Source organism: Xiphophorus couchianus, chromosome 5 (genome assembly GCF_001444195.1).
Source record: "Xiphophorus couchianus chromosome 5, X_couchianus-1.0, whole genome shotgun sequence".
NCBI lineage: Eukaryota > Metazoa > Chordata > Actinopteri > Cyprinodontiformes > Poeciliidae > Xiphophorus > Xiphophorus couchianus.
Genome location: NC_040232.1, coordinates 37109165 through 37685880, shown reverse-complemented (window position 1 = coordinate 37685880; position 576716 = coordinate 37109165). Strand labels below are relative to the sequence as shown.

Genomic DNA, 576716 nt, shown 5'->3' with positions numbered 1-576716 from the left:
TTACATGAACAGCTACAGTGTACATCAGCCTGGAAACAACAAGAAAACTCATTCTCAGCTAATTCAGCTAAATCCACATCTGGGGCAGCTGTTTCTCACATTCAGCTGTGAGGATTATTGAACTCTCAAATGCAGTTATGTCATATTGTAGTTCATTTTCTGTTTTCCTCAATGAGATTTATGAAGACACCAATATTGGTGCTAATTAGAATATCCACTTTTCATTGAGGCCTGACCTACATATTTCCTCTTTCACACCTTCCAATCTTTTTCTTCTTATGGACTATAAAACATAGGAGCTGGAAACTTTATTTGTATTCAGATACGAAATGTAGCAAAAACCTGACCATAAAGGTAGAGTAGTGCTGTGGGTTTTTTAATAGAGGAGGTAGATTTGAATAAAGTTGTAAACAAAAGCGAATTAAAGGACTTGAATCAAAGACGAGTGTTTATGTTTAATTACAAATTTTGTCTTTTCTAATCATTCCATAATTTGCACTACAATTTGTAACATTCATTATGTATTCTCCATCCACAAAATCACATTTTAAAGCACAGCCAAGTTACCTTCTGTTGTTACAGATAAGACTTAAAAGAAATTGAACTTTGTAATTTAACGCTTTGAAATTGGGCCTCTGTCTCTTTTAAAACTCCTGCTCTTTCTGAAACTCCGCCTTCAGGAAGTTGTCACAACATGGCTCCTCTATTAACCCTTTAACAACGTTTTTACCAGCGTTGCTATGAGAAGTAGCTCCTATAATGAGCTCAGCAGATGCACAGTTCCACCAGGTGTTTGCTAATTGTTGCTGGCTAGTCTGAAGGAGCTGAGTGGGGGAGGGCTGCTCTGTGAAGCAGAAGCTAGGAGACTTAAAAAATGCAGCTCCAATGAAGAGCTCATGCTATCTTCAGCTCATGCTATGCTACGCAGACATGCAGCATTGATGAGGATTCACTCAACCCAGCATGACAAATCCTTGGAGAGGTTTGCCATTCCAAGATTGGCCTTATTTTCTAATTGTTTCAGGTAATAATTAGACGACCAGCAGGGGGCACTCAATGACTGTGGACAGATAATTAAACGTTCATCCTTGGATGGTAAAATAAAAATTGTGTAAAATAAAAAAATATGAGAAAGTGATTCCAGAGTAAACAATAACTCCTAGCGCTGTAGTACCAGGTCGATTTTCCACATTTCTTCCCGATGCATAAGGCAAAAAACAAAACCGAGAAAAATTAGCACTCATAATTCCTAGAAGAGACAGAAATTGTTCAAACTGCAACACTAAGATACATCTTCATGTTTTCAGGCAACATGCACAAGAACGTGTAAAGGAGAACCGAAGAGACGCGTGGCGCCACATTAAGCCTGGGCAGTTTGTGGACAGAAGGAACTTGTGCTTACAAATCCTCACACTGGATCCTGAACAGGTGCAGATAAACTGCTGACATGTGGAAAAGGGACATTTTTATACAGAAAATATAAATCAGTTGAGCAATGTCACTTATCTAGAGGCACATTAAACTAAATGGTTCAGGAAAACCAGAATTGTTGTCTCAGCAACATAGAGCCGTAAGCCAATTCTAATACACACACACAAAAAAACCTGAAAACCCACAAAGTGTCATCGCGTCCTTCTGTGATTACTGCTGCTGTCTTTAGGGGGCAACAAAAGAGAGGAAAGGTATTTGTTTTCTTGGATCCCTCCTGAAGAAACAGCTTTCACACTTAAGTTTGTTTAGCCTGCACTCGAGTGTGTGTGAGCATTTTATGAGAACAGTGATTTGGAAGGAAGCAAGAATGACTCTTGAATAAAAGAAGAAGCACGTGCGCGTGCAAGCGTGTGTGTTGGCGTGCACGCGTGTGTGTCATCTCCAGCTGAGCGGCAGGATGCAGACAACCAGGAAGAGATAAGCGAGGGTGAATGGAGAGAGCTTTGCCTGCGTGCGTACCCAGCGCGCGGGCGAGCTGGGGTTGGAGTGCTCGCGTGGGGAAATGGCTTCACAAAGGACGTGGAAGTGCGCGTTCCCCTGTCTGCCGGCGCGGGACTCGGAGGAGATAAGCAGACAGCCAAATACACCCCCCCCCAACCCCCCTTGTGTTTTCCCAGCAAAAACAGGAGGCGGAATACCAACCGCTCCGACGACGATGCCACAGGGTCAGCCCTGGAATGAGTTGAGCTTAAAGGTCTTCCAAGCTGCGCCCAGAAAAAAAAGCTACAAAACACTGAAACCCACTTCTCCGTGTGTGCTAGAAGGAAGGTTTCACTTTATTTTGCATCTGCAAGATTATAAAATCATTAAAATACTAAGATGTGTTTGTCTTCAGAGGTACAGAGGGCTACACAATAACTTAAAGGGACGGTATAAAGTAAAATCAACTCCCTTTGAGCTTCACCTCATGTTATAATGTCATTCCCTCAACAAAAACACACCCGGGGTGTTGCCTTGATTCATTCATGCATGTTTGAGAAATCCTTTAATCCCCATGCAAACTGTGCAAAAACACTTGGTGGGATCTAGCACTGCCTTCGAGGCGCAATTCCTCCCTGGAGCTGCAGCTTCCGAGCTTCCGCCTCACAGAGCGGCCCTCCTCCACGACTTCCTCACTCAGCCCCTCCAGACTAGCCAGCAGCAATTAGCAAACACCTGGTGGAACTGAGCATCAGCTGAGCTCATTATAGGAGCTACTTCTTAGAGCAACGCTGGCAAAAACATTGTTAAAGGGTCAAAAGAGGAGCCATGTTGTTATGACTTCCTGCCTGGGGATCACTGGAATGAGCTGACGTGACAGTTTTGGGTTCCTCCTTCCACATTCTGATGTGCCTCTGAGCAAGGTAATTAAGTAGTAGTCTGCTGAAGGGAAATCGGGATGATTGTCATGATTGTCATCGCCAATCAAGCTGAAAATCAGCCAGTAACAATCAACAGGGGATTTTTTTTCACTGCAGTCCAATCAAAAGTTTGTTGTGTTATAATAAGAACATAACTGTTTGTCTTTATCTCTGAATCATGTGCTAAGTAAGTCTGAAGAATTTCATATCCAGGAATATGAAATCACTAGACTTACTACAACGCAATCATACAGGCACATTCAAATCCATCCGATTCGATGCCTACAATATTCCAGAGATGTCTGTTGATGACACAAGACAAAGTGTGTCATAGAAAATTATTTTGCTTTAGCTACAGCCAAGAAATTATTGTGAATAGAACTAAATGAAACAGTTTGATGTTAATATCAAAGGCAAACATTTGTAGACTTCTGCTGCATTCACACCTGCCGTTATTCACCGACTGTCCAAAGCTGTATTGGCACTTTGCTAATTTACTGCAATGATTGCTTTTGGGTTTTGTTTTGTTTTATTTTCAATTTATTTTTTGCAACTTGGGCTGCACAGTGGCGCAGTTGGTAGCACTGTTGCCTTGCAGCAAGAAGGTCCTGGGTTGAATTCCCAGCCCAGGGTCTTTCTGCATGGAGTTTGCATGTTCTCCCTGTGCATGGTGGGTTCTCTCTGGGTTCTCCGGCTTCCTCCCACAGTCCAAAAACATGACTGTCAGGTTAATTGGTTTCTCTAAATTCTCCCTAGGTGTGTGTGTATGGTTGTGTGTCCTGTCTGTCTCTGTGTTGCCCTGCGACAGACTGGCGACCTGTCCAGGGTGACCCCGCCTCTCGCCTGGAACGTTACCTGGAGATACACAGCAGCACCTCCCGACTCCACTAGGGACAAGGGTGTAAGAAAATGGATGGATTTTTGCAACTTAGGTAGGGTAAAGAAATGCATGTTTAGCCATAAATTACTGGTCTTAAAGTCATGGAGAAAAAGTTTGCAAAAAAAAAGGTCAAAACATTTTGTCAATCCTAGAAATCTGAATCCTAGAGGGCAGAAAAGAAAGCCAAATTTTATTTTTCTCAAACAGCATCAAAATAAATTGCTGTATCTCAGCCTTAATGAACACTCACACAAGATGTTCTAAAAACACACACGCACACACACACACACACACAAAAACAGCTACGGATTTTTTAACTCCAGGAAACAGGATAGTTGTTTGACTATTTTCAGTTTTCTGCAGTGAATCTAGACGCAGTGAGTATAATAAATTCTTTATTTCATGTACATTTTCTGCAAATAAACACATTGGTCACTTGCGTTTCACTCGGTTATTTTAACCTACAGAACTCGCTCTGGCAGTCAAACCCATGAGGACCTGCTGGGCTTCCATCCAAACACACTCACACAACACAAAGTGGATGTTTTTAGTGCAGCGTAAAGCCAGGGAGTGGCGAGAAGAAATCACTTCTACACAAATATGTGTAATTTACACATCAAAACACACACAGGGAGGGCTGTGAGCTCTGTATACTTGGTATGAGGCGAATGCATGGGGATCAGCTCACAGATGGTCAGCACTCTGGGTGGAGTTCATATTTGTGTCATCACAGAAAACATGACCAAACCACTAAATCACACAAAAACATAAATCTGGACTTCAGACGACAATCGCTGGCCATAAAACCTGAGTTTCTGTGAGAGGAGACGTTCAGGTTCCTCTGCTGAGAATCAGAAACAATGATGACTTTAAAATCCTCCCCAACAAACAGTCTTAATCATTACAAATTGAGCTTTTATCCTATAATAGATGACAAACATTCACCTTTTCACAAGAACCCTTTCAAAATTTTGATTTAGTCATCATCACCAAAATTATTGTTATTAAAGGAGCCCTACAATATGTTTTCTAGGCTCATAGTGCCATTTTATACCACAATCAAGTAACTACATGATCTTCAACTGTTTAAAAAAATGCTATATATCAAAAATGACTTTAAAGAATTTTTACTTTGAAGTATAACGCCTTAGGTCTCTGTCTCTTTAAAAACTCCTACTCTTTCTAAAACTTTTCCTCCACGAAGTCATCACATGGTTCCTTTATTAACCCTTTAACAAAGTTTTACCAGCGTTTCACTGAGAAGTAGCTCCTATAATGAGTCCAGCAGATGCAGTTCCGCCAGATGTTTGCTAATTGCTGCTGGCTAGTCTGAAGGAGCTGAGTGGGGAGTCAGGAGGGAGGACTGCTATGTGAGGTGGAAACTAGGAAACTTGGAAACTGCAACTTTGTCCTAGAAGGCAGCGTTAGGCTTACACAGGTGTTTCACACATCTCAATGGTTGCCATGGGAGATTAGAGGATTTCTCAAACATGCATGAAAGAATCAAAACAACACTTCAGGTGAGTTTTTGATGAGGGAATAACATAACAACATGATGTAAAGCTCAAAAAAGTCAATTTTACATAATAGTGTCCCTTTAACAAGTAAATCATCCTTTTCTAATTATTTCTTGTTGCTTTCATATGATGAGAGTTACTTTATTAGCATACAATTTGACGGAGAAAATCACTTTTTGTTTTACGTGTTGTAAAATGCTCTAGCATAAGCATCTCCACTTAGATGCTCCGATCCGATTTTAATATCCATATCAGTGAAGATATTGAACATAATTTTAGATCAGGTGACAATGTGCCTGATCCATAAGGCTATAACTAGTCTAATTCTATGCGTTGTGCTCTGAGTGACATCATGCTTTATTATTTATTTGACATTACATTTAGAATCCCTGATTGCACTTTCTGAATAATTTGAAAGACGGTTTGTTGCAGTTTATTTTTACATGTTTGACCAACGTAGCCAACCTATTGTTATTGTCAGTGTCAGTTTATTTAATACTTATTTTACATTGGCTGTTCTACTCCTAATTGAACTGACTTAACAAATTACAGTTGTGTTGTTTCTAGGGTTTGACCAAGCTTGTGGAGCTACTGGTGTATTTAGGTGTGGTGTACTGGTGCAGAGCTTTCAAAAAATTGTTAAGAAAACAAACGTTTTAAGTCAATTCAGCACAGTTATTTTGTGTTTTTTTTCTGTATCGGCAATACTAACCTTCAGAAATCAGTATCGGTATTGGAAGTGAAAAAGTGGATCGGAGGAAACTTTAAAACTCGCTTTGTAACAACGCAGCTCTGCTTAAAAAAAGGGAGCAAAGTTCCACTGAAAATGAACTGAACCTGGTCACGGCTTACTTACTTTATGTTCACATAAACCTCTTCCACGGCGGCTTTCCATCAAACATGCTTTACTCGAAGCTGCTCCAAGTCTGCCGCTAAATTATTTTTTTGCATAATTTGTTCAAGAGTTAAAGTGAGGAAGACAGCAGCGCCCGATGCTACACTGCATTCCAGCTGTTTCTCATCTGCGCAAATGCCGAAACCGCTCTGGAACCGCTTTTCCCGACCATGTCTCAGAACGCAGCATGACTTTGGCTCCTGATCTGATCTGAGGGCGGCGCGCGCGGGTCACAAGCAGCGCGCCACGAGGAGGATCCGCGCGCGGCGGGATCTGCGGGCTGCAGGACTCATCCCGCCACCAAAAACTGCCTGAAAAGGATCATCTGGGCACGAGCGCATGCACAGACGCACGCGGGCTGTCATTGCTCATGCACACATACACGTGCCTGATCGGAGCCAGATGTGTGAGAGGATCACTGTGCCCACACGCAGAGGATAATTATTCATGTCATCACTGAAACGTTTAAAAAAACAAAAAACAAACAAAAAAAAACAACCTGAATCAAAGTTGGAAAATTGACTCACCAGCTTTGCACGGGTCCTTGTAGTCGATGCTTTCCACTTTCTCCTCTTCATAATAATCAAATCCGGGCTCCTCGTAGTCGAAACAGTTAGAAATAGAAAGTTTCCCCCAGAAGGTCAAGCCCGCAAGCATCAGCGTGATCCAGCGCATCTTAGCGGCCAGTGCCAAGGGCACTCGGTCCATCTGCGGACTGAAGGAAGCAAAAAATAATTGTTTTTTTTTTTGTTGTTGTTGTTGTTTTTAAAGGCCTCTCTGTTCGTCTCCTCTGCTGCTTGGAGATGGACGGCGAGACTTTAAAGGGTCATGGTGATGGTCGCGTGGCTCTCTGGTGGCGAGGAGTTACTGCGCCCCGCGCGTCTTCATGGCTAACCGGAGAATCCGTGAGTCGCTCAGCGCCGAGGAGCTCCGCGGTCCTCCACCGTGGCTTCGCAGGTGAGACTGGAGCGGGAGAAAGGAGAGAGAACGGCGGTGAGGTTTTGAGGACGAGGCGGCTTCTGAGCGTAAAGACGCCCCGCGGTGTCTCTCTGCTGCGCGGACACAGAACTGGACGCATCCGCGTCGCATAATTCCCAGCCTGCCCCGCACTGATGTCGCTCCCTCCCTGGGGTTCAGCCTCTGCTGTCTCTCTCAGGCTGTGTCAGCGCACCGCCCTCACACACACACACACACACACACAAACCCACACACACACACACACACACACACACACACACACACACACACACACACACACACACACACACATACCGCCACCACTGCATACCTGCACGCTTTCAAAACTTTCTTTTCACTTCTTTTGTTCTCATTCAGAGTTTCTGCGGCTGAATTCACCCAACAAAGAAAAAAAAAAAGAGGAGAAAAGAGAAGAAGGCGCTCTTTCCTCTCTGATCTCAGCGCATCTGAAGCAGGAGAATAAGCGCGCTCTGGTTATGACAGGGTATTGGACCCAGACCCGCAAATTAAAGACTGCTAGCGTGAATTAAAAACCGGTAGCGGTAAAAGTAACAGGACCTCAGCAAATTTGCCTGCGGGTTTTCTGGTTATTTAGAGGAAACTGCCAAGTAGGTGACAGCAAAACCATAAACGCTCAGACAGATGAATATAGGAAATGTAGCTACGGCGTGAAGTCAGTCTTTTATTCTCTCCTCTTCTCCTCATTGTCATGGAAGAAGCACAAAAAAACCCCAAACATTCCGTGCGTAAAGAGGGAGGACAGCACAAAATGGCAGTAAAGTGATCAACATCCCCACATTTTGAATTTTGTCATCTTAATGAAAAACCAGACGACCCCTTCCAAGAATAAAGGCCTAAGTCATTTTTGCCAAAAGTGCTGTTTATTTGTTTTTTCTTTGTTTTGCAAAAATCTTCGCTTTTTTGACAAAAGATGATTTAGGCACAAAAACCACTTTTGACAAAAAAAAAAGACTGCAGCCATTATCTTAGGAAGGTGACAAAATGTTTATTTCATATGAATCTTGATTTCTGATCAAATGATCAATTTTTCCTCTGTTATTAAACGAATTGGACCTGTTTGTATTCACTTCGACTCAAATCTTTAGGAACTTTGTGAAAATCTGATTTAAGAAACGTTGGAGGCCTTTGATGGACGATGGTGTTGTAATTCTTTCGTTTTCTGCTGGATCCAAAACTGTTCTGTCAGCCAAAGAAAATGCAGCATATTTGTTTCACTTCCATGAGTTAAAAGTCCTTGAAAATAGAAACAAATGGAAATCTGTCTGAAAGGAAACATGAAAAACCTGACTGCTGCATCTCTTCTACCTAATTATTCACTTTATTTACAGCAAATGATACCAAAAGACAGGTGAGTGACATTTAAAATGCATATAGTAGAAGTATTTTTGCCATTTATTGTTTAATTTCTATCATTTCAGGACTGCAGCAGAAATGTGACATTATGCGGAGCTTCGTTTCTCGTTGCTGCTGTGAGCAGCATTCAGGTTATGGCTGAAGTCTTCATAAAGAGTAATAAAGTAAAACCACACGACCGTATTGACATAAAAAACTGACATTAGAACAAAAAGTATCTTCATTCCAACTATCACCAACATGAACATGTGGAGTTAGCAAGATGGTCATAACGTTACAAACTGTAACCACAAATATGAACTCAGACTAGATGAGACTGAAATGGATGTTTTCATCAATCAGTCCCACGTTTGGTGTTAAAGGAAGTGGATAAATTCTGATGCTGACCCCGTTAAACCCGGTGGAGGTTGTGTGGTGCTGTGGGCCGCCTTCACTTGAAGAGGGGGCCTGCAACCAACGGCGACTGGAGCTGCAAGTGGAAGATCTCCAAACTAGATCTTAATAACTTTGTCCAAAAAATGAAAAAAATAATAATAACCAAATAATTTATTTAAGTACAGATACAGCACTATAGTTTAACAGTTTCTAACTCTGTTCCTCCTCGTCTTCATGTTGGCTCTTTAAAGCCTGCAGAACTCTGCTAGATGAAACCACAGACTCTCTGGGACAGCAGCAGATTCTGAGTCAAACTGTTGTGACCTCTGACAGAAAACTGACCATGTTTTCTCACTGAGACTTTTAGGAGAATCATAATTCAAAACATAAAGATAAATGAGAAGAGAAATGGTTGATTGGACATTAAATGAGCATTTCTTCTTCTCTGCACTACAAACTATTATTTCTTACCTTGGAGTCTAAGCTGCTGTTCTACCAGATGAATTTGAAGGCTTTGTCTATAATAAATCTGTCCGCTTCACGCGCTACAACACTCCAACCAGTTCGGGTTTAACTTTGCGTCCTCCGTTGTTTGCATGAACGTGTGAACAGTAACGCTGTAGGAAAGCTCATTTCATTACAATTTTCTGCTAAAAAGGAAAAATGGCCCAATCTTTCCACTGCAGCGCGCGCGCGTGCGCGCGCACACACACACACACACACACACACACACAGGAGCAGTACTATAGCAGCAGTTGTTGACAGACAATCGCCGCAGCCTGTGAACACCTTGCCGAGGTAAATCCTCCGCAAACGAGCTCACCCTGCGCGGCTCTGCAGCTTACCTGCTGCTGCCTTCACCTGTCCGGGGGCGCGTCGCCTTCCCACGGGGCTTCCACTGGACCCTTCATGCTGGGAGCTTTAACTGAGGAGGGAGGGGAGGGGGGCCGGTCGGGTGGGGCGGGGGTAAGGGGGCTCACTCGGTACCCACGGTTCCGACCGTGTCCGCTTCCCCCATGTATCACCGGGGAGATTACCGGAGCGCCGTCTCTGTCCCTCCTGACTTAATCCTGCCCTCTGGGAGAGGTGACGTCACGCCATCAATCCATCCGCAAGCTGTCCACGTCCCAGCAGGCATGGACGCAAATCCCCTGGAGGCAGCACGCGCACCCCTACACACACGCCACACACACACACACACACACACACACACACACACACACACACACACACACACACACACACACACACACACGCCACACACACACACACACGCCACACACACACACACACATAAATGCGGAGTTAATTTGCTGCGGGTCAACACACTTTTGATCTTTGTCCCCAAAATAAACCTCGAGGAGTCTCTGAAGGCGGAACCAAAGTGAGCAGAACTAGAACCAGAACCAGAACCAGAACCAGGCAGCAGGATGGAGCAGCTTCCTGATGCTAACCGGGTTTCATCTCTTAGATGGAGGAGAGCGGAGGGGAGAGTTTATTCAACTACTGACAAACTTTTTTAGCTGTGGCATTCTTTTTTTTTTTTTTTTTTTTTTTTTTTTGCAACTGTTCAGAAAGGCAAAACTAATCCTGGTGTCAGCCGTCACCAGCAGGGGGTGCTAAAGTACCAGTGCTGAGGTCAGCAAAAAAAAAAAGTTCAACTCTGCAGCGCCTTACAAAAGTATTCACTCCCCTTGGATTTTTATTTTTTTAATTTTTTTATTTATTTCACATTTTGCCCCGTTTCTATTTTCTTTATTGATTGGGATTCTTTATCATTTACAAACACTGAGTAATACATGCTGGTGTTATGGAAGAAACGTGATGCGTGATGTTGTAAATCTGGAAAAAAAATAAAAATAAAAATAAATGAATCTCAAAATTTTGATTTTAATCTCAAAATTTTGTCTTTTTTTTCATCAGGATTCTGACTTTAATCTTTTGAGATCAAAAGTCAGAATTCCAAGAGGAAATGTAATGAATTCTGTGAAAAAAGCCAGATTTTTATTTTTTTTATTTTCCACTAACTGTCTTCTGCATTGAGCAGTAAAAATATGAACCAGATTTATTCACCACGTTTATCCACACAAACAAGGAATTTGACTTTGGTTCCACTTTCTTCTCAATGAAGACATTTTTAAATACGAATAAAAAGAAAAGTAACATTTTTAGAAAATAATTCAAGCCGCATCTTTTCGGGTTTTGCCTCAATCGGTTCTGCACATTTCATTCATTTCCTATTTCAAACTCAAGCTCATTCAGACTGAACAGAGTCACTTTGGACCGACAGTCTAACACATTTCATTTCAGTTCTGGTTGTGCGTTTATGCCTTGAGCCTCCTTCCAAATCAAGTTCTCCAGGTTTCCAGTGAGGATTGTACCCACAGCATGATGCTGCCCTCGCCGTCTTTCATGGTCGGGGTGTTTGTCTTCAGAGGGAGGCGACGTTTATACAGAAACCAAACAGTTTGTAGAGTCCAATTTTTTGTTTACAATGTTTTGACCTTTTGCATAAATGAAATATAGAAAACATACATTCCAACAAACGTTGAACACCTCCCATCCACAATCAGCATTCGGGGTGTAAAATGAAATTCAGCTAAAATAAAAAGCAAAAGGAAAAATAAAAATAAACAAAAAGAGTGGTGTAATGAAGAGTTAATGGGACTATTTTTACTTCAGCGCTTTATTAAAAGTAGCACCACAACTAGTACTTTATTTGGCACTGCACTGTTTTGAGTATCTATTGAATATTTATTGAGTATTTTAATAATTAGCATGTAGCGTTTTGATGCAGGTTCTGCACAGCTGCTCCTCAGTAAGAAGTGAGGTGGAGGCCTGTGAGGGAAGGATAACTTACTCAGAGTAAAGAACTTCAGTAAGAGCTTTTTTTTTTTGTTTGTTTGTTTGGGTTTTTTGGTGGAATCTGGTAAGTGTGGATGCAAAAATGATGTGGAGGTGCTCAGAGTGACTCACCTGTTGGTTTCTCTCCAGGGCGTCTGGACAAATACTTCCCCCGGGGGTCCAGATGCCATTTATAGGTTCTGGGGGAGGCCATGGAGAAGTGGGGGGAAGGTTTTTTTTGTGGTGTTTCATAAAGACGCTTCTGCTGTAAGGATAAAACATAAAATATGTATAAAAAGTAAATGTGTTCAGTAAATGTATTTGTGAATTGGTGAAGTTCCCTGTGAATTGAAGGGAACTTCACCAATTTGATGTTTAATTCAGCTGAGACTATTTAAAGCTATGGTTGTATGTTTCGTTGGTTCTAATGATGAATAAACCAACGTTGCTGCCTCAACATTCATCTGCACCTCAAAGGACCGCCTTGTTACAAGAAAACACATTCATAAATATCATACAGTTTCAATCATTCAACTCCAAAGCCTAGACAAAGTATTGCTCTTTTATAAGAAATACTAGTTACATGAATTAATATTAATCTTATTAGGTGCTGCTCATTTACTTTGTTCCATTCCACTCATTCGTATCAGCTTGGGTACTTTCCAAAAAAATGGCATAAATGTCTTGCATGTTAAATGTTCTGCTTTTTCCTCTGACCATAAATGTTCATTTCTCCAAAGCAAAGCAGGAAGTCATTTCCTCAGTGGTCCTGTTTACAGATTCTCCAGGCTGAGCCGTGGAAATCCCGACTCTGCATAACTTCTGAGGTCCTTCCAGAACAGCAGTTGTTTCCTCCAACAGGGACTGCTTGTGTGTGTATTTTTTTAGGTGTGCATATATGATCACTTTTTTGTCTTCCAGGCTAATTGCCTATTAAGCCTGTGGAAGGCCTCCAGTGGCCTTCTCCATCCACTTCCCCTTAGTTCTGTGTGGGCAACATCTACACAATCTATTCAGCAAAATGCTTCCTTTCTTAAAAAGGATCCAGCAGCGGGAGTGAAGTGCTGTGTGCAGGTATTTCGGTCCCCATTTGGAGCCGTTATTGATTGGTAAGTCTCTGGAAGTCGGTGAAAGTACCTCGCCAGCATTCTGACCCTGCACACCGACCCCGAAGCTGCGTTCGCTTCCACACAGACACACAGCGGTAAAAGAGAAACGCTCCAACTGAACAACAGTCCCTCGAGGCTCTGCCAAGTGCTGCGCTCTGCAGCCGCTGTTATTACGATTAGCTTTTTTTTCTTCTTCTTCTTCTTCTGAAAACAATAAATCTATAGAGAGCTGCCTTGGATTCCACAAGGGTTACACTGCATGTCTACCTAAAAACGATATGATTTATACCAAACAAAAGCACTTAAGTAAGAAAAACGGGGAATTTAAAGTTTATTTATATCATATCTTACTGCTGGCTGGAGTCCAAAAGGGGCAGTACTATGTCTTTCCAAGCACAGCGGGATCTTATAGTTAGCAATACAATTCCATCAGTTGTTAAAAAATGCTACCTTTGTAAATATGACTTGTTAGAAATTTTACTTTGTAATTTAACACCTTGAAATTGGGCTTTTGTCTCTTTAAAAAGACAAAGAGACTCTGTTTTTTTTTCTGAAACTCCACATTCAGGAAGTCATCTCTCCTCTATTAGCACTTTAACAACATTTGTCCAGCAGTTGAAGGAGCTCCTACAATGAGCTCAGCAGATACTCAGTTCCACCAGGTGTTTGCTAATTGCTGCTGACTAGTCTGAAGGAGCCAAGAGGAAGAGTCACTGGGTAGTTCTCTATGAGGAGGAAGCTAAGAAGCTTGAAAGCTGCTGCTATGAGGAGGAGCTTCGTCCTCGAAGGTGGAGCTAGGTCCAGCAAGGTGTTTTGCCTGAATGGTTGCCATGGAGATTAATGGCTTTCTCGTGAAAGAACCAAGCAACACTCCAGGTAATACTTTGATGAGGGAATAACAATATAACATGATGTAAAGCTGAAAAAAGCAGATTTTTCATATCACTATCCCTTTAACTTCAAGTTAAAGGGATAGTTGAAGTTGCTGTAATGAATTCCACATTTTTAGAATAAGGTCTTAAATGTGTTCATCTAATTTCCGGTTGCACACTTTCAGAAAAGCAGCCTTCTTTTTTCCTCTGCTTGTGGTTACCTTTGCTGTAATTCAATTTATTTTGTGTTCATTTGAAAACGATTGCTTTATTATACAGCTGAAATGAGATGTTTTTACGCACAGCATTAGACACATTGGCTTTTCTTTTTTTGTGTCCAATTTGAAAGTCAGACGACATCTCTCCTGTCAAGGTTGGTTAGGAGAACCAGGATGATTAATGTGTCTAAATGTCTCAGAAAAGGGAGGATTTCCTTTAAGTCAAATCTGTTCAAATTCAGAAGTTTACACACACTGTCCTCTCCTCTTCTCTCTGTACACAAATAGACCAGTCGTAGCTCGTTCTGCCTGTGTCTGCTCAGCACCTCTTACTGATAAGGCATTTCAAAATGTGCTCATACATTTTGGTTAAATGAATATCTTAAATATGAAATTATAAATGAGTGGCTATTGGGTTAGTGTATGACATTCATTAAGACTTAAAGCTGCAGTGTGTAACTTTTATTTTTAAAAAAAGCTTTTTACATAAAATTATCATTATGTTGTGACAGTATAATATGACACAAACTCCTCGGATGTGCTGTCAAATTTGATATTGACGCTAGCTTTGTTTTCATTACAAACTTTATCCACCTTCTGCTAAAGTCTAAACAACACAATTTCACTGTTAAATAAGAAACGCAATTAAAATCACAGATTAATATATTTGTTCATGATAAGTCTATTAAAAATCACGCAGCAACATCATCCTCCAACTACTTCCTGTCATCTTCTTCTTCATGTGACAACATCCCGTTGTGACTCGTGAGTTTTGCGATAAGCACCAATTTTGATACGGCCAAAAAAAACAACAACAACAAAAAAACATCTCATCCCAGCACCAAACCTTTTTATCCAAAAACAAGTTTTTTCAAAATTGTTGTTTTGTCCATTAAGCAAAGTTTATTTCAAAATGTCAAATTGTACAGTCAGTGGAAATGCAGCTGGTGTCACGACATAGAGACATTTTTAGCAAATATGTAAAATTACATGTTTTTGTAAAAGTTACACACTGCAGCTTTAAGTACCAGGTAAAAGTGACAATGCAAATCTTTTGCTGAGTTTGCTGCAGAACACTTAGATAGAACTGGTTCATCATGTTTTATCTGTTATGAGGCTGAAAGGAGAAGAACAGCAAAGGTAAGAAAACAACTTGTTTTCTCCCAGGCCTGCTGACTGTGATAGTGTCCTAAGTGTTTCATGAACTTCCCCTATAGGAAGCAAATATTTGGCCTGAGACATTCATCACCTTTTTTTTTGTTGTTGTTGAAATGCCACAGGAAGACAGTCTGCTGACTCAACAACATAGTAAAATGGTGAATAATACTTGGATATTGTTCAGTAGGCTCCAAAAATGTCTTTGAAGTTTAATATCCTCATCCCTTCTGCTGCTGAAATCTCGTTTCGCCTTTAGTGGCGTCTTGGGGAGTCTTGGAAGTTTTCGAGCTCTGAAAACCAACTCACTTCCACAGGAGGATGTGGCGGGGAAACTTCGGATTCCAAGTTTTCAGGTTCAGACTGTGATGAGGTGGTCGTTAACCCGCTCCGCATACGAGACACATGAGTCGTGGGTAAACAGAAAGAGCGGAGGGAAGACAAGGAACGGAGAGGAAATCCTCTGTTTGAATGCCAAGCTGTGAGTGCCATTCTTTCCCTTCTGTTATTATTTCCTCCTTTGTGCAACACTATTCTGCACTTTCATCTCTCCACCTCTGATTTTTGTGTGTTTCACGGCATGCCTGTGTGAGCCACTGAGTGCGCACGTGCCAGTTTGACCTAAGTGAAACGATTCTTGTTGTGTCTCTGAAAAATGGAAGAATGATTCTGTAATCGAGGCACTAAAAGGGAGAATAAGGGAAAGACGTGATTCTGTTGGAAAATGAAAATGACAAAAGGCAAGCAATTTCCGAGAAAAGCAAAAATGGATGCCCTAGTCCATGGGGCATCCTCTTTAAATTCAAGCATTACATACCTAGTGTGTAAATGAAATTCTAGAGGTTTTCTGATATACTTAGTTTTTCAACAAATTTTAGATTAGTAAAAATCCTTTGAATCAAGAATCACAAACAAAACATGCAGGAGAGGCGATGCTGAGAACAAACCCCCCACACAAGCTTAAAGCTGCAGGATGTAGCATTTATATTTGATAAAATTATCATTATGCTGAGACAGAATGATGTAAAACAGATCATCTGTGAAAAAAATCCAGCTCCCAGTGCTCCCAGTACCAACTGCAGAAATACACCACTCAGTCATAAACAACCAATCAGAGCCAGGAGGAGGGTCTTAGCGCTGTCAATCACTCTCGTGCGCAACCCTTCCCATTTGCTCTGTGCCAAGCTACTAAGCTGTCACTACAACATAGCATGACACAAATGCTAAAGCTAGTTCGCATGGCTGCCAATGTTGGTGGATAAATAGTTTTCCTGTAAAGGTAAGTTGTTTCTCTGCCATTAGCACATTGAGCAGCATTGATTGACAGCGCTATGCCCCTCCTCCTGGCTCTGATTGGTTGTTTTTGGAGCGGTTCATTTCTTCAGATGGTAACAGTAGCACTGGCAGGTGGTGGAGTATAGTTTTTTTTCCACTGATTATCTGTCTCATATTACACTGTCACGACATGGTGACAGTTTTAGCAATTATGGGGGAAACATTTTTTTGACATTTAATCTAAACCTTCATCAGATAATCATTAACAGTGTTTCTGACAAGATGGTCTGTGCACTCTGTGACTTTATGATCTTCTGTAACCAAAGAACTTCTATTACCTTAAGAAAAAAAAAAGATTATTTCAGGAGTCAAATTATGTTTGGGCATGATTGAAGTAACCTCAGGTTTTCTGATGACCTGAAAAAATAAATAAGAAATGTTTTTTTGTTTCTTTTGTTTTTTTTTTACTTTTGCAATAGCAGGGTAACTGGATAGAAGAAGTCTAGAGAGAAGTGAGGCTACAACATTTGCATGAAGTGGAAGCCATAAAATGCGTGCAAACAGAGCAAACAGAGCAATGACCGTTGGCACGACTGAATCGTCCTGTTCACACCGTCCTGCTGTGTGGAAGCTGAAGTGTGCACCGAGCTTTCCTTCGCCGACACAGCAGTTCTCCAGGAACTGCATTGTGTGTGTGTGGGTGTGCATGAGTCTGTGTGTCTGTTTTTAATTTAATAACAACACAAATCTGTTTACATTCATATTATATGGCTTTGAACAGATAAGGTTTCAGAGCGGGGTCCTGACCTTAGAAGGTCAGCATGAGGTCATTGGGGTTAAACTTAGTCCCCATAACTTCATATTAGAGAAAATGTAAAATCCTCTGAAATGACAGGAACTCAGCAGAGTCTCCATTGGCCTCTGCTCCCTGCAGATAGGCTTCCTTTCAGAGAAGCAGCAGAAATATGCTGTATGGATCTTACACACTGTGTGTGTGGGGGTGCGTGTGTGTGTATGGGGGGCTGCAAGCGTGTGTGTATGTGTGTCCTTGTATTTAATACATTGGTCCATTTTGTCAATAAACACCATGTTGTGAGAACCAAAATGCCCCACAACATGAAGTGCTGTTTATGGTTTACGATTAGGGTTAGGAACAGAGTGCACTGTAAAAACACCCCGTCATACCAGGTACTTTTGGTCTAGTTTCTATATTAGTACTCTTACAAGTAACTTTCAGCAAGAAATAGGAGCTTGTTATAAATTTGTAATATTGCTGAAAAAGTATTGGTTCCATTGACAGATTATTTCACTTATAATATTGGAAAAGTGTTTTGTAATAAGTGAAATAATCTGCCAATGAAGTACCCTTCATCAATATAGAGAAATTATTGTTTTTATATTACTGCACCTACACCTTCTCAATGATCAATAAACTTTCATTTCTAACAAAATATTCATTTTGATACGACTGAAAAACCATGTCATCCTCATGCAAAAACTTAAAAATTGTGATTTAAAAAAAAAATCCAGTGTTTGCATTAAGCAAGTTTATTTTCTTTATTTCCAATTCCACAATTATGCTCTCAGTGAAAACGTAACGTGTTTTAGCCTGTTTTCGCCCAGTTGCTTTATTTTCTCATTTTGTCTATTTCATCTCTATTTACTCTGACCTTAACAGAGACAAGTGGAGTCTGCAGACTGTTAGTTGTGACTAAGAGTCTGTGGGTTAGTTGTGACCTCCTGGATGAGCCGTTGCTGTTCTCCTGCATTTTGTTCAGGCGCTCACTCTCAGGAAGATTCCCAGCTCCATGTTTTCACTGCGGCCTTCTGACTGGCGGACAGAGACATGATCTGTCCTGTCCAGCTCAGTAGCTCCCTGTGTCCCTGTGCAGGACAGAATTCATTTTAAAATGTTACTGATAGCTTATAAAAGGACGTTCTCCTTGTACCTGGAGCCGACCAGCTGCTTGCATTTGTCTTAAACACCAGGCGAAAGTTTAAAAGAGAGTCAGTCTTTTCCTTTGTGGCTGCAAAACTTTCTTTAAACTCAGATCTCCACTTCCTGTTTCAATGTCTCCTTCCTTTGCCTTCGATTAGTTGTGTTAATTTGCTTTTCTGTTGCCTCTGCTCTAACTGTCTGCTGGACGTCTGAGTTTTTATTTACTTTTGTTTGATTCATTTCTCATTAACATGTACGGCACTTTGGCAAGCTTGCGTGTTTTAAAATGTGCTTCATAAATAAACTCGATCTTGTATTCTTGTAGAGCAGGAAGTTATGATTTGTGAAGAAATATTACTTGGAAGAAAAACACCAATTGTAAGAACATCTTAACTTTTTCATACCATGTTGGTGTGGACAGACTGAACGAGGAAAGTAAATAAAAAATGCTAACATGCACTTGTTTCTGTCAATTCCTTGATTCATTTACTGTCTATAACAAAAAAATTACTTCATTTACTTGACTTATAATTGCAGCAGCACCCTCATTTGTCACTTGAATCTGCTGCAGATTTATTATCAGACTGTAAAACATCAGCTGTCATGTCTAGTATCAGATCTGACTGGTGTGGCCTGTCGGATCAGATTAATGTCCTCTTCCTCCTCTCAGCCCTACTGCGTCCTGCGTCAGTCAATGGTATTGATGACAAGATGCTAATAGCAGATGCTAATAGGGCCGCTATGACTAATAGGCAAAGGTTCTCATTGATCTGCAGAGTTAGCATCCAAGGCTTAAACTGCAGACTCAGCCACAGAGTTGGAGTAAAAGTGCCGCCGTTGCTTGGTGAGGAAGTGGAGAGGAGAAAAATGAAGCAGCGTCTTCTGCTGGAGAACAAAGATGAAAATGTTTGCTTCAAATTTATGCTGATTTTTTTGTCTTCACATTACAAGATATGTGTAGCTATTTTTTAAAGCAGGGATGCTACACATGCATTTAAAAGCAAAGGTAAGTGTATTTCAAATTTGATAGATATAAAGCATTATAACTAAATCTATAAGTTATAATGCTTTATAACTTATAGATTTGGTCTCATTTAGTCTCATTTGCTGTTCATGTAAAGTTGAACACATCCCTTAATTTGACACATTTTACATAAAATTCTTAAACACCTCTTTAGTGACCTCATAGATTATCAATCAAGCAAATTAAGTTAACTTGTTGATGTGATCAAAAGTTCTAATGATTGATTTAGTCTTTCCAAAATTATATTTGTTTTATGTAAAATCAACTTTTTTGAGCTTTATATCATGCTATGATGTCATTCCCTCATCAAAACGTTGCTGAGTGAGGGAGTGTTGCTCAACTCCTCCACTCAGCTCCTTCAGACTAGCGTCAGCAATTGGTTGAGCTGATTACAGAAGCTACTTTTCAGTGCAACACTGGTAAAATTGTTGTGAAAGGGTTAATAGAGGAGCCATGTTGCAATAACTTCCTGAAGGAAGTTTCAGAAAGAGCAGGAGTTTCTTAAAGAGACAGAGGCTAAATTTCAAGGTGTTAAATTGAAGTCACATTTCTTTCAAGTTCTATTTGATGTACAGCATTTTTCTAACCAGTGAAGGTAACTTTATTATGCCATAAAATGGAATAACATGGCATAATGTTACATGAAAAACACATTATACTGCCCCTTTAAAGAGGCTGATAGAGATATAAGCAATCATGTTGTTGGTTACTTTGCTAAAAAGTCATTTCTTCTCACTGAACTTTTCCCCATGTTTAAATGTGCTCATGTTGAAAGTTTGAAAATGTCAGTGTGATTTAATGCTATGAAAGTAACATGTGAATTTCTTACAACATTTGTACACATTTATACTTGAAGCCCCAACACATTTGTCCGAAGCTGGATGTTCCGATGTCGATCCTCCTCACCAGCTGATAATCACAAGGAATGCAGCTCCTCCCTCTTGTTCCTCATCTCTATTTGCTGTTTGTCTTGTTGCCTCGCTTACACTCAGGTGATTTCACTTATTCAAACTCATTAGACTGTAACTGAGTTTGATGCTTTTTTGGTGAAAAACAACAAGGATCCGGACAACGAACTATTTAGAGTGAAAATATGTGACTTTGTACTTGGGAACAGATGGATTAAGAGGGTGAAAATGGGTCAGCCTATATGAAAAGTACCAGGAGGAGGTCAAAGAAGAAGAAGAGAAGAAGTTCCCCAGAATTCTCACTGAACCAGGAAGATGGAGCTCATCACCCAGTTCTATAGTCCTACACTGAGAGAATAGACTTTAAAATACTGCTGTTAGTTTATAAATCACTGAACGGTTTAGGACCACAACATATTTAATATCTGCTGTTGTTGTATCAACCTTCCAGAACCTCTCAGGTCTTCTGCTCCTGGTTCTATTCTGCATTCCCAGAACCAGAACCAAACATGGAGAAGCAGCATTCAGCTTCTATGCACCACAAATCTGGACCAAACTTCCAGAAAACGGCCAAACAGCTGAAACACAGAGCTCCTTTAAATAAATAAATAAAGCCACCTGTTCAGAGTTGCCTTTCATTCATCCTAACTGTAACATTGATCAATTTTAGTGTTTATTCAAATATTTTCTGATGATTTTTTTAGAGGACATTTGAGAAAATATGTTTATTGCTTGTTTATGTTTTTATGGTGAACTGCCTCTTGCTGAAATCTGCTACACGAATAAACTTGAATCACCAAGTAGAATCACTTTTAATTTGAAGTGACCTGCAGAAGCAGAACAACTGTAAGAGTTGAACTGAGCTCCGCGCATGTTTTTGACTGACTTACTAGCTTGTAAAATCTTGTAAAATATGATTTTTTTTTAAAAAGTAAAATGGAAAAAGATAAAGGGAATTTTGTACAGCATATAACATATTATTGATCGTCTTTCTGAGAAAATAAGTGACGTTCTATAAATTCTGCTGGCCTTCGTCGAATGCATTTTTTTTCTTATTCAGTAAAGTAAATAATTTTTTTTGATGGCGTCTTCCACAGATAACGATAGTAAAGTTCTCTGTGATATCAGAGCCAGGAAATGAAAACATATTAATTGGACAAAAATCATAAATGATGCAGATAAAACAACTACACAATGATGTATGAAACGACTGTGGAGAACTACAGTATCTGGTCATGTTTGTTTAACAAAATTTAGCTCTTGCTCTTGGAATGAGAACAAACACAGATGGACATTTTTCTGCCATCTAGTGGCTCGAAATACAGGTAAGTGAGACAACAGTTTAATATTCTTTGCACATGCAATAGCAACAAATATGTCTTTAAATTAGATATTTTTTGTTAACTAACTTTGTTAACTTTTTTTTGACCTGTTGATGAGTTAGGCTACTGTAAAACATTTGTTGAAGAAAGTGTTCTTAAGCTAGTTGTGATTACATAAATTATTCTTTACATTTCTATCAAAGACAATATCAGAACAAATAAAAACATATTAAAGGCTGAATGGCTCTGGCAGTTTCTGCTACATGATGTTATTCCTACTATATGCTTAAACGTAAATTTTTATTTTTTTTTTAAACAAATCAAAATGAGGAAAGTTGTATACCATTTAATGAAAGGGGAAACTCCAGTACCATGACCTTAGATACCAAAGAGCACAGTCATATCAAAAAGTTTGATGATCATTAAGCATCACGTTTTGAGGCCTTCAATATTTTATTTGACAGATTTATGATTTTATTTAGCATATTCCTGTCTTCCAAAAATTTCAAAATAGAACAACTTCACAACTCTTTATTTGTCCTTGTCAAATACATCCAAAAAAGTGCATGAGTCCAATGTTGAAACTTTATTACTTCAATGTATCGTGATGGACATCAACTTCTGAACCAAATCCTGACTCAGCGCTTTAGTTTTATGACTGCATTTCAAATATTTTAAACTGATAACTTGCTGCATAGTTATCAGTTTAGTGACGTTGAGCTCCATCATGCTGGAAAATCCACAGATCATCACCAGAATAATCTTGAAGCTGCTTTTCATTTCTCTCTCTCTTTCTCTCTGTCTTCGATGTGGTTGGTACCAAATAGGACACATGGTGTTGCTAATCTTTATTTCAGAGAACAAAAGTTTTCAAACATCTAAAACAGTCAGAAGGAAAATTGATCAGAGAAAAAAAAACTTTAGAATAGTCCTGCACCCGTTTCTCTGATTAAAGCTGGTGGCGCCATGTTTCTTCATGATGCTCTGTTCACTAATGTTCTCTAACTCTGAGTCCTTCACAGAAAAACTGGGAAAAAGTTGGACTCTATGTACTAATTTGGTTACCTTCTAAGTATCCTAATTTATTTTTTAGCTTATTGAAAATCATGTATTACTCTCTTTCCACTTAGTGATTAATATCTATTTCATATTGGTCTGTTGCATAAATTTTTTTAAAAAACATACAATTTTGCTGCTTTAACATGAAAAATGTGAAAAACGTGGTGTCTTGCACACTTTTAAAAATCTTAAAAGACAGTCAACTGGACCCCACAAACTATTTATTACCCCGTGCTTGGTCCAGAGAGGTTGTGTAGAACTCCAAATTTTGTTTAGTCTCATGAACTGACAGTCTGACGGTACACCTCCCTACACTCCCGCTGTCGGACCGTAACATCTGCTGCGCTCCTCCTGAGTGTCATGCTAAGACCGCAGGAGGGTTTCAAGGTACAGTAAAGCTCTTTGCAATCAAATAAAATCCAGCTGACACACTTTTATTGTTTTTATCTAAACAACACAAAAAAACTCCATGCATAAACGTTCTGCCATGACTGTGTGCTCTCTCTGGTTGAAGCGGCTGCTAATATTGGAATGAGTTGAACAAAAGAAAGACACAAAAAAGCAGCTTCACAACATAAAGAGGGGAAATTTATTAATCGCATTATTCTTCACGCTTCACATCTATTTCTGTGTTTATACATTCAATCAATCTTTACTCTTCTCAAACTTGGTATATATATATATCTATATCTATCTATATGTAGATAGATCTATATCTATCTATATGTAGATAGATATAGATATATATATAGCAGTACCATGTTTCATACTATTTTCTGTGCAGTGCACATGCGAAGGAATGGCTTTCAAATAAATATATTTAAGCATTTTTGGCCTAATTTTCTTTCATCTTAGTAACAAAAATGACACACATCTCTAGTTATATGCAGTTTATAAATACAGTGTATATTATGAACATCCATTTTTAGCTTAAGTGTGTGCTTAAGATTAAAATAAGAAAATCTACAAAATAAATAACATACAGGATTATCAGCCTGTCTTGACAGACTGTTTACATTGAAGTTACAGTGGTCTTAATGTCCCTGATTATCTCAGAACCATAGTGTTGTTGATTTATTTTTAATAAGACAAAACAGAAACAGGGTGAATTATCAGCAAGTGTGCTCACAGTTGTTAGAAGATGTAGGAAATGTGTTTTTCTCTTTTGTATTAAAGGTCGGAGAAACAGAGACATTTAAAACAGGACAACAAAAAGATGATATAAATAGCTTTTCTACATACATAATTACTCATTACTTCAGTCATCAGTTAGTTATATAGGCCATGTTCACCATTCGTGTGAAATAAACAACACCACAGAAATAAAGAGCAGCCTCACTGCCACCAAACTACCCGCCAGCTCCTTCTTAGTATCAGCTTTTTATTCCATATTTCAGAGACCTACAGGTATTATGAAGATAAAATCAAACGATATTAGCAGATATTAATGTAAAAGGAACAAAAGACAGACAATATATACTCTTTAGAGTGGGGCGGGCACACAGGATGGATATATTTTACACGGATGTGCAGATGGTCTGAAACGGCTCAGAAGTTCAGCGTCTCTGACATCATTTTCCACCAGTCCATCAGCTCCTCCCGCTCCTCCTCCTTCCGCTCCATCAGGGACTCCAGCTCAAAGTCCACCTGAAATCAGTGCGGTCAGAACATGTTACTATTGTTCTGAAAAGGTGCACAGAATGACACTGCTGCAATTACAATTGATGCAATCTGCATCCAGCAGGTTTCAAACACTTTGATTAGGTCAGTATGAACCCACCAAGATCTAATAAGTAAAATGGGCGAAACCCTCCCTCTGCATCACAGAAAACATTTATTTGTTTTTACAAGTAGATTCAAGGTTTCACAGGTGAAAACTTTGTGATTAGTGAAAACCATCTACAACATTACACCATGTTTCAAATTATTATGGAAGTGATATTTTCTCAGATTTTCCTAAGTGGTCAATGCAAATGATGGTCAGTATAATTTTCAAGTCATGAACTATTACAGTATAAATCAAATTTTACTGAACAAAGCTCCCCAGGAGAACAGTATTTTTTTCAAAAATAAACTCAAAATGCAAAATGTTCCAAATTATTATGCACAGCAGATTTTCTAAACATTTTATGGATTATAAAGAACTGCAAACTGTCATTCTTTGAATGTGCAGCATTAAGTGTTCACATGTACTAAAATCAAAAACTATTTCAATCAAAAACATCTTAACAGACCAAGTTACATGTTAACATAGAACCTTCTTTGATATCACAGCACAATTCTTCATCCATTGAACTTGTGAGTTTGTGGAAAGTTTCTGTTGAATCTTTGAAGGATGTCAGAAAACCTTCCCAGAGCTGCTGGTTTGATATGAACTGCATTCCATCCACAGATCCAATAGTAGGTTCATGCACCTCAAGCCTCTGGAGGATCCTCCACCTTGAGGTTCCAGAGGCTCCAGCAGCTTCAAATAACTGTTTGCTGCTTTGTAAGGACATTTTAACAGCTGCTCTCTTAATCTGATGAATGTGTCTAACAGAAACCTTCCTCATTTTGTCTTTATCTGTACAAACCCATCTTTGTTCTGAATCAGCCACAAATCTCTTCACAGTACGATAATAACGCTTCAGTTTTCGTTAAATATCTAATGTTTTCATATCTTGTCATACGGCACTACACTATCTGATCATTTTCGTCAGCAGACAGATTCTTTCTCTTTTCCATATTGCTTGAAACCTGTGGCCTGTTTAATAATGTGGAACATCCTTCTTAAGTAGATTTCCTTTAATTGAGTTCACCAGACAAACTAATCAACCAGCTCTCTGAAATTAATTATAGTGATTCAAAGAGCCCTGACAAACAATAACATCTATACATTTAATAGCACAACAACAAAAAGTTGAATCTTTATGACACTTAAATCCAATCTGCATAATAATTTGGAACACGGTGTAAAATGAAGTTAAATGGTGACACCAACATTTTTGACAACAACTATACTGTTTTCATCTTTTCTTTCTAGGAACTAAGGCCAAAGGACAGGAGATGAAGAGAACCAGAGTGCGTTCAGTTTGGGAGAAGAGCTATAAAGAACTTGTTTTGGTTTGCTGTCACTGCCTACAGGTCTCACCCTAGTGGCAGGGCTGTAGGGAACAGCCACCTTCTTGATGACTGTCAGGAACCCTGGAGCAGAGGCGGCCACCTTGTAGTTTCCTGGAGCCAGGAGGCGCCAGTAGTCTCCATCTTTGGCTATAAGACACACATGTATGGTTTAATGTTTGATACTGAGCTATGAAAAGCATCACATCAATGTTTTACCTCAATGACGGCGTTATGAATTATGAATATTAAAAATTTAATTTTCAAAGAAGAATGGGGAGCAATTAAGTCTGTAGATGTGTAAAGCTGGTAGAGTCCAAACATCCAGCAGCTGTAACTGCAGCGAACAGAAGTCCTTACAAAGTGTGGAGGCTGAAAATAACGACGACATGAGACCCGAGAGCAAACCACTTCAAGTTTCAAGTTTCTATTTAGTGAGACAAAATGTGAACAAATGAAACCGCTGTCAGAACCTCAGCAGCTCACTGTATGTTAGAACATGTCACCTCTGACTCATTCAGAAAAAAAGATGAAGTACACATTTTGGCCACAAGATGGGGTCATTGAGTTGTCGAAATGTTGTTTTTTTATCATGCTGCACGTCAGATTTGTCATAGGGTTTTATTCATTTTCTGTGAGGGTCATTACCTGTGGTGATGTCATGGTCGATTCCCTCCACAGAGATGGTGGCGTTGGAGATGGGGCTTCCCTGCAGGTCCCGGACGAAGCCCTTCACACCGCGATGAGTCTGAGCCCAACGCACAAAGAAGATTCAAAAACTCAGCAGAGAAGCTTTCTGGTGGCAAATCTCACCACATTATTGAAAAAGAGAAAGTGTAAAATATTTTCATTAATGTTATTAAATAAGAGTTCCTTTAAAGATGTAATATTGTGCAACAAATGCACAAGTTAATATTATTTCGGCTCTGGTGACTTTTTATGATCTACTGTCCTGTAAACAGCTGCCAGATCGATTTTTGTATCAAAAACTGGAGCCTTGTTACTTGAAATGAAGGAATATTTTTTGATTAAGCTGCGTCTGAAACATGGCGACGACATTCAGGATTCCTAAACACAGAGCGATGCCAACCTGCTCAATATAGTTGACGAGGGAGTCACGGTTCTGCTCCCAGTAGTTCTTCAGCATCTCTTCGTTGGGAAACTTGTCACAGCTGAGCTCCAGGGTGATCTCAAAGCAGTTGCTGCTCAGATAGTTGAAATCCTGCATCCCTGTAACAGGATAGTACTTTTACAGAAGCAGAAAACTGCACTGGAAGACCAGAAAACTGATGATACAAGTGAAGATATCTGACAATCTCCGATAGACACAAGTTTCACATGGCTCTCAAAGGTGCAGCAATTTTATTTTTAATTTTTTTAAGGTGATTTCCTAAAATGAGACCATTGTCATTCATTTCAAAGCTTTCTTGGATTAAATAATGTGATATTTATTGTGTGCAATTTAGTTGAAAAACAATCTGTTAGGAGGATAACTGAAAAAGCTAAAAACCTGCAATAAGAGGGTTGCCCAAGTCTTTAGCTTGAAGGTTAAACACTTGGGCACCACTTCAAGTTTCTATTTAGTGAGACAAAGTGTCTCACTAAATAGAGAGACATTTTATTGACAAGGTTGATCAATACCTTGATCAACCTTGAGATTGATCAAGGTATTGATCAATCTCAATACCTTGAGATTGATCAATACCTTGATCAAGCTTCATGTAATGAAGGTACATCTCAATAAATTAGAAAATGTGTTGAGGCTCATTGGTCGGATTAAAAATAAGAACCTTTAGCCAAGTATTAAACACACTTTTCTTTAACCCCACATTTCTGTATTTAACATTTTTAATGGTTTGATGTAGTGCTATATCAAAAGTCATGTTTTAAATAACATGACTTTCTCATAACTAACAAAAATAAAGGCTTAAAAAATCTTCTGTGTCTGAATTAATATGTTTCACTTAGTGGTGGAGTCACACAATTTTATCAACTTTTCAATAATATTTGTGTTTTACTTTTAGATGGACATCTATTCTGTTGAGCCACCCTTTGAATCGGTTTTAAAAGGCATTTCAAAAACTAACTACAAAATAGATAAAATAATAAATGTATTTTCCATTCTTTAGTTTCTTTTGAAGCATTCCACTTTATCTGAATTCTATTATTCTTAACATATGTTGTAAAGCAAAAATGTATGTTCAGCATTAGCGACCACAACCCAGTCTGCGTTGTTAAATTTCCCCACATGGAAAAAGCTAGGTTGCAATGTGCAATTTAAGCCACTAGATGTCACTGCATCCAGATGTCACTGGCTCTTTAACAGGTGATTTCCAAACCGAATAAAACAAAACAAAAGAAAGAGCTGCCCAGAACAACACTGCCTGGCAGGAAGTCTCACCTCCCGGCACACTGTACCAGGCCCCTCCGTTGGTGATGCCGTCCTTGAAGCTGGAGTCGTCGTCGTTCTTACGGCAGGGAGGTCGGTGTGGGTCGGACATGACGGGGTTGAACATGGAATAAGCTCTGGCCAGAGACTTGAACATCACATCGTCCGGGCTGGCGCTGTACTCGTGGGCGGATTCTATAAAGGATCGGGGTGAGGCGAAAGAAAAACAGCCAGGAAATGTTTAACAGCCGTTATAAAGTGTTAGCAGAGCACCTGCTTTTGTTCCACATTACAAGGTAACAGTCTGGTTGCTCTGTAATAACACAGAGGCAGGAGTCAAATCAAAGACTTTCCTTCTGGTTTCAACTAACTTTATGAGGAAAGACTAAACAAATAAAATCTTTGGTGTTTTTATTATAAGTGACATATTTTTGAGCAAATTAATGACAAACACAAAAACACCTTTGTGAAATTAATTGAACAAAACCAAATGTGTATACGATTCATATTCACCACTGCGGGTCTCGTCATAGGGATAGTTGGCCACAATGTCTCCTCCATGCAGGTTGGCTGACAGGACGAAGGGGATGTCCATGATCCAGTGGATCACTGCTTTGGTCTCAGCAGTCAGCTGGAAAGACAGAAAAGATGCTATCTTTAAAGAGAGGGGCAGAAATGTGCACTTTTCAGCCACATAGTGCCATTTTATAGGACAATCAAGTAACTATGTTACCTGCACTTGTTACCACCCTGGAATTTTGCACATTTTAATGTTTGCCAAGGGAGATTAAAGGATTTCTTAAACATGCATGAAAGAATCAAGGCACTTTAACATTATAACATGATGTAAAGCTAAAAAAAAAAAGCACTGCTCCTTTAAAATCTGTATACAAAAATAAATAATGTTGCTAAGTAAAGAATGTTACTTTTAAAATCTAAAATAGCTACACTACCAACCCAATTTATAGGCAAAGTATCTTTTAAAGTAATATCTGTACTGTCAGCTATTTTCAGACGTTCCCCCTCCAGTCATTTTAAAGCACACTGTTTAAAAACTGGACAGGACAAAGAGAGAATCCAGAGAAAGTCCAGGGACCACTTCACAAAATGACAAGAAACTTTGGTTCCCTTAAAGGAGAAAAAAAATATGATTTGAGGAGGAGTGGGGGGTTGAAGCTTTCGCTTAGTACTGTAGAGGTCTCTGACATAACAGGAAGGAACTGGCTTGGGGATGAGTTGCAAAAGCTGAGTAAATAAGTCACTGAATCACTTTGACTAATTGCTTGCCTTCGTGTTTTCATCCACGGCTTTCTTCATATTCTGCAGCAGATGGTTGTTGGCCCCGCCCTCCCGCTCATTGATGTAGACGATGCGGTCCAGATCAGGGAAGTTGCGGTTCAGATCCACGCCCTGAGCGTTGCTCCGGCCCACAAACCAGTCCTTGATCTCTCCAGGCTTCGCAAGGGGAATAGGAAGAAGGGGTTAGAAAATGTACAAAGACACAAATTAATGCAACTGAATACAATAGTCAACATATGTACAAATCATGTACCAATAGCATATCACACTACCCTGGCTTCACTTTAAAATAAAGTGCTATCGATATTTAAACTACAGTCTGATGAGATTATATTAGATGCTAAACAAAGGACATATGTGGAAAAGGACCCAATGCCCATAACTATGATGGAGGAATTATGATGCCGTACCAGGAATGCTTCAAGTTAAAGCCTTTTGGCCTCAGCCAGGAAACTGAAAAAGGGTCTTTACTGGGCCTTTCTGTAAGATTATGATCCAGAACATGAGGTCAGATGAAAACAGAAGACCCTGGACAGAAACTTAACCTGAATCCAACAGAAAACATGAGGGCTGAGCTGAAGCGAAGAGAGAAGAAAAGAGGAAAATCCAGAGTAGGAGCAAGTGATCAATTTTTATGATCTAAAGACCCCAAACCTAAAGAAGCCCTAAAAAAACATAACTTTCCCACATTTATAAATATCTTCTATGTTAAAAATCCCTTGGTTTTGTGGTGAAAATAAAGAATTCCAATTTTAGTTTATCTTTTAGGTTTTAGGACTATTATTAGTTAAATATTGTTAAGTATATTTTTATTAGTTATTGTAGTAGCTTTAGCTTTTCCATACTTTGATTAATTTTAGGCGTTAATTTGATTAATTGCAGACAGCTGACATAAACTGCTTGTGTAGGAAAAAAAACAACTTCATATCAGTTGGAAAGGCTAACAAAAAGAAGGATATCAATATGTTTTAGTTAGTTTATAGACGCACAACACAGTTACAGTTAGTTAGTTTTCCCCATTAATTGTCATTTTTACTTTTTTCAGTTAATGAAAATGTTTTCTCCATCTTAGTTTTTGTGAGTTTTAACTTTGGTTCTGACTTTTCTCTCTGAAACAATGTAATCAAATAAAGGTCAGATTTTACTCTTTTTTTCCCATTATGCCACCTCTTTAAAAGGCTTTTGCTGCAAGTGTAATAAATCTGTCAAACTTTTCAGGCCAGTGTCCTGACCTGTGAGGCTGCTTTCTCGAAACCGTCTGGGTTCATGGAGGGCATCAGGTGGATCCGGGTGTTGTGGATGAGCTCGATGATGGTGTCGTTGCCTTGCTGGTACTGATTGCAGAGGTACTGGGCTAGGTAGATGACCAGCTCTCTGCCCACGGCCTCGTTGCCGTGCATGTTGGCGATGTATTTAAACTCAGGCTCGCCTGCAGACAAAACAGGAACAGCTCTAAGATCACTTCAGCCGAGGAGGAACTACACTTGATATTCATATTTTTTCCTTAAACTGATGACGGCAAAATTAAGAGACAACGTCCACCATCTTTGACACAAGAAGTCATCATTCAGATATGTTTACCCCTAGAGTGTCCAAACTTTTTATTACATGGGCCAAAATCGAGGATACTCATGAGTCAATGTTTTTCCCCAACTAAAACTGGCATGAGCACTAAGATTGTGGATGGCCCAAAATGCAAACAGGAGATAGGAACATGGATAATGTTAAATTTTCTTTAATAATACAACTGAAAACTTACAACAACCAGAAAAAATGCAGTAAGTCAGGCTAAACTAACAATGGGGAAATGAGAACCAGGAAGAAACTAAGACGTAATGGGAAGAATCAACAAGAATCTTCCCATCACGTCTCAGTATATTTATAAGTGGTAAATATACTGGGGAGCTTGATCACTGAACAAGGAAGAGATGGCTGATTAGAAACAGATTACAGGTGTGAGGGGAGAGAGCAGAAGACAGGCTGAGGAGAGAGCGTTTGAGGGAGTGAAAACAAGGAAACTAAGAAAATGACTCTAAGCAAGTAACCAGGCAAGCAATTAACCTAATACACTACAATCACTAGGAAGAAGAGAACTAAGGTAAAACAGAAACAAGGCTGGTCTAATCAAAGAAAGAAACTAAGGAAAGAAACTAGAATAAAGAAATCAAACCCCAAATCATCTCAAAGCAACCCAGGACATGACAAAAACACTAAAACCATCCATCCATCCATTGTAAATAATTTTGTTCCTGCTTAACCCTCTCATGCATGAATTATGATCCTTTGTGTCAGAATTTTTTTTCCATTTTTTAAAATTCTTTTCTTAAGGCATAAAAAAGGTCGGAATTTTTTTTTGCAAAAATAATTTTTTTTAAATTATTATTTTTATGTGATCAATTGTAATTTTGTCCAAATACAAAGTTGTTATTTGAAAAATACATCAGTAGTATTGTTCCTTAGGGGTTATCTGATGTCACAATATTTTTTTTACTTGTAAGAGTCGTCTACAGTAGAAGGAGGGACCGGGTCGGTTCTCATGCTTTTTTGTCTGTCGGCCATATTGTATTTAACAAAAATAATTTCTTGCATTTGCAGCTGATGGCCAGTAGTTGATGGTATATTTTATGATGCATTAGTGTCCACTTCAGTGGTCTGTGTGCATTTATAACATAAAAATCCACAGGAAGCACAAGAAAATGGCTTTTAGTTTGCTGTCCACTGTAGTGACCACTATGTATGAAAGGGTTAAAAACAACTAAGCATGAAATATTTTAATTAAACAAAGAAAACATAGTCAAACTTTTCTGTAGGAATCATTATGGATGCAAAACTTCAGCTACCATTTTGCTAATTTATTTTTGGCTGAAGACAACTGAAAAAGATTCAGTCGTTTCTCAGCAATTAAACGTGACTTAGGTCGCTCTTTATTTGAAAAAGTGTAGTTTTGTCCTAATTGGATAAAAAATTACTCCACCTGCACTGGTGAGACAAATGTGTATGAAGGGGTCGCACAAATTCAGCCCAGGGAGCGTAAACAGACATTTGGACATGTCTGCCCCAGAGTAAACTGTCGCTCTGTGGTACATCAAGAGCCCAGCAGTAATGGCTGCCCTGACTCATCTGCTGGAAGGCTAACCAGAGCTGAACACTGCAACCATGTTCAGACAGTAATGACTTGGAGACAGCAGACTAAAGTGAGGCAGCCACTGATTGATCAGTCTGAAGGCTGGTGCAGGGCCGCCGGCTGCTGACAGCTCCATTAACACATTCACACACTGTTTCACCTCACACAACACCGTAAGGCAATATGTGGACAAGAAGCAGACAGGTCACCAGTCCATCACGCAGCAACACACAGGACTAACAAACATCAACTTAGTATAATCAGTAAGCTTTATGATTTTGAACTGCTATATGAAGCTGGAGTGCCCAGAGAGAAAGTATGTATGTGTAAGGAGAACTAGTACTCTGCAGAAAGGTTCCTGGGATTCAAACTGCAGACCCTCCTGCAGCAAGGCAACAGTGCTGACCACTGCAGGCACGGTAAACATGGTGTGTTTGACTATTAATGGTTTTGTGCAGCTGTTGGAAAACAAAAGAGCTTCTCTGCGTGTTGGGGAACAAAAACACTTCTGTTCAGTAAAGAATCAGAGTTCTTCATTGGCACATGGGGAGAACATGAGGTGGGAGCTGGTTTGTTTAAAGCTGTTCAGATCCACTCACAACGTTGTTATTGTTTGTAAAAACTCTGATTTTACTTTGTCTCAATGATGCTGTCCAGACAATCATATCAAAACCGTTATTCAGATGTAGGGGTGGGCATGTATCATATCATTTATTGTGATACATTTCTTATCATGACAGGAATTTTTATTTATTATTGTCACAATAAATTCCATATATCAATATCTTTGAAAATATGATTAAATTCAGTTACTGTTTACAGTTTAGTGATACAAATCACACTTCTCTACATTTCTCAGGAGCACTATTTTTGTTGGTGGTGATTGCTGTACTAAAGCTATATAACAAAATACAAATAAATTGTTTGTATCATCCTTTTTATTATCACAAAATATTCCGATAAAACTTTAACTCCATCTTACCCACCCCTGTTCTGCTGTGAAAGCGCGTTTATTTTGTCCTTTTTATTTGCTCTAATGTTTCTTGAAGTGTGTGACACACCCACCCATTCACCCCCACACACATCTGGTTGTCATAAGGTTATTTTTAAACGCTCAAATCTGGTTCCTCTGCCACTAATGGTTTCAGGACTGGTGAATAGGTTTTACAGACTTTGAAGCACACACACACTATAAGTTGGATTTATGCTTTGTACCTGGAGATTGGCCCCTTCTGCATGAACAACCATGTTTCATATGCTGTAAATGATTACACTGGTGTGTGTTGTATTTTACTATAAAGGATGTTTGACTCACTTTTTTGGCAGAATGGTTTTAATCCAGACACATTGGAGGGCTCTGAGCAGGAGTAGCTTTTTAAAGATTGTGCCACAGCATCTCAGGTGGATTCAAGACTGAACTTTATTTAGGTTCCTAAAAAAACCCATCTTTTTTCATCCATTCAGAGATGGACTTTACGACTGCGTATTAGGGCCATTGTAGACAGAAAAAATGAGTACATTCCTGCCCAAAAACTTACAAATTTTGACATCATGGTCAAAATTTAACATTTCTGGGTTTTGAAAGTCAAAAAGTTTCTCATCAATTATACAAAAGTCAAAACCAAAATTTGATCAAATCAACAAAGACGCGGGTTGTTCCTCTAACTCCAGGTGATTTCTGACTCCTGACCATAAATGTGACACATCTCCTAATTCCCCCCGGCCCATCCTACTTTGTTTGTTCCACTCGTCTGACAGGTGATCAATAAGGTTTCTAAGGTGACCTGGCCGTAATGACTGCGGCCACAGAGTCGGTAATGGAGCGTCACATCAGAGCGCCCTCATCATCGTGGCAACCCTGACAGCAGCAGGTGCTTACGGAGACAAACGAAGCAGCAGACTGAGCAAACACACTCTGCTGGTCCTTCCAGTAGACACAGCATCACTATCATAGGAGAGATATTTGTTAGCTCTGTAATATAAGCGCTGACAGCTTGTATTACTGACATCCCTGCACACAAACGAGAAAACCACGGTGATGTATGGATTCTTTTGGATCGTATCGTAGTATAGTTGTGTCATGACTGAAGGTTTCAACCTGCTTTTTTGAAGAGGCAGTATTATATATTTCCCAGGCACATAGTGCCATTTTAAAGCACAATCAAGTAACTTCAGTGGTTATAAAAATGTTGTGTATATCAAATATGACTTAAAACAATTTACGCCCTAATTCATTGCCTTGAAATTGGGCCTCTGTCTCTTTAAGAAATTCCTGCTCTTTCTGAAGCTCCGCCTACAGGACTTCATCACAGCATGACTCCTCTATTAGCCCTTTAAAAACGTTTTTGATTGAACTAAATTTGATAAATTTGGCCACAATGGCCATCATTAATTTTGCAGGGAAAAGGGAGACGCTTACAAAACTGAAAACGTGATCCAAGCTGTGAGGAACAATTGTAGCAGCATCATGTTGAGGGTGTGTTTTATTTCTGGTGAACTGATTTCTGAAAATATTCTGAACCAAATGTCTTTTTTTTTTAAATCAACAATCAACATCAACAGCAACTTCTAGTCCTTTCTTCTGTTATTTGAACTAAACAAACACTGCAATCCAAAAAAAAAAAGACTACAAAAAGCCTTAAGAAACTACAAAAAACCACCTTTCATTATCAGGTTTCTTTATTTCCTGTTATTTCAATTGTTATTGTTATATTTTATCTGTTATTTTTCTCTCTTCTGTTTGGTTGTTGAGGAGGGCATTCATATGAGGAAGTAGAACCAGATGTATAATAAATGACCTCAAGCTGACAGCTTGGCCTTTCCTTCAGCTTCCCTTAACACTCCTGTGTTTGTTTGCCCACCTGACTTTTACGTTCAGGTCATATTTTCAGATTCTTCAATAATCTTTCCTTTCTTTTTTTCTTTTATCTGTCTTTCTCATCACCTCCTCCTCCATCCAACAGGAAGAGGATCCAAGTCCACAAGGGAACAAAATGTCCAAAAATACACACAGTAACTGCTCTTTGTTCTGTGATGTTTTGCTTTCTACAGAAAACTCATTTCATTTCAAAAGGCACTTTTATATTTAGTACACCGCATTTCAACTCTTGCGACATATTCAGCTGTGACTCTGGCTGCTCTCTGTGTGGATGTGTATTGTGTTCTTAAAAACCTATCTAGAATGCGGCTCGTTTTTAGAGTGGACATTTCTGTTATCATATAAGAAGAGTCTGTTTCAATAACGAGAGAAAGATTAATCTTTGTCTTTATTTCTAATCGAAAGCAAAAGCGTTCGAAGACCCGCCTCACTGAACACAGTCAGTAGAAGAGCCTTGTACGACACACATCACATTTGAAAGACAGTTTGTTGCAGTTTATTTTTACATGTTTAACCAACGTAGTCAGCCTGTTATTTTTGTCAGATTTAGTTTCATTATTACTTATTTTACAGTGTTCTACTCCTAATTGAACTGACTGAACAAATTAAAGCAGTGTTGTTTTTACATATTTGACTGAAGCTATTGTTGTATTTCAGTGTGCTGTACTGGTGTAGAGTTACCAAATAAATATGTAATTCAGCACAATTCTGTGTGCAATTAAAAAAAAGAAAGGTTTAAAGTAAATTCAGAACTGTTTTTTTGTATCTATCGGCTTTTGCTAAACCTCAGATATCGGGATAGGCATCGGAATTGAAATAACCAGATCGGTTCATAATTGTTATGGTACAAACTGCAAAATATGCAGCTTGGCTAAAAAATCAAGCACATTTTAACAGAATTTCACAAATTAGTGAAAATAAAAACACACTTAGAAAAGGCTTGAGAATACATAAAAATGGTTAGCAGAAACGGTGGTTATTTGGATGCAAATATGAAAATAAATTAGGATATTTAATGCTTTTGAGAGCACAATGTCACACTTCTTCTGTAAAAACAACAAAACAAACTGCTGTATTAGTTGTGACCTGTGTTATATGCTGGGCTGTGGGCAGATGGCTGCTGCACACCGACAGACGCATCAGTTCAACCACCATAGTCTTTCAGAAGCATTCAGCCAGCCAATCACCAAGCAGTCGGCTCAGCGCACTAAGCCGATCTGTCGCCTTGGCAACAGCTATTTCAGCTCCACCTTCATGTGAACACGGTGCACAGATATCTGAGGGATATCTCAAAGGAAGATTAGGATTTTGTTCTGCAAATCAAACCAACATTTCTGTGCCTGTCTTCCTGCGCTCCACTGCCAGATGCTCTGCTCAGCAAAATCAGGGAGCTGTAAAAAAAAAAAAAAAAAAAAAAAAAGAGCAGCAGCAGCTTGGAAACTCATCTGTTGGTAATGAGGGCTCCGGCCTGCTACTGTGACTCATGCCAGTGTACGCCCACAACACTATTACAGGCTTATTTAGTATACGATCATTACTGTGTGTGTGAGACTGTGTGAGGTGAGCTGCACTGAGTCCTGCGATCAGACCAAACACTGCCGGAGGGGAAAATACACCTTAATGCAGTAAATGCTGCATGAAACATTTTTTGTTAAAATCCAACAAAATTCTCTCTATTACCTTTTTGGGGGGGGGGGATTATGTAACGTTATTTCCTACGGGATGTTGGAGAGGATTTTCAAGAAGGAAATTACTTCCTGATGTTTGTCAAAGTCAAATCTATTGTTGGAGTCCCAGATAGGAATCAGTGAATCACTCCCAAACATCATTAAAGGATAAAAGAACTGCAGACTAATACATTACCTCTCTAATAGGGACCAGACGTGTTTCTCACGCTGCTTTCTTGTCTGAAGTGAACGATTTGCACTGAAGGTTGAATTAAAACAGCAAATGAAACAATTCTTTTTTCTTTGGTAGACCTTATAGTATTCTGAAAATATTTTCATTTTATTTTGTTCTAACATGTCAAAAAGCAGAAAGTACGGAACTGACCGTAGATCTGGTTAAAGTAGTGGGCTATAGGCAGGCACAGCCAATTCCTGAACAACAATATACCATATAGAAATACTCCAAGTTGATGTTTACATTTTTTTTGTGAATAAGACTATGACCATATTTAAGATAGAACATATTTAAATCACTTTAGAATTGTTTGGATTCTTTGACAGCCTTGTGTCCCAGCTGTACCTGAATGCAGCACAAGAGAATCCTAGATCATCAACTTTTCACCTGGCCTGGTTGGACGCTACAGGCAGTTGGATTTGAACATCATTTTCTCCAGAACCAGTGGTGTTTACATTCAGCCTGACTTGGTTCTGGCTCAGGACTTGGGTTTGGTTCTGGTTCTGGCTCAGGACTTGGGTTTGGTTCTGGTTCTGGCTCAGGACTTGGGTTTGGTTCTGGTTCAGGACCTGTCACAGGCAGCATTGTTACCAAGCTGGAACAAGATTTAGAGTGTTTATCCAACTAGTTTAGCAGCAGAGCTCGTTTATACGAGTTGCATTATAAATGAACATACACTGTTTATGACTCAGTCCAATGTGTGGAAATTTCTGAAAAATTATTTTGTGATTAATGTATTATGTTTTTTTTTCTGTACTATTTATTTATTTGATCTTTTCTGATGTTGTGGGCTGTATGATGGGACTTTTCTAGCAGAATGTCTCCCAAGAGAAGCAAATAAAGATTCCACCTGCCCAAAAATTAAAAATGACCACAAAACAAAAAAGGTCACAGATTTTAATACTATGTTGGACGGCCATGGGCTATGGTTGGCTATGGTTTGCTGTTAAGGTCCAGAGTCTGTGGCAGCTGATTCATGTGTGAAAAAATTTCTGATTCACTCGTTCACAGTGTGACTCTGATTAACCCTGGTGTTGTTATTAATAGAAAACCCTGATTATTCTGTATATTCAGGTAGTTTTTAAAAAGACAAAGGTCCAATTTTAAGGTATTAAATTACAAAGTAAAATCTCCTTAAAGTAATCTTTGATATAAACAGCATTTTTATAACAACTGCAGGTAACATAGTTACTTGATTGTGCAATAAAATGATGCTATGTGCCCGGGAAAGATATAATATTGGCCCTTTAATAAATCTTATTCAAAAGACTAGCAATAGGTCTTTTAAATTGATGGCCCCTTTCTGGCAGAATTGGCTTTATTCAGACACTTTGGAGAGTTTTCTAGAATTAATGGACTGTTTAAGGCAGGGGTGTCAAACTCCAGTCCTCAAGGGCCGCTGTCCTGCAACTTTTAGATGTGCCTCTGCTGCACCACACCTGAATAGAATAATTAGGTCATTAGCAAGGCTCTGGAGAACTGATCTACACAAGGAGGAGGTGATTAAACCATTTCATTCCAGGGTTTTGTACCTGTGGCACATCTAAAAACTGCAGGACAGCGGCCCTTGAGGACTGGAGTTTGACACCTGTGGTTTAAGGCCTTAATCCAAACTGACAAGGACACTGAAAAAAACCTTTGGGTTTTTAGCCATTAGAAAGGTGGGTTTGCAGTAGTGCGTTATATCACTGGCCTGCTGAGTAACCATAGTGTGCTAGAGCATAAGGTCACAAAGTGAAGACAGAACTTTATAGTTATAGGGCAGACTTCATGGTTCCATCGATTATAATAAATCTTCCTGGGTCTGAAGAAGCAACGCAGGCCCAGAATGCCACCCTTCCTCCAGGCTTGACTGCAGGTGTGAAATCAGGTTAGGTTTTCTTCACTCCTTCACATTTTTCTTCCAAACGTTTACACTATGTTGCAGACTTTTAAGTCTGGTCTTTGGGAACCTCGTTCGCAACTTATTTTTTAAATGTTGTCAGGAATTTTATCAGAGTACAGAAGCTATATCCTGGGGGCCGGGGGGCTGACCGCAGTAAAATGAGTCTGAGAACGGCCCATCTCAAATACAACATAAACCGTAACAGGTCGGGAACTTTTGTTTTACATTTTGTTTTCATTGAATGTTTTCTCCAACAGCCATGAGAGGAAATAAATGCAACCAACATAGATTGACTTTCCTAGCATTAGACCATATAAAATCTGTTTTCTTTGTTTTAATGAAATCCATCAAAAACACAGAACAATTATTTTTGTCCATAAACAACTAACTGTTTTACTTTGATGCACATTTTTAAGCTTTGTAGAGCTTAAAAATCTGATTTTATCTGTTTGTAAAAATCAGACAAAGGTGATGAATTATGCTTTGATGTATCTTGTAATTCCTGCATTTAGAGTTGCATCTCATTTATGTACTGCAGTCCTTAGATAAGCCACCATAGTAGAAAAAAATCAAAACCAGGAAAAGTCTGATTGGTGGATCTGTCTTTAATCAGACTTGGGACATTTGACATAAAACTGGAAGCAGATGATTAGTATAGAGGTGGGACAACATATACTTCAATTCATCCCTTGAATATACAGTATATAAAAACTTTAAATATGTATATGTGTACATTTATTTTCCCTCTTTCTACATTAATACTGTACAAATTGTTAGATATGTAAATGCAACTAAATAAACAAAAGATTTATTATTTTAATCTAAGACCAGCTAGCCACTTTTATTTTTCTTGTAACAAAAAAAACACTGTGGCTTCTCTCCCCCTTTAGGCTGCCAATAAGGGTTGTAAGAAACACTTCTCACTCATTTTAATAATTTGTGAAGGAGTGGATTTTAAATTGCTTTAGCACAAAGTGTGGTTCATCATCTCTCAGAGTCTTCTGAGGTGTGGTGGAGAGGTGTTTTCCCAGAATCACGACTCAAAGATGCTGATCAACCAGCAAAATGGCGGCTTTTCGTTGCTGGTGCTACAATCTATCATCTGAATATCTGGGAGGTGATGCGCCAGGGTCTGGAGACGCAGATTAAACTCACCTGCGCACCTCCTTTATGCATTTTTCTATCCTCCATACAATAAGAATGAACAATCTGCTATGCGCCAAACTGCCTCGTGTGTCAATGTGACCAGAAGAAGTGGTGACGTCTTCCCTACAGCGGGATAAACCCGACAGAATAATTGGGATGTATAAAATCGGCGCATTTTCACGCAGGCTGTGTGCGTAAAAACTGACCTGGCTCGTGCGTCCCGGGGTTGTCGGACATCTCAAGCACGAGCAGCTCTCGGCCTTCAAAGCTCTCTCCAATGGTGTAGATGCGGGTAATGGTTGGGCACTGCAGCCACACCGACACTAGCGCTTTCCGCAGCTCGTCGTAACGATGGTACTCGAAGGAGATCCCGGGGTCTGTACCGGTACTGGCCGCGGCGGCCAGCGCGAGCGCCGCGGCGGCGAACAGAAAAGAAGAAAAGAGCGGTTTCATTTCGTCTCGTTTCCTCGTTTAACCGTAAGTCAGCCTCGTCTGCCTACGGCTTGCTCCAGAGTCTTATCGATGCGCAGCCGCTTCGCTCTGGGCTATAAATATCTCTCTCTCTCTGCCTCCCTCTGCTTCCCTCTGCGCGTGATGCGCTGCTGTACCTGAGAGGAGCGCGAGAGGCGTTAAGCCAACGCAGAAGTCCCGCACTTCCTGCCACAACTTCCAAAATAAAGGCGTTCATAGGACGGCGTACAATAAAAAGAGTAGATTTCCGCCGTGAAGTCTCAGAAAAACTTTGACATTTCTGAGTTCTAAAAGTCGCAGGTTTGCTAGAAAAAAATCAGAAATTTTTAGATGAATCTAAAATATTTTCTACAAAGAAACGTGGATATTTATGAGTCTGAAAAGTTGCAAATTTGCAAGAAAACTCATTAATTTCCACCGTTGTTTTTTTCAGCAAATCTTTTGATGTACATTTTCATACCTACAAAATAAATTTAAGTTATTGGCTTATATTTGAAGAGACGAAGACATTTACATAACCTTTTCAGTTTCATAGCTAATAAAAATGCACAAGATATATGCTTGTGCATTCGGGAGACGCTGTTATCAAAAGTGACTCACAAATGCAATGCAGTAAATATTTATTTATTTTATTTATTTATTTCGAACAGACAAAAGTAAAGTCAAGAAAGAAGAAAAAGAAAATAAAAGTTAAAACAAGTTATCATGAACATGCAATTTTATATTTTCTGTTCGAAATATCAAATTTAACAAAAAGCTACTTAGACCAGTGTTCTTCAATCATAAACAATTATTGTAAAGTTATTAAAATACAATTTTCTTCCAAGAATTAGTTTTTTTTTTATTTCTAGACTTGAGAATTGTAAATTGATACATGTAAGGTGAAATTAAATTGCAACACCTGCATGCTCTTTGAATTATTTACGTATGTTTTGAAAGTATTACCCTACTTCCTGTTTAGCGTCAGCTGCTTTTGCATTGGTTGACTACACTGTGTTGGCCTGTGTGCTGGCTGAAGCTGCAGGGGATATTTCAAGGTGCAGAATAACAAACAAATGCATTCTCTTCAAAAAAGAAAAAAAAAATCACTATTCAGACCATTAACACGATCAAAAAACACAACTTCAACCAAAATATCCACTTTCCATATTTACAAGCTTTTATTTTAACACAAGTACAGAAGAAACAATACACAGTCAGCGCTTCTTTTACCGTTCAAATTAAAAAAGGCATTTGATTCTTATATGAAAAAATAGAGTAGGAAAACACAGAAGAGCCACACGAGCCAATTCCCTTTTTCTACCTAAAATGTACAAGGACATTTGCATCGAACCCCGATTAGATGGTTTCTGCTGAAGCCTGGGGATTAGCTGGAAGAACTCAACAGCATAAGGAGGAAGTGCTAAAGTGCTGAAACATTCAGAGGTAAACAAGAGCATTTCACAACCACAGTGACACGGTGCACCGCCTTCACATTTCATCTGATGAAAAGCAAAGAGCAAAATGAGGATGTTGATGTTTTCTTTATTCAGGCTGCAGCTGGTGACAGAGATAGCATGATTATTAAGGCACAGGAGGCAAACTGAAGCCAACTCTCAGTCTGATTCGGATTCACAACACAACAGAGCGGCGTTTTGTTTTTTCTCCACACCCTTTCAGTGAGCAGAGAGGACCAACAGTCGGTGCACAGAGTCTGCTTTACTGCTCCTTCTTCCCTCCCTGTTTCTCCAGGTACTTGTTGTACTGGTTGTCGGTGTTCAGGAGCTTGTCCCACCAGGTGAAGGTGGAGGCGTAGTTCCCCACAAAGTTCATGTGGTGGAAGTCATGGAAACGGGCGCCGGCATAGAAAGGGATGAGGTGGAGCGGGTTCAGAGGGATGTCGTAGCCGCTGTGATGAGACATGACAGAGGGGATGAAGGTCAGTCACGTTTAGAGAGAGAGAGAGCAGAGGAGAGCTGATCTATTAGAACAGGAAGAGGAAATCTAGTCGTGACACGGCAGACAGCTGTGGTTTGCTTCTTGTTGGTTTCTTAAAAACATATTCAGTCACAATCTTCATTTCAACAGAGAAGACTTCTGAACTTTTCTTTTATTTCCAACTATTATTAAAGTATTACTGCCGTATTATGCAAATTACTACACCAATATATTAAAAATAATAGGCTACAACATTTTCCTAACTTGGTAAGAAAATCACTTTTGTCTGATCTGTGATTCAATTCAATCCTGCTGAATAAAAGACGATTTATGTGTTACAACTTTACTTACTTTAATGACTAGATCATTCTCTGTTTGTTTCAGGGTAAACAACATAAAACATTATTTCAATACATGCATGCCTTAAAGCGTCCTTAAAGAGTAGTTTCATGTGTGACATTCAACTAAAAAAATGTAAATTTTTCAATTTTTATATTCTTTTTTTCATTTATTGTGGTATTCACAGTATAATGTGAATACCACTTTGTTATTTTTAATTCTAAAAGGTGTTGAAGATAAATAAATGTCACTTATTTACTAGATTAAATAGAAATTATAATAATTTCTCACAAAAGAGTGGAAAACATACAAAGACAATAAAACATTTCATTAATTTGATTCTAAATGGCGAAAATACATTTACAATATAAATTCAATTCGATCCAAAAATACTCTTTTGATCCCAAGGCAGAAATTAAATGTTGTTCTAATTCATATTAATTCAAATTTGCCAAAGATTACTTTAGACGATGATGACTGTTGGCAGGTTAGATCTCCTGTAGCAGTCTGTATTACAGCAAATCTGAAGAACCCACTGACTAAAACATTTTTTGTAACAGAAAGTTTTATGAATGGTCAGGGTTAAAACAGAGATTTCTAAAACATAGCTGCTTTTTGTTCATTTAACTAAAACATTTTTAATTGAATTTATCCTTCAAACGAGACTTTTCTTCTCTTCTGCACCGGCCAAAAACAAATAAATAAAATCCACAGGGAACATTAGTACAATGCTTTCAAACAAAAACAAGCTCCCATGTTTCCTGAAATGTGTTAATGCTGTCCTCTGTGGCCCTCTAATGGTCAACCCCATGAACCACAGCCAGATGTCGAAGGTCTGATTGTGTCCCACCTGTGAACATCGATGGTCTCCAGCAGACGGAAAGCCACCCAGGCCCAGAGGAAGAACACGTGGTTACAGAAGATCATGATGCCGATGAAGAAGCCGGCGCCCAGGATGATGGTCTCCAGCGGGTGGGCGTACTCCGCCTGCATGCCGAACGGAGCCTGGGACACGGTGGAGGACACGTCACGTCACATTTAATAAGTAACTCTTCAGTAAAGATTGCGTGTTTGTTTATCGGCCCGGCAGCTTGGCTCACCGTGAACTCGTGGTGGACTTTGTGGATGTATTTGTAGATGCGCCTGTGGTGTAGTATGCGGTGGAGGAAGTAGTGCCAGGTGTCCTCGACGACAGCGCAGCCGAAGCACCGAGCCAGAAGAGACGTCCTGAGAGGCAGCAGAGGAGGGGAGTGGTTAGACAAAAACCCAACGATTCACCTGACAGACCAGTGACAAACGACAGCACGTCCAATAAACCTTATCAACACACTTCAGTCAAATCAAATTCAATTTTGAAAAATCCTAAACTGTTTTTACCCTAGAGTGGATATCGGTGACAATGTGCCTGGTCCATAAGAGCAGATCTAGTCAGTCTAATTCTATGCTTTGTGCTATATGCAAAATATGATTTATTTTACACTATATTTAGAATCCTAATTGCACTTTCTGAACCTTTTGAAAGACGTTTCGTTGGAGTTTATTTTTAAGTTTGACCAACGTGGTCAAGTTATAGTTTTTGTCAGTTTTACTTCTTTATTACTTATTTTCCATTGGCTGTTCTACTCCTAATTGCACTGATTGAACAGATGAAGCTGTGCTGTTTTAACATGTTTGACCAAGCTTGTGAAGTATTTAAGTGTGCTGTACTGGTGCAGAGTTGTCAACTACATTTTTAATTCTGTACATTTATGTCTATATTTAAAAAATAAGAAGCATTTTAAGTCATTGCAGCACTTTTTTTCTGTATCAAATCAGTATCAGCCATTACTAAACATCCAACATCTGTATCGGTACCGGAAGGGAAAATAGTCGATTGATGCATCCTACAAAACATACTATTAAAAATTGACTTCATAATAAATTATCCCTTTCAACCTTAAAAGTATAGTGAAACCAATTTGTTGCACTCAGTTGTTGCACAAATTATCATAGTGTATAAGGAATTTTTCTCCCATAATCCAAGAGCACACATTTTCTGTCTGGAAGCAGGATTTCATGTCTTTTGTTCTCAAAACATTTAATACTTTGCTTACATTTTCATTTTGAAAGCAGGACTTCATGTACTTCTTCTCAAAATTTGCAATGCTTGTACTCAAAACTTCTCCTCGCGCTCAGACACAGCCTCTGCTCGGACTATCTGCTCGCTTACCAAACATTTTCTGCTTGCTTCTGGTGCAAAAATGCACCGTCGTCTGGCAACCTCTCAGCCAATAGAATTAACGTTTTGTACTGGGTGCATTTGTTTCCTTCTAGAGGGTGTGCCTGTGTGGCTACTATCGATCGTAGCAACCTGCTCCAACACACGGTATGAAGGGAGTTGGTAGGGTGAACAACCTCTTGCCTAAGGTCAGTAGCTGTTAGCGATGAGTAGCACACTGCTGGCAGATGCTCAGTGTTCTACGGAGCAGAAAGCTGACACCGATGTTTCTCCCTACATCCAGATTTTGTAAACATGCAACAAAGGAATCAAGGAAACACTCCAGGTGTTTTTGATGAAGAAATAATATTACAACATGATGTAAAGCTCAAAATAGATGATTTTACGTAATACTGCCATTTTAATATTTAACAAATTAACAAAGATGAGGCAACTAATTAATATTAAACGGTGTATGTGGGACACTGACCAGCGGGGCATGGAGTCCCAGTCGTACGGGATGCTGAAGAACTCTGTGAAGTAATATGTTCCACAGATTAAAGGAAACTGGATGACGAAGTGGTTGAACAGCAGCATCTTAAAACATGTCCACTGCTTCTCCCACGTCTCCGGCTTGTCCTGCAACGAACACACACTTCTGTCACAATGCACAAAGCGACAAATCAAAACCTAAAGCCACGCCAAGCAGCGTAGAACAAACACCGACCTGTTGGATTTTGTATTTCTGCATGAAGGGCAAGAATTGGAAGAGGAAGCCGGGCAGACAGAACAGGAAGTAGATGAATTCGTGGACGATGAGCGACCCCCATGTGGCGATCTGGAACTTGGTGTAGTTGTCCAGCATGTAACCCCAGGCGTGCTTCAGGGAGGGCTGCAGGGGGTTTTCTGGCAGCACAGCGTCTACGTACTCCACTGCCAGGAAGGCAGAGCTCAGGATGTTTGATGTCCCGTTCGCCGCCATGATGTGAGGATGCAGTCTGGAGGAAGACACCAACACGCTTAGACGTAGTAATTACATCGTAGTTATACGTCAGAAGCAGAAATCAGTGTAACTGCACTGTTTCAGAGATATCATTTATCCGCATGTATCACTTTACCTCAAGTCTATTCGTTATATGTACAGCACTGGGCCTTCATTTATAGACTTTCATGGTTTTTCTTTTGACTTTGGCTACTTTTTCAATTATTTTCTGTCTCATCCCAATTTCAGAGAGCTGCTTTTGTTTCTTAAGTTGTTCAACTCCGACCTACTGAAAGAATCATTCAGCCATTAAAAAACAGCTGCTAAACTGAGCCAGCTCTGTGCCTGTATCGCTGAAGCTGGAACTCTCCCAAGAACTTTATTCCCAGAAGTCATAAAGGTCAAATTTATTTCTGTTGATTAAGCAGGAATTACTATAATTATCAAAATAACACAGACTGTTACCAATTTAAAGACAGATAAGAAGCCATTTTGTGGTCGTAATCAGACGTTTGATCGGTTTTGAGTGGTTGAAAACAAAACAACAGCAGACACGGCATAAAGCAGGCTTCCTGTAACAACACTCTTTATTGCAGGTGCCATTACTGAGAGAAGGAGACTCAGTTAGTTATGTTTACTATCAGTGAGCTGCTGATAGTCAAAGATGCAAAGAGGAATAAGAAGGTATTTGTCAGGACTCTGTTTCTCTTATGAAATGTCCAAAATGACATTTTAAAACACACACAGACAAACTGCTCAAAATTTCAGGCACTGACTAACAAAATGTGAAATTACAATAACACTCTGAATTAAACTGCTGGTTTAAGGTGTTTTCACTCTTCAGGCCTCAAGAAAGTCAGTGAGAGAGAAATATTTACAGAAGATAACAGACATAAAATATTTTCTTGAAATATTTTTCTTTATTCTCATAAATTAGATTGTACTGTTTTGCTACAGTGTCATTTTATAATGAAAAACAATTTATCATTTACATTTATTTATGCAATTACTATTTATGGTTGAAGTCTTTTATTAATGTGTCTAAGTTTTGTATTTCCTAAATATGTGTTGTTTCCTGTTTAATCATCTTCTAGTTATACAAAATTAGTTTGGATTGATTTGTCTAATAACTTATGTTACGTAGTTATTTTGACCATTTCTGGTATGTTTCCAAAGTCACTCTTTGTGCCTTTGACCTTTGTTTTTAGGGGAACACTCCTTGAATTTTGACCATTTTAAAGATTCCAGCGTTTTGGAAGCAGAATGTTCAAAACTAAGGCGACACACGTTTTTGGTCGTGACACAAAATAGAATTGGTTTCTTATTTTACCAATTTAAGTTCAGTAAATAAAGTGTCGAGTTTTACAAAAATAAACAAGATTCATTTGCTGCGTCTACCAAACTTCAAACCACATATCTGCAAATACGTACATTAGACAATCTGAATAGGTACATTTAGATTGTTATTTTTTTTTTTACAGCGTTTAAAGTCCTTCAAAAATATGAATTAAACAAAGACCAACTAAAGGATAGATCAAAACTCAAGCAACAATCCCATATTCAGTCTTATGAGAGATAATAAGTTACGCCACATCGTTAGCCCAATATGCATATTAGCTAAAACCTCACGTAAACACCGAAACAAGATAATAAACCTTTTAAGTTAACAAAAACATGTTGTAAAAACTTTTAAATCAACTGTTTCCCCTGCAGAACGGAACAACTTGAGAGCCTCACCTTTCCGCAGCGCGTCCGTCTACCTGAGGAAGAGGAGGACTACCTGGTCAAGTACAGTAATATTGGAAAATTCTATTGGCCGACACGAGAGGAGAGTGACGTCATGACCCGAGCGGCTTCACTGATTGGTTCGCGGAATGGAGCGATGATAGTGAGACTGGAGGGCTCTGCAGTGAAAGCCAATAGGAGGCCGGATCTGTTTTCATAAGTCCAGCGGGCTGGATGAGGGTAGAGATGGGGTGGTGGGGGTGTCTGCCATCAGAACTTTAGTCACATTTAGTTTTTCTTTTTTTATATATAATGTTTGGCTTTAGTTTGCTGTTAAATATTGCTACGTGCTCCAACCTCAGCTGTCTCTGTAGAAATAACAGACCTAAAGGCTCAGCTGAATAAAACGTGGGACAAATACAATGCAAGTCTAGAGAAGAATTGTTTACCACCATACGTTTTTAAGTACAACTGTACATACTTATGAAAGTAAAACACTTAAACAACAATTAAAGCTTGAGTTAAATAGATGTCGTGTATTAGAGTAATTTTAACGTATCCCTAAATTACATGCCAATATTAAATTCTTAATTTTTTTTTCTTTTGCACAGGAAATGTAATTAAAACCGGATCACCCGGAGAAACAACGCACATTCACAACAAGCAAACTCACAAGAATCACACATGACACGTGTAATTTAAATGTTTTACTGATTTGGCAAAGTTTTAAAAACAGATTATTAGCATTTCACAGCTTTAAATACAAGAAGCATATTTATTAATGATAATATAAAACATGTAATAAAACATTTTCAGAGTTATAAGCCTACATGACATTCATCAATACACTGACGAGAAACAGCGATACCACTTTCACTTTTTCAGAGCGACTCTGACAATAGCAGAAAATGAAAGAGACAGAAAAGAGAAACTCAGGAGGAGGTTTGGTCACTTTCCAGAAAGAGAGAAGAGATCAGAAACACGGAGCCGTAAAAAGAGACAGAAAAGAGGAGACATTAAAATTGGCACATTCATATTACGTCAGGGTGTGCAGTAGTTATAAACGTCATTACACCAAAGGAAAGAAGGAAACTGGCGAACAGGTTAGAGACAGAGTCCATGCATTGAGTTCAGTCTGCTGCTGCTTTCATTAGTGTTTCCAACCACGGCAAATATGGCCGCTAGTTAACAAGACTCCACTCTCTCTCTTCCTGACAAAATTAAAGTCTCCTATCTCAACAGAAAAAAATATACATAATCATGTTCTCAAGTGCTTTTTAACATTCTGTTATTCTGCCTCAACACTAGTTAATGCACCGTCCTAAAGTCATGATTTGTTTATCTCAGAATAGCGGCTGTCCTGGTTCCGGTACCGAAGCTACAAAACAAACATGGAGGACTCTGACATTCAGGCACTCGTCGGGGCCTCGCTGCAACACTGGGATAGCTAAGAAGTCAGACAAAGTGTGTTCATGCAGCGTCGAAAAAAAGGCCTCACCACGCCGACTCTCTGATGCAAACAAAAACATGCTTACATGTGCGAGCAATGGAGCACCTTAATACGCAAGCACACCAGCTTCCTCCCCGGAGGAATAAAAGCAGAAATGCTCCTCCGCTCCTTCGCTCTGCCACAGATCTGACGGGTGGTCTCTCTCTCTCTCTCTCTCTCTCATCTGGTTTGTGTTAAAATTAACTAGTGTTAAAGTAACTTTGCAGTCATAGCAGCTTCATATCAGTAGCGTTTCGATGGCACTGCAGTGATCCAGGTGGTGCTTCCAACCCGACTGTATCCTCCGCTGCCGCGGTCCCGCCGGGAGCCAAAATAAACGCAGGTTCGACGCCCCTCGTCCGCTGCGGCGCCTCCCAATGTAAGTGCAAGAACCTTCATCATTCCCACCATCAACATCTTCGTTGGTGGCTGTGCTAATGCTGCCCATCTCCGCATTGGCGTCGAAGGCAGATCCAAGATCGGTATTCAGCAGAACGCGTTCCGCTTTTTAATCAGAGGCAGGAGTCAGGAGCAGTCATAAGGGCTTGTCGATCACTGTCACACCTGCAACAGGGAGGAAGCAGAGCTGCATTACTGCTGCCACGTCTCACACTTTGGTCATATCAAACGAAATGCACAAAGCCTTGTAGATGTTCAGAAAGCTGTACATAACATGGGAACCTTTCAAAACAAGAGCCAACACTGCTAAATATTTAGGATTTATCAGATAAGCAACAACATTTAAGGGGTTCCCAGGCACCTACTGCAATTTTATAGCACAATCAAGTACTTATATTACTTTCATTTGTTCTAATAACGTACATATCAAATATGACTACAAAGAAATTTTACTTAATTTAACGCCTTGCCTCTCTGCCTCTTTAAGAAGCCCCTGCTCTTTCTGAAACTCCGCCTTTGGGAAGTCACCACAACACCACTCCTCTACTAAACATTTAACAACGATTTACCAGCGTTGCACTGAGAAGTAGCTCCTATAAAGAGCTGAGCAGATGTGCAGTTCTACTAGGTGTTTGCTAATTGCCACTGGCTAGTCTGAAGGAGAGGAGGAGTCTCAGAAGGTTGGAAACTGTGCCTCAGAGGAGGCGTTCGGTCCACCCAGGTGTTTTGCAGCTGACTGGTTGTTATGGGAGATTAAACGACTTCTCAAACATGCATGAGAGAATCAAAGCAGCACTTTATGAGGGAATAACATAACATGATGTAAAGTTCCGACAAGAGGCAGTATTCTACACAATACTGCCCCTTTAAGGAATATTAATTTCCCTGACCTTGTCACCACTCTTTTGAGCAGAGGATGGAAGACGTAGTGTTGGGCATTTGCTGTGTCGTTTATCATTTATTGTGATAAATTTATCACAAAACGATTTTGATTTATTCTTGTCGCGATAAATTCCAATTGATGAAGTTTAAAACCCCCTAAAACTGTCCAGATTGTTGAAATTGTTAGTTTTGCTTTTTTTTCTACACTGTTTCTTCATTAAAGGCATATCAATAACTATCAATAAATATGAGTAATATGCAGTTACTGTCTTTATGTAACAGGTTTACTAAAGGTGTTATGATTGTTGTGCCATGCAGTCACAGGCATACCTAAAAAAAAAAAAGTATAAAAATAATTAGTTCTCATTGTCATTTTTATCATTAAAATAATAATAGTTCTACAAAATTTTGTGATAAAACTTTAAGTCCATAGTGGACATGCCGAACGCTCTTGTAGAAGAAAGTAAAATTCGTTTCAGTCCAAAGCACAGCAAACATGTGCAAGGTGACATATTCTAAAATACCTGCAGCTTTAGTTGCAGCAAAATGTGGTTTTCAAAGTATGAACCCAGTAATTCACATTTCAAATAATTTTATTTGGGGAAAAAAGGGTTTTAAAAAAGCTTGGGAAAAGTCACATTGTGTGTGGGGCTCGACGTGCTCACTGACCTGCATAACTGCGGCCTGTGCTCATGCAGGTTGGCAATAGCGTCCACTTGTCAGTGGTTGGGTTGTAGAACTCCACCGAGGCCAAGTTGCAGCTGCCGTCGTCGCCTCCCACCACGTACAGCAGGTTGTTTACGGCACACACTCCTGAAAGCACAGACACATGGAGACGAACATCCGCCAGTGGAAAAACCAGCATCTGATGCGTCCAGGTGGGACTCCTCCTGACTCACCTGCGTTCCGCCGACACATGTTCATGTCGGCTACCTGCCGCCAGCTGTTGGTGGCTGGATCGTAAACTTCACAGCTCTTCCTCACCAACGGACCGTCATGCCCCCCCACAGCGTACAGCAAACCTTTTAACACACCCACACCTGGGAAAACCACCAGACAGGATCAGATGCCGATTATCTGGCCAATTGTGTTGCAGTAACACAACTGTTGAGTATCTCATTTTACCAATAAGCAGGATTAGAGCCGTCATCATTAGCAGTGTGCCTTTTTTTGAAGCGTTTTTCTAGTAGTTTCTTATATTTTAGACATGTCAGAGATAGATGAACCACCAAACTATCAGTCTTCTTCCCTCAGTAAGAACTTCTACACCAAAGAGAGTTTGGTGTAGAAAAAACCAAAAACGTTAATTTTGTAGCACATAATACTAACCCTTTAATAAAACCTAAACTCACATTTGATGACACAAGCACACACCTGCTCCACTGCGTCTCGTGCCCATCTCTGCTATGTAGCTCCACGCGTTGCTTTTAGGATTGTAAGCTTCCACTGTACTCAAGCACTGCCTGGTGGCTCCGTCATAACCTCCCACAGCATACAAGATCCCTGGAAGCATTGGAAATCATTTCAAATTGAACAACTAATGGTATTTAAAGTGGTATATCTGTAAAACTAAAATACTGCGGTCTTAGTGCGGCGCTAAGGAGGAGCGTGGCAGGTGTCACCCCGGACAGCGGTAAAAAGCTCGCGGGGTTCAGTCAACTCTTAAGACCTCGGTAGGCTAAACATTTATTTGTTGTTTATTGCGCTTTTTGTACCGCCTATTTGTCAACCTTCAAATTAAAAACAGAGCTGCAATCACCATTGACAATACCGACTCCTACGCTGCTGCGCCGGGTGCTCATGGGCAACACGTGGAACCACTCGTCAGTCTTGGCGTTGTAGGCCTCAACTGTGGAAAGACCTGTAGTCACAGAGAATGAACCAGTAAGAGGAAAAACCGTCCGTCAACCATCGCTTCTCATCAGGTTTCAACCAGAGAAGGAGGAAGCGGTACCTCTGCTGCCGTCGAAGCCCCCTACGGCATACAGGAGTCCGTTGAGCACAGCGGCGCCGAGCGTCGACCTGCGGTCCTGCATGCTGCTCACGCTCGTCCAGCGGTCCATCACCGGTTCGTAGCAGTCCACCGTTCGCACTCGCAAAGAGCCGTTGAAACCACCAACGGCATACACAGACCCCCCCGTGTACACCACACCTGGAGACCCAACACCAAGTAGTTGTTTACTGGTGTTCGCTTGGAGGTTTCTATAAATCTTAGAGGAAGCCTTAGGCTGGTCTATACGTACTCTGGTGACACAGCTTTCCACCATCTTCAGAGTACATAGCACTTCACTCAGAGCAATGCAAACATATTCTCTCCCCTAGAAGGGATTTCACATTTGGCCCAGTTCAATCACCAAATCAAGGTCCACAGCTCTTGAGGGAGAAACTATTACAAGCACTCCATAGTCTTTCTTCCACTTTGCTATAATTAAGCACTACTTTGAGTTGCTCTCCGAAATAAAATCTGAGCTAAACATTTTCAGTTTTATGGCGGTAATGTGGAAAACATGGAAAAAGTTCATGGGGCGAGAATACTATCACAAGGCAGTTTTAGTAGTTCAGGTTTTCCTACCTGCTCTGCATCTTCTAGTAGGAAGTTCAGCCACTTGGTACCATCTCTGCTCCTCAAAGTCGAAACACTCAACACTTCGGATGGCCTTCGGCGCCTGACCTCCAACCACCACCATCACCTACATGCAAGAGAAGCCACACTGCACTTAAAAGAGTGTTTGAACAACACTTGGAACATCCCAGCTGCTCTGAGAGGTGACTGTACCTTAGGGCAGGAGACCGGCGTTCTCATCCGGGTTCGAGCGGTCTTCATCAGAGCTCGCTGGTCAGCTGGCAACAGGTGGTACTTCATGGCCTCGATCAGGTAGTCTTTGCAGGCACTGCTGTTCTTTATCAAGAACTCTTCCTCGACACGCTGATGGCCAAACAGGAAGCAATCAGAAAACGGAACTAGCCAGCTACCAGGTTCTGGTAGCCATAAGGACAAGGAAAGCCGAAGCAAACGTTCTTGGTATCGGACATTTACATCGACACAAACTCTTGATTTAAATTGAGCAAACATTTTCTTACCAGAGACAAAAACTGTAGAACAAACATACAAAATAAAATGTCTAAAATGTGCAAATACTCGTCCACTACAGCTTAATCAGCTCAAATAGAACTGATCATTGTCTACAATCATTGAAGTTTTTGTTGAGGTCATCCATTTAAATTAACAGGAGACTTGCTGTTACTTAGCTGCTGTATAATCTCAGTAGCTTGGCTTAGGGGTGGCGTACCTCAGGGGTGACTTCTTGGCCCTTTTCTATAATTTACAACACCATTTAATTTTCTTTTGGGATCAATCATTTTTGTTTGAATTCAAACATCTCTGTGAAGGCGACACTGAACTGACCTGGCCTGTTAAACTCTACAGGATTTTCAAGACTTTTGGAATCCTGGATAGTAATTACTTCTTTCATTTAAATTCTTAAGTCAAAGGTTTTTCTGTTTGCCCTGTTTTAGCGGCTAATAAGTAATAACATTTATTCCAGGACTTAAGGAGGGATGTTTAGGTTATTATTTCAGTAACTTCACAGTTCATGTCAAATCACCAATTTTACAGTAAATATCATCTTATTATATAAATCATTTCACAGTTATAAGTCACAAAGCGCTTCGCAACACAGAGAAATAAATCTGACACACCTAAAACAAGCCATAGAAGATAAAAACAGTATTAAAGTCAAAATGAAAACAGGAAATTATAAAATCTCACCATCAAAACTCAGTTTACATTTACCTAATTTAAGTCAACTGCACCAGTAACTTGTATGTATGGATATGTATATATATATGTCTGTATGTATAAATAGTAATACTTCTAGATCTTCAGTGATTTTTTTCTGTGACATGTCATTGCCAAATTCACTGTTGTGTCTTTGTGCAATGATAATAACATAAATCTAAGTCTGAATTAATGTGTTATAAACTAGTTTCAGCATAATTTCCAGCAGTCAAAGACTGAAGAGATGCGTTATGGTTGGCTGTCGCGCTACATGAGTCTGTGCTACTAATTTACCCTCTGACCAGACAAACTGTCACTGTTCAGACTCAAAAACTGGAGCTTGACAGCTTTGCTTCTGAAAAGAAGAACTGGAAATTTTACAATTCTTGCCTAGATGTACCAGCAGTCACTGTACAGAGACAAAAGCAGGTGTAAAGAGTTCTGCCTGGAAACAGGCCAACTTGTTCCTAATGAATAGGTAAAATGATTATTAGAAGAGTCTATATAAGATGAGACTAAAGCATGAATAATCATCTCGCACTCAGTCAGAAACAAACGTACGGAACAGTTGAGTCGTGACCATCTGTGTTCATCTCTGACAGAACTCAGCTGCTGAATCAGCTGGGACGTCGACTGAGAGCTTCTTGCTCTGCTCGTTTGAGTCAAGGTGTTTTATTCACCACAGTCGGATGCTTCCAGTCATGTCAGATACAGTTTCTATTAGACTGCATGTTCTCTCAGGTTTTAAATAAATAATTTTATCCATTTCAACTGAATTATTTTGCATAATTAATCAAATGTTCAGCACTGACTTGTTAAATGTAAACTTTGCATAATGTAGACTACAGCATGCGTTTCTATGCCTACAGCTATAGCAAACAATGTTAATTTTACTGATCTGGTATAAAAAGGGATTGTCTGGAGATTAGTTTAGTCCTAATATACTATTTAATGAAAGTCATTTAAAAGCAAAAACGATGTTTGTCCTTTTTGGGGGATTTTGCAACAAACAAATCTGTAATTAACTCAGGCTGATATAAGCTCAGCAGATGTGCAGTTCCACCAGGTGTTTGCTAAATGCTGCTGGCTAGTCTGGAGGGATTTCACAAGACGTTCCCAAGCTTCCTGTGAGGTGGAAGCTTGGGAACTGCAGCTCACAGGTTCAGTTTTTGAGAAGGAGCTCCATTCAAAGGTGGTGATAGATTCCCCAGCTGAATGGTTGCCATGGAGATTAAAGGATTTCTCAAACATGTCTGAAAGAATCAAAGCAATGCCCAAGATATGTTTTTTGAGGGAATAACATATAACATGATGTAATGCTCAAAAACCTAAACATGATACTGCCCCTTTGATGAAGTAAAAGTTTCAAATCTCATGGCTCACACACGCTAACAATAAGAAGAAGTGGTCTTCTCTGGTGAAATAATGTAGATATTTTATCTGATGAACAAAAAGCAGACAGGTTGAACGTACCTGCACCAGGTATTCTCTGGAGAGCAGCGGCAGACGGACATGCTCCATCAGGTGGGCCAGGTGTTCCTGTCGGACATCTTTGTCATGGTTGACCCAAGCGATCACTGCTTCAAACACCTTTGCAGAAACACAGACATGCATAAGGCCGAGGTGTGTGTGTCTGCTGTATCACACCTGAGCGCGGGCCGGTGGGGGCGTGCACCTTCTCCTCTGACGGGATGGTGAGCTTGTCACTGGCGATCAGGCTGGACACCTGCTCCATGCCCAGGTTTAGAAACTCCTCACTCCCCACCACCTCCGTGAAATTATGCTCTGTCAGCACAGACATAATGCGTCGGTACTACTTCTCAGGCACCAACAGAAGTTTTCCACAGCGTCTCCATTAATTACACCTGTCCTCATTCTGTCTCGTCCGCCCCCCCGTCCTAGATAGTCCCGAACAAATGCAAACTGCACTTAATGAAGCAGTGGGAAGTGTTGCCAGAGTCTGAGGACCCAAACCTGCGTAGCTGTTAGCCAGAGACAGAAGCTGGGAGCAGGCATGTAGGTCGGCGAAGGCTCTGATCCCCAGGCAGTTGGACGGGTGGAGCTGGGAGCCCAGGAACTCACAGCAGGCCTTCTTCACCTCGCTGAGCTGCAGCAGTCCCGCTGCAGGCAGCAGAGCCTGGTGGGCGCAAACACAAAGAGTGGCCAAGAGAAAGACAGAAGCTGTCATGGTTACGGTTTAGCATAGACCTGAGCAGGGGGCCAAGCAAACCGGTGGAGGGAGGTGATCTGGATGAGACCCTAACTCTGAAAACTAATGTTCCACAACACCAACACTGTGAAACATGGGAGTGGCAGCATCATTCTCAGCAAAGACATGAAAGCAAGTGGGAGTTAAAGGGGACATATCATGAAAAATCACATTTCTTAACCCTTAAATACATTTTTGGTGCTCTGTGAGTGTGTAGGAGAGCATTTACATGTATTCTCTGTGATTCACAGATATCTTCATATTCTTTTTGGGTCATTCTTTCAGTCTGTTTATTTTTCTCTAAAGTCCATGACATTTTCTCATCTATTCCGTCACAATATTTGCAGTGGAACTGCTAAACAAGGTCATGAATTTACAGCTAATCAGTTCCATGCATCCGCCATTTTTCCTCTCGCTGATAGAAGCTGCAGAGGACCAGACACTGGGGCAACGTTCACTTCCCATCAGGATAACCACCCTGAACATGAACCAGAGCAACAACAGAGGGTTTACATCAAATAACTATTCATGTGATTGAAAGTCAAGATACAAATCCAGCTGAGAATAGAAATGCATCCCAGAACTCCCTGATTTTTATTGGTCAAAATTAAAACCATACATCAGATTCCTTTCTCTTCACAGTAATGCACTTCTCTGTTTTGGTAAATCATAAAAAAAAGCCCCAATAAAATACGCTGGTTGTGATGTGAAGAAGTTTAAGAGGTATGAATACGTTTACATGTCGCTGTCAGTATCTTACCACGGAGTGCTTGGTTACCTGGACGTTGTCCTCGGTGACCTGAATCTCTGCTGTGTAGATGTAGTCCACCAGCAGGCCCAGAGTCCAGCCGCCCATCTCCTTTATCCTCACTCGTTTCGCTCTGCTCTCCGTCATCTCTCCTGTCCGCGGCGTTTAAAAATGTCACGATTCAGTTAGTGACAAACACAGCAGGAAGACAGAAACTGAAATTATGGCTGGAGAATAAATCAATGTCAATATATATTACAATAAACACATGAGCAATATTAGTAGATAATATGTCTGTTAAAATATTTAATATATACAAATTCAATGAACTGTGATCAAGAACCGCACGGCATACTGGGGAATGTAGGCAGAGGAAAGGCTTTAGCTGCTCAACCTGTCACAAGAGTGCTAAGCAAGGTGGCTAGCATCAACCAACTCACTCACTCTTTGGTTACCTAGCAACAACCTGTTGAGTGACTTGCTCAACAGTCAACTCAAATGTGACATATTGGTGATATTTGGCACCATCCGAGTGGCAACACTGTTAAAAAAATCAAAGTGCTTTGTGCTTCCAGTAGTCTGCACTAAATAAATTTCAACAGTTGGACCAGCAGCTTGGTCTTTGTTGTTCTGACTTACTGGCTAAACATTATTTTTCTTAAACCTGAAACAGCAGCAGTTTCCGGTTCCTCCACTGAGCCTCATAACTGCTTAACAATACAAATCAATGGCATGAAATTTAAAACTGTGGATAAAACAGGAAAGGTCACCAGTTTGTCTGTATTTCAGACATTTAAAACAAAAAAAACTAACCAATACTATTGTAATTACCGTTAGGCTTATAAGCTTTTATTTTGGTAACTTTCTTGTTAACAGAAGAAAGTTCATCGAAATGAACAAAAAAGGTTGACAGAAAAAAGGATCAAAAGCAACTCCATTTTAGCTTCAGTCAAGGGAATAAGGATGTAACTGGGATTGAAATTAAAAATGTGAGAATCTTGAAATTTTTATGAAAAAATGTGCTACTGCTAGGATAAATTAAAGGAACTGTGCTGTAGCAAGATAGGTAGCAGGACGACGGATGGCGCAGACGATTCTAATATTATTTGCTCTCGTTGGCTAGTTCTTACATTGGTTGATGAATGATACAGGTGGTTTTGATAAATCATTATTTAACCATTGACTGGATGCTACAAATGATCTATATGGACTGATACGAATCGCTGCTATCGTGTCACGTTTTATTTTTTTAGCCGTATCGTCCAGCCCTAACTGAAGCGCGGCGGGGACAGAGGACGGTCCGTACCTGTAAACATGGCGTGGAAATAAGGGCTCCCGGCAGCCAGAACCACCCTGTGAGCAGCAATCTCTACATCCTCTGCAACTATAGTCACATCACACAACAGGCTCTGGCTGCACAGAGGAGATGAAGCGGGAAACAGGTTGCAGGTTACACCGACAGCGGAGGAGGACAAACAACCCGGAAGAGAGGACAAATCACCTGCGCAGCTCGTTCATGACCTTAAAGGCCTTCCTCATGTGCCGAGGGTTCAGGGTGACGGGGCCCTGCCTCTCCACTCCATCCTCCTTATCCAGAGAGTGTGGACACAGCCTAGTACACCTGACAGGGAACACACACCCACACACACATTAATACAGAACATAAACACACACAGGCATTAAAGCAGGCGTGGAAATTAGTCCCGTCATGATAATGATAAATTGTCCCAGAAGTTATTGCAATAAACGATAATATTGTTGTTTTTAGGCCACTTTCAAGTAATAGAAATGTAACTGCACACGAATACAAGAAGACCTTCTCAAAGATCAATAAACTTTCAAATCCAGAGAACATTTAATACCGGAACTGGAAGACATTCTAAATATCCTAAATAAATAAGTAAAACAACAGAAAATAACAAATGAAATTAATTATGAAGTCTCTGTAAACAAAATTATGCTTAAAAAAAAGAGGCTAACCGAGACCAAAGTACCAGACTGAAGACTTCTGCCATCCAGTTTTTGGTAGAACAAGAGAAAAATAATAAATCATGCAAATGGAAGTTATTAAGCTTGTTTTAATTGATCATGCAATTACTTGTTTAATTGCGACAGACCTAACAAAAAAAAACCTGTGCAAGTTTTACACCTTCAGAACTATTGAGCTCCACAGTCAAAAGTTAAAATTTACTTTAATTCTCTATACGGCAAAGGTTTAAATAAATCAGACTTCACCATTAAGTCATCTAATACAATGTTTTAGTTCTTCACACTCGGTGTGTGTTGTGGGGCCATAAAAGTCGGATTACCACAGCCTTTATTAGACGAAACCCTCAACATCACTAAGATATATACATTTGGGTATCATATTATAGTTTTTAAACATCAGTTAAAAAGAGGGGTGCGCCAACTGCAGCTTTCTGACCAATCACTGATTACCAATCTTTAAAAAGCTCGACCTGCTTTGACGGGTTGTTTTGTTGTCTGAAATGGCAAAAGAGGACTGGTTGATTTTTAGACCTTTGCCGAGGAGACGGTGGATAAGATCGGCTTCACATGGAAGTATCGGCTGACCTCCCAAACTGAAGGATAGTAGTGGTGCTTTATGGGCTGGTCGATTTATTGACCTTTTAACCTCTTGTTAAAAGGTCAATACGTTGAGGGAGATTCTCAGTTAAGCAGGAAAAGACGATCAGAAGTGCTTTAATGAACGGCAGCTGGACGTCTTCCTCTCATTTCCTGTAAATCTTTGTTGGTCAACAAGAGAACAAGTCCAGATGTTTTCCATTCAAGCATTTAGGAAACATCAGTCAGGTTGGATTTTAAACTCCCTCAAAAATAAAAACTAAATACATGACTAAAACTTCTAAATGAATATGTCTATGGCTGTTGATGGTGAGTGTATTTACGACTCGTCACCAGAACTCAAACATTTCTGGCTATTCCTATTGGCACAACATAATGTTGTCATGGCTACAGTATGGAGCTGTTGATTTCATTTCTGATATTTCTCTTCTCACAGCTATAGATTCAACGCCACCAACTTCCTCAGACATGTAAAAAATAAAAAAACTCAAAATAAAGCAACATGTTCAGGCCGGCAACTTCTAAAAACGGTCGCTGAAAAAGACTTAAGGAACAACATTGGTGCCCAGATTTTTACTACCGCGCTTTAAAGAATCATCCAGCGTCTCGCACCGATTTCACTACCTGGATTCCTTCTGCATGGAGGATGGCATAAGGAACATCACCGTCCTTGTAATGTAGCTTTTTAACTCAGGTTTAAATATTTCTTCAGGTTTTAACTGGACCATTTCCCAGTTTTGTGTTTTTCAACCCACAGAATTAACTGTTACAGCATAAAATCTCAAATTTGGTGTGTAAACCTTATTCATGCTCCAAAGTACAGCTGGCTTACGGCTTAAAAATAGAATCTATTTTTTCCAGATCTGATTTTTATTTTTATTTTGCTTTAAAAAAAAAAACCTAAAAGTCACAACACTCCTGTCAAACAAGATGGCGGACAAGCTGACATCACTGAACTATAAAAACCCAAAAAGTGTAATGGAGAAGAAAAATACAGATTTTCCAATTAATTTAATCTTCAAATGACACTTTTTTTCACTAAAACTTAAGCTTTTGTTCGTAAGACATTTGCTAATAATATATTGAGTAATAACAGGAATCTGTAAATTACTGTTGATTCAAAAGTTACAAAGTTGCTGTATTAAATGACAGAGAAAAAAAACAACTCCCAAACTTTTGGGGAGATTATTGTCCACTTTTTCTTCTTTTTTTATTTTACGTTTTGGGGGGCGCAGAGCGAATTAATCGTAAATTTGCTTCATTCCTGAATTGCGGACCCAAAGGGCCAAACGAAATCATGCAGAGGGCCGTACATGGCCCCCCGGACTCACTTTGGAAACTGATACAGCAGAGTAAAGACGCGGCGCTAAAACTGCTGGACAGGTAACAGTTGGAGTTGATGCATCTTAGAAATCTCGCCACCTCCGGCCTCTCCTTCATAATAAAAGTACCGACACAACATCATTTATGCCGCTCGTAGCAAAATCACGTCGCCCCTGTTTTCTGTCACAAACACACCCACGCCGTTGTGGGAGTCCACGCTCGTCCTCTTTGGACAAAAACAGAACAAACAAAATCCCCGGATCGGGATCCTGCAGCCTGCCCCTCCTGCTGCTGCATCCGCCGGATCATTCAGACCCTCCACCGCCAGGCTGCGGGAGAAACTCTCCCCCGCTCAGTCAGCTGCCTCACCGGTTGCCCAGGGTCTCTGCTACTGCGGCACCATCCGTCAAGCAGCCATTGGGAAATGTCAACACACATACACACACGCGCGTGCACACTTACAGCGGATGACTGTCCATGATTCCGGTGTTTTTCAGAGGCTGAAAACTTGGCCCTGCAGAATGCACCATTCCATATCCACAGATGGCTCTTTTATGGGTCTGAATCCAGGCATGAATCGGGGCTCAGAGGGCGGGCAGGCGGGCTGACAGAAGCCCCATTAAAGCAGCCTGTCTCACATCAACACCCAGCCCACTGCGGTGACTCTCTCCGCAGACACGTTTCGGTTCAGCTCGGCGGCTCGTGGCCAGCAGCGGCAGCAGCTGTTCTTCTGCTTCGGTCAGGAAGGTAGCGCCCCTCTCCCCACCACACACACACACACACACACACACACCGAACCAGACGGGCTTGATTTGAGGTGTCCGTGCCTTCCTGGGTGTCTCTGGGAGCCGGAGGGGGGACGGAGAAAGATACCTGTTATTTTCCAATAGCTGATTAAAACGCACAAACAAGGACAGGGCGGCAAAGACGGTCTTTTAAGCAGCTAAGGCGTCCAAGAAGAAAGCGCTGTCTCCCTCTAGCGGTGGAAGACTGATCGGAGGAGGCTGCGTGGACTCTGACGGGTATGGCGGTCTGTCTTCACATAGAATCACACTGCACTCCCAGCGCTGCAGTTTTAGACAACATTTGAGCATTTTGGCCGGGATTGAACCATATTATTTTTATTCTCCGTTGTTCCTGAGTCAACAACTGAAATAGTTACAGATAGCTACATTTATATTAAGACTTTCACATCTGAAGACAAATATTTTTGTAGATTATTGTTTGCTAAATATTAGAAACTCAGACTGGATGGAGAGTATCTATCAACATCAGTTTCCAAGTATTTCCACGTAGCCGCACTTGGACTTAAATCTGGACTTTGACTAGGCCATTCTAACATATTGTCACCTTCCCAATGGTCCAAGTCATTTTTGGCAAAAAATTATCTGGGGGAAAACAAATCACTTTTGCCAAATATATATATATATATATATATATATATATATATATATATTTTTTTTTCAGGAAGGTGGATGATATGTATTTTCTCAACCTACATAAAAAGGACCACAGACAACGTTAATAAATTTTATTAACATACATTTTGACAAGCTTCTCCAGCTTTCTGATGAAGAAAAGCATCCAGACAGCATGTTCGCCTTCCATCTCACACAGTGTGAGCATCTCTTTGTTTATTGTTTGTTTGTTTTTTTTTAATTGTGACACCCCCAATTTTTTACTGGCCCGGCCTGTGAAAATGTTCTGATCAATGTTTTTATAAATAACATGGATATTGACATTCTAATGTCTGTTATGGGAAGGTTTTATTACGGACACTTGGAAGTCCTGTTCAGTAATGGTATCATATGATGCATTGTCTTGCCATACAGACATTTTTTTTTTTCGTATTTTCGAAGTAAAATGACAGAAATAAATAATAGACGTTCAAAGTAGTGAGTAGTAGTGTAAACGTATGAAGTCACAGTGACTTAACTATCTTTTTTTAAGCTCAGACCTTTTTCTTATTGGTTAAGCTATTTAATGGAAGAGGAAGTGTTTGATTTACGCTAATATTTGAAGTCAGATGCTTTTGTTGCTCATTACAGTCTTCATAAACGTCAATAACTACCTATTTAATTCAATCTCTAAAAGTACAACTTTAATTAGCTACAATTACATGCAAATATCAAGCTACATTTACCAGTTCAAATTTGAGATATTTGAAATAAAATTTAAATGAAAAAAATGATAAGTCTTTAATATTAATGCTTAAAATATATGTTTATCCATTTGAGCTGAAATTTGAATCAAAATGTAATTCATTTTCTGTAATAAAAATTATTTAGCATCCTTTTTCAAACCCTGAGTATCTAATCCATTTATAATATGCATACATTATATATATATATTTTGCCATCTCCTAAAATTGATCTACTAATCAGGAATCATAGGGTTGTGACGTAATGCCTTCAATAACATAAACTGCTACATACTTAATAAGCCGTTTCTGTGCACTTTAGGTTGTACCAGTAAAGTTAAATGGTGGACAAAAAGAAAAAAATAAAACAAACAGACAACTCCTGACTGTAAAATATGAAATTCCATATCAATCTTGGGTGTAGTGAAGAGCACAGCCCCTGGTTTTGGGGGAGAGCTCTTTCCCCAGAACCCATCTGTGAGGAACAAGCAGGAGCTGTGAAGCCGAGCAGAACAAGTCTGTTCTGGTGTGAACACACTGAATAGATTACTGCCTTCCTTTCTTTGAAATTACGTAATGCAAAAACGTGGAGTCAAAATGGTTTCAAATGAATGGCAAATGACTTGCATTAAGCTACAGATCTAAATATAGTTAATAGGATGTTTTCTTTGCCGATATATCAAGAGTTATTTTTTGCATTACACAATAAGGCTGTTTTGACCCTGGGAGGTATCCAGTGGCGGTTCTAGCATTTTTAGCAGATTAGCACTTTGTTCATGTCAGTAGATGACAGAAATTGGCCTTTTGTTGTTTTACATCCACCACTAAGAATTTATTTATTTATTTTATTGATTGTTTCAAGTGTAATTTTTAAAATGGGACATTATTAACATTTACAGGCAAAATACATGAGATCTTAGCCAAGTGGCTAATTTTCTTCCCTAGTCACAATGGACAGGTTGATGTGATGTTCAGTAAGAAGAAAAAGCAAAATCTTGCTACTGCACAAAAACACTTCATAAATGAGAAGAGAGAGAAATTAAACTGCTGTTTGTAGGCAACAATTTTCATTTTAAGTTATGTGCCGGTCAGATGTCTATGTGATCTCAAGACATCCATCCATCCATCTTCTTCCGCTTATCCAGGGTCGGTTCACGGGGGTAGCAGCTTCAGGAGGGAGGCCCAGACTTCCCTCTCCCCGGCCACTTCTTCTAGCTCCTCCGGGGGAATCCCGAGGCGTTCCCAGGCCAGCCGAGAGACATAGTCCCTCCAGCGTGTCCTGGGTCTTCTCCGGGGCCTCCTCCCTGTGGTACATGCCCCGAACACCTCACCAGGGAGGCGTCCAGGAGGCATCCTAACCAGATGCCCGAGCCACCTCAACTGGCTCCTCTCGATGTGAAGGAGCAGCGGCTCTACTCTGAGTCCCTCCTGGATAACCCCCTGTGCCACCACAGCACGCCCCATAATGCTGCCTCTTTAATATCACATTCATGCGCATGTTGAGTGTTTGTACTGAAAATATTACCAAATTACAGACCAATGAAAATCCTTAGTCATGATCTGACGTCATGTGGTGAGAAAATAGTATCAGACTCGTTTATTTTATTTTTACATTAAAAAATATTTACATCAAACACTAGAAAAAAACCCCATAAAAGTAAAAATGTACATCAGTCCAACGACAGTCGTCTATACAGTCTACAAACCTAAACGCATGTATCCGTCCTGATGGAGCTTCTCCTTCAACATGGCGGCTTCTACAGATGAGAAGGCGCTTTGGTGTCTTAGCTGGGTTTTAGAGGAGCTGGGGGCAGACTAGCCGAGGCCTGTTCCAGGAAGGCCAGTGGTCCCGGAGGGGGAAGGTCTGTGGGTTTACGATGCTGACCGCTAACGTCCTCCAGAACCTGCTGCCAGTGGTGCAGCTTGGCCAGATGCTTCTGGACCAGCAGTTCTTTCCTCTGCAGCTCATTACGCAGGTCCGACACGTCCTGGAGAGAGAGAAGAACTGGACTTGAGAGGAGGGAAGCCACAGTATACTGAAGGCAAGGAATTAGCAACCCATAAATGTCAGTTTGGTCCAAATGTTTACCTCTTTCAACACCTGCTCTGGTTTCTGCACAGAGAGCTGAAGCCTCTTCTGTAGGAAGAAGCACTCAGTCTGCCGAGCCACATCCAGGAACTTCTGGATGCACTGGTCCACGCCTTCAACATAAGCATGAACGCTTTGAAACACACACTACCACGAGCAAACGATTCCAATATAACAATGCAGCAGACTGACCGGTTCGAATCTCCTCCTGATCCGTACCGTTCACATAGTCCTGACTTACTAACGATGAAAAACAAGCCTGGAAGATAAACAGAGCAGCTTTCAGGGAGAAACTATCAGAGACTTAAAGTGGAATTTAAAAAAATATATTATATATATATATAATATCAATATTCAGAATTAACTCTGCTTTTCTAGTCATGTGTGTGAAACTGTCGTCACCTACATTTATGTGTGTTTTTTTTTGTTTGTTTCTGAAACTGTACGACCGTGTACTAATGCCATTGTAGAAGAAAGAAATGAGTAAATTGCAGCTAAAAAAAAACGGAAAAATTTTAAAGCATTTTTTTCTAGAAATATTTTTTGGGAAATTTCTGAGTTTCAAGTCAAACATTTTCCACTTTGAATCAAAAATTTGCAAACTTTTTTTTTTTTGAGTTTGATAAAGAAAAAAGTTTTTATTTTTATGGAATATTACTCTTTCAACCTACAATGGTCCCATTATGTTGTCGTAAAACTGTGATTATGGTTCGGTGAAACGGCGAGTTGAAGCTCCAGTTTGTAACTGGTCAACTCACAGAAAATGCTACATTATAACTACAGTTAGCTCATAAATGAGTATGTGTGTTAGCCACAACAGCTAATGCTAACAACAGAGCTAATGTCGCCCTCTAACCTCCTACCTCGAAGGAAGCCTCCAGTTCGTCCACCAGGGTGTTGTTCCCCTGAACCCGGGGAGTGGTACCTGAAAAGCTCGGCTGAGCCGGTCCAGGAGGCCCCCCAACGGGATGAGCACCGGGCGGCTGCTGGCCTTGAAACATACCGTTCATGGACGAAGCCATCTTCCACTGTCTGCCAGCCGGGTAACGCGCATGCGCACTGCATTGATACAGCGATAAAGGGTACCCGGCAAAGAGAACTAAATAACTAATGAACGAATATAATAATTTATGAATATAAATGAGGAGAAAAGATGCACAACAAGCAATACTCTACAGTAAATAATAAGTGGAAGAAAAATAACGAGATCCAATCTCAAAATAGAAATAATCTGACAGAATAAAAATCGGCATTGATTAATAATTTCTTTATAATTGTTTAGATTAAATTTTGCTGTTGCTGCTGAAGTTTTGATATAAACAGTAATTCTCCAAGCTTCATCAAGGTGTTTTTATCCATAAGGATAAATCGACTGATTTACACATCAAAAATAATTTCAAAGACTCAATGTAGCTTATGAAATGTAGAAAAACAATCTGACTAAAACCAAAAAAATCAAGATAAGTTCACAATGCGATATCCGATTAGGAACAAATACAAACGAATAGGCTGGTTGATGGAGGAATTTACAACATTTGAACAATGGACAATGTCTGGCATTTTAACCGCGGTGGTTTTGACATGCAGGATACGGTGCTGGCGAAACTATTGACACCACCGAAAAGATTTGTAAAAACTGTAAATGTTTCTATAAATGTATATATATTTCAGCGCCAAAGAAAAAAAGATAAAGAAACGGCCGACTGGGTCTCATACTGATACCCACAGATTAAAAAAAGTAATGAAGAGATAATTTCAACTCCATAGATACACATCAACACAAAAAACCAAAGAGTACAATATGTTTTAGTGAAAACAGTTATTTTGTAAAAAAAAAAAAAAAAAAACATATATATATATATATTTTTTTTTGTCACTGAATAAATTTTCTCAATTTAACTGATGGATTAAGTTTTTAAATAAGTGGTAGATAAGGCAATATTTAACAGTATTAAATGTTTAATTTTCACATTCCTTCAGCCTGGGCGGAACATACTCTGTAAAAAACAACCGTTCAAAAAACAATGATTTTTATAAGCAATTACAGCTCATTTTAAAAACATGTCAATTGCAAAAAATGTGCTGGAAACAATGATTGCTGTAACAAAATATGTTTGTTATTTTACGATGCCGTGAAACTGATCTGTCCCTCACAGATTTCTTCTTGATTTTTTTAACCCCCATTTCAGATCAAGTTAATGTTAATATGAGAAAGATAACCCCACAAAAAACATACAAAAAAAATGCAATTTTTGAATTTAGACTTGCATTATATAGAAGAAAATCTTCCCAAACTGACCTGGCCCTATGTTGACAAGTATTTGCCCTCTACTTGAGGTTAATCACGCTCTGTTTGAGCAGCCACACAGAGGGTGATTGACAGCACTATGACCCGACTCCCGGCTCTGATTGGTCATTTCTAGTTATCACTGGGAGAAGGCAGAGGAGCTGGATTTTTTCTCAGATTATCCATCTCATAAGACATAGTGACAGTTTCAATAAATATGTTTATATATATATATATAAGTTACATATTTTAGCTTTAAGTGTGAAAAAATAAAAACAGGAGAAATCTGAAAGAGGCCAAATATCATTTCACAGCACAGTGTAATACTAATACTCAATATAAATCTGTATTAGCTCATCTATGTTACCTATGTAACATCTGTTATATTCATATGTATGTTGTTAGTTGTGTGATCTCTGACTCAGGAGAGTCCCGCTCTTCGTCAGATCTGCTCCTGATCCTCCTCTCAGCCGCTGTGGGCCAGCCTGGCAGCAAACTCCACCAGCGTGCGGGTCGGCCTCCCAGACATGCCCTTCCTGAGGTAGGGAACTTCGTCTTTGTTGCTCATCACTCCAGCGATGTCCAGGTGAGCCCAGTGAGGAGCCGTGACAAACTCCCTGAGGAAGGCAGCGGCTGTGCATGCGCCGCCAGAACTGCACAGGATAAACAGAGAGCTGGGTCAGGAGGCGGTCAGGCCACTTTCACCCTGTTAATGACTTTGTTTTTATTAACCAGTTAATAAAATTACTTTGTTTTTCTGAAATAAAGTAATTGCTCACAGAATTTTCTTGCACTGAATCAATCAAAAAGAAAAAATTAATTATGTTTTTTTTTATTATTGTTGAATATTACTACAATTATTATTATAGTTATAAAACAAAAATAAGAAAAGAAAAAGAAGCCGTCAAGCCTTCCTTCATAGTTATCATGCTCAAATGTCAGACTGATCCAGAATTAAATTCACGGACTTTTCTCAACTTTACAGTCAGTTTTATAAACACCATAAATCTATATTTCTTCATAGCAAAAATCATAAAGCGGACAAAAAATATGAGTAAGGAAGGAGGGAAAGGACAGGAGGAAGAATAGAAAAAAGGAAGGGAGACAGGAAGGAAGGAAAGACCGAAATAAGAAATGATGGAAGAAAGAAAAAAGGAAGGAAGAAAGAACAGAATGAAAGAGTAAAGCAGTAAGAGGACAGAAAGAAAGAGAACAAAGAAAGACTGCAAGCAAAAAGAAATCACAAAAGGAAACAAGGAAGAATGAGTGAGAAGGAGTAAAAAAAAATTAAAAGAGTCAAGCAAAAAAGTAAGAAATGAAGAAAAGGGATTCAATGTAAAGCCAGTCAGGTAAAACTGGATCAGAGTGTAGCAGCGGTCCGCTACGTACCGACTGTATTTGCCGATGTTGTTGAGGTCAGCCAGCTGGCTGTCAGTGACCTGCTTGGTGTAATGTTGGAACAGAGGCATCCTCCAAACTCTGTCACCTGTCACAACACTTGCCTACACACTCGCACACACACACACACACACGCACACACACACACACACACACACACACACACACACACACACACACACACACACACACACACACACACACACACACACACACACACACAGAGCATAAGCCAACAGAGAAGTTGGTACAGTAGTGAGTGTTGCTGTGCTTCCTGTCTACCTGCTGCAGCTGCTCCCACAGCCAGTCTGAGTTGGTAAACACTCCTGTTGCCGCCGAGCCCAGAGCTACATCCATGGCGCCTGCAACAAGAGGTCCTACACCGTCAACCACCATTTCTCTACAGTGCTTCCATTCAGTTAATAACATAATAACAACACATATAACAACACAGAGTAGCAGCGGTAAATCTTGCTACCTGATCTCACCTGTTAGCGTAGCAACGTTAACGATAGCTCTGGGGTTAAAGGTGTGTCCATAACAGAGAGCATCAGCCAGGATCAGTCTGCCCTCTGCGTCTGTGTTATCCACCTTCATGAAACAATAAACCTCATTAGTAAACACAGTCAGTGAGCTGTTTGGACCAATCACACGTCTTCATTTACCTGGATTGTCTTCCCGTTCTTGGCCGTGACAACATCGCCTGGTTTAGTGGCCTTCCCGCTGGGCATGTTCTCACACAGCGGCGCCAGACCTGCTCCGAGCACAAACATGGAGGATGTTGGTCTGGGCACAATAAAAATGGAGGCATTGGCAGAAAGGAATAAGAAGAAGCCCACCAACAATATTCACCGGGAGCTTCAGAGCCGCTGCGGCAACAATGGAGGCGCAAACCGTGGCGGCTCCGCCCATGTCGGCTCGCATTGCGTCCATGGATTGAGAAGGCTTTAGAGAGATGCCACCGCTGAACACACACACACACACACACATAGGAATCAGTGGCGGGCAAAGCTCACACACAGCCTACTAACAATGAGACAACATGATTATAATCAATATGAGTCGTGAGTGTGTTTGTGATGAACCTGTCAAACGTGATGCCTTTCCCCACCAGCAGCAGTGGCTGCTGGCTGTCTGCTGAGCCGCTGTAGTGCAGCTCCAGGAAGACAGGGGGCTCCTCTGAGCCCCGCGCCACGCTGAGAAACGCTCCCATCTGCTGCTCCTCCATCCAGGCCTTTGATCTTCAGATAAAATACACAAACACCAATAAGTAATAATAATAAATCTGGTTATGTGCTAAGTGAGACCTAGTCTTCTCTCTCTGTTATTGTCAATAATCATAATCTCACAAGATAAACACTGGAAATATTTAACTACCAACATCAGCATATTCTCAGTCATAGCAGCAAACAGTTGGTAACAAATAAACACAATAAATAAAAAGTTACAAAGTAAAAAAAAAGTTCATAAATAAGTAAAGCAACCAAGTCAATACATATAAGTAAGTAAGCAAATCATACTAATATCTCAATCATTAAAGTTAAGATAGTTGAGTAAATCAATAACTTAAAATGCAGATATATAAGCAAGGAAAGAAAAAACAGTTTGGCAAATCTAATTTGTCAGTGGAAAAACCAGAAAGAATACAAGTAATTTCATAAATAAGACAATAAATGAAGAATTACAGTATTTACAGCAAGAAAATACAGTACATAAATAAGCAAATAAAGTATAAAAACAAGTTAATAAGAAAGCAAATATATATAATATATATATAAATATATATATATACAGTATATATATATAGTATATATATTTTTTTATTTTACTTTTTTTTTTTTTTTTACAAAAATAGAGTTTATGCAATATTATATCATTATCAATATATAAATTGGAAATGGTCTCAAAAAACCCAACAAACCGTTTTTTGATGGTGACTCGTTCAGCGTGCGGAGCCAGTCTCTCTTCCATGGTGTTGGCGAAAGCAGTCGGAGTGATCCGATTGGCCGGAGCTTCCATGAGAAAACGTGCCAGGTTTTGACCTTCTGCATAAATGATGCCTTTCTTCCAGCCGTCCACGTCAGCGCTGGTGAGACACAGAGAGGGACGGTCAGTGGTGCCAGAGAACCTGCAGACTGAGAAATACTCAAAATACAGAAGAGTAAAAAACTCAAATGTTCAGCTGAATGTAAAAAAGAGAGAGAGAGAAAATAATGAAATACAGAATCTCTATAATATTGTGGAAGTCAAGTTGTAATATTGGGTGGTTAAAAAAAGATTGAAAATATTCTTTGTTGTTTGTTTTTATCTTTATTGAACCAAAATGTGCAAAACAGACAGGTACTGCATTAATAAACAGCACGTCAAAAGCAATATGTAAAAAGAGTTCACTTTGAAACAAACACAGGACAAATTTAAGCAAGATAAATAGAGATACATGTTTTAAGGAAAGAAAATACAATAATACAAAATAGATTAATCAAGGGGGAAAAAAAGAATAAACCTTTTTAAAAAATTACTTAATAAACAAAAAAAAAAAACAAAAACAAAAAATTATTTTTAAATTAAAAAATGTAGTCAGAGGTTTTTAGAAAATACTTTTTGTACTCAGAAAGAAACATGTTGCTCTTTTTCTTGTTAATCAAAAGATTTTAAAAGCTCAGGTTACCTTCCATGGAGCTGTGAGGTCACTCTGGTCTTCTTCTTAGACTTCAGTTCATCGTAGGAAAACAATCCCAGAACGGCGCCTTCTGCTGCCGACTTGGCGTCGCCGCAGTCGTCCACCTCAACGTGACCCACCTCCAGTTCCTGGAGAGTCCGACAGCCAGCTGAACAAAAAGAATATGTACACATACAAACATCAGCAAAACCATTTCTGAAACCGTATGTGAGATCAGACGCCGGAGCGGATCGTACCAGACACGGCCTGCCTGATGTTCTCCTTCCTGCTGTCCCACTTCTCAGCCCCACACACTCCTTCACTGTCTTTGCCCAACCCGACTACTGCGACACAGGGGAAGTCCTGATGGAGATCAGAGCACGTTTTACTCTGTCGCCATTAGAAGACGGGGAGTGAAGTGATAAAGCAGCGTCTTGTTACCTGGTGAATCCCATAGAACAGTCTGCTTTTGCCTTTCTTAAGACCAGGTCCAGAACTGGGGACAAAAACAAAACGTTTAAAAACACTCAACTGCTGTCCATAAATAGTTTATTCATTTTGCAGTCATCCCATTTCCTGAATAAGTAAAATAAACATAAGAGAAAAGAAATATAGTAAAAATAACAAGCAGACCCATTGACTAGAGATGCACCGATCTGATATTAATATCTGTATTGGGCCCGATATTGAAAACATTTTTTCACTGTTTTTCTGTATTGGATCAGTATCGACCGATACTAAGCCTCGGATATCTGTATTGTATGTGAAGTAAAAATAGTAATCGGTGCATTATTACTAGACATGACAAAATAAGTAATAACTCATTTAACAGGAGCTTCATAATTTCCATTTGCATGAATTATTGTTTGCCTCTCTCTCTCTGGATGTCTTCAGTCTGGTGCTTTGGTCTCAACCAGCACCTTTTATGGAGAACAATTTTGCTTACAGAGTATTCATAATTTAGTTTTATTTGTTGTTTTTTGCATTTGGATATTTAAAAGGTCTTCCACTTCCAGTGTTAAACTATCATTAGAATTGAAAGTTTATTGATCTTTGAGAATGTGTTCTTGCATCATTATGCTATAACAATTATGTTACTTAAAAATTTTCTCAAAGCAACAATATTATTGTTTATCGCTGTAACTTTAGGGACAATTAATCATCCAGCAAAATTTGTTATGGTGACAGACCCAATCCACCAGCATCCATGAAAAGTCAAAAACTGACAATAATTCCGAGGTAAAATGTGACCATAAACTTTCTGGTGTGTTTAGTTATTGCAGTAAAAGATGAGCCAGTTACTAGTGACAGGAGTTTTCTCCACTGCTGTTCAGCTGGCTGAAAGATGTTTAACGCACGTTCTCCAGTATTTACGAGAAAGACACATTTGACTGTATGAAGACAGCAGTCTTCCTCATGATGTTCAAATCAAACCAAGGTCATAATACAACACTAAAGCTCTAGAAATATCCCACTGTGTTTTCAATAAATCCAGACACGTTTTTTACTTTTTCAAACTGAATCGCCAGTTAACTTTTAACGATACTCTATTTTACTGGGATGCACATGTAAACTGTCGATCACATCAGCTGACAGACAGAAGAAGCAACTCACATTTTCAGCAGCTCTGAGAGCTTTCCAGACACAGACTGGTCAAACCTGGCTGCTGCCTCCGTCAGGTGACCACTTTCCTCCTCTCCGTCCTTCTCAAAGACTCCCAGGACCAGACCCTGTAGACACACACACACACACACACACACAGGTCCACACTCTGCTGCTGAGACTCTCAGGAACATTGAACACCTGGTAAACTGCTCACCTTTCTCTCCTGCAGGTGAGTGTGTGAGGCAGAGAACGGCCTGCAGAGATGTTTCCTCGCGGCCGCCTGCGCAGCTTTCCTCACAACAAGCATGGTCACCTCCTCAACATGTAATAATCTGAGTTAATATCCTAGTTTTACCTCACTGGAAGGTCAGGCGCTTCTCATGCGGGAAAGGAAGGCAGATGACCCCGTCAGAGTCGCGTTAAAGTGGCGTCACCGACGGGATAGGACGACGGGGGTTTGTCGCCACCTAGCGGCAAAGTGTCACTTTGCCTGCGGAGTACAACGTGGCTTTAAATGCAGCTCTAATCGTTCTAGTTACACTTTACAGTTAATTGCTACTCAATGTAAGTTGTCATGTAAATTTACAATAAAATGCATTAAAGTTTATGATTCTAATTTGACCAAATATGGAAAATGTTATAGGCATGTCTGTCACGACACCAAATTTTGATGATAAACTTCCCCAGTAATTATTGCAATAAATAATATATTGTTGATTTAAGATCATTTTCAAGTAATATGTTAATAATAGCATGATAATGCAGTTTGCCCTGTGAAAGACCAATAAATTTAGATTTATTGGAACTGGAACACTGGAACTGGAAGATATGTTAAATATCCTAAACAAAACACAACAAAAACAATAAATAAAACAGAAATAAAAGACACACACCCAACTGAAACCATAATTGAAATGGATCCATAAACATCATTTTCTTTACAAAATTGTTAATCATCACAATTAAAGTTATTGAAGTCATTTTAATTTATTATGCAACAGGCTTATTTATCTATGGATACTGTAACATGAGCTTACAGCGAATCATATATGTAATTACGTGCAATCTTATATTTAAAAAAATGGTTTTTGCTTGATTGTTTCAAGTTTATTGTTTCTGTTGGGTGGTTTCCTAAACAAAAAGAAAACTTCCCGCTCAAACTTAGGCCACCTTAAACAGTCTTTCAGAAATGCAGGACTTTACCATAAAATTATCAAAGTTCTTGACTTGCATAAACATTCATAAATATCTACTGGTTAGAAACCAAAGATAATTTTTTTCCCCCATTTATGCTTCTTGAACAAACTCAAAATTAATTCAATGGATCCAACAGGCAATCATGCAGAGTAACATAATGCCTTAAAAGAGGCTTTGAATAGGAACCAGACACACACAAAAAAGGATCAGATAACTGGGAATGATATTTTAAATGTCTGTAATTTACATTCTTTATGTACAATGAAAAAATAAATAGCATATTTACAGACATTTATTTACTACACAAACCGAATTTACAATACTGAACGTAAAATGTTCAGAGTGATTCTGTTGGACCACTCTTCATCGTCCACAGTACCAAAGTAAACCCAACAATAAATCCCTCTGTCTAAACTGGACAAGTTTGCTTTTTCATCAATTATCTATTCAGAACCAATAAGAACAAATAAACATTAAGGTCCTTTAAAACCAGTTTTCAGTGAGAATGAGTGTGAAATAAGTAAAACAGTGTCATCACAAATGTCAGTAAGTGTTTTTTTCTTTTCCTTTCTACGCTGAAAGCAGAAGACACAACCAATAACTCTTTTTCTGTGTGTGTGCAACACGTGTGTGTGTTCTTCAGTAGAGCAGGTCAAGGGCAGAGATTGTGGGCTCTTCCGGCTTCTTGATCTCCGGTTTGGGCAACTTGATGCGACTCATAGCGACCACTCCACAAACGACAAAGTGAGTCCCAACGCTGCCAACTCCCAGCCAGAAGGACCAGTCCAGGCTGTTATCCAGAACCTCCAGGACGAAGAGGTTCTCTCCATGGTTTGCCACCCGCTCAGTCAGACGGTGGTGCTTCACGGCTGCCAGGAAACAAAGAACCCCCAGGGCGCCAAAAAGAGCTGCAAACAGAAGAAAGTACTTCATTTCCCTTCAGATTAAAATATCTATATTTATCATATCTGTATACAGTATTAGGAGCATTGCCGATATAAAAAAAGAAGAGAAAAAAACTCCTAGATTAGTTACAGAATTTTATTAGAAAGAAATCTTAGAAATTTCTAAGGTTTCAAAAGTCAAAACTGTTTGATGTTTGTTGACTTTTGAAACTCACAGCCTTGGTTCTAGAACTTTGCTCTAGAACATTTCTGAGATTATCCTCAAAATGTCATGTTTTTTCTGGCAAATGTTCAACTTTCAAGCCCAGAAATCTCCACGTTTTTTTTTTTCCTAAAAAATCTAAAAATGTTGACTGATGTTATTTGGCTGAAATTATGGCCCGTCCACCACCACAGGGGGTATCAGCCTGAGCAGAGGCCAATGTTCTGACCAAGTGTCTCACCTTGTCTCTGAAGTGGATCAGACCACAGGACATGTCTGCAGAAATGAAGATCTTTGTCCTGGTGGACATTTGCAAACTGGAATATGTCTTTTTTATGTTTCATTTGGGTGAATGGCTTCTTCCTCACTGAGTGGCCTTTAGGCTCATGTCATTACAGGACATGTTTCACTGTAAATAATCACTCTGTTATACCAGCTTCTGCTAAATGAGCTAAAGATTAGGGAGATGGCAACAAGGCCTTGCAACCTCCTGGACTTGGGCCTCATTATCAAAGATAAATCATCAAATATCAGTGAAACGTGCAAAAAGCTACACTTTTTTAGTCAGCAACACTCATAAGTGTTTGATTATTGTAAAGCTATTAAAATTTGTTTTTATGAATTATTAATTACTAGTATTATTTTTAATGAATACACTTTTTACATCACTTTGGATTGTGGACACAAACCACTTGATTGAATGAAAAATAATTTTAAACCTAAATATTCAAGGGATAAAAAAAATGTTTGGGCTTAATTGTTAGTAATTTAGTTGAGACAAATTGCAAAGATAAATAAATAAATAAATAACACAAAAAAGCCTAAGAAAGGCAAAACATGTTGAAGCAAAGCAGAAAAATGAAGTGTTTTTTTTTGTTTGTTTGTTTTTTTTTTTTTACCAGCAATGAAGTTCCATAGGTAAAGTCCTTTGTGCCCTTTTATGCTCTGGTAGGGGACCTTGCGTGCGTTGTAAATGCAGAAGGACAGACTGACCAGGGCGAAGCCAACCGCCACCAGCAGGAAGAGAATCACCATCATGTGAAGACCCCCATTCAGCGTCTGCACCAGCTTTGGAAAAACTGCAGAGGCACACAGACCAGAGGGACGAGCTTAGGGAGGAAAACCTAAGAGCCTTTCTTAATTTTACTTGGATATTTATTTTCAGTCCAGAACCATTTGACAGCATGTTCTTTATTTGCTTGATAAACAACTTAACTTTGACCTGTGAAGCATTTAAGTGGAAAAAAAAGCTCCTAAAATTAAGCTTTAGTTCTAGATAATAATAATAATAAAAAAAGATCTAAATCTGATCTTAAGTTGTTGAAGATTGTCTAAGGCTTGTTTTTTGTTTTCCTCACTTTCTATATTTTTAATCAGAGATGAATAGTCAAAAAAGTACTCTAGTAAAAGTAGCACTACTTTGACATATTTTTATTTGAGTAAAAGTAAAAAAAAAAAAAAAGCTTTTACTCAGCTATATTAAAGTTTAATAAGTTTTACATTCAAATAATTTTTTTAATCTGATTTTGTTATTTTGTAATTCTGTTATTTACATGAATTATTCCCATTTTGGTCCTTAAAATACCCACATTTTCATATAACTTCATATTTTGATGATGTCATTTTTAAATATTAAATGATGATTTGATCAGTCACATGACTAGCCTTTTTTACCAAACTCTTGAGTAATTTCTTGAGTGGCTACTTTTTACTTTAACTTCAGTAAAGTTGAAGCAGTGCTACTGTTACTTGAACGTGTATAATTATTGGGTACTCTCCACCTCTCTCCCTTACAGTCACTTTGGATCTTACTGTATATTTTGGAGCGCCTGTTCCCGAGTCCGCACCTCTTGGTCTTTCCTCCCTGGAACAAACCGTAGTAAATGTCCCCGATAAACTGGTCCATCTCCGGACTGGACGCGTTCACGATGTCCACCCCGGTTTTACACAGAATCCGCCCGATAACCCACCGCTCTGTGGACAGGGCCACCACCAGGAGGGCCACCGAGCCGACACACAGCGCCGAGGCCACCGAGAATGTTATTCGTTTCCACAGAGAAGGCATCTTACGAGCCCATGGTGCCCCGGGGAAGGTAAGAGGACGCCGGGCAGCGGCCGCGGGGCGGACTCGGTGATCACCATGGATTTACGGAGTCGTTCATCGTCTCCTCTCAGCTCGGGAAGAGAGAAGCGATGAAGCTTCATGAAAAGCCGCTGGGCCCGGCGTGATGTTCCATCTATTCATGTGTAAGTCACACGGGAGGAGAAATTGAATCTATGGGCGTCAGGGAGATCTCTTACCGGGAGAAACTCTATCCGCGCATACACAAACAAACACACACACACGCACACACACAGACAGACGCCCACACACACATGTATTCACAGGAGAAATTAACCTTTTCCAACTCCAACTTTGAATCAATCATTTCTTATGGCTTATAGTCTATAACTGCTCAATCAGCTGTAAAATTAAACGCATTCTTAAAGTCAAATGACAGATGTGGTTGACATACAACAACGACCCTAAAGGTCAACAGAAAGCATCAACTCAACATGTTGTCCCATCCTTCATTTCTTCCATCCATCCATCCATCCATCCATTTTCTGTTCACCCTTGTCCCTAATGGGGTCGGGAGGGGTGCCGGTGCCTATCTCCAGCTACGTTCCGGGCGAGAGGCGGAGTACACCCTGGACAGGTCGCCAGTCTTGGACGGTGTCCATTTTCTGTACACCCTTCTGTAAGGGTGTACAGAAAATGGATGGATGGATATACACACACTCATATGTGTGTGTGTGTGTGTGTGCTGATTATTTGTCAAACTGCAATATGACTTAAAATTATATAAATTAGTTTATTATTATAGTTTAATTTCATACCATTAGTAAATTATCTCTTTCTCAGCAATATGTAAGAAAACATATCTTAGAGAGGAATATTAAGATTTTTTGTTATCACAGAACATATATTGAGAGGTAAGCAATAAACTACACATTCTAATGGTTATTGTCATGGGGAAAAAAAAGTAAGATTTTTCTTTTCTGTCTATATTTATTAGGACAAAGACCCAATAAACAGCTAGATTTCACCAAAGCAGTAAGAAGATAGAAGACCAAAATTGAGCTAAATAAAAGTAAACTTTCTGCTGAATACTCTGCAAAAACGTCTAAATCACTTCTTGGTCACTGATCACTGGTCAATCTCAGTGTTGTAAACACTGACTCTTTTCATTTGAGGAGCTAGAAAGTCCTTTATGGGCAGAAAAATCCCCCCATATTTATTAGCGTGTATTTTGGTCAAACAAACTGTGAGCAGTCATCGGGTTTTGAAGAGTCAGGCAGAAGCCAACAAACACTTTGGCGACACCTTCTGGTGAAATTGTGAAGTTACGGTGCGTGGTGACGTCACGGCGCGTTGCGCAGTCTCCCTGGCAGCAGCTGAGGCCGTTTTGTCGAAGATGGCGGATTCGCTGTCGACAGGTCCGGTAGAGGAGAAGGAAAAAGAGAAGGAGGACAGGGAGAGAGCCACTAAGGCCGTTAACGCGGACCAGAATAAAAAGAAAGACGGACTTACTGACACGCGGGGGTTTCATGATAAAAATGGCGGCGCTAGAGGCCAAAAAGGCAACCTGTCAGGTGAGAGTCAGCCTTGTTTCTACAATTTCACTATACAAACAGCCTACTGGAGCTGTTTCTATTTGTCAACAAGCATTTACACGCATATTTGCTCCTTGCAGCACAGCAAAGACCTTTAGCTCGCAGTTTAAATGAATTTCAGTGACGTGGGGCTGTGCAGCAGTGCCTAGTCAGATGCAGCAGTTGTGTTTACAACACTGAGATTGACCAAAACAACACAAAGACATATCCGGTGGCGATGCACCCAACTATTATGTATTTTATCACAGCGGTTACTGGTAACAAATTGATGTAGACGTGCAGGACAGGCTGCTTGCGTCTTCGTTTAGCTGGACGTAGATACATTGCGCAGGCGCATTAGCAAGCTTTTGCACATAAGCGTGTTTATGTGCAAAGTTAGTTTTTTATTAATTACAGCAAATCGTATCAAGGAGTAATGATCAGTGTTCTTGCCTATGAATTTCGTCTGTCCAAAATCGGAGTGAACGTGCCTGGTCCCTTCGTTTGTGCTGCATTCCTTACATTACACCTTGTAATTCTGTGACAGGCGTTACCTTGTCTGTGTGGCTTTTTTCTCAGGTTTCTTTACAAGGTCCAAAAACTACAGCGTGCATTCTCTACTGAATTGAGTTCGTGAATGCACACAATGAATTGAAATATTTATATTTATTTGATAGCTGAATTAAAAAAGATGCATTTTCATATTATGTAGAATTATTGCACAGATAATTACATACTTTAAGTGACTAGATCTGTTCATTTTGATTTTTACAATATTTAATGTTTTGGGAAATCAGAGTATTACACAAAACTAATTATTTATATATATATATATATATATATATATATATATATATATATATATATATATATTTATATGTGTGTGTGTGTGTGTGACTCAGAAACCAATCTTTCTATTCAATCGGTCTAGAGATTATGTTTAAGTTATGTAACTGAAAATGGGAAAATACGTGTAAACAAATGTAACATTAATTTTAAACAATGCTGTAAGGTTCCGCTCTGTATCAAATTCCATCAGTTTATATTTAAACAAAAATAGGTTGGGGGGAAAATAATTCTGTAACGTAAATGAGCAATATTTAAGTTAGTTTAACTGCTTGGCTTTTTCTTAACTAAATATAAAACAATAATTATTCAAAATATAATGTTTTACTTCAAAATCTAATGATTTACTGAAAACTAAGCAGGCTAAAATCAGTTTTTGAGCATTTTGAAATGTTTCCGAATTCCTAGGCCTATGAATTGCAATTCTTAAAGTCTTTTTTTTTCTTTCTGCACCTCCACTCCAGATCATAAAACATATTTGGTTTTATGACCTGGAGCTGCCACCCTGTTGTCACAAAAAAGAGAAAAAGCTCCACTAGCAGCAGGAGGAATCACAGCCATGACAAAACTTTGAAGCAGAGTTTGGAGGAGACTGAAAGTCTGAGCTTCAAGAGCTGCCAAACACAAATATGTCCAGGATATGGGAGTTGTCTCATTCATTTTGTTAATTTACTCCTTAACTAGATCAGATGAATGTAAATTTAGCATTTAATTTAGAAATTGATGTTCATATATTATCAGAAGAAGGTCAAATCTCATCTAGACAGCTCATGGTGGCTTCTGAAGAAGACTAGATGAAGGAATTTATTTAATTTCTAATGTCCATTTTTCTTCCTTTAATTATTTATGTGTCTGTGCGATTACTTCCAGATCTGTCTCTGGTCAGATTCATAACCACTGAGCTAACCAGAGGCTACTTTCTGGAACACAATGAGGCCAAATACACGGAGCGCAGAGAGAGGGTCTACACCTGCCTCCGCATCCCCAAGGAGCTGGAGAAGGTAAACACACGAGCGCCAGACAAATCCATCATCAATCACTCCCACCAGAGTTAAACACACACGTTTACATGTCCGTCTGTCGGCTCTCCCTGCAGCTGATGACTTTCGGCTTCTTCCTCTGTCTGGATACTTTTCTGTACGTGTTCACCCTGCTGCCGCTCCGAGTGATTCTGGCCCTTTTACGACTCCTGACTGTGCCATGCTGCGGCCTCGGGTAATCTGCACTAATAGCTATGGGGAGTGAGACAGGTTGAAGCCAAACTCAATGGGTAACTAAGCAGGTACTAAAGTGAAACCAGATATAGATGTTTAAAGAGGCGTTAAATCACATTTTTCCTTAGCTTCTCATCATGTTCTAATGTTGTCCTCTGAACTGTTGCCTTGATTCTTTCATGCTTGTTGGAGAAGTCCTTTAATCTCCATGGCTACCATTCAGCTGTGCAAAACACCTGGGGGGACTGAGCTCCGCCTTCAAGGACCCAGTTGCAGGAAGCTTCCAAGCTTCTCCCTGACAGAGCAGCCCTCTCCTGCAATGCCCCCCTCTCAGCTCCTATAGACTAGCCAGCAGCAATTAGCAAACATCTGGTGGAACTGTGCTTCTGTTGAGCTCATACAAACTACGTGTTTGTGAAACGCTGGTAAAAATGTTGTTAAAGGGTTAATAGAGGAGCCATGTTGTGATGACTTCCTGGATGCAGAGTTTCAGAAAGAGCAGGAGTATTTAAAGAGACAGAGGCCCAATTTCAAGGCATTAAATTACAAAGTCAAATTTCTTTTAAGTCATATTTAATATATATTTCGCTTTTTTTTGCCAACTGAAGGCAACATAGTGACCCTACGTGATTGTGCTTTAAAATGGCACTTTGTGCCTAGAAAACACATAATACTGCCCCTTTAAGCAAAAATAAATAAGACAGAAGATTAAGCGATGCTGTAAGTTTGAAATATGTTATTATTATACATCTGCAGTTATATAATTTGCAGATGATTTTAAATACAGATTTATTGAAACTTTTCCACATATTGTCTTGTCACAACTCAATGACTGGACGTCAGCATTCCTGGTCTAGCACATAAAATGCCATTCAAATAGGTTTAAGTTTGCAGGGATAACATGAGCATGTGTGGAAAAACTCCAGCACTCCAGAAACTTTTGCAAGGCAGAATCATTTATAGTTACTAAGGGATTCCTTTACATTATAAGTCTTTAGGAAAGTATTTAATTGTCTGTGAAAGTGACTTTTTTTCTATATTTTATCTGTTTGATGAAATCTAGTATCTATACGATTCGTTCAATTTGATAGTTGTAAGTAAAAACCCATTGAAATTGTGGGAATGTTTTGCTGTGGCGATGATGGTTTTAACCCCCAGAGGGCAGCAGATTTCTACACGACTCATTCAGTTTGATTGGATAATAGTAAGCAGCATTTTGTGGCTCTTGTGTTTTGGATTTTAGCTTGGATGTTTCCCATCGTGTGACATTTTGTTCCTCGTAATGTTTTTTGGGCTCCAGCGGCTCCCGTTTGCTGCAGCCTGCCCAGGTGTGCGACGTCCTGAAGGGCTTCATCATGGTGCTGTGCTACTCCATGATGAGCTACGTGGATTACTCCATGATGTACCATCTGATCCGGGGACAGTCCGTCATCAAACTCTACATCATCTACAACATGTTGGAGGTAGAGTCACATGGTTGTCTCTGGGTTCTGGCTTTGTCAGCTGATTTCACATCCACCCACTGATTTGCCGTCGGTGCTTTCCTCCAGGTTGCCGATCGCCTCTTCTCGTCGTTTGGCCAAGACATCCTGGATGCTCTGTACTGGACCGCCACCGAGCCCAAGGAGAAGAAGAGAGCACACATAGGAGTGATTCCTCACTTCCTCATGGCTGTGCTCTACGTCTGTATCCTCACTGGGACCGACCTCTGAGAGTCCAAAACACTGAGATGAAAACAGACTTAATGATAGTAATATTTGCCAGACTGCACTCCATCTGGATTATTAAAAATAACAATCTTTATGTTTTTGTTTATGGACTAGTTGTCCGAAAGACAGTTTGAGTGGAACAGCTTAGAAACACACACCAACAGCTTAGAAACACACACCAGCCTTTCATTTCTGAATGCAGTGGAACATAGCTGGAGGTTTTCAGTTTGTATTATTGAAGCCAAATGATCATGTTCTCATCCTTTATTCTGATCTGAATGGAGCGTTTTCATCTGTTTTACACCATTTAAGAGTTTATACTGTCTGGAAAACTAGAACACTCCATGTGTCATAATTACATCTGAGTATGATTGGAAAAGGATAACAAATATGGAAACATTTATTTCCCATATTCCTTCCTTCCTTCCTTCCTTCCTTCCTTCCTTTGTTCTCTCTTTCTTTTTAACCCTTTCCTTCCTTCCTTTCTTTCTTTCCTTTCTTCCTTCCCTCCTTTCCTCCTTCTTTATTAGTATCCATCCATCCATCTATCCACCCATTCATTCATTCATTCATTCATTCATTCATTCATTCATTCAAAGTAAACATTTGTATTTAGAATAAGCGTTACTGATGGGACTCATCTTGTATTTGACCTCAAACCTGTTTTCCTCAGCTTTTACTGATCTAGTCCTTCATGCCATTCTCATCATGGTTCAGGCCACTACACTGAATGTAGCCTTCAACTCCCATAACAAGTCTCTGCTCACCATAATGATGTCAAACAATGTGAGTGTAATTGTTTTCAATATTTACTCTTAAAAACTCAGCAGAACCACTGAAGCTCTGATTTTGTTTCCCCAGTTTGTGGAAATCAAAGGAAGCGTGTTTAAGAAGTTTGAAAAGAACAACCTGTTCCAGATGTCCAACAGCGGTAAGTCGGAAGCCGTCGGAGCCTCCGCACTAAAATCACACGTTTGGGATATTTTTATCCTCCCCTCTTTAACCTGATTTAATCCAAGGTAAATTTCTGAGATCGCGCTGAGCGGCAGTGGGCAGAAAGTAGGTTAATCCAGGATTGATTTGTTTTGTTTCCCACAGACATAAAGGAGAGGTTCACCAACTACATCCTTCTGCTCATTGTCTGTCTGAGAAACATGGAGCAGTTTTCATGGAATCCTGGTAACTAATACCAGCTCAGAATGCACGCAGCATGACACGACTCCCAGCGCAGATCCGTTTTCCTTCTGCTTTAGCCCTTAACACAAACTTCCATTCTCATCAGCCTACGTATCTGAATAATTATATTGATTTCAGCTTCCTGTGTTTGTTTTAGACCACTTCTGGGTCCTGTTCCCAGACGTAGTCATGGTGATCACATCAGAAGTGGCAGTGGACGTTGTCAAGCACGCCTTCATCACCAAATTTAATGACATCAGTGCTGACGTGAGTCCCCTAATGTCTCTTTAACAGGTTATTTACATTCACTGATAAAAATGTTTAAATCAGATTTAAATCAGAGATGGGTTTGAAAATGATTTGATCCTCAGGGAGCTGGTATGTTTAGAAACGGCACTAGAGAGCGGAGTGACAGCGTTACAGGCACTTTCTGGAGCGCCTGTCAGTTGTCAGAGGATTGGCTGTCATATAATTGTGTAATTTGACATTCCAGAAATAAATTTGCTCAATAGAAACATGACAATTTTGAAAATACAAATTTTTTCAATTAAAAAGTCTTGGCACTAGGATGAGGTGTTTTTTTTTTTGGCCATATCAGAATTGGTTTATTTTGCAAAAGTTAAATGGAAACACGTTTTTAGCATCACACATGTCACATAGCCAACAACCGGATGCTGCCAATCCGTGAAGAAAAATATATTTTTTTAATGACTTATCATGAGAACAAACTTATTCACATGTGATTTTAATTCCGTTTCTGTAGTTACGTTGTGTTTTTTCGACATTGGCGGAAAATGTACAAAGTTTACTCACGTTTGAAATGGAAACGCAGCTGGTGTTGCAGTTATGCAACGAAAACCAAATCATTTTGTTTTCAGCCGCATGTCGTCCACCTATTAACACAACCCCTCTGATGAACTTTCACCCCACTCTGCATGTCAAACTGTTGTGTGATTGGTCAGAATTTTGTTCACGCCTGTTCACTCAGAAAAGTTAGATAACAATGTTGTGCAATGTGCATCTCACTGTCTATCTGCTGCTTCTGTTTGACCAAAACACTCAGCTTCTCACCAACGCCTTCCGTTCTTTTGTTTCTGATAACATGAAAAATAAAATGGGATGTCCAAAATGAGGGATGTCCCAATAGGGCTTTTTTTTTTTTGCCACAGAGTCCTTTGATTTAGCATATGTGTGGTTCCATATCAACCCAAGCATAGCTCCAGCACGTTTGATCAGCTGTATGCGCTGTACAATGGCTGCTAGAAAACAAAAGTGTTGTTGATTTACCATCCAGAAACCACTTGCTGCATTCTTGTTGCTGGTTATAAAATGTTGTGAGGTGTATTTTATCACTCAGGTGTTTCTTTAATCCAAACTCCAAAAACTCAACCTGACCTGGATCATATTTGTCTCTGTGTTTCTCTTCCACCTTCCGTAAATGTTCTGTTTCCTCTCTCTCACTCATGCATATTTCAGTCTGAAACAGGATCTGCCTGCAGCTGAGCCACCTTCTCTCCGTTCATTTCAACGTTGGTGGCTTTAACACCTCCTTCCTTCCTTCCTCCTGTTAAAGGAGGAATTTACTTGATTATTTCACACTGTTAAAGCCAACCACACTTTTTTTTTTGCAAGAAACATCTCTTTGCCATCGCTTTTTAGACACACATACCTTCTGTCGGCTGTTTTAACGGAGCGTTTGGTTATTTATGGGTTCCTTGCCTGAGAGCTATCAATTCTCTCTGTTTGTGTTCCCAGGTGTACGGAGAATACAGAGCCAGCCTCGCCTTCGACCTCGTCAGCAGCCGACAGAAAAATGTGAGTGAAACAACTTGGATTAGCAGCTGTCTTTACACCGATGTTCAAGTATTTCTCATATCGTAGGAATCATTTCAAATCGTACTGTATTTGTGGAGAGGTGGCATAATAACGGACCTGTCAGTATTAGTTGTGGAGCAAAAGGTGAATTGGGGGCGGTGCAAAAAATTCTTGCTTTTCTGTAGAGTTGAAATATTTCACAGCCAGTTATATTGATGGTATGATTCCCAGTGATTCCAGTTTTTTGCAATAATTTTTATTGCCACTTTAATGGACTCTAATTACATACAGAAAATGTGTACTTTTAGCTGGTAAGAGTTATTGAAGAAATAAGCGCATTTGATCAAGTTTAGATGTATAAAATAACTTAAATTCCAGTCAGAGGTCACTCTAGGCTTTTTCATCTTCAGTCATTTTGACCGACAGGGTCAACAAAATCCCCTCATATTCTGTATTTGCTTCCCAGTTTTTAAAATGATTGTAATGACATATTAAAATGCATAAAATTTTATTCGGCTTAATTAATATTCAACAGCCTCGCAAAGGGACGATACTCTAAATGTGCACAGCCTATGTATACGCAGCCAAAAAAGACAAAGACGACTTTTCTTTCCACTTTTATAAACCACCAGAAATACCAACAGGGGAAAAATGATGTTTTACAGCAAAACACCTACAGCTGGAACTGCTTAGGAAGTTTGTTCTACAAAGTGCTGTTTGAGGGGCGACTGAATACAAACACACCACACCTTTCAGATTTTTACTGGTGAAAACTTAGAAAGACATTTATCGATTTCTTTCTCTTTCATAATGAAGCACTGCATGGTTTTGGTTCATCAAATATTTTCCCATAAAATGCACAGACATTTGTGGTTATATTTTAACAAATGAGGGCAAAACCTGTACTATAAAACTATTGTAATCCTGATAGGAACAACTTTAAAAAGCTGCATTAATGTTTGAACCTGTAGTTTATGAATATTAAACACAATTGCATGTTTCAGATTGAATTTTTATATTTTTTCTCACATTTCTGTCCAACAGAACAAAGTTAGATTTGTCTTTGGAGTCAGAAGTTAAATGAGGCTTTTTTTGTTCTGAAAATGTTTGCAGGCTTACACCGACTACAGCGACTCCGTATCCAGAAGAATGGGCTTCATTCCACTTCCTTTAGCTCTGCTGGTCCGTCATTAGATGCTTACACATAAACACAGAGCACCATATTACATTTCTAAAGTGTTGCATGGTTCCAGCTGTTTTTTTCTGTTTCTGTTTTCAGCTGATCAGAGTGGTGACGAGCTCAGTGAAGATCCAGGGCTCGCTCTCCTTCATGTGTGTGCTGCTGTTCTACTTGGGGTAAATATGAAATGCAACGTTGTCGCTTGTTATGCTTTCGCACGTTTGCGTTGTACTCTCATATTTTTTTTTGGTCGTTGCGAGCAGGATGATCACGCTGAAGGTGCTCAACAGCATCGTTCTCCTTGGAACATCCTGCATGTTTGTCAAAGAGGCCAAGATGGAGGAAAAGCTGTTTGACCCGCCCCCGTCTGTCGCCTCCAGCCGTGCTAACTCCAGAGCCAACCGCAGCAAAAGCACTCACTCCGCAGCGCCGCAAGGTCAGACTGCTGCTCTCTGGGTTATACAGCAGCACATGCAATTAATAGGGCAGTGTTATGTGAAATGAACTTTTTTTGAGCTTTGCGCCATGTTATGTTATTCCCTCATCATAAACATACCGTACTTGGAGTGTTGCCTTGATTCTTTCATGCCTGTTTGAGAAATCCTTTAGTCTCCCATGGCAACCATTCAGCTGCGCTAAACAAAGAGACAGAAGCCCAATTTCAAGGTGTTAAATTACAAACTGAAGTTTCGTTTAATATGCATGTATTTGATATGCATGTATATATAATACATATTTGATATGCATGTATATATAATTTATATCAAAAGTATACATAGTTACTTGATTGTTTTATAAAATTATACTGTTGCTGGAAAACATATAATACTGCCCCTTTAAAATTTCTGATTATTTTTATTAACTTAAAAAAGTAGAGTGTCAAATAATAAAATGATTCATTCTAATTTATTTTGATGGGCCTGTTAGACTCACCAGTATTTGTACCAAAAGCTGTTTATTTTCTTACTTTCTCCACTTAGATGTACTGATGTTGAAGAGGTTTTGTGTCGTGCGAGAGCACGCTGCTGCTGCAAAACCTGAATTCTTTCAAGGTTTTTTTTTTTACACGTCTTTGTCTACGTTGAGATATTTGATACCCGACAGCTACCAAAGGAATTTCACATTGTGAACATTTCTCTGCCGCTAAACTCTTAAACACTTTCTCATCCGCAGAGCCCACGTCAGACAGCGCAGGAGTATCACTGACACCGGGCGTTTCTCCACCCACAGAGAAACCAGAGGGCACCTCCTCCGCCATCCCAAAGAGCGACTCGGACACGTTCCTGACGACGCCAGACGAGGACGACGAGGACAAAATTCTAAACAATGACATGAGACTGGAAGGAGACGGACTCAAACACAGAACGCCCAAGAAAGACTTGCTGGAGATAGACCGATTCACCATCTGCGGAAACCGGATAGACTGACCGTCGAAGGGAACCCCACTCCCTGTCCAGGGATCTGACGAGGGTCACGGAGCGCGCTCAGACCCGACTTGCACTTATGCACCTGACTCTCTCAGTATTTATTTATTTATTACTGGCAAAAACCAGCCAAGGCATCAAGCTGTTACATCAGACGTTTCCAGATGGGTGCTGCAAGAACACCAGGAAACAACCAAACAGAGAATAAAACCACTGAAAGGAAACCCAGTCTGGATTGTTGGAGCATTGCAGCTGGACTGTGAGGTTGTGTGTGTTTCAAAAGCACAATTATTCCCTGAACAAAAAGTGTTTTTTTTTTTTTTTTAATAGAACAAAAGTTGTCAGATGTCGACTTTTTATTTAAAAGAAAATCTGACAAGTTTAACTCTTTAAAGTATGTTTTTTTTATTGAAAATGTTGGATGTTTTTTCTAAATTTGAAGCCTTCAGCTGCGCATGAAGGCATTCTGCAGACACTGGCGCCAACACGTTCAGAAGGAGAGACGCAAACAAGCATCCGAAATCATCGGCTTCATTTTTCTGGGGAGTTTTAGTGTGAAATCGTCTGTGTGGGTCTTCTCTTTCTTTTTATATCACTGGGATGACTGTGTGAAGGCGTGTGAAGATGCAGGTGATTTTTTAATTTTTTATTTTAAGGGGAGATTTCAGTTTCCAAAGTCGTGTAACTATGGTAGCAACATCGTCCTTGAGCATGTTGGAGACGTTGATCTTATCCTTAAATTCGCAACTGAAATTCCTGCTAAAAGAAATTAATAGCTTTGGTTTGGGAGCGTTTCAGCTGTTCAAACCAGCGTGGAGTTCACTGTCTGCTGTCGCTCGCCGGCTCTGATTTGTGAAGACTTGTCCTGTAAATCAGCTGTTTGTGAACCAGTTGACCCAAATTGCTGTGAAATCTGCTGTTAATCAGTTGATTACGTGAAGTCGCCGCAGGTTTCCTCTCATTTACCGCCATCAGTTCCTATGTTCAGCAAACAGACAAACACGCAGCTGAAATCTGACCATTTTAATACCAGTGACATTAAAACAGGTCTTCCTTATTAGTTTTCTTTAACTTACACTGCATTGATAAACCATGTAAAGCCTTTAACCTTTTTAAATTTTTCAGACTTGGATTTTCGGGGGGATTTTTTGCGGTAGACAAACATAATTGTGAAGTAACAGGGAAAAAATAAGGTTTTTAAAGGGACAGTGTTGTTTAAAATCAAATTTTTTGCCTTCCTGAAGGCTGAGTTTCAGGAAGAGCAGGCGTTTCTTAAAGAGACAGAGGCCCAATTTCAAGGCATTAAATTACAAAGACAAATTTATTTCAAGTCATATTTGAATACAAACAGATTTTTTATAACAACTGAACAACTGAACCGAGTTACTCAGTTGTGCCACTTTTTGCCTGTAAAATACATAGTACTGTCCCTTTAACATTTTTTGCTCTAAACAAAATGGAAAAGTGTGACTTGCGTTTGTCTTCAGCCCCACTGAGTTAAAACCTTTCTGGAACCTTCTTCTACAGTTCTGGCTGCACCTCTTTTCTCCATCAGATTTTCTCATCTGCACACCGGAAGTTTTGGCCGCTAATGTTTGCAAATTAGTTTAAATGTATTCAGACTGGATGGAGAAACTCCAAACAATCCAATTTGTAGTCCTGCCACAGATTCACAATTGACATTAGTGTTTTTTGCACCATATTTTTATCTGTACCTCACTGTGATGCTGCCTTCAAACTTCAAAAATACATATAAGTTCTGCAATAATTTCAAAATTAGTTGCTCTTTTCCTTCCGCTTTACAATTATGCTGTTGGTCTGATACATTAAATCCCAAATAAAACACACGTAAGTATGTGGCTGCAGTGTGACTAAAGGTGGTTTTGAAGTATTAATTAATTTTGGATGACAGTGCATTTATATATTTCAAAGAATTATTTTTTTTAACAGCTAACTAACTGAGAAGTGAGGGTGATGAGAGGTAGAAATAATCTGAGTTAATCCAAGTCAACACAGACCAGCCGAAATCTGAGGAGAAACATTCCAAACATTAAAACAAGTGTGACAGGTCATCTGTGATTAGTGGACAAAAGGGTGACAGACAAGTTATTAATTTCAATACATTTGATAGGATATTAAATTTTTTTGCCATAATTTATTTTTGACCCCTAAAACATCTTTTTTTCTGCCAAAATAACTTTTGGCAAAAAAGAGTAAAAAATAAGACACATTATTTCAGAAAGATGACGATCTAGGATATTCACTGAACTCTGATCCAGAACTGCACAGCATTCTGGGAGATGTAGGGAGAGGAAAAGCGTTAGCTGCTCAACCTGACACAGTGAGCTAAGCTCCACCAGCTAAGCAAGGCTGGTGGTGTCAACTAACTCACTCGCTCTTTGGTTACCTAGCAACAACCTGCTGATTAACTTGCACAGCAGCAGTTTCAGATTTCTCCATCGTACTTAAAAATAAAAAAACCAACAGCGTGGAGGAAATACTAGATACGTCAGGAAAAGGTCACACCAGCAGCTTGGCAGTTTCTCAGACATATTAAACAAAAAAAAAAATGTCCATCAATAATTATCGATATCGACAATTGTTGATATTGGCTGATATAAAACATGTATGTTGTGAAAGGGTTTTTAGGCATGTTGTGCAGCCCTAGCTTACAGGCCTTGTTTCTCCGTGTGTGAATCTGACATGCTGAGGTTTAAGTCTTATATCTTTTATGATGGAAGGAAAATAAACTGAGTTTGTTTTGCAGCCGTTTCCGCTGTGATGTGAGTGAAAGCAGTGAAAGGACTCACTGCAGTGAAAGGACTCACTGCGCTCTCTGTTAACAGTGGAAACACAGCGGCCCACTGTCTGCCTGCACAGACTCTGAAGGCTCTCTGTCATCACATACTTACACTCACATTGGCTTTTTCTTTTCTTCCCTTCTTCTTCTTCCTTTCAGTTTCACGAGACGTCAAAGACTTGGATTATCACTAGCGAGTTGACCGTCATATTTCACAGTGACGTCTAACCGGTGAAGCTACAGGTCCAGTTTTTTTGTGGGAAGAAATAAGCGTCAAGTTTCCCCATAATTATCAGTCTGTAAATAAGCCCAGGCAGGTAAAATGTCTGGGTTTCCCCTTGCTGTTTCTCACAAGCTTGTGTTTCTTACGCAGACAGCAGCTCTGTAAGGAAAGGTAAAAGTTCTCGTTGCAGTATTTTTATTTTTTTTTCCAAAGTTATCCAAACCCTGTTTTGCAGAGACGTGGTGGTTCAGATACATGTATCATATTGTGCAGATGTTTTGAGCCTCCCCTTGTTTTTATATTTGGCCTCAAGCAGACTAACTGTTTTTTGTAACAATCTGCTCTGATGGTGAGGAGCACAATACTGTGAGTGCTCTGCCATACTTAATAAAAAACAGAATTTGTGCAAGTCTTTACTTGACTTCAGATTGCTCTGAATTTGTGGTGGTGTTTTATTTGTGCATGTATTGACACTGCATGGTAGACATGAACTATCCCTACAGCCTCCATGCACTGAGATTTGTCTGAATATTTTAATGTTTCTTTATGTACAGCAGTTGGGTGACAAAATCCTTTCCTGCTTGCAGACATACGAATCTTTCCAGAACCACAGAGAAATTGGAACAGCTGACTGTACTCTTTCCAGAACATTAGATTGTACATCTTGTTATAATCTTAAAAAGTAAGCTTTAAACAGCTTGTGGAGCAAAAGAGGCACAACGTACCAAATAATCACACTCAAAGCAATTTCCTGCAACATTAACATGTAGGCTTTAGAAATATTTGTTGAAAAATAGTCTTAACGTGTGGAACAGCGCTTCAGTCATTTTTTTCTCCAATAAGAAAAATATAAGAAAATTAGTCATTGCTAGCTAACTTGTTTCTCCTTATTTGCTTTGAATAACTTTTTTTCCTGAGGAAATCATTTGAAAATGAATGTCTTTCTATTTGCTCAAGTTATCTTTAATGCTAAATGTTTAGCTCTACATGACCAAGCGGACGCTCCGGGTCACGCGCCGTAGATGCGCTCATCGAATTTTCCAGCGCGCACGAGCGCAGTTGAGCCCTCTCTCTCCGTGCACGTGAGATTAGGCAGCTCTGAGCTCGCGGTCCGGTGAACGCGAGGACACCGGCAGGCAGAGTGAGAACCCCACACACCGCGGCAGGATGTCCGTGATGAGTCCGTGGAGGAGAACCACCAGAGCCTAGCGGCTGCTTCCTCACCGACCGACCGCTGGATGTTAAAGGTGTTTCCGGTCCTGCGGGAGGAACAGGTGTCAGCTGCTCTCTCCATCCCGGCTGGGACAGCAGGTTGTCCACTGGGTCTCTGGTCTTCTGGTGCTTTTTTTTTTTGCTTCTTCTTCGCCTCTGAGCCATGTTGTGGACACGGTGGCTCGTCCTGCTGCTCTGGTGCGGGGCCACCAGCGCAGAGCAGCAGGCGGAAGAGAGGGAAGGCCAGCGGGAGGAGGTCAGGGCCGACCCCCGCAGGCAGCGCTCCCCTCCGCCGGTGGAGCCGTTGGACTTTGGGTTTGTTCCCTCAGCGGTTTATGATACCCACGCTTACTACGAGCCGGGGACCATAGGAATCCTTTTCCACATGGTCCACGCGTTTCTATACGTGGTTCAACCAAACTCTTTCCCCAAAGGTGAGATTAAAAATATTATCACACCATCTGCTCCTCCATTCTCACAGTCAAGGCTGACTTCTTCTTATTAATAGACTTTATTCGGGTATAATGAATAAACATACAGCAGCTTTATTATTAGATGTAATAGACTTTTTAAAAAAATATATTATTTTTTCTGGTTTAATTTTTCACCACAAAGTTATCAGTGCAAAAAAGAGAGAAAAAAGAAAGAAAGAAAGAGAAAAAAGTATTTATACACGAAAAATAACAACAGAACTAAAATCTCTGACATAATCAAGTGGGGGATTTAAATTGAAGGGCCATCGCCAAGCTGAGTGTTATGCTGTTAAGGTGGTAATGAAGTAAAACTTGACCGGTAAGTTATAAATCCGACTAGTTTCCAGTGGAGGCATTTGTATTAAAGCACGGGGGAAAAGTACAAAGAGTGTGGAGGGCAAAAAATGCCACAGTTTAATAACACACCTTTTTTTGAAAAATATTTAGATATGCCATAATTTATTTTTTTATAGATTTTTATGAATGTATCACTCATTATTTTTATCTATCAAAATGTATAGATGTGGAAAGTATTGTAGAACTAAAAGTTCTACTAAAACTAACTAAATAAAGACATGTCTGTCATGTACATGTAATTTCAATGAATGAATGAATAAGTAATTGATACACAAATTCCTGTGGTGTACTGAGGCATCAAAAAATAATTATTAAATAATAATAAGACACTGTGGCTCTTTGTTCATATCCTTAACAAGTGACTAATTAGCCTGAATTGCAAACCCATAATCATGAAACAATATGGGGTTTGAAATTCAATTGTAAAATAGCTACATATCTCATTTTCTAAATGACTTATTTTAGTAATTTATTTATATTTCTTATCAGTTGTAGTTATGGGACATCTAGGTAGTAGTATGGTTATTTATTTACTCTTTTAATTGTGACACTTTGGAACCTCTGTACATGTAAAGTTTATGGTAGGGTACATATGGAACTGAATTGTTAAAAGATTATTTACGTTAGTTACTTCATGGTTTCCATACTCATGTCCAAATTAGAGGGGTTTTTTAGTGGCTATTTGCTGCAGTAAATTGATAATATCTGAACATTAGGATTTGTGATAATAGGAGCTGGTGTAGCTGTTATGTAAGTCATTCAATCATTTTATTCTGGAACCATATAATGGTATGATGGGTCCTTGGAAGACCCTAAGCTGCGTAATGTATGCTGTGAGCAGATTGTCCTGGTTAAAAATTATTTTTTAAAAAGTTGTTAAAACATATGGCCAACCTCACTCTCAAAGACCATTGTGATATGTAAAAGAGCAGAGTCCAAAAACGAGGAGAGTCCAAAAACAAACTGCTGTAACAGGATGTATTTGCACAGTAAACAGATCTTCCACTGCCAGGTCAGTTTAAAAGTCATCGCTCACATGTGGTAAAATACAACGTGAAATTACAAAAATAAATTTGCTTAATGGAAGCACGTCTCAAACAAATTTTTGCGGTAGGATGAGGTGGTTTTTCAGTCATATAAAAATAGACGTATTTTGCAAAGGAAACATTTTTTTCACATCGTACCAGTCACGTGATCAACAGGCAGATGTTACTACCGGCGGAAACGACAAACAAGAAGGCAGCAGTAGGAGGATGATAGTTTGTTTGTTGTTTTTTTCAGACAATCTGCAGCTGGCTCCTCCAGCTCTCACAGCATCACACAGTTCATAAAAAGTTGTGTCATTCCAACATTTTGAAGCCATAACTCTTCTGTAAAATCAGAGAATATAATTTCCCTAAAACGTAGCCGCTCCCAGAAATGAGGGGTTTGTCACTCAAACGTCTTCTCTGATGGCTGATAGATGATGAGTGCTGATGCCAAGGCTGAATTATGTATAGGCCTGTTGCAATAAACAATTATTCAGTTCATCACATGATAAATTAAAACTAGCTCAATCATTTCCATTTGATGATTTATTGTTTTTCTCTTTTCCAAAAACTGGATGACAAAAGTTTTCAATCCGGTGCTTTGGTCTCAACAAGCCTCGTTGCTGAAGGACAATTTTGTTTACAAAGACTTAATAATTCATTTTATTTGTTGTTTTGCTTGTTTTGTTTATTTATTTTGGGATATGTAAGATGTCTTCCAGTTACAGTTTTAAATGTTCATTAGAATTCAGAGTCTATAGATCTTTGCGAAGGTGTTCTTGCATTATTACTATGCCATTACTAGAAAATGGTTTCAGTATTATTATTTATCGTAATAACCTCTGGGACAATTTATTGTCCCACAGAATTAGTTTTTGTGACAGACCTAAATCATGTAGCTGCCATGATTATTAATGGCTTTTAACATGAACAAACTTATTCACGTGTGATTTTTATTGAATTTCTTATTTAATGAAAAACTCCCCAGCTGGGAAATTATATTTTTTCAACCTCAGTAGAATTTACATTTGCCTTGGTAACACAGCTGCTATCACAGTCCATAAGTGAACTTTCCCTGGTTTGACTGGTGATCAGGTTTCAGACCTGTCGGCCTTTCTCTCTGCGTCGGCCCGCTTCAGAGTTCTAACAATTGAACCCAGTTTGTTTTGTGCGTAAAACTACGAGAGGTCACGTTGGAGGATGGCACAGAGCAATTGGATTGAAGGTTTTAAGTTGCTGCCATTTTGGTTGCCAGTGTTATAGACGCTGGCTCGGTAAGCAATTAGCAAAATCAGTGCTTAGAGGAGGCTTTCTCTGTCACCTGCATCACAACGTAATACCTTAATCCACTGGGCCATATGCTGCCACTGCTGTGGACTCTCCACTGTGACTCACCGTCCCCCGAACGCACAGGTACACGGACCACCTGGCGGGGCACGTCAACGCCCGCATTACATATCAGGAGCATGTAAAGTCATGGCGAACGCACACAGGCGGACTCTGAGGTGTTGGGAGCTGCTTAAGGAGCGCGGCAGATCAGTCTCACCTGTTTGCTACCTGAACCGCCAGGCTCTCTGAGCCATTAACAAGTAAACAAGCTCACCTGTAACACAAACAGGAACATATTATTAGGAGCTAGAAGCTATTGGTGTGTGTCAGCAAATCAGGGAAACAAAGGATGAGGACTAGGGGTGGACGATACGGACTTCAAGTCTTAGCAGGATATTTTGTGGTAGTATTGTGATAACAATAAAAGTGACGACAATAACTATTTATTACTTATTTTTAGGTGTCTGTGGTTGTGACTGGGTGACAGCAATCATAGCTCAACACACACTTGAAAAACATTCCTATTTGCAACATGCATCTTTAGGACAGCATAAAAAGTGTCATTTTTTAGCACTAAACTGCACACAGTAAGTGCATTTAATCATATTTTCATATTTATTGACACTGGAGAAAATTACAGATTCAAAACTTCCAGTGTCTAGCGAGTTGATTCCAATTTTTAGGGTCACGATTTGAATCAGAAACAATTTTTAATTCAGAAACCAATTATTCTACATATTTAAATGCTATTGAAATTATGTGACTGACAAGAGGAAAATATTGTGTGAACAAATAGAACACTTGTTTTAAACAGTTCTATAAGGCTCCATATGGTGTCAAATTCCTTCAGTTTATATTTACACAAGAAGTTTGTGTATAAAATGCTGGAACTTAAATTACAAGTCTGAACATTTCCAGGTGCCGGGTCAATAAACGAGAACAAAACCAGTGAAAAGCCAGAGAAAAACTTCCTTCTGAAATATTGCTCAAGATTATGTTAACAATATCAATACATATGAAGTTGAAATGTGAACATGAAACACTAATTAGGTTTAAAAGACGGTGTAAGAAAGATGTCAAGTTCACTTGTTCTATTAGACCAAAACAGGAGAAGCATGTTTTAGTCAAGAGAAAAAACTTCAGAAATTCTAAATTATTTTTAGCTCAAGACTTTTAATCTTTGGAAACAGAACTGTGACGTCATGCAGCTGCAGCTTCTCGTGCTGCTGATTCCAACTCTCACCCAGATAATCAAGTTGCAAAAAAACCCAAAAAAACAAATCCTCTCAGTTTAACCTGTTTGATTCAGAGTTAGGGCTTAAACCTTGAGTTCATATCCTGACATATAAAGTAATGCTTAATGTGTCTCAGTCAACTAGAAAGTGAGCCTTCAATATTCACATGAGGCCCCACAAAGACGGCAAAATCTGTGTTAAAGGTGGACTTTGGTCCTGCTTGGGTATAGAAACTCAGCAGTCAGTCATCCAGCTCGCCTTGGGGTTAAAAGGTCACAGCTCTTTTCTGCATGAAACAGCCAATATTTTCCAGTAAAAACACAGTGTAAATATGCTGTTCAGCATCAGGGTGATTCACTGCACATCTGTCATGTAAAAAAGCATGAACTAGTTCATTTGAATGCATTCATGTAGAAAGCCGCCACCTGGTTGGTTACCTCTGCATGTTGGCTTCCTGCTAATCCAGTTGCAGATCTTAGAGGTTATCAGATTAGGATCAATTAGCATACATCTGTATGCTAATTGCTACAAAATGGTGGGGATAACATGATCTCCAAATCAGAAGCAGATTAGAAATAGGTCTTTTTTATGAGGGTCCAAATGTGCCAAAAATATATGTTCATACTAGGGGTGAGGGATATTACTAGAAGATAATATCACGATATATTAAAAAAAAAAAACTTGAATAATTATGTCACAAAAGATATTCCTCATTTTCTTTTTTTTTAAAAATTTTATTTATTTATTTTTTGGGGATTTGGCCAAACAAATATGTAACTTCAAAACAGTATATATATAGATATGATGTACAGATATGAACAAAATCACTCTTTTAGACAAATCATTTTTATCATTTGATATTGCATTATTGATTTTTTCACCATGGTCAACATATCAACGAGTTTTACCGTAAACCAGACAATATGACAGACCTCTAGTGCATACGTGTTTCACGTTGTCCTCCTCATGTTGTCCTACTAATGTTCAAACTTTGCTTCTTTTTTTTTCTTTTTTTTGGAGGCAAAAAATGTGACTCTTGAAAATTTGTAATTGAAAGAATGATTTCAGAATTGCAGTATGTTTCCTTGCATAAGTCAGCATCACTACAGGTTAGGATTTTAAATATGAAAAGTGAGAAATTCAAAATGTACACTAATTTGGTTTTAATGCCTTGAAGTAGCTCAGGGATGCTGTAGGCCAGTGGTGCCCAAAGTCGGTCCTCAAGGTCCGGGATCCTGCATGTTTTAGTTCTCTCCCTGGTGGTGAGCACAAGTAAAGTGATGAGCACTATCTTGTCTTGCAATACTCTACTGTGAAAACCAGTGGTTCCCATGGAAATATAGGACGAAAAATGAGAAACTGGCCATTGAAAAGTTGTTCAAGTTGATCAAATAAGCTCACCAACCCTGACTGTTTTTATTCTAAAATACTGTAGAAATTATCCAAAAAAAACCCATGCTTCTTCTGCCTGTCCGTCCATCCATCCATCCATCCAGACCTCTGTCAGTATGAATAGATTTACTATCTATGAATTTATCTGCCATAAATTTACAGTGAACTTTAGTATTTAGCCAAGAACCAATAAATGTGGAAAATTGTGTAGGCTAATCAGGTTTTGATATGAAATATGGAACAGAGATGGTCTCTACTACTCACACAGGAAGTGAGTTTTGGGTGCATTTGTTTCGCCATCCCACAGGAATAGCTTAAAACAAAGTCAAACTGATGTTAAGAGCAATGAAAGGCAAGTCAGTCCAAAACCAAGAAAAAGAAGCATGCTAGGAGTTCTTGAAAAATATTCTCCTTGTTCTCGTTTCACACCTAAATAGCAAATAAATCTTTGCTAAGGTTTATTTTACCACAAGGAGGCATTTCAGCCTCTTTCTCTTAGAGGCGAATCGGTTTCTTATCTCTTAGATGCACACAGGCTGGATTAGGGGATTAGCATCCACTGGGCTAATGCTAACAGTGGGCTGATACACCACTGTTACAGATGGCACAATGACACACACACCCGCACACACACACACACACACACACACATGGCTGAGCACACAGAAAGTGGGTCATATGCTGGTGTTTGTCCGTTTCACTTAATTACTGTGATTAGTTGTGGACATATTGTTTATCAGGAAGAACTTAAAAAGCTGACAAAGTCTACTGTTCAAACTTGTTGAACAAAGTGGAAGACTTCTGATATAATGAGCTTGTTTGCCTCTTTGCTGCTGATACATTCAGTTTTTGGTCTTTTGGAATTTCATCTGCATTTAAAGTCAATGAATTAGTTATTTCTGAATAAGCAACCAGGAATACATTACTCATTACGCTGGTATTGCTTCAGCTCACAGTGGGTGTTGGAAATGTACTTTCCTCCCACAACCTTAAAATGTTCTAGCTCATAATGTCGTCTGATGGTTAAACAAATCATGAAATGCCAGTGTCAGTTAACTCAAGAACAACCTAGCTGAGCTTTTATTCAATCTCATCACGACTCAACACCCCGTTAAGATTGTATCTCTGGCAGAAATTGGGCAGCATGTCTGGAATTTAGAGCCACATTTTCATCTCCACATCCAAATCGAGCCAGGCACATTAAGTAGTTGACGTAGTAAGCATTTAGTGACAGTAGCAAGGAGCTATTTCCTGATCATTGTCAAGCTTAGTTGTGCAGTTAAACAAACAGAAAACATAACATTACAGGGGTAAAATAAGAGGAAACAATGGAGACTTGTAATTAATTATAGATTTTCCAGTTATTTTCCATAATTATATATTTTCCAGTTACTAATAATCAAACACAACTGATAACATGTGGGGTTTCAGCCATGATTTAAGGGAGCTCAGTGCTTCAGCTGTTTTGCAGTTTTCTGGAAGTTTGTTCCAGATTTGTGGTGCATAGAAGCTGAATGCTGCTTCTGATTGGTTTGGTTCTGCTTCTGATGCAGAACAGAACCAGAACCAGAAGACTCGAGAGGTCTGGAAAGGTTGATACAGCAGCAACTCTTTAACGTATTGTGGTGCTAAACCGTTCAGTGATTCATAAACTAACAGCAGTGTTTTAAAGTCTGTTCTCTGAGCTACATGGAGCCAGTGGAAGGACATTAGAACCATTATCATGAAAACCATCCAGAAATACCTGCCTCAGGATGAGCAGCCATCTGCCTGGGGATGCAGAGTGTAGGAGAAAAAGAAAAACAGCAGGACTAGTTCATCTGTACTTTTTATAGAAAAGAGAAAACAAAAATATTCAGGGTTAATGGCCGCAGTCGCTCCATCAAAGAACAAGAGCACCAGAGCTCTGGGCCAGCAATACCTTTTATTAGAAAGAAGAGCAAATAAAATGGACAAAATTAAAGATAGCAACAGCTCTAACATTAAGCCAATAAAAGAAACATCGAGCCAAGGGCACTTTCTGATTATAAAAAAGGTGTTAGTTAATGGCAGATCAAGTTAATGGCAGTAAAAGATAATGGCTCTGTCCACAGAAGGGACAAACACACAGGACTGCAAGTAGTTTGTTTGAAAAATGGGAACAAATAATATACATGGGAGATTTGGTCTCCAAATGTAAACATTTAGAACCGAGGCAGCTAAATACAGAACCACTGGGCCAGGGATGCTTTCTGTAATGATTGAAAACCAGGAGTATGCTTTATGCTCGATCCAGCATGAAAGAAAAAGCCCGAGATAAGTACTGAGCCAGTGGTATTTTCTGTCAGGAAAAATATGGATGAATGCAGACATTTTTGTGCTAATAGTGGAGAAACAACTTACCGTTCCAGGAAAACTGTTTGCTTTCATCAGTGGCCATGCTAACTAGCATTAGCATTCATGGCTATGTAGTGGTGAACCAGCTGCAGTATGGCAGAGAACAAGTGGGAAGGGATGAGCATGAGAGTGATTGGCAGCACTAAGACCCTCCTCCTGGCTCTGATTGGTTGCTACTGGGAGCCCTGGGAAGAGGCAGAGGAGCCTCATGACATAACTTATCAGTATGCCATGACATAATGTTAAATTTAACAAATATGTCAATAAAAATGTTTTTTAAATAAAAGTTACACGAAGCACCTTTAACTTACTACTGGTCTTTAACTTCGTTCTGCTGGAGCTACAATACAGGAAAAACCAGTTGGATAATTTACCCATAGACTTTGAACGATGTTTAGCTGTTAATTCATTGAAGCGTGTTTTCAGAACCAGTTTTTGTTGCTACGTGAAGCAGAGTGATGTTACTGCAGTTTACATATGGACGCTGAGGTTGCATCAGGCTTCGTCCACACCTCCCAGTAATCTCTCCAAGCGGGTCAGAGTGGAGGATTGTGTTGTGCCTATTTTTACACTTTGCCGTAAGAAGGTTTTAGGTTCTGATTTACATATCAAAGCTGTCTGCGCTTTTAATTACAAGATAACGCTGGATATTTGTCAAATGATGAAATACGGCAGCCATAAAGAAGGGTAGCGGCCAGATTTTGTGTGAAAACCTGCAGAAAACGGTTGCTCTGCGGTCGGCACACGGGTTCCTGCTCCGTTCCAGGTCTGATTCTGGTGGTTGTTTGTTCCTTTCTTCTCCCCTCCGTTACAGTAGTTACCTCTTATAAGGGGTCACTGAAATAAGCTGTCTAAGCTTTACTGCCCTCAGTGGCTTACGCTAGCTAAGCAGCTGAGCAACAACAGGTGGCACCGGCACAACTCAGATATGTTCACATGCTCATATCTGCAGAGTAAGCCGCAGCGTTTTCCCCCGGCGGCGTCTGCCATGTTCTCCGCAGTGGCACAGATTTCAAACACATCCCAACACAGCAACCAAAGAAAAGCTAAAAAAAAATCTGTTTTCACTTTGAAGAGTGTATGGAGCTGAGTGGATTAACCAGATGGTCCGAGAAATATCCAAAATCACTGTTGCTTTTCCTTAAACTCACAAGAAAGGCTTATTAGGATGAGATTAAATGTATCGAGGAGAGTTTACAGCCTCTATGAAGTTGACCTGCGGCACTAAAACATTATTTAGACCCTGATTAGCCTGGCCACAGCCAATACTGGTTAGAGGTTCTTTGATGGAGGTTGTACACTGTAAAACACCAGAAGTGGAGTTTATTTTTAAAAAATTATGCAAACTCGTCGACCAAAGAAATATCAGGTATTAAAAACTTTAAAATGTTAGCATGTGTACGCTATGCAGCTTACGTTTACACAACTTGACTTACTTGATCATTTTGAATAAGTTGTAATGACATAATAGTACAAAAAACTTAACTACTGTAAAACATAATTAGTTCCCTTAACTAAGAATATATGCAAACTTGTTGCTTCATAATTTTTAGGTTAATTTACCTGAGTAATATCTGCAATTTTAGTTAGCGTTACTTAACAAAGCTGAGTATATTGTAATTACTTAAATGACACACAAATCTTTATGAAGTTTTGGAGTCTGCCTTTCCACCTTAAACATCTTTTAATTTTTGTGACAAATAAAAAGTGGTTTAATTAGTCGCTGTTGGTGATGAAACAATGCATTGTGGGATACCCTGTTGGCCAATCCAATACTGAACCTTTTTTTGCATGGACTCCACGTAAATAGATTAAGTAATCAAGCATTTTTCATCCAAAGGTTCACTCCACTTGTTTTGTACAAACAAAAATTAAGTTATATTCACTTGAAATCTTTTATTATTATTGATTCCTAAACTTCATCTGTTGTTTTCTGAGCATAAACAAGGTGCAAGAGTTTGGCTGGTGTGTTTACAGCCTTGAAATGCTGGGAATTCTCAACTTTGATGAGTTTGGAGAAAAGGAAAAAAAAAAACTCAATCACAGATCAGCACCAGTTAAGACATGATTGTCAGATCTGGATCTGCTGCCGTTTGATTGATGCAGCTCTGGTACTTTTCAAAGGTGCAACATTTCCCCAGATTTTAGCAGTAACAGTTTTACAAGTCAATAAAATTATTAGGCAGAATTTTTAAAACCAGATCTGCGATGAACATCTGGAGAGAACAAAATACCGAAAGGCTAAAATCAGATGTCTATAAATAGAATCATTGTAGGTTTTTCTTCTTCTTTTTTTTCCCACATTTTCACTTTTTTGGGACTTAATGGTTGAAGTTTCAAAGATTTGACTGATTTTGAGCTCATCCATCATAATGGATGAATCTGTTTGTAAGCTAAGAAAAGTGTAAATGTTTGAGTCAGGTAAGAACAGGCTGTTGCTAAGCATCCTGGGGATTAATCTGGGTCACTTTTCAGTCCTCTGATGGTGAGTCTAGTGTGACAGCTGTGTCAGCGTTCACATGATAAACTGACCTCCATCTGCTTGTTTACACCTTCTGTGTTATTTTTTATGGTGTAAAATAATTTAGTCGCCGAAATAATTTACTGTGTTTCTGTTCAGGACTGTACTTTTACAAATATATTTAAGAGATCTGATAATTCAATTAAACTTGACATTGTCTAATGGTGAATCAGGAAAGGGTAAACATAAAACATTTAATTGATTTCTTGAGACTTGAATGTTTTATGTAAATAAATAATATCATAGACGACCTTAGTGAACAAAAGTCAGTTTTCAGAGGGTGATTTAAACAACTAAGGGAAGAAAAAAAATACCCAAACTGGCATATGAAAAAATAACTCCTTAAACCATAAGTTATCTATGACCAATCACATTTCTTGGCTTAGTCTGGAACAAACTTTCAGAAACCTGCAAAACAGCTGAAACAGTGAGCTCCCTTAAATCATGGCTAAAAACCCACCTGTTCAGAGCTGCCTTTGATTAGCAACTGGAACATTGATCAACGTATTTGATGTGTATTGATCATTTTGTTGATAGCCATCAATTTTAAAAAAAGCAATAAACATTGTGTTCTGTCAGATGCTAAGTGCTAAAGCACTTTGAATTGCATTATCACTGAAATGTGATACACAAATAAACGTAACTTTACTTAGTTTCACTTTTCATACCCAGATCTGATTACTGCCTGACATGTAGATTTCACTTTAATAGAACCTGACTGACAATATGAAGCAGGCAGCAAGTCCTCAAAATGCAACACATAAAGTCCTGATTGAAAGAAGCTGAAGGACAGATGAGTCTAGACAGAGTTACAGCTTCATTTCTGAGGCTTTGGTCCTCCAACAGACCCCATTGAGAGTCATAATCGACAAATAGATAAAACATGGAACAATGATGAAACTTTCCCAGCTTACTAAAATTACTGTAGAAGCACATGGAGGTGGAAACTTGTACCTGAACTTGTACCTGAGTAACCTTTTGAAAAAGGAATTAAAGGGACAGTATTATGTAAAATCAACTTTTGATGCTATTATGTTATTTCCTCATGAAAAACATACCTGTGGTGTGTCTTTGATTCTTTTATGCATGTTTGAGAAACCCTGCAATCTCCCATGGTAACCATTCAGCTGTTCAAAACACCTGGGTGGACCTAGCCCCGCCTTCGAGGTTGAAGCTCCTCCTCTGAGCTGCAGTTTCCAAGTTTCAGAGCAGTCCCCCCCCTTCAAACACCCTACTCAGCTCCTTCAAACTAGCCAGCAGCAGTTAGCAAACACCTGGTGGTAGAACTGCATGTCTGCTGAGCTCATTACAGGAGCTACTACTCAGTGAAACGCTGGTAAAAACCTGTTTAAAAGGTTAATAGAGGAGTGATCTGATGACTTCCTGAAGGCCGAGTTTCAGAAAGAGCAGGAGTTTTTAAAGAGACAAAGATCCAGTTTCAAGGCGTTAAATTACAATGTCAATTTTATTAAATTTTTTTTCTGCTCAATGTAACAGTTACTTGATTTTGCTATGAAATGGGACCATGTGTCTGGAAACAATAATACCCCCTCTAAAAAAAACAAAAACGGAAATCAACATAAAAAGTGAATCTTTTCAGATCATCAATAAACATCCGGCACTTTTTTCAACCTTCTGACAGATGTACTGTGAGCAGATGTCCTAATAGGAGTGTATGTGTGAAGGAATCAGTTTACCTGCTGAGTAACAGAGCAGGTGAGTCAACGTTCAGCAGGTAAGGCTTAGTGTCGGCTGACCTATATACAGTAAACACTCGGACAGCTGGAGCCAGCTGGAGTCCTGCTGGCTCGCTTCAAGCGGCTCTCAGTAAACACACAGCTGTTTGATGCAAGAGGAAACACCGTCACCATACTGTCCTCGGATATTAAAAAAAGTGATTCCATGTAATCTGTCCTGTCTGTTTGTGAGCAGATAAATGGATTTTTTCCCCCCCCACTTCCGCTTCATTTCTTGTCCCGAACCTTTAGCTGTACTCTCTCTGAATCAGTGTTTATTCTTTTCATAACATTATCTGCACATTCAAAGCACTTACATCAAGAAATTGTTTTTTTTGTTGTTTTTTTTTCTTTCAGATCTTATTGTTAGCATCATTCAGCAAAATATGGGCGGAATTAAAGTAGAAGAATGGAGAAAGGTATGTTGAGTTTTAAGAGTTTAAAACTGTAATTAGAACTTCATTTTTCTCCAGTCATTAAAGCTTTGTGGATGAGGTTTTTACAGTGACATGTAAGGGGCACTGAAAGAAAAAAAAGGAAGGGCAAATTTCCACCAAAAAACACAGACATTTTGTGATTCATTTAAGACAATTTTTAGTCAAAGAGAAGAACTTCTTAATCTTCAAAAGTTGAAAATTTGCACACACAAAAAAAATCTGAAATTTTGAGATTAATACCAAAAATGTTCTAGGAAAAACTTGGAAACTTCTGCAAATCAGAGCTTTAACAAACAAAATCTAATAAGCCGTTTGCAGATTTGCAGAAAGCCTGGCTAGATTTTCCTCACTTTGCAAGGAAACAGCAATAAAAACAACAGGGATAACATGGTACTACAAAAGTTTCTACAAAAACTATCTTTAAGATCATCATCTGAATTTGCTTCAGTAACAATATTTGCTGTGATTCTCATCCTGCTTTATGTTTCTGTTGTTCCTCCTGAACCTCTGTCCATGCTGTGGCTCTCCCAGCCAGAAAACGTTGTCCTGTTGCTACAGGTAAACCCTTTTACTCCTCAGATTTCACCCTAAGCCTCAGTCTGATCGTGCACTGAACCATCTTGTCCCTCTGCAGTGGATCCACTATGAGTCTGGATTCCTGATCTGTGGCGTCTTTGGAATCGTGTTCGTGGTCCTCACGCCCATCATCGCCACCTGCTTCTGCATGTGTCGATGCTGCGACAACTGCGGCGGTGAGATGCATCAGAGGCAGAGGAAGAACGCGGACTGTCACCGAGGATTCTTCACCGCCTCACTCATCGCCACCACCATCTTCATCATGTGAGTGCTCCTCCTCTCTTCGGCTGTCGCCAGGCGGTTAGTTCGCCTCTTCATGAGGTTTAGTTAAGAGGAAGAGCTTTTAAGCGTGGAACAGTCTTGTCACATTAAGACCACCAACTTCAGTTTCTTTTGTTGGGATTTACTGTGACGGACCAACACAAAGCAGTGCATACAGTGGTGGAGAAATGATTCATGGTTTTTAAAGTTTTTTAAACAACACATAAAAGTGTAGATGTACATTTGTGTTCAGTTTCTTTAGCAAAGAAATCATAGAACAACCTTCCTCTGCTGTTACAATGGCTAGACTTTCAGTTAAGTCTGTTTGCATCGTACATTTAAGCAACAAGGCAGTTCAAAGTGCTTTACACCATAAAAACGTAGCACAGTAACAAATTATGAAACAAGCAATAAACATTGCATTTTATCAAATGCCATCATCAAAATCATCAAACAGGTACACATCAAGCTGGAACATTAGGCCTTTAGTCCTGCAAATGTTCTTCAGGTGATAGAAGGCTGACTTTGTGACTGTCTTTATGTGACTCTGAAGGTTCAGGTCAGAGTCCATCACTACACCCAGATTTCAGACCAGATTGTCAGTTTTTAGCTGTAATAACAGAAGCTGTGTGCTGACTCTCGATTGTTCCTCTTTGCATCCAAAGATAATAACTTCAGTTTAGTTTTAGCCATGTGTCTCTTCCAGTTCTGATGAAACATTTGCAAATTTTTCATTGAAGAAAAGCTCAAACTCAGTCAAATCATACAGGTTGTGTCTGTGAACTCTAGTGTTTCTTAACTGAGCCTTTGCTGGGGAATTCTAGCACATGGATATGTTTTTATGTAAACCATTTTATTGTAGCTTCTAACTGGTTCAACCTGTTCAAAGTCAGTATCCTGCTGAAAATAAAATCTGCATTCAAGTTTTTCGCAGCCTCTAATACATTTTCCGCCAGAAACATCTGACCATTTTTCATGCCCCTTTTTATTGCTTTTACAAATAGTCGTAAGGAACAAAATTTTGCTTTTTTGATGAAAAAGAATAACAACAAAAATCTTCCTAAACTGTCAAAGTGAAACTGATTTCTACAAAACTGACAATATTTAAAATAAATTAAGTGATAGCGTAAATATTCACCTGCTTTAAAGTTAGTGTCTCCAATGATTTTAGCATAAGTATTAGTATTCCTGGCAGCATTACACTGTGAAGACTAAAGAACACTCCAACCAATAGAAAATATTAGGGGAGAGGTTGTTTAAAAGCATAAGTCAGGGGATGGATACAAAGCATCTCTTAGGTACTGAACATCACTGGAATTCAGTTAAATTCATCATCAACACATGGAAGGAATATGACTCATATGTAAATCTGCCTACATTAAACAATCCTCGCAACCTGAGTTCCATGAACCATAGAACTGCGCAAGTTGACATTTTGAAAACAAATTTGCTTAATGGAAACACGTCAATTTCGAAAAACCTCACAGTTTTGCGCTACGATGATGTGGATTTTCAGCCGTATTGAAATAGATTTTTTTTGCAGAACTGCAATGACAATTTTTTTTTTCACATCATAAAAGTCACATGATCAACAGCCCAATGTTACCACTGCTGAAAACAATGAAGAAGACGACAGGAAGTAGTAGTAGAATGATGGTTTGTTTTTGTTTTTTTCGGACAAACTGCAGCCGGCTCCACCAGAGCTCTCACAGCATCACAGTTCTTAAAAAGTCCAACGTGTTGAATCCATAACTCTCCTGTAAAGTCATAATTTCCCCAAAACGCTGCATATTTAGCTGCTTCCTTGCAGTCGGGTTAGTTGCCCCAACGCCTGAACAAGACGCCAACGTCTCCTCTGATTGGCTGATAGATGATGAGCGCTAGCACCATGGCTAAATTATGAATATGTATCACGTAACTGTTTGCATCCATCGCTGCCATGATTTTTAAAGACTTTCCGCATGAACTTGTTTATTCACATGTGATTTTACCTTCATTTCTTATTTAATAGCAAAATTGTGTGTGTGTGTGTGGGGGGGGGGGGTTCCCACCATTAGCAGAATATAGACAAAGATTTGTGATGGAAACACAGCTAGTGATGCAGAGCAGAGCTCCAACATGTAACTGTAAATGTGACATTTGTTCACCTGACCTGTACACAGGAACAGGGTCTGCAGGATCGCTATGTGTTACTGATATGACTGACTGACTGACTGCAGAGGTCCTTGTGTCTCCATCTGAATGGGGCCTTTCATATCACAAACCTGCTCATGTTCATACAGAAAGCCTGAGAGGGCATTTGTTCTCTCATGAACTTTTTTCTCAGTTATTTTTTGGCCTTCCTCCATCTCACCACTCAATACTATTCATTCAGTATTATAGAAATAAAGTAAAGTTCGACTAAACATTTTCTAGCTCTGGAACCATGTGGGAGAAACAATAAGGATTATGGAAAAATGTTTACTTTTCTAGAGTTGGTTTAAAATTGCACATGTAGATTATTTTGTTAGCTTTTGAAGGACAGACAGACAAAACATCCAGAGATGGATGCAATATTCTAATATTTTGGTTGTTTATGCCGTATAAAAAGTGACAGAGAAACTGAAAAATCTGACTTTGGAAAAGGTTTCATAAAAATCACCTTGAAATCCTGCTTTGTGCATTTGCAAGTCTTGGATGAAGTTAACGTTCTGAAGTTAATGTGCTTTTCGATAAAGAACAATCAAGAAAATCATTTAAATTGCAAGTGGTTTAGTTTTGATCTAAAATAAAAAAAAGACAAAATTGAAGCAGAGAAGGACCTAAGCAACATCAACTTTGTGTTTTGTTTTCATGTATATCATGAAAATATCAGGAGTCGATTTCAGCCCGAAGAATTAAGACTAATAAATTCAGACCAGTCTAACAGATTCCACCCAGGAAATTCAAAATTGCAAATAAGTGAAAAAACACCAAACAAAAAACTGCACAGCTGCAACAACAATGTTGGAGATTAACAGCACAAAAATGAACACTGGAAATTAAAGAGTTTTTTTGTTTGCAAGAAATGAACGTTCTGTAATTTCAAAGATAATTGGTTTGCTTGATGCTGCAGGATTTCAGTTGGAGTTGGCATTTTGCAGCGATGCTGCCTCCTGCTGGTTCATTGTGGCTGCTGCATGTCTGACTCTGTCTCTATCTGTGTGTTTCAGTCTGGGAGTTCTTGTCGCCTATGCAGCCAACCATAACATCAGCACTCAGATCAAAAGCACCCGAAGACTCATAAACACCAACATGAGGGACCTGAAGACATTCGCTAACAATACCCCAGCGGTACCCTCTCTCTCTCTCTCTCTCTCTCTTTCTCTCTCTCGCTCACACACACACACACACCCCGACAGAGAGTTTCATGTAAGACAATAATATTTCATGTTAGTGTGTTTCCTCCCACAGCAAATCGACTACCTGACAGCCCAGTACACCACTGCCAAGAACAAAGTCCTGTCAGACCTCGACAGTAAGATTATTAACATTATTGTTTTTTTGTAATATCTCTGGCTTTAATATTTATGTTGTCATAAACCTGATGTGTGGGGGTGTACGTGTGTGTGTGTGCGTGTGGGTGTGCGGGCGTGTGTGTGTGTGTGGGCGTGTGTTTGTGTGTGTGATGCCAGACATCGGACCTCTGCTGGGAGCCAGAATCCACAGCCATCTGGAAAAAGAGGTGGTTCCTGCGCTGGACGTCGCCCTCCGAATGGCAGCAGGTGACCCACTTTCATCGGACGATATTGATTATTAACACGATTAATCACCTTCAATCAAATCCTCACATTGTTGTTTGTGCTTCCCTGTTTCTATGGTTCCCCTTTTTCATTTCTTTTAACCTGAAGCAAAAGTTGAGAGTGCTATTAAAGGTAAAGGAGGCAGATCTGGGTCCAGTGGTGCCGTGTTTGTGTTGTGTTTGTGGGAGTGTTAGAAACAGCCCTCAGTGCAGTCTTCATGTTTGTTTTGCAGGTGCATCTAAAAAAAAAGAAAAAAATCGTTAAAACTTTGTTTCCAGTAATGCAATTTATAAAACAAAGCCACATTGTCATCTCCGAAAATAAGTTGTTTTTTGGGTTTTTTTTGCCTAAATCATCTTTTGGCAAAAAATGACTTGGGCCATTATTTTAGGAAGGTGAATATGTGTCATATTGATTAATTACAAAATATTCTAAAAATAAAACTTTACTAAATGAGATGAGTAAAAAGGATTGTACTTGGTAGAGGCTCCTTTTGCCTAGATTATGAAGGTTGTGTTTCAACAGCCTTTCATCAAAGTTTTTTCTTCCACTAAATTTTCCTGTGACGCTTCTTTAATAGAGCAAGTTGTCAGTGACTAGCTGCATGTTTTTTTTTTTGTTTTTTTTTTACTAAAGTCATTGTAAATTTATTAAAAACTAGATTTTGGGTTTGTTAGATATAAACTATAAACATCAGAATTACTAGAAATAATTCATAATAATTAATTGTTTGTAATTAATTTTACATATCATCACCTTCATAAATTAATGACCTAAGCCAAAAAAAGCTTTTGGCAAAAAAAAAAAAAAAAAGAAGAAAGAATTTATTTTTGGAAGGTGATGATATGAATTTCATAATTTGAACTGTATTAATAAGATAAATAATATTCTGATTTCTGTAGATTAACCTGTATATATTTTATATCTTGGTTGTGGATTTTGTGGTCAGTGTGCTGAGTGTAGTTTAATAACTAAATGTAGTTTCTGACTTGGTTCTGCCTCTCTGTTGTTTTCTTGTAGCCATGCGGGAAACCAAAGAAGCTCTGGAGAACGTCAGCTCCGCGCTGGAGATCCTTCAGGAGGGAATGGGAAAGCTCCAGGCCAGCCTGGCTGGGGAGCGCTCCTCTCTGTCCAACACCCTGTCGGACCCGGCCTGCACCAACGGCGCCGTGTCCCCCACCTGCAACACGATCCGCTCCACCCTGCCTCAGCTCGGAACCAACGCCGACTTCTCCAAGGTCAGGAGAAATACTTTTATACTAGAGGAGTTTCACACTGGTCTGATGTAGGAATCACATCCATGGATCAAGTCTGATTTTTGCATATTTTCAATATGCCACAAGTTTACAGTGGACTTTTGTATTTATACAGTAAAAATTCACTTAAACCTGGAAAAGTGTATTTTTTTCATGAGAAATATGTGCTGAGCTGGTCCATTAAAGGGGCAGTACTGTGTAAAATTGACTTTATTGAGCTTTGCCTCATGTTATAATGTTGTTCCCTCATGAAAAACATACCTGGAGTGTTGCATTGAATCTCCATGGCAACCATTCAGCTGTGCAAAACACCTGGGTGGACATAGTCCTGTCTTCAACTTCCAGCTCTTCCTTGCAGCTGCAGTTTCAGAGCTTCTGCCTCACAGAGCAGCCCTCCTACGTCACTCCCCCACTCAGCTCCTCAGACTAGCCAGCTGCAATTAGCAAACACCTGGTGGAACTGTTCATCTGCCGAGCTCATTATAGGAGCTACTTCTCAGTGAAACTCTGGTAAAAACTTTGTTAAAGGGTTAATAGAGGAGCCATGCTGTGATGACTTCCTGAAGATGGAGTTTCAGAAAGAGCAGGAGTTTTTAAAGAGACAGAGGCCCAATTTCAAGACGCTAAATGATGAATAAAAATGTTCTTTATTTCTCCTGTTAACTCGCATGTCTTTTTTCTCTGTTCTCCCTTTCAGCTTCCAAATGTTAACGAAGCCTTGACCAACATAAACACTGTACTGAAAATAGATCTCAGCAACATTGTCCAAAAGGTAACTGTTTGTTTCTGAGCCATCAGTGGCCTGCAGTTCAGTATATGACCTGATGCTATTTTTCCATTTTTGTTTCTTGTTCTTTTTTTTAAACGCCTGCAGGGTTACATCTCCTTTAATGACACCCCAGCGATGGTGAAAGAACAGACCAGGAACATCGTCACAGGTAAACACACATCCTGTGTGTTTGAGAGTGGAGGATTGTGGTTCAATGAGATCCAAATGAACTTTAACTAAATGTTTCTGTCTTCGTTCATATGCATGCCTTTAAATGACGAACCACAGCTCTGCCTCGTAAGTCATGTTCTAACGGATGCTTCTCTTTCTGATGCTGTTAAGATTAATTATGCATATTCAGAAAACTTTTCAAAGTTGGCTAGACTTTACATTCTCAGTGTGACAATAAAGAGAATCAATTCAGGGTGAAATGAAGAGCTACTAAGATAAGCCAACAAATGTCAACATTGATTATATGTAAATACGTATTGATTTTATGGTATGTATTACATAATACACATGCCTCCATTTTCAAAAAACTGGAACCTAAATTTATAGATCATACACTAAACACAACAATTATCAGATCATCTGGACATCATTCTTCTACCCTAACGCAGATACAGCTGGTCTAACTTATGCTGAATTTTATGCTAAAGTAATCACACACCTTTACCTTCACAGTTTGTCACGCTATAATCACAACTTTCATCTGGTTTTATTGTGATTTTATGTGATTGACCAAAACACAGTTATTTACATAACTGTGAGGTGGAAGAAAAATGGGTTGCCACTTTGTTTTACAGTGTGGCATGCATTTGCATTCAGCTCTCTTAAATAAACGCTTCTTGCCTTGCATTTAGATCAGATTCCCTGACCCTGGTGGCAAAAAGCATCTCCAAATGCATGATGCTGCCACTATTATGTATTAAGGACGATGTGAAGTGTAAGCTTATCTTCCTGAGGAACAGTAAATGTGTTTCATTTGAAGTGGTTCTCTGTGTCGATGTGTGTTGCTGCAGGAGTGAAAAGCATGCTGGATAAGATTGGAAATGAGATCACCAGTTTCTCCAAGATGTTCCCAGTGGAATCCTCTCTCGCCAATTTCACCATTTTTCTCAACGACAGACACAAGTTCATCGAGTCTTTTTACCCCCAGGTGGACCAGATGGATTTCTACCGGTTGGTGAAACTTGATCTCATGACATGTTGAAATGGATTGTCTTTTTTTATTCTGATCAGCTGAGACTAGCTTCGATTTGCTCAGTGACAGCAATAACCCATCAACCATTTCTTTATAATAAACATCTGAGTTTTTCCTGGGGGTTTTTGTGAAAAACTTTCAATTGAGACTTAGATGATATTCTGGGTTCTTGGTTTAGGAAGTAAAGCGTGTTAAACGTGTTTCTGTGCTGCAGGTGGATCGCCTGTGTGGCCGTTCTCTGCACCGTCGTCTTGATTCTGGCCTTCAACATGCTGGGCCTGCTCTGCGGCACCTGCGGCTACGACAAGCAGGCCAGTCCGACCACACGTGGCTGCCTGTCCAACACCGGCGGAAACCTGCTGATGGCGTATGTTGTCATAGCAACACACCAACAGATTTATATCAATATGAGCTTTGAAGCGACCGTGACAATTTACCTTTAAGAGAGCGGTATTATGTAAAATCAATTTTTTGAGCTTTACATCGTGTTCAGAAACATAGCAGGAGTGTTGCCGTGACTATTTCATGCATGTTTGAGAAATGCTTTAATCTCCATGGCAACCATTCAGCTGTGCAAAACGCCTGGGTGGACCTAGACACCTTTGAGAGGAAGCTGCTCCTCAGAGCTGGAGTTTCCAAGCTTCCAAGCTCCTTCAGACTAGCCAGCAGCAATTAGCAAACACCTGTTGGAACTGTACATCTGCTGAGCTCATTATAGGAGCTACGTCTCAGTGAAATGCTGGTAAAAACATTGTTAAAGGAATAATAGAGGAGAGATGTTGAGATGACTTCCTGAAGGCAGCGTTTCAGAAAGAACAGGAGTTTCTTAAAGAGACAGAGACCCAATTTCAAGGTTTTAAATCAGAAAGTCAAATTTCTTTTAATTCATATTTGACATACATAGCACTTAATAACATCTGGTGTTAATTGATCATGCTACAAAAAATGGCATCAGGTGCCTGAAAAACATATAATACTGCCCCTTTAAATCTGCTCCAAACTCAGTTTTTAGGCCACCGTCTTCAGCTGTAACAGTCAAAACGACCCAGGCTTACCCATCGATGGTCAAAAAATGCTGGTATTTTTTGTTGTTGTCAATAAATGACAAAAACTGTAAAAAAAAAAACAAAAAAAACCCCAAAACATAATTTGTAGATTTTTTAAAAGGTTGACAGTTGTTTAATGGATAAACATATTTTTCAAAAATGTAATATTACCTCCAAAATGTTCACAATTACAGTTGCTTTTTCTGACCTTCTTTTCTTTTTTTTTTTACCAACCAAATTACAGACAAATTTGATAATTAATAAAAGTGTGTTTTAGAGGTTATTTTTGATCTTCTTTCATTCAGAGGTGTGGGATTCTCCTTTATCTTTGCCTGGGTGCTGATGGGTCTCGTTACCACTCTGTTTGTTGTTGGAGGCAACGTGGAGAAGCTGATTTGTGAACCTCTGGCCAACCGACAGCTGTTCAAGGTACCGAAGACAGAAATCTCCCTTCAGGAACCCTGAGTTTCTTCCATATCTGTTTTCTTATATCTGATTAGAATAGTGGACTAAATTGGTGTTTTGTTGGTTCACATTTGTGTTTGTGCAGATTATCGATACACCATTCCTGGTTCATCCTGAAAAACGTAATTTTCTTCCTGGGATGCTCTTCCAGAATCCAAACATTGACTTGACTCTGGGCAGCATGTACAGGTGCTGAAAACACTCTTTTCTATCATTTGAATGCAATCTTGAAGAAACAAGGACATATCTGAGCTCCAAAGCTCAAACTTTCGCAAGAAAACACTCAGAAATTGTTGAGATTCATCTCAGAAATTTTCTAGAAGCGATTTGGAAAAATTGGAGGTTTTTCCAAGTAAATTTACAACTTTTCAGACTCAGAACATTTTTAGAAGTCAAAAGTTTTTTTTACTTTTTAAACTTTAGAACATTTCTGGGGGGTTTTCTCTCAATTTTTTACTTCTGAAACTCAGAAATATCCCTGTGTTTTCTAGAAATGTCTGAGGTTAATGTTAAAATTACTGAGTTTTTTTTTTTTAGCAAAGTGTACTGGTCCTTTTCTCTTTTTTCTATCTAAAATGGCCCTAAAATTATACATTCCTTCTCAATAACTACTCTGATTTTCTTTCAAGTCCTGGATTTTTTTTAATGTAAAACATAAATGTGTAGGTTTGATGTATGAGTGCTATTTAGCAGATAAAACAAGTGATGCTGTAATCTGATGTTGCACATTGTTTTAATATCTCACGAATATCAAGAAATCTTCAAATTCTCCTATGAAAGTCTGAAAAATGGAAACTGAGATCCCGTGTGTAATGACAAGTTTGTCCACCAGGGAGTGCTATGAGAACAATGGCCTGTATCACGCTCTGCAGCTGGAGAACATCTTCAACATCAACTCGTTCCTAAACAGGACTGTGGTGAGTGTCGGCGTTTCACAGTTTGTGGATCTGTGACGGGGCAGAGTGGCTGTGGTCGCAATGATCTGTGTCTGCTTCACAACAGTACAACAGAGATCTGGCCAAAGTGTTGGAAGGAGTCCAGGTGGACCTGAGGGACATCATGCTGCTGGACCAGGCCGGCAGAGACAACCTCATGAACTTCGCGAACTCAGGAGTTGGAGAAATCGACTATCCGGCTTACCTGGCTGAGGTGAGCTATGTGTTAAAAACTATATTAGAAATACTGTCTAGTTAACTTAGTCTTTCTTTCCTTCTGTCTCACTGTCAGGTGAAAATCAGCATTTTTATAACTGTCAACATATTTATGGCTAAATTTAATTGCATCTTTGCTACTAATTGATAAAGTTAGAAGGGTAAAACAGAAGCTTAGCGCTGTTAATACTAAATGTATTTGACCACCCCCTATTGAAAACAACAGCTGTGGTAGTTTGCAAATGATGTTAAACAATACCCTTAGAGAGGCAACTGTTGCTGACCATGAATCCAGGAAGGGTTGTAAGGCCAAAATGTCCCTCAAAATTTGAGTTTGAGTCCTGCAAAAATAAATGAGACTAGCTGGCAATCTGTAAGTGAATATCCTGGGAATGACCAAACTTAAACAATGAGAGCTCAAACTCTGCATGCCTCAGTTAGTATCTTAAAGCTGCAGTATGTAGCTTTTGTGGAAAAAAATAAAAAAATATGTAAATATTTATTTGCTGAGACTGTCAAAATGTTATGACAGCGCGGAGCTGGCTCTGATTGGCTGTTTTTGGTCAGGAGCAGTGAATTTCTTCAGGCAATACCATCACAGGGAGGAGGTGGAGGAGGTTGATATTTTCTCAGATTATGTGTCTCATATTACATGATGACATAGTGACAGTTTTACCAAATATGTAAAAAAAAAAAAAAGCATACTTTTTATGAAAGCCACATAGTGTAGCTTTATTTAGATTGAGCTAAATAAAAATTATTTTATAAAGTATCATCAATTATCTTTTTTATTTAAATAGGAAAGATAATTGATGCCAAACTCTAACCACTTGGGCAGTAACAGTTAGCCAAATAAAGACTCATTTGTTCCTCTTGATGATCACAAAGATTTGGATTTTTGTTGAAGTCATTAATGAAAGGATGAAACTGTTTTCAGGTGAATAAGGGAGTCACTATTGTGGATCTGCTGTCTTTCTGCTCTGATCTGGAGGATCAAGCCGACCAGCTGGTGAGTCTTAACTTCACAGCTGGTAACCCTTACATCAGCAACAACATGCCTTTCATTATACAACAGACTAATCTCTGTAGATCCGTAGAAACATGAAGGGAGAAACAATTACTCAATTCATTTTTGAATGACCCTAAATGATTTGTTCGATGGTGTTTTTAAAGCCCCGTGGAGCTTTGGAGAACGCTCTGAAGGGACACGCCAGCAGCATCAGAAGCATCCACAAGGAGCAGGTGGTGCCCATGGAGCAAGCCATGGTAAGGTTGTTGCTAGGTAACCAAAGAGGGATTGAGTTAGTTGATGCCACCAGCCTTGCATAGCTCGCAGTGAGAGGTTGAGCAGCTAAAGCCTTTTCTCTGCCTCCATCCTCCACAATGCTGTGCTTTTCTGGCTCGGAGTTCAGTGAATATTCTAAATATTGAATATTCTGTCAGATGTATTTATATTGATCACAATATATATTGTTACTGATTTATTATCCACAAGTACGTCCAACACATTGCAGTCACTTTACATTGCAAACCCCTTTAAGTTTCTTCTAACTTCTCCTTCCCTCCCTCTCTGTTCCCGTGGTAACAGAAATATGTCCGAGCGCGGGTAAGCTGCTGCATGGTGCTTTCTGTCTGTGCTTGCTGTAACATCGTGGCTCATGTGTTTCTGTGACCGTAGCAACATGTTTATAATCGTGTTGTTGCCCCTCTATTTGTATGCAGTGTCCATGCCTGATTAAGTTATATATTGCACCAGGGATGCACTGATCCACTTTTATCGCATCCGATACCGATACCGATATCGGAGGTTCAGTATCGGCCGATACCAATTCAGTACAGAAAAATGGTGCTGAATTGCCATAAAATGTTTCCTATTTTAAAAAGCACACATAAATATACATAATTACTAATTTATTTGATAACTCTGCATCGGAACAGCACACTTAAATACACCAACAGCTTCACAAGCCTGGTCAAACATGTAAAAACAACTTTAATTTGTTCAGTCAGTTTAAAAAAAATGTAGAACAGCCAACATAAAATAAATGATGAAGAAATTGAAACTGACAAAAACAACAGATTGACTACCTTAGTCAAACATGGAAAAAGTCAACTGCAACAAACATTCTTTCAAAATATTCAGAAAGTGCAATTAGGAATTCTAAATGTAATGTAAAATACACAATAATAATTTTTCAGTATCAAGACCTATACCAAACTGTTTGTTTTTGTGTCTTGTTGTGCAGAGCACCCTGAGCCAGGGCATCAAGCTGCTGCAGAAGATGTCCAACGACCTGCCTGTGAGTAAAACTGTCCAAATAAAACCATTTTCAGCTGGAAATCAGCTGATTTTGTCCATATGAACCGATTCTTCTCTGTGTCTCAGATGAAAGTCACAAACATCCTGAGTGCCATTGATGCAGCAGAATATCTCATCGCTCAAAATGCCTCGCATGTGGTGAAACAGGTACAAACCCAAGCAAAACTTTGGAAACAGAAACCTGCCTAGCCAAGCTTATCGAGGCGTACGCCCTGACTTTTCATTTGTGCCATTTCTTCTATTTAATTTTTATATACTTTACGCTCCATTTTTTCCTGTTTTTTGTTTTTATGTATAATTTACGAGCTGTGAATATTCTTATCTTTTATAACTTGTTTAGCAACCTACTCTTTCTTTACTCAGCGACATGCAGCAAACTTTACACGCTTTATCCATACACACACACAGTTTATGTGGGCCTGTCACAATAACTTATTTTGCTGGACGATAAATTGTACCAGTAATTATTACAGTATAATGTTAATATTGTTATTTTGGGACAATTGAAGATAAGTTTGTCCTCTCAAAGACCAATAAACTTTGAAAAGAAGGCCAAACACTGGAACTGGAAAATATTTCAAATATTCAAAATAAGACATGACAACCAAAAACAATATATAAAACAGACATAAAAACTTCTTACTGCAATGGAAACAAAATAAATGATTTAGTGTCTGTAAACAAAATTGCTCTTCAAAAGATATTCATCAGAAATGAAATGATTGAGCTCATTTTAATTTATCATTTTTACAATTGATTTATTGCTTATTGCTCATCAGTTCCCCTCAAACTCGTTTCTTTTCTTTTCTGCATTAAACATATTCTAGATTTTACATCATATGTGGCAAAACAAATTGAACAGAAACAGAGCTGCAGCAGCTTCTTTTCTTGGTTTTCTCTAGTATGCGTGAGGAGCAGTGACTCAACTTCTAACTTTTAACTGACAAAAAGGGTGAAAAGTAGCAAAAACTCTTAAAACTCTTTAAAAATCACATTGGTTTTGCTCAATCAAGTCAACTTTCTGAACTATGGAGCAACATGAGAATCAAAATGCATGACTTGTTCTCACATCTGGATCGGTTTCCTGAGAATCTGGATCAGTGAGTGATGAGCAGGAGGAGAGATTCCATCAGGACAGAAAAGAGACGGAAAATTTTACACAATGAAGATGAAATGTTCAATTTACATGTATTTACCCTTATCAGTGTTTATTATTCAATTTACAGAAATCCAAGTTTGTAACATTTAATTAATACACTCAGTTAGAAAACTTTTTTTTTCTCCTAAAACCTTTTTTGGATCAGAAATATTAACAGATATGAAATGATAATGTCACAAAAATGTCATAAATGTATTCAGGAGATCAGATTTCTCTGAATGACATTAGAATAAAAACCTGACCTGATTGAGAAAAATAGATGTCATTTTTGGACTCAGCGGTGCAAAATAGTTCTAATTCAGTTGAAAAAACATAGAAAACTTCCAAAAAAAATTTTTGTAACCTTATTAAAACCTAATTTTAATGGTAGATTGCTAATAAATAATAGCTGTCTAAAGCTGAAACCTCCATCTGATCACGATGCGCTCTCCTCTCTGCAGGAGACGAAGGCCTTCGTTCACAGCCTGGTGGGATACTTCAAGCAGTACACTGACTGGGTTAAAAACTCTGTGAGTGTTTTTCTACTCTTTTCTCTGGTTTATTTTCACTTTTCAGTTGATTGAGTCAAGACAGGAAAGCAGCACAAAGGCCCACTGTTAACACTAAGCTGGCCTTACTATACAGACAGTGTGCCAGTCTTAATGGACTTCCTGGAGTTGGTTCACTTGAACAAGATGTTCTGGTGTTGGCAAATAACAGCCAGTCCATTGACTTCCATCTGTTGATCTAAGTTGGTTTCAGCAGCAACAGAGCTCCGTACTCCCTCATTCCCCTTCCCAACACTCTGGGACTAAACTGTGCTCGTATTGTGTGTCCTTGTCCCCTGCAGCTATCTGCAGAGGTAGCCCAGTGTAAACCCATCAGCAACATGGTGGACAGCATGGAGATAGTGGGTTGCAGCTTCATCATTGACTCGGTGGTAAGAGCTCACTGTGGGTGTTTCTGTGTGTTCGCAGGAAGTCAGGCTGCCAGCTGTAGAGATATCAATGGCTCGTTTAGAGCAGAGTGTGTTTTGGGATCAGGCTGTGTCAGGACAGGAAGCTCACACTGGGCCTAGACTGTCCTCTGTTTTCACTCTGGCCTGTATTAGCTTTATGTTTGCAGCACTTATTAACTTTAACATTATGCATCATCAAAAGTTTTATTCATGAATAAAATACTAAAAGGATCCAATTTTTCCAGTTTATGAATGATGCATTTGTTTGTTGTTTATACACAGGCACATCTTTAAGAGTTTATCAATCTACCTCTGTCACTTATTCTTGTCTGCGTGCATTTTAGTTTCTCACATATAGATAACCTGAGGCGGTTTAGTTAGTAAGTCTGGAAAAATTTGTCATTTGGTCTCAGTGATCATTTTTGATGACACAAAAATAATTGAAGAAAAACATTGAATGAATTCACGTTTTATTGCACATTTTTAAAAAAAATTCCTTTTAACAAAATCACCAGGGTTACGATCAATGGCACTGCCAAGCAATTTCTGTATCACAAATCTAACAGACGTTTTTTAAATTCAATTTTAACAGTTTGTTTTAAACATGCGCTAAACATGTTGCTTTGTAGCTATTTTGTAAGCTAGCTTTGTAGCTAGTGTCCTACTAGCTTCAACAAGCTAGTAGGACACTAGCTTCAGTAAACCAGTAAGACACTAGCTTAGTGTGCCTCATTGTAGTGCCGTTTACAGTGAGGCACAAAATGATCTAAGCAAGTTCAGTTTAACGTCTTCAGAACATTTACAGGTATTTTCTGTATTTAAAGCTCTGTCAGTCATTCCATCCAGTCTCTCCATTTATTTAACTGGTGGATTTGTTTCCCAGAACACGTTTTGGATGGGTTTAGGAGCCTGCTGCATCCTGCTGATTCCCAGCATCGTCTTTTCCGTCAAACTGGCCAAATACTACAGACGGATGGACACAGAGGACGTCTTCGAAGAGTGAGTCCAAGAAAAGATTTTCGGTTTTTGCGCCTTCACCCGTAGAGGAAAAATATTTTCATTCCTGCTTTCAGAGATTCTGGGTGTTTTCTGGCTGAGCTCAAATCCAAACTAACCCGCCATATTTTCTGTCTCCCTCCGTTGTTCTTTTTCTTTTTCTTCTTCTTCTTGGACTGCCGATTCTCCTCTTGTTCAATCCTGGTGTTTCCTCCAGATACTCTTATCCGTGGCTTGTCACTCTTTAATGTCGCTCAGCTTTTCAATGCCTTTTGCCTTTCATCCTCACCGTTTGGATATTTTGGACCTTTCATACTTTTCCGACCGTTTTCCCTCAGGATCAGCTCACTTTCTTTAGCTTCAGGAAGGTGTTCCCTCTCTCCTCACCTCCCCTTCATCACGTGTTGATGGAGGGGAGGTGTTGATGAAACAGGTAATGGTGGCGAACAGGTGTGTGATGTCAGTGGAAAGGTATGAGCAGTGCTGTGCATCAAACTTCGCTTGTCTGCTTGCGGTGGAGGGAATTCCATCTGCAAATCAGAAAGAGTTCAATAAAATAAGTTTTTTTTATTTATTTATAAAGACTTCCCCGTGTGTGTGTGTGTGTTTAGCGCTCCCTATAATGACACACTGACTTGGTTCCCTCGGGCCTCGGCTCCACCAAGTGAATGGTGACCTGCAGGATGTGACTTCCCTGTTAGAGGTATTTATGACCGGCGAAAACCCTTCGTCTGACCATCACTAACTCCACTGACCGCCCATCAAACCGTCCTCCTCGGTTCAGCTTCGTCCTGCTGCCCAGATCCATCTTTCATCATCATCTTCACCATATTTCTTCTTCTTGCCCTCTTGATCTTTTTTTTTTCTTAAAATTTTACGTAAAAGTGGAAGGGAAACAAAGTCTCCGTCTGATTCTGTCGTAGAAATTAGTCATGAGTCTCAACTTTTACTGAGCAAAGTTGTAAATTAGCTGTTTTGTAATGATAATACTCAATGTTTCTTTCACTTCTCACATGGACCACTTTGATAAGTTTCCCACATTTATTTTTTCTTTTTTGGCCACCATGAGTCAAAGCAAATGCTTTATGTGCTTCTCTTTGTTGTTTTACAAAACTCTGCAGAAACTTTTAATTGGAATAAATCACAGAATGAGTCTGAAACCGATCAGTCTCCGAACTCTAAATCAGTCTAAGGATTAATTCTTCATCACAGACAAAACAAAGGAGCAAATTTATCTTTATTCCCCAATGATTATATATTTTCGTCATACAGAAAAGAGCAAAAGTCAAGAAGCGTTTATATTGAACTGAATAAAGAATTGCAGAAGTGAGGAAATGTTTGTTTATTCTGATTAGAGAACATATTAAAGAGCTTATCACTCTTTCAAAGCTCTAAAGAAATTGAATTTAATGCATGGTTTTGGGTACTAACTAGAGAAGGGAGTTCACTTTTCCAACATTTGGAAAAGTGAAAATAGTCAAAGCTGAGGATTTCTTATGTGCTTCACCTGGTTTGACTTTGTTTCTGTCCTTCCTCCACAGTGGACAGGAGAACTGGAACTGATCAGTCCAGTAAAGGTGAGCGCTCACTTCTTAAACTCTCCTCTCCTAAACACTGATGTAGAACCTCACAATAGGGCCACTGCAGATAGAAGAAAGGAGTTTATTAACATGTACTCCACCAAGAACCTCTAAATTTTGGGTATAATCTCAATAATGTTCTGGGGGGAAAAAACAAGGAAATACCTGAATTTCCACAGTGAAAAATGACTTACTTTTAAAAATCAGAAAATTTCCAAAATTTTACATTTTAATTTTTTCTAAAAAATAAATAAATAAAATTCATAATTTCAGGTTTTTCAAGCAAATTTTCCACTTTCCAAACTCAGAAATTTCCCATTTCTTCTAAAAAGCTATCTGAATTTGAATTTCAAATTTTGAGTCTTTTCTAGCAAAGTTAGATTTTTTTCAAACTCAGAAATAAAAAAAATAAAAAAATCTGAAAGATTTCTGAGCTTTAATCTCAAAATTTTGAATTTTCTAGCAAATTTTCAAACTCAGTTTTTTTTTCTAGGGAATTTCTGAGCCAAATGTTTTGGCAAAGATGTACTCCTCATTTTGTTGTCCACCTACAACGCCCCCAATATTCCTTCAAAGTGACAGCCGTCCTTTCCATCCTTTTCCCAGGTTCTCTGGGATTTTTGCAGCTTTTAGATCACCTGAAGCTTCAGTGGAACAAAAGAAGGGAATAAAAACCAACAATCAGGAAGAGTGTGGTGGGGCGTCCCACCCCCAGCGCTCCTCCAGCTCTAACAGACCTCTGAAGGCCGTCGTCTGCAAACTCATGAAATCCTCTCTCGGTCGCTCCAGCAACCTTTTAGCTTCTCATGCTGTGGAAATCTCAGCTCCTGCATCAGAACAGAGAATTAAGCTGCACCTACATCAGTTTTACCACAAAGTCATCATTTTATACACTTTCAAAACTTTAGAAAGTTTTATATATTCTTTTGTTAATCTTTGTTTTATATACTGTTAGTCATGTTTTGTTGTAGATTTATGGGTTTTTTCTCTCTCTGTGGATATTTGTATCATAGCTTAAATTATTTGGGATGATTGATTGCGTACATGTTTAGGGGGAAGTCTAAAACAGCACAGTCAGGGCGATATGTTTTGCTACATAATTAAACACATTAGTGGATAACTAACAAAATAAAAGTATATCTTTTGAAGATATACTCCTTCAAATAATAGAAAATGAATTTAATAATGGCTTAATGGGAACTATTTCTGATCACCAGAGCTTCACTTTGTCTTCTAATCATCATGAATGTCTGCAGAAAACTCTGGTCCATCCATCCATCCATCCATCCATCCATCCATCCATCCATCCATCCGGACAAAAAGCCTAAAATGTCAAACACCTGCTTTGCTAGTAAAAGGTATATTTTAGTTTGTAGGATAACATTTTAATTGAGATTATATCTCTCATTTGAGATTAAACCAAGTATATCTTTGGATGGATCAAATATTCATTGAAGTTTGTATAACATTTATGGACATATTTTCTTTTCACAAACAACCAGGAAACAAAGGGGATTCCCAAAATGTTGAACTATGCCTTTAAATACTGTACAAGTTAATTGGCAGCTCCAGTTTATCTCACAATAAGTGAGAAAAGCTGCAGTTGTTAACATATGCTGCTTTTTAGCATGATGTTGCGTAAGTACTTTTGGACGGCTAACGCGCAAAGGCAGCGTAGCCCATGGTAGTCCATTACAGCAAGCCCTGTTGCTATGACAACAGAGCTCCAAGGACCAAAGAGAAATTCTGGGAGTTTCTTCAGAAGGAGCAAATCTGTGAATAAAAACTTGAGTCCAACTTGAGTCTTTTGTGTTTCTTCATTTTGACTTTTTAATGTGTAGACCAGAAATTGTTACAACTGTTCTCAAGGTCAGATAAGTTTAGAGTTTTTTAACTCTTAAGAAACTATAAAATTCACACCACAAAGAGTGTTGTGTAAAATTGACTTTTTTCAAAAAATCTTTACATCATATTCTAATGTTATTCCCTCATCAAAAACATACCTGGAGTTTTGCTTTGATTCTTTGATCCATGTTTGAGAAATTCTTTTATCTCCATGGCAACCACTGATCTGTGCAAAACACCTGGGTGAACCTAGCATCTCCTCAGAGCTGCAGTTTCTGTGCTTCTGCCTCCCACAGCAGCCCTCTCGCATGACTCCTCCATTCAGCTCCTTCAGACTAGCCAGCAGCAATTAGCAAACACCTGGTGGAACTGCAGATCCTCTGAGCTCATTATAGGAGCTACTTCTCAGTGAAACGCTGGTAAAAATGTTATTAAAGGGTTAATAGAGGAGACATGTTGTGATGACTTCCTTAAGGCGGAGTTTGAGAAAGAGCAGGGGTTTTTAAAGAGACAGAGACCCAATTTCAAGGCGTTAAAGTATGAAGTAAAATTTCTTTTAAGTCATATTTGACATATGTAGCATTTTTATTACAACTGAAGGTAGCATGATTGTAATATAAAATGGCACTTTGTGGATGGAAAACACATAATACTCTCCCTTTAAAAGATAAGGTGGTCACATTGTGGTTGCTACTGGGGTCTGTGTAGACGTAGGACAACAAAGCTGCAGTCAACTTAATAGTTTTACTTAGAATGATAGTAAAAAAGTTCATTTCAGATGAAAAAGTGATTTCTAAGTGAACTGAACCAATAAAAGTAAGTTGTCATCACCAACCCAAATGAATCTTTTCAGAGTGTGACCACATGTAAAGGGGCCAGCATAGGTGGTCAGGATCTGCATCTTCAAAGACTAATTACCAACCCGTCCCTGGAAGCCAAATTAAACAAGTCGCCTCCCAGAGCCAGAAACGTTGTGGTCAGACTCGTGTCTGGTGAAGCAAAAATCCCCAGATGGGAATTCTGCCGGAGACCCACGTTGGACTTTTCTATGACTCTCTGAGAGAATCACCGCTGCGCAAATCGAAAGAGAGTTTAAAGTTGAGCAAATATGAGATCAAACTAAAGCTGGTGGTCTCCACAGCCCAGAGGCATATTTACCTTATTAGCAGCTTTACACTGACGCTTTGTCAAAATGAAGTCAACTTTTAATTGTAAGGACATGATTAAACATGATCAAAACTAGCCATACATGTCATCAGCCACACATAAGCTGTTGACTGACTCCATAATGCAGTTTTAATTTATGATTTCATTTACAAACAGAATAAAATGTTATTCAAACCAAATGAGGAAAATCGTCTCCACAGTCCTTGTTTCTCGTGAATTAGCCGGAAGGACGAGTTCTGTTTTACCAACCACAAGCAGATCTCATTACAGCTAGGCTTAGAAAAATCTATGGATTACTTTAATGGAATGTGTCTGACCAAATGAATCAGGCTAAAGCAACATGTCGTGCCCTGAGCTAAAGAAGCTCAACAACATTTAAGAAACACCATTTTAAAGGTTTTAGTCTTCCAATAAAATACAGTTACAGCCATTATTCACAAGTACTAAAACAGAACAGAGTTGTACCTCCAGAGAGGCAGCCGTCCCACAAAAATGATGCTAAGAGTGCACCGTTTCGATTGATCATATAACTGCGGTATTTGACATTTTGAAAATAAATTCCCTTAATAGAAACACGGCAGTTTCAGGAAAACTCTTCTTTGTCATTAAAAAGCTTTCCCACTAGGATGAGCTTTTTTCTTTTTTTTTAATTGTAACACAAATGGTTTACCTCGCAAAACTGCAAAGGAAATACTTTTTTGCATCACGTGATCAACAACCAGATGTTTCCACTGGCGCAAACGATGAAGAAGAAGACAGGAAGTAGTTGAAGGATCATGTTTTTTACTGATCTATCACGTCAATGTGATTTTAATTGACTTTCTTATTTAATGGAAACACAGTAATTACGAAATTGTATTTTTGTTTTTCGACATCAGCAGAATATTGTCAAAGTGCTGAAGACATTTGTCACAGGAACGCATTTATTGATGCGTTTCCAGGAAGTAACAAAAGAGCCCAACAACATATAAAGCACCGCAAAGCCCCACTTGCCTCTGTTACACAGAAAGAATGAGACTATAGGCAAGAACTGGTGAGAGTATTAAGTATTTGCCGACAAACATCTGGAGAAATTTCATGGTTCTTTGGGGTCTTTAATGCGTTTTTTTTCTTTAGCTTTTAAACCAATCATTTCAGAACTAAAACATCAAACATGGCGGTGGTAGTGTGGTGATGTGGGGTTGTTTCATTGCTTCAGCACCTGGATGACTTGAAATAACTGATAAAACAAGAACTCCTGCCCTCTATGAAGGAGACGTAAAAGTTGCGTTGTCGCCAAGGTTTCACAACCAGCCCTTGCTTTTTCAGGCAAAAATAAAAATAAAATCATTGGAATGCTCTCTTTTGTAGATGCTCAAGTTAATCTGGTCTCATATTAAAATTATTTGATGATCTTAAAGATCCTGAGGATCTTTCCAAAGGAAAAAAAAAGAACGGAAGAAATCTGTAAGGAGGCAAATATTCTTTCAGGATTTTAGTTCCATTTTCCTGCTGCTCTCCTTCTCATCAATGGTCAATGGTCCTCCTGTTCCCCAACATCTGGCCTCATGTGTGAGCCTCTCTTATGCCTCTTGCTTTTCATCAGCTTCTCCTGTTTCTCCTGTGGTTTCTGCGCCCTCTTCCCCTTCCAGCCGTCTCGTCGATCATTTTTAAAATAGCTTAGCAAGTGGAGGAGGAGTTTACGTCTGAATCGTGAATAAAACCATCTGTCAAGCTTGAAAAGTTTGCATTTGCGTGCCTTAGGAGCGAACGTTGCCGTGCCTCGCAGCAGCCAAGAGCCATGAGGACTGGGATGAAAGTCGCGATGTTGCCGCTGCTTTTGGCGGCAGCTGTTTGCGGATCCAACCCCCATAGCAACGACAGCAAGCAGCCGCAGCAGCAGTCCAGCATCTGGGACCACACCATCAGATTCACCACCAAGACAAAGGACTCATGCACCATGGGGGTGTCCGCAGCGGGAAACTTCACCCGTCTGCGTGTCTCCTGCAGATCCCCGAGCCAGGCTACGGGGCGCTCCTACTACTGCGACTTCCAGGGCCAACCGAACCAATGTGGAGCCTACAACAAGAACCCTCGGCACTACTTCGTCCAGATGACGTGGGAGCTGAGGAAGCTGAAGAACGCCTGCCAGGGGGCCAAAATCTACCGCCCTCATATGTGCAGGAAGTACTCTGATGAGGCTCAGATGACCTTTATGACCTCCTGGCCCAAGACTTCAGCTCCAAAGTCTGCAAAGCCCGGTCAGGAGCAACGCAAACCAGCGGCGCCAGCAGTGCAGAACAAACCCACCGGCACCCATCAGCCCACAAAGCCGCAGCCTCAGCCAGCTAAACCTCTGCCAGGCAGAGGCTCCCAGGGCAAGAGAAGCACCCCCAAGCCGGCAAAGACCGCTCCCCGTCCCACCGAGGAGCCGGCGTCTAGGGCATCCCGCCTCGCCACGCAGTACTGCTGGAAGAGCTTCCATGGCCTCTGCAGCTATGTCATCGGCTGGTTCCAAAACTGAGATGCAACTCAGTTGTTTTTTTATCATAACAGGTGGGTGAAGGAAAAGTTGAGGCGAAGGGGAAGGCAGAAGTAAAGTTTAACCAGTGGTGGATAAACTGCTCAGCTCTAGTGTTTGAGTAAAAATATGGTTAGTCATGGTCAAATCTTACTAAACTAGTTGTTCAATCAAAAGTTGACTCACGTTATTTTCTGAGCGCTTATCCAGAGCCATGTACAACCGCTCTGTTCCAAAAAACGTACATTATTTGTAAAAACTTAGCATAAAAATTCAGCTTTTTTCTTTAAGATAAAAAACACTCAAACTCTAAAAAAGAATTTGAAAAGGAGAATTCTTGTCTAACCACAATTGAGATTGTATTTTTTTGTATTTATTGACAAAATTTGTGTGGTTAAGTCATTTTAACCACACAAACATTTCACCATGGATATCTCCATGGTGGCGCTCTGGAAATATCCATAAGTTTCATGATTCTTTGGGGTTTTTTATGCATTTTTTTCTTTTGTAGCTTTTAAACCAATCATTTCAGAACTAAAACATCAAACATGGTGGTGGTAGTGTGGCACCATATTTCCATGGTGGAGCTGTTTTCTCCAAAGCGGGAGCTCAGCTCGTGAAATTTAAAGAGAATGACGTAATTCTAAATCCCAGGTGTGAGCGGCGACGCTGATTGGTTCTTCTTGGAAGGAGCATAGCGTGTGGCCAATCGCATTTCAGTAAATAAGAACAACAATACCAGACTACAAAGCTACTCTGAGCCAAGAGGAACGAGTAAACGACAAGCTTTCTCAAAATGTAGTGGAGTTGAAAGTCATAAGTTTGCCAAAAACTTATACTCAAGTAAATTAAAGATATTCTAAATGTACTTAACTACAGTACTCAAGTGTACTTTGATATTGTCCACCACTGAGCTTAACACCAGACTGCTCTTTTTGTTTAACTTTTACTAGAACAAAATCTAATTTTAAGTACCTTCTTTGCCCTTTTTTCAGATTGGAATTACTAACCTGACAACACAGACTCCTGTCTTTGAACTCTCTTCACAAAATCATCTGAAAATGAGTCATCAATAGATGATAATAATATGGAAAGAAACACAATGAGCCAAAGAAAGAAGCTCGCCTTGGTGTATTTCTGTTGTATTTTTGTTGCTAACGTTATCCCAGATGTCATGTAAATTTTGAGCAAAGAATAAATAGAAGAGTGGCGACCTCTCATCTCCCGTGTGGCTCTGTTGCTCCTGCTGCATGCGCTCATACTCTCAAAGACTTCTTTCTATCCATCGCCGCCCACTGTAACAACATGGCCGCTGCCGGACGGCCGCTGGGCTTGAGGAAGTTGTTAGTAGGGCAGACACAATCAGTCAGTGAAGGTGTCTGAGCAGAGCCAGGCACTCCTCTGTGAGAGCTGATCAATTGAGTCCATAAGAGCCACCTTGCATGAACAGAGGAGACCTGTGTGGAGGCTCCAGAGGTCACACACACACACACGCGCACACCTACATCACCCCCCACCCCCCACACACACACACGTTTGTGGGGAATTCCCATTGACTTCCATTCATTTCTACAGCCTAAACCTTACTCTTACCCTAACCCTAACCAAAACTAAATTCACACCTTAGTCCTAAATCTGACCCCTGACCCAAAAACAGGCTTCCGTCCCCAAAAGGAGCAGTGTGTCCCTACAACTTAGTTTGTGTCAGGAAAATGGTCCCCACAAGGTATTACAAACAAACGCATACTCACACACACAAACATGCACACGCACCCGTCTACACACAAGTTTGTATTCCTACCCATGTTAGAACTTTTTTCTTAACTTTCATTGATTTTTCCCTAGCCATTACTAGTCTATTTCTAACCATAATCAAAACTTAATCCACATTATGCCTCTAAATCAACATGCCACCAACACGATATGGACGGCTTTGTTTTTGCCTTTCTGTCTATCTTGTGAATGGATGGGGTCTTATAGCAGCTGTTTAGTAGAAATACTTGAATACACTTGCAATGTGAAAAGTATCAACAGGTGATAGTATATAGCTTCTCACAAAGGTGGCAAATTGTTTTTACTGTGACTAATGCAGGTAGAAAGACACCCTTTGTCAACACATATCCTTGTTTTATCTTATCTACAAGTTTACCATAGCAACACACGATAAGGGTCAGAGTCCGCTTTTATTTATGAGGCAGTGAAATTCAGCGAGTCATTCTCACTGCAAGGAGAAATGGCGCAAGCAGGAGTTCAGTTGTATCGGGAAAAGTTCTCCTGTTCCATCTGTTTGGATCTACTGAAGGATCCGGTGACTACATCCTGTGGACACAGCTACTGCATGAGCTGTATTAAAGACCACTGGGATGTAGAGGACCAGAAGGGAATCCACAGCTGTCCTCAGTGCAGGAAGACTTTCAATCGCAGACCTGACCTCCAGAAAAACACCCTGTTAGCAGAGTTAGTGGAGGACCTGAAGAAGACTGGACTCCGACATGCTCCGGCCGACCACTGTTATGCTGGACCTGGAGATGTGGCCTGCGATGTCTGCACTGGGAGGAAGATGAAAGCTGTCAAGTCCTGTTTATCCTGTTTGGCCTCCTACTGCCTGAGAGACCTCCAACCTCACTATGATGCTCCGCCTTTGAAGAAGCATAAACTGATCCCCCCGACGAAGAGGCTCCAGGAGAACCTCTGCAGTCGTCATGACGAGGTGATGAAGATCTTCTGTCGTACTGATCAGCAGTCCATCTGTTACCTCTGCACTATGGATGAACATAAAGGCCATGAAACAGTGCCAGCTGCAGTAGAAAGGACTGGAAAGCAGAAGAAGCTCCAGGTGAGGCGACAACAAATCCAGCAGAGAATCCAGAACAGTGAGGAAGACATGAAGCTGCTTCAACAGGAAGTGGAAGTCATCAATGTCTCTGCTGATAAAACAGTGGAGGACAGTGAGAAGATCTTCACTGAGCTGATCCGTCTCCTCCAGAAAAGAAGCTCTGAGGTGAAGCAGCGGATCAGATCCCAGCAGGAAACTGAAGTGAATGGAGTCAAAGATGTTCAGGAGAAGCTGGAGCAGGAGATCACTGAGCTGAAGAGGAAAGACGCTGAGCTGGAGCAGCTCTCACACACACAGGATCACAACCAGTTTCTCCTCAACTACCCCTCACTGCCAGCACTCAGCGATTCTACACACTCATCCAGCATCGACATCCGTCCTCTGAGACACTTTGAGGACGTGACAGCAGCTGTGTCAGAGCTCAGAGATAAGCTACAGGACAACCTGAGGGACATGTGGACGAATGTCCCACTGACAGTCCCCCTGCTGGATGTTCTCCTGTCAGAACCAGAACCTAAGACCAGGAATGACTTCTTGAAATATTCAAAAAGAATCACTCTGGACCCAAACACAGCAAACAACTTTCTGTTGTTATCTGAGGGAAACAAGAAAGTGACTCTAGTGGAGGAAGACCAGTTTTATTTTGATCATCCAGACAGATTCACCAACTGCACTCAGATCCTCAGCAGAGAGAGTCTGACTGGGCGCTGTTACTGGGAGGTGGAGTGGAGCGGGACGGAAGTCGATTTAGCAGTTTCATACAAGAGCATCAGCAGGTCGGAAGGTGACTGCGATTTTCGAAACACTGACAAATCTTGGACATTATATTGTCACAAGCAAATCTACATGTTTTTTCACAACAGAGTAGAAACTCGAGTGTCAGTTCCGGTTTCGTCCAGAGTAGGAGTGTACGTGGATCACAGAGCCGGTGTTCTGTCTTTCTACCGCGTCTCTGGAACCATGACTCTCCTCCACAGAGTCCAGACCTGCTTCACTGAGCCGCTGCATGCTGGAGTTGGGTTTTATAGTTATGGAGACTCTGCTAACTTTATTGAAGTGTAACAGACAGAAGTGATCAGAGCTCCAGCTGGTTACAATGTGTTTTTTATTATTATTATTATTATTATTATTACTATTATTATTATTATTATTATTATATTATTATTATATTATTATCATTAACAATAATAATATAATAATAATAATAATAATACTTTGTTGATCCCCTAATCTCTAGTCTCCATCATTGTTGCTAAGCGCTCACTTCTTTGGTCATTTCCTCTCTGCTCAGAGATCAGTTGTCTTTAAGGAGCTACTTTGTCTTCTTCTGTTTTGTTGATGTTGGGTTTAGTTTGAGTCAAAGTTAAGTCGGACATTGAGGTTTGTTTCAGTGTGAACAAGAATGAAATTTCAGTTGATGTTTTGTTTTGTTTTATTTTATTCTTTTTGATTACTTTAAGTACATCTTAAAGTTTGCATGTTGTTTCTTATTGTTTGTTTCCCTATAGCCGATTTAACAGTGATTTTAGCCTTTTTGGTATTATATTCATGTGATGCTGATTTTTGCTTTATTGACTTTAGCCGTTTCTGCTACATTGTGGAGGCTGTATCTTCAGCAAAGCATGTATTTGTCTTTTCTTGATCATTGATAATGCTGTACAAATAAAATATTTAATGGTTGTGAAATGTCTAACTAAGAGTTAAGTGAAATTCACAATAACATTTCCCTGTGGGAACAGAGCAGTTCACAGCAGGAGTTCTTACTCAGTAATCAGGCCTGAGTGCAGTGAGTGAAACTCAACATAACTTTCCAGAAAATGTGATTTATGACATGATTAAACTAGGGAAGGTGTATGGGAGAATTGGTGGTTACTTTTCCATGCAGAGCCAAGTGGGATTGGATGTATTTTTTCCCCTTAAGTGAAATAGTCATTTGAAAACTGCATTTTATTTATTTATTTATTTTTATTATTATTTAAATTTGGTTAATCATATGAAGCACTGAAGTGTGTTAAAAAAAAATCTGAAACTGAGAAAATCTGTTAGGGAGCAAGTCTTCAGATCAAAAATCAAAGTTGTATTTTAAATATGAACTTAAGAAACAAAACAGTATTTGTTATTTCTTACTTTAAGAATTAACATTTTATTATGAAATCTAGAATAAGTAAAGAAAAAGATAACTAAGATGAATTGAAACCAAATTCAAAATGCAATTAAAAACAAAAAGACTATATAATTAAAATAATTTGATTAAAAACACAACAAAGCTACTGAAATATGATTCAGCTTAAACAAGAATAAGATTTTAGTTTGTCCTAAAATGTCGATTCAAATGTGTGGGATTTTTTTTTTTACTGTATAGATACTAATAACGCCCATCGGCTTTTCTGAGAATACATGAGGACTCAGAATCACTAGTTTAAATTAATGGCGTCTTTGGGACGCCAGGGGGCGATGTGGGGCGCTCAAATCATGGCGCATGTGGCGTTTTCTAGTTGGCTGCGGCTGCAAATAGATCTTTCTCTATCTACTACGGGCTTTGGTGAAGTTTATTACCCACAAATCCTCGCTACATTAAAAAGTGGAAATATGGCAATGTTTTTTTTCTCTTTATTGAAAATTTAAGGAAAATGATTTAAAAAGGCACACATCAGTAACATAAAAGGTACATTTGGCATGATAAACTGAGCAGAAAAAAAGAATAAGTAAAAAAAGAGAATAATCACAAACTAACAGTGTGAAAAAGGCAGAACAGAAAATGTTACAAATGCAAGAGAAATTTTAAAACTTAAATTAAGCTTTTGAGATATTGGTATTAAATCACTGTCATTTATTTTTTTTAAAAAAGGTGATTCTTTTGGAGTAATAGCTGCATTTCTTTAATTAGCTGAAGCAAAGCAGGAGAAATTGCCTTTAGGACTGTTAAATTAAATTTTAGTGCATTTTTTAATAAAATTATCAGGTGATAAAAAGTTGCCATTTTTTAATTGTGGCAATGTTCACCATGGAAGCTGTGTCTGTTGTGAAACAAATCAGTTTTTCAATTGCAAAGTATTGAAATAATTTCCTTGTTTCCTTCTACTGTACATGTGTGAATAGTATTGAATTTTGCTCCATATTTAACAAGTGATAAATAAAAAAACACATTTGAACAACCAAATATCTCCTGCAATCACTTGGGAAAACAAAAATACCTGTAATGTACATTTAAGAATGTTTGCTTGTTGTAGTATGGCCATTTTAGCACCACCAACGCCTAAACAGCAACAAACAACCTGTGTTTGTTTTCATCTGCATGGCAAAATAAGTAATTATATTAAATTCAAAGAACTCTTATACAGTGAATTAATGAAAAATACAATAAATACAGAGAATTTAATTCTTACAATCTCTGTTCTCAAATGATCATAATAATCATGGAAGCAATGTTTTTTTGTTGTTATTTCCAACATAGGATTTTGGCAGAATCAATTACAAACGTTCAGGTGACTAAAGCCCTCCTGAGCTGTGGTAGCCTCTATGGCTGAACAGAAACAGGAGGGGGCAGCACTCAAACTAAACCCACCATCAACAAAACAACTGAAGAACAAAACATAACTCTCTAAAGACAGCTGATCTCTGAGCAGAGAGGAAATGACCAAATAGTGAGCGCTTAGCAACAATGATGGTGACTAAGAAACACATAATAACCAGTTGGATCTCCAATCACTGACCTCAACATTAAACATTAAACTGTTTATTGTTACAGTCCAATAAACTTAGCAGAGTCTCCAGTATCGTAAAACCCAACTCCAGCATGCAGCGGCTCAGTGAAGCAGGTCTGGACTCTGTGGAGGAGAGTCATGGTTCCAGAGACGCGGTAGAAAGACAGAACACCGGCTCTGTGATCCACGTACACTCCTACTCTGGACGAAACCGGAACTGATATTAGATTTCCAACTCTGTTGTGCCAACATATGTACCAGTCTGTGCAACAGTATAATGACCAACATTTGTCATTGCTTCGAAACTCACATTCTTGTCCTGACCTGCTGATGCTCTTGTATGAAACTGCTACATCAACTCTTCTCCCGCTCCACTCCACCTCCCAGTAACAGCGCCCAGTCAGACTCTCTCTGCTCAGGACCTGACAATAAGTGAATCTGTCTGGATGATCAAAATGAAACTGCATTTCCTTCGTCAAAGTTCCTTTCTTGTTTCCCTCAGATAATAATATATGTGTGTTTGCTGTGTTTGGGTCCAGAGTGATTCTTTTTGAATATTTCAAGAAGTCATTCCTGGTCTTAGGTTCTGGTTCTGACAGGAGAACATCCAGCAGGGGGACTGTCAGTGGGACATTCGTCCACATGTCCCTCAGGTTGTCCTGTAGCTTCTCTCTGAGCTCTGACACAGCTGCTGTCACGTCCTCAAAGTGTCTCAGAGGACGGATGTCGATGCTGGATGAGTGTGTAGAATCGCTGAGTTCTGGCAGTGAGGGGTAGTTGAGGAGAAACTGGTTGTGATCCTGTGTGTGTGAGAGCTGCTCCAGCTCAGCGTCTTTCCTCTTCAGCTCAGTGATCTCCTGCTCCAGCTTCTCCTGAACATCTTTGACTCCATTCACTTCAGTTTCCTGCTGGGATCTGATCCGCTGCTTCACCTCAGAGCTTCTTTTCTGGAGGAGACGGATCAGCTCAGTGAAGATCTTCTCACTGTCCTCCACTGTTTTATCAGCAGAGACATTGATGACTTCCACTTCCTGTTGAAGCAGCTTCATGTCTTCCTCACTGTTCTGGATTCTCTGCTGGATTTGTTGTCGCCTCACCTGGAGCTTCTTCTGCTTTCCAGTCCTTTCTACTGCAGCTGGCACTGTTTCATGGCCTTTATGTTCATCCATAGTGCAGAGGTAACAGATGGACTGCTGATCAGTACGACAGAAGATCTTCATCACCTCGTCATGACGACTGCAGAGGTTCGGCTGAAGTTCAACAGAAGCTTTAACAAGTTTATGTTTTTTAAAAGCATGAGATTCATAGTGAGGTTGGAGGTCTCTCAGGCAGTAGGAGGCCAAACAGGATAAACAGGACTTGACAGCTTTCATCTTCCTCCCAGTGCAGACATCGCAGGCCACATCTCCAGGTCCAGCATAACAGTGGTCGGCCGGAGCATGTCGGAGTCCAGTCTTCTTCAGGTCCTCCACTAACTCTGCTAACAGGGTGTTTTTCTGGAGGTCAGGTCTGCGATTGAAAGTCTTCCTGCACTGAGGACAGCTGTGGATTCCCTTCTGGTCCTCTACATCCCAGTGGTCTTTAATACAGCTCATGCAGTAGCTGTGTCCACAGGATGTAGTCACCGGATCCTTCAGTAGATCCAAACAGATGGAACAGGAGAACTTTTCCCGATACAACTGAACTCCTGTGTGTGCCATTTCTCCTCGCAGTGAGAATAACTTGCTGATTTTCACTGCCTCCAAAGTGAAACTGAACTCTGCTCTAAATATAAAATGTTGCTACAGTTAAAGAGGCGACGAGCTGTTAGACCTGCCTCTAAACTCTTAGATCGGAAGGGGAGGGGAAGAAAGAAATGCATTGACAAAGTCCAACAGTAAAAGTTACCACACGTTGATTCTAGGAAAAACTTTGAAGTGTGTGTGCATGCGTGTGTGTATGTGTGTGTGTGTGTGTGTGTGCGTGTGCGTGTGTGTGTGTGTGTGTGTACTATGTATTTAATGCATTATGGGGACCATTTTCCTGATACATACATCAGAAAAATACACATTGTATGGACTCACTGCTGAGAACTGCTGTTTGTCTGTTAGAGGTTGGAGGATGATTGATGACAAGGTATTTGTTAAACTTGCCAAGGAGGTAATACAGGTTTTTGATTCAAGTGTGTTGGAGCAGCAATGCATCCAAAAGTTACAGAACAGCGCTCCTACAGGACTATAGATGTCAGCCTTTTGCTTAAAGGGACAGTGCAGGGTTTGTGGAGTTAAAATTGATATCTTTATTTACATTCTGGTGCCATCTCAATCCTTCATTTTTGTAAACATTTGCTGTAAAGATCACAGAGCAGATTTTTCCCAGTGACACACACACAGTTGCAATCAGGCTTGATAAACTGTAACAAAACATGGAGAAAAGGACATAAATGATTTAAGTGTAACTAACCACCCATACACTATAACCCCACCCCTAACAAATTTAGAAAAAGCAAAGTGGGCGGAGTCAAGAGACAATCAGAGGCAAGTGACGAAAAAAAGCAAACACTTTTGCCAAGTTGTCCACTTATTGCTATATTTAGCAACTTTCCAGACCATATGGAAAACCAAAACTGACTTAATAAAATACTAAATCAGAAATACACCAGATGATCCAATAAATAAACCAATACACTTAAAATGGTAAATGTCATGGACTTGTACAAGTCTTCTGGACTTTATCGAGTCCAGATGACTTGAAAGTCATTTACATACGCGTTGACACATACATGTGGCTGCGGATAGTAGCTACAGCTGCCCTGAGACCCTTCTGACCACCACCAGCAGGAAAGTAGGTGAAGTGTCTTGCCCAAGGACATAACAGCAGAGATGGGACTCGAACTTCCTTCCGAATTTCAGGATGAACTCCATTCACTTTTGCCACCATCGATTAAGCAGCAATTAATTAAAAATAAATAAATAAATAAAACTTTACATTATGTTTTATAATTTAATTGACATTCATTTTAGTAAAATTCTCTAACATTTATATTATGGTCTTAAATATATAAGTTGTTAGAATTAAGAAGGAAAAAAACAAGCATCAAGTTAAATTAAATTATAAAACACGAGGAAAGGTTCTGCTTTTTTAAAATTAATTGGTGCATTTTGTGCGTATTGATTTATCCATTTCTGTATCTCTGCTTTTATTTTGAATTTTGTCAGCTTCGGTCCTCCGTACACCAGCAGGTCTCCAAAAGCTTCTGCCCTCAAACTGGACCTACGGGCCTCTGATTACAGGTAAAGCAGAAGTTTTTACACATTAATGAAACTAGACAGGTTTAGTTGTGTTGATTTAGATCCTCTGTAAAACGCAGCAAACACGTTTAGCATATTACTGAATTGTGAAACTGTTTTCAGCTGTAGGCAAGCATTCAGCAAATACAGACTGATTCCATAATTTAGAATATGACTGAAAAGTTCCTTTGTCAGCAGTTCCATTACCAAGTGAAATTCATTATATAGATTAAATTACGTATGTTTGAACATATTCATATTTCGTAGTATGTTTAATGCCTCCTAAAAGATTATTTTCGAAAGGTGCTATTAATCTGACGAGCCTGCTCAGGACATATATAAATTTATTGAATAAGACTGTAAGGCATTCACATGGAAGTTTTGGCTTCATTCTTAGCACTAGAAAAAAAAAGGTCTTCCAGTAACTGTGGGTGCATCAGCGCCCTAACCCCCCCACGCTCCCCTCACCCCCGCCCCGCCCCCACTCTGTCCCCACCAACTTGCAACACGAAGTTACACCCTTGGCTGAAACTATCAATTAATCCAAATAAAATCCGACAATCTACTGGCGGCTGAACGATGGAGATGATTGGAGGAAATCGTTGTGTGACTGCAGTGACGCTGTAATAATAAGTCAAACTTGTTAAAATTGACCAGAGTGTAAAACCCATGTGTCTGTGTGTGTGGGGTGGGGTGTGTGTGTGTGTGTGTGTGTGTGTGGGGGGGGGGGGGGGGGGGGGGGTTGTTGGCACACTGAAGTATCCAGCTTTGGTTCGAGCCTTGATCTCCACCAGGCGTGAATTCACATGTAGACTCGTCGTGTCGGCCCATGTTCATCAGAAACTGGTGCCAGGTTTCTTTTCAAACTATTTGCCTGCGAACATGAGAGTACATGTGTTGAATAAGTGGGCGTGCTGCACAGCGACGCATGAAAAACCACGCGCCGGGCCACAGAGAGACACAGCACGCGAATTTACGCACGGCGACACTCCTCATTCTGGTAAGATCCAGCACTTTACATGTGATCCCTTTGGCTGTAAAATGACATACTGTATAGATATAAAGAACATTTAATATTTTCGACGCGTTAAAGCGTTAGCAGGGTGGATTAAAACATATTTTCCCTCTCAATTAAGTAGTTTTCGGTGTTCATCTAATACCATCTGTACTCAAACATCATTTCATATTAAAAAATGATTTAGCTTATATTATGTTTACATTAAACCTGAAACACAGACAATAAATTGTCTGTGAAAGTATTAAAATACAAATATGGAAAAAGCAGATAATTTGGAACTTGGTGGTTTTGAGGTTTCGAGGCACAAAGATATCTTAGTTTTTGAATCAAAACCCATATTATTTTCTATCGCTCAAATAAATATGATCCTTTAGGTCAGAGGTGGTGCATCATCATCTGTTTCTCTGTCATTTTCAGGTGGATTTTGTATTTTGTGTTTTTAGTTTTCTGCTGAAAGCAGTGATGTTTCCGCTGAGGGCTCTCTTCTCCATTGGGCTGTTCTTGGTTCTCCTGAAGCTCCGACTCCTCCGGGCTTCTGGCGCCAAGCAGCCCGGCGCCGCGCAGCGGATCGGCGGAGGGACGTTCGTCACCAGCGACGGGACGCGGTGCGCGTGGCGCGCGGGAGAAGCGGGGGAAGCGGTGAAGGTTCGGGTGAACTGCGAGAGGCAGCGCGGCGTCAACAAGACCCGCTGCGAGTACCTCGGCAGACCTCGGAGCTGTCCGGGTTACAACTCGGACCCCAAAGCCTTCTGGAAACAAGTGGCGCGCGCCTTCAAGAAGATGCGGGATAAAGTGTGCGTGGACGGTCGCGCGCTGGTGAAAGCCGGCATGTGTAAGCACGCGCCCAGAGATGCGAACCTCAGACTGGATCGGAACAGCGTGAAAAGAAGCACCGCTGTTCCCACGACGCCGCCCGTCCAGCCCACGAGCGCGACGTGCGTAAAGCGCGCGGATCAGCGGAGAACAGCGGAGGAGTTCTGCAGCTCCTGGGCCAGCGTGTGCGCGTTCTTCATGTCTATGCTGCAGAGCGAGGACTGCTAGCAGGACGGACCTCAGGACGACACATCATTCATTCATTCATTGACATTTATATCTAGTATTTTGCATCCAGTTGGAATTCCTGTTCTTAAACCGAAGTGTGTTCAAGGTCACTCTGAAAAATATGTCTTTTGAACCATCTTTAAAAAAAATTGTGTTACAGCTAATTTTATTAGTTGTGCTCAAGCGATAGTTCTGTTTTCAGAATTATTCAAATCTGAATTAGATCGAGCAAAACTAATACAATTAGCTGTAACAAATTAGAGTCTTTTTTTTAAAAAAGCCGGTTCAAGCAACCATTTGTTTTTCAGTGCAGGTGAGCCTCAAGTGAGTTTTTTTTCTTTTCATTCCAAGTCACATTTTCTCTCCATATAGGGCCTTGCAATAACATCCATACCTCTCTGAGGGCTTTACATGAAACACCAACACAAGTAATAATTGTGAAGTAGCAGGATATCAGTTTGTTTTCTTGTAAAACTCTGATAAGTGTGGCGTACACATATATATTCAGCCCTCCTGAGTTGCAGCTTCAAACCTTTGCACAGTTAGAAACATTTCTGCTCGTTCTTGTTTGGAAGATAATAGACTGAAAAAGGAAAACAGGTGACAACATGGTCAGAAGTAATCAAGGTTAGTTTATCCAACAAACAAATATATTAAACAAATGTAAATAAAGTAAGCCTGACAAGCTTAATACATTGACATGTGACATAATAACATATATTGTTTTTAAGTTGGAACTCTATTCTCTTTTCCAGTGTGCTTTGTTATATTTTATTTAGGGGAATGAGAGTAAAATGGTCCGTTTACTAAATGCGAGCCTCATGTTTCAGATTCTTATTTGTAAAAAAATAACATGCGTCTTCTACTTTGTAGTTCTGTCATACTGTGTTGGTCAGATACATGAAATCCAAATCAAATCCTGTGATGCTGTGGTTGTAACAAGGCAAAATGTGGAAAAAATAGTTAAGTGGTAAAAATTATTTAGCAAGGTATTGTAAAATATTAGATTTAAGCTGGTGAGGCCTTTTACAGTTAATGTTAAATAATTTAATGCTTCATGCTGATTCTAATGGTATTTGTTAATAAACTACTTAAAATGGCATTGTTTTCTGGATGGAATTTTACTCTGAACTAGTTTAAAATGATATTTAAGTCTTCAGCAGGTCTGAGCAAAGGGTCAATATGGACCTTTTCTCCTCTTTTGATTCCTTCTGACTGGCAGTGCCACATTTGTTTGTCTCTTTGTTTAGCCATTTTACCATTTTCTATTAAAAAATATAGAAATTAAACAGTCAGCCACAAGAACTGGTTAAAAAATCAAGGAGAATATTTGAGGATGGTTTACAACTTTTTTAAAAAGATGCTAAAAGTTGTGTCTTAAAATAAAATGCATTTTCTTTTTTACATATTTCCTGAAATATGACACCATTACTGTATTTGTTCAAGCAAATTCATTTCGATTCAAAAATACTTCATTGATCTCAGAAGAAAATGAAATGCTGTTGAATCTTATTAATTCAAATTATGCAGTTATTGCAGAACGTGATGGCTGTGGGCAGGAAAGATTTCCTGTAGCAATCTGTATCACAACGAATTTGAAGAAGCTTATGATCGAAGACGCTCTGATTTTCTATGACATTGTCATGAAGAGAATGGTCAGGGTTGTCAATATTTGTCTTGATTTTATGAAGAATCTTTCCTGCAGGCATGTTTGCTTGCTTACTCGCTCAGCTCCTTCAGACTAGCCAGCAGCAATTAGCAAACACCTTGTGTAACTGAGCATCTGCTGAGCTCATTATAGGATCTACTTCTCAGTGAAACGCTGGTAAAAACATTCTTAAAGGGTTAATAGAGGAGCCATGTAGTGAGAACTTCCTGAAGACGGAGTTTCAGAACAGCAGAAGTTTTTAAAGAGACAGAGGCCTAAGTTCAAGGCATTAAATTACAAAGTCAAATTTTTTTTAAGTAATATTTGATATAAACAGAATTTTTATAACAACCGGGAGTAACATAGTTACTTGATTGTGCTATAAAATGGAACTATGTGCCTGGAAAACATCGTACTGCCCCTTTAAATATTTAAACAGATTTTTAAAAAATCCCTTAGCTTTTTGTTTTTACTAGGCAAAAACTGGATTCAAAGGTTTTCATTTTTGTTTTGCTCACATTTTACTAAATCATTCTACCTCGTTCCTATCAAACAGCCTAATCCTCTTCAGACCCACAGCCTGCCACAGAACATTTCCCTGAACATCATCGTTCACAAACAGGATCACAAGAGGGGCTTCTTTGTGCCGAGGCGTCTATCTGCAGCAGTAAGTGTAGATAAAACTTTATCTCTGAATAAGTGCAGACCCAGATGTGGACATTAAAGCCTTCCTGTCTGCTCTTGACCCACACGACCTCTGACCTGCCCTCAGTGGGGGTCTTCCTCCTTCATAATGGCTTTGGCAGCACAGAATGGTGTTTGAGGACCGACCCCGTCACCTGACCGTTTACAGCTCAGCCCAGCACCTGCACGCAGTCAGCCAGGAAGTAGCTAGAGGTCAGAGGTTGATAGGGCAGAAGGAAGCAGAGCAAATGTGTGTCTGTCCACCTGTGTGAGTTGTTTCTTTGTGTTTAAACAAATAAAACAGGGACAGCACACTGGTATGAAGTTGGTTTTTCACACTTTGGATCTTCAACACAAACACCAACTGCAGTAGAATTCTAACACTGACGGTGATCTGCAGCAGCACAAGTTTCCTGAAGTCTGAAAAAAATGAATAGCTTTGCTATGATCTTAAACTGACTGTAGAGAAAATTCACAACTAAACTATTTAGAAGGAAAATATAATTTAACCTTAATTCTTTATATTTCTGTTAAAAATAGCCAGCTTTTCTGATGTCTTAAACTGGTAGTGGTCAGTTGTTCTCCAGGCTTTCTCTGGTTTTTAAAGGGGCGGTATTATGTAAGTTAAACTCTTTTCTAGCTTTACTTCATCTGATAATGTTGTTCCCTCCCTCAAAAACATATGTTGAGTGCTGATTTGATTCTTCCATACAAGTTTGAGGAATCCTTTAATCTGCCCTGGCAACCACTCCGGGTGCCTAAACGCTTGCTTTCACAAAGCTCCGCCTTTTCCACATAGCTCCTCCCTGCAGCTGCATTTCTCAGCCAAGCTAAATTAAATTAGATTTGCTGATGATTTTTACATATTCCTATTAATTAATCAATCCCAGTTTGGACCTTTTTACTTTAACAAAATATGACAGATTATGACCCCAGCTCAAACTAAAATAAGTGTGAGAAATCTTCTGCTGGTAGAGAATATTTTCACATTTTCCCTACAACAAACCATAAGATGATCGGTTGAGATCTTTGGTTCTCAAAGAGGCTACGAACCTTTCCCCCACATGGTTATGAATTAATCTGTGTTGGGCACAAAAACATCAAATGGAGGTTTTCTCTTTGTCATCCCCGGAAAAAGTCATGTACGAAGTGGCTAAAACTGCAAAAGAGTGACATGATAAATAGATAAAACCACCAACACCCCAAACTTTTCAGCCCTTTCTGAAGATGTTCTGAATACCAGACAGACAGACAGATGTTTTCCTCAGACCTTTCACTCTCACCACAAGTTATAAAGAGATTTTGACATGTTCGGTTCCCTCCTGTATGACGTGAAGCCTCTGCATGCAGACACAATGGCAGTCCTGTCACCATAGATATACTCTCAAAAGCTCCCAGGAGAGAAGAGCCTGAAGGAACGTCATTAACGTCAATAATCATCGTCTCATCTGAGTGATGTTGAGGTATGAGGCACTCCGTCCTTCTTGTCTTTACTTGTTTCTTTCTCTTACGGAGGCAGACGCTGCCGATGGCCAACCAGCTGCAGACGCATCACTATAAACATCTGACAGAAAGAATATTTCTGAGCTTTTATCCAACACAAAGTGAGGCACAATGGTGCTGTATCCTGTTTTCATTCATTATCACCAAGTCAAAAGGCTGTGAAAAAACTGTGTCAAAAAGAGTCTTCCTGGCAGATCACCTTAGACAGATGTTTTTATCCTGTTCTATTTTATTTAAAACTGCGACGTTAAACTGTTGAACGTTTCTAAGAACCAGGACACAAAAGCTGAAAAGCCATGTTGGGGCTTTGTTAAATTTCCTGACAATGACCCATTGAATCGCTTCAGTTCTCCTGGCTGTGCTACCACAGTGCTTTCACGTCTGCACAAAGATGTTTTTGTCTCGTTCTGCACGGCATGAGGGGTTTCTGCACCTCCACCATCAGCTTTGGCAGGGATCCTGTCACGTATGGGGTTTTTAGGGTTTAGCGTTTGTTTCTGTGTTTGCAATTTTAATTATTTCCACGTTTCCTGCGTGTCGGTTCAAGCGACGAGTGACTTCACTACGCCTCTGTCTCCAACTCCGTCTGCATTTCCAGCAACCACGGCGCATCCTGACGGATGTGGAGCGACAAACACTAGGACTCAAACAGGATGCAGCTCAAGTACAAACATCTCACACTCCTGAGCCGCCACCTGGGCCAACATTCTGTTCACACACCCCAGTGTAAGTCATTGGAAGGAACCGTGTTTCATTATGTGGTGCTAAACTGCTTGGGTGCAAACAGGCCACTGAGCTTAACATTTATAAACGTTTGCTTTTATTCCATTTTATAGTAGTTTTACTTTTCTCTGTCTTCAACAAGTAGACTGAAACTGAACTATCTGACTATTATTTCCTGGTAATCAGATGGAGCCTGAACTTGGTCATTTTGATCTAAATGACTAACTTTGCTAATAATTGCATTTGGTACCTATTGATAGTTCCAAATGCACGATCAATGGGTGTATTTGATAGTGCATTTGTGTGGGTCAAGCCAACACAACATACATTCCAATTTGGGTCATCAAGCCTTTTCAGAACAATTTAAAGTCATTCGTTCTACAGAGGAAATTATTTTTCACAAGTAAAAAAACAAAAAGAGTAGAACAACAGATCGTTGTCCCAGAAATGAACTTCCCAGAGAATTCACCTCAAAGTCGAAAGGTGGAAAGAAAACAAAGATGTTCATTCAGGACTCCACATTCCTCCGCTAGCTTGTTAAATGTTAGAGTTCGTGACAGAACAGTCAGATTAATACTGAACAACTTCAGCCTGCTCAGGCCTCTGATCCTTAAAAATGATTTTTGTCTGTCGAAATATGTTTTTTTATGTTGTAAACAGTTTTCTCGAAAGGAGTAAATTATTCGATGCTGTGTTCTAAAATGGTTCTTCTTCTTTCGCTTAGCTGTCTCAGATCACCAAACACATTTTAATATCAGACAAAGCTGATGCAAAATGCAGTTATCAAATGACAGAATCCTTCATGGAGAAAAATAGTCATCCAGGTCCACATTGTTTGACTCTTATTTTGTGTAACGTTTATGATGTTTCCTAAAATGCTTTGCTACACCAGATATAACGAGACACACACCTCCCTCGAACTTCTTCTTTTGTCTCATCAGTTTACAAAATACTTTTCCAAAAATCCCCCAGAATCATCAAGATGTTTTCGCTCAGTTTGTATCTATTTTGGCCTCCCAGAGTTTTGAGCAGGAGTCCCAAAGCCTTAGAAATAGCTCAGTAACCCTTTCCTGACTTTCCAGATTTCTGTGACTTCATTGCTCATATGTTCTTTAATTTACTTTTTCACATAGTTCAAAGTTGGTTTGGACTATTTTGTCTTTATAAATAACACGGAGAAGCAGCATTCAGCTTCTATGCACTTGAAATCTGGAACACACTTCCAGAAAACTGCAGAACAGCCGAAACATTGAGTTCCTTTCAATGGTAAATGGACTGAACTTCTATAGCGCTTTTCCAGTCATTTTGACCACTCAAAGCGCTTTACACTAGAGTCATATTCACCCAGTCGCACTCACAAACACACACACATTTATACACCGATACGCAGATCAGTAGGCAATTTAAATCAAGGCTAAAAACCTAATTGTTAGAGTTGCTTTCGAACCATAAGAAATGGAACACTGATTAACATATTTTATGTTTATCGATAATTTTAACAATAGCACTTGACAAAATGTAATGTCTGATGTTGGTTTTCACAGCTGTTGACTGTATGATGCGTTTGTAATGTTTTTTGTTGTTTTTTTTATGATTTCACAATGTAAAGCACTTTGAACTGCCATGTCCCTGAAATCTACAACAAATAATCTCGACTGGTTGGCTGATTAAATTTAAAAACTAACTTTTAGACTTTCTGCATTTACTCTGATTACATTTATATTAATATTTGGTGAGTTGAAACATCTAAATGTGAGGAACAGAAATCTAAAAGGGGGTAGATATTTGTTTGCAATGTGCGGGTTCAGACAGATTTAATAAAATCTGTCTATGATCCCAAATATATGACAGTAAAGCAGCGTCTCCATTCAGTTCGTCTGAATGTTTTTACTTCATACTAAGTCAGAGGCGCATTGAAAGGGTGGCAGGTGTAAAAAAGAAAATCCAAACAAAACTGTGTTCTCCACTGTCTGACCTACAAAGCTGCATGGATACCCAGCCTCCCACCCACAGCCCAGTCCCAGGCCCACACAGACACACACTGTGGGAGGAGCTGGGGGTTTGTCTTCCTGTGGCTCCTAGTGGTCCGACTTCACAACCTACTGTATGGACCACCTTATTGGCTCTCTGTTTCCGTGGTAACAATCAGGAGCAAATCTGTCCATGAAAAGAATAACAAGAGCGTGGTGGAGCGGTGTAACAAAACCTCTCCTTTCACTCCAGAGACACAAACAGAGAGAGATGCAGAAAAACAGGGAAGAGGAGGATTCCTCAGAGCTCATCTACTGGAAACAGTTTGGATCCTCTGGTCCAACAGTTCACGGTTAAAGAGACATGAAACCCCTTGCGCCACCACAGCACGCCCCACGTTTGGAGGCCTTAGTCCACGACGCGGACGTCGCGGGTTCGACTCCCGGTCCCGGCGACCTTTGCCGCATGTGCTCGCCCTCTTTCCTGTCTGCCTACTGTCGCAAAAACTCTTCGGGGAAAAAAAAGAGACATGAAAGTGATTTGGTTTCAATCAAACTTTGTGGCAAAAAAATAAATGTGGAAGGAGGAACCTTTAACCCATCATTTTTATGCTCTTTTGCCAAAGTCTTTGATGGTTATTAAATTAAGATTTAAATAAATAAAATGAGAATAAAATGCATTTTTATGCTACTAACTAAACTAACATCATGAACTAATTTAAATTGGTTCAAATGTCTTTCGGTCATGTTTTGACAAAACTGATTAACATAATTATCAGTTTAACCCTAACTGATCAAACTAATATGTTTAATCCAAAATTTAACATTAAGATAAAACAAATAAACGGAAGAAAAATAAAATAACACTAAAACTTAGAATAAACTCTGGCTCAGTCAGTGGAAGTGAAAAATAAGAAAAGTGGGATGATTTAGGACTTTAAACATGAATTGATGAGTCATGGTTTGGTTGAGAAGTTCTGCGTAAAAAAGAAGAAAATCGTTTCAGTTCCAGTTTCATTTTTTATATTCACAGGGACCATCAGATGGTTTTAAAGGGGCGGTATTGTGGATTTTCCTGGGAGTGTGCCATTTTATTGCACAACCAACCAAGTAATGTTACCTCTGGATGCTAAAATGCTGCAAATATCACATATGACTTAAAAGAAATTTGACATCATAATCTAACACCTAGAAATTGAGCCTCTGTCTCTTTAAAAACTCCAGCTCTTTTTGAAACTTTGCCTTCAGGAAGTCATCACAACATGGCTCCTCTATTAACCTTTTAACAATGTTTCTACTAGCGTTGCACTGAAGAGCAGCTCCTATAATGAGCTCAGCACCTGTTCCACCAGGTGCTTGCTAATTGCTGCTGGCTAGTCTGAAGGAACTGAGTCACTGGGGAGGGCTGCTCTTTAAAAAATATAACATGATGTAAAGTTTTAAAAAAGACCTGCAGCAGAAATTCTACTAAACTGAAAAAAATAAAAACAGCTTCGCATTGTTACAAACAACAGAACACAAGAGGAAGTGAAACACACCCAACTGTTTTGCTCCGTTAATCAGTTCCAACCTGATGAGTGGAATTACCATCACATCTCTACAACGAGGCGCTGGGATTTGATCTAAATCGCTCTGTCTCCCTCTCCTGACCTTAAACAGTACTACATGTGTAATTGAAACCAGTACGACTGAAAAACAAAATACAGAAACAATCAACTCAGTTGATCTTTATTCAATGGAACATTTAATGTTGCGTACGCTGGTCCGACATACAAAGTGCAAAGAAAAACAACTAATCTGGTCCTTTGGTTTTGTAAATGAATAATATTAGTAGAAAAGGCTGCATTAATATGGACAAAATGTTAGCTACCTTCCAAAGACTATATGTGGTTTCATAAGACCTGGTGGATATGCTCTCTCACTCAAAACAAGACAAGTTTATATGAGGAGGCGCTCCAGGCTCCTGCTGGTGGAGTTATGCATCGTCTCCGCCGCAGAGCAACAGCAGAGTCTTCCTGTAGTCACCGCCGGTGTCTCCCTGCCATCAACAGGAAGAATTATGGAGTCAACATGTTTTTGTGGGGCATGGAGTTATTTGTAACGTGTACGTACCTTGATCATTGAATGCAGAGAGCAGGCAAACATCTTCCTGAACTCGGCTCGGATGTCTAGCAAGTCGACTTCACTGCGGCTCACCATCACTCTAATGAGGGTGTTGTCGTCTGTCCCTGCTCCCTGAAACACACACACACACACACACATCATGCTGCTGGAGCTTCAGCTGGTTCCCTGCAGCTTCTATGGACCTTGCATTCAAATCATCCGTCTGTTGACAGACAATTACAAACCAAATATACAGAGTTCCCACATGACGCCACACTTCCTGCATCCGGGTTTCCTGCCGCCATTTTCACAGGCGGAAACAGCTTCCCACTTCAAGAACAGTGATGGTTGGATATTGTTGGACTCGAGGGTGTAAAAACAAATGTGTGTAAAGTGACGTTTTCATCACATCCAGTGAAGCTGAGCAAACTTTTCACCAGTGTGGCTTACTATTAATATCCAGAGGAAACAAACACAGATCATCTAATGCGGCACAGACTGACTCTGATCACTTTATTAGCAGTAAGGATGTTCTCAAATGTTTCTAAACAGAACCGAAACTGTTGCATTTCACAAAGTATGAAATGCAAGTATAAAATGTAGATGTGCAAATATTAATTTCTTCTTCTTGCAACAGCTGCAAAAAAATTACATTCAGAGCTGAACTTCAGCACATGCAATCTCTGTTTGTGTGACCATATTTATAGTCACATAATGTTAATAAACAGAACTTTCTCATTTTTTACTACCGGCTGTTTATTATACAGTATGTCACACGTAGCAGGCAGTCGAGAAGGAGGCACATTCTTGTTAATAATCTGATTATTAATGCATCTTTTGCCGTTTCTGGTGCTATTTTCTTGAGACACGGATCAACTTTACACACTTTCAATGCAATCACACTTCAATTCTCGTTGTCACAGCCGATCACATCGTCATCCTCCTCGCTGTACGACTCTCAGCAAACACAAATGACTTGTTGACTGTTGCTAGTTACTGAACTAGTTCTCTCAAAGAGCAGAAAAAGCCTTAAAAAAAACACATTTAACTCTCATTAATGATGCTCTTATGTAACGCTGTTCACTGGTTGCCTACCAAGATGGCGCATTTCTGCAGTAACAGATTTCCAGCCTGGTCTTAAGGGAACTTTGTATAAATTTAATTCCAAAAAATGTATAGTAAAACAGTGTCTTACTTTCATGGCGTAGTAAAGAGTCTCCGCAAAATAGGCTGGAACACTCCTGGCACACTTCACTTAAAAACAAAAAAACAAACGCAGTCATTTAGAAGAAGAAACAGAGAGTTAAGCTAAAACGCTAACAGGAGGTGCCTACGTTGGGGTTGAGTTAGTTTTCTTACCCACTGCCAGGAGCAGGTCCTTCAGGCCTCCAGATGTTTCCCTCTGAATACTCTCCTCCATCTCATATCCAGACATCTTCATGTAGGCATCGAACACTGAAACACAGCTCCAGATTTCAGCTCGACTGAAGAAGGTCAGACGTCAACCTTAAAGATGTCTGTGCCACAGGTTTAAAAGTAACTTTTAACGTGTTTATTTTGCCTGTGTTTGTCTCAAAGAGTAGAAAAGCACTTGATCCAAGCCGCCATCAACGCTACGTCGTGTTCAGTCAGCTGACATGAGAAAACAAACCTTTCCTCAGGTGCTGGGCACTCCGGTTTCCCAGGATGGTAACGAACGACTGTTCGTCGGTCCCGTACTTCTCCTCTCCTGCTTTAAACAGAGCCTGCAGGCAGGAACAAAAGCGCCTTCAACAATCACGTTGTTGCAGATGGACTCTGTCGTTTCATTTAAATTGTTCATTTAGGAGGGAGAACATTTTGAAATGAATGTCCTGAAATTTATCAAACAGTTCAGCAGCCTTTAATGAAGCCTTGAGGATTGTTGTATCGATAAGTAATGCAAAGCATGAGCTAATCTGCATAATCTATTCCTCTGTTACAGTCAGCAGGTAATGTACATCATATACCTCAGGGATCAGGTTCAGGTCCTGCTCTATTTACATTACAGGGAGTACAAGATTTCCTTTCATAACTATGCTGATGACATCCAAATGTTGACCTCTTTTAACCCCGTAAAGCTTTTACCATCATCAGTGGCTGTGCTAACTAGCCTTAGTATTAGCGGCTAGTTAACCAGCTGTAGCAAAACCAAGAGCATTCGGGAGGAAGTGAGCACGAGAGTGATTGACAGCGCTAAGACCCTCCTCCTGGTTCCGATTGGTTGTTTCTGACTCAGTGGTTTGTTTCTGTAGTTAGTACTGGGAGAATTGGGAGATGGCAGAGGAGCTTGATTTTTTTTCAGATTATCTGGCTTATATTATACTGTCATCAATCAGTCAAATTTTATTTGTATAGCACATTTCAGCAGCAAGGCATTTCAAAGTGCTTTACATCATATCACACATAGAAACACAAAGTCATCAAGTGGGGGGTTCTTGCTTTTGCATACAAAAGCAAGAACATCATGACACAATGATAATTTTAACAATTTTAAAAAAAACATAATTTTTATAAAAGTTGCATACTGCAGCTTTAATCCCAAACTGTCTACTAATCTGTGTATTAGTGTGCTGGGGTGTGTGTGTGTGTGTGAGACTGTAGAGTAAAAGCTTTCAGTGGTCAGCATGAATAGAAAAGCACTACATAAATTCAATCCATTCACCAGTCTTAGAATATGACCTCTGACCCCAAGTAGCTCTATGTGGCCTCCCACTGCAGTTATTTATTGGCATCATATAAACACTTATTTCCTTATACTATATGATGAACGAAGTACAGTTACTTTAAATTACAACCATGGCACAGTTGTCTATCTGAAAGTTTGTGGTTTCAGTTCCAGATGTTGATGTGGCCTTGGGCAAAGCAGTCCACCCAAGCTCATAGATGAATTATTGTATATATAAATAGTATTTTAAATTGTTGTTTTGCTGAAGGATGATTGGTAGATTTTGTCGGTTACAAAACAAGCAGAACTGGTCGGGTATGAAATGGCAAAGTGGCAAAACGACTATCTCCTGTTGGTGGTTCCCCTTTGTTTATGTACAGGAAGTTTTTTATTCATCTAAATCTGCATTTACATTAACTGGTTTGTCAGACCAAATGCTGGCGTTCCTCCATCAGAGCTTTCATGTTGTCTCTTGTTTTATCAAGTTTAGTTCTGGGTTTTTTCCCCGTTTACTTTTAAATGTACAGTAAATAGAAAATTGCCATCAAACAGCTCTGAATCAATTCAGATACTGTGTGTGATATGATGCAACCTATTGGTTTGGTTTTATTGTAATTATTTTATCACACAAAAAGACAGTAGCAATTTTTGGGGTTTTTTTTTTTTTTAGGCGTGATCATGTTAAGAATTTCTCTTATAAAATCGCAGCACGGATTTTAACAAGATCTTTTTTCTGTCTTTCAAAGTCAGGATTTGTTTTATTTCCCTGATAAAAAAAATCTTTAAATCCATTTAGGGGCCCTGGGTTACATTTCTGGATTGCATTTATGTTGCAGTAAAGAATCACAAAGTCATACAAAGTCAAAGAAACGACACAAAAAGGCTCTTAACTGCATTCATTCAGGAGAGCTGATCAGAAGATCCTGCATGATGCTACACCCTCATCACAGAGAAAACAAAATACAGACTCACCTGAGCATCAGTCTCGATGTTGCCCTCCTGGATTCCCGACTGCCTTTTCGCCTGGAAGGAGATTTTTAAAAAAATACTGTAGAAACAGAAGAGAAGAGGAAAACCAGAGAAGAGGAACTACTCAGACTGACCTGAAGGAGAATCACCAGGAGTCTCTTGAAGTGACCTGATGTGTCCCCACATACATCCTCCTCTAAGTCGTCGTCATACTCTGAGGGAAACACAAACACAACCACTGTGTGTCAAACACTTTGATTTGTTTCCAACCCAGGAGCTCCTTCTGCTCACCAGAGACTAAAGAACGTCTCCCGTCCAGAACGTTGGCAGAATGAACATGTTGAGCTTAAATGTCCTTGACCAAGAACAGACGTGTGTGTGTGAAGCTGTGAGCACAGACAACTACGTGTTAACCAGTCGTAACAACACGACCAATCTCTCTCTTGATGATAGCGGCATTAAGAGAGGAAATGTGTTGTACAAATGTCACAAGCTGCAAAAATAAATTTGCTTAACAGAAACACAGCAATTTGATTACAAAACACGGTAACACTTTATTTGAAGGGGTGTGCATAAGGCTGACATGACACTGTCATACATGATATAACATCTGTTATGAACACGAAGGAGTCTTTATGAATGTTTATGACTGTCATGAAGAGGCAATCGGTAAGTAATGACACTTTTATTGCAAAGTTGCACTAAAGGTTGGATTAAAAGTGTATTAAAAGTGTCAACTTAGCATTTTTTGGTAAATAATGACACTTTTAATGCTAAGTTCCATTAAGCTTTACATTAAAAATCTATTAAAATTGTCAACTTTGCATTTAACATGTCTTTAGTTACCAAATGGCACTTCAGTACAAGAGTCGTAACCATTCATAAAGTCTCCTTCATGTTCATAACGGGTGTTATGTCATGTTTCTGACAGCGTCATGTCAGTCTTCTGCACACCCCTTCAAATAAAGTGTTACCAAAAGATCTTTAGTGGTAGGGTGAGGTGGTTTTTCTGGACGTATAAAAAAAAAATAATTACTTCGCAAAACTGAAATGGAAACATTTTTTGGCATCATACAAGTCACATGGTCAACACCTGGATGTTGCCACTGGCACAAACAACAAAGCAGAAGACAGGGAATAGTTGGCGTGGCATGTTTTTTAGTAACTGATTGCATGAACAAACTTACTCACATGTGATTTTAATTTTGTTTTGTATAGGAAACGCAGTGATTGCAAAGTCTTGAGCACATTTGTAATGGAAACGCATCACTGCAACCTAATGTCGGACAACGACCTGACTCCAAATCAAGTGCTTTAATGGTGCATGAGATCCACCCTCCGTCTGTTTTGATTTGAATGAATCAACCATCTCTCTCCACAGTGAGCCCATAGAAAAACTCAAAATACGGGCACGGCTGTGGTGCAGGGGTAAAGTACTCAACCCTCATAAGGAGGCTTTAGTCCAAAAAAAAACAAAACTACTCAAAAACTCAGAAATAATCCAGCATTTATCACAACAGATTCCTAGTCATGTAATGAAGCGGCACTGATTCGGCTCTCTGGAACTGAAACACCAAACCAGTTCTTAACAAGACTGGAGCCACATGCTCAGTAAAGTCCAGGAAGTGTTTTGGTGGGAAAACATCCTAATAGCTGTTTATGTTGAACAGTTTCTCATCCAAATTATAGTGTGGTGATCTCAAAGAGCTCCGTGTCAGGTGATCAACAGAGCATCTGTGGAAGCCTCACCTTGTCTGTAAGCAGCAACTATGTCCTTCACCTGCTGAGCTGTTCTAGAGGAAAGTATCTCCACCAGAACCTTCTCATCTGTTCCTGCCCCCTACAGGTCAAAAGAGGGAAATGTCAACAAAAAACAAACAGACAAGCTTTCAATAGAGAGTCACTGAAAGCTTTAAATCAGCCTCATGTCTGATACCTTGATGGCATTTCGAAGGCATGTCACGTCATAGGTGAGAGGCGGAGTCATAAGAGCCACGACCAGCGTCTCGAATTTACCGCCCAGCTCTCCCTTCAGGTCGTCCACCAGATCCTGACATCATGAAGAACACATTAAAGTTACTGCATCACAATGCATCTCAAAAAATGTGTCAGATGTGTCTCTGTTTGAGACTTATCCCTGCAGGGTCAACATGGGGGCTGGTGCCCATCTAAAGAGTTTACTGGGTGAGAGGAAGGATACACTCTGGACAGGTCACCAGTTCATCACACACACACACACACACTCATAGCTAAAGGCAATTTAGAAAGACCAATTAACCTTATGGTCATGTTTTTGGCTCTCAATTGCTAAGCTAGCTAGTGACTTTCCTTTGTAGTCATCTTTGGTTTCACAGTCTATCTGTAGCATCATTTAAATAACTTAAAGTCTATAAAGCCTTTACAGACTAATGGCGTTATAGATGGAGAGTGAAACAATTCTGGTTCCATTCCCCTCTGAAGTCAGACCCAGTTTAACCAGCTGTTTGAAAAACATTGGAGTCGGCTAATGCCGCGGTCAGCTGCTATGCTACCTGCTCTTACCAATACAGATTGACTGTATGCATTTCTAAACATTTGACACCTTTAAATGTGGTAGCAATGTGTTTAATGCCAAACATTATGTGGAACAACAACCTGAGATAAAATCTCAGGAGTTAAAATATTTTTTCACCTAAAGATATTAGATAAGGCAGCATACACAACCTTTTATGCTAGACCATTTCACTGGTCCTGCAGATAAAAATCTAAAACAACCCCATGAAAAACATTAATCTACCTGAGCTACTACAGCCATCTGAAGAAATGGCAGTAGTAGCTCCCAGTCAAAAACCATCAGAGTCAAGAGGAGTGCCTTACCGCTGTCAATCAACTTTGTGTACTCACTGCTAATTGTGCTACTTGTGGAGAAACAACTCACTGTTACAGGAAAACAGTTTAACTGCCATTTACGGTGGCATGGCTATCTAGCCTGAGCATTCACAACTGGCTCTACTAGCTGCAGCGTAGCCGAGAGCAAATGAGGGATAAGCAGCGTCACACAGAGGGTGATTGACAGCGCCAACACCCTCCTCATGGTTCTGATTAGTTATTTCTAGTTAGCACTGGGAGAAGGCAGGTTTAAATTTTTTTCACTGATTATCTGTCTCATACCATACCATCACCATGTAGTAACAATTTCAACAAATTTGTGAAAAAATGTTTCTTTTGTAAAAGTTACATACATTTAAAAGGAATGTATTCAGTGAATTCAGCAAACGCAAACTTGAAGGTGATTTCATAACGTTTTTAACATGCAACGACTTAAATTCAGGAAAACCACACAGAAGTGTCTAGGGCCAGAGTGATGTCAGGTTCACTCTTCATTAAAGGTTAAAGGTCAAGCTCTACAGGAACTTGCACCCTGACCTTTCCAAACAGAGTCTTGTAGGCCGCCTTGATCTCCTGTCGTTGGGCGTTGCTGCGAGCAGTCAGCAGCTGCAGGATGGCATCCTCGTCGGTCCCTACGGCAACAAACACCATGGTTACTCAGGCGAGCCACGATAGTGACTCTCACATGACACCCATGTTATGTAACCACAATAACAAGCCCAATCCATTTAGGAGGATTCTTGGTTGGATCAGCATAGCCCACACAAACACGGCCCAGCGTCACAGTCAGCAGGTCTGCTTGCGCCCACAGAGGAGTTTCATGTTGCCCTCAGCTGCTCACGTGTTCATGACTCACTGCTGGTTGAGTGGGTGGGGATCACTGCTTACTACACGGCCTTCCCTAAAACATTCACCGGTCTGCTGCAGATTTGACCGCAGGATGAGGATCTTACCCAATCCTTTCATGGCTTTCTGCAGAACCTCAGCATCTGCACTGGCTTTGAAGTTAGTGCTGGCTTTAACAGTTCCTCTGGTGGCCTGAAACAAGGAAATTATGGAAAAATTACATATACTGCACATATTCTTAATTCATTCAGCAGATTTCCATTAGGTCAACTTACACCTGTGATTTAACTTGATCAGGAAAGAGAATCACATACTCTTTACCATTAAACAAAGGAATAGAATAGGCTTATGTTACAGTGATTTTGTACATGAATAGCATTGCTAAAAATGCATTGAAAAGGCTACTTTTTATCTGCTTGTAATTCAGCACATTTATGTCTGTGTGTGAATAAAGACACGTTTTAAGTCAATTCAGAGCTGTTTTCTATATTGGATTTATATTTTATACCCGAGATAAAATATCAGAAAAGTTCTGATATTTGAACTTCCCATTCCAAAGTTCATGGAATGGGAAGTTCTGTGAACATTCCTAACCCTAAAATCTGGGTTAGGAATGGGTTAGTGCATTCCTAACCTGAACAACCATTAAAATTTAAATATATAAAAAGACTAGCCAAGTACAATAACAGGAAAATTGTACAAATATGTTGCCAGAGGGGAAAAATACTCAGAGTTCCACCATATAGTATTAAATATTCAAATATCTAGACATATTTTTGGATGGCAAACTGGGAAAAACAAAAAGCAGTAAGACTTGTGTACTTGTCAAATGTTATGTATTTGTTCTGTTTGTTCTTTTAATATTTTAATTACATTTTAAAATTTTTATTTGACACAAGAACAAATTAGGAAAACATTTTTAACAAATCTCTCAAACAGAACCAAACTCAGCAATCCGACTATGTCTGCACTGCAGGTTAGCATTCAAAACAATCTAACACCTCAGCCCGGATGGGTTGATGCGGCTCCTCCTCTTAGTTAATATTTGCTCTGCTTTCGAGAAGACTGTCAGTATTAGATGAGCCAATCAAAACAAAGTTCTGCTGTGAGGAGGGCGGAGCCACTGAGAGTGAGAGCTGAGCAGCGAATGGAAAAACAAAGTGGGAGCCGACTCTTCTGATTCAATACAAATCATCTGCTCTTATAGTTGATGCTTTTGCACAAGACCCATCTCTGTCCTTTACAATGTGCATTTAAAAACCAGGCATCTGCTAGTTGTTTATGTAACTTTATACATTTAGTGCAAGCTGCTTTTTGAATTCAGTTTAGAGATAAATCAAAGCACAGAAGCATGAAGCTAAAAAAAAATAACTGCAATTCAGTTTGACTATTAGTCAGTTGATCTGAATATAGCAGGAATTTTTAAAGTAATAGACTAATGAGAACTGAAAAAAATAATGTAATACAAGTTAACCTTTTAATAAATTTACAGTTAAACAACGTTGTTCCCGCATCAGATCGGACTGTAGCACATCTGCATTGTATCAGTGAAGAGTTTTTTTTTTATTTTCTAGGAGAAGAGAGAGATGTTTGGAGAGGAAAACCACTGGAATGCTTCTGGAATTCTGATCCTGAAGTCATGGAAGGTGGGCGGGGGGAATTACTGCCGGAGCCAACAAGGAGAACTGTGCCGGTTTCAGCAGGCAGGAATGCCAACATGGTAACAGGAAACTCTCTCTCCATCAACGTCACTAGCTAATCAGGTCTGCTAGCTCAGCTGTCAAACAGCTGATTGGGAAGGAGATTGAACATTTCCTCCGGAATGTGTGGGATTTGTCTACTGAGCGAGTTCAGACATGGAGGCAGTCTGAGCCGCTAAATCATAGGCGGCATCTCTCCTCTCTATTTATGTATGCCAATATGACAGGGAGACCCTTATTATGTCATGAATTGCGTTTTAAATATTAAATACATTTCAATATGAGCAGCTTGGATGTGATGAGACCTGCCCTCCAACACCTTGTGTCAGCGTTTCCACCATGGAAACCAAACGCAGCTCTGACAAGAAAATAGAAAATTATTGGGATGTTTTTGCACTTTAAACTTTTTTTAAAATGTTTTTTTTCACATATTTGTTAAAACCGTGTCATCACACATATATGAGACAAAAAAATCTGTGAAAAGATCAAGCTCCTCCACCTCCTCCCTGTGCTGTGGTTGCCATCTGAAGAAATGCACCGCTCCCGGTCAGAAGCAACCAATCAGAGCCAGGAGGAGGGTCTTAGCACTATCAATCACCCTCATGTACTTGCTGCCACATGAGGTAATGGTGAGAAATAACTCACATTTCCACAGGAAACCTGTTTTGATGGCTATGCTAACTAATCTTAGCATTCTCACACATGGGTTTGATTGACAGCGCTAAGACCCGCCTCCTGGCTCTGATTGGTTGTTTCTAGATAGCACTGAGTGAAGGCAGAGGAGCTCAATTTATTCACAGATTATCTGTCTTCTACACGGTCACGACATAGAGACAGTTTCAACAAATCTGCAGAAAAAAAAAGGTTTTATAAAAAGCTGGTTTATATGAGCTGACCGTGTTTAGTCAGCCATTTAAATATTGAAAGTAAGCCTGTCTGTTAGGCAGAAAAATGTAACTTGAAAGTGCAATGATTTAAATAATGAAAAACATATCTTTGATTTAAAATATTTCATAATGATATACTCTCTTCACCTGTATGCAGTGTTTGTTTGCTAAAGGCATTTAAAAGGTTCAGCTTTAGTCTCATTTGACAGAAGCTGAAAGTTAAAAGTCCAGTTGGTATTCACAAACTCCACACTTCTGAGTTTGTGGTGGTAGGTCAGCAACTCTTTCCTGCATCCCTTCCAAACAACCGGTCGCCATAGAAATCACTCCTGAAGGTTGCTATGGTGACCCGACAAGATGCCCCTCTCTGCTGCAGTCCTCCAACAACAAGCAAAACTCTGTTAAGTTCTGTTTCTATCTGGCTGCGTGTTTAAAACTATTTTTATACAGTTACTGTTTTCTTTTGTCATTTCCTGACTTTTGAATTCCAGTGCACATCTGCCTTTCTCGAATAACATGATTTGTTTTCACCCTTTTAAATTATCTGCCATGTCCTATTTACAGCCAGAGAAAGCAGGAAGTGGTGTATTGCTAAATAAAGTTTCGCAGACACACCGAGCAACTTAAACAGGTGGAGTGGAAATTAAAGCACACAAAATGGATGTTGAAAACATCCACGTTGAAAACATCTATTTTGTAGTTTTAGATTTATTTTTCCCTCCACTAAATAAATGTACTTAAATGAAAGTTTTCTTTATCTTAAAATGTCTCAACTTGAAACATGAAAAAATATTTATATCAAAGTGTGAAAGCTTTGAAAACCCAATGAAACATCTGGATTCAGTTTCAGCCGAGAGACTGAAGCATCATAAAAGACATCCTCCCGTCGGATTATTAAATCTGAATGCCTTAATTTGGCTGTTTTATTGGAACGTTGATACAAACTCCACCCTGGTGAGGAGAAACACGGCTGATCTGCCTTTAAGAGAAGGAGGGGAGGCAGAAATGAGCGCATTAAAGAGCAGAGAGGGATCCAGGGCCCCACCCAGTGGAAACAGAGCCCACAGTGAGTCATACACCAAACTTCCCCAAACGAAAGCTGTCTGTGTGCTGAACACGCCCTTCAGTACACCCCAAACCTGATCAAACTTGAAAGATTTGAAACATTAATGTGGCTAAAAATATATATTCATTCAAATTCAACACAGTTGCAAGAAGCCAATAAAATACCGACTCAACATGTTTTACTCATTTAGAAAAACTGAAATCACTGCCACATGATTTGGTTTAAAACACGATAATTAAAGTTTAGACAGCTAGTCTAGTTAAAAAAAACAAAAAAACATCTGAGTGCAAACAGAGGAAAAGCTAAAGATCACATAGTAAGGAGTTGGTGGGCGTGGCCACAAGTTCAGACGGATTAAAAATCGAGGAGTCACATATTTGCATAAATAACGGATTTAATTCCAGACTCTAATTCCATACTTTTTTATATATATATTCCCAGAATTCCTTTTTGACGTTAGTCATAGCTGTAATGAAAGAACTTACCATTTTGAAGATCTTGGGAGGTTTTTCAAGATGATCTGCAGAGAAACAGGAACGTTAATCAAAACTTTGACCTGAACATCCATTAAAAAATAGATTCGACCAGCTTTAACCGAGTTTCCTGCTCTGTCTGCTCTGCGGTCAGGCAGCTGTTAACCTTTCCTTTTTTCTTCTCCATTAAATCCTCACAGGTACTTTTCCTGTCCCTGCCTCACTGCAGATGCGCAGAAAGTTTTCCTAAAGTTGCCCAGCTGAGGCGGATCTGAACCGGATGTGAGCGGGACTTACCGCTGAGATGTAGCCGTCGGGAGAAGCTCCGAGCGCAGCCGGCAGAGAGGAGAGAAGGACGGCAGGAGGAAACCACTAACAAACTCTGTAGTGCGCTGACCACACCCCGGTGCGTCCCATGACGCCACGCGGCTTCTTCTAAAAGCATTCTGGGAAATACGGTTGTCATAGAACCATCATTTCACATTTGAAAGTTTTCTGGAGCTCTTTTAAAGTTTTTTTTGTTTTTTTCCATGTGCCTTCTGTCCAGTTAAGTGTGTGTGTTCTGAGTGTGTGTGCATGGTTGTTTGTCCTCTGGCTGTGTTGTTCTGTGATGATCTGGAGAACTTTCCAGAGTGAACTTTCCCAATAACAGCTGGAGATGGACATGATGACAACTGGTGGCTGGATTATTAAGTATTTATTTTTTTTAAATGTTTTTAATAAAATGTTAATTTAAAAAATAAGAACTGTGGTATATATAAAATTGTTTTTTATATATAACAAAATAACAAATAACAAAATTCCTTTGTTATTTCTCACATACTCTCCCGTCACCAAACCTTTTGATGTGATTTTACATTATGCACAAAGTAGCTAGTGTATAATCGTGAACTTGAAATAAAATGATGCAATCTGTTGATTTTGTTTGGCAATGTTCTCAAACAAACCTCAGGAGAGCTTCACGGAGTCCCTGCATTAATACTGATGATATTTACTCCCAGCTGGGCTTTATTTAACCATTAGTTGACCTCTGTACAGACCAGTGAGGGCACTGGGTTGTATGTTAGAGGGAGCTGAGGGGGAGGGAGCAAAAGCATGCTAAACTTTTCAGATTATTACTTGAGCAAAATTTTGCAAACCATTTATGGTCTCCCAAACATTTCACCACTGTGCGCTTCTTTGTGCTGGTCTGACATAAAACTATATATATTTTTAAAAAAGAATCCAAAGAAAATGCAAAATGATTTGTAGCATGAATATTTGGGTGAGGTACTGCATGCATACACACATAGGTTTATTCCCTGAGTTTATCAGTCATTTTAGAGTCTTCATGATTGAAGTCTGAGAAAATAAAATAAAATATAAATAAATTAGGAGTAACTCATTTGATTTTCGGTTTTACATTATTTTTGCATGTTTCGCAAAAACAACTCCAGAGCTGCCTTCAATATGGGGCCAAATGCAGGAAGACCTCTTCCTGTTAAAGCTGCAGTGAAGGCTGAAAAAATAGGTGAAAAACACATCATTTTGTTCCTAAAACCTAATTAGGTTTGGTAGGACTAACATTCATTCAGTCTGGAGATGTTTTTCCTCACCACCTGATAACTATTAGGTTATTTCATGTGTAACTCTTGGGCTGCAAAAGTCTCCGCCTAAACAGAAAAAAAAGAATATTCAAAAATTCACGTTCACCTATGTTTAGATTGTCTTCTATAACTTCTATATGTTGTTTTTCAAGTTTAAAAAATGGTTCCATATTGCAGGAAACCGGGCTGCACAGTGGCGCAGTTGGTAGCATTATTGCCTTGCAGCAAGAAGGTCCTGGGTTTGATTCCCGGCCCGGGGAGTGCATGCTCATGCTTGGGTTCTCTCTGGGTACTCTCTGGGTACTCGGGCTGTCAGGTTAATTGGTTAAATTCTCCTTAGGTGTGAGCGTGTGTGTGCATGGTTGTTTGTCCTGTCTGTCCTGCGACCAGTGAATCCCGCCTCTCAGGATTGATGGATTGCAAGAAACCGAAACCAGAGCTGTCGGCCGCTTATGGCGGCAACCTATAAAGCCACATCCTGCTTATGCAGGATGTGGCTTTATAAAACCAGACCTGAAAGAAGATCAATCCATACAGCATACCTGACACCGGATAGCAAGTCTTTAAATATTTATTAGTGTTAAATATCATAGGAGGACCCTGCTAACAGACAGAAAACATTCACATTAATACAGACACTGGAGGGCATCAATACAGGGTATAAAATAGGTCACATAAAAGTCCAACATGATGTTCAGCTCAAAACTAAATCGCATTCAGGTGCTGTTATGAGGAAACAAAACCAGACTCTTGTCAATTAAGAATATCACCATGGAAACAAACTATGCTGACTGGCATTGTTAAGGGAAACACTGTGGAGCCTTGTGGACTGGTATGCCAAAAATCCTCCTCCCACTGATATGTCACCATATAAACAAAAAGGCACATGCCTGAAGAGTATGTGTTCACACATTCTAAATAGGATTTAGGTCTGGACTTGCTAGAGAACAACGAGTTGTGCAAAACGTACCAAAACACTGAAAAGTTGGACATGTGCATTCAAAGTTTAGAGCAGGTCATGTTAAGTTTATCTGGAAAGGTCATAGAGCATTTTAAATATACCCTAATTTCATGGTGTATCACTAACCTTTGGTGAATAGTTGAGGTCTGTTCTCCGGGTGTATATTGTTTGTTCATTGGTCATGTGTGCAAGTGAGGACAGAAGAGCCATAAACTGCTCAATGTAGTTATCATCTGACATGGAAATATGTACAGTTAAAATAAACATACACTCTCCCTAGATTTATGATAATACTTTGTCAGATAAAAATAGTGAAAATAACAGGTAAGTATCAAACAAATTACAATAATGAACATGTTGGGTAAGCACTATGTTCTCATTAGGCAGTAAGCAAAGAACTACAAATTAAGAGTTCAAATTGGAAAAAAAAAATGCTATTGTTTCAGGTAGGTAAGGTCACTGTTCAAACTTGATTCATACTTGGTTACAGCCCCATCTAGCGGACAGAGTTGCGAACCAGCGAAAGTGAAAAAAGTAGCTGACTCATTTAAAGAAGATGCAGACAGTCGATAGTTAACAAAAAATATGTAGTTCAGATATTTCTTGCGTTGTTACTTTATGAAATATTTTTGTCCTAAAGTGTCTTATGTATATATATATATATAATGCATGTACATTTGTATTTATATATAAAGTTATTACTTTTAATATTTAATCTATATTTTAAGGCTCTTATTTGTATTATTTCAACTGTTTTATTTATTGTAGCAGATAGATAGACTGATTGATTGATTCCAGCTGAATTTGTTTGAAATTACAGCCATTCCCCTCTTTCTTGAACCTTCTTCCAAGTCGTATCTTTTAAATCTGAAGCAGATATGAAACTTTAAAAAAATAATAATTAAAAAAAGCTTTATTTACAAACCGACAATATGCAGCCACGGACAGTAATATACTCGCGTTGAGAGAATAACAAATAAAATTGAATTCATTAAGCAGATGAGAAGTTGGGCTCTGACATAAACCCTGAAGCGATCAATACGTCACACCTTTGTTTCCAGAAACAGATTCAACCACTGTATTCTGGGGGGAAAAAGAGGCAGCATCTTTCTTTCATCTAATTATTTTCCACAACAGTGAAACTTGTTTTTTGGATCTTATTTTGTTTAGAAGAATGGTAAACAAAGCTAGCTATTTGCACTTAACTGATTTTTAATTATAAATGCGCACACCAACGGTTATTCTTTCAGAAAGACCCCCCGACGTCTGCTGGCGAATGGTTTGATCCGGGCTATAAAGGTCGCGTGCGTCGCTCGCTCGCGCTGCAAGGTCTGAAATCAGAGTGAAGTTTTCTAGTCTAACGGTTTATCTGCTGAGTCACTGCCAAACCTTCCGACCATGGAGTGGACTGCGATGGAAATCAACCCCGAGGTGGGGAAAAACGGCTGCTCCATCGATACTTTAACTGTTCTTCAACAAGAACCGTGAATTTTAATATTCTTTTCATTTTTATTTCAGATGCTGAACAAGGTTGGTATTAAACGTTAGAATCAATAATGGCGACAGTTGGTAACCGTTAAATCCAACCGTCAGGTAAGTTTCACAGCAACTCTTAAGTCAGGACTGTTGCACTGAAAACAGAGTACCGACAGGTTTCTGATGGCGGAATATAAAGTTGACTCATTATTGTGGCGTATTTTAATACATTCTTGTAAGCAACGAGCGGTGGAAGCGTGTGAGTGTGTGGGGTATTAAAGGGCGACAGCATCCTTCCTGTCTGGGCTGCAGGGTGTGGTCTGGACCCCGACCTAGCATCTTCCAGTCGCCTCTGTCGCCATATCGCTCTCGTTTGCTTCCAGGTGTGAAGCTGCTCGCTCTTAATGGACGACTTTTGCGTGTTTCAGATTATGCGCAAGCTCGGTGTGAGTGGACGCTGGCGTTTCGTGGATATTTTGGGTCTGGAGGGTGAGCAGCTAACCGCCGTCCCGAAGCCATCCTGTGCCCTGATGCTGCTCTTCCCCCTGACGCAACAGGTAATTCATGGCGAGCTGGAAGGCTGGGGGGCTGTTTAGGTGGGATGGCTGGGCAGGCAGGCAGGGAGAGAGAGAGGGGTAAGAATCTGAAGACTCGGTCTGACATGCTGGGAGTCGACTGATGGTCAGGAAGTGAATCAGCAGATGTCTTGTGTCCAGATTGATTTGTAGGCTATTAAAGGCCAATCTCTCTGATCAGATGATTATAGTAATAAAATTTAACCTCATCAATTCAATACAAATGATGTATTTCAAGGAATCTGTAAGGCGTTCTATGGCGCTAATGGAGATTCAAAATGCCGTTTCTCACAAAGTTGAGGCATTGCAAACCACCAATAAAGTCAAACTGTCCAGTTTATTTTCGTAGTACATTTCAGCAACATGGCAGTTCGAAATGCTTTAAATCATAAAAACATTTAAAAAATCAAATGCATCATCAAAGCCAACACATCAGACATTCCATTTTGTCAAATCTTAAAATCAACAAACATCAAATGTTAAATTCTCCAAAGCAACTTTTGGGTTTTTAGTCTTGATTTAAAGAAACTCAGTATTTCAGGCATTTGCAGTTTTCTGGAAGTTTGTTCCAGAATAAAGGATTTTGGTACAAAAAATGTTGGTGAACTGAAAAGTGAGTCCATGTACAGCAGGGGTGCCGGCGTCCTGCATGTTCTAGTTCTCTCCCTGGTTTAGCACACCTGCATCAAATGATGGCTCATTAGAGGCCTAAGAAGAACACTGACATGCTGAGGAGGTTACTACCACTAGGGAAAGAATGTATGATGATGGCATGTGTTCTGAGTAATTGTTTTTGCTCATTTTGTTTGAATTACGCCGGCATGACGGCTAATTTCAGCTTTACTCTGGACGTCCAGCAGATCGGATTCTGTGTCAAACTCATTAGTCAGACTTTCTTATCTGAAGACTTTAGAAAACTGAACCCTGGTTGTTTCACTGCTAAGCGGAGGTTGGAGCATTCAGATTATTTTTTAGAAGGGGTTTAAATCACTTTCAAGTCATCTCAACGACTATGTGGATATGTAAGCAACCCTTTCTAAAACGACTGTATCAAAGTTGACAAAATGTTTAAACCCTTAAAAAAGGAAGCTACATTTTCCCCGAGTTAAAAGCATGGGTTTGTTTTCAGATGGGTCTAAAACGTGAACTAAAAGGTAGTGTCAGAGCTCCTGGTTCCTTTTTGTAACTATTGTGAAAATTATTTTTAAGCCTTTGACTAGTTTTGGGGAGGTTTTGTAAGCAGTGTAGCTTGGACTTGTATTATGAACAACTGGCGGAAATTTGCCCGTCATTTGTTTCCTGCAGAAATGTTCAACTTTCAGATTTCTCTTGATAAACAGCTTTGTTGTACAAACTTGAAATGCCTCCCAGATATAGAATGGACGGCCTCATTTTCATTCAGTGAAACTATGAATGTTCATCACCAACTGTTGTTGGCTGCAGATGAAATCAGACTAACTGTATCTGTGCATGGCAGCATGAGGCGTTCAGGACCCAGCAGGCGAACAAGATTTCAGGAGGTTCTGACGTCTACTTCCTGAAGCAGGTGGCCTCTAATTCCTGTGGCACAATCGCCCTGGTGCACGCCATTGCCAACAATAAGGCCAAAATGACTTTCGGTGAGTGCAGCAATAAAAACCTTTACATATTTTGTAGTGGTAAAGGTTAATCTTTTTTTTTTTTTTGTAGTTAGGATAAAAGTAAAACGAGTGTAATTTGAGGTGATTGGTGCTTTGCATCTACAAGTTGAGTCTTGATTAACAGTAGGAACAAGCTGGCTCTTGACATGAGAGTTTTTTCCCAGGCCTGGTCTGTATGTAAACAATACTTCAACCCTGTAAGACCCAGTGTTGTAATATTACAACTCTATTTCAAGCAGACAAATGTGACTTTTCTCCTGGATTTTACACAAGCATGAAGCTTGAACACTTTCAAATTTTGAAATGCTATTTAATAGGAAATGTGTTTCCCTTGACAGGGCTGCAAAATGCCAAAACTTGAAAAACCTAATCCAAGCAGGATCTGACAGTACTAGAATAATCAAAGTAAATCATTTCACTTTTTTGGGGGGGGTGGTCACTAAAACATCTAGAACATGTGTACATGTCACTTTTGTGCAAAATGTGGTTATTTTTTTGTTTTGTTTTTTACAAAACCAAATCTCAATTGGTGTTTCCCCAGTGTATTATAAGCCTGGTGTGTCACCAGGCTTTACTAGCGACCCCACCAGGCTAAACATTTTTATATATTGTTTTTATAAATCGGTGATAAAGACGGATTAAGCTAGGTTTATAGTTTACAAATTGATTCGGGCTTTGGGGGGGGTGAGCATCAGTTGTGCTGCACCAGCCTTTTGGTCTCTCTATTTCCAAATGTCTGATCATGCACCTCCAAATTTTTGTGGCATAACTTAATTTTATGCCAATTAAAAATTAACCATGGTGGACTGCCCTCCCACCAGGCTTACCGTGTTTCCTGGGGGAAACCCTGATATCATATTTTAATCTCCAAAGTATTGCTACAAAACTGTCCATGGTTGAACTTCTCATTTGTCTGTTTGGGTTTTCCAGGCGTAGTCAATTGTAAACTTATGAAATATTCATATTGGAGAAACAGACAATCGCCTGTCTCGGAGCAGATCAGCTACAATGTAGAGATGGCTGACTGTGCTTGAACCGACCGCTTTGCTGACTTGACAAATGTGTTTAGAGAACGGCTCAGTCCTGAAGACCTTTCTAGATGAGACGGCTGGCATGTCTCCAGATGAGCGTTCCAAACATCTGGAGGGAAACAAGGTAATGTACAGACTAAAGAGAAACGCTTTGTAACATGTCAGTCTGTTTTTCAATAAATAGAACTTTTTTTTTTTTTTTTTTTTTACATGAACCCAAAATAATCCAAAGCAAATCGTCAGTCTTGCATGATTAGCTGCCAGTTTTCTTTCTGCCACAGGGGGAGCTATAGGCTGAATTATTAACATTGACACAACCTGCCAAATCTCTTCCTCTAGGTAATCTGTGAGGCTCACAATGAGGTTGCAAGAGAGGGACAATGTCGGGTAAGATGCATCTATAAACTGTGGCAACAGTTTGATGAGTCGTACCTTTAAACCAGAAACTTTTACTCTTATGCATATTAACACTAGTATTAGGAGTTCTGAGATAAACAACTGTCAACACACTTTTTTTTCGAATGCAGCCAGAAGGTGAACAAGTAAACTTCCACTTTATCGCCTTTGTGAATGTGAACGGACAACTCTATGAATTTGGTAAGCATGTAGACACTTACCCTAATCATATTTTTGACATTGATTCATAATGGAGCGATCTCTGTGTCAAAGATGGGAAGATGAACGGACCAGTGAACCATGGAGCAACCAAAGATGAGACTTTTGTCACTGTAAGCTAAAAAAAAAAAAAACAACTTACCTTTTGTATAAATTGTTCTCATTTGATGATAAACTGGCTTGAGTTGTAGTACAGTATATGAAAAGCATTCAAAAGATCCTTATTGTAAGATTTTTTTTTCATTTTATCCTAATGGTATCAAATCATTTTTGCACTTTAAATTTAAGAATCCACTTTGAGTTTTCTGTCTGCAGGATGCAGCCAAAGTGTGCCGCAGCTTCATGGAACGAGAGAAAGATGAAGTCCGCTTCTCGGCTGTGGCTCTCTGTCAGTCTTAAATTATTGTGACCAACTCAAACAAATTGTAAGCGACATTGTTCTACAGCATTTACATCGCAAACTGTTAAGAGATGACCCACAGTTGTCTGTGCTTTCACATCTGGAGGCACTATGCACTAGAATACATTTCATCCCCTCAACTGTAACGTGTTTAGCATTAGCACAAAACTCTGAACTTTATTTTGCCAGTGTTCCAAGCTTATTGAAAATTATTCACAAATGCCACTGATCTGTGAAACATCACCTGTGCATGTCATTAAGTTTTCTATGTTCATCTGTCAAACTTCAACTGCTTTAACACCTTTTGTGCCAACAAGATTGAAACTGTGGAAACTACTTCCTGTTCTGCATGCCTTTAGTTGTTGTAGTTCACAAGGACTGGGCATTAACAACTCAGCTCCATTAGTTTCACAGTATGCAATACTTGAGTTGTTTAGGGCACAGTTTCAGGAAACTTGAGTCTTTCCCCCCATGTTTTTGAATGGACTTTGTGGAAATGGTTCTAGAATCAACAAGAAGCATCGGACAATTTCAGATTTTCCAGACATCTCATTAAAGTGACGGTGTAGTTAAAGTGCTCTTGTAGACTTGGTTGATGTGCTATTTTAAGGTAACTGCTTCAACTTTTTCATTTGTTTACCTTTATGCACTTTTCAAATGGTTTGCTGCTGTTCAGCTATGGCTATTTAATAAAACTGAATTTAAAGTTGTATGTGTCTCAGGAGTATGTATCTCATCACTCTCTACTCTGTAGGCCAAAGGCTGCAATGACTGCAGATTTTTTTTTCCCTCATTAAAAACTCATAAAATGTGACTCCACCTCTGTGCCTTAATGAATAATCCAGACTATTTCAAACTATTTAAATTATGAAACTGCCCTAAAATCTTGATTTGCCAAATGGTAACTTTAACTTACCTGTCCTACAATATTTGGGTATGTTCCAATTAAAGGGGCAGTATTCTGTGAAACTGGCTTTTGATCTTTGTTACATTACTTCAAACATACCTAGAGTTTCTTTCATGCCTGTTTTAAGTAATTTATTCTCCCATGCAAACTACACCCAGAAACCTAATTGTTTTTTTTATTGTTTTTTTTTAATCTAAGGCTGTAACATTAAATTGACATCAAGATTTATTTGCACTTATACACTCTTGCCAGGTATTTTTGGACCTCAGGTATTTTTGGACCACCTTTGAGGACAAAGATCCTCCTCAGAGCTACAGTTTCCAAACTTCTGCCTCAGAGCAGCCCTCCCCCACTCAGCTCCTTCAGACTAGCCTGCAGCAATTGGCAAGCACCTGGTGGAACTCCACATCTGCTGAGCTCATACCAGCTACTTGGTGAAGCACTGGTAAAAATGTTGGGAGTGATGGCTTTCTGAATGTGAAGTGTTGGAAAGTTTCTTAGAGACCGAAGCCAAAGATAAATTACAGTACAATTAGAGCATATTTGAAATCTACATTTTCACAACTGAAGGTGACAGTAATTTGTGCTATAAAACACTATGTAGCTGGAAAACACAATACTGTCCCTTTAACTCACGTCACATCCTGCCTTTGGATGCTTGATGTAATTAAAGGCCCAAAGCCAATCAGGATCTGTGAACATAACTCAGGCAGTTTAAGTGTCTTTCCTAAAGAAAATGGATCTTGAACTTCAGCACTAAATCTAGTGTGGCATGAATGACCACTGTAAATGCATCATGAACTTTATCCCAGAGGACAATGCTGAATTTTTTTACTTACTCTGTTCCTGTTTTAAAACTAGTATTTTACTAGAAATTTTTAATGACAAATTTCTAATTACATGATGTAATTTAGGAAAATAAAACTCTTTCATAAAACCTACCAAGGCCTGGTTCTCTTTACTTTGGGCTTGTTCTAGAATTTGGCTGCTATTTAGCATTAAGTGGCTAAATTAAGACATGAATGACACCAGCTGGTGTCTTAAAGGCACAGCTCTGCACCGAGAGCCTTAACACCAAATTAGAGAAAATGTTGACACTCTTACTGGACTTGTATAAAGCTTGCATACAAGCTTATTTTTAGCGCCTGGTTTGTATTGCAACGTCGCCAGAAGCATGATTTTAGGTAAAATCACAACTGTTATCATTTTTTTCCCCCCTAACAAATTACAAATTGACATATTTCATACCCTCTGTTGTTGTGGTTGTTTTATTTTGTTTTTAAGCTCATAAACTGCTCAAAAAATGTTTGGAGATTGGCCAAAGTTTTCTGAATGTTCTAAGCTCATGTTGACTGAAAACTCTTCCCATTCATTTTTGTAATGTCGTCACAACCTGTAACCTTTTCATTTTAAATCAAAAATATTTTCTTTGAGCTAAACTGTGAAACAGTTTTGAACATTTTGAGGGCTTCATTGGAAGAAGAAGAAGCTTTTTTGCCTAAATCAACAAGGTCCTGAAACCTGATGAGTCTTTCTACATGTTCCACCCTCCCGACAGTCTAAAAGCATGCATATTCATTTGCCAAATTAATTTTTGCTATTGTTCTCAAACCCTTTAAAACTTTCCACATTTTGTCACACTAAATACATAAACTTTATGTATCCAAAGCACAGCTTAAAGATGCAGAAGGTAACTGATGAAACATGTTTTTTTGACATACTTCTTAAAATGGTCATATGACAATATAAGATGGATAATCTGTGAAAATATTTAGCTCCACTACATACATGAGGGTGAATGACAGCACTTAGACCGTCCTCCTGCCTCTGATTGGTTGCTTTTAACCGAGCAGTGCATTTCTGCAGATGGCAGTAGGATCACAGGAAGAAGAAGGTGGATGAGATAGTTGGGGTTTTTTTTCAGATTATCTGTCTGATATTATACTGTCACGACATTATGACAGTTTAACAAATATGTAAAAAAAAAAAAAAAAAAAACACACACACATTGTAAGTTTTTCTTTCTTTTTTATTTTTATTTTTAAATAACGATTAAAAGTAATTGAAACACACCAAGCAGCCGCCACTAGATGAACTATCTGAACTGTAATATAGCGGGACATCTTCTGCAGCGCCCTCCATCCCCTCTCTCTCTCCTCTGTCTTTCCTGCCTCTCTCGACCTCACCCCCCCTCCCCCCTCCTCCACCAAGAGATTCCTGCCCGCGCGTTCACGCCTTCTCCTGAAGCTCGGCGGCGGCAGCAGCAGCAGAAGAGAGGAGTCAGCCTCCCACGGCAAGGAATCGATATTTTTAGCGCCTGGTTCGTATTGCAGCGTCGCCAGAAGCGTCTTCTTCTTCTGCCTCATCTTCTTTTTGAGGGCGACGCAGTTGGAGCGCGAGGGGGCTACGTGACTCCATAGGCTGCGCGCGGAGCGTGGAGGACAAAACGGGAGAGACTTCACAACATCCGCGAATTCCCAACGCACCCCCTACTGATGGCCGGTCCCGAGCCGAGCCATCCCGAGCCAGCCTGCCTGGAGGCGCAGAAATGGATCGAGGTGAGTCAGGGGGAGCCTCCAACAGCACACTTGGTTGAAACGGGCCACACCGCGGTATAAATAAAGACACGGCAGCCGTCGGGTCGTCACCTGTTGGGGGGCCTGAGCAGTGTCGGGTTACCGTTCGGGACAACAAAGTTTCAGCCGTCGCTAGGCTGTCAGTTGAGCCTAGCAACGGAGCTAGCTGCGTCCACTTCAACACTTTTACCAAGCAAGCAGCCAGGCTGAGATCACTGAGCTCCAACCCGCCATTTATCAGCTTTTATCTGGTAACGTTGCTGCCGGCCAGGCGTTGAAACGCCCTCACCCTGCCCCCGACCCCGTTTCCCAGGGAAGAAGGGATTCCGGTTGCCATGGCTAAGAAACCGGGCTGCCTACCAGCATCTGATCGCACCGGATGAGATTATCATTTATGCTTTATTGCATCCCATCATCATCATCATCATCATCATCATCTGCCTCCCTCCATAAGCCCCTGTAAAGCAGAATTCTGACCTATTTTTACTCCATCACTGCTCCGTCCTGTACAGGCTGAGGCATTAAAGCCCCGAGGCTGCAGCAAGACGGCTTTCATCTGGATGTTGAGGCGTTCATGTTCCTATTCTGCTCCCAGTTCAGTTCAGGCTCTGAGACGCTTCGCTTCCAATTAAACACCTACTGGACAACAGCTTAATACACTTTAAATGGTTTATTATTTAGGTTTAAAATATCTAGCCACCAGGCAAATTTATTGACACTCGTGTGTGTGTGTGTGTGTGTGTGTGTGTGTGTTTTAGCATGTCTCACCTTGCAAGGCCCATTTTTTCAACAAATACTACATTGTGAGGATGACTGCCCCTTATGACAGCTAAAGAAAAAGTGCTGTTTTTGAAGTTGTGGGTTAGGTTTGGGACTAAGGTGTGAACTGAGTTTAGATTAGGCTTAGGGTTAAGTGTGTACTGGTAACAGTTAGGTTTAGGGTAAGGTTTGTGTCTGGTGAACCATTTCTGGGTTGATTTGTCGTATTATTCTGATCAAGGATCCTTTGCAAAAAAAATGGTCTGTTTTTAGCAAAGAGCATTAGATTTTTATTTACAATGTCCCATTCAGTAAATCAGAATATTATTGAACGGCTCATTTATCTCACTGACTCCATCACCAAATGAAACGCACAATATAGATTCAGTAGAGAAAGACTAACACTTTAATGTCTCTTAATCTCAGTGATTTCCCATTTACAGTCAATGGCATTTTCAAAAGATATTTTTAAACAAATGAGACTCATCTGGGTATTTAAATAAAAAAATCACCACTAGTGGCCTTTATTGATAGTACCCTGACATAAAGTGTGTGGAGAGAGAAGGTGGGGAAGGCACGCAGAAAAGGTCTCAGGTCTCAGGGTCTGGAATTGAACCCAGGACTGTATATGCGGCGCTCACTCTACCGCTACACCATGCAGGAGATCCATATTCTAATTTATTGAACGTGACTGCACAGCGTCCCGGTATTTCAGAAACCGTGACTCCTGGAACTCTAACAAAGTTTCCTTTGGAAGAGAAACAAGTGGAGAGATTGCTGTTGAAAAGCTCCGTCTCATTTTTGTCTTCAAATCATTATTTTTCATGGAAATGTTTAAAACCTACATTAATAATCACCTGGGGACAGTTGGTGACCCACAGTATTTAACAGATTTTTTTGTTTTGTCCTGTCGTTAGTGTGAACTGTCTCCTCTGGGTTAATACTGGCCTCCTAAGTCTTAATCCCCCTGCGGTGTTTTTGCTTTGTCGTCTTCCTGTCCCCTAATTCTCCTCTTATTTTGGCTCTGACTCTATTTCTAGGGGTGTATTTATACTCGCCCACAGGTGGAGATGATTTAGAGTTGACCAAGTTGCCCTGCAAAGCTCCAGTGTGCCGTTTCTATGAAGTATGCAAAGTGTATGCGCACACACAGGCACACATACCAGCCAGCATTGAGCCTTGGACACACCCTGGTTGGATGACACTTGTCACTATGGGAACATAACACAGACAGGCGCTCAGGTGTTTCCAGAGTCCAGTGAAGCAGATGAATGATCACAGAAGATATAAAACGGTCAAAAAGATGTCTAAACTGTTCGAAGGTGGTTTAAAACCAGCGACAGGCTGGTTGATTTTCTGCAGATTCAGCAGTTTACCTCTGCTGGTATTGACCTGCAGCATGTTGCAAATACTACGGTCAAGCACATTGGGAATAAACACAGGAATGTGTGTTTGTGTTTGTGTGTGTGTGTGTCTGATTTAGCCTGTGTGTGTGCCAAATGTCATAGCTGTCCTGGAAGGATTAACTCCAGTAGCTCCAGACAGCCAGCTGTTTCTGCATGGCAGAGGAGGAGTGTGAGAGCTGAGTGAAAGAATGTGAAGCAACAGCGGTGAAGATGTCTGCTCTGTTTCATTGTTTTTTTGATAGCTAGACTCAGTCGTCAAGAAGGTCAAGTTTGACAAAGATGCAGTTAACACCCAGACATCTCGGGTCTTAGAGTAGTTCTGACCGGATATCTGTAATCTGTGAGGCTAAGCTATAATAAAAGTATCTGCTGTTGAGGTTGGCTGTAAATCCGGAGGGGGAAAGCGATTTTGCTTCGACGCGATGGATCGGTTTGTCTCTACAAATCAGACACTTTCCATCAGTGCTTGCTTGTAAATCTCGTTTAAAAGCACATTTTTACTCCCTGGCCCGGGTGTTTGGTGGAACCATTGATTTTGTAATAAAACAGAAGCAGCCGCGTAGGAACAGAAATGGCTCACAATCTGCCCTCATTTAGGCTAATAAAATGAACGACATTCACTGTAGAACACTACAGTTACTACATGCTGTGATCTTCTCGGAGGGGGCAGGCAGCCTGGTGGGCAGGGCAAGGGCCATCTGGTGGTAGCATGCATCTCCACATCCAATCTAGGGCTGAAGCCATTAATTGGATTAATCGATTACCGAAATTATCGTCAACTATTATAGTAAGTGATTAATTGTTAACTGAATATACATACCCCAAAAAATGGTCATTTTCAGAGAGAACATAATCAAAGCAGTAATTAACACCAAACTGTTTAAAAATATAAACATTTTGCATAAAAGAAACAAAATACTTATTGTCTGTAAATGTGTTCTACCCACAGCTAATCTGGTGGCAGTTTTAGCTTCACCTGGTTTAAATTCTGCAAATAAATCTCTTATTAGTCACCTATTGCTATCTAATTATTAATCAGTAAATCCAAAAATGAGTCACCACATCAGTCCTTCACTCTGCTGATGATGTTAAGACGAGGAAAAACAGCTGAGCTTTTCACAGGTTGAAGGACTTTTTACCTGCAGATGCATCCTTTACTGATGATGAAGCATTCACTAAATGAACGCTGTTATTTCATCATAGCAATGTTTTTTTTATTTAAAAAATATACTGAATTATTTGTTTATTTGCATGTTTTAATGTATTTCTAATACTGTATAAAAAAGTGGTTAAACTAAAAATCTGCAGAATGTGCCAATTCTTCATTCAATTAATCGTCAGAATAATGAATAAAATAATCAATTAGTAAAATATTGTTAGTTGCAGTCCTTATCTAATCGCACTCCCCTGCTCTGCAGGTCTGTTAACACATACTCTTCATCAGTGCTGTTCGCAGGGACTAAATGACAGACATTGTTTCTTCTTTGATATGTCTCTGTGTCCATTTTGACGTGAAGTAATTCCTGATGAACAGACTTTGCCACTTACTCCATCTGCAGCGACCTTAACATGAGTCCACGAGAAACGTAAAAACTTCATAGGGTCACCATGTTGCCAGTGCTTCCTGTCTCCTCCACATCCTAAAGATGAAGAAGACCTCTGAAATCCATTTAAATAGGTCACTGCTTATTTGTATTTATGTGACATTTACAGTGCTCTAAAAGCCACAGGGACGTTCAGTGGATATGCAGCCACCACTAATTTAATGTCCATCTCTGTAGTAAAAGGAGATGGGAATACTGTACGCCTCCATTTAGTACACACATGCACGCACACAGTTTGGACAGATGGACACACATGTCGTAAAATAAAGCAGCTGTGATTGAGGTTTGCTGAGCAGAATTCAGAGGGTGTGATAACCTCCCATATTGCCTGTCATTGCATCTGATTTGATTCATACACACATATTATTCTGTGTACTCCGGTAGCCAAGCAGCGGCATTTCATTGCCAAAGTCACCGTTGTGTGTGACAATAAAGTAAGTTTAAGTCTAAAATAAGTGCAATAATTACTATTTGGATGATTTTGTTTTTCTTGTGTCTTTTTTTAAATCAAAGACTGGATTATCTCTACTAGACCCTTTTTTTCAAGGACAGTTTTGCTCATAGAAACTTCATTGTCCATTTTATTTGTTGGTTTGGTTGTTTCATTTGTTTGGAATATTGAAAATATCTTCTAGTTCCAGTGTTACATGTTAATTAGAAATGACTGTTTATTGATCTTTTAGAATGTGCTCCTGCATTATTATGCCATTGCCACCATATTACTTGAAACTGGTCTCAAAACGACAATATTATTGTTTATCACAATAACGTTTGAGAAAGTAAAGTTTGTTCCAGTGACAGGCACATGCTGCCTCCATGGTAGCTGCTGCTGCCATTCACCCTGTCTGCACAGAGCAGAGCACCACGCAGACAGAGGCAGCTCAAGTTACCATTACTGGCTTTAAAATACCCCTGAAGCTTTTGGCTGGGTTTTCATAGCAAACGTAACTTAAAATACACCCTGCTTTTACATTTAGACGTGTTTTAAAATCCCCCCTTTTCCTTTTGTTTAAGACTCTGCAGCAGCTTTTCCTCTTGGATTTCTCTTTGGGTTTCAGCGCACAGAACCAGCACCTCCACTTTGCACGAACTGTCTGTAGCCCATGCTACCTACACAAAACACTAGAAAGTGTTCCCATTAAAAAAAACAAAAAAAACACCATCTTCTGGAGGTAAATTATGCATGATCAGGCTGTAAATGTTTCATAAACCCAGACTTCCTGAAACATTGGAGGACGTGTCAGGAGTGAGGGAACTTTTCTAGAATTAACTGATTTGTGCTTTTTATTCCGTCAGTAAATTTCTGGATTTAGTTTTTATGATGAGTTTCCCAGATTTTGGTGTACATTGTCTCAAACAGCTGTAGACATTCAGACTTTGTGTGATGAAGACAAAAACGGAGGCGATGCCAGAAGCAAACATCTGGTCATCACTTATGTAAGCAGAACAATGCTGAGTTTTTCTCACTATAGATGGTAAAATGTGTGTTTTCCTTTAACACTTATGATACATCAGCAGATGTTCTGCAAGGGTATAAGATAAATCAAAACGGGGGCCAAATTTCATTAAGCAAACGTTTCAGAGCATCTGAACTCTCTTTTCAGAATCTAAGAACACATTTTAATCTGAGAACAAGATTCCTTATTTTCACTCTCAGGTGTTCAATTTCTCTCCCACAAAACTTAAATGCCTCTTGCTCAAGCATATTCAGCCCCTTTTTGGATCCTGCTGCTCGTGCTCAAACTTCCTCTGACTGTGACTGAAACCCGGGCTCAGTTCACTCTGCTCAGTTCTCTTTAGAGATCAAAATACTTTGCATCATAAAATGTCACAGAGTCACCAATTGTGAAAGAAAGCTATAAACATCACATTTTGTCAAATGCCATCATCAGAATCATCAAATCACGCCACTAAAACATGATAGTCACCAATTGAGAAACAAGCAAACCAGCGTTACATTCTGTCAAAAGACACCATCAAAAATAATCAATAGTATTCCATCAAATCCTTGAGTTAAAGGAACTCAGTGTTTGGGCTATTTTGCAGTTTTCGGGAAAATTGTTCCAGATTTCAATGCTGCTTCTCCGTGATTCTGGATGCAGAGCAGAACCAGAAGACCAGAGAGGTCTGGAAGGTTGATATAACAGCAGATCTTTAATGTATTGTGGTGCTAAGCTGTTCAGTGATTTATAAACTAACTATTCTCTCAGTGGAAGGACTTTAGAACTGGAGTGATGTGCTCTATCTTCCTGGTTTTGGTTAGAACACCAGCAGCAGCGTTCTGGATCAGCTGCAGCTGGAGGATTGACTTTTTTTTTTAAGCAAACATGCGAACATACTGTTGCAGTAATCAGTGTGACTAAAGATAAAAACATGGATGTCATAACGTGTGTAGAAGTGGACCCAATAGCAACAGGTGTAGGATATTGTGGATTCTTTAATGAAGAAAATCAGCTTACAGAAAGAAAAAATCCAGGGTACAAAGCAAACTGGAGAAACGAGTCATCGGGTTATCCAGGGAGGGTAACAAGGGTAGTGACAATTACAGACTTGCGAACTGTGGCTGAGCTAGAAGGACTAACAAATAAATAACTCAACTGGAACCACTAAAGAAAGGTATACCTAGACTCAGACATGTAAGAATAACAGAACCTGGAGTGATGAAATAACTAAGAAATAAACATAACTAGAAACACCACAGGGAGACTGAAATAATGAGAGCAATAACAAGATCATTGTAACCACAATAAATAACCTCAAAAAATAAAACTAAAATGACCATTAAGGGTTAACCTAAAGAAAACTAAAACGTAATGATAAAGATGAAAAGCTAAACCCAACCCAACAACCCAGGGTCCTGACAATGGATGAGTTTTTCTAGATCTTGCTGAGTGATTAGTCCTCTAATTCTAGAAATGTTCTTCTGGTGACTCTGAAGGTTCAGATCTGAGTCCATCACTACACCCAGATTTCAGGCCTGATCGCTAGTTTTTAGTTGTAATAACTGAAGCTGTTGTAGTCTGTTGTCTGAGCTTTAAGTCTGGAAATGTTCTTCAGGTCGACTGGTACTCAGGTTAGCAGTGGTGTTAAAGTCACTCCGTTGTCTGAAGCTATTGCCAGGCAGAGCTGCCTCTCCATTCAAAGAAGAAACTGTGAAAACTCACTGTCTTGTTTAGGTTTGTATCTTTATTGAGGATTTTAAACTGGGAATTGCAGAACTCAGAAGCTATTTCCTGAAGAGCCATTAAGTCTAAGCACTGAACCAAAGCAAATATTTTTGAGTGTGAGAGAGAAGTACAATATCCACAGCAGTTTGGTGCAGTTTTAAACCTGTTTTTAAAAGTGCTATGTAAATAAATTTGACATTTGACATATCTGGGAGGGAAAGAATGGATTTCAGCTCATAAACTGAAGATGAATGCTCATACTTTTTAAAGAAAAATTCCCCCATATAATCGTGCATTCTTATTAATTTCCACCAACCTCTAAAAATCCATATTAGTCGACCGCTGTCATTAATGAACCGTGATCCAGCAAAAGTCACAGTTTGGGTGCAAACCATAATCTGAGCTAATCTGGATTAGACTTCTATACACCATCTATACACCATCAGTGAAGCCTCTCTCCTTTTCCCCTTAATCTTCGGTTGCTGGTTACACAACAGCCGTTGAGATCTCTCTCCTCCTCTCTGTTTCCTTGCGTGAGTATGTGGGCTGGTGATTTGGCAGGATAGCGCCGTTAGCTCACTGGCTCTCCTGCTGCACAGCAATGAATCCCAACTGCAGTCCAGGTTGGGGGATTGAGGCTATGTGTGGTGGCATTTCAGAGAGAATGAAATGAGGACACAAAGCAGTGTTTCGCTGACCTGGAATCGCTTTAATTTGTCTCCACTGATGCAAAATGTTGAGAGGAGGGAGGGCCAATGGGGAAGCAGCAGGTTCCTCTGTCAGTCAGTCACAGTGTATGAATCCAAGGCAAATGAGATTAAATTGCAGAATTTAAATCATTTCTACAGAGAACTAATAATGTTTTGTGTTTTCATTTGACCCACATTTGGACCCACATATGAAAAAAATCAGATGCCTTGCAAATATATTTGCACCTCTTGACCCTGTTACAAACTTAAATGTATGCATTGGGATTGTAGGTGATACATCAACACAAAGTGGTGCATGAGGTGGAATGACAAGAAGACATGCTTTTCTATCTCTTACTAAGAAAAGTCAGTAAACAGAGTCCACCTGTGTAGACTCTGTTTACTGTGCAAAACGCAGCTGAATGGCTGCGTTCAGCTCAGTGGAGGACAAAACTCCTCCTCTGAGCTGCAGTTTCCAAGCTTCCTTATTACAGAGCAGCTCTCCCCCTCAGGCCCCTTCAGACTAGCCAACAGCAATTAGCAAGCACCTGGTGGAACTGCACATCTTCTGACCTCATTATGTTTTTACCGGTGAAAAACTGGTAAAAACTTTGTTAAATGTTACATAGACAAGCCATGTTGTGATGACTTCCTGAAGGCAGAGTTTCAGAAAGAGTAGTAGTTCTTAAAGAGACAGAGGTCCAATTTTGAGACGTTAAATTATGAATTCAAAGTTCTTTTAAGTCATATTTGATATATGCAGCTTTTTTATGACAAGTGAAGGTAACAGAGTTACTTGATTGTGTGATTAAAATGATTCTTTGTGACTAATGGGAAACACATAATACTGCCCCTTTAAGATTAGAAAACAACATGCCAAATGTTGACTGCCTCATGGTGCTCTGTTCACCTGACGGGTCAGACAGGATCAGAGAAGCAGGCTAAAGGCCCATGGTAACTCTGGAGGAGATGCAGAGAGCCACCGCTCAGGTGGGATAATCTGTTGCCAGGACAACGCTGTCTTTTGCACTTTAGAATGAAGCCTGTATAGAAGAGTGACAATAGGAGAAAATGTGCAGTTCTGGATTGGAGTTCAGTGACGTTATTGAACAATCTATCGGACATATTTGTTGATATTAATCATGTGTCTGTCGGTATATGTATTATTATTATTATTATTATTGATTTGTTGTCCAGCTTCACTCTTCCATAAAGACTTGATGTACGGAGTGGAGATCTAATGTTTGTCCTGTCAACAGATTATTCCACTAACTTTAAAAAGTCTTTTTTTCATAATAAACTTGTACAAACACTTGTGGGCTTTGATATTTTCTTGTCTGCTGCATGAACAAATGTCTCCTTTTCTTCCGCCCCATGTCCTCATGTCTTCCTGTCCTCCCTCTGCAGGCTGTAACAGGGAAGAGCTTTGGAGACAAAGACTTCCGCAGCGCGCTAGAGAACGGCATCCTGTTATGCGAGTAAGGCTCCTGACATCACTCTCTGTTTTCTGACGCCTGACGTAGCAACAACTCCCACGGACCGAGACTCAGTAAATCTCTGCTCCTGCCCCTCCTCCACAGGCTGCTGAGTGCAATCAAACCCGGGCTGGTGAAGAAGATCAACAGACTGCCCACCCCCATCGCCGGGCTGGTAAGAGGACGCCTCTGCAGCGTGATGTTGAGTACAGCAGACTCCTGATTGGTGCTAACTGCCTCTGGTCCCCTGCTGCTCCCTCTAGGACAACTTGTCCGTCTTCCTCCGGGGCTGTGAGGAGTTGGGCTTGAAGGGCTCCCAGCTGTTTGACCCGGGGGACTTACAGGATACTTCCATACGCGCCAATCTCAAGTACATAACCAATTCTCTGTGATTTGTTTTAAACACTTGAATCATAAATTGCGTGATGTATGACATACTTCAATGCTTTCAGGGACTCTGACTGCAACCGCAAACTAAAAAATGTAAGTCCTTTTTTCCAGTTTCATCCCCCCTGCCCGTCCTCTCACATTCCTTCCCCTCTCACTTCTAGATATGAAGGAAATGTTGCATGTCTGCCTGTCAGGTGCTGAACACGGTTTTCTGGCTTGGAAAAGCTGCCAGTGGGTGTCCTTCCTACAGCGGTCCTAATCTGAACCTGAAAGAGTTTGAAGGGCTACTGGCTCAAATGAAGTTGGTGAGTCAACTAATCTGAAAACACCTGGAAGAGTCTGGAATACCACACAACATGGTACATGTCTGTTTCCAGACAATATTCACTACCTTAGTTTTTTACAATTTTCATTCATTTTTTCACTTCCAATACCAATACAGATGTTTTTCTGTATCCTCCTGATTGAAGGAGGATACACGAGAACAGAGCTGAATTGACTTAAATGTTTCTGTCTTTTTATTTTACCTGATAACTCTGCACTGGAACAGCACACTTAAATACACCAACAGGTTAACAAGCTTGGTCCACCATGTAAAAACAACACAACTTTAATTTAATTTAGGAGTACAAGAACCAATGTAAAATAAATAATAAAAAAACTGAAACTGACCAGGTCCAGTGGTATTTCAGAGAACATAACAAAAGGGTACAAATATTGAATAAAATTAACAATGTAATATGTTAGTTACTATAGTCATAATAATTATATTGTTATCTTTGTTATTTTGACTTTCACATTCACCCACGTAAAGATTTTGAATAAAAACCCTGTAATTTAGTTGAATAAAAAGCACAGCAGCCTTCTTTGACCCAGCTGGTCGGCAGTGCACAGCAGTGGTTGGGAGAGGGGTTCTGCTGCATGATTAAACATTTTACCAGCATTAAGGACACATAAACCTTCATATTTAAGGATTTTTGAAGTGGCAGATATTTAAACTTTGGTACTCCTATCAACATGTATGCATCTGTAGTTCAGGCTATTTAAAAAAAAAATACAATAAATTTGGGTTCAGCTAAAGGAACATTTGCTGTTGAGCAGTGCTCTGTTTCAAGTCCAGTTTTATTGTTAAGGTTGGGACAGCTTTTGTTGTCTGGTTGTCTGTTGATGTTTTTCTGTCTCTGCAGGAAAGCGACGATGGCGGCGACAGCTCTCAGAAGCGCAGCGTTCGAGACAGCGGCTACGACTGCTGGGACTCGGAGAGGAGCGAGTCTCTCTCTCCGCCTCAACACACTCGGGACAACTCTCTTGACAGGTCAGACGTCAGCCATCTTGTCAACACAAAAGCTGCATTCGCATTTAGATAAATGTAACTATGTTATATATTTTTTTAAAAGTTAAATATTTTATATCCTTTGGGGATTTTTTTCTGCTTTTGCTTCTACAGTCTGGATTCCTTCGGTTCCCGCTCGCAGCACAGCCCCTCTCCTGATGTTGTGAATCGAGGCAACAGCGATGGTTGGTGTCAAGTTTTCATTTGCAGAACCAAGAGAAAAACCTGACAAATAATCAAAGAGAAATAAATAAACATACAAGAAACAGAACACAAGAATAAGATAAACTCCTATGGCAACAACTTATAAGTAATAATAGTGAATTAAATATGTCAAAACCTTTTGAACTTAAATAAAGCACAAGGACAAAAATAAAGTGAAACCCCAACCACCCCAAGATTATACCAGCTGGTTTTCTTCTGTGACGTTTTTTCCTAGAGAGTTGCTAACAGGTCTTTTGCTGCCGCTTGCTGACTAGTTTCAAGCTTTCTTTTTGTTTAAAGCACAATCAATAGAACAGGAGAAACTGTCTTCAACAGCTCTGGAAACAAAGTCCAGGAATGCTGAGCTATTCCTGTAAACATTAAACTGTTTACCCATAAATACATGGACTGCTATTCTCCACCATTTTTAGGTTTACCCTTGGCATAAGGTGACTAAGGCTGAGGGCAGACAACTGCTGGACATCACAGTGTGTGTGTGTGTGTGTGTGTGTACTAATTTAGGTTGCCCACTTAGGACTTTTTCTGCTATATTTACTGACCATCTGCAGACCGATTCAAAGTCCAGTCCATATTTTTAGGCTTTGTGGTTCTGGTTAGAGGTGTGTTGTGCTTATAGGGGCAGTATTATGCAAAATTGACTTGTTTTAGCCTTTTGTGATGTTCTAATGTTATTCCCTCACCAAAAACATATCTGGAATGTTGTCTTGATTCTTTCATGCATGTTTGAGCAATCCTTGAATCTCCCATGGCAACCATTTAAGCTGTGCAAAATGCTGGGTGGACCTTGCTCCGCCCAAAGACACAGCCTTCCCGTGTGACTCCCCGACTCAGCTCCTTCAGACTAGCCAGCAGCAATTAGCAAACAGCTGGTGGAACTGAGCATCTGCTGAGCTCATGTTGTTAAAGGGTTTATAGAGCATAGATGTTGTGATGACTTCCTGAAGGCAGAGTTCTAGAAAGAGCAAGAGTTTCTTAAAGAGACAGAGGCCTAATTTCATGATACTAAAGTCAAATTTTTTTAAGTCAGGAGGTCCGCTCTCCTCTGAGCCTCACTGCTGCCTCCCTGGTCCAGTCTGTTCTATTTCTTAACGTTGATATGTTGACTCTCCTCAAATCCCCGGCTCTGCATTGAACCGTGTCACACACTGCTGTGACAAAGGCAACCCACTGAGGGCTTTTAGGTCAAAACTACAATGGTCTATTAGGGCCATTGTAGACAGAAAAAGCATAAAGGAGGAAGAGTAAATTTCCACCAGAAAACAGAAATTTTGAGATTAAAACATAAAAATTCCTTTAAAAAACCATGGAAATTTCTGAGCTACAAAAGTCAAATTTTCAACTTTTGAAACTCAGAAATTTTCTGTCTTTTTTTGTAGAACATTTTTAAGATTAATCTCAAGATGTCAGATTTTTTCCTAGCATATTTTCAACTTTTCAAATTCAGAAAATTTCTTCTTTTTTTCTAGAAAAAAAGAGAGGGAATTAATCTGAAAATGTCAGAGTTTTTTGGCCAAAATGTACTACTCCTCATTTTTTTCTATCTACAGTGGTCCTAAAACACAAAATATATAATGCGAGTAATCTGCATAATGTAATATTAACATGTTAATCTTTTTAGACTGATGGCATGTGTTGCTATTATACTTGTTATTTGTATTCGGTGATTAGCAGAATGTTTTCTGCATAATTGATGCCTTTCTAACATTGTTTGTGCCCTGATGCCCAGGACGATGCAGCGACTCGGAGGCTGATGCTCCCAGCAGGAAACCCGACGTACGGAAAGATGACATGTTGGCCAGAAGAACAGCCAGCAACGACTCCAGATGCCCGGTTCCCTTCAACCAGTTTCTTCCAAACCGAGCCAACGCCAGCTGCTACATCCCGACCCCACGACGCAAACAACACCCAGAGGAAGGAGAGCAGCGGAGGTAATGACCAAGAAAGCAATCTGAGTTATTTAAGGAAAAACAAATGCTTTTCTGTAGAGGTATAAAAAAAAAAAAAAGAAGAATCCCACAGGTGTGAGGTCTTCAACCCCTAATCTGTCCCCTGCCATCACACTCCATTCCTCAGTCACCTTCAGACCATTCCAGAACAAACCAAACGAACTGGATTTCATCAGAAACCCCCCAAAACGGTGACTTGGGCACCTGAAAGCCAGGCTGAAAAACTGAAACAGGGAGAGGACTTGGAGGTTTTGGAGCAGAGGAGGCTGGAGAAGTTGAAGAAGGCAGGAATTAAGGTTCTACCTGCTGCTGTTCGCTACAACAGGTCAGGGCGGACGGGCATGAGAGGCGCGGCTGCTGTGCCTGATTTCCCTCACTAATTAGTTGTGTTGACAGAGTTTGGCTTAAGCTGATGTTGTGGCTTGTGGAGCTTCGTCACAATGAGGTTTGTGTCACGAGGTGGACGAGTCATGGATTTGATGTTTCTGGTGTTGTTAGAGAAGGTGGTTTGGTGTTGAGTTAAATGCTTCCTGTTTTGGTTGATTCCTGATTTTGTGAAGAGAAACTAACCAATAGGACTGTCCCAAGTAACCCGCATGTTCCTGCTGCTGATTGATTCATGTTACCGGAGGTGTGTCCTCTCTGAACATGTCCACCGTCCCCTCTGCGACCCCTAGCACTGCAATAACGGAGGAAAAAGAAGCGAGGTCACCGTCTCCAAACATCATTCTTCGCTCTGAAAATGAATTTTTGAGCTCCCACAGTCCGGCTTGTGATTCCTCCTCCGACGGGGAGCAGGACGTGGAGACGAGGAGGGTTCCCGATGTCCACAGAGACGACTTGGCGTCCCGACGAGTCCACCGGAGCCCAGGTAACTCCAGGGTCCATCAGTTCGTCCCTCCTCCAGCCTGCACCACCAAAGACAGAGAGCGCTGGGAGGGCATCAGGCGAGCCTCACAGCAGACCCTGCAGCAGACGGAGATCAGGTCAGCTAGGGTCTCATGCGTTCCATTTTCTCCTAACCATAATAAATAATAAATCTCTCCCTTTTCCACTGGTTGACAACATCGATATACATTACTGGATTGGATAGCACCTATTAGCCACAATTGCATATGACGTGCACCTACAGGCACCATTACCATGCATTGAGTCATGTCAACAAAACCAGACTGGTTCAGGAATCGGTAACAAAAATGTTTGCAGTGATATTTTTCTTATCCGATTTCTGCAAAATATGTTTTGAAATGTAAAAAAGTTATACACCCTTGATAAATAAATCTATCAACAGTTGCCAGCAGTAGCATTCAGCTGTTGATCACGACTCGTGTGATGTGAAAAAAACATTTCCATTGCAGTTCTGCGACATACATTTATTTTGATACAGCTGAAAAACACCACATACTAGCATAAGAATATTTTATTAAAAAAACGTATATTTTTTTTGTTTTGGTTTTGTTTTCAAAATTGCCATGTTTATTTTGTTAAGCTAATTTATTTTTGGTAATTTCAAGTTGCACAGTTTTGTGGTTAATGGAAACTCAGCCTCTGTCAGCTTTACTCTACACGCACACATGTTGTCATGGCAACGAACTGACAACAGCTCCACTGGCTGACAGGGGAGAGATTATGTTCAAGTGTATCAGGAATCGACATCAAAAAGCACAAAAACATTTTCCACTCAAAAAGTACATAAAACCCCAAAACACTGAGCCCATTACAGTTTTATGTTTTCAGGCTTGATGTTTACATTGCAATTATTAATAAGCAATCGTCTGAATATAGCGCTGATTGATTATTCAATGTAACCCCTTAATTGGCGGTATCCCATCTATGGGACAAATCTAGTTTGTTTGAATACTCTGCCTTTTTCGCCGCCAGTTAAGGGATTGAACACCTTTTCTCCTGATTATCTGTCAGAGAGTAGGTGTGTTGGTCACCTCATTTTTCTGTTAACTGAACCAAACCAACACCAAACTGCACGGCACAGGTACATATTAACTCACCTACTTCCCACTTCTCCATATTTTTTTAAACTTAAAACCTTTTCTTGACCTGTAAAATGGGATTCCCTTGTACCTGGTTATCTAGTTATCACAGTGTTGACAATTAAAAGGAAAACATTGCATCCCTTTTTCAGATTCTTTGCATTATTGTTTTATTTTCCTCGATCACTGATATTCATGACTCAATACGTAGTAATGGCGCACCCGTGGCACATTAGTCACGTAATGTCCAGTCTAGTAACATATATCAGTGGTTGACATATGTTTAACTCTGATGGATAACGTTTCCCCGCTTATCGCCTGTGGCTATGGATTTTACAGCGTGAAGGAAGCGGTCTGTGACATCATAACCCGTAAAGACAACCCCTCCCTGAAGGAAGAGGAGGATGAGGGAGAAGAGGGAAAAGATAAGGCGATGCCAAATAAGCAGAGAGATGACCTGGCTCGTAGGCGGGGCCAAAGCAGGCCCCTCCCTCAGAGGGACGGACCAATGAGCTTTGTTTCCTCCTCCATGAGTCCGTCTGATGTACAGAAGTGGGAGAGGCTCAGGATGACTGAACCAAGGTGCCAAACACACTGCTTGTATGAGAGTAGTTCAGTGCTGTATGTCAGGGATGTACTGTCAGGTGAAAAAGTTAGGACACTCTACTAAAAAAAATCAGTTTTTCAAAAGAAACGTTCACAAACACATCAAAATTTAGTTCTTCTTTTGTTTGTCTCAGTTAAAGAAAGTAATTAATCACAGGTAACCATTGTAAAAATTATAATTTTTTACTCAGCTGACACATGATACCACTTCATGTGTTTGATAAGAAATAATGTAGGACACCCTATCTCCCTAATACATAGTCTTACCCCTTGTTGGACACTTCTAGTAGCCTTCCACCATCTCTAACGTCAGCCTGAGGAAAGTCTGACCCTCTCCTCACTTACAGCTGAGAGATGTTTGAAGGGTTTCTCAAGGAGATCAAGATGTGGCCTTGGATTGGTCCAGGACTTTTCAGGAAGTCCTGGCTGGATGTCCTGGTATGAGTCGGTGCTCTGTTCTGATACCTGCTGGGATTCATGGTGGGTCGTATGATGATGAGCCGTCCAGGTCCAGCCAAACCATGACCTTTTGACCTCCGTGCTTTTTTTCCTGGAGTGCTCTGTTTGGTTCATACCCAATATTTTCTCTGCTTTAGTATCTAAATAATTCAGAATAATTTAGACTCTTCTGCCCTAAGAGCATTATTCCAGACTGTAACTGCTGTTGATCCTATGACAATGTTTGAAGGTTTATTAAGACTACTTTTAGCATACAATTTGAACTTTGCAGAGTTGTTAAAGTCATCTTAAATATGCTGTAGGGTGTTCTTTTTTTCACATGACTGTATCAGATCTATCTGTGTGAGTGTGTGTGGGCGTGTGTGTGTGTGTTAAATTATTTTTAAAAATAGCTAATGCTTCAGTAAATGAATGCAAAGTAAAAGCTCTAATAGTGTGAGTGTGTCTTGAATGTGAGTTAGAGTATCTGGTAGCTACATATAGATACAGACTCTCCACACTTAGCCAAGCCTTAAATTTGATCAATCTTTTGTTATTGAACTTTAATATCTTACTGAACATTTTAGAAAAATCCAACCAATAGTTTGTCTCAACGTCTTTCATTGGTTGGATGATTGATTTGCTGTTTTTTACTTTTATTGTAAGATAGATGTGCGCTCATCTTTCTGAATCAGGAAATGGCAGCAAGACAATAGCTACTCATCTAATAATAAAAAACAAAGTTTAAAACCAGTGGAACCTGTGGGGAAGGTAGGGGGGAGCTTTACGATGACTCAAATTCATCTTCCCACCATGCACAGAGAGGAGGCAGTGAGGGAGGAGCACATCTCAAAGAACAGCAGCAAAAACTGGCATGCTGAGAGGCAAAGTTTCCATAACAACCATCACATGGAAGGAGAAAACAATCTCTGTACCATCTACCATCACAAATGTAAACATGTAGAGTAATTGGACGTTAGGTCAGGTGAGACGGAGGACGATTTCACACCTTTAGTTTGTTTCTTCCAGTTGATGAAGAATTGCAATTTTTTCCGGTTTCCTTTCCCCCCCAGAGAAAACCCCTATCAAACCAACATTGCAATGCATTGTACATGTGTTTATCTGTGTCATTATCAATCAACAGAAATGATTAATGCCAAGATAACCACTGCAGTGTCTTGTTTACACCCCAAACATGTAAACATGTAGTAATCATTAAAGAAACACATTCAGAAGTTTTAACTTTCTAAACTACATTTTATTTATCATTGGAGATTTTCACTTTTCTATATTCTTGTTCAACTGGCATAAAAAGGAGAAGGGAATTGGCTGGTGTGTGTGTGGGTGTGTTGGTGTGTGTGTGTGTGACAGAGAGCACTGCTCCGGCCTTGTTTCTGTCTCCATGCTGATCTCATTGCGACATGAGGAACAGGATAAAGGGGTGTTTTGTGCTCCGGACGAGCAGCAGTGAGGAGGAAAATGCGGCTACCTTATAGTGGACGAAATAGAAATGCGAAGTGTGTTCGAGTGTGTGCTGAAATGATCCAAACAGAAAACCCCACGCTCTGTCCTCCTCCGTTCATCCACCGCTTCCTGTCTAACTAAACATTTCAACCTCATCAAGCCTTTGTCTTCAAAGTCTGATCTTCTTTTCCATGATTTCTCCTCCGCCCTGTACCCGTCTGCTTCCTGTGCCTCTGTGTATGGGTGTGTGTATGCGTGTGTTTCCTTCTCTTAACTTGTGAGACTGCATCTACAGTGAGGATAGGCCAGCCCCCGTGTGTCAGGCTTGTCTGCAGAGAACTTACGGAATCAGCGGATCAGCAAAGGCTGGACGAGTTCATGGCAGGGTTGTGACCTTTGGAGGTCTGACTGAGATCGAGCAGCCGACAGAGGCAGCCATGTCGAGAGGGGAGGAGCTGGAGTCGCTTAGACGACTCCAGTCCAAAGCAACGGTAGCCATGACTACCGTTGACCTGGGCTTCCAGCTTTCAGAGGGGGATCGCAGGTATGGACGAGGCCAAATATGACGAGGCCCAAACCCAGAGCAGCCTGCATCGCTCTGAGCAGCACTGGCCCCTTTCTGTTGCTTTACTCATGGAGTAGGTAGTCAGGACACTGCTTTTTACCCTCATTGCGTCATGTTTCAGGGTCCTAATGGCAAATTTCCCTTCGCTACCCCTTGTAGTTTGAAAGCACTTCTGAATTGCTCTGCGTTGCATTGATCTGTTTGTAGTATCAGTAGGAAACAAAGCTGCACGAATGCATGCAGAACTACAAGAAGAATCAGGCATCTGATGGGTCTTAATTAAAGCTACAGTATGTAACTTTTATAAAAATATACATATATTTTTATGCATTTATTAAAATTGTCACTATGTCGTGACAGTAGGGTATGAGAAAGATAATAGGAAAAAAATCAAGCTCCTCTGCCTTCTCCCAGTGATGTGATTGAATCAACCAATCAGAGCCAGGAGGCGAGTCTTAGCGCTGTCAATCATGTCGGAGTGAACACTCTCTGCTCTCTGCAGACGGTAGGTAAATGGTTTTCCTGTAACAGTAAGTTGTTTCTCCGCCATTAGCACATTTAGCAGCACATTCACGAGATTGAATAAGACCTTCCACCTGACTCTAACTGGTTGTTTATGAGCGGATCGGTTGGAGACGACAATAGCAGCACAGGGAGGTCGATCTTTTTACAGGTTATCTGTCTCATACACATATAGTGACGTTCTTCTATAGAAGTTACATACTGCAGATTTAATTGGCTGAAATGATGCAACAGTTTTACATTTTAAATACACAATCCCCCCCCACCCCAAATACTTTGAAAGATGTGATTGTAAATGTTCAGGGGGCGTCAAAACTTTATTGAGGCTTCAGTACTTCATTCATCTGCTACTCTGGGGCTGGCATCCTGCATGTTTTAGGCTGGTTTTGGCGTAGCATAGTAGCATAATGCTACAGTGCTTTTTATGATCACAATATGGTGGTCACAGAATGTGGTGTAACACTGTGTAAGAAACTCCGGTGTCGTGTAAACAAGCCGCTGAATCGCAACAGCAATAGATGCTACCTTATTTAATCATCTTAATTGTCTCCCAGTCTCATACCAAGCTTTTAAGGTGTGTGCATGGATATTTCCAGAAGGAATATGTGTAATTATCAACCTCAAACATCATTTAAATCCCTATCAGAGTTACAGTCAGCTCTAGGAGATGTATCATTTCTTGGACTTGTTTTGGTTTTTTCCACTTTTAGGTAATTTTTCATAATTTGGAAAAGCAGAACATATTGTTATTATTTATTCTGTTTCCTGCTCTCCTCTTACCCTGTTGCTTTGCGTGTTATGCGAATCGTTGCGACAGTTTGTGGGTCAGTCACCCATCTCTGCTGCTGTATGCCATAGTGTTGTCATGGATGGCTGTGCATCCTCCCCTCCCCCTGCGGAACACCGACCCTGGACCGCCGAACCCACCCCTACGGCCGCCGAGATAGACGCTCGTTTTGCTCTGTACGAGCAGAGAGCACAGGCAGAAGACGAAGAGGAGGAAGAGGAGCGGATCCCTGACCTTCAGAAGGACGACATGATGGCCAGGAGGACAGGTGCTTTCCTAAAACAAACAGCTGGCTCAGCAGATTTCAGGCGTTTCCTGCCTCCGCCCGGGTCTGGGTGGAGCAGCCGAGGGGAAATTGCTGCTGATGCTGCGCCTCCTAGCAACAAGGAAGTGCTCATCTGCACCAGGTGGGCTGAAAACGGATGTTTGCCGTGCTTAGCAGGATGGTGAAGCCGCTAAACAGAATGGTGTTGCCTGCTTCTTCATCATTGGTGTTTAGTTACTTCAGTTCAGACTGTTCTGCTTTAGAGCGGCCAGCCAGAAGCCCAGAATCCCAGAAGAAACAACTCACTGCTCACTGAAGCCTGCAGTGATCAGAGCACCGACCCAAACTGAAGGCGAACCCGATGAGTCCGATAGAGACAAGAACATCCTCGATCTGGACAGAGACGACATGGTGGCTCAGAGGAGCGGGACATTCCAGAAAGCGGTGGCCTTCAGAGGAAATCAGGGCTTCAATCAGTTCCTGCCGGTACCTGGGTCGGTCAGACGCAACATCAGTTCAGAGACTGCAGGGAAGCAGTCAGGCAACAGATCCAAACTCAGAGCAGACATGGATGGAGGAAGGTATTTCCTGAGATGGAATGAAGACACGGCCGGTGTGTTTCTAACCCGCTGCAGTTAAAACTAGAATACCTGACAGAGCAAGTGTGGTGTGTTGAAGGGAAACATCAGAAGGTTTCCTGGTGATTTCTGAATGAACTGACTGGTTCTGGTTTGCTGCAGGAGTGTTTGATAGCTGATGTCTGATTAGCTGCCTTAATGGAAACTATGAGCTCTTTTCAGTTCTAACATGGTTCTGCTCTTCAGCTGTTGGATCACTAACTCTGGCGTTGGTTGGCATGACTGGCTGCTGGGTTTCAGCTCAGTGTGAAACTGTCTGGGTTTAATGTTTCAGAACTGAATCAAAATGAAGGATAAGTTCACTCTGCTCACAATACGGTTTAACACGTCTGTGATTATCTGATTGGGTATTTGTATGAATTTAAAAAATTACTTCTTACATCAAGATAATCTAAATATGCTAATATTCAGTTCAGTTCAGTAAAAACTTAATTTAATTATATCCAATCTGGCATATTCAGTGGAAATTTAGTCCAAATCATAGTATAAAACAGTGAAGACCATGAGCATGGAAGAGGATTATGGCCACTAAAAAAAATAAATAAAAGAATTTTGACTTTTTTCCCCTCTGAATTTTAACCGTAATCTAAGAATTCAGATTTTTTCCCTCATAATACATTTTTTTGTTGTCAGAGGATTAAAGTCAGGCTTTTGAGATTAAACTCAGCATTATGTGAAAAGTCTGATTATTTTTTTCAGTGGCCCTAATCCTCCGCTGTTACAATGGGTTGAATTTTTGCTCCTGATTCTGTTGAATCATTGCCTTTGAAGCAATCTCTTATCCACAGCATGCACGTGCTGACAACTTCTTTTTCATTTGATTTGATTGGAATTAACTTTTGTTCTTTTATTAAAACTGTGTAATTATTGACAGGGTAAAGTTGAAAATTATTTTAGTTAGTAACAACTAATTTTCAAATCTCCTATCGTTTTCATTGCTGTATTTTAGTCAGGAACAAGCAAACGTTTTTACTTGCTAAAAGCACAGAAAAGTCCAGTTTGCCAAAACAAATCAGAAGACAATGATTTAAAATCAGAGTGAACTTATCCTACAAGGCGATCAACTGGCAGTTTTTGTGGTAGCAGTTCAGATGAGTGTCGATGTGTTTCCTGTTAATCCTGGCTCTGTCATTGGATCATTGTTTCAGCGGCTGTGTTGCCATGGCAGCGGAACTTGAAGCTCCGCCTTTCAAAGCCCCGTCCAGCCCGACGTGTCCTGGGCTGGCGGGCAGGCAGGTCCCTGATGCAGCTGTTATCAATGCGATCGGACCATCCTCTTCCTCCTCCTCCTCACTCATATGTCCTCCCAGTCCTCTCTCGGCTCACACCTGGAGGGTGGAGGAGCAGGTGGAGGCGGGAAGAGAGGAGGAGAAAAGCGAGGATGGGAAGATGAGGCGGGAAAAGAAACCATGCTGGCTGGAGGATGAGCTTCCTCCAATGATGTGAGAGTAATGTTTGATTTTTCATCTTTTCTCTGATTTGACCAACAGGACAATAGCACTGACATCACAGCTGCTCTCTCTGCTCGGCTCGTCTTCATGTCTTCATATCAATGATGGAAACAATTGAACTTTGTCTCATTTTCACCTTCCATACCTTCTTCTTTGAGGCGTGCCTTCCTGTTATCCTCAAACTCTCCCCTCTGCTGCTGTTATAGGGTGAGCCGACGAGTTGCTTTTCTCTTAGACAACGAGTAAGTTTCACCGACTCGCTCTCACTGACGTCCTGCATGGTGACATATGCATGGGCTGCATGTCAACGTGTTGGTTAACAAACTGCAAAGACCGTGTGCAACACCCAAGCGTTCTGGAACCATGTTCATGACTGTTCATTGCTACCGCTGGGCCACAACGTTTGATTCATTTATTCAAAACACAAGATGTGTAGTAATGTTTCTCAAGTTTCTTGTGCAAATACCTCGGTCCTCTTGAAATAAGACAAAACTAACGTGCAAGGAACTTTTCAGATATAGAAGCTTGTCTTAAGTCAGTAATTCCTTATAAGTGAAATAATCTGCCAATGAAAAAAAAACACTATGTCATTTCAATTTGCTCAATTTTATGGTCAATGGAAACGCTGTAGAGACAGTTGAACAACTTTATAAAAAAACAAGCCCAAAGCCGCTAAATAATAATCGGACTTGGCGACCGAAACTCAACAAAATGCGCATCTCTCTCCATTGTTTACATTTCTGTCGCTGCTGATAACTGTCACATAGAAATGGCGATCAAGACGCGTAGAGGAAATAAAACTAAAATAGTAACTCACAGTAACTCAAAGTGGTTTCGATAAGAAACTGTAGTCTGACTACTGGATTTGAAATAGCAACACGTTAGATTACTCATTACTGAAAAAAGTGGTGCGACTTCAGTAACGCGTTAATTTGTAACTGATAGTCTGACGGATGGATCACAATGATCAACATAAAAAAAATAGTCTGGGGTTTTTCAACTGTTTTGGGTCATGGTGGATTGGTAAACTAAAAAATCACATTGGTTTTATGCAATCAGGACAATATTCTGGACTATGGAGCAACATGAGCATCAAAATGCAGGACTTGTTATCACTTATGGATCGGTTTCCTGAGAATCTGGATCAATGAGTGATGAACAGGAGGAGAGATTCCATCAGGACAGAAAAGAGACGGAGAATTTTTTACATGTACTTACCCTTATTATTCAATTTACAGAAATCCAACAGAGTGTATAAAATAAATGTTGTAACATTAGTTGTATACACTCTGTTAGAAAACTATTTTTTTTCTCCTAAAACCTTTTTTGGATGAGAAATATTAACGGAAATGAACTGATAATGTCACAAAATGTCATAAATTCAGTCAGAGTATCAGATTTCTCTAAATGACATTAGAATAAAATCCTGACCTGATTGAGAAAAATAGATGTCATTTCCAGATTCAGCTGTGGAAAATAGTCCTAATTCAGTTGAAAAAACATAGACAACTTCCAAAAAAAAAAATTTGTAACTCAATGTTTTATACATTTATAATCCTGAAGGTGATTCTGATTATTAGGTTGAAATCAGTAAATTCCTTCAAATATGTCTTGCTGGGATTTTGAGGGGTTTTTTGCCAGTCGTTTCTGTTGTTCAGTACAATTTTTTGTTTTGCCTGCTGCTTTTTAAGTATGGACTGCATATTGTTTATCATCGCACGCTACACATCGCTCCAAACTGTGTGCAACACAAGAAAAACCAACACATGTGATTTTTGTCAGGCAAAATCCTCAGTGTTTTTTGGGTTTTTTCCATTTACAGGAGTGCGAGTATGGGAGACATGGCCAACGAGGATGAGGCGGGACACTTCCCTTCGCTGAGCCCATCACGATTCGAACGCATGCACCAGCAGTGCAACGCTTTCGTGGAAGAGGAGGACCAGTGGCAGGATGTGAGGCTCTTCTTGTCCTCAAACGGCGTGCGTCAGGTAGCGTTCAGCAGACTGAAACTGACGGACGCTGTGAACTTTTGTCTCAGGACCTGGCCCGTTGGAAGAACCGCCGCCGCAGCACGTCACAGGAGCTGATTAAAAAGGAGGAGGAGAGGAAGAGGATGGAGAAAAGGATGAAGGGGAACGGAGTGGATGGCAATAAGAGGAAGAGCATTAAGACTTACAAGGAGATCGTGGAGGAGAAGTAAGTGTAAGATAGTTTTACTTTAAACATGAGAGTATCACATTTACAGCCAGAGTTAGGCAGCAACTACTGGTAGTTACATTTACTTGAGTAACATTTTGAAAAAAAATGTACATTGAAGAGTACCTTTACTACACTGTACTTCTTACTCTACCCACCCAGGGGCAGTATTCTGTAAAATTAAATTCTTTAAGCTTCACTTCATGTTCTAATCTTATTCACTCATCAAAAACATTGCTGGAGTGTTGCCTTGATTCATTCATGTATATTTGAGAAATTCTATAATCTCCATGGTAACCATTCAATTGTGCAAAATGCCTGTGCGGATATAGCACCACCTTTGAGGATGAAGCTCCTCTTCAGAGCTGCAGTTTCCAAGCAATACTCCCCCATTCAGCTCCTTCAGACTAGCCAGCAGCAATTAGCAAACAGCTGGTGGAACTGAGCATCTGCTCAGCTCATTATAGGAACTGCTTCTGAGGGCAAAGCTGGTAAAAATATTGTTAAAGGGTTAATAGAGGAACCATGTTGTAATGACATCCTGAAGGGGGAGTCTCAGAAAGAGTAGGAGTTTCTTAAAGAGACAGGAACCTAGTTTCAAGGCTTTAAATTACAATTACAAAAACTTTGTAAGTCTTATTATATATACAGCATTTTTATAACAACTGAAGAAGTAGGAACATGATTGTGCTATAAAATGACAGTATGTGCTTGGAAAACACATAATACTGCCCCTTTAAATTGTCTTGGTTCCTGTTTCTCAGAGAACGCAGGGAAGCTGAGCTGTGTGAAGCGTACAGACAAGCAGCGACTCCAGAGGAGGCAGCTTTGGTTTTACAGCGCTACGCCCTCCGCTTCACCATCAGCGATGCAACACTGGACAGCCTGAAGCTGCCCAGAAGCACTAACAAACCTAACCAGTTCCTGAACCAGACAGAGCAGGAACACAGCCAGACATCAGGCGCCGATGACTCAGAGAGGCTGGAGCGTCCAAGCCAGCAGGACACAGACGGTCTCACCGAACAGGAACGCTGTGGACAGACAGAGGACAGTCATGAAAAACATCAGCCTGGTGTGAACCTCAGCAGCTCTTCTGCACCAGATGCCCTCCAACTCAAAGACACAAACTCACACAGTGAGAAGTTCCAGTCGGAACAGCTTCCTGAGCCCCCCTCCCACCTGACAGACCCTCATGATGAGCATAAGAATCAGCCAGACCCAGAAGCCCCTCAGTCCCCCACTGAACCTGCTGCTGCACCTCAACCCAAACACAAACTCCCCTCCCTTGCGCCCTCCAGACCGCTCCCACTGCTGGCGGCCAAGCCCTACTGCCCGCCCAGGTGTTCTCCTCCTGAACACAAACATGTGGAGGTCCAACAGGTAGGAGCGCTGCGTTTCTGTCGTCTCATCCTGTGAATCTCAGGACTGTGACAATATGATTTTGACATAAAAATGAGATGCTAGTAAATTACTTTAATACCTTTTTCACCCTAAACGTGAGACTGATTCTGCACAATTCAATAGAAAAGCAAACACATTGGTTAGGAAAACGATTTCAGCATCGTTGGAGTTTGATTGAAGACCATCAATTTTCTGATTTTGATAAGATTTTGACGACGATTTTATTTTTCACCAAGTCCCACCAAACATCCAGATCAACTAAACGATAGAACATTTCAAGAAAATATTTGTTTAGATGGATTTACAGCAGGGCTGGACACTAAATCAATAACAGTATACATCTGGGAGATGTAGGCATAAGAAAGGCTTTAGCTGCTCCGCCTCTCACAACGAGCTAAGCAAGGCTGGAGGCATCACCTAACTCACTCACTCAACAACCTGTTGAGTAACTTGTGCGGCAGCAGTTTCAGGTTTTGCTACTGTGCATCATAACTTCTTAAAAGTAAAAAACAACGTGGAGTGAAAACTGGATAAAACAGGAAAGGTTTGGCAGAATTTCAGATATTTAATTATTATATTAGCATAAAATTAGCTGCTTATTTAAAACCTTGCATCAAATATGTACTGTGTAAATGCTAACTGCTGTTCTGTTTCCTGTCAGCTGGACGGGTCGGTGCAGCTAAACGGAGACACAGCTGAGGACTTTGCTTCCCTTCTGGACCCGCTACAGGAAAACCCAGCCGTTTCCTCCCCGCACACACAGGAAGTGGATCCCCCAGAGGACAGCGCAGAGCAGCAGCAGCCTCCACTGCCCGAAAGGCCAACCCCGACTTCAGGCTCCGCCATCAACTCCCTGATCGCAGGCCGAAACTGCATCATCACCACCACCATCGTGACAGAACTTACAAAGACCCACGTGGAGCCGCTCCACCCGGACGTCCAGGACGACGCTCAGGTAGTTTCATAATCACGCTTTTTCTACAGTTTTACAATTTAAAGTAGATTGTTGAATATGTTTTAATAAGTTGGAGGCAGAAACAAAGCTTCAACACAATTTATTGTCAAAGTTAGCATTATTGTGGTCAGTGGTTGATTTTACAGAGATAAAACCAACAAGTGACTTCGTGTTGTTCCGGAGGGCCAGAAAGTTATATCTCATCTCGTCATATTCTGAGTACAGCAACCAAGGAGAAGAACATAACCAAGAACATAACATGACGTAACCAAGACTGAAAACAAACACTACAGATGACCCATGAACTTATGACCCACAGAGTGACTAAGTGCAGCCCAAACCCAGATGGAAATTTGTTCAAGTTTTTAGATTAGAGATCAGACATTAATATCTGAATCGGTCTTGGTATTGAAAGAAATTCTAGATGGGGTATCGATGATAATGTGTCTGATCCATGAGGGCAGATCTGTTCAGTCTTATTCTATACTTAGAGCTCTGAGTGACATCATGTTTTATTATTTAGTCTTACATTATATTTAAAATTCCTAATTGTTCTTTCTGAATCTTTTGGAAGAAAGTTTGTTGCAGTTTATTTTTAACCAAGGTAGTCAACGTTTTGTTTTTTTCAGTTTCAGTTTTTATTATTTATTTTACATTGACTGAGCAAATTAAAGTTGTTTTTATATGTTTGACCGAGCTCATGAAGCTACCGGTGTATTTAAATGTGATGTACTAGTGAAGATGTTTTCAGATAAATTAGTAATTCAGTACGTTTATGTCTGCATTTAAAAAAGAAAAGTGTTCAGTCAGTTTGGATCAGTACCAGCTTGTGCTAGCAAGAAAAACAAGGTTAAAGGTTCAGAGGGTGTAAATGTCTCTGCAAGGCACTAAAGAACTCTGAGCTGGTTTAATGTGTAGTTCAGTCAAAATGAACAAAACGTTTAAATTCCATGATGTAAGGAAAGAAAAACAGAAGGAATACAGAGGAGGCGGAATACTTTCCAGCCTCCTGTAGACTCAGCTCTTTCCTCCACCTCTTAGTTAGCTTTTAGCTTCAGTATGTTAGCATGTGAGAAACTGTACAGTAGAGAACATAGATCTGTTGTTATATCACTTTAATTTCTTCCCTGGGAGAATTTATCATGTAAAGCAGGTGTCTGGTTTCTATTTGGATATTTTAACTGACATTTACATGAACAGAAAACAGCGACCTCAGCAAGAACAGCACATTGAAAAGATCACCACAATGGTCAGGAAGTGTTTTAGAATGACAGTGTGTCCGGGCCATTGTAGATGGGGAAAAAATGGAGGAGTACATTTCTGCCAAAAAACTCAGCATTTTTTAGATTAATACCAAACAATTTTCAGGAGAGAAAAAAAGGACATTTGAGTTTCAAAAGTTGAAAAACTTTTGAGATTATTCTCAGAAATGTTCTACTGAAAAATGTAGGACAAACTCAAAAATGTCCTTGTTTTTTCTAGAAAATGTTTGAGATTTCTGAATTTTTTGGTGGAAATCTACTCTTTTTTTCATGTACAATGGCCCTAACACGCTGTCATAGTTCTCTAGTCTTTCACTGTTGTTGCTTCACTTTCTGATAGAGGCAAATATCTGGAGTCTTTTGGCTTTAATAGCTTATTTATTTTAAATGCAACCCTCAGGATGGAGCCACTGAGACTCCAGCAGAGAAAGAGAATCCTCAGCCTGTCCAATCACCCAGCAGTTTACCAGAATATTCTCCCAGTGTCTCCGGTAAATCTGCTCTTCTCTGTCAGTCATCTTGAAAACTTTGTACTGTTTCCTCCAGCAGTCAGGATGTTTAACATGTTCGTCTTTCCACAGAGGGGCTGGAGGAAAGCAGCGTGACTGTAAGTATCTCTACGTTTTCAGCTCCGTCTCTTCCTTTCTGTTTCTCCTCCATCCTCAGATTTGACCCCATCCTGACCTTTCGTCTCCAGTGGTCGCTGTAGTCAGACTTGTGTCCTCACCTTTCCTCTCTTTCTGTCCCTTTTGCTTCGTATACATGTGTGTTTTTTTTGTGTTGGTGTGCTTGTTGGTTGGGTCTGGTCAGATTGAGACCCCCATGTTGAACTTGGCTAAACGTGTTAATCACTGGGTCTGGGACCCCAATGAGGAGCGTAAGCGCTTGGAAAGCTGGCAGCAGGAGCAGGAGCGCCTCCTACAGGTACTGCAGCGTGAGGTTGTATCTCTGGAGAGAAACGATGTTCTGGATGGATCTGTCAAAACTCATATTGGACTTTTAGTTGGGCTTTTTTCTAGGGTGCAGTGATTGTAATTTTTGAAACTCAGAAAGTTCCAAGTTATTTCTAGAACATTTCTGAGATTAATGTCTAAATTTCTTAGTTTTTTCTTGCACATTTTCAACTTTTAGAGCCAAGAAATTTCCTTGTTCATTCTAGAAAATGTATGAGCTTAATCTCAATATTTCTGAGTTATTTTTCGCAAAATTTCAACTTTTGGAGTTCAAAGATTTACAGTTCTTTTTCTAGACAATTTGAGGTTTTTGGCCGAAATTTACTCCTCTTTTTTTCTATCCACAATGGCTCTAATATGTCATCGTACAACATATATATCACGACATAAAACAAATCACTATTTTTGTCCGTCTTTAATGTTCCCATGCGCTCGATATGAATTTCAGCTAACGCTACTTTGTCACTGAATCGTTTGGGTTCTTCTTGTCGAAAATGTTATTTGGGTTTTTTGGGGGGCGGGGTACTTTTTCTTTTGAACTTATTTTTCTCTCTTTTTAGTCATATATATCTTGTTTTGTATTATCTGAGGTTAGTCGCTACAGTTGCGCAAACATTAGCTGTTAACAGCTCAGCCTCTCTCTGCTTCAAGCTAACTTTGCGTGGTTCTATTCCAAATTCACGGAGCAACTTTTACTATCATTGACTGTTTATCTTTTCTGTGTATTGAAAGTCCCTTTCATATTGCCAACTTCTTAAAATAATGGCCATGTCAATAACTTAGGTCATTATTTTAGGAGTAGTTCTTGTATTCCATAAGTGAGCCAGTGTCAGATGAGAGATTTTTGGGCCTTGTACGTATTAGAGAAAACCAATCGAATCTTTTCAGTTCAGTTCTTAATTGAAAAATGCATCGATGTTGTTTGTTGGATCATTACTGCATCCTAGAAAAACAGCTGTTTATATATTGGAAAGCTTAAACTCACCATGATGTTTATGTCCATGACATATGGACCAGAACTGTATGTCTGTGTGATACATTTGTGTGTGTGTGTGAGTGAGTGTTCGCCTTTGATGATTATCATTGAACATAAACTGTGTCTGTCATCAGGAACAATACCAGAAAGAACAAGAGAAGCTGAAGAAAGAGTGGGAGAAAGCCCAGCTGGAGGTGGAGGAGGAGGAGAGGAAGCACAATGAAGAGGTGGGAGCACATGGATGGAGACGCTGGAAGCAAAAATCATTTTCTTCTTGGTCAGTTTATCCTAGATTTTCCTCTTTCTGTTCTCCGTCTGGGTTATTCGTCCAGGAAAGACGAATTTTAGAAGAGACCGTGGCCCCTCTCAGTCCCTCAGCCTCAGTGCAGAGGCAGCTGGAGCGCATGGCCACAGCGCCTTTTTCTGCCGAGGAAAACAACAAGGCCGCAGTCAGAGGAAACGTGTCTCTGCAGCAGAACGGACAGAAAATCCACACAGGAAGTGAGGATCAGCACGCATCGAAGCTTCATTTTTTCCAGGGTGAGAATAAAGCACACGTACTCAGCACTATGTCCACGTTTTTGTGTGAACCGCAGTGAATGGGAGACATTATGCTGTGTGTTTCTGCTAGATCCTGGATGTGATGAACAGCTCCCACAGAAACAGGAAATGTGGAAGACATCATCTCTGGACCGCAGCCCTCAGACCAACCAGATGCAAAATGTCAAAAGGTGATATAATAAATGCAGAGTTTAATAGTGTTTTCCTCAAGTCACGGTAAAAATTAAGTGCACCCCTCTCTGAGTTTATTACAGTATTTCTACATATGAGAATATAATAATATTTATTAGGTTCTAAAATAATTAACATGTACTGAACAATGTAAATAGTTTCACTGTTGTTGCCATGTAGCCATACTAAGAAATCTATCTGAAAAAAACATGAGTTCAGACCATGATTTAATATCTTCTAGAGCCTTCTTTAGCAGCAACAACTCTTAGTATTATGTTACTGGTTAATGGATTACTTTCATTTATTATCCTTAAAAGCAGAGCAGATATCCTGAAATCTTTAAAGAAGATCTATGAAATACATTCAGACCTAAACATGCGCAGAAAATACAAGAAGCTCGTATTTGATGACTGAACTTGGTGGTTCGCAGCCATCAAAGACTGAATGTGACTAAACTTCCGGCTTCCCAAATGTAATTCAGATCAGAATCACATGATGCTGTAGCAGGTAACCAGGACGTCTCCCCTTCAGCACCTCAGCCTCCGTCACCCAGCAGGTAAATAATGTTCACACACCGACGCATGAAGACGTCCAGGCGTCAGCAGGTCACGCCCACCGTTTTCTTCCTGTGTTTGTTTCAGGTGTGTCAGTGGGAAGCGACTTTGTTCGGGCTGCTCCAAACCTCTGGAAAGAGGAGCTGCTATGATCATTGACACTCTGGGCCTGTTTTTCCACATGCAGTGTTTTAAGGTCTGTTTCATACCACTGTTCTCTGCAGGTCCAAATGGACAGCGGTAGAGATAGAGAGGGTGATTGGATAAAGCCTAAATTTGCTCCTAAAAACTACATTTTGAAGAGCTTGAAAGCCTTTACCACTGGTCAACAGATACAGTCTGGACGCTTTGCTTCTAGAACTGAAATGGGATTTAGCCTCGCGGGAAAAATGTTTGACTTGGTCATCCAAGACTCCTAAAAAGAAGATGAAAAATAAAAAATATCTCATTTTTCAGTGTGGCGTATGCAAAGGGCAACTGGGTGACGCTACAGCAGGGACCGACGTCAGGATTCGGAACGGACTGCTGAGCTGTTATGAGTGCTACATCGCATCTCGAGGTGGGAAAACATTCACATTGATCAAAAAAACACACACACACACACTGGTTTCACGCACTTGACTTTTGCTCTCGGAGGAAAAAAAATCACTTTGAAATGTATTAACAACATAGTAAAGTATAATAAAATCCAGTAGCTGTATATGTGCTTGATAAGACGCAGCACTCAGCCTTCATCATTTGACTAAATGTTGCCATCGCACTATAAGAGAAGAATCATTTAAAATGTGTGGTTAGATCACAGAAAACAAACAATTTAACTTTAAAAGGAATAAATGCAGTCTCATTTGACAGCCTCCTTATAAGTTTGATAACAAACTGAAAATCTAATATTTAGATGAATGTATGAGGCTGGAATAAAAATTGTTGCTTCAACAGCAGCTGAATTGTAAACTTGTTTTTTTCTCCTTTGAGTTTTGAAAAGAAATAGATTTCTACTTTCAGATTTTTTGGCAAACTCTTCCTTAAAAGTTTTTTTTTTTTTTTTAGGGCTTATTGTTCTATCAGTGAAACACCACCTTTAATCAAATACTTCTTGAATTGTCAGATGCGCCCTCTAGAGGCACAACTAGAAACACATGATGTCATGTTTTTCAATCCATTCAGATTTGAAATTTACATCCTCTTGCTGCAGACAACACTACAGAAACAAAACTTCTGATTTTTTCCCCCTTTTTTTATGCAGGCAGAGGTCAGCCCACTCCTCTATAAGAACCACGTGATTAACTGGAACTACAACACTGGAGGCGCTGACGGGATAAACTCCAGTTCTGTAACCATGAGTCTGGCTGTTCGGGAAAAGCCTGGAAGCTCTGGAATATTCTGTTTTTACTCTGAATTGCACAAACAGACTCTTTTGCTTTGTTTTATTTTAAAACTGGACTGAACCTCTTGACAATGTACTTTTGATGTACTTCTTTTGATGTACACATGTAAACGCCTGTTTTTAATGTGACTGGCATTGATGTACTCATGGGGGGAAAAAAACATATTTCTGGGTTTGTACATCTATGCCTGAACTTTCCTTCGTTACACGCTGAACATTAAACCCTTAAGCTGAACATTAAATGTTGGCCCCTTAAATCCTGCTTTTGGACTCATGCGACTCCATTATTTCCAAATGCGATGCAAGGTGATTCAAATTGAATAACCTAAAGTAGCTTGATGATTGTAATGCCTTACTCCTAACTTTTAACACATGATTTTGGTTTTGTGTTTACAGTTTTGCATGATAAAAACATATATAAGTTATTGTGGTGTTTTCTCGGAAGGACAGTGAGCCTTTCATTTTATTTTGACACCATTCTAATCATTTTAATGTTTTACAATCCTTTTAACTTACAGAAACTGTTCTTCAAGTTTCATTTTACAAAAATGGCTCTGCATGTTATTGATGAATAATTACTCAAAGTATTTTCCCGTTTTTGATGTTTTAGCTTTACTTTCTTCTCAGACTGCATCTGAATCAGTGCCTTACGTAATGAATGCAATAGTGAGGTGTTGTACACTCAGTTTGACCTTTGGGTCTAGGCACAATGTGTGTGAGTGGGTGCATGCCTGATATAGAAGTGTTGTGTATGTGATTTGATTCAAAGTACAGTTATATACCAGCAAATAATGTCTGAAGAACCACTACTTCCCCAAATAACCCACTCTGTACTTAGTGACATGAAGTTAATTATTTCCTGGCGAATCAAAATGTCCTGAAACCTCTTCTATTTTGTCTAAGCGCTGCCTCTCCACAGATTTATTCTTTCCTCTGTCTCAGCTTGGTGTAAACACCTCACAGCCATGTTGGCCCTCAGTGCAGCAAAGCTCTGATTGTCTTTTATAACAAGTGTATGTTTATCAATAAAACAGTTTAATCTGGTGTGTTTTTGTCTACTTTCCTTCGTTTTATTGGACCTAAAGTGGTGACTTTACAGTAGTTTTGTAGAGAAGTGAAAAAGGATAATAATGCAGTAAAATAAGTTTTCACTTGCTTTCATGTTGGCTTTCACGTCCTCTGACTGAGGGCAACCTGCTGCCACTATGTTGTAATTAATTGGGATTATTTATATATATATATATATATATATATATATATATATATATATATATATATATATATACTGCTCAAAAAAATAAAGGGAACACTTTAAGTGTTTAACACCTGTTTAAGTGTTCCCTTTATTTTTTTGAGCAGTGTATATATATATGTGTGTGTGTGTTCTTACACCCTTGGTGCTGGTGCCTATGTCCAGCGAGACATTTCAGGCAAGAGTCGGGGTACACCCTGGACAGGTCGCCAGTCCATCACTGGGCAACACAGAGACAGACAGAACAAAGAATCAGCAGCGGTTGCTGAAAATGTTCTTTTTAGTTTGGGTTTAAAGATGGCGGATTGAATGATGTTTTCCTATTAAATAAATATTATTTAAACACGCACACACTAACACCTAAGGAGATTTTAGAGAAACCAATTAATAGGATATGTATGTACTGTATGTTTAGTAGTTAGTAGTGTTTGTTTTTTTGAGTCATGTAGCCCTACTCCTTACCTGTTGGTGGCGGCAATGCTCTTCCCACCGCCAATAAAAATCAGGAAGAACGCACAGATGTGTGTTTTTGGTCAGTTTTATGATCTTTAACATAATCTTAGGTTCATGGAGTCAGCGAGACCTGCTCTTCATGCAGTAAGTAACCTGTCGTTTTACGGTCACTGGTTGCCATGTTAACGGCTAGCTGCAGTCAGATATCCTTGGAGCTCGTTAGCTAGTTCGACCTGTCAGTTGTAAACAGGGTGAATTTTAGGCTCGTTTAGGCAGTAAGTTTTCATTAACTCTTTATGTTTTCAGGACGGACAGTCTGGAAGAACCCACAAATATAAATATAACCCGCTTTCTTTGGTTATATTTATCTGTCATTTCCGGGTAATTTTTAAGGCTAATGTCGAGTTTAAATGTTACTAGTGCCTATAATCAGATTCCACAATATCAGTTTGAATAAGCTCCGTCTTACTCAGACACCCAGTGATATATTTCCCTTTAATACTGATTATTAGATCGTTCAACTAACAAAAATCTCAACTTCAGTTTCTTGGAAAAATGTCCATCCAAGTGTTCAAATCAGAAATGTCAGTCGACTGGATAGATTGTTAGTTAGCAGTATATGGACTTAATATGAGATTGGGGCTTCTTTAGTATTAATGAATGCAAGCTATAGCTTTATCATTATTGTGAAGCAAAGCTAGAATCAGGAGGAGATGAATAAAACATGAGCTGTGCGCAGAGCCAGAAGTAAAGATTGATCAAAATAACTCTGAAATCAGGATCCCAGAGTCTGGAGGAAGATGTACAGAATCAAAGAAGTTTATACATTCTGGGGTTGGTTGGGAAGCCATGCCATTTTCTCAGTCAGAAGTGCCCACACCGGCTTTAATGACCATGATGTCAGTGTTTGATTGGCCAGGTCACTCACCAGGCCTCAATCTACAGATGTGTAGATAAGGAGGAAGATCAGAGACACCAGAACCAACAATCTGAAGGCCGTAGTTAAAGGAGCGGTATTTTGTAGGCACAATCAAGTGACTGTTAGTTCCAATGGTTATAAAAATGCTACATATATCAAGCATGGCTTAAAATAAATTGTGACTTTGCAATTTAGCACATTGAAATTGGGCTGTTGGCTTTTTAAGAAACTCCTGCTCTTTGTGACATTCCATCTTCAGTATATCATCCCATCACATCCCATCATAATTCATTTGATTTGTTATTTATGTTGTTTTATTTGTTTCTTTTGGATCTTTAAAATAATGTTCATTAGAATTGAAATTATATCGATTTTTGAGTGGGTGTATTTGCATTTGTTATGCCTTTACCACTACTCTACCTGAAAATGGTCTCAGAACAACAATATTATCGTTTATCGCAATAACTTCTGGGCCTATTTATCGTCCAGCAAAATGTGTTATTGTGACAAGCCGATTCGTGGTGTGGTGTATTTGTGGAGTGGGTATTAAATTAAATGTATGGAGGCCACTAGTCTTGAACACAGCCGTCCGGGATTTGATTCCCAACCTTGTGACTGCTTGACTTCTTCCTTCACTCTCCATTTCTTGCGTGCACGCTGAAAAATAAAGCCCACGAGTGCCCCCAAAAACCTTTGAAAAAAGAGGAAAAAAGCATTTTTGCCTTGACCAAGATGGCGTCCTCCTCCAGCAGGCAGGCTCGTCAGCAGACATGACGCAGAGCACAGAGGAGGACTCTCTGGTGGACGGACCGCTGATCTCCGCTGATGCCCTCCAGTCTGCCATGAGGAGAGAGTTTCAGTCTGTGCCAACAACCTGTCCTGCTGGCTTCCTGTCTCTAATGCACGTACGTTGTGCACACCTTTACCTTTCTGTTATTATAGTTTGTGTTTTACGTTGCCGTTACAACATTCCTCAACTTAAACCAGTTTCTGCGTCTGTTCTCTTGGTGTCCTCAGGTTGTGTACGTGGTGCTGTCGTTGTGTGTGGGCGTGTTGTGCGTGCTGAAGTTCGGCCAGGAGGAGGAGTGCTCGCGTATTTTGGGCAGCGTGCAGGGCGACAGCGTCATCGTGTTCGGGAAGGTGTTCCTGTGGGTGCTGATGCTGCTGCTCACCGTCTGGACGCACCACCACCACAGCCGCGTCCGCAGCCGGGGATACCTGAGCTTCTACAGACAGACACAGAGGCTCAAGCAGCTGCCGCTCCTCATACATTCAACAGGTGGGACGGCACACAGCTGCGTTTTCATTGCAGATGTGAGCAAATCTTTGTCTATGATGTGCTGATGTCGAAAAAAACACTATTTTGATATCGCAGTGACTACGATAAATAAGAAACTGAATTAAAATTACACGTGAATAAGCTTGTTCTTGAAATAAGTCATGAGAAATCATGACCGTGAGAGATGTAAAACAGCTAAATAAGATATATTTATAACTTAGCCATGGCACTAGCGCCCATCATCTATCAGCCAATCAGAAGGGACGTCTAATAGTAACATCCCACTGTTGATCACTTGACTAGTGTGATGTGACAAAAGTGTTTCCATTGCAGTTGTACCAAATACTGTACATCTTTTTCCATACCAAAACCATCCTGGCGCAAAATCTTTTTATCGAGTTTATTGAGTTGTTGAAATTTGCGTGTTTGCATTGAGAGAGTTTATATTTGTAATTTCAAGATGCACAATTTTATGACTAATGGAAACGCAGATGCCGCTTTCACACTAATTAAGACGTTTCCTTTTTTTTTTTTTTCTTTTACAATACAACCACGATGTCACATAAAATGGGGATGTGTAATAAAAATAATGCAAGATGTAAAATAAATAATTAAAATCTAAACTCCATCCGTCCATCCATTTTCTTAGGGGTTGCTAGTGCCTATCTCCAGCTGTCAATGGGCGAGAGGCGGGGTCACCCTGGACTGGTCGCCAATGCATCGCAATATATGAATATTTATAATTTTCTGTAAAGGGTAAATTTCTCCACAAGATGGCAGTAACGCGCTTGTGTTTCTTTGTGTGCCAGGTAATGTTCTGCTGCTGCTGCTCCTGGCTCTGAGGTTACCGCAGACGATCCACGCCTCTGTGATGCTCAGCATTCTGGGTGTTGAAGTTCTGGTGGCCATGCCATGCCTCCTTTACTACACAGGTAAACTCTAACCGCTTACCTGATGCTTAATGTAGATCACAGGACTCTGATGTTGAGATTGATACTCAGCTTTTTGGCAAGAAGACAAACTATGGTGAACACTGCAAATTTATCAATTAGAAAATCATATACTCAAGGTTTTTACATCTGAAGCAGGACATGAGAGATGCATCCCTCCACCACATCTTTAAGTTTCCATCGATTCTGTAAAAGGAATCATGTCTTTGTGGCTGTGGATAAAGATCCACTTTAAAGCTGGTTAGTTCTAAGGTTTTATGTGCTGGTTCCTGGTGAGGTTAGGAGTTCTCTCAGATCTGAATGGATCAGAGAAAAACTCCAAATAAGAGGGGGAAACAAAAGCCAAATTTCTAAAGAAAGTTCAAATAAATGAAAAATGTCTCCTTGAATACAAAGAAATAATGTTAACTCAAGACTTTTGCTTTCTCTTGCACATTTTTTATTTCGGAAATAAAAAAGTCTGTATTCACATCTATAAACGACAACAAAAAAACCCACAAATTTTGATACCACAGCCTTTATCATAGAGTGGTACCTTCTAATGATTATTATGTCGTCTTGTTGAGTGTTATAATAACTGATTCACTCAGAGACAGGTTGGCTTCTTCATATAAACCCAACCATATGGAACTTGTGTACAGTAGCATTAGTTTATAATCGTGATTCATCAGAAATAATAACTACATAGAAAGATAAATAATCGTAAAAATGCTCAAGTATATTTAATGTAAATTGGAGGGTGAAGAGTGAGAAGTTGTGTTTCCATCGACCATATAATTTGGTAATTTGATATTAAGAAAATAATTTCACCCAATGGAAACACAGCAATTTCCATAATAAGTTTTGGCACTAGGACGAAATGTTTCTTCTTCTTATTATTATTATTTTTTAATCCATATCAAACTTTGCTTAGTTTGCAAAGACACAATGGAAACACTTTTTTCACATCTCATTAGTCATAGGCACAAACCACGAAGAAGACGACAGGATGATGGTGCAGCATTTTCATCATTGACTTATCATGTGATACAAACTTATTCACATGTGATTCTAATTGCGTTTCTTATTTAATTGAAACACCACACATGTAAAATGTTGTTCTTTCAACATTAGCGGAATATAAACAAAGTTTTGCGCACATTTGTGGAAATGCATCTACAAACATTTCCTCTCAGCAGACAATGATTGGATTCTGGAAAAATGCTGCTTTGGGTTCTTATTACGTCTGTATATGAAGTTTACACCATAACAGTGTTTCTGTTCCAAGTTGTAACCTGCTATTTTTGTTAATTGATTCTAAAATTAAGGTATTTGTCTGCATTTTACATGTCGCTCCTTGTTGTACTTGAGGTCGCGTATGAAAAGACCAACACAAGAAAATGATCAGCTCCTTTTACAGAGACACACAAAGCAGATTACATTAGGCCCAAACACACACACGCGCGCACCCCCACACACACTCGCACACACTTCCCCCACTCTATCTGAGCATGTTTGCATCACAATACCCGCCCTGCCTTTCTAAGACTCCGCAGCATGACAATCAGCCATTCAGCTCCGGGTCCATCCTTTGCTTCTATCGCAAACACCCAGCAAAGTTTTCAGGATTATTCCCCAACCCATCCAGTTGTCTTTTCTGTTTTTGTCTCCACTAGAAATCTAAAATGGGTTAATTATGTTTAGTTAGCTTCACTGCAAAAACACAACTCTTACCCAGTACTTTAGTCCAGTTTCTAGTGCAAATGGTACACCTGATATAAGTCATTTACAAGTAACTTTTCAGTAAGATATAGGAGCTTGTTTTGAGCTAATAACTCCTTCATATGATGAAAACTACTAGCTCCATTGTCAGAATATTTGACTTAGAACATGACATTTTCCCCATGTTATAAGTGAAACAGTGTGTCATTGGAGCATCCTCAGCAAATCAGAACTGGCAGAATTACAGCACTTAAAATGACAAACATTTACAGAAAAGTTTCTGCAAAACAAATTCTTCATTATTCATCTAGAACAGGGGTGTCAAACTCCAGTCCTCAACGGCCGCTGTCCTGCAGTTCTTTTTATTTGCCACAGGTACAAAACACTGGAATGAAATGACTTAATGACCTCCTTCTTGTGTAGATCAGTTCTCCAGAGCCTTACTGACCTAATTATTCTGTTCAGGTGTGGTGCAGCAGAGGCACATCTAAAGGTTGCAGGGCAGTGGCCCTCCAAGGACTGGAGTTTGATACCTGTGGTCTAGAAGTTGGATTTATTTTTGTTTTTTAAAGTTTGTATTAAACCTTTCAGAGGAAGTTGGTATCCCTAAGCCTGCTAGCAGACGACTTCTAGCCGTTTTTGTCTGTTGGTGTAGCCTCTGAAGCAGAGGACATGGATCCCCCCTCAGCCTGAAAGCTCGGTGAGCTCCTGGCCCCGCCCACCGTTCACACACACTCCCCGGAGATTTAAAAGAGAAAGGCAGAGTGCTCTGCTATGACTCATCAGCATTTTTAATTAGTTTTCTTAAAAAAGGGAATTTTATTGCCGCTGTTTGTTGTTCACTAGTTGATTCACAAGACGGTTACTAGAATCAAACCAGGCGTTTTTAAAAGCGTCCTGAAATGACTGAGCGTATTCCAAGCCTGAAGCAAGGTGGCAACACTGAACTTCAGTGGTCCAGCAACCAGGTCCAGACACTTTTCTGCTTGATGGCCGATGAGAAACAACAGCACCTGGTTATTTAGGCCGTCTCGTCGTGACGACCAAACCCACATTGAGGTGCTTGTAATGGTAGACGACCTGAGTCAGGTCAGGTAGAACCGAGCACTAACGGAAAAAAATGGTGCTAGTCGTATTAGCTAATGTGGGCAGCCATGTTTGATTGATCAGAGCTCTGTGGGATGTTTAAAGCTGCAGTATGTAACTTTTACAAAAAACTGTTTTCTCCATATTGGTTAAAATAATCACCATCTTATGACAGTTTAATAAGAGACTGATCATCTGTGAAAAGATCGATCTACTCCACCTCCCTGTGTTTTTCTGTCTGAAGAAATTAACTGCACACGATCAAAAACAACCAGTCAGGATGAGGAAGAGGGGCTTAGTGCTGTTAATCAACCTTGTGTACGCGTTGCTACGTGTGCTAATGGTGGAGAAACGAGTAACATTACAGAAAAACTGTATATCTGTCGTAATCTGTGACTATGCTAACTAGGCTTATCATTCAGGGGCAGGGTTTGAGCAGCGCTTACACAAGGGCGAGTGATGGCACTAAAACCTTCCTCCAGGTTGTGATTGGTCGTTTCTGAGCAACTTATTTGTTCAGATGACAGCAGAACCCTAAGGAAAGGCAGAGAGGCTCAATTTTTATTTTATTTTATTTTTTTATTCACAGATTATCTGTCTAATACTTTCACGACGTAGTGAAAATATAAGATAAGTATAACATGAAAAAAAAACAAACATACATTCTTGTATAAGTTACATACTGCTGATCTTTGTTCATAATATCCTCTAAGGCCTTCCTGGAACAGCTGTATTCATATGGAAATGAAATGTCATGCAGCCGTTTGCAATTTAATGAAATGGCTGCACTGCATGTTACTTTCAATTAACATTACAATTACAATGTACCTGTTGAAAAGCCATTAAAATGTGTATGTTAGAGGCTGTCACGTGAAAAGAGTCTCAAGAGATATTTAAAGTTAAATTTAAACATCTTATGTTAATTTAACATAAAGTTTAAAGTAACCCCGTCCGATGGGTTGATCAGCATTAGAACGATTCAGGATTTGCAGGTGACGCCTCACCTTTCAGCTTTTCTGTTGGCCGTGTAATGGGGAAACTGCTGCTGAAGATGGTGGAGCAGAGGATGTTGCTATCGAAGAGTCTGGATTGAAAGGAAATCCATATTAAAGGTTTGTTTGGCCGCTGAAGGGCGCAGATGCCCAGGGGAGATACCAGCCGGCCACGGAGGAAAGATAAGAGGCACGAGGATTTAATTTAGCCAAAGGGGAGCGCTGCTGCCCCCCCCCCCCACCCCCCCTCCCACAACCCACCCAGGTATTGTCCCTGTGTTTACAGGGCAGCTGATCTAGTCTGGTGTTCCTCTGGGGTATATGTTTGTGTTTGACAGTCACATTCCAACTGAGATCAGGCCGGTCCAGCATGGTCAAACCATGCAACGCGTCCTGGTAGCTCACGCTGACGCCAGTAGATGGCTCCTAGATGGACGCCTGCAGCTATGGAGTCCACACAGGAAGGCCTCGTTCAGCGGCTCTTTGAAATGCGGGCTGATTGTTTGAGCTCCTCTGTATGTTTCTGCCTCTCATTTTAACATGAATGCACTCTGCTCTATAGAGCTGCATGCACATCAAAGCCTTCAAAGGACTCCACTTAGAACACATCCTTCTGTTCTGCCAGCGCCGGAGTTAATGTGAGCCCCGCAGGGCGCATGGCACCAGCAAGGATGCTGATACCTGCAGCATAACCCTACATAGTTGATGCATTTCTTCTTGGCATAAAGACATTCTGGTAATTTTTTAAGGGGGCAGTATTGTGTGTTTTCTAGACACAGAGTATCATTTTATGGTACAATCAAATAACTATTTTAAACTCAGTTGTTATAAAAATGCTGTGTATATTAAATATTACTTTAAAAGAAATTTGACTTTGTAATGTAACACCTTGAAATTGGACCTCTGTCTCTTTAAAAACTAAGCCTTCAGGAAGTCATCTTAACATGGCTCCTCTATTAACCCTTTAATAACATTTTTACCAGCGTTTCACTCAGACGTAGCTCAAATAATGAGCTCAGCAGACGTCCAGTTTCACCAGGTGTTTGCTAATTGCTGCTGGCTAGTCTGAAGGAGCTGAGTAGCGGAGGAGTTGACGGGGAGGGCTGCTCTGTGAGGCAAAAGCTCCGAAACTGCAGCTCTGAGTTAGCAAACACCTGGTGGAACTGTTCATCTACTCAGCAGATCCCAGTGTTTCATTGGGAGTTACTTCCCAATGAGACGCTGGTAAAAACTTGGTTAAAGGGTCAATAGAGGAGCCATGTTGTGATGACTTCCTGGAGGTGGAGTTTCAGACAGAACAGGAAGTTTAATAGTGACAGAAGCCCAATTTCAAGGCATTTTTTTTAAGTCATATTTGATACGTATAGCATTTTCATAACTACTTGATTGTGCTATAAAATGGCTCTGCGTGGCTGGAAAATACAAGATTTCTCAAACATGCATGAAAGAATCCAAGCAAAACTCCAGGTATGGTTTTGATGAGGGGATAACATAATACAAATCTCCAAAAAGTCCATTTTACATCATACTTCTCCTTTAACATTTCAGTTACAGTCAACCTGTTGTTGATCTATTATATCTGCAGGTTTTCTGAGGTTTCCAAATGAGAATAGTGGATTAATCGGAAAACAAGCAAAGACTTTAGGCAGTTTAGAGTCTGAACTGATTCAATATCCTCAGAGGCTCAGAGAGAAAACCACGTCTGAATGTCCAGTGTGTCAAACCTGGAAGCAGACGGCCACACTGGGATTCTCTCCGTAACAAAATCCCAGACCCCACACTCCACCACCACAACGCTCCTGTGATTCCCGTTTATTTCCGCCCAGCAGTCCTGGAAGTACTCCGACTCCTGTTTAAACTTGTGTGGTGCTGTTAGCACTTCTGCAGCTTCACTGTTATCACCTGGAAATGTGCACTTCCAGGTGGGTGACAGAGGCTTCAGATGAGAGCAGTCTGACTGCGTCTCACCATCTGAGAGTCTCTTGACAGGAAGGCGTGAAATGTGCCACCTCCTCCACACCGCCTGCTGCAGCTAGCCGCCTGTCACTCTGCGTTTGCCTTTCTGGGTTTAAATCTACTGTGACAGTGTTTATGTTATAGATAGACTGCATTGTTAGTCCACTAAAGGCATTAGTGTAGAAATGAAAGCTGTGAAAAATACAGAGTTTTTAAATAATCAGCTGTTTGGATTTTGGAGGAGAGGAAAGGCGGCGGCATTGAAACGCTGTGAAGGTTCTCTGTTTAATAATGTCCAACAACTACGAGCTGCAGAAAGCTTTAATGAAAGCTCAGGATTGATACTAGAAGGTGTGAAGTTTAGCTCCCATAATAATTGAAACAGTTGTGACGTTTATTATGAGTCACTAGTTGGATTTCCATTACAAAGGCACACAAAACATTGTCGATATTCTGCTAATGTCAAAAAAAACACATGTTCACAATTTAAATTACATGTTAATAAAGTTTGTTCACACAGTCAGTCATTTAAAAACCTTCTGCTCCATAATCCTCCAACCACTTCCTGTTGTCGTCTTCTTTGTGGGTTTTGCCAGTGGCAACATCCGGTTGTGGATCATGTGACTCGTGTGATGCAAAAAAAAAAATTCCATTGCAGTTTTGCTTTGCATAATAAGCCAATTTCGATTCAATTACAAAATAACAAAACAATAATCCTTCGTTTTTATCGAAAAAAAAAATTTTTTTTTAAATTGCTGTGTTTCCATTAAGCAAATTTATTTTCAAGCTGTCAAATCCATATGGTCGATGGAAACACAGCTACAGACGGTGGTTAGCTCTGATTTACTGCGCGGAACATCAGTACTGAACATGTCATCGGTTTCTGTTGAGATGATTTCCACACCAGATGTCACTACCAACCCAGTTAACACACACATACAGTGTGTTATGAATGAAACTGCACAGAGAACCTGCTTACTGAGATGAATTATACGCTTTGTAGAAAAGCCTTATTTCATCGTCTCAGCTCCACGGTCTCCGGTCTGGAGGAACTACGGCGCGCTGCTCAGAGAGGTTTTAGTACGTTCTTTCTCCACATCTTCTTCTGCACAATTCCTCACCAGTCATTCTTTTTCCTTTAGGATTGACTGGGACAGTTTAGCGGCTTGGTTTTCTTTCTCCTAAACCAGCCGAGACGTTCCTTGGCTGCGTGTCTTTGGAGTCGTCTTACTTTAAAAAACACACCCATTCAAATTCTTGTCGGGACTGTTTCAGTAAAATTCACTATTTATTCTCCATTTCTATGAAGCATGAAGGGACAATGTGATGCTCCCACCTCCAAATGGTAAGCTCGAATTACTTTAGAGCTTATTATAATAAGAATTATTTTAAAAATAATATCTTATTTTCACTAAAAAATATATTTTTTTGTGAAAATATCTTTGTACAGTTTAAATAAGACAAAACTAACTTAAAAGTAATTTCTTTTTGTCCACATGTAGGAGTTGGTTTTAAGTCAATAATTCCTTAATTTCCACCAGCAAACCATTTCAATTATAACAAGATATTTTTCCCATTTTACAAGTAAAATAATCTGCCAGTGGAGCTGGAACTTTTTCATCAACATTAAGGAATTATTGACTTAAAACAAGTTCCAATATCTTGCTGAAAAGTTTATTTTGAATATTTAAAATGTTTTCCAGTTTAAGTATGAAATGTTAATTAGAATTTAAGGTTTTTGTGATCTTTGAGAATGTGTTCTAGCATTATTATTCCATTACCTCTAAGTAAAGTGAACATGATCTCAAAACGGCAGTATTGTAGGGACAACTAGTCGCTCAGTGAAGTGGTTTTGGTGACATTCCTACTGGCAGGAGTTGGGAATGCTCTCTAAGCATGGACAGGTTTCAGCTGGTGTCTCGTCTTCCTTACTGCAGCTTCACACACACACATAGATTTAGGACCTAATTATGCAGGAATGTGGAGTATTTCTTTATATTGTGTGGATGCTCTGAAGCTGAACTGTTCAGGTAAAGATAGGGTTCTGTTTCCTCTGGCTAATCACTCTGGAGTCTTATCCCGCCGGCCTTCCTCACGTCATCCACACCTCTTCGTGTTCTTATCTCGGTTCCCGGCAACGCCGTCATGTGTTTGTGCTGCGGTTGTTCCCACACCTCGCCCCGAGTGTTAAGGTGGACTCTCAGGGTGTCAGAATTTGAGGCTTGGGAGCGGAGGACGACGACTCCTGAGCGTAGGATGGAACGGTTCACGTGAGACTGGAAAAATGGAAAAACAATAAAGAGACAAACGGGAGGCGTTTCACACCCAGCTGGAAGCCTCTCCAGCTGGAAGCCTCTCATTAGCCGCCTTTCCATCACAAACGTGTGCAAATTTTTGTCTAGGTTCCGCTAATGTCGAAAGAAACGCATTTGCGGTGTTTCTATTAAATAAGCAATGATTAAAATTAAAATCACACGTGAATAAGTTAAGAAACTGTCCACACAGTCATCCTTCTGCCACTTCCTGTCGTCTTCTTCATCTTTTCCCCAGTAGCATCATCATCTGACTGTTTCCATGGCACTTTTGTGAATTCTGTTTTCTCAATTCTGTTATCAATGGAAACACAGCTATTAATGTTCTTCATTTACTCAGATTACAACCTGAAGCCTCTAAATGTGTCGCTGTGTGTGTCTTTTTTATAGTCAAAGTAATGCAGTTCAACAGACAGCGAGCTGCACCAGACGTGAGCCAAGAGGAGCATTCACACACCTACAGCGTCCCAAGCCTGCCGACCGAGACCGGCTTCAGGTACACCACACACACACACACACACACACACGCCCACCTCCACCACAAAATCAGGTCATTTAACTGAGGGGGATTTTCATTCAGCAAGTTCAGCTTTAGCTTTTGTTGTAACTAAATAACAAAAAAAAGAACTAAAACTGAAATTGGTTGGAGTTTGAGAAGACGGAGCAAAAGAACTGACCGAGGAGCACTTTCTATGATTGAGACAAGTCAAAACACACTCACACCACAAGGTCGGGTCATTTTATAAATATAAAGACAGCAGCTGAAATAACAGAAAATAATGCAAGTTGCAGAGTTGTAGGAGAAGAAAGTAGCAGGTTGAGGGAAAAGTGGTCAGTTTGTCCAACAGCCGCTTTAGCCTGCAGCAGCATAACTCCAGAGATGGATCCATCGGGGTGCTGTGGTGGCGGAGGGGTTAAGTATAACCCACATATGGAGGCCTTAGTCTTTGATGCAGCTGTCGCAGGTTCAATTCCCAGACTGGTGACCTCTGCCACATGTCTTCCCACTTCTCTCATTGCCCACTTTTATGTCAATTCACTATCACATAAAGGCCACAACAGCCAATAAAACCTTTTTTTTTTTTAAAGAGAGAGATAGATCAGGATAAGCTAACTCCTCAGAATGAGGCAGTGCCATGTTGACACTAAAGCTTCCTCTTTCGCCATGGCGACAACCCAAAGCATTCACTCAGATCAGAAAATGAACATCTGCAGTTTCCCTTAATAAGATTTGGATTTTAAATCTTAATGAGAATCTGTGTCCTGTAAGAAAATTTAACTACATCAGTGTTAGTTTAATCTATCACAGTTTCATTCATTCATTCATACAAATAAGCGTAAGTTTTAACATGGGAATGTAAAAGATGAATTCTGCAAAAGGAGCTTAAATATGATATTTCTGTGACCAGTAGGAGAAATGCGACCTCCAGATGCGTCTTTACTGTCATATGTTGCACAAGCATTTATTGCATCTTCTGACCTGCTGACCCCCACAGAGAGGGAATCCACTGGATCGGTCATTCATTACAGTCACATTGTTTTAGGTTTAGTGGCCTGTTGTTTTGTCATCAAATACTTTTATAACAAATAAAACATGGCAAACATTTACAGGGCCAGTGTTATGTAAAATGAACTTTTTTTAGATTTAAATCATGTTATGCTCCATCATAAAATAAATCATTCCTGGAGTGTTGCTTTGATTCTTTCGTGCATGTTTGAGAAATCTTTTAATCTCCCATGGCAACAATTCAGCTGTGCAAAATGCCTGGGTGGACCTAGCTCCGCCTTTGAGGACAAAGCTCCTCCTCTGAGCTGCAGTTTGAAATCTCCTGAGCTTCTGACTTACTCAGCTCCTTCAGACTAGCCGGCAGCAATTAGCAAACACCTGGTGAAGCTGCACATCTGCTGAGCTCTTCAGAGGAGCTGCTTCTCAGTGAAACACCAGTTAAAACTTTGTTAAAGGGTTAATAGAGGAGCCATGTTGTGATGCCTTCCTGAAGGTGGAGTTCCAGAAAGAGCAGGAGTTTCTTAAGGAGGCAGAGGCCCAATTTCAAGCCTTTAAATTGCCAAGTCAAATTTATTTCAAATTATATTTGATATATTCAGCATTTTGTAGAGCAACTGCAGTTAGCACAGTTGATTGTTCTATAAAATTATTCTATGTGCCTAGAAAATACATAATACTGCCCCTTTAAATTTAAAAGTTCATACAAACACAACTAAATTCCACGTTCTTAGTTGGAAACAAGAAAATGCTAAAGTTGACAGATGTGTGTACAGAAAAAAAGCGTTCTTAGCATCTGCTAACTCCCACCAAAAGTAAGCCTGGTTTACAGATCGACTGAAGGATGAAGGTGGTGGATGTAGATTTAAATCATGTTATGCTCCATCATAAAATAAATCATTTATGAGTAGAAAAATGAGTAGAAAAGCAGCTACAGTCCAAAGAAAGAAAAAAAAAAAACCAGGCAGGTGTTTTGATAACTGAATCTCTGCATGTCCTCTCTGTGTCTCAGAGGCTTGTCCGGTCTGGAGGAGGTGGTGGAGAAGCAGGCCGACCTCATAGAGTACCTGAAACAGCACAACACGTTACTGAGCAAGAGGCTGCTCAACCTCACCGCTCAGCACTGAGCTCACCCTGCTGATGAAAGCCTCCAGCTCTCAGGAGGAAGATCGCTCCACCGCTCTGAGAGGAGATCTGAAGCAATAAAGTGGAGCAAACACACCTGTTCACACACACTGAGCCGGCCGGCTCCACCGCCGAGGCCTCCGCACCTGAGACGGACTGATAACGCAGGAGGAGGAGGAGGAGGAGGAAGATGGAAGGTAAAGGGAGGAGATGGAGTCGTGGGTCACAGATCTGAGGTGACGGAGGTTTTTATCTCTGCTCTACAAGCTTCACTGACCTCTGACCTCCAGCCTGTTCCTCTGAAAGCAACAGAGCAGTAAGTCCTTTGTGCATCTGCACAAAGGACAGAGAGGTTATCATCTACCTGGGTCAACATGCACTGTTTATCGATCGCATTACTTTTCTTACATGTTTTGTCGTTAATTCTGTGAGTCAATAAAATCTTTGATTTTTCTTACTTCCTTTTGTCTTAACTTGAACTTTAGATCAGCTGCAGCGGCAACAGCAGGACTATTGTGCTTCATCTGTTCAGTTTAATGCCATGGTAACAGGGAGGCCGTCACTATCTGCGTCTCCACTGAAACAGGCAATTTGTAATGGACACATTCTTCACATTTTTCACTTAACCTCTTAAAAACTACAAATATTTAAATTCTGTTTTTTAATAGGAAAATAAAAGTCTGATTTCCTAAAATGCAATAACAGCGTTCCTTGGTGTACTTGATCATTTCTAACAAAGCATGCACCTGCTAAAAATATATTTTTTAATATGAACATGAGCTTTTTTTTATTTTATTTTATTCAATTTTTTACAGAATTAGAATCTGGTGAGGCTAAAAATATTCCACTTAAGGACTTCTGGGTAAAATACTTTTACATATTTCTTTTTGATCTGAAATGTAAAATGTATTTTATGGTGTTTTTTTTTTTTTTTTTACTCCATTCAACGATTATTTCAAAAATTGATTCATGGTGATCAATCCAACTGATTCAGCCGTATTTTAACGCAGATCTCAGGCGGGACAATCTGTCCACAGGTCCACTGTGGATCACGAACTCCACAAGTCCAACTGTAACAGGTGGTGGTGGCAGCATCATGCTGAGGGGATGCTCGTCTTCAGCAGTGACAGAGGTTCGCCTCCCGACAGACGTAAACTCACAGCCAGAACTGCAATGGAGCGGACTGTACCAGACCTTATCACTGTCTTGAAATGGCCTAGTCAAAGTTCAAACTTGATTCCAATTGAGAATCCGTGGGAAGACTAGAAAATTGTTCTTTCCAGATGTTCACCATCTAACCTGACTTGAGTTTTTTTATTTCTTTGTTTTGAAGGAATAATGGGCAAAGTAAAAACAATAGAACTGCACATTCATTTTATTAAACGGGTGGAAAAGTTTCTCAGTCAGCAGCTCAAGTGCATACATACATACATTCTAAACAGATTTGTTCAGTTTCTTTGGTCTGCAGCGTTTCTGCTAAACGCTGAACATTCTTCATGATAAATCTTCTCTCTCTTGGTTATGAAATGTGACTCCAGGATGAAGCTCCACGTCTCTGAAGTCACACCTGTGAGCGCCGCGCCGCTGTCAGCTTTTATGGTTTATACTTTGTCCTGAATGAACAGTTTTTCATCTCAAGTCTCCTGGAGAGGCTGACTTTGAAGTTCTCCCTTTGGCGGTGCATCATGGCCGTCTCTGAGTGGCGTTTCATGGATTTTTCTCCTCCACCTCCTGCGTCCGTCTGTCTTGACTGATCCATCCACGCCGCCGAGGATCACATCCAGCCGCGCTCCTCTGAAGAGTTTCCTCGGCCTGGGATGGAAAAAAACACTTTCTTTAATGTCCTGCTGAGACGACGTCAGAGTAAATGAGCAGGAATCGCCTCTCTTGCATTAAAGCATTTCTCTCCATAATTAGCTGGATTTATGCCTCAACCTTTTCCTCCACGCTCCCTTGTTCTGCGTGAACCCACTGCTGCTGATCACAGCCACCCTGCTAACTGCCTGGCCTGTAACCCAGCTTTGCTCCATGCAGCTTCACTGCAAAAACACAAAATCTTACCAAGTATTTTTAATCTAGTTTCTAGTTCAACTCTCTTAGCACCTCTGCAATAAGACAAAACTGACTCACAAGTACATTTTCAGCAAGATATAGGAGCTTGTTTTAAGTCTCAATATTAATGAAAAAGCATTTGTTCCTTTGGCAGATTATTTCACTTACAACATAAGTGAATCTGACAAAGGCACAAATATTTTCTTCATCAATATTAAGAAAATACCGGCTTAAAATAAGCCTGTATTTATTGCTGAAAAGTTCCTCGCCAGTCAGTTTTGTCTTATGATATTTGCACCATAAACTCGACCAAAATGACGCAGCTGCTTCACAGAAACACGGCTCACCTCAGGGGAACGGGACTCTGGAGTGAAGAGGCATGCAGCGTCTGTGTGGACAGTGGTGCCTGTGGTATTTTCTCCTCAGGTTCAGAAAGTCTGAAACAGACAAGATTGTATTTAAAATACACCAACACAAGAGGCATGGATGAGCTGGGGCCGTTAGCTGCTGGTTATGGCTGTTCAGACATTTAATCCTGCAAATAATCTGGAGGCTGTCCAGTAGGGTTTCATGATTTTTTTTTTTTACACCCCACTGCTGTTTTAAGGACGCAAAGAAAAGTTCTTTTAAAATTCATTATAAATATTATTAGGTACAATTTTATTTTAACCCTCCAGCAGTCTTAGCACGGCACTCGGCTCTTTTCTCCCCTGGTTATGAAATTTTGTTTTAGAAATATAATAAATTTCTATAAATAGCACCATATGCTACTCTATACATAGCATATTTATAGAAGCGCTTCCCAAGTGCTATGGTGTGTTCCATCAGACCGTCAGTTCCCAAAACCACACACACACACAAAAAGAAAATAATAAAAAATTGCAGACACACATACTGGGTAAGTTCTACCCCACCTCACCGCGCACAGGATAAAAAGCTTGTGGGGCCCAATGGACCCCGTCTCTTAACAGGGTTAAGTGAACACCATTTTGAATTTCTGTCCTCGCCATTTTTATTCCCTAAAAGTCAGTTTTAGCAAGCAAAGTAGTTTTTTTCCCAACATCCGTTTGATTATTTTCTGAGCATATGTATGTCAAGAATTGGCAGCAACATTGATTGTTTATTTCTTTTCTGTAAATATTTTTTTTTCACCTGTTCCTTTACTCTAACAACTTGGAAGTTGAAAATGTGTGAGTTTTAATTGTAATTATTCTTGCAAAGTTGCTTTTACCGGTACTTAAATTGCAGGAACGTTCTGGCTAATGACGTCATTTTACCCTTTTTTAAAAAAAAAAAAATAGTTAAATAAACAAAATTATACCTCAATGTTTAACCTTTATGTCAAATATTACCCCACTGTCTGTAAGGAATTTTAACAAAATGCAAGATTTTTCATGGAAACTAAAATTACTTTAATTTAAACAAATAAAATTAAATGGTTTTCAGTGGAACTAAAATGCTATAGGGCGACAAAAATGCCCTAAATTCAGTCAAATAAAACGTACAAATTTATATGCTGTTTGCATCAACACAGCCAAACTAATGGAACAACTTCTTTACAAATGTCCAAGGATACTTATCGATTTCCTGTGGTCAGGTTATAAATGGAACTACGCCATAAACTCGATCCCTCGTGAACACTTGCGACTGTTTTACTGCGCCGAGTCGTTTAGCAGCAGCTGGGCAGCGCGCGAGAGAAAGAGACCAAACACGTGATTATTTCTGAACGTCCCCAATAAATCCGTGGTTCAGAGGCCGCTGGAGGCCGAGCCCAGGAAGGAGGTCCACTGCTGGATGACTTTATGACCCCCACCTCCACCAGCGGCAGCTGCCTCCCTCCAGAAGAAGCGCCTGAAGCCCGGCCTCCACACCTGGCCCTGCTGCACAATCTGAATGGCGATTAACAAAAGCCCGCCGCAGCGCCGGAGGCTGCAGACCGGGTCGCCCTCGTGGCTGCTGTGCGACCGCCGGCGGCCATCTCCACCCATCATCATCATCATCAAATGAACCCCCGACCGCCACCTCACCCCCTAAACTGCCCAACCAGAGCTGGTGGCCTTGAAATTTACCGCAGAAACAAATTAATTCAGAAATTCCTATTTTATTTTTTAGTGCGTTCGCAAAAATAGTTTGGAGGATCGCTAAACCTGTAGAACATATGTGACCCTCTGAGATGGATTAACAGGCTGAAAACAGTCTTAATTTGCGCGTGCGGGGGGGGGGGGTTAAAAAAAAAGAATAAAATAGAATTACTTTATGCATCCCAGCAGGGAAATTATTTGAAAGAAAATTTAAAGATTTCACTGATCACAAACTATTTAAAAAAAATCAAAAGTTACAGAGCAGACTGACCAAGTGTGGAACAGAATTTAAACTAATTTGGTTTGGACCAGTAGCCCGTTATTGAACAGCCAAGTCCATGTTAACTTTAGCCTCCCGCTAACAGAAATGGAATAATAATTTTTGGCAGAAAATTAATGTTTTATTAATTATATGTTCAGAAACTGTATTATTATTATTATTGATATTATTATAAAATTCAACTAGGTATTCTTCACTGGTTAAGGTCTTTAAGCTTAAAACTGCTATTTGAGTTGCTGTGCTGCGGTTTCAACATTTTGTTTAGCTTTTGTTTAGTAATGTTTAGCTAAAGGCACAATCTTTATTGGGGGAGGCATTCATCATTTGTTTTCTCAAATCAGTTTTTACACTTACATCATTTTCAAATTTGACATCTTTAAACTTAATGTAAACCAAGCTGTTTGCTTTTGAGGGTCTAGCAAAGTGATTGAGTAAATGTTACAGTGAGGCGGGTAGTTTAGGGTTAGGTTTAAGGGTGGGGTATGGGTTAGGTGAGGTCAGGGGTCGCTGTGTAGAGTCTTACCTGGTCTGACTGAAAACACAGGAGCCACCAACACTGTGAGCAGCACCAACAAGTACAGCAAGTTGAAAACCTTCATGGCTGAGCTGCCGCTGTGAAAATGTTCCAAAAGTTTGGAAACTTTCTATGGTTCTGGTTCTGGTGCTAGATGGACTGACGATGCTCCGTCTTCTTGCCCTCCCCCAACTTGTTTCTAGTCCAGCAAACAGAGAGAAGCCATCAACTGTGAGCCCGTCCTTCCTAGAACTTGTCAGCAGCTCCCAGTAGGATCTGTGGGTCCAGCCAGTGTGAGGTTGTCTCAAAGTGACCAAGGTAACATCTCCCCCCCCTTCTGTTTTATATAGCCCTTCAAAGGGAGGGGTACACCCTGACAACACCCCCTCTCCGGAGCCCCTCCTCTCTCTCTACTTTTGACTCACACACTCCCTCTCCAGCACACACTCTCAAGCGCTGCACATATTGACCCCACATGTAGAGAGTAATTCCAATGCCAGGAAGCCCCCCCTGGTTCCCTCGGTCCACACAGGCTGCTGCTGCGTTTTGCATCTTGACTGATTGATTTGTTCAAGGAGAGCGGAAGAGGAAGGCAGAGAGGATTTATCACCGCCGCCATTTGAGAGGCTGCAGCTGAGAGTAGCAGGTCTTTCGTGAACCAGATCCCTGCGGTCGTCCCCTGCCCCCGCATTAATGAGGAACCACATCTGGGGTTGGGTGTTGCTCTTTGACCGGGGCGGGGAGCGAGGGGGGCAGTTAAAGGGGGCTGTTGGCCTTTTGCATCCAACGTTTAGGAGCCTGACTGAATGAAATTCAGAGATCTTTTGGACAAGCCAATTAGCCAACGAAGACTTACCGTCTGTCTGTCTGTCTGATGTCTCCGACCGTCTGCTGGCTGGACACTGAATCAGAATCCTCTTTGTTGTCACTGTTGCAATAAGGACTTTGGTACTTCTCGTTGGCAGCATGATGAATTACAATATATATTTAAAAATATATACATGAATACATACAAAATACAATTCAAAAGTCAGTTATTTGGGGATAGTTCAGTCGCTTAAATTTTCTGCCATTTCCATACAATATAATTCCATAAAGCTGCAGTATGTAACATTTATTAAAAAAAACAACTTTACTTACATATTTGTCGAAACTGTCAGTATATCGTGACAGTTTGGTATGAAACAGATCATCGGTTAAAATGTTGATCTCATCTTGGTTGTGCCCCCAGCTGAAGAGTTTTTGGACAGAGATATTCGTTGTTATATCAGACGTGGTTGGCAGAAAAATTGATCCGAACCCCCAAAGTGTTTTGTTTGGGGTGTTTTCGGGGCCATCTCCTGTGTCCTCTTCCCAAGAAAATTCTTTGTCCTTTATGACCATTATTGCAAGGAGGATAATTCTTCTTAAATGGAAATCACCACAACCTCCTTCTTTCATACTCTGGTTGAGGGATATTGTTTATTTCTTAAACTTGAAAAAATTAGGATGTCACTACGGGGTTCCTCTGACAAATTTGCAGAAATCTGGCAGCCATTGCTACGATTGGTTGGTCAAGTTAATTTCCATTCTGTCCCAGTCTAGTCCTTCGTGTATGTATTTGTCTGCTCATGCCTGTGTCCTTTTTCTCGGATTTTCCTTTTCTTATGGTTCCATATTTACTTTCCTGGGCACAAACTGTACTTTCTTTAGGTGTGGCAGAATGCATCTTAATTTTTTATTTATTTCAAAACATTTTTTTTTCTTGCGTGTGTCCTTGTTCTTATGACTTTTTCTTATTGCCTGGGAGTGATTGGAGGTCGTTTTGTTGTGTTTTTTTGTTTTGTTTTTTTATAACTTAAGGGAATTGTATGGTTTGTTTTATATGTATCACATTATAAATGTTTGGCTATGCAATTCCTGTTAAAAACCAAATAAAGTTTGAAAAAAAAAAATGTTGATCTCATTGTCCTTCTATGCTAATTAGAAACAACCAATCACAGCCAGGAGGCGGGTCTTAGTGCTGTCAGTCACTGTCTGGTGTGGTGCTGCTCGTTCTCTCTCCCTTGCTTTCTGCTCCATTGCAACTAGCATAGCTTGTTGTAAATAGTTAAGCTAGTTAGCATAGCCACTGATGATGGCGGATAGAGATTTTCTGTAATGGTGAGTTTTAGCTGCTTACTGCCAAATTCTATCAATCAGTCCCTCTAATTTCTTGAGAATTATTGTGGAAATTCATGTAAAAATCAACAAATCCCCTCACATTTTTGCACTGACAATTGGGAGCTTATTGCAGATTTTTCTCAAAAATTGTCAAAAACTTTCTTACTTGTACTAAACAGCTGCTTCAGCCTTGATTGATGTCAGAACTCAGAACTCAGAAGTAATAAAAAGTCACATTTACTGTCATGAGTAAGTATTGCAATTATTTCCAAATTAGCACCACAAACACCAAATCCTGGAGGGACTGAAAATGATGGTCAATAATATTGTTTCGTTTTAAGAATTCATTGATATTTTAACAGCACAATCAGCCCTTTAAGAGCATTTGGTTACGATATTTTTTAGAGTAAATCCCAAACAAAGCATTGCTATGGGTTGTTGCATTGTAACCCGTTTCGGTCAACTTTAATTCTGCCGTCAGTGTGGGACTCATTACAGTGTCTCTGTGGACTCAAACTCCCCATTCAGCAGCCGGCTAATGAATTAACACATTAAGATGAAATGTCGGCCATTACATGTGAATGAGGATTAGAAAAGCAGCAGGACACTAATGGACCACATGGCTCATAACAGAGAGAGACTTTGAACAAGCGAGTGGACCGTCGACTCTCCTGGATATCGAAACACAGACTGTTCTGTCTTTAAATAGTTGTTCCTGCTTCTAAAGACTGCTGTCCTCTTCATAGTGTCCCCTTTTATAGCTTTATGATGTTTGCAAAAATGCGTCTTGGACCGTCTTGGTTTGGGTCAGACAAACACTCATGTACCTACACACACACACACACACACACCCCTCCTGCTGCAAACACTCGGCCGAGGTATAGAGCTTGTTTCTTTGGCCAGCTCTCTTTGCATATCAGTTGCCATTGTCTTTTAAAGAACTTTTATTTCCCCCCCCCAACCTGAATATGCTAATTTGGGCCTCAATTGTCATTCCGAGCCACCCGGTATTCGCTGTCCTTCTGCCAGAGCTCCTCTTCACCCTTCAGTCCTGCTCAGCTAGCTCCTGCCCGTCTGCGCTTCAGAACAGAAACGAGACAATCGTATCGAATTCCCCCACCAGGTTTTCTGTGTGAGCGATTAAAGCAGGTCGTAATATTTGCTCTTCCTGGGGATTATACGTCTTTACGAGGATTAGCCAAGCGAGAGGGAGGGTAACCTTTCATTAAACTCTGCCGGGAGTTTGGTTCGACTACCATCGTTTTTACAGAGGAACCTGAAGTCACTGGGATGTAGCTGTTGGGTCACTATTTTCTAGACTTTTGATGAACCCAGAAAGGGGAAATATTCGGACCTGTCCAGAAACCTCTCCTCAGCTAAACAGTGAGAGCCTGAAATTAAATCACAGAAACCCATAAAGACAAATCCCAAGAGATAGCAGAAGAAAATTGCTTCCTAAAGTGCTAAAGAGAAATGTCTGTCTATGCCAATTTAATTAAAGTTCAAAGTTGAAAGAATCAACTCTAGACCCCCATAAACCAGCATTAAAAAATTGGAAAATGAATAAAATGCTGTTGATATTTTCATGTTTTATGGGTTCATACACATTAACCACTAGCTTGATTCTCTAATCAGAACTTTTTTTTATGTTTATTTAACCACAGGTTGTTCAGAAAGACATCCTTTTGCAGGTAAGATACTGACTCCTGATCATTATTCTACAGAACCCTTTAAAAAGAACTCAGAAAACTCAGTTGAAGTGTAAAAATGCTACAGTTTTCAATCTGGTCAAAGTTCCTCAAAATTAGACTGGTCAAAGTTTGAGGAATTTTGACCAGTCTAACATTGATCAGTACACCAGTTTGATGACCTGCATCCATTTCCTTATTTCTAACACAAATCAGCACAGAAAGCTAAACAAAAAAGTTCTTATGTGGAACAACAATAGTTGGTTTTTGAGAAGCAAATAGTAAATACATTGCTCAAAAATAACTCAAATATTCTTTCTAGCTCTCAGATTTGATCTGTCTGAAATGTTTGAATTTCCTCATTTTTTTCTTCTTCTTTAGCAGTCTTAGCAGCACTTAAAAGAGGATGTAACACAGGAAAGGGTTTGGCGTGCAGCAGCTCTGTTTGGTGTGAACGTTACAGCAGTCGTGGCCTCCATAGAAGCTGTGATCTTTACGACTTCACTTCATGCTTCCTCTGCTATCGTCCTGACCAGGATCCTCTGATGAGGAGCTTTCTCTCTGATAAAACAGGTTCCGAAGAACAGCTACTCCAACAAACATCACAATACATTTATACAGAGCTTTGCAAAAGAATATTTACACCTCTTGGATTTTTTTTTTTACACTTTGTCACATCATCCGCAGACTGTAAAGAGACAGTATCATTTGATTTCCAGGCACATAGTGGCATTTTATAGCATAATTGAGTTACTATGTTACCTCCAAAAATGCTCTATATATCAAATATGACTTAAAAGAAATATGACCTGATAATTTAATGCCTGGAAATTGGGCCTCTGTCTCTTTAAAATCTTCTGCTCTTTCTGAAACTCCGTCTTGAGGAAGTCATCACAGCGTCTCTCCTGCATTAACCCTTTAACAACGTAACAAGAAGTAGCTCCTATAATGAGCTCATTATACATAGTTCCAGCAGGTGTTTGCTAATTACTAATGGCTAGTCTAAAGGAGCTGAGTGGGGGAGTAAAAAGCTTGGAAAACTGCAGCTCTGTGGAACTTCATTCTCGTAGGCGGGGCTAGGTCCGCCCAGGCATTTTGCGCAGCTGAATGGTTGCCATGGGAAATTAAAGGATTTCTCAAACACGGATGAAATGATCAAAGCAACACTCCAGGTACGTTTTTGATGATGGAATACCATTATAACGTGATAAAATCCTCAAAAAAAAAGTCTATTTTACATAACACTGACCCTTTTAAAACTCCATTATTTAACAGGACGCTTGCTTCATAGAGATGACACAGGATCACAAGTTACTCATGGCTACTGTCATTACTGAAGCATTTTATTTACACAGAGAATGACCAAACAGCCCAGAGCAGTGGCTCTGCTGGTGTAATCACTGTGTGAGATTAAATGTGCCATGATGTCTGAATGCTTCGGGAGTCATCCTTCCATCCACGCGTGCAAAGTGTTGATTGTGATCTGGTGGGTCCACTCGTTGTGCATCGTTAGAGCGATAGCAGCTCCTGTTGTCATGCCACAAAGTCGTCAGTGTTAATGAGGCCCTGCAGTCAGTCGCAGCTTAATTACTCTTAAAACCCTTTATCTCTGATTGCCCAGTGAAATGAACCTTCATACGCAGGGACCGCGGCGAGCTCCCAATACGCAGGAACCAGTTGGACCATTAGGTAGTTTGGACCCAAGCAGAGATTCTTCTCCCTGCAGTTTCTAAACAACAGGATGACCTTCCATCTGATTACGTCCGTCTCTGTGGCAGAGCCTCTCCTCTAGACAGCTGGGGAGACGGAAAGCTCACAGGTCAAAGGGCAAACTTGACAGGGAGCAACGTCCAAACACCATCCCACACAGACTCACTTATTTAGTTTAACCGTCGCTCAGCCGTTTGACTTCTCTGGATGTACCAAGTCTGTTTCTGGATCTCATTAGCCGTTCACATGGACATGTTCACCTTGCACCTAATAAAACCTTTATCTCATCTACCAACCACCCACAGTCCTGATCAGAGGTGCTGGCAGTTTATGAATAATAGAAACATAAGCCTAACAAACAAAAGGTTTTGTTGATTTGGAGTTAGGACAGCTGGCAGAGGGTTAGAGTCAAAAAACGTCAGAAGAAAAAGGAATAGGTGAAGAACAACAAAATCAGTCAGAACTTTTGACATTTTTGATGAGCTAACAGAATATGTGTTGAATGTTTCAGATCAAAGCTGTTCCAGAAACTCACTGACTTACATTTTTATACTTCACATCTAAGGAGCGAGATACTTTTTTTGTAACCGTTGTCTCAAGTTCTCCAAGTTTTCTGACGATTCAAAGGTTTCTGGAGACTTTGGGAGCTTGCAGGGCAGCCCATTGTTCAGTATGTGGCAAAAAGTAGGAAACTGGATAAAAAAATTGAGATCGGTCCGGATTCATTAACAGTCTACAGCATATATGAAGTACCTGAAAGCCATGCATAAAATCAAATGAGAGAAGATCCAGCAAACACTAAAAGAAAATAGTTTTTATCATCTCCAAATAGATCAATATTCTCAGTTTGAGAATCACTTTGTTGAGATCAAAATTTTGGTGTTTGGCAGTATTTATAGATTTACCTGTTTTTGTGACTGAATGTTGGTAACAAAATGCACAAATATCAAATTTAAGTCTGGTTCTTTGCAAATTTTTATGCTCACACAACACTGGTCTTCTTAGCTTAAGAGTTCGAGATCCCAGCTAAGTGGCAAACAAGTAAAAATCATGAAGGCATTGAACAGAAACCGAGTCATGAACCATCTAAAGTTTAAAGAGAACCTCTAAAACCCTCCAGAAAGTCTGGAAGACAGTTGATCAAAACCAAAACGTTACAAGAAGGCCAGACTGGCTGGAAGGTAAATAAAACCAAATTAAGAGTGACACAAGACTTTTGCACAGTGTTTGTCTTTCTTATCAAACAACATAAGGTAGTGCTGTCATGCTGTATTGGATTGTCAACATGGTTTTGGAATCCTGATGAATTAATAACATGAAAATCTAAAGAAGAAAAGGGGAAGCATAATGTGTTTTTCAGGCACTTGGTGTCATTAATAACACAATCAAGTTACTATGTTAACTTCAGGTGTTATAGAAATGTTATATCAAATATGACTTAATTTATTGCCTGAAAATTGGGACTTTGTCTCTTTAAGAAACTCCTGCTCTTCTGAAACTCCTCCTTACCGGTTGGTGGCGGTAAGGAGTTTTTTGACAAATCGCGAATGAATCTCAAGAAGAAGGAACAAAAGAAGAAGAAGAGGAAAAAGAAACTGCCTTCAGGAAGTCATGGCTCCTCAATTAGCACTTTTGCACATATGCGTATGTAACCCATATTACTGAAATACATTTAAAAAAAGAAACCGCCAAATGTCACATGAAATGTCTTCTCGGATTGGCTGTCACTGCTTGTCGGAAGAACATTTAGTCATCTGATAAAGGGCCGTTTGCATCTTTGGCGTCTGGCTTCTGCTGTGGCTGCTGGATTTGGCATTACATTGATTACTCTTCATATCCATTATTGCCACATATAACTTTACATTTCACTAAGCGGTTAGCTTTGTATCGTTCCCATTTATGTTATTAATTAATTAATTAATTAATTAATTTAGGTTAGCTGTTTGAAATATTTTCTTGCGGCGCTGCTGTCACTCCGTTTTGAACAGGTTTGTTTTCAGATTTCAATAATAATGGATCAATTTAACCATTATATTTACACTGGACCTTGACATTGTGCACACTGATTAATGTGAAAAGATGTGCTCTTCTATTCGGCTATTTTGCCTAATTGATTTTGGGTTTCAGTTTTTATTTTTGATCTCATTTTGTGATAACTATGCTAACCGGAAGTAGCATATTTTTTAACGTAGCTGCGCAGTTAAATGATTGAGTTTTCCTAACGAATACTGCATTGAAAGCCTCATGATTCCTTAACTGGTTGCTTAGTTATTTTAAAATGTGTGTTTTATTTTATTAGTGTTTACCAGTCAGTTCATTTAAATTAGAGATTGGATTTGAAGTGTTGTTTATTGTTCTGGCCATTGAAGGGTCAGGCATTTTTTAAAATCTACCTTCAAATGAAAATTGAGCCAAACCTAACTGAACCACTGCCACGCTGTTCTTCTTTATTCCCTGTTGTCCTGGGAAAACACGTGAACTTTAAAAAATACAGGGAACCAGCAGGAATGTTGAAAACAAATAAAACCACAAATCATTCTGAAACAAAGTCGTGAACAGACTTTTTGAACTAAAATCATAGACTGTACAAAACAGTCAAACATTTATAATTTAGAATTTTTGGAAATTTTATTATTTTGGATTTTCTTAATTGCGTAGCAAGTACTCTGAAGATTTATTTCACAAATTTAACATTTTCTTTGACAAATGCTTTCAACTTCTATTCCCTCCATTGCTGATAAATTGAGCTATATATAATTTTGGGTGCATTTTTGCCTTCTCAAAATGAATACATTTCCATTTTTTCCCCATCTGTTCTCTTTATTGGTCATTATTCACTTTAATTAGGCTCCATAAACAATGTTTCTTCTGTGTTGCGGTCATTTGTGTTCCTTTAGCCTTGCATTGTCCATTGAGCCACTAGTCTGAAGGAGCTGAGTGGGTGAGGCAGAACCTTGGAAACGTCAACTACAAGGAGGCGTTGCTAGGTCCACACCGACGTGTTGCCCAGCTCAGTGGTTGCCACGGGAGATTAAAGGTTTTCTCAAACATCCATGAACGAATCAAGGCTCCAGGTATGTTCTTGATTAGAAAATAACATGATGCAAATCTCCAAGAAGTCGATTTTACATAACACTGCCCCTTTAATGAGGGGAGTTTATAGTTCATTGGGCAAAGACAAATAGCTAACTTTACCATAAAACACCGAGAAGCAGGAAGTATAATCTCCAGTCCCAGTTCAGCTCCAGCTGATCCCAGCTTTAAGCCTTCTGTCCAGCCTGTTTGCTGATCTCTCTCTGCTTCTTCTTCACTAGTTGTTTTAATTTCTTGTCTTCATATGCAGCATCTTCTGAAAGAGGGTAGTCATAACTTGCATTAGACAGGTTTACATTTGTTGTGGCGGTTTTTATCGATGCTTACCTGTTGGGCCTTCCTCTTTCTGGATGCAGACCGAAGCCAGACTGAACAGGGAGAAGATGACGAAGGCCAAGATGATGAAGGTGATCTCAAAGCCAGAGAATGGCACTTCCATCTGCACAGCTGCCTAAACAAAGCATGAGGTGAAACCGAATCAAAGCTCACAATAAGATACAGAATTATTAATAATAATAATAATAATATTAAGTGATATAATAATAATATAAAGTGTTGCTCAGAGAACCAGGAAGATTTTACTACTTTTAAGGGGGCGGTATTAAGTATTCATCAGACACATGGTGCTATTGTATAGCACAATGAACTAACTGTTAAAATAAAATTGAATTCATAAATGAATGCCTGTAAATTGAGTCTCGGTCTCTTTAAAAAAAAAAACTCCTGCTCTTTCTGAAACTCCACTATCAGGAAGTCATCACAACATGGATCCTTTATTAACCCTTTAGCAACATTTTTAACAGCTTTGTACTGAGATGTAGCTCCTGCAATGAGCTCAGCAAATGTGTACTTCCACCAGGTATCTGCTAATTGCTGGTGGCTAGTCTGAAGGAGCTGAGTGAGTCTCGGGGGAGAGCTGCTCTGTGAAACGGAAGCTTGGAAACTGCAGCTCTGAGGAGGAGCTGCGTCTGGAAGGCAGATCTAAGTCCAACCAGGTGTTTTGAGTGGTTGCCATGGGAGATTAAAGGGTTTCTCAAACATGCATGGAAGAACCAGGGCAACACTCCAGGTATGTTTTTGTTGTGGGAATAATATAACATGATGTAATGCTTAAAAAAGTCGATTTTACAGAATGCCCCTTTAAATCAGATTGAGTTATTTTATCTGGACTCTAATAGAATTCCAGCTGTGCTTATGATATGATAGAAGCTGAAATGAGGTGATGGTTGCAGTTAATCTTTATGCTTTTATCATGTATTGAACTTTGAACTGCCATGTAGCTAAAATGTTTTATACTAAAAAAACTTGACTTGAAAATTTCATATTGTAATAAATCAGATATTTTAATAACATTTTTACAAAGATGTTCTTCACGTTAATTTGTATAAACAATATGAACTATGAGAAAATGAAGTTTTGGTTAAACATTTGGCAATTACTGTGCGTGACATGGTTCTTATTCAAACTGCACTACTCACTTTCCTCCACCAGAGGGCCTGAAAGAATTCTCTGTAGTTCATCGAGGTCTAATTTCAGAAACATGGTGTATTGTGTGCACTGTTTGACAGAAATAGTCACTCCTGGTCTGAAAAGCAAGATTTTAAAAGCTCTCTTGCTTATTAAAACCTTCATCTATCCATAAACATTTACAGCGTATTTACATCTCATTACCTCATTGTAGTAAAGTTAGACAAAGTGCAGTAACAGAATAATGTTGTGGTGTTAGTCGAGCCAGAACTGAAGGAATAATCTGCTTTAATAAAAGGAAAACACATTTTGTGTCAACTTTTAGCAGATTTTCTGCACTAAGTGACACATTTCAAGGTCAGAACTTCTCAGCAGCCTAAACCTTCAGTTCAACGCCTCTGCTTCGAAGTCCGTAGTGAACTGGGAAGTTGACCAAGTGACACGCTTCAAACATTTAACAAAACGCCAAAGTCAACTTCAAGGAAAAGGAGGCCACTGGAACTGTACCTGCTGCATAAATATTTGATCCCTGAACTCATTCAAACTGTTAGGTATAATCAGGTTAAAGCCTGTTTGCAAACAGGTTCGGCTCTTTAATGTCCAACGTGAACGAGTCCAACATGACGGCAAACCGGTCCGACCAGCACACCCTTTGCTACAGACATGAATTTGTTTTACAATCTCCGTAAGCCGAAGACATATCCAGTTTTTTCACAAATAGATAAGAATCGTTAGTTTGTTGTTGTTGGACTTACCGATGGGAGAGACACACGGTCTGTTTTCCAGGTTCAAAGTTCACAGAGGAATCTCCCTGTGCTGTCTCTGGACATCCTGCAGGGCGAGCGGCCAGGTGATGCTGTTGTGAGCCACGTTGTTTCAGCAGGTGTCTCTTTATTGCATTTTTTAGTTGAACAATTTGGCCACTCCTTTGTGCCTCATCCTGGAAGAAGCAGGTTACACTGGGACTGCAAACAAAGCACACACACACACACACACACACACACGTTCATAGGTCGGCCTGCAGGCCCGCTTTTATAAACTGATAAGGATTCACGGCCACACACCAGGAACAGGCTGAGTTTTTCTTACAAGCTGAGCATTAGCAGATGAGTCACACCGACATCTCCTGACTCTGGGATCTATCAGTAGTTTCTGCAAAAATAATAATAAGAAAAAAGGCCTTTTTGATCTTGTTTGCTCTCCTTGAAAAGTCAAAAAAATTTAAATCAAAAATGTAAACAATTAAAAAAATATATATATATATATTATGTCGCAGTAAATTTAAGGATTTTAAGATAAAAATTCATTTATATCCATTTTAAAGTAGTTTGACTAAATGTTATTTTGCATCTGGGTTTCAAACAATGCAAGGATATATTCATATTCACAGTTCTATTGTTTGTGAGTGCAGTCAAACAATTAACGCTGTAATTGTTTTCTGTCATTTATTAAATGAGGCATGGGCAGAGAAAAATGTTTGATTGCCCTCACTGCAATGAAACATTTATTGCAGTGAATAAATGCAATAAATTAGCATTTATTCACTGCAATAGATGTGAATAAATGCACATTTATTGGGCAGCGGCGCCAGCAGGTGTGTTGTATTCTGTACGGCTGCAGCATTGAGACGCAGTGTTGTGGCTGTAATTTATTCTAAACTTTTCACTACGACGGATTATTAGGCCACTGTAGACAATGGCAGAAAGACAATTCTACCAAAAACAATTTTCTAGAACTTTTTTTTTTTGTGGAAAATTCTATTTTAAAAGTACTCACAAATGTCCATGTTTTTTCTAGAATTTATTTTTTTAAATCTCAAACTCGATTTTTTTTTTTCCTGGGAAATTGTCAAGTTTTCAAACTCAGAAATTTCCAAGTTTTTCTAATAAATTCTTGAGACCAAATTCAAAGTTTTGGAGGTTTTTCTAGACTTTTCAAACCTAGAAATTACCGTATTTTGTCTTGAACATTTCTGAGATGAAGCTCAAAATGTTTGATTTTTTTTTTCCAGCAAATCTTCAACTTTTCAAACTATCCCATCAGAAAACGATAAAACGCATCAGCATTTTAGTGCTGCACGTAGCATAAGCTCCAGTGTCAAACCATGAACATCTGATCTACATTTGCTGCTGACTGAAAGACCAAAAAGATTAACCATTTGAAACAGACATGTTTCAAATGGTGTAGATTGTGTCGTAGATTCCCTTATTGGCCTGCAGCACTTATTAGTAATTTATAGTCAAACCAAACCAAATGTTGCACAACAACACATATATTCACATTTTAACCACACAAACTGAATTGTTTTTCTCTGTATTCCTGCCCTAACATCGGCATTTTTACTTACTACAGTAGAAATATCTTTTTTTTTCCACAGTTGGGAAAATTTGATGCACCAGCAGCAAAGCAACAGGCAAATTAAAACATGCAGACAAATACAATAAAAAATCAGTTAAATACTGTACAGGCTATTTTATATGAACTTTTTTCAATTTATTTATGCCTGATGCTGAATAAAACTTTAAAAACAAAGTAAATCCCAGGAAAACATTGACAAATTCATTTTGAAGTTTCAGGCGTTTCCTTTTCTTCTTTTATTAAAAATCCATCTAAATTCTGCATGATTTGCAGAATTTACCTAATATGTTGGATTTTTTTTCTACATTTTAGTTTTCTACAAAATTGATTATTATTACACTGTAACTTTAAGTTACAGTTAATATTCTTACCCCCGGCGGTTTTAGATTTAAAGTTACCTTTTTGTTTTATATTTCTCTTAAGTAATTTAAATGTAATGTAAAATGACCTGGAAATTCATCACCTAAGATAAATTAAATAGATACATGAAAAGGGTTTGGCTGCTTTGATGCCAAGAAACAGGTTTCCATATAAATTCTTCTCTATCTGATTTTTTTTATTTATTTAAACAATATGGAAATTATGACACATTTAAAAACGTTTCTTTTCAATATTGCTGCTGTACATTGCTATATATTCATTTTTTTAAACCTGCTTATCTCATTTCCTATATATAAAAAAAAAACTAAATTCTTGGTTGAATTTAGATTAAATCTAAATCTGCCAGGGTGTGGATATTTTGGGGGGTTTGGGGAAAAAACCCCACACATACTCAACACGTGTGTGTTTCCCGGCAGCCTCACCTTCAGTGTGCGGACATTCCTCGCTGATCATCCCAGCGAGTGTGAAGAGCGCAAAAACCAGGATGGAGAACATGATGGTCCACACCTCGAGTTGGGTGAACAGGGAGGCCATGGAGCCGGAGTCGCCTCCTCCCCGGCTGTGTGTTCACAGTAACGACACTGAAATCAGCAGCGCTGCACAAAGGTGAGGTCCCACCATCACATTAATCAGAGTCAAACACTTACCTGCTGTGTCACGGGGCAGAATCAGCCGATCACAAAGCGGCTGCACTCTCTGCCTTGCGTTCCTCTTTTTCCCCTCCTTTCTCTGACGCTGCTGCAAAGGCTGTGAAGAGCTCTGACATCAAAAGGTGTCAAGTTTAAGTGGCATCGTATTAACTCTTAATTATTTATGGGGAGCTGTGACTCACTGTGACGATGTGTTAAAACGGACGATTGAACTCAAAGCTGAGTTCTCACTCAATGCTGGGAGTTTTGAGAATCTTAAAGCAAAAGTAAAATCAGTTTGTTTGGGTTTTTTTTTTTGTTCTTTTAAAGTTTAAGTTCCAGTCGCTCTGCAAGCTGCTGCCGATGTGCTGAGAGGATTTGCACCAAAGCGCGTTTGTGCGATCAGTGACCACAGGTTTTGATGGGTTTGCTTTTTTAGCATTAAACCACAATGAGTCCACACAGACTTCTCTTTTTGTCTTCCTGGGGTTTTGTAATTTGGCGTCTCTCTGCACATCGACGTGTGTCTGTATGCATGCGCTGCAGGGTCTGAGGGCTTTTGACCTGGAGATCACTGACAGAAAAAAGGTTGCAAATCTGAAGAGAGTCACTAATGTTGAGAATACACACACACACACAGAAAACCAGTTAAAATAATAATAATTAAAAAAAGATCTTTAGCACTTTATTATCAGCAGCCTGTCACAAAGACAATTTGTTTCAATTTCTTCTGTAAAAAAAAAAAAAAAAAAAAAGAGCCAAAAGATGGGAAAGTAAAGTTTTAGCACAAATGAGGTGATTCCAGAAAAACTTTAACTTTCTTTACTTTGTAAGTCTTAAAGTCATCAGTTCCAGATGCTGTTTTGTGCCATGTGATCATTATTATTATTATTATCTTGTATTTTTAGAAACACATCATAATACAATTGCAAGAAAAGAACAGAAACTGAGAAATAAAACTGAAAAAAAAGAAAAACTCCGCAAGACTTGCTTTAGGCGCAGAGTACTCATAATTAAAACCTCTTTAAGATACAATAAAGTCTGACTCAATGGAGGTGAAATGGTTTAGTTCAGGAAATCAGAAGCACCAAGTGGTTTTTACTCTGAATTTGCAGTAAGCGAATAAAAAGTGATTAAGTTGATCAAGGTGAAACAGAAATGTCTTAAAGGAACAATGTTTCACAGGCACCTAGTGCCAATTTATAACACAATCACATAACTGTTAACTTCAGTTGTTATAAAAATGCTACATATATGAAGTATGACTTATAAGAAATTTGACTTCATAATTTAAAACCTTGAAATTGGTACTCCGTTTTTTTAAAGTCTTTCTGAAACTCCGCTTTCAGGAAGTCATCACAACGCCCTCAGTTAGCCCTATAACAACATTTTACCAGCTTTGCACTGAGAAGTAACACTTATAACGAGCTCAGTATGCACAGTTACAGCAGGTGTTTGCTAATTGCTGTTGGCTAGGCTGAAGGATCTGAGTGGGAGGGCTGCTCTGTGATTGGGAAGCTTGGAAGCTGCAGCTCTAAGGAGGAGCTTTGTCCTCGTAGGCGGAGCTAAGGTCTACCCAGTCATGTTGAACAGCTGACCGGTTGCCATGGAGTTTAAAGGATTTCTCAAGCATGCGTCAAAGAATCAAAAAAACACTCCAGATATGTTTTTGTTTTGATCATTATAATATGATGTAAAGCTCAGTCAATTTTACATGATACTTCCCCTTTTAATCAACTACATTTCAGTTCACTGTCAGACATTAGAGCAGCTTAAGGTCAAAAACTTAGCAGTTCTCACTATAAAAAAAACATACATTTGATCAGCGGGTCATAAGAAAATAATAGAAGTAATTTGCTCATCACCAGTTGTTCCGGACCTTTTCCTCGATATCCAGTTTGGATGTTTGAACATGAAGTTTGAGAACCCTGGGTTTATTAGTAATATTTGTAAAAGTCAAACTGTGAAAATGTTTACATCTGTTTATTTTTGGGACAGTGAAAGCCTCCCAACCCCGGGACCACTGCTTGTCATGTTCCGTGTTTTTCTGTGTGTTTATTATCCCTTCCTCCGCTGCCGGCTCCCAGGTGCCTCTCTGGACTTCCTCCGCTGCTGGCTTTAACAGTCCGCTCCGGACCACTTCCGCTCCCATCCCCAGTTAGTGGGTTATCGGCCCCAGTAGTGGGTGTTTCCCTAGTGCCAGTTCCGAGTCTCCGCCCCTTAGTGCTCCTCCCGAGACTCTCAGTGCTCCTCGTCGTCGCCGCCTCCGGGCGGCCCCAGAGACTCTTCGTCGCTGCCTGGTCTTTTGGACTTTGATTTTCATTAAAAACTATCTATTCATCTCGACCTGGGTCTGTTGTCTGTTGCCTCTGCCTCACCACCGCACCACATGACACTGCTGTGTCAGCCATCCCTTTAACTCTCCCACATTCCTATTATGTCAGTCACAATCCTCATGACCTGAGGCAGTCGCAAAGATGGATCCACCCTTCATCATTCTTCATCATCCTCACACACTTCAGCAGCACTCTCTGATTGGGTTAATTTTTCACTTTGTGTCCAGTTGGATGTTCCTGTATTCCTCTCTCTAACCTGGAGGAGGGAGGAGGTGTTTAATGTCTGTCAGCATATTGCTGCACCGCAGGGAGTCTGAGCAGTCTGTGTGTGTGTGGGGGGGGAGGGGGTGTGTGTGAGACTGCTGTCCATGTGAACAAGTTGTGTAAGCTTATTACCTCCACCACTGGTCAGAGGAGCAGATTGGGGTTAGTCTAAGCCTTAATCCTCGTGAACCTTATGCCTGTTATACAGGAAGCACGACAGAGTCCTTAGCCCCGCCTCCTCCTCCTCACGGCCACAGACTGCTCACAGACGCGCGCGCCACAACACCACACGCCATCCCTGCTGTCTTGTTTACCACTTTACTGGAAGTGGACGGGGTTGTGGAGGAAGGGGAGCGAACGGTGCGCACTGTTGAGTAGTTCCCCAGTCGCCATGACGACCTCACACCCCACCATCCTCAGAACTGTCTCCGTGTTGCCTCGGTGACCTGATCCCGTTTTGTCTCCATCCCTCCGATGATCCGGATTGGGCTGATAAGGGAGCGCAATCCGGCTGCCGGCGTCTGGTTTTCTCCAAACAGCAGCCTCCGGTCCAGGAGCGGGGAGGCGATCCGTGATGGGAATGCTGGGAACGCTGTGGGAGTAGCACCGGAGCGTTGCCTGGAAACAGCAGCATGCCGGTACAGCAGATAACTGTGGTCCCGGCGAGAGAGACGGCCGGCAACGGAAAGAGTGCCTCTCGCTCCAAAGAAAAGAACGAGGTGAGATCCTGACCCGCCCCAACACCAGCAGAACTCACAGAAACAGTTGAGGTCCACTCACATTTCAGTCATCTGGACTTCCTGGTGGCAGGAATCTAAAACACGTTCAGTATGTTTGATTTGTTTTTTTTTTTCCTTCTGACTACTTCTTACTCTCTTGTGTGATGGAGATGCATGGAAACCTCCGCAGTCTTAAGACGGCAGTGGCCCCATCACAACTCGAAACAAAGTAGTCCCAGAGTGTCACAGTACTCTGCTTGAAGAAACCTCGTGTCATTGAAAATGCATGAAGCTACAAAGTGATTTTGTGTGGCAGCACAGCGGAAACCTGAGGTCACAGAGTTCCTGGAACGTTTGTGTTTTTAACGCTCTGCTGATGGCACTCCTGATACACACTGTGATGTGGTTAAGTAGTGTCAAGATCAGAGTGCAGGGTGGCTGGATGTGTTTTCGTTCTGCAGCTTTGATGTCACATGTCACAGCGCAGAAGTAAGGTACGTCTGACCGTTGGATAGCAAAACTGCTAAAAATTATTTAGGGCTTTCATAACTGCTGATGCAAATCCCAACCTACTTCTGTGTACTTTTGTGTTCAAGCAGGTCAAATAGTCAAAGATTAAAATGTATTTTTAAACTGGCTAAGACAATTCGCAGACAACAATAGACCAAAAATAACTTCCAGTCCTGGTTCCCAGGTTTTAGCTCTCGCTTTCCCTCCAACAGCAGGCGGCTGATCCTATTGGTTGCCGATTTAGAGTTAGAAAAAGTGGACCAATGACGTCACCAGCTGAGTTCTTGCTTAGGTTTGTCCGGTTTGCTTAAGCTGCTGCCGTATTGTTTCTTGTGTTTTAGCGAAAATATATTTTGCAAGAAAATAAAAAATGAAACATATTCTACGAAAACATGAAATCCTGTTACATCTGCAATCAGTTATGACCTGAATCACACAGTAAACTGAAACTCCCTCCAATGACGGCAACTTCAAGCACTGAGCACACTGAGGCAAATGAATGAGAGCAAACAGAGAGTTGGCATAGCTTAGCATGAGCTAAAGTCATATGATTATTGGATCACTGCTCACACATCTGAATAATATTTTGGTGATTTATGATTTTTAGAAGAAGAAACTGAAGTTAATAGAAACTAGTAAAAATATTAACTCCCTATGGCCACAGTCACCTTTTACTCTATTTCATCTGAGACAAAATATTTAGCTTATTATTCTTATCCATTTTTATCTCATTTATGCTGCATCATTTAAAGGGACAGCGTTATCTAAAATGTACTATTTTGAGTTTTACACCATGTTATAAAGTTATTCCTTCATCAAACACATACATGGAGTTTTGCCTTGATTCTTTCATGCATGTTTGAGAAATCTTTTAATCTCTATGGCAACCATTCAGGTGTGCAAAACACTTGCAGGAACCTGATGCCGCCTCGGAGATGAAATTTCTCCTCTGAGCTGCGCTTTCCAAGCTTCTGCCTCTCAGAACAGCTCTCCCATGCAGAGCTCCTTCAGACTAGCCAGCAGCAAGTAGCAAACATTTGGTGGAACTGAGCTCTTTTTAAGAGCTACTTCTCAGAGCAACACTGGTAAAAATGTTGTTAAAGGGCTAATAGAGCAGCCATGTTGCGATGTCTTCCTAAAGGGGGAGTTTCAGGAGGAGCAGAAGCTTTTAAAGAGACAGAGGCCAAATTTCAAGGCACTAAATTACAACGTAAAATGTCTATTAAACCATATTTGATGTATAGATCATTTTTATAACAAATAAAGGTAACAAAGTTACTCTGCTATGAAAAGGTGCCATGTGGGTGGAAAGTACAATACACTGGAACAATCCGATCTGTTGCCTGTCGGTATAAATCTCATTCTCCATTTATGAAATGTTTGCTGATATTTTAGTGAATCTTGGTTGTAAATAATTACAGTCAGCCAGCCTAGATGTGTCACATACACAGACTTTGGTTTTACAAATATAAAAATAATTTCATCATTCTCTACAGGCCATTCTGAAACAGTCACAGGCTTTCTGCTTCTGAACTTAAATCTGTGAAACATTAAAGGCCCAGCTAATATTGACAGTATGGAAACTGTCTTTTTTTTTTTTTTTTCAATTGCTTTGTGTTAAATGATGTTTATTTATATTGTACATCAAGCCTTGTGCATATTTTGGTTAATTACATATTCTGATTGCCTTGTCAGAATCTATAAAGTTTCCATGTACATTAGAAATGTTAAAGGTCTCACCCACGCATGTCCTGATTTTAATGTTGGGAGTGTTTTCATTTTATCAGCTTACGCGCTATTATTTGTGCAAAGAGTATCTCCAGTTGCCATGGTAAAAGCCTTGAAGCCACTGTGTTATTTATATTTTATTTATATCTATTACATTACATATTACATTTTAGGACTTATGGTTCTTTCTACTAAAACCTGCAATATGTAACTTTTATTTTAAAAATAGTTTTTTTGAAACATATTTGTTAAAATTATTATTATTTCATGGCATTTGTGAAAAGATCCAGCTCCTCTGCTTTCTCCCAGTGCTCCCAGTACTAACTGGAGAAGTACGCCACTCAGTCAGAAACAACCAATCAGAGCCAGGAGGAGGGTCTTAGCGCTGTCAATCACTCTTGTGCTCACCCCCTCCCACTAGCTTGGTGCTAAGCTACAGCTGGTTCACCACAACATAGCCTGCCATGTTGTGGCTAGTTAGCATGACCACTGATGACAGCGGATTAACAGTGGCAAGTTTGTGGGCTCTAGTGTCCCTTATTTTTTGAAAGTAGGCTGACAGGAAAGGGGGAAGGAAAGCGGGGGAAGACATGCAGCAAATGTCGCCGGGTCCGGGAGTCGAACCCGCGACGGCCGCGTCGAGGACTTAAGGCCTCCAAACATGGGTCACGCTGTCCCCGTCACCACGGCACGCCCCAAACTGCAACTTTAAACTATGAAGATCTGCACCTGTTAAAAAGGCAGCAGATTGTAGCTCCACTGCTAAGGATTTTTCTTTTTCCAAACATTCATAATTCCTTAAAGCTAAAACTCATTCAAACATGCTGCACAAATACAAACGGGGCTTCCCGGGTGCCCATCTAAATGCGGCTGGAGGTGGAACCAGAATTTATCCGTCGGTCCACGCCACAGCACCTAATCCCCCTCAGCGCTAACCAGCACATGTCCACACACAGACTGTAAATTCCTCTCTGTGCCTCACACTCAAGTGTTCAGAGGAGCAGAGACTCAGGTAAGAGGAACACGTCTACTCTGAAATGATTATTCTTCTGCAGTTCTGTTTTTCGATGGGTTTTTCAAACAAGATGAGGTGGTGAGGTTTTTAGTTTAGTTTTTTTAACATGATTTTTTTTTTTTTTTCTTGAATTGTTCTGTAATGGTCGCCTGCTGGTGTTTACTTCCATTGTGCATCTATAGTGCTGGAAGCTTTGAGTACTGTACGTGTCTATTGACTGCAGAAATGTGTAGAGTAAGCTAGGCCTGTTGCAATATTCAATAAATCAATCAATTGCATTAGAAATTTATTTCTATTTACATGATCTGTCGGTTTTTTCTTTTTCTACTAAAAAGTAGATGACAAAAGTTTTCAGTCTGGGGTTTTGGTTTTAACCAGCGCTTATTTTTTTATTTTTTTGGAAGGACAGTTTTGTTTATATAATTCATTTTATTTGTTGTTTCTGTTGTTTTGTTTATTTTGGATATTTAAAATGCCAGTTCCAGTGATAAATGTTCATTAGAATTTAAAGTTTATTGAGTGTGTTCTTGCATTATTATCCCCATTATCATTATATTACTTGAAAATGGTCTCAAAACCACAATATTATTTTTTTCACAATAACTTCTGGTGACAGGCTAAGAGTAAGCGAGCAGAAGGGTTTTTAGAGCTTTTATGTAGAAATGTGGATATTTATCTTCATGCTACTTCTTGGATTAACTTTTATTTTGAAGGAAGTTTGTTATTACCAAGAAACTTTGGGCACTTAGAGAAATTGGGGGTAAAAAAGCATTTCTCCCCCTCCCCCAAGTTTTCAAGGCAAGACGGTTTTATTTGTATTGCACATTTTCAGCAGCAAGGGAGTTCAAAGTGCTTTACATGATGGGAAGGACATTAAAACAGTAAACCAGCAGAAAAACATGACATTACAGAGCAGAGTAGGAGAAAACGATGACAGGCCTGTGCTGGTGAAAATAATTCAGCTTGATGTTGCTGACAGCCAGACGTCTCTCTGATCTGCAGGAGTTACAACTTAACTGCTTTTTATTTAAACCTAAAAATAAGTTCTTCCCTCCACGGTTAGAATAATTCTAATATCTTTTGAATTGTTTTCTTTATCTTAAACACAAAAGGGGGAAAAATAATACTCACTTAATTTGGTAACTTTTAAGTGAATATATCACAATATTCTAACATTTTGATGGAGTAATAAACGTTTACCAAGACGTTAACCAGTTATTCATTTGTGCTGTCCACTCAGGCAGCCAGCAACTGCAGCTCATATATTAGAATACATCGCTTTTCCTTTTATGCAGAGAATCCCACTCTGATATACAGTCTGCTTTACGAGGCGGCTGCGGCAGACGCAAATGTTTTCCAAACAGCTGACGTTGGATTTCTGATAAGCAAAAAAGTGCATTTTCCTCCTCTGAGCTGGCTAATAGACAGTCCCAGCAACAGATGGGGGAGGGGCAAAGGTCACATGATGAGACTTTGCATCTGGAGAACTTCCAGTCTCTGCGGTGCTTCTATAACTTTAAAATGTTGATATCACACCCATGAGGTATGAGCTAAAAACTGTGTGAGACCCCTCAGTTATTATGTCACTGAGAAGATGAGAGCTTTAGCATGTGTGTATGTGTGTGTTTGTTTGTTTTTGTTTTTTGTTTGTTTGTTTTTTCAGGTACATGAATCGTGTGTGTGCAGTTAGGTCTGTGTGACTTTCCCAACATTTCGCTTAGATTTATTGGTGAGAGGGTTCCTGTTTCCTGTTTGGTCACACGATAGGACTCACTGCTCTCAGTAAATGTACAACACTTCTAAAATAGTAATAATATTAATAATAATTAATAATTAATAATAAAGGGCCATTTTGCAACTTATCTGGCATCTAAACAATTTTAAACCAAGCTGGTTCTTGTTTAGATGTCAGTAAAACTTTTTCTGTTATTCTGTTACAAACAAGTATGATCTGAAACTCAAAGGCAGAATAATTGTCCTATTAGGTGCAGATCATGAAACAAAACCCCAAGAAGCAGATCTTTATCTTAGCACTCAGAGGCCGCTCTGGTCTCAGGCTGTTACAAAACTTTCTACAGTTTTCTTGCGGATGATAATTCTGACTAATGAGCAAACATCTTAATACTTTTGTGTCCAAACCCCCCCCCCAAAAAACAGCAGAGCTGCAAAAAAAAAAAACCCAACATATTACATTTTAAAAAGGAAACTTGCAACACTTCTCTGTTACAGTGAGTGAGTTTTTCTTTTTACTTTGTCAAAGTTCTTCTCAGTATTTGATCACGGCTTTTCTTCCGGAAGGAAAGTCCAGTTTTGATCCAATTTGTAACTGATTAAATACAAATGATGTATCATTGGTGTATATATAGTAAATCTTGTGATATGCATTACTATATCAGTGGGTTGGTTGTGCAGAAGAAAGCGGCTGCCAGTCTTCTGTCAGTAAACCACAGCAACAATTCATACTTTCGTGAATGAAAGAGTTGAACATTTCCACCAACGTGGAACCGAACTGGAAATTAGAGTCGCGGTTGAGTGGAGAAACAGGTGAACTTTTCTTCTGACTCATCAGGGGAAACTGATCTCTGACTGATGAACCAATAGAAGTGCAAACCTCTGACACATGGAGGTGTCTGTTGACAGCAACGCTCACTCTCACTCCTAACGGGACGAATGGTTTAAAGGCGGCTGGCTATCAGAAAATCCCTTGATCAGCTTAGAGCATGGCGAGGGAGTGTGTCCTGTTTGTTTCAGTGATTTTCGCTGATCGATATACGTCACCATAGGAAACTTTCAAAACACCAGTTTGCTATTAGTTTTTTCTCTCTGATTTATTGGATCAAAGTTCTGAAAAGTTATTGTAAATTGTAGATGCATTTGTGTTCTAGAAAAGCGCTGGCATAAAAAACTGCAACTTTTATTCTGTCGTTTATAAAGCAGTCTGGGTTTTTTAACTTTAGTTTTTTTCCCACTAAATATATATTTCTTTCTGCCACAAAAGGCAAAACAACAATAATGTTTTTAATCATATCCTCAGGATGTTGTTGGTTTTCATTCCGTAGAAAAACCTCAAGAATTTTTCCAAAGCCAACATGACTGCCCTGTGTGGGTGTAACATGGTGATATGTGGGGCAGTAACCTGTTTACTGTGGTTTGTTTCTGAGCAGATGTGACTCATTGATCTGTGTTCTAAGTTCTCAGAAGCCCACAGTGGTTTTGGAATCACTACATCACCCCTGAATGCAGGTCACTCAATTCTTCTGGGCTTTTGTCAATCACACTTCAGATTTACTGCAGTACTTAACTTTTATTGAATTTTTTTTTTTTACATAAATAACAATCACTATGTCAGGACAGTATGAGACAGATTATCCAGGAAAAGATTGGTCTGATGAAATGGCCATGAAACCATCAAAGACAGGAGGAGGGACTTGGCGCTGTCAATCAACTTGTGTACGCTGCTAAATGTGTTAATGGCAGAGAAACAACTTCACAGGAGTTGTAACAAAATTGTTACTCATAGCTCAAGCTACTCTAACTAGCTTGAGCATTCATGGCAGACTGCTGAGGGGAAGAAGTTGTATCGTAGCAGAGAACAAGGAGATGGGAGGCATGATTGACAGCACTAAGACCCGCCTCCAGGCTCTGATTGGTTGCTTCCAATCAGAGCCCAGAGGCCCAGTGGGAGTCTGGGAAAAGGTAGAGGTCCTCTTTTTTTCCCCTTTTTCTCCAGATTATCTGTGGCACGGTGATTAATATGTAAACACATATGTTTCATATAAAGTTATCTACTGCAGATTTAAATGTTTCACATCATTAACTCAAATTTAATTTCACTCAAAAATGACCTGAACAAATCCAGACAGCATTTTTCAATGATTTCACTGATTAACTAGACCCTAAACAGTCATCCACCTCACTTCATATGCCCTCTGATTGGCTGTTCTAAACAACGCTCCAAATTCTCGACACAAACTCTGCGATTTCTGTTCAGCTAATCTGCTCTGGGAGTTAAAAATGACAAAATAACAGTAGAAAACGTTTCTTTACATTCATGTTTTATATAAATGTATTTTTGCTGTTAGTGGAGCTGAAAAATGATTTTGAATCAAAACTCAAACCTGTCTTCTTTGGCTTCAGGTGAGTTTAATAAATGATAGTAGGGTGGAATATGTTTTTGAACCTGTTTAAAAACCAGAAAATGTATATGTTTAAGAAAACCATATAACTAACAGAGGGTGTCCTGACTTTTCTCCGTGGCTGAGTGCTATAAATATTTTTCTACTGATCCAGCACGGAGCAGACCCAGTCTGTTAAAGTAATCGCCTAAATCCTGAACCGTTAACTCCTGCAGTGAGGAGCCGAGGCCACGGCTGATCAGGCGATGGTGTAGTTCAAGGCCTGAGCGATCGCTGTTCGGGGTAAACGTCCTTAAGTTGCCTTTAAATAGCAACCCTCTGATGAACAGCGTGGTGCCCCTGGAGCTGGACAAACGGCTAATAGGATTCGTGGCTTTAGCGCGGATCACGGTGAAATTGTGAGGACATGTGACCTGTGACCTCTGACGTTGGATTTTAAAACTGTAACTACAGCAGGATCAGGCAACGCCGCAGAAACAGGAGGTGCGAAAAGGCGGTCAGGTTGAACATTAGTTTGTTTTTTATCCACTTTTTCATTTTTGGGAGCAATTACTATAAGATTATCGTGTTTGCAAGCTCGTGTTAATGCGTCACACATTTTGATTTCATTTTTTCTGATCAAACTAGTTTTAAAGGTTAAACTTTGTTTTGGTTGTAAAATCAGGTGGAGTTACGTCATCTGGTTTGAAATTAATATTTTTACAGGCATGAAGCCGAGAGCAGACAACTCCGCTTTTTTTTTTTTCTGATGAGTTATCCTTCAAATGCACGGCACAACGGCAGAGGGATGAAATCACATTTAACACACACACACACACGCACCCATACACACACACACACACACACACACACCCACACGCCATTCATCCATTGCTGATTGGTGTGTGTGTGTGTGTGTTTGCTTTTCCAAGCCAACGTAACTCTGCGACGCTTTGCGCCATCTGAAAAATTCCAACGGTTTCTGAAAGGGGACACGTTGCGCTTTCCAGCCAATATTGGGTTATTACGGTAATTTGACTCCCGCCGTTGTAAGTAGCATGTTTTCTTCAGTTTAATCCTAATTTTTAATAGATTGTTTTAGACTGTAGACGGTAAATTGAAAAGTTCCTGTTGTTGTGGAGAAATGGGCAAATGTATTTACTCACAGGACATTAAAAGAACTTCGTACAATTTAAAATAAGCAAAAAAAAACAAACAAAAAAAAAATATCCAGGTGAATATTTGGAATTTAGGCCTGGTTAACTCGGTATCTCAAGAAAACTATCAGGAAATGATACATACAGAAAACCGGAAAATAACTCGCTATATTTAGAAAACCGTAGGAAAATTAACTTATCTTGAGACAATGGGAAGTTAACTCGTTGTATGGAGAAAAAAACATCTGGAAATTAACTTATCTGGAAAAAAACATTTGGGAAATCAACTCGCTATCTCGAGAAAATGGGTAATTAACATAAGCCACGGAAAAAATGACTTTCCCGGTTTCCGTAGAAAACATCACTGATTCCCTGGGTAGTTTAGAACTGATGGTGATTGTTTCCGTTCTGGAACTGTGTGAGTCGAGCTCCGTCTGGGCCAGCAACATTATGAGGAACAATATTGTTTTATGTTTATGACTCAGAGTTACCTTTGCCTTCTTTGCAGGGAAGGAAAGCTCCTGGGCGCTCTGGCAGTCGGTCCAGCAGCATTTCCAAGGTAATAAATGTGCAAATAATAAAGCCTTATCGGTTAAAGACGTCATAATGTCTACCTGCCTGTGTCAAGGCCCCATCTGACGTCGGCTAATAATCTAGCAGACTTTGCTGAATGGCTCTGAGGAGACACTTTGTTGTTCTTTAATAAATTATTTTTGTATCAAATTTGAAAGAAGCTACTAACATCTCTGTGACACACTGTCACAAATCCAAAGGTGTTGCATAAAATCACATAATACAGCTGAAGAACACTGAGTCACCCCCCCCCTCCTCCTCCTCCTACTCCTCCTCCATCCTTTTGTATTTTTCTAACAGTGAGTCAGACTCTGCTAATCTTTTAAAATGGCAGCAGTGAAACTTTCAGGTTTAGATCTAGTTTTTCCTGTTGTGTAGAGATATTTTTGTCTGCTGGGAAGAGAGGTTTCAGGTTGCAACCTTTACTGCTGCCTAAGACAAAAAGGAGCAGCGTGTCATGACGTGGTACATGAGTGAAAAAGCAGCCGCATGTTAAATACAAGCACAGCCTGAGCAAGTCTTAAGTTACAGGCTCAGAAGTATGCATACAGGCCCACATACGTAAACGATCCCGTACGCATTAGGGGTCGATGCACCGCGACCTCAGGCTTTTTTGTTGTTAACAGCAACACCCTGGCTATACATGTTGCCACTCTTCCTATTAGAATCGGTACCGGCCCTTTAAACTGACTGGATTCCTGGACTGGACCTGGATTTTAAGCACAGCTCACAAAATTATGATACGTTAAGATTAGAGTCATTTCAGAAGTTCACTGTTTGTCAGCTTTTATCTGTGTTTTCATTTCATTTGAAGGCAGTCTAAACTTCTTTTTTATGACTTCATTCCCTTTCTTTGAAACACCTACATGTCAAAGAACCAGACCCTCAGCATGATGCTACCACCACCATGCTTAACAAGTGACAACGTTGAGCATGCTTAAAGCTGGGTCCAACCAGTTTGGATTAGTGTTCTGATTTCAGATGAGAAGATTAGTAGTAAATTAATAAAATAATCAAAATAATATTTTTGGTGCATTGATAATATGAATTTAGAACAGACTGTTAGAGAAGAAAATAAGCATAAAATAAAAGCTTTATTTTTATTCTTATCCCTTTCAGGTCAGCAACACAGCTTCAAGAGCATCAACAACCCCGTCTGCTCAGGACATCTGCAGGTATGTAGCTGTCTGCTACTGCAGAGGAAGGAAGGGCTCTGCATCTGAAAATGCAAAAATAAATGGAGTTATTATATGATATGGAGTCGGGATCGGTATGGAATGAGGAAAGGGAAAATGAGAGCTTGTGGTGGTGATAGTTTGGGGTCCCTTTGGGGAAAACAGGAAATGCGTGTTTGAACCTTTATGTCCCGTCTTCTTCTCACTTCATAATTATTCATTATCCACATCAGAGATTCTCCTTCTGGTTTTGAGCATGTACAGTAAGTTCTACTGCTTGGAGCGGAGGAACAACATGCATCCCGCCCAGGAACAGCTCAGGATTTTAGCATTTGTTTTCAAAAAGTGAATATGGAAAGACTGTGACAACGTGTCACCAGCTATCAGAACAGAAGACAAACGTTTCTGCAGGAACATCAGGTTTTATTTGCACCAATTAAAATTATTATTATTTTTTTGTTCATTTTCTTTGAAGAATGGACTAAAGATGTCTTTTTTTTTTCTTTTTTTTTTTACATAAAACTGGATTTTCCTGGTTCAGTGGTTTGGTGTGTATCGTCGTACCTAAAATAAAGTTTTGTTGCATAAAGTTTTCTCCCCAAATCAAGATTTTCAGATGCTAATTTATGCACGACGCAAATTTTTTCTGTTTGAAACCAGAAATAATAAATGAATTAGTTATTCTTTTGATGTTATAAGTGAATAGTACAACCTTTTCTTTTTGTCTGACTTGCACCTGTTATATCTACAGGTTTTTTTTGCAACGCTATTAACTTCTTTTAGCATTTCCTTTCCATTCGATGTATTGTTGCTCGACTTTATGTGACAGACCAACACAAAGTGGTCTATGGATGTGAAACGGGAGGAAAAATAGGTTTCACAAAAAAACAATGAAAGCTGAAAAATGTGACTTGCACTCAGTTGCATGAAATTCAACAGTCACATATGACATCCGTGTGTGTTTAATTTAACCTCAGTATAAATCTGAACATTAGTTGGACAACCAGCCTCAAATTGAGAACTCAAGGCTCCAACTAAACCTGCAGGCTGGGCAAACAGAGCATGTGGCTGAACACAACATCATCAAAGTAATCCACGGTGGTGGCGGCATCATGCTGTGGGGATGCTTTTCTTCAAGATGTAAATAGAAACTGTTCAGTCCACTCCAAGAACATAAGATCTTGCCAAGTATTTTGGTCTGGTTTCTGGTGCAAAGATCATAGTTTTGTCTTAATACACTTAAATTAAGACAAAACTAACTTACAAGTAAATTTTCAGCAAGAAATAGGAGCTTGTTTTAAGTCAGTAATTCCTTAATATTGGTGAAGCAGAACTAGTTCCTCTGGCAGGTTTGTTTAACTAATAACAAGACAATTTTCCCATATTATAAGTGAAATAATCTGCCTGTGGAACTAGTGTTTTTAATCGACATTAAGAAATTATTGACTTAAACTCACATTTTGCTGAAAGGTTACTTGTAAGTTAGTTTTGTCTTTATTGCGTTATTTTATTATCAGGTAGTCATTTGTAATAACCCTCTATTTTCCTTCCTCTTTTTAATGAAGTAATGCTTTGTGTTTGTCGGTCGCATAAAATCCCAGTAAAATGCATTGAGGTTTGTGGCTGGAATTAGATAAATGAGAGAAAATGAAAGATGCAACAAGTTTCTGAAGCTCTGCAGGGCAGCAACGCCCCGAACATGCAGGAGGCGTCGCTGCTTGGCTTCAGTAGCGTCTCCTCTTACATTTTCTCCTCTTTTTTGATTTAAGGGAGAAATTCTACAGATGCATATCAATCAATAAATCAGTCGACCAAGTGTATTTATGTAGCACATTTCAGCATCAAGGTAGTTCAAAGTGCCTTACATAATAAAAACATCATAGAGTAACCTCTTGAAATCTGTAAAATAAAAAAAAAACATTACATTTTATCGAGTGCCAGCATCAAAATAATCAATTTCTCAAAAATCTGCTGAATATTTTATTTCTTGTTTCCTGCAGTAATGTTCACTGTGCATTTATTTTTTATGTTTTGCACATTCAATTCATAACGTCCCCCCCCCAATTCTGTTCCATCTGCTGTTTTCGTGTTTGTTCATGTCCATCTTCCTCTGTGTGTTTGTGTGCTTAGCTCTGGCCAGCCGACCCGCTTAGATGATATTTCTGAGTCCCACAAGCCCAGCAAGCACAAACCCAATCCCTCTGCCATGACAGTCACCGGCACGGCCCTGAGCTCATCGGCCCAGGCCCAGAAGAAGAAGAGACGGCACCGCCGCAAGAGGAGCAGCTGCTCCACCTTTGACTGCGTGGACCCGAGCGGCAAACAGGAGCAGAGCGACCGCAGCCTCAGCTCCGACCGCAGCGAGCTGGGCGAGAAGCGGGAGCGCTTCTTCAGGAACCGCAAGGAGCTTCCTCCCCGCCTCAGGCGCTCCGGCGCGGCGCAGTCCGACTCCTCCACCGAGGACGAGGCTGGGCGGGAAGCCCGCAGCTGGAGCAAAGAGAAAGCCCGACGAGCGCGGCGCCGCAGTGTCAGCAGCCGAGAGAGGGACGCCGCAGGTGGCCGCGGAGCGCGGCAGGACAAGGGCGAGGCCATGGAGCTGCAGTCGGTGGACTCGGACGAGGAGAAGGAGAACCAGCCCCTGGTGGAGGACAGCGGCGGCCTCAAGAAGAGACACAGCACCAGGGGCTCAGCGAAGAGCCCCGTCTCCCGGAACCAAAGGTCCCGAAGCAGAGAGGGGGAGAAGAAGAGCTGCCGGTCCCGGAGCTCCAGAGACAGCTCCTCACTGGCGGAGGATGGCGAGCAACTGATCACCAAGAGATACCAGGAGAGGGGGTCTGGAGACGGGAACATGTCGGTGCCCATCCCCCAGAACCACTGCGGGGCCGGGGAGGGTCACGGGGGCACAGCCGGACCCGGTTCAGACGACTCTGAGCTGGAGGTCTGCAGGTTAGTGTGTGAACAGGAAGACGACTGACGACTGTACAAAAACACTAAACAGCTGCTTGTTAAAAGTATTCACACCCCCCAACATCATTCACCTCCATTCCTGATGTTCTCATAGAACTGTTTTATTTTATGTAACAAAGTAACAGTGACTCTGCAGAACTCCACAGCTCAAAACCTACAGACATTTATTCAAATTGTGCTCTTATTCACCTACACATCTGATTTATTGAAAAAAAAAACTAGGCTGCACATCTCCCTGAACATTCCCTAGACCCAGTGAAACAAGCTGGTGGCAGCATCATGCTGCTGATGATGATGATGATGGGAGGAGCTCAATATAGGGCAGGGATGGACAAAAAAATCCACAAAGGACTTGAGGCCTGGTCAGATGTTCAACCTCAGGCTGGACAGTCAGGGAGCGCTAGAGCAGCATGGATTCAGATGACACTTTGATACGTTAGAATGTCCTAGCCAAAGTTCAGAGCTGCAAAAGCTGCCTTTGAAAAGTTACCCTCCGAGAAGAACAACCTCCTGGCGGACACTTTTCTTTTTATTGTTTAAAAATGTTTAAGCATGCTTCATTTACCTTTTATTTCTTATTTTTTGTTGGTCTGTCAAAAAAAAAAGAAGACGAATGAAATGCATTCTTCATCAAACACTTCATCAGTCTGTTGTAAGTTGACAAAATGTGAAGCAGTTTCAGGGACATGAACACTTTTGAGGGGCCTTGTGTTTCCCTCTCATGATGTGTGTGTGTGTGTGTGTGTCATGTGTGTTTCTGCGTAGGATCTGCCACTGTGAGGGGGACGAGGACTGTCCACTGATCACGCCCTGCCGCTGCACCGGCAGCCTGAGCTTCGTTCACCAGGGCTGCCTCAACCAGTGGATCAAGTCGTCCGACACGCGCTGCTGTGAGCTCTGCAAGTTCGACTTCATCATGGAAACCAAGCTCAAACCTCTGAGCAAGGTGAGCTCACACACACACCCACACCCACACCCACACACACACACACACACACACTCATCGAGCCTCCTGAGAACTCAGCTCTGACCAGTGAATACCCAAACACTGAGCTTCAGTAAAAGTACAAATAAATGGACAAAAATGTGCTTCAGTGAAAGTAAAACTACTAGACTCATTTTTTTTAACTTGAGTAAAAGTAAGTAAGTAGATGCTGTTAAAAATAGTGAAGTATTGAAAGTAGTGGTAGCTACTTGTTACATGTATCCCCTACACTGCAAAAACACAAAAATCCTACCAAGTATTTTTGGTATATTTCTAGTTTCCAGTGCAAATACCTCATCTACTTGCAAGGAGATTAAACTAACTTCTAAGTAACTTTTCAGCAAGATACAGGAGCTTTTTTAAGTCAATAATTCCTTAATATCCAATGAAAAGGTTCTGGTTCCACTGGCAGATTATTTCACTTATAACATGAGAAAAATCTTGTGCTGTAAGTGAAATAATCTGCTAATGGAACAGATCATTTCTCATCAATGTTAAGGAATTATTGACTCCTATGTCTTTCTGAATAGTAACTTGTATTTTAGTTTTGTCTTATTTCAAGTGTATTGAGATATTTACTCTAGAAACTGAACCAAAAATACTTCGTAAGATTTTGCTTTTGCAGTGAAATGCAACGGTCTTGTATCATTAAGTGTGTCTGCTGTATGTATTTTTCCTTTACTACATTAAGAGTGTTGTTGCATTTTAACGAACAATTAATATTTTCATTGTATTTACTCTTTGTTACATAATTCACACTTGGATTTGTGATTCTGTGCACCATAATTTCAGGGACAACCTGCAGCATTAAACGCCATTAAGCTAACTAAGAAAGAGGAACGATTATATCTTTCAATGTTTTTATTTAAAACAAAGAAAACCGATGTGGTTCAAGTAAAACTTGCTTTAATCATTTCTACTGACATTTGACCTCCAGTTTGTCATCAACTCCACAGCTACAGAAATACAGCATGTAACGGCAAACAATATTTTAATTTCCTCACACCAGTTTCAGTTTCAAAACTTGTTTTGTTTTTTTTGTTTGTTTGTTTTTAACTGGCTAACTCGAATAATTTATTTTATACTTTCAAATAAATAAACAATTAAAAAACACACAATATGATATGAATGTAACGCAGCACGTTATAGTGGAATAGAAAGTACAGATATTTAATGTAAAATGTAATGGAGGACAAGTCACGATGAAACCTACTTAAGAAAAGTACAGATACACGAACAATGTACATAAGTACAGTAAGTAACTAAGTATTTGTACTTCACTCCATCACATCACTGACTCTAACACTTTAGTTCTCAGTGGAAGCTCTCTCACCATGTCTCTGTCTGCGTCTCTGTCTCCGTCTCTGTCTGCGTCTCTGTCTGCGTCTCTGTCTGTGTCTGTGTCTCTGTCTGTGTCTCTGTCTGCGTCTCTGTCTGTGTCTCTGTCTGCGTCTCTGTCTGCGTCTCTGTCTCTGTCTCTGTCTGCGTCTCTGTCTGTGTCTCTGTCTCTGTCTGCGTCTCTGTCTGCGTCTCTGTCTCTGTCTGCGTCTCTGTCTGTGTCTCTGTCTCCGTCTCTGTCTGTGTCTCTGTCTGCGTCTCTGTCTCCGTCTCTGTCTGCGTCTCTGTCTCCGTCTCCGTCTCTGTCTCCGTCTCTGTCTGCGTCTCTGTCTCCGTCTCTGTCTCTGTCTCCGTCTCTGTCTCTGTCTGCGTCTCTGTCTCTGTCTCTGTCTGCGTCTCTGTCTGCGTCTCTGTCTCTGTCTCTGTCTCTGTCTGCGTCTCTGTCTGTGTCTCTGTCTCCGTCTCTGTCTGTGTCTCTGTCTGCGTCTCTGTCTCCGTCTCTGTCTGCGTCTCTGTCTGTGTCTCTGTCTGCGTCTCTGTCTCCGTCTCCGTCTCTGTCTCCGTCTCTGTCTGCGTCTCTGTCTCCGTCTCTGTCTCTGTCTCCGTCTCTGTCTCTGTCTGCGTCTCTGTCTCTGTCTGCGTCTCTGTCTGCGTCTCTGTCTCTGTCTCTGTCTGCGTCTCTGTCTCTGTCTCTGTCTGCGTCTCTGTCTGTGTCTCTGTCTCCGTCTCTGTCTGTGTCTCTGTCTCCGTCTCTGTCTGCGTCTCTGTCTCCGTCTCCGTCTCTGTCTCCGTCTCTGTCTGCGTCTCTGTCTCCGTCTCTGTCTCTGTCTGCGTCTCTGTCTCCGTCTCTGTCTGCGTCTCTGTCTCCGTCTCTGTCTCCGTCTCTGTCTGCGTCTCTGTCTGTGTCTCTGTCTCCGTCTCTGTCTCTGTCTGCGTCTCTGTCTCCGTCTCTGTCTCCGTCTCTGTCTGCGTCTCTGTCTGTGTCTCTGTCTCCGTCTCTGTCTCCGTCTCTGTCTGCGTCTCTGTCTGTGTCTCTGTCTCCGTCTCCGTCTCTGTCTGCGTCTCTGTCTGTGTTCCAGTGGGAGAAGCTGCACATGACGAAGAACGAGAGGAGGAAGATCTTCTGTTCGGTTTTGTTTCACCTCATAGCTATAGTGTGTATGTTGTGGTCTGTCTACATTCTGGTCAAGAGAACCACGGACGAGATCCGACTGGGGAAGAACGGTCAGTACGCTCCCGTCTGCCCTCAGGCTGAAACACAAACCCTCAGCAGGACCCTGTGCTGTTTCCCCACGTTCCTCGTTTAAAAGAAATACAAAAATAATAGGTGAACACTACAAATGTTTGGAGTCATTTCTTTATAGTTTTCTTGGAACCACCCAGATATCAAACGACTCTTGAGATTCAAGGGATGAACTCTTGAACAGTCGGCGTTCTTGGCAAAGAAATAGTTTGGTCTAGAAACTTTGTCATCACAGCCTAAAAGCAAAGAAATTTGTTCTGGAGTTTAATTTTTGAGAAATAGTAAAGATTGCACAGCTTGACCTTCTGAAGGTCATCCTTAAGCATCAACCAGGCAAAGCTTTATTTAGCTCATGAAATGTGTCGTACAGATCAAATGTAGGATAATTCATCTCTCAGCTCGTTTATCGGCTGTTCATTTGTTAAACACACGAAAGATTCGGGTTGTCTACTTTATTTTCTCCTCTTGTCAATTTTCTTAATTTTACATCGATGCTGAACTGAAACTCAGTGAAAAAACATCCAAAGTTTAAACTGATTGGGAAAAAGTCTGGTTCCTTAGAAGCAAAATATAAAGAAAAGACGCAATTCCTCTCTGAGTCGCTCATGTGATAAATTGGAGATGTTCTGATTCAGATTTTTTTTTTTAGTTTCTGATCCAATACCGACGTGTGACTTTAAATATTTGCAGATATTTATGTTTTCCCATCCAGAATACTTTTACTTAAACATGCAGCTGTGAAAATGTTTTATGGCTCAAAAACTGTTTTTGCATAATATGATGCATCATAATTTAGTCCTGTATGTTTTCCCTCCCAGCTCTAAAATATCTAAACAAGGTCAAGCTGTCCACTGACTAGCCGCCCATAAAAAGTCTCAGTCTTACATCTAGATATTGGCTGATGTAGCTAACCTAAAGAATGCATATATCAATATACTCCAAACATGTTTATATGCATTTTAACATGGAAGTGCAATTATTTATCTTAAAATTCTAGATTAAAATTAGGTAAAAATATGACTAAGTGTCTTTGAATACTTAGAAAAGCGCTATACAAATAAAGTATATTGATTTCATGACCTTTTACCTTCATTTATGCCAATCATCCTTTTGGGTCGATTTATTTAAATGCTGACGAAAGAGCGCCGTTGTTTTTGCAGCTGTGTGTGTGGATTAATATCCTTCTTAGTATTTACTTTTACTTTTCTTCATATTTACTGCACATAGAGTTTAAAGTCAGTTTAGTTTGGAGGAAGTTTTGGATAATTTAGGGTCGTCATGAGGAAACATCACAGGGTACCTTTAAACTCTTCACCTGTCTGACTCTGACTGCATGACTTTAAAAATGTTGTCTATGAATCGTTGCTCATTTTTTTTCTAATTTAGTAAAAATTGTGATTGTGGTGTTTAGTTTGTAGAACCAGTAAAAGGTTTGGACACATCTATCCATTCTTTAACTATATAAAACCAGCTTTTTACTGGCACTGAGAAACTACTGTGGTGGTGATCCTTTGAAACATCAATCTGCCCAATCTGGACAAAAGTGTAAAAGATAAGAGAGTTTTCTAGAATGCATCAAGAGTTTAGAAGAGATTTCCTGAAGGCGGTTTGTCTCCCTCTCACAAGGTCAGGTGTCAATTTAGTCTATTTTCTGAATAGTTAAAGAAGAAACCTCCTGTGTGTTTCAAACTCAATTAAATTTTTTTTTTTCAAGCCTGAAAATTGTATGAAAATAACTTTTTAAGCGTGCCCAACCCTGAAAATAAGCTGACATTTTGTTGTTTAATCAAAATGAGACCCATCAGACCTTTTTACAGCCAAACACAGAAAGGAGATGTATAGAATATTTACCTGTTAGCATAAAAGTTACATTTTGAAAATTAAATTGCATTGACTCAGCTCATTTCAATCCTGTTGATTTACTTCAAAGTTTTTGAGAAAGTTAAAATTCAGTAATAATTTTGGAAAAATATATTGTTTGAAAATTCAAATGAAGGAAAACTGCAAGACATGGAGAATTGCTGTTCTGTTGTCAAAAAATAAACTCAAAAGTCAAGATTCAGACTTTCATCATAATCAGAAGGCAACAGAAAGCTTCCCACTTCCTCGCTGACTAAAAATAATCATAAACACTCCCAGCATGTAGCAGCTTTCAAACGCTCGCAAACTGGTTTGGGTGTTAAATTTCTCCTCCTGACTGTGGAAGGAGAAGTTGAGGATGGGAGGATGGTTTCACTTGTGTCAACATTATATGAGTTTTCCACTAATGTGGTAAAACCTGTAACCAGTTTTTAAAAAGTCAATAACAGCTGCAAGTCATCGCAGCGTGCTGCTTGAGTCTGTCACTGAGGACGTTCAGGACGTCTGAGGGTTAAAGCACAAACATGTCGGCGCTCATTGGGCTTCTAGGTGTTTCCATGCGCCTCTAGTGGTTTTGTACTTTGTTATTTAATCATTCCTGGAAAAAGAGCAGCTCAAACCAGCTCGCTTGCTTCACTAGCTGCGTTCTCATTACAAACAAATGTGCACAAAACTTTGTCCGTCTTCCCCTGATGTAAAGAAACAACAAAAAAAAACAATTTCGTAATTGCGGTGTTTCTATTAAATAGGAAACACAATTAAAATCACACGTGAATAGGTTTGCTCACGTGATAAGTCATTTAAAAACACGCTGTGTCATCGTCCTCATACTTCCTGTTGTCGTCTTCTTCGTGGTTTTCGCCAGTGGCAACATCCGGTTGTTGATCATGTGACTCTTCTGCTACAAATAAAATGTCTCTATTGCGGATTTGCGGGACAACCGATTTCAATCTAGCTGAAAAACCACCCCGTGAAAACTTCTGATCGAAAAACGAGAATTTTTTTGAAACTGGCACGTTTCCATTGAGCAAATGTATTTTCAAAATCTCAACTTGTGCTATTAGATGGTCAATGAAAAAGCAGCTACTGTTACCAGGGACACGGTTGTTCCAGCCATTTCTATTTAATGGCATTTCACATATTCTTCCAGCTGGGGTAAACTGATTAGTTTTATTAAGCACAGCTGTCTGAACTGATTATTTTGGAAGAATCTGAGGAAAATTATATTTCTTATGTCTTCCCCGAGTTCCTTTGATGTTCTCATTCTTCAGAGTATTGGTCAATCTATTGAGTGCTGTCAAATTGATCATTTTATGAGCAAAATGTTGGCTGCACTCAATCATGATTATCAGCAAGATATTATTGCGCCACGGCCTCGTCAGGCGTTCCTAGAGAACTTTTAGCACCATCTTTTAAAAGATTTGGAGATTTTTTGATCATTTGTAGATTAGAGAAAACGTGATGAAGTCACACCTGCGCAAATATGATGAGGCCTGATGTCGGTCTAAGATCTTTCGACCAATTAGGAACTGTGAACACACAAATGACAGCCTTTCTAGAAATATTGTGCAGCACCATCTGGTGTTTGTTAAAAGGAACTGCAACTGTTTCACCGGATCGGAGCAGATGAAGTCCCCCTGACTTCAGCTGACATGAAATGCTGTAAAGAAGCAGGCAGGAAGTGTCGTTTAGTTTTATTTTAAGAAACGAAGAACAGTTTGTGGAAACCTTAACAAAAAGGTGAAGTTCTAGATCCTCTCTATCTGAGCATTTTCTGAATTTATCTAGCCTTTAGCAGGTTGATGAAAGTAACACCACAGAAGTTCAGTCTGTTTGACTCCGTCTTCTTTTTTCACGTTGAAAACAAAAACAAGACTCTCAGTGCTTTGTTGTGTTGTTGTGTGCTGTCGTCATATTTTAGATGACTAAAACATAGATATTAAACACGGCTTATATGTTTAGAAATGACTTTAAAGCTGCAGTACTTAACTTTTATAAAGAAACAAATGGTAAAACTATCACTATGTCACAATATAATATGAGACAAGATATAATCTGTGAAAGAATTGAGCTCCTCCACCTTCTCCCTGAGCTGTTATTGCTAACCAAAAGAATGCAGCATTTCCAACCAAAAGCAACCAATCAGAGCCAAGGGGAGGGTTTTATTGCTATCAGTCACCCTCATGAAGGTGCTGCTAAATCGGTGGCCATGCTAACTAACCTTAGCATTCCCAATGGGCTCTGCTGAAGGGGGGAAGCTGTATGGCAGCAGACAGCAAAATTGGAAAGAGATGGAGGTTGAGCAGCTTGATTGGCAGCGCTAAGACTCACCTCTGGGCACTGATTAGTTGTTTCTTGTTGGCACTGGGAGAAAGCTGAGGAACTTGATTTTATGTATGTCTCACACCATACTGTCACAACATATTGACAGTTTCAACAAATATATAAAAATAAATATATATATTTTTTATGAAAGTTACATACTGCAGCTTTCAATCATAGCTTCAGACAAGCAGAGAAATTACTCCCGCTCTTGATTGCAGATGAGTTACGGAGAGTTTCTCTTCTAAAGTACTATTCAGCTCAGGGTAAGCAGCTCTGCGCACACACTCTCCCCCCGTCCTCCAGCGCTCCCCTTGGAGCCCGGCTGACTGCGGGTTGGGGGGTTCTCTGCCTCCACAGGTGTGCTGGAGTGGCCCTTCTGGACCAAGCTGATCGTGGTGGCCATCGGCTTCACGGGCGGCCTCATCTTCATGTACATCCAGTGCAAAGTTTACCTGCAGCTGTGGCGCCGCCTCAAGGCCTTCAACCGCATCATCACGGTGCAGAACTGCCCGGAGAAGAACCTGCACCACCCACCTCAGGCCCGGCCCGGTGCCATGTCCAACGGGAAGCACGGAGCTGTGGAGGTTCCCGTCGCTCCGGCTTCCGCTCTGGCTCCTGCTCCAGCTCAGGACATGGACTCGGACTTGTCCGTGGAGGCTGCGGTGGCTCCGGACCCAAACCCCGTCTGACCGATGCCCCTGCATGCCGGACCACTCTGTGCTCTGTTCAGAGAGCAAGGCGTGATTCAAGACTCAGGTGGTACTTTCTACTCAGCCTCAGCGATAACTGGTCTTTGAGATGCAGCAGATGAGTCTAAGTACTGATCCCGTCCAGGACAGCTGGCATGATGTGGAGGAACAAAACGCAAGAGACCAGTAAGAAAAGGGAGACAATAAGAGGGGGACTGAAGAGAAAAGACGTGGTTTAATGGCTTGTTGATGCCATGTTATAAGTATGCACTTTCTAAACCTGCACTGATAGAAATGATGTAGTTGAAACTCCTGACGATGGGGTCAACCAGAGGTCAGTGTGCTTCAAATATGCCTAGCAAACTGAAGACCGAGTTCACATATAAAGCTTCACACATCCCACATATACCAGACAATATATAATACGATAGACACATGATCAATATCAATGGATAATGCAACTGATAGAAAATTAAATATTGAGAATATTCACTGAACTCCACAGCATTCTGGAAGATGTAGGCAAAGTTTAGCTGCTCAAGGCTAGCAAAGCAAAGTTGCTGATATCAGGTGGTCAGGTAACAACCAGCCCCTCATTCTACGCTGTTTGCTTCGTACAGTCCAGATTCTCAGCTGTTGAGAAACGATTGCTTCCTGGAGGCATGGAATCAGGTGAAGTTTTAAACTTTACCCAAATGCCAACATTTCTCCGTGACATATGTAATGCGCTGGCTTCCTAGCTGGGAAGCTATGAAGCTTCCTGAAAATTGGCTGCACTGTAAACAATCGTCCTCCGCTGCAAAGAGAGAAGTGCAGGGCTAAACAAGATGGCTGTCATTTGATAATTCGATATTTGGAAGCGAGACCAAAGCACACTCTGATCGACTTCGTTCACTTCCCACACTGCCATTGCTAAAACAGGCAAATCTAAAACAGTGCAGAAAATCAACGTCATCGTTGTCGACTCCTCCTTCTGTTTCTGATTGGCCTGGTAGAAAATCTACTGGAGGAAAATCAGTGTTGGGAGAAAACCCATACTGAAGGATAGTGGCGTCAACTGACTCACTCATTGGTTACCTAGCAACAACCTGTTCAGTAACTTGCGCAGCAGGAGTGTCAGGTTTTGCCACAGTGTCTCATAACTTCTTAAAAAATAAAAATCAGCATGGAGAGAAAACTGTGGCTAAAACAGGAACAGTCACACCAGAAGTTTGGCAGGATTTTAAATATCTAAAACAAAAAACTAATCAGTAATTATCAATAGACTGATATGAAACACTTATGTTTTTCAGCCATATCGTCGAAATATCCAGCAGGTGATGATGTAGAAATGTACATTAGTTCAAATCCTCTCAGCCGCCACCTCTAACCGTCACATTTACACACTGATCAGACCCACTAACTGGTTTTGTCTACATTGCAGAAGTATTCGTGCCCCTGAAAATCCCTCCTGTCAAACTGCCCCGGGGCAGATGTGGCTACAAGCTAGCTCCCCACCATCAGTGTGTGAAGGACTCTGGAGATGTAGAAGAACAGGACTTTAAGATATTTAACATTCTGTCATTACAGCCACAAAGTTCCTTCATTTCAACAGGATTTTATTTGATACACAAACATAAAATAAAGTTCTGGATGCATTTTAATGTAGCCTCCCTTTTATCTGACACTACTAAATAAAACCCAAGAGTTCCACAGAGCGGTTCATATGAGACTTTGTCCATGACTTGAAGCACACTGACACCTTCAAACACTCAGGTCTTCAGACACCAAAGACTTGTAATTATTAAAGCATTTAGTCTTAATTCCAGTCTGAATCTAAATATGTGACCTTTTTAAATGTATTAGGGCAGTTTTGTTGTCGTTTGTGGTTCTTACTCTGCAGTCAGTGATTTCAATGTCAATATGATTAGAGGTTTTACAGTTGCCATCTGTTGGTGTTTTTTTTTTTTTGTTAGATTGCAGCCGTGTTTGTCTAAACCTTAAAAAGAGATGAATGTTTAATTTTCTAAAGTTTTCTACAGATGTGATTTCCAGTGTCACAGGTCACAGTTCAGGGGTCAGAGCGTGTTTATGTCTTCGATCCACAGTCTGTTCATAGCTCTGATTGGAGACGCCGTGGGTTACATGCAAAACCTTTTTTTTTTTTTGTCTGTGCAATAAACGATGAATGTAGAACATCCAAAAAGCTGCTGCTGTTATTAAACCCAACGGAAAAGGTTTGGTGCGGCTGAATCTGAAGGTCTAGCACCATCTTGTGGACAGTCGTGGCAGAGCAGCGTGATCCAGTCAGACTGAGGTGAGTGTTAGTGAGACTCTGGCATCTCCATGTTGTCATCCAGCGCCTCTTCTTCATCATCTTCATCTCTTCTATCATCATCTTCATCATCATTATCATGCTCCACCTCCTCTTTTTCCTCCGTCTCAGCCTTTGTGTCCAAAACTTTGCTTGAAACGTTTCGCATTTTTATGTTTGGAAGTTTCTTCAGATCTCCAGTCCAATCTCTGAAGAAAATTTTAAAAAAATATTTAGTTTTTCCCCCTATACTTGAGAGACATGTTATAAAGAGTCTTAATGAAAATCTTATTGTATTTTCAACATGTTTTGTACCTTTTTTTTATTATTATTGCCGTTTCTAGGAACAAGGGTTGTGAATTTGATCAGATTATGTGTGGATTAGGCAAAATTACACATTAAGGCTTGAATATATACATACACTTAGGGCTGGACAATAAACTAATATATATTTCAATATTGCACATTATCAATATAAATAGATAATACATCTGGTAGAATATTCAGTATATAGAATATTCACTGAACTAAGTGTTTGTTTCCCGTTTTATTGTTTTGGGTTGTTTTATTTTGAACATTTAAAATATCCAGTTTCAGTGTTAAGTGTTATTTACAAAATTAAAGTTTACTGGTCTTTGAGAAGGTGAACTTGCTTATTATATCCTTACCAATACGTCACTCGCAATTGGTCTCAAACCAGTGTTATCGTTAATTGTTAACCAATGTCCTCTTTTGTGATGGTAAGGGTTTGGGTCAGAAGGGTTGAGTCTAGGACACGACTGTGTGTTTCATTACGATCCGGCAAATCAAAACTGGACTTGGAATGGATCAGTTAGGTCTAATTAGTGTGCCTCAAAATCTGACCTGAATGATTTCAGATGCTTGGTGTTGATGATGTCTGGGATCTCTGAAAAACAAACAAACAAACAAAAAAAAACAACAAGGAAAGATGGAATCTGACCGGAATTATCAATGTGCACAGCTGCTTTGTGTCTCCGGCAGTGACTCACCCAACCCAGCGCCCTCAAACTGCGCCCGCTCTCGCTCTACGCTCTGTTTGATGGCCGCTTCTCTGGCGCCGTGGAGACGACCCTGACGACCCTTGATCCCGTTCACCAACTCGATCTGCTCGAGCTCCGAGTCGAATCTGTGGAGGTACCTGAACAATCCAGACAAACATAGTCAGCCCTATAAATACAGCAGTGCTGGTAACTCTGGTTCTGCTGCTCTGACTTAAACTCAACATTCAGAGATCATAGAAATCCTTCAAACTTGGACACATTTAAATCATGGAAGGTTCTCCACGGTCTAGAACTACTTATCCAGATATATCAGTTATAAATGGTTGGACAAAAAACCAATACTTATCTCACAATAGATGCTCAATATCAGTTAATAACCATCTACAAAAAGACTTTGAAGAATTTGGAGTTAATGAGTTACAACATTTAATTTCCCTTTGGGATCAATTAAGTATTTTTGAATTGAATTAAAGGTCTGGGAAGAGCCAGCAGAACCGGGTCTGGTACCTTTCAACAACCTGACAGGCATCTCTCTTGGTGTAACTCGTCTTGTTAGGATCCAGTTGACTCTGAAACCACAGCAGCTTCTCACCTGTGATTTATAACAAGCAGAACCGTGAGCTCACAGGCCTCTAGCTTCACAACAACAACTATTCTTATATTTATTTTTTATTATAAATAGAACCACAAACTCGCCTATGTTGCTCAGGCGTGTTGCTTTTTCACTCTTCATCCTGTAACATGAAAGAAACGCCAATTAGCCTAAAGAGGTCCAAACAGCTGGAAGCAGCGCCGGTTCTGGTTCTCATGGACTGGCCTCTCCTTCCGCTTCAGCCGGACGTCCTCCCGGTTCAGGTAAGCGGCCTTCCTGCTGAACGGATGGACGACTTTGTCCGCAGCTTTGCTCTTCTGGGCCTTCGGCTGAGGAACACAGTAACAACCATCAGTTCTCCGTCCTTCTAGCCGCGGCTGCTGTCAACACACGGCAGACTCACGCTGCCTTACCATCTCGCTCTCAGGAGTACGCGCGTGGAGCTTGTGTTGACAAGTGAACAGGAAACGGAAATGGTCCTTCACTGAAATACGTCCCGGAAGAAAATTTGCTTGCTGCGATTTTGTTCTTGAGTTCCGGATCACTTGGTTCAATTAAAGAACCGTGTCTTTCGACTCCGAAAAACTCTTAACACAGCAGCACAGCTACAATACAAACCTGGTCATCTTCTTAACAATACATTTTGTTAATTAAACACTAACTCAAAAATAACAGTGGATACGAAATTAAACCGCATATTTTTATTTGGGTTTTACAGCAGGGTGGACACACTCTCTCCTATTCGTATAATTCAGTGTGAGTACAAAGCTTTCATTCATTGATTCATTATTTTATAAATTTGGTATATTCTCTTTCCTGTATTTAGTAGGCGATGTAGTAGATAAATTGTAAATGGATGACAGAGATCAAAAATAACCATGAAAATAATTCAGTTTAATTCAGTTCAACACAATCATACAGACATTCGAGTTGAACATTGTTAATCAGTGCATCAAGTTTGGTTTACTATTTAAATTAGCTAAAATGTTTCTATCTAGGGAAGCCTAAGGGATTGCATTAGAAGAGCACGTAGCGACAGTTGAGAGGAAAAACTTTAACAAGAAGAAACCTCCAGCAGAACCAGGACCTGGCTCAGAATGAGCTGCCGTCTGCCAACACCAACTGCAGGTTGAGGAGACAGAGCAGAGACACAAAGAAGAAACGGATGAACCAGGTGTGCTTTCCATGTTAATGAAAAGTAAAAAGTTAATAGCAGGAGAGGGAGAACATTTAGTGCTTGGCAACATTATCAGCCGGCATCCCTCTGCAGAAAGTAGAATGCCAGACCCAACAGCTTCTACGGGGAGAAAAATACAGAGTGAAACATTAAATTATACATTGAAATAACCGCAAGTAATTGTAAGTGTAAGTGTTTTCTGTTGGTATAAAAATGTTTTTTAGACCAACAAAATAAAAAAGACGACTCAAAAAGTTAGGAAATTAATTCTACATCTTTTCTTTTTAAGGCAAACGTCTGGAAACCTGTTGCGGACCTACATTGACTGGTTCTTTGCTTTATCTCATTTGTGTAATTGTCAGTGTTCAGTGTGAAACATCCAATTCACTCCCAGGTCAGATTGTGACATGTTCTAAAATTGGCAAATCAAAAAAGAGCTTGTTGAAAAACAAAACATGTCGATTTAAATAGAAATATACATCAGTCAAGCACCGACTTGTTCCCAGAGACCAGTGTAGACAAGTCAGACTCCTCCTGCACGTTTGATGGTAAAGAGAGAAAACTGCGTCAGAGTTCTTAAAATAAATCTAGAAAGAAGCGAATTGCTGTAAAATCTTTCGTCCCTGTTTAACAGTCACTGCAAGGCCCTGCAGGCTGAGGACAAAGTTCAACTTTCAACGAGTTAAACCTCGTTTCAGTTTGCTTTACTTCACTATCAGCACTTGAAGGTTTGTCTAGAAAAAAGAACCAACAGCAACTTTAGAACATTATTACTTTTTTTATGTAAGACGTAGATGTAGTTAAAAGCAGATATTTACATGCAATGTATAAAAAGATGCAAACAAATTCTTTCTTTCTTTCTCACTGTTTGAAGTAAAGTTAGACCAAACCTTTTTTGTTTTAGTTTAGCTAGAATTGCTCAATTTATTTATATTTGCTAAATGCCGGAAAATGTGTCGAGAACATATTTTAGGATTTTTATTTTGTTTATTTATTTTTTTCAACTTTCCTAAAATTCAAAAGTTTACATACGTTTGATCAGTATAAGAGATTCCTTCCTCAAGCTTCTCTCAATAGCTTAAGAGAAGCTTGAGCTTCTCAAGCTCAATTGTTTGAACATACATTCAATTAAATGTATGTTAATTGAAATGTTTGCAATTAACATACATTTCAATAGATAGCCAAAAGTAGTAAAAGTTGATGAGTTTTTCTTCCATTTGCATTATTTTCCATCCACTGTTGGCTCGTTAATGGAGGAAGGTTTCTTAGATCACTCAACTCTACTAAATCAACCAATTATTCTGGCATAAAAAGGCTTTAACTCAAGCGATGAACCAGTGCTGGGCTGACATCTCACAGAAAACAAGCAAAAACAGCAAAAAACAAAACTTTGCCTTTGGATCTTTTGGCCATTTGCAACCAGCAGTCTGTGACAAATGCAAAGTTTGATCAAATGTCTTCAGCTTCATCTGCCAGCATCTGATGAGGCTTAATAGGAATCACGTTGTGGGCTTGCATGATGTCAGGCGGTGCTTCGTGCATAATATGGACAGTGCTGTCAAAACGTACCGTGTGGGTGAGCGCCCAGACACACACACGCAGCTCGTTGGGTTAGAATAACTATGAGTAAAACTTTCCAGTGTCACAGCAATAGCAGAAACGTTAAAAACAGCAGAGAAAAATCCTCTTCCCCCTCTTCAAAATCAATACAAGGTTGATCTAAAAAAACAACAACACACAAAAAAGAAGCAATTATTTTTCAGACAACATTTTTCAACTGTCTTGTGTTGCCTCGCTAGCCTGCGTGTTCACATCTATGAGCTCAAAGTTTCACCTGCACGATTTACTGCGGTCGCTCAGCTGGATGAGGACGAGCTACAAAAGGATTTCCTGTAAACATTCCCGAATCTAAAAACGTGGAAACCTGAGAATCTTCAGACACGTTTGGTTTGAGACAATAAAACATTTTTTGAAAACGGGGCTGGTTATGGGTAGTTGTCCAGGGCGGCATCAGAAAGGGGCGTGGCATCCAAGAACTAAAAAATTTAAACATCTGTCACTTGTCCCCTGAACAAGTTTGCTACTACATGTACTAATGTGTAGTGAAGTAAATTTCCCTTAGCTGTTGTGGAGTCCTGAAATTATCTGAGGAAAAAAAACGGATAATTTCTTGCATTTTAATTGGTTGTAGTGAGCAGAAGGTGGGGCTTGCCCAGGCCACCATTCCTATAACTTCATGTATATTTATATTTTGAGCTCACGAAGTTTGGCATAGTGATTAATCATGTTGCTAGTGTGTGATTAATCACAATTACATTTTTCAATAGATTGACAGCACTAGTTAAAACACAGCCATAACGCAACATTTCACTGTCAAAAATCATCTTGATTGCTCTTATGTAATTTTCTGAGAAACAGGATTTTGTGTTTTAGTGTGTTAACAGCCATGTTGATCCCAATTAACAGAATGAAACGCCTGACCCTATTGGTAATGGATCTTTTTAACTTGAGCGTAGTGTTTTAAAATTAAATTACTGAAGTAAATGAACTTCCCCATGATCATCTCATGTATTTAGCCTGATGCAGCTGTCGCTGTGTGAGCTGCCCATCTTCCCATAGAGACATTTCTCTCTGCTCCTCCGACGTGTCTTCATCTCGATTCTGGACCACGACAGAGTCATTTGACGTCGCCCAGCTCTTGTGAAAACCAGCCTTCCGAGGAAATTCTCCAGCTGTTCTGCTCCTCAATGCCACTTTTTGTTGTGCAAAGAAAAATGAGGCCTGCTTGACTGATAAGACTTGGCTTCAGGAGTCGTGTTCAAACACGCCCCGTCTCCGTCGCCGTCCTGCCTTGAAGAAAACCATGTGGAGCCTTGTCTTTTTATTGAAAGTAGGCCAGCGACCCCAGAGATAATCACAGCGGCATGACCCTCGGATGCGTGGTTGCTAATCCACCGCGCGCCGTTCTTCCTGGACCCTGCAGGAAGGACACAACTGTAAATTGAGTGGCGCCTCGCTGCGGTTCTTTGACAGGAGGCACCTGACCTGCTGCCATTCGCCGAGCGATTTCTGGAAGGAGTTCTTCCTTCCTCAAAGTTAACTCTCTCTGCCCCCCACCACTCCGCCTTGGTGCCGTTGCCGACCTGACTAACAGGAATGTGATCGCTGTGCAGATCAGGAGCCGTCAGACTTGTAGCAACAAGCACACACTCTGCTTGTTGCATCAGATCTGAGAGCAGTCGGCGTGAGTCTGTGGGTGTGTTTCGTGTGGCTTGGTTTAAAAAAAAAAAGGGAAAAAAAACGTGAAGTCAGATCAGGAAGTGTGATGCTGTGACAGGACAGGAGGAAACAGGCTCAGAATGGCAGTGTGTGTCTCTGCTTGATAACATGACGGCCCCCCGGCTGAAGACCCCGGCTCTGTTCCTGCTGCTGCTGCTGCTCAGCGCTCTGACCGGGACAGGTAGGCCGACAAACCGTCGCGTCACAGAAAACAGCTCTGTCATTGTCTGTCTCCACTCCCATGCTGCTTTCCCTTTTTTTTTGCTCTGATCCTTCATGACTTTATTGCCACATGATTTTCCAGTTTTAGCTGAAAAGTCCAGGTCTGAGCGGTCTTCCATCGGAAAGCACAAGGCTTTTTTCCCTTCCAGGTTCGTCTTCTGTTCTCGTAATCTTCTTCATGCCAGAAACTCATTGTGGAATCTGCTTTCTCTGTCCTGAGATAAGCCCCAGCCTGACTCCTCTGTCCCAAATTTCACAACTCACCGACCGCTCAGATAATTAGGTGATCAGATTAAACGAAGAAAGCGGAAATCTTTTGGGAATGGCTCCTGTTTGGAAACGCCACCTTCATTCTGTTTAATTAGTGAACTTGGTAACTCTCTTTTTTATATATATTTTTGTTGCAGCTGGTTGTTCAGACGGAAGTCCAGAGTTCCTGTGTGACTCATTGTTGATGGTGTTTTGTTCATCAGTTTTTCTTTTCAGTTGCTAACATGTCCAAGTAACATTTGTAACACTTTTCCGTTGTTGGCACATAGTAGTACAGTCAGTTCTAAGCCCTAAACCCCAAAAAGTCAGGATCCTCTCTGTGGCTTTCATGACATCTGGCAAAACCCTTTAAATCCTTTCATCCACAGTCTAAACTCCTTATTCTTCCAAGGTCTCAGGGGAGCGGCCTAATTGTTTTAGTAAGACCAGAAAGCAGAGCAATACTGTTAACAAAAAGGTGAACTAAAGTCTCTGCTGTGGACTAGGAGAGAACTGGCCACACTCTGGCAATTTCCTTCAGATGATGTTGATGATGGTTTGTATCTTTAATATGTTCAAATATGTTCCCAGTTTTTTTGGTATCGATTGGAATGTCTGCGACAATAACTAAAACTTCAGCTTTTCCTTTGTTGAGCTCAAAGGACAAAACTAAAATACAATTAAAATTTCCTCAGTGGTTCTGAGGCGAAGGCCCTGTCTCCTGATGACGCCACCCAACGAGTGGCGCACCGATCCACTTTTTTCACTTCCTGTACCAATATCAATATCTGAGGTTTAGTGTTGGCCGATACTGATCCGATACAGAAAAGCAGAGCTCAGACGTCGCTCAGAGCACAAAGGATAGAATTAGACTGAACAGATTTGTCCTTATGGACCTGGCACTTTGTCACCGAAACCCAGCCTAGAAGTTTATATTCATTATTGGGACCCATACAGATATTAATATTGAATCGGTGCATCTCCATAACAAACTGTAACACATAAACATTTCAAAAAGTGAGGGACCTTAAATGTGGAACACCATAGTTTAGATTGTGACTTTCTGAGTTACAGTATTTACAGAGAATTTTCTGTTATGAGAAAAATAAATTAGGACAATTCCATGAATCGGATTTCTTAGATTAGTGTGTCATAAAAATGTGTAGGATGCTTCCTAGTGTTACTAAAAAGAGTCAGTGTGTTTTTGTATTCATGTTAGTGTGCTTGAAGTAATGTGAGATGTTTCATTGCAGCATTTTGTCGAGAAGAGACGTCAAGTCAAACAAAAAACAGTAACAGTACAGCAAGAAGTCAGGTTTTTACTTCAACTCCTCCAACTATTCCAGGTAAGACAAAAGAATAGCATCCAAGCAATAATGCTGATTGAATGTATGCAGACAGATTTTGCTGTTAGTCTCACTGTTTAACTTTGTGCATTGATTCTAATATTGTTTCTAATAAGTGACAATCTTATGTTAAAGAAAAATTTGTTCAGTAAAGCTTGCAGTGCTGGGAATATTGGTCTTCAGAAAGATTTAACATTTTCCCAGATTTACTGTCTCAAATCACATTATGTAAAATTGACTAAGAGATCCAGCATATATGTACAATACAGATCGGAAAGTATATAACATTTCTCTGGTAAGACTAAAACCGAACCTTATAGTTATAGGAGAATATATTTTATGTTGCTAAATTCAGTCTCATCCTATTGAATATTTCAGTTTATATTGTGACTTATTGACAGAAACAGACAAACAGAGAGAGAAGTGGAGGATCAGTTTGTTTTGATCAGTCAGATTTAGGATAAATGCATTCTCAAGGTGCTTCAATACAGAAACTCTTGCAAAATTATATATAAAAATATATTTTCAAGATATTCCACTTCATACCAGTCGTACAGACAGCTTCAGATTTAGTGGCTGGGAGCACTACAACATCTCACCAAAGGCATTTCCTTCTTTATTTTGTGGTAGTTTCACTATTTTCGTGTGTGTGTGTGCACGCATTTGTTTCTAATACCTTGTGGGGACCCACACACATGTTTGCGCAGCTATCTTTGTGGGGACTTTCCACTGACTTCCATTCATTTCTACAGCCTAAACCTTATCCTTACCCTACCCATTACATACCTAACCCTAACCCTAACCAAAACTCAATTCACACCTTAGTCCTAAATCTGACCCCTGACCCAAAAACAGCGTTTCCCCTTGTGCGGACCAGGCTTCAGTCCCCACAAGGAGCAGTGTGTCCCCACAACGTAGTATATGTCAGGAAAATGGTGTGCGGGTGGGCGTGAGTGCGTGTGTGTTTATGCATCATTTCAAATGGATATTTCTATATGTAGAAAAACACTGAGCTGAGCTGCCCAGTCTAAAACCATGCTGTATCTTTGATAAATGTTTTGATACATAACAACAGAAAAGATGCAAAACAAATAAAAATGGCCCCAAATTTGGTTAATTTGTGCAGGAATTCTGCTTGTGGTGATAAGAATCCTGAAGGGTCATGTTGGAAAATAACACATTAATTTAGTCTGTTAATCTAAGTGATGTTCCGACTATGATTAAAATAATGCATCTTTTAAATTGAAAATTAACAATATAACAACAAAATATCCCCTAATTATAGGAGGTTATTGTTTGCTTTTTAATATTAATATTTTATCCTTTAATGAAAGTAAAATTACATTAATCAGAACAAACAGGGAACCCAACACAACCTGTCAGCTTTCTAAACTAGAAGGAAGTACTTCAAGTCTTCCTCAGCTTTCCTAGTCTGTGGATGTTTCTGGGCCACATTTTCCACGGTGCACAAACACTGCGAAGGGTTAACTGGGCCTTTAAGCTCATGTTTCTTCACCTTCTCCATCTTGGAAGGTCTCAAGTTGAAACTGAGAGTTTGTCAGTGTTTTCCAGTGTGACACATACTGATAAAAACACATTTCTGTTGATTCTGCCTGTTTCAGGGAATAATGACAACACCACAAACACAGCACAACCGGAAGGTAAATCCACAGGTCCTTCTCTGTTTTATTAGATCATTCTTTGTGATTCCAATTTCTTTTTACTTAATTATTTTTGTTTTATTTATTTACTGCTGAAGTTCCTGAAGGATCTGGTTCAGGTGAACCTGGTAAGTCGAGCTATTTGTTTTGCATCGTATGGATTATGTCTGTGGTTCTAGGTGGATGGATGCATAAAACTAACCTCAAAGTCAAAGTGCTAAAATGCCTCAAACGTCTTGATCAAATCTGGTCCTACAGTCTTTTCTCTGACACATTTCTGCAGATACTTCACCAGAAATTGTGCTTATGAATGATCAATCAGGGAATAACGGCGATGAAACTCTTGACCAATTCATCCTGATTGGTGCGGTGGTGGCAGGCATAATCGTTGGTGCCATCATTATCGTTGGCGTTGTTGTCTGGTGCAGGCGGAGTAAAAAAGCGGGGAACCAAGGTGAGTCTGCTGCGATGGGGAACCAGAATAAAGAGACTAAACGTTTAGTCTTTTCTGTCCATGGTTCAAATGAATGTTCACGTTTTTGAATTCTCAAAACATCAGAATCAGAGTTTATTTACCAACACTGTGTGCACAAACGAGGAATTTAACCTCAGTTTCAAGCATTCAGACGTTAACTATAAGCATATATACTCAGAGGGGGGAAAAGGATAAAAGAAACAGTATGTACATGTGTTTGCAACCAACCTTGCATCAGTGTAGGTTTTCATTTAAGATTTAAGCTGCTGCTGCAAAACTGATGAAACTGACATAATATCTTCTCCCTTTCTGACGGTTTTATGCATGAAGGCATATCTAAAATGATCTCAGGTTCAAAGATCATTCAGACCTAACAGATTCCACGCTGACTTTAGTAAGTAAGCAACAAAATCAAACAGTAGAAAAATCTGGTGATCGAATAGCTTAGGTCGTCCTACAGCAACGACTGCAGTCTTTCTATCTCACTTTATTTTTGTATTATTTTTTTTTTATCTACAGCTCTAAAGTTTCCACTACCACTTTTCAGTCTGGTTGAGGTCTGGGATTTAATTAGGCCATTGAAGGAAGTTTCAGCTGCCAGTCTAGACTACCGTGGAATTTCAATTGAAGATATAAAGGGCTTTATAAATAAAATGATTTATTATTATTGTTATTATTATTACAAAATAGTTTGTAGCAATAACAACAGAGCAATTTTCCCCAGCAGTCTGGCTGTCAAACAAGCCCAAATCATCACACCTCCACCACTGTGCTTTGGAGCTGGTAATAAGATTGTCGTCGTTAACTAAAACTCACAAAACCATGAAAACTGAAATAAAAAATAAAACTGTAAAAAAAATAGAAATGGTAATTAATGAAAGAGAAAACATATTATAAAATTAATCAAAATACTTTTTATAGATATAATATCCCTAGATTTTGTGTTTATCAATCTATTAATTAGCCTTTCCACTGATGTGAAATTGTACTTTTCTCCAAAACACATCAGTTATCAGTAAATTATGGTATCCCATAATCCTCCTGGTGTTGCAAACACTAGTCCGCAAAATGGCGACCGGAAAAGTTGGGAGAAAACACCAGAGTCAGCTTCTTGTTCAACAATGATTAAATAAAAAAAAATTTTAATGGTTTTTTCTGTTGTGTATTTATTGTCCAATCGTTGTTTACACAATCACAATACAATACTTTGACCTTTTTAAATTCTCCACCTGAAAATTAACTATAAAAAACCTAAAACTATTACTATAAACACTAAAAACTAAACTAAAATTAACCAATATTCAACTACTAAAGATCAAAAACACAAAAAACTATTTAAAACAAACTGAATTAGACAAACAAAAAGTCACAACTTAATAAAACTAGACTGTCATAAAAAAAAAAAAACACTAATAACTCATGAGACGTGTTTGCACTGAAATCGTCTGTTTGGTTTTCACCAAACATAAATAATATTTACTAAAAACTGCTTCATTCAGTGGCCATTTTGCAAACGTTCTGCTGTCATGTTCTATTTTAGAGGAACTCTGTCAAACAAACTGCAACTTGTTCCTTCTTCTATTAGTCATGTTGTAAACTTTAACAGTGAACATCCAAACTGACTCACTGTTAAAGAAACTGGGTGTATTTTAGGCCTTTAGACCAACATCGACATTTTGAGCAGTAACCAGAGTTGACAGGATATCTGTCCATATCCTTTTTTTTTTTTTTACAGACAAAAGTCTGAAAAGTGTGGTGTGCATATGTATTTAACCCTGTGATGTAGGGAGAGCCACCGCTTCCTTCAGCTACAACTGTGCATTTCAAATGTTAAAAATCTTCATTAGACTTTGGACCAGGAGATTTAAACATGAATGTTTTGATCTGAACCCTTTGGTTGGATGTTCAGGACTGATGTTCTACGCCCAACATTCAGCTGTTACAGATTCCGTTAGAGGACTGTCCTGGCTTTAGCGTCTCACGTCTCCCTGTTGACTCTAACTAGCTTTTCAATCTCAAATGAAGAAATGCACCTCAGCATAATGCAGCCACTGCCATGCTTCACTGGATGGTGTGGTCAGCCACTTCCGTGCATTGTTAGCTTCCTGTCTTTCAAAAAGTTATATTTTGGTCTCATATTTGAGGAGAGCAGCTTCTTCTGTACCTTCCTACCTCTCTTCCACAGAGGTCAGATTTATGCAACCTATAATTATTGTGTTGAGTTTCCACAGTCCTGTTGAAAATAACATGCCATGTTCATTTAGGACCAGGGTTATTATAGTTTTGGGCTCTTCATTGTAGCTTAGTTTTATTTTGTTTTGTGTAATTCTGTTAGCTTTCATTAGTTTTTAGAGTGTGTTTGCTAGTTCGTATTAGTTATTACTAGTTAAATAGTTTTTTTTCACACTTTGGTTCATTTGTAATTCAAAAATACTTTCAAAAGGTCAAAATATTGTGTTGTGATTACGTAATTATCAAATGGGTAATGAATACTCAATTCAATTCAAAAATGAATTGAATTCATTTTTTAAAAATGAATTCAATTATTGAATTCAACTGAGTGATGATTTCTCCCAACTTTTTCTGTCTCCATATTGTAGACTATAAATGCTGCCATGGAGTACCATAACTTGACAACAGTTGACTGCTAGCGTAGAGGGTGGGAAATGAATTAATCTATTTCTTAGCATTTCGAATTGATGTGAAATGAACACAAAAACGAAGAATATTGCATCTACAATTTCAGTATGTTTTAGCTAGTTTTACAAACGCACCATATAGTCCCTGTTAGCCTTTCTCCACCAATCGCTGGTTTCTATTTCAGTTAACAAATTATTTTCTCAACTTCAGTCATTATTTTGTGAGTTTTAATTAACTAGACTAACATGTAGGGCTTCCCTGATATTTGCTCATTTCAGTCCTTCAGTTTAGCCCAAAGTCAAACCAGAGGTTATGATCAAACCGTACAAACGGTATCAATCAAAACAAGTGTAACTTTTCTAGATTTGTGACAGTAATTCTGTTTTGTTTTTTTTGTTTTTTATTTTGTTGTGTTAAAAGTGACCTTATCTTTTTGGCCTCTCTTCCAGAGCTTACAAAAGAAGACCCACACTTAGACGGACCAAGCTCAGAGAAGGTCCCTATGTAAGTTGAACCGTCTGCTGTCGGCTATCAGGCAAAAAGATCTTTTCTGTCCACGGTTTTGCAAAGACGTTACCCTGGTGCTGTAATTTCCTGTTAATGCAACCTAGCTGGTGTGCTACTCTTGTGGTCAGAATAAACGTCTGAAATGTTTCTCGCAATCCTCCGAGGTTTTCTGAAGGCAATCCGCGTGTGTGTGTGTGTGTGTGCGTGCGTGCGTGTGTGTGTCAGGCCAATGTTCGAAGAAGACGTGCCATCTGTGCTGGAACTGGAAATGGACGAACTGGACCAGTGGATGGAGAAAAACAGTAGGTTTCATCTATTTTTGTTACAGTAACAAGAGTCATAAATAAACGAGAAGTTATAGTTGTAAGCGTTTCCTGTCAAAAATAAATCACCACATTTACTCACCTAACTATTTCTCCATGTAAACCTGGACTTCATGAAGGAAATGTTTATGGTGGGGAATATTTTCTGGGCTTCTCTCTGGCAGCTCTGTGTGATGAAATAGTTTGTCCAGCAGAGGTCAGTGTTGCTCTGTAAAAACTGATCACAGCTTTCCGAGGCATCTTCCACCTGTAAAAACTGCGATCATGTAAAAAAACAACAACAACAAAAAAACAACTTGGACATGCAGTTAAACATTTAGTTCTTTTTAAATAAATGTTTATATATCTTTGTCAATCTGTGATAAAGTGATTGCGTTGCAGGCAAATGACAAACAATGACTTGGTTTTGATCACTAAATCAAAGATATAAGCAAAAACATTTATGACATAAAAAAAAGATTATATTAAAAATATATTTTAATGGAAATCAGTTGTACTTATTTTATTTGTTTATCTCAGAATTTATATATTATTATTATTATTATTATTATTATTATTATTTATTCATTAATTTATTTCATAATTATGTTTTATTTTATTTTGAGTTTTATTTCTATAACTCTGTTTTTATTTCAGTCTTTTTATATTTCATATTCTTATGGGGCGGCGGGGTTTTCTCCGTGGGGCGGGGCTGCGAGCTTCAGCATCTGCACGTGGGTGTAATGTGAGAGAGGGACCACAAGGAGGAGATACAGGAACTCCATGTGTGTTGTCATAGATTATCTTTCCATATTACAACAGTTGTAAAAAAAAAAAAACCACAACATTTTCATAAAAGTTCCCTACTGCAGCTTTAACTGAAAAAACTGGAAAGAATGCCTAATCCAATCAAAAAGAGAATGCCTAAAAGTCTAAATTTACTTTATCTCTGAATGACGGAGGTAGAAAGCTGAACAAATAGTAAAAAAAGAAACTATTTTCTGAAAATTAACTGAAAATGATTTTAAGAAGCAGTGAAACTGAAAAACACAAAAATACCCTAAAAGCCTGAGAAACTGTTAATCATTGAAAGACAGTCTGACGTCTTGAAGGACAGAGCTGAAGGAATGGGCAAACTTGAGACTTCCAATGTATTTACTAATCCAAATAATAGAGAATATGGATAGATATTATAAAAATGCATTTATGGACATTTTCAAATTCCTCTAGTCCTTATGGAAAAGCGGTTTATTTAGAACAGCCACAGAGTGAAAAATGATCAATGAAGCGACAAGCTGCAGTCCCAGAAGCCCTAAATATCGACTATTAGCAGCACTCCCCATGTCCCAGCGAATTAATAACATGCAGGTTCTGGCACAATAAACCCACACTCTCACTGTGATGTGTTTGTTGTGATGCACACTGCTGCTTTTGGGCCTGGCTGTGACCAGCGAACTGTGGACACTTTCGTCATCTCTTGTGTCTGGGAGCACAAGCCCTCCTGACATCTGCTAGCGATTACGACAGGCATGCACACTTGGAAGTGTGGTGCAACCTAACCCTGGAACGGTGCTGCTTTACTGGAAGCGCTGGGAAGTGAGGTCAAGGTCCAGTCGGCTGACTGTTGACCAATCTCGTTTACAGGCTGTTTTTTTCCCAGGCTTTTGCTCCCAAAGCCGACTAAAGGTTAGCCACCTCTTTGTACACACACGGGATTATGTAACAGATCTCAAAACAGAAGTATACGTGATGCTGTTGCCGCTGTTGCACAATGCGATGCCATCCTCTGCAGCAGCTGTGCTCTGTTGGTCAAACCTGGGAAATACCCAGTACCCAGGAAATACTCAAGCAAAACTACGACTGCTTGTAGCTAAGGGGAAAAAAAGGAGTAAGTCAAATATTTAGATTAATCTCAGAAATATTCTGGAAAAAACAGAATTTTCTAAGACATTTTTTTGACTTTTGAAATTGAAAGTTTGTTTTTTTTTCTAGCAAATTTTCAACTTTTCAAGGTTGGAAATGTCCTTATTTTTCCTCAAAACTTTCTGAGATTAATCTAAACATTTCTGGGATTTTTGGTGGAAATTCACTCTTCTTTTTCTATCTACAATGGTCCTAATATGCAGAGCAAATGCAAAACAGAGCTTCACATTAGGGAGCAAAAGAAGCAAATCAACTGTGGCTGAACCTGCTTTTAAGGTGCTTTTTTTCCCCCTCCCGAAGCAAGTTAAGCAATAGAATTTTCTTCAAAATAAGAAACACTTCAGTCCAACACTAACCTTATAAACAGACAATCCTAAAAACCAGAGGTAAACATCTCCGTTTGAGTATTTCAGAGTCAAACTGGTCGAGTTTCAACCTGTTCCCTCCACTCGATGGGAACCGCCAACTGAAGCGAAAATGTGTTGAGCAGGAAGAAAACGAAGAATCTGTTCACTGCAAAACCAAAGCAAAAAATAAAGAGGTCACAAATTGGTTATTAAGACTTGTACTATTTTCACTGGCTCTTACTTGATGGAGTAAATGGCTGTTTTCACACGCTGACATTACTAAGCTGCATCAGCTTCCAGCAGCTGCCACCTGAAGCACCATTACTAGCTGCCACTGCCACGGACTGAGCTTCCTGTCTCTCCACCTAAGAGAAAGTTGTTCATCTAATAATATCCCATAATTCTATCATAATTATTCCTAAAATTCCATCAAACCGATGGGTGGAAATGATCTGTAGTCAGAGGAAAGCTGTACTTGTCACCAGAATACTTGGATACTTGTACTTTCACCAGATACCCTATTATTCAAATACTCAAAATTAGCCATTACGCTTCCAGTAAAGCAGCACCGTTCCAGGGTTAGGTTGCACCACACTTCCAAGTGTGCATGCCTGTCGTAATCGCTAATTTTAGCCATTCCCAGATATTCAGTGACCAAATAACGTCCAATGTGAATTACCAGGAATTTTTTTATGGATGCGGGTGTTTTTGTTGCTCATTTAAACTCCACATGCCTGTTTTTAACCTTTCAGTCCAGGTCTGACTCTTGCTCCTTTTGTTTCTCCATAACAGGTTAGAGGATGACACATCCCAGGCCGTGCTTCGCTTCCATCTTTCATATTCTAACTCTTTCTTGACCGTTTCTCCCCAATCCGGAGGTGCTCATTTCCAGTCAGGAGTCAACAGTGATGCGCTGGACACGGCGCAGCAAAGCGTCCGTCTCTAAGGAGCTGCACCTCAGAGCTCGGATGGAGCAACGCCTCCTGGTCGTCCCTCAGTGGAGATAAACTGCTACTAACGATGTCATTACTTACGCTTTGTTCAATGTGTTTCATTCAGATCCATGCACAGTGTTTCAATGCACATTTCATCTGATTTTTTACACATAAAACACAGGGGATGAAAAAAAAAAATCTCAACCAAATGTGTCCTCGCTGTCTCTAGATTCACACAGTTGGTCTGTGTGTGTTCAGCTCGGCGTGTAATGGGAAAATAACCTTCCCCAGCCCTTCCAGACGACTGCTCACTGCTCCCCCGGTGGCTTTTCCTCTTGCTCAAATGTTACATGACTCCCTCCAGCTGCAGGTTGTAATGACTGTGGGCAGGCATGACGGAGAACATCTGTTTGTTATCGTTTGCAGAACAGCTCTGGATTTACACAGAGATCGTTTTTATTCTAAGTCTCTGAGTCGTCGAAGCGATGAGACTCCAGCTTCCGAGGCTTTTGATAAATTATTGGCCACTTCGCCGAAACGGCCCGCTAAACAGCGACTGTTGATCAGATAAGAGGTACCAGATGAATATCTGGACTAAATTCCTCCGATCGCCTGATGCTTCTCACAGATTTTCTTCCCCGCCGGTTTTGCCTGTAAAAGTTGTCGGATGTGAACGAGTAAACACTGATGCAGATGTGAGTTCTTTCCGATTCAGGCAGTGTCGGACGTGAACTCGCACTGTAAATATTTCACTGCCAAAATGTGTTATCGTGACATTTCTGTAAATATAAAACGTGTGGAGCTTTGTTTGGCTTGTGAAGCTCTTCAGTTCCATGATTAAAGTGTCCCGATGAAGAGACGATGTGCTGTGCTGTCCTTCATTCAGACTATTGGTTGGATGGATCTTTCATTATATAGAGTTTCGTGACATAAATCCCACAAGCCTGAGTCTGGCTTTGGTTCCACATCGTTTGGCTCGTGCTTTTAGCTCTTTGCCCTCCCAAGATGACCTTCAGTTTGCTATAGCTCCACAACAAAACCCTCCTATAATCCCATTGGATAGATTCCTCTGGCTCCATAATGATCCAAACCTATCTATCTATCAATGGATGGATGGATGGATGGATGGATGGATGGATGGATGGACGAACAGATGAATGAACACATGGATGAACAGACGGATGGATGGCAGCAACACCCAATTTTACTCTTTTCTTCCTCATTAAATGCTAACTCTAATTTCCAAATTTGGTCCTTTTTCAACATTTGGAGCTTTCCAAGCGATCCCAGTGTTTCTAAACCTCGGGCTTCAGCGTCTGGTCCAGTCCAGTGTTGAAAATCCGCTGCTGAGCCTGTCTGCTTTCCTCTCTGAGTCTGACCGTCTGATGGCCGTTTGTGCAAAGCTGATTACATTCACACCCGGGGAGGGTCTGAGGGCGCGGGAACAGACAATCCAAAGCAATGAATACAAATGAGAAACGAGGCTCTGGCTGCAAACACAGCGCCGCAGGCCTGACTCACTGCTCACACAAAACTGACCCCCGACTCACTTTCAATCTGATCCAATATTCTCCAATTTTATTTGGTGTTTATTGGAAAATCTATCATATTATGTTCTATCATCAAGTTTTTAGTAACCCTAAAAATTAAGATTCTCTTGAATGTTTTTGATAAAGGGCCGCTTTGCTTTTCCTCCAAACATTTGCAGTTGCACCAAATCTCATTCCTAAAACTGGTCTCGTTCTGGTTGCTGCTTGCAGAAAGCAGAACATTTTATGGAAGAATTTGATTGTGGCCAGACTGGTTTGCAAGTAAGCAAAGCTACAGCTTCTCATTAAACACAACTTCTGATTTTCATCAAATTTTCACTGCACCAGGTGAGAGAAGAAGCGTACAGAAGAGTGAGAGAAATAAGACGTTTTTCTCCAGAGGATGGGTACCAGAAATCCTATTTTCTCTGTGAATTCTATTTTGTTCATGTTTGTTTCTTTTTTTTTGACTGAATCAGCGTCTGCCCAGATGTTGCTACCAGTTATGTTATCACTTTATACGTTTGCCAGACACACCAGTGTTCCCTGATAGTTTGATTTAAGGAGCTACGATGTTAGCTTGGTTAACGTTTCAGACGCAAACATGACACACCAGAGGATCCGTGTGTGTTTTTTGTCACTGTAGAAGACTTCACTACACCTCGGTTTTGTTTTGAGCCTGTCTCCGGCTTTAGAGAGATGATTTCCCACAGGATTTGGACAACATCAGACAGATTTGTGTGTGCTTTTAACACCTAGGCGACGTGTCCTGCATTTGTATGATAACCGTGAGCAGAGCAGGAGAATAAGAATGGCATTGCTTTCCAGGAAAGTTGAGACTGTGTAAAATGCAAACACAAGGAACGGGGAATGTTCCCCCTTCAGGTTTTCTTTAGCCAATCTGTTTCTGAATCCATCTGGAACAGTCTGCAAATATACTCCCTAATTTTAGGAGTGCAACTGACTGGCTTCCTCAGCGAACCAAGAGCTAAATGAACCACCGCGAAATACCTGGTTTAAGAGCATTTGGGAACAAAGTGAGGACATCAACAGCCCTCCTTTGTTTCCAGGGTGTGCTTTTCATCTCACTGACTCCATGCTGGCCTCGGCTGCACACTTCCCAGGATCACATGCTCGCCGTTCGTGATATCTCAGGGTTTCAGACTCTCCCCCGAGGATCCGCAGGCAGGGCATGAAAATTACTGCAAGCCAAAACTAACCAATGCTGGCACTCTATGTTTAACTTAAGCTGTATGCTAATCCACAACTAAAAAAGAAAAGAAAACAAAAGAATATAAGGAGGCTCAAAATGCTGAAAGGAGTTAAGCCTTTTTCAGCGTGCGTGAGTTTATAAGTTTGGAAGCATCATGCAAATTGCTCCCTTTCTGGGTTGTCTGTATGTTTATTCACAATGTTCTGCCTGTCTTAACTTGTCATGTAAAAATAAGTGATGCTGGATGTTTCAGGTTATTGTAGCATCCTTCAAGAAACTCAGGACCCGTCCACTCAAATGAAACTAACAAACCGTGTCCAGTTTGACTCTCTGAGTGTTGGTCAGGATGCAGAACTGGATCTCACGATCATGCTGTCTTCTTTAGAGAAGAATAGTTAAGTCTGCAATCACTCATTAATCATTAATCCACTAATAAGCACAAAGAATTGACTAAATCCTAATATTCAAGTAAACTACAGCTTAAAGACCGCACAGATCTACCATCATTGATTGGCTGGATTCATTTACAGACTGTGAGCTGATAGTTACTCAACAGTTTTGTCATTAATTACAGACATTTAGTATGAGATTTATGCCTGAAAAGTAAATCTGCTAAAAAAAAACAATAAATGAACAAAGAAATATCTCTAAAGAAGTGATTCTGTCACACAGAGACCAAAGCACCAAACTAAAGACTTTTATCATCCAGTTTTTGTTTGAAAGAGAAAAAAAGAGATAAACGACAAATCATGCCAATGGGAATTATTGAATTTGTTTTAATTTATCATGCGATTGATTATTGTGACAGGCCTATTTAACACATTCAAATGACACACATTTTTTTATGAACTGTGTGGTGAGGTGAGAGCTCTGGTGGAGTCAGCTGCACATTGTCTGAAAACAAAGCAAATATAAACCATCATCCTCCTTCGACCTCCTGTCATCTTCTTTGTCATTTCTGTCAGTAGTATGTTACCATGTGTCTGAAAAACCACCTCATCCCAACACAAAACGGTATATGGACAACGTGTGTTTCTTCAAAATTGGCCCTTTTCCATTTAGTTTTTCTTGTAATTTAAATTTTCGCAATTTTATGGCTAATGGAGCTAGTATGTTTATGTAGATCAGTGGTCCAAGCAAATGAAAGTGCTTAAATATAAAGATTCTGGACTTCTTATCTGGTTTCCTAAAGAGTGTTTTGCCTCTCCTTTAGAGTCATTTATATGCTTTTTATTTGCCTTTTTAGTTCCCTTCCATTCCAGAACTTCATGTTTTTCTTCAGCAGTAGTAGATCTGCATCAAAGCAGCTCATGTGAACCTGAGCAAATCGTTTCTGCGTCAGTACAGTGGAGACTGAAAGAGACTGAGGTGGAGTTCTGGATGAGACTCTCCTCTCCTCCGCTGCTGTTTGGTCAGAAGGCTGTCTCTGCAGATGACAGGAAGACAACAACATGTCAAATCTGCTCAGAAAACTACTAGCAGGCGACTCCCTTCCTCTGAAAGCATCCTTTTTTTCTTGCCAGCAGGTGTAGAAGCAGGGTGTCACCGCACCCTCTCTATATGTGAACTCTTCACCCTAAACCATCAGACCAGAGGTTAAATAGCTTCACAGACAGCGCAACAACACCAAAGTGAAGTTTCTTCCCTTTAATTTTCACGATTTGAATTCCAAACTCTCTTCTTGCTCTTTCAGTTTCTTCTTTTTGACACCAAAAACCCGACTATTTACTGTAGGAATCCAACAAGCTGTCCACTATGGATGAACTGTGGAACTGTAATAAATCTTGCCCAAAAGTTTATATTGAAAACAGATTTTTAAGTGAAAGTGAAGTCAAACAAGCAGAAAATGCCTCAGGGCTACATGGAAATCCTGACTGAACATTGTAAATGGTTCAAACTTTTACACACTCCTATAAACGCAGCCTGATTTGACATGTTTTACGATTATTTGAAATTCCTTGATGTCTTGATGGAGCTAGAGAGATTTGGTAGGGAGCGGATGAACGGGTTTTCTAATAAGACCTTTCACCTTCACAACCTTTTATGTATAGTAAATATTAAAAGTGCACTGCTTTATTACAAAATATATTTGTTTTAAGATTCGTTCACTTTTTACTTTTACTTTATTTTCTGGTTTACATCCTTACTCCATTTTGAAAATATCAATAAACTGAATTCACACTTTCTTATAATTTTCAAGATAATGTAGCAAATCTACTTGTCACTGCAATCTAACTATTCTGCTAAGTGTTACTTACATTCACCAATCAGCTTATATATATATATGGCAATTATATCCTGACATGTATATCTATGGATTATTTTCTGTACTTTGCTGCCATTTTATACCACCGTATGCACCTTTATTTTAATTTTTATTCTGACAATTATTACTAGTATTGTTATTATCATTCATTTATTCGTCTAGGTATAATTTCTATGAGATTTCTTTAACATAATATTTATTCTGGGTTTTGCTGGCTCCATGTAAGAATTGTGATGCGTTAAACGTATAATAATGGCAATATAATTGTTTTTTTATTTTTATAAATATTACTACGTCACATTGCGGCGCAGTGGAGCAAACAAAACCGTGACGTCATCACCTCGCGACAACCACTCTTTCCTGTCGGTAGAGACGAGCAAACCAGGCGCTTGTTGAGGAGCCTGTAAACGGCTGAAAAACACCGGCAACTGACGCGCAGTTTGGTCTCAGCGGTGTGCTTTCCCCCTCGTAACGACCCGAGACCACCATAAGCTGAACTCTACAAGAACCGAGCCAAGGGTTCGGGCAGACCACCCAGTATAAGCGAGCAGCTAACGTTAGCGGTGTTTTTGGTTCATCTAACCGGTCGTGCTAACGCGTTAGCCTCGGATAGTCAGGTGCAAGCCGACTGCTTCTGCTGCTGCTGAAGGGAGGGAATCAAGCGTTGGCTTCCAGTGTCGAGCTTCCATGGATACATCGCCCTGGATCTACGCGGCCCGACGGAATTAGCGGAGGCTTCTGCTCTTTCCTTCTTCACATCCACCAGGTAAAAACAGTCCAGTGCAAGATCACAACTGCTCCGTTCAGCAGTGAACAGAGCGGCCTAGCATCAACTAGCATTAGCTCGGTGGCTATCCGTTAGCATCGCTAACTTAACGCAGTATTTTGAAAGTGGTGTTAAAGGGCTCTGAAAGAACATGAAAAGTCTTATTTTGGTTTAATTCTCTCGGTCTGACTTGAGTTTTTTTTCCTGAACTAAACTCACTAGCATCCCGAGCATGCTAACTGCGGGGAGTTAATCACAAGAGCGCATGAACTGGATATCTGGAGTTCTGCTCATCTTTCTTCAACTATATTCATTTCTCCTTCTGCACAGCCTTCACAACGCTCCAGTCGAGTCACTTTATGTCCGTAAAATACGATTTAAATCCTTAAAAATGTCAAAAATGTAGACGCACTAAGCAGAGAAATATACTGGACTAGCTGCATGTGGTTAACCAGGTTAACATGGGCTGGATTGGAGCCCATGTGTCTTCACGACACCTTATAAATATAAAGATCTGTTTTTTTTTGTTTTTTTTTTAACGATGATCAATATCTAAATCGCTGTTATGTCTGGAGCCAGGAGAAAACCCTCTTCCCTCTGATGAATACGTGTAGATGCCACGAAAAGTAAAGTTACAAAGTGTTTAAGTAGGCAGTGGTTGAGCCCTTTAAACAACACTAAAGATTTAGTTTCAAGTGACGAGCATCACTGAAAAAGACAATGAAACTGTAATGTTTACATGTGATGTTATATAAGAGTAATGTTGTCAGAAGTTTGTAGAAAAAAAATGTTAAGTATTTATTACAAGGCATCAATTGCTCAACCTCCAAGTAATTCACTTTGGGACTTTGTAATATCATAAAACTTGTTTTTTTTAAAAAAAAACCCTGCATATCAAATTCATTTTTATATCTCAGGTGGGATAGATGTGATCAATCTTTGTCAAATTATTTGCACACATGGCAGAAGTAACAGAACAGGGATGTCTGAATAAAGATGTCAGCAAAAATGTTCAAAATAAATAACTTAATCTAGAAGAACATTAAGTGACCTTGAAATTCACACCAAGAACTTTTTTATTGGTTTAAAATTAAGCAGAACACGTGAGTTAATTTTTGTACCCCCCTTTAGCCTAAAACCTCTGCAAACGTTGCACAGAAATTTTCTGCATTTCAAAACATTTCGTTGGAATGTCCAACAAATGATCGTTGATGAATGTTTCTCTTTTCTTGTGCTTAATTTTCTTGTAATAAGTCCCGTTTTTAGCCAAACGATCATGGTCCTTACTGTTTAAAATTATATTCTTTTACAATTTAAAATGGTGACACTCAGTACTCTGCAGTCAAACAGCAGCTGTTTGCTCTTTAGGAATCAAGTTGTTGGGCGTTGCATGCTATTTTAGCTCTGCAGTGTTAGATTTTTTTTTTATGAATAGGAATGTATTTTGTCCTTCTGGCAGACTGGACTGTGTGTAACAAAGTGCTGAAATATTCAGGTGAAAATGGATCCATGGCTGGGCTCTTTGTAATATGAATGAAAGGCTGTTAACATGTGACTGTACAAAAACAACACACCATGTGCATTGAGAGTGTCACTCATTCCACATGAAATATGATTGGGAGTTATTTCAGATTTAGTTTTGACAGATGTTCTGGTAAAGTAGAAAGTTTTGAACCCGGTGTATTCTCTCCCTCTCTCTCTCTGTCTTCCTCTCTCCCTCTCTCTCTCTCTGACTATCATAAGATGAAAACAGTAAGTTAAGGTGATGGAGGTGTAACCAGCTGAAGCTTATATTTCCTGTTTTATATCACCGTTTTCAGAAATTATCCATTATGACTTGGATGATTTTTAGCTTGATATGAAGAAGTACTTTGGTTTTTGTCAATGATACGACTTTCCATACAGAACTGTGTTGGTAGCAGTTTCAGATAATCAGTACTAGGGATGCACTAATTTGTTAGAGACGGGAATCAGCCGATTTTCTCCCAATCGACTCTGATCGGCTGATCAAATGCTGTTTTTTTTTTTTTAAAGGCTAACTCATTAAATTCCTAGATTACAGGAATAATAGATGCAAATAAAAAGAAGGAAAAAGAAAGAAAGTTTATTAGCCTGAGCCGACAGTATTTTCATCATTCTTTGACTCATGACACAAACACCCCCATTAATCACTCGGTTTGGTCATGGTGCAGAAATTGATTTTTATCCTACTGTGATGGATATTTCAGAACAAATGTTTTTTTTTGTGATTAGGGATTGATGGCTACAGATTTATTGGAAGTTTTTGTGTTTCTTTAAAGGGGCAGTAGTATATATTTTCCAGGCATGTAGTGTCATTTTATAACACAGTCAAGTAACTGCTACCTTCACTTGTTATAAAAATGCTATATCAAACACAACTTAAAAGAATTGTGACTTTGTAATTTAACACCTTGAAATTGGTTTCTATGTCTCTTTAAAAACTCCTGCTCTTTCTGAAACCTTAGGAAGTCGTCACAACATGGCTCCTCTATTAACCCTTTAATAACGTATTTACCAGCGTTTCAATGAGAAGTAGCTCCTATATTGAGCTCAGCAGATGTGCTAATTACTGCTGGCTAGTCTGAAGGAGCTGAGTGGGGGAGTCATGTGGGAGGGCTGCTCTGCCTTTGAGGTGGCGCTTGATCTTATAGATTGACTGTGGCTGTTTAGCTTTACACAACTGAATGGTTGCCATGGGAGATTAAATGAAACTTGCATGAAAGAATCAAAACAACACTCCATGTATGCTGTTGATGAGGGAATAACATTATAACTTGATGGAAAACAAAAAAGTAAATTTTCCATAACATTGCCCTTTTAAATCCATCCTATGACAAACAGCATCAAATGAAAAGATAAAGACCTTTTGGATTTGGTGCTCTCATGTTGCCCACTGGGACACTGTGGTTGCTTTGTGATATTGTTAGACGAGTCTGCTGTTAAGAAATAGACAAGCTAGCAATAACCTCATCGGTTTGTGTCCACAAGAACAGCAGAATATATCTGATGTATTCTCGTGAAAGAGTCGCAGAACTCCTCGGTTGAAACGTTTTCTAGAAAGCCACCCTCGTGTTTTCCCCCTCGTCCTGGCTCGCAGCTCTGCGGCTCGGTGATGATTTTGAAAATGTAAAGTGCGAAGATAGGACAATGGTGTCAGGAAAAGAATGGCATATTTTCGGTCCACATGGGGCATGAGGATGATGACATGAGATTTCCTGGCTGATAGCTGTGGCGAGGCCTTGAGAAGTAAGAGACCAGGGCTATCTCAAGAGTTTGTTTGCTCAAAGCCTTACATTCCCACACTCCTGAGTTGCGCTGTGTTACCCACCCCAGGGCTTTCCTAAGCCCTTTCTCATGTGGACAGTGGGTTTCCTGCCGTTTGAAGACTGTGTTGATAAATTGTGACGTCAGCTGGCGGCGTGCACGTGGCATTTCTTCAAATTTATCCCTAAAATAGAGAAGAGTTCCTAATTGGAGCAACGTGGAGCCTCGTGATACTGAATATTTATTTTCACTACGTAATGTAGTCATTGATAGGTTTATTCTGCTGCTTTTAAACTAGGGAATAGGGATGCAAGTTACCAATTAATGAGTTAATCTAAGGTTCATTGATTTTATAGATTGACGGATTAATTGATAAGCAGCCATTTTCTGAAAAACTTGAGTTTTCTCTTGTATTAACAAGGCTGATGTTCTTTCCATAACATAAAGGGCAAAATGTTTTAGAATATTCTGAAATAAAAAAAAAAAAGCATTAATTTGTGTGAGTTGTGTTAAATACTGATTAAAATTAAAATGATGGTTTTCTCACATTATTAATCCTCCCGTGGTTAATAAATCTCATGGAGTCCATTCGGCTCCACAAGCTTTTTACCCTGTGCGCAGTCTGCTGGGTCACACTGACCCCTCGTGCGCTTTTACCAGGCTGTTTTTATGTGTGCGGTTTTGGGATCTGACAGTCTGACGGGACACACTCCCCTCCGCCCGTCTCCTCCCTCCTCCACTGTCTAACCATGACATTTGCTGCACTCTGTTTCTGTATCTTCTGGTTCCACGTAAGGGGGATCAGTGGCGCCCTCTGCTGGATGGCGGCCAGCACCAAGAGAAGGTCTAAGTGGGCATTATTAATCAATTGGAACAAATTTCAATCTAATAAAACATTTATTGACAACTAATCGTTAGTCGGTTATTTCGTTCTCTAATGTAAACCCCTTGAAACCTTTCTCACTTAACTTTGTTACCAGGACAACCATCAGTGTGTTTATCAGGCATGTGAGTGATGGAGGAGCACAAGACGGTTGCAGGGTTTCCCCCAGAAAACTTGCTAAGCCCGGTGGTCAGGGCACCAAGGCAGTCCACCGTGTTTTTGTATTAAAGATGTTAAGTAGACAGGAAAAGTAAAAATATTACTGGGTAATTATATGTTACGGGAAAATTATTGAGATGATCAATGCTGCTGAATTTGATTTAATGGTTTCAGCATACATAAATTAAACTATTTAAATTGGTTAACATTTAAATGTAAGATTATAAGGAGCTGGCAAGTTTACTTTGTAAAAGTTCAAAGAACAATATTCATAGTTAGATTGGTTTGTTGCAACAATCTGATGCTGTGAGTTTGAGCTCTGTTTGTTCACAAATACAAATTAGTAAACTGCACTTATAATTTATTGCTTTTTAGATTGGCCAATTAAACTACTCCCCCTCTTCCAGATTTCACTAAATCTAACACAGAAGCTGTTAGAGGCGCTGATGATTTTAGCAGCAAGAGGGGCCCCTAAGTCACAATCTGCTCAAGGCCTCATACAGCTTTGGACCGGCCCTGCAGGATGAGTTAAATCTGCTGCACTGAGCAGATATGAGCAGCAAACAGGGGATTTAATTCAATGCTGCTAATGTGGCTTTAGTAGTTCTTCAATTTTGTGTCTGTTGAGTTTTTAATAAGAATCACAGAAACTGTTGCTCAAGTTTGAAGGACGAGTTTTTCAGATCTCCATGCAGCCGCGCGCATTAACTCTGGCTGACTAAGTGGGCAAAGCATTTGATATTTGTTTTAAACTCTTACCTTGATACAGATTTCTCCAAAGAAAAATAATTCCTCACAGGAGGTTGACGTAAATATCTTTACAGGTCAGCCTGTGTCCAGTTCGAGTGAAAGGAGGCGCGCGCGATCTGCGCTGAGGTAAACTTAATAAAGCAGCAGCAGAACGCGAGGCAACGTGCAGAGGCACCAGCTGTGTGATTGGTCCACTCTCCAGCTTTAAGTGCATAAACTATGAACCTTTTAGAAATAAATCTGCTCTGTGAGTGAAACGCTCAGAACAGAGATGCTTGCAATCCGGCTTAAAGATTTATCAAAAAATAAAAAAATTAAGCAGATTTTTTTCTCAATTATTAATTTTTCTAAAACAAGTGATGCTTAGCCTGGCGGGGGGTGTAACAAAGTATGGCGGGCCGCCAGGCTTATAATACACTGGAGGAAATCCTGTGGTTAAGTGGAGGGAAAATGATGTTTTTCATTTGCCTTGTTTGTGTTTTGTTTTTGCTCTCAAAGCTCAGTCAGATTGGCTCACGTTTGTTTTCAACATACTGGATATGGTTTGCATAGAAGCCAATATGGTGCATCTCCGTGTCCATGGTTACAGTGGCAGGACAACCTTATGTTTAGCCCTGAGAAACATCCCTGTCCACTCTTACACTCATTCCCACAGCATATTGCTGCCAACGCCAGGTTTTGGGGACGGAGTGCTGTGATCCTGGGGATGTGCAGTGTTAGTTTCCTGACCAAATGATCAAATTTGGTCTGATGAGACCAGAACACCGACTTCTGTGTTTGCGCTATTCCCTATCTGAGCTGGGCTGTCTTTCAAAAAGTATTAAGAATGTATTATTTTTCATTTCACTTTGCTGTATGTTGGTCAACCACATAAAACCCAAATAAAATGCATAAATGTTTTGGTTTTTAAATGTAGAAAAGTTGTATTTTGCTGCAGTTCTGTTTGCATCATCAGAGCTGCTGTCCTTTGTTTACATTTTTGTTTGTGGACTACTATTGTTTGCAATGGAGACAGAAAAGTATGAGTCTCATGTTCTAGACTGAAATCCATCTTGGGTTGTCAAGGAAACTGAAGACCACTGATTTTAGGAATGTCAAAAACTTGGAAAAATCTCCCTGAAGTGGTGCAAATTAGTCTTAAGTTCAATTATTTTTCAGTCAGGTTTCATGAGCACTGTGGCAAGAACATTCTAGCTCATTTATTTTTATTCCATTAATCTCACCTGTTTCTATATAGGAATAAACAATGACTCGTGTTTTAGTTTGTTTGACCTGCGTTGTGTGTGTTTGCAGAAGGTCTGGGCGATAAATCGAGTTTTAATGATTAATTGAATTTTTAGTTTTTGAAGATTTTGTTTTTGGAAAATCTGGATTTTCCCACTCACCATTGCACTCCTTGTGCTTCAGAGTGATGTCAGCACTCCTAAAGCCTTTTATCTTCACTGACTAGTGTGCACTGAAGTTGCAGTGAACTAAGATTGTACTGTACAACTGTAGGAATGCAGACGTCCCAGGACAAGAAATGGCAAGACTCTATAGAATCGATTTTATTTTTGGGTCTCTTCAACAGGCCATCAACAAATATCAGTATATTCAAAAATACGACTAAATATAGTTACTGTGTACAGTCTAGTGATTGAAATGATACTTTTTTAAGTAAAAATGGAAATGATTATCAAGAGCTGTATTTGTGGAGCTGTGACTTCTCTGCCATGCAGTTACAGTCATACAGCTACCTATGACTGACTGCATGGATTTCATTAATAATAATAATAATAATGCGTTTTATTTGTCTGTGCCTTTCAAAACACCCAAACACACTTTACAACATTAAAAACACAAATTATGCAGTAAAATATGGCTATAAAGACACAAAAACCATAAAATATCATAATCCCTCTCAATATTATAAAAGCACCACAAAATATTGCAATGAAGTTCTAAATCCTTATTGGCCCATATCTTGCTGGATAAAACACACTATCGGTATTTTGTTCTTGTAGAAAATCAGAAAACTGTTCTCAAACCTGATTGGCTGGGAAATGGGATATGTCAGATTCCCACGATTGTTTCTAATGTAAATATTAAAAAATGCTTCTCAAAATATTGAGGCAAGAAAAAAGATTAATTGAAAACATTTTGGGACATTGAGGTTTGAAGCTACAGCGACGAGGTGAAGCTAACAGAAAGACACAGTTAGGTCTCCAGAGTTTGCTGTAAATGCTTTCGAGGTGTCGGTCGCTTAGCGATAACTAAGACGCTGACGCCACGTGCAAGCTCAGCAGTTTGAAAATGAAAAACCAGACTGCTGCTGGTGGTGGGGTTTGTTCTCTGGTCAGAGAGCATTTTATGAATTCTTCCTTTGGACAAAAGCAGTTTGTATGAGAAGTTGGGAGTTTTACATTTGTGGAAGGAAAATCAAAGCATTGGGAGTCTGAAATGGAGAGGAGGAGCTGGAAACTAGTCCCAGACAGCAGAAGCAAAGTCCCGTCTGTTTTAGTGGTGTAATTTAACAGGGAACCGCTCTGATAACCATCAAAGAAAGAGACTGTGTTGGGATTTAACTGGCTTGGCTTTAGTATTGTATACAGGCAGCTCAGAGGGTGGAGGAGGAGGGAGGCGAGAGACTGAGAGCGAAGAAAAACCAAATGAAAGGGCTTTTTTTTTCCTCTCTCTGGAGGTCCAGCAGGGATCTCCTGTCTCCAGAAACTCCCTCAGAGGGTGTAAGCGATCAGAACCATCCAGCTGGTTCAGGGCAGCACAGCTTTACTGCAGTAAAGGTCAGGCTGCAGTTGGTTCTCACTCTGAAGACCGGCTCTTCCTCCTGGAGTCGGTTGGGATCAAGCCTCTTAGTTAATCACCTGCTACAGTAAATAGAAACGCCACAGAGGAGGGATACAGGAATAAGTTCTAAGCTGTAGGTAATGCTATTAGATATTTGTTGTTATTGTTACCAGGTTTTGGATTCGGTAACACCAGCTTACCAGATTTATTTCTCACTGTTTTTCCTCTAAATTTTTCTGCCTTTTTAAATCCCCTCTGGATCACTTGGTTCTTCTCTGTTCACTGCAAAAGCACAAAATCTTACCAAGTACTTGGCAAGATTTTCTACTGCAAATATCAGCACTAAGATTTCCAGTGCAAATATCTTAGTAGACTTGAAATACGACAACACTAACTTTGTAAGAAACTTTACTGAAAGCTAAAGGAGCTTGTAAATAATTCCTTAATATTGACAAAGTACTAGTTCCATTGGCAGAAGATTTAACTTAGACCATGTTGCAAATGAAATAATCTCCCAGTGAACTAGAACTTAAAAAAACAATTAAGAAATTATTGACTTAAAGGGACAGTATTATATGTTTTCCAGGTGCATAGTATCATTTTATAGCACATAAAATGATACTATGTGCTATAAAATAGTATCATTTTATAACACATAGCATGTTGACTTCATTTCTATATATCTGTATATATCAAATATGACCTAAAAGAAGTTTTACTTTGTACTTGGGTCTCTACCTCCTTAAAAACTCCTGCTCTTTCTGAAACTCCGCCTTCAGAAAGTCATCACAACATGGCTTTTCTATAAACCCTTTTACAATGTGTTTACCAGCATTTCACTGAGAAGTAGATGGTATAATGAGCTCAGCAGATGCTCAGTTCCTCTAGGTGTTTGCTAATTGCTGCTGGCTAGTCTGAAGGAGCTGAGTAGGGGAGTCACGCCCTGTGAGGCAGCATAAACTTTGATACTGAAGCTCTAAGTTGGAGGTGCTTCTCTAAGGTGGAGCTACTTGCTCCCTGGCGACTGGCACAGCTGAATGGTTGCCATGGGAAATTAAATTATTTCTCAAACATGCATTAATCAAGGCAACACTCCAGGTATGTTTTTTAGGAGGGAATAACATTATGACATGATGTAAAGATAAAAATAAGTCGATTTTACATCACACTTTGCCTTTAAAACTAGTTCCTATATCTTGCTGAAAAGTTTTTAATAAGTTTTGTTGTTTTTTAAGTCTACAGTAGAAACTAGACTAAAAATACTCTGTTTGATCTTGTGTTTTTGAAGTGTTGTGTCTCTTTAGTATATTAAACCGGATGTTTGAGCTGCAGCAGCATTTCGGTCTGCTGTGACGTTGTTAATGACCCTCTGCTGTGTATCTGTGACATCTATGAAACATGTTAATAATTCAGTGCGGGGCATGTATCTTTAAGATGTTTTGCAAACAGAGAGGAATCTCCCCGGTTCTGATCCGGGCTGTGCTGTAAACATGGGGTGACGGTGCAGAGATGAAGTGGCGCTGACAGTTGGGGACACAGCAAGTCAGACGCAATGCTAGAGAATCATTTCCTCTCACTTTGCTGTTGGGTGCAAACCGGTGTTAAAATATGATTTAATGAACGGAGGTGCATGCTACTCTCTCTCTTCCTGTTTGATTTCCTCGTCCCTCAAGGTGTACCACCAGGAGTCTAAAGTACAGTCAGTCACTGCAACTTTCACATCCTTGTGAATTCTTGTTTTTTCTTAAACTAAAAGTGAGTTTTGTTTCAAATTGGAGTATTTTCTTTATCCTACGCTTCCATCTTTAATGGCAGACACCTTCTGTATCAATTTACATAGATAAATTGTCTATGTATGAGACCAATTAGACACATTTTTACAGTTTAAGAAGCAAAATGTTTTAGGAATAAAGTATAACTTTCTTTTAACCCTACATGTCAGTTTTAAGTTCACTTTATTTCTACCAACACTGTTTCTTGGGACACTTTACAAAAAAGATAATTTTAGTATTCAAATTGAGCATTTTTATGAGGATGGAATCACTGACATGCAGCATTCACTCCTCCTGGACCAGCACTTAGCGATAGCATGCAGCTAACGGATTGGACTCATCAGCATTTATGGATAGATGTAGCTTAGTATCAATAAGAAAATGGGATAAATTTGTCCTGTGCTGTCTGATTTTTTTTTTTCAGGTGGAAGCATATACACAGCAAAGAGAATTGGTCTGAGCACAGAGCTCTGTGGTACTCCACAAGTCAATCTGCAGGGTGAATAAGATTTATCATTCAGATAAACCAGGACAACCAAAATCTATAAATAAAACCAAATTTAAAGAACACACACAACCGAAAACATAAATATAATCCATTATGTCTCTGTAAACAAAAACTAAACAAAAAATACTAACCATCAGAAGGGAAATTATTGAGCTGATTTTAATTTATCATATGATTAATTGCTTATAAAACACCTAAAATGGGAGCAGTAATGAAAGGAATAACTTGACGGGGTCCGACAGGAGGGAGTAGAATATGTGATAAATGCCTATCAAGAAAGAAAAACCTTTGACCTTTTTGTTGTTTTTAGTTTGATGATTTATTTCTTCTAAGTAAAGATGCCAAACATCTCTGCAGAACTCTGTCATCATGGCATTCTTCCCCCTCCCCAGTGTTCACTGTTGGTATTTCTTATTAAAAGCATGGAAATGTAAAGTTAAAAAGTAAATGATTTTAATAACACATGTAGCCAGTGAGTTTGGAAACATGCTGTGTCTGCACGTTTACATACATTTTGTAGAAAATTAAGAGAAAAAAAGAAGAAGAAAATGTTGAACCTTTGAACTGTTGGCGGTTTCAGCAGATTTTCCCTGGCTCTGTTTCTCCTGTGTGACACAAACAGTCTTAAAATGTACAATTCAAAGTTATGTAGATTAGTTCTGTGGCCCAAATTTCCCTCCGCATCGATGAATTATTTACCGTCTCTCTAAATTCAAGCAGGCACGCGGTAAGTCAGCTCTGGTCTAAAATATATCATGTATTATTTCATCTAGAGTTTAATCGGAAAATGTTTTCATCATGCGGAAAGCCCCGAGAAACCGCTGGGCTTTGAACTAAACGTCGATTTAAATGTAAGCTTTTTGAACATTTTAGTTTTATTTAAGCTACTTTACACTGGCCATTTATTTAAAGATGGATAGGGGACACAAGAGGACATGAGAGGTTTGAATTACTAATGTTGGTGTGGAACAACAAGGAGAATGTGTTGAGTTGGTCGTGGCAGGATATCCTCAGACTTGACCTGCAGGCAGCTGGCAGCCTGTTAAAGTGGCTTTTAAGTCTATTATAGAGGATAATTCTTTCCGTGAGTTTCAGTGAGCAGACAGAGCAGATAAACACTCCCTGCTATCACTTGTTCCACTGTCCTGTTGTGTCCCATCCTTCAATATTTGTCCCATTTTTGTTGCTTTCATAAACAGATGACTGATTGCCCTAGGTTACTACTTACTGATGGACTTCGATACCTAATAGAATTGTTTTAAATTAATGTTCTATTTGCTTACACTGGGTTTCTAGTACAATGTTCCTATTGCATGTAACTTTGTTGATATTCTGCTAATGTTGATAAAACACAATTTTGCAACTGTGGTGTTTCCATTAAGAAATGCAATTAAAAATTCACACGTGAATTGCAATAAGTCATTAAAAAACATGTGTCGTGATCCTGCTACCGCTTTCTATCGTCTTGTTGGTCTGTTCCACTGGCAGCAACATCCGGCTGTTGATCGTGTGACGCAGGTGATGCGAGAAAAGTGTTTCAGCTTTGCAAAATGCACAAATTCTGTAAAACCACCTCTTCCTAGTGCAAAAACCTTTTTAGCTAAAACTAGTTGTTTTTTTTAAATTGTTGCGCTTGCACCAAGAAAATTTGTTTGTAAGTTCAGTTTACACAATTTTTATTATCAATGGAAATGCAGTGTATTCAATTTGTTATGCTTTATGCTGAAAACTAAGTCAGTCACATAATTTAAATAGAACAACAAGCAGAATTGAAAATTGTTTCTGAATTGTGACCCAAAAAAATTGGAATCGAATCGTTAGACGCTGAAATATTTGCATCTCTATTTGCTGTTCTTGTTCTGAGATAACCTCAGTTGACTGACAGAGATAAACTGTCTCTGACTGTCAAGAGACAGTTATGCTTATCTCTTGACAGTCATAACCTTCTCTTATTAACAAGTTGGTTTGCATTTGTTCCCCTAACTTAGTTTCAGTTTGACATCAAAACATCTCCTGCACTTTCACTTTCCTTAAACTGGTCAAACATCATCTTCTTCCTTAAGACAAGCCTGAAACCAGTAGAAAATATTTCAAGATAATCAGCATGCCAACAAGTTTTCATCAACGTCTCATGGTATGGCAAACTTTAGAAAAATATTGTTTCATCCTCTGAAAAAATTTATGATATTGCCAAAGTTGTTGTTATTTTTTATCAAGTGGAAGGGTTTAAATAATGTTATTAACATTTATTTATTGTTTTAATTTTACTAAACTGACTAATTTATTGTAACGGCCAAGAAACCTAGCTTTGGTTTCCAGATAAATGTGCTTATCGCCCAGCATATTAAACCTTTTTGTCATTCTGCCCTCGAGAACAAGCTGAAACCAACTGATTAGCAGTTAGCCGCCTGACAGACAATGCTGCTCACTGTAGAGTCAGAAGTTCACCACCCCGATAAGAGTGCTGGGTGGTGCTCCTTTGGTTTCATGTTACAAGTGGATGTGCTCTAAACTGAAACATTTATCTCCCCTAAAAGAGAAGTAGCCAGCTGGCTGGCAGTGTGCAACAACAAGTGGGCAGAGCAGCAGAAAAGCTGTTCCAAGGAATATTTGTGCAACTCTGTTCTCATAAAAGACTCACCAGATTTAAATTTTTTTAGCTCAGACCTGTGCTCATTGTTTCACTTTTCTTTTTCCTTTTTTTCTTTTTTCTTTATTCAATGCCATCTTTATTATAAACAAGACAAAATTGTTCTGGAGTTTATCACATTAAACAAAGTACATTAAATTTTCAATTTGGTATTTGTTTTTGATTCCCTCCCAACCCCCAATTCTGACTTTTACATTTTTTTTAAATTTCTTTTTTTTTTTGTTATTGTTTAATGATAAAACACAGCTGCAGACTGCACTGGCTTTATCCCACATGGACTAAGGTAATGATCAGGGATGTACAATATGAAAATTTGGGTCTAATTGTCATGGCCAATAACTTATATTTACTGATATTGCATATATTTTCCTACCCTTTTGACACCATGAAAATACGACCAGACAGTCTTGTGTCCCCACCACTGTCACATGGCCAAACAAATGCCACAAAACGAAGCATAAGTCCCGTAGAGCTTAACAAACGTGTTGTTGAAAATATCTCCCCCTAAACACCAGATGAGGCTAAGCTTGTGTTGCTATAAACCTGGGAATTATAACACTTCAGGATTTATTGAGGGGATTAAAGAGACTCGGAGACAGAAATGCTTGCAGCTCTACTGCAACTTTGACTCTGGAGTCAGCAACTGATTGCATTGAAGAAATTGGTTTTAAACTTAAATGAAATTCTCATCAAAGTGCAAAGCGCTTTGGAGTCCTCTGGACTTGATAAAACAATACACAAGTACAGGACATTTACCATTTATTTCAGCATTTGCTGGTGTGCTGTCTGAGGAAATTGTTGAGAAACTTTTTTCCAAGTTCTTATCAACATTCAGATGATTTTATTTTTTTTTATAGATCCAAAAACAAAGTCTGCTGGACAATAAACTGTCCCAGACATTATTGTGAGAAACAATATTGTTATTTGGAGACAGTTTTCAACTAATAATACTGTTATTATAACCTGGTTTCCCCCAGAAAAACTGCTTACCCTGTTGGTAGGGATTCTAGGGCAGTCTAAAAGCGACTCACCGCGTTTTTGTGTTTAAAAAATGTTTAAAAATTTGGAGGTGCATGAGCAAGCATCATAATACACTGGGGTAACCGTGAATAATAATGGCTTATTAATTCAAATATGTCCACTTTAATTTCTAATGTTAGAGAGACTATATGGGACACCTTCTGTCAAATTTTAATCGGAGTTTGATGGATGATTGATTGATGACTAATAGATTTTGATTTCCGGTCACAGGATGCCCCTCCCCCACCTTTCCCCCCCCTCCCCCACCTTTCCCCCCCATCCCCCATCCCCCCCCCACCCACACAGATCCGTTTTTCCCACGCCTTCAGACCTGTTATAGGACCCTTCTGTCAAATTTTAATCGGAGTTTGATGGATGATTGATTGATGACTAATAGATTTTGATTTCCGGTCACAGGATGCCCCTCCCCCACCTTTCCCACCCCTCCCCCACCTTTCCCACCCATCCCCCCACACAGATCCGTTTTTCCCACGCCTTCAGACCAGTATGAGTTGTAAGAATAATACAAGTAAAGTATGGAAATTATGAGTTTTAAGAATAATACAATTAAAGTATGAAAAACAATGAAAGTGATAGATAATTGAGAATAATATACAATATAGTATATTTAAATAGGATGTTGTAGTTACCTCTGGTTTTAAACAGAATATTTTTCCTGAGACACTGCGGAAACGGGCTCTGTGAGGCAGGTTAAAAAAATCCTAGTTGGGTGATTCTCAAGACCTTTGGGGTCAAAACACATGTTGTGCAAGGAAACTCTATGTCACCGACATCCTCTGGCAAAGAATCGATAACAATGGCGATCAATCTCTGGTTTTAAAACGGAATATCTTCCTGATCGGGTCTGCTATCAGCTCTTGGAATCTGCATATGTCACCACCCAGACCCCCTGCCATGGGTGCTTGTCTGTGTGTGTGTGTGTGTGTGTGTGTGTGTGTGTGCACCCGTAAGACTGAACACATACCTCTACAGAAAGCCTAGAGTTTTAACTGTTTTACTGCTTTATTTTATGGTAGCATGATTAGTCGGTGCTAACTATGAGTTTGTGATTTCCTTCATCGCTTAAATTTTAAACTCTTATAGATTTTCTTTTTCTGTAACACTTGCTAGTGTGATACGTCTCAGTAAATGTTCCTCATTTGTACACGTACTTCTGAAGAATATGTGACAGACAGTAAACAGGCCTACGTGAGGCTGCTCAAATTTAACTTTTATCTTTCCGCAGTTAAAGAATTTGTCCAGACTTTTCCAGAATTTGGCCCGGCATCACTGTGAATAATTTTGTTCAGTTTTTTTTTCTTGCTGTTGAATCAACGCTGATCTTCCCACTGTTTCATGTTTTCTCCAAAATAGTAAATCTTGGTTTAAATACATTCGAAACTCAGATTTTTTTTCTGTAACACTTGCTAGTGTGAAACATGTTAGTAAAAGTTCCTCATCTGTAAATTTATTTCTGAACAATATCTGACAGGGACTAAACAGGCCTCGGTGAGGTTCCCTTGGATTTCTATTGATTTATTGAATGTGTAAATATTTATCATATAGTTTTTTTTCTTTTGGTGTTTGTTGCACAAAATCAAATATATGCCGGCTATCAACCAACAATTAAATCAGTGAATTTGTGTTTTTTCTTAAATACTCCCTCTCACTGAGACTTACTTACATCTTCTGACAACTAGCTTATAATAACATTGACTAAATTTGCTATTGGTACACTTTACCTAAAAATTAAAATTAAACATACTCACTACACAACCATGCTCCAAGAGTTGCTCACAAAATGGTGAATTGTTTTGTTACCTTAAAAATGATCTGCAGCTTTTGTTCCTTGATGCTGTCTGTTCAGTAACAGACAGTAAACCTCTTGTAATTGATAAGCTTATAAATGATCAATGCGAAACATCAGTATGCGCTAAAGAAGATCATATCAGTCAGATTAAGTAAAATATCATTAAACTCAAAGCAATCAAAATTATATTTCTCTGAAAGGTCATTTTCCTTTTCAGGGAGCCTAGACTGTATGAAAGGAATCAGTGAAATATACTATGAAATATTTAATTTACAGAATCCCGATAATAAAACTTCAATTGTGAATTGAATGATTACGTTGCATCTAGATACAAAAGAATCAACCGTTAATTATTAATCATACTGACTAACAAGATCTGATCAAACAAGAAACTTGACTACCTCAAGGGATTTCTCACATTGGAGAATAAACCGTCTGACTTTCTTTAGCCACTAAATTGAACCTTACCAAAGTTTTGCCTTGGAGTAAACAGGTACTGAGTTTGAAGCGGATCAGACGCCTTCAGCCATTTGCTAAAGCTAGACTCCAGCCTTCCTCACTGTAAAATAAAACATTACATTTAAAAAAAGTTCAAGCAAACATCACTTAATTATCATCGACTTGTTGTTTGTACTCATCTTAAACAAGTGGCAGGAACGTTTGGATATAAAAAAAAGCTTTATAAGTTAATCTATTTAAGTTGAGTCCATGCAACAAGTAAAATAAAATAAAAAGTGAACTATTTGAAAGTAATGAGGATTTAGGGTGATAAAAGTTGAACATTATAACATGCCCAGACACTTTCTGCTCAAGCAAACCAAAAGGTTTTGAACAGAACAACCATGTCAAATAATGAGACCATGAATCTTTAATCTATGTAGCAAATATATTGCTGCTGCTGCTGCTGTAAGCAGAAAATAAAAGAAGTTTTGCGGAGAATAATATTTTGGATGAGTTTAAGAATATTGTTTGCCTAAATCACACGGTGTAACTACGCTTGTCTTTTATATGTTGCAGTAATTGAATCTTTTTGAGGCAATTGGTTGTATAAATTAAAGTAAATACGACCTATTTTCCTGCTCCACATACTTAGCTAGTAATTTGCCAGTTAGCTTCCCAGTCTGAACTTCTGGGCAATGTCTTGATTCAGTCAAATCTTCTATCTCGTATCTCCTGAACTCTGATATTCTACTATATCCACTCTGTGATTGTTTTGCTCGCTGGTCTTCATCGTGCTTTGAATGCAGTATCTGGTTTCTCTTACTTTAACCCGCCCAACTTGCACCTGATTGGCATGTTAGCCTTTTGATTCCCTCCCAGCGAGGCGGTGCTTCACAAAGCAAACTGTTTGTCAAACTGTTGATCTGCCTCATGGCTGTTTTAGAAGATATGGTGACTGAGTTTAGACAGTACTAGCCGGCTCATGCAGCTTGTTTTTATTAGATGGCTGTAACTAAAAGTACATATCTTTAAAATATGAATAAATACGTACAATTCCATAATTATTCGATCCAACGGATATAGAAGTTTTGTAATAATGCAATTCAGGGATTTTACATTTTCTGGACTAAAGGAGGATTTCAGTTCAACACCTGTGGTTTCTTAATGTAAGTGTTTCTGCTACTGGACAAGAAACAGGGTTAAAAGAGGATTTAGAAAGAAAAATACAAAGATGATAGTTGTTTTTACCGAGAGCAAGGCTGTGACTAGTTATCAGGACAGAATGAGACCTGTAAAACTGTTGGGCCAATATGACCAAGGAGGGAACCAGTCATCTGCTCCAATAATTTATTAGCCTTTAGGAAATATTTTTGGACACATCCATCCGCAGGAGCAAGATGAAGCAAGAACATCACAACATCAGATGTATTTTTTCATGCTTATATCCGTGATTTAAAACAATTTTTAATTTTGTGTCATCTTAAAGATGGAAAGAGTCAATTATTTTTTCACCCCTGGAAAAGTGTAATGTGTTTATTATGAGTAGGATTAACCAAGCTGAAGGAAAATAAAGAAAAAGGATAAATAAATATTCAATGATACAGAACAGAATCAGCAAATATGAACTTATGAAACTATTGAAACCTTCAAGAATTTTATGTTGTGTAAGATATTTAAGACACTAATATTGAATCTGCGTTCATGAATTTCTTTATTTGGTTGTTATCTGTAAAATACGTTTAGCTTTTGTTTTGTTGAACACCAGACATCTCATCTCTTTCCCACAGTTTTTCACTTAGTTCCACTACTGCTGTGGATTTTATAGTCAATGTTTAAAGCCAGCACAGAGTCTGAAGCGATGGAGGAAATTTACGTCAATATGGAACCTGTTGGAAAAACTGCATCTAATCACACAGGTAAGAACAAAGTTACAGAGAAATTTTGTATGTAATGAATTCAATTTTGCTAAGGTTGAGGTTTTTGTTAAGGTTCGACCAGCTCCAAAGAGAGGCTCTGCCTCCATGCGGCTGTCTGTTTGGGAATCCTGAATGTTTTACTTTTGGCTGAACTCATCGCCCTCAGTGTACACAGTGAGTCTTGTTCTAGTCATCTTACAGATGTAAAAAGACTAGATTTTATGTTTCTGTTATATTAAAAAGGCATTGTTCCCCTTTTGAAACCAAACTGACCAAATAGCAAGGGTTTAAAAAGAATAAAGCTTAGTGACTCAAAGTTTTGCAGAGAGGTGAAACATTACACTAAGACAAAACATTACACATGAGTTTGATTCATTTTCAACAATGGATGCATTTGCAGCCATTTAGGTTAGCGTGTCTTTAATATCTTCTCTTTTTCAAACTATTTACCCAACGATTCATTGTTCAGTGTTACCTCAGTTTAAATTCTAAAGGCATAACCAAAATCATGAAACTATCTTATAAGTCTTAAGTGAAAATACGGTCTTGCCACTTCTTTTTGCAAACATGGTTGTTAATTTTATTTTTTTTTCAGCTCATGACATGACAGCAGATTTTTCTGACATCAGCAACATTCTGACCGAGCAGAACAGCAGCAGCGAGTTTCCCTCCATGAACGCTAACTTCACTGAAACGGCTCCACGAGCTGAAGACACTTTAAGGTTGGTCAAAACTTTAAAAAATTTGGATCTCGTTAAAAATTGAATTCTACTCTGAATTGTAGAGTATAACTAATAACTTTCCTTTTTGGTCTAATTGAATATAATGTAAATGAACAACTTTTATTTTAATTTATTAAGTGCTCTATCATTTGCGTGTGTTAAAAAACAACAACGTAAAACAAACTAAACTTTGATTTTTTTCTCCTTAAAGGGAAATTGTGTCCTACAGAACGAACAAACATCAATTGTTCCTGTTCATCCAGGGGCTGCGGAAGAAGAGAAGAGCAGATCCACTAGTGATGGATGATTAGGATCTGTGTTCACTGTGATATTATTCACCAACAATAATGTAGCTTATTAGTACGTTGTTACATAAAACCCTAAAGATGAAATGTACACTTCCAACTGTTGTGACCTGCATTTAATAACACAACAATTTTACCGGTTGTACTCTGTGTTTTTCTTTCTTGTTAAAACTCTGACGTGATAAACAAATGTTAGAGGATGGTTTTGTGCGGAGGATCGGTTTAGCATGATGCGCTCTGAATGTGTCTAAATGTGACTTTTACTACGAAACTTTATGGAGTTCCAGTTGTGTCCGGTAATAACGGATTAAATTCTATCTTGGTAGAATTATATTTCTACATTTCCAATTATTTACTATCATTTGTAATAAAGTGATGCCAACACCACGGATTCAACAGTGAGGAGTGTGTTCAAGTCATCTTAAAGATGGAAAGAGTCAATGTTGTGCTGATTCTGAGTAACTGAATGATTAACTGAATGACTTTTTATTCATTTCAGAGTTCAATCAGCGAGATTATTCAATTTTGTGATGGTCCTAGTCTAAGAAAGAAAGAAACAAGAAAGAAAGCAGCAAATGTACATGTTGGTTCCCCTGAAAATACGGATAAATTCAGTCATTGTAGGGTTAAAGTAATTTGAAGAAGGAGAAGCGTATAAACAAGTCAAGTCAATGACGAGTCAATGACATGATGCATTCTGCATTTTTAACTCGGATAACTTAACTTTTTGTTTTTTTTACTGACTTTAATACATTTAAATTGCTACGTTGTTCGATAAGTAGAATGGAAATGACTTTTTTTTTTTTGTAAATGGTCTTGTAAATTAGCGTTTTAAAAATCAACTGAATTGAATTAAGAAATTTGACCTTCGGATTGAACTGAAGAGAAACGATGAGCAATGTTTTATGGGTGGATGAAAGCAAAGATTGGTATTTTTGTAACATCAAAAGTTCATTTTATGGTAAACAGAAAATCCAGCTTTTTGTAGTTTACTGGGACTAACAACCCCCGGACAAATTTGGAAAAAAAAATTCTGCAAAGTGGGTGGTGCTTTCAGGAACAATGAGACACAGCCTAGTGTGGGGATAGATGGTGAGGGGATAAGCAAGGCTGTAGTAAGCGCCGTTACCAATTTGGTACTTTGTGGTTATAGTTTTCTCCAAGTTGCGTTTAAGAAAGTATGAACATGGGCAAAACTGAGGAACTCTATCAATCAACCAACTGGATATTAAAGTATGTCACCGGAGATTTGTTCTCCTGTCCACGCGATGAATCCTTGGCCCACTGCATCAGTGAAGACTGTCGCATGGGAGCAGGCATAGCGGTGATGTTCAAGAAGAAGTTTGGTCGAGTCTCAGAGTTAAAGGAGCAGAGTGAGTCATACTTGTTACTAAAGTCTTTGTTTTGGAAAAAATGTTTTATGTTTTTTACAGTTCATTCAAATGTATGAGTTCAACAGCAAATGCTAAATCATATCCTGTTTTGTATTTTTTATGTATGTCCTAATAGAGAAGCTTCCAGGGCAGTGTGCTGTCCTGACACATGATCAACGTTTCATCTACTATCTGGTAAACATACCACAATTATACTGCATAGGACCAAAACCTGTTTCATTATTCAATCTGGTAACTGTATCTTTCCTATTATGTGTCTCAGATCACAAAGAAAAAAGCCGGCCAGAAACCCACGTATGTCAACCTAAGACAGAGTCTGGAAGACATGAAATCTCACTGCTTACAAAATGGTGTCAATAGGATATCAATACCCCGGTTTGTAGGAACTACTGTGAATAAATGACTATAATAAATACCCTTAAATCTTCTTCTTTATTGGGAATAATTAATCAATTTGCTTGTCTCGTATCTCCTCCCTCAGAATTGGCTGTGGCCTGGACCAGCTGCAGTGGTCAAAGGTGTCAAAGATCCTGGAACAGATCTTTAAAGAGACAAATATCTCCATCACAGTGTACAGTCTGCCCTGTGTTGGGTCAAAGCTTCAAATGCATGCCGTGTAGTACAAGACTTTTAACATCATTTTTACATCAGCGGGATGTTAAAAGTCTTGTATCTAAACATCTCATGTGGAGGTTTTTATTGTTTCCTTATTTTTTGTTTCCTTAAAACTGTTTAAGGAGTGTTGATTTCATCCAAAATTTTAAGAGATTATAAAGGATTTAAAGCTAAAAAAAACCCCAATGAAAATGTACTACACGGCATGCATTTGAAGCTTTGACCCAACACAGGGCAGACTGTACACTGTGATGGAGATATTTGTCTCTTTAAAGATCTGTTCCAGGATCTTTGACACCTTTGACCACTGCAGCTGGTCCAGGCCACAGCCAATTCTGAGGGAGGAGATACGAGACAAGCAAATTGATTAATTATTCCCAATAAAGAAGAAGATTTAAGGGTATTTATTATAGTCATTTATTCACAGTAGTTCCTACAAACCGGGGTATTGATATCCTATTGACACCATTTTGTAAGCAGTGAGATTTCATGTCTTCCAGACTCTGTCTTAGGTTGACATACGTGGGTTTCTGGCCGGCTTTTTTCTTTGTGATCTGAGACACATAATAGGAAAGATACAGTTACCAGATTGAATAATGAAACAGGTTTTGGTCCTATGCAGTATAATTGTGGTATGTTTACCAGATAGTAGATGAAACGTTGATCATGTGTCAGGACAGCACACTGCCCTGGAAGCTTCTCTATTAGGACATACATAAAAAATACAAAACAGGATATGATTTAGCATTTGCTGTTGAACTCATACATTTGAATGAACTGTAAAAAACATAAAACATTTTTTCCAAAACAAAGACTTTAGTAACAAGTATGACTCACTCTGCTCCTTTAACTCTGAGACTCGACCAAACTTCTTCTTGAACATCACCGCTATGCCTGCTCCCATGCGACAGTCTTCACTGATGCAGTGGGCCAAGGATTCATCGCGTGGACAGGAGAACAAATCTCCGGTGACATACTTTAATATCCAGTTGGTTGATTGATAGAGTTCCTCAGTTTTGCCCATGTTCATACTTTCTTAAACGCAACTTGGAGAAAACTATAACCACAAAGTACCAAATTGGTAACGGCGCTTACTACAGCCTTGCTTATCCCCTCACCATCTATCCCCACACTAGGCTGTGTCTCATTGTTCCTGAAAGCACCACCCACTTTGCAGAATTTTTTTTTCCAAATTTGTCCGGGGGTTGTTAGTCCCAGTAAACTACAAAAAGCTGGATTTTCTGTTTACCATAAAATGAACTTTTGATGTTACAAAAATACCAATCTTTGCTTTCATCCACCCATAAAACATTGCTCATCGTTTCTCTTCAGTTCAATCCGAAGGTCAAATTTCTTAATTCAATTCAGTTGATTTTTAAAACGCTAATTTACAAGACCATTTACAAAAAAAAAAAAGTCATTTCCATTCTACTTATCGAACAACGTAGCAATTTAAATGTATTAAAGTCAGTAAAAAAAACAAAAAGTTAAGTTATCCGAGTTAAAAATGCAGAATGCATCATGTCATTGACTCGTCATTGACTTGACTTGTTTATACGCTTCTCCTTCTTCAAATTACTTTAACCCTACAATGACTGAATTTATCCGTATTTTCAGGGGAACCAACATGTACATTTGCTGCTTTCTTTCTTGTTTCTTTCTTTCTTAGACTAGGACCATCACAAAATTGAATAATCTCGCTGATTGAACTCTGAAATGAATAAAAAGTCATTCAGTTAATCATTCAGTTACTCAGAATCAGCACAACATTGACTCTTTCCATCTTTAAGATGACTTGAACACACTCCTCACTGTTGAATCCGTGGTGTTGGCATCACTTTATTACAAATGATAGTAAATAATTGGAAATGTAGAAATATAATTCTACCAAGATAGAATTTAATCCGTTATTACCGGACACAACTGGAACTCCATAAAGTTTCGTAGTAAAAGTCACATTTAGACACATTCAGAGCGCATCATGCTAAACCGATCCTCCGCACAAAACCATCCTCTAACATTTGTTTATCACGTCAGAGTTTTAACAAGAAAGAAAAACACAGAGTACAACCGGTAAAATTGTTGTGTTATTAAATGCAGGTCACAACAGTTGGAAGTGTACATTTCATCTTTAGGGTTTTATGTAACAACGTACTAATAAGCTACATTATTGTTGGTGAATAATATCACAGTGAACACAGATCCTAATCATCCATCACTAGTGGATCTGCTCTTCTCTTCTTCCGCAGCCCCTGGATGAACAGGAACAATTGATGTTTGTTCGTTCTGTAGGACACAATTTCCCTTTAAGGAGAAAAAAATCAAAGTTTAGTTTGTTTTACGTTGTTGTTTTTTAACACACGCAAATGATAGAGCACTTAATAAATTAAAATAAAAGTTGTTCATTTACATTATATTCAATTAGACCAAAAAGGAAAGTTATTAGTTATACTCTACAATTCAGAGTAGAATTCAATTTTTAACGAGATCCAAATTTTTTAAAGTTTTGACCAACCTTAAAGTGTCTTCAGCTCGTGGAGCCGTTTCAGTGAAGTTAGCGTTCATGGAGGGAAACTCGCTGCTGCTGTTCTGCTCGGTCAGAATGTTGCTGATGTCAGAAAAATCTGCTGTCATGTCATGAGCTGAAAAAAAAATAAAATTAACAACCATGTTTGCAAAAAGAAGTGGCAAGACCGTATTTTCACTTAAGACTTATAAGATAGTTTCATGATTTTGGTTATGCCTTTAGAATTTAAACTGAGGTAACACTGAACAATGAATCGTTGGGTAAATAGTTTGAAAAAGAGAAGATATTAAAGACACGCTAACCTAAATGGCTGCAAATGCATCCATTGTTGAAAATGAATCAAACTCATGTGTAATGTTTTGTCTTAGTGTAATGTTTCACCTCTCTGCAAAACTTTGAGTCACTAAGCTTTATTCTTTTTAAACCCTTGCTATTTGGTCAGTTTGGTTTCAAAAGGGGAACAATGCCTTTTTAATATAACAGAAACATAAAATCTAGTCTTTTTACATCTGTAAGATGACTAGAACAAGACTCACTGTGTACACTGAGGGCGATGAGTTCAGCCAAAAGTAAAACATTCAGGATTCCCAAACAGACAGCCGCATGGAGGCAGAGCCTCTCTTTGGAGCTGGTCGAACCTTAACAAAAACCTCAACCTTAGCAAAATTGAATTCATTACATACAAAATTTCTCTGTAACTTTGTTCTTACCTGTGTGATTAGATGCAGTTTTTCCAACAGGTTCCATATTGACGTAAATTTCCTCCATCGCTTCAGACTCTGTGCTGGCTTTAAACATTGACTATAAAATCCACAGCAGTAGTGGAACTAAGTGAAAAACTGTGGGAAAGAGATGAGATGTCTGGTGTTCAACAAAACAAAAGCTAAACGTATTTTACAGATAACAACCAAATAAAGAAATTCATGAACGCAGATTCAATATTAGTGTCTTAAATATCTTACACAACATAAAATTCTTGAAGGTTTCAATAGTTTCATAAGTTCATATTTGCTGATTCTGTTCTGTATCATTGAATATTTATTTATCCTTTTTCTTTATTTTCCTTCAGCTTGGTTAATCCTACTCATAATAAACACATTACACTTTTCCAGGGGTGAAAAAATAATTGACTCTTTCCATCTTTAAGATGACACAAAATTAAAAATTGTTTTAAATCACGGATATAAGCATGAAAAAATACATCTGATGTTGTGATGTTCTTGCTTCATCTTGCTCCTGCGGATGGATGTGTCCAAAAATATTTCCTAAAGGCTAATAAATTATTGGAGCAGATGACTGGTTCCCTCCTTGGTCATATTGGCCCAACAGTTTTACAGGTCTCATTCTGTCCTGATAACTAGTCACAGCCTTGCTCTCGGTAAAAACAACTATCATCTTTGTATTTTTCTTTCTAAATCCTCTTTTAACCCTGTTTCTTGTCCAGTAGCAGAAACACTTACATTAAGAAACCACAGGTGTTGAACTGAAATCCTCCTTTAGTCCAGAAAATGTAAAATCCCTGAATTGCATTATTACAAAACTTCTATATCCGTTGGATCGAATAATTATGGAATTGTACGTATTTATTCATATTTTAAAGATATGTACTTTTAGTTACAGCCATCTAATAAAAACAAGCTGCATGAGCCGGCTAGTACTGTCTAAACTCAGTCACCATATCTTCTAAAACAGCCATGAGGCAGATCAACAGTTTGACAAACAGTTTGCTTTGTGAAGCACCGCCTCGCTGGGAGGGAATCAAAAGGCTAACATGCCAATCAGGTGCAAGTTGGGCGGGTTAAAGTAAGAGAAACCAGATACTGCATTCAAAGCACGATGAAGACCAGCGAGCAAAACAATCACAGAGTGGATATAGTAGAATATCAGAGTTCAGGAGATACGAGATAGAAGATTTGACTGAATCAAGACATTGCCCAGAAGTTCAGACTGGGAAGCTAACTGGCAAATTACTAGCTAAGTATGTGGAGCAGGAAAATAGGTCGTATTTACTTTAATTTATACAACCAATTGCCTCAAAAAGATTCAATTACTGCAACATATAAAAGACAAGCGTAGTTACACCGTGTGATTTAGGCAAACAATATTCTTAAACTCATCCAAAATATTATTCTCCGCAAAACTTCTTTTATTTTCTGCTTACAGCAGCAGCAGCAGCAATATATTTGCTACATAGATTAAAGATTCATGGTCTCATTATTTGACATGGTTGTTCTGTTCAAAACCTTTTGGTTTGCTTGAGCAGAAAGTGTCTGGGCATGTTATAATGTTCAACTTTTATCACCCTAAATCCTCATTACTTTCAAATAGTTCACTTTTTATTTTATTTTACTTGTTGCATGGACTCAACTTAAATAGATTAACTTATAAAGCTTTTTTTTTATATCCAAACGTTCCTGCCACTTGTTTAAGATGAGTACAAACAACAAGTCGATGATAATTAAGTGATGTTTGCTTGAACTTTTTTTAAGTGTAATGTTTTATTTTACAGTGAGGAAGGCTGGAGTCTAGCTTTAGCAAATGGCTGAAGGCGTCTGATCCGCTTCAAACTCAGTACCTGTTTACTCCAAGGCAAAACTTTGGTAAGGTTCAATTTAGTGGCTAAAGAAAGTCAGACGGTTTATTCTCCAATGTGAGAAATCCCTTGAGGTAGTCAAGTTTCTTGTTTGATCAGATCTTGTTAGTCAGTATGATTAATAATTAACGGTTGATTCTTTTGTATCTAGATGCAACGTAATCATTCAATTCACAATTGAAGTTTTATTATCGGGATTCTGTAAATTAAATATTTCATAGTATATTTCACTGATTCCTTTCATACAGTCTAGGCTCCCTGAAAAGGAAAATGACCTTTCAGAGAAATATAATTTTGATTGCTTTGAGTTTAATGATATTTTACTTAATCTGACTGATATGATCTTCTTTAGCGCATACTGATGTTTCGCATTGATCATTTATAAGCTTATCAATTACAAGAGGTTTACTGTCTGTTACTGAACAGACAGCATCAAGGAACAAAAGCTGCAGATCATTTTTAAGGTAACAAAACAATTCACCATTTTGTGAGCAACTCTTGGAGCATGGTTGTGTAGTGAGTATGTTTAATTTTAATTTTTAGGTAAAGTGTACCAATAGCAAATTTAGTCAATGTTATTATAAGCTAGTTGTCAGAAGATGTAAGTAAGTCTCAGTGAGAGGGAGTATTTAAGAAAAAACACAAATTCACTGATTTAATTGTTGGTTGATAGCCGGCATATATTTGATTTTGTGCAACAAACACCAAAAGAAAAAAAACTATATGATAAATATTTACACATTCAATAAATCAATAGAAATCCAAGGGAACCTCACCGAGGCCTGTTTAGTCCCTGTCAGATATTGTTCAGAAATAAATTTACAGATGAGGAACTTTTACTAACATGTTTCACACTAGCAAGTGTTACAGAAAAAAATCTGAGTTTCGAATGTATTTAAACCAAGATTTACTATTTTGGAGAAAACATGAAACAGTGGGAAGATCAGCGTTGATTCAACAGCAAGAAAAAAAAACTGAACAAAATTATTCACAGTGATGCCGGGCCAAATTCTGGAAAAGTCTGGACAAATTCTTTAACTGCGGAAAGATAAAAGTTAAATTTGAGCAGCCTCACGTAGGCCTGTTTACTGTCTGTCACATATTCTTCAGAAGTACGTGTACAAATGAGGACATTTACTGAGACGTATCACACTAGCAAGTGTTACAGAAAAAGAAAATCTATAAGAGTTTAAAATTTAAGCGATGAAGGAAATCACAAACTCATAGTTAGCACCGACTAATCATGCTACCATAAAATAAAGCAGTAAAACAGTTAAAACTCTAGGCTTTCTGTAGAGGTATGTGTTCAGTCTTACGGGTGCACACACACACACACACACACACACACACACACACACACACACACACACACACAGACAAGCACCCATGGCAGGGGGTCTGGGTGGTGACATATGCAGATTCCAAGAGCTGATAGCAGACCCGATCAGGAAGATATTCCGTTTTAAAACCAGAGATTGATCGCCATTGTTATCGATTCTTTGCCAGAGGATGTCGGTGACATAGAGTTTCCTTGCACAACATGTGTTTTGACCCCAAAGGTCTTGAGAATCACCCAACTAGGATTTTTTTAACCTGCCTCACAGAGCCCGTTTCCGCAGTGTCTCAGGAAAAATATTCTGTTTAAAACCAGAGGTAACTACAACATCCTATTTAAATATACTATATTGTATATTATTCTCAATTATCTATCACTTTCATTGTTTTTCATACTTTAATTGTATTATTCTTAAAACTCATAATTTCCATACTTTACTTGTATTATTCTTACAACTCATACTGGTCTGAAGGCGTGGGAAAAACGGATCTGTGTGGGGGGATGGGTGGGAAAGGTGGGGGAGGGGCATCCTGTGACCGGAAATCAAAATCTATTAGTCATCAATCAATCATCCATCAAACTCCGATTAAAATTTGACAGAAGGGTGCTATAACAGGTCTGAAGGCGTGGGAAAAACGGATCTGTGTGGGGGGGGGGAGGTGGGGGAGGGGCATCCTGTGACCGGAAATCAAAATCTATTAGTCATCAATCAATCATCCATCAAACTCCGATTAAAATTTGACAGAAGGTGTCCCATATAGTCTCTCTAATGTTCTTTAGAAACACTTTAATTTAGAAATTAAAGTGTTTTTTAAAAATCTTTCAACACTGGAACTGGAAATCATTTTAAATATCCAAAATAAACAAAATGATATTTTCATAAAATGGGTTATGAAGTATCCTTAACCAAAATTACCTTTCCAAAAATAATTATCATTCATCTTAGACAGCTGGAAACAGGCAAAGGGGGCAGGTAGTGCACGCTAACTACTTTGTCCTGGATATCAGATGTTTGCATTGTTTCTCAAAATGCCAACTTTTCAACAATATTTAGTGACTGTTGTCCAAATGGAAATTATCACGCTCATTTCGTTCACCGTGAGATTAATTCTCAAAACAAGTAAGATTAATTCTCACAGTGAACGACAGGCTTAGCTAAACATTTTTAAGAAATTCATAAATACTCTTCATTATGTCCTTCATGCAACTTTTATAGGTTTTTAGACAGATAAATTATCATTGTGACTAAGTTGAGATGAACAGACATGTTTGCTGGCTGCCAGCCGTTGCCCATTGTTCACTTCCTATCTATGATGCAGAGGAAGAGCTGACACGTGTGACTGTGACTCACTGCTACATGCTGCTGCAGGTGTTGTATGGTGATCCTCTGTTAATGCTTTTACAGTCAAAAGAAGTAGTAACAGCGTTTTCTCTGCCATCTGGGGAAGAGACCATGAAGTCCCATCTTTCTTATCTTGCTGCTCTCCTCTCTGCTTTCTTTCCCCTTAATGCCATAACATTTTACTTGTTAACCTGCTGTTTTTCCGTGACCCAACCCTGGAGAAGATAATAATTAATACAATTTAGAAGATGTTTTCGTTGAGCCCAAAGGCAGCCTGACATAAGTAATAATTTGTAGGACAGCCAAGGGATTCAAATTCTTAATCTGATTAATCTCAGTTTTAGCAGTGAGTTCATCATGATTAATCTTAAACTGCATTTTGAATGAATGACTTCAGTTAATAAATGAGTTATAAATCTTTTTAGTTAGAAGACAAAATTAGTTCTCAATAATTATTGTTTGAAATAAAAACCAAAAATAAATCATGCCACTCCATAACTCTTCTGGTTGTTGCACCATTTATTTAAAAAATGAATGACATCATACTTTCACATATGAATACTAAATAAGGATCAATATTTTGATTCTTATTTAATAAAGTTTCCAAGTTTTAGTGATGAACTGTCACACCCGGATAGTATTAGTCACTAATACTATCCGGTGACTAATACTATTAGTCACTGGATATCACAGTGTGTTACTGTGATATCCTATCACAGTAACACACCCTGCAGTTTCGCTTCCTTAATTGTTTTGTAGAGTTCAGGAATTTTAATCGGTACTGTCTCTCTCGACTGTGGATTGTAGAATCTGTTGAGATTTTCAGTTTTCAAAATATTGGCGAAGCCCATGTCCTTAACTATGTCAATCGGTCTACAATCCATGGCAATCCATTCTGCAATAGTTGCAGTGAGCTTGTCAGAGGTAGATTTATTCAGTAGTCTGCATTTGCTGAGGGTTGTCAGGCGCCTACTGGATGAAGCGGAGGCTCCTTCTAAAAGGTGCGTGGTGTTAAGATGATACTCGAACTCCAGGTGGTTGGTTGAAATGAATGTTTCTTTCCACAGCATGTGCAAATGTCATTGCATTAACAGTCTTCTTCTTCTTGTGTTTTATGCCAATTGAGAGACCAATTGATGGTGCATTACCACCACCAACTGGACTAGAGTGGGAATGCCGAGGGTCAGTGACAGCCCTATTTTTAAAATTTGAGGTGTTTTGTACCTATTAGATCCAGTTAGTGAGCGTGCTGGCTGTTCACCACTGCTCACAAGAGAAAAGGAATGGTGAGAGTACAGTTCCCTGTGTTTCTGACCACCTGGTCAGACACACAGTCCTTCAGTCTAAGAAACTGTGGTCTGTTAGTGACGTAGTCAAAGAACCAGCTGATTGTTGAGGTCTCTACCTGTGTTCTCTGGAGTTTCTCACAGAGCAAATCAGACTAAGTTGCATTAAATGTTCTGGAGAAATCAAAGAACATGATCCTCCCTTGAAGCAAATGCATAATAGCATCATCAACTCCAACTCCATGGCAGTACGCAAACTGCAAGGGGTCCTGATGTGCTGGATTTTCCTTACTGGGCCAGCAGGAGTCCCACATTATGAAGGTGACATCCCACCTTCATAATGTGGGATGTCAGGGCAACAGGTCTGTAGTCATTAATGACTGGTGGGTGAGTTTTCTTTGGTACTGGAACCAGGCAGGATGCCTTCCACATCCAGAGTTCCTTCGGGACTCTGAGCTGACAGCATCCTTGATTTGGTCTCTCCAGATGCCCCTTCATGTGACTTCTAAAGATAGACATGTGAAAGGGGAGGCAACAGGAGCAGCATCATCTTCTGATTTGGTTGAAGACAAACTTGTGAAAGCAGAAGAGTCCATGACTGAGGTGGTGATATTGTTCCTCTGTCGTTTGTTCTCCAGCTCCCTGTGGTACACTTCCCGCTGTCTCTAATTTTGACCTTAAGCTGCTTATGTATAGTCCTCAATGATTCTGTCTCCCAAAAGCTGCTTTCTCGCTTATTGATTTGTTTCTATGGTCAACAGCAAGAGATTTGGACAAAAGAAAAAAAAATAGAAGACAGATACCATGTAGCTCCTACAGTAGGGGAGACAGCATTTCATTTAATGGACTGGGAAAGAGGCAACAGATGTGCTTCCATTATGAATGTGCACAAAACTTTGTCAATATTCCACTAATGTTGACAAAACAATTTCACAATTGCTGTGTTTCTGTTAAATAAGAAACACAATCAGGATCACACCTGAATAAATCCGGTCACCCGATCAGTCATTAAAAATTATGCTGAATCATGATCTTCCAACTACTTCCTATTGGCACCAGTGGCAACATCTGGTTGTTGATCATGTGACTGTTGTGATGTGAAAATTTGTTTCCGTTGCAGTTTTGCGAAACAAACAAATTTTGATACGGCCCCAAATAAAAAACCTTCATTCTAGCACCAAAACCTCTTGTTGACAAATAAGAGTTTCCCCGAAATTGCAGTGTTTCCATTAAGCAAATTTAATTATATGGTCAATGGAAACACAGCTATTGAGGTTTAGAGTCTCTTAGGGACTCTTCACCAGGAACAAGAACATGATTCCTCTGTTCCATGTTTGGAAGAGCCCACCCTTGGTTCATTGTTAGCTTCCCTGGCAGGATGCAGACCTTTCACACTTCTGACCAAGACAAAGTGGAAGTTATCAGAGACATTATGAACAGACTTTCACTCTGAGGCATCCTGCTTTTATTGGGTCATTTTAAGCCTTGTCCAAGGTGCACCAAATATTAGAATTTTGCTTAAGTTTGTTTTGTCTTTGTGCTTGGTGTTCAGAATTGTAATACTGGGGCTGTGAGGGGAGTATTTCTTGAAGCCCAGGCGTGTGGCGCAGCTCCTGAATAATTGATTCCAGCCACACGTTGGTAATCTAAAGGTAAAGTGATAGCGCTCTGCATTGTCTTCTTCGGGCCTCTGCTGCATTTTTAAAGTGTGAACTAGCACTCGGGTGTCAAAATGTTAACCTTGTCATCTCCTTAAAACTCTCCTGTCTGCTCATGGGGTCCTGAAAAGGGGAGACATGAGACACGATGCCTCAGTAATGTACCACAACGTTTTGGGACTTCAGTTTCATTTAGCTGCTGCATCCCTGTTTTTTTCTCTGCTGTTTTAGACAAAATTGAACTTTCTAATATGATATTTAATATTCACTCTGATGCTTGGCGTATTTCACAAAGCTTTCTCCTCTTCAAATGTTTGAGCAGCTGCTGTGATCTCACTTCACAATAATTGATGGAAGACGGATTAGGAACTACAAGGCTAGAGAATACAATCATCCTAATTCCATTTGATTTGTAGCATTTACGTCCGTTTCTTAGCCCCTGTTTACTTGGAGCCGCTCTTTTGAATCAGAATCACTTTATTGCCTCCAGTTCACCAGCACTTTGTGAAATCTTTCCGTAACACCCCCTGCGGAGGTGTGAAGTACTCTGCTGATGTAAAAGTGAACATGCGTAGAGCGTACGGCTGCAGCGTTTACCCTATGCATGAACAGGTAGACAGCAAAAACCATGGGAGATGGCGTTGTGCTAAACTTGTTCAGTTTAATTTCTGATGAGGAATATATTTATTTACATGAGCACTTTGTTCATGGGAGACAGCAACAGGTTACAATAGCCCATGTCGCTAGCATGGACATTGGGTTCTATGCTAGCGACAAATAATAACATTTTAGCATGTTATCATTTCGGCATGATAACATGCTAAAATCATAGCGCCATGTAGTGGCCTGCCATGAACACTACAACTGACTCACTGTGTTCTTGCGATGCCATCGAAACTTTTTTCCCAATCAACTGCAGTTTCCAGTTAATGGTCTTGTGCATAGCCTCAGTTGAATCTGTTTCTTACTGTTTGCAATTTATAGGTAAACATATCTTGCATACACAATGACATGTTTTATTCGACGGCAGCAGAAAGAAGTCACTGCTGTTGTTTTCCGACAGAGTCCTGTAAACTGCTCTCTGCCGCCGGAGTTAAAAGCGACTGAGATTTTGGTATCCACTGTGTCATTCCCTAATCAGTCCCACAACTCCCACCCACTCATTCCCTCTAAATAATTCAGCACAGCAGTTTTCCAGCCTCGCGGATCTGGTGGCGAAGCGGGACGGGGAAAAAAACCTGCTGCAGCTGCATGTCAGAAATAAACAGCTCTGAACAGTTCTGTTTGGACCTTTATTTATTACAGTCAGCTTCAGTCTGTGGTTTTGGTTAGTGTGATGCAGGAAATTCTTCTGAAACTACAGTATATAGAAAATAAATGCTATAAATTGTCATTTTAGTTTCTGGTCCAACAAGGCATTACTGCAGAGCATTTCTCGCAGGAAACCTTTTCTGTGGTTCATAAATAAAAGTGACTCTTTCCAGATGACTAAGTTTAAAGCTCACGCTGTGTGTGTGAAATTTAAATACCTTTCAACACTGTGTGTGTGTGTGTAACAGAGAAACTGAGTTCAGTTTTTATTATCTTCAGAAATGTGTGTGTTGTCGATGCTTTAAGAGTTTCCAAGGATAGTCTGGGTGTTTGGGAAATGGGTCGTCTTCTCTTAGAGCAGCATTCTTATGATGGTCTATTAATGTTCTCCTAGTAATTTTAATTTTATTTTATTTATGTTATTGCAATGTGGCAATCTTTTAGCTGCCTGTCAGTGGATGGTTTTGGCCACTAGAGTGCAGCACACTCATCACGTTTAATATCCTTTCAGGCACTGTGACGAGATCTGTCTCATTTGACCTTCACTAAATACATAGTTAAAGAGGTCATATTCGGCTTAAAGGGACAGTAACGTCCACTTTTAAGTGTTCAGGCTGGATCTTTTTAAATGGGAAATTATTTAAAATCCATTTGATGTATTTTAAGCACCGAGTACATTAACTATAAACTATTTAATAAAACCATTTTAACTCCTCACTAACTTCTTGATGTTTGTTAAACTGAAACTGCAAAATTTTGAGTTGATATTTAAGTGCCACGTTCCAATCAAATTTATTTATGAAGCACATTTCAAAACAACAAATAGTTGACCAAAGTGCTGTACATCAAATAGAACTACTTAATGATGTGAAAACAGACAAAAAAAGAGATGTTTTTGTGCCTTCACCAGTTGTTCAGATCAGCTCTATTGCTCAAAATCCTTTACCTACCTGAATCATCACAGATCACAGTGGAACAAAGTTTTCATTACAGTATGGGCCTTATTTAAACACCATACCGGTGTCTACCTTTATTAATGTGTTAATGTCCTGACCGTATATCTGTCTAGTGTTTGATGTGCCGGTGCAGCTGGGCTGCTGAAAGCTGCCGGTGTTGCTCCCTCTAGCTGCAGCTTGTGAGATTTGCTCCTGGTCTTCCTGTGAGACCCAGTGCTGTGCTGCATTGACTCTCCTGTTTATGGATCAATACCGAAGCAGGGAGCTGACACAGTGAAAAGCAATATTCATAAATGATTAATGAGGCACCCTTTCACCTGGCTTTGTCTTCAAGTCCCGAGCCAGAAAAGAACAAAACTCTGAAGATTCAGCCTCGGTTGTGTTTTGATGACGGATGAAAATACGCTCGTTTTATAGACCATTTCTGAAGCTCAGAGCATTCTGTTTTAAAGGTGTGTTGTAATGAGATGATGGTAGGCGGCTGTTTAAAGGGAATGTCTGCCTGTGTGGTGTCGTCCATCAGGTTCTATGATAACATGGAGGTTATAGTTGCGCGTTGAGAGGTTGGCTTTGAGGGCGCGCGGGCCGCGCAAACAGTGAGGCATTTACAGCTGATTGGTACAGTATTCTTTTAAAGATAGGGGGCGGTATAGTTTAGAGGTGGGAAACGGGTTAAAAACGGCTAAGAATGCTTGATGCTGCACATCAAAATTTGCTGCAGGTAAAACAAACATATATGATGAAGAACTGTTGTGTTTATGACTTTTAGGCAATCATAAACAACGGAAAATATGGCGTGTTTGTCCGTCTTTTTCTGCGCCGAGTTTAAAAATCTCGACCAGGCGCCGCAACAGCAAGCGAGGCGAACGCACCTGAAGAGGAGCGAAACCGGTGCAGACCACACGCCCCATCTCGCCCTTTCAACGCGTCAACTATAAACCTAAATTCAGATGAAGCCATATTATGATGCTGCACTCCACCTTTTATATTTGTAGCTTCTACTTCCAGACTTAATTTCTAGTGAAATAATAAACTAGGACTTATCTATTATCCAGCTGGCAGAAGAATGCTGCTGCTTTAAGACAGTATTTCATCCAGAGAATGTAAACAGATTTTAGGAACTTCAGCATCACCATGAAGTTCAGACGTTGTTGGATTTGTTGGAACTAGTTCTTTTTAAGGAACAATAATTCGTTTCTGTTCTAACATTGATTTTGTTCAATTATAAATCAATGTGTGTTTTCATGAGGCCTGATTGGCCTTTCCCTCTGAAGCGCTTCCATACTACATGGTGGCTTTTACTAGTCAGCTCTTAACTAGGTTTGTTAGTTTAGACAGCCTGCTGTTTAGAGTCAGCAGAGTTTATAAGTTCAGATTAGAACAGGGCGTTGACCTGAAGCTGCTATCATGCCACCCTTTTTAACAGAACTGGTGTCAGCATCTGTCTGAGCTGCAGCAGAATAAAGATAATAGTTGTTCATTTTGAGATGGGGATGTTTTTTTATGGTATTTTGTTGAAGGTTGGACAACTTTAAGGACTGCTGTGATAAAATTGCTTAGAATAAATTTAGATTCTTCCTGCAGCTTCAGTGGAAGAAGCAGTAAAATATAATTTCTCCAGACAGGTGTTCAGTGGAAAGAAATCCTTAAACAAGGTAAACACCACCCTGCTCCCTGAGTTCTCCCTGAATTCTGAATATAATGTAAAATAAATAATAAAGCATGATGTCGCTCAGAGCACAAAGGGTAGAATTAGACTGAATAGATCTGCCCTTATGGATCAGGCAAATTGTCACTGATACCCGAACTAGAATTTCTTTAATATCAGAACTGATGCAGGTATTAATATCGTATCGGTGCATCTCTAAAAACCATGAGAAACGTTTGTGTCTTGACTCTCAAAATTAACCAAAATTTTACCACTTCCTCATTTTTGAGCAGAAAAGAAATACATTTTTGTAAAAAATCGGAAGGAAACTTTATAACTTCCCAGTTATTTGTGCCTTATTCATGTACTATTAATAGCCAGCTGTAGCTAGTCATTTAACTGGAGATTTTTCTTCCATTATTCTCTGTTTGTTGTCCCAAACAGTTAATTTGACCCTTGAGAGTAATGTGGGGATTAAAAATATGCATTTCTAAAACTTATGTTTAGCTGGCATCTATTGAAAATGCATTTTGATATCTGATATACTGCCAGCATCAAAGCATGCGCGCCGTTAGCCGCTTAATGACTCGGATGGATCTTAATTGCCACATTTCACAGGATTTATTTTCCTGTCGCCTCTTGGTCTTTTCCATCAGTGATGGACGTCGCCGCGTTATTAGGAATTTTTCAGCATCTCTCCCGTTAAGTGTTCTACACTGCATTCACACAGTGCTGACAGATTATTGCTGTATGCCCTCCCCCCCTCTCCCCACTGTGGTATCCTCCCCTGCTTATCGGTCCCTGTAGTGCTCAGAGTGGCTCGGTTCTCCTGCTGTATTCCATCCTTCCTCAATTAACGGAGTGTCCGGCTCAGATTTCACATGGAGAAAAGCACTTTTTTATCAGCGAGTTGGAGGAGTTGAGTCTGGGTGGTTTACTGCTGCTGCTGGGGGGGAAGGGAGTAGCATCCCTCCCTGCACAGCGGTCGCAGGCAGCAGAGGGAGCGGATCAGGAGACTGCAGGGACCGGCGGCAGACTGCAGCCTGGAGAGTTAGTCTGACTACAGAGCAGGGGGCGTGTTGTGGATGGAGGAGAGTTTGTAACCGAGGAGGCGGGGAACGGCGGGAGACATGTGCTGCTCCAGGACCGTAGCCAAGCACAAGTAGAGCCGAGGAGAACCAGGACCACCAGGGACTCCAGGTCTTCACCTGTTCTTTTTTTACTTTGAATGGACCGTGAGTGCCGCCGTCCGTGCTATGAGCGTCTCTGAGTCGCCACCTGTGGATCAGAACCAGCCGGGTCCCACTCCAGCTCCGAGGAGGTTGCCTGGCGGCGGGCAGCGGCCGCGTCCCGCAGCCCGTCTCTCCCCCCGCCGCCGCGGCCCCCAACGCCGGTGCGGCCCGGCCCCCCATGAACGGGTCCATGTGCGGTTGCGGCTGCAGCATCATCTCCTCCCTGATGAAGAGACTGGGCCGCTCGGCGTGCTGCTCGGACCTCCTCTCCTGCAGCCAGACCTCGGAGCAGCTGCAGCGCCTGGCCGCTGGCCGCCCGCCTCCACCCAAGGTAACCGCCGTCAGCGGCTTGCCGCCAAGCAGCCTGGGCTACGGCTCGGAGCAGGAAGTGGGAGTTTAAAAGGCCAGCGTCCTTTTTTTTCTCCCGTTTTCAGCCTGGAGAGCTGAGCTGTAATTGATTCTTTAATGGAAGCAGGTGATTTAACGGCTGTCTGGCTGCCTTGACAACAGTGGACCTGCTTTCAGTTTGCCCATTTATTTAAATGGATGCCTTCAGTCTGCTTGTGGTTGACCATGATTGCTGCTGCCCCCCTACCCCTACTCCAACCGAAGAAAAGCTTTTTCTAATAACAACATGCTGGATGTTTCTGAGTTGGTGCTGATCCTGGCGGTGCGTTCAAGGGTTCCCCGTCTTCTCTGCGGCGGGTTGTTCACGGCCAGCAGCCACAGAGATGTTAGTCGTTTTCTGTTTTCCTGGCAGCTTGTCTGTGTTGCACCAGAAGGCCAGTTCTCTGGTTTCCAGGAAAATCCACAAAGGATGCTGATGAGTTGTTGCATGGCAACAACTTAAAGGAAAATAGATGAGTGACAGTTCTGGAGAAGAGCTGTTTATAGACTTTAGTGTCACTCAGAGGTGGGTAGAGAACCCAAAAATTATACTCAAGAGTAGCACCACTCCAACATATTTTTACTCAAATACAAGTAACTGCGTAAGTGTAGGTAGTTACTGCCCAGCTCTGGACTTTAGTGTCACTCAGAGGTGGGCAGTAAGTAAGACTACAAACAATTTTCATTGTACTTGGATAAATGTAAAGAAGTAACTATCCAAGAAATTACTCAAATAACAAAAACATGAAGTTATGTCCAATTTCTCATACTTTAAAGACTAAAGTAAAAAAAGAAATAAGTAACATCTTTGCAAAATAACATATTCAGGCAGCACTTCAAGTCATTAAAACAATATGAAACTAATACTGTCTGTGACGCAAACATAATGAATGTTAGAACAGGGTGAAGTACTTAAGCAGCAGGCCCAGCAGAGAGGAAATAACATTAGAAAAATAAAGCTTGAGCACAAACAAGAAGTTTTACGTCTGCATCTCATGCATTTTTTGTTTTTCCTTCACTCAGTGAAGTTACAGTAGATAAAGTATCCACCAGAATTTTTCTCCAGTAAGAGTAGCGATACTTTATAATGCAATTACTCAAGTAAAAGTAAAAAGTGTAGTAGTATAATTACTCCAGAAGGTAAAATTTGTTGACAATTCAAAAAGTTGTTGATATTTGTCCATGTTTCCTCAGGTATTTTTTGGTCATTTATCTGTTGCTATTGGTTCCAAGTTTGTGACAGCGCCCTCGCCTTCAGCTCACTCCAGATTCTTCATCAGGTTCAGGTTGGAACCTTGAAAGCCACTTCAGTTAATATGACCTACAGTGCAGAGACGTGGTTTCAGTCTGAACATGGCAAGGTTATCAGTGAGTCAGCTGTTCAATCACAAGTAAGACTCCACCAAATCAGGAAACCACTTATTAGCAATATTATTGTTAAAAATTGCCGTGGCGATATTCGCTCTGATGGAGCCAGGCTTTCCTTTCCTTCGCCCTTACATGACGCCTCCACCTCCCTCCATCAGCTTTACTCAACATGGAGATCAGATGTCCATCTAGCTGGCCTGATGTATAATCAAGATGCATAGAGACAGAATGCCTCGCACGTGAAATGTAACATCTCACTAAATATTCTGTTCAAGAAGTCATTTGTGATTGATGAATTTCTCTGCCAGATACTTTGTTCAATCATTATTAAATGGGATTAAGATTAGAGGCGAAAAGTGCCTGCGTCAAGACAGTCACAGTTCTTTCAGAAATTATGAGCTGAAAGAACTGTGGCTGAAATATGAATATATCTCATTTACGTCTGTAAATGTATTTAATGTAAACACAGCAATTGCGAGATTATTATTTATTTATTTTGTAAACTGATTATCAGAATATCGACAGTTTTGTGCAGATTAGTAATGGAAACACAGCTACTGACTGCTAATTGCCACCAGCTGATGGGTGTGTGTGTGTTTTGCATCCTGTCTGTTTCTGTGACTGTTGATGAAACCTAGCAGGCTCTGTTCTCTTCACCCACCGTGAAGCAGCACCGTGATGTGCTGCTGTATTTCAAACCTCCAGGGCTTTTAAAACTCTGAAAAGGCGCCTTTTGACTCGGCTCGTCTGAGGCTGAAGCAGACTCTTTGTGCTGCAGTTTTCTTTTGAAACTGTAGTTGATGTGAAGTCAAGCAAACAAATTCACACAAGCACAGATGCAGACAGGTTGTGACTTTTGTTAAGAGGTTTGGAAACATAATGTTGACTGATTATGGCAAAAATAATTTTTATATGAAGTCTCACCTTACTCTAAAATATGTTAATTTTAAACCAGAGAGTTTAAAATTAATTCCTCTGATTAATGAAAAAGGTAATTGTGCATTTATCATTGTGATAATGATAAATACGACAATAAGAACTATTTCTTCCTTTTTTTGTAGTAGCTGTCTGCCTGTGACTGCATGACACAGCACCCATAATCCCACAAAATACAAATACTGCTCTAGAAAAACATTTCTGTTTGTACTGTCCTTATTTAGGACGGTAGTCACAAGGGCTACCGTGACAAATACTTGTATCGCGATACAAGTATTTCATATCAATCAATATCAATAATTATTTATTAATTTTTTTTTGTTTTGTTTTAAATTTTTGCAATCCTGCCAAACTGGTGACGTGACATTTCCTGTTTCATCTGGTTTTCTATCCACATCTTTGTTTTTTACTTATAAGCAGTTATGAGGCACAGTGGCAAAACCTGAAACTGCTGCTGCGCAAGTTACTCAACAGGCTGTTGCTAGGTAACCAAGGAGTGACTGAATTGGTTCATGTCACCAACTCAGTCACTCCTTTGTAGCTCAGCCATTAAAGGTTGAGTGACTAAAGTCTTTCTTTTTTCTCCCCACATCCTCCAGAATGCTTTGCAGTTCTGCATTGGAGTTCAGTAAAATTATTGAACATTCTAGCAGATGCATATTGATAGAATATTTTCAAATGTATTTTTATTTATTGATACTCTAATTGAACAAACTGTGGAGAAAGATAAATATAATCCTGACAATACAGACAATTTTTAAAAAACATAATTTAGAAATGATACAGCAAAATCCTTATCGTGGTAAGAAATTAATCATAATAAATGATAAACGACGCGATAAATATCATTGATCTCTCTGTTAGGATCAAAGCAGCTCTTCACTCTTCATGCTGCTCTCTGTTTGCCAGCAGATGTGTTCTCTCCTCACAGAAACACAGTGGGTATTTAATCTGCCTGTCTGCGACAGTAAAACAATCTAAAGCGCTTTAAGATTCAATAAAAGTACAATTTGTGTTATTTTTCTAGCTGCTGTGTTATTTGAAGGCCAACTCTGGAATGCGCTTTATTTAGCGATCGATGTCAGACCTTAGTTGTGTTTGCCTGTTTCACAGCATGTTCATCTGCAGCAGCAGCAGCAACTAGGAAGCACAGTTCCAGCTGTGCGAAGGACCGGCTACAGAATCCTGGTCGTTCCAGTAAAAGGCAGAGAAATTTCAGCTATTCATAGTCTTCCTTTTCTAGGCGGTCCCGAGAGACGGGGCCGTGCAATCCGAGCTACGTCTAATGCTTCCCACCACGCAGCAACAGCAGCAGCGGGTCTATCGGCCAGACAGGCAGAGAGGAGAGGCCTTTCAAAACTACCTGCGAGTCTCCCCTCAAGGTCGAAGCTCTTAGTGTGAACTGGAGACGATAAAGGATGCCAGCAGCCTTCCAATATTCATCCATTTTCTGGTGAAGTGGGTTGTGGGTAAACATTAGGTCTTAATTTGTCAGACCTAATGTCTGGATTAGGGAGAGGTTTCCATACTTATTTAAACTCTCATAGACACTTTAACAACAATTACACTGGAACTAAATAACTTGATTCCTGTCACAGATGAGCAATCTGTTGAAGCTAAGGATGCAAGATATGATTGAGTTAAACTAAAGTTGATAATCTTATTGATAAATTAACAACTTATTGATGAGCTGGCATTTTCTTAAAAACTTGAGTTTTCTCTCAGAGGGCCGACTGTTTTGCCTCAACATAAACTTTCTACATTTTTCATATGATGAATTAAAAAGAAAACATTACGTTGTGTCTGCTGTATTAAATACTGACTGAATGAACCAGAAATTGTGCTTTTCACAATAATAAACTGTCATAGGTATAAAGTAAAAAAACAACCTCTTAGGTTGCTGAATAGAAAAATAAAAGATGAAAAGAATTAAATATTCTAAGCACTATATCTCTCTGTTCCCCATGAACACAAAGCTATTCTGTTAGACGGAATATTAAAACTTAGAACCGAAGTTTACTCACGACAACCTTGATTATTGACGTGTTTTTTTCCCCCATGATGTTGCATTTTTCCCCCTCCACTTTTCTGTCATATTATCCTTGCTTTCGTAGCGTATCATAAATTTTTGGTTGAGAAGTTAAAGCTGCTCCTTCTTGCAGCTCGGTTGATTGAGCGCTACTAACTAAAGTTGGTAACTTAAAGACCTCGAGTGTTTATATTTAAAAACAAAACGGCAAAAAGCGCAGTTATCTTCCCACAACTTACTCTGGTTGGACCGTTTCTTTTTACCATTTTCCGCCCTTTACCTTTTTCGTTCTGGTGTGGCCGCCATCTTTGTTTCTGTATCAGCTGGATGCGCCACTTAAGGACGACAAGTAGCGCCCTCTGCTGGATGGGGTCAGAACTACAACACTAACTGACAGTCGAAGGCTAAGCAGACGTTATTAGTCAATTAAATTGAACTAATTTTAATCTATTAAACCATTAATCGACAGTTAATTGTAAATGTATTGATTGTTTGCATCCCCAATTGAAGCCCGACTTCCACAGACTTGTGTTTTAAAGAAATTTAAGTTTAAAATGCAGGATTTCAGTATCTGTAATATTGCAGCAGCCTCGGGGAGAAGAATTTGGAATGACCTTTGAACCCCACTCATCCTCTCTCTGAACTGTTTATGTGGAGTCTATCCAATGTTAACCCACTCTGTGTGTTTCCTGCAGAATGCCAAGCCCTTCCCCTCCTCAGACAGCCTAGCGAAGGTCCAGGAGGTAGCAAGCTGGCTTTTGGAAATGAACCAGGATCTGCTGTCGGGGGGCAGCAGCAGCAGGCGCAGTCGGGGCCTCGGGGGTCAGGCTGTGCGAGGTAACGCCTCCTCCACCACCCGGGCACCACAGCAGGCGGCCGAGGACGATGAGGACGAGCACGTTAACCGAGTGGTGGAGGAAGAGGAGCTGCGGCAGAGGGTGAGGCCTCGGCAGACGCAACCTCACAAAGAGGGACGAACACTTTCTCATGAGAATGTTGTCTGTTTTTTTCCCCCTCTTCTTCTCTGGTCCCGATCAGCCGGAGGCGTCGCTGGCTGACGGCGAGCGGGAGGAGCCGTGGGCGCCTGGCGAGTCCGGAGCCAGCAACGGCTCTCAGGGTGAGGGGGAGGAGGTGGAGGAGGGCCAAGGAGGGCCGCTGAGCGAAGTCACCGGGGACGGCAAGGGAAGCCGGTGGCAGTGGGGGACGGACCAGCAGAGGCAGCTCCAAGGACAGCGCCCCCTGGAGGAGGACGAGGACGAGGAGGAAGAGGAAGAGAACAACAACAGCACCAGTCACCAAGAGGAGGAAGACACAGAGGGAAGGACAGAGGGAGGGGAGGAGCATGGGAGGGAGGAGGGAGAGGGAGAGGAAGAGGAGGAGGATGAAGAGGAGGACGATGAGGAGATGGACCAAGACAGCGATGAGTTTGAACATTCAGCGGAGAGTGGAAGAGAGGAGGAGGAAGAGGAGGGGGGAGAGGGAGAGGAAGGGCTGCGCTCCCCCTCCCTCAGGAACAGCGTGTCTGCCCCCAGTAGGAATCAGGAGACGGGATGTCCACACCAAAGTTCTTCCAGCAAGAAGGTAAGCTGCTGCTGCTCGTTGTGTCCTGATGCTCTGCAGGCCGGAGCACGCCCCCCTGTGGAGTCATCCGGGACGTCCCAGAGTTTATCTTAGCGCCACACCCTGCTCACCTGCAGAAACATTCAGGTCAGCGCCACAGGCTGCTGTCTGCTCAGCTGTGAACGTGGTCAGAGTCTGAAACAGTGGCAGTAGCCCAGGGCCAAAAATGTTTTTGTTTTTTTTAATGAATGCGTGTTTTGCAGTACAATAAATCATTAACAATATATAATCGTTAATGATTTAGACACTTGATCGATATCAATAGATCATACATCAGAATATTCAGTATACAGAACAATCATTGAACTCTGAACCAGAACCGCACAGCATTCTGGGGGGACATAGGCAGAGGAAAGGCTATAGCCGATCAACCTCTCATGGCAAGCTAAGCAAGGTTGGTAGCATCAACAAAGTTTCAGGTTTCACCACCATCATAACTGCTTAAAAATAAAAAACATCAGGACTGAGTCAAAACTGGATAAAACAGGAAAGATGAAGCCACCGGTTTGGCGGGATTTCAAATACTTAAAACCAAAGACGAGGGGACAATTATCGACATTAATTGATATGAAACACTTATAGTGTATAAAATTTTTAGCCATATTGTCCAGCTCTTATTGTACTTTATATAGCAGGTATAGACCCTTGTCTGGTGAGCTGTAATAATATTTGGAGATTTTTATGAATATGAGCAACACTCAGTATTTGAAAATGATGAAGGTATAGTCATTTTGTGGGGGTAACCGCATGTTAATGACCAAGAAATGAATTAAACCAACCGTAATTCAGAACTAATTATTTATAGAACTACTTATTAATATCCTATAATCTGCAATAGCAAAATGATTTTTCTCTAGTAGATAGAGTCCAGGGACTCGTATCCTTTTAAACCTGGCCCAGCATGGATCTCCAGCTCCATCTAGTGGGCTAACGGTGCCTTCACGCTGCAAGCAGTATGAATAACTCTGAATGAGAAAAAAAAAAAGCTAAAATGTCCATTTTGATTGGGCATGTGAGGTATTAGTTTAATGTGTTTAATGTCCCTGCTGGGGCAGAGCTTAAGGCGGACTGGAGGAGTTTCCAGGACCAGAAGCTCCGATCAAGATCCTCCAGGCTGGAACAGACTTTTCTCTGCCAAGATGCCCATACATCCTTAAAAAGTCTTAAAGTCATTTGAGAAAAAGTAAGTTCGTGCCTTTAATATGTAAATCACAGGCACGACTGTTTAGTTTTATAAAATATTTGCTTTTTTAAAAATGTATTTATTTTTATAGAACATTTTTATTAAATAAATATATATATATATATATATATACATGTGGCATCTCAAATAATAATAGTTTAAGTTACCTCTTCACTGCATTCTTTAACTCGAGACAGTTGAGACAACAATGCCAGCAGCCTCAACTAGTTACCACTAGGTAACTAGCTAGTTTCCACTAGGTAACTAGCTAGTTACTAGCTAACATGGGTCCTAGCTACCTAACTAGCTAGCATAGGCCCTAGCTACCTAGCTAGGTAACTAGCTAGCATAGGTACGTGGAAATTTATGGCCAGTCGACTGGACGTGGTCTTAAAATTAAATATGTATATTTTTTAAATTAAAAATGTTACATTTAGAAAATTAATTTAACAATAAACAACCCCCCATACTGAACGTGCACCCCCTGCTGCCCACTAGTACGTGGGAGAATGCAGGAAAATATCAAACTCAACCTTTCTGGCCTCACAAGCAACTTGCGGAGTGTTTCTGTCTTCCCAACTTCTCTCAGTTTTTTTATTCCTTAATATGTATCTTTGGTTTTCCACATAATATTTATTACTTTCATTTGTTCGGTTGATAGAAATATGTCTAAAAAAGAGAAATTTGGTTAGTGTCTGCAGTGGGGCAGTGTTATGATGGTATTTGACACCAGAGGGCGACATTGGTTCGTTAGATTTTTGTGAATTTTATTGAGTTTTATTTTTGTCGCTAGATCCATGTTATTGGTTTTACTGATAAAATAAAAAGCATTGCTTTGTATTAAACACAGTAATAAATGCAGCTTGCATTGTCCTTCATGGCATGGTTGTAGTTAAAGGTTAGGACTTTAATTTCTTGACTTTGAGTACAACTCAAGTGTTTTCTTACCTTCACTTTCCTCTTAAAACTCTGGAGCTTATTTCACCTGCTTCTGGAGGTGAATTTATTGTGTCCTGCAGTGTAAAGTCAATCAATCTTGAGAAATTTCAGTAGCACTGACACATCTTATCTGGAATTAGAAACTGGAATGTTAAAAGCAGGACTATGGTCTTAAATTGATTCCTCAAATGCTGGTTTTTTGATTCTACTGGCTGGAAGCATCATCATCTGTCATTTCAACTCATCAACTCATTTCAAACTAAAATGTGAAGAAAATGGTTCAACGACCATGCGCGAGATCTCAAGTTGTGCACAAGAGTCTGTCAGCATATTTTGGATAATCGCGTTACAGCAGGGAATAGTGTGAGAGCAGAAGAAAGTTTCAGTCTCTGGTTACCTGTGCTGCATACTGACCGTAAAGTACAACACCACTGTACTTCTGCTCCACTTCTCCCCAGTAAACTGCTTCATTTGTTAATATTTTTACTAGTAAAGTTCTTGTGTTCAGATTGAGTGAGGAAGAAGTCGTGCTTTTCTTTGTGTTTTAGCGTGACGTTCTTCTGCAGCTTTAAATAACGGCCGTTCTTGCTCAGGTGCCCTTGTTGGTCAGAATAACCTTGAACTATTGATATCTGCTGCTGAAGTCTGACCAGCCTTCCTCAGCACCTTTCCACAGAGATCCTGAGCTTCTAACAAAACCCTAACGTCTTCTCTCCGGATGACTCGTGAGGTTCAGATGAGGGTTTGTTGTCTGCTGTCTATTTAGGAACTGAACCCCTGTGATATCCAGTGACTCGGGTCTCCAGGTTGAAGGGGTCAGAGTGGTGACAGAACGACCCCGGTGAGGAATCGCCCCGATCACACGTGTGCTGTGTCAGACGAGTCCTGGTGCACATTCCAGCACCCAGGGGTCACGAGAGCTGGGTCTGACTGGGCCCATCCTCTTTTCAGACTCTGACATCAGCTGCTGTGCCTCGCTAAGCTGACACTCTGACCTCACAGACTACTTTAAAGACTGCCAGGCAGACGGCCGGACGAGTTACTGATCTGGTCGAAGCTCAACAAGCGCCGCGTTGAGATATCTGGAAGATACCAAGAGGAGCTGGGAAAGGTTTTAGAGCTTCTTCTGTTTCCTTCTGGGACATGATCCACTAGAAGGCTTGCATTTTGTTTCTGCAATGCTGCGGCATTGCCCCATTCCCCGTTTCTCGTCGTCGGGTGCTCGGGCAAAGATGCCAAATGCTGCCTCTGAGAAGGAGAAGGCTGTACGTGTCCCGCAGGAGAGCCAGGCCCTGGACCTGCCAGACCCCAAGGACATTGCCTCCAAATCGTTGCCGCCCCAGAAAGTACTCAAGATCTTTAGCATCAACATCATCGCGCAAGGTTTACCGTTCTGTCGCAGACGGGTGAGTGGCGTCCATCACCAGAGAGGAATGCACTTTGGTTTCAGTTTAATCACTGATCCTGAAATATCAGAGATCGCTGCAGAGGCTAGAGCTCACTCACAGGCAGACTCAAAATGTCTGCTGAATAACTACACGGTTAATAACTACAGAGATCTGCTGAATAATGCTGAACAACTGCAGATGTTTGCTGAATAACTGTGAATATCTGCATATAACTGTTAAATAACCACTGATTTGCTGAATAACTACATAAATCTGCTGAACTCTATTCAACACATTCTCTTGACCACATCTTAGCAAAAAATAATTACCTCTTTTGCTCACAGGGATTGCTAAATACTTATCTGACAAACATTTTTTAACACAAAACTACCAAAGTATTTTAGTTCTAGTTACAATTCATAATTGTAAAATAAATAGGATGTGAACAGCAGCTTGATTTGTATCAGGATTATGGTGCTGAATGTGGCAGGGCATAGATTTGTCCTTTTGTCCGTTGTTTCTGTTTCCCATTTACGGTTTGCTCTCTGTGGCTCCACCCCCAGCTGATGACGACCATGTAGCAGAAAGGACTGGGCCTATTTTAGTCTACTTTAACATTCCTGCTGAATTCAGTCAGCTTGATGTTCATCTAGATCAGTGCACAGTGATTCATAGAGATGTCACAAGACGCCCGTCTGATGTAAAAACTGGTTATAATGTGTGCCTCTGCATGTGACGTTGAGTGATATGAAACTATATATTAATTCTACCAATTTACATATTTCAGAACATTTGACTGCATATTTGATTAAGTTGGTTCAGTTGCCAGACAGATCTATAGTTAGCGATATATATATATTTTTTCCATTCGATGTTAAGGTCTCAAGTCCTGAATGCGTCAAAGACATCGAAAGTTGCAACTTTACACCTGAGCTGCTGTTTCCATTTTAAGATCCTAGTTTGTTTACTGCTGCTGGAGGACCTCTACATTCCCTCCGCCCCGTGTGCTTTATCAGTGAAATAATGAGAGCAGTCTCACTCATTAGTCAGACTGCTCAACTCTAGAAATTGCTTCGAGGATGAAACTAACTCCCATTCCTAGTTTTATTCTTTCTTCTTCAAGAACAAACATGTGCGCAATCAATATAACTTTTTAAGTTGTCACAAATCTTTGAACACAACTGTGGAAAATATCAGGGTAAAAAATAAAGAACAATTTAATTATAAAGGATCGAGATTAGGTTAAAAGCAGTCATAATAATTTCTGCAAGATGCGTGCATATTTTACGTGTCAGTAGTAGATATGGGGCTGAGATGCTTAGACTTATCATAAATGGCGGGAACGTTGTGACAAAGTAGGAAGTTCAGAACAAAACTGAGGTAATCATAGTTGCCATTAATTTCTCATTATTCAGCAAAAGTCCAGCTGATGATCGAACTACCCTGATGGTTAATAGCCTCGGCACACACGGATCAAAATGGCTTTAAGTCCACACAACAGAGATTCATAGAAAGTAAAAGTTGTTTCTATGTGTTTGTGTCACTGGCTGTGTTTCCATTGATCATATACTTATGCAATTTGACATTTTGAAAATAAATTTGCTTAATAGAAACCTGCCAATTTTAGAAAAAATAATTGTTTGATTAAAAAACCCTTTTTTGATTAAAAAAGTTTTGGTTATCTTGAAATTGGCTTGTTTTTCAACACTGCAATGGAAACACTTATTACATGATCAACAACCAGAAACTGCCGCTGGCGCAAACCACGAAGAAGAAGACAGGAAGTAGTTGGAGGATCATTGCGCAGTGAGTTTTCTCATGACTTATTGCGTGAACAAACTTATTTCATGGAAATGTAGCAATTGCGAAATTGTTTTTCGATATTAGCGGAATGTTGACAAAGCTTTTCGTCCATTTTGTAGTGTAATTGCAGCTAATGAGAGAAAAGCATCGATTCCTCCATGTTTTAGCCGCCATGTTGCCTTTTGGTCCTCCTGACCCGTTTCCATTTCCTTTTGGTCAATCAGTAAGTGACCCGGTTCATCCTCATGTAACTTACCATTGCATATCTGTTCAGTTCTCCTGACAGTTAATCATTTTCATTAAGTATAGAGAGAAATCTCACATGTAATTCGGTTTATTGACACAATTATTTTATTTTTGTGCATTTCCTACTACACCCTCTCTCCATTAGTTGTACTTCTGATCCCAAAGGAGCCAGTTAATCCATATTCAAACGTTCAAACATAACTCACGCTCAGACTTTTCTATTTTAGTCAGCATGTGAATACTGGTAAATGGGCAGAGTTTCACTCTGTGATGACAGAACAGCCATGCAGACTGGGTGTAGTCTCCGACTGGAACCAAACTTAGCTGAATGACCAGGCGTCCAGTCAAAGTAAGAGTAGTTGCTCTGTGCACGTTGTGGGGTAAACTAAGTCATGGCGGTTCATGGAGGTCCTGGCCCTGGTCTCCTCTGTGGCCTCTGCTGTGTATGTGGTAGCTGTCAATAAATAGCTTCACAGGGAACTTCCAATGGCTCCCTCTGGTATAGTTTAACTAAATTAGTCTGAAATCAAATCTTGAGAACAAATGGCTGATACCTAAACACAGTTTTAATCTTCGTCCTTTCGTTTCAGTGCTTCATTAGTTCTGATGCAAAGTATTTACTTCAGCAGTTCTCCTTTTTCTTTTTATATATTTGTTTGTCTTTTGTCATTAAAAAGGCAGGAAAAAAAGCTTTCAGTCATTAAACACAAACTCAGAGTAACAGCTTAAAGCAACGATGGGCTTAGCTTAGACTCCTGCTGTTAATATGGTTTGCTAATCATGTCTTCCACTCTTGGTATTTACACAACAAAACATATCCAGAAGTATTTTGTCAGTTTTACAGTTTGGAGAGTCAACATCAGGGTTTCAGAGCCTTCAAAATGCATCTGAAACATTACACATGACGACCAAACTATAATAATAAACTGCGTTACTGTCATTCAATGCAACAAGCATTAACTTGAGGTTTGTTTTCACAAGCTTGCACTGAAAATGCATCCAACTTACCCTTCTGACTGTCGTCTCTAGTTATTTTTTACACCTGAAACCAGCGCAGTGCACAGTAGCCAGCTTCACAGCCAGACAGGCAGGCGCCAGCGGTGTTGCTTTTTTGAAATAAGTACATTTTAATGCTTCATGTTACTTAACTTTATTTCAAACTCTCATTAGGGTTAGTGTAATTTAATAAATATTGATTATGTAAGTAAAATGCTTTACATAGCTTTAATGTGAAAAAGCCCAAGAAAAATTCATTCTGAAGTTTGTGGCGTCTTTTATTTAGCCACCGCTGTGCGCTACAATCAGTTACACGTAGAGGAAACCCTGGACATCCTACTGACCCATCAAACAAACAGTTTAAAATTCTTTCCATCATCAAATACAAACTTGTGTATTTGTAAAATATCTTAAACTTTTGATTTTATGAACATAGAGCTTCTATATTTATCACATTTGGTTTAGAAATATATTATTTTTCATCTTAAACTTTTATCTTAGCTAAACTATAATCTAAAATCCTGAAGCTTTTTTCAAGTGATCTAATTTGAGTTTAAGTCATCTAAGACTTGGATTTTTTGATTCAAACCAGCTGTTCATTAAAACAGAGGCCCTCTTCTCCAGGTTAAAGAGCTACAGAGAGAATTTACTCTATGTCTGAACTTCCGGAAACAGGAATGTAGCTCCAGCTGTTGAAGGAAATGGCTGCCACAATATAGATCCTTTATGACTGGTGGTGCCACTTTATCACGCCTCTGCTCCCCGAGCTACAGGCCTGTCGGGTAAGGCAATCTGGACGTGCCCTCTGCAGCTATGTCTGCATCTAGAGCCATCAGCAGAATGCATCTGCCATGTGAGCAGGTGTTGTGGGTGTGCTGGAGCTTTCTTTAGCCGCTTCCTCTCAGTGTCCGGTTCCCTTCAAGAGAGAGTTCAGCAGCTCCAGACCTCCACCTGGATCAGATGGATGGTTGATGACCAGGCTTTGGTCAAACTGGCTGACAGGCCAAGGAGGTCACTCAGCCGTCTGATTCAGCTGCGTTGGAGCAGCAGAGTGGAGTTGCTGACCTCTGACCTGGGCATTTCTCTCACACCAACGTGGTTTGATCTAACCCATCCCACTGTTGCTCTGGTGTCATATTTAAGGTCATTCTCCGGCTGGAAACTGAAGCTCCGCCCAGGTTTCAGGTCTTCATAAGCATTTATTCAGCTTCGTCCATCTTTCCCTCATTTCTCCTGTCAGAATGAGGAACGATATTTTGTTTTCTATAGTGGTGCGTTCACACCAAATGCGTTACGTGTGTTCAAAACGCGTCCAATGCTTTCAATGCAGATTCTTAACATTTTGCTCTACACCTAGCATTTAATGCCTCAGGTGCATCCGGTTTACATGTAAAGTCTGTAGGGAGGCATAAGGAGGGCACGTCAGATGTAGCTCCTCCTCAGAGCTGCAGTTTCCAAACGTCTGAACTTCCATCTCGCAGAGCAAATTTCTCTTGCGTCCTATTTGATAAATATACAGCATTTTTATAACAACTGAAAGTAACATAGTTTCTTGATTGTGCTATAAAATAGCACTATGTGCCTGGAAAATATATAATACTGCCCCTTGAAGAAGTTACATATGAATTCCATTTATTTACCATTAATAGTATTTACTGGATAACTTCCAAAATGATGTTATTTTTTTAGACTTAAATACCATAGATTTGTAAATTTTGCACCTCCATTGATCAGAAAAGAAAGTATAAAGCATCAACACGGGCCTTTTAACATGCCCTGATTACTATAGTTAACCTTATAGGTGCATTTCTGAAAGCCTTCAGTCTCGCTGCTGTCTCTGCCTGGTTCAGAGTTTTTAATCTGCAGACGTGGCATGAAGGAGCAGCTGGGTTTACCGTCGCCGCTCTCTGTGGACCCGAGTGTACAGAACCCAAAGCTGGCCTGCGGGCATCCTGCTGCTCCACAAACAACCAGGCCTTTTAACTAGTTCTGTTTAGTTTACACATAGCCAGATGCATAATGATGAGCATGACAGAGTGAAAAGCTAATTAGTCTTTCCAAGTTTTTATTCTTTCTTCCCTGACTTCCGTATGTGATGCAAGGCATTGCAATGCGCTGGAAGGAAGTCTGGATGAAGCTGTGAAGTGTTTAGACCAGATGATGAACTGCTTGATGTGAGAAGTTCATATTAACATGTTTCAAACATGCATAAAGTACATGATGGAGATGTCGGCAGTGATTAGAAATAATAGACGTGGATCATCCTCATCATTACTGAAAGTTTAAGCTGACTTGAAGCTTCAGCATCTTTCCTTTGCAGATAGCCAGCCATGCTTTATGTGCTTTAAAGATTTTATTATTTAGAAGAGGGAAAAAAAATGTTTATAAATAGATTTGGCGCTAAAATGATTTATTTTTTTTTGGCGTTTTGCTTTATCTCGCAAAACGTTAATGGAAACACTTTTTCCATATCACACGAGTCACATGATTTACATGTTATCACTGGCACAAACCATGAAGAACACGACAGGAAGTAGTTGGAGGATCATCGTGCAGCATGTTTTTTAAAGAGCCACTTTTGTATAACGTTATTCCCTCATCAAAAACATACCTGGAGTGTTGCTTTGATTGTTTCATGGATGTTTAAGAAATTCTTTAATCTCCCATGGCAACCATTCAGCCGTGCAAAATGAGTGGTGGGACATAGCTCCGCCTTCAAAGTCGTAGCTCCTCCTTTGAGCAGCAGTTTTCAAGTTTCCGAACTTCGGCCTCACGGTGCAGCCCACCCCACTGCTGCCCCACTCAGCTCCTTCACATTAGCCAGCAGCAATTAGCAAACACTTAGTGAAAATGCACATCTGCTGAACTTGTTATAGGAGCTGGTAAAAATGTTTAGTGGTTAATAGAGGAGCCATGTTGTAATGACTTTCTGAAGGCGGAGTTTCAGAAAGAGCAGCAGTTTCTTAAAGAGACACAGGCCCAATTTGTTGGGCCTTGTTGAATTACAAATCATATCTTTGAAGTCATATTTGACGGAGCATTTCTATAACAGCTGAAGATAACATAGTTGTGTGAATGTGCTATAAAATGGCACTGTGTGCCTGGAAAATACATAATTCTGCCATTTTAAAGATTTAGTTCTTAGCTGACGGTCTGTGGAGCAGCAGCAGCGCTGCAGGATGGCGGATTCTTTTGCCCTTGGGCTGCAAATAACCCAGAGCAGAGGCATCTACCATTGGCTATTCTGAGAAGCTGCTCCATTCCAGGGAGGCGCACGGATCCGGTCGACTGGAGGCCCAGACCCGGGTTCGCCCGAGCAGTTGTGTTTAATCTGCAGGTTACCAGCAGGAACGCAGGCTGCTGTAGAGGATCAGCCGAGGCGATTAGATCCTCCTGGTTTATTTTCCTTCTCGTGTCCTGATTATTCTGATTCCAGCATCAAGCAGCCCATAATGGCTGAGCTGACACTTTTTGGTTGAACTGAAGTCTGGTTAAAATATGATTTGAGTGAGAGCTGATGGTGTACAGTACCGCCATAGTGTTATACGGTTCTTTACATGCAGTGAATACTGGATGTCGTCGTTGCCTCAGCTGCTGCAGGCAGCCTGGAGGCTCTTACGTATCCCATGGAGGGAGGAAGAGGCAGCTTCCATCGGTCACAGACCTTAAATATGGTTTTACCTTCAGTTTAAACGTACACTAACATTTGTTTAATTTGAAGCTAAATAATCTTGACTGAGGTAGTGGTGCGCCTATCCACGTTTTTCACTTCCGGTACCAATATCGATATCTGAAGTGAGGAATCAGCCAATACCGATCCAATTCAGAAAAACAGCTCTGGATTGACTTAAAACTTTTTAAAAAACGTTTTAACACAGAGATAAATGTATTGAATTACAAATGTATTTGCTAACTCTATACCTGAACAGCATTCTTAAATACACCAATAGCTTCATAGGCTTGGCCAAACATCTAAAAACAACTTTAATTTGTCCAGTCAGTTCAATTAGGAGTAGAAGAGCCAATGGAAAATGATCCGACACTGACAAAAACAATAGGTTGATTATGTTGGTCAAACATGTAAAAAATAAACTGCAACAAAACTTTTTCTTTCGAATGGTTGAAGTGTAAAAGGAACCATTTGATCAGACTTTGTCAACAATAGTTTGCAAAAGCTGCTTTGACCAATGTGTTAGAAATATGATTTCATTCAACATTATTATTTAAATGGCAAAATTTACCATTTAAATAATGGTAAGTTTATTTACAAAAAAAAAAGAATTTTGGAAAAAAAAAATACTTTAGAAAATAAAATTTTTTCGTAAAATTCCTCATAATATGGATTAAAATAATTAAGAAAGGTGCTGGAGATGAGGGTAAAATATTCTGGGATAATCTGTGACTTGTTTTCAGCTGTCGGCCACGTTCTCTCCGTCCGACCTGATTCTTTATCAGCCTGGATGGTGCAAGTGGTAATTTAGGCCCCGACGTCCATGTTTTGAAGGTTCTCATCGTCATAATGACCTTGGCAGTGGAGTAATAAGCCTCCATGTCTGACGGCGGCAGCGATCAGACCAAAAATATCCATCTGTCAGAAACGAGGAGCCACGCCGGTACAGGTAGCACTGATGAAATACTATACGGTCCAACAACTGAAGGCTTATCACGTCCCAACTGCAACAGAGAAAGGCTTGGAGAACGTTTCACCATGGTTACCGAGGTAAACCGTATTAATAACACTCAGATTTCACTGATGTTTAAAAAAAACCACAAACATTTACAGCTGAAATCTTTAACTCGTGCTCTCCCTGGACTGTTTTTAGTTTAGTTGTCGTCTTCTTTTCATTTTTATTCACCCTAGTTTTCACACTATTCTGTGAGGACATTCCTGACAATCAATTCAAAGTTAAATCATGCTTCCTCGTCCCTATTTATTATTAAATTAACGCTTCCTGTATGCGCCTCGGCCAGCAGGTGGTGTGGCTCCTTTTAGCTCGCCCTCTGTTGGCTCAAACAGGACAAATGCTTCCTGGCTGGCAGAGGATTAGCTCTCTTTTTTTTCTTTTCTTTTTTTTTTTGCCGCTGCCAAATGTTTTATATTACTTTTGAAATTTGGCTCCTGATGTCTTTTTTCCATATATTTTTTGGGGGGGGATAAAATGTCTGCAGGAAATCCCTCTCCACCACATTAGAACATTGGATTTTAAAACTTGACGGTTTCATGCATATTTCAAGTACAACTAACATTTAGTAATACATGACACTTTTCCTGAACAAAAGTTGAAACAAACGAAGAATATGTGTAGGGCTGAAAAACGTATCACAATATAGGGTTTCATTCTATTCTGTGAAGTATGAAACCATTATTGATATCAGTCAATATCAATAATTATTAATGTGCTTTTTGTTTTACATATCTGAAATCCTGCCAAACTTGTGGTGTGACCGTAACCTTTTTATTCACAGTTTTCACTTGTGTATTTTTAGGCAGTCAGGAGGCACAGTGGCAAACTACAGCACTGAAAGAAGGTCTAATCGGAAGTTAATAATTTAATCGATTGGAACTAATTTTAATTGAACTAGCCATTAATCAACAATTAGTTGTAAGTCGATTAATAGGCTGCATTCCCAATTGGAAATAAAAGCCCTGGGCCTTTTTTTAATGGCTGGGATTCAACATGGCGCCTAGAACTGCAGACACTAACTGGCATTTTAGCTAAAGCAGCATCAGCTTAGATACTTAAAAAAATAATAATTTCCTACTTATAAAGAACCAGCAGTGTTGCACAGTGGGCACAGAGTTGTTGGGGATGGTGAGGGGAGGCAGTGTGTCCTGGGCAGGTTTAGCTCCAGGTGGTTCTGACCGCAGCGGACCATCTGTCCCAACTGCAGCAGAAAGGGAAGCCGTCTGGTCCGGGGTTCCTGCAGAGATGCAGGAATTCTGGAGCCATTCTAGCAGACATTGTTGCCGTAACAACACATGGCTGAGTCATTCTGGACGTCTTCTCCAGGAGGCAGAGGAGCAGCCGTGATTTGCTCAAATGATAAAAACAGTCAATGAAACATGACTCATGGTGTGACTCGTTCAGATGAGTCAGACCAAGAATGGGAGCTGGAGTTGCTTCCGAACAGAAGTTTACAAAAAGTCTTAATGCATTTATATCAGGCTCATTTTAAACTACAGCGTTTAAGTGATTATAAACAAAGGTTAACAAAGTCTGCATAAAAACTGGTAGATAAGAGACAAGTAACCTGAAGGTAGCTTGGTTACTTGACTGTGCTATAAAATGGCACTAAAACACATAAAACTGGTCCTTAAAAAACTCCCAAAAGAGATTTCTGATAATCTGTAATTCAGCTTTTAAAAAGTCCATTGAATCACAGTTAGTAAAAAAAAAAAAAGAAAGACTTTTTAATAACTGAAATCTTTCTCACTTTTTTCTATGTCTCCTTTCTTCCGCTTGGACGGGAACATGAAGGTAAGAAAAAGATTTAGTTTTCCTGTAAATGCTCATGCTGCTGTTTCCTTTCTCTTTTCTAATCCTTTAGTCTGAACCACATTTGTTACAAACACATTTTGTTCTCGGGTGCAAAAGCTCAGAATATTTCGGTGACCAATAGGGGGCAGCATGACCTAAAAACTGATCACTTTCAGAGCCTTTGTGTGCCAACCAACCAGGATCTGTACGTTCAGCCTCAGCTTTTTGTGCACCACTTTGTCTGATGTGTGAATTTAGTTGGCTGCGGCTCCGTCGTCCGTCCCTCCCTCCTGCTGTTCTTGTTGTTTGTGCCGATTTTAAAATAACACCGTTTCCTCTTCTGCCCCTGTAAAAAAACAAACAAAAAAAAAACATCCATCCTCGTCTCTACTAAAGCTAATATGTAAAAGCAGTCCTAGTGTCTGCGGACACATCTGGCTAAGAGCTTCAGTAAACCTTCACATTGTCATGGCCGTGATTGTAGCACTCAGTGCCGTATTAGTGGACCAGATCCACCCCTCAGTCTCCCACATTAACGCAGTGGTAAGTATGCAACAAAAACAAAAAAAACCCAAAACACATCCTTTTGTACAAGGTCAATGCTAAGAGGCCAGTCGCTTTTGTTAAATACTGAAGCAACAACTTAGCTTAAAAGCAGAATAATAAGCAGATGACTAAAAATCAAATGTACATTAAAATAAGTTGTTAAAAGCAAAGTTTTCCTTAAAGATTCAGCTGTTTAATGTGAATACAAAGCCCTGTTTTCCTCAGGAGGACGTTTCTCTTACATACAACGGCTTTTAGAGGAAGTTTGACGTCTTTATTTCTAAATAATATTTCTAGCAAAATATTCTTTGACAAATAAAGCTAATATGTCTCTGCTGAGTTGTGGTTAATGTGCAGCTCCAGCAGGCTATAGTCAAAGACACGGCTCAGCTTTAGTGTTAATTTGCTTATTTGACTGCTTCAGTCAAATAAGCAGGATAAATATTATTATCATTATTGTTTCAATGTATTTATATATTTAGAAGTAACTTTAAAAGAAAATACAACTATAGTCCATAACTATAATTATAAAAGAAACGTATTATTTTACCACATGTACTTTCAAAATGTTTGTATAAGATACATTGATGCCTCCCAGACCCAAAATGTTGTTGTATTTATCTTAGAAATTCATCTTCAGAGCATGAAGATTTATCAAAATTATGTAATTTTTTTCCAATAAAATTACATTTTCCACCCCCAATAAATGATAATTTCTTACATCTTGACTCCACTGTTGTTTTTTTGCAACAGTTCCTCTTTTCATGCGTCTTTTTTACACCGTATTATGTATATTTATTGGGAAAATCCTAGAAAAGATTAATTGACTTCAGCAAACGACCCAGAACAAAGACATAGTAATAAAGCTTGATATATTGTGTATCAAATACTGCAGCACACTGCTCAGAACTAATTTTTCGGCTTCATCCGAAAACTTAACGATGCAGTATACTCATGGCATCACTTTAAAAACAAAACTGTTTTGGATTAGAGTTTATAGTAGGATATTAGAATATGTAGTTCCTGCATCCTCCTAGGAACTACATCAGACCAAGGTTATTAAAGTTAACTAAAACTAACAAAAACTGAAATTGAGAAAACCTTTTTGTTAACTGAAACAAATAAAAAGACTATTTAATGAGGAAAATCTATAAATATCTGGACCTATGTCATGCGTTTGTAAAACTACAACATACTGAAATTATAGATATAATATTCTTCATTATTAGCCTTTGTAACTGAACCTAAATATTAACCAAAGCATGGAAAAACTAAAAGTAGTGCTAACATAAAAACTAAACTAAAACTAAATATTTACTAATGATAACAAACTAGCAAAGACACTAAAAACGAATTAAAACTAACTAAATTGGACAAACAAAAAGCCACAACGAAATAAAACTGAACTATCAAGAAAAACCCAAAACTGTCATAACCCTGCATCAGACTGAGAGTCTGTCACACAGCTGGGGATGATTTCGATGCTGATCAGCCATCAGAGTGACGAGCTAAAACATTAAAGTCCCGTTTCCAGGTGGTTCATCATCCAGGACGTTGATGTGGCGTCAGCTGATGCATGTCTGTATACTTTTCACTGTGGAGGACGGACCAGCCTCTGTGACAGCTCTGATCCGCTGAGCGTTCCCGCTGCCGGGCCCATGATGGATCAACATCATGTCCACCTAGAGGAGGAGTAGAACACCGTGAAAGATTTTCATATGGGTGGTTGTTTTATACGTCCAACCGCCTGAATGAGACTCTCAGAGTCGGAATACACTTTATCTCAACATGGAGGGGAAATCATTTTTCTTGCTGGGGGAAAATAACCGCAGTGTGTGTATGTGTAGGAGCCGTACTTCAAACCCTCTAGTGTTCTCTAGAGTGTTATCACCACTCTATATTCCTCAGCCGTTGAGCAGAAACGTGGCGTTAAGCACAAGACGGTGTTCAATTATTTTCCATCTCTCTTTAAGTACTTTTTTTCTACCTTTCTCTTCATTTGTCTTTGGTTCTTAAAAGAGGAATATGCTTCTAAATATGGGAAATAATGATAAGAAATTAGCTTTCTGTACATACATTTTCATCTGTGCCATTAAAACATTCCGTAAAGAGTCATAAAACCTTCATCTGTTATAACATACTTCTAACCAAAACAGCTGCATAGACATTTTTGTTAAGTTATGAAAACCCAATATGACTAACCAGAGCGATCACTTCTATAGATGCAAATTATGATTGAGTTGATCTATAGTTGACCGAGCTTATCGATCAACCGATTAATTGATAAGCAGCCATTTTCTCTTGTATCAAGATCGCTGACCGTCTTTCCATAACATAAAGGGCTACATTTTGTCAGTTGTATTAAATACTGACTGAATAAATAAAAAGCTGTGGTTTTCTTACATTATTAAGCGTAGACGTATTTTACGAAATATAACAAAACAGGAATCTCTTAGGTTGCCGAATACAAAAATAAAAGATGAAAATAATTAAATATGTGAAACACTAACTTCCCTGTGAACAGAGTGATATTCATACAGAAGTATCTGTGGTGGCTCTAGGAGTAATGTTCAAACGTGGCTCCATGAAGTGCTTTAACTCAGAATTGAACCTCAAAATCAACTGGACTTATGGGCATCATGTTTTTCCCCCCCATCATGTTGCAGTTTTTCTGAGTTGTCCCCTCCACTTTTCTGTCATTACATCCTTGTCTTCGTAGCATATCAGTCAGTTTTGGTGGAGAAGTTGATGCTGCTCCGCCTTGCAGCTCAGCTAAGTGAGCGTTAAGGTGAAACTTCAGGAGCTTGTCAGGTGTTTATAATCGTAAACAAAACCACGTCAAATACATTTTGCATCCCACAATGGACTCTGTTTGGACCGTTTCTCTTTCTTGTTCTGGGATAGCTCCACCATTTTTGTTTCTGTATCAACCGATTTCACTTTATGATGAGCAGTGACTCTGCTGGCTGGTGGCCAAACTGCAACACTAACAGAAATGTCTAAGCGGACGTTATTAGTTGGAACTAAATTTAATCAAATAAACCAGTAGTCGACAATTAATCATAAGTCAATTTATTGTTTGCATCCCTAGCTGCTTCTATAGAATTTGTACACATCTACAGTGTATTATTATTTTGGGTTTGACGCCTATATTTGTCAGAAACACCTGATAATTATCCAGCAAGCTTAGAATGCTTTCACTGGTCTGCTGTTCAGAGAAACACTTGGTCTGGGAGAAGACCAAGCTGATTGGTTTTCTAGTTGGGTTTTTGAATTTGGTAGCTATCCTGCAGACTGCTGCTTAACAGACATGCCACTGATAGTTAAACTGTATCTTTAGAATGACTAAATTATTTCCTTGACAGGGTAATAATACTGTTAGGGCAGTCAGTATTTAATGGTTTTTACAACAATTCAATTTAGTTTGTTTATGTTGCACCAATTCACTTGTCTCACTTCACAAAAAGTGTTTCAGTTCAATCACACATACATGGATCCTAGTTATCCAACAGTAAAGTATGATCAATTGATTATTCAAAGTAGAATAAGAAGTTTTAATCTAAGTAAATCCAGCAGGTTGCAAATCATAGACTTTCAATAACTATTCTCTCCTTGATAGTAAAAAGACACATTTCTGGGATTTATATAAAACCGGTTTATTTGCACACACACACACGCCAACACACGAACCCAAACCATCTGGATCGTGTGGGTTCTTATTTAGTTATGCTAGCTTGATAGATGACAGAGGAGGGGAATCCATGGCTACATTAGATTTCCCAGCCTTGTTTCAGGACCAGAACACAACATTCAGAGTCAGGCTCGTTATCCCATTAAGCCCGTCTTTCTCACTGGAGGACATGTGTCCTATCTGGACAGTCAGTCTAGTGTGGATCAGTAGAGTAGTTGTCTTCCTGGAGAAACAGGTGAAGTGTCATCTTTGACTTTTAAAAAAAAACAACTTAAACTTTCTCATGTGCACAGGCTATCCAGACTCATCGTACATTCATAACCTGAAAGGACTTTGCACATTAGCTGTATGTACAGACATTTAGTTTTCAAATTCTTTTGGCCTCAATGGAACAAATCTATTCTTAGTTACAAAAACAGAATTTGGTTCACTTTCAAGATGTTTGCTATTCTCATTGTTAAATAAACAAAAAAAAAAGCAGATTTGGGTGCAGCAAAGTCAGCATTTCAGTAAAAGTCTGTGGACAGACTTGGTTCGACTCAATATAAAAGCTTGGTTATAAAACAAAAACATAATTTGTGCTGTACTTAGCATTTTCTGTTGTAATAAAATTATATCTGTAGTAATTTTACCCTGTTTTAAAAATAAATCTCCATCTGCATCAACCACCTATGCTAAACGGGCCAAAGTTGTATCCAAGTGCCACAAATGGGCCAACGCGCTGCACTTTGGACACCCCTGCTCTAGTCAAAGGTACTGTGTGTAGTAAAGTTGCTTGAGGACACCAGAAGCCACATGTCTTCACCACCCCAATCTGGTCAGGATTTCACCCACACACACACAGAGACGTGCACCTCCTCCAAACATCAGCATGGTACTCTGGATAGAGCAGAAAGTGCTGATGTGGTCCAACTGGCCTCTTTAATTTGTGATGAGCGGGGCCAGTTCAGGACCGCCAGGGCCTGATGGCCAGATTGTACTGCTGTTCCACGCCCCCCTCCAACCTCTCAGCCTCCTACAAGCCAGCTGTAGAAGCACCTGCTAAGTCAGCAGCAGTTACAGACTTCATCTTCCCGTCCTCACTCCTGAAAAGAGACACATTTGGAAGCTCAGACCTGAACTCTGTGTAAAGGCTCAGTAGGTGTCAGCTTCACTTTTGCTTGGTCTCACTCTAATAATGGTTAACCAATGACCAGCTGCTAAAAATAGTAGCGTCACCATCTTAACTGAAAGCTGAAACGTAAAGCTAATCTCACATTTTTCTCGATTTCCACAGATTGAACCATCGCATTTCTGTTGCGAGCCAGCAGCTTGTTTGTACGACACTCATGATATGACCAGAGTCTCAGAGACCGGCATTTTGTGAAGCCAGGTCTCAGAGTGAAACTTTTCTGTAACAGCCCTCACGGAGATGTGAAGTATTCCGCAGGTGTGAATGCACACATGTGTAGAACTCGGCTGCAAAGTTATTCTTTACATGAACAGGCAGACAATAAACAAAGACAAAGGAGGATTGGATTTTTCTTAACCTGCTACTTAACCAGTTCAGTTTAACACAATTCCTGATGAGAAATATATGTGTTACAAAAGCACTTCGTTCATGGGAGACGGAGTCGGCTTTCTCTTTACAAGGAGGTGGAAGATAAGGGTCAAATCACATGTTTAATGTCATGCTAAAATCACATTGCCTGGCAAGACAACTGCTGCTGTGACTCAAGGAGTCTCGGTGGTTCAGTCTAAATCTGGGACTTTTTCCTCAATCAACATCTGAAGAACAAGACATTAGATTTGTTTTATGCAAATATCATGATTTATTTGTCTCTAAACCAAGACCTCCTCTGTGGAAATCAGATCACAATTTTGCTTATCTCTGCTCTGAATGTAAGCCTGACTACCTTGTTAGGAAGACGACTATTAGGGAGTGGTCACAGGAAGCCGAAGAAGCCCTACAGGGTTATTATGAAGTACTGATTGGACTGCTCTTTGCCAGCCACATGGAGAGGACATCAATGCCATGAAAGAGTGACAACACAAACTTTTGTGTGGACAGCACCATCCCCACCAGAACAGTGAGATGCTTCCCTAATAACAAATCCTGGATCACCAGTGAGCTAAAAAAATTATTCCCCTTTGGGATCAATGAAGTACTTTTGAATTTGAAATACCATCAGGCTGTGGTCTGTGTAACCGTAGTCTATGTTTAAGCAGCATTGTCAGGAAAGGAAGAAGAAGTAATTCTCGTTTTCAGTCTCGTTCACCTGTGTGGGGGTAGTAATGGGGTTTCTGGGTGAAGGAGGCAGGGAAGCTGTTATGTTACACGGCGACAGATTTCTGGTTTATTTCCAGCCTCATATTCTGGTCATTGCTGCTAAGAAATGGAGTTTGCGGACTTTAACGGCGTACGGGAGTCTTCTCCTGAGACGAGGCCAGAGGCAGCAGCACACACTGCAGGCTGAAGGCCAGCCACAGCGACGTCTGTTGCCTGGCAACAGTTTACAGAGTCTAGCGGGGTCCTTCAAGGCTGCCCACAGCCCTGCCTGCCCTTCGTCATCGTCAGTGAAGATTAGGTCTGCAACTTTCCTGGCCTTGAATTATTTATCTGTTATTTTCTGGCAGCCTTCAGTGTTTCAGTCTGCTGGTCGTGCTTCAGGTATCCACATCACCTGCTACTGATCTGAAGTCTGCTGTAGATCAAATCAGACGCCTCTGTCCAGCCGTACGTGGATCGAGGAGTTTGACGATAGATTCAGTTAGGCTCGTTTGTTCTAAAGACTGCTGTAAAGGGAAATATTCCTGCAGCCCCAATGCGTTTGATGTTTTCTGTTTGTTAGTTCCTTCTCCCTCTGGGCTGTCGCTGCTGCTGATCTGGGGTGCCCGGCTCTGATTATTTGTTTCCTGAATGTCTAATCTGCCAAGTTCATGCCTCTGGCTGCCTCACTGAGAAGGGCTTCCTTGTTCTGTGTCTGCCTGGCAATCCCAGCGACTGCTGCTGTCCCCGGCCTCTTGTGCACATTACCATACAGCTGTCCCCCAGGACGCAGAGGGGCAGACACCCAGGAGCTTCAGAGGGACCCCCGCCACTCCCTCCGCTCTCCCAGGCTGGAGCTGCGGCAGATGGGCCGTGCAGATTAAACTACCAGGCACATGGCGGCCATTGTGCGTCGTCTATTGTGAAATCGGAAAGGTCACCTGTTGGGGTCAAGGCTGAATTTATTGCGAAGAGCGCTGCCTCTCATCCACGATCTCTGCTGGTGACGGCTTTGCTAACGTTAGCTTTATGACTGCAGGGAAATATTGAGCAGTACAGGCTCAGACCACAGGTACGGCTCTTTGTTGCTGTGGTGTTGTAAAACGCTTTTTTCACTAATCGAACCAAGTAAAAAATCACTCAGGCTGGTCATTTCTGTGCCAGGGTTGTTATAGTTAGCTAAAACTGGTCAAATAACAAAAACTGAAATTGAGGGAACATTTTTGTTAACTGAAGTAAATAAAAATGGTAGTTAATGGGGGAAAAACTTTGACCAACTAGAACTGTATCATGCTTTTATGAAACTAACTAAAACATACAGAATTTCTAGATATAATATTCTTTGTTTTTGTGTTTATGAATCTGTTTATTAGCCTTTCGAACTGACGTGAAAGGCTAATAAACTATGCCAGCTGTTGGCAAATTACGGTACATCGTACTCCTCTTGGTGACTCTTATGCTAGTCTGCAAAATGGAAACAGCAAATTTGGGAGAAAACATTTTTTTTAATTGTATCTTCTGCTGAGCATTCATTATCCAGTGAACCGGTACATCTATCTACATAATCACAATACAATATTTTGACCTTTTTGAATTCTGCACCTAAAAATGAACCCAAGTGTGAAAAAACTAAAACTACTACTATAATAAAAACTAAACTAAAATTGAGCATTGTTTAAGTAATAACTAATAAAAAATAGCAAACACACTCTAAAAACTAATCGGAACAAACTGAATTTGACAAAAAATCACAACGAAATAAAACTAAACTATAATGAAAGACTCAAAACTATTCTAACCCTGCTCTGTACAATACAGGCAAACACATCTCCTGGACTCCATCTGGTAGTGAGACTCCATTAAAATGTTTAATAGAGTTCATTTCAGGTTCCTGTACTATAGGAGATATGTGCCGCCTCGAAGTCTGTAGCGCCAGCGGTCAGCACTCTAACCGCTGTGCCACGCATCGCCTCAAAAATCACCTTTCCTGCAGCATAGTGCGAAGATTAGAAATGCTCGACATTGCATCCAAACTTGTGAACATGAACCCAACACCTAAAAGTTTGATTTTTCTGACTTTGGAGTCAGAAAGATGGAGTGATATGTGTAATATAGACAGAGGTTCGTCACCAAACCCAGCATAGAAATCCAACTACTATTAGTTGGAGTAATAAACACTGTTCTACCCTTCTAACATTTTTTTTTTTTGTTGTTTTTTTATTAAATCCATGGTGCGTAGTGTCCTTATCAACCCGATTTATTGCCGGTTTCCTGACCTGCACCTGTAGCTCTGGTCAGTCGTGTATGTAATCGTTCCCACATCAGAGTTTAGACATGCATCTAGTGGTGAGGCTCCATTAAAATGTTTAATCAAAATCATTTCAGGGTCCATTGTTAATTTCCTGTTCAAACTGTTACCTTCTGGCAGACGATGTAGAGCCGTAACATCCAGAACTTCTGGTTTTTTTAATTCTTCCATTTTTTCCATTTACACATCATTTGAAATGAGTTTTAATTACATCTTTCAATGCTTTTAATGTCTTAGTAGTACCATTTAGTGGCATTTTAAAATTTTTGTTGTACTGTTTCAGTGCAGTGACAATAAAGGCTCTCCATTCTAATTATTTTAAAAAAAACAACATTTTAATCAAATTATATGTTGGTAAAATAAATAAATCTGAGAAGCCCGAGTTTCAGACATGTTCTTGACGTGTTGCATTCAAATTCCAGGTTCTGAACACCTTAAAGGTTAGAAGTGCCTCTTAGCCTGAAATATGTTGAACATCATGAGCTCAGCTGAAAGTTCCTGAATGTCCCGCACCAAATACTGCACCTCATCATGTCTAAAGCCCATTAAAAATACATTTGAGAAATGTAATCTCCACTGTCAAACACCCACTTATGTTTCTTTTTGTATCCAAAGTCGAGTGGGTCGGGACGAGCAGCTGGAAAAGTTGCTGCGGTTCAGGTAACTCATCATGCTGTGGTTTCTTTGCAGAAAGTGTTAAATCCACTCATGGGAGGATAAAAGTTGACCAGTTGGCTGGTAAAACCTTCTCCTGTCACTGGGAAACTTAAATAGAGGATCCTCCTCAAATTTTGGAAAGATGCTTTTAAAGGGGCAGTATTATGGGTTTTCCAGTCACATAGTATCATTTATAGCACAATCTAGTAACTGTTATCTTCAGTCGTTATAGAAAATGCTGAATATTGTAAATATAGCTTAAAAGAAATTTCATTTTGTAAACACCTTGAAATTTTGCCTGTCTCTTTAAGAACTACTGCTCTTTCTGAAACTCTGCCTTCAGGAAGTCATCACAACATGGCTCCTTTATTAACCCTTTAATAACATTTTTACCAGCACTGCACTGAGAAGTAGCTCCTACAATGAGCTTCGCAGATGCACAGTTCCAGCAGGTTTTTGCTAATTGCTGCTGGCTAGTCTGAAGGAGCTGTATTGACCCAAACATTTAAACTTTGTTTCTGGTATTTATTTAAACCGTAGGAACAGTTTGGCTTTAACTTTTTAAAACCTTTTGTCTGCATAGATATAACCAGCTCATCCCTGATCTGCATGTATTCACTTTTAAACAGCACTTTATTCTGCTTTTTAAAAGCTGTATGTTTAATTTATTCTCTGAATAAAACTCAGCAGTCAGTCACTCAGTGGCATATTAATATAAGCCCATAGTAGAGGAACTGCTGTGCAGTGCTAGTTGTATGAGTGAGTGAATATCTGTCCCACACGTTTCAGTCTTTTGGGAGAAACATTGACAATTTTTCTGCATTATTTAAAGCACAAGACATGAGCAAACAGAAGCAGTAAACAAACAACACTCTGGCCTCTGGAGGGTTCTCCCACTCTGACTGGGAGTCAGGAAGCAGGGAAATGGTGCGTGTGTGTGTGCGCGTGCATGCGTGTGTTTTTGGAGGACTGAGTTTGTTCAAGCTGAAATGAGTTGGAGACGGGAAGGAGTGGAGCAAAGCATACTTTCAGTCAAAACTGCTTCCAGTGCCTTTTGCTCTAATTAAAACATCTAACATTGAATGCATCAGTTTCCAGACCCTCCAGCTATGTAGCTTGGTCTTTAGGTAAGGCCTCTTAAAGTGTTGCACCAATCCAGTTTTTTCACTTCCGATACTGATACTGTACTGGCCATTACGAACCAATACAGAAAAATGGTGCAGGATTGACAGAGACGTTTCCTTTTTATTAATGACAAACGTAAATATACTAAATTACAAATGTATTTGCTGACTCTGCACCAGTACAGCACACTTAAATATACCAATATTTTGACAAGCTTGGCCAAACATGTACAAACAACAAAACTTTAATTTATTCAGTCAGTGCAGTTAGGAGTAGAACAGCCAATACATTTCGCAGTTGTAGTGTTAAATAAGAAACATAATTAAAATCACGTGTGAATACGTTTGTTCACACAAAAAGTCATTAAAAAAACATGCAGTACCATGGTCCTCCTACCATTTCCATTTGTAATCGTCTTCTTCATGATGCCACCTATTTATAAAAAGAGGGATTTATATCACTAAACCTTACAGGGGAACTGCATGTAATCAGTTTTTAACTTAAAGATACTTATTGATCCTGTTGTGGAACAAACAATGGAGAAAATAGTAAAAAATTTTCCAATAATGTCCTTTTTTTTTTGCATCGATAATTAAAATGTATCAGAGCAATGTAGAATCAAAACCTTATAAGAAATTTTCAGAGTCAATTCTAAACCATACCATAAATGGCCAGCCCTGTTGCTTTTTCAGTAATCCCTCATATTGCTGAGAGGGAAAACTCCCTTTTAACAAGAAGAAACAGTCAGCAGAACCAGAACCTGGCTCAGTAAGAGCAACCATCTCTCTGATGTAGGATTATTTTATATGTTCATAAAAATTAAAAAATAAAAATCTTTTTAACAGTAGATTGTTGCTGGATTAGGGAACAACTGGAAGTGTGGATTATCTTGTAAACAGAATAACAGCAGAAGGAGTGAATAATACAAAAGCAGTTGGGCTATGGATGCTAATCCCAACACACTGTGAGCTCCTTGAAAGCAGATCTGGGTCTAGAGACGGAGGGAACACCTCGCAGTGACTAATAAGCTCACTCTGCCTCATCTGGGATGCCGAGTGGAAATTCTGGATGATTAAAGACGTCATTTTGTTTCTGTGTAAATGTTTGTGCCAGCTCTGGCTGAGTTTCATCTGGCTTGTCAGACACTTCTCTGCAATCATCTTTTCTTTTCTTCTAAATGAGAGCAGACTGCTCAAACCGCACCTATCACCAAGCCTGAGGGGGTGAAACGGAGGAGCAAGGAAAACTGTTTGCACCTGTACTATCAGCAGCTCATATTCACTAGAGGTGCAGAAAAAAATTGATCCTATAACGCATTGCAATTCCTAGGTCTGGGAATTCCGAATTGATTCAAAATGCTCACATGTGGATTTGTGAAGTTGTATGTCTTTGGTGCTCCTATTTTTGAGTATGCTCCACATTGCGTTACGCGTCCACTTGGCCACCGTAGAACGCCGTCTCACACACTGCATATATTTGGAATAATTCTTTGCTATCTTTTTATTTAAGAAAAGAACAGGCAACTGATCTAACCTAATACTAGTAATTTAAGTTACAGAATTTTACGCACATACCTATACTTATTTAAATATAAACTAATAGGTCCTATGCTGTATCAATTTCTTATAGAATTCTTTTAAAGGGACAGTATTATGTATTTTACATCAATACGGTGCCACAATCAAGTAACTGTTACCTTCAGTTGTTACACAGGTGCTATATACAGTATATATTAAATATGATTTAAAAGAAATTTGCCTTTGTAAATTATTCCTTTGAAATTGGGCCTCTGTCTCTTTAAAAAGCTCCTGCTATTTCTGAAACGCCACCTTCAGGAAGTCATCACATCATGGCCCCTCTATTAACTTTCTACCATTGTTGCACTGAGAAGTAGCTCCTATAAAAAGCTCTGCAGATGCTCAGTTCCACCAGGTATTTGCTAATTGCTCTTGGCTAGTCTGAAGGAGCCGAGGTGGGGGAGTCACAGGAGAAGGTTGGAAGCTCAGAAGCTTGGAAATTGAGCGACTCTGAGGCGGTGGCGGCGGTTGGCCCACCCAGGTGTTTTGCATAGCTTAATGGTTGCCATGGGAGATTAAAGGATTTTTTAAAACATGCATGAAAAATCAAGGCAATCCAGGTAGTCTTTTGATGAGGGAATAACATAGCTGATGTAAAACTGAAAAAAGTAAATTTTACATAACACTGCCCCTTTAAATAAATGTTCTATTTGTTTATGCTGTCTTTTCTTCTTGTCAGTCACTTAAGAAAATCTCTACATCATTTGCAGAGAAACATTGGTTTCTGAATCAAATCAGAACCCTAAAAATCTGAATTAAGTCACTACACATTGAACAATTTGCATTTCTAGTATTTAACTTTAAGGTGGATATTTATTTCATTTGACCTTGAAGCCTGTTAGAATGGTGTTTAATAGGAAGGTTTCAAAGTTTTCCAGACTTTAGTGAAACATTTTCCATTTCCTCCATTTTGACATTTCCATGTTGTGCAGGTACAGGTCTGAGTCCAGTGGCCCTGAAAAGCTTTCTGACCACTCTCCTGGTTTCTCTCAGATGCGGTGAGCTGAAGCGGGTCACTCTTTTCTCTCTGAAGCATCGTTTAGTCTCCGCCGAGCCTCTTGCACTGAACTGCTGCGTCACCCGCTCCTTTACTGTTTCAGCGTGACGCTTGTGGCCCGTCAGCATCATGACCGAAGGCATCATTTAGCAGAAAAGCCACTCAAACCCAGTCATTGATTTCTTGTACTTCATTACTTCTGCTGCTGCAAAATGACCACATTGAGGAAGCTAACGAGGCAGTGTCCATCTTAATCAGCTCTCCCAGTCATTGTTCTCCTGTCCTGGCAGGACTACTGGGGCATGCAGCTGATAGTACTGCTGTCCTCTGGTGCTGGGAACCGCTGGGATTGTGGCATTGTAATAATTTTAATAAGGCAAAAATAAGGAGCTCCAGGGTTTATGTGCCTCAAGTTTCCTTAAAGGTGGAGTATGAAACTTTTATCACAAAAACATGGAATAATCAAGACAACCCTCCAGGTATGTTTTTAATGAGGGAATAACATTATAATGTGGTGTAAAGTTTAAAAAGGTTGATTTTATATAATACTGCCCCTTTAGGTGCATCACTCAGTTAGACATACTCTGTTACTGTCCACCCCTGGTTTTAGACGATATGTAAAAAACATATTTTTATTAAAAGCTCCATACTGCAGCTTTAGCGAGACGAGCGCCTGCTTGAGTCGACTGCCCGTCATCTCTACAGAAGTGAAAAAGTCATATCTGTTGCATAAATATTAAATGAAACTTTGCTTCTCTTTTGTGCTGGAAGACAACTTTGAAAACAGTCAAAAGAATATTGATTTACAAACCTTTCATTCTTCAGCCTCCAGGTCTCCTGCTTTGTTTCTTTCTGCTATATTTGGGCTGTTTTCTGGGTGATGCTTTTAAGCTGAAGGTGAGCAGACAGCAGCGTATGACAGCATGTGGGGGCCTGGTGGTGTAAAACATGTCAAAACAAAGTTGTATCCACCTACTTACTTTTCTGGTAAAATATCTCCGCTGTGCACACGTTTTACATCCGAATAAAGACTCTCACAGAACATCAGTGACACCTTATGACAGGATTTTTAAGGCGGGTTTGGAGGGAGGAGTCACGTTGAAAGACCCAACAGGACTCATCAGGATTGTGTGTCACTAATTTGAATTCTGTGGGAATATTTTCTTGCTGATACCAGAGCCCATCTTATTACAAGTGATTGGCTTAAAAACTTAGTAGCTGTAAAGTATGGTAAAATAATGCACCATTTTTATAGTTTTACCTGGTTTACAGTTGTATTTACTGCATCATTATTTATTTTTTGCTTATGCTGACAGTCCCAACAGTCAAATGTGTTCTACAACCTTACATTTCTAATTACATTTTTGAATTGGCATCCAGCTGCAGTCTAATGAATTTACATCCTTGGTTCTAATGCTAAGCTAACAATAACATATTTAGTCTGCGTTTTCATAGAGCTTATTGATTACTTGACTCTTAAAATAATCTGCTTCCAAAATTTCTCACTTTGAACTTTGAGTAGTTGGAGCATGATGTTTCTGACTGCAGAGCAATTAGCAAAACCTGGTGGAACTGCGCATCTTCTGAGCTCATTGTAGGAGCTACTTCTGGTAAAAATGTTGCTAACGGGATAATAGAGGAGTCATGTTGTGGTGACTTCCAGAAGGTGGAGTTTTAGAAAGGCACAATGTTTTAAAGAGACAGAGGCTGAAATTCATGGCATTACATTTCAAAGTAAATATATAGAATATAATAGAAGTACTTTATTCATCCCAGCAGGGAAATTACTTCGCAGTTACAGCATAGAGACAAGACACAATAACAACTACCACTGAGTAGTAGTTGTAGATAAAATAAAAATAAAATATAAAATGCTATAAATTGTAAAAATATGATTATTCAGCATTTTATAATAATAAAAAGCTACCTGGTTGTTCTATAAAATACCACTATATGCCATTTTAATTTATTGATACCTTTTGATTCGCTCGTCAATATAGACTAAACACCTGCAAAATGTTAGCATAAGTGCTTAAGTAATGTTTATTGTGCATAGTATACGTTTATGCAGTTATCTGCTAAGGACTCACTGGTAAAACAATCTGCATTACAGTATATTCATCCTTAAGTCATTTAATACTGTCGAGGTTTTTAGTATACATCTGCACATGTTACACATTTACCTCTGCAGCAAAGTGGTGGATTTTTGGAAGTCTCATCTAATTCTGATGGGTTATGTATAGGAAGTAAAACTGCAAATATTTGACTGTAAGTACTCCAACAAGAGAGCATACAAAGATCTTTATGTTTACATTTTTCTCCAAAGATACTTAGTCTTTCTAAGTCACAGTACAGAAACTTTGACTTTGACGTTGTCTTTGTGTGTGCAGTCAAACGAGACGGCATTTGCATTTACCCACAAGCTATCCCCTGCACCTCTATGTAGCGAGTTTATTTTTACACCTGCGGCTGTTCAAGTACTGCAGCAAGTGTTTAATGAGAATGTTAACCTGAATTTGTCTGATTTAAGATAACTTGATTTAGTTTTACACACAATACACCTGCCCTGTAGTTTTTTTCTACAGTCCCATAAAACTAACAATACACAAAAATAACATTAATCCAACACCATGCAAAATATGGACAACATCCCAGAAGACAGCCATGGTTCACTAACCAGTAGAAAAAGAGTGACAGCCAATCATCTAAAGGCCACAGTCCAACCTCCCTCGCATGCCAAGCATTCCAGAGTGCTGTGTAAAGGTTGCAGCGACGTAGACCATCAAGAGGGGCTTCATCATCAGAGCCCCCTTAAAACACACAAAGACCCCAAACTCTGTTTCATCCACTTCAACATCTCATGATTCCCCCAGCTCTTTTACCACTGAAGTTCCACTAAACCTTTGTGCCCCTCGAACGACATCCATTCCTTCTAGTAGAAAATTTGCATTTCACAAGCATAATGGAAGAAGGGTGGGACTTCCCTAACAAAATAAAACTCTGTTGAATAGTGGCCCATTTCACATTTTGGACTGCTGCTAGATGTGAACCTTTAACCTCCAACTCCAGGTCACTCAGCAGTTACTGGTGTCAGCAAGCGATGCTTGAGAACTCTGTGTTCTTCCCATGCTAATTCTTTATGAACACCAATGCCTTATGATGTCAAAAGAAGGAAATATTGAATGTGGTTCAGTTTAAGCAGGCAGGTAGACTAGTCCATCGAAACCTTTAAAGACTCCGACATACTTCACGCGAAGTACCGAAATCGGTTCTCATTGATGTAGGCGCTTGATGAAAGTTGTGTCATTTTGTTCGTAGGCATGCATTCGCTTGTCGAACTCAACACCAGGCCCTGGTCAAACTATTTCGACAGAGCTCTGTGCGAAATGTGGTGTGATTGGTCAGAAGTTTGTTGCTGTGCTTTATACGGAAATGCAGTCTGATATTTCACTTCAACTAGTCTGCTTCCACTATCCAGTTTTAGTACCTGCAGGGGACGTGGAGACTTTTGAAGAACGTTTATTTGACGCTTTGAGAAATTATGTACAGTTGTGTGATTCTTCACTAAATAACTCCTATTAAAATACGACTGGTGAATGGTTAGGTTAGCTTCTGGATGGAAATTGTAAAGTCGTTCACTGAGGAGGCCGTCTTCAGAAAAATGTGGTGCTCTCTCCATGACTGTTTTGTTAAAAGAAAGAGGTTTGTTTTAACGAGTAGTGGAGTGATATATACTGAAGCAGGAAGGGTATCCCTCGGGTGTCTGCATCGTTGTATGAAAGGTGTGATCAAATATAAACATGGCAAAGTCACATGACTTTGCGTTGACTGTTCGGCTTCGGATGAAATGTTGGAGCCTTTTGGAAAGCTGCATCTTTTTAAACCTGTCACCATCAGGCATGAAAAAAAAGTCTGCTTTTAGTCCGAACCAAAGGGCTTTTCTGTTGTGAATAAACCTTGAAATAGACAGTAAATATTTTCGTGGACTTTGTTTATTTATTCCTCCCTGTTTATGTGCTCCTACATAAAGGTTAAAGCAAACCCCTCACTGGTGGTTGGCTTGATGGGAGAAAGTGTCCAAGTTTGTGACAGCTTGCATCACTGTAAATATTAGCTGCCAACTCCAGGTTGTGATATTTTTCCCTTCGGCTGCTGTAGTTGACGTTGGGCTACAGGCGGTGCACGGTATTTCAGTCAGTCATGGATCATCATTTGGAATTTCACTCACTGCTGTTCTGACAGAAGGCGGTACAGACTACATCAATCAGGTATGACCCATGGAGCCATTGGCTGACTTAGAGAAAACATGATCCATCAAACCAGATACCCTTCATCCACCGATCCTTGATCCAGTTGTGAAGCTCAGTGTCCATTGTCACCAGTTCAGCCATCTTCCATCCTTGGACTACTTTTGATAGTTGGTGATCTCAGCAGACTAGGAACATTCCCCAGGAGCTCTGATCCAGCTGAGGGCAGTTTGGTCCTTGTTAAACTTGCTCACGTTCTTGTAACTTCCCCCATTTCTCTTCTTCTAATCCATGTATTTCAGCACAAAATATTAATTTGCTGCTGCCACCAACATGCGCCATAATCATTATGTAAAGTCAACTTATTTTGAGCTTTACATCTTGTTGTAATGTTATTCCATCATCAAAAACATGCATGGTGTGTTTCTTTGATTCATGTGTGAGAAATCCTTTATTCTCCTGTGGCAACTATTCAGCTGTGCAAGACGCTTGGGGGAACAGAGTTCCAGCTTTGAGATACTATGAACTGCAGTTTCCAAGCTTTCCACATTGCTCCCCACTCAGCTCCTTCAGACTAGCCAGCAGCAATTAGCAAACACCTGGTGGAACTGATGTTGAGCTCATATATGAGCTGCTTCTCAGTGAAATGCTGGTAAAAACACTGTTAAAGATGTTAGAGGAGCCATGTTGTGATGACTTTGTGGAGTTTCAGAGAGAGGAGTTTTAAAGAGACAGGCCCAATTTCAAGGAATAAAATTACTTAGTAAAATTTCTTTCAAGTCATAGTTGATATTTTTAGCAATTTTATAACAATTGAAGGTAACACAGTTACTTGATAGCTATTTTATTGCACAATGTGCCTGGAAAACACAAAATACTACCCTTTAATCACTTCCCCTGCCAGTGGTCATAATGTTGTGCATTGTCAGTGTGGCTGAGAGGATGATGTTTTGAGACGTGATCCTCATATGTGGATCCATCGGTGTGATGCGGACCGGTTGAAGCAGAGCCATGAGGCCGCGTCTGTGTTCGCTGCGGTTCGCAACAAGTGAAGCCCTCGCGACCGGAACGTACCCCACCCTGCAGCCTCCTCCTGCTCTGCTCTGCATAACCCCCCCTATCAGCAGAGGATGCGCCGCACACGGTGCTGCTGAGGAAACGTAGGATTGCACCATTCCTGCCGCCTCCACCGGGGAGGCTGTAATCCCATCCTGTAGGGAGGAAGAAGAGGAAGAGTCACTGCTTTGCGCTCTGACGCTCCGTCCTCTCCTCCCCCCGGTTTCCCTACCGCCTCTCTCTCTGTGTGTGTGTCTCTCTCATCCGTTCCCTCCCCTGAATGCAGAAGCTGCTCGGTCGCAGCTCGCTAGCCTCCGGGATCATCGTATTGTTCGCCCGCCGCTTTCCCCCACACACCTCTTCTCTCCCGGTTAAATTGAAGCAACACGGCGGACCTTTTCTTCTTTTCAACCCCCCTTCCTCCTCCCCTTCTCCTCTGGACGTGCTCACCGTGGGAATCTGCTGCAGCCGAGCCAGTCCGGTGACGTGCCCGAGCATGTTCTTACCAGAGGCGGATTTACCTGACAGTCCGCCGCTGTCCTCGCTCCCCCGCCAGCACGCGCGTTTGGACTTCATCGACTGCCACTGAGGAGGAAAGGAAGGAAACACACCCCGGCTCTAAGGATGGGGTTCTACGGCACTTTAAAGATGATTTTCTACAAAGTGAGTATGGTCGGCTCCGGCCGCTGCAGAGGAAGAGTCGCGGTGTGACGGACCCCCACCTCCTCCTCTCCTCCCCAGGGGCGGCTCTCTAACTGCCGGGGCCTTCATGTTATCACGGGGCACGGCGGTCACTGCTTCACTGCATCTCTGTGATTTGGCCTCTTCTTCGTCTCTCTTAACTTCAGCTGTAGTGAATTAAAGCCTCTGCTCCCATATGGTTTGGAGAAGGATGTTAGAAATGCTAATAATAGTTGGGGTTTTTTAAAATTATAATTATTCACCAAGATTTCTGGAGAAATATCTAGATTTTTTTCACACATGACAGCAGCTCTGCACATGAGCTGCTGTTCTGCCTTTCTTAAACCACCTGGACGCATTTCCAAGCCACATCCAACCGACACACAGCAGACCGAACAGCTCTGCTCTGCTTTTGTAAAATTAGACTTTTTAATAATAAGTTGGAAACAGGGAGCTGACAAACAGCCTGTCCGCCTGCAGGCCAGCTTGCAGGGTTATCATAATTAGATGTTATGCAGCACTGATTATCTTCCTCTGAGCAAAGTGACGGCTGGAGATGTGTGCATGTGATCGGCGCGCCTCTGCCTCTTCCCTGACATGGTGCTCCTCGCCTCAGGCTCCACAGCACAGATAATGGGTCACTGTGTCAGACCGGGTTGAGCTGGAACCTCCTCAAAGATGCTTCCTGTGTTACTGGAGCTCATTTAAATGGTGACACAACATCCAAGCTGCTAAGTATCAAATAAACCGTGCTGTGATCTAAGTAAAGTAGATCATTAATATTAAATTTCTAGTTATTCTTTAGAGACTTTTTATTCGGTCCAAATAATCTTTATGAGGTAAAAATTTCATAATAGGAAGTGATTTTTATAACAGAAAATATTTGCTTGCTGTTTGAGCTCTAATCAACCAGCAGGAGATGGTGATCCTTGGCAGCAGTGAACCGATGGCAGTTTTCTTGCCGATCACTGATACCGATTTTGGCCGACAGTTTTTTGTCTGAAATGTTGCTAAATATAGCAAGAAAGTCGCTGAGTTGGTCAAAAGAGTTGGTGACCGTTGTTAACTGTCAGAACGTGCAGACTTGACCTGGTGGGTGTGTCAGTCAAACCTCTCACAGCAGAGCAAAAGAGAACAATGGTTGATTTTTAGAACTTTGCTGAGGTAGATAAGATCAGTGGATAAGATCAACTTCATGTGGAAGTATTGTCTGATCATCAATCTCCCGAAATGAAGGAAATCAGGGGCAGATTTTTTGGTGCGCCACAAATCCTTAGATCAGGTCTGATCAGCAGGTTAAAAAGTGATTGACACAGGAAAAGTCAATCACTTTTCCTGTGTTTTTCCAACCACTTTTCCATATACTTTCATGCGTGATTGTCAATGAACCACTTTTTTCCCCCATGTTGGATTCAAAAGTACTTGTGCTTGAGCACATTTTTTGTGTGCCAAGAACCTCAAACCTTAACTTTGCCAGACTTTGCTTTCCTTCAGGAAAACCCTGAACATGGAGTGTTTAACAGTGATGTTAGTTTGAATATTTATGCTCTTCTGTTTGGTTGCCATTGTGGTTTTTGAAAATCACAGTTTAGATCTCAGCGGGTTCTGTTGTTCCAGCTCTGTTTTTTTGAAACTATTTTTGAACAGAACTGTTCTACATGCTGCCTTAATGAAAACGCCCACGTTTCCCGAGAAACTGAGAACGCCATTAGCCCTCTTTGTAACCATCCTGTGGTTCTTTATTGGGCCGGGCAGAAGAGAGGGAACCCGGCGGTGATGAAGGGGGAGGGAAGAGGGGCGACTCGGCCGTGGTGATGCGTTCTCTCCATCTCGTTAGCACAACAACAAGCTTTTTCTACTCTTCTTTTCTTTGATGTCCAGTTTCAGGTTTTCTCACAGAGGCACATACTGTATTTTCCACCCAACCAGTACGGCCTTTTTTTTTTTTTTTTCTTCTCCTGTCTCACTCTGAAATACACACACAAAACAATACCCCACACAAACACACACCCTCTGAATGCATACACACACCCAGGCTCTCCTTGGCTACTGAACTGCCTATGCAGTGAGATCACCACTCTAAGAAAAAGGCTTTTGGGTGTTATTTGCTACTCTAGATATCTAATAACTCACCCTAATTACACCGTCTTAAATTAAGTCTGACATAGGTTACACACCCGGCTTAGAAACCGGCTTAGAAACTTCCAGAGATGTTTCTGTACATTTCCCTTCATGGATTAGCTGGGAGTTTTTCCAGTGAAACTCTCCACTTTTGCATACAGGAGATTAATTCTGAGGAGAAATAAGAAAAGACTGAAATAATTAAGTGGAGCAGGAAACCTTTCACCCACAGGATATTGGTGTGTAATCATTTACACACAGGTTTGGTTTCTTGTCATTTGTTGTGGTCTAAACTTGTCAAAACTGGATTCCAAAAACACTTTGTTTAGAAGATTAATTGGTCATTTTCAAGTGAAAATTGCGTTTATGAGCAGTGATTTAAAAGTGGACCTGTAAAGCTGGGATGGTAAATGTGATGCATTTAAAAAAAATGAGGGTGCACCAGTGGAAAAAGTTACTCTAGACCCCTGCGCCATATTTATTTTTTGATGTATCGTTTCTATGTATTATACTGATTAGCCTAAAAAGACAAAGGACATTAATATTATAAGTTCTAAAGTAATCATGTTTAATTTGAAAGGGTTGGGAATCTTCTATAAACATTCATATTAGAGCCAGTCATACCTTTGAATATTTCATGTTTGAGTTTCTAGAGGGGGAAAAAACCATCTTACATTTAGATTTGCTGTTCATAACATTTCTGTAAGCCCAGGAAGCTGAAACCACAAACAGACGCTCAATCTTTCTCTCCTTTAAATTATAGTGATAAAAAAGAAAAGCACATATCTGGAGGTAGACGTGTAATCATGCCACTGTAGAGCCAGACAGCATGGAGTCAAATGCCCAGCGTTGTTCCCTGAGTAGAATACAATAGTACAATAATAAACCTGCATCCAAACGGCATTGTCTGCCTCGTAAGGGAAACATGGGTTGCTTTTGGTTTCTGGTTTCTATAAGCCATCATCTAATTATGCTCTGACTTGGCACAGATGCATGTTTTCCTGCACATGTTGCGGCAAAACAACTGAAAGCGACACAGTGGACAATAGCTAGCTTCGCCACCTGTGTAGTAACGGTGTACAAAGTTGGCCTGGAAGAAGAACCAAAAATTAACCGAGGAATTGCTGACGATGACCAAAGTCACTTTGCCCAAATCGGTATTTTTGGTATTTTAAATAAAAATGAAAAGAAAAGTTTTTTTCTTTTCTTTTTTTTTTGGTTTTGTAAGGTCGGCTACGCTCATGTCCCTTTAAGGCGCAGCCCTACCTGTGCTGTCTATAGTCACGTGACTCCACCACTTCCAGTCTTTAACAAGAATCGTAAAGAGAGAGGTTTTCAAACAGGAACTCAGTTTAATGGCTTCTGTAAGGAACAATAAAATCCTGGACAATTGGCCACCTGAGAAAAGAAGAGATTGTGACGATATGTGGTGTGAGTTTTTATTTTGAAAAGTAACTGCACTGGGGGCGTGGCTTAAATTCACCAGACTAGCAGCACAAAATTAGCACTTTGACATGGGAGGTCTCCAGGCCTCATCCGCTTTGGTCAAGGAGGAAGAGAAACTGCTCAGAAAAAAAAATGTCATCAATCATTTGGCAACATTTTGTGTTAATCAAAGTTCAGCTATTTTAAACTTCTACAGTTGTTCAGCTGTGCTTATTGGTTCAGTAACCAAGAAGCACAGTAACAAAATAGCTAAAAGTACACAGTTCCTTCATTTATTTTCAGATGCTGTAGTTTTAAAGTGGCAATAAAATTAGTTGCGAAAAAATAGTACAGAGGAATTTTGGTGTTAGTGTTATCGTTCACTAACAGCATATATGTATGTGTGTGATATGATGATATATATCAATATGTATCAATATGATTCATGATTCTGGCTTTCGGCCATATTACCTACCCAGCCATATAAAGGATGTTGGGACTTAAGCAGAGATGAACTTATATTTGAGCTTCAAAGATGAAGTTGTTCTTAAAATACTTCATGATTCTCTGCTGAACCAATTGAAAATGATTACGGGAAGGCCAGGCGGTTGCGTGTCGCATCTCGTTGTGGCAGGACGCTAGAGGAACATGATCACTAATTCCTCTTGCTGAAGAAGGGAGGGTGATCATTCGCATGTGTGTTGATTAGTCTGGCCATGGAGAGTGGCAGGCATGGGATGAAGGAAACTTGGCTGGCCCAGGCCCTGCACACAGCCTCTTTTGTTTGCCCAGTCGGGTGGGTTGCAACAGGGACCCGAGGCAGCGCGCACACGCAGGTGATGAAGAATGATAAAGAAGCAACTCTCTGATGTTTGTTGTGAGCCGTCGATGTGAATCACAGCTAAAGAATGCGGCGTGTGCCCTCCTCCTGAGAGTTGCCGTATTCTGTGGTTATTTAGCGAACATTCTGTACCCTTGGAATCTGGGCGTGAATGTGTTTGGCTCTGGATATTATTGTACGTCTGGTTGCTTAGGGATCACCGTTCCCCGTCCTTGTGGTTATCATGTTCAGGATGGGAACACAAACACAGTTAAACACCCAGCCACTGTGCACTTTCTCACAGTGATGACTCTCTTTAGGTCTACCCATGGATCTGGTTTCTGTTTGAATCATCAAACATCAAAATGTTGAATTTATTCTGTAGCCAGTAGATGAATTTAATGCACACACACGTGTCTATCCAGTGGTGTTAATGTTTGAATGTCCTCAGTTTATTTTTTTTAATTTATTTATTTATTTTTTTCTCCCCTCCAGGGGGTCTTTTGTGGGCTCTAGTGTTCCTTATATAAAAGTAGGCTGACAGGAAACGGGGAAGGAGAGGGGGGAAGACATGGAATAGAATAGAAGTACTTTATTCATCCCAACAGGGAAATTACTTCACAGTTACAGCATAGACACAAGACACAATAACAACTACCACTGAGTGGTGGTTGTAGATAAAATAAAAATAAAAATAAAAAATATATAAAATGCTATAAATTGTAACATGCGGCAAATATCGTCGGGTCGAACCCGCGACAGCCGACTCAAGGCCTCATAACGTGGGTCGCGCTGTCCCCTACACCACCTCAGCACACCCTGAATGTCCTCAGTTTAATAGTTTATGCTGACAATGTTTCTGACCTGCCAAAGCAGTCCTCTGTTTTTAAAAACATTCCTGACCTTCTTAAGGTTCCATTCAGAAATATTCATGCCACCGGCTGGTCTTCTAGCTGCAGATGCTTTTTTGGGGATCTCTCATCTGAAGATGGAAAATGTTTTTCCTTTTCCTCTTTGCAAAGTCACTCAAGCTCAGTCAGAAGTAATGGAGAGCATTTGTGAGCATGAATTTTTTCGAGTCTTGCTACAGACTCTGAATTGGATTCAGGTCTGGACTTGGATTGGACAATTATGTCTCTTCAATCTGGTTTGTCTGTTGCACCTGTGACTGAGTAGAATAGAAATATACTCTTATTGTCCCACAGTGGGGAAATTCTGGTTCAACAGCAGCAAAGGGACAGAACACTGAGGCATGTAGGCTCTACGTAGGTTTTATGTTGGTGTGTCACTTCATCATAAAGTACAAAATGAAAACCGTTTTTAATTTTCACATTTTGTGGAAAGGCTTGTTGGTAAATTCCTTGTAAAACGCTGCCTCCTTAAAAAAGAAGTGTGATTTATATATCTTTTTCCTTACTGAACATAAACTCGAGTGGTGTCATGTTTTCTAACGTTCTTCCTTTATTTCCCTCCTTTTCTCCTCAGATGAAGAGAAAGTTGGACCATGGCCCAGAGGTCCGATCTTTCCCTTCAGGGAAAAAGCCCTGCAAAGGCCCGGAGTATCCGAGGTACGTGCAGAGATCCTGTTCTCCGCCATTTTCCTGAGGTCACCAGGCCCCGTCCGTTCCCTTGTTTGCCATCTGCCACGCAGCGTAACGGTGCCAATAAAAATGTCAAGTGTTCTGAACTCTGAGAGCTGCGTTCGTCCTCCAGCGGGAGGTCGGTTACGTCCGCAGCGTCCTGCCTGCTGCTTGTTCCTCTGGCGCTCGATCTTTAATGCATGAGTTCACATGTAGCTGCTTTAAAATTCAAATCCAACACAACCACTTCTGCGTAAACGGTGCGCTGTAACAGGGTCCCTGTGCCATTAAAAATGAATCGATAATGAAACCGACCCCCTGGCTTTCAGTTTTTAATGCCAGCTGACTGCACTTGAAGCTTGGAGAGGTTCTCCTGCGGTCCGGACCCGGATCAGTGGTTCTAGAAACCTCCTGCTACAGAGATGTGCTCTTGCACACTTGGTCAAATGAAATCTATTTTTTGTACCTGACTGAAAATAAACGCAGCTTAGCAGAAATCTTTTTGTTTGTCCAGATTTAATTTGTATTTAAACATTTAAAACAAAATGATTTCCTTTAAGCCTTCCTGAGTATAACAACATGGAAACCTGAGAATCTTCAGACATGTTTGGTTTGAGACAATAAAAAAATATTTTTGAAAATATTCAGAAAGTGGCAGTTTTTGGTATAGGTTACATGGGCAGTTGTACAGGGCAGCAAAGGGGCAGAGCACCAAAGAACTAGAAAATAAAATATATCTTATCTGTCAATTGTCCCCAGAACAAGTTTGCGACTACTTGTATGCATGTGCAGAGGAGTAAGTTTCCCTTAGTTGCTGTTGAGTACTGGGAGAACACACGACCTGTTTTCTGCTGCAAGAAAAAAAGAGAGAAAAAAGTCAAATAGATAATACTTTTCATTTTAATTAGTTGGAGTGCGGCAGAAGGCGGGGTTTGGCCAGGGCACCATTCCTACAAGAACCAGAAGTGTGTGCATATTTATATTGTGAGCATTGTGAGTTAGGCATAGAGATTATTCACAGCGCTAGATTAATTTGATTACATTTTTTAATCGACTCACTGCACTGATTTAAATATTTGTCCGGGTCACAGCAAAGCATTGTCAGATACTCCCGGAATATGTTCCTTATTGTTCGTGCTGAAAGCAGAGCTTCCTGTAGAGGAGCAACAAGAGGGCCGATGCTGACTTTAAATGTGCTTTGTTGTGTGTAAATTGCAGCCCAACAGGAATTGTCCCGTGTCCAGCCACACCCACCACCTTCGGCCACATCAGAGCGGCCAACGGCCAGGGCCAGCAGAGACGACGAATCACCTCAATCCAGCCTCCTACGGGGCTCCAGGAATGGCTCCGAACATTTCAGGTGAGCCACCTCTGGCGGGCCGTCAGAGAGCAGGTGTCCGTCCAATCACTGCACTTTTAGTCTCCCATGTAATTGGTTGCCTTGTTGTGTCGGCCCAGCACATTATCAGGAGCACCGTGGTGGTGGATTGGGATGTAGCTGCTGGACAGAACAGCAATGAATAGATGAGAAGGGTTCAGAGCTGTTTATTAAAGCTTCATCAGAATCTGATCAACTATCCCAATGTTTCTGATAGTGATGTATTTTTTAATTTTTTCACTTTCTGTAATGGCCGACACCGATCCATTACAGAGTTGACTTAAAACGTTTCTTTTTAAAAAAAAAAAAACAGCACAGACATAAATGCACTGAATTCCAAATTTATTTGGTAACTGCACCAGTACAGCACACTTAAATCCACCAATAGCTTTCCAAGCTTGGTGAAACATGTAAAAACAACTTTAATTTGTTCAGTCAGTGCAGTTAGGAGTAGAACAGCCAGTAGCTCAGATTCCATCACAATTGTGCGCCAAATGTATTCAAAATACCTCATTTTTGATGTTGGCAAAATTTCGCGATTGCAGCGTTTTGATTATATGTATTAAAATCACACGTGCATAAGTTTGTTTCCATAAGTCTTTAAAAACATGCTATGCCATCATCCTGCTACCACTTTCTGTTGATATAACCGAAAAACCACATCATCCGAGCACCTAAACCTTTTATTGAAAGATTTACTTGTCAAACCTTGTCACTTTTTTTGTGTCTTGTTAGTCTGGAGCTGTAATGACCTCCGACCTCAAGGAAATAAGATGTAATATAAACTTATTAGCCTTGATAATCCCGATGATTTCGTTGCTGTAATGACTTGTCATAGATTTCATTTCCACAGAGAGTTATGACTTATTATCTTATAATAGCTGTGTGAACCTGTGACCCCTCTGTGTTTGTTCTAAACATTATTTCATCAAACATATTTCTATTCTGACGGCAACAGGGAGATGAAGTGCCGTCTGTAGAGGCTGGACGTGTTTTCTTGTTATTACTGGTTTGTGGTGAATTTAAGAAATAACGCATTTGATACAGTAGACCGCAAGCTAGCAAAGAATCACAAAAAAATACATCAATTCCCTATTTTTTCCCCCACAAATGCACAACTCAATTTGAAGTATATTAGATTGAGAAGAAAATTTTTTTCCAGACTTTTAGAAATCCTTCTGGACTAGCCCTTTGACTCCAGGTCAGAACAGATCAGGATTTTCTTCCACTGCAACAGATATTCTCATCTGCTACTTAGAGTTGCACCGATCCAATATCAATATCTGTATCGATCCCGACATTTGAAAAAATTCTGATTCTGGTACCAGTCACAATCTGCCCAATTCATAAGGACAGATCTATTCAATCTAATTCTGTGCTTTATGCTTTGAGTGACATCATGCCTTATTATTTATTTTACATTGTATTTAGAATTCCTAATTTCTGAAACATTTCAATGGTTTGCTGCAGTTTATTTTTTACATGTTTAACCAACGTAGTCAACCTGTTGTTTGTGTCACTTTATTTATTTCCCATTGGCTGTTGGAATCCTAATTGCCCTGACTGAACAAATTATAGTTGAGTAATTTTTAAACAAAGCTTCTGAAGCTGTTGGTGTATTTAAGTGTGCTGTACTGGTGCAGTGTTACCAAATAAATTTGTAACTCAGTCCATTTATGTCTGTGTTTAAAACAAAAAAAGAGAAACATTTTAAGTCAATTCAGAACATTTTTTCTTTATTGGATCGGTATCGACTGATGCTAAATCTCAGGTATCCACATCGGAAGTGAAAAAGTGGATCAGTGCATCCCTGCCGTTTGTTGTTTTAACACCATGATCCCAGAATCCTTCTTCATGCATCCTTCTCAAGCAATTACAACCATACTTACGTCGCAATGCTTTAATAGGGTTGATATTGTCATACCTCTAGTAAATGTGGGGGGGAAAAGTGTATTCAAGTGTTATTCTGACCATGTTTTCAGTCCACCAAATGTTTGCTGCAGTTGTGAAAGACGGTTTATAACAAGGTAGAAATTTTAGAAGAGAAAATCATTTTAATCTCAGGTTGAGAGGACGGACCTGAGGAGGAGAGGCTCATGTTTGAAGCTGAAGATCAGTGGCTGGAGTTGATGTAAGAGTTAACTATCTGTTGCTCAGCGCTGTGTTTGTGGGCAGCTCTCTGCAGCCCCTCATTACCCTGAGAACCAGCACCTCCTTCAGTTGCCAAATTACAGGTGTAGAGCCAGATTTTCCACTCTGCCTGTAATCAGCGACAGAGCCCAGCTTTTCCAGGGCAGGGGACCTGCGTCTGCCGGCTTCAGCAAACACCTCAGAGTGTTGTTCTGAAGAAACAGTTGAAATGTTGAAGCTGGAGGAATTAAACTACCGACTGGTGCTGCAAAGCAACTTTATGGTGTCAAACTTTTCCACTGATGCACTGGTGGAAAAACCCAAGACCTGGAGCACATCCACGCCTCACTTGCTGCCTTTCCATGACGAAGGTGCGGAAAAATTAGCCTATATTCTGCTAACATAGGAAAAACACAATTTTGCAATTGCAAGAAATTAAAATAAAATCACATGTGGATAATTTTGTAAAGGGAGAGTATTATATATCATAGTATTATATAGCACAATCAAGTAACCGTTAACTTCATGCTATATAAATCAAAGATGTCTCAAAATAAAATGGACTTTGTAATTTAATACCTTGAAATTGGGCCTCTGTCTCTTTAAAACTCCTGCTCCATATGAAACTCCGCCTTCAGGAAGTCATCACAAAATGGCTCCTCTATTAAACCTTTAAGAAGGTTTTTCCCAGCGTTGCACCGAGAAGTAGCTCCTGTAATGATGTGCAGTTCCACCAGGTGTTTGCTAACTCTTTCTGGCTAGTCTGAAGGAGTTGAGTGAGGTGAAAACGTGCAAACTTTAGCTCTGAGGAAGAACTTTGCTTGAATGCGGCGCTAGATCGCATTCAAGCGACACCCAGGCATTTTGCAGAGCTGAATGATTGCCATAGAGATGAAAGAATCAAACACTTCAGGTTTGTTTATGATGAGGGAATAACATTATAACATGATATAAAGATCAAACAAGTTGATTTTACACAACAATGCCGCTTTAAAAACATCCTGTGTCATCATCCTCCAACTACTTCCTGTCATCTTATTTTTCATGGTTTGCGCCAGTAGAAACATCCATGATGTGAAAAAAGTGTTTCCATCACAGTTTTGCAAAAATAAATCGATTTTGATTCGACTGAAAAAACACCAAAACGCCAAAACTTTATCAACAAATAAGTTTTTTCCAAACTGGCGTGTTCCCATTTAATTTCGAAATGTCAAAAATTATACAGCCAATGGAAACGCAGCTACTGATGGACGACTGTGTTCTGCTTCACTTTTTTCACTTTCACTTTGTATTGCTGCCCTGCAATTCCCACTTTTCATTTTTCTGAATAATATCTGCAGAAATGATGTGGTTTGGAAATAAAACCAGAGTTTATTACAGAAGTAGATCGGAGAGAAACTATGTTTGGCTCATCTATCTGGTTCAATAGAGCCTTGTTACGCAGTGCAGCAGAATGTCTATAACTGGCTCAGTGCTTCATATCAACAACTCCATATTATAGACAATCCAATAAAATAGCTGCGAGCCTTTTTACTGGAAGATAAACTGCATTCGGCTTCCCAATTCCACCAGTACCACCAGTGAGTTTATAGAAATGTCAGCCTTTAATTCTTCTGTGAAGTCAGTTGGCTCTGTTTGCTTCTATTTCACACTTTAATGGCTGAAAATGAACTTTGACCTCTGTCTTTGTCACATTTTCTTCTCACCTTTCATTCATTTGCCTTTTGGAGCACCTTTGTTCAGCTCAGCTTTATGGGTTGGAGCAAAGGATGCTGGGTAAAGCCTGAAATGTTCGACTTTTCTTGCATTAAGCCATCTTGACTCAGGCGGATGAATCCTTCTGGGAGTTTGGACGCTGCACGTTTTATTCACTCTGGTTATCTTTGATAATTCTAAAAAGAAAAAAGTGTAACAACAAAGAACTCTCAACAATTATTGTTTTTCTGTTAAATACATTTTTTTAATTTGTTCGGGTTCCAAAAATCACCTTCCATCTATACCTACAGGGCGTCAAACTCATTTTCATTTTGGGCCATCTCCAAAATTTGAATGTTGATAAAGGGCCAGTTGTGCCAGAATCTGATAATAGAACCCATTAAACTGTTCAAATATCAATAAGTATCTGTTGATTTGAGAATTCAATAAGTGTTCCTTTAAAAAAAAAAAAAAATTGAACACCTTTTCAGTCCATCCAGAATTTCTTGATTGTTTTTGTAGGGTTTTTTGCCATCAAAATCACAGATATTCTGGTGCTAATTTAGAAATATTTGAATATTTTTTTCCTTTTTCAATATTTGCGCTAATGTATGACGTGAAATGTGACTTTTTATTAACCACCGTATCGATCACGGACTACAACTTGACATCAAGTAAAACAAAGACAGCAGTCACTTAAATGCTGTTTTTGGCCAATTTTGAGAAAAAATTACAGCAAAAGCTGAAAAAATGTTGAATTTTGCATGAATTTAGTGGATTTGCAAAAAAGTGGAGGGACTTACTGATGTAATTTGGAGTCTATAGGGCCACATAAAAAGCTACAGCGGACCAGATTTGGACCCCGGGCCTTGAGTTTGGCAGGTGTGATCTACATCCTTTTCCAGATTGATGCTGTAATGATGATGTCATCTAAAACTGAGCACGTTTATTGTTTGGCGTCGTTGTCAGCCGGTGTCTGGCCCCTGAATGAAACCTGTCTCCACGTTTGCTTGTGCTGTCTGCAGAGCTGGAGCGGCCCGGAGAAGCTGCTAGCGCTGGATGAGCTGATCGACAGCTGTGAGCCCACACAGGTCAAGCATATGATGCAGGTGATCGAGCCGCAATTTCAGCGCGACTTCATCTCCCTGCTGCCCAAAGAGGTGAGCGTCTCCTATCGCCTGGCCCTCTGCCTGTTGTCCTGTTCTGTTGTGAATTTGCAGCCCTCTAAAGTTGTCTTGGTCCGTCAACAGTTGGCTTTGTACGTACTTTCATTCCTGGAACCGAAGGACCTCCTGCAAGCGGCACAGACGTGTCGCTACTGGCGCATCCTGGCAGAGGACAACCTGCTGTGGAGAGAGAAATGCAGGGAAGAGGGTGAGTCTGGCTGCTTCCCACTGGGGCTGTCGGAATAATGGATTCTTGAAAATGAATCACTCAAAAATGCTAGCATGCATTAAAATCGATGTAAACCTGTAAATGTAGCTCCTCCACTCCCTGTAGAATCACCCAGTGAGCTGAGAGCATCCAGAAACGGCATGATCACTCTCTTTAGCCGACAAGAGAACACAAGCGTTGTTCTGCATGCTAGCTATGCTAACGCAACACGCTAACTCTACCACACTGATGTTAGAGAGCAACTTAAACAGCTAGTGATTAAATATTAGCGTCACAAAAACTTAGAGACGGTGCTTGGTTGGTCTGAGCTACCTGTCTAGATGAGCTTCCCAACTGAAAAGTTACAAACTGTGTCCCGTTTCCTGTCCTGTGATGCTCTGTTCCGCTCCAGTGTGGTGTGAGTTAATGCAGGAAAATGTCAATCAGCTGAGACTGATCTGCTACTAAACAGGCAGCAGTGAAACAACCAGAGCTCCAGTTGTAAGGGTAGCTAATAATAACAATGGTGGTGCCAGGCTGGAGCTGACAATTAGAGCAGAAAGAGCCAGTAACCCGTAGCAACCCACCCTGCTCCTGTAGCTGATCACTAAAGAAGTGACTGTGCAAAAATTACTATCAGGCAGAAATTGTACAGAGCTGCTGCTGAATACATCGTCACGGACCGGATCCTTGTTTACACTGTAAAAATGTGTTTTATTATGCTCCAGATCCATGTTTGATTTGAAGCAGGTTATTTTATTTTTGAATTTGTCCTTTATTGCTGTCTCAGTAACACTGATTTGGATCAACAGCAAATGAACAGACAGATGGAAGAACTCAATGTCTCACTGAAGATAAGCAGTTATAAGATCAAACAACTGCACACCTGAATCAAAGTTCATCCTCCTCTAACAGATATTATGGGAGGATACTTCTATGAAATATTATCTTGCCTGTTATACCAAACGGGGAAGTGACACTTTTAAACTTCTTATTTTTGCAAGTGAGGGCTGAATTCTCCTCTATTTATACAAAATTCCCACAAGACCAGACCGGAACGTTGACCTGGAAATGCGCCATCTTAGTAGGCAACCTGTGTCACAGTGTTACATAAGAGCATCATTACTGAGAGTTAAATGAGTTTTCTAAGGCTTTTTCTGCTCTTTGAGAGAACCAGTTCAGTAACTAGCAACAGTCAACAAGTCATTTGTGTTTGCTGAGAGTCGTACAGTGAGGAGGATGACGATGTGATCGGCTGTGACAACGAGAATTGACAGCATGTGTGGTTGTATTTAAGTCCATAAGCTTGATCCGTGTCTCAAAATAAATATGGTCACAAAAGCAGAGATTGCATTTGCTGAAGTACAACAGCGACTCTGAATGTAACTTTTTTTTGTTCAATCACAGGTGTTGCAGCAGGAATAGTTTGACCACAGTGACCACCCTGCTGAGGGCGGTGCAGATCTTAGACACTCCTGCTATTTTGTACTGTGAAGCACATTCAGCTTGTGTTTCTCTCCATGCAGGCATCGATGAGCCTCTGCCCCCGCGGAAAAGGAAGGTGGCCAAGCCGGGCTTCACCCACAGCCCCTGGAAAAGCGCCTACATCAGGCAGCACAGGATAGACACCAACTGGAGGAGAGGGGACCTGAAATCACCCAAGGTAGCTTCCTCTATTGATTCCCACTGGGGTTAGATGATGATGAAGATCTGTTATCAGGCACCTTTAAGTTAAAGAAAACGGCTTCAAACGAGGCCTGAGGGTTGGAATTGATGGAAAATGGTGATAAGTCACGTCCGCAGTGTTCCACTGAAATAATAATGGAGCAGGCTCTCAGGACGGTGTCCTTCAGTCTGAGGTCTGGTTTTATCTTTTACCAGTGAAGAAAGTTTTCTTCACATCATGACCCTGAAAAATAAAATCTTTAGGAGACCTTGGAGGTTGCCGTTGCTTCTGGGACATCTGGAGGTCATTTTAGGACACAGATTATCTTCCTGAGGTCTTTGTTTTCTTCTGTATGGGCACATAAACTCAGAACCAAACACTTTCCCTGAAATCTCACTCTGACCCCTGGAGACACGCCGCTGTCGTCCTCCTGTTGTCTTCATCCTGTCTCTCCTGTCACAAGGTGCTGAAGGGACACGACGACCATGTGATTACCTGCCTCCAGTTCTGCGGCAACCGCATTGTCAGCGGCTCTGACGACAACACACTGAAGGTCTGGTCGGCCATCACAGGAAAGGTAGTTCTGTTTCTATTCTATAGCGGGGTTTTCTGGAGTCAGACTGGTCACCAGGCCTGTTTTCAATTTATGGCAAAGATACATGGGAATATTTTTGCAGCAGTTTTTGCCTAAAACTTTGAAGGGGACGTGTTATGCAAAATTAACATTTTTGTACTTCCATTTGGGTTTCTATTTGTAAAAATAGTCAAAGCGCTTAAAAAAAAATCACTCAGCCGTTTTTTGGCAATAAGCTGATGTTATTTGGTGTCTGGAAAATGAGCCGTTTCATAAACCTTCTGGAATGTAATGTCACAAATCAGCAGGCACTGCTAACCCGTTACCTAGCAACCTCAGGAAAGCCCCAAGCGGTTCTGATGTTTGGTCAGCTTGTTGTACTGCTGTATGTACTGTAGAATAGCTGCTGGAAAATACAAGTGTTTTGGTGTAGACTTACCATTCAGAAACCACTTGCTGCATTCTTGTTGGCTGTGCAGGAGGCTTCACTTCTGCTTTTCAAAGACGTAAGGTTATATAATTGAGCATCTGTTTGCAGCCATTTTCATGTGCAAGTGTGAACGTTGAGTTGGGGGGGCCCGGCCAGCAAAACACTTATTTGCTTTTAAAGATACAGAGGCCCTAAAACATTATGAGAGGAGCTCAAAACAAACAAAAATTTCATTATCTATGAATGATTTTGTGCAAAAAACATGAAGAATGTTTTTTAGAGCCCCTACACCTTTACTGACCTGTTTGCAGAAGCATTACAGGTCACATTTAAAAGAAAGACAATCGGGAATGAGCTTGAATCATCCCAGCTCTAGTGTTAAGCTGATGAAGTGTGAGGTGTTGGAGTCCTGGATGTTGCCTGGAAGCGTCTGAGGAAATGAACCCTTCTGATCAGAGAATGTGACATCATGCAGACAGAATCAAAGCTGATTCTCAACAACAACTGTGATCAGTAGAGACTTTCCCTGTACAAAGGAACCTCTTTCCAGAAATATTTACTCTGGTGTTGTTGCAGATTAAATCCTATTAGAATAAATAATTTCTATTTAATGCTGACAGAAGAAAAAACAGTAAACCACCAAAAATTATGATTTATATCATTAAGCTGCACACCGTAACTGATTCTAAACAGATTTTCAAATTTACTGATATTTATTGATTTGCTTGTGGAACAAGCGGTGGAGAAAGTATCAAAAACAACATTTCCGATCATACGCAATTTTGTTTTGTTTACCGTCAATAACTACAATCTATAATGACAATGGTAAATCAAAATTATCAAAATTTTTCACAATAAATAATGAATGTTTGCTTTTCAGTGTTGATTTGATTCACAGTCCTGGTGTTGGTCTGTCATGTAAAAGAAATAAATACAGCAATAAAACATGAAAAGCATTATGATTGCTTGTTCCTAGTGCTGTATGAAAACAAATATTTCATTTGCCTCGTGTTGTTTTGAAAGGCAGCATGTTCACCGCATGTCTCAGCTGGAGGAACTCACAGCAGCAGGCTGTCTGTCGTCTCTGGTGATCAAAACTTTTCTCTGCATCCAGATCCAATCTTCTTCTGAAGAGCCTCACCAGTCTGCTTTGGCTTCTTACGTTGATGTGTTTCGCAGTGCTGCTCCACAGCATCCGCCTGCACACACTGTTGGTATGCATAGCAGGAGTTGGAGCGGTCACACTGGGCTGCTGCTTTATTAAAAAGGAGGTGGAGGTGTGGAGAGGTTGCAGATCAGTGTTTATGTCTCCTTGTTGTACTCCAGTTTAACTAATAATCTATAATGATCATCTAAGCACACAACTGGAACATGTCTTATGTTTTTTTGTTTTTTCTTCACAATATTACATCTGTATTCGGGAACCATCTTTGTGGAGTTCTTTATAGACATGTTGCAATGCGACTCCTTGCGCGTTAGACCCCGTCCTCCAGCTCTCTGCTGGAGAGCAAAAAAACTGCTCACTGATGATGACTAGCATTGGTTTTAACTGTCAAGTCGTCAATATGACGAGTTAAATCTTAAATACACATGTGATATATAAAAGTAAAAAGGGTGTGGTGCTTTGCTGCATACAAGACTATCACATTTCACAGGTCAGGTGTAAGTTTTAAGAAAAAAAAAGATGGAGAGGGAAGTACCACAAGTATGCTAGCTTGACTTTGACAACTTTAACATGTAGATGTGCTGTGGAATTCAGAGTGTTGTGGTTCAGTTAGAAAAAATAACCAATCTACACAACAACTCTGGCTGTGTGGGAAATGTTTGTGTGTTTTTTGGTGTTGAATCCTGATACAGCAGTGGAGCTGTTGTCAGTTAATTGCTATAGCAACAGGTTTGTGTTTAGCTTAGTTGACAGAGAACAAGAAAAAATAAGAATACGGGTGGTTTTTAGTTGTTCAATGGTTTTACTGTGTTATTTTTTCCTTTGCTGTGATGCCAAATTATAACCTACATCTCCATGTTTCGTTTAGTTAACTGAATTGTTCTACCGCCAGTAGAATTCTTGCAGTAAAAGAATCGTCTTTTTGCCCTCCAGCGTTGCACAGCATTTCCATATGTAAACAATAATATGCAACGCGCCTATAGGCATCTATGCTGTGCATTTTCACTCAGTTATGGATTTTTGGCATTCTTGGCATATAGTGAGGGTGTGGGGGAAGCTTTTTATGGATGCAAAGATTCTCCTTTACACATGCTAATGTTGGCTCTGGGGCCACGGTTAATTATAAACCCACCAGTAACAGCATTTGCTGATCTGAGTTGATCTCACCAAGGTGATCCGACGGGCAGGGAGCTGGCTTTGGCTCTGCTTCACTAAAACCCAAACGTCTAGCTGACGGGTTGCTGAGTTACAGGCTCAGCGGCTGCATGTTGGGGGAAGGAGTGTGCAGTGATTTGCAGCAGCAGGATGAACCACCTTCATTGAGACCGGCCGGCTCGTCGCCTGCAGCGTTTGAACTGCCTCACCATTGTTTGCTTGCAGCAGAATAACAAGCTGGAATCTGTTTGTTTGGGTGCTGCAGTCAGACCACACTCCCACCTCCCACCCCAGTGCTCTTGAAAGAGCAGTCAGTGAGGCTGAGTCAACCCTTTCAGTGAACCGTCTGTCGATGCTCATAAAACCAAAGTAAAAATCCTATAAGGGTCCAAGCTCTCTTCATTCCTCCTTCTTCTTCTCTGTTGCCAGCCTTTATTAGTTATTACCTGTTATATGGTTTCACCTTCAAGTGTTACCTGTGGAGCAATCAGGCGTGTTTAATATAAATTCAGATATTAGAATCTGTATCGGTCCTGATATTGACAAAAATTCTTGATCAGGTATCGATGACAATGAGCCCAATCCATAAAGGCAGATCTATCTGTTTAGTCTAATTCTATGCTTTGTGCTCTGAGTGCTCTTTATTTTACATCATACTTAGAATCCTTAATTGCACTTTCTAAATCATTTGAAATAAAGATTTGTTGCACTTTATTTTTACATGTTTAACCAACACAGTCAGCCTGATTTTTGGTCTCCACATTTTCCTAAAGTTTAAATTTGCGAATGTCAATTTTTGTTTCTACCAAAAATCCTTCTGATGTATGATATCAGAGGAGCAACAGTAAAGTTGTTCTCTAGCGTTTCTTCCATCACCATCTACAATAACTCTTGAAATGAGTTACAACAACGTTTAATTTCCCTTTGGGATCAATAGACTATTTTTGAATTGAATTGAATTAAAACAGGACTGGGGAAGAGTTGGCCTGTGATGAAGAAACCAAGAGCTGTTGACCCTGAGAGCCAGCAGGTCTCTAAATATTATATTATAGTTATTAAACCCATCTATGTGAAATCCTGCTCCTATCAAAGATGAGCGAGTTAGAAACGTGATCTAAATGTTAATATTTTCAACAAATTAGTGCAGCTAAATCCTGCTCATTATTATGTTTTTTTTTTTTTGCTCCATTTGTTCCCTCCTTGAATTATATTTTTGGATGAAACGCTTGAATCGAACGCACGCTGAGAGACAATCAGAAAATTAACTCTTATTATCTCAATATTTGTGAGTATAAAGGGGAAAAAAACAGCTAGTAAACAAAACTGCCTTGTATTTGTCTTCATGAAAGTAGTTTTTCTGCTAACTTGTTCCCGTGGAGGTGTTTAAAGATGCTGTCTTTAGTGGAGGAACCTTTTGTCTCGGGCTGGAGCTGTCAGTCTCCCATCCACACACACCAACAGGTGCACACACATCTCAGCGCTTCAAAGGTGGCTGCCTTGTGTTTAACAGAGCACAGCTTGTCCTTGGGGTGCCTGTCAGCAGCAGGCGCGGCTGTCACGCAGATTTAAGATGGCAGACCGGTGGACTGATGTTGCACCCAGGGAAGAGGGGGCGTGTCCGCTGGGGAGCTGCAGTGATCTGCGCTTTACCCTGTTCTTTCCATCAACAAGACAAACGTTTCAGCTTGCTCCTTCTGAGGCTATCACTGATAAGAATTTAAGATTGGGGAATTTATACAGAGTCATTGTTGTTTTATTTCAATGTTTGGAGCAGGTTATTGATTTCATTGAAAATATAATGCATAGTAAGCAGAGTTTCCCATCGGGCTTCACTTGTGCCCCCAACAGGCTAAATGTTGTTTGTCTATTTATTACAGGTTCTTTTATGCATCAGTAAGCAGAGATGGGATAAAGTCTCTTTAGTAGAACTGTTGGAAGCACAATGGCAACATAGTACGGTCAGTATGTGAACACAGAGGAAGACTGAGGTCAGGTGTTTTTTTTTTGTTTTTTTTTAATTCACTGGAACTCTCTGACCACTTCCTGTCTTTAATGGTCTGCAAGCTAACAACTTCAGCAAAGTACATGACAAGTCATGGAAAAAGGATTAAATGTTTTTTTATATTTGCTGTTTAGGTATTGTTGGTAATATCTTCTAATAACACATAAATACCAAGTTACATTTTCACATTTTTTGTTAACTTTAAACATTCTTAGCTCAAAAACACAGTAGGCTGCTGGATGACTGCCCTAGCACCCGTAACACCAGGGTATCAAGTTTTCAGGAGGAATCTCCACTGAGTTGTAAATAACTAACAAAAGAAAATCTCAACTTTAGTTCCAAAGAAAAATTACCCCATTTCATACAGAGAAAGGTTTATTCTTCACTCTGTTGCTCATCTTCCAACAGTTGAAAAGATGCCCAATTAAATCATTTAAGTCCCAATAACATCTTTATACAGTTGTCGTAAAGAAATATCCAAACATTCAGGAGGGAGACAGAGAGAGAAAGATAATCCTAGACACCCCTCTGGCCAGCTACATCCTCACGCCCAGAATCCTGAAGGTGAACCCCCAACATGAAAACCATAAACAGGTGAAAAGACATGCAGAGCAGGATTCCTGCCTGGCTGCATGTTTGTTGCTTATGACCCCTGGAAAACTTTGATCAGAGGAGGCATTGTCCTGTATATCAGAAAAACTATGCAAGTACATTTCATCAAATCCTCAACATCTCGTCCAACAGGAGGGGTGTTGCGTTAGCATTAGCTTACTGTTTCCTGTAGTGAACAATCTCAGGCTCAGTCGGGTATGATGACCACTGCTCTATGTTGAAGCATACTCATGTGCTCATGTTTTTATTGCACAATATTGTTACTGTCTAAAGCACTCCACACCAAACTAATGCAAGAATGGCTGGAAATAATGGCATACAGGAAGCTAGATGTCAGTATTGATTGTTATTGATTGTTTTTAGAGAAAAAACATTTCATCTTTGTTTGGATAAGGAATATATGAGGAGGAATAATTAACTCTAGTCGTCCCCAATGAAGCATGTAAACTCTTTTATTTGATGTGACGATAAGACGTGAAGGTGAAACATGTCTCCTAGATAGCTTTAACAGCTCGTTGGCGTTTCTGGATCTTTCAGTGTCCTGGAGGCAGAGCAGGAAAAACATTTATTCAGCTTCCACGTGTTGGAGCGTGTTTCTTTTATGTGTTTGTAATTTTGGCTTTGAGGCTTTTCCACCCCCTGAGACTGACGCGTAACATTTCTAACCTCTTTCTCCTGTCGTTCTTGTTTCAGGCTGTCTGGTATGAAGATGAAACAGTAATCCTCAATAATCTTTGAATGATGTGGCGTTTGGTTGTAAATATGTAGAATCTTCTTCACCTGTGGCTGTTATGAAACCCAGGAACACCTAAATATAGAAAACGTACGGGAAAAGAAAAAAGTTCAACCATGTAGATGGATAGTTACGAGTATTTTTGAGACAAAAATGTGTTTTCAGACTTTGTTTTGTGATGTGTCATGAAAATATAATCTTATATAATAAAATTATTTAGCATTTTGTACAAGGGTTGCACAAAAAATATGCTCTAAGTATTATGTAGATTTAGGCCTATCAGGACGTTTGCTGGGCGCTAAATTGTCCCAGAAGTTATTGCGATAAACGATAATATTGTTGTTGTGAGAACATTTTTATGTGATATAATGGCAATGACACGGTAATGCAATTATAAGACATTTTAAATATGCAAAATAAATAAACAAAACAACAGAAACAGCAAATGAAATGATTTTGTTTTATTAAACAAAATTGTTTTTCAAAAAAACCAACACTTTAGTCAATCGGTTTTTGGTAGAAAGAGAAAACCGACAAATTATGCAAATGGAAATGATTAAGGTGGTTTTAATTTATCATGCGATTAAACTGATTTACTGCTTATTGCAGATTTCCCATCTAGTAGCACCACAGACTGAATAATAGAGTTCCATCTTTAAATTTGAGTAAAAACCAGGAGAAAAGTCAACATTTATGGCGTTTTTTTTTTTTTTTGTTTGACACTGAGACGTAATATTACAGCACAGACTTACAGGGTTAATCTTTGCTCAACATACATTTGGCTCTGTTTACCCTTATTATACTCCCCACAACGATCATAAAAGCTTCATTTCTTTATTGATAATTAACGCAGAAACACAATTGACCCTCTTCTGTAGATCTGCAACAGCAGCTGCGTCTTTAAAGCGGGCGTTCACAGTTTGAGTGAAGAATTTGATCTTAATCTTCCTTCATTCTCAGGGAGAGGCTTGTTTAACGTTGGATTGCTGAGACGTTCATCTCAGACGCAGTCTCTTCCCACGCAGTGTTTGAGGGGCTCTAATCACACGGATTCTTGTTCTCTGAGCTTCCTTCTGAACCATTAATTCACCGATGAATCCTGGATCCGCATGTGTCCACCGCAAATTACATAAAGGTGCAGCCCTCTCAGTATCAAACCCAAAACTGTAGAATCTATTTGTCAAAAATGTAATTTGGAGGGATTTTATTACACTGATTTTTAGGCATTTAAATAGTAAACTGTACTGTGCAAAAGTATCAAACCAACTGTGACGGCTAGGAAGTAGTATTTAGATTCTCATGATGGGATAATATTCAGTAAAGTATCAGTTCAAACGCTGTTATTTTACACCTAATATTTGTGGCTTCATTAAAAATAAAAGTTATTCTAATTGCTGCAAAAATCATTTGTTTCTGGTTACAACTACTGTTTAATTCATAAACCTGAGCTAAAATGTCAAATAAAATCTTGATAAATATTTCAGTACTTTTACAATAAGCATGCTTATTGGCATGCTGCTGATGTTGGCTGGTTAATTAACCGTGTTTCTGCTGAGGAGGCCTGGCCTGCAGTCTACAGCTCTACAGACACGCTCCTCATACCCTGCAGTTTTAAAACAGCTTTAATTATGCCTTAAGTAGGCTTTAAGTTGGAAGGTTGTGTGTTAGATTCCAGCATTCTCACACGCCTGTGGTATCTTTGGCCATTTTCTTTATTGACTTAACAAATGAAATGGGAAGCAAAGTTGATACCAACTGATGGGAACAAAGAGCCAGATTAAAAATGTCTCTTTAGAGAGTTGTCTGTCATGTATGGACTTCAGTAGTGTTCATGTCTCCTGTTTAGGATTTACTTTGTCTGAATGGGTTATTTGTTAATGGAGTGACTTTAACATGAAACCAAGCAACTCCTTAAAGGGGCGGTACTATGTAAAATCGAATTGCTGAATGCAACCATTCAGCTGTCTAGAATGCCTGGATGGATCTAGCCCAACCTTCAATGACAAAGCTCCACCTTCCCATTCAGCGCCTTCAGACTAGCCAACAGCAATTAGCAGTTCCTCATGCATCTTTGCATCTGCTGAGCTCATTATATGAGCTACGTTTCAGTGCAACTCTGGTTAAAAATGTTTTAAATGGGTTAACAGGGGAGAGATGTTGTGGTGACTTCCTGAAGGCGGAGTTTCAGAAAGAGCAGGAGCTTCTTAAAGAGACAAGCGCCCAATTTCAAGGCATTAAATTACGAAGTCTTATTTCTTTTAATTTATGTTTGATACAAAATTTTTATAACAACTGAGGGTAATAACATAGTTACTTGATAGTTCTATAAAATTATTCTATCTAGAGGGAAACAGCATAACACTTCCCCTTTAAAATGCCTGGGTAGAGAAAACCTTTTTAAGAACCTCAGCTTGATGTGAGCAATTTATGAAAAAAAAAAGCAAAACATAAAGAATGTTGGAGAGGTGTTTGTTTGGATGCAGCTTGTTTGAAGTGCAGAAAGTGCCTCCAATGAAGCAAGATAAGATATTGTAACTGGGCGTTACGGTGGCGTACAGCGGTCAGTGAAGGTCCTCTGTCCCTCACGGGAGAAGGAAAGTCTGCCGCTTCATTTTCACTCCTCCGTCTGCGCTGATGTTCCCTTCAGCTGGAGCTTATCAGGCACAGTCAGAGGTCACATGTTCTACAGCGGAGCGACAAGCTTCAGCCTGACGCGCAGAGAACCACAGCTGCTCCCTCCCACCCCCCAAACCCCATCGCCAGAGAGTTTCACTTTAATGCATTTAGGATAATTAAATCGACCCAAACATGGGACAAACTGCAGAGATGCAAATTCAATTGATCAGAAAGATTTCCATAGCTGCTGTAATCAATAGCTAATCAGGCATCCCTAATGAGGATGAATGGATGTGTTTTATTGAGGACGGCTGTCAACCCCTTTCTCAACAACAATGAATTGTCTGCCTTTCAAACAGATAAGTGAAAGCGATTCTAACAGCTGGCTGAGGAACGGGGTATTTTGCCCGTGAGCAGAAGCGGTGTGCAGCAGGTCTTTCTTCCAATAAAGGGTCACAGAAATTGAATGTTTCTTTCTTTTTCCCTCCCCTCCCCCGAAGGCAACATGAGGTTGACGGCAAATGAAATTCCAAATGAGATTTCCAGTTGTGAACCTGATGCTGGTGTGTGTAAATGCAGACCGGGGAGCCGGTCCTCCGGGAGGCGGCGAGGAGTCCTGACTCTGTCTCTGTGTCCCCCTCCCCACCTCCCACAGTGTTTACGAACGTTGGTGGGCCACACCGGGGGCGTGTGGTCGTCCCAGATGCGAGACAACATCATCATCAGCGGCTCCACCGATCGCACGCTCAAGGTCTGGAATGCAGAGACGGGAGAATGTATCCACACCCTCTATGGGCATACCTCAACAGTACGCTGCATGCACCTACACGAGAAAAGGTAGGAAGCTGCTCCGCCCATCAGCCTGTCACTGCTTTGCTTCAGGAGAATGTCTTGTGACCGTTTTCTAATAGGAACTGAGTCCTTTATAAATCCACCGATCCAATTTTAATATCCGTATCGGTGTCAATATCGAAAACCATTCTAGTTTGGTTTTCTGTGACAATGTGGCAGATCCATAAGAGCAGATCTATTTAGTCTAATTCCACCCTTTGTCCTCTGAGCAACGTCGTGCTTTATGATTTATTATACATTATGTTTATAATTCCTAAATGCACTTTATGAATAATTTAAAATAAAGTTTGTCGCAGTTTATGTTTTACATGTGTGACCAATAGAGATGTGAATCTTCCAGTGTATAACGATTCGATCCGATTCCAATTTTTAGGGTCACAATTTGATCTGTTCTACTCATTATAGCACCGACTGAACAAATTAGAGTTGTCTTTCAGTGTTTGATCAAGCGTGTGAAGCTATTGGTGCATCTACTGTAAGTGTGTTGTACTGGTGCAGAGTTATCAAATAAATTAGTATTTCAGTACACTTATGTCTGTGTTTTAAAAAAAAAAAGGAATGAAATGTTTTAAGTCAATTAAATGTTTTTTGTATCAAATTGATATTGGCTGATACTGGACCTCAGATATCTGTATCGATATCGGAAGTGACGAAGCGGAATCAGTGCGTCCCTACAGTTCATGCAGTGTAAAAACATAGAGCAAAAAAAAAAAAAAAGTTATGTTCAGTTCACAAATATTTTAATAAATCTGATTTTCTGGTTTGGTATGATTTATTAAAATGCAGGCTAAATGTACTCCTGCAGCCATCATGTCTTTATCTACATACTAAGCTCATCACGGTTGATACCTGTTTAGTGCCAAATGTAAAAAAAAAACAAAAAACGAGCCTTTAGTTGTTTATTCCCGTTCCTCGTGATTAACGACCGGCAGAGCAATCAGGCAGAAAGAGCAACAGCAGCTCTGGAGCAGAGGCCTGTAGCAGTTCTCCTGCCTCTGCAACAGGCAGCTCGCGCTTTCACAGCGAATAAACGGAGCCTGTGAGGCATCTTAAGTGAACTGCTGCTCACTTGTTCACGCTGTAGCACTCTGGAGATTCAGAAGTGCTCTTTTTGCCTCAGGGCACAGCTGAGTTTTTTTTTTTTTTGTGTGTGTGTGTGTGTAGTATTTGATTACTCACCGGGTGGAAAGAACATGTCAGTGATTTCCATCTTTTAAACGCTGCGAGGCGTTGACTAAATAAAGAGTGTGAGCTTTGTAGTTATTGCTGTAATATTTTTTATCCAAGCTATTTACGAGACGCTCTGGAAGGTCTGTTGGTGTTTGTCTGCGGTGTTCAGTTCACGGCTGATCGAGGTGAAGCCGTGATGGGCGGCGACCAGACTATACTCTTTGAAACCCGTCTTCTTCCTAACCTACGATCAGATTGCCGTCTGTCGTCAAGACGTGGCTCGAGGCGGCCGTTTGAGCTAAGGAGCACATTCTGTACTTTCAAGTGTGAACATGAATGTTGCAGGATGAGGGACAGAAAGTGTTGGGGGGTTTTTTTCTTTTAGGACAGCTACCGCTGTTTAACTGACGACCGATGGAGAATGTTGAATTTTAGAAAATCATTGTCAGGCCTGGGTGGATATTTTGGAAACAAAGAGGTGGTGATATTTTAGTTAGGTGACGATATGTCGATATCGATGTATATCACGATATAAAACAAGTTACTATTTTTGAACTACATGAACATCTAATGCAGGGCTGCCCACAGTGAGTCCTGGAGGGCCGGCATCCTGCATGTTTTAGTTCTCTCCCTGGTTGGTAGTAACAACCTTTTCAGCAGGTCAATGTTCTTCTTAGGCCTTCTAATGAGCCATCAATTGATCCAGGTACATTAAACCAGGGAGAGAACTAGAGCATGCAGGATTCCGGCTCTCCAGGACCCACTTTGGGCACCACTGAAATAATGTGAATAATTCTGAAGCAATTTAAACAGAATTTTGCTACTGCGACTGAATCGCCACGTCTGTGTTTGCGGTTAATCCGCAGGGTGGTCAGTGGCTCTCGTGACGCCACGCTTCGTGTCTGGGACATCGAGACGGGTCAGTGTTTACACGTCCTCATGGGCCACGTGGCGGCGGTGCGCTGCGTCCAGTACGACGGGCGGCGGGTGGTCAGCGGGGCCTACGACTTCATGGTCAAAGTGTGGGACCCAGAGACAGAGACCTGCCTCCACACGCTGCAGGGCCACACCAACAGAGTGTACTCCTTACAGGTGAGCTGAGTAAGCTGCAGGCGCCGCCTCTAGGTGGCGTGTGTCTTCCTCACGCTTTGTGTGCTGTTTAAAGTTCACCAAAGAGAATTTGGGAAGGCTTGACCTTTTGTGACTTCTGGAAACATTTAAAATCGTTAAAATGACAGGGGCACAAATGAAAATTGTTGCTGCACAAATGTAGCACAGTTCATTAACATCACATTTTGTTGAATTTTGCAAATTTGGACTGGCTGGTTGACCTTTTGTGACCTCTGGAAACTTTGGTTAATATGTTTTTTAAAAATTTTATTCATTTAATTATTTATTTTAGTTTGAGTATGATAGAATAAAATAACAGACATGAACAAGGAATGCAAAAGACAGTTATTTTGTACCACAATAATCTTAACATGCTCTAAAAGGAGTAGGAAGAAGTAAGAAACTTATGAACTCCTGCCCCATAAACTTATACCAGGTTTTCAGATGAATCCTCATTATTTAAAAAAAAAAATCTTTAAATTGAAATGCAGTACAAGCAAAATTTTTTGCTACACAAACCTTTGTCACCCATTTTGTGTGATCTGAGGAATGTTCCTCGTTCCTCCTCACTTTCTTCAAATCCAGCAAAATTGGTGTCAAATGTTTGCGCTGCAGAAAAGATGTGTTTGTGCCACATTTCATTTGAAAGATTAATAAATGTTTCCAGACATCATGAAAAGTGGACCAAGCTCTTGACATTTGCCAAATCAACTGGTAAATATGCTACGTTACTTGTGGTTTGTGCAGCAAAAATATTTGTTTGTTCTGCTATCATTTTAAAGATATTAATAAATGTTTCCAAAGGTCATTTATTAATTTTTTTTTCTATTTGTGCAGCTATAAAATTTATAGCAGTTGATTGACGCAAAATTAGTTTGAAATGTGGAGAAAGTCCCACATGTCCTTTCAGGACTTCTGGAAAAATCTTTAAGCTGATTTTCCCATTATAAGGAAAATGGAAAAATCCATTCAATTTTTTTTTGCAAACAAAAATAATTGCTGCATAAACATAGCACAAACATTTGTCACCTGTTTGGTTTGTTATGACAGCCATGTTTGGAACTCAGTTATGTTGATTTAATTTGCCATGTGTAGTTTTTAAATTTTGTAGAAATGAAAGCGGTTTTCTGTCTTTAAGATGTTCTCCAGCGAGTAATGATCAATCTGTTTACTCTGCTAATGGATGGATTTTGCGCCTCCTCCTCTTTGTTAGGCAGTAACCATGCTCTCCTATTGGACAAATAGACAAAAAAGATGAGCTCTGGCAGATCAATAAAATTTGATCCCTTTCAATGAGTTTAATCAAAAGTTTGTAAGCGAGAATGCTGCGTCAGCTAAATGTTTTTGGGGTTATTTTTGCAATCAGCTGCCAGCTGCAGTTACCCTGCCTGAATATATTTAAAGCGATCATTTTGATTCACCCAGTTTGACGGGATCCACGTAGTGAGCGGCTCCCTGGACACGTCCATCAGGGTCTGGGACGTGGAGACGGGGAACTGCATCCACACCCTGACGGGTCACCAGTCCCTCACCAGCGGCATGGAGCTGAAAGACAACATCCTGGTCTCAGGCAACGCAGACTCCACAGTCAAGATCTGGGACATCAAGACGGGCCAGTGTCTCCAAACCCTGCAAGGTGAACACACAGCTGCTGCCTTCGCTCATATAACTTTTATTTTAAAAAAAAAAAAAAAAAAAAAGAGCATTTTTGTTTACATATTTGTTAAACTTATCATTATGTGGTGGTATCATAAGAGAGATAATCTGTGAAAAAAAAATCAAGCTCCAGCACTAATTGGAGAAATACACCACTCAGTCAGAAACAGCCAATCAGAGCCAGGAGGAGGGTCTTAGTGCTGTCAATCACTCTCATCCTCACCCTCTCCCACTGGCTCTTTCCAGCTATTTCACCACAATATAGCCTGCTACCAATGCTAAGGCTAGATAGTATGGCCACTAATGGTGGCGGTACACAGTTTTCTGTGGTGGTAAGTTGTTTTTCCACCATTTGCACATTTAGCAGTGTGTTCACAAAATTGATTGACCTAAGACCTAAGCTAAGAGCCTCCTCCTTGCTCTGATTGGTTGTTTTTGACCCAGAGCAATGGATTTCCTCAGATGGCAACAGTAGCTCTGTGAAGAGGTGGAGGATTATATTTCTCATATCGTACTATCACAACATGGTAACAGTTTTCAAAAATATGAGGCAAAAAACGTATTTTTGTAAAAGTGTCATACTGCAGCTTTAATGGCACAAATAAAAGATTACAAGCACCAGGGATGGAAGTAACTTATCTAAGCCTTGGGGTTGATAGATCTTCTGTTTGTTCACCTGAGATAGGAACACCTGCTTAGCTGTTTTCTTCAGGAGAATCTAAAGATGATTGTTCTATTATTGATGAAAATGTGGACATCCGCACTTCTGTGAAAAACTTTGCTGTACGGCAGAAATTATTGATGAGTATTTAATAATTCACATCTACTAATAAAACCACACAAGCGTAAACACGTGGTACGGTACGTGGACTGCAGCTGACCCCGGGTCAGAAGAATCAGAGCTGTGTTGCCATGGGAAACAGGTGATTGCTGGAAGCAGCGAGAACTTGTTGATCAGCTGCTAGTTAAAGGATTATTAGTTATCATTATGCAGACAGTAGCAAACAGCTGCTGCTGTCACGTCCATGTTGGCATCACCAGCATCATGTCTGTCAGACATAATGGAGGAGCATGGCTGCCAAACACTAACGCTGCTTCCAGTCAGAAACATGTTGGTAAAATTAAAGGATTACTTTAAACCTAAAGATGCCGGGGGTATGAATAATTCTGACTTTGACTGTGTATTATTGAATGCCCACTACAAATGTGTTGCTTTTATATATTTAGCCGATGTGGTTTGCAAGCGTGTCCAGTAGCAACCTTGCAAAGAAATCGTGATAGTGATAAATTTTCTATTTATTCTGCAGTGTATTCTAGCAAACACTGATACCGTGACATATTTTCTGTTCCTTTCACACTTCACCTCCTACTAATATTGAAGCATAATAAACAGCCATCATATTGTGTAAAAGCTAATGATGGTGGGGCTAAAGTGAGTTTGATTGTGGACCAAAGTTGCAACATTTGTTACATTTTCAGCTGCTGCAGTTCACAGTCACTGACACTGCACTGAGTCAAATGAACCAAACCCTTGGAAAACCTGTTCTCCTCCTCGCCTCTGGTAGCGCTGCACCAAGAATCACTGAAGGAAACGACATAAAAACCTCTGAAGAAGACATGAGGGCAACGTCCGTCCGTCTTCACAAAATGTAAACAAAAATGGAGAGGCGTAAGATTTTAGCGGTTGTAGGATGTCAGGTGTAAATCACCTAGAACATCAAAATACGGAGGCCTCATTGCTGGGAGCAGTCGACATGAATGTTTTGAAGAAGGATGCGGTTTCACCTGGTTTCCCCAGATAATCGCCCAGCAGAAACTTCCTGCATCCTTGACACACTAGATTGTGTGTCATAGGATTTCTCTCTTGTCTTTGGTCAAAGTCCAGAAGCCGTTTCTTTCACTAGCACAAGATTTGTGTTGCATTTACCCAGAATGACATATGGCATAGTCTGCCTCATGCTTTTGGAGCGGTCTCTGGTCTGCTTGACGTTCACACATGCATTCAGACCGCATCAGAATTCTCTTCAACCGAATGAAGTTCACACCTCCCCAAACCAACCAGACATTCTAGACAAACGAGCTGAGTTTGACTGAACAAGCCTGGTGTTATTGCCCCCTAAAACTCTGATCATACGTTGGATGTCGATAGAACGGCAACTGAAGAGCGGCTATGTAGTCATGGACCTCAGCTCAATGGTTTTGGAAAACTGACCCGATTCCCCCCTGTTCTAATCGGACCGGCAGTGTTCAGTCCATGTCGTCCTCTGATGCAACCTAACATTTTGTTGTTTGAGAAAAGAAAACTTTTGAAGTTGATGTGGACCAACCAGGCGCTAGCATCATTTTGAGGACTTGAGTTGCATCAGTGATGTTACAGATCCTCCTGCTGTGTGCTGAGATCCTGGTTCTTCTTTTCTTCCTCTTGCTGCTTAGCTCCTTGTGTCCTTTGTGTCCATTTGAATAGTTTTATCTCCATTACCAGGACTTAGTGTCTCACTGGAAGACCAATGTCCTTTTCCTGAATACCCGTGGCTGTCACCGGTGCCTCTGTCTCTAAATGCCCTCATTAGCAGCCTGCAGCCCAGTGAGCTGGCCCCCCTCATGCCAGAACAGCATCTGAACAAAAAGATGCCCCAGTGAGAGCCTGAAGAGACGAGACGGGGGAGGAGAGGGGTCCAGCAGGAAGGGGCTACAGATCTTTGTAGGTCAAATAATGAGGTCATGATGATTCCTGCCGGTCATTAGTGTGTTCTGATCAGACCATAGTGAAACAACAAGGTCATCGCTGTCACTGGACCAGGATGAAGGTTCTGATGAAGTAGGCTGCTTTGTTGTGTCAGAAAGGAGGCCAACATGGTGGTGGGAGCGGGGATCGGTTCTGAGGGAGGGGACCCAAACCTGAGAATTCATCCTCACACGGAAATATTCTTTTTTTTTTTTAGCTTTACATCCTGTTATGTTATTCTCATACATTATATGTTATTCCAAGTATGTTTATTTCTCATGAACATACTTGGAGTGTTGCCTTGATTCCTTCATGCATGTTTGAGCAATTATTTAATCTCCATGGTAACCATTAAACTCTGCAAAACACCTGGATGGACCTAGCACAGCCTTCAAGGATGAAGCTCCTCCTTATAGCTACAGTTTCCAAACTACTGGGCTTCTGCCTCACAGAGCAGCCCTCCTCCGTGACTCCCCCACTCAGCTCCTTCAGACTAGCCAGCAGCGATTAGCAAACACCTGACGGAACTGCATCTGTTGGGCTCATTATAGGAGCTGCTACTCAGTGCAACAATGGTAAAAATGTTGTTAAAGGGTTAATAGAGGAGCCATGTTGTGATGACTTCTTGAAGGCGGAGCTTCAGAAAGAGCAAGAGTTTCTTAAAGAGACAGAGGCCCAATTTCAAGACCTTAAATTACAAAGTAAAATGTCTTTTAAGTCATACTTGATATATACTGCTATATAGTATTATACATGTGTTATAACAACTGAAGGTTACAAAGTTATTTGATTGTGCTATAATGGCACTATGTGGCTGGAAAGCCCCTAATACTGCCCCTTTAAATTTATTATTATTTTTAACTAAATGATATCATCAGCATTTCCATCCATCCCCCATCCTTACATTAGCAGCAGCTTTGATTGCATGTTCAGTCTTCCTGATCTGTCCCAGCTAAACTTTTCAGGACGTTCAGTGGTAAAAAAAAAAAAAAAGTTTTTTAAATAGTAATTTTTGCTGTAAATCTTTATAGGAGGTGATAAACCTCGCTGATCCAGACAGACTAATGTGAAATGAAACGGCAGTGGAAACCTCGCCAGACGCAGCCTTTAGCTCTGATCACATGGACTATAACTTGGCTTGTTAATCTAGTTCTCTTCAGGTCAGCAGACGTGATCATGTTGTAGAATCAAATTGTCCAACATGACAGGAACGCGGTTTTCAGATGTTCGCTTTCACACAGACTTTCACACAGACTCGCTTTCCACAGGACACTCCGAGCCGAGCTCCGCCTCCCGCTGAAGGAACGACCGTTACCAGTTCACAAGTTTGGAGGAATTAATTGACGTGCTGGAAAATCTAATTTTAGTTGTCACTAAAAACTAAAATGAGAAGGACAAAAATAAAAACAGAAGTTGTCGGTGAGCCGTTCTCTCGCTGCATCAGACCAGAACTGAGCAGAGGAGGTTTAATATTTCAGTACGTATTTCCTCATTTCCTTTCCGTCTTCTGGCAGGAAGCACAGAGCAGCTGGACGGTGCAGTGGGTCAAGGTTATTCATAGAAAAATATTTAAATCAAAAAAGTTGGATCAAAACTCTGGCATCTCAGAAAGGCCAGTCGGATGGCAAAAAATTGACAAACATGCACTCTGAATATTCGTCCTAAAACATAAATGATGTCAAACTGTTTCAAAAATAAACTAAAAATCTTCTGTTGCAAAAATATTCAATCACATTTCAGCAACAAGGCAGTACAAAGGGATTTACATCATGAAAACATTTTAAAAAATCATAAACATGTCAGACGGTGACCAACTGCGAAACCAGTAACAAACATTACATTTTGACGAGTGCCATTAAATCTGTGCAGGTGGGTTTTTAGCATCAATTTAAAGGAGCTCGGTGTTTCGGCTGCTTTGCAGTTTTCTGGAAGTTTGTTCCAGATTAGTGGTGCATAGAAGCTGAATGCTGCTTCTCCATGTTTGGTTCTGGTTCTGGGGATGCAGAGCAGGAACAGAACCAGGAGACCTGAGAAGGTTTGGAAGGATGATACAACAGTTCAGTGATTTATAAACTAACAGAAGTATTTTAAAGTCATATTTTCACAACTACTGTTTTCTTGGTGTATTTTTTGACGGTTTCTCTTGGTTTTTCTTATCCGGTGGAGTTTGTGCGCTGAAGCCGAAACGCCACCAAACAAATTCCTCATCCTTTATTCTCCTAACCGTCTTCTCTCTGTCTGTCTGGGTCCAGGTCCACACAAGCACCAGAGTGCCGTGACGTGCCTCCAGTTCAACAAGAACTTTGTCATCACCAGCTCCGACGACGGCACGGTCAAGCTGTGGGACCTGAAGACGGGCGAGTTTATCCGGAACCTGGTGACCCTGGAGAGCGGCGGCAGCGGCGGCGTGGTGTGGCGCATCCGGGCGTCCAACACCAAGCTGGTGTGCGCCGTGGGCAGCCGCAACGGCACGGAGGAGACCAAGCTACTGGTGCTGGACTTTGACGTGGACATGAAGTGACAGGAAGTGGTGTGGGGGAACACGCCGTGGAAGGACGAAGAGAGCGACCCGCAGAGAGAAAGAGAGAGAGAGGAGGAGGGGGACGGGAGCCCGGAGACCCAAAAACTCTTCACCTTCACTCAGAGAGTCTGCAATCACAAAAGCCCGACGCTGTCCGCATCTACCGTTTGAGTTCCTGCTACGGACAAACTCAGTTCCTAAGAGTCCAGTCCCCTCTGGCCCCCGACCCCTCCTGCTGAAGGTGATCTGGAGGGAGAAACGGAGCGAACTCTCCTGAACCAGCCGGCTTCGCACAGAAGACCCGCTTTCGCTCGAGTCAGACAGATTTTCAGATGTACAGAGATATTATTTTTTAAAACTCCCCTACCCACCCGTTCACCCCCTCCATCCCTCCTATCAGAGCGCGTGCATACAGTCATCACACAGCCATGATGACTGACTTCCCCTCACAGTTCCTCCCAAAGAGCTGCTGGACGTGGTGGTGAGGGGGTGTCGGGGTGGTCCAGTCCATTTCCGTCACTCTGTTTCCGTTCTCTGCACTCGGGTTTCTGGACTCTGATTTCTCCACATAAACACAACTGTGAATTTCAGGATCTGAAGAGGTTGTTTTTTTTTTGTTGTTGTTGTTGTTGGTTTTATGCTTCATACAGAATTTCAGTATTAGAGGAGGAATCCGGTCCGGTCCAGTCCGGTCTCTGTTACCGTCAGTGCTGATCAGCTCTGGGGGGAGGGGGCTTCCTCAGAAGCTGGAGGGCTGAGGACAAACACCTGTACTATCCACTGACCCTGACCCCCTGACCCCACCCTGCCCTGACCCCGCCCCCCGGAGTGGCCAAACTGAATCTAATGCTGCTAGAGGAACCGGAACCAGAGAACGGAGCTTCTACTTGCTGTGACGTTTTAGTCCACAGGCGAAATTCCTCACAGGACTCTGTACGTTTGGACTTAAACGGACTTAAACCAGAAACGCGACGTGACGTGATCACCATCCTCCGACCTTTTTTTTTTCTTTTTTTTTTTTTTTTTTGCATTTGTTTTTTTTGTTTTGTTGTTGTTTTTTTTTGTGTGTTTTTTTGCCACTGAAACTTGAGCCAAACGTGCCTCTGCGTTTGAGGCTATGAGGAGGGAGCGCGTCCGACAGAAACGGACAGGAGACACAAACAAGGGGGAATTGTAACACTGTTAGAGAACGTGCGAGTTTGTGTCTGTGTGTGTCTGTGTGTGTGTGTGTCTGTGTGTGTGTGTTAAAGCGTGTTAGCTGGCAGCTTGTTATCACATTCCTCGGGACAACGCTTCTCCAGCCTGTTCTTTGGGAAAAATGTCGAAATGCTGCGTGGACTGGCTTAAAAAAGAAAAAAAAAAGGTTAAAAAGAAATCAAACTAACAGATGTACTGATTTTAACTTGTGAATGAGAGAATGGCCCATATGTCTGTGTGAGAGACTGTTTTTTTTTTCTTTTGCCCCTCCACAGGTGTCTGAAGCAACAGAGGAGACCACCATCAAGCATCAGCTGGCAGGTCGGGCCGCGGCGCGTCTCGGTGTTCCACCGAAACGAACACGGACAAAACACCTTGTAGCCAAAACAAGTCGTCTCAAAACCTCCCAGAGTCACAGCTCCAGCTGAACTGTGAAAGTGGTATAACACTGTATATTAAAAAAAGAAAAAAGAAAAGAAAGAAAGAAAACAATCTCGCTCTATCTCCTCCTGTTGTTTTCTCCGTCTGTTTTTAATTTATGATCTGGTTTGAGAAATCAGATTTGTTGCAGGTGTTTTTATTTTGTTCAGTTCATGTAAAACTGCCTGGCAAAAAAACAGCAAAAAAAACAAACAAACTAAAAACAGACAAAAAAAAAAAACCTGAAAGGGATTGTGTATTTGTTTGATTCACTTAGAATTTTATTTTCTTATAACTTAAGTGCAATAAAATGTGGGTTTTTCTTTTTCATTTCAAGCATATCAGTTGTCTGTTTTTGTTTACCTCTGTGAAGGCATCTTATATGGTCAATAAAGCAAAACTATTTGGTTAAATTCTCCTGGATGGTTATCATCTCAGCTCCTCAGTTATCCTAATTTTTCTAGGATGAAGTGACTCAAAAACAAATAACAGCAATGATTTTAAAAACAAGAATCGGGTGGAGAAGTTTCAAGTTATGGACTTTCTCAAGACTAAAAAAGACCTTGTTACAGATGGAAGTTCAGTTACCTCACAAGCTGGAGTCTGCAAGTTCTCCCTCTGCATCTGTGGGTTTTCCCTGGGTACTCCAGCTTCCCAAAGACAACAACTAGCTGTGTTTTTGTTGAGAAATGTGCACAAAACTGCCCATATTCCGATAATGTGGAGAAAACACAACTTCACAATTGCGGTGTTTCCATTAAATAACACAAGTAATGTCACACCTGAATACTTTTGCTCACGCAATAAGTCGTTAATCTTCCTACTACTTCCTGTCGTTTTCTTCGTCGTTTCAGCCAGGCGTAACTGTTGATCACAAGCGATTTTTTTTCTCACATCACTCGTGATATGAAAAGAGTGTTTTGATTGGAGTTTGCGAAATACATCTATTTCGATACAGCTGGAAAAACCACCTCATCCTAGCGCAAGAACTTACTAAAATATTATTTTTTTTATTGCCATGCTTCTAATAAGCAAATTTATTTTCGTAATTCCTGTTTGCGCAATTTTAAGCTTTACCTTTGGGATTTTGTCTTCCATCGGTGATGTATCATGAAGCCACTCAGTTCGAGCAGCAACGGAGTCGGCCCACTGCTGCAGGTTTCCCCCTGTTGCCTAGCGATGGCTGGTTTCTGGCCCAGGAAACAGTTTACTGTGTGGGAGCACTGAGGGGGCTGCACACCCTTACATGAAGGCGTGTACGTGTGTGTGTGTGTGGAGAGGGAGACGGGGGTCTTTATTATAGTTGGCAGGTCACTGCAACTGTTGCTTCCCAGACTCGCATCATGTTTGGTAAACAGCTGCTCTGCTCCACTCAGGTGCACCTTTCCTGCTTGTAAACTAAATGGATGTAATCTAGATTTATATACTCATTTCTGCTGTTTAGTTCTGGCCGAGTTGGCCCTTTGTTTCATGTTTAGATGCTGCAGTTTGTCACTTTTACCTCCAAACAGTCAGACCAGGCCTGTAATGTTTTAAACTTGTGTGTCAGCACTTATGCAGGATTTGCAGAGGTGGTTCTTGTTTGTTTCTGAGCTCTTGCTGCTCTTTCTCCTGTCATTTTCAGTCCAGTGGCCAACTTCTATTTTCAGAAGAATGCCTTTTTGTTAACATGCAAAGCATACAGTGGCTCAGAAATGTGTTGTTGACACGGTGGAGACATTTGTAGTTCTTTACAGAGACAGACTTTGCTGCCATTTCTCTAGCTGAATTGGTTGAGAATAGTAATGAAATAATTTGGCACCCAGGAAATAGACAAAAGAAGTTTGGCACCCAGAAAACACTGATTTTGACCCCATTGTAAATGCTGATCATACGTGTAAAAAAATCTTATTGGTTGTGATGTGAAGAAAAAAAATATCATGTTCCGTTTGGTGCAGATCAGATGAAATATGTGGAAATTAAAGCCAAACCTCTGGCCATGGTGTGACCCCCCCTCCCCCCCCCCCCCCACTTCAACCTGCAGGAAAAGTCAATATTTTGATCACTTTAGATTCCCAAACTCACCAATTTTCAAGCCAAGAAAAGTTTGATGAAATACAGAGCTTAAAAACGACTCAAAATGAAGTTCAATCCAACATGGCCCCCATCCTGCTTGTTGTAGACCAGGCCTGGACTTTGACCCAGACTTCTATAGGTCCTGGGAAGTTCTGTAAGTGTGACAAACTTCAGACCTTTGCAGTAAGGTAACCTAAATGCGGACGGTGTTTTGAAAGTTGCCAGGTGGCGCTGTTGAGCTCTTTCTGTTGCAACTTTTGCAGAACCGTATTGGTACATTTTCACTAACGCCAACAAAATTCGGTGAGTTTTCATATATTGTTAGACCTTCAAAAAGTCAATATATTTCTTGATCAGGCCTAATAATGAAAAATATGCTTGTTTTTGTATCAATAATTATGCAACTGGTGAATTTGTTTATTACATTTATTAAACTGAGCCACTATTATTTGGTTCATTTTAATAGCCAAATCATTAAAATGAGCAATAGACGTGGAGAAATATTTTAGATATAAAAAAATTATCCAGTAAAAATACTGTAGGCTGTTTGGTTTTCAGAAATTTAAATAGTTGTTGGCGCTGCGATGCATTCTGGGTAAATGAGGTGCGCTAGGTCCAATCCAGCTATTTCCGCTGTAGGAAACATCGTAAGCTTTCTCAATTGGAACCGTGGCGCTTTGAAACTAGAAAACACAAGGAGTAATGAAGATGAGGAGGACCAGACGGAGGAAGAGTTGGCCGAAGAAGCTGCTGTTTGTGCTGCTGCTGTCATCTTCATAAGTGAAACGATGCATGACGCCCGTCTCTAGTCTCACGGTAAGTAGTTGACGTGCTCTGTCTTTTCCGGTCTTCAGTCCGGTTAAACCTGTTTAGGTTCCGGTCTTCAGTCAGCTGGGTTAAACCTGTTTAGGTTCCGGTCTTCAGTCAGCTGGGTTAAACCTGTTTAGGTTCCGGTCTTCAGTCAGCTGGGTTAAACCTGTTTAGGTTCCGGTCTTCAGTCAGCTGGGTTAAACCTGTTTAGGTTCCGGTCTTCAGTCAGCTGGGTTAAACCTGTTTAGGTTCCGGTCTTCAGTCAGCTGGGTTAAACCTGTTTAGGTTCCGGTCTTCAGTCAGCTGGGTTAAACCTGTTTAGGTTCTGGTCTTCAGTCCGGTTTGGGGTCTCTGGTTTCACATTCAGTACCAGCGGCGGTGGAAATAACGTTATCATTTAAAACAGCTTCCAGCTTCCTGCCTTTATCGTTTCTCCCAGCGACATTTGCTCGCCAGCCGGAGGTTTAGCCTCCAGCTAGCTCGGCTTGCTTTTAGCTTTAGGGTAACGGTCACCTGTTGGCTCCTTCTTCAGTTTTGCTCCTACAAATGACTCCATATTTTTGAAGTAATTGTGAGTTTTTACTTAACACAAACAGCGTTTTATTTAGTTGATAGGAAATTGACAACATATTTAAGCCAACATGTTTAACTAATTGTGGCTCACTTTAAAGTGGGACGCTGAATAAATTAATTCAAAGATTTTTTTTTTCTATAGTCTTCAGTGTCAGATTATGATGCTGCCACAAAAGGTTAATGCTAAACCTTTTTATAAATCGTTTGCATGCAGAATTGGAAGCATTTTACTGAAGAATAAACATATTTTATCACTGATGACAAAAATCTTCTCATTGAACAACCAGGTTGTCAAGCATGATGGTATCTTCCTTGTTAATCTCTAAAACTACAATTATCCCACTTGACCGGTTAATTCCGTAAACTGCTCTCTTCACTTCTGTTTTTACCCACACTTGCTCTATATTCACTGAAAACACTTTTTTTGTTTTAATTAAGATTTTTTTTTTTAATGGGTGTAAACATTCAGAGTTCACACAGCGTAACAAACAAGATAGTCTGCTCTGTAGCAGACACTGATGGATCCCCGCTGGCGGTCCTCAAACGAGCTTAACATCAGGAAGAGATGAATCATCTCATTCCTCCAGGTGATTAGCCATTTATCTACTTTACTCTTGCTGCCACAATTGCACTGCGCATCCTGTTGATGAATGAATATGCCCCCTTTTTTTCCCCCCCTCCATTCTCGGCGCTCAAACGAAGCACGTCTGCTTGCCACCCCAGCAGCACTAACTCATCCAGACACAAACAACACGGCGTGAGGGACGGAAGGGGCGACGGGATGCTCTCCGCCAGGAGCTGATGGCGCGGCAAAAAAGTTTAGGGAAGGGAAGAGCTTTGGATGCTTCATTCAGTGTATCTCCTATCTCTTTGTTCGCTAATCCTGCCCTAAAGCGCTGCAGCCCCTCTAATTGTGAGCAGGTTTTCTAAAAGGACCGTAGCATCAGAAGTGGTCGTGTTTCACACTTCAGCCTAATCCCGTTTGGGAGGTTTTGTTGCAGCACATCAATGGGTAATGAAAAGGTTTAATCGCCATAAAGCTGCAGTCAGTGGTTGATGACGGGGAACATTTAAATCTCCTTTTCTTTCCTTTTGGACAGCTGATGTTCGTGTTGATCATTAATGCTGACCTCCTGATACGAAGGTCAGGAGGTTCCTGCAACCCCACAGCTGCATGAATGCACCAACTGTTACCCTCCTCCCCTCTCCCCCATTGCTACTCAGGTTTAGTGGAGGTATTTCAAATTCTTCAGCTTTAAAGGGACAGTATTATGCGAAATCAACTTTTTTTTTAATCTTTACATCATTTTATTACATTATTCCTTCATCACTAGAGTGTTGCATTGATTCTTTAATGCAGGGGTCTCAAACTCCAGTCCTCAAGGGCCACTGCCCTGCAACTTTTAGATGAGCCTCTGCTGCACCACCTGGATAGAATAATTAGGTCATTAAGGTTCTGGAGAACTGATCTGCACAAGGAGGAAGAAATTAAGCCGTTTCATTCCAGTGTTTTGTACCTGTGGCACATCTAAAAGCTGCAGGAGAGCGGCCCTCGAGGACTGGAGTTTGACACCCCTGCTTTAATGCATGTTTGAGTAATCCTTTAATCTCCATGGCAACCATGCAGCGGTGGACCTATTTCCGCCTTCAAGAACGAAGCTTCTCCTCAGAGCCTCACTTTTCAGGTTTCTGAGCTTCTGCCTCACAGAGCAGCCCTCCCTCCACTCTGCTCCTTCAGACTAGCCAGGAGCAATTGGCAAACATCTGGTTGAACTCCACATCTGCTGAGCTCATTATATGAGCTACTTCTCAGTGAAATGCTGGTTAAAAACAAAAAACTTTGTTACAGAGTTAATAGAGGAGTCATGTTGACTTCCTGAAAGTGGAGTTTCTGAAAGAGCAGGATTTTTTTAAAGAGACAGAAGCTCAATTTCAAGGCGTTAAATTACTTCGCTATAAAATGCTATAAAAGCCACATAGTGCCTTTTTTTCCCCTGGGCTATAAAATGGCACTACGTGGCTGGAATACTGCCTCTTTAAAATCAAAAACTACCTCAAGGCCAAAGGTGAGAAATCAAGAGGAGCTGCTCCTCCAGAGTCAGCTGTTATAGCACATGAATCACGTGGTTCTAACTGTGACGTGAATGTAGTCGTCCTGCTGGAAGGTGAACCTCCACCTGTTTACAGCCTCCATCTGCTTTGTTTATCTCCATCCATTTCCCCATAAACTCTAACCAGATTCCCTGTCTCTGCTGAGCAGAATCATCCCCACAGCATGATACTACCACCGACTTGATTGTCTTCCTCTTCAGGGTGTCACTTACAGTGACTGTAACTCTAAATTTTGTTCTCATCTGATCTGAACACCTTCCTTCATACTTCCAGTGTCTCCTACATGGCATGAAAAGTTTCATAATCTAGCAGAGAAAATCTTCAATTCTTCTATTAACCACCTAAATATCGTCTCAGTCCACAAACCGATCCACAGCTTCTGGCCTGTTTTTCATCTTCCTCTTCTTTGACCTTGTTCCTGCAGGTTTTAAATGTCTCGCGGTCAAAATGTGTTCACATGCGGCAGAGACCTGCGAAGGAGCATCGGGCTTCGTGCCACACCGGAGCCCATCTGCAGGGCCCGCGTGCGTGGGTGGTGAAAGTACGTCGGAGGAGAGGAGAGGATGGCAGCGCTGTAGGTAGGAGCCTCCCCTCCCCGCTGACTGTCCGGCACCACCTGTCCCACTCGGCTGAACCGATGGGAACAAGGTGTGCGATGGTGCGCTGCTTTCATTTATCTGCAGAGGAGGAGATGAGTAAGCAAATCCACTCTAGTGGTAATTATATGCCCAATTTTCTGCAACAGAGAGCAGATTGAGCACTGCAGTGTTACATCCGCTACGTTCCTGGTTCGTTCTAAAATGGGACAAGACTTGGTAGGGTTACAAATGATCCAGTGTCAGATGAATGTGTTTGCACCCTTTTCCCCCAGGTTTGAAAGCTGGTAAGTGTGTGTGTGTGTGTGTGTGTGTGTGTGTGTGTGTGTGTGTGTGTGTGTGTGTGTGTGTGTGTGTAGCTGGGGCTCCACGCTGCCTGCTGGGTTTGGCAGTGACACTCTGCGGCTCCTGAGCAAGAAACTGAGAGCTGCAGGTGGAGTTTGGGCGTGACAAACCCTTCTGGACCAGACATGTGATTCAGCAGAGCTACTTAAAGCTGCAGTATGTAACTTTTAACTCAGGGAGGAGTTGGAGACCTTTTTTTTTCACAGATTATTTATTTTATATTTAGCTGTCATAGCATTTTAACAAATATGTAAATATTATATTATTTGCTTCATACTCTACCTTTAATGTCCTGACCTCATGAATAATCAGGTCACCGGTGAAGTCATAGTGCCGAAGTCTTAAACATCCATCTTCTATTTATAGTTTTCTCCTGCAGGCAGGCTCCTTCTGGTAATCTTCTAAAATGTTTCTGATGAATAATTCTCCAAGCCTTCTGAAGGCGGCTAAGTTGTTCTTTAGGCTTTAGCAGCTTTTTCAAACTCTTTCTGTTCGAAAAAACCTTGTAGCATCCAGTCAGTGACCACAGGTTGTGTAGAGGGTCCTCAACAATGAAATAAGAACTGAGCATAGAAACTGAATGCTACCTGTCCTTGTTTGGTTCTGGTTGCAGAGCAGAACCAAACGTCCTGAGGGGTCTGGAAGGTTGATACTGCAACAGCAGATCTTTAATGTATTGTGTTGCTAAGCTGTTCAGTGATTTATAAACTAACAACAGCATTTTAAAGTCTATTTTATCAGTGTAAGGACTGTAGAACTGGGCGATGTGTGTAGTAGATTGTAGATTGTGCAGTGTGCGCTGGGCATTACACTAAGGAAATGAGGAAGGAAGAGGTCAGTGGAGAGCACCGGAGTTGAGCCTTTTTTCGTTCTGCGTCTTCAACAGAAAGAGAAAAAGGCCGGAAGAGACGATAAAGCCGATAATTAAAATGAGGTCGATAGTTTTAATTTATCGTACGATTAATTGATTTATCGTTTATCATAACAGGCCTAGTACCAGACAGGTTCTATTTAAGGTTTTTCTTGATTCCACAGATCTGGCAGTAATCAGGCCTGGGTCTAACTAGCAGTAGCATTCACAACAGGCTCTGCCAGCTGCAGCGTATCAGACAGCCAGGGGAGGACGGATGGCGGGGGAAGAGGAGCGCCACACAGAAGGTGATTAACATCGCTAAGAACCACCTCCTGGGTCTGATTGGTTGTTTCTTGTTAGCACTGGGAGAAGGCCGAAGTTTGATTTTTTTCACAGATTTTCTGTATCATACCAAAATGAAAAGCGTTGGTCTTCATTGGGTTTTTCAAGATAAAAGGTCCAATCCAACACAGAAGTTATAATTTATTCACACACAGAAATATTCACACACTGGCCTTACATGACCCGGGACCTAAATCCAGAAACAATCTGATTGGTTGACCTAAAAAAAGAACCCTGAATCTGGATCCTCTCTCTGTACACTGTCCTGTTTACAAAAGCAGTTTGTACAAACTCTTAACAGCAGGGAGGCGAGCCTGATGAATAATTTATTATTCCTCATCTTCCTCTTCTGTCCTGGCAAAAAAATAAAATAAAATAACGCGTCACCTTTGAACCAGCTTTCTGCCAAACGATTCAGCTTTCCTCAAACATTTACAATATCAGTCTACTAAGGAACAGAGCCAGAGCAGAAAGCTGCATTCATTCAACAGGAAACCGGTTTGGGTCGACTGAGCTGGAGCTGATTGTCTGCCTGCTGTGATGTTTATGAGAGTTTCTTTTGCAAAAAAAATAGCTGACATTCATCTGCACATTTATTTTTGTATAGTTAAGACGCCCGAGGAATTCCATCAGAACCTCCCTGGAAGGTCCAGAGGATTCTCTTCAAGTCAGAGTGCTGCAGCGACGATGGGAGGAACCTCTGCTGCTCATACAGATGTTTGCACAGCTAATTAAATACATATCTGGCCATAGATCTCTCTCCACTTTGTAGAAAAACTGTGTAGAGATAAATTGCTCATTAGAAGCCTCCACGTCTTTGAAAACATCCGCCGGTTCAACGTTATGAGCGGCGCCTGTGAGCCTTTGATTAACGATGCTCCTCCCCAGCCGTCTGCTCCCTAATGCAATATGCATGCATTGTGTTTTTTTTTTTTCCTTCCCCTTTCGTTTCCTCCCACCATTCTAAAAGGACTGATTACACGCGCGGCAGAAATGAATAATACGGACTGATTTGGTTCATTTCATTTGCATGTCTCATTTGAAGCTTCGTAAGAAAGTCAGTAAACAGAGGGAGTGAGAGTCTGTTTCCACACGGTTTGGTCCTGTCCAAGTCCAAGTGGGTTTTAATGTGGAAATTGAGTCAAGCTGGACTGATTCGGCTGAGCTCCCTTCAAGCTCATTACAAGTTTTCAATTAGAGGCTGACTGAAGTCCGGAGCGCAAGCAGAATCCCAAACTCTCTGGCCTTTTTTAGCCATTCCCTTTGCTTCTGCAAAGGGCTTTGAATGAGTGAACTGCAGTGCAAAATGAAGAACAGCATTCAGTTTGGTTAGCGTCTAAAAAGAAATATCTCAGAAATTAACGGTTGGCAATATTAAAGGTTTCCTAAAATAAAACCCCCAAAAATGACTGATTAAAGCCAAAATATCTAATATAAAAATAACATTTTGGCACAAAAACATTACAGTACGCCTTGATTAAACCTTATTCTCTCAGTAAAGTAAAAAAACCCAAAAAAAAACAGCTTTTTGCTGTTGACAATAATGTAATCACTCCACTCAAATATAAATAATACATTACAAAATACTAAACATAATGATATATTTTCCTGCATGAAGTCTCCTCAGTGTTTGTGCAGTCGCACATCAAAATGTTCAGATTTCCAACAAAATCAGATTCTTAACCAGGATTTTAGTAGAGAAGAAAAAACATTCTCACTACTGCAAGTACAAATTATATATCACTATGAACAATTATAAAATAACTTGAGGCAATTTTTAATAAAAACTAGTCATTTAGATCAAAACGACTGAGTCAGGGGATCACTTGATAATAGACAAAATAGTCGAGTCAATAATTTCTTAATATTGATAAATAAGTATGTGTTCCGCTGGCAGATTATTTCACTTATAACATGACATGTTTCCACTTACACAACTGACAGTGGAAATTGCACTTTTTCATCAATATTAAGGAATTATCGACTTAAAACAAGCTCCTATATGTTGCTGAAAAGTTTCAACTGTATTAAGATATTTGCACAAGAAACTAGACCAAAAATACTAGGTAATATTTTGTATTTTTGCAGTGCGTTGACTCAGAACATAACTGGCTGATGACACTGAAGTCGGTGTCTGATTGGAGTCCTTCATGGCTGATCATTTTCTGGGCCACTTCATATTCCTTTGAGGAATCTGAAAGCGTTTGATACTAAAGAGTAAAAAGTGTAGTTCTACGCTGAACAAATGACAAGAACACAGATTGAAGTTTATCAAAACATAATATTATTATTATTGATTAAAAAAAATATCTCAAAGGAAGCAATTCAAAGCTTTCTGCCTATCAGAACCACCTTGTATGAAAATCCTGTGTACAGACTGATCAAACTTCAACCAACTTACGGTAATAACTTTATGTGTTTTTGTTTGGTTTGGTGAAAATAACCAAAATCTGCCACGTTTTCTCACATATATTGGTAAAACCTCTTGGCAGCATTACATTGTGGATCACGCATTAACTGCACCTGTGCAACATTATGCTAAACTTTACAGCAGCTCCAAAGATTTCAGAACCTGTCCTAGCAACAGCACCTGCTGTCTGCTCCTTGATCCGGTTGCACTGAACCCTCTGCACGATCGTCAAAACGATTTGGAGAAGGTAGCTCCAGGCAGAGCCAGCGGGCGAACACCAGCCGCCCCCTGATCTATTCGTCCCTGCATAATATCATTTGGAAACCCCCACCTGATCCAGGTGTGCCGTCTCTGACAGGAAACGTTTCTGGTAGCTTTGGAAACCCAGCAGAAACCAGGACGCAGACCGGATATGGTATGTTTGGCGGCGTCGGCTCATCGTCTCATCCCACTCGGTGTCTGACTGACCACAAAGCCTCCTGTCTCATTGGCAGTGGTGTGGAAATCTAACAGATTATGAGGATGGACGTTTTAGGATAGCATGTGGGTGTTTTTCTGTTTTTCTTGCCTAAAGGAGCCTCTTCTCATAGAACAGATCTCTTCTGGTAGAACGCTGAAATGACTGAATGCCTGTTGCAGATTCCTTCGACGCTTCTCCAACTCTCTGCAGAGGAAACGCCCGCTGCATCTCGACATTCTCTGCTGTGCGTTTTAGAAACGGACCGCCCCCCCACCTCTCCGTTTCACCCGGCCTTCCCCCTTCAGAGAAACGAGACGGTTTCTGTAAAATATCGGCCGTCTCCGTGGTCAGGCTCCTGGGTTTTTTTCTCTCCTCCCTTTGAGTTCTTTCTCTCGCTTTTATTTCCAACATTATCCTTCACATCTCATTTTCAGACACTTTGATCAGTGTTGTGTGATGCACATCATCATGCGAGTCCTCTCACACAGCCAGAGGCCACCATCATTATTATCAATCAAAACACAGTCTAGAGCATTGCAGCACGCCAAACTCCATCTGCAGCTTTCTTAATTATATGTAAAAGTCCTGCTGGCTTGAAAAGATGTGTGTCTCTGGATGATGCAGTGGGTGTGTGTGTGTGTGTGTATATTGTCTCCCTGACAACATTCTGGAGCTCCAACTTCTACCTTCAACCTTTATATTCACTTGAACTCTGTCTGTGTTTGACGTCTTTCTCTTCCCATTTTGTTCGTCTGATGTCAGCTTCTCCAGTCCGACAACATGAGCTTGTTTTGTTTTACTGGTGTTTTTTCTTTCATCTCATCTCTCCAACATCCATAAAATATGTTCACGTAGCCTGTAAACGGGCATCATCATATAAAATTGACTTTTTGAGCTTTACATCATGTTATAATCTCCCGTGGCAGCCACTCAACTGTTTAAAACACTTGGGTGGCCCTAGCTCCGCCTTCCGGGACTAGGCCTGTCGCGATAAACAATACACCAATTAATCGCACGATAAATTTAAACTATCGACCTCATTTTAATTATCGGCATTCTTCTGGCCTTTTTCTCTTTCTGTTAATAACACTGAATGAAAAAAGGCTCAACTCCGGTGCTCTCCACTGACTCCTCCCTTCCTCATTTCCTTAGTGTAAAGCCCAGCGCACACTAAACCATCTTAGAGCTGTCGGCCCATTTTCAAAACCAACTGAAGGTGACATAGTTATTTGATTTATGCTATATAATGGCACTATGTGGCTGGAAAACACAAATGTGCTGACTTGTGTCCATAACCTCAGCTGCTAACAGTGAAGCTAGTGTGTGTGATGCAGGAAGTAGCACAGTCTCTTTTCCTCATTTGTGACTATTAATAAAAGGAGTTGCTTATGGAATAAAACAACTCCTTTGATGTGGGAGTAATTAAGAAAGAAATGACGAGTGAAAGAAAACCCTGTGAATTTCACAGAAGGGGATTAGCAGCCGCATTGCAATTATTATGGCCTTTATTATCCGTTTGCTCTTACTGTGTTTCAGTTATTAAGAGTAATCAAACAGGGCCAGCGGGGGGAGCTGGCTCCCTGGTGGGGCATTTTATCCCCACCTCCCCAGAGTCGCACCCAAATTTAAAAATTAATTGATATCAATCTAGGGGAACAAAATACAGGACTTGGAGATAAAAATGTCACCACAAACCCATCATGTATATTTTAAAACAGATTTTGGATGTCTGAGAGAGCAACAATCAGTAATTTTTCATTTTTCTCCTAATATTTTCCAAATGATTAGAAGTGTCGGCTGCTTCAAGATCTCACGATTGAGCCGACACAGCAGTCCCACTGCAGTCCTCAGAGGTTTTATACGTCCTGTTGTAAAATCTTTGATCGCAGCCCAAACACCCCCCAACTTCCTCCTGATCATCATTCTGTTCCAGTTGGATTTTTTTCTAAATGTTTCGTAGCCTTACATATTTCTCTTAGGCATCTCCAGTTGCTTCCTGTCTCGTATTGGTCTGATTTTAAAGATCCTGTTCCTGCTCTGTGGACCTTCTAGTCGCCTGACACTAAATTGCGCATTGAAATGCATCCAGTTCATCAACCCAGCAGCTTTCTCAGTTACCAGACAGATGGATCCTTTAAATTCCCAAAAGCTGGTTAGAAAATCTGGTGATTTAAATCAGTTCTCACACACACACACACACACACACACACACACACACACACACACACACACACACACACACGAAAGACAGTCACACAATTATTTTTGCATGCAATTTTAGTTCTTTTGCAGAAAAATTACAGTATGTTGTTGTTTTAATCACAAAGAAAAAGGCTTAAATGTATTTTACACTTGGTTTCAAACTAAAATATCTCCTTGCTGCTTTGACAAATCAAAAATAATCTTTGGTTCTAATATGACATGTAAGAGGAATAGAGACTGAGGAAACTGTCAAGACGACAGAACAATAGCTAAATAATGAGTATAATCAGTACTACACTCAGTGATATTTAAAGCTGCAGAATGTAACTTTTAGAATCAGACACAGTTTTTATCTTACATATTTGTTAAAACTGTCAATATGTTGTGGCAGTATAATATAGGATAGATAATCTGTGAAAAAAAAGTAGTTCCTCTGTCTCCTCCCAGTACTAACTGCACAAATACACCACTAAGTCAAAAACAACCAATCAGAGCCAGGAGGAGGGTCTTAATGCTGTCAATCACTCTCATGCTCACTCCCTCCCGCTTGCTCTTTGCTACACTTCAGCTGGTTCACCACAACATAGCCTAATGCTAATGCTAGTTAGCATGGTCACCAATGATAGCAGATAAACGGTTTTCCTGTAACGGTGTAAGTTGTTTGTCTGCCATTAACACATTTAGCAGCGAATACATTATGTTGACTCTGCAATATCGCATGGACATCGGGGGCAGTTCCCCTGGATTGGCAGACTGGGGTGGTGGTCCCCCTGTTCAAAAAGGGGGACCGGAGGGTGTGCTCCAATTATAGAGGGGTCACACTCTTAAGCCTCCCTGGCAAGGTCTATTCAGGGGTCCTGGAGAGGAGGGTCCGTCGGATAGTCCAACCTCGGATTCAGGAAGAGCAGCGTGGTTTTCGTCCTGGTCGTGGAACACTGGACCAGCTCTACACCCTCAGCAGGGTCCTGGAGGGTGCATGGGAGTTCGCCCAACCAGTCTACAAGTGTTTTGTGGACTTGGAGAAGGCGTTCGACCGTGTCCCTCGGGGAGCCCTGTGGGGGGTTCTCCGGGAGTATGGGGTACCGGGCCCTTTGATACGGGCTGTCAGGTCCCTGTATGACCGGTGTCAGAGTCTGGTCCGCATTGCCGGCAGTAAGTCAGGCTCGTTTCCGGTGAGAGTTGGACTCCGCCAGGGCTGCCCTTTGTCACCGATTCTGTTCATCACTTTCATGGACAGAATTTCTAGGCGCAGCCAAGGTGTTGAGGGGATCCGATTTGGTGGCCTCAGGATCTCATCTCTGCTTTTCGCAGACGATGTGGTCCTTTTGGCTTCATCAGATCGTGATCTGCAGCTCTCGCTGGAGCGGTTCGCAGCCGAGTGTGAAGCGGCCGGGATGGGGATCAGTGCCTCCAAATCCGAGGCCATGGTCTTGAGCCGGAAAAGGGTAGAGTGCCTTCTCCGGGTCAGGGGGGGGTGTCCTGCCCCAAGTGGAGGAGTTTAAGTATCTCGGGATCTTGTTCACGAATGGGGGAAGAAGGGAGCGGGAGATCGACAGGCGGATTGGCGCAGCGTCTGCTGTCAAGCGGGCGCTGTACCGGTCCGTCGTGGTGAAGAGAGAGCTGAGCCAAAAAGCGAAGCTCTCGATTTACCGGTCGATCTACGTTCCCACCCTCATCTATGGTCATGAGCTTTGGGTCATGACCGAAAGAACGAGATCGCGGATACAAGCGGCCGAAATGGGTTTTCTCCGTAGGGTGGCTGGGCTCTCCCTTAGAGATAGGGTGAGAAGCTCAGTCATCCGGGAGGGACTCAGAGTAGAGCCGCTGCTCCTTCACATCGAGAGGAGCCAGTTGAGGTGGCTTGGGCATCTGGTCAGGATGCCTCCTGGACGCCTCCCTGGTGAGGTGTTCCGGGCACGTCCCACCGGGAGGAGGCCCCGGGGAAGACCCAGGACACGCTGGAGGGACTATGTCTCTCGGCTGGCCTGGGAACGCCTCGGGATTCCCCCGGAAGAGCTGGAAGAAGTGGCCGGGGAGAGGGAAGTCTGGGCCTCCCTTCTGAAGCTGCTACCCCTGCGACCCGACCTCGGATAAGCGGAAGAAGATGGATGGATGGATGGACATTATGTTGATTGACAGCGCTTAGACCCTCCTCCTGGCTCTGATTGGTTGTTTTTGGTCGGGAGCAGAGCATTTCTTCAGACAACAATAGCAGCTCATTTCACAGCAGGCCATCACGACATGGTGACAGTTTTAACAAATGTGTAAAATAAAAATATATATTTTTATAAAAGTTACATACTGCAGCTCAAAGTGTCAACCTAAGTGTTAAATACAGGTCTATCTGATAAAACCTAAAAAGATCCTCTTCCATATTCTTTGCATTCTCATAGTTCGTTCATATGCGCCACCTTTTAAATCCCGAGAAACAGATTCTGAATGCAACCGGTTTCATCAAACTCACTTTGAATCATTCTTTACCTATTGCTCGTTCCCAGCGGAAACAATATCCAATATCCTGTTAGTTTCCCGCCAATAAGGATTAAGAAAGGGAAAGAAAGATAAAGCAAATTACCGCTCAAACCTGTCAAAAGTCCAAATGAAGCCGCTACCATCGTTCCCACGTGAAGCTATTTGGTTTTGTTGTAACATTTTACTTGGGGCTGACATTCACAGCTACCTCCATCGCTCCTCAGGAAGGAAACTTTGATAAGGAAATGATAAAACTTGAAAGAGGGAAGTCGTCATTAGCAGGTTTGTTGTCGTTTCGATTTCACTGCCAGTGTTCAGAGCGTTTTTGAACACAGACCTCTGCATAATTTATGCACAGCTATGAATTAAATATGGCTTCTCACTGCAGTGATGGGAATTGAAAAAGATTTGACATTTGTTTTACACGTTATTTGCCGAATAGTCTGACAGTCTGGGGCATTTAGACGAGATGAGTGACCAACTGGATGGAGATGAACCTTACTGTTGCTAATTTTCCTTCTATGTTTTCTCAGCTTTTAGCGCCTGTTTCAAAGTAAGCACACGTAGCTCGGAAACAAAATTAAATTTCTTTCTTTTTTTCCCGTATTTCTACCTACGTGGATGCTCTCAGGCTCAGAATGATCATTCTGGTAGCAAACTGCTGCTCTGTTTTTGTTAGCAGTCCACTCTGGGCCTCATTATAATCACTGCATGTTTATTGCTGCTGCAATCACACAAACTGGATCATAATGTTCCTCTCCCCTCTGTCATCACACATCATGTTACTTTAAATGCATCTTCTGCTCCTGAAAACAACTAGACTAACACTGTTGTTAATTGTGACTATTTAGACGGGTTTTGATGTCAGAATACTTCAAAGAACGTTTCGTAGCAGCACAAAATCTAGCTAGCACTGTCTAAGAAAATGGTGGTGGCGTTCAAGAACCATCTAGAACCTTTCCAGGTAGAAGATACGCCACTCTTAGTCTGACTGGACTTTACCTTTTAGAGGTTACTTTTCTGAAATGTTCCCATAGAAATTTCTGAACTTATTGGGGTCTTCCCTGGAACCTTACGGTAACAAACCCGTCTCTGGTTACTTACTGACTATATTCTAAAACTTTCCTGATTTGTACTTTCCTGTATAAATGTTTCTCTCGAAAAAAACACACCTGCACCGCGGACTTTAGAAGAAAACAACGCTGCAGAGCGGAGCCAGGATGCAGCGGCTCAGTCAGAAGAGCAGTGAAATACACGTGTGTCACTATTTGTCTTACTGTACTTTGTATTTTTTTTTTCATAATCATTTTTCTTTTTCTCCTGTTCTAATCCAATGACTCGGGTCGCGGTGCTGATCTCAGCAATTTGAAGCCTTCAGTTCGTATTGATGATTAAAATGATTATTTTACTGTACAGTAGTTATTTGTAAAAAAAACCCAAAACATTTATACAGTACTTTTATTTGTTAAACAAATGCTTGGGCTTGTAAAAAGGTTTTGTTCTTTGGTTTCAATGTATTATGGAGTATTTCATTGTATAATAATTGTAAAATAAATAAAGGTTCCTACTTCGTGGATTTCGCCTATCACGGGTTCTTTTTGGAACGTAACCCCGTTCCAAACGAGAACGTGAAAAACGAGGGTTCACTGTATTCACTTTTCTAAAACCTACTGGGTATTGTCTTGGAACTTACAGTGAGTAGTTGTTAAAAAAGTAAACACTAACTTCTGAAAAGTACCCAGTTATTTGCATTAGAAACCTTTAAAAATAAACAATATGTTCATTAAAAAACCCTCTATGGGTATATTGTCCAGAAATAGTTTTTTGCCCAAGAATATTTACAACTCTTAAGAATTAAGCCAGTAAAGAGATAACAGCTGTGAACATCTGGAGACAGAAGATTGTACATCTTCTGATGAATGCTAATGATATGCTTCCTAAATCCATCTGTCTGATTGGAAACCACAAGAAACCAACTTAATGTACCAGAAACTAGTTTTGCAGACCATCCTTAACTTTTAGAATAAAAAAGTGGGATTTGTTAAGTATCCTCAGATTTCAACTAAATAGTGACTCCTGCTCGTTTCAATCAGGTATCCTCTGTTTAATTAAAATCTCAATCAAACAAAAAGGAGAAACAGTAAACACTATACATTTCCAGATTCCTTCCGTTTGAATCTGTACTGTCCAACACACTGCGCTGAATGCAGCCAGAAATCCTAAAGTCAAAGATGGCATATAGTGAAAATTACACACTTCAGCAAGCATAAAGTTTTGATGATGATGAATAAAAAGTAATTATGACAGATTATGAGGAATATGAACGACTCACCGATTAAAGACAGTGAAAGATATTTTAAAAGTAGTCAGATACAAAGATGGTGCTTGCTTTTGGACTTTGTTTTGATTTCTTATCGGCGTACAAGAGTATTGAAAGTTTTGAGGTGGAAGACAATGATGTCCCCTGGATAAAAGCTCCTAATCTGGCTCACATAGATGAGGATCATGGGTGTGTGCCTCCAGTCCAGTCCTGCTGCTCTGACAGCCCGGTCTGCTTCACAGGCCTCATTACCATCCTCTGAGCCCTCCTCGTCTTTTCTACACTCTTGCTTTCCCTGCTGTCTGGGCCGGATCCCTGACTGCCACTCCCATCTATTTGTGGGTCTGTCCACTGCCCTGAGTGGCAGGTAATTACCAGTGAGGTGACAGCAGGCTATTCCAAGAGCTGAGAGGTCATCAAGGTGCTTTCTGGTGCACAGTTTTCCTGGACTAACCGAACTTTCTCCCGTTGAGAGACATTGGGTGGTGGCAGCTTCCATCCACAAGGTCTGAACTCATCTTCCATCACCTGACTTACACAGACTGAGGATATTCACCTTGTCTTACCTGTTGCTAGTTCAAGTGGGCAGGAATGGAGGTACTTTAACTGAAAAATGTAAAAACTGCTAATGGTTGTGTAGGAGGCTCCACTTCTGCTTTTCAAAGATGTATGGTTGTATAATTTCGCAACTCTTTGCAGCTATTTTCATGTTTGAGTGTAAACGTTGAGTTTGGGGGCGTGGCCAGCAGCAGCTTATTTAGATTTAAAGTGACAAGACGCCCTGTAACAGCTCATAGGTAGAACTGAGCAACCTAGAATCTCATTATCTAAGAATGATTTCATGCAAAAAACATTTAATGAGCATGTTTTGTATTGCCCACAGACTTTTCCTAACCTTTTTAAGTAAAATATGTCATCCTTAAAGTGATAGGTATAATGGTGTATTCACACCAAATGCATTTTGTGCATCTGGTTTCCAGTGTAGGTCCATGTGGAGGCATCGAGGGTCCGTTGTGGAGCATCTAGCACAAGCGACATGGAGCATTTTTAGTGTTTCACGTGTCCGACAAATTGGTCAGCAACGGAAAACAACGGCTGGAGCGATTGTGACGTGTCTGACGTTCCCTCTGCTTCCACATAGACTTCGAATGTAAACCTCATGCATAAAACACTCGGTGTAGAGTAAAATGTTCAAAGTGCACATGTGTTGAACTTGAAGCGTCAGAATGAAGGTCTTCATTGCTTGGCTGGAAAACACTTAAAAAGTGTGTTGAATAATAAAAGAAAAGGTACAAACAGATTGAAGTATTTTATTGATTGTGTGTTTTTATGCAGCATCATCTCAGCTGGAACTGGTGGTGTCCTGTTAAAATAAAACATACAAATGGATAATAGAAGTATTATGACTGAAATGCACTGAGATGTTTGAAGGCTTTGTGTTGATGTGGCTTACCTCTGTCTCTTCCTCTGCAGGGTGTTCAGGCTAAAAGATTCCCCAGGGGCCTGAGCACCTTTTAAAGGTTCCGGAAGAGACCAATGCAGATGGTTGGGGGGGAACAATAGAACTATGTACTTTAGAAGTTTTATGTTGCATTCATATTTATAGAAATGTATTTTTAGTGGTGCTTAAAAATGAATAGTATTTGTATGTATTTAGTTTTGCCTTGTTTCTTGGTGGGTTTGTTAATTGGAGCAGCCAGGGACTATAAAAGGCTGCATGTTGGCCACATTGTGAGTTGCTGCTGATGAGACCCTGAAGCAGGGTTGCCTGTTTGTGAAATGTTGGTGAATAAACACCCAGTGGGTCTGCAGCGTTTCTCTGACTCAAGACTCCTACTTAGTCCAGCCGCTAAGGGCCATTCTAACACGCACCATAAGTAGAACATCTAGACAAATGGAGCTGAAGGAGTGTTTTAATAATAGAAACAATGGGTCAGCCGCTCAAACTGTCCTTGGTAAGGAGAAATTTTCAATTAGAACTTGCTAGCTCTTGCTTGTTATAGTAAAATTAGCCACATTATATTTTGGGGGCGTTACAACCAAAGCAATCAGGTTATAATCATATTTTAAGTCTATTTTGTTTTTCACCAGGTATAAAGAAGAGACTCCATCTGCTCCAAAGAATAAAAAACCAGAAACTCAGTCAAGCCCCAGTTCTGTTCAGCGTGGGTAATACCAACATGTCTTCTGTTTTCTTCTCCACAGACGAGTCTTATTGTACACATCCACTCTGGTTACATAAGACCGAGTGACCTTTATTTAGCTTGAGGAGGCTCCAATTTGAGGTGCAGCATAAACCATGCAGGGCACTGAATGACGCATGTAGACACAAAGAAGTGGAAACATTTCTACTTTTGGTGCTGGGAGTCACCAACACGGTGGCAGCATGTTTCAAACCGGGGCATCTGGTGCCTCTACTGAGAAAATAAATCAATATCTGTCTTGTGAATGAGATGATTGAACATGAAAGCAGAGCTCAGGAAACCTGGGGGATGGAGGAGGCTGGGTAAAAAAAATAAAAACTTTTTTTTTTAAAAACCGCGGTCAGTACTTTCAATCTGTGACAGAGACGTGAGGGCGTGGTGGGATCCACCACAGAAACACCACAGAACAATCTGGAAACAGCTGAGTCATCTTGACTTAAACCACACTGCCATGTAAAGCCATCATTTACTAACAAGACGGTGGTTTTTCCACCAGCTGACCTGAGTTCCTACCCTCACACTTTGCTGACATGAGCTTCCCTCATCTTAAAATTACACTACTATTCATTTCCGCTGCGCGATTTGTAGACACAGCAGCAGGCAACACGAGGCTTGAAGTTCCCCGCCTGTGGCTCAGTGATGGATCTGCACCCTGCACTCCAATTGATATGCAACAACTGTCTTCAGATAGGCTTCTGCTACTGCTGCTGCTGCTGCTGGAGTGGATGAAGAAGAGGAAAATAAAGCACGTGCAGGCAGGCAGGCGCAGAGACTCGGATAAAAAACCCCCAGCTTACTTTGTGATCCCACTTCTCTGTTGAGCCCTCGAAAAACAGAGCAGAGCTGCACTCTGAGCTGAACAGACCCGCGGATGTAGGCTGTTAATCTAATGTAAACCTGCGGCTGCTCTGCATTCAGCTCCCTTTTTAACTCACTTCATTTGAGATTCAGAAGTCGGAGAGGACGGTCTCTAGATATGGCTGGATTTCCTGCAAAAATACCTCCCAAAAAAGGCTTTTCTGAGGATGGAGGCCTGATAAGTGAAGTCTGCCATTTTTGGTCAAAGTGTTTTTTAACAGCAAAGTGGGCTTTGGTCCAATCTAAATGACTCGCTGTGTTTTTCAGATGAAGTTGATGTTCTTGGTGCTTCATCACCATTTTATCTGCTGTTTCTATGATTAACACACAATCACCGCCTTTCAAACGTATTCATTCCCCTTGACTTTTACCGAATAAAACTGGATTTATACTAAGTTACACACCTAATAACTAAACTATTAGGTGACTGAATAGATAACTGAAGGACGTTGGTTTCCCTGGATCAACTGTCAAAGTGAGAGTTCATCTATTAAATTGACTGAAGATGAATACATGAACTAAAGAGTGTAGGCTTTTTTCTCAGAGGTGTCTTTGTGAGCCTGCCTCTTTATTATTAAATTCAATATAATTTCAGATTTTTGTATCATTTTTGTCTGGGTTAACATAAAAAGTGAGCTGCTATTGTTACTGGTTAAAACTACAGCAAAATAATTGTATTGATGCACAAATATGAAAATTTGAGCCAACGTTTCTATCCAATGGTAAGACTGCTGTTATGGTAGAATTTACCAATATTTTATTTGATCAAATTTTTATCCAATTACTCGATTAATCGTCAGAATAAATCGGTAGAATACTTGGTTACTAAGATAATCTTTTAACAACATCCCTAATATATATTTACACATTAGCTAGGGCTATCGATCGATAATTTGTAATTGGATAAAAACAAGTTTGCTGTGAATTAGCCATGACTAATCATTATAAAAACGGACTGAGTTAATGAGTTGGAAATGCTGGTCAATTTATTAAAATACGATCTAACAGGCAAAACATGGGATCATTTCTCATGTCTTTCATGCTTTTATATTTATCATTGTTCATATTTTTTTATTTGTTCACAGCAGTTTAGTGTTGCTTCAGTCACGCAAAATGATCCTTTGCTATGTAAAATGTTGTTTTGTCTACAACAGTAAAATAATTCTGGGTTGGGTTTTTTTTGTGCTGTGAGCGACACAAGGCAGAGGAAGAGGAGGAGGAGGAGGAGAGGTGAAGAGAGTGAAACCGTTTTCAGAGATGACTTTTTTAAAGAAACATTACATCAGACCCAAAGAGAAGCAGCTGAAACAGAGAAGAAAATCACATTCAAATTACACAAACCTATGCAATTAATCCCACGTTAAAAAGAGATTAACGGCGTTAAAAGAATGTGAATTAATGCAGGATTAATGATTCATTTTGACAGCCCTATAAAATATATGTAAATAACAAGTGATTTGAATACTTTAGTAAAATGTTGCCTTCATATTAAATAAATAAGCCCTTCTACATCAAAGCCAGAACAACGTCACCATTAAAAAGTGACTAAAGCGGGTTCGACAGTTTACATAAACCTTCACATGTATACGGACTGTCAGCCTAATCAATAACGGCAAAAACATCTTCTTACTTGAAAGTCATTACTTTGACAAATCCACAATTAAAAGCGCTAATTAATTACACGCAAAGCAAAATGTCGCTAATAACGGAGAGCAGGAATGGAGGACAGATGATGGTTCCATTTATGGGAGCAGATGGGTGTTGGTTCTGCTCGTTCTGCTGCGTCTTTCCGAAGCTCGGTTCGGTTCGGTGTCCCGCCCAGACCGCTAAGCTGCGTAGCAGAGGCGTGGTGTCAGCCGTCTGCCAGCCGATGGCAACAACTTTGTTTAGGGAGGTAAACGAGTCTGTTGGAGCTCCAGCAGGGGCCATCTGTTGATGTAGGCTCGGTGACAGCCACAGCAAAGATGTACAGCTCCGGCAGCACTGCTTGTTTGATTATAAAGAGCTGCAAGCACGCTTGGGTGTGTGTGTGTGTGTGTGCGCGCACTCACACATCTGCATGCTATTGTTTTGTAATGCAGGATCAGTGTGTGTGTTTGAGAGCATTAAACATTCATCCTGGTTGTGCCCCTCAGACGCCATCATTGCCTCCAAGCCAAGACAGTTAAGCGTCTGTGTTTCAAAGACAGTAAACACCAGTTGTTCTCTGGAAAGCAAGAGCCTTTTTATTCATAAATAATGATGCGGCTCATTTGTTTGGGGCAATTGTTGTCTCAACAGAATCTGGAAGTTATAAAGGTTTTGAAGAGATTTTTTTTGTGTTGTGTGTTTTTAAGAGTTACAAAGAAGGTTCCATTTAAATTCAGGTCCAAGAACCTCAGAGAGGTGGAAAAAAAAAATTCACCATCTGTGATTAAAAAAATCTCTTTGTGGTCACAGTTTATGTACATTTTATGACCATTAAAGGGTTCAGTGTTACGTGTTTTCCAGGCTCATAGTCATCAGTGACTTAAAAGAAATTTTACTTTATAATTTAACGCCTTGAAATTGGGCCTCTGTCTCTTTAAAAACTCTTGCTCCTTCTGAGATTCTGCCTTAAGGAAGTCATCACAACATGGCTCCTCTATTAACCCTTTAACAAGGTTTTTACCAGCGCTGCACTGAGACGTAGCTCCTATAATGAGCTCACAGATACAGTTTTGCCAGGTGTTTGCTAATCGCTGCTGGCTAGTCTGAAGGAGCTGAGTGGGTGGAGTCATGGCGAGGGCTGCTCTGTGAGGAGGAAGCTTGGAAACTCCAGCTCTGAGGAGGAGCTTCATTCTCAAAGGTGGAGCTAGGTCCACCCAGGTGTTTTGCACAGCTGAATGGTTGCCATGGAGATTAAAGGATCTCTCAACATACATGGAAGAATCAAGGCAAAACTCCAGCTATGTTTTTGAAGAGGGAATAACAGAACATGATGTAAAGCTCAAAGAGGTCGATTTTAAATCACACTGCCCCTTTAAAACTTGGATATGAGAAAACCTTTTTTCTTTTTTTTTGTTTGTTTGTTTTTTTGCAATAATGAATATTTGAATAAATAAATAACTATTTGGCTCATGTGTGTGTGTATATATATATATATATATATTTACAGTACATATATATATACACAAATTTAGAAGCACCATTTTGACCATCCCATGCTATATTAAATATGAGAAAGTCAGGACCAGTTTCTGTTCTGCAAATATTAATGTATAATTAGCATTTTTAAAATGTGCATTTCTCATGTTCTGCAACTGGAAAACCTATTTTCCCTTCACATCAGATGGACCCAGACCGCGCCGTCGTTTTCATTTGATGCCGACCGACCAATAAGACCCTGCAAAACCTCACCGTGTGTGACTTGTCCTCCCCTGACTCCAGAGACAGACACAGATCCAAGCCGGCCCGACACAAACAGGCGATGGCAATCAATGGGCAACATAAACACACAGCGGCTGTGTTCTTCCCTGCTCTTTATCTATTGCTCCAGAGCACCGGGAAGCTAAATAACCTTTTAGCAGGCCCAGGCAGGCGAGACAGATGACTCCCTTAAATGAGTCTTCTGCTGATGCCGGGCCTTAAATCAATGGAGGTGGCAGGCATTGAAATGAAGCCCCTGCAGCTCTTGCTCATGGTTTTCCTTCAGTACAGCCGGAGGAGTCGGCCGTTCCTCTTCTCGGGTTTTCATGTTTTATCTCTGGTGCGCTCATTAAGTCGTGGTTTGGCCATGAGCAGAGTTACGATCGAATCTCGCTCCGATTCGCCAGGACAGTCCTAAATATTTCAAAATTTACGGTTTCAGCTGTTTTGCAGCCGCAAAATGTGAAAACCTCAATTGTGATTTGGATTATAGTCGTGTGCATTTTTGTCATTGAACATTTTTCCTACGTTTTTTGGCTGTATCAAAATTAGTTTATTTTAATACTGCAATGGAGACACTTTTTTGCATCACACGAGTCACATGATCAACAACCGGATGTTGCCACTGGTACAAACCACAAAGAAGACGACAACAGGAAGTAGTTGGAGGATGATGGCACAGCATGTTTTTTAATAACTTATTGCATAAAGAAACGTATTCATGTGTGATTTTAAGTGCTTTTCATATTTAATGGAAACAGCAAAACCTTGGGGTTTTTTGGGGGGGTGTGGGGGGGTTCCAGATTACCAGACTATACAAAGTTTTGAGCACATTTGCAGTAGCTACTGATGCATAAATAATAAACAGAAATTACAATGACAACACACAGGAAAACAGTCAAAACAGAAACGATCCAGACAGAAAATAACTGAAGAGAAAAATTTAAGCTTGTCTGCAGGTCATGACATTAGGCCGTACGTCACTCTGACGCTTTATTTTCCACTGTTTGCTGTGTGTGTTCTTACTGCTGCTGCTTTATGTACATCATGTCAGCTGAGACTGATGGAGTTGCTTCTGAATTCTTCACATTCTACTGCCTGTAAAGGTTTAGCTGAAGATTTTGCAGGATAAAGGAAAAGATTCCCAGTGGAAAAATAAGAAGCTGTAATTTTCTGCAACAGAACTATAAAGCAATGATTTCTTCACTGTGGCTTCGCTCCAACTTAGTAAAGTCACTCCAGACTGTGGAAAGGTTGAGCTGTAAAAAGTATTAATTCATTTCACCAATGCAGACTTTCAGCTTTCACTGCATTCGGATTCTGGTATTGATTTATTATTGGTGTTGTGCGGTCAGAGCCACTGATTCTTTTGCAGAAGTTACACTCTGAAGCTGCATTTAAGTTGCAGTATTATGTAAAACATACATGAAGTGTTGCCTTGATTCCTTCATGCATGTTTGAGAAATCCTTGAATCTCCATGGCAACCATTCAGCTGTGCAAAACACCTTGGTGGATCTAGCTCCACTGTCTTGGTGCAGCTCCTCCTCAGGCCTGTCGTTTCCAAACTCCCACCTCACGGAGCATCACTCCCATGTGACTCACTCAGCTCCTCCAGACTAGCCAGCAGCAATTAGCAAACACCTGGTGGAACTGAGCATCTGCTAAGCTCGTTATAGGAGCTACTTCTTCTGAAACGCTGATAAAAACCTTGTTGACGGGTTAATAGAGGAGCCATGTTGTGAGAACTTCCTGAAGGCGGAGTTTTAGAAAGAGCAGGAGTTCTTAAAGAGACAGAGGCCGAATTTCAAGGTAAATTATGAATTCTATTTTATATATATCAATTTTTAAAACAACTGAAGATAACCTAGTTACTTGATTGTGTTATAGAGTGATTCTATAATACTGCCCCTTCAAAATGTCCTTCAGCCTTAAGAGGATTAAAACCCCAATGTTACTTTTGACTGGAGGATTTTTCTCCACACACGACTGAAAATACAAGTATTACATTAATAGTCAATAAAATGTAAAATATTTGAGCTGCAGAGAACTTTAAACAGACATCCCCCTCAAGGTTCATAATCTTTTGTCTCCCAAAATAGTTGCAGATGCAACTTTCCCTGTAGAACAGGTAACCTGGAAAAATCTAAAGAGTCGTTTGAAAGAGTTCATCCATCCATGCACAGAGGAACCCTCGAATTCCAAACACAAAGACCCAAAAAAAGAAAGAAAGAAAGAAATGTGATAATTTAAGACTTTTTCACAGGACACAGTGTTTGTGTGTGTGTGGGGGTTTTTTTTATTGTTATTGGAGAGTTTTAACTCGCTTTTTTTAAAGCTCTGCCCTAATTTTTGCAATAGAATTGTGTCTGCTTTCAATTACAGCCGTCTGAACTGCGCTGTTTTGTGGAACCGCGCTGTGTAAATGGGCCTGTGTCTCCATCAATTTCTGTCCCGGTCAAAACAATATTTGTCTCCAGTTTGGTCATTTGATGTTTTGCATGCTGAGACATTCAGAAAGCCTGACCTGCTGTGTTGGGGCTTTTTATTGAGATGCAAATGCTGTCCCGGGGTTTTTTAGCTCCCAGTCAATGGTTCATTGTATCTGCCTGACTTCTTGGGCTCTGCAAATTTACGGTGTTGTTTGTGACTCTAATAGATCCACCAGGGCGCCGGGTGTGTGGAAGCTGTTTGTGCACATTTGATCTGAAACACTGGATGGAGTATTTGTACATTTCCCCATTTTTTTCTGTTTTTCATGACAAATGTCTTTACCGTGGCGATCCATCACTTTGCATGATGGCAATTTATAAAATCTAATTTGGTATCAAGAAAATAATGGGCACTCGGAGATTTGATCATTAATTCTTAATGAATAATTTTCCAAATGCAGAAAGTGATGGCATGCTAATAATATGAAAGCAATTTACTTTGACAGGTGGCAAATGTGGTTCAGATAGACTGGATGGATGGATAGACAGATCTGTCTATCTGTCTGTCTGTCTGTCTGTCTGTCTCTGTCTATCTGTCTGTCTGTCTGTCTGTTTGTCTCGTAATCAATGGAAATCTTAAGAAAAGTAAAGAAATAACCTTAGCCTATCTGCATTACATCATTCTCAATTTAGAAAAGTTACTGAACCTGTTTCATTAGTTGCATTTTTATTGACCAGATAATTGTGAAATTTGACATATTAAAAATAAAATACATTTGCTTAATGGAAACGCGTCCGTTTAGAAAAAGCTCTCGTTTTTTTGATAAATAGTTTTGGCATTCGGATGAGGTGTTTTATTTGGGATTTTTTTGGCCATATTGAAATTGGAATGTCTTGCACATTACAATGGAAACACTTTTTTTTCACATCACACACAAGTCACATGACCAACAACCAGATGTTGCCACTGGAGCAAACTACAAAGAAGACGACGACAGGAAGTAGTTGAAGGGATGATTTTTGATATTGACGTTTTGCGCACATTTGTAATTGAAGCACAAATAGTACTGACTTCCTCTGTCCTCCATGTTGTGTTACATTATTGCCACCCTTGCATGGTCTTTTTACTAGAATTCATCAGTGGTTTTAAAGGTATTACCCCTCATATTCGAACACCTGTTCTAGAAGTCAGCTCATATTCAAAACTACCCTCCTCTCCTCCCACCTGCCACACTTTTGCTTTGCTCTTTCTTGCTTTGAGGTTCAAATGCAAAGTGACCGAGTGACAAAACTGTCAATCAAAACGTGTTTCGTGACCACCGGCGAGCCCGGCGTGAAAACGTCCGCGGCTCAGCGGCCAGTGTTCCATGAAGAGGCAGCAGCAGCCGGCCTGACTCGACTGTAAATAAGTTACAAGACTCTCTGAACTCAGGAAAATAGTCTCAATGCAGCCGTGCTGCGCCGCACTCAGAGCCACTGCTGAGCTTGTGAATACGGACAGCCTATTTGTCAAGTCTTTCAATTACGAGCGTTTAATTGTGCGGTGTCCCCAGCCAGGAATGTGGGTTTTTAAGATGTATAAATACATGGTAAACACCCTTATTTACCTCAGTGTTCTCAAACATAATCACCAAGCTTGGCTCCACACTCTGTGCTCTGCATGAAATTAGCTGGCTATTGATTCCTCAGACATTTCCCCACAGTTCTCAACATCACAGGGCCCTAATTGGCAAACTTACAGAGTTTCAGACAAAGTGACAGTTTTGTTCCTAAGAGCCTTTTCCCCTCAGTTTAAGACAGATTGCACAGAAACTGTGCAGTCTTTTTTTATTATTATTATTTATTTTGATCACATTTTACATTGCTTGCTGTTCTTGATGTGACATTTGGCAACATTTACCGCAGGAATTTGAATGACTTGAGTCTTAACATGAAAGGTCATGCCATTCATGAGAGTTTGCCCACTAGAGTTGCCTTATGTCAACATTTCTTGAGTTGTGCAGAGTGCACACAGTGTTGCTCAGGCCCCTTCTGTTATGTCTGATTAATATTTTGCCCTTTGAGTTGGGTGTAGTTGTTGTTTTCAACAGGCTGTATAATCCCACAAATAGTTCTCATATAATAAACAGACACTAAACTGTGACTTCATGCATGCTGGATATGAGGGATTGCTGCAAAGTCGATGACAACGCAACACCCCCTGCTGGTCCAGAGAATGGAATAAAACATTGCAATCCTGAGTTTCCTTAGATAGAAAACTGTCACAGTATTGGACTGTTTAGGTTTTGGGTTTCATTTGTGTTCATACTTTGATTATTTCCTTGTTTATGTAAGCTGAAATCTTTACCTGTTAAATTATTTCTGTTTAGTTTCTTCCCCTTCAGTAAATACTTTGTTAAACCACCTGTTTCTGCCAGGGATGCATCGCTCCACTTTGTTTTCACTTCTGATTCTGATACAGATGTCTGAGGTTTAGCATCAGCTGCAGAACTGTTCTGGATTGACTTAATTATGTGACAACTGCACCAGCGCAGCACAACTAACTACACTAATATCTTCACAAACTTGGTCAAACATGTAAAAAATGAACAGCAACAAGCCTTTCAAATGGTTCAGAAAGTGCAATTAGGAATTCTAAATATAATATAAAATAAATAAAGCATGATGTCACTCGGAGCACAAGGGATATATCTAATGTACAGAACAGGCACCAATAGCCAATCAGCTCTGATTAATTCTTACCTTTGATATTTATTTTTGCAGCTCTTGGGCACAATGAAGAATAAAGCACTGCCTCTTGACTCCAGAGATAAAACAAATATCTTAATGACTACGTTCTTTTAGTCTGCATTTTGGAATTTTGGCACCAAACATCTGCAGAAAAGTTCAAAGCCAAAGTGTTGATTTGTTGTGTTTAGTTTTTTCGTAAATGGCACTTTATAAAATTTGGGGCTTCTCTCGCCAGAGTAACGGGAGTTTGAAGTTTGGCAGTGACCGTAATAGGACGGGGACCGTGAGGGGACACTTCTGATGCGGCAGACAAAGACGAGGGAAGCACGGCTGAGCAGCGCCGTCTGTGGGAGTTCTTATCTAAGGAAGAATCAATGTGTGCTTCTGGCCCCGCTGAGGCCTCAGTGAGGCTACATTAGCAGAACTAATTAAAGCTCATTTTAAAAGTTAATTTGCAGCTGCTTCATCGCTGCTGTTTGCTTCTCCTCTTTTTCTTTCGTCTCCACATCGGCTCAGGGATGGAGTCATCGCTATACTTGTAGTCCGTTATTAAGTGTTAGCAATCAGCATGCGCTGCACCACTCAAATAACCGATTCAAATTACAGCCAGGCGTATTCGTGCCATTCATCCAAAAGTTCCTAAGCTTGTCAGAAGTCGTTCTAGATTTTCCAGAGTAAAAGAAAATAAAGTATTTTTATATTCATATCCTGGTTCATATACCCAGTCAGCCAGCGTGAGCTTAACGGAGTTTCGGTTGCAGTTTTGATGACAACACGATCGAAGATTTTTCTGCTGAGGGATATTTTCCCAGAAGCCAAAGCTGCCTGATTAGATTTTCAACAAGGATGTTTGACCCAAGTTACCCGGTTCAAAGGCAGAGGCACCAAATACTGAAGAAATACATGTAAACCCTTGATATGAAAGACATTTTCTCTCATTATTGAAGCGTTTAGCAAGTAACATTAATTAGCTCATTCTACCTGCCCTGATACAAGACGTTAGTTAACTTCACAGTGAAAAAAACAAAAGTGGATGTATCTTTTTATTCTGAGTATGTAGCTTTAGCATGTACAGATCAGATGACATGTCTGAGAGAATCTTCATTTTAAACTCTTTACACACTTGAGAAACGACTTGTGAACATCTCTGCAGGTGAAGCCCTGATCTGCTAACGCGTCTCCTGGTCCATTCTTTCATCCCTGCACTCATTAACATGGAAGCCGTTACTTAAAGGAGGCAGTATTATGCCAAAATAAACTTTTTTGAGCTTCACATCATGTTATAATCTGGAGTGTTGCTTTGATTCTTCATGCATGTCTGAGAAATCCTTTAATCTCCTGTGGCAACCGTTCAGCTGTGTAAAATGGAACGGAGCGCCACCGTAACACGCTCCGTTCATGTTAAGGAACGTAAATGGAGCGTTCCTCCTCACAGTTTCCGAGCTTCTGACTCACAGAGCAGCTGTGCCGCTCAGCTCCTTCAGACTAGCCAGCAGCAGTTAGCAAACACCTGGTGGAACTGCACATCTGCTGAGCTCATTATCAGAGCTGCGTCTGGTAAAAACTTTGTTCAAGGGTTAACAGAGGAGCCATGTTGTGACGACTTCCTGAAGGCGGAGTTTCAGAAGAAGCAAGGATTTTTAAAGAGGCAAAGAACCAATTTCAAGGTGTTAAATTATAAAGTAAAATTTCTTTTAAATCATATTTGATATATACAGTATTTTTATTATAACTGACGGTAACATAGTTACTTGATTGTGCACTAAAATGACACCATGAGGCTGTAAACGGATGAGACCGCCCCTTTCACTCCTCACCCTCAGCCTAAGGAAACCCTTCACTCAGCTCCGATTTAAAGAAGCCCACCTTAAAGCTACAACTTAAAGAAAACAAAAAAATAACTCCATGTAAACAGCTCAGAATTTGTCTTTGGTCCCACAACAAGTCCAGTGAAGCTCCATGCAGACTCAGCACCAGCTCAAGTATTGGTTACCGCTGGTCCAGACAACCCCTCTGAGATGTTCTGTGTCTCACACACAGAGCCTGTCCTCATCGGGAACCCAGAGGCACATCCCTCCTGCCGGGCTGCCCGGGCCTGAGCTGACGCGAGGAGACAGGCTCTCCGAGGGGAAGTGAGAAGGCTGTCGACTGGCTCGGCCCCGTGGGGAACCGAACAGCAGCGCTGAGCACTGCAGCCGTCTTCTCCAGCAAGGACGTCTGATAGGTTGGAGCGTTACACGACGCCAGAGGAAACAACAGGATGCCAGACATGGATATGACTTAAACATGGCTCAGGTTTTATTAAGATTGACCTTAAATGGGACCTTATTTCCGCACTTCCTCATAGCCAAGCGGATCGAATCATTTGCTCTTCAGAACATGACTGCACCAAACAGATTTGTTTACAGCTGATGAGCATTTAAATGAAAAATTTAAACATATAGTAGTTTTGTACATCACTATTTTAAAACCTGTTGCTTCTGAGAAAACTGTTGTAAAACCAGAAATCAAATCCCTTCCAGTATCTCTTGTCTTAGAAATAGTTGCAGTTTCTCGAACAGAAGAATAAGTCAAACTTTAACGTGTAACTATCCTGGTAAAAACCATCCTGTTGTTCTACGGGTCACTTGGTACAGAGAGTTCACTATCAGCTGGTGAGAACTAGTTGCTTCCTGGAGGTGTGGACTGTGTTGAGGTTTTAAATTTGACTAAATCGCCAACGTTTACCCATGACGTATGTAACGCACCACTTTGATGCTATGAAGCTAACTGGAAATTGTGACTGGCAGGGCACAGGTGAGTGGGTACTGACCCTTTTCACTTGATGTCACGCTCTCCAGAACTCCGCCCACTCCGCCATGACGGACATCAAAACAACCAATGCGCTCCTTTAAAGCTAGTTTAAAAACAGATATCTGTAGCCTAATGTCGCTTGTATTCAGTTGATTTTCCTGTTAAAATGGTTATAGGGTGAGGTGCAGTCGGCTGCACAAGCAGACGAGGACGCAAACCAAACTTGTCGTCATATTGTGTAACTTTTAGTGAGGAAAGTGATGGATAGCAGCCGTCAGTCATAATGACCGTCGGTCCTCGGTGGAATCGTGGATTTGCAGCCAACACTTTTACTAAGTAAGATTAACGTTCATATACTTTATAAGCAGGTGTAAATAGAAACATATCAAATATCGCATTATGGAGAAGGTATGCGTCTAACCATTGGTAACCATGGAGACAATGCCTCCACATCATGTAGCCTAGCATGTGGGGAAAAAACTGGTTAGCATCTCGTCTTTTGTTCGTTTTTAAGGTTTCTCCTGTTTAAGGGGAAATGATTTTTATGACATAGTGACATAAATCATGTGGTGTGAATTCAGGCAAAGTCAGGAATTTGATCAAGACTTCAGGAGGAAGAAGGTACGAGTCGGTTTCTAAGCTCGCTGTTTCCAACTTTTGTAAATATCGCCTTGTATGAGCCCCGACAGGGTGTGTTACGTTCACAGACAAATTAGCTCGACTCGAACAAATAGAAGCCATGAATAAACAACTTGGGAAAACAGTTTCAGTCGATCAGTTCAATACTCCCATCCCTCACTTCCGATGTCCATCATGGTGCCTGGAATGATTAGTTGACATAGTTGCAAAGGGTCAAGAGGTCATGTAACTGTTTAACATCCGTCACTGCCATGATTTTTGATGGCTTATTCATGTGTGATTTTAATTAAATTTCTTATGTAATGGGAACACCGCAACTGTGAAATTGTGTTTTGTTTTGTATTTTCTTGCATTAGGGGCATAAAGACAAAGATTTGCGCACATTTGTGACGGAAACGCAACTAATCAATCAATCAATCAATCAAATTTTATTTGTATAGCACATTTCAGCAGCAAGGCATTTCAAAGTGCTTTACATCATTACAAACACAGAAACACAAAGCAACATAGAATTAACAATCAAAACACGACATTAAGTCAGGTTCCATCAATAAATTTGTAATTGATTACGTTTCAAATACAATCCTAAACAGGTGGGTTTTTAGTGGAGTTTAGAAGGTTTTACCTGTTACACTCCTACTGTGTTATATGGAACAAAATACCTGTTACTATTTTTATTCCCACTCACACAGTTTAAAACCATGTAAACAGCATTTTAATGGGCTTCTGGCACAAGGCTCCGTTCACCTCTTTCACGGAATTTCGAACAGGGACTCCGTCGTCCCTCACGGATTTTTGTGCAATTCTATGGTACCTGTTAGTGCCTAGAATTTACAGGGTTTGTGTTACGCGCAGTGACCCTCAGTCACTCGCTGTTTTTCTTCCGGCACTAGGCTCCGTACACCTCTCACGGCTAATGACAGACCCAGCGACCCACACACAACTCTGAACTCAACACTACGCTGACATATTATTACCATCATTTTATTGTGTCTCTTTTCTGTCCCCTGAAAGTTCCAGTTAATGCAGAGCGTTGCTAGTCTCGTCGCAGATCTCCTTCACAAATCCCGACGACTGGCTGTTGTCTCTACGGGAGCTCTGCGCGTCCCTTTTTTAAAAAAGTCAAGGTGAAACATCAAATTCTCAAGCGAAGGCGCGGCAGGGTGGTGAAGTTTGGATTTTAAAGCTACTTTAAACAGCTGCATCTGAAGGAGCCCAGCTCCCACTAACTGGTCTCCCCTGAGAAAGCTGGAGAAGTCAGGGAAGAGTCAGACAACTATTAACAAAGCGAGGAGACAGTCAGCTTTTCACGGAGTACAAAGGAACTCACAGTGACTGACTGTCTGTTTTAAAATTTAGTGTGCATCTAAATTTATGCAGCGTCTAAAAGGAGAAATAAGTCATTTATTTTTTATTGTGGAAACGCTGTACTATCAAATAAAGCTAATTTAGCTTTAAGTTTAAGTTAAGTTTCAGTTTTAAGCAATCATGTGCATTTTATGTCAGATGAATAATTTGTTGTTTTATGCATAATAACAATCAGTGACATGGAGGAAATGCCCTACCTCAGAAATAAGTGATTTGTTAGATTTCAGATGTACTGATAACTCGGTTAATGACCAACAGTACGGTGCACTCTGCTGTTTGCTAACGTCTGGTAGACTTGAAGTGTTGAAAATTTAAAGCGGAGGAATAAATCACACTCAGCCGTCGGTTCAGGACCGGGGCTCTGAGGATGTTTGTCTTTATTGGCCCTGAATCATTCAGCTTCAGCGCGGCTGACCTTGACTAGACTCGCTTATGGCGCCCGTTCAGTGAAGGACACTTTCAAAATAACGTCATGAAGCAAAGACATCAGCAGGTAACCGTGCTGCCTGTAGGTTAATACCCTATATTCTCGCTGGCCTGCCCCCATCTTTTTTTTCCCCCTGAGTTGGGATTTCTTCCCCTCTCTGCTGCCGGCACAGAGATAACTGCATCTTTCAGAGGAATATTACATTCCAATCACTTGAAAACACATTGTGAAATGAAAGCAAATCACCAATGTGATAATTAGACAGAAGTTGATGAATATGTGTGGATGCAAACTGCATAGAGACTGACATGGCAGCTCTACATGCAACCTCTATGTCTGGATAAGATGCAGCCAAGAGAAGACACTGTCTGAGTTTCCATTGACCATATAATTGCACAATTTGGCATTTCAAAACTAAATTTGCTGAATGGAAACACATTAGTTTCAAAAAAACTTGTGTTTTGCTAAAACGTCTTGGTGCTAGCATGAGATTTTTTTTTCTTGTCTCTTTTTGCTGTATTGAAATTGGTTTATTTCGCAAAACTACAATGGAAACACTTTTTCATCACATGGTCAATAACTGGTTGTTGCCACTGCTGGAAGTAGTTGGAGGACCTGAGAGGTTTGGAAGGTTGACGCAACAACAGCAGATCTTTAATGTATTGTGGTGCTGAGACGTTCAGTGATTTATAAACTAACAACAGTATTTTAAAGTCTATTCTTTGAGCTACAGGGAGCCAGTGGAGGGACTTTAAAACTGGTGTTATGTGCTCTATCTTCCTGGTTTTAGTGAGAACGCGAGCAGCAGCGTTCTGGATCAGCTGCAGCTGTTTGATTGATTTGTTGGACAGACCTGTGAAGATGCTGTTGCAATAATCAATGCGACTAAAAATAATTTTGTAATAAAATAAATAAATTTGTGACTGTCTTCATGTGGCTCTGAAGGTTCAGGTCAGAGTCCATCACTACACCCAGATTTTGGACCTGATCTGTAGTTTCTGTTTGTAATAACTGAAGCTGTGATCTGACTCTCGATCGTTTATCTTTAGGTCCAAAGATAATAACTTCAGTTTTATTTCTGTTCAGCCGGAGAACATTAAGGCTCCACACATTGATTTGTTCCAAGCATCTGTTCACTGCTTGGATGAGTTCAGAGTCACCCAGTGACATCGTAATGTAGAGCTGCGTATCATCTGTGTAGTCATGGTAACTAATCTTACAACTACTGTAGTTGATGTAAAATAGCATGTTGAAATTTTCAAGAATAAATCCCTTTGGGAGCCCTTTCACCCATTTTTGTTGTTTTGCCATTAGCACAGTAATTATGTATTTCATATTTCAGCTATATGACCCACTACTGGCCTGCATGCTTGGACTTAACCTCATGTACCAGCAGGAGGATAACTAACAGCGCAGCTATGGCCGCCAGCCCATCCAATCATCCTTGCTATTGATTTATTGTGGGACGATGGCCTTTGGCTCCGAGATGCGTGCTGCCTGACCCGTGGATTAGTTTCACACATTGCCCTGAGCTGAAGCTACACATTGTTAATAAAGTGGGGACAGTAACTCAAACGATGCCTTTGTTTTTTTCCTAACTCAGTCAACATGCTCGATAAGATGCAGACTGTGATTTCATTTTATGTTTACGTGAACATTTTCAGGGGTTAGAGTTTATTTACAATGTAGAATGTCATTGAAAGACGCTAGCACATTAAAATGCTGTTTTAGTAGATTCACATTCTGCATAGCCTCTGATTAATGACTAGTGTTTTAATTGAAATATGTTTCAATTATCCGAGCTGATGGAACGCAGATCTAATGCTCAGCTGAACCACAACAAATCTGCTCTTGAGGGGAAACTGAATCATCTCCTGATCATGTTTTATGACAACGGGTATTCGCTAATTCACTTTGTTGGAGCAAAATGCTTTATGCTACTGACATTTTAATGTCACATAATAATAAAGGGGCAGTGTTATGTAAAATGTACTTTTTCTTAGCTTTACATCATGTCATAACGTTATTCCCTCATCAGAAATATACCTGGCATGTTCCCTTGTTTCTTCCATCCATGTTTCCTGGAAATCCTTTAAACTCCCACGGCAACCATTCAGCTATGGAAAACGCCTAGGTGGACCTAGCCCCTCCTTCTAGAAGAAGCTCCTCCTCCTTCCAAGATTCCACTTCACAGAGCATCTCTCTCTCTCATGACTCCCTCATTCAGGTGGGGAAAAAGTTAATAGAGGAGCCATGTTCTGATGACTTCCTGAAGGCGGAGTTTCAGAAAGAGCAGGAGATTTTAAAGGGACAGAGACCCAAATTCAAGGCGCTAAATTGCAAAGTCAAATTCTTTTAAGTCACATTTGATGTATAGAACATTTTTAGAACATCTGAAGTTAACATAATCACTTTATTATGCTGTGAAATCGCAGTGTGTGCCTGCAAAACACACAATACCACCCCTTCAAAAGACATTGTCATCAAACGCAGGCCAGACCGAAAACGTTTTAGAGGCAAAGGCGAAGAAACACAGAACAACAACTAACCACAACATGAAACCAAAACATTTCTCTAAATATATAAAAACTGGACCTTCATGACTAAGACTTTTATTTATTAATGAGGATATTTATGACAGTTCTACTGTCTGAACAAAGCTTTTATTGGCGCCATTTGATATATATACTATATAAATATCATAGTTTGTATTTCTCCCCTGATGACTGCAGTCAGGCCCGTCAGGCAGCATACAGACGCCTCCACAGGTGATGCAGGGTGTTTAATTATGCTCGGGTTGGGTGGCGAGCGCCCGGTTTTTAACTCCTGATCTCTGGTGTTGTGTTGACGTTGTCGGACATCAGATTAATCAGCACAGCACGCTGTGGAAACAATCAGCTGCAGCTGCAGCTGCAGCGGTGGATAGTGATGTGATGAAGCGCGTGGATAGTGATGTGGCTTAGCTTCCACGCGACACCATTAACTCCCCCACTTTCCACCGCCGTTCTTTCTCACATTTCTCTCCTCGGCTGCCAGTTAGTTCACTTAATTCTGAGCTGCAATCAAAGAGAGCTTTCCGCAAGGTCAGCTTCACAGAAAATGTCTTTGAGAAGTTCCCCAGACAATTTCGCTGCAGTATGAGAGTACTTTTCACTGTTATCTTTTAGTAGAGGAGGTGGAAGAAGGAAGTCATGCAATATCAGTCTTCAATATGTTTAGCTGAGAGTAAGAAATAGCCGGGCTTGTAATTGCTTTGGGACAAGCAAGGATGGTTCTTCTGGCAGTGGGAGATTTTCAACCACGAGGGCAATAAGACAGATAAGAGAAAGAGAGAGAGAAAAAGAGAGAGATTTTCAGATTTTTTTTTAAAAACTCTGCAGACTAAATAGAGGTATTATTCTCCCAAGAGTTTACAACAAAACAAACACCCCGCAGTTTAAATAAAAAGTTTCAGGGAGGAGATATTGGATTGCCAAAAGAGAAGAAGTTTAGATTCTGTTCACTTCTTTTTCTGAAAATCTTTTACAACCTTTCTCCGCCTGAGCCGAGTTTGACAAGAACCCTCGGAGGAACCGTGCTGCCGTCTCAGCTGTCAGTCAACATCTCTTCTCCAGCTGGGTTCAGCGCATTTCCCAATCACTTCTTCACAAAATCGAACCCGCCAAAGGAAGAGAGAGAAACACTTGACAGAAGCGCGCTGGCTGCGTTTCCATTACAAATGTGTGCAAAACGTTGTCGATGTTTCGCTAATGTCGAAAAAAACCCTACAATTTCACAATTCCAGTGTTTCCATTTTGCGATTAAAATCACACGTGAATACGTTTGTTCATGCAATAATTTATTAAAAAACATGCGGTTCCATCATCCTCAGCCTGTCGTCTTCCTGTCGTCTTATTGGTGGTTTCTGCCAGTGGCAACAATCTGTTGTTAATCATGTGACTGGTGAGATATGAAAAAAGAATTTCCTTTGCAGTTTTGTAAGATAAACTAATTTTTATACGGTCAACAACAAAAAAACTATCACCAAAACATTCGTCAAAAAATTGTTTTTTCCAAAATTGTTGCGTTTCCATTGAATAAATTTATTTTCAAAATGTGAAGCTGAAAAATACGTTATTGATCCCAAAGAAAAATGTAATGGTTTTTTTACTGTGTGAACAAAGGTTTTATTGGAGCCATTTGATATACATCCTACAAATATTTTGTAACTAAATTACTTCCAGGTTTTTCAAGAATTATTGTAGATGGCGATCTCCTGTAGTGGTCAATAGTTTCATGTTTCCTTTGAAGTCTACAATCTTTGTTTTGTTCACTTTCAAGACGAGATGATTATTTAGAAGTATTCTCTTTTGTTTTTGTTGGCACATTTCAATATTTCATTCTTCAAAGTAAGTTAAATATCAGATGAAGACAAGCTGAGTAAATACTCAAATTAACTGAAATCATAGTCTGCAATTTTATATTAGATCTATGGCTTCAACACGTTGGAATGACACAAAACGTTTTATGAACTGTGTGATGCTGGTGGAACCAGCTACACAATGTCTGGACAAAAACAAAAACAAGCCATCATCCTCCTACCTGTTGTTTTCTTCGTTGTGGTTTTCACCAGTAGTAACATCCGGCTGTTGATCAAGTGACTCGTGTGAAAAAAAGTGTTTCCATTGGAGTTTTGTGAAGTGGATCTGTTTTGATGCTGCCGAAAAATAGAATAGAATAGAATAGAAGTACTTTATTCATCCCAGCAGGGAACCGCCTCAACCTAGCGCTAAAACTAGAATGAGTTTTTTTTTTAAGTCTGCTGTGTTTCAGTTTGCGGTCAATTGAAAGGTCACAGGGTTGCACAGAGGCACAGTTGGTAGCACTGTTGCCTTGCAGCAAGATGGTTCGATTCCCAGCCCAGGGTCTTTCTGCACGGAGTTTGCATGTTCTCCCTGTGCATGGTGGGTTCTCTCTGGGTTCTCCGGCTTCCTCCCACAGTCTAAACACATGACTGTCAGGTTAATTGGTCTCTCTAAAATTCTCCCTAGGTGTGTGTGTATGGTTGTGTGTCCTGTCTGTCTCTGTGTTGCCCTGCGACAGACTGGCGACCTGTCCAGGGTGTACCCCGCCTCTCGCCTGGAACGTTACCTGGAGATACACAGCAGCACCTCCCGACCCCATTAGGGACAAGGGTGTAAGAAAATGGATGGATGGATGGATGGATGGATGGATGGATGGATGGATGGATGGAAAGGAAACAGACAGTGTATTTTAGCAAGAGCTCACTGCATCTTCTGCTTGCTGGCGTTTAAGTAAAAGATCTAAAACAGACTCTAACTGGTTATTTCTGTCTTGGTTATTTTTCCTAAACTGTTTTTTCTAACAAATATTCATTGCAGATAAAATAACCACTGGATTTACTACCAAAGATGGGACAAGCATTTATATTTACACAGCAATTTCTCTTTTAATAAATCAAGTCAGGATTTTATAACATACAAAAAAAACATTAAAACACCAAAAAACTGAAGAAATCTGAAAAGAGGCACATAAACTTTCTCATAGCTCTTTTTCTTTTTTTTTTTTTCTTTTTTTTTGACCAGATGCTCAAATGTTGTACTTGCAATTTACTGTAATCATATTTTAATTAAAGGAACAAAGACTGTTTGTAATATTGTCTGTTAATAGAGAATATTACCCTGGAGAAAACATTTAATCGCCCATATCCTGAATGGAGAAAATCTTCTCCTCTTTGTCAGTTTTCCCTGCATCTCCTAATGAGATACAACCAGCTTATTAGAGTGAACAAGGCTGCCTGGAGCCACCAAACACCACATCATTTTATCTCCCTTTGTTTTCCTCCAACAGGAATGTGTGTTGAAGATCTGCATCGTATCGTTCTCTGGTTTTCACGCTGCAGCCAAACGTCGCGAACGCGTTCCTGTCGCTCTGCTCCAGCAAATCATAGCAAATGTGCACAAACACAGGAGTTGCTTAGGTTTCTCTGGCTCCCCCGTTCACTGCTGTATTTCCCCAAACACACATTTTCCAGTTGGGCAGTTAATTGAATTCTGTGCTGGATGTAAAGCAGAGGGTGCTTAGATGCAGCTGCCTGCTCACACAGTATGGAGTAGAGGGAGTGAGGGGGGTTATCTGCCGGATCCACCCTCAGATTGAGAAGGCAGTGGTGCACAGACACACCCACAGAGTAACTGATGGGCAAAACCTGCTGCCGGACATCAAGGTTCGATCCAAACACTCGACTGTAACCCAGGAAAACACCCAGGAGTTACAGTCCAACCACCTGGAGGCATGCAGGACGAGGCTCTGTATTCTGAATATGCAACGTGTTCACGTTTTGTTTAGAGTTGCAAGAAAAATGTTGTTTTTTGTATTTATTATGTAGCATTTTAAAGAGGCTGTATTATGTATTTTCAAGGCACATAGTCCCATTTCATAGCAGAATCAAGTTACTTCAGTTGTTATAAAAATGCTGTATATATCAAAAATGACTTAAAAGAAATTTTACTTCATCATTTATCACCTTGAAATTGGGCAAAATCCAATATAAGTTTTAAATGTTCCCACTTTCTGACTTTTTTTTTTTTTAACAAAGTTGTAATTCTAGTTCACCACAAAGAAGAAGAGTCCAAATAAATAATTTGCTCTCCTGCGGTCTTAAGAGACGGAGTCATTCAGAAGTTTTTGTACTCTGTGCGTGGTCCGACATGGTCCCATTGACCCAACATGCACTTTTCCGAGGTTTTGTGTGTGTGTGTGTGTGTGTGTGTGTGTGTGTGTGTGTGTGTGTGTGTGTGTGTGTGTGTGTGTGTATGGTTTCAGGAATTGACAGTCTGACAGGACAACCCCCTGCTTCGGACTTGTAGACTTGAGTGTAAAAATGACTTGCTTGACTGGGCTTTAAGTTAAACCTTCCTAAACTGGGCTTTTAAAATGACACACTTAAAGAGACAATGTTTTGTGTTTTCCAGCCACTTAGTGTCATTTTATAGTACAATCAGCTAACTATGTTAACATCAGTTATAAAAATATACAGCCCATATCCTGAATGGAGTAAATCTTCTCTTCTTTGTCAGTTTTCCCTGCATCTCCTGGTGCCTTAAAATCAGGCACCTTGAAATCAGGCCTCTGTCTCTTTACAAACTCCTGCTCTTTCTGAAACTCCACCTTCAGGAAGTCATCACAAAATGGTTCCTCTATTAACTCTTTAGCAACATTTTTACCAGCTTTGAACTGAGAAGTAGCTCCTATAATGAGCTCAGCAGATGTGCAGTTCCACCAGGTGTTTGCTAATTGCTGCTGGCTAGTCTGAAGGAGCTGAGTGAGGGGAGGTGCAAGGGAGAAGGGCACTTCATCCTCAAAGGTGGCCCCGTAGGTCCCCCTATGAGTTTTACACAGCTGAATGGTTTTTGTGGAAGATTAAAGGATTTGCATTAAAGAATCAGAGCTAAACTCCAGGTCTGTTTTTGGTGACTTTATAACATGATGTACAGCTCAAAGTTGTTTTTTTTTTACAAACTGCTGCCCATTTTAAATAAATGTCTGCACTTGTCTTGATAGCCTCTCAAAGCTGCGTTTTTTTTTTTCCACACTGCAACGCCTTCCTCATGTAATTACTCTTCTTAAACGTTCCTCTATTTTTATCTCGTAGTCTTTATTCCATCTCAAAGGCGGAGCTAAAATGTGATAAACCCTCACATAAGTCAGCCGGTCTGCGTTACAGCGCTGCAGCCCACCTGACCTTTGTGATAGCTTTGATAGCGTCTGTAAAAATAGCGCTGGCTGTCCGCCTCTTCCCCCTCGCTCCTCACAACGGGCCACTGTCAGTGTGTCACACCTGCTGCCGAGAGACCGTTGCATAGCCGCCGCCGCTCACGCAGCAGATCAGCGTTTTCCTCCGGCTTCACGCTGCGTGTGCCTCCAAAGGCTTCCACATGACAGCAGCAGCCAGACCTGAAGGACGCTGAAGGTCGACACGGGCATCAGAAGGGACAAAACGGGCTTTCTTTGGATGTGTGTGTGTGTGTGTGTGTGTGTGTGTGTGTGTGTGTGTGTGTGTGTGTGTGTGTGTGTTCTCAATGATTGTGGGACTTACCAAAAGGACAATAATCTATAAAATAAATACAAATATAAAAGAGAACACAACATGAACTAAACATAAAAAAAGAACTAACATGGCAACAATTAGGAAATAAGAGAAAGAGAAATTCACACAAAACCCAAACATGAAGTGGTTCCTTTTTTTGTTTCAACCACTTACTTCACATAAAATGTCTCATGTTTTAGGACAAATTGTGGCCGCTTATCAAAAAAACAACAATAAAAAAGGCCGTTTGTCCATGTGCTTTAAGACTGCAGCTGAAATGAAACCTCAGGCTGATGACAGAGAGTGAAGAGCTGCAGTGAAAAGCACAAACAAGCAATTTATCTGTCCAATGAGATGTTTTAGGCAACAATGGAGAGCGCTGTGATTATTTCAAACGAGCTTATTTATTGCTGTCATCCATCAGCAGTGAAGAGCTACGTTTAAACCTTTTTTTCTCTACATGATCCCTAAAACAGATGGCACTGAAGCAACACCAAATCTTTTTTAGGCTCAGTGAGGACAGAAGGCTTTGGATCAAAGTCAGTTATTGCTTGAATCATGAATTCTGTATTTTTTCAGTCAGAATGTTGTTTTTTTTTTAATAATGATTAAAAATAATTGCCTTTGCCATATTTCACTTGATGAACTTGATAATTGTTTGGCTTGTTTTCATGCAGTGGTATTTCAGACGGATACTGAAGGAATCATTGTCTACGTTGTCTACTCTCAGCTAATGTTTTGTTTCCATTGAAAAGGAAACACAATTACAGTCACATGTGAATATGCTTGTTCACAAAAACAAAAATGAGAAAAAATAAAAACAAAACATCCTTCTACCACTTCCTGTCGCCTCCTGTCATTTCCACCTGTAGTAACGTCTGGCTGTTGATCACATGACTTGTATGAAGCAGAAAGAAATATGTTTCAATTGCAGTTTTGCAAAATATATCCATTTTGATAAGGCTAAAAAACCAGCTCATCCGAGCTCAGAAACATTTTTATGGAACAACGCGAGTCGGTGACTTCCTGTTGCTTTGAGACGATCGCATTTGGTGGTGGCTCCCGTGAACTCGGTGACTAATTGGCAAATTTCATGATTTACTAGACACTTTACTGCAAGAAACTATAAAAGAGAATGACGTCGACAAGAAACACTGCTGGTAAACAACATACCGACCCAAAAGAGAAAAAAGACCCACGGCAGGCGAACACCTCAGCTAGCGAGTGAGGAAAAGCTAATGAGGCTAACAGACCAGAGCTTGTTCGCTGATACAGAGGCCTCGCTAACAAGACTGGAAACATCAGTGGATCATCAGATTGGAAAGAACGCTGTTGTAACGGTTGCCTAGAGACAGACACTACGCAGCCGCGGCGCAGCTTATCGACTCGCGTCTTTTTAAAATGTCCTCCACCAAGTCCTTTGAAGCAAACACTGTTGGAAAAGTGCAAATGTGAGTGGGAAGACGCACATTCCAGGGGAAACATTGTCAGTGAGGATGAATACGGGCAATTTTTTAAAAATTGTGTCGGCAAGATTCAATGCAGTGGACTGTATGGTATCAGACAGAATGGATCAGGATAGGAACACTGCTGACCTGTCAGAACCTAAAGAACCAGACCTCAGCGTTTCTTCATCCCTCAATCGTCTCCTGAAGCTGATACAGAACGTTTTGCTGTGATTAAGTTTCCTGAAAAACATTTTAAATACTGGAGATTAAATGTCTCCATGCTGTGTGACCGACATATCCAAGAACAACTGAAGGCAACAATAGATGAATATGTTCGATTGAATGATAATAGGTCAGTGTCCACCATTGTATTGTGGGACAACAAATGTATTGAATTGGCAAGTTAATTAAAGAAACAACGGGTACAGAAGCAAATAGACTTAGAAAGCTAAATAAACACTAGAACAGATCCATAAGATCGGTAGGAAGGACGAGACATTGAAGCTTCCTGAAAGCTGTAGGGAGTCTCTGGATAAGTTACTTACCTGTAAAGCGGAAGAATCTATGAGGTATACAGACCAAAAATATTATGAGATGGATAATCGCGCTAGCTGTTTATTAGCTTTCCAACTGAGAAAAATACAGGCCAGCCATGTAGTCTCAAATATTCATCATTCTTGCGGAACTCGGTCCAGTCGGTCCAAACGTGACCATCAGGAAGAGCACAGCAGTCATTGTTCTGACTGCAGGTCAATCTTGAAGAAAAGACACTGCCTCAGTAACAACGATGTGATCGTGTTTTTTCTGCAACGGTCAGCCATTTGTCGGGATTTAAATCGTCCGGTAATTCCCAATTCGTCCATTGATGTTCCTGGCTCAACATCAGCTGCCTGGAGGATGTCATGAGAATGTTGGACCACAATGAGCCGCAGACCAGAAACTGCATGTCGTCAGTTCTGGCCAAGGTCCAATGCAAACTACTGGCCTTCCTGCAGAGAACGTCTTTAGGTTTCCCAACAAATTCCTAAATAGTTGGTTGAATGCCAGTTTTCAAACCATCCTGGACCTGAGCGTTACCAGAAGCTCAGGTTCAGTCAAGGGTCTTTATAGGCTTCATCTATTCCTTGTTGTGCCAATCTTACCCACTCAGCTGTTCGTCATCCGGGCAAACACTTTTCCCCAAAGGAAATCTCTCTAGTTTTGATAGAGCTGAGAGAGAAAACTGTCACCAGGCGTGGGGAAAGAGTTTGAAATAAAATGCTTACTGGATTCTGCGTTGGTTTGTCTTGATTCATTTGGTAGCGACACAGATAGGGAATTGTACCGTGTAAACTCTTGCACCAAATGTGAGACGGATTTCTTTGACCTCCTGAGTAACGGCCTCCTCATTGTCCTTCCATCGACAACATCTCCCACCGACAGCTTCTCTTTTTATCAGGTGGGTAGGTTTGGGGGGCAAAACTCATTGTTCAGGTTGCAGGTCAATCTTGAACGAAAAAACAGTAACAACTATATTATGCAAGTCTTTTATAAGATTTTTATTTTGTATGTGTTGTTGTGTAACATGTCTTTGTGGACCACAAGTCTGTTGAAATAAAGCAATTAACAATGTGACTGTGTTTTTTCTGCAGTGGTCGGCCAGTTGTAGGGATTTCAATCATCTAGTAATTCCCACTTCCTGGCTCAAGATCAGCTGCCTGGAAAATGCAGTGAGAAACCTGAGCAACAATGAGCCGCTGACCAGAAACTGCAAGTTATCAATTCTGGCCAAAGTCCTTTCAATAAGCTAGTTGTTTTAACAACTTATTGAAAGCTGTTAAAACAACTTTCAATTGTTTTAACAGCTTTTCTTCATTTGTTAATTTCTTAGATGCTTCTCTGAACATTGCTCTCCTCAGTTTAGTCGAATAACCATGTTTCAGTATTAATTTGTACCAAACTCTGCCCACTTTCAGATGGTTTATTGAAACGGGCTCCTCGATATTTTCTTGCTGTAATAAATTTGAGAAAATCTCTCGTCTCCATTTTTAATTTAGTGACAGAAACATCAAATGATATATTTAAAAGCTGAATTAGTATGGAGACGATCACAAATTTGACATTTTGAAAATAAATTTGCTTAGAAAAAACACATTTTTCGATAGAAAGTCTTTGCGCTATGATGAGTTGTTGGTTGTTTTTTTGTTTTCTTTTCATTTTTTGCATCACACCAGTCGCATGATCAACAACTGGCTCTGGCTACTGGCTGACGCAAAGCGCAAAGAAGACAACAGAAAGTAGTCGGAGGACGACGGCACAACGTCATTATTTAATGACTTATCGCGTGAACAAACGTATTCACGTGTGATTTTAATTGTGTTTCTTATTTAATGGAATCAGCGCATTTTCAAAATTCTGTTTTTTCGGGAATTAGCAGACTATTGCTGAATAAGTTTTGGCCACATTTATAATGGAAACGCAGCTACAACAGATAAAATGTCCTCTTTTAGTTTTAGCATAGACAAAATAATAGTCACAAGAAATAAATGGATCGTTCATAACATGTTTCATGCAGCTCTTTTTTAATTACACTGCCACTAAAATCAAAATTAAATTATGTGGACATTAGTTTTGAAATTTTGAGTGAGAATTTAAAGTCTGAGATAATTGGCTTCACAAAGACGTTCTCGTCAGTGGAGTCGCCTGGTATGTGAAGCAGAAAGAAAGACATTGACATTGATGTTACTCTTACGCTACTTTGACTTCATAATCTTCACAGCAAATTGGTTTGGGGACATCGAGTCTTTTGTCTCATGTTAATGACTGATCAAATCATTTAAGCAAAAATCATTTTTGCTAATCACATTCATTCTCTATTCGCTCCAGCCTTGTCTCACAAATAATTAGTGAAGAGCTGTGGAATCACTGGTGCAATCTTGCCTCTGTGTGAATGTGAGTCTGGGAGCGTCTGAACGTGCGCTGCCTCATGCACATCTGCAAATAACAGGATTTTTAATGATGGCTGTAGAACATAGATTTTATTGTCATTAAAAATGTACAAATTGAAAGGAATTTTGTTGCGAGGCTCCAATACTAAATAAATATTTACATGTAAAAATATGCTTTTATATAAAAGTATCAATATATATATAATACAATGGCAGTTTAGTATTCTTATGGCGTGGGGGATGAAGCTGTTGTGGAATCTGGTTGTTCTGCATTTGAAGCTGCTGAACCTTTTCCCAGAGGGCATCGGGGAGAACAGACCATGGCGAGGGCGGAAGGGTTCTTTTAGAACGTTAGAACTACAGAGATGGCGGAAGGGTTCTTTTAGAACGTTAGAACTACAGAGATGGCGGAAGGGTTCTTTTAGAACGTTAGAACTACAGAGATGGCGGAAGGGTTCTTTTAGAACGTTAGAACTACAGAGATGGCGGAAGGGTTCTTTTAGAACGTTAGAACTACAGAGATGGTGGAAGGGTTCTTTTAGAACGTTAGAACTACAGAGATATTCCTTGCCTTAGGCGGTGCACTAATATTAGCCTTTTCCCTAAAATAAGCATTTTAGCTATTTTTCATGTATAAGCTATGTTTAGTATACAGAATGGTGGAAGACAGCATGCTAGTGATGCCCCACATGCTACTGACAGCATTTATGCTAACATTAGCATTTTGACTAATTTTAGCTTTTACACAAATTTTAGCATACTGAATGGAGTAAGTCTATGTTAGTCAACATACTTGTGATTCTCCACGTTATTTAGTAAATGTTTGCTAAACTTAGCATTGATGCTAATTTTTAGCATCAGAGCGCTGGGTTCAAACCAACTGGTTTGAACCCAGCGCTCTGATGCTAAACATTTGGCAGGCCCCATTTAAATTTTTTCAGAAATGTTCTAGTTTCCCTTTTTGTATGAACATTGTCTTAGTTTACCTCAGGAACTATACCTGAAATGTACATGAATGGATGTTTGGATGCTTTTGGAAAGTCTGTTTTGTATGAACACAGCCCCACTAAACAGAGTTTTCCTCTAGGCTGCATCTAACCTGGTCTTCCATGATCAACTGTACCTGGACAATAAAAACTACCAATCAAAAGCAGGTGGATCAGCTCTGGTGTCAATGGGACTATTTGACAGCTGTGGTGTAAATGAGATTCCTCTGACATGCACTGGTGTCACTCGGCTGCATCTCTAATTGGACGTGTCTGTCAATCACCGCGGGGTTTGTTGGCAACACGGTGACGACCCAGATTAGGAGCAACGTCTCCGGAGATTTGCCGATCTGCCGGTCAAATAAACAAAGCAGCTGCAAAGTCGGCTGATTTCGTCATGTGTCAAGATAGCGAGCTGCAGAATCGCTGCCAGTTCCCAACAACACTGTTAATTATCTTTGATGCAGAATAAAATGTTGTTGCTACTACAGTCAACATGGCTGGTTTTAGATATACATGATATAAAAAGTTACTGCTGTATGGGTTTTAGATGCTGAGAATATCTTTTTTAATATCATTTTGACCTTAAAGGGGAAATATTATGTCTAATTAGAGCCATTTTAGAGAAAGTAACACAGGAGAATCCTAGCTTAGACTGGCAGCAGCACACGGTTTCCAAAACATTCCCAACAAAACAGAAAAAGTTAACGTCATAAATAAAATAGTAAAAAGATTCCCTAATTAAAACATTTACAGAGAAACGATTCCTTCTTAAAATCATTCATGTTTGCTGATAATCAGTTATGAATGTTGCTCTGGTTTACATGACATGCCTGTTGCTCTGGTTAGCGTAATGCTAATGCTCCTCCAGTTAATGCTATCGTTGCTCCGGTTTAGCATAATGCTAACGATGCTTTGGATAAATGTTTCTAAGATGTCATATTTAAAATTGTTATTGAGTATAATCCTCCTGTTTTTAACTTTTGCTGCTACCTTTATAAGTAATATTTGCTTGGTGTGCCGTTTGCGGGTGCAGACGCCGTTCTGATGTGCACAAGGAAGAGCTGAACTCCTGTTTGCTGATTCAGATCTATGAATTATTATAAATCTATTTGTTTGATTGATTTTTATTTTAATGGGACACTTGAAATAAATGAACATACAATATTGTAAATGTACTAAATTTAGCAAAATGCCAATTTTGCAGCTGGACCCAGTAACTATGTGCCTGGGAATCACATAATGCAACCCGTTATAGCAGACAGGTGGACCTTTCTAATAGGAACAGGCAGCGTGTTCCAGCTCTTACATCCTTTATGGATGGAACATTCTGTGAGAATGAAGAGCCTCTAAGTTATATTGCGATTCACTGATCACAGTTTGCAGATTTTGCTCTCAGATTTTTTGCACTGCGCCTAATTGTCAGATAAATCCTGGACGATTGATCGGTGTTGTGGTTCCACCAGAATCAGGTTAGGTTTATGGGTTCATTTTACGTTAGTAGCTGTTATTATTTCATCCTTCAGCAGTGTGTTTGTACTCATTTTAGGTGAGAAGACCTCTGCTGCCTGGTGTCAGTTTGTAGGCAGTCATACATTAGTTTGTAGTTTTCACAGGTTTGATTCTGGTTCAGAGTTAGCTCTACTGTACAAACTGCACGTTATGCAAGTCACTGAACAAACATTTTGCTTTTAGCTGTTTTAATCCTTTACTGTGTCGGTTAACAGAAAAACACAAAAGGTGATTGATTTGTATTTTCTATTCTGCAGAAGGAGAATAATATTAATTGGTGCCTGTAATGAAAAAAAAAAATCTTAACAAGCTATTAGCATTACACCAATGTCAGTTTCTGGACATGCCATCAGTTTTCCAAAGAGTTGTCTGCTTTTGTTTTAGGGGATCACCGATGTGCTCACATGTGTCGGCGCTGAGGACGGTTTTAAAGCCAGCTGTTATCTGTGTGCTGTGCCATGAGTGCTGCCATCCAAGCAGCTACAGTCAGGAAGCTGCAGACGATAAAATCCCTCCAGTTCCTGAGCAAGACTTCTCTACACGGCTGATTGCACCTCTTATCTTTTATTTATCACTCAGAGTCGCGGTGCAGCTGTAGCTCTCAAAGCTCGCACGTCAGAACGAGAACAAGGGCAGTGAAAGCTTTGTCTGTTAGGTTTTTTTTTTACAGAATACAAAATACAGTTGAATCCAAAAGTTTACTGAGTATGCTGATTTAAAACACACTTGCATAAATAAGCTGTGAATGGAAACCCGGAAGGTTTGACGCAAGTCATATAGTTTAAAAGATGCTGAGCAAAAGTATGTAAACTTCTGAAATCAAGGAAAGTTTTAAAGAAATCTCTAAAATATGTTTTTCAGTTTTCTGGCTCTGAGCAAATAAAAACACTTCTGGTGACTCTGACTTTCCTAGAACAAGAGAAAAAAAATTTTAAGTTAGTTTTTTTACTGATCTGATGTGATCTGAAATGTTGCACACCAGAAAATCATCACAACTCACAGAAATTAAGTATTTTTTTCAATAATATTCAAATTTATTGAATGTCACTGCAGGTCCAGTCCAGTGAATTATGAATAAGTTCATAATTACTAGCATAAACATTAGGAATGAGTTGATAAATGAATTAATTCCATTAGACATCTTTTTAATTAAAATCTGACTGTGAAGAAAAAATTTTGAAGTCTAGATAGCGACTGTGTAGACTTCAACATTAACAAAAAGAATGAAATGTTCAGATGATTACGTTGTTTTTATACAGATTACAATACTGAATTTAAAAAACTCATTTCAATCAGATTTCAAATAGTCTGATCTTGCCGTGTTCATCATGATGTGATGTCATGATTCTCCCGCTTGCCCCGGTAGCTGGTCCATTACAGGTGATCATGCATATGTTTTTGTTAATGACAAAGCATTACTTTCATGAAACAAAATGGACTTTTTTGACTCTGAAAGTCTTAGCGTTGGCAGAGACCTTTTATCTTGTTTCACTCAGCGTCTGAAATCCACTCAGGAGGCGACTTTGATGCCCAAACTGCTCGTTTGGGTCAAATTATTTTGACTGAAGGAAAAGCAGAGTGAGGTATTATGTACCAAACATTTTTGACAAAACATTGTAAGAAATGCAGAATGTGCTAATGTCACTACATAATTATTAGTTGTTTTATACATTCTTCTACCCCTTATTTACTATTACTATTGCCTCAGAAAAGGCAAGAAAATAATTAAAAACATATTTATATGTAGGTGTGTGTGTGTGTGTGAGTGTAGATAGCAACAGCTGAAGGTTCTTGGTTGTGCTATAATATGACATTATGTGCCTGGAAAATGCATAATTCTGCCTCTTAAAGACTTGAAGTTTCATTTACCTTTTTCTCACCCCTTTTCATCCTCTTGTCTTAACTTTCACACTTTCCAACAGGTTACTCAGAGCGTCAAAAAAAAAGGTTTTATCTCATGTTGCAGCTGACTGAGGTTTCGGTTTTAGAAATGTAACTAAAGGTCATATTTTCTTATTGGTGTTAGTAAAAGGAAGCGATAGAGTCCCACATCTATCGATGTTTTTTACCATTGATCACCACTTGATCACCATTAATCTCATTTAACAAAAAATAACGATGTGTTTGCTGTTTAATTGTTTGCAGTTTCAGAGGCTCTGTTCCTCAGTGGAAATTAGCCGAGCTCGGTTCCCGGGCACAGCTGAGGAACACCTTCGGTGGCTTGTTTTCCACTAACAAGGATGCCATAGCTCAGATAACAACCCATGCATCACCGTCTGCTGTGACTCACTCAGGGACACCCACGGCAAGAGTTGCCAGGGAGAAAATGTCAACCGTGTAATTGTCACTGAAGAAGAAGAAGAATAAAAATAGTTTAATTTGTGGCCAGAAAAAAAAGAAAGTCCTACAGGCAGATGCATATCTTTAAATTCTGTTTCCCTCGAAGCGTCTCGCAGGGGCTGGGCACATGGCGACCGCCGAACATTCATCTCGCCACGCTTGCTCATTATGGGAGAGCTGCACACCAGCTGGGACGGAATTCATGTTTCCACCGAAAACTATACAAACTCAGCAGCCGTTCCCTCTTCAATCACACCAAACATGCGATGAGCTGTTCCTCACAAATGAAAAGGGGAAAAATAGAAATAACAGAGTAAGAGACAAACAGGAAGAGGAAAAGAAACAAAAGCCCGGAGCAGTTTGTCAGGTGAATAAATTACACAATCATGGGAAACATTTTCTTTTCAGGCCCTGGAGGTCTGAACCACCTTTTTGTCTCCGTTATGATGGAAGACAGTGCAGACCGATTGTTCATATTCATTTCATTTCTTTATACTGAAGACTTGAGCAGAGGTTTCCTAAAAACCCAGCAGGTCATATAAAAATGATTTCAGTTTCCTTATTTTGAGCTACTTTGTTTTATAGTATATACACAAATTCACGGTCGTAGATGAAACCTCTGCATGTACTGGTCTGTTGTGTCCTGTTTGTTTTTGTGACGTATGAAATAGTATACAGCATACCGCTTACTGATGCTTTTTTGTTTGGCTTTTTGCTCTAGTGTCACATGTAAATGTTTCAGATCAGAAAATAAATGTAAATATCAGAGAAAGGTCATGTAAATAAACACAAAAGCAGCTTGTAAATGATCTCATCAACAGAAAATATATTAATAGCATAAATGTTATTGTCCCTCTTGTTCAAACAAAAGTCTTTTTTTTATTATTAAAAAAATGTTGGTTCTGTTGAACCTCAGCGGAGTATTTGACACTGTTGACCATAACTTCTTGGTCCAGTTCTGGACTGGGTGAAGAACAGTCAACCAACAGAGCCCAAGACAAAGATCTGGGAAACCCACGAAGACGTTGTGGAGGTTTGGCCGCGCCGCCGGAGGATTCCACTACAATGTCTAGGTTGGTTGTGGCAATGTCACAATTCTCACCTGGGAGATGAGTGATGAAGAAGCCTTGGAGGACAGTGATGGAGAGGCTGCATAGCTTGACTGGAGTCAAGCTATGCAGCCAAGCTTGCATAGCGTTTGAGTCTACATGTTGTCTGATCAGATGAGATCCTAATTTCCAAGGTACCCTAAGAGATTGTTTGAAATTAACTGCAAGATGGTAAACAAGGGTGATTGCATCAGAGAATGTGAGTTACAGTTTTCCTTGGTAGATAAGACGTTTGTTTGAACCTGATAACACAGAGTAACCGCGGTCTGATGAAGAGGAAGGAACAGAGAGAGAAAATGAAAATGTTCAGAGAGCACAGAGTCTATCTGGCGGGGCTGATGCAACGAGTGTATCCAACTGTCATCGCATCCCAAATGCTATTGCTGTCATGAATGAAACGTGACAAGGACACAACTTCACACCGGGATGTCAGCTCATCACACAAAAGTCTGTAGCTTCATGCACACTTCTCTAAAGTTGTTCATTTTCCAAAGGTAAATTAGAATAAAAAAAAACTATCTGACATCAGAGACAAAAATGTCAGTCCTCCCATTAAATCTGAGGTCATAATGGGGGGAACTGTCACCAAGGACTCAATCAAGTACAAATCAATCAAGTTTATTTGTACAGCACATTTCAGCAACAAAGGGCTTTACATCATACAAACACAAGAATAAGAAGTCATAAAAACATCATACAGTCACCAATTGAGAAACCAGTTTCAAACTTTACATTTTGACACATGCCATCATCAAGATCATCAATGTTGGTCAGTGTTCCATTTATTATTGTCCTAATTCAGCTCTAAACAGCTGGGTTATTTATTCTTGATTTAGAGTTTTCCAGAAGTTTCTTCCAGATTTGTGGTATATAGGAGCTGAATGCTGCTTCTTCGTTTTTGGACTTAATGTTTGGTTCTGGCTTATTGTCATCGGATCCAGTTTGAAATGTGTAGCCTAAACATGTTGGTGCAGGCCTTTATCTACTTGAACTTCTTTGTTTTTCAAGCTGAAGCTGGTAACTTTTAATCAAATATATTTTATAGTTATTTGTTAAAGAGGCTGCATGTCTTTTCCAACCACTTAGTTCCATGTCATAGTACAATTGAGTAACTATAATTTCTTCAGTCGTTGTAAAAAATTCTGCATATATCAAACATGACTTAAAAGAAATTCGACATCTTGAAATTGGGCCTCTGTCTCTTTAAGAACCTCCTGTTCTTTCTGAAACTCCGCCTTCAGCATCAGGTGTATCCACAAAGGTGTGTTGTTGTTTAGGCTGTGGATCCACATGTTTGGACAGACTTCAGCTGCGATTCATTGCTGCAATGCTTTTAGCAATGTTGCACAACTGCATCAACCCTAAACAAATTCCCTCCCGTGGGAATATTTTATTCCTGAAACTGCTTCTCACACACCGAGCACCGGCAACCCTGGACAGAAATAGCTGCGTGAAATCCAAAACCACCGTTTACTTCCACGTGTCGGCTGCACGGCTGAAATCCATTATGAGCCTGCAACGTGCATGACTGGAGAGAGGACGGAGACAGAGGGAGCTCTGCGGGGAGATAAGCCACGGAGTCGTGTCAGCTTTGATAATTACTGTTTCCACAAAGGAAATGAGACTTTAATCAGGAGAGCTGGGTGTTGATCATCGCTGCTCAGTGTTCCACAGAGGATCATCTGCCAGCTAATCAAGTCGCTGACCCAAAAGCTTGTCGGGCGAAGGCACCGGGAACGAATGCGCTCTCTCACTTAACTCTTTTTTGTCTTTTATGCTTTTTATGTAAAAAAAAATAAATAAAGTATGCACAGCATAATGAGTGTTGTCCCTTTAGCAATGGAAGTAACATTTAGAGCTGTTTGCAGCAGTAATTGTGCCGTTTCAGCTTTGTTTGTCCTGCTACAACCACAATCCGCGATTTTCAGTTGTATTTACACAAAAGAGAGACGTGTTTTATTCCTTCTCATCAACCTCCCAGTTCAAGTAAGACAACGTTCTCCTCCGCTCCAGGTTGTTGGTGTTTTCAGAGGCGGTTTCAAATATGCTGAAACTTTTTGTGCAGATCTTTGCCACCACTGGTAGACACAAACTCACAGAGAAAAACCTCAGAGGAAGCTTCTTACGGAGACATTTATTTGGTGGGAGTCTAATCCGCAGCTTGTGGATATGATGTGTCATGAAGACAGCTCCATGAATCTAAGAATACTCTGCCATCACTCATTCTTCAAATCAAGTGTGAAATGTGCTTTAAATTGCTTTTAGCCCAAGCAGTGGTGTCAAGATGACGGCCTCTGGATCCCATAAAACTGTCCATCATATTAGTTTAGGATGAAAACGACCGGGTAATTATTCCGGATCTATCTTTGAGGAAATATGCTAACTTCTTAAAAGCCGTGCAGACATGTTAATAAATACTTTTAGAGGCTGCAGTTTGTGTTGCATGTAAAGAAGGAAACTGTGTTTTGTGCATAAATGGATAAATATCAAACAGAAAACCAAAGAGATTCAACTCGGTGTGGCGTCGGCGCCCGGGGCGTTCATGTGTTATTTATCACAGACTTGTATAAAAGTAGCTCAAAAATCAGTTAGTTATCATAACAGTCATATTTGGTGCTCCTTCTGTAAACAAGCCTGGCATCATAAAATATGGAGCAACAGTAGCTGCATTTTCATTGACCAAACAATCGACCAGCTAGTTGCCGATTTGACATTTCAAAAATAAATTCAGAAACACAGCAATTTCAAAGAAACTTGTTTTTCAATCAAAAGTTTTGCTGCCATAATGTTTTTGGGTTTTTTTGGCCATATTGAAATTGGTTTATTTCGCAAAACTTTTTTCACATCACTTGAATCACATGATCAACAGCCAGATGTTGCCACTGGCGCAAACCACGAAGAAGACAAAGAAAGGAAGTAGATTGAAGATGATGCTGCGGCACAATTTTCATTTACTTATCGTGTGAACAAACTTAATCACTTGTGATTGTGTTTCTTATTTAATGGAAACGCCACAAGTGGAGAGTTGTGTTTTTCTGACGTTAGCAAAATTGACAGTTTTGCGAGCGTTCGTAAAGGAAACGCAGCTGCTCACCCATAAAGCTCTGGAGAACGTCTCATTTAAAGCTGGTTGACCTCTGGTTTGTTCAGCAGAAGAGGAAGTGATGCGGCTGCTGGACAGATGGTGTCAGAAATCACACCTGTGGCGCGCCGCCAGGTTCCCTCCCAGCCCGTCTTCACGTATTATTGGCTTCCAGCCGCTACAATTAATCTCAGCTTTGTGTATTTCTCTGGGAGACATAAAATGACTCGGCTCCCACTCTCATCTCATCTCATCTCATTCTCCGGAAGCTGTCTCTGTTGTGATGAATCATTTCATCTCCCGCTCATCCCCGGATGGCAGAGAGACAGAGCAGCAGGCGTCTCGCAGACAAATGTTTTGCGCTCTAATTTTCTTTTTTGCCCGTAGACGGTAGACGGTGAATCTAAAAGCTGACTATTAACGTTCCTTCCCTCCACAAAAAGGTTTTTTATTAAACGCCTTCCATATACTTACAGGCTGCACACATACAGTATGCTCACACCAACTCACACACACACACACACACACCTTTAGTGTTTTAAATGTAAGCTACACTACCCTGCTCACTGACTGCACAATTTTTCACAACAGGCCAAGATATCAGGAAGATAACTCTGGATCTGAACAAGTATTTTTCATCCTTAGGCCAGATGCTTGGACGTGCCTCATTCAGACAATTACCACCCCGTTTAGGAAGGAGATGGGTTCGTTGTCCCGGTGATGGAGGTGTTTGTGTGTTTTGGAGTGATGTGTGCATCAAACCCAGAAGAAAAGCCAATGATCTTGTGAAGATGCTGGCTGAACATGGTAAGAGACTGTCACATCCTGTACTGAAACTGAAAGGCCAGTCAGGAAAGAGGAAGCTATTTCTTTAAAAGAAAGGGGGGGGAAAAGTGATTCCAGTTTGCTAATGCAGGGAGTGTGTTCACCTCAAACACGTTTTGAGCATCTGGCACGTCTGGAATACATTCAAAGTCTACGTGGAAGCACGTTGAGTTCCAGTCATGGCGCGTTTCATGCGTCTAGTGCTGCGCGATTTGAAGTGTTTGGAGCTTTAGATGCGTGAAGCACATCTGACAAATAGGCTGGCAACAGAAAACAATGGCTAGAGCAATTCTGACGGCGCATCAGAAGAGCCTCCACTTAGACTTTGAATGTAAACCTGATGTGTGAAACGCTAGGTGTAGAGCAAAAAATCAAGCGTCTGCAATCAAAGTGCATACGTGTCAAAGTTGAAGCATCAGACGTGCGTAACGCGTTTGGTGTGAATCAATCAATCAATCAAATTTTATTTGTATAGCACATTTCAGCAGCAAGGCATTTCAAAGTGCTTTACATCATTACAAACAGAAACACAATGCAACATAGAATCAACAATCATTAAGTCAGGTTCCATCAATAAATTTGTAATTGATTACATTTCAAATACAATCCTAAACAGGTGGGTTTTTAGTCGAGATTGAAAAGAAGTCAGTGTTTCAGCTGTTTTACAGTTTTCTGGAAGTTTGTTCCAAATTTGTGGTGCATAGATGCTGAAAGCTGCTTCTCCTCGTTTGGTTCTGGTTCTGGGGATGCAGAGCAGAACCAGAACCGGAAGACCTGAGAGGTCTGGAAGGTTGATACAACAACAGCAGATCTTTAATGTATTGTGGTGCTGAGCCGTTCAGTGATGTATAAACTAACAACAGTATTTTAAAGTCTATTCTTTGAGCTACAGGGAGCCAGTGGAGGGACTTTAAAACTGGTGTTATGTGCTCTATCTTCCTGGTTTTAGTGAGAACGCGAGCAGCAGCATTCTGGATCAGCTGCAGCTGTTTGATTGATTTGTTGGACAGACCTGTGAAGACGCTGTTGCAATAATCAATATGACTGAAGATGAACGCCTGGATGAGTTTCTCTAGATCTGGCTGAGACATTAGTCCTTTAATCCTGGAAATGTTCTTCAGATGATAGAAGGCACCATCAGGAGGCATGTTCTGTGGTCAGTGCTGGGCCGTAATGATCATTGATATATTTTGGAGGGAAAAAGGGAGAGGCTCACAAGCCACAGCCCAACTGTAACTGTGTCTCCATTGGCCATAAAGTTGTGCAAATTAGAAATTCAAAAATACTTCAAAAACTTGTTTAATGGAAACACCCAATTTTGAAGTGGAATTTTTGAAGTAAGAAATTATACAGGGTAGATTTGTGTCCAACTTGGTGAAGTAATACAGGACATGCTACAAACAGACACCATTTCAGCCTTTGTTTATGAAACTGTTCAGAAGAGCAACAACAGAAACATTCCAGAAAATACTGTGATACTCCATATTTGGATATGGATTTAGATTTAAGTAGTTTTGACACACCGCTGTCAGCTCTCCTCATGAACTAAGGCAAGAAGTCTTAAGGTAAACAAGTGCATCATCATGTTGTCGGACAAGAAAGACACATAAATCGATGCTTTATTTTAAAATGTAATTTAGTCGCCACGCTGCTTTTCATGCCAACCCCACACTGAGCACTTCAACCCAAAACAAATACAATGACGGCTAAACGGATGTAAATATTGCAGTTATGAGTCCAGCTGTGCTGCTTGATTTACTGAGATGTAGGATGAATAAAATGGGATGGCAGTTCTCAGCTTGATGCATCAATTGTAACTTCCATTCAGCATTCGGTTTTATTGCATCACGGTCTACAACCGTTCCATCTGCAGTGGCTGGAGGTCTGAGAATTAGACAAGCGGAGTTTGGATTAAATACTAGCTTTTAGGAAATACTTTTGGCAAACTCTGAGAAATAAATCAGCAAAGCAGAACAATGAAATATAGCAATGTGTCTGTAACAAGAAAAGTGAAGAGTTCAACTCTGGGGGTTAAACTTGAGCCACTTAACTGTGTTGACGTCTTATAAACTTAGATAATCAGATGTTGATGTTGAAATGTGAAAAAAAAACAACATTTAATACATGATATGATAGGATAACGCTTCGGTAAATAAAGGCTGCCTGAAGAAGAAATTAAACTTTATTATAATAGTGGACAAACTGCATCACAGCAGACAAGTCAGAGACAACGTTTATTTTAAAATGAGAAAATTCTGAAAACCAGAGCATCAGTGTCAATATCACCAATATCAGGCTTAGTATTAATATCATACACGATCAATACCAACCTGGAGAAAATGACACAAACTCAATCATAAAGACTTAGGAGAAATTATAAACCATGTAAGTTCCTCCTCCTGTTGTATTGAGAAAGTTCTGCCTGTCATTGCATCTGATTTGATCCAAATAGTAAACTCCTTCCTCTCATCAGATGTTTTCCCTCAGGCTCTAAAAACAGACCACTGATAAAAAAGAACAATCTGAACAAATCACCACTGCAGAGCTACAGGCCGACCTCTGACCTCCCATTCATCAGCAAACGTATTGAAAAAGCAGTTAAGCGGCTTCTTAACAATGACCAACCGCTTTGACGTCTTTCAGCCTGGTTTCCGTGGTTACCACAGTACGCCGACTGCCCTCGTGAAAGTGTTCAATGGCATCCACATAAATACAGACTGTGGAAGAACCACACAGTGCTGGTTCTGTTGGACGGGAACTTATTTGTGTCAACAGGTAACGTCTCATCAGAGCGGCCAGAGGTACCCCAAGGTTCAGTCCTGGGACCCATCCTGTTTAATATCTACATGCTCCCATCAGCTTCCGCTATAACAAGCAATAAGATTAGTTACCATGACAGAATAAAAAAAGTCAGCTTTCTTTCACCTGAAGAACATTTCCAGGATTAAAGGAGTAATGTCCCAGCAAGATCTAGAGAAACTCATCCACGAGTTTATCTTTAGTCACATTGTTTTCACTTGTCTATAAACAGATCAAATTTTGCAAAAAAGCAGGATTTATGCAGTTATTTTTTTGATTTTCGGGGTGCAATTTGTAGGAAATTACATATGATGCTTCAAATGATCCTTTACTGTACAGAACAGACGTTTCAATACGTTTGGACAACTATGTTTGTTGTAGGTTAATCGGATTTTGAGTAGCATAAGCTAAGCATTCTTTGGTGTAATACTTAATCATTCACATTGTTCTGATGAACAGCAAAAAAAAAAAAAAGGATCATATGCAAAGTAGGAACTCACTATGTTACATTTAAAGTCATAATGTTGACTTATTGCCAAAGTAAGTAAGATGACTCTTACGTTATTAGATTTCTTTGCCCAAACCTCATTCAGGGTTGCAAGTTTGGCATAAAAGAATAAACTGAAACCAATCCAACAGACCGTACTTTGCTTGCAGAGAGCAAAATTGTGATATGAAAGTCAACAAATTGTTCAGGACAGATTCTGAAAGCACGGTTAGCAACAGCAAACCCAGAGAGATAAAACCGCAACACAAACAATCACCGTCACTCTGCTTCCCAGAGTCTGCCTTTCACTGCACAATGAGCAAAGAAAAAAAAAATAACAGCAGGAATCCTTTAGTTCAGCGTCTGTATTGTGAGGAAAACCAACAGGTCGTGTAAATGGGAAGAGGCCCTCCGCTCGTCGTCACGCCGGTGGTGTCTTTTCTGTGTAATAACTCACGTTCAGTTGTTCAAGGTCTGTTTCCAGGAAACTGTAGAAAGTGTGAAGAGTTCAGCATGATGGATTTACGTCAATAAAACTGAAGAAGTTGTTTCTTTTCTTTTTTGTGAAGTTGTTTTTCTGAGGTCTGTCAGCAGAACAACTTCACAAATGGCATTTGAAACAGTCAGTAGTACTAAACAAACTGGGTTTTTGCTGCAGCTGCACTGTATGAAATATTAGTGTACGCAATGCACTAATATTGTATACGGCTTATCATTCAGCCGAAAGGGACTGAATGATAAGGTTATCAGGACACAATGTTTCACCTGTGAGGCATTTAAGCTCTGCCCGTCTCTCTTCCCTTCACGTCATTCTTTGTTGAGTTGGATTTATGTTCTAACACCTTGAAGTTTGGAGACAAAATCCTCAGTTTTAGTTGTTGTTTTTAGCAGATTCCTGAACATTTTTGGATGCCAGCCTGACTGGAATCTGATTCTGTTCATGATCTAGTCTGCCTTGGTAAAAACATTTCCAACTAAGGTGTTCTTTTCGTGCAAAACATTGTTGTTAATATGGCCCAAAAATTTAGTTTGGCTTCATTGAGCCAAATAACAGGTTTTGATAAATTTTAGATTTCCCTTCCCTTCCAGCCATACTCTGTTTGTTCCAGCAGAGATCTGGACCGGGTCTGACCCTGACCCTCTAGAAGACGAATCCACTCTAATGTGAGGCCTAATGTGAGCTTGAGATGAATTTTGAAATGAGTTAAAATTAGATTCGGCTTTCAGATGCTCGGCAACAGACGGATGTGTGTCTGACCTTGTTTAGCTTGCAGAGCTTTTGCTCGGTGTGAAAAGGCAACATGGCGCACAAACGTCTCCGCTCCGTTTTACGGGAACTACTCACAGCAGCTCCTCCCACACTTCAAAGGATGATGTTGCATCTCTTGGGCTGCAATTTCACCATCACACACACAAACACACACACACACACACACACACGCACACGTCTGTATTTCTGCATATTAGGACTTTGTATTGACTTCCATTCATTTTAGTAACTGCATTTATTTATTTTTCATAACACTAACTGTTACTAGTCTATTCCTAACACGAACCTTAACTCAAACTTAAGTCACACCTCTTCTCCAAACCTGACCTCTGACCCTAAACAAGGGGGTCCACTGTGCTAGGGCTGGGTTTTGGTCCCCATCGGTCTTCAGAAGGTTAGTAAATATGCCAGAAATAGTCCTAAGTAGGATAGCTACACAAGTACACACACACACACACACACACACACACACACACACACACGAGGCAGCAATACGCCAAAACCTGCAGTCATGGCATCCCTGCACCCAGCATTCCTGTTCAGACTGGAGCAGTCATTCCCCATCTTGGCATGCGCTCTGCCTCTCAGCCTCTAGATTGAATGCAGCTTATGTGGCAAATCCAAGACCACTCCAGGGTGTTTGGAGTTGACCGTGGCTTCCTTCCACGGCAGTAGATTGGAGCGTTCCCACTGGAGGGCGTAATTGCAGACAAGCGTGGCCAGACTGGCAGCCCACACCACGACACGAACACAGATCTCTCTCCCTCTTTCTCACACACACGCACACACACACACGCACACACACCCACCCACACACCCACACACACACACACACACACACACACACACCCACACACACACACACACACACACGCAGACGTTTTTCCCCTCTCTCAGAGGTGCCATAATGACACTGCTGACAGTATTTTCATCAAAGGGAGGAGAATTGGCCGTGAACAACAATAAATTTCCACATCAGAGCCGCTTGCTTGTTAACCGAGATGTTCTGATGAGCTGAATAAACAACATCACTGCTGTTGATGTCATCAAAGAGGCATAAAGGGAATTGTAGTAATGATGCCTTGTGAATTATGTAGACCTTTGATTCAGTGTTTTCGGTGAAAGCGACTCGAAAAAAAAAAAAAGCAGAGAAACACACAGATTTTATATCGCGTCTGCGAACGCGGCCATCAGCGTATCGTTTCCAAATCACTGCAGAGGAAGATGTTATTAGTCGTGCTACGATGATGGGATACGATCACACTGGTGAGAGTAAACAGAAGTGCAATAAAGTTGAAATTTGTGCTGAGATTCCTAACTAGAGAGTGAGATGAACTGCTCTCTGCCCTCATTCCACATCAGCTGAAACTCCAGAGTATGACATTACGTTTGATCGCCCCCCTCCATCCCAGCCTCCATCCCCCTCCACTCCCAGGATCGCTTCTGTCAAGCATCTTGCGATAGCGATGCAATCAGAGAAGTTGCATCCGAGGATTAGCTGGGGCCCGGAGAGAGCGCGGGTTAAAACGGCTCAAACTGAGCGGGAAAACTTTGATCATCTCTTACTGCGGGTTACACGAAAGAGTTTCCAGAAATAATTGTGTTTGCCTTAACCTGCCACAGCTATGAAAGAGAAAGAGAGGGGGAAACTTCTCCCGTCTGTCCTCTGGGAGAAAAAGTCGGAGGCAGAAGTTTGCCGGCAGTAATATTGTCTTTGGAGGAGGAAGTGGAGACGATGCATTATTCATCGTGACCGGTCAACTTCAAAGAGGAGATGTTAGCAGCGGCGAGGTATCAACGCTGGAGCGCCATCACCACGCCGTGTGTTTGCTCTACAGAAGCAGCTTAAAGAGGACGTTGCCTCAGGAATCACAGCTCAGAGCAAAAGGAGAGAGAGAGAGAGGGAGAGAGAGAGGGAGAGGGAGAGAGGGAGAGAGAGAGAGAGAAGGAGGGAGCGGGTCAAGGAGACTGCTAATTGAGTCGTCTTCGCCTGGTTTCCTCAGAGCAGGAAGCCGCGTTTCCATTACAGATGTGCGCAAATCTTAGTCGCATTCAGCTAATCTCGAAAAGAAAACAACGCAATTTCGCAATTGCAGCGTTTCCATTATGTAAGAAAGGAGTTTAAAATCACCTAATTAAGTTTGTTCACGCAATAAGTTGTTAAAAATCATGGCAGCGACAGATGTACATGAGGTACATTCATAATTCAGTCATGTTTGAGCGACAAGCCCCGCCTACTTGGTAGCAGCTACGTATGCGGCGTTTTGGGGAAAGTGTAGTCGGACATTTTACAGAAGAGCTATGGATTCAAACAAACCATTATCCTCTTGCAACTTTGTCGTTTTCGTCGTTTCCGCCAGTAGTAACATCCAGTTGTTGATCAGGTGACTAGTGTGATGTGAAAAAAAAAGGGTTTCCATTTCAGTTTTGCTGAATACTTTCATTTTGGTCAGGCTGGAAACCGGCTCATCAAAGAGAAAAAACTTTTTATCAAACAACTTGAGTTTTTTCAAAACTCTTGTGTTTCCACTCAGTAAATTTATTTTCATAATTCCAATTTGTGCAATTCTGCGGTTAATGGAAACACTGCTAGTGATTCACTTCAGACAAACTTCCCTCATTGTAAACCCTAAACCATTCAGTGTGTGTGTCTCAGATTTCGCAGCGTCTTCCTCCATAGCTTGTCTCCTTTTGCAGCTGAACATTTGCCTGTTTGGGAAGGTGACAAGTCCTCCTGCAAGATGAGCTCAGCATCTACATGAAATGCATTAGCATGAGTTAGCAGGAATTGTTCTAAAATATCCTGGCAGATCACTGATTTTGGACTCAACTTTACCAACAAAGACATTTTGACTTTTTCCCCCTCATTACGATTACATCTACTCAAACACTGTTTATGTGAAGTCATGTTATGGAAAAGATCATGAATCAGGAAGCAAAATTTCTTTTAAGTTATGTTTGCCTTATTATAACATTTATAGCATTTTTAGAACACCTGTGTGCAATAAATTGGCATAGTTGTGCACATTACTGCCCCTTTAAGGTATTATTGACGTAAAACAAGCTCCTATATCTTTCTGAAAAGTTGCTTGTAAGTTACTATGCTTAAAATCAAACACTAAGATATTTAAACCAGAAAGTAGACCAAAATGAATTGACAAGGTTTGGTGTTTTTGGAGAGTGGGCCAAAGAAAAACGTTCAGATGGCCTGAAGATCTATTGATCCAGAATACTTTAAAAGAGTACAAGAAAGTTTGACTGCATAGAAGTAAAAACAAAACAAACAACAAAAAAGAAACCGAGCGGTTTAACTGAGGGCCTGGAACAGAAAGACAGGCTTAGAGAGAGCAGCATGGAGCAGTTTGCTACTCCATCTAATTAGTTTGAACCTGAACTAAGGATGACGTTCATGACATCAGGGACACAAACATCTTACAGCCTCCGAATTCCTGCAAAAGCCTTCTTAGCACTCATACATCAGAAACCTGCTACCAGACCATAACATTTCCTGCTCCATTTTTCAGACCACTGGGTATACTATAAAACAAAACATGCAGTCCGCATTAAAAGAAAAGAATCCAAAGGCGCATTGTGATGTATGTGTATTTTTTAGGGAGGGATAGCAAAAGGAAGGCAGTGAAACAAATGGACAAGAAATATACGGCTATATGTTGAATTTAATTTCACAGGACATAAAGCCGGCCTTTATTATTTTTATTTCTCTTTGACTCCAAAGCCCACACTAATGCCACAGGCCGGAGAATATGCTGTGCTGGGGAAATGGTGGAAATAAAACCATAAACAATAACTACAAGTTCCTCCTGCGCTTTACTCGACATAAATTACATTCCCCGAATCCGTCGTTTTTCTTAAGTCTCAATCGATCTCAGAACAAACTACACGAGCAATTTCTTCGCTCTTTGTGCTCCCAGCGAATCATTAATACGAGTGGAGGAAGTTTTAACAAGAGACGAGGAGGGAGGAAAGAAAACTTTTCTGATGTTCGATGCAGAACGGAGTGGATTACGATCCGCCGTCATTAGCAGCGGGTCCCCTAACTGGGTCGGCTGAAAAAAAAAAAAAACATTAAATGAGAGTGCTCTGCAGAACAGATGGGACAAGAAACATATGTATAGGCTCTGTGTTAGTGTTGGTTACTGAGAGGATTATGGGTCTCCACCTTAGACAGGAGCTGAAGCAACAGAACTACATTGTTAGGATACTTTATTTAAACGGCTTCTTTTCACAATTTACAACTCACACAGCAAACAGGATAGATCACCAATAGCCGCGTCTCCATTAACCATGGAATTTAGCAAATTGAAATTCTGAAAATAAATTGCTTAATGGAAACACTGCAAAAACTAACATTTGTCGATAAAACGTTTTTGCTCTAGGATGAGGTGGGTTTTCAGTGGTGCAGAAATAGGTGTATTTTGCAAAACTGCAATGGAAACATTTCTTTTTCGCATCACACGAGTCACATGATCAACAGCCAGACGTTACTACTGGCGAAAACCACAAAGAAGACGACAACAGGAAGTGGTAGGAGGACGATGGTTTGTTTTTACTTTTTTTCAGACGATGTACATCTGACAACACCAGAGCTTTCACGGCATCGCAAAATTCATAAAAAGTTACGTGTCATTCCAATGTGTTGAATCCATTACTCTTCTGTAAAATGGTCGACTACAGTTTCCCCAAATCGCCGCGTACATAGCCGCTACCAAGCAGGCGGGGCTTGTTGCTCCAACACCTGGATAAGATGCCGACTCGTCTCTCCTGATGAATGATGGAAGGTGCTAGAGCCTGATATATGTCATGTAGCTGCCATGATTTTTAATGGTTTATTGAGTGAACAAGCTTATTTGCTTATTTGAGATTTTAACTTTATTTTTTATTTACTTGAGTCACCACGATTCCAAATGTTATTTTCTTTAGCAGAATATTGAGAAAAGTCCGTGGCTCAGTCAAAGTCCTGATTTGAATCCTATTGAGATGCCGTGGCATGACCATAAAAAGGCCGTTCTTGCTCAAAAACTCTCCCAATATGGCTGAATTACATCAATTCTGCAAAGATGAGAGGAACAACATTCCTCCACAGCCGGAAAAGACTCAGAGCGAGTTATCACAAACACTTGATTGGAGTTGTTGCTGCTTTCTAAGGGTGGAACAACCAGTTAGTAGGTTTAGAGGTAATTACTTTTTCACATAGGTTTGGATTTCTTCTGCCTTAACAATAAACACCTCGATTTAAAAGAAAATAAAGTGCTACTTTACAGAGAAGAGTCCTCACTCTCTCATATATTGAAGAGTCTTAGACTAGACACCTAAGTGTTTTCTTTGGCTTTTCAGTCATTTGTCAAATCACAAAATGCGTCTTGTGTCAAGTGTTCATTTGCCAATTTTCATACTCGTCATCCTGAGCGGTTTTTTTTTTCTAGTTTTCATACAGATTTAATGAGTTAGCCGAGTTTTCATTTTGGATGTCCTTAGTCTTTAGACTAAATTGCGGCCCTGTCAATATTTCATGGGAAAACTCTCACACGCTTAATTCATTCCTGTCTTCACATCATGTGTTTTTCAGTGGCTGCAACAAACCCAAAGAGAAGCTATGTTTGAGGTTCACCTTCATATTTACCGTTACTCCGACCCGCACACATTAAATCACGCATCTGCAGCTATGTTTGGCCGGCTGTGAAATGTCTGCCTTCCCATGAGCTGTTATATAGTCACATTTCACAGCTCACTTAAGGCAGACGTGCCCAGTCGGCTCCAAGCAGCTTGAAGCAAAATGAATAACTTCTATAAAACCTGTTTTGCTCTCCGGCTCAGGGGATTTTATTATAATGTTTCTGTATTTTGCAAAGATTGTCGATTATTTAAGACATCTAGTTGTCGGATATGGGAAAAGGTGTCATAATCTCAAAGGGTTTGAGCGTACTGAGCTTCGTAGTACAATAAGAGAGCAATGGATTTGAACACAAGCCTGGGTTCTCTTTGACTTCCCGTGTTCTCCCGTACATGTCTGGTCTCCTTCCAGTTACTCCGACTTCCACGTAATTAGATGTACGAATAGTTTTCTGTGTTCCTTAGATCGTCATCTAATTCAGCGTTTTCCTGTTTGTTGGGATGTCCTTCCTCAACTGGCCTTAGGTTTCTGATCCCCACAGCTGTAATGTATCCAGGAATTAGACTCCCCCCATGTTGCATGTGTTTTTCAGATCCTTTGTCCTGTTTGTCCTGAGAGTTGCCCCTCCGTTGCTCATGGTTCCTGTTGTTTTTCTTCCAGCTGAGCGTTTGGGACTATGCCGCATAAAACAGCTTTTCTGTCTTCATCATGTTGCTGAGTCTTTTGGGTCTTTTAATGCCTCCCTGTAATGACATAATAAATCGTATTCATCTATTCAGGAACGCTCTGTGCCCGCTGGTTCTTTATGGAGCTGAAAGCTGCCCACACACCATCAGACACGAACAAGTCCTGCGTGTGTCGCAGACGTGACATTGCCCACTCCCCTCTCCTCTCCATGTCATGTGGTTTGAATTACGCTGCAAACAAAGAGGCGAGGAGGATCATGGATGTGGCGTCAACAAGTGGAAAGATGCTGGAAACCCGCCTCATCTGAGGCCACGTCTCAGTGGACAATGAGCAATCAGTATGAGTACCGGGTGTGAGCACAGACCACCCAATGAGTGGTGTGTTCACTGAAGTAAGGAGGATGTGTGTGTCGCCAATATTATCCCCAAACAATATTTCAGTCCAAAACAAAAGTGGAGCTCAGCGTGCAAAACATTGAATCCTGCAGCTGCTGGACAATTGCTAACTTGAGATGAAGGAAATTAGTGACACTGGACAAGACATGGACGGACACTAGGAAAACAGAAAACTATGGCGCAGACCTAAACACCGGATTAAATAATGATGTTTTTCAGGATTTTTTTATTCTGTAAACCAGAGGACGGTGTTTGCACATGGTGCTCCCCAAACACACACGCCCTGCTTGACCCCAGAACCAGAATGCTCAATCATCTCGCCTCCCTTTGCTCAGCCTATGACAGAATATCTAAAGTGATGGCCGGTCAGCAGAGGGAGATATTTCTGCTGGCGCGGCTGTAAATTGATTCGTCTCTCTGGCTCTCGTACAGCGCGGCTGTGTGATGGAGGTGATCCCTAATGAATCCTTTGGGGTCCCAGGTGCTGATGCCCTGTTATAAATACAAAAACCCATCTGTAAACCGGTAGGTGTGAGTTTCATAAGACACGACGGAGAGTCAAGTCTAAAACTACAGATCTGTGTCCTCAAGAAGTGCTTGGTGAAGTGCCGTCTTTTCACACTTCTGTCATTATCGGGCTGGTTGTCACCGTTTATTTATCATTGCTCATTATTTCGCAGAAAATCACCTAGATGTGGCGTCGAATTGTTATCACCGTCTGGATTCTTAGGCTCTAATATGGGGCACAAGTGGCCCAACGAGGAAATGTTTTTTTGTGTGTGTGTGTGTGTGTGTGTGTGGGTGGGTGTGTGTGTAAGACTGCCCAGATTGTTAAGGATTGATGGGAGGAAGAAATGAGGAGCTTGTCTGGAGACACGCCAAGCAGGAGATGGCTGCCATTAAGACGAGAGGGCGGGAAATGGTCCGTCCCGTTCATTGGACTTGCACTGTAATATACGCTGACAAGTTTATTACCATGCTCCATCGTTGAATGAGCTTCATTAACTGTGCCAAGTGCTGATAGTGAGCTGAGCCTCATCATAAGATTTGTAAGATTTTAGGAGAGAATCGATTAATTACTCAGTGTGTTGACGGGTCAGAGGGAAAGGCTACAAGAAAAATGATAGAAAGTAAAAATGAGTATTTACACAATTTTACTTTCTATCTTAATGGCATTGATAAAAGAACATAACATGATAGAAAACTCAAAAAAGTTGATTTTACATAATACTGCCCCTTTAAGTCACGTTTGATTTACAAAGCATTTTTATAACAACTGAAGATCAGTAGATTTTCAAATCTACTGACTGTAACTCACATGATTCCTCCCAACCTTTAACCTCACTGCAGTGTGAAAATGAAGATGGACACTGCCTAGGATCTCAAAAAGAGCGAATGAAATGTCTGAAGTTTGGAACAGCATGAGCAGCAACACGACACGCCAGCTGAAATCCTACTTCCCCAGTCTGGTCACACCTTCCTGCTAATTATGCTGCTTATTATCGTCCAGCGCTCTATCACAGCCCCTGAATCAGACGGAATTATGGGAGCGCAGCCTCAGCCGGGTGACGGAGCCGCTCCGCCGAGATGTGTGACAAGCTCAGAGAGCGTAATCTGACTCGCTCTGTCCGTCTCTCTTTCATCCTCTCTGCTTCTTACAATAAATGCTCTTGCCTCAGAAACGTTCCCTTGCTCTTTGTCGCGTGTTTTAATTTTCTCCGGCCTCTTTTACTGGCCTTATCTGGTGCAGCTGAAGCTGCTGCGCTCACGCTCTCATCCAGACTCTCCCCTGCAGAACTGGTGCTAGTTGAAGCCCAGAGACACACGAGACCAAGGAGAGCGAAACACAAACACACAGCAGAACACCTCAATCGGATTCAAATCCGCTTTGAAAATCTTGATCAAAGATTGCACAACAATTCAATTTTGCAAATTAACCTGTTTAACTTGCTTTATTTGTTACTTTTCTTTATCTTTTTTTGATCCACTCTTGAAAATTCAACAGCTTTGTTGATTAAATATGCAGCATTCAATAAACTTTGGAGGAAAACACCTCCAGGCAACAGACTCCACGTGACGCCAAAAAGAAAGTACACCCCATTTCAGATTTACAAATGAACTGATTTTCACCAACATTCAAAAGTATTTCGAACTGTCATCAACGGTACAAACCCGCAGCAGATTCCTCTCGCTTGTAAATCGACTCTACCTAAACAAGCAGCCTCACGAAGCTCTCCTCCTCCCCCACTCTGCTCCTTCAAACTAGCGGCAGCAGCAATTGGCAAACACCTGGTTGAACTTCTGAGCTCATCGTACCGACCGTTTCTCGGCCCAGCGCTCCAAAGAACGTTGGGAACGGCATAACGGAGGTTCTTAAAGAGACAGAGCCCAGTTTCAAGTTTTCAAGTCAGACTTACTTTAGCTGATGATGTGTCTGCAAAGAACTCTTTATCTGTCCTTTTTGCAAAAGGGGAAGAACTGGACGTTATCCTGTATGAAATTTGAATTAAGTTTGAAATACTTTTGAACTACGTCTTAGTTTTTGGAGGTTGCATAATATGTGTTTTTTTTTTCATCTGGTAAATGGTGTTTTTAGCATGCTGAAGTCAGAGAGAACGTGTGCTATTTTAAGCTTGAGACATCATTTTTATACATTAGGGTAAAAGTGACAAATCAGCACACATCAGGACACTGAGTGACTGGACAAATCTGCTACATATATGACTGGATGGACTGAGTGCTTATATTAATACATTTATATAGTCCTCTTTTAAATAAATGAAGATGAAAGGTAAAACTGAGGGGAATGAGGTTCAAAAAAGTAGTCTGATTTGATAATAACTACATGATGAACTGACATAAATATAAGTAATTTATGTTGGGGGTTTTAAAAAAAAAACCAAGTGAAGATGGCATAACTTAGTGAAGAGACTGATTCACCTAGAATGATGTTAATGTGATAGAAAAAAAAAACAGAATGTGGAAACTTGAGTAAAGAGTAAAAGAAACCTAGAAACAAGCTAAATCCTGATTTAAGTTTCAATATAACCAGTCAGGGTTGTTCATAAGGAGAGCTTCAGGTTCATCATGTTTTTAAAAAGCTGCATTTTTTTGATTCAAGGTTCTGTAAACATTAGCAGCCGTCCTGGTTGTGGCTGTTTTTCCTTCAGAAGCTAAACTTTCTCACACAGTGATGTTAGGTGAGAATCCACAACAAAGATTCATGGCTAAAAATTATACCAGCAATAAATTCCTAACTTAACCGTACGGAGCTCCCTATGGGGACTGTTTTTTTTCCTTTTTGTTCCCTCGCTAACGTATTGCATTACCTCACTACAATACTAGTCAGTACTTGTGGGATCTTAAATACTGATAGTCTTTCTGCTGTGTGTAAACCCATGTGTGTTATACGATATCGGAAGTTTTACTTTTAGTTTTTTTTCCGTTAGGATGCAAATGCACCCTAAACTTATGTGGAAAATGCAAAAGCAACACGGGTCAAACATGTTTCCATCTTTTTCCATTCAGAAACTTTCTATAAGAAGGGAAGAAAGCAAGAAAGAAAAAATAGAACCAAACTATTTGGACTATTTCTGAGTCATTTTCACGGGGTAATACACCATGTTTCAAATTATTATGGAAGTGATATTTTCTCAGATTTTCCTAAATGGTCAATGCAAATGATGGTCAGTATAATTTTCAAGTCATGAACTATTACAGTGTAAATCAAATTTTACTGAACAAAGCTCCCCATGAGAACAGTATTTTTTTTAAATAAAAAACTCAAAATGCAAAATGTTCCAAATTATTATACACAGCAGATTTTCTAAACATTTTATGGATTATAAAGAACTGCAAACGGTCATTCTTTGAATGTGCAGCATTAAGTGTTCACATGTACTAAAATCAAAAACTATTTCAATCAAAAACATCTTAACAGACCAAGTTACATGTTAACATAGAACCTTCTTTGATATCACAGCACAATTCTTGATCCATTGAACTTGTGAGTTTGTGGAAAGTTTCTGTTGAATCTTTGCAGGATGTCAGAAAACCTTCCCAGAGCTGCTGGTTTGATATGAACTGCATTCAGATCTTCTGCTTGAGGAAACTCCAAAGGTTCTCAATAGGGTTGAGGTCAGAGGTCAGAGGAGGATGGTGACCACACCATGAGTTTCTCCCCTTTTATGCCCATAGCAGCCAATGACACAGTGGTATTCCTTGCAGCATGAGATGGTGCATTGTTATGATGAAGATGATTTTGCTACTGAAGGTTCGGCTCTTCTTTTTGAACCATGAAAGAAAGTGATCAGTCAGAAAGTCCATCTACTTTGCCAAGGTGATTTTCACACCTTCAGGACTCTGAAGGGGCCGACCAATGATTCTCTCCTCATGATTTCAGCCCAAAGCATGACTCCACCACCTCCTTGCTGACGTCACAGCCTGTTGGGACCTGGTGGCCATCCACCACCAATCCACTACTGCGTCCATCTGGACCATCCAGGGTTGCACAGCAGTCATCAGTGAACAAGTCTGTTTGAAAATTAATCTTCATGTACAGCTGGGCCCACTGAGACCGTTTCTGCTTGTGAGCTCTTTAGGGGCCCAATAGTTGCTTCATGCACCTCAAGCCTCTGGAGGATCCTCCACCTTGAGGTTCCAGAGGCTCCAGCAGCTTCAAATAACTGTTTGCTGCTTTGTAAGGACATTTTAACAGCTGCTCTCTTCATCTTGTGAATGTGTCTAACAGAAACCTTCCTCATTTTGTCTTTATCTGTACAAACCCAACTTTGTTCTGAATCAGCCACAAATCTCTTCACAGTACGATAATAACGCTTCAGTTTTCGTTAAATATCTAATGTTTTCATATCTTGTCATACAGCACTACACTATCTGATCATTTTCATCAGCAGAGATTCTTTCTCTTTTCCATATTGCTTGAAACCTGTGGCCTGTTTAATAATGTGGAACATCCTTCTTAAGTAGATTTCCTTTAATTGAGTTCACCAGACAAACTAATCAACCAGCTCTCTGAAATTAATTATAGTGATTCAAAGAGCCCTGACACACAATAACATCTATACATTTAATAGCACAACAAAAAGTTTAATCTCTATGACACATTAATCCAATTTGCATAATAATTTGGAACATGGTGTAAAGTCATCTGACAGTTTTAAATGTGTCTTTTTCATGTTGGCAGTCTGAATGGTTAATAAAGAGCCGTTTTCATGTGCAAGTCCAACTCAGCCTTATACACACACACACGCACCCACAAAAACATGAAAATGGAGCTTAATAGATTGATTTTCAGTTTCAGCACCAAAGAGTTTAGAGTGTAGAAACACGTTTTCACTGAGGATCTTTAAAAGTGTACACATTTGCCTTTATAGGTTTTATTGCCTCTAGTGGCTTTTATTTGATAGTGAATTGACAGGAAAGTGGGTAATGAGAGGAGGGGACGGGCATGTGGCAGAGGTCATCAGGCCGGGAATCGAACCGGCAACATCTGCATCGAGGACTGAGGCCTCCATATGTGGGTTGTGCTTAACCCCTGCACCACCACAGCACCTCCATATGCGCCATTTTAAAATGACATTTGTGGCCGCATACAAAACAGACCAGGATGTTTTTGTTAATTTATTGTGAGGGAATGCAATAGTTTTTGACAGGCGATGCAAAAGAAAAAGAATGTCTCATGTCCCCTATGGGGCTCCGTACCGTAACAACTAGTTATGGCACCACCGCAAAAAGCCTCTGAATCGGATGGTAGCCTCACAAGTAGGAATGGAGTCCATTAAAATCCTCCACTTTTACTGTTTGGTGCCTGTTTCTATTGAGCCACCTCCTTCTAAATCCATGTATTTACCTGCACATCTCACGTCTGCATGTTTGCTGGAGCTTTATTTTTCTCAGTTAGTGCTGACAAAAGCTGGTTTGAAAGACGTTGCTTTGCTTCACCCCTAAAAAGTTGCTCAAGAAGCTCATCCTTCTGTTTTCGTAGGCTGGGATTTATGTAAAATTGCTTTGCAATTAAGAGACAAAACATCCTGATAGAGTAAAGCAGGAATGTGAAAAGTGGAATTAATCGCAGCCTCTCAAAGGAGCGACCCTGCTAATGCATGCACATATTTTAGAGTTTTTTACAATTTGACTTGCAGAAATATATTCCCCAGCTCTGTGTGACCTGTTACATCAGGGTGGATGCATAAATAGAGCCATGTCCCTTATGATAAACTGTATTTATGATGACTGCAAATCCATTGTATTTCAGCGCTTTCAGGTAAAAGTTTAAACATTTACCAGTTTTTGAGTTTCATTGAACTAATAAAAGACCAAAATAAAATAGTCCACAAGAATACAACACATTGACACAGTTACAGCTGAAACCAGATGTTTAGATATGCTTTTTTTTCTCACTGTCTGAAATGAAATCAGTCCAAATGAATCCTGTTTCAGGTCAGTTAGAATCAGCAAAAAATTTGTTTGATTTCTTAAATGCAAAGAAACTCAGCAAAAACATTTTATTTTATTTATATCCTGCAACTTTTTTTGAATTCAGAAGTTTTTAAAACTGTATAAGTTGCGTCAAACCTTCTGGGCTTCCTCAGTAGTTTCCTGAAGTTCTGGTTGGTTCCTCATGACGGAACCAGAACCAGAACCAGAAGCAGTTCTGTGATGATTAAAAAGGACAAGCTGGACAAATCACGACTGCAGAGCTCCAGGCTGATCTCCAGCCTCACATTCGTCAGTAAAGCTGTTGAAAAGCTTCGTTTCAACAGCTTCCTACCAATGATGTCTTTTGGTCTGGTTTCCATGGTTATCATGCTACTGAGACAAAGTGCTCTATAGCTGCGTTTCCATTAACTATAAAATTACGCAAATTTGAAATTATGAAAATAAATTCACTCAGTGGAAACTCAGCAATTTAACAAAAAAGAAAATTGCTCAAAAGTGGTTGTTCTAGGATGTGGTGGTTCTTCAGTCGTTTTGACCTAATATAATTTGCAAAACTGCAATAAAAACATTTCACCATAAATCTGGGTATTCAATGGTAAATCATCCAGAAATGAGACTCTGCACTTCCTTACTGGAGAGCCCAATATACATGATTATTGATGCTTTATCGTTCGGTGTTGTTTATCTTCTTTACAGATAAATGGAGTTTCAACAGGAGTGTAAAAGGCTGAATAAGGGAAACACTGAGCAGCTGCTAAGCCTCTTTGCCAAAAGTGATGATAAAACTGTTGAGTCTCACCTCATGGAAGAGCTCAAAGAAAGTTGCAGCAAAAACAAACACACACAAAAAACCAGCAACAGAGCTGAAGAACAGAGCAGCTCTTATTTCCTAAATATATAAATATATATATTTAGCTCTGCTGTGGAAAATAGAGACGAAGTAAAAACGAAGAGGATAGAGAATGAAGGAAAGGCGTGCAGGTTGCAGGTTCTTGCTGCTTTTCGCCGCGGTTTGTCTATCAGAGGGAGAAAGAGTCTGCTCTTCAGCCACAGCTGTGTCTTTGTTCAGCTGTGAGAACGGACCGATCTGCTGCTGCAGGTTCTCAATAGATGAACTTTGCCCCCTACCAATCCCTGAGTGGGCTCACCAGCAAACAAGTCTTCTTCTCTCATCTTGTTTTTCCCCCCCATCTCTTTCACAGACACACACAAAAACTTTTCAGACAGCTTTTGTTGCTTCCTCCTGTTTCCTCATACTCACCTTTTTGTCCCTCCTTGTGCCTCTTAGTCTGAATGTTTTCCTCACGGAGCTGCACACAAAAATATCAGCAGAAGAAGGAATAAGAAGGAAAGCTAATGAGCGCAGTAATAAGTCTTGTCTTCTGCCGCTCTGCACAGAGGTTCATAGATGTTTTAAGCAGCTGAACAGTAACAAAAACTTTTTATCTTCTTTTTTTTTGGACCCGATGAATTCTGCTGGTCTCTGTAAACACAGAGCAGACTGTTTGACTTTGAAATCTTTGCTTTGGGCCACCACACCTCAGCTAAGAGAAGTTTAATGATGAATTGTTTGTGGAGTATCGAGGAATAAAGGCGAGGTCAAAACAAAATCTTGAAAAGGCAGATAATAACCTTAACGTTTCCATTAAACACAAAAATGCGCAAATTGAAATTCCGAAATTAAATTTGCTCAATGGAAACATCAATTTTGAAAAAACTCACGCTTTCTGATCAAGTTTTTTCGCTAGGATGAAGTGGTTTTCCAACCACGCTGATACTTAATAGGTTTTTCACATCACATGAGTCACATGATGAGCCAGATATTATTCCTGGTAAAAATGATGAAGTAGAAAGTTAGTTTTTTTATATATTCAGCTGGCTCCTCCAGATCTCTCACAGCATCACACGGTTCATAAAAGTTTTGTTTCATTCCAACATGTTGGATCCATAACTCTTCTGGAAAATGACCGACTGTGATTTCCCCAAAATGCCGCATTTAGCCGCTCCCAAGTAGGCGGGGCTTGCTGCTCGAACATCTCTGATTGGATGATAGATGATGAGCGCCAGCGTCACAGCTGAGTTATGAATATATATCATAAAGCCGTTTACACCCATCGTGCCATGATTTGTAACTTCTCTAATGAACAAGCTTATTCATGTGTAATTTTAATTTTATTTCCCATTTAATGGAAACACCGCAATTGCAAAATTGTGATTTTTCGACATTAGGATATCATAGACAAATATTTGTGCACATTTGTAATAGAAATCTGCCTTTTGAAGAGCATCTTAAAAGTGTAAAAAGAAGTTACTATCCATAGGTGTCTGTGTTTGTATGTTAGGGTTTTTCTAAGCTATTTTATTTCCTTTTAGTTTCTTAGTTTGATCTTGTGTTCTGGTCATTGATCATGTTTGAATCTGATCCTACAGCCTTTAAATCTTGGTTCAGCTCTGGTTGTGTTCACTAATCTCCTCCTTCAGTTTTGCTGCTTCCATCCTGCCACAGCTGTTCCACATCTCCTCTGATTAGTTCATCTTCTTCATCCTCCACCTCTGCCTCTGTATTTCAGTCACTTTTCTGGATGCTTCTGTTTCACTGGCTGCTTTTAATAATCTCCTCCTCCTGTGATTCCACCCCTCCTGTTCTTCCTCCATCCGTTTCACCACTTGGGTCCTTTAGTAACCAAATAATGAAAGAAATAAAACTTTCTCTTGCAGAATAAAAGTTTTTTTTTTTTTTAAGACACTTTAAAGTGAAACTTGAGTCCTTAATTTTTTGGTCCAACAACCAAGAGCTCTGCTCTGTGTTAAAAAAAAAATTGCTGTCTAAGAGAGTAAATAACTAGACAGCTTCAGAGCCAGACTCTGAGGTAAAGGAACAGAGCTTTGTATTACTCGCTCATAAAAGTTACTTTAATCCTACTCCTCTATAAAGAAATGAAATGTGTAAAAAATAATGAAAAGGAGGAAAAGAAAAAAAAACGGTTCATTATATTGGTAAGAAAATAAATGGGCATGCTCTGATGCCTCATCACAATCCCGCTTGTACATTTATACATCTCTGAAGGCATGACGCCCATATCTAATAAAATAAAAAAATTAAAGCCTACAACCATCTCCAGTAACAATGAAAACCACAGTTATAGCTTAACGTCAGATTTTCTTTTCTTATCAAAGTATTTGTTGATTTAACTGAACTGGTTCAGTCTCTGACTGGCCTCTCTGTCCTCACAGCTGGGACACCCAGGATATTTTCTCTCTGTGTGAAAGTTTCTCTGTGGATCAGCAGTTTTTGAAACCCTCACACCGGCCCTGCTTCAGTCTAACTGGTTCCAGACACCAGGCCCTGCTTCAGTCTAACTGGTTCCAGACACCAGGCCCTGCTTCAGTCTAACTGGTTCCAGACACCAGGCTGAATCTAGAAGCCTAAGTTCACGCTGCCCTGTGACTGGACGATGTGTGAACGCTATTTAAAGTGAGTTTATACGCTACTTTTTCATTAAAAGATTTTCACAACACTAGTTTTATATAAACTACGTATTTCATCCCAGTTTAAGTCATTTTTATCTTTGCTGTTACCTGTTTTATCAGCTTGTCTAGCTAAACCATCAGCAATCTATTGACCTTCCTTTATGTTGACTATTTCCATTAATTAAAAATACTCCAATCTTATCTTTAATTTAACTGCATATTATGTTTTCCCTTGTTTCATTTATGTAGGTATCTGAGATTTTCATAGACGGTTAATCAGTGTTATGATATATGACGGATTATTATCCATCATGAAACAGAAATAATTTCCTGATGTTATTTACAGTGGAGTAATATTTTAAAAAATCAGTCTGTTCAGTAGTACCAGGTAGCGGTTGCTATGGATGCAGCGATCCACTTTTTTCACTTTCGGTACCGATACCGATATCTGAGGTTTAGCATCAGCCAATACCGATCCAGTGCAGAAAAACAGCTGAATTTGCTTGAGACATTTATTTTTTAAACACAGACATAAATGTACTGAATTACTGATTTATTTACTAATTCTAAACCAGTACATCACACTTAAATACACCAGCAGCTTCACAAGCTTGGTCAAACATGTAAAAAAAAAAGAAGAAGCACAATTTTAATTTGTTGTTTAATTAATTAATTTACAGTGTAATTAGTAGTAGAACAGCCAATGGAAAATAAATCTTAAAGCATGGCGTCACTCAGAGCTCAAAGCATAGAATTAGACTGAATAGATCCGCCCTTGTGGTCCAGGCACATTGTCATTGACACCAGAGCTAAAACACTTTTCAATATTGGGACCGATACAGACATTATTATCAGTGCATCACTAGTATTTAAGTTCCTTTCTCGACAAGGTAAAGTAATGTAAATACTTTGCAGAAACCCACTTTAAAAAATTCTCCTGTCCCTTTAACTCAAGGAAATGAGATCCATCCGAAGTTTTCTGCAGCCAGGCAGTGACAGAGTTCCCAGCAGGTGTGGCTCATGCTACAGTGGAACACGCGGGTAAGTGGCGTTCTAACGAGGACTCGTCTGTATTCCGGCCCTGCTCCCCAAAACGCATGAAGGGGGGGGCGGTGGGGTTCAGCCCCAGCTGCTGCTTGCAGAGTGATGGAGCTTTCAGAAACCCCTAAAGGAAAACTCTGCTGCTGAGGAAAACCAGGTGTTGGGAAGACTTCTGGACTGAAGAGCCTCCCAGAAATTCAACTCGCCATGACCAAAAAGCTTTTATCCTCAATATCCTCTTCTGGTTAACAGTCACTTCTAATGGAATATATGGAAAAAATGCAGTATATTAATCACTGCCGGCTCTGAGTATTCTGTGGAGCCGCATTAAATCGGGTGTGGACAATTTCTTCTCATTTAAAACGGACAGTTCAGCAATGCCTCAAACTCTTTGAAGGAAAACAGCGGTGAGGCTCAGCATCTGGCACAGCTTAATGCTGCCGCAGGTAAACACTTCAAAAATGACCCACAGGCCGAGTTTCTCCATCCATCCATCCACTGTACCCACTGAAAGAGAGAGAGAGAGCCATGGCTGCAGTGAGCACATACCGAGATATCGTGCAATTTTTCTTAACAACTGAAGAATTAAGAACGAAGATATTTTATTCTTCGTGTATTTCTGAAACTTATAGATTTACAATCTATGTTTCCCTTGTCAATTCTGTTTACCTTGAATTATGTTTAGATGCACCTAATTTCCAACAACAAAACCATTAAACACAACACCTGGATTTCACTTCGTCAAACCATTAGAAGACATTTTACTGAGTGCGTCTGCATGTTTGACAACCCTGCTATAATTAGTTTTATTGCTGATGGTAGTTAAAGAAAAGGAAAAAAATCTATTTTTATACATGTTCATACTCTTACAGCTGAGGCAAATCTACTGAAACCGAAATCTAAAGGAAAACCAGATAATTTGGTCCATTTTTCCAAAGTAAGCATTTTCATTGAAACCTTAAGGCTGCAGTATGTAACATTTATATATATAAAAAAAGTTTTTTCCCCTTATTTATTAAAACTGTCACCATGTTGTGACAGTGTAACATAAAACAGAGCAGGGTCATCACCTCTCAGTGCTACTGTTACAGTCTGCAAAAATGCACCCGTTCAAAAACAACTAATCACAGCCAGGAGGAGGGTCTTAGCGCTGTCAATCAACCTTCTGTATGCTGTTCAATGTGTTAATGGTGGAAAAACAACTTACCACTACAGGAAAACCATGCTGACTAGCATTAGCATTTGTGGTAAGCTATTTTGTGGTGAACCAGCTGTAGCTTAGCAACTAGCAAGGGAGAGGTGGTGAGCACGAGAGTGATTGACAGCACTAAGACCCTCCTTCTGGCTCTGATTGGTTATTTCTGACTTAGTCCTGTATTTCTGTGGTTAGTATTGGGAGAAGCCAGAGGAGTTAGATTGTTTTGTTGTTGTTGTTTTGTTTTGGGGGTTTTTTTGTTGTTGTTTTTTACAGATTATTAAGAAATATGTAATAAAAACAAACAAACAAACAAACAAAAAAACATATTTTTTAATAGAAGTTACTACTGAAGTCTTAGCAAGGGTCTTTTCATGCTTGAAATCCAATGGCAGGTGTTACTGGAGATGTCAGCATTTCACCATGTTAGTTCTGACTTTAAACTAATTTACTATGCACTTTCAAGACAGTTTATGCTAGTTCTGATCAATCAGGTGGTGCATGGAGGAATTCTGGGCTGTCAGGAGCTGATAACCTGCCTGAAGACCAGCGTTGCCACAGTTACCTTGAAAAAATACTGCAGTCTCCTGCATGTCATTCCAAATGAACATCCGGTGGTGGAAACTCCACCAGCCCAAAGAAATAAAAATCCTCCTTATTGTTAAACATGTCTTGTACAGCAAAGAATTATTTGGAAACCACCATAATTTACCAAATTATCTGGCTAAACGCAAAACAAAGCAGCATATTGAAGCAAATGTTATTAGAATTTTACAATGCAGCCAGTTGCTGGGATCTGTACATGTATTATTCATGAGGCTGTACTTTGGCTGCCTAAAGTCCAGGCTCCAAACAAGCCAATTAAACAGAAAATAACAAAAAACACCAAAAAAAAACCCTAATTTTTTATGGCTCTTTAGTGTGAGCAAGTAAAATAAAAATGCAAAGTTTAATATGCCCGTAGTAACAGTGATGCTCAAAGCAGCTGAGAGTCACTTCAGAATGCCTGCACTCTTATGAAGTTGGCCAGTGTCCTTCTCTCTAAGTGGAAGTGAGTCACTTCTCTATTTTTATCCCCACGAAGAAGAAGGAGCCCCACCGGCTCCAGGAGGCCGTGCTCCTCAGGACGCATCACGCAGCAAGAAAAGGGAGAGAAAGGGCTCCTCCCTGTGGCAAGGCTCCAGCTGTCCATTTCAAGGAGACGGTGATAGACTTCTCCATAGCAACAGTCCAACATAGCAACGGTGTAGATGACTTCGGGGTGCCTCTCGGGGAGTGTCTTGTGGTGCGCGAGCTGAAACACACAGATGGCGTTTTAAGAGACGGTAACTGTTAAAGGTTACTTTGTGACAAGGTAAAGTGCATGTGAAGTAAAAATGATGGCGCCTGTTTCTGAGTCACACAGGGACATGCCTGTCAAGTTTTGGACTTGGGAATACGGCAAATGTCGCCGTCCAGTGGTACTGTCAAAGGAGGGAGGAGGGGAGAACAACGTTTGTGAGGGTATATACCACCGTAACAGCGGGGGAATGGCCTAACCAACGTGAGAGCGGAGGGGGCACAATATGGGGTATTTAGGGGAAAATAATAATACGAGAGGATGAGAGGGGGGTGAAAAACGGGAGTTTTCCGGTCAAAACGGGAGACTTGAAAGGTATGCCGCCAGGCAGAGGGCCGAAACCCGAGAGCAGAAAGCGCTTCCTTCAAGCATTCAAAGGCCCCACGTTGGAATAACAAAACCTCTTATTCCCTCTGACCAGGAACACCTCAACCAAGGAGTTTCACTCTTCATTTAAACTTTTCCCCATCATATACATCCAAGGCGCAATGAATCGTTTAAGGAGCAGAGCTTGAAATGAGAGCAGACAGAACAGAAGGCTTTCCTTATACAGTAGGTTGAAGTCGTAACAGGCAGCTGAAGTCCAATTTCACTCCAACAATTTCACCCTTTGATCACGACATGCAGCGGATTCTGGGAGTCACCAGTTACTGTCCATCACCGCTGTACCGCCGAGCCGAGCCGAGCATCCTGGGACTGGAAATGAGAAAAATGATGAAGGTATACGCCGGCAGATCAGCACTTACCCAAAGACGATAGTAGATCACTGTCACTCCAAACTCTGGGTGCGGATTGTGTGTATATTTTACCTTTCAGTTCTTCTTTTTCTTTATTTGTAAATCGAGTCAAAAGGCCATCTGTCTTCTACTGGTTATTAGTTGAAAAGTCTTCAAATGTTCTTTAGGTCAGGAGGAGTGGCCAAAAGAAAAGCACTGATAAAAATAAAGCGTTCAGACGTTGTGATTGGAAGTATTTATTTATAGTGTATTGGAAGTAACGGAAGTATTTTAAAATCTATTCTCTGAACTGCAGGGAGCCAGTGTTAGGACTTTAGAACAAAAACAAAAATCCTGCTTCTTCATGACACCTTGTTGCCTTAAGTAGTGTTATTTTAGTTCTAAATGGCAGCTTTGAAAATGGCCATAGGGATGCACAACATAATGGCATCAACATTATCCAATCAGCCATGGTTTTTTTTAACCATATTGGTTTTGGTCCGATCAGTAAAAATATCCTGATATTGATGGCCGATATTTCTTTCCATCTTACTGATGTTTGTGTGTTTTTCAGGAGGAAGGTTTATGTTTGGTTATGTGAGTAATAGTGATGCAGTTACTGAAGCAGGCAGGTCGTGTCAGTGCTGTGGTCGTCTCCAAAGGTAATCATGGTCCATGACTTTATGCTGGATTTTACTGTCACTTCATCTCTTTGAAGAGCTTCTCAGGGCTATAATACTGTTTGGTTTTTTACTATAGCTTAGTTTTACTTCCTTGTGACCTTTTGCTTGCTTAATTTAGTTTGTTTTAATTCTTTTTAGAGTGTTTTTGTTAGTTAAATATTGTTTAGTTTTGTGCAGCTTTTATTAGTTGTTGTAATTTTAGTTTTTTTCAGGTTAACGTTTAGGTGCAGAATTCAAAAACGTCAAAGTGTTGTTTTGTGATAATTTATACATTGATTGGTTTCAGGATGTTTTAGTACAATATAGTTCCAGTTAGTTACAGTTTTTCCATATTAAGTACCGTTTTTATTTTATTTCAGTTCAACTCGTTTTTCAATTGTAGTTTTCATTATTTTGTTCATTTTCATTAACTATTAACCTTGATGATTCTCAGGGTCTGAGAATTTCTTTAAAGAAGGACAATCTTTCACTCTTTAACTTACAGTGAAGTTGTGGCTCCTGCTGTTTCTCCTGACAGAGCGACACACTCTGACTCTTTACTCGTCATTGTGTGGAGTAACATTCTGAACATTTCATCTTTAAAAACAAAACAAAAAACATTATCTTTACTCAACAACTAACAATTTAGAAAACATCCAACAAAAATTTCTATAAGCCTTCATGGGGTGTGTTCTCTAAAAGCAGAATATTAATGATTGGTGATTAACATTTGTGAATATTAGCCTAAAATATGAACCATCAGTGTAAAATCCAGCCAGAAGGATTAGGAACTTCTCCCCACCGAGAGTCAATGAATCATTTAAAATGTGGATTTTAAATGAACTCAGATGGAGAATCATTTCTGTTAAATATCACTGGGTTACAGGGAAACTTTGGACATTAGGCAGCTGCAGATAATTTCCACTCTGCTAGGTGATGCTGAACATCTTGAATTGCACTTTATACTTGCTGATGGCAGCAATAAAGTCAGTTCTGAAATGGAACATTAGGGACTCTTTCTCTTTCTGTGCAGGCATTCGGTGGAAATCAACATTAGTCCATCAGCTCCACATTTGTGAGCCGGGTGGATGTGTTATGTGGAAACAAGTGTCGGAGATGGAGCTGGTGGGGTTGAAGATGTGAAGCTTGTTATTGGCGGGATGGGAAACGAGCAAATCAGCCAGACAGCTCAGGTTAAGGACTTCAGAGAGAGACATAATTAGAGAGGCGAGGCTGGGAGACGGAGATAATGATAAAGAAAAGAGGTTTATATAGCCTGGAAAAACTAATGCGGTTAACTTAGTCAAGCCAATATTTAAAATGTGTAATTTTTAGCACAGAAAAGAAACCAATAAAACTAATCTTAAAGTATGTAACCTTTATAGAAAAAAACTAGAGGTTTTTGGGGGGGTTTTGGCATTTTTGTTAAAACTTACTATGTCGTGACAGTTTAATATGAGACAGATAATGTATCTTCTGTGCCTTCTCCCTGTGGACTTCACCGCTCAGGCAGAAACAACCAATCAGAACCAGGAGGAGGGTCTTAGTGCTGTCAATCATCCTCGTGTGAGCGCTGATCACAGTTCTCTGCTATGCTATGGCTAACCAATATTATATAAACTTTCCCCACCATTTCAAATTTGTGAAAAAAACAACCACATCGCACCCATATCCTCCTGTTCATCACTGTCACATACATAAATACCACATGACCCCTCCTTAAAAAAAATTTTATATTTCCAGGCACTTAGTGTCATTTTATAGCACAATGAAGTTACTGTTACCTTCAGTTGTTATAAAAATGCTGTATATATCAAAGATTACTTTGATTTTAAGTCTTAAAATTGAGCCTCTGTGTCTTTACACCATGTTCCAAATTATTATGCAAATCAATCAATCAATCAATCAATCAAATTTTATTTGTATAGCACATTTCAGCAGCAAGGCATTTCAAAGTGCTTTACATCATTACAAACACAGAAACACAATGCAACATAGAATCAATAATCAAAACACGACATTAAGTCAAGTTCCATCAATAAATTTGTAATTGATTACATTTCAAATACAATTCTAAACAGGTGGGTTTTTAGTTGAGATTTAAAAGAAGTCAGTGTTTCAGCTGTTTTCCAAATGATATTTTCTTAGATTTTCCTAAATGGTCAATGCAAATGATGGTCAGTATAATTTTCAAGTCATGAACTATTACAGTATAAATCAAATTTTACTGAACAAAGCTCCCCAGGAGAACAGAATTTTTTTCAAAAATAAACTCAAAATGCAAAATGTTCCAAATTATTATGCACAGCAGATTTTCTAAACATTTTATGGCTTATAAAGAACTGCAAACGGTCATTCTTTGAATGTGCAGCATTAAGTGGTCACATGTACTAAAATCTTCATGTACAGCAGGGCCCACTGAGACCGTTTCTGCTTGTGAGCTCTGGTTAGGGGCCCAATAGTAGGTTCATGCACCTCAAGCCTCTGGAGGATCCTCCACCTTGAGGTTCCAGAGGCTCCAGCAGCTTCAAATAACTGTTTGCTGCTTTGTAAGGACATTTTAACAGCTGCTCTCTTAATCCTGTGAATGTGTCTAACAGAAACCTTCCTCATTTTGTCTTTATCTGTACAAACCCATCTTTGTTCTGAATCAGCCACAAATCTCTTCACAGTACGATAATAACGCTTCAGTTTTCGTTAAATATCTAATGTTTTCATATCTTGTCATACAGCACTACACTATCTGATCATTTTCATCAGCAGAGATTCTTTCTCTTTTCCATATTGCTTGAAACCTGTGGCCTGTTTAATAATGTGGAACATCCTTCTTAAGTAGATTTCCTTTAATTGAGTTCACCAGACAAACTAATCAACCAGCTCTCTGAAATTAATTGTAGTGATTCAAAGAGCCCTGACACACAATACCATCTATACATTTAATAGCACAACAAAAAGTTTAATCTTTATGACACTTAAATCCAATTTGCATAATAATTTGGAACATGGTGTAAGAAGCTTTTACTAACAAAATAACTCTTTATGTCTCTCTGCCTTTAGCTGAATGGTTGCCACGGGAGATTAAAGGGTTTCTCAAACATGCATAAAAGAATCATTCCAATGACAGATTCTTATCACTTATTACTGTGACAATGTTTTTGATAATAAGATGTAATAAGATGTAAAGCTCAAAACATCTTATCTTGAGCTTTACACTGTCCCTTTAAGAAATGGCTGATCCTGATGTTAATACTGACACAGTGTCCATCCCTACTGCTGATGTTTGGAATGTGAAACAAATCAAATCATCTCTGTGTATTAATGCAGTTCTTTAGGTATATTTTTTCACTGTGTTCTCATTTTTTTATCCATAGTCTCTGGTAAACTCTCAGTACAATTAACCAAATACCAAACAGATTTTTTTGAAGCATACGTTCTTCACACGGGCGTCAGTAGGCTTAACTGAAGGCCTTTTTTTGTTTGTTTGTTTTTATGAAGGTTCAAATTAATATCTCCAACATTAACATTTGAATTACGCTGCTCAAAACGTGTATGATTCTCGCTATCCCAGCTGTCACTGGATGCTAATTATGGGACACATCCGATTTGATAAATGGCTCAAACACCTGAGCCATATTTCATGCATGAGAACAAACTGGAATGATTAGCTGCTGCGAGAGAGTTACTACTGCAACATCTTACCTTTAAGAGACGCATAAAAACAAAAGAGTTCACAAAAAAAGCCCCTAATGCCTCCCATCCATTTGGTGAGTTGAGGATGTGTGATTGTTTCTGGCATCATTTCTGTCCATTAGCATGAAGAGCTCCCTCGTGTTCCTGTGAATGTGTACATGCTGGATGTGATGTGAACCGCTGCTGCTGGATAACCTCTTTGTTTGAAACCTGACGGCTCCCACCGCCAGATGCAGACAGTGACAGCAGGAAGAGAGAAAAGGAAACCAGAGCTTTTCCACGCAAACAATGAATGCGCTCACTTGAAGTGAAAACCCCTCTTTGAAAGCTAATCGGTTTGAGGTCGAGAAACTCGACAGAGCATGCTGTTGGAAGTCAAACCAAACACTCGCAGGCCTGATGGTATCACGTTCTCTGAACATTATCAAGCAGAAGTAAAAATCTAAGAAACCTACATTTAATTATGTCCTTGGAGCCGCAGCGTCAAGCCGTCTTTCTTTCTCAAAACATGAAACTGCGACGGTACCAAAGCTGTCTTAAATCTCTGTTGGCGAATAGATTTGATTAAATGTGGAAGTGCGGATCAGTAAAATCATTCGCAGTGAAACACGAGCCTGGACTTCAAACTAACACTTTGTTCTTTCAGGGAATGGAAACGAAAGAGATTCTGTAGGCTTTTGCAATTTTGCTTACATTTTGTGGGGGATTGAACAGATTCTAATGATCAGATCTGACTTTCAGAGATACAGTCACCACCACTCGTCTCCCAGTCTGCTTAATGTTTGCTGGCTCTGCTCTGCTCTCAGGCTGCTTGTCTGGCTTTACAACTGTTTCCTCTTAATTGGTAAAAAAGAAAAAAAGAGTGTACATTATTAAGTATGTACTCATTAAATATGTACATCATTTAAATATATACATTATTTAGTGTACATATTTAATGAGTGTAGATTACCTTATGTACACTCTTTATTTTATTTTGCATGAGAGGAAATTAAATTTAGTATTATAAGTATTATTTAAATGTATCAGCAAAAGCAAAGACAGGAAGGTCATTTTAAAATCTTTAGATTTTATTTTCTCTAGTTTCTGTAAAAAACATGTTTTGTTAGTTACTTCTTAGTTACTAACAAAACATGTGTGTCTAGTTTTTACATGTTTTACAAATATGGGACTTCATAAATGCTTGGCAATCAGACAAGTTTTAATTTGCACTCAACTTAAAATTGAAGTTATTATTTCTGGACCTAAAGAGGAACGATCTAGAGTTATAGATCTAGAGTCAATGCTCAGCTTCAGTTATTACAACTAAAACCAGAGATTAGGCCTGAAACCTGGGAGTAGTGATGGACTCTGACCTGAACCTTCAGAGCCACATGAAGACAGTCACAAATTTATTTATTTTATTACAAAATTATTTTTAGTCGCATTGATTATTGCAACAGCATCTTCACAGGTCTGTCCAACAAATCAATCAAACAGCTGCAGCTGATCCAGAACGCTGCTGCTCGCGTTCTCACTAAAACCAGGAAGATAGAGAACATAACACCAGTTTTAAAGTCCCTCCACTGGCTCCCTGTAGCTCAAAGAATAGACTTTAAAATACTGTTGTTAGTTTATAAATCACTGAACGGCTCAGCAACACAATACATTAAAGATCTGCTGTTGTTGTATCAACCTTCCAGACCTCTCAGGTTCTGGTTCTGGTCTGCTCTGCATCCCCAGAACCAGAACCAAACGAGGAGAAGCAGCTTTCAGCATCTATGCACCACAAATCTGGACCAAACTTCCAGAAAACTGTAAAACAGCTGAAACACTGACTTCTTTTAAATCTCAACTAAAAACCCACCTGTTTAGAGTTTATTCAAAACGTAATCAATTACAAATTTATTGATGGAACTTGACTTAATGTAATGTTTTGATTACTGATTCTATGTTGCATTGTGTTTCTGTGTTTGTAATGATGTAAAGCACTTTGAAATGCCTTGCTGCTGAAATGTGCTATACAAATAAAATTTGATTGTTTGATAAAGATCATTTGCAGTATTATATAAAATCAACTTTTTTGAGCTTTACACTATCTCATCAAAAACATACCTGGAGTGCTGCTTTGATTATTTCATGCATGTTTGAGAAATCCTGTAATCTCCCATGGCAACCATTCAGTTGTGCAAAACGCCTGGATGGACCTAGCCCCGCCTTCGAGGACGAAGCTCCTCCTCAGAGCTGCAGTTGTGACGACTTCCTGAAGGCAGAGATTCAGAAAGAGCAGGAGATTTTAAAGAGACAGGGGCACAATTTCAAGGCGTTAAATAAAAAAGTCAAATGTGTTTTAAATCGAATTTGATATTTATAGCATTTTATGTCAGTTGAAGGTACCATGTGCTATAAAATGCCACTAAATGCCTTGAAAATGCATAATACTGACCCTAATAGGGAGGGAGGAAATGACTGATCAGATTGTAAAACAATAGATAGAAGAAACCTGAATTTGACTCTACTTCGTTATCAAAGAGGAAATATTTGTTGGAAATCTGTTGGAAACTTTGTGGTCACAGCGTCTTGTGTTTTGGAAGAACTACCTCTAAATGTTGTCTTAGTTTTTGCCCTTTAAGATGTGAGAAACATTGCTGAGGCTTGATGGGAGTTATTCTGTCTCTGTTCTGCTTTTGTTTTGAAGGCATCACAAGAAACCTTCTCTGTGATTTCCCTTTGCCGTGGTGAGAAATGCCTTCACAAATTACATCAGCGAAGGAAAAGTGTAGAAATCCAAGCCCTTGGATTCCTGCCACAAAGATTTCTCTTTCTAGCTGTGAAAAAGCTCTGAAGCATCTTTTTAAATAAAAAGCTGTTTACTTTGAAGTCAGGCTGGGCTCAAACACTGCGGCATCTCAGGGATGCGTGACGGTTTCTCCTTGACGGATTACTGATGATGACTCACATGTGACGACCAGGATCTCCAGATGAGGGCAGTGTTTGAGACTCAAATCTAATCAAATTAATTTAAAGGAAAAAAATCCCATTGTAAACGAGTTTTGCATTTGAAATGTTTGCTTACAGAAATATTCTGCTGACATGAAGGACGGGGCTCCATTATTGTTTCATTTTATTTCTTGGACAAGATCCTCTAAATCAAGCTATTGGTTACATATCTGAAAGACATTTCCAAGTATAACTAAATAATTTTATTGCACTCTGTATGGAATGAAAGAAAAAAAATGTGTTTGCATTCAAAGCAGAAGACCACATCATAAATCACAGCATGTGCAAGCTGTTTTGTCACAAGCCCAGAAAAAATTCATGCTTAAAAATGTCTTCAAATTTAGTTTGAAAAATAAAAATTTTTTATGACCAAAGTTTTAAGACCAGCAGTAACACAGCTATGTGTTCACTCAGCTGCTTTAGTTTTGATGGTGGCAGTTTGGACTGAGCCCAGGCTGCTCCGAAGGAGAGATCAGATAAAACGCAGTTCAATGCAAATATAATAAAAGTTAAAGCAGCTGAAACTTTCATAAGAATTTTTTTTTTTTTACAGATTTGTTGACAGTGTCACTAATTCTCAACAGTAAGGTATGAGACAGATATCTGTGGAAAAAAATCAAGCTCTCTGCTTTCTCCTAGCGCTAACTAAAAACAGCCAATCAGAGCCAGGAGACGGATCTTAGCGCTGTCAATCATCCCTGTATTCCGCCTCTTGCTGTCTGCAGCTAGCAGAGCCTGTTGTGAATGCTAAGGCCGGTGAGCATAGCCAAAGAGTTTGTCTGAAACAGGAAGTTATTTAGAATAAATGTGGAAGTGTAATAATATTTATATATTTGTGAGACTTTTTCATTCCTCTTCCAAAATTTGAGTGTATTTAAAATGTTTTTGAGAGCAAAACTTGCCTAATAAAGCAGATTTTTACATCAGCACAATTTGATTTTATTGCACTTTACAGAAATGTAGAAACTGTAATTTATTTTCTATTTACATCACTAAAAATTCTTTACAATTTCAAAACTAATATTAACTCTTCATATGCAGAACATTGAAGAACACACTGGCTTGTTGTTGAAGTATTTGTGTCATTTAAGGCTGTCGTAAACAAATATTTTAGAGTTTTAAATAAAATCTGTTTCATTCAGCTACAAATGAAAGAACATGATTCAAAATTCTTTCAAAAGAAAATAGACATTTGACTGTTAAACAGATTACAAAAAGATTGCAAAATGTTCCTCAACAATGTCTGAAACTTTTGCTGAATAGAACTGGACTTTCATTTTTTATAAATGTCATTTTACGCCACATTTAGCCTCATGACTAGGGAATAAAATAAAAATCCTAATAACTCCACAGGTTCAAGGTTATGATAGAAACACAGAACACAGCTCAGATTTTTCTAAAATATTTTTTTTTACTATTTTAAAGTAAAAGAAAAAGAAAACTGATTTGAACAAAAATGTTTACAAAAATGACATAGTTAAAAACAAAACTGAACCAATCCCTCTCAATGTTTCCGTGTTATGGTGGACAGTTTTACTCAGACTGTCAGCTTTGAAGTGAAATCTTAAAGCTCCTGAACTGAACTGGGACTTCAGGGAGAAACATCTCCTTCCCTGAAACTCTGAGTCTGTAACAGGGGAACCGGAACCCGGAAGACCTGGGTTCTTATAGCAGACATGTGTCCAGTGAGTTAGGTTTTATTTACCCTACTCCCCCCAGCTCTCAGTCCTTGTATTCTGTGTATTTCTTGGCCGAGCCGTGCACCTTGCTAGCGGGATATTTGAGTCGGTTCAGCGCCATCTTGCGCAGCACCGCTTGGGGAAGGTCCACGCGGCACTTCTCGGCCAGCTCCACCAGGTAGATGAGCACGTCGCTCAGCTCGTGCGCCAGCTGCTCCCGCTCGGACTCGGTCCAGTCCGGCAGACCCTCCGCCACCTCTCCCCGCCACTGGAAGAGCTCCGCCACCTCGCCCACCTCTCCCACCATGGCCAGGAGCAGATTGCGGGGCTGGTGGAACTTATTCCAGTCGCGCTCGTCCGTGAAGTCGGCCTGCATCCTGCGGATGTCCTCTATGCTGGGCTCCGGGCTGAAGGTGAACTTCTGCGGGCTGACCGCTGCTGCTGCTCCCTTGGAACGGGACTCGGCCTCCGCGCCTCCTCCGTGCCCCGCTGAGGGCTCCTCCCGGCACCCGTTTGAGAACACGACCATGTCGTCTTTCAGTCCTCGGGAGTCTTTCCCACTACTTGCCATCATGTTTTAAGGGCTTGTGTTTGTTTCCGTGCCTGAAAATAATCTGACAATGGCTGGAAACAACAACCCGTTCCTAATATTTCTAGCAGGTGAAGAAGTCCCGCCAGTCGGTGTAGCGGAAATGACGCGTTCTGAACGGAAGCTAGGGCTCGTTTAAAGCTCCCCTTTAGCTGCTGGGGCTTGTAGTATTAAGCAGCAGCATCGCTCTTTTTAACGGTGAAGGTCACTTTTAAAGTACTACAACTCCCATGAGCATCAGAGCGACTGGGCCATCATGGCCGCCTCCAGTATAGCGGCCAGGGAGCTGCTTCATAACATCAAATTAATACCTTATTATCAAAAATCTTCCTGTTTGTTTAGCAGACGGATCAGCACATCTAAGCTTCAATGCAGCAGTCAGCCTCCGGAGAAAAGGTGAACTCCTTTCTTTACTAATCTCTACTGTTTCGTTGTCATGGTGAGTGTGAAAGTGGGAAAGATCCAGTGTAATGCAGCAAAAATACAAACCATTTAAACGTTCACATTTTCTGGGGTTCAGCATAGTATTTATGAACAGTCAGTGTCTTCTCTGCGGTAAACAATTGTGAAGCTGGATGTACTTAGGTGTATGAAATAAAATAACATTTTCACAGTCAAGCTAACATTTAGAAATTCTCCTGACTGAACCTTTGCCATCTCAAACAACTTTGAAAGAACTCAGGTGCATGTAATACAAAATACTTGTGCAAAAAAAAAATTATGACCTGCCATAAATAAATAATGAAAAGTGTTAAAGTCTTACTACATTGGGTTCATAGTAAATCTGTCATGATAACCAATTTTGCTGGATGATAAATTGGCCCAGAAAGTTTTGCGATTAACTTAAATTGACCATTCTCATCTGACATGATAATGACATAATGATACAAGTTTGTCTCCTCAAATACTAATAAACTTTTATTTTGTAAAGAACGAAAATAAACATAAAAAATACGTCAACAAAAATCAATAAAAAGGAAATTAAAAACCATACAAAACCGGACCCTTCAATAAAATGTATTATTTAGTCTCTATAAACAAAAATTCCTTAAAAATAAAATGGAATTGATTAATTGATTAACTGACTAATTGCTAATTGCGACAGGTTTCTTTCATGGCAAGCAAAACGCAGATAGTGATTAGCCTGTTGAGCTGCTAGAAGAAAAATATATTCATCTCAAGAAGTTTTATTGAAAACACCTGATGTTTTGGTATTAAAATAGCCTTGTTGCCTCAAAAAGCATTGGAAGGTTTTATGCTGCTTCACACAACTAGTGTCAGCAAATGTGTCTCGTACATGGAGAGCCTGTTTAAATAATGAACTAACATTTATTGCAGATCAAGCAGCTCTTTGAAAAACAAACAGAAGGAGAATGTGGACCAGAGAAGACATGTTGTAATGTTCACTGTGTTCCTTCTGCCACGGACATCTCTGTCATCCGCTTCTCTCTTGTGTGTGTTTGGTACCTCAGCGCTCCGCAGCAGCTGGTTGGAGTGGTGGGTTTGGAAATCCACGCGCAGATTAGCTCCAACACCAAACTGTTCTCCGGCTCCTCGGTTCAGTTTTCAGCTCCTCCAAACTCCTCGGTTTCGTTCTTTGACGCGTCTTTGCCCGGAACTCTTCCTGTGAGTCATATTATTTAGCATATTCATATCAAACTTAACCTGTTCATAATCTTTTTTTTTTGCTTGTTCTAGAAGAATGTTAATGTTGCCATGTGTTCCCAGGTCCTCAACAGGCGATGCGTTGAAGCAGCAGTGATGACCGGACTGGTTCTCAACTGCACCATAAACAAGAAGTCAGTCTTCGACAGGAAACACTACTTTTATGCCGACCTTCCTGTGAGTGTGTGTTCTCCGTGTTCTGCAAAATATTTGTGATTCGTAGGTAGAAAGGTGTTACCACAGGAGGCAGAAAGTCATCATTTGTCTGGATTTGTTTGCATGAATACATATTTGACTTCAACTGTTAAAGGAGACCCATTACACAAAATTCACATTATGCATATTTTTATACCTCCATTTGGGTCTCAGCTGCTTCTAAACACAACCCAAGCACTTAAAAAAAAAAAAAACACCCAGCCGTTTGTTAGCAATAAAAACATTGTTTTGGTGTCTGAAAAATGAGCCATTTCAAAGATACATGTGACAGGCACTGCACTATTACCTAGCAACCCACGCAGAGCTCCAGCACCCTTGCTCTGCTGGTTTTATGCATTGTACAGTGGCTGCTGGTAAAGACACATGTTTTGTTGTTGACCTGCCATCCAGAAACCTGGTTGTGTAGGAGGCTCTACTTCTGCTTATCAAAGATGTACGGTTATACAATTGCGCATCTGCTTACAGCCATTGTCATCTGCGAGTGTGAACTTTGAGTTAAGGGGCGTGGCCAGCAGGAGCTTATTTGGATTTAAAGTGACAGAGGCCCTAAAACAGCTCAAAATAAGTTGAACTGAGCAGACTAAAATCTCTAAGAATCATTTTGTGCAAAAAATTTAATAAATATGTTTTGTATCGCACAGACCAATCCCTGTTCAAGAGAACATAGTTGATCGCCTTTAAATGAAAGAAAATGAGCTTTAAGTTTCAAACATGAACCATTTTTATTTAGCAGCTTGTTTCCTTTAGTCCTCATAGTCGCCTGTGTAGTCTGGAAAAAATGACACCCTGAGAACCTTTGAGTTTTTATTACATATTTGAAAATATGGAGATTGTATACTATTTTAAACATTGAAAGAAAATTGCTTATTGTAATTAAATTATTAAAACTGAAAAAATAATCTTCATAAAACCTGTAAAAAAAGAAAAGGTATGTTAAGGAATAAATTAGGACAGCCCAAAGGTGTCCTAACCACGAAAACATAAAATGTTACCAAGTATTTTTTATCTATTTCTAGTGCAAATACCTTAGTTCACATGAAATAAGACAAAACAAACTTACCAGTAAATTTTCAGAAGAAAATAGGAGCTTATTTTAATTAATTAATTCCTTAGTACTGATGGAAAATTACTAGTTTTGAGCAAAATATTCTGTCATAGGAACAAGATATTTTTTCCATTATACTCTCCGGTCAGACGCCTCACCGTTCTCCTGCTGCTGGTCCTCATTTTCTCTGTCCAAAGCGAGACGCTTGCACAGTGATCTTTCCCAACCTCCCCGGGCCTGGGGCTAATTTTCCTGGCATTATGTGTGACATTTTAAGGAAAAGATTAAATGTCACGGTTGCCCCCACAGAGACCTTTCCTAAAATTTATAGAAATTCTAAGACAGGAGGTGCTAAAGAGTTTAGCATTTTAAATTGGCAAAGTCTGTCCAAGCCTACTAAAACGGATTATGGACGGCTCAGAGATAATAAGGACGATTGTTAATCAAAGATGTCTTCTGCTATTTTAATAAGACTGTCTGGAGGAGGAGTGTAATGGTGAGAAAACGGTCATATCAAAATTAGCTGCAACTTATTGTATTTTGACTGTTCGTATTGCAAGATGTTTAACACAAAGAAAAAATTGTCCAGCTTCATTTCAAATGAATATAAATGAATGAAAATTTAAATAAAGGAAAAATAAAACAGAGACTTAAATAATAATAATAATAAAATTATATTTAGTTATTTTCCATCTCATGGAAATGATTGGATTGTATTAATATCCATTAAGAAATGTAATCCAGAGATTCCATCCATGATCTGAACCCACTGATTTTTCAAAGTTGTAGGGGCAATACAGAAGTAAAAAAAAATTAATTAGTCAAGCAAATTGACTGTATTTTTTTATTATTATTTTAACTAAAAACAAACTGAAAAAACAATATTTAAACAACAATTTGACATCTTCCGTATTTATTTCTTCTATTTTTTGTCATTTTGTTTGTGACTTGTTAGCTTTGCATTGTGTTTTTCAGGGTTTAAAATTCAAAAATGTATAAGGAAAACATTAAACTGAGAGTTTTGTATAGTTGAATAGTAATTCAGAAATTAAGCCATGTGGCCTCACAAGTCTCACAATGTTTCAGATCTCAACAAAAACAATTAGAAGAAAAAAGAGCCGTCCTCCCTGTGATCCCACCTACTCAACTCCTTCAGAATAGCCAGTAGCAATTAGCAAACACCTGGTGGAACTCCACATCTGTTCCTACTTCTCAGTGCAACGCTGGTAAAAACATTGTTAAAGGGCTAATAGGGGAGCCATGTTGTGTATTAAAGAGACAGAGGACCAATTTCAAGGCGTTAAATTATGAATTCAAATTTTGTAAATGGAGCATTTTTATGACAACTCAAGGTAACGTAGTGACTTGATTATGCTATTAAAACGCCACTAAATGCCTGGAAGACACATAATACTGCCCCTTATAATGATGCAGCTGATGAGACGTTCTGTGTCCTCCTGCAGTGCCCAGGTTGAAGGCTGCAGAACTGAGGGAGAAAGGGCCTTCGGTGGAAAGATATCTTCCACTCTGCATTGTTCATTATTGATAAAATCCACCAAAATGTAATGATTGTATTTGTGTAAAATGCCCCGGCTGCTCGTATCGGGACTACCTGAACGGAGAGGCCCGGCGAGCTGCGGCTTTCATTTAATGAGCACACACGTCTTCTAAATGATTCAAGTTCCCCTCAGATAGAAAGGGTGCAACTGAACCACCATGTCTGGATCACCAAGGCTTTGACATGTTCCCAAGGCCACAGATGAGGTTTCCAGTATGGCTGCAGTGGGCACAGAAGTGTGTGTGGCCATGTAACGGTCGTTGAGGCCGAGGTCGCGATCTGAGCAGATCCAGGAAATCTTAATGTGGCAACTATAATGTCGCCAGCAGGAAATGGGGCTGGTTTGAAGAGCAGCTGATTGGTTCTGCAGGACAACACACTACGGATCGCACCAGTCAACTTTTTTCACTTCCAATACCGATATCAGAGGTTTATAATCGGCTGACTTGATCCGATTAAGAAAACAGCACTGAATTGACTTAAAATGTTTATTTTTTTTAAGCACATACATAAATGTACTGAATTAGTCATTTATTTGATAACTGTGCATAAGTGCAGCTCACACCAATAACTTCACAAGTTTGAACATGTGAAAACAACGTTGATTTGTTCAGTCAGTGCAATTAGGATTAGAACAGTTAGTGTAAAATATATAATAAAGAAACTGAAATCTGACAAAAACAACTATCTTGATCAAATATCTAAAAAATAAGCTGCAAAATGAATGTCAAAAAAACAACCTAGAATTAGACTGAGTAGATCGGCCCGTTATGTACTGGACACATTGTCACCGATACCCAATCTAGATATTTTGTTAAGTATCGAAACCGATACAGATATTAATATGGGACCGAACATGCTCCACCTACACAGTTTACCATGGTAACTGTTGGAGACAGTTAAATCAACAGAGAGCAGCATGGTGAATGCAGGTGCCAGAGCAGGAACTGCGTCATGTAGCTTCTGATCGGAGCCTGCAGGAAGTGGAGGCTGCTGCGCTCAGCTGCTGCAGGAAGAGGAAGTGATTGATGGCATCAGTCAGGAAGCTGCTGACTAACAACCTGCCTTCTATCTTCTCTCCCACCTTCTCCGTCTTTAGCATAAGTGTGATTAATGTTTAGTTCTTGTGATGCAGTTGCCATAGAAACATGGTAAATTAATTCTTAGGCCCACAGGAACAGAGAAACGTCTAAAATACGAAAGGGCAGTATTATTTAGAATCAACTTTTTTAGCTTTACATCATGTCATAATGTTATTCTCTCATCAAAAACAAACCTGGAATGTTGCTTTGATTCTTTCATGAATTTTTGATAAACCCTTTAATCACCCATGGCAACCATTCAGCTGTGGAAAACGCCTGGGTGGACCTAGCACCGCCTTTGAGAGGCAGCTACTCTAAGCTGCAGTTTCCAAGCTTCACAGGTTCCTTCTCACAGAGAAACCTCACTCAACTCCTTCAGACTAGCCAGCATCAATTAGAAAACACCTGGCTGAACTGTGCATCTGCTGAGCTCATTACTCGAGCCACTTCTCAGTGCAACGTTGGTTAAAAATCTTGTTCAGGGATCTAAAGACAAGGCAATCGTGTGAGAAAAGCAATGTGAGGCTGGGACAGGAAAGCACGATGGCTCAGTCAAAGTTCACACCAATAGAGAAACTGTGGGTAGAAATGTTTGACATCTCTGATGTCACCCAGCACCAGGACTTAAGGCAGCTTTTCTCCTCCAGGCTGGGTACCAGATCACACAGCAGCGCCGCCCGGTGGCGGTGGACGGAGTGCTCACCTACAGCTTCCTGGGAGGGAGGAAGAGGAACCAGGTGATGAGGAAGAATGTGCACATCAAACAGATTCAGCTGGAACAAGACAGCGGCAAGAGTCTGCACGATGACGTCAACAGTCAGACGCTCATCGACCTCAACAGAGCAGGTTGGAGCACAACAGCGCCCCCTAGAATCTAGACATAAATTTAGATTACATAAACTTAGGCATATTTACAAAATATAGCAAACCCGTAACCGCTTAGGTTGCTAAATAGAAAAGCAAATGCTGAAAAGAATGAAATATGTGAAACATTTAATCCCCTATGAACAGAAATGTTCATACGGAAGTCCCGTCTGTGGTAGCTCTGGATTGGAAGGACTGTTAAAACTTGGCTACATGAAGTGATTTAACTCACGACAGAACCTCAAAATCAGCCTTTACCTTCAGGTGAAACTCAACGAGCTTGTCGTGTGTTTATATTTCAAAACAGAACCGCATAAAATACACTTTACATCCCACCACGGACTCTGTTTGGACCGATTCTCTTCGCTCTGGGGCAGCGCCGCCATCTTAGTTTCTGCTGCTTAAGAGTGACCAGTGGCGCCCTCTGCTGGGTGGCGGCCAAACTACAACACTAGCAGAAGACCTAAGGCACATATGTCAGAGTCAAGGCCCGCGGGCCACATCCGGCCCGCGAGAAGGTTTTTTACGGCCCCTGGAATGATCTTGATTTATTATTAGAACCGGCCCGCAGACCGCAGTAAGCCGGCACCCCGTCTGAAAAAAAAATACCTTCCTTATTTGAACTGTAAGTAGTTCTTTAAATGTTCTGTGAGATGATGTACTTACCCATGTATCCATAACAACCGGAACTTTCAATATCCACCAAGTTATTGCCGAAATATACCATCTACTAAAGGAGTGCCCCCCGGATTAATTACACTCTCTGCAGCTGCAGCTGCGAAGTTACAGTATTAACCCGATACTTGCTGGAAAGTGCAACGTCTCCCCTTTCAGAAACCGTTGGAACTTTTCCACTTAGCGCTACGTGTGGCGGAATTACGGTACTGCAAATTTAGATGTGTCGCCGGCGACACGTGTAGCTGCGCATCCAGGCTGCTCAAACGTTGTCTATGTTTGGCAGCACATACCTGTGTGAACAACTGTTTTCTTTGATGAACCTGAACAAAACATCACACAGAAGTCGACTTACTGCTGAACACCTTCACTCAATTCTGAGGATTTCCTCAGCTCAGAGCCTTACCCCGAACATTGATGAACTTGTGGAAAAGATGGGACACCACCAAGTATCACCCTCAACCTCAAACAAGTGAACATTACTGTGCAATCACATATTTAGAGTTTTTACTCAGTTCAAGTTTAAAAGTTAAAGTTTAATATTTGTTTTCACTGCATGTTACTTCTTCTTGATGAAAGTGCTGTTTTTGATTAATAGATTTTTGCACTTTATTTTATTGTATTTCAATCCAATTATATTTTAAAAATATTTCAGTTGTGTCTGTTGAAAATTAAAGATTACTGACAGAGCCATAAGAAAATATTGCTTTATTTATCTGATCATATTGGAATATATTTGTTAGGTTTTCAGTAGGTTCAATTAGGTTCACTAGACTATATGCGTCATTTAAAAAAATTTCAATGAACATTCGATCAGTCCGGCCCTCGGCTTGTAGCTAAATTTTTTATTTGGCCCTCCGTCCATTTGACTTTGACACCCCTGGCCTAAGGGGACGTTGTTAGTTAATCTATTGGAACTCATTTTAATCTAATGAACCATTAATCGACAATTAACTGTAGGTTGATTAATTGTTAACATCAGTATTATAAATCCATAAAGAGTTTCTCAGTGATCTCTGTCAGAGATCGATACTTGGTGGATGTGAAACCCAGCTGCCTGCTCCTCCCTCAGGTGTCGGTCTGATGGAGGTGGTGATGGAGCCCGACATGAGCTGTGGAGAGGAGGCCGCTGCAGCTGTCAGAGAGCTGCAGCTCATCCTGCAGGCGCTGGGTACCTGTCAGGGCAACATGTCAGGTATGGAACCGCTGGCTCTGTTGTCTCCCCTCCACTGCTTGCATTTTAATCACCGGCGTAACCACGCTGCCGTGCTTCTCTGCTGTTTGCGCAGAGGGCCAGCTGAGGGTTGACGCCAACGTGTCGGTGCACCGGCCAGGCGAGCCGCTGGGCACCAGGACGGAGGTGAAGAACATCAACAGCATAAGATACCTGGCCAGAGCTATAGGTGAGGACAGAGGAGGAGCTGGAAGTTGAACCCCCAACTCCTTGATCTCTGCTACATTGCAGCTTTCACAGTCTTAGTTTTCTGTGGTGAAAGCTAAGGCTAGTTAGCATAGCCACAGATGAATGCAGATAAACGGTAAGTTGTTTTGCTGCTGTTATCAAATTTAGCAGCGAGTACATAAGATTGGCTGACAGCACCAAGCCCCTCCTCCTGGCTCTGATTGGTTGTTTTTGGTCGGGAGAGGTGCATGTCTTCAGACAGCAGTAGCAGCTCAGGTTGAAGGTGGAGGAGATCAATTATCTGTCTCGTAGCATGCTGTCACAACATAGTGATAGTTTTAACAAATATGAAAAAAACATGGTTTTTTTTAATAAAAGTGACGTACTGTAGCTTTAGAGAAAAGCAAAGTTCCTTCATTTCACCTATTAGAAAAAGTATTCTTAATTAAAAATAAAAAGTTAAAAGCAAAAATACAAGGATGTTGTTTTTTTATAGATTGAAGAACTGGAAAACATTGTAAATATCCATAATAAACAAACAATACAACATAAATGACAAATAAAATGAATGGGCTCTTTGCACCTCAGCTTCCGGGTTCGGGGAAAAGCGGCTCAATCGTTTCCGATCTATTGAAAAAGGCTCTTTCTACTGGGTGTTTGCAGGGTTTGTCCAAGGTAACAATTTATGATGAGGCTGCCTAACGTTCATACCCAGTTAGTGTGAGACCGTCTGACTTTTTCCCAGCTGCTCGCTGAAATAACGATCATAGTTTGAGTGACTGTGGACGGAGTTCCGCTTCCAGCTGACAGAACCAAAAGCAGCTGGACAGGTTCAGCTGCTGAATCAAGTTTCCTGCGCGTCGGTTGATGCATTTGTAGCCGGACCGTTTCTTGTGACAGAAATCAGGGCCGCCGGGGCGCGGCAGCAGGCGTTTGACGACTCTCGTTGTTCTGTCCAGATTTCGAGGTCCAGAGACAGACGGCGGTGGTGCGGAGAGGAGGAGCCGTGCTAAACGAGACCCGGGCGTACGACTCCAAGTCAGGGTAAGTGGATGAAGAAGCGGCGCCAGGATTCAGCCGTCAGCAGCAACGCAGAGCGACCGGGACGGCTGCCGGGTTCATTAGGCCTGGGCTCGGCTCGGGAGCAGCCCTGGTGGTAATGATGATGAATAGAGCCATTTGGACGGCGCTGTCGGCCCGCGTTATCTGTGAGCTATGTGCCGCTCCCAGAACGAGTCAGCTGCCTCACAGCTGAGCCCTCGCTCTTCTTCTGGGACTCTGGCAGCCTCCCAGAAGCCCTTGCGTGCCAGAGGTTACATGGTGAAGCAGAAGGGTACACTTCACAGTTTGTGGCCCCTTTTGAAATTAAAATCAAATTTTAGAGAAACACTTTGTTTTGTAGCAAGCATTATCTTTGTTTCAAAAAATGTTTAAACTCAGTGAAAATCTCGCTCTAAAATATTTTTATGAAATATTTCCTAGAGTGTTGATTTTTTCCCTGTGTGTCTTTGTCCCTCCAGGGAAACTGTTGCTATGCGGGACAAAGAAGGTCTTCAGGATTACAGGTGAGGTTGGATTTGTTGTCTCAGATTCTGTCCACCTGGAGGCAGAGCTGCTGCTGCAGCAGCAACATGGATTCATCATCACACTGCAAAAACACAAAATCTCACCAGGATTTTTGGTCTAGTTTCTAATGCAAATATCTTAGTACACTTGATGAAATAAGACAAAACTAACTTACAAATAACTTTTCAGCTGGTTTTAGGTCAGTTATTCCCCAAATTGGTAGTGTTATGCAACATCGACATTTTTGTGCTTTACATCATGTTCTAATGTTATTCCCTCAACAAAAAGATACCTGGAGTGTTGCTTTGATTCTTTTCTGCATGTTTGAGAAATCCTTTAATCTCCATGGCAACCATTCAGCTGTGCAAAACACCTGGGTGGACCTAGCCCCGCCTTTGAAGACGAAGCTCCTCCCCTGAGCTGCAGCTTCCACGCTTCTAAGCTTCCACCACTCGGAGCAGCCCTCCCCTGTGACTCCGCCTCTGAGCTCCTTCAGACTAGCCAGCCACAATTAGCAAACACTTGGTGGAGCTGGAGTCTGCTGAGCTCTTTATTGGAGCTGCTTCTCACTGAAATGCTGGTAAAACGTCATTAAAGGGCTAATAGAGGAGCCATGTTGTGACGACTTCCTGAAGGCGGAGTTTCAGAAGGAGCAGAAGTTTTTAAAGAGACAGAGACCTAGTTTCAAGGCATTAAATTAGTAGGTAACATTTCTTTTAAGTCGTATTTGATATCGTTGTGAGTAAATAATTTTAAGTTTTCCTTCTATCTCTTTTAGCTAGTTGCAAAGCTAAAGCTAAAGGAAATGACATGATAGGAAACACCCTCAAAGCTAAGGTCACAGGATATGAGACACTAGGAATGCCACCTCATACATCAAGAACTTAGCATGGAGGAGGATAATTCTCCACAATATATAAAGCATTTTTATAACAACTGAAGTTAACATAGTTACTTAATTGTGCTATGAAATTATACTATGTGTCTGGAAAATACATAATTCTGCCCCATTAAGAAATTATTAACTTAAAACTATCTCCTATTTTTTGCTGAAAAGTTGCCTGTAAATTAGTTTAGTCTTATTTCAAGCACACTAAGATATTTACTCTAGAAACTAGAGCAAAAATACTTGGTAAGATTTTGTGTTCTTGCAGTAAAACAGCTGTGAGACTGGTCAGGTCTAATTCCTGGTGCATGCAGGTGAAATGTGACAACAACCCAGTTTGTATCGCAGCAGAAGTTCGAATCACAACTTATTTTACTGTAATAAAAGAAGCAGTCAGAAGTTGTCCTCCTTCCCTCTAACCCTGAGAGACCTTCCCCCTCCACCTCCCGCAGGTTCATGCCGGAGCCCAACCTGCCCCCCCTGCTGGTGTTTGAGGATGAGGCGTCGCTGCCTGCAGGCGTGGAGGCGGGGGAGGCGGTGCTGCTGCGGACCCTGAGGGCAAGGCTTCCCGAGCTGCCCAGCGTCAGGAGAGACAGGCTGGTGCAGACGTACGGCCTGCTGCCAGAGCACAGCTTCACTCTGGTGGTGAGTTCACACCGGCAGTCTGTCACTCTGCCACTAAATGGCAACGCTCCTGCTCAGCGATGAATGTGGTGCTGCTGTGCAGAATGAGGATGGCTTGATGGAGTACTTTGAGGCGGTGATGAAGGGGACCAGCAGGGATCCCAGGAAGGTGATTGGCTGGGTGACCAATGAGCTGCTGGGGCTCCTGAAGCAGCAGGACCTGAGCGTGAGCCACAGGTCAGTTTATCACCAGAACACATAAAAACAGATGATCACTAAAGTGGTGTAGAGTCCAATCAAATAAAGCAAGATGACATCAATAAGAAAAATAAAAACATTAAATGGCTTGCAAAAGTATTCATACCCCTTGAACCTTTCTATATTTTGTCACATTACACACATAAGCAAAAGTATATTTAATGGGAATTTAATGTTAAAGAGCAACACAAAGTGGAATATAGTTGTGAAGCCGAATGAAAATTATACACGATTCTGTAACAATACCTAAGACCTGTCTGGTTTTATATCTTGGTCTTTTGGAAAATGCTGTATTTAAAAATGACTGTTATTTGTTTAAAATTCTGCTGGTGGCCGAAAAGGTCATCACCAGGGGCCTCGTGCATAAAAGAGAACGCAGTTTTCACACTAAAACTTGGCATACGGAAAAATTTAGAAAAGTGCGGCACTCAAAAAAAAATCGGATGCATGAAGCCGGAGGGGGGTGAATACTTTTGCATATGTGGAAAAGTTTAAGGGGTGTGAATACTTTTGCACGCCGCTGGCATTGTACTGACTGAATAAGTTAAAGTTGTTTTTACATGTTTGACCAAGCTGGTGAAGCTATTGGTGTAGTTAAGTGTGCTGTACTGGTGGAGATCATTGCTAACGCAAATAAATTAGTAATTCAGTACGTTTATGTCTGTGTGTAGAAAAAAAAAAAAGAAAGAAATGTTTTTAGTCAACTCAGCTCTGCTTCTCTGCAACTGATCAATATCGGCCCACGCTAAACCTCAGATATCGGTATCGGGAGTAGAGAAAGTGGATCGGTGCATCATCAGCAGTACCGTCAGAGACCTGGGTCCAGCTGCTGTGAGCGGTTCTTTAACGATGCTCCGCCTCCTCCCTGCAGCTGATAGAAACACTTCATTTCAGGCCTTTTCGTGTCTCAAAATACCATGATTGAAAGTGAAGGCGCAGATAAATCCCAGAGCAGAGCCAAATGACTTTCTCCGGGGGAATAAATGGGATCATTTTGTGTTTTCTAATTATTTGTGTCTGGCTCTGAGAAAGTCACCCTGACTGTCTGACAGGGAGAAAAGCTTCTTCCTGAGGACGAGTTCCTGGCTGGATTGAGCTGATTCTCCTCGTGTTGCGTCTGAACTTCAAACTAAAAGCCTTTGTGGTTGGTTTAGGTGGAAAATAGTTGCCATGGTTTCAGACTTTTATAATTACGCTTCCAAAATCCCAGTCAGCTTTTGATGCCACTGGCTGTTTGAAATGACACCAGCTAATAAACTCTTCTAACATCAACATGTAAGAAACATAGAAACGTGTAGCATTAATAGAGAGGAGGACTGATACGGTGATCATTTCTTTGGATAAAAAAGGTGATAAATAAAAGGTTTATTGACAGAATTTGAAGCCAAACCTGCCACTACCAGACTCCTGGGTAAGATAAGATTTACAGATAACATTTTTTTTTTTATCTTAAATGCAAAATGTTTATTTTTTTTAATAGTTTTGGTTTCATTACTGCTCTCAAAGTGTTGTTCTTTCAGCAAATGGGCTTTTTTTGAGTCTCTCTTCTAGATTTAACAATTAATAGTTGAAGTTTTCCAGTGATCTCTGTCCATTTTTGCTGGGATAATAACTTGTAATCCAAAGCTCTTTATTCCAACTTTCAACTTAATAAAGGTAAAAAAGAAAAAAAAAATAGATAGATCAGGAAAATCCCAGATCTTCATCACCATTTTTTCTCCTCCCTTCAGTCCAGCGATCACCGTCTCTGTCTTTCTCTCTCTATTTCTGTCATGAATCCTCATCCATCTCTTCCAGTGTAATTAACTCAGACTCTGCGTTGCTTCCAGCCCAGTCCTTCCTGCCGCCCTGGCTGAGCTGCTGGAGCTGCAGGAAGCAGGATGCATCTCCTCCTCTGCTGCCAAACAGGTCAGTGTGCTGCGCCCCTCCTCCCCTCTGCCTCCTGCAGGTTTCTTCCTGTGTGTGTTCTCATTCTCACCTGCCGGCGCCCCCTGCTGCTCCCGTTCCTCTCCAGGTGTTCCAGGAGATGTGGAGGTCACCAGGCAAGGCAGCTCTGCAGATCATCCAGGAGCTTGACTTGGGGCTAGTTAGCGACGCCGCCGACCTTCACCGAATCTGCCAGAAGGTCGTAGACTCACATCCAGACAAGGTCAGCGTGCGCTCGCATCTCTGAATCTCATATCATAAAGAGTCAGTAGATACGAGAATTCTATTTTCAGTATTTTTTTAACATTCATTTTGATGGTTCTCTGGCCTTCAATGGGAAACCCAGAACTTAGTTTTTCAAAAATGGCTTGAAAATAAATCGATCGGATATATCGCGATGGACAAGTGATCAATAGCAGTGGATAATATGTTTGATAGTTTAATATTTTCACTGACGTCCGATACAGAACCACAAAGCATTCTGGGGGATGTAAGCAGAGGGAAGGCTTCTCCACTCAGCTCCTTCAGACTAGCCAGCAGCAATTAGCAAACACCTGCTGAGCTCATTATAGGAGTTACTTCTCAGTGCAACGCTGGTAAAAACGTTAAAGGGTTAATAGAGGAGCCATGTTATGATGACTTCCTTAAGGCGGAGTTTCAGAAAGAGCAGGAGCTTCTTAAAGAGACAGAGGCCCAATTTCAAGGCACTAAATGACCAATTCTATTTTATTTTAAGACATATTTGATACATACACAGTATTTTTAAAACAACTGAAGGTAACATAGTTGCTTCATTGTGCTATAAAATGATTCTATGTGCTTGGAAAACAAATAATCCCGTCCCTTTAATACCCCAGGGAGTCGTCTGCCTGCTCGCTCTAAGTGCTTTGAGTTGCTGCCTGTCTGACAACAGGTGTACCTAATAAAGTGTCAGCTTGCTCTCTGTCTCTGTGAACAGTCTACACAAAACTGAAGGTTGACTTTTTGACTGAGTGAACTGTTTGATCGTTTCGTCGCGCTCATAAGTTGCTGAGCCGTGTGACATCAGAGGTCGCTTTTGTGTTCGCAGGTTCGAGCCGTCAGGAGCGGAAACCAGAAAGTTCTGAATAAGCTGATGGGTCTGGTTCAGAAAGAGACCAAAGGCAGAGCCGACCCGGTTCTGGTCAGGGAAATCCTCCAAGAGAAGACTTCATGACATCATCGTTTTCGTCACTGACTCTGAGCCAATCAGACGCTCTGAATTCAGCCTGCAGTTAGACAATAAAACCCACTTCCTGCTGGGTAAAATGCTAAAGCTTCATTGTACAGTAACACTATTGTTTTTATAAACGGGATGTGAATGTTAATAAATCAATAACATTTCTATATGTTATTTTTCTATCTGTGGTGTTTTTGATTTAAGTAGAAACTAGTTTTTGTTCTCACAAAGTTCAGTCGGATCAGAACCTTTTATCTCAACTTCTAGTTTAGTGAGGCTTAAGAAGGTTCACTCCATGCTGCAGCAGCCTGAGCACTGAGCGCCCTCTTGTGGGTGGAGCACGTTATGATTGTCAAACACTTGCACAAATCTTGTTAAATATTCATTTTCTCTTGACATGAAGCGCTCAGTGGTTCTGCGCAGCTCCTTTGGTTGATTTATATTTAATGTAAACAGAGTCCATCAGCCGCTGAGGGCAGCTGGAGTCTGTCGGCTGCTTCTGAGACGAGACCACAGAAATAAAAGGTGTGTGTTTCCTTCGCTCCAGATTTCACAGGATTTAGTTTTTAATAAATACACGTTGTGAAAAGTATTTACCCCCTCAACCAGACTTCTTCTGTCTTTGCTTTTCTGTCACAATTAAATGCTTTCAGTTCATCAAGCAAATTTTAACATCAGATGCATCCAGCAGTTTGAATCAGGACGTTATACAGTCGTCTTTGACAGGTTGTACAATAATTCTCCAGTGTACACAAACAAATTCAGTCATCTTCATTCTTTGAAATGAATAATCTGACAGAAACGGTTCCTGAATCTCAGACGTCCATTGCGGGCCAAAACTGCAGGAGCAAGTTAGTCAAATTATACAAATATGTGTAATTTGTATTACATGTTTACTATGATCATCTAGCTTACAATCTTCTTTATTTTAAAAGCTCCCCTGGTTTTAAAATGACATATGCATAAAATATGTACTGAAGTTGTGAAAGTACAAATGTTCTCAACCTATTTATTCAGTACATAGTACACAGTCATATTCAATAAATCCTTTGTTAGATTAAAAGTACCTTTTGAAAATATCAAAGGATAAAAACGTGGACCTTTTATGAAGTCCACGTCTGATGTGATATAATTTATATATTGTGTTTTAATTAACCTTGAGCAGAAAATATAATTAACAGCGATAAACGCTTCCAAACATCTCTCTGAAAATGTCTGCAAGATATACAATTTAATGATTAAGGGATGTCAAATCCAAAACCTGCAATAGAAAAATGCTAACCAGATGGTTTTATACACCATCTAAAACACACAGTTTAAATTAAGACCAAGAATGAAGCTAATCACATGATATATTGATGAGGTTTGAATAAATTAACCTTCTTCTCCACAGGGTTCTTCCCTAACCAATATTTTCCCAAAATGATCAACTTTTGGTTTATTTTCAAGCGTTTTGGAGCAGTTCGGGATCACAAGATGTTACTGTTAACGATTAAAACCTAGAAAAATGTCAACAATAAGCATTTATCTTAAAACCCCCTGGTGGTCTTAGCACAACGCTCAGGAGGAGTGTGGCAGATGACACGGTCGGACAGCAGGGAAGCCATGAGGGTGTTCAGTCAGTCTGTCAGTTCATAAAACCACAAAAACAAATAAAGAAAAAGAAAAGAAAAAGTAAAAAAAATTCTTGTAAAAACACTTGCGACCCTGACGGACCCACAGGCTGAAAAACTTGCGGTGTCCAATGAGCCCCGTCTCTTAGGACTGCAGGAGAGTTAAAAACGAAGGACTGATATTTTTATCGAGACAAACATGGAAACTTGTTCTGATGAATTTTACTGTGTCTGTATACGGTCTGGTCTTCAGATTCATTTTGTTACTCAAAACAATTTTTAGTCTGAAGACGCCATGTTTCCACGGCTGGCTTCAACCAGCAGGTTGTGGTCATATATCTTTTCAACTTTCTTCACGTGGCTTTGTTCACTGCTTTGAATAAAATATTTTACGCTTAAAGTGTCAAACTGAAGCCTTCCTTTTGACACAAGTAGAGAAACTCCTTTTAGAATATCTAGAACAAACTTAGAAACTACTGTCTACTCAACAACCCAGAACAAGAATCAAACATGGAGAACCAACATTTAGTTGGTTCTCCATGTTGTACGAATCTAGAACTCAACACAGAATAACTGGAACCAAGGTTTAGTTTTGTACTTACTAATAGAATCAAACATGGAGAACCAACATCTAATTTTATCAGAACAAGAATCCAGAGAAACCCCTACTAGTTTATATGGAGTGTTTATTCTTATTAAACATGGGGAACCAATATGTAGTTTTATTCTTTTGCCCTTTTGTCTTTCTTTTGGTTTTATTGTTTTATTTGTATTTCTTTCTAATTCATGAAAAGCACTTTGAACTGCATTGTTGCTGAAAATGTGCAACATAAATAAGATTACCAACAGGCAAGGTCTATAAAAGACTTTTATTTCATTTTTATGCCCATAGAATCATTATTGTGCTGTAAGATTACACTGGACAGATATGAGCATCAACCCTCCATAAAGTGATTTTATGCTTTTATCAGCTTTAAAACGCCTTTTCACAAGCAAGAGGAAGAAAGCGACGAAATAGAAAAACACTCAACGAACATCTTAAATACCCCTACCCGTAATCACAGTGATCTAACAGCTAATATCCCCAATACAATTCATTTGCATAGTGTTTTTTTTTTCTCTCAGAACATTTTCCTTATGATTTCTACATCATAAACAGGTAAAGGTGAAAGGCACATTACATACAGCAGTGGTGAACCTGGCTCTGCTCTTCTGTACACATATACATAAAGACGGCATCTTTTGGCACCCCTTGTAAAGCTGAAAGAGCGCAGAAGTCTTAAATAAATGATGATGATTAAACGTTGAGGAGACGTGGTGACCGAAGATCCCTCCATCAGTTCCACATTATTGCACATCTGCCTTGTGTAAAATAAGTAGGTCTAAAGTTCCAGCATGCTTATTACAGCTCTGATGATGTAATATATCTGTAATGGGATCTGCTGGGACTGATACAAGATGTACAGTGATTAATCCTGGCTAAAGTATGCAAACGCTCTGTCTGCACAGAAGAAGATTTTCTCATGTTGAATGCTTACAATACAAAAACAAAATCGTACCAAGTAATTTTAGTCTACTTTCTAGTGCAAATGTCTTAGTGCACTTTAAATAAGACACAACTAACTCATATGGAACTGTTGAGCAACACTTAGGAGATTATTTAAAGTTAAGAATTGGCAGACAATTTCCTATAACAAACCTATAACAAGACATTATTCCCATAAGTGAAATAATTTGACCACTTGGTCAGCTAACCAGGACCAGGACAAAGACTGGTATGTTTTCTTGTTTTTCACGTTGTGAATAGTGGCTGAGCAAAATGGATCTCTGCACTGCAAAAAAAATAAAACTTAGCAAGTATTTTTGGTCTAGTTTCTTTAGCAAACTTGAAATAAGACAAAACTAACTTTTCAGCAAAATTCATAAGAATTAGAAATGCTGTAATAATGATGAAAAAGTATTAGTTTCCCCATGTTATAAGAGAAATAATCTGCTTCTTTTCCATCAATATTTAGGACTTATTGACAAGCTTATATTAGTTTTGTAGTACATATTTCAAATGTACTACAATATTGCAGAAATTAGACCAAAATACTTGGTAAGATTTTGTGTTTTTGCAGTGTGGGCCACATGTTTCACACCAGGCAGACAAGAGATAAAGACTCATTATAAATATCCACACAAGCTAATCAACTCAACACATAAGAGATAAAACTATGAATTTATACGAAATGTTTATCTACGCATATTTTACAGTAACTGTTGGGGATTTTGGTAAATACAACCCATCTTGAAAAAATATATCCTTCCTGAATAAATATATTTAATGTAAAGGTTGGAAGTTTTTATTATTATTATTTGATTCTGCTGCTGCAACCACAAATGCATTTATTTCAAGATTTTTTTTTTAGATATATTATTTTACAAGAGGTGTCAGTAATCATGTAGGGAACAATGGAAAATGTGCAGAGCCAATAGCGGGTCAGAAAAGGAAGGAGGTGCCAGAGGCGCCGCAGTGATTTAGCACCGAAACATCTGAACCTGAAGACTGTTAATGCACTTAGTGAAATCTGTAGGCAGTTAGGACTCAACTTGTAACAGCTGTAGCTGGAAGTGTTTCTTTAAAGGTCTCAGTATCTACAAAAAGCTAAATAATAAGTCGACGTTGAATATTACCCCGCAAAAAACACAAAATATTACCAAGTACTTTTGGTCTAGCTTTTAGTGCAAATATTATTATTACATTTGAAATAAGAGGAACCAAACTTACAAGTAACTTTTCAGCAAGACATAGGGGTTTATTTTATGTCAATAATTTCTTAATATTAATGAAAAAGTGCTAGTTCAATTTGGAAATGATTTCACTTATAACATGAGAAACATGTATTGCTATAAGTGAAATAATCTGCCAGTAAATATATATACTGATTCAATCAAGCTCCTTGTTTCTTGATGAAAAGATACTTGTAAATTAGTTTTGTCTTACTTCAGGTGCACTGAGATATTTGTACCAGAAATTACTTGGTGAGATTTTGTGTTTTTGCAGTGCATCCTGATGCTTAAAGACAACGTCTGAGACAGAAAAGAAAGCACAGAGAGCAGCGTGTCGCCGCTGCGGCTGGTTGCAGGAAACATTCAGACGGTTCAGAAAACGTTTGGGAAAATATAAAAGTCTTTGGTGGGACTGCAGCAGGGAGGAGCTGCAGTTTGTCTCCAGGCTTCGCAGGAGGCAGGAGGATGGAAGTCAATCAAAGTTGATTTGTTTGAAAAAATAAATATCTTCAAAATCTTTCTATAAAAAAGCGGGGGGGGGAAACCCTTTGATTAATTAAACAGTGCCTGAAAAGGCACTGATGTGGCTCCCTATTCCTCCATGGGAACGTGGGACAGGATGGAGTGCTCCTGAGCGATGGCTGCCAGTTCTTTGAGGAACTCGGAGAAGAGGACTGTAGCGAAGACCTCCGTCTGATCCGGAGAGATGGCTTTGGGTTTGGGAGGCAGGGAGTTCCTCAGGAACCTTCCTCCTTCGTGCTGGCTGGACCCACCGCTGCTGGTTTTATCTGAGAGAACCCAAAACAAACAGGTGAACGTTTCAACGGAGCGAAAATGAGGGCATTTCTCCATTTTTAAATGATTCAAAAATCCTAAAAACAGACAGCTCCAAGTAAACAGAATAAGATATGAGCTTTACAATTTCCATAGTTCATTTTTCTACAAACACCCTGCTGATATTTCTAAGAGTGTTTTCGGCTGTGAAGCTACAGAAGATCCAGTTCAAACGCCGGGCTGAAGCTCAGAAAGACGAGGCCTGGAGGAGGAGGAGGAGAAACCTGCAGATACACGGCCTGAAGAAAATAATCATCGGATCTGTTCAGACCTGTAAATGAGGCATCACTTCTTACTGCTGCTGCTTTGTCACAGCTTTTTTATATCATCACAATTATTCATGTTTCTGTTATTGCAGAAACATGAATGTCTGATTTGTAACTGTTAGCTGCATTAGGCCGTGATCAGTGATGAACATGAGTGACTTTAGAAGGAACTGAAGAACTTTTATACCCGAATGTGAGCACTGTAAAAACATACAGTACAGACCAAAAGTTTGGACACACCTTTTAATTCAATGAGTTTCCTTTATTTTCATGACTATTGACATTGTAGATTCACACTGAAGGCATCAAAACTATGAATAACACATGTGGAAATATGCACTAAACAAAAATGTAGAACAACTGAAAATACCCCTTATATTCTAGTTTCTTCAAAGTAGCAACCTTTTGCTGTGATTACTGCTTTGCACACACTCTGCATTTTCTTGATGAGCTTCAAGAGGTCGTCACCTGAAATGGTTTTCACTTCATAGGTCAACCTGTCCTGTCAGGTTAATAAGTGGGATTTCTTGCCTTATAAATAGTCATGAAAATAAAGAAAACCCATTGAATTAGAAAGGTGTGTCCAAACTTTTGGTCTGTACTGTATATTAATAAAAGAAATATTATCAAGTATTTCTGATCTATTTTTCTGGTCCAAATATCTTAGTGTGCTTGAAAAAGACTAAACTAATGTGCAAGTAACAATTCAGCAAGAAATAGCAGCTTATTCAGTCAATAATTCCTTAATATGGATGAAATTTCTTCCATTGGCAGATAATTTCATTTATAATTTATAATTGTTTCACTGGTAGAACTAGTTCTTTTTCATCAATATTAAGGAATTATTAATTTAAAATGAGCTCATATATCTTACTACGGGCTGCCCAAAGTGGGTCCTGGAGGGCCGGCATCCTGCATGTTTTAGTTCTCTCCCTGGTTGGTAGTAACAACCTTTTCAGCAGGTCAATGTTCTTCTTAGGCCTCTAACGAGCCATCATTTGATCCAGGTGTGTTAAACCAGGGAGAGAACTGAAACATGCAGGATGCAGGCCCTCCAGGACCCACTTTGGGCACCCTGTCTTACTAGTTACTAGTAAGCTAGTTTTATCTTATTTCTGGTGCACTAAGATATTTGCACAAGAATCACAAAACCAAAAAAAATTTTTGGTCTAGAATTTGTGTTTTTGCCATGTGATTTCCATCAGAAGGGCACCCTGGGTGGAGAGCCACACTGCCTCAGTACCAGGATATATTCATTCTGTCTCGGAGAAGTGAAGTAATACTTCAACTGCACTTCTTCTTCAGCTTGTTACAATTTATTGCTCATATTTGTGCTGTTTTGATGTGAAAAAGTTAAAAATGTACATTAAAAAAATGAGCTGGAGTAGATGACTCAGTTTTTGAGGCAGAAATCAGTCCAAGCTGAGGTGTGAGTTTACCTGCGGTGATGAAGGAGGCCTCCCTGGCCAGCAGCCAGTGCTGGGCCACAGTGATCAGCTCTGAGAAGTCCTTCCTGCAGGCGGCCAGCTCTTCTATCTGGTTCTTCACAGTAGCCAATACCTGAGGAAAAATCATTGCACTAAGAATCTACTTCACTTCCACATGATCCAAGGGTAGCCCCACCGCAAAAACACAAAATCTTCTAGTTGGTCTGGTTTCTAGTGCAAATATCTTAGTGAACTTGAAATAAGACAAAACTATTTTTCAAGTAACTTTTCAGCAAAATAATGGAGCTTGTTTAAAGTTGATAATTATATTGATAATAAAGTACTGCTTCTACTGGCAGATAATTTCACTTTTGTACTTTTGCGTCAATTTAAAGGAATTATTAAGTTAAAACAAGCTCCGTTACACAAAGGCATATTAGTGCCAAAGGACTATGAAAATTCCAAGTTTTCTTCTAGAAAATGTCTCTGAGATTAATCAAAAAGTTTGTGTTTTTTCTTGACAATGTTTGACTTTTGCAGAACCAAAATTTCCTTGTTTTTTTTCTAGAACTATTCCGAGATGTTTGGAGGAAATTTAGTCCTTTTTTATATATTTACAATGGCCCTAACACGCCGTCATTGTTTTAAGTCAATAATTCCTTAATATTAACGAAAAGTACTAGCTGTAAGTGAAATAAGCTTTTTGTATGCGCGTGTGGGTGTGTGCGCGTGTGTTACCTGGTAGAGCGAGCGGACGGTGGGCTGGAACACCAGGTTGGTGTTGAGCAGGAAGGAGCGGAGCAGCGGCTGGGGGTAAGCAGCCAGCTGGGCCAGGATCTCCGTCAGCAGCAGGTTGACATGAAGGCTGTTGGACAGCATGTTCTCCAGGCGGGACAGCAGCACGCTGATGAAGGGACCTGCAGGAGGAGCATTAGCTGCGTTTCCATCGACCACGGTTCAGTTTGACAGTTTGAAAATACATTTGCTTAATGGAACGCGGCAATTTCGGAAAAAAAAAAAAATCTTGTTTTTCCATAACAAGTTTGAGTTTTTGGGGGTTTTTTGGCCATATCAAAATTGGTTTATTTCTCAAAATAATGGAACCACTTTTTTTTGTTCTTTCTTCTGTTTTTGCATCATGAGTTACATAATACACAACTGGATGTTGTCCTTGGTGCAATCCACGAAGCAGAAGGCAACAGGAAGCAATAGGATAATGACGGCGCTGCATGTTTAGTGAACAAACTTATTTACGTGTGATTTTAATTGTGTGCCTTATTTAACAGAAAATATTCAAACGTTGTTTTCAAAGGAAGAAAGACTTTATAATATAAATTATTAGAGCTACTATTAAGTGATAGTCTTACCTATAAGAATATTGTAAATACATAATTTACATTACTAAAGAATCTGTAAGTAGAATGAAGGTATACTGATACATTACTTATAAATAGGAAGAAATCATAATTGTGATGTTGCTGGAGAAGCAGTGAAATTTTAATATGTTTGTACTTCTACCCACTCATTTGAATGTTTAGCATTTATTGTATTACTGTCATTTCATTTGCGATTTATAACATTCAATAAAATTCGAAAAAACGAAAAAGTACAAAAACACAGCAATTGCTAAACTGTGTTTTTTTAGGCAATAGTGAAATGTTTAGAAAGGCAGCTTCTTACTGTTTCCATGTTTTACTTTTTCAAAGCTGCACACTGCAGAAACACAAAATCTTACCAAGGAATTTTGATAGTACAACTACCTCAGTACACCTGAAATAAAACAAAACTAACAAAACTTTTGAGCAAGATATATGAGCTTGTTTAAGTCCCTAATTCCTTAATATTGATGGATAAAGTAGCAGCTCCACTAGCAGATAACTTGACGAAAAACATGACATTTTTCCCTTGATATAAGTGAAATAATCTGCCAATGGAACTGATAATTTTTCATCAATATTAAGGAATTATTTTTTTAAAATAAGCTCCTATATCTTTCTGAAAGGTTACTTATAAGTTAGTTTTGTCTAACTTCAGATGTACTAAGACATTTTCACTGGAAATGAGACCAAAATTCCTTGGTAAGATTTTGCGTTTTTTCAGTGAGAGCCTGAACTGACCTGTGAAAGGTAAAGCCAAGTTTCCTCTGCAGCTTCCACTCCTGAATCTCTGGATGGCCCCCACCGGAGATTGTGGTTTCTCTGACTCTGGCGTTTCAGCTGTAAAGGAAGTGAAGTCCATTTCTTCCTCCTCCACCTCCTCTTCCTCTGTTGCTGCAGTCTTCCTCACCTCTCCATCAGCCCTCACCGGTTTCCCACCTGCCTCGCTGACCAGAGAGCGGATCAGCTCCTCATACTGAGCTAGGAGATCCTCACTGGTGTTAGTCGCCTTCTGCAGGTTCCCGTTGCAGTCAGTGTCACCTTTGACCTTGGCCTTTAAGCTGTTCTTTGCGTTATCGGCAGTCAGGGTTCTACTGAGCCCATTCTTCGGTGAGGCCAACGGGGCCTCGTCCACCGGTGACGCCCGCTCCATCTCTGAGGCGTCTTTCTTGGCGACCAGGTCGTACACCATGACGTCGTCCTGGAAGTCGCTCTCCTCGGAGTACGAGCCTTTTACCAGCATGATGGCCGACCGCCTCATCTCCTGGATGTGCTTGGGGAGCGGCTCAGAGGAAGGCTTGGGGTTTGCGGAGGCCTCAGCTTCCTGTACTGGACACGCATCAAAGCTGTCGTCCCACTCCAGCTCCAGCTGGGCGAAGGAGGCCAGGTCTTTGGTGGGTCCGGGGCGAGGTGGCGGCGGCGGTGGCAGCAGCAGCAGCGGCGGTGGTGCCGGTGGGGGAGGGACTCTCCTCTGAGGCTGCCGGCCATCCGGCGCCGGCTCCTCCAGGACGCCCGCCTGGTACCGCTCTGGAGGAGGGATCTCGCCGTCGTACGGCGCCGACCACACCCGGCAGGCCCGGATGCAGCCGCTGATGCTGAGGCGGGCGTCGCAGAGGTAATGCAGATAGCTGACGTCCAGGTAGATCTCTGAGCCGATGGTGCAGCGGTTCCCAGAGCCGTCGTCCTCGTCTGAGCAGCTGCCCTGCTGGTCTGATGGCGACAGAGAACAGGCGGCCATGTTTATCCATCTTATTTATTAGCTTTAATTGATAAGGACAGACAAAAATAAAATACACAAACTGAAGAAAGCAGCAGTTCCATGGCCTGTCGGAATAAATCAATTCATTGCATGATAAATTAAAACCAGATCAATAATTTCCATTTCCATGATTTATTGTTGTCTCTCGTTTTATGAAAAACTGGATGACAAAAGTCTTCAGGTGCTTTGGCCTCAACTTACCCTTTAGTTTGAAGAAAAATGTTGTTTATAGAGATTCATAATTCATTTTATTTGTTATTTCTGTTTGTTTTTGTTATTAATCTTGAATATTTAAAATGTCTTCCGGTTCCAGTGTTAAATGTTCAATAGAATTTAAAGTTTATTGATCCTTCAGAATGTGTTCTTGCATTATTATGTCATTACTATTACATTACTTGAAAATGGTCTCAAAACAACAATATTATCGTTTATCCTAACAACTTCTGGGACAATTTATCGTCCACCAAAATGTGCTACAGTGGCAGGCCTGGTCCGTAGTCTGGATTTTCTAAAAGCTACTGTAAAGTACAATAGTAATAATAATGTAAAATAATGAAACATGATATTGACAACATATGCACAAACATACATATAAAACACAGAAATGAAAAACATGACAATATAAACAAACATTACGTATGAATGCATTGTTTTTATTCGTTTTTTTTAACATACTGAAGACTTTAAATTGACAGGAAGTGAGTTCCAAATACCGCATCCTCTCACAGAGAGAGAGAGCACTTTGGGCAAAAGTGGTAAGTATGGAATTATTTATAATTACCAATGTTAGTGTTTTAAATAATAATAAATAATGAAAATAGATATTTTTTAATTACATTTGTATGCTGAGGTTTTTACAGCTGGTGTGACATTTTGTAGCAGAGTAGTTCTACATGTTAACACATCATCAGATTACATCAGCAAGTACTGATATTAGAAAATATCATTTGTATTTTTGAATACTTTAGTACTTTCATGAGTCAATTTTAGAATAAATCTACTGACTTGTAGTTGAGAAAGGTTTGATCATGAGTGTCAATATTTTTACTCTAGTACTGAGTAGTATGTCCACCACTCTGTTTAATAGAACTGCCTCAGAGCAGAAATAATGAGTTTGACATCAACAGCAGGGGGTAAAGTGATGTAACAGAGCGGAGTAGCAGGAGGTCTCAGTGTCTGGTAATACACACCATCATCATCCTCCCTGTTCCACACTGCAGCTACATGCAGATTACCACCTGACACACATTCCTCTATGATCAGTTATGTTACACAAATATGGCCTTGCTGCAGATTTAGAGGCTTTAAAACGTGTCTGAAAAGCTTTCGTTCACTTTGACTTCATAAGGAGCTTTATGCTGGAGGAAAGCACAATGGCTCCTCAGGCAAGTGGAAATAAACCCACCAAGAGGCTTATGCAGGATTAGGGGACATTTCGTCTTTATAGTAAATTCCAGCTGGGCACGTCCACTTCTAGTTTTTACCTCAGAAAATAATTTAGTATAATATATTCAGGTACAGAGAAAACAAACTTACTAAGAATTTGTTTGTTTTTTTACTTTTTCACCTGCCTAGGAATAAACTGAACAATATCTAATAAAACAAAAGTCATCTGTCGTGTTTCTGTGAGCCTTTTTTTTAAAAGAACACTGTAGATCAGAAACATAAAGAGGATCTTGCATGTTCACACTTTTATAAAAAGGAAAGCATTGTCCTCCATTTTTTTGGTTGGTGGTTTTTGCCCATTGTTTTTAGGATGGAAACAATCACTGGTGGCATGAACAACTACTTTAAATATAACTGATCAAAACCTGGAAGAGTTTTAGTCTCAGACATGGAGAAAGGGAGGGTTTTGTGTCTTTTCATGTCGTTTAAATATCTAGTTTCAACTGTATATCATGACCAACTTCCATACACTCCTTAGCTACCTGTGTTGCTGGAGTTGTTTGGAGTTTCCCCCCCCTTGGAGAAGAGGATGGAGTCCAGCTGGCGGAGGGGTGGGGGGCTGCGGTCCGGGGAGCAGCAGGATGGTGTTAGCGCCAGGATCTTGGCCGCAGATCCTGAGTAGAAGTCCCTCTCCCTCACCACTCGTCTCTGACTCAGCATCATGTGGTTGCAGGGGATCAAGTACCTGCAGAGGCAGGCAGGAAGGCAAGTCAGGAAAACCCGGGCGGTCAGGGGGGCTTTGAGAGAGGGGATGGCAGAGAGATAATCCTGGTGGGAAAAGCTCATCTTGTCATAAAAGAAGTGAAGCTCAGCAAATGAGCCACTCACTTGAGGACGAGCTGCAGCATCACATCCTCGCAGTAGAGGCCAATCAGAGTCCGAAAGAGCGCCAGGGACACCGTTCCCAACTGGAGTCGTTATGGAAACACACAGACACAAAAAAGAATGAGGAAAAAAATCCGCCTGACCTGATCCATTTACAGGGGCAGTGTTATGTGATTTCCAGGTACATAGTGCCATTTTATAGCACAATCAAGTAACTAAGTTGTCTTCAGTTGTCATAAAAATGCTGCATATATCAAACATTGCTAAAAAGAAATTTGACTTCGTACTTTAACACATCAAAATTGGTCCTCTGTCTCTTTAAGAAACTCCTGCTCTTTCTGAAACTCTACATTTCACTGAGAAGTAGACGGTCTAATGAGCTCTGCTGATGTGCAGTTCCACCAGGTGTTTGCTAATTTCTACTGGCTAGTCTGAAGGATCTTCACCCTTGAGAGCTCGGTCCACTTAGATGTTTTGCACAGCTGAATGGTTGCCAAGGGAGGTAAAAAGGATTTCTCAAACATGCAGGAAAGAATCAAAGCAACAGTCTAGGTATGTTCTTGTTGAATGAATAACATTATAACATGATTTAAAGCTCAATAAAGTCAATTTTACATTTTACTGCCCCTTTAAAACCAGCTGGAAGGGGCAGATGTTTTTTGTTGTACTGGGAATTCTTTAGTTCTTTAAACGCTGGTTGCCTCTTTTCATACAACTAATAATGTGAAAGAATAAAGCCCCAATATCCCAAGTTTGGGGCTTATGGGTCGTACTGTTTACATTAAATAATGGACATTTTGTAAAGAAGACATAGAATATGTGGATCTGGTTGTGTACCTGGAAGGGTGTGTTGATGCGGCTAACCAGTGTGTCCAGAATGTAGACGCCCTCATGCTGGTGGAGGAGGAGGAAGGAGAGGAAGGTTTGCAGCAGGGCCGGCTCGGTCACGCTCCTCAGGAAGAGGTCAAGGTACGCCGTGGTGGTCATCACCTCCTCTAGAGTGAGCTGCATACAGCAGAAATTGGCATAAGCCAGATAATTGGTACAAGTTAAAACATACGTCCTCTGCTTTGTCATCAAGTACCAGTCGCATGTGATGGTGATGGGAGAAAACAACAAACCTTGTGCAGTGCTGGTGCGACGACAGGTACAAGGAAACCATTATAGATGTAAGCCAGCAGCTGGTCTCTGATGGTGTGATGGGCGACCTGGAAAAAACATCAAGAGAAACAGGGCCATTGCTGAAATACTGTCCATCAGGTGGAACCACATGTTTGCAGGAAGAACAAAAACAGGAAATATCTTTTGATTCCCTGAACCAGGCTGTGTTCTTTAAAGGTGGCCTGTTGTACTTTAATGAATTACGGAAAAGAAATACCAAGATATTCATATATTTAACTTGTCCCTGTACCTTTTACCACACTTAACAGGTGAGTCAATCAGCAGCAGCTCTAATCCCCGAAACCAACATAAACCCCTTACCCTTGTGTGTGTGTGTGTGTGTGTGTGTGTGTGTGTGTATGTATGTATGTATGTATGTATGTATGTATGTATGTATGTATGTATGTATGTATGTATACAGTACAGACCAAAAGTTTGGACACAACTGTGTGTCGAAACTTTTGGTCTGTACTGTATATATCCTCTTTTTGGCACAAAATCATTATCAGATAATGAGATTTTACCAAGTCGGTTGTGCTATTTTAAGGTCCTTTCAAATGTTTTAGGGTCTCCTAAAGCATTAAAACAGGTGACTTAAATCATTTAGATTTAAGTCACCTTAAATCCAAACGAGCTTCTGCTGGCCATGCCCCCTACCAACGAAACATTCACGCTCACTTGTGAAAATGGCTGCAAACAGATGTGCAATTGTACAACCGCACATCTTTGAAAAGCAGTAGTGGAGCCTCCTGCACATCCAACAAAATTCCAGCAGGTTTTTTCTGGATGGTAAGTCAACAACAAAACATTAGTTTTTTTCTAACAACCAGCTGACCAAATGTGCTGGAACTCAGCTTGGGTTGCTAGGTAACAACACAGTCTGACTCAACAAGAGTACTGAATTTAAACGGCAGCTGGGGAGGTTTGAGAGGACCATTTGTGAGAGTCCCCTTGGTGGCTGTGACCTTGGCCCCACACAGATTTCACCCCACAGGCTCACCTGGATCACAGCGTTGCAGAATTCCAGTGAGTTCAGAAACTGGACCAGGGAAGGCATCCGGAGCCACTCCTCCTTGTGAAGGCAGTGCCACTCCTCGCTGGAAACCTCCAGCTTGGTGGGAAGGGATGAGTACAGCCCACTCAGTCCAGTGGCCAGCACCTGAGAGACGGCACACTGTGAGAACTGGGACCTTCAATCCCAGTTCTTGGTTCCAGTTATGCAGTTTTTATCATCTACATAATACATAATACTGCCCCTTCAAGTCAATAATTCCTTAAAGGGGCAGTAATCTGAGTTTTCCAGGCACATAGTGCCATTTTATAGCGTAATGATGTAACCATGTTACCTTCATTTGTTATAAAAATGCTGTATATATCAAATTTGATTTAAAAGAAATTTGACTTTGCAATTTAGCGCCATGAAGTTGGGCCTCCATCTCTTTAAAAATGTCTATTCTTTCCGAAACTCCGCCTTCAGAAAGTCATCACATCATGGCTCCTCTATTAACCCTTTAACAATGTTTTTACCAGCTTTTCGCTAAGAAAAAGCTTGAAAAAGCTTGCATAATGAGCTCAACAGAAGCTCAGTTCCACTAGGTGTTTGCTAATTGTTGCTGGCTAGTCTGAAGGAGCCAAGTGTGAGAATCACAGGGGGAGGGCTGCTCAGTGAGGTGGAAGCTCAGAAACTGCAGCTCTGAGGAGTAGCTTTGTCCTTGAAGGCGGCACAAGGTGCCCCCAGGAGGCCTATGTGTGTGTGTGTGGGGGGGGGGGGCTCACCGGGCAGAAGAAGGTGTTCTGTGCGACGTGCTTGGCCACCCTCTCATCCTCGGCAGACAGCGACATAATGAGCAGCAGGGCGTCTCTGGCCTGCTGGCCTACGGGGCCCTCCCTGTGGATGTAGGGGATGAGGAGGGAGAAGATGAGGAAGTTGGTGGCCCCCTGGTCCTCGCTGGTGTGGAAAAACAGCTCCAGAATGAATGGGTCCTTCGCCAGAACGCAGCAGAGCTGGTGGAGCAGGAGCACCAGCTCCGCCTCCACTGTTGGCGCCGCCGCGCCCGAGCAGGACGACAGCAGCATCATGAGGGGCCGCAGGACGGGCTTGTGATGCAGCAGCGGCTGGTGCGCCTGGCCCACCAGCATCTCGTACATCTTCAGCTGCTCCAGCTTCATGTCGTCGGTGAACTCCCGGCGGAGGCTCCACACGAACAGGCGCTCCATCACGTTCTCCATCACCACAAACTCCAGGATGGGCCCCATCGCGCCCCCTTGGCCGCTCTCCTCCTCCATCAGCAGGAAAAGCATGTGCTCCACGTAGTTCTGCACGGCGCTCGCCTCGTCCACCGGGATGGGGCCGCAGCGGGGGGCCCCCGCTGCCCCACCGCCGAGGCCGATTACCCCCAGCGTGGAGCTGCTGCGCAGAGGGTCATGCTTCTCCAGGATCTTCACAACCTGCAGGAAGGAACCCAGAAATATTCTGTTGGTGGGACTCTGAAGAACATTCCTGGCTGTTTTAGCGGCACACCAGCTGTTAAATGAAGAGACCCAGGATGCTGATCTGTAGGTGGGCTTCATCTTGACACTTCTTATGATCCTACAACTGGAAGAGGTGTGTTTTCCTTTCCCTCCATAAAAACATTATAAATGTGGTAGAAAATCTCTGAATAAAGGGAAGGAAGAAATTATGGCTGATCTGCTCTGATTTGGACACAGAAGGGTTACTTTATCTGAGTCTGTCTGTTCTACAATATTCACCTGAAGCATTAAGATGCTTGCAGATTTTCTACCATCTGTTTGAAACGTGTCCGCCAGGTGGAAATCAGGGGGAAACTGGGTCAAAATGAGTGGAATACGGATGGAAACCAGTGAGAAATGGTGGAAACCGAGTAAAAGTGGGTCAAAAAGGGAAGATACAGGTGGAAACCAGTGAAAATGGGTGGAGAACATTTGGAAACAGGTGAAATCAGTTGAAAACAAGTGGAAAACTGATGGAAACTGGGTGGGAACTGGTGGAAACAGACTCATGCTGTACAAATAAAATTAGCTCTGCGGCTCAGGAGAAAGCAGCTTTTGTTGCTGGCAGACCCTCCCATGTGTGTCCACTGGGTAGAAACCAGAGTCACAATAATGGGCCCAGTGTCCCCAGCTTGACACTGTTGCCATGACAATAACTGGTTCTGTTTGAGAGAACTGGGCGTAGCTAATGGAAGCTTAGGAAGAGTTTATCCTCCCAGCCGCAGCCTGATGGACATGATTGACCTGATGGGTCTGATGGACCTCATGGGTCCCTGTAATTTGGATTTCGGGGCTCATCTTTGTGATGGCTCCTTTGTCCTGGCCTGTAAATCAGCCAGGCAGCATGATTTAGTTTCTGTTTATTTGCTGAAAAGCAGGGATAAGGACTCAATTCTTATCGTTTTTAAACAAAAAGAGGAGAATGTATTGAACTTGTAATGTTGTAATGTCTTTTTTTAAATGTTATTTTCTTCATCGCTGGCGGAGGAACGGTATGAAGTCTGACGGCTCTAGAGGAATTCGGTTTGTGGTCTTTGGCTCCATCAGAGCAGACACCAGTTCGGAATGTTGGAAACAAGGTTTAATATATTTTCACTCAAAATGTTAGTGGAAAAGTACAAATACAGTCCCATTGTGAACTTAGGACATGCGTTCTTATCCAGAAAACGTTTCTTTATCCAACTCATCTACTTCATCCCTACTTTATGAATCATTTTGACTCTTCTTCATCCCTCTTTCTAACATAATTTCATCCCTTTTTACTCCTCTTCATCCCTCTCTTTCTCCTCATCTCTCCTGTGTGACAGAGGTATCAGCAGACAGCGGCTCTGGGCTCATTAAGCAGCTCCGAGTTTTCACTGAGTCCCTGAACAAGTACTGCGAATGGGTGAGTTATGGGTGTTGGCACAACAGTACGAGTCACATGGTGCTGGTGTCAAATTCCTGAGTTCTGCCTGTTAACTGTGTGCAGCTTTGTAGTTCAGAGGTAAATGCTTCAAGAAATAGGTTTCATCTATCAAAGAGACTGGTTTTGACATTTTGAAAATAAATTTGTTTGATGGAAACATGCCAATTAAAAAAAAAAAAACCTCATTTGTTGATAAGAAGTTTTTGCAACTAGGATTAGTTGGGGGGGATGGGTTTTTGGCCATATTGAAATTGGTTTATTTTGCAAAACTGCAATGGAAACACTTTTTCACACTACGAGTCACATGATTGAGAACCGGATTTTGCAGTGGCGCAAATCACGAAGAAGACTATAGAAAGTAGTTGGAGGGCGCGTCATGTTTTTTGATGTATTATCGCATGAACAAACTCATTCACTTGTGACTTTAATTGCATTTCTTAATTAAAGGAAATTGCAAAATTTTATTTTTTTCAACCTTAGTGGAATATTGACAAAGTTTTGTGTACATTTCGAATTTAAACATAGCTAGTGTCAAACATTTTGGAATCCACTCTTTAAATTTAGCCCTAAAGAACCCTAAAAAATCGAATGAAAAATTGGTATGGAAATGTTTTCTTTGACTCTCGTGATTTTGTGTTTATATGTGCTTAACCTTTACAGAATGTTTTAGATTATTGTTGTATGTCACTGATGTCTGGTTCTTTTCCCACAGTGGGAGGGAGTGACCAGTTTGATAAGGTTTAACATGAAGGAGAAAGATGAATCCAGACACAGCGCTGCTGTGAGACTGGAACAGAGACTGGAAATCCATCTGGAATAAAAGCCACATCAGGCTACATTTAACCGACAGCCAAACCCTAGAAAAGGAAGGTTCTGGCAGCAACAAAGAAAATGCAGACTTGGACTAAAATGAAAACACAGCTCTAGTCGGTGATGTTAGGAACCACACTTAGTTCCTATCGTACTTCTGTGTACCTCGACCCGTCACTCTCAGTCAGTTCAGCTAGGAGTTAGCAGCCCTGCTGGTCCCACAGGGGTAAACATGGTGCTTTAGAGAGCCAAGATCCAGAGACAAACTGCTGCACGCTGACAAGATTCCAGCAGCCCTCACCACTGAGGTTTACTGAGGTCACTTTTTACTCTCAGGCTTGGAGGCGGCAGCTAAGCCTTTCAGAACGACTCACCCGGCCGCGGTTTTTAAACGCCACGCTTCGAAGAGAACTGGACAGGACACAAGAAACTGCATTCAGCTATGTCAGTGTTTATTCTGTAGATTTCGTATTAAATACAAACTGTTATTGAGGGAAATATGACAGTTTTGATGATTAAATGAATATCATCATTTAATGATATTCGTTGAATATCATTAAAAATATATGGCTGAAAGGTTCATCAGAAGCTTTCAGGCCTTTAGTAAAGCTTAAATTAAGATGAGCAGTTCAGAGATTTTCTTTTCCATTCCCACATTTATTTCAGTAATGTACTGGTTCACTTCAACAAACCAGACCACCATCCAAATGTTAATTAAAAAAACTTTTATATTACTGTACTGTACTACATATTCATGACGAACAGAGTGATATAAATTATTTCTGCTCATTTTAATAGTAAAGAAGGGAAGCCAGAAAAACATTATTGCCAAAAAAAGATAGATGTTCGCACTGTGAAAGCCAAGCATATAAATGTAAACTTTAGGTGAAGAAAAAAATACGGGAGAAAAATAACATTGTTGGAGCAATAAAAGGGGTTATTCCATTGTTGCACTCTACGTTTCTGAAAAAGAGAATTTTGTGTTCTTATTGATGTGTGAATAACTCACTCTATGTGTAATAAATTCACATAACATATTAATTAGATTTTTTTTGTTGAATTACTGAGCTAAATTTATTTCTTTAAAACTGTATAGTTTATGGAGATGCACCTGTAAGCCTCCTAAACCTTCTGGTGCCTTACCTGAGCCCAGTGGTTCTTGAATACAATCATGCACGTCTCTGGGTCCACCCCTTTCAACACCAGAGACTGCCCATCGTTGTTTCCATTGGCAACCACAGAGGCCATCATGGTCACCAGATCACGTGGGGTTAGTCATGTCACACAGAGAAGATGCCTACTGGGAGCCTTCAGAGTCACGGGAAGGGAAGTAACGACAGAAAAACCTAGGGAATGTGGAAAAAGAAAACACAAATACCCATCATCACTCACCGAACCGCAACATCTTGGTTCATAAAACAGCAGAAATGCTGGAATGATAGGACGATGTTGAGTCGGGCAGGCTGGCCCCCGTCTTAACCTCTGCCTGGCTGGGAAGCTTCTATGATAGGCATGCAGGAAGGAGAACAGTAACAGGCATAGTGACATGACGCAACAGAGGAGAGACAGAAATACATTGTCCCTGCTTTGCTGCTCCCTGGACTTCACACCGAGCTGTCAAACAGTTTTAGTAATACCTCAGAGGTCCAGAGCGGATTCCTGCAGGCCCTCTGACATCCTTTCATTACAGAGAAAACTTGACGTCAGACAGTAAACGGGCTCTGGCTTTAAAATCCTCTGGATGCAAGTAGCACGCTCACTGGGAGCCAAAGAAATGTGGACGAGCCCCCGTTTCTCCCCAAAAATGAGCTGATTTAAGTTAAGTTTATACAAGACTGTTGCCTGGAAATTGCTGGTATTTTCTGATATTGATTGGGAAAAAGTTCCACATTTAGACAGCGAGTCAGCTATAGTTATCATGCCAGTCCACTATACAGCACTGTGATTTTGGCATGTTGTCAAACAGCGCATGTGCTTTTGACTCTTAGCCCCTCACCTCAATTCCTGAGGTGAGGGTCTGACGTGTTTCCAATAACCATAAGATTGTGCAAATTGAAATAACAAAAATAAATTTACATCAGTTTTGAAAAAACTAATTTCTCAATGAAAAGATTTTGTTTGGGAAATACGATCAATGTGGTTAAAGTGTTTAAGCTAAGTGATTTAATCTAAAAATGTGCACTAAATAGGAACCAGGACACCAACCAGTTGACCATTTCCAGCCAGAATTAACCAAAATGATCCTGACAAAGACTCTGTAGTTGTGGTGCCTCTTCCAAAGGGACATTTGACCAAATATTGGCAGAGCATATATAGATATATATATTTGAGCTTGTGTATATAATTACAAACATTTTAGTAATTATTCCACTCTAAAAAGAGAACAGTTTACATAAATTGTTAAAAGGGACAAAACTTTCCTACTATGAGTGGAGGCAATTTCCTGACCACAACTATAGGCTGAAAGAAAATCCCCCAATGGGAGCCCGGCGGTAAACACTCGCTGTCCATGGAGCGGCACGCACATGTGCAGTGGATCGACCGCAGGACACGCTGCAGCTGCACAAATTACAGCCTCTGGGTTCCAACCTTAAATTAGGAAGAAATCACAACTTATCCCTTTTCCGACACACTGACTTCACCGACTTTCCCAGAACTAGAGACAAATTCCATCATACACAGAAGTTACTGTAATAAGGTATAAACTTTTGCCATCTGCTTTCAGTTAGCGCGTGAGGCTCCGCCGGCTGGATTCTTGACAAGGAATGTAGGAGCTCTGAGGAGAGAGCGCGAACCACTGTGTGCCTCTTACCTCTCTGCGGCCATCTTTAGCAGGGACGCTCCGCTAAGCAGGCAAGGACCTCATCCTCGTCCTGTTGACACAGCAAAGAAATATGGAGATGTGTGAAGGAGAGGCGAGGCGTGATGGGAAATGATCTGACATGAGTAAGAGCTGCCTGGATGGAGATGGAGAGGAGGAGGTTATGGGGAGGGAGTGGTCAAAAAGTGAAAAAAAGGTTGAGAGGAAGCCTACAGAGAAGGACAAAACACTGATGCAGCACATTCACATGTTTATGGTCCTACCAAAGGGGCAGTATTATGTGTTTTTCGCCATATAGAATCATTTTAGTTGGATCGAAGGCAACAATCAAGTAATTATGTTGCCTTCGATTGTTATATAAATCATATAATCAAAGGTGATTTAAAAGAAATTTGAGTTCTTAATTTTAATGCCTTGAAATTGGGCCTCTGTCTCCTTAAGAAGCTCTCTTTCTTAAACTCAGGAAGTCATCACAACATTGTTCCTCTGTTAACCCGCTTCAACATGTTTTCGCCAGTGTTTCAGCAGCTACATTTCAATTGACCGTATAATTGAGCAATTTGACATTTTGAAAAGAAATTTGCGTAACGGAACAGCAATTTTGAGAAAACTCTGATTTGTCGATAAAAGCTTTTGACACTGGAATGAGGTACATTTTTTCTTTTTCTTTTTATTGAAATTTGTTCATATCACAATGGAATATTCATATCATATCATATGCTCATATCATAATGGAAACACTTTCACACATCACATGAGTCACATGATCAACAAAAAGATGTTTCCACTGGCGCAAACCACAAAGAAGACAACATAAAGTCGTTGGTTTTTCAGTGACTTATCGCACAAACAAACTTATTCACGTCTGATTTTAATTGCATTTCTAATTTAATGGAAAAATGGCAATTGAGAAATTGTGGGGGTTTTTACATTGGCGGAATATTGACAAAGTTTTGCGCACAATTGTAATGGGAACGAAGATACTGAGAAGCGGCTCATCTAATGAGCTCATTGCAGATGCACCCTGTTTTGTCACCAGATGTTTGCCAATTGCTGCTGGCTAGTTTGAAGGAGCTGAGTGGGGGCGTTGTGGGGGACAAGTGCTCTGTAAGACGTTAGCTCGGTAGTTTGGAAGCTGAAGCTCCAAAGATCGGCTTGGTCCTCGTGCAATGTTCACATACGCGTTTAGCACAAGTGAATGGTTGCCACGGGAGATTGAATGATTTCTCAAACAAGCATGAAAGAATCAAGGTAACACTCCAGGTATGTTTTTGATGAGGGAATAACATTAGAACACAATGCAAAGCTCAAAGAAACTTATGTGACCAGTCTGCTTAATGTTGACATCCTTATCAGATAACTTGGAGCCCAACTCCTTCAGAATGTTACACCCATCCTTTCCAGCACGAAATCTACTTAAACCGGGTTCCTTCATGATGTTGCTCCTTCCGAGTGCAAAAAAAAAAAAAAAAACTTCTTGATTTTCTTGGAAAGTTTCCTGTGCTGGCTGAGGGTGTGGGGTTGTGCAAACAGAGAGTGAGAGTGAGACAGATGGAGGGAGGAGTTGCTGCATGTGTGTGTGTGCTAGTGGTTACGACTCACCCCCTTCAAGAGCTGCTTTTTATGTCTTGCTAGGGACCAAACTCACAGGTTTTCTCCACCTAAGCAGCATCACCTCTCAAATCACCAAAGGCTCCATTTACTGGATGAGCAGTTTTGTTTAAATACACAGAACTGTTTGGCTTAAAATATCACTAGGAACAGTCTCACAGAAGGATAACAAACACACATCAGCTGTTCTTGTTTGCACTTTGTCATCTAACCTTCTGCCATCTGGGAAATCAGAAATATTGTACAGTAGAACTGCGCCACCGCCCAAAAGTACCAAGAAACTGCTGTAAACAGCAGGGACGGGACCTGATTTATGTTGTGAAATCTTTGGGCATATGTTCAAATATGAATTCAGTTTTTTGTTTCCTAGCTTAGTTTAACCCCCACTCAGCTGCTTTTAGGCAACAAAAGCCTTGTAACAACTCAGATGTGCTCCGTTTGTTCCACAGAGTTTCTCCTTTCAGCAGCCAGCCGGGCTGAAAGCTGGCTGCACCTCAGCTGAAACCGAGCAAAGCTTTCACAACTCCTCACACATTCTGACCATTTTTCATCAACTCAAGTTTCTGTTACCTAAGGGGGAAAAACTAATCATATCACCAGTGCCTTGACTTGTATTTAAAAGAGATCGATGTTTCATAGGGGGTAGGCATTTGTCGTGATTTCTTATAATAAGAATTTGCTGTCACGATGGATTTTTATTAATGATGGTTAAACATCCCCAAAACCTCTCCCTATTGTGAGGATTCATAGTTTGACTTTTCTACACTGTTTGTTCAATGAGAGCGTCAATAAATACCAATAAAATGGAAAATACAGTTACCGTGTGCAGCTTAGTGTGATACTGATCACACTTCTTTATGTGAATTGTGTCCTAAAGAAGCACATTACATTTGGGAATGTTTTTCAAGACCCTTTTTTGTGTTTGTGGGGCTATAATTACTGTGACACACAGTCAGTTACCTAAAGAACGAAGTAGTAAATAGTTCTTAAAATCACTTTTATTGTTATTGCAATATTACCACAAAATATGATAAAACTCAGAATAAAAAGTCCCAATCGCCCACTCCTACTATGCCACCTCCTATGGCATCACAGATTGTCTTCCGTTTTTACATGTAGTCCCAGATGCGGTGCTTTTCCACCCTAGTTTCATGTTGAACCCAAATCTCGCAGGAGCATAGTTCAGTATCGAAAGTACAGTACTGTTTGTGACTGTAGGGAACTAAAACGTGTCTTGTTCGCTCACCCAAATCAGCCTGCTTCCTAAACACCAAGGCGAGACAAACTTGATAAACTCGTCCAGCCTTGTTGGTCACAGTTTTGACTGTGACAGTGTGAAAACATTTAGGCAAATTGCTTTTTTTCTTGTAGCCATTACTTCACGCATAAATTTCAACACATATCTGCCTCTATCTGATTGCATTTTCTCCAGTCTTAGCCATTTCAGAGTAACTATGAGTTATAGGCTCTCTTAACTGGTTTAAGTTTACCAAAGGACAAGAGCAATATGGGACAATGAGTGTAGAACAGATAGAAACTACCTTTGGATTACATATTTTCTTTTATATTTATGATCTTGATTTAAATAAATTGTTTTTCATCTGAAGATGAATGAGGATGAGGATCAGTGCCTCCAAATCCAAGGCCATGGTCTTGAGCCGGAAAAGGGTAGAGTACCTTCTCCAGGTCAGGGGGGGTGTCCTGCCCCAAGAAGGGGAGTTCAAGTATCTCGGGATCTTGTTCACGGAGGGGAGCGGGAGATCGACAGGCAGATTGGAGCAGCGTCTGCTGTCAAGCGGGCGCTGTACCGGTGTGTCGTGGTGAAGAGAGAGCTGAGCCAAAAAGCGAAGCTCTCGATTTACCGGTCAATCTACGTTCCCACCCTCATCTATGGTCATGAGCTTTGGGTCATGACCAAAAGAATGAGATCGCGGATACAAGCGGCCGAAATGGGTTTTCTCCGTAGGGTGTCTGGGCTCTCCCTTAGAGATAGGGTGAGAAGCTCAGTCATCCGGGAGGGACTCAGAGTAGAGCCGCTGCTCCTTCACATCGAGAGGAGCCAGTTGAGGTGGCTTGGGCATCTGGTCAGGATGCCTCCTGGACGCCCCCCTGGTGAGGTGTTCCGGGCACGTCCCACCGGGAGGAGGCCCCGGGGAAGACCCAGGACCCGACCCCGGATAAGCGGAAGAAGATGGATAAATAGATGGATACATCTGAAGAACTGCACCCAAATTTCTTTACACTATGTTTTATTTTTACAATAAGAATAAAGAGTCTATTCTTTTCAGATAATTTGATCAACTTTTTAAAAGCTTTATATGCATTAAAGATGCTAGGTTTACATTTATTTGTACAGAAGTTGATAACAGTATATTGGATTGTAACACTGGGGATTTCCAGAGAAACAATGTTTAGTTCTTTTTCCAAATTTAAAATGCTACAGTCAGAAGAAAAAAATGTGTGCAGAACTCTTTTTGATATTCCAACAGCTGGCGTTATCAGCATAATCCTTCCAGCTGCTACACTATAGGATCAAACGGATTGTCTTTTTCAGTCCGACTCAGCTGCTGGTGAGGAGTAATTGCTACTTTCCATCAAGGTGTGAAATTAAATAGTAAACAAATTTTAAAATTTGTCAACAAAATAGGATTTTCTTACTTCCAACAAAACCTTAAATGTACCAAAATGTGAAGGGATGCAGTGAAAGAATGAAACCTGGCACTGCTTTCACACATGGTGACATCACTCACACCGTCTGTTGCTTTTCTCTGTGTAATGTTTCTACTAACAAAAAATCAATATTCCCATTAACTCGAAATGAGCTCATTACAAGCAGACAGACGGTGGTAACAGGTAATCAGGTTTTTACCAAAATATATCGCCCTCCCGCCCTAAACTAAACCCCACACAGAGGCTGCTCCAGGCCCACACAGTGGGAACTCTATTCCTGGTGGGATTGCATAATGAGTAGCACTCACGGACATGAGATCAGCTTTGAAAGGATTAGAAGAGCAGATAAAAAGAAAATCGAGATTGATGTCAAGTAAACATTGTGAAATGAAAGAAAGCTCACCTGGAAGGCTTTTATCTCTTTCTGTTTCCCTGATCAGGTTTCTGGCTTTGTCTGTCAGCCCAAACGGTTTCATAAAGGTGTGGTGAGGACAAATAGCTGAAGGGCAGGACACACCTTTTTCTCATGAAGATACATGAGCTTTCATGTTAAGCAAGAAAGCTTTAACCTCACAGATGACGAGATGAACCTCACACAAACGTTTTATGTCATAGTTTGAAATCTTTTTCTTTACCTGTGAAAACAAGCTGTCCAGACAACGTCTCAAGGGTTTTTTGTTTTATGTTTTGGTTTGGGTTTTTTTTTACCAAATGTGACCAATGTCCAACTTCTTCTGAATGGCCCTATTCTAGTAGTGTCACCCTCCAAAAAATCCGATCTGTGCCACTTCCAAATGTGAAACTAATTTGGACACGTAACTAATAGGCTTCAAAGGGTCTGCTGTATAAACTGTCATTTTGCATCTTATCAGACTTTTACGTCATTGATGTAATACATGCATAGTAATTCTGCACCGGTAAATCTGGATGCATCAATGGCTGAAAATTGAAATTCTGAAAGAAGTCTGTCAGTGAAGCATATCACATCACAATGCCACCACTCTTGGTTCTGACTACACATCCAGACACTACACAAGCTGCAGTCAGTGCTAAACAAAAAGCCATTGCTGTTAGTTGTGGTTTCTTTTTATTAGCTTCCTTTGTCTTGTTATGATCCTGTGACAATACTGTCAGCTCCCATTACTCTGCAACTTTAAAATCCATCAAAGACACCAAAAGGCCAATGGTGTCACTTTCAAGCAACTGACACCAGAGTCACCATCATGTTGGTTAGTAGGCCATGCTTTCTGCTGGGAAACACGTTAATCTCATCTACACATAAGCGTACAAAATCTTTCCTAAGTGGACTGTCTGGAATTCTAAAAATACGGGTCTCATCTGGTCGTAGACCTACAAGAAATGGGAAGGACACATACATCTTCCAGTTCCTTGGCTGAGGTTGCTGTTGGCAGGTGGAAAATTTACCAGTGACCATAGCAACCAGAAGGACAAACATGTCCTTTAAACAGATAGCAGCTGCTGAAATATTCAGGGTCTAGGTGGAGCTGAGAGAACAGAGGGAGTGAAGCCTCTGTGTTTACAGAACCCAGCAGGAAGGAAATGGTTCTGATCTCTGCTGCCTTCAGTCTGCAGGGCGCTGACCCCATGACCCTACATTTACCTTTTGAATTGTTCTTATTAATATTTCATCAAAAGCTCTTTTTGTTTATGCTGCAGTAGCAAATACTAAAAATGTTGCAGGAAATCCTTCCACGTGTTAATTTTTTTTAAAAATCTGCCAGTACCTCTAAACTTAAGACTGTTTAACCGGTTGCAAAACACAGAACTACTGAGAGGCATGGATTCAAATTTCTACCTTTAGGTCTGATTTAAAACAGAAATATTTTTTTTAAAATGTACTATCACAACATTCAATTCAACATGGAAGAAACAAAACTGCAGTGAATTATTTAGAAAATTAATACCAAACCAAAACAAATGAATTTATGTACAAAATAATAGTTGTAGAAATCTTAAAACCTGTTAGTGTTGAATTTCTGAATGAACCAAACAGGAAGTTCTTCCATTTCCAAGAACTCTGTGTGTCTTTGTATTGCCTCTATTGATGCCTGTTAATCTGGTGTTCAAACTGTTCCAACCATAACCATATTAAATAAGGTCTCATTTCCTTAATTTGAATCGGACAATTTGCAAGATTGTGTGGAAAAATGCTTGTTAAATCTGTATTTAAGACTCTTTGGCAGAGTAGATAATAAAGTCTAGAACAAATATTAGCTGTGTTTCCATTGACCAAAATATATCGCGCTTTCTCACTCTTAATGTAATTGCACAAATTGGAATTACGAAAATAATTTTGCTTAATGGAAAAGCGGCAAAATTCATCAAGTCAACAAGTCTTGGGTCTTTCATTCAAAACAACATTTTGATTTAGGCTTCAATAAAAGCATAAAAAATATTACATGACTTTCTCTTCCAAATGTGTCCCTGGCTCTTTAACAACACTGCAGGCTGAATCCACCTTGGAAGATAATAGTGTTATAAGAGCAGTTAGTGCTGCTCCAGGCTAACTGCTGTCTTTATTACCGAATGGGTTCCATATTGCTCACTTTTACCAACAAGTCCAAACATAAACTCAGGCAAACACCCATGTTTTAACACACAGAACAGAGGAAGTTCATCATTAAAGACAAAAGTGTTTGGTTTGAAGGAGAAATGCACCATATCAGAAACCAAGGCATAAATTATGTAAAAGGTAACCAAGGGCAACAACAGCAGAGAAGAAACTTCTGATATAATCCACCATTGAAAGTTTGAGAAGCTCTGATTGGAGACGGCAAACTGCTTCTTGCAAATCACAAATGCTGTCATGTCATCCCTAACCTGGGCGTGCACAAGCCTGTGGGTGTATATGCGCGCGTGGGCGTGTGTGTGGGGGGGAAGGCGTGCGTGTGTGTGTGTGTGTGTGTGTGTGTGTGTGTGTGTGTGTGTGTGTGTGTGTGTGTGTGTGTGTGTGTGTGTGTGTGTGTGTGATTTTGATTTGGGGGTAAGATTTAGGACAAAGGTGTGAATTGATTTTAAGTTATGTTTAGGGTAAGGGTCAGAGTTAGGATATAGGAATGAATGAAAAATGAATGGAAGTCAATGCAAAGTCCTTGTGAAGATAGAACCCAGATTGGTCGGTCAATAACCCTCAGCATTGAGCCGAAGTGGTTACAAAGTGGCTTCAGGATAACAGGGTTAATGTTTTGGTGTGGCCATCACAAACACTCATCTGAGTCCTCTGGAGAAGTTGTGAGAAGATCTGAAAAGGTGTGTGTGAGTGAGGCGGCCAACAAAATGGACTCTTGAGGAAGGAAACCCAAAAGGTTTGGCCCAAATAATATAGTTTAAAATACTGTCATGACCAAATGTATGTAAGCTATTGAATTCAAGGAATATTACAAAAAAAATCTCTACAAAATGAATCTGGCATTTAGCAAATAGAACTAATTCTAACTAAGCTAAAATAAGAAAAGTGTGGTTTGAGTTAACTTCAGACAGTGACAAAAAATATCTTGGTGTTTATTTTACACAGTGTATGTAAATATCTGGTATGTGTGCAGAGTTTGGTGTCAGATTCACTCCTTCACCTGCAGCATTAGAACCTGACAGAGGCTGAATGTGTTTGGCTCGTAGTTCCTCTTAATCAGGAGGGCATGAGCACAAATTCCACTCAGAAATATTTTGTGCTTGTAAATCAGACTGGGTGGCTGTTAATTGGGTGCTGTAATCTTGTAAAATAAAAAGGTCGAGAATGTCTGCTTTGTGCTTTCAAACAAAAAGATTTATGTCATTTATGTGTTTAAGAAAAATGCTAAAAAAGATGAAATTATCAGACATTTTATTAATCATAATTATACAGAAGAGGATTAGGGCTTTTTACTTTTTCCACAATTCCAACCCCTTTTCTCTTAATTCTGACTTTCTTTTCCTCAGAATTGACTTTTTTTCATAATTTTAACTTTTTGTCACAATTCTCACTTTACACAGAATTCTGACTTTTGATCTCAGAAGATTAAAGTCAGAATTCTGAATTTGGAGGAAAAAAGTCTGAACTCTTTTTTGTTTTTAAGTGATCATATAATTCTCAATCATATCATTATTAATAGTTACATTAGCCAAACATTGTTCCATCCATCCATCCATTTTCTAACACCGGGGTCAGGAGGGCTGCTGGTGCTTATCTCCAGCGAACGTTTCGGGCGAGAGGCGCGGTAAACCCTGGACAGGTCGCCAGTCCATCACAGAGCCCAACTTTGTTGCACAACGTTATTTTTCCTCTTGTAACTTTTAAGCTTAATATAAACTAAAGATTCATTTCCTGACCATCAAAGATTTTATAATTTAAAGTGCTGAGAATTTCTATGATGCATCTGCAGCTTTTAGATATTTAGATGCACACTGGATCAAACATCAGCAGCTCAACGAATGTGATTACTAAACTCAAAGAAGACCTATTAGGGTCATTGTAGGTTTAAAAAAAGAAGTACATTTCTAACTCTAATTTGAGTTAGATTAAACTCAAATTTTCAAAACCAAACAGGGATATTTCTGAGATTCAAAAGTCAAAAATCTTTCACTATTGAAATTTCCAGCGTGTTTTTTTTTTTAGAAAACTTCTGAAATTAATCTTCAGAATTTCTGAGTTTTCCAGTTGAAATTCGCTCCTTTCTTTCTCTCTACATTTGTTCCATCTACGCCGTCATACAGAAGCGCTTCATTGACATCATGCCTCGTTTTTGAACAACAGCTCCATTCTCTGAGCGTCTGGTGTCAAACCGCCACAGTGCTGGCCGCTGACATCATTCCCACTGCACTTTCATGTTGCCTTGGCGAGGCTGCAGTCTGTAATGGTACGATACAATGACCCACTGTCAGCGATAAGGTGTGTTTTTGTGTGCAGGTATATCCTATCTCTGCTCCTGCTGCTTCCTTTGTGTCTCGTTTGCATCGCCCCTCCTGCTGATAACGCAGCCCTGTTTGCATGTGGAAAGCGGAGAATACCAAGCATTACTCTCTTTATCTGGGAGATGAAAGCAATAAGAAGCTGATTTTTCTGGGGTTTGATGCCAAACCAAGCAAACATTGCAGCTTTGTAAAGGTTATAACATAGGATAAAAGTATTCCTAAATGTTTTGATTTTCCAAATCAATATCAGACAAACATAACCTGGATAAATACAAACTTGAGTTTTAAAATGATTTCATTCACAAAAGAAAAAAAGATAACTAAATCAACCTGTAAAATGCTACAGAGAAGTCCATAAGGCTTTCAGACTCCAGAACCACAAACAGAGCTGTTATCCACAACTGAACCAAACCTAGAAAAACCCCTTACTACACTCCTCCAGGTGTTCAGAACTTTTTTCTTACATCTGGTAAAAAAGGAACAGGATTTTACACAAAGGTGGCAGTGTGATGGAGGATTCAGAACACTTACACTTATTAATTGCAGAAAATCCTGAAGGACTTCAGACATCTATTTCTGTTATAACGTTATGTAAAGCTCAAAAAAGAGGATTTTACAAAATAGCGCCGCTTTAAAGACCCTTCAGAATCAGTCTGGAAGGACCTGCGATCATGTGAGCTTTAACTTGTTGATCCTGAACCTGACCTTCATCAGAGAGATCAGCTGAACAGAGCCGTGCCAGCCATTCTGATCCATTAATACGAAGGAATTGGTTGAAAGTCAGCCTGAACTCCTGAGATTCAGCCAAATCCAGCTTCTAAAGCAGGGCCAATGTTGGTAAAGTGGGCGACAAAGTTCGAGCTAATCCCAAACACGGGACAAAGCTAGGCCTTTTTCAGGGCTTCACACACACACACACACACACACACGCACACACACACATACACACACCCCAGCACCTGTCATCTGACAAATTTTATCATATTTTGTCATATTTCATGTACAAATCAAGGCATAAACGTAGAGGGACTAACAAGCTAAATAATTTTTTATTTACTTTACAAATAATATGAAGTGCATATATTTCATACCTCCAGATGAAATACAGTATATCTGGAGGGATATATGGTACACTTTGAAGTGTACCAGGTGCACATTCTGTATTTTCGGGGTTTACATAGATGTATTGTCCAATTTTCCCCACAGTAAACTGGGATAAAAACAAATGCATTCCATGTTTTTTTAGATTTTTATTTGGAAAGCGTTGTGAGAAACCATAGTTTCTGCAATTCTGCACTACTTTCTGTTGGTTGCACACATAATGTCGGGATCCAAACAAATCTGGATTTTAGTTTTGTTCATTTGCTTCAGCTCATCTTACTGTGATCGGATTAGCCTCGCTTCTGTTTTAGTTCAGTCCTCTTAATTATTGTAGTTTTATGTTTATCAGACTTGTTTTCATACCTCCTCTGTTAGTGCTTAATCCTCCTTGCTCCCATGTTTTCTCTCTCTCTAGATGCGTTTCCATTGAGCGTAAAAAGGGCGCAAATTGGATTTACAGAAGTAAATTTGCTTATGAAAATTTAGTGGAAACAGGGCAATTTAAAAAAACTAAAGTTTTCAATAAAAAGCTTTTGTGCTCGAATTTTTTTCAACTGTCGAAATTTGCAAAACTTCGATGGAAACAGTTTTTTCACATCACACAATGACCAGATGTTACTGCTGGTGGAAAAGGTGAAGAAGACGACAGGAAGTGGTAGGAGGACGATGACACGGCATGTAGCCACTCAAATCATGAACAAACTTATTCACGTGTGATTTTAATAGCATTTCTTATTTAATGGAAACACTTCAATAGCGAAATTGTGTTTTTCAACATTAAAGGAATATCAACAAAGTTCTGTGCATCTCTCTCTCTCTCTCTCTCTCTCTCCGTCTCTCTCAAATAATTCACATACTCTCGCCGCCTCAACCTGTCTGCATTCCGGTTCATACACCACCTAACACCATGACACATAAAGTCTCAATGGAAAACAGTTTAAAGCTGCTGGTTGTAAAAAAAAAAGAAAAAAAAGAAATCATGTAAATATTTTTAAATAAAACTGCATTTCCAGGCTTTTATTGTCTCATTCATAAAACAGGAACACAAAACGGCCGAACTGAAGCAAATAAATTCCAGCTCCTAACTTGTGACCAGAAGGAGAACATTGAATCAAATTTGTGTGAGGCGTTTTTATCAGACAAATAGAGCTTCTTTATGTGAACTTCCATTCCTAAAAATGACATGATGATTGATCTGCTACGCATTCCTCTCATTCCTCCAATGTGATCAAGTTTGCATTGTCCGAACTGGATGACAGACAACAGGCAGACAGACCAACTGTGAACGGCAGACATCAGGCTGGGATGGAGATTTCTTAACGGAAATGTTCCGATATTGTGTTGGAACAAGTTAAACAGAAAAGATACTGCAGAGTAAAGTTAACATGTTCCTAGACCTGCCTCAATAAGCAATAAATCAGTTAATCGAATGATCAATTTAAAGCAGCTCAATAATTTACATTTGCATGATTTGTTGTTTTTCTTTTCTCCTTTCTATCAAAAACTGGAAGACAAAAGCCTTAATTCTGGTGCTTTGCTCACAACGAGCCCTTTTTAAAATTTTGTTTACAGAGGCTTCAAAATTCATCTCAACTGTCGTTTTGTTTATTTATTTATATGTTTTTATTTCTTCAAGTTCCAGTGTTAAATGTTCATAAGATTTTAAAGTTCTCTGATCTTTGAGAATGTGTTCTTGCATTATTATGACATTACTTGATTGCTATGCCATTATTACTTGAAAATGGTCTCAAAACAACAATATTATTGTTTATTGTAGTAACTTCTGAAACATTTTTGATCTTTGAGATCATATGCCATGATTATATTAGTTAAAAATGGTCTTACAATGACAATACTATGATTCATCACAATAACTTCTGGGGGAATTTATTGTCCAGCAAAATTAGTTATTTTGACAGCCATGGTGTGTGCGTGTGTGGGTGGGTGTGTGTGTGTAGGGGTGTGTGTGTGTGTGTGTGTGTGTGTGTGTGCAGATGTCTAATGTAAATGTTTGCAGAGACCAACTGTTTGTTTTTTTTTTGTTGTTGTTGTTGATATGAATTGATCTAAGTTTGACATTTAGAACATGGAGCAACAAAGAATTTTTTTACTTCTTGTTGGTGTAACCATGATCCAAACTCCACTTGGTTATTCAGATAATAAGTAAATTATCTCCATGGTAACTCCATGCCATGAGAAGACTGTGAGGTGTGGCTGACAGCTTTGCTTTCATGAGGAAACGTTGTGGGCTCTCGCTCACCAGAGACCGTCAAAACTCAGAGGGAAGCGTAAAATGAGTGATCGCTCCCTACAGCGTCTCCTGATCAGCTTGCTGATTGTCCAGACGGTCGCTACCGACAACAAACAGCGAATAGGAACCCCCCCCTCTGATCCCACCACAGCTGATTTCCTGTAACCAGCAGGACTGCAAACAAATTTACTCTCCAATGCTCATATTCTCTCTGATAATTCAGTCACTAATTAAGCTAATCAAGTCTGACCTTGGAGTATGAAAACTGCACACGTTTTCTCTTGACCACAAAAAGAAACAATAAAGGAAAAGATAAACATGTCAGTGTAATAAATGTTGACCAGACATGCAGTCGTACTCAATAATCCAATCAGGCTCCCTTGTCCAATTAAAATAACCTTAAAAATTAAAAACCTTTAATCAGGTATTAAATATGCATTTTATTAAACCCACATTCCTGTATTAAAATGATTGTTCTAATGTTTAATGTAACGTTTTAATCTTAAATGTCATGTTTTCTTCAGCTGGAAGCAGAAAATGATCATAATTCGCCATGTGGAATTAATCTACATCATGATTTTCACTGAGTTATTAAAATGAATGAACTTTTCATTAATATTCTAATTTACTGAATGCTTTTCACAGTGCTGCAAAAAGTATTCTGCATGTGAAAATGTTAGGTAGAAATCCCAACAGTGCTTCTCTTTGAAGGAAGAACATGACCTCTCGGAACGAAACTAGCGACGAAGCTACATAAGCTCATATATGATATGAGTTCAAAAATGTAATCTTGTATACATATACACAAAACAAGACTTATTAATCTAAAAGGCTTTGTTTCAGAATCAAAGTTGCTGTGTCTAGAAGGCTATAAGTTAGTCTTTTAGTTACGAAAAGAAACAATAAACAACATTTTGTCCCAAAGATGGATTCAATGTGTCGTCGTTTCTTGCCCTTAATAAAAGCCTTGTGCCACTTTGGGGCAAAAAAGCACGAAATAATCAAACTGATGTCTTTTTTAAAGCATTTTAACAATGTTCATTTTACTCAAACATTTATCTACAAAGAGTAAAAATCAGAGAAACTGATCATCGTAAGTGGTCTCTTAATTTTTTCCAAAGCTACATGTAAAAATTTTTTTTTTTTAGAAATGTTGCATGCTGCATCTTTAAGTATCTGGCTAATTCTATTAAAAACATTTTTAAATAATAAATTGCACTTTACAATTTAAAGTGCACTTTGAAGTGCACTTTAAATTGTACATAATAATTTTAGAGATGATACATTTTCTGTATAAAACTACAGAAATACAAACTCACACCTAGTCAGAACCTGTAGATAAACAAGAAACCTGAACAACACACTAAAAATTCATCCACTGCCGAAAACAGGTGATTGTGAAACACACACACACACACGTTTGCGCAGCTATCTTTGCTGGGACTTTCCATTGACTTCCATTCATTTCTACAGCCTAAACCAGGCATGTCCAAAGTTCGGCCCGGGGGCCAATCACGGCCCGCGGTCAGATTTCATACGGCCCGCAGCTTCGGTCTTATAATGTATTATTTATGGCCCGCCTGCACCGTGAAACAGAATAAATAAATCATAAAACTTGAAACTGTAATTCCTCCTTTCACCAAATGGTGGCAGCACCACTTTAATACTATCAGTCTGCCTCCGTGCAGCGAACCGCTCTCCGTTCATTTCTGCCATGGCCACTGCAAAGAAAACGAGTTTACAGTGAGGGCCGCCGCTTTCAAGAGAGATGGGAATTATAATACTTCTTCACTGAAAATCAAGGCAATTGTGCTTGTCTAATTTGTGAGACGGTTGCCTTGTTTAAGGATTTCAACGTAAAGAGACACTACCAGACTAAACATGCTAACACATACAACAAGCTAACAGGAAGTGACCGTGCTGAAAAACTGAAGCAGCTCCAAGCTGCACTGGCATCACAACAGCGATTCTTCATGCGGACCTGTGAGTCAAAAGAAAATACCACCAAAGCAAGCTACAAAGTGGCCATGTTAATATCTAAACATGGCAAACCTTTTACTGAAGGTACATTTATCAAAGACTGTTATGAAAATGGTGGAGAACATTTTGCCCTGAGAAGAAGCAAGAATTTGTTTGCCTGGCAGTAACAGTGTGGCACTGAGAGTTGAGGACATGAAACTGAGTATTTTGAACGATAACATCTGTCACTATCAGCAGTGAAAAGCCAAAAGAACATTTATGCACCTGGATTTATGGCACTTATTTTTATTAAACTCTTGAGTAAGATTTGGTTATGAACCTGTAGATATAGTAAATGACGAGCAAAATTCACTTGTTTTAAGATTTAATAATAACAGACAACTTTGCATTACTTATAACTCCTGTTTAAAATGTTCTTGAGGCAAAGATATTTTTAAACTCATGTAAATTTAAGGTATTTTATACAGTTTGTTCAATGTTATCTGACTCTCCAGATATGAAAGAAAGGCAGAATTTGGGTTTTTAGAGTTGTTCTCATTTGCCTGAGTGGCTTATATTTGTTTTTTTTTTTTTGTCATTTGAAAAATAAAGATAATTGTGACAATGAAAATTGTTTTATAACAGTGTGTGAAACTTTTGTAGTTAAAAAATGTCCGAACAAACTATTGGCCCCCGGGCATCTTCACTTGATCAAATCTGGCCCTCTTTGCAAAAAGTTTGGACACCCCTGGCCTAAACCTTACCCTTACCTTTACCCTTACCCTATCCATTACATACCTAACCCTAACCCTAACTAAAACTCAATTCACACCTTAGTCCTAAATCTGACCCCTGACCCAAAAACAGCGTTTTCCCTTGTGGGGACCAGGCTTCAGTCCCCACAAGGAGCAGTGTGTCCCCACAACGTAGTATATGTCAGGAAAATGGTCCCCACAAGGTATTAGAAACAAACGCGCGCGCGCGCGCACACACACACACACACACACACAGCAATGGCTCCATGGCCAGCCATTAAAGATTGATAACGCTTGCAGGTAACCCAACACCTGCAGCACCGTGTCTCCCTGAGCTCCTCCTAACAGCTCAGTCACAACAAACTGCTCCTCATCTCTTTGCCATAATCTTGGCTGTGATGTTTTCTTATACACATTTATACATTTTATAAAAATGCACAACACGGCTGCGCTCTAGAAACGCGTCGTTGCGTGACGCAGGGACTGCTCGGTTTATTGGCTGCCAAAGTGAATGTAACTCCATCTGCCTGGCCCTGATAAGTCTCCATGTTTCCAACCAGGAGCCAAACAGGAACCAGAGGTTTTCACTTCTGTAACTTTCTAAACATGTAACACAAGTCGGGTTTTGTGTGTGTTAGTATTACGCTGGATATTCCCCAAACAGCAAGCCCAACGCAACACCAGCAGCGCCAGTTTGGAGAGTTCCCACCTCTCCACCCAACCCGCACCCGTCAGTCACGGAGTCCGCAACTGTCCCGAGAAAACTAGAACAGGTGTGTCCGTCAGGTCTGAAGTTAGCGTACGAGTTAAACTGGGTGAGGAGGAGGACAGTTTGCTCCTTTCTTACCGTCGTCAGACGCTGTGAACGGCGTCGCCCCGTGGCGCCTTTCTATAAACAGAGACCCTCTCAGCGCGTCTTCTGGAGATTAAATATCCGTGTTTTATTCCACGTCCCGCCGCACGCGGGGGGCCACTTCACTAATAGCAACCAACACACAGGGAAGCTCCTTAGAGCGCGCGCGCCGTAGGTGAAACCCCCAGTAAATCCTTTACGCGGAGGCTCCTCCCACCCGCAGACCCAGTTCCACCTCAGATGGAGCGCTTCTGGTTTCACAACCAGCCTCACGACACCGACAAATCCACTGGATCCACGCTACAGCTGGTTATCTGGAGAAATTTGACTCATTTTACACTACAATGCTTGCATTAACTGAGATAAAGTTCAAACATGACGCAAGAAAATATTGGAGCGTAAAACAGAAAACTTCATGTTTTGATGCTGTGAGTTTTTGGTGTGAGAACTTTAATAATGAGTCAGATCCTCATCTTCCTAAAATGACAGTGTAGATAATTTCTTGCCAGAATTGTATTTATTTTTATTTTTGCCTAAATAGTCTTTTGGTAATGAAAAGGGGGAGGTTCTTTTTCTCTCCAAAATCACGTTTGGCAAAAAAAAAAAAAAAAAGACTCAGGCCATTTTTTTAAAGAAAGGTGGAGTAATTAAAAACAGATCTGAGACATAATATTTAATACTCAATTCATTAAATACTAAAACCACATGAATGGCATGAAATATTTATTTGCCATTATGTTAAACTGGGAAAATTCCCTTTTTAAGTAATCTTGCTCATGTTTGTAGAATTTGTTGTTCAACAAGAGGAAGCAAAAATAGTCATAATCTTCAAACATTTCACTAGACTGGAGTCTCAGTTTGTGCTGAACTGGATTAGATTTTAGTGAAAGACGTGCGAGTAAGATGGTCAAGAGTGAGTCTGTAGCGACCTCCAGTGGTAGATATATGCTAACAACTAAAAGTCATTTATGTCTGAAACTTTTTTTTTTAAATGTGCCGAACTTTGCTTAAATCCAACTAATTGTAAGATTACTTTAATGAATTTATCTTCTTACGCAAATATGACTCTTGTGATAAAGAATAGCGTTTTAAACCCAGCTAGTAAAATTTGCCATATGTTTTATTAATCAAAAGAAAGTACAGAACTCTTTCAGAGTGGTTCCTGTAGCCGCTGCTAAACTACTTAAGCCACATAAAATGTTCAATTAGATTTGATGATTTTTAAAAATTCTTTTAAGTCTAATAAAGTGCCTGTCCTGTAAACTTGTTTTCTGACAACACATTTATCTGGGAATAGCTAGTCCAGTTGGCTGCTCACCTGAAGCTAACAGGATGTTAGCATCAGTGCAGCTGCTAACTTCATCAAGGAGCTCAGGTAGTTCTCCATACCTGACCCTTACATCTCCAAGCTATTTTTTTTACGACAGTTTCAAAAGGTCAAAAGCTTTTGACTTTTGAACCTCAGAAATGTCCCACGTTTTTTTTCTAGTAATTTCTGAGTTTTTCTCAAAATTTCTGTTTTGTTTTGGGGGGTTTTGGCGGAAATTTGCTCCTATGTTTTTTATGTCTACAATGGCCTATAGTTGTCACATTTTATTCTGTTTCACGAAACACAAATGATTCTAATTTATAGGACAGAATAATGTCGACGCAATAAACAAACAAGATTAATGATGATTGAGCTCACTGGAAACATTAGATCCACATGTGAAATGATCATTTAATTTGACATCATCAAACTAAATCATTCTCCACACAAAAATATACTATTTCAATGCATTTCTCGATAATGTATTGAAATACATTATCTTTTGTCTGAATGTGAGAGAGGAAGCCATCCCTAAGCCTGACGTTAAAGGGTTAAACTGATCTGTGGCCAATCGCCCTCTGACTTTGCACATTCCCACTCATCCAGGATCAGTGGACTGGGCCCCCCCCCCCCCCCCCACACACACACACACACATGCCCACACACACACACTCGCACTCTCACACACCCCACTGCCATGGCCAGGACAAGCCAGAGGTACAGAATGGAGAACATGTGTTACTGAGTTAATGGAGGACCTGATTGCTGCTCTCACACTGAAACAGTTTCCTTTAGTTTGATCTGTTTTCTATTTGACTTTGTTTCAACACCAGAAGATGCCAGAGACTCGGCTTATCGAAGACGAGGAGGATGAAGATGAGGAGCAGAGAAGGACTCTGCAGGACAGAGGTCAGACAACAGGTACGAGACTGAAAGGTTCCTGGGATCTGTTTCTGTTTAGAATCTCAGCGACAGATTTTAGTGCTGTTGAACAATGAGAGGAAATCCCAGATGAACACTTCAGAAACTTTTCTGATGTTTTGAGTGACCTGAAAACAGAAAGAAAAAAGAATTCCGAAAACTATTGAGTCTTGGTTTGATGAAGTGGATTAGCATGACTTAAATGACGTATAATTTATAGTAGCTACAGCATTTAGCACCATAGACAAATATGCTCAGTAAAAGTCGTGTAAAGCCTTAAATTTATCTTTGACAGTAAAAAAAAAAACACCATAAACACACACACATTCTCTCTTTCTTTCAAGGGCGTAAATCACATCTCATTATTGGGGGGGACCATAAACAGGGAAATTTTTTAAGAGCAATTTGGTGGGGTTTGAGAAAATTACAGTAAAATGTGGTTTAATTTTTTTTGTGTGTGTTCAAGATGCACCATCAAAAATGACTTGTAAGTAGCAGTGAATAACAAAAGTGTTTTTCTCAGTAAACAACTTGTTGAGAAGTCATGGACGTCAAACTAAGATTCAAATGTTGCTTAGATATGAGTTTGGTTCAGTGTCACAGATCTAATCTCTGCTACACCTTTACAAAAACGTAAGGCTCTAAATAAGAACAAGTTTTAATAAGTAACTCCACTTAATAAAATTCCTCATAAATATTGATTCCTTGCAGTGGTTCTCAATACAAGTCATGTGTTATTTAAATGATAACTTAAGTTGCTTTAAACTTTTTCTTTATATTGTTTGTTTTGGGGGGGGAAGAGGAAAGGTTCTTGTCCTGGATGGCTGAGAACCTGTAAATATGTAGAAATTGAATATCTGGGAAGTATCATAACTTAAACTTAAAGGTCAGCACCAGAGTTTTATAGACAAATATTCAGATTTTATTTTGTGGTTTTAAAGGCTCCACGTTGAAGATGGTAAGAAATAAAGGCGTACTTTATTTTGTGTAACTGCCAGCTGCAGTAGCCCCCCTGCTCACGCCTCCATACAGAGCTGTCGGCTATTGGTCGGCTATTGGTCCGCTATTGGTCGGCTATTGGTCGGCTATTGGTCGGCTATTGGTCGGCTAGTGTCAGCAGCTGCATCCCATTTCAAACTCTTCTTATTAAAGTAAGAGTTAGAGAGCTAAATATAATTGAAATACTGGCTACCTTCGACAGAAAAAGGAGCTAAGTCTATGAAAGCCATGTAGCCAGTTTTGCCAGTTTTGATTTCCAAGGCATAAGGTGGCAGTTTATCATGATTCGGCCAAAGTAAGGAAATGACGAACTGTGGACTGATTTTTATTGTCAATGTGTTTCTTCCTATTGAGCAGTGAAAGTAAATAAAATGTGTAACATGTCTTTTGCTTTAAGTATTTACTTGCTGGAGGTTTTTTTTGTTTGTTTGTGCTGCAGAGCCAAAGCTAACAGCTAGCTCCTCACTTCAGCGGCTCCAACGGAGCTTGTGCCGTTCATCAGGCTGCTGTTGCTCCTACACTTTGGACTGAACCATTGTTCTGACAATAGTGGGGGGGGAACCTAAAATTTTATTCTTATTTTTTTCTTAGATGAATGGCAGAATTACTTCATTTTTTGTTTCTATTACCTTTTTTATATTGATATTGTTTAAATACAAGGGTTTCTTTCACGATTTCTTTGGGGGGGACAATTCTAGACTTTTCCCAGATTGGGGGGGTCCGGACCCCTCTCCCCCCCTGAGATTTAGCCTATGCTTTCTCCCCCCCCCCTCCCCCCCCCAACACAGAGTAAAGCTGCCGAGATCAGCAGGGATGGATTCCCTCCCAGCTGCTCTCTCTTCAACACATGCTGCCTTTACTCAGTCCAGCAGCACAATTTCTGAAAAATCCAACTTTTAATTAAACAAATAAATTATTTTTATTTGAGCCACTGGTCCCACAATTGGCAGCATTCCTACAGTTTCTTATAGAAAGACTAACAGTCGCCTGTTCAGTTGATCAGACCGGTCTGCTGTTTAATAATCTATAGTTTTTCATCTCCCTGTGGTATAAATATGACAGGGCACAGAGGTAGAGGTAGATGTGTGTTTCTTGGTCAGGAGGTTACAATAAAATAACTACTTAACTAAATTTAACCAAATCTGCAATCAGAGCAACAATTTAAGAATAATACAAATTTTCAGTGCTAAAAGAGTTCTTTTTTTTTAAATAAAGGAACTCCAAAGCCCACAAAGCTGCAGCAGAGATGATCATCACTGGAGTCACCAGTTTCTGTCCATATCTTACTTTTACCAACTTTTACGAGGAACAGTCTGATGACTCTGGTCAGCATCAGCTGCAGATGGTGCATTTTCTGCCCACCAGACTCTGAAAGCTTTAAAGGGCCAGGAGCATGTTTACAGTAACGCTGCTACCTTCATGGTGGGTAGCAGCTGCTGTCAAGTGATCCCCAGAACCAGATCCTCTTGTTTTCATCAGCTGCTGCTGCTGCTGCTGGACTGAGTAAAGGCAGCATGTGTTGAAGAGAGAGCAGCTGGGAGGGAATCCATCCCTGCTGATCTCGGCAGCTTTACTCTGTGTGTGGGAGGGGGAGAGAGAAAGAGAGAATGTGTGTGTGTGTGTGTGTGTGTGTTTATGGTGTTTTTTTGTTTTGTTTTTTTATCGTGGAGTGCTGTATCTGCTGAGAGTTTCAGATACTAACGGGGCTTTTTAGCTATTCGTTTCATTTTCCTCTGGTGTTTAAATGGTGAGTGAGCCGTGGATGTGCAACAGTTTCAAATATTTTTTTGTTTCATTATAGGTATAGCTTTCAGGGAGCATCGGTATTTGTATTTCCATTACAAAACGACGTTGATGTTCAGCTAATGTGGAGAAAACACAATTTTGCTACTGCGGCGTTTCCATTAAATAAGAAACGTAATTAGAATCACGCGTGAACATGTGTGTTCACGCGAGAGACGCCATTAAAAAAAACATGAGGCGTTGGAGTTGCTGCGCGCGGCCGCGCCGAGATCAGGAAAACCCGTTCATTGATCTATATAGATTCATATAGATCTATGATATCTAAAAGCACATAGATAGATATATGCTATATAGAAACAGATAGATATACCTATAAAATCTAGAAACGTATAGATAGATCTACGATAGATAGACATATGATATCTAGAACCAGATAGGGAGATACATACATAGATCTATGATATCTAGACGCAGATAGATGGATCTATATCTAGATGCAGATAGATAGATATAGAAAGATGTATGATAATTAGAAGTAGATAGATATATCTAGAAGCATAGATAGATATAGATCTATGATATCTAGAATCACATAGATAAGTCTATGCTATATAGAAGCAGATAAGATAGGTAGATATATAGATAAATCTGATATCTAGAAGTAGATATAGATCTATATCTAAACAATAGAGATAGATAGATAGATAGATAGATAGATAGATAGATAATGTTACTTATGTAGCACATCTTCAGCAACAAGGCAATTCAAAGTGCTTTACGTGAATTAGAAGAAAATACAAACAAAATAACAAACCGAAGGAAAGAATGAAAGAAGACAAAGTATAAAACTACATATTACTTCCCCATGTTGAAGAATAAGTACTCTGATTACTTGGCTAATCCACCAGACTGTCCTTTATTATTCATATATAAAATCTTACATAGTGAGCCCGTTTTTGGACAACTTAGCAAGTAACTCATTTCACATCAGAACTTTTGGCATTTTGTTGCACAGACATGATCTTTTATGGCTCTATTAGAAATGCCAGACAGCTAAATGGAGGGAAAATATGACTTTAGCTCTACAAAGAGATGAAAACTTGGCCTGCAGTCGACAACCAGCTGAAGATGGTGCATCTTTCACGCTCTGTTTCAGGTTTTTAAGTTTCTCAGACACTATACTTTCAGATTTTGGTGGTTTCGAGAGCTTTAGTTGTTTCCTCATTGTTGTGGAATTTATTCTTGGTGAGATACGAGACATGACATAAAAAAAATGGGGAACCTAGAGAGGAAACTTTGATTGACGATCAGAAAGCGCAAAGTGATCAAGAAAGGGGCAGTATTGTGTGTTTTCCAGTTTACTTTAGTTGTTATAAAACTGCTGTATGAAATATGACTTAAAGGTTTTATTTAGTAATTTAACGCCTCAAAACTGTCTCTTTAAAAACTCCTGCTCTTTCTGAAACTTCACTTTCAGAAAGTCATTATAACATGGTTCCCTTATTAACCCTTTAACAACGTTTTTACCAGTGATGCACTGAGAAGTAGCTCCTACAAAGAGCTCAGCAGATGTGCAGGTCCACCAGGTATTTGCTAACTGCTGCTGGCTAGTCTGAAGGAGCTGAGGGAGTCATGGGGGAGGGCTACTTTTTGAGGCGGAAGGACTAAACTGCAGCTCGGAGGAGGAGCTCTGCCCTCGTAGACAGGACTAAGTCCACCCAGGCGTTTTGCACAGCTGAATGGTTGCCATGGGAGATTAAAGGATTTCTGAGACATGCATAAAAGAATGAAGGCGTGTGATGGAAAAATTACATTTAAAGTCACATCTGCTAGTCATGTTATATGAATGCTTGTGAACTCTCACCAAAATAAATATTTGGGTTACATGTAGAAGGTTGGAAGTTGTTTTCTACAGCTGAATCAGAACCAGACTGTCTCGCCCCTTGTTGTTAATTCTTTATCTTTGGTATAAAACTCATGTGTTGTCTCTGCCTGACAGAGCTTTTCATCCAGACCTGCTTCATTACTGATTGTCCTACAAGCTCTCTGTATTGTGCACAATATATGAATAAACCTGATTGAGTGATTTCACCTGAACAGTGCTTGGAAATATTTTTATTTTTAGTGCTTGGATTAATTTGACATAATACTGCCCCTTTAAGTTTATATGATGACGATGATATATTTATATATATATATATATATATATATATATAAACAGCTTAGTGAGTTTAAGGCTATGAATGGTGCATTAACACCTGGGCATCATGAAGACTTGCAGTGCATTCTGGAGTGGTGACGGAGTCGCTCCGGCTGGTTCGGTCTCTCCGCTTCCCGAAAAGCCACATTCCGGCTCACCAGATTGGCCGGGCTGAATGTCTGAATACAGGAGATGGGAGGCACAACAAAGGCCGTCCCTCCTCTTGTTGTTTCAGCAGGTGTGTTCCGGCCAGCTTCAAGTTCTCTGTCACACTGGAAACAAGCCGGAGGGACGAAGCTCGATGGGACATGTCCCCTTCGTCCTGAAGACGGTGTTTTAGCCCTCTAGCGCCTCAGAGGTAGGAGCATTATTAGACACGTGGATAAGAGTTCTGTCGTTTAGCACCGGTGAGACTCTCGCAAGTCTGCTGCAAGCTTACACCGCGGAAATGGTCTGACCTTAAAACTCTGTGGGGAAAAATCAAAACCTGGACCTGCTGTTAAAGTGTAACTTTCATCAGCAGCAATATGGATCCAACAGTCAATCAGTAACAGGTGTGTGACAGGTGGCTATAACGTTAGTGACGTACAGTAGGAAGCTCCTGGCGCCACCTTCAACCTCTACCTGCTATTTCCTTCTTGGTGTCAAAAACAATCAGCTCTTTGTTCCGTTTGAATGTTACTTTTTAGAGAACTACTTCATGCTTGCTCGATGGCTGTTTGTGTTAGGCATGAAAGTCACAATGAAATATTGCATGGGAAGTCCTGAGGGTGTTCAGGGTGGTGTGTAAATGTAATTGCGAACTGGTTCTTCCACATTCCACCCTGCTGGTTCGGTTCAGGCTCTTCTATTTCTGGCTCAAGCTGTATGGTCAGAAACAAGGAGAGGCACTCCAGAGAAAACTTATTCATTCTGAATCATGGCATATTTCATATGTCATGATTCTAGGTATGTAAGGCTGTTGATCAGTTTTTCACGGCTCTTATTGTTCAAAAGCATTCAATGTTTTGAGCAGACAGGAAGCGAAGGGGCTGAACCTTTTATCTGGTGTGTGTAAAAAAAAAAAAAACCTCAGCTGGTAGTTTATTTTAACTTTAGATTCCAATAATTGGTTCGCTTTGTTCTTACGTTTCCTTATAAGAGCAGGTTTTTGTTTTATTTTTAAGAAATGGTGTACAGCTCAGACATACAGTGGCTTGCTAAAGTATTCAACCCTGTTTTTTCTGAGTGCAACCAATTGGGTGGAACTCAGTGCTGCCAATTACCTGTGGGATGATTCATGTTCTTACCTGCCTTAGGGACAATTGACGAAAATTAATTGTTGTTCTAACTCTGGCATATTTACATTACCTGCATTTCCATTAAAAATGTGCGCAAGGCTTTGCGAGTATTCAGCTAATGTTGAAGAAACACGATTTCACAATTGCAGTGTTCCATCACACTTGAATAAGTTTGTTCACGTTATCAGTCATTAAAATCATGCTGCGCCATGATCCTAAAACTACTTCCTGTTCTCTTCTTCGTGGGTTGCGCCCGTGGCAACATCCGGTTGTTGGTTTATACCACAAAAGTAAACCAATTTCAATACGACCAAAAGAAGAAAAAGAAGAAAAACCCTCAAAATGCTGCAAAACATTTATCAAAAAAACGAGTTTTTTCGAAGTTCACGTACTAAGCAAATTTATTTTTGAAATGTCAAATTCCGTATTTACTGTATATGGTCAATGGAAAAGCGGCTATTAATGCTGTCTGCTGACTTGTTGAATGCATTGTCCTAATTTACTGGGTTTATCTGCCGGACTCATTACATCCGAGATATACGCCATTGAGTTGTTGCTCCTCAATAACGGAAAGCTGTGTTTTTATCCGTAGATCTGATTGGGAGAACAAAAACACGACGTCTGGACCACAGGTATGTCTCTGCCTTTTGAGGAAAACGTGAGGAGGAGCTGATACGTACCGCAGCTGCTCTTCCAGTAGCTGTTTGTAGAAACCAATTAGTCCAATGATCTCGGTGTGAACAACAGCGAGGCCGTCAAAACCAAAGAGCACACAGATAAGCTGTTTACAGCTACGCAGATCAAATTAGTTTGACCGTGACGAACAACAAGAGGGAGGACTGGAGATGTTTTCCTTCGCCCTCCTGCTCTCTGTCCTCCTTAATGAGGAGCTGCCTCTGTCTGGAGACGCTCCGTCTGTCTCTGAGGTGATGAGGCAGCTTGTCAACATCAACTGAACCTCCACCGTCTTCAGGGTGAAACGACTCTGAGAGTTAAACAGCCATCAGGTCAGCAGGATGAGCAGGGGCGCAACTGCACACTTTCTGAGGTGTATGAGAGCATGTCATAATATTGACCACAAAACTCTGTATTTATAAAAGAGATCAACATTTGTCCTACACAGAAAGCCCTAACAAACTAATTCTCGTCACAATATTTATTTACTTACCAATAATCTATTAGTATGATTTGTTCTTTAAATTGCCATTTATATTTTTTGGTCTCAGGAGATGATTGATGGATGAAGAGACTCTGGTCCTTTAGGTTGTTGGGGGTCCTTTAGTGGTCCTCTCCTGACCCGTTCTGTCTGACGTCATTCAGACAGAATGGGTCTGCCGGTCTGTCAGGGTCACTGAATGTCGCCGACACATTTTCTGTTTAAATCGCCCCTATTTAACTTCACTGAAATTGTCCGGCCTGGAATGTTGGTCTTCCTCCTCACGTCTGTATTTCTGCCAGACGTTTTGCCTCTACGGACGGCGGAGAATCGGTGGACATTTTAAAAAGACGCGGGTTGATAGCAGCTCACCGCGGCTGCGCAGTGTCCGTCTCCAGGCAACCATGACAACAGCGTCCGGGGGTCCAACTTAGCTCCCTCGACGACAAGTTAGCTGACCTTAATATTTCCTGTGTTCTGTTTTGGTCATCATTGTTGAGATCTGTGTGACAGCCTGTGTCTGTCAGACATGTATAGAAATACGGAACTATTTCAATACGGCGCACAACAATTAACAGCCAAATACGAGACGATTCCGTAGTTTGTGGGACGGGTAGCAACTCTAGCAAAACAACAACAGGTTATCCAAGTTAACCTGAATATTTACAACCCTCCTGTTGATACACTAACATTACTTACCGAATGTCTTTCAACCACTTTGAAAAGCTTTTCTTCATCCCTAAAACATCTTTATCTCCCCCCCCCTCTTCCTTACGGAGCCTACGGAGTCCTCTAGGGACATGGGGAATTATTTTTCTTTTGCGTTCCCTCGCAATACCGTACTGGTCAGTTATGCAGCATAATTGAACACTGCAAGCCTTTCTTACGGTGGGCGCGGTACTTTCTGCTTTAATATAAGGTTATGTGAGGTTTTTCCATGAATGTTAGTATCTTTTTGTGAAATATCTGAAGTTTTATATCTTTCTTTAGGATAGAAAGGCACCACAAACCTACGATATAAACAGAAACCTTCCGTAAGTAGGAAAGAAATAAAAATACATTATAATTTGGACTATTTCTGAGTTATTATCGCGGGTAATAAATCATCTGACAGTTTTGATTGTGTCTCTGTTGTGTTCGTAGTCTGAATGGTTTAAAGAGCTGCTTTCAGTGCCGCTCCATCTTAGCCTTAACAGACATAAACATGCAGGAAAAAATGAATCGATTTTCAATCTGTTTTTTGCACCAAACAGTTTTTATTAACAAGTTTTTCTGTTTTGCGCCCCGGAGTTGTTTTTTTTATGCCGCCCCATCTCGAGCTCCATGTTGTCGAAGTTCGGTTGGTTTTAGTTTTCCTTTATTGTCAGCACATTGGGAACTACATGTGGCTATGTTTGATAATTATGACAATGTCTGATATTTAGCATAAAGATTTATTATTTATTTTAACATCCCACTTTGTTAATCTGCTCTTATCTACAGGTTATACAGGAATGATCATGTTTTCTAATAACTTTTGCTTAAATGCTGATTTATTATTCTTATTATTAGTCAGGGACCACTGTCTTCTCTACGAGCTGCTATCAAAAGAAGTATGTTTTTATATGCATATATACGTACACGTCAGGGAAAGTTTTTATATTTTTTTATTGTTCATCGAAAAGTTAAAAATAAGTCATTTTCAGACAAATGCTCCCGCTTTAGCTTTTTTTATTTTTTGCACTTTTTGATTCAATTATATTTTGAAACCTTCTTCTTTATTTTTTAAAGTGATAGTTGTGTATTTTTAAAAGCAAGCAGATCAAAGTTCATGAATGCATCTTTCTTCTTTCAGCAAGAACAAACTCTCAAGGTGACAACAGAGCAGAGAGGAGGTAAATATTTTATTAATCCGTCATTCCTCTATTTACATCTTGAAGGTGTTGTTTGCTCATGAAGGTGTGGAAATGTCAGGCATGAGGCTAAATCTGTATTTATAGTGTTTGAATTGAACTGAAAGTGTGTGCGTGTGTGTGTGTGTGTGTGTGTGTGTATGGTGGTTTGTTTCTCTGGCGTTCTCAGTAAGCGCTCACTGTTTGTCCTTCAGACGACCAAACATCACCATCGTCTCAGTGGAACCTCTGACCAGAAGCGCCTGGTTCGCCGGAGGCCCGGTGGTTTTTCCTCCTCCAGCAGGCTGGTCCACTGGCATCCCCACTGTTTCACAGGTAGGCTTTATCCCAATTTTTCTCTTCATATTTGCTGCATAAACCTAGGGATGCACAGTATATCAGCATTAAAATCAATTAGTCATTAGTCATAAAATGATATTAGTCATTTTCTTAACATATTTGGTATCGGTCCAATAAATAAAACTAGTCCAATCGATACTTGTTTTCATCTTGTTGCCATCTGTTTCTGGTCTTTTTTTTTAAGGTGTTGAAACAGTTGGAAAAATATGTATATCATCGGTAATTATGGGCCATCAGCCAAACCAGCAATATCAGTATCAGATGTCAATATGGTCCCAAATTTTCATATCGGTGCATCCCTAAAAACATAAATAAATAAAAAACTTAATTTCACAGACATGTTCCTAAAACTGGGACATATCAATGCACTCAGATACAAGATAACATCCGACGGTCTTTTTCGTGACTCAGCTGCCGCCATCCTATGACCAGGTGATTAAAGAGAAGACACAGACAGATCAGCCGGCCAAGCCCACAGCGGCCCCACGCCAGAGAGGAACACAGACCCAGCCGCTTACGAAAGACTCCGATCCACACTGCGGCGCCGCCTCGCCACATCCAGGGAGAAACCCTGCAGGTGAGGACTGATCCTGGTAGCTCGTTGCCTTATGTAAGAGTCTTTCAAAGTGGAGGCCGCGATAAGGGGCACTGTGGGGGCCTCTTAAAGTTGGAGGGAAGATGAGGGGGGAAAAAAATGCAAAATATAAAGATTTTGGAATCACATGCATTTTTTAATCTTAGATTTTTCATTGTAATTTCTGCTTTCTGTTTTATCATTTTAAAAAAAATTCAAATAATTGATTTATATGTTATGTCTGATGCTCATTTTCGGATTGGTTGCCTCAAGCTAGCGTAGCTAGCAAGAAATGGAGAAGTTTCTGACAAGAAAAAGAGCAAAGAAACCCTCCAGCAGCCCTGCTGTGGAGGACACTGCTGCAAAAAAACCATAAGAACTGTGGGAATAAAATAAAAACATATTTTCTTATCAAAAGAGGGCATTGTAGTAAGACTTTTATTATTTGGTATTGTCTGATGAAATTTTCTGCCACAGAATGTAGTCATTGCCATCTAAAATAAGAAGTTATGAGGAAGCGCTAATGCTAAATGAATGTAATAACTATTGAATAGTGAATAAAAATTATACTAAAAGTTGATGTTTCTTTACATATTTTTGCAGCATTGTCTGTGTGTCTGCCAGAGGTTAATTCTCTTTGGAGGGCCATGGCATGTTAAAGTTTAGGAACCCCTGCCTTACGTCAAAGTACAGGTTCATCTCAATAGAAGACCTTCAAATGAACTAAATACATTACATACTTGTTGTTGGTGCTGTTGTACCAATTGTCCGGACCGGACCAGAGCTCGCAGGTCTTCTGGTTCTGGTCTGCTCTTCATCCCCGTAACCAAACACGGAGAACCAGCATTCGGTTTATATGCTCCACTAACCTGGAACAAACTTCCAAAAAACTGCAAAGCAGCTGAAACACTGAGTTCCTTTAAATCAAGGCTAAAAACTCACCTGTTTATAGTTGCTTTTGATTCATAATACCTGGAACATTGATCAACATATTTGATCAGTGACATTTTTGATGATGGCATTTGACAAAATGTGATGTTCACTGCTTGTTCCATAGACGGTTACTTTATTATGTTTTTATGGTGTAACGCACTTTGAACTGCTTTGTTGCTGAAATGCGCTATACAAATGAACTTGACTTGACCTTTCTGGCCTCTGTTGGGCTCTAATTGTGATTTGCTTTCTGTTTTCAGCTAAAAAGCCCCAAAAGCCTCCGAGGTCTTCATTTCCAAAAGCATCAGAGGTAAAAAGAGGCGTCAAGGTTGTAGAGAGAACAGCGGAACACACCAGTACAGAGGGTTGTAGTCGTGCGTGTGATCCAGACCACTTTGGATCTGATGAGGCGGACTCCCAACGTACGAGCAGATCCATCACCGTCCACTGGACAACTGCGACTAATCATCAGTCTGACTCTGCTTCAAACCTAGAAAACGCTCAGAGACCTGTTCCACGTCCCCGAACGAAACTGAACAAAAACGCGACAAAAGATGAGCATCAGACTTTGATTAGACTTGGAGAAAACTGTGACGCGTTTCAGTCTTTTTCACGAGACGTTCCCACCAATAAGTACCTGGAGGAATTACTGGAGGTCTTCGGTGAACGTAGCGACTGTGAGGAGGGCCGGTACTACGTCGACCAGTCGTATGAGAAGTCGTTGGATGAAGATGCAGATGGAACAATGAGTGCCAACAACAATCACCGAAACATCCGTGCCAGGATTCAAGCTTTTGAGAGCCAAACTGGTACCGAAGAGGACAATGAGTCACAAGCAGCCACACCAGACCTTCCACCAAGGAGGGCCACCTACAGACCCCCGGTTGCTTCTAAACCTCCTGCAACTTTCAAACCTAATGGCCCGAATAACTCCAGTCAGAACATGTTTGCTTCTCAAAACTCACAAAACCAAGAACCGCTCACCAGACCCAAGCCTCCTACCAAACCAGTGGGGCATTCAGTGAGAGAGGAGCTGGAGGCCTTACACAGCAAGGGGGGTCAGCCCCACAGCTCACTACCTTTCAGGTTGACCAGGTCCGACAGCGTCCATGAAGAGGAACCGGCTCCGTTTCCGCCCGTACCGCCGGTGAAACCGTTCAAAGAGCCACTTAGACCCAACCTGAACATAAACAACCACAACTCACACAATGACAGCGAGAGCGTGGCCGGCCCAATCAGTGAGTAGAGCTTTGTTTCTGTTAGACGGCTTGCTCCGGTGGGTTTTGTTCCAGTGAAAGACTGAATCACTCGTCAAGGTTGTGATTAGGACTTAAAAATAAAATTTTCATACCGACCCGATTTTAATTGATTTAGTTTTTCTCATTTTCTTTTTTGAAAAAGAAATCAAATGACAGAAAATAACGTGTTCCACTGGCAGATTATTTCACTTGTAACAGTGTCCATGAGTGAAATAATCTGCCAGTGGAACTTGTACTTTTTCATTAATACTAAGGAATTATTGACTTAAGACAAGCTCTTATATCTTGCTGAAAAGTTACTTGTAAGTTAATTTTGTCTTATTTCAAGTGTACTAAGACAGTCACATTAGAAACTAAACCAAAACTACTTGGTAAGATTTTGTGTCTTTGCAGTGCATCATGAATGTCCAACCTTTTCTCGTCAATGCAGCGTAACTACATGGCTAATCGGTCGGCTTTCTCTCCTTGTCCAGAAAAAGTGCCGCTCAAACCGCAGTATAGTTTGGCCAGCAATGGCAGCTCTGTCAGCAGACAGGGCACGTGGAGAAGACCAACCACCATCAGGGTTCCTAGCAAGGCTCCTTCAGGTGAGCGTGGAGTTTCATCATAACAGGTCCAAAGTGGAATTAGTGGAGTTTCCACACATTTTTACCTGCCGTCAGCACTTTTCAGAGGCCTATATCAGAGGCCTGAGTTGGTTGTATTTTTTCGATTAAACATGGATCTCTCTTCAATGACAGATAACTTTCAGGATGACGCTCCTCCTCTTCCAGTTAAAAAGCCCATAGGCTCAACGAGCTTCTCCTCCTCCTCCTTAGCAAGCTATAAGGAGAGCCTTAGATCCTCAAGGTCATTTCAGGTGAGACTGACTTCACAGAAAGCCAGAAATGTGAAAGGCACGAACATCTTTACAGGCTGCAAGGTTCTGCTAACAGTTTATAAGCAGCTAATATTTTGCCTTCAGCAGGAAAGTCTTAAATCTTTGTAGCATAAATGTGGTGTCAGTGGTTTTACTGTGCAGCCCACCTTTACCTCACATGTTTATTAGGAGTACTGAAAATCTGTCATGTTGTTGCTTTGCAGAACACTTTCAGCACCGGACCGGAGCCACCGCTTCCACCCAGGTCAGAGGAACGTCAGTTAAAACTGTTTTTATATCCCACACTGCGAAAACACAAAATCTTACTGTTAGTCGAGTTTACAGTCCAAATATTTTATGACGCATGAAATAAGACAAAACTAACTTACAAGTAACTTTTCAGCAAGATATAGGAGATATAAGAGCTTGTTTATGTCAACAAGATGTGACCCACCTGAGGGTTACTGATGGGTTTTGTGCTTCAGGAAGCCCAGTGGGAACAAAAGCCTCCCGCCCCGGCCCCCTCCAGCCAGGACGGGCCCCGGCAGACCTGCCCCCCCCAGCCTTCAGGCAGTAGGTCGATCTCAGTCGGAGCCGCAGCGATCTTCGCCAAAGTTCAAAGCTCAGATGCCAACCAAGAAAGGCCTGGTGCTGCCTCCCAGGCCCAGTCCGGGCCACCGCCTCTACAACAACTACATGGTGAGAAAGATGACAGCACAGAGCTCTGCGTGTTTTGAAATTCGTCTTTCTGAAACGGCGTTTCAATTTTGGGTTGTCGCCACCAGCTCCCGCTCCCTCACGGGATTGCGTCTGCTGATTTTGACGGGAGGAACTCAGAGGAGCTGACTCTGCAGGTGGCTAAAACATCCACAGAGTGGTTCTGTGTAGATTGAGTTCTACAGAACCTTATGAATTTGGTGGTTTCCTAACAGAAAAACGAAGTAGTTCTGCTTCTGGAGAAGATCAGCCACAGTGAGTTTGACTGCCAGATCGGAGAAACCAGAGGGAGAGTCCACAAGTCCCGAATGACGATCATAACTCCTCTGGACGCTGATTTTTCCCACCCACAGGTAATTCATTGGTTTAGGAAATGAATCTGTGGAGGCTAGGCGCTAGTTTGAGAGCTGATCTGTTTCCCTGCAGGAAGAAGGTGCAGCTGCTTCAGGTGGAGGTGCTGATGGGCTTAAGGTGAAGGCTCTGCATGACTTTGTTCCAGGTAAGGGTTTACTTTCTTTTATAAATATTTATAAATAACTGACGATTAAAATCCATCCCCCATTATTCATGTTCCTTAGGCCAGTGGTTCCCAAAGTGTGGGGTGTGCCCCCTAGGGGGGGCGCAGTGCCATAGCTGTGCAATGGCACAGCTATTATAAGTTTTATAATAGCTATTATAAAACTTATAATAGCTCTCATACACACAGACATTAATATGATTCTGTACAGAAGTTTACGTAAAATTATGGAGATTAATGTTACATTCATTTTCAGTTGGCACTGGCCTAAGGAACCACTGTGGGGTGTGCCCCATAGGGGGGGCGCAGTGCCATTGCAGGGGGGGGGGCGGTATGGATGAATGAAAAAAAAACAAAAAAAACAGTTCCAAAAAGTGTTTCACTGTAAAGATGGTTTGTAGTTTGTTTTATTGCAACCTGGAGTGTGAAATAAACTTCAATGGAGTTTGAAAACAAAATACGTGTATAGGTTTATGTCGGGTTGAACGATGTGTGTGTCCAGTTGATTTCTTTTTTCTATTTTGGGGGGGATTTTATTGTAATGCATAGGGGAGCCCAGAAAATCTTTGGGAACCACGGCCTTAGACTGTCTGATATTATCAGATGACAAATGTGCACTTTAATGATGTGCTTCTTTTTTTATTATTTATGCAGAAAAAAAGCATATTATGAAAAATGGAGCCTTTCTTATTATGGAAAGACAGTCAGCCCTCTTAAAGAAAAAAAACAGGCTTTTAAGAAAATGCCTGCTTCTCAGTTGTAATAATAATCAATAGTCGATCAATAAGAATAATCAAGTGCGACTCATTAATTGATAACTTGCATCTCTGTTATGTACTAATCAGCTGACTTTTAAAAGCAGCTGGTCACGCTGGATTTCTTTAAGGAAGCAGGTGAATACTACATTTCTAGATGTTTTGCTCTGGAGATGGTGGGTTGTTTTTTTTTCTTTTCTTAAATCAATCTTAGAGAAAGCAGCGTTTTATTTGAGACAGTAAATCTTTGGTTGTAACCTCAGAGGGTCCGATGGAGCTGAGCCTCTCAGCAGGAGACGTTGTGACTGAAGTGGAGCAGGTGGACAGCCAGTGGTACCGAGGCACCTGTAACGGTTCTACTGGGTTCTTTCCCATCAGTTATGTTAAAGTACTGGTAGGTTTCAAGCAAGCACCCATTCTATAAATATAACGTAGAGAAAATCTATGAACGAAAGAAAGTTGATGGTGATATTTTTTTTCCAATTAGTCCAATTCACCCAAACCGTTAGTCAAGAAGAAGAAGAAGAAGACGCAAGCTGCCTCCGTCAGGTACTGTTCTGTTGGGTTTTGAACCTTTGCGTCGTCCTTGTCCAACCATCCTGAGAGGCTGACTGGACGTGTGACTTGTCCCTTGGCAGCGGTCCCAGGTGTGTGGCCCGGTTCGAGTTCGAGGGGGAGCACAGCGACGAGCTGTCCTTCTCGGAGGGGGACGTGATCCAGCTGAAGGAGTACGTGGGGGAGGACTGGGCTCGGGGGCAGGTCGGTGCCTCTGTGGGCATCTTCCCCCTGAACTTTGTGGAGGTCATCGAGGATCTGCCTCCGCCCCCGAGGCAGCAGCCGGGTCCGGCTGCCAGGGTGGCGCTGCCAGGTGAGGACGATTCCCACCTCATGTTGGTTCTGCTTTAGCTGAAGTAATCTGAACCGAGTTCAGCCTCATCCTGTCGTCTTAAAGGGGCGGTACTGTGTAAAATAGACAGTTTTTTTTTTTTAGCTTTACCTGGAGTGTTGCTTTGATTCTTACATGCTTGTTTGAAAAATCCTTTAATCTCCCATGGCAACAATTCAGCTGTGGAAAACCTCTGGGTGGACCTAACAATGGCGGTTAAAACGTTGTCAAAGGTTTAAAAGATGAAGTTTCAAAAAGAGCAGGAGTTTTTAAAGAGACAGAGGTCCAATATCAATTATAGCAACTAAAGATAATATTGTTACTTGATTGTGCTATAAAATATGTCTGGAAAATCAACAATACTGTCCCTTTAACGAAATGACCTCATCTGTTCTTCAGTCTTCATGGAGTTGTTTCTCTTGCCTCGGAGGAATTTGTGTCTCTGTTTTTGTTTCATTTAAGTCCGGCGGAGGAGACCCTGCATCCAAATACAAGTCAGCTCCTCCCGGCAACTCCTCTGCTTCCATGTAGATTATCCATCCATCCATTTTCTTATACCTTTGTATAGTTGCGTCGGGAGGAGTGTTGGTGTCTATCTCCAGCGAACATTTCGGATGAGAGGCGCGGTTCACCCTGGATAGGTCGCCAGTCTGTCGCAGAGACAGACAGGAAAAACAACCACGCGCACACACACACCTAGAGAAACCAATTAACCTAACAGTTATGTTTTTGGACTGTGGGAGGAAGCCGGAGTACCCAGAGAGAACCCACCATGCACAGGGAGAACATGCAAACTCCATGCAGAAAGACCCCGGGCCGGGAATCGAACCCAGGCCCTTCTTGCTGCAAGGCAACAGCTCTACCACTGTGCACTGTTTCTCCATTGAGACGAACCAGGCAGCTTAATTTCTTCTCAGAGCGACCGAGTGGCTCAGATTATTAGGAAACCTGGACACAAATACTTGTTCCAACAATATCAGACACAAAAAACATGGTTTTAGTGCAGATGTACGCCAACGGTTAGCTTGTTAGAGCGCCCTCTAATGAGCCCAGTTGCAAATGAAGACACCTGCAGCAGACTGGAACTCTGCCAGATCCTGTGTGTCAAATGTAAACCTAGTGCTGCTTCATTATTATTACTGTTTCCACAGGTCTTGCTGCTCATTCTGCCTTTGGACAAGCAGCAGCTGCCAAACCTGCCCAGGTAGCCATTATTTACACAAGCATTAACGTCACCAAAGATCAGACTGGAACACATGAGCCTAAAACCGAAACCCAACGGATGCTCATGACTTAAATTTACATTCTGATTCGTCCGTTTGCGTCCATGTCTGTCCACAGACCGCCGGGTCTGGTGTGCAGTGGGCGGTGGCTCTGTACGACTACGCAGCAAAGACCCAGGACGAGCTGTCGTTTCAGAAGGACGACTGCATCCTGATCACCGAGCACCTGAGCGAGGAGTGGAGCAGTGGCAGGCTCAACGGCAGGGAGGGCATGTTTCCCAGGGCCTTTGTCAACGTCTCGTCGGGTACGGAAAGTTCTCAGCAGGGTGTTAAGAGTTCTAAAAGCTGAAAGCAAAACCGCCTAACGTTTGATGTGCAAACTTAAACCTGCACAATGAGGAAAAAGTTCTCTATTCAGATATTTAGTATTTAATCATGTGACAAACTGATAAATAAATGTGCACGTCATAACCCGATCCCGATCCACGTGAACAGAGAATCAGCACAATGTAACCCTCACTTGCGCAGCTGCTGCTATTTCATCCGAGAGTGCATTCACACCAGCCCTGTTCAATCTGCTTTAATCCAACTCCAGTCCATTTGTCTAGAAGGTCCGGTTTGCTTGGGGAGGTGTGAATGCCTAATCGAACTCTGGTCCGCCTACAATCCTCGGTTTCAGTTCGGTCGAAGTGAGTTCTGGTGCGGTTCAAATGTATATGTGAGCGCCAAGCAGTTCAGAGGCCACTCCAAAAGCAGGAAGTGGAGTAAAGCGCAGGGCACTCTGGGTAAATACAACCAAAATAAGTGTGAGTCTAGCAGTAAAGGCAGAAATGGCCTGTAGGTTGTTTTTTTTTTTTACCCAAACAAAAAAGAAATCCTCCTACAGCTAAAATCACATGCTGGACGATTATGGCTGAAAAACGTATCACGATATAAGGGTGTGATATCAGTTGCTATAGATAACTTTTGTTCACTTTTTTGTTTTAAAATCTCTGATATCCTGCCAAACTGATGACACAAGTGTTCCTGTTTTATCCAGTTTTCTCCCCAAATTGTTGTTGTTTTTCTTCTGATTTGTTGGCCATCCCGGTCAGCATCTTCTTCAGAGGTTTTTGTGTTGTTTCCTTCAGTAGTTCTTGGTGCAGCGCCACCACAGGCGAGGAGGGTAACATGTATTTCAATGGGTTTGGCTGGTTTGACTCAGTGCAGGGTGAAAGTTAACGGCACCAGCTGAAAATGGAACAAATTTTGTAATTTTGGTCCTCAATCCAATATTGCCTTCCGAATGATCAGATATGAAAACAGCCTAGCAAAGCTTAACACGTTGCTGTGTTCCTCATCAGGAGAGCAGCAGGACAGAGCCGCTGGCTGCCTGACAGGAACGGCTCTGTACAGCTTCACATCAGACTGTGAGGAGGAGCTCTCACTCCAGGTACAGTTGGTGCTTGTCGTCTTCATTCTTACTCAATACGGAACCAAAACTCAGACCCTCAGCCCACCTGTCCATTTCCTTCACCCACAGGTCGGGGACATCGTCACCAACCTGGAGCCGGTGGATGATGAATGGTTTCTGGGGGACTTGAGGGGAAAACGGGCCCTCGTCCCTAAAAACTATCTACAAGTTCTTGATTAATGGACTTGTAGCTTGAACCGGTGGACGTTTAATCAGTCGTGTTTGGAAAGCATTAAAACTTAAACAGTGTTTAAAGTTGTGCAACCTTTCTCAAGCATTTACTGAACTACGTTCTAAATAAAAAAATTATCAGTATTTCTCTAGGTCTCTTCTGAATTTAACTGAACACTTGCTCCCCCTACTGGTTCTTCATCATCCATGCTACTGAAATGTTTGGCCCTTACAGATGTTTAGTGTAACTCTAATCTGAATAAGTCTGGACCGGAAGATGACCAGCAGTAGTTAATTGAAGCCTCCAGTCCTCTTTGATTTAAAGATAAAGTGTGTAAGTTATTACCACTCCTGATATTACTTTATTATTAATGAATGGAAACTGGGGGCTGCACAGTGGCGCAGTTGGTAGCACTGTTGCCTTGCAGCAAGAAGGTCCTGGGTTCGATTCCCGGCCGGGGTCTTTCTGCATGGAGTTTGCATGTTCTCCCTGTGCATGCGTGGGTTCTCTCCGGGTACTCCGGCTTCCTCCCACAGTCCAAAAACATGACTGTCAGGTCAATTGGTTTCTCTAAATTCTCCCTAGGTGTGAGTGTGTGTGTGCATGGTTGTTTGTCCTGTATGTCTCTGTGTTGCCCTGCGACAGACTGGCGACCTGTCCAGGGTGTACCCCGCCTCTCGCCCGGAACGTAGCTGGAGATAGGCACCAGCAACCCTCCCGACCCCATTAGGGACAAGGGTGAACAGAAAATGGATGGATGGATGGATGGAAACTGTTTTTAATGTACTTGATAACTCAAATGTACAAGATTAAATGCATTATAACAATTCAGTTCAAGAACTGAAACTCAATGTCATTACAACGATCTTTTAGGTTGTTGTTTTTCTTTCTTTGCTTCCAGTTAATGGAAAACCCAGAATTCAGCTTCTCCGAAAATTTGACTGGAAAGGACCACAAATTGTGGCAGAACCTAATCATGCGAGACACCAGATATGACAGTTATTCTCTACAAACATCGACCCCTATGAATCGACTGCATCAGTTCATGGGAAGTTTAGTGGAAAGAAAACGTAAACAAGTCAATAAGAGGAACCAGTTTTGATTGAGAAGCAAAGCCCATCAGAACGTTGGGTGGAGATTCATAAGGTGTGGAGTGGAAAAATCCCAAGATCTCCCAGCTATGATGATGGAGGTGGAAGCATCATGGTTTGGGGAAGCTTTTTTAGACAACTGCACGGTGTGGAGCAGAAGACGGTGTCCAGGTGTCCTCAGAGCAACGACCTTCTGTCAGAACACAGGAGAGGCTGGACTCCAGCGTTTCATGGTTCTGAAGCGACCCAATTGGGAGGTTTCAGCTCCCAATAGAAAGGGAGCTGAAACCTGAAAGCTATGGAGAAGTGAACCAGAACCCCTGCTGACCTGATCCAGAACCACAACATATTAAGCTCTAATTTATTACTTATTTTATACAATAAAACAATATGGTTTTCCTTTAATGAAGATACTAATAGCTGAGGTTTTCCCAATGGTGACAGTCGCCATAGGAACTCTGTGCAAGTGAAGAAACTCTGGGTGTGTCAAATATCTGAGTCATAGTGTCAGCCTGCTCCCGGGCCAGACCTCACTCACTAACATCCACACTGAGGAGAAAAACCAAGCTGTTTGCTCAGAGCCTCAGCTGACCACCTCCAGAACTCACTGCAGCCATTACAGCAGGAAGTATTTCACTGTGACGGTCAAGACCTCGTAGCTCTGGAAAACAACCTCTGAACTTTCCATTAATCCCTCATTTTTCTATTAAAAATGTTTTCTTAAGGAGTGCTGTGGTGGTGGAGGGGTTAAGCACAACCGACATATGTGGCTGTCGCAGGTTTAATTCCCAACCTGGTGACCTTTGCCGCATGTCCCCCTCTTCTCTAATTACCCACTTTCCTGTCAATTCACTATCAAATAAAAGCCTCTAGAGCCAATGAAACCTTAAAAAAATGTTTTCTTAAAACAGTTCTGAATTTTTTTTTGTTTTGTTTTATGGATATCACAAAATAACAAAACCCCAAAGCTTTAAAAACTGTGAACACTATGAATCAAGTTACTGAAATAAACTCATTATGTATTGAATATGAAATTTTATAATAAGAACTGACACCAAAACCAGCTCCTTCACAAACACACAGCCACAGAGGGGTTTGTTGGTCATTTACATGTTTTATTAAATCTGTTGGTGTTCAGACAGTCTCCTGGATGGGGGGCTCATAGCCGTCGGCCCTCTCCACCTTGGCTCCGGTGTCGTCCCCAGAAACCTTAGCGGTGGTGGTGGAGCCGCCTTCGCCGTGGAGCTCCATCAGTTTGCCCACTGCAAAGAGAAATAACAAGTTTGTTGCTTTTCCTCCCACCAGTAACGGTGCTGAAGCGGTGATGTCCGCGTTAGAAAGGAGCATCAGCAGATCTCAAAAAGCAGTAATCAGGCAATCATATGGGACCGAAACAGTCATCACGAGCTCCAAGAGCTCCCACATGGCCGTGAGAACTGCCGAGGTGGACCTACGTTCAAACTTGGGCTTCTTCAGCATCTTGACCTTGCGGACGTAGACGTCATGTAGGGGGTAGATGGACTGACACGCCTTCTCTATGTCTTTGCCGACGCTGTCTGGGATCCTGAAACGCACCATGAAAAACAAAACGCGTCAAACATCTTCCACCCAACCGTCAGGAGTTCAGCTTCGACTTCCCTCTGCTGCTCAGGAAGTGGACTTACAGCTTGTTGACCACTTCCTTCAGGTCGTTGGTCTGGACCTCGCGCGTCATGATCTCCATCATCTTCTTGCGGATCTGGCGGACCTGCTGGTGCTGGGCATACGACGTCTTCCTGATCTGGTTGGTGCGCTTCTTTGTGAAGCCCACGCAGAAGAGACGCAGGAGGTATCCGTCGGTCGTCTTCACGTCCACGTGGGCCTCGATCATGGTCTGAGGAAAAACACCGGGACGCATTCTCAATCTACTGATCAACGCAAATTACAAGTGTGGAGTTTAACTCCTACGATCTAAAGATCTATTTACAAGGCTGATCCAGGTAGAAAACACACGTGTTTAAGTTTCCATGTCGACCAGACTGTACGTGAATCTGAACGCCGAATCAGAGAGCAACCATGACACTTTCACTACAGAGGTTTTGTTGCCAATCCAAAGCACCTGAACAACAATATATGGAACGATGACTAGTAATACTTCATCATGCCACATCTCAATGTGATGCTTTAGCTTCTCTAAACAGTCATGCTCACTGATGCACTAATTAGCCACATCCAGTGTTGACTTGTAACCATTGTTACTTGTCTCTGCAACATTTATACTCAAATTGGGAAATCATATTCACAAACTAGAGATGGACCAATCAAACTGTATCTGAATCGGTGCCAGTATAGAAAAAAAAAATCTATATTGGGTATTAGTGACGATGTGGCCGATCCATAAGGACAAATCTACTCAGTATAATTCTATGTTTTTTGCTTTTTTATTTTATTTTACATTAGCTGCTCTGCTCCTATTTGGACTGACTGAACAAATGAAAGTTGTTTTTACATGTTTGACCTAGCTTGTGAAGCCAATTGTATATTTAAGTGTGCTGTACTGGTGCAGGCAGAGTTAGCAAATTCATTTGTAATTTGTATATTTATGTCAGATTTTTTTTTCTTTTAGAAACAACTTAAAATCAATCCAGCACCGTGTTCTGTATCAGCTCATACTAAACCTTTTATATCGTATCAGAAGTGAAAAACAGGATCCCTATTGCAAAGTCTCACATAGTAAACATCTAAACCAGTGTCAACACTGCCATAAAACTAAACCAACTCATCTTCCATTCTTGTTCAGGCTCACAAATGACTTAATTTATTAAATAAATCAATAAATAAAAACCCAGAATAACTGCAGAACCAAACATCATCTGAAAAGCTCACCACGGCTTAACAACGAAGCCACTTCCTGCTCCAAACCGAACATTACCTGCCACTTCTTGACCATAGAGCACATCTTGTCGCGGGTCAGATCCATGCCGTGGAAGTTGGTGAGGCAGTTCTTGCCCTGAACGTCCTCGGTGACCAGCTTGAACTTGCGGAAGGCCACCTCGTCGTTCTGCAGGTCAGCCAAGCTCACCTCGAACACGCGTCCCTTCAGTCCGTCAGAGGCAATCCCTGACAAACAGAGAGGAGAGTCAAGAGTTCAAACGATATGAAGAGGAGTGAAGATTCAGTCTTATCCTGACTGGACTTTCTTTTTTTAGTTCCCACCATGGAAATTCCTCATGAGTTAAAGCCACAAACATCAACTCTCTTTACAAAAAGATAAAATAAAGAGGTCTGAGGAATATTAGGTTAGCAGATGAACATATACAAGAGTAAACCTTTCAAAATTGATATTTTGTTCAACCTTTTGTATCCAGTGGTTGGTGTAAGCTAACCTGAACCACATGCTACCGTGCAACCAATACTGCAGGAAGTATTATGCTCTTCTAACACAACCATTTTCTTTATCTTTGTATTTTTTGTTATACATTGTTCATCTAAATCATTATTATTCTGTTTGTAGTGTAAAAACAAGAAGATGGTGATGGGCAATTTGAATATAGAGCTTGCAAAAATTAAGTGTTCTACTAACCAAGAACGATTTAGAACCAAGCAATTTTCACATTTCAAAAGTAGCTAAGAGTATTACAGAGTCATTTAATTCCAACAATATCTGTGCATGCAAAGCTGACAAATGCTGACTTATTTTCTATTACCAATATCTTTGCTGCAAAACACAAGTTAACTGTTGTGACTAAATGTTAGCTGTACATTTGTCTTCGATGTCAGACCCTGTAGAAAAAAATGGTTACATATTAAAGTGTCCCCGGGTACAAAATGCAGACTTACTGGTTCCCTGAGTCCTGGTGACCAAGGTTTTGCCAATGTTGCGGATGTTGAACATGGCTGGTGCCTTCACATCGTACCAGTCCTTCTTAGAGAACGGGTCCACACTGTGAACAAGAAACAGTTTTTAGCTTTACATCTCTTCAGCATTCTCTAGTGATTCTGAAATGTAACTCAGTCTAACGGGGAACTCTTTCAATTGGTCTGGAGCTAAACTGTGCTGCAGGCAGCTAGCTCATCGCTTAACACAGCCCTGCTAAAGTTGAGCAGCTTTGGCAAATATCGCTGCAATAATAGAGTACGGAGAGACACCGAAGTCTAGCCTTTCTCTAAACATACTGAAAACAGTCTCTGCGCGTTGTGTAAGTTAAACTAAGCGGTAGAAAGCCGCATTAAGAAGTTCTGCTAGAGAGCGTGTCTGAGCTCCATACACAGACACAGAGGCCGGCAGCGACAAGACCAGCGTCCTCACCTCTACCATCTGTTTAATATCAACTTCATCCGTCACATTTCTCTCGCCCAAACAACAACGGTAAGAAGCAGAACACATATTCCATGTATCCGCGAAAGAATTTTTGACTTACATCTTCTTTTTGGCACCTTTTTTGCCGCCTTTGGTCAGCCTCTTATTCTTGCCGACTGCCATGTTGGCTACAGGGAGCGAAAGAGGAGGAAACAGGAAATATCGCGAGAGTTAAGGAAAACATCAAGCCGGGGACGTGACTCGTGAATTATCGCGGGTTCTGGTCATTTCTGCGGGCTCCCTCTGCTGGTTAAAGGCTGCTTACAAAATAATATCTGTGCGGTCAAATTTTAGAATTTTAAACTGAGCTTTCTTTACATGAAAATTATTTCAGCAATCAATGAAAAATATCAGTCATGTTAACTAATATGTTTAGATTTCATAATCTTTTGTAGTAATTATTTCATAGCCTCCAAAACCACCTTTAAAGTATAGGTTTTGTTTATTTTGGTTATTAAGATTAACATAAAACTTGTTTTTCTTTATTCAAATAATGTCAAATTAATAATAACAACGAAAATACAGCTATTAAAATTAATGCAGGTAAAATCTCAGTGTTGTTGCTACCTTAGTCAATTGGGCCTATAATTGTAAGCAAACCTCATGTGTGGTATATATTTGTTACATTTGTTACGACTGGAGTCGTTAAATGTTATTATGTAAATGAGTGTGCAGGTACTTGTTTTTGATTGGTGCCTGGAGGACGACGGGGGACGTCCGATTGGTGGCTTCCCGGATGTGAGGAGTATAAAAGCGGCTGACGTGGACTTCCTGGAAGATCTCTCCTCTGCTCATCTCAACCGGCTACACTGTTTGTTTTGTTTGTTCAACTTCTTGGTTTGGAGTTTGTAGGAGTGAGCTGCCATTTATGTTGCCTTAGTTCTTTCCTGTTTTTTTAGTTAGGGAGGTAAGTTTTTGTCATTTGGTTTATTTATTTTTCGGTTAGGTAAGTTGATTATTATTTAGATAGTTCCTTTTGTTTGTTGTTTTGGCACTAGCTCATTCTGAAGTTATATGCTCCATTTTTGTTATATTTAAATCAAACATATATTTTTTAATAAACATCATTGTAAAATGTTTAACTTTGTATGTGTTGGCTGTTTGGGATGGGACGAGGAGGGACCTTTCATGTTATGATCTGGCCACCCCTAGACGGGTCGTAACACATTATATTTTAAGTTCTTTATTTTGTTCCTTTTGATGATTATGGCCTCCAACTATGAAAACCCCTAAATCAGTTTCTCAAAAAATTTGAGTGTTAATTTGGAAATATTGACCTGTTAAATATTCAAATGGTTGTCTATGGCAGAGATATGTTTGAATGATTTTGTGAAGTTCCCAACCTGAAATCTAAAACTGAACCAAATCGGCCCATCAAAACAGACAACTGATTCAGATGGAGAATTTTTATAGTTACTTAGATTCCCAAAATAAAATCTGCATAAGATGAAAAATGCTAGGTACAAACCAAAGCATCCATCTGTCATTTATTCAATTGGATAGGAACACAAACATACAACAACATTTACTCAAAAATATACTTGACACACCCAATAATGAAACCTGGCTAAACACACATAAATACAGGTGACCCATACTCAATGGTTGTTGATGAGAATAGACAAATACTACACAATTAATGCCCCAAATCTGGGAATTCTTACGCCTTTCATTTAAAATGCAAATGTGAAAGGCTCTTTTCTAGAAAGATCTATTAGTTTATTGAAAAATGGCATGTTTTTTTCAAAATGAGTTATTGTGAATTTTTATTTATTTATTTCAGATTTTTTTTGTTGCCTGCCACAAGTTCTGTCAGCTTTATCAATTTGGTACACTTGGCAAGAAACTTGCGAACTTCGGCTTTCTAGATTTTAGATTAGGAAAGTTTGCCAGTCAGGCTGCAGTGACGTCAAGGGCTTTGCTACCTTTGTCCTTGGAAGAAGCAGGGCAGCTTTTCGTCATGCAACACGCACACACACACAAACACAAACACCTCCACACACACACATAAATGATGCTTGGCTGTCTGGAACCTTTGGCCTTTTCAGTTAACTGTCTTTTTAGTAATTGTGTAAAAAATAGAAAAGGAAAACTTTAGAAGTCCATTTTTGAGTTTGAGTTTTCGTTAGTAGATTTAATTAGAATCTACCAGTACATACCATATGTTTTATTTTTTTAATTTAAATTTTGAAATAATCACATTTCCTATGATGTTCTTATTTATTGTTATTTTAAGTAATAACAGAAATGACAATTGAATAGAAGCATCAATCTATTAATTAGATTGATAGGGAAGACTGTATTAAAACATTCAAAATCAGTTCACCAAACCAACTTAAACTATATGAAAAAGTACACAATAAAAAAATATTCTGCACAGACTCCACAGAAATAGAATAAAATTGTAAATTCCTACAGAAAATGTTTAATCAGCAACTTTTGACCTCAAAGATGCAAAATAAGGTTTCTTTTAAAATATCGGGAGTAAAAGTGATTAAAGTGATAGTTATCGTCAGACATGGCAATACCACAAGCTTTCAACAGGTGTAACTAGTTTCTTTGCATTAACAGGTCAAACAGGCATGTTGACTGTCTCCGCCCCGGCTGCTACAGTGACCCTGCTAGGAATGTTGTCTGTTGGTAAAATGCCTCCAGCTACCAATGCCGACTCCTGAAGGAAATACAAGTAAAAACAAGCAATCCTGTAAAATATGAACAAATAAAACACATGTACCCTCCTTAGCTCTGTAATGTTCGGTTTTTACCAGCTCTGAGCGGTTTAGAAGATGTAGCAAAGATAAAATCATAGAAATACCAACAACAGCTCAATTAGCCGCTTGCTAAAATGAAGTCTGAGTTCAGTTGAAATATTTCATGGTAAGGTAGAAAAATCAACAGCTTGGATCCATTCTGTGTTGCATCAGACTCAGGGTACAGTGGGGTGGAAGCTATTTTCTCCCCACTATTTAGAGTTTCTTTGTACTGACCAGGCTGTGTTTAAAGGCCACACAGTGCTGGTACTGACCATGCCACCCACCTTATGTCCTTACTGTACATCACAAAACTCCAATAATCTCAACCTGCTTTCTGAATCACAACAAGGTGAGAAGTTGAATCTACCAGGAACTTTGGTGGGTCTGAAGGCAAAAGGTTGTTCAACGGGTCTCTAATAACACGTATCTAACCCAGTGGTGGTTGAGTGTATCGAGTGGGTTCTGGTTTTGTTCTTAGTGTGTTCTATGGCCTGAGAGATCACAGATTTTTTTTTCTGCTTTTGAAATATTTACAGCTGATATTTTACATTTCTATTTTAAAGGGGCTTGAAAGGGCCAGTATTATGTGTTTTCCAGGCACATAGTGTCAATAAACTATGCTACCTTCAGTTGTTAGAAAAATGCTATCTATATTAAATATGACCTAAATGAAATTTGACTTTGTAATTTAATGCCCTTAATATCGGGCTTGTGTCTCTTTAAAAACTCCTGCTTTTTCTGAAACTCCACCTTCAGGAAGTCATCACAACATGGCTCCTCTATTAACCCTTTAACAATGTGTTTATCAGCATTGCACTGAGAACTAGCTCACAGTTCCACCACTAATTGCTGCTGGCTAGTCTGAAGGAGCTGAGTGAGGGAGTCACGGGGGAAGGCTTCTCTGCGAGGCAGAAACTCGGAAACTACAGCTCAGAAGAGGAGTAGCACGCCGAAGGCGGGGCTAAGTCCAGCCAGGCGTTTTGCACAGCTGAATGGTTGCCACAGGAGACTAAAGGATTTCTCATGCATGAAATAATCAAAGCAACACTCCGGTGTGTCTTTGATGAGAGGAAAACATTATAAAAGTGAAAAAAAAGAGTCAATTTTACATAATAATGCCTCGCTAATAACATATGCTATTGGAGCCAGTCAGCTGACGTGAGAACATTAAATCAAAAAGCGAGGCCTGTCCCCGGTGGGTGCTGCTGAGGGCTTCCATGGCTCCCAGAGTCCCTGTGGGAACGGCTCCGGTGTACAGGGAGGTCAGAGGCAGCAGTGACATCAGCTGGCTCTGTGGAAACGCTTCCAGCCTCTTCGTCCCCACTGCAGGGTGAATTTGAAGTCAGCGGAGCAGACTGACACAGGGGAAGATGGATTTAGAGCATTTATTACCACAGCTCGGACCGAGCGCAATTAGGATCCGTTCGTGATGCAATCACAGAGTTGGATGAAAGTGGGACCCCTCCTCTAACCGGCTCTGCAAATATCTCACGTGTCAGGGGGTTATGGTGATGGAGGTGATATGAAAAGGCAAGCAAAGCAGAGCTGTCACTTTGCATCAATGTCTGGTCTGCAGAGCCTCGGGATGGAGACATTTCTCCTTGTGCTGTTGTAGAAATAAAATCTTTTCTGTTTTTTTTATTGATTTCTTGAAACCACAAAGCTGCTTGTTGCAAGTTATTTAATGTTTGGAGCTTTCATCTGCGTTGCACGATTGCGTGGTTAATGGAAATGCAGCTAATGACACAAATCTGGCCTGCTAGCACCAGTAATTGATATAGATGGAGACTTTTTTTTGTTTTAATTATAAAGAAATTAAAATCTTCTTTTATGTATTCATCTTTTTAATAACCTTTTTTTTTTGCATTCCAGTGACATTTACTCAAAAGCAGTCAAATCTACTTTAGTTGACTTAATTAACTTAGCTAAATACAACAAACATGGTCCAAAAATCACTCAAACCCTGTTTTCAAAGTTGGGACTTTTTTCTTTTGAGGTTTTTTTTCCACCCAAATTAATACTTGATCAATCCATAAAGAAATTCCGGGAGCTGACAGCACGTTGAACAGGTCTGGGCAGGAAACTTTGGAGCGCATTCTGTAGGATTTCCTCCCACTTCCCCTCATTCGGAGAGTCATGCTTACTACTGATCCCTTTAAAGCAGGGGTCTCAAACTCCAGTCCTCGAGGGCCGCAGACCTACAGTTTCTAGATGTGCCACAGGTACAAAACACTGGAATGAAATGGCTTAATTACCTCCTCCTTGTGTAGATCAGTTTTCCAGAACCTTGCTAATGACCTAATTATTCTGTTCAGGTGTGGTGCAGCAGAGGCACATCTAAAAGTTGCAGGACTGCGGCCCTCGAGGACTGGAGTTTGAGACCCCTGCTTTAAATGGAAAAGCTTTCTCCGATTTCAAAACTCTGACTGAGGTGGAGTTTGTAATTCCGGTCTGCAGTACGGCAGCAGAGTGCGGATTCATCCTGCAGATCAACATCAACCTTGAGACTTTTGTTACGTGCAAGCGGATGCACAAACATCCAGATTGCTAATTTAAATGTGATTGTTTCATTTTTTTTGTTTCAGTTTTTGGGGCCACAGGAGTTTTGCTGTTTTTCTTTTTTATTTTACCAGGATAAAACCCCACTGAGATTAAAAAACCTCTTTTTCAAGGTAGTCCTGGTCGTTAGGCAGCAACGACACAAAATAAATGACACAGTTGAAAGAAAATGTCAAGCTGTCAAAAACATTGTTATTGAATCTGCCTCAAGAACGTTTAGTTTTGGATGTAAAAGCACTAAACAGGAGGAATTCAGTCAATCTCAAAGTTTCTTGTGGCAACTTTCAAGAAGAGGGAGCAGAATTAACTAAAGCTTTATTACCCAATTCAATCCGAGCCAAACGGACGGAAAGAAGAAGCAAATTGTGTGGACAAAAAGTATAAGAGTCAACATTTCTCAGTGTAATTGCAATACAAATATAGACGGGCAGGAGTCCAGTCTGGACAGTCTGGATTTAAAACGAAAAAAATTAAATGCAATTGAACATAGCATTTTAAAAATGATCTGTACATTTTAAAAAAAATTTAAAATTCTTTTATGGATATTACTTGCTTGAATGGCGTGGTCTTTTTGTCTTTCACATTTTGAAGAATGACTAAGAGAATAAGCCAAAAAAAGACTATGTTGCTAATGTTTTATTGAAGTATATTAGGGGTGGGGCAAGTGTGGTCTATTTGGGATCTAAATATGTTAACAAGTAATAAGTTAAGGAAAACAATAAATCACGTAAATGGAAATTATTGGGCTTGTTTTGATTTATCATGTGACTGATTGATTTATTACTTATTGCAACAGTCCTAGACTGCTTTATAGGTTCCTACACTGTTCCTTCAGAGCCGGCTCTAGATTATTTGGGGCCCTAAGCACGGAGTAGCGACATTAGCGGCTTCATCTAGAGACACAGCTATACAGTATAGATAAACTCTGAATCGGTTTTAAAGGCTGTAGGATGAAAGAGAAAGCGTTAGCAGCAAATAGAGCTCAACCAATAAGGTTTGTCCAGGAGAGAGACAGGGAAGAAACTGGAAGTCATGGCGAAGTGTGTCATCTGTAGAAGGATATGCTTTAATTTGTTGGCAACAGATGCCAAACTAGCCTAGCAGCATAACTACAGAGATAGCTCAGGATAACATAAGCCAGTCTAACTATCATCTTGATCAAAGAGGAAAGGTTTAAGCCTAGTCCAGAAAGTAGACAGGGTGTCTGCCTCTTGGACTAAAACTGGGAACTGGTTCCACTGGAGAGGAGCCTGAGAACTAAAAGATCTGCATCACTGTTTTACTGTCAGAACCTCAGCAGTAACCCTGCAGTCTGGTACTGCAGGCTTCTGCTATGGAACATTTGGACCAATGGGATCTCTGATGGATGATGGAGTTCATTATTAAGGGCTTTATGAATGAGAAGGAGAATCTTAGATTCTATTCTGGATTTAACAGGGAGCCAGTGAAGACAAGCTAAAAAAATAAAAAGGAGAGATATGATCTCTGATTTTCATTTTCATCAGAACTAAGGTGGCAGTGTTTTGGGTCAGCTGAAGGCTTTTTATCTGCAATTTGTGGACTTTCTGCTAGTAAAGAATGACTCCAGTCTTGAAGCTAAAATGAAACTGTTAATGGAAACTGCCGAAATGTTTTTTTTGTTGTTTTTTTTAAAACTCCATGCAACAAAGAGACACCGGGCTACTCTACACTTTTCTGTTTAAAAAATATTTTCCCCCTCTTCTACTCAATTCTAATTTTCTGAGAAAATGAAGTTTAGATCTTTATTATCAATAAGATTTAATCATGGAAATTAATGTTTGGAATATATCAGTCTGTGTTTACTGACTTCTTGTATTTTATGGATTTATTTTTAAAAC

General features: G+C 40.2%; 27 protein-coding genes and 3 long non-coding RNA genes across 54 annotated transcripts in view; 13 read left to right on the top strand and 17 right to left on the bottom strand.

Annotated features, from left to right (window-relative positions):
* Window positions 1-7303, bottom strand: part of tll1 (tolloid-like 1) — a 51490-nt gene extending 44187 nt beyond the window's left edge. Inside the window, exon 1 of the mRNA XM_028019246.1 lies at window positions 6651-7303. Within this exon, the coding sequence (XP_027875047.1) occupies window positions 6651-6831 (181 nt within the window). The 5' untranslated portion in view covers window positions 6832-7303. The remainder of the gene's footprint in view (window positions 1-6650) is intronic.
* A 16147-nt stretch (window positions 7304-23450) lies between these two features.
* On the bottom strand, window positions 23451-40909 carry cpe (carboxypeptidase E). Its single transcript, XM_028016832.1, has 9 exons — window positions 40504-40909; window positions 30595-30791; window positions 29351-29518; window positions 28577-28694; window positions 28076-28258; window positions 26765-26904; window positions 26323-26422; window positions 25706-25824; window positions 23451-24222 (listed from the first exon to the last, which is right to left on the bottom strand). The coding sequence occupies exons 1-9, from the start codon at window positions 40748-40750 to the stop codon at window positions 24124-24126; spliced, it is 1371 nt and encodes a 456-aa protein (XP_027872633.1). The 5' UTR covers window positions 40751-40909; the 3' UTR covers window positions 23451-24123.
* Window positions 40910-41904: 995 nt separating this feature from the next.
* On the bottom strand, window positions 41905-48037 carry msmo1 (methylsterol monooxygenase 1). The gene is made up of 6 exons (XM_028016833.1): window positions 47941-48037; window positions 45949-46219; window positions 45712-45860; window positions 44125-44251; window positions 43875-44029; window positions 41905-42656 (listed from the first exon to the last, which is right to left on the bottom strand). The coding sequence occupies exons 2-6, from the start codon at window positions 46201-46203 to the stop codon at window positions 42467-42469; spliced, it is 876 nt and encodes a 291-aa protein (XP_027872634.1). The 5' UTR covers window positions 46204-46219; window positions 47941-48037; the 3' UTR covers window positions 41905-42466.
* A 583-nt stretch (window positions 48038-48620) lies between these two features.
* klhl2 (kelch-like family member 2) lies at window positions 48621-62299 on the bottom strand. 3 transcript variants are annotated; one of them, XM_028016828.1, is made up of 15 exons: window positions 61805-62299; window positions 58935-59054; window positions 58740-58846; window positions 57446-57585; window positions 56451-56613; window positions 56152-56261; window positions 55950-56066; window positions 53475-53624; window positions 53271-53388; window positions 52653-52850; window positions 52458-52559; window positions 52073-52201; window positions 51598-51738; window positions 51368-51511; window positions 48621-49981 (listed from the first exon to the last, which is right to left on the bottom strand). In XM_028016828.1, exons 1-15 carry the CDS (start codon window positions 61870-61872, stop codon window positions 49953-49955), a joined length of 1836 nt encoding a protein of 611 aa, XP_027872629.1. In that variant the 5' UTR covers window positions 61873-62299; the 3' UTR covers window positions 48621-49952. The 3 variants fall into 3 exon arrangements, with proteins under 3 accessions (XP_027872629.1, XP_027872630.1, XP_027872631.1); XM_028016829.1 differs by having other exon boundaries at window positions 57464-57585; window positions 61805-62298; XM_028016830.1 differs by lacking the exon at window positions 61805-62299 and adding an exon at window positions 61351-61763.
* A 2744-nt stretch (window positions 62300-65043) lies between these two features.
* med28 (mediator complex subunit 28) lies at window positions 65044-66647 on the bottom strand. Its single transcript, XM_028018792.1, has 4 exons — window positions 66435-66647; window positions 65764-65830; window positions 65572-65684; window positions 65044-65470 (listed from the first exon to the last, which is right to left on the bottom strand). Exons 1-4 carry the CDS (start codon window positions 66591-66593, stop codon window positions 65267-65269), a joined length of 543 nt encoding a protein of 180 aa, XP_027874593.1. The 5' UTR covers window positions 66594-66647; the 3' UTR covers window positions 65044-65266.
* Window positions 66648-67434: 787 nt separating this feature from the next.
* On the bottom strand, window positions 67435-73944 carry lap3 (leucine aminopeptidase 3). Its single transcript, XM_028018791.1, has 13 exons — window positions 73735-73944; window positions 73530-73645; window positions 72357-72411; window positions 72173-72278; window positions 71925-72084; window positions 71178-71342; window positions 70342-70497; window positions 70096-70220; window positions 69922-70010; window positions 69745-69847; window positions 69539-69618; window positions 69248-69360; window positions 67435-68511 (listed from the first exon to the last, which is right to left on the bottom strand). Exons 1-13 carry the CDS (start codon window positions 73825-73827, stop codon window positions 68325-68327), a joined length of 1548 nt encoding a protein of 515 aa, XP_027874592.1. The 5' UTR covers window positions 73828-73944; the 3' UTR covers window positions 67435-68324.
* A 953-nt stretch (window positions 73945-74897) lies between these two features.
* Window positions 74898-78125, bottom strand: clrn2 (clarin 2). The gene is made up of 3 exons (XM_028018716.1): window positions 77637-78125; window positions 76724-76903; window positions 74898-75625 (listed from the first exon to the last, which is right to left on the bottom strand). Exons 1-3 carry the CDS (start codon window positions 77887-77889, stop codon window positions 75357-75359), a joined length of 702 nt encoding a protein of 233 aa, XP_027874517.1. The 5' UTR covers window positions 77890-78125; the 3' UTR covers window positions 74898-75356.
* A 1157-nt stretch (window positions 78126-79282) lies between these two features.
* tapt1b (transmembrane anterior posterior transformation 1b) lies at window positions 79283-92263 on the top strand. Its single transcript, XM_028016389.1, has 14 exons — window positions 79283-79460; window positions 81177-81307; window positions 81403-81521; window positions 82821-82983; window positions 83071-83206; window positions 83918-84015; window positions 84091-84160; window positions 84328-84408; window positions 84563-84672; window positions 86161-86220; window positions 87334-87402; window positions 87500-87576; window positions 87664-87836; window positions 88574-92263. The coding sequence occupies exons 1-14, from the start codon at window positions 79283-79285 to the stop codon at window positions 88825-88827; spliced, it is 1719 nt and encodes a 572-aa protein (XP_027872190.1). The 3' UTR covers window positions 88828-92263.
* A 640-nt stretch (window positions 92264-92903) lies between these two features.
* Window positions 92904-125226, top strand: prom1b (prominin 1 b). Of its 5 annotated transcripts, XR_003595366.1 has the most exons (28): window positions 92906-93493; window positions 105864-105925; window positions 106475-106501; window positions 106578-106783; window positions 109972-110092; window positions 110213-110276; window positions 110434-110523; window positions 111562-111779; window positions 112495-112569; window positions 112672-112735; window positions 112855-112863; window positions 113589-113748; window positions 113985-114137; window positions 115122-115245; window positions 115367-115470; window positions 116114-116198; window positions 116284-116430; window positions 117370-117441; window positions 117606-117698; window positions 118021-118038; window positions 118679-118732; window positions 118819-118899; window positions 120352-120420; window positions 120741-120830; window positions 121732-121847; window positions 122456-122547; window positions 123386-123421; window positions 124031-125226. XR_003595366.1 is itself a non-coding variant. In XM_028016388.1 (27 exons), the coding sequence occupies exons 1-26, from the start codon at window positions 93223-93225 to the stop codon at window positions 123405-123407; spliced, it is 2595 nt and encodes an 864-aa protein (XP_027872189.1). In that variant the 5' UTR covers window positions 92904-93222; the 3' UTR covers window positions 123408-123421; window positions 124031-125226. The 5 variants fall into 5 exon arrangements, 1 of the variants encoding a protein (XP_027872189.1); XM_028016388.1 differs by lacking the exon at window positions 122456-122547 and having other exon boundaries at window positions 92904-93493; XR_003595367.1 differs by lacking the exon at window positions 112855-112863.
* A 2250-nt stretch (window positions 125227-127476) lies between these two features.
* fgfbp2b (fibroblast growth factor binding protein 2b) lies at window positions 127477-130149 on the top strand. Its single transcript, XM_028016394.1, has 2 exons — window positions 127477-128971; window positions 129932-130149. The coding sequence occupies exon 1, from the start codon at window positions 128217-128219 to the stop codon at window positions 128937-128939; it is 723 nt and encodes a 240-aa protein (XP_027872195.1). The 5' UTR covers window positions 127477-128216; the 3' UTR covers window positions 128940-128971; window positions 129932-130149.
* Window positions 130150-131133: 984 nt separating this feature from the next.
* LOC114143976 (tripartite motif-containing protein 16-like) lies at window positions 131134-135069 on the top strand. The gene has a single exon (XM_028016390.1). It carries the CDS (start codon window positions 131170-131172, stop codon window positions 132832-132834), a length of 1665 nt encoding a protein of 554 aa, XP_027872191.1. The 5' UTR covers window positions 131134-131169; the 3' UTR covers window positions 132835-135069.
* Window positions 135070-135502: 433 nt separating this feature from the next.
* On the bottom strand, window positions 135503-137240 carry LOC114143977 (tripartite motif-containing protein 16-like). The gene has a single exon (XM_028016391.1). The coding sequence runs from the start codon at window positions 137174-137176 to the stop codon at window positions 135515-135517; it is 1662 nt and encodes a 553-aa protein (XP_027872192.1). The 5' UTR covers window positions 137177-137240; the 3' UTR covers window positions 135503-135514.
* Window positions 137241-139581: 2341 nt separating this feature from the next.
* On the top strand, window positions 139582-141903 carry LOC114143980 (fibroblast growth factor-binding protein 1). 2 transcript variants are annotated; one of them, XM_028016395.1, is made up of 2 exons: window positions 139582-139745; window positions 140181-141903. In XM_028016395.1, exons 1-2 carry the CDS (start codon window positions 139674-139676, stop codon window positions 140802-140804), a joined length of 696 nt encoding a protein of 231 aa, XP_027872196.1. In that variant the 5' UTR covers window positions 139582-139673; the 3' UTR covers window positions 140805-141903. The 2 variants fall into 2 exon arrangements, with proteins under 2 accessions (XP_027872196.1, XP_027872197.1); XM_028016396.1 differs by having other exon boundaries at window positions 139634-139745; window positions 140207-141903.
* Window positions 141904-149043: 7140 nt separating this feature from the next.
* On the bottom strand, window positions 149044-161390 carry anxa5b (annexin A5b). The gene is made up of 13 exons (XM_028016392.1): window positions 161228-161390; window positions 160943-160977; window positions 156912-156996; window positions 156496-156590; window positions 155027-155140; window positions 154840-154930; window positions 153225-153304; window positions 153094-153144; window positions 151087-151180; window positions 150795-150890; window positions 150631-150689; window positions 149445-149567; window positions 149044-149370 (listed from the first exon to the last, which is right to left on the bottom strand). The coding sequence occupies exons 1-13, from the start codon at window positions 161373-161375 to the stop codon at window positions 149308-149310; spliced, it is 1134 nt and encodes a 377-aa protein (XP_027872193.1). The 5' UTR covers window positions 161376-161390; the 3' UTR covers window positions 149044-149307.
* Window positions 161391-164762: 3372 nt separating this feature from the next.
* uchl1 (ubiquitin carboxyl-terminal esterase L1 (ubiquitin thiolesterase)) lies at window positions 164763-169924 on the top strand. Its single transcript, XM_028018929.1, has 9 exons — window positions 164763-164908; window positions 164996-165007; window positions 165382-165510; window positions 167006-167147; window positions 168238-168323; window positions 168539-168586; window positions 168727-168796; window positions 168869-168927; window positions 169130-169924. The coding sequence occupies exons 1-9, from the start codon at window positions 164876-164878 to the stop codon at window positions 169211-169213; spliced, it is 663 nt and encodes a 220-aa protein (XP_027874730.1). The 5' UTR covers window positions 164763-164875; the 3' UTR covers window positions 169214-169924.
* A 2401-nt stretch (window positions 169925-172325) lies between these two features.
* Window positions 172326-205872, top strand: LOC114144545 (LIM and calponin homology domains-containing protein 1-like). Of its 5 annotated transcripts, XM_028017484.1 has the most exons (31): window positions 172326-172679; window positions 181730-181800; window positions 181903-181972; window positions 182061-182167; window positions 182250-182280; window positions 182382-182492; window positions 183375-183502; window positions 183635-183705; window positions 185472-185673; window positions 185819-186016; window positions 186369-186677; window positions 188019-188261; window positions 190483-190731; window positions 192133-192468; window positions 192590-192907; window positions 194113-194406; window positions 194622-194657; window positions 196238-196367; window positions 196454-196611; window positions 197376-197991; window positions 198674-198967; window positions 200630-200720; window positions 200811-200836; window positions 201040-201153; window positions 202293-202385; window positions 202491-202698; window positions 202790-202889; window positions 203372-203446; window positions 203532-203640; window positions 203901-204003; window positions 204688-205872. In XM_028017484.1, the coding sequence occupies exons 1-31, from the start codon at window positions 172617-172619 to the stop codon at window positions 204711-204713; spliced, it is 4980 nt and encodes a 1659-aa protein (XP_027873285.1). In that variant the 5' UTR covers window positions 172326-172616; the 3' UTR covers window positions 204714-205872. The 5 variants fall into 5 exon arrangements, with proteins under 5 accessions (XP_027873285.1, XP_027873287.1, XP_027873288.1 ...); XM_028017486.1 differs by lacking the exon at window positions 185819-186016; XM_028017487.1 differs by lacking the exon at window positions 190483-190731.
* Window positions 205873-206540: 668 nt separating this feature from the next.
* On the top strand, window positions 206541-220814 carry tmem192 (transmembrane protein 192). 3 transcript variants are annotated; one of them, XM_028019060.1, is made up of 6 exons: window positions 206541-206677; window positions 208205-208357; window positions 208470-208731; window positions 209541-209663; window positions 218119-218224; window positions 220245-220814. In XM_028019060.1, the coding sequence occupies exons 1-6, from the start codon at window positions 206648-206650 to the stop codon at window positions 220357-220359; spliced, it is 789 nt and encodes a 262-aa protein (XP_027874861.1). In that variant the 5' UTR covers window positions 206541-206647; the 3' UTR covers window positions 220360-220814. The 3 variants fall into 3 exon arrangements, with proteins under 3 accessions (XP_027874861.1, XP_027874860.1, XP_027874859.1); XM_028019059.1 differs by having other exon boundaries at window positions 208202-208357; XM_028019058.1 differs by having other exon boundaries at window positions 206566-206677; window positions 208123-208357.
* Window positions 220815-221716: 902 nt separating this feature from the next.
* On the bottom strand, window positions 221717-226130 carry apela (apelin receptor early endogenous ligand). The gene is made up of 3 exons (XM_028019061.1): window positions 225279-226130; window positions 222757-222846; window positions 221717-222169 (listed from the first exon to the last, which is right to left on the bottom strand). Exons 1-2 carry the CDS (start codon window positions 225367-225369, stop codon window positions 222758-222760), a joined length of 180 nt encoding a protein of 59 aa, XP_027874862.1. The 5' UTR covers window positions 225370-226130; the 3' UTR covers window positions 221717-222169; window position 222757.
* Window positions 226131-236140: 10010 nt separating this feature from the next.
* LOC114144008 (uncharacterized) lies at window positions 236141-239096 on the bottom strand. Its single transcript, XR_003595378.1, has 4 exons — window positions 238771-239096; window positions 238546-238682; window positions 236449-236536; window positions 236141-236349 (listed from the first exon to the last, which is right to left on the bottom strand). It is a non-coding gene; the product is annotated as an uncharacterized LOC114144008 (long non-coding RNA).
* Window positions 238594-265800, top strand: marchf1 (membrane-associated ring finger (C3HC4) 1). Of its 6 annotated transcripts, XM_028016429.1 has the most exons (9): window positions 238603-238729; window positions 241561-242071; window positions 251105-251155; window positions 252289-252344; window positions 254475-255290; window positions 256077-256257; window positions 258714-258858; window positions 263281-263325; window positions 263420-265800. In XM_028016429.1, the coding sequence occupies exons 2-9, from the start codon at window positions 241985-241987 to the stop codon at window positions 263749-263751; spliced, it is 1713 nt and encodes a 570-aa protein (XP_027872230.1). In that variant the 5' UTR covers window positions 238603-238729; window positions 241561-241984; the 3' UTR covers window positions 263752-265800. The 6 variants fall into 6 exon arrangements, with proteins under 6 accessions (XP_027872232.1, XP_027872230.1, XP_027872231.1 ...); XM_028016430.1 differs by lacking the exon at window positions 263281-263325; XM_028016427.1 differs by having other exon boundaries at window positions 263281-265800.
* On the bottom strand, window positions 265593-268212 carry tma16 (translation machinery associated 16 homolog; the record flags this gene model as incomplete). Its single annotated transcript, XM_028018848.1, has 7 exons — window positions 265593-266253; window positions 266909-266951; window positions 267055-267203; window positions 267574-267658; window positions 267763-267800; window positions 267884-267987; window positions 268072-268212. Coding segments are annotated over 7 exons (759 nt in total), but the record flags the coding sequence as incomplete, so codon positions are not given.
* A 310-nt stretch (window positions 268213-268522) lies between these two features.
* tmem154 (transmembrane protein 154) lies at window positions 268523-283581 on the top strand. Of its 3 annotated transcripts, none has more exons than XM_028016434.1 (8): window positions 268523-272295; window positions 273839-273931; window positions 275554-275592; window positions 275691-275720; window positions 275915-276046; window positions 279157-279211; window positions 279440-279516; window positions 282579-283581. In XM_028016434.1, the coding sequence occupies exons 1-8, from the start codon at window positions 272223-272225 to the stop codon at window positions 282581-282583; spliced, it is 504 nt and encodes a 167-aa protein (XP_027872235.1). In that variant the 5' UTR covers window positions 268523-272222; the 3' UTR covers window positions 282584-283581. The 3 variants fall into 3 exon arrangements, with proteins under 3 accessions (XP_027872235.1, XP_027872234.1, XP_027872236.1); XM_028016433.1 differs by having other exon boundaries at window positions 275876-276046; XM_028016435.1 differs by lacking the exon at window positions 275691-275720 and having other exon boundaries at window positions 268526-272295.
* Window positions 283582-288068: 4487 nt separating this feature from the next.
* Window positions 288069-399449, top strand: fbxw7 (F-box and WD repeat domain containing 7). Of its 3 annotated transcripts, XM_028017082.1 has the most exons (13): window positions 288069-288495; window positions 330814-331056; window positions 331157-331699; window positions 369757-369839; window positions 371070-371211; window positions 376080-376214; window positions 376305-376428; window positions 377955-378091; window positions 378558-378671; window positions 388037-388218; window positions 390270-390495; window positions 391939-392149; window positions 397147-399449. In XM_028017082.1, exons 2-13 carry the CDS (start codon window positions 330883-330885, stop codon window positions 397413-397415), a joined length of 2340 nt encoding a protein of 779 aa, XP_027872883.1. In that variant the 5' UTR covers window positions 288069-288495; window positions 330814-330882; the 3' UTR covers window positions 397416-399449. The 3 variants fall into 3 exon arrangements, with proteins under 3 accessions (XP_027872883.1, XP_027872884.1, XP_027872885.1); XM_028017083.1 differs by lacking the exons at window positions 288069-288495; window positions 330814-331056; window positions 331157-331699 and adding an exon at window positions 334889-335266; XM_028017084.1 differs by lacking the exons at window positions 288069-288495; window positions 330814-331056; window positions 331157-331699 and adding an exon at window positions 363439-363887.
* On the bottom strand, window positions 381963-390260 carry LOC114144353 (uncharacterized). Its single transcript, XR_003595474.1, has 3 exons — window positions 389413-390260; window positions 384699-384840; window positions 381963-384573 (listed from the first exon to the last, which is right to left on the bottom strand). It is a non-coding gene; the product is annotated as an uncharacterized LOC114144353 (long non-coding RNA).
* Window positions 399450-411572: 12123 nt separating the features above from the next.
* LOC114145095 (uncharacterized) lies at window positions 411573-417371 on the bottom strand. The gene is made up of 3 exons (XR_003595612.1): window positions 417206-417371; window positions 416105-416108; window positions 411573-411584 (listed from the first exon to the last, which is right to left on the bottom strand). It is a non-coding gene; the product is annotated as an uncharacterized LOC114145095 (long non-coding RNA).
* A 72573-nt stretch (window positions 417372-489944) lies between these two features.
* dctpp1 (dCTP pyrophosphatase 1) lies at window positions 489945-490954 on the bottom strand. Its single transcript, XM_028016236.1, has one exon. The coding sequence runs from the start codon at window positions 490809-490811 to the stop codon at window positions 490281-490283; it is 531 nt and encodes a 176-aa protein (XP_027872037.1). The 5' UTR covers window positions 490812-490954; the 3' UTR covers window positions 489945-490280.
* An 89-nt stretch (window positions 490955-491043) lies between these two features.
* gatb (glutamyl-tRNA(Gln) amidotransferase, subunit B) lies at window positions 491044-505965 on the top strand. 2 transcript variants are annotated; one of them, XM_028016234.1, is made up of 13 exons: window positions 491044-491222; window positions 492299-492452; window positions 492555-492668; window positions 497040-497238; window positions 499004-499126; window positions 499221-499334; window positions 500293-500377; window positions 500854-500898; window positions 502238-502430; window positions 502513-502646; window positions 504497-504575; window positions 504682-504816; window positions 505663-505965. In XM_028016234.1, exons 1-13 carry the CDS (start codon window positions 491083-491085, stop codon window positions 505786-505788), a joined length of 1641 nt encoding a protein of 546 aa, XP_027872035.1. In that variant the 5' UTR covers window positions 491044-491082; the 3' UTR covers window positions 505789-505965. The 2 variants fall into 2 exon arrangements, with proteins under 2 accessions (XP_027872035.1, XP_027872036.1); XM_028016235.1 differs by lacking the exon at window positions 492299-492452 and having other exon boundaries at window positions 491060-491222.
* Window positions 505966-510246: 4281 nt separating this feature from the next.
* fhip1aa (FHF complex subunit HOOK interacting protein 1Aa) lies at window positions 510247-543139 on the bottom strand. Of its 2 annotated transcripts, none has more exons than XM_028016232.1 (13): window positions 542923-543139; window positions 526812-526872; window positions 525143-525345; window positions 521047-521718; window positions 520271-520429; window positions 519231-519317; window positions 518947-519114; window positions 518113-518192; window positions 517767-517969; window positions 514821-515789; window positions 513442-513620; window positions 512716-512836; window positions 510247-510964 (listed from the first exon to the last, which is right to left on the bottom strand). In XM_028016232.1, exons 3-13 carry the CDS (start codon window positions 525248-525250, stop codon window positions 510768-510770), a joined length of 2943 nt encoding a protein of 980 aa, XP_027872033.1. In that variant the 5' UTR covers window positions 525251-525345; window positions 526812-526872; window positions 542923-543139; the 3' UTR covers window positions 510247-510767. The 2 variants fall into 2 exon arrangements, with proteins under 2 accessions (XP_027872033.1, XP_027872034.1); XM_028016233.1 differs by lacking the exon at window positions 542923-543139 and adding an exon at window positions 531505-531584.
* A 7424-nt stretch (window positions 543140-550563) lies between these two features.
* Window positions 550564-564258, top strand: sh3d19 (SH3 domain containing 19; the record flags this gene model as incomplete). The annotated part of the gene is made up of 21 exons (XM_028018842.1): window positions 550564-550654; window positions 551973-552012; window positions 554088-554128; window positions 554371-554410; window positions 554623-554743; window positions 555179-555344; window positions 556535-557512; window positions 558007-558120; window positions 558274-558392; window positions 558617-558657; window positions 558878-559091; window positions 559178-559246; window positions 559325-559462; window positions 559536-559608; window positions 560645-560775; window positions 560869-560930; window positions 561020-561249; window positions 562419-562471; window positions 562609-562795; window positions 563834-563922; window positions 564013-564258. Coding segments are annotated over 21 exons (3108 nt in total), but the record flags the coding sequence as incomplete, so codon positions are not given.
* Window positions 564259-566300: 2042 nt separating this feature from the next.
* rps3a (ribosomal protein S3A) lies at window positions 566301-569755 on the bottom strand. Its single transcript, XM_028018932.1, has 6 exons — window positions 569607-569755; window positions 569026-569129; window positions 568118-568305; window positions 566871-567079; window positions 566661-566770; window positions 566301-566468 (listed from the first exon to the last, which is right to left on the bottom strand). The coding sequence occupies exons 1-6, from the start codon at window positions 569666-569668 to the stop codon at window positions 566341-566343; spliced, it is 801 nt and encodes a 266-aa protein (XP_027874733.1). The 5' UTR covers window positions 569669-569755; the 3' UTR covers window positions 566301-566340.
* Window positions 569756-576716: the final 6961 nt, after the last annotated feature.

Excerpts from the sequence above, each read along its gene's own strand:
- cpe (XM_028016832.1), bottom strand. The coding sequence starts at position 40,750 with ATGAAACCGCTCTTTTCTTCTTTTCTGTTCGCCGCCGCGGCGCTCGCG. Across the intron at positions 28,695-29,350 it reads CCGTGGATGAAAACACGAAG|CTGACTGCTGAGACCAAAGC; the intron begins GCAAGCAATTAG and ends CTGTCTTTCCAG. Across the intron at positions 25,825-26,322 it reads CGACCATGACATCACCACAG|CCAAAGATGGAGACTACTGG; the intron begins GTAATGACCCTC and ends TGTGTCTTATAG.
- msmo1 (XM_028016833.1), bottom strand. The coding sequence starts at position 46,203 with ATGGCGGCGAACGGGACATCAAACATCCTGAGCTCTGCCTTCCTGGCA. Across the intron at positions 44,252-45,711 it reads TGGGACTCCATGCCCCGCTG|GACGTCTCTTCTGGCTCGGT; the intron begins GTCAGTGTCCCA and ends GCTGCCTCTCAG. Across the intron at positions 44,030-44,124 it reads AAGTCCACCACGAGTTCACG|GCTCCGTTCGGCATGCAGGC; the intron begins GTGAGCCAAGCT and ends ACCGTGTCCCAG.
- klhl2 (XM_028016828.1), bottom strand. The coding sequence starts at position 61,872 with ATGGTGCATTCTGCAGGGCCAAGTTTTCAGCCTCTGAAAAACACCGGA. Across the intron at positions 56,262-56,450 it reads TCTGGCTAACAGCTACGCAG|AGCATAATTTCACGGAGGTG; the intron begins GTTTGGGTCCTC and ends CTGTGCTGACAG. Across the intron at positions 53,625-55,949 it reads CCAGAGAATACCTGGTGCAG|CGTGTCGAGGAAGAGTTCTT; the intron begins GTACGTTCAACC and ends TTTGGCCATCAG.
- med28 (XM_028018792.1), bottom strand. The coding sequence starts at position 66,593 with ATGGCTTCGTCCATGAACGGTATGTTTCAAGGCCAGCAGCCGCCCGGT. Across the intron at positions 65,831-66,434 it reads AACTGGAGGCTTCCTTCGAG|GCTTGTTTTTCATCGTTAGT; the intron begins GTAGGAGGTTAG and ends TTTATCTTCCAG. Across the intron at positions 65,685-65,763 it reads TCAGGAGGAGATTCGAACCG|GCGTGGACCAGTGCATCCAG; the intron begins GTCAGTCTGCTG and ends CTTATGTTGAAG.
- lap3 (XM_028018791.1), bottom strand. The coding sequence starts at position 73,827 with ATGCTTGTTGTGAGGAAAGCTGCGCAGGCGGCCGCGAGGAAACATCTC. Across the intron at positions 69,848-69,921 it reads AGAACGGGAAGACAATCCAG|GTGGATAACACAGACGCAGA; the intron begins GTAAATGAAGAC and ends TGTTTCATGAAG. Across the intron at positions 68,512-69,247 it reads AACATCGGCAAATACAGTCG|TTCTGGCGGCGCATGCACAG; the intron begins GTACGTAGCGGA and ends TATCCTGTGCAG.
- clrn2 (XM_028018716.1), bottom strand. The coding sequence starts at position 77,889 with ATGCCTTCTCTGTGGAAACGAATAACATTCTCGGTGGCCTCGGCGCTG. Across the intron at positions 76,904-77,636 it reads CAGGCGCTCCAAAATATACA|TTTTTCCAAAGCTGGTGCAG; the intron begins GTAAGATCCAAA and ends GTGCCTCTGCAG. Across the intron at positions 75,626-76,723 it reads CCTATGGAACTTCATTGCTG|CTCTTTTTGGCGCCCTGGGG; the intron begins GTAAAAAAAAAA and ends TTCTGTTTGCAG.
- tapt1b (XM_028016389.1), top strand. The coding sequence starts at position 79,283 with ATGGCGGATTCGCTGTCGACAGGTCCGGTAGAGGAGAAGGAAAAAGAG. Across the intron at positions 81,308-81,402 it reads TCCCCAAGGAGCTGGAGAAG|CTGATGACTTTCGGCTTCTT; the intron begins GTAAACACACGA and ends CTCTCCCTGCAG. Across the intron at positions 84,161-84,327 it reads GTTCCAGATGTCCAACAGCG|ACATAAAGGAGAGGTTCACC; the intron begins GTAAGTCGGAAG and ends TGTTTCCCACAG.
- prom1b (XM_028016388.1), top strand. The coding sequence starts at position 93,223 with ATGTTGTGGACACGGTGGCTCGTCCTGCTGCTCTGGTGCGGGGCCACC. Across the intron at positions 106,502-106,577 it reads ACGTTGTCCTGTTGCTACAG|TGGATCCACTATGAGTCTGG; the intron begins GTAAACCCTTTT and ends GTCCCTCTGCAG. Across the intron at positions 110,524-111,561 it reads CGCCCTCCGAATGGCAGCAG|CCATGCGGGAAACCAAAGAA; the intron begins GTGACCCACTTT and ends GTTTTCTTGTAG.
- fgfbp2b (XM_028016394.1), top strand. The coding sequence starts at position 128,217 with ATGAGGACTGGGATGAAAGTCGCGATGTTGCCGCTGCTTTTGGCGGCA.
- LOC114143976 (XM_028016390.1), top strand. The coding sequence starts at position 131,170 with ATGGCGCAAGCAGGAGTTCAGTTGTATCGGGAAAAGTTCTCCTGTTCC.
- LOC114143977 (XM_028016391.1), bottom strand. The coding sequence starts at position 137,176 with ATGGCACACACAGGAGTTCAGTTGTATCGGGAAAAGTTCTCCTGTTCC.
- LOC114143980 (XM_028016395.1), top strand. The coding sequence starts at position 139,674 with ATGAAAAACCACGCGCCGGGCCACAGAGAGACACAGCACGCGAATTTA. Across the intron at positions 139,746-140,180 it reads CGGCGACACTCCTCATTCTG|GTGGATTTTGTATTTTGTGT; the intron begins GTAAGATCCAGC and ends TGTCATTTTCAG.
- anxa5b (XM_028016392.1), bottom strand. The coding sequence starts at position 161,375 with ATGCTTTTAGAAGAAGCCGCGTGGCGTCATGGGACGCACCGGGGTGTG. Across the intron at positions 151,181-153,093 it reads ACATCGAGACTGATGCTCAG|GCTCTGTTTAAAGCAGGAGA; the intron begins GTGAGTCTGTAT and ends TCCTGCCTGCAG. Across the intron at positions 149,371-149,444 it reads CTCTGCATTCAATGATCAAG|GGAGACACCGGCGGTGACTA; the intron begins GTACGTACACGT and ends TGTTGATGGCAG.
- uchl1 (XM_028018929.1), top strand. The coding sequence starts at position 164,876 with ATGGAGTGGACTGCGATGGAAATCAACCCCGAG. Across the intron at positions 165,511-167,005 it reads TCTTCCCCCTGACGCAACAG|CATGAGGCGTTCAGGACCCA; the intron begins GTAATTCATGGC and ends TGTGCATGGCAG. Across the intron at positions 168,324-168,538 it reads AACATCTGGAGGGAAACAAG|GTAATCTGTGAGGCTCACAA; the intron begins GTAATGTACAGA and ends CTCTTCCTCTAG.
- LOC114144545 (XM_028017484.1), top strand. The coding sequence starts at position 172,617 with ATGGCCGGTCCCGAGCCGAGCCATCCCGAGCCAGCCTGCCTGGAGGCG. Across the intron at positions 183,706-185,471 it reads GAATCGAGGCAACAGCGATG|GACGATGCAGCGACTCGGAG; the intron begins GTTGGTGTCAAG and ends CCTGATGCCCAG. Across the intron at positions 200,721-200,810 it reads ATATTCTCCCAGTGTCTCCG|AGGGGCTGGAGGAAAGCAGC; the intron begins GTAAATCTGCTC and ends GTCTTTCCACAG.
- tmem192 (XM_028019058.1), top strand. The coding sequence starts at position 206,622 with ATGATCTTTAACATAATCTTAGGTTCATGGAGTCAGCGAGACCTGCTC. Across the intron at positions 206,678-208,122 it reads CGAGACCTGCTCTTCATGCA|CCCACGAGTGCCCCCAAAAA; the intron begins GTAAGTAACCTG and ends TGAAAAATAAAG. Across the intron at positions 208,358-208,469 it reads GCTTCCTGTCTCTAATGCAC|GTTGTGTACGTGGTGCTGTC; the intron begins GTACGTTGTGCA and ends TGGTGTCCTCAG.
- apela (XM_028019061.1), bottom strand. The coding sequence starts at position 225,369 with ATGAAGGTTTTCAACTTGCTGTACTTGTTGGTGCTGCTCACAGTGTTG. Across the intron at positions 222,847-225,278 it reads ACCAGGTAAGACTCTACACA|ACTTTCTGAACCTGAGGAGA; the intron begins GCGACCCCTGAC and ends TGTCTGTTTCAG.
- marchf1 (XM_028016427.1), top strand. The coding sequence starts at position 241,985 with ATGCCGGTACAGCAGATAACTGTGGTCCCGGCGAGAGAGACGGCCGGC. Across the intron at positions 252,345-254,474 it reads TCTGCTCAGGACATCTGCAG|CTCTGGCCAGCCGACCCGCT; the intron begins GTATGTAGCTGT and ends TTGTGTGCTTAG. Across the intron at positions 255,291-256,076 it reads TCTGAGCTGGAGGTCTGCAG|GATCTGCCACTGTGAGGGGG; the intron begins GTTAGTGTGTGA and ends GTTTCTGCGTAG.
- tmem154 (XM_028016433.1), top strand. The coding sequence starts at position 272,223 with ATGACGGCCCCCCGGCTGAAGACCCCGGCTCTGTTCCTGCTGCTGCTG. Across the intron at positions 275,721-275,875 it reads ATCTGGTTCAGGTGAACCTG|ATACTTCACCAGAAATTGTG; the intron begins GTAAGTCGAGCT and ends ACATTTCTGCAG. Across the intron at positions 279,212-279,439 it reads AGCTCAGAGAAGGTCCCTAT|GCCAATGTTCGAAGAAGACG; the intron begins GTAAGTTGAACC and ends TGTGTGTGTCAG.
- fbxw7 (XM_028017082.1), top strand. The coding sequence starts at position 330,883 with ATGAACCAGGATCTGCTGTCGGGGGGCAGCAGCAGCAGGCGCAGTCGG. Across the intron at positions 376,429-377,954 it reads AGAGAAATGCAGGGAAGAGG|GCATCGATGAGCCTCTGCCC; the intron begins GTGAGTCTGGCT and ends CTCTCCATGCAG. Across the intron at positions 388,219-390,269 it reads ATGCACCTACACGAGAAAAG|GGTGGTCAGTGGCTCTCGTG; the intron begins GTAGGAAGCTGC and ends GTTAATCCGCAG.
- dctpp1 (XM_028016236.1), bottom strand. The coding sequence starts at position 490,811 with ATGATGGCAAGTAGTGGGAAAGACTCCCGAGGACTGAAAGACGACATG.
- gatb (XM_028016234.1), top strand. The coding sequence starts at position 491,083 with ATGGCCGCCTCCAGTATAGCGGCCAGGGAGCTGCTTCATAACATCAAA. Across the intron at positions 500,378-500,853 it reads GCGTACGACTCCAAGTCAGG|GGAAACTGTTGCTATGCGGG; the intron begins GTAAGTGGATGA and ends TTGTCCCTCCAG. Across the intron at positions 504,817-505,662 it reads TAGACTCACATCCAGACAAG|GTTCGAGCCGTCAGGAGCGG; the intron begins GTCAGCGTGCGC and ends TTGTGTTCGCAG.
- fhip1aa (XM_028016232.1), bottom strand. The coding sequence starts at position 525,250 with ATGATGGCCTCTGTGGTTGCCAATGGAAACAACGATGGGCAGTCTCTG. Across the intron at positions 518,193-518,946 it reads GCATCAACACACCCTTCCAG|TTGGGAACGGTGTCCCTGGC; the intron begins GTACACAACCAG and ends TAACGACTCCAG. Across the intron at positions 510,965-512,715 it reads GGCCTCCTTCATCACCGCAG|ATAAAACCAGCAGCGGTGGG; the intron begins GTAAACTCACAC and ends GGGTTCTCTCAG.
- rps3a (XM_028018932.1), bottom strand. The coding sequence starts at position 569,668 with ATGGCAGTCGGCAAGAATAAGAGGCTGACCAAAGGCGGCAAAAAAGGT. Across the intron at positions 567,080-568,117 it reads CTATGGTCAAGAAGTGGCAG|ACCATGATCGAGGCCCACGT; the intron begins GTAATGTTCGGT and ends GTTTTTCCTCAG. Across the intron at positions 566,469-566,660 it reads GAAGAAGCCCAAGTTTGAAC|TGGGCAAACTGATGGAGCTC; the intron begins GTAGGTCCACCT and ends TTCTCTTTGCAG.